This window comes from Mirounga angustirostris, unplaced genomic scaffold, assembly GCF_029215605.1.
Source record: "Mirounga angustirostris isolate CCGP_5_RB_7025 unplaced genomic scaffold, mMirAng1.0.hap1 SCAF_9, whole genome shotgun sequence".
Classification (NCBI taxonomy): domain Eukaryota; kingdom Metazoa; phylum Chordata; class Mammalia; order Carnivora; family Phocidae; genus Mirounga; species Mirounga angustirostris.
The window spans coordinates 133542094-134114132 of record NW_026991717.1 but is presented as its reverse complement, the minus strand read 5'-3'; the positions used below and the strand labels follow the sequence as shown (position 1 = coordinate 134114132).

The following is a 572039-nucleotide window of genomic DNA, read 5'->3' as shown; positions in this document are numbered from 1 at the left end:
AAGGAGAAAAAATTTTATTTTATGGCCTAATTTAAGGAACATAATTAACACACACACATATGTATATGTCTATACTGTATACTGTACATATACCCACGCAGTGTTTAGCCGTGTGCCCCATGCACAGAAAGTGCTCTAGAACAGGGCTCCCGGCGTGTGGCCCACAGATCAGCAGCCCACAATTATCGCTGGGTCAGTGAGGAGACAGAACCTGGTGCCAGAAGACACATCAGCTATTTTGCTAAGCACAGGCCTTAGGGCTGTCGCGGACTTTCCTTTCTCATAGTAAGACTTTCTCGGTGGCGCGATGGGTGTGTTGGTTTACAGTCTGGTGCAAGCTCCTTTTGTGGAAACAGACAGGTGCTCTGAGTAGCATCATTCTAGAACGGGGTCGCACGCATGGTATTTACACGGGAGCATTGCAACAATGGTCACCGGGGGCAGAGACCATGGCCTTGACCTCTGGGTGGTCAACTTGGCGCACAGGACTGGCTGGCGGAGGGGGATGTCATGTGTGGTTTCTCAGTGAAGAAAGAGAGGACCTGAAGGGAGGAATGGCCTGAGCACACAGTTCATCCACTCCTCGGACGGGCGGCGTTTACTGAGGGGCAGGCGAATAAATGACATACTGTAATGGGAGGCACGCTGAAATGTCAGCTGAACAGTGGCCCAAGAAAAGAGATCCAAGGGGGTGACAACCTGTTGAACTGGTGTTTTTCCCTGATGCCAAGAGATTTTGCCTTTTTCCGGGTGCACCCCGTGAATGAGCACTTCTCTCCAAGACCCTGCAGGCTGCTCCCCACTGCCACCTGTCTTGAATCCGGAGCCCTTTCTCCTGCTTAGAGAAAAGTCAGACGAGGGGCACCTGAGTGGCTCAGTCGTTAAGTGTCTGCCTTCGGCTCAGGCCATGATCCCAGGGTCCTGGGATCGAGCCCTGCATTGGGCTCCCTGCTCAGCCGAGAGTCTGCTTCTCCCTCTCCCACTCCCCCTGCTTGTGTTCCCTCTCTTGCGCTCTCTCTCTCTCTGTGTCAAATAAATAAAATCTTAAAAAAAGAAAAGAAAAGAAAAGTCAGACAAGAGCTTGGTCCATGGACAGGCAAAGAGATGAAGTGAGAGGAGAAACCTGAGGCCACGGTTGGGAAGCCAGCATGCTACCCTCAAGAAGCCAGGAGGCCTCGGGCAGGTGTCCCTGTCGAGGGGCCTCTGTTTCCCCAGCGGCGCAGTGGCTGGGCTGGGCTCTCAGCCTCTCTCACCCCCTACCCGACATCCTCAGGTTCACCGGGCCCGAAATCATCACTCACGGATTAGACCCTTTTCAACCTTCTTTCTTGCCCACGATCTGCAACTCTGAGAATGTAGGTCCTTTGCCAAAGGGCAGCAAGCTTTGGCCAGAGAGAAAAGCACACGTCCCTGCTGACAGGAAATGCAGAAGTTGGACGCCTGGCTCCAACCTCCGCCCCCTTCTCGAGTTCTCTTTCTCTCTCTCTTTCTCTCTCGTCTCCGGAACAGCCTGCCATTCCCCAGCAAGGCAATCCATCATCTCTGCCATCACAAGACCTTCTGGCAGCTTGCAGCAGAATGTATATTATTTCTGTGTATAATTTATACGGCCCATTTCCACAGCCAAGGACAACCCATAGAGCACACCTGATCTCACACAGGGACACCGGGAGCTCTGCCCTCTGAGATGTGCGTGCTCTCCGCCTATGGCCACACACCCCTTCTCTGAAGTCTTTCATTTTACTGGGGCACCTTGGTAGGCCAGGAACAACAGGCCCTCGGAATAATAGGACAGTCACCGCGATGTCGAGGCAGGGGCATGGGTGACTTCAAACACATAGGTGGAGCCCACGGCTTCACGCCCTTGCGTCCTCCTAGTTGAGCAGTATAAACCCGGCATCGAGCTGCTGATCAGAAACCCGGGTTCTGAGTCCTTGATGTTACCCAGGTGGCTCCCAACACGGTCCTGCCAGCTCTCTGATCTTTAGCCCCCTCACCTGCAAACAACTCCTTCTCGGTTGTGGCAAGGAACAAGGGAATCATATATGTAGTAGTCCTTTGTAAAACACGATACTCTGGCTACTCAGAGTGTGGTCCGTGGACCAGCAGCGTCGGCATCTCCTGGAAGCTTGAGAGAAACCCAGGCCCCTCTCTAGAGCTGGCTGAATCAGAATCTGATTCACGTGGACAGGAGGACCACACTGCTGTTGTAGGAGAATGTGGAGCGAAGAAGGGAGCACGAAGAGGGCGGGATGGCAGGGAGAACTTTCCAGGTGCGGTGACAGGAAAGTAAGGAGCCAGGGAGGGACTCGGACGAGAATCGGAGAAGAAAATAAAAGATGGAGAAGAGCAGGAAATAGCTCAGTGCTTCCTTCTGCCTGCCCTCTGTCACCTCCACCCCAGCCACCAAAGCCTCTTGACACGGACTCTCAAGTGAGCTGTTGACCAAAGGCAGCTGAAGAGTGGACAGCCCTCACTTGGCTTGCAGATGACCAAAGGTGACAACCTACGCCGATGGAAAGAGATGTCCCAAGCCTCGGGGCCATGAGGGTCTCCCGTTCCTCCAGGAGGTCTGGGGGCAGGGGCCGGTGTTCAGCCTGCTTCCAGACCAGAGAGCGTCCCATGCATGGTACCTAGAGACCCAAGACTGGTGTCAGCAAATGAATGGGGGAAGCACAAAGCAGCCCCATCCTCCAGGCTGCAAAGGGGGCAGATGAGGAGGTCTTGCAGGCTGTCTCTGAGGCATTTCCTGCTCACGTAATGGAGATATTCTTCTGACACCGGATTTTCCATTGAGCGAGCTTCCTGATATAACTTGAAGGTGAGGGTACTTGACCTGTGTTTCAAAGTTTTCCAGCAATGCTGGGAAATGGACTGCATCACACTCAACAAAATTCCATCCAAGTGATTACCCAGGGAGAGGCATTATAATTGCACAGATGTAAGTGCTCCATTTCGTGGGTTTAAAAATACCACTTTCCAGGGCCGCGGCCAGCATTAAGTGAGATAATGTGTGGCCCGCTCTTGGCACAGGCCTCCTATTAGTCCTTTCCCTGCAGTCTTACAGAGGAAACGAAAGCTTCGCTCTGGCCTGGAGACCTCGTCCTTGGCCTCAGCCCTGGCCACCGCATGCTAATGGCCCTGCTAATGGACGTTTCGGGTCCCCAGGGATGGAGCCCCAGACCTGGATCTTAAAAGCCCCGCATCATGTCTGGTGGAGGTTTCCCAGTTTTTGTTATTTTTCAGCAAGAGCTCTTCGATCTTTCCCAAGTACCACAGGCAGATCGGCCCCCTGTGCTTTCTGCAGCCCAACAGCAATCCCTTGAGGAAATCAAGTTCAAGTCCTCGCAGACGCTGGTTTCCAATGCTCCTGGGTACACATTCAAAACCTAGAGAATGTACAAGTCAATGCATGGGGTGAACAGTCCGTATTGAGGAGCACTGACCAGGTGTGAGATGGGATTATTGGCCCCGATTCTTCACCCGGCCCTGTATCCACAGCCTCGCCATGGCTTCATTTGGGGCAGAGTAATTCCATACTCCTTGAGTTGGGGCTTGACCACGTGCCTTGCTTCAGCCAATGGAAGAAGTGCCACAGCAAGCCGTTGCAAGCACAGGTCTTATGGGCCCTCACGTGTTTCTGCCATTCCCCTACAAAGAACTTCCTTTGGGTAGCTGCCGCCCCAGCAGACTGGACTCCAGAAAGGATGCACGTGCATCAGAGCTGTCTCTGCCAACCCGCAGGCCATCGGTGGAAAGCAAAGCTGCTCCCGCTTGAGGCAGTCACCCAGCCCAGCCAAGCCTAAATTAACAGAACTGCCCAGCCTGCCTGCAAGGGGAAAAAAAAAAAAAAAAAGATTGTTGTTTTAAGCCCCCGTAGTCAGGGACGGCTTATTCTGCAGCATTCTGGAGGCTGTAGCGAACCAATCCAGCATGTGATAGGATCGAAAAACTAGAACAGGAGGAAAAGATATAAGGAGGAAGAGAAGGAGAGAGAAGAGGTGAGAATTCCATCTACCGGGCGCACACTTTGCAGCTAAAGGCTGGCGTGGCCTGTGGGCGGCACTCAGCTACAGGTGCACGTAGTGAGAACGTACTTGGGTGTCACAAAGCCCGGTCGGAATAGCAGCATGGGATCCCGAGAACCAGGGTCAGACCAAGCCCAGAAGGAGTGGAGTCTCAGGGATGCAGGAAAGGAACCGCAGAGCTGGGAGCACGCAGGACTGCAGGGATCCGCAAGGACCCAAGCTGCGCTGGAGGTGAGAAAGGATCAGGGATCAGAAGTTACACCGTACTGAGACACCAGCCCAGTTTTGGAAGGCTGGACGGGGCCAAAGCAGCAAGGGAGAGTCAGAACCGAGCCCATTTCCTATGGCAGGAACAAGACAGGTGCCAGCTTTTAGGAGGCAGGAGCTTGAGAGAGCAGGAAGAAGTCAAATAACTAGACAGAGTGTATTAGTCAGGCTTTTCCAGAGAGACAGAACCAATAGGATACATCCATAAATATATAGATGAGAAGATGTATGATAGGAATTGGCTCACATGATGATGGAGGCCACGAAGTCCCAGGATCTACCGTCTACAAGCTGGAGATCCAGGAGGTGGTATGATTCAGTCTGATTCCAAAGGCCCGAGACCCAGGACCACCCAGGTCCAGGGGCATGAGTAGGTGGAGGTCTCAGCTTTGCTCTATTCAAGACCTCGGCAGATTGCATGATGCCCACCCACACGGGTGAGAGCCACCTTCTCTCCTCAGTCTCCTGATTTAAACGCCAATCTCTCCCAGAGACACCTTCACAGACACGCCCAGAAATAGTGCTTTACCAGCTACCTGGGCATCCCTTAGACCAGTCAAGTTGACACATAAGATTGAGCATCACACTGTAACCCCCAGTGGTTGCATTAGGGAACCTTAGGGCGTGGGGGTACTTGCCCACCGAATCTGTGGCTCTAACCTCATTTCGTAAAAACAAAAACACGAAACTACCTCCAAAGTAGTTGAGTTAAGGATCTCCAGATGAGATCATCCTGGATAATCCAGGTGGGTCCTAAATGCAATAATAAGTGTCCTTATAAAAGACAGAGCAGAGCAAACAGACACAGAGGAGACCATGGGAAGATGAAAGCAGACATCAGGGATGAAGCCACGAGCCAAGGAAATCTGGAGCCAACATAAGCTGGAAGAAGAAGGAAGGTCCTTCCCTGGAGCCTTTGGAAGGAGCATGGCCCTGCCGACACCACGATTTCAGGCTTTTAGCTCCTGGGACTGTAAGAAAATAGCTTTTTTTAAAAATTTAAATTCAATTAATTACCATATAGTGTATTATTAGTTTCAGAGGTAGAGTTCAGTGATTCATCAGTTGCATACAACACCCAGTGCTCATCACATCACGTGCCCTCCTTAATGTCCATCATCCAGTTACCCCATCCCCCCGACCCCATTCCCCTCCAGCAACCCTCGGTTTGTTTCCTATGGTTAAGAGTCTCTTATGGTTTGTCCCGTCTCTGATTTCGTCATATTTTACTTTGCCCTCCCTTCCCCTATGATCCTCTGTTTTGTTTCTTAAACTCCACCTATGGGTGAAACCATAAATAGAGTGACCCTACCACTCAGCAATTGCACTACTAGGTATTTACTCAAAGGATACAAACAGTGATTTGAGGGGCAGCTGCACCCCGATGTTTATAGCAGCCATGTCCACAATAGCCAAACTATGAGAAGAGCCCAGATGTCCATCGACAGACGAATGGATAAAGAAGATGTGGTATATATACACAATGGAATATTACTCAGCCATCAGAAAAATGAAATCTTGCCATTTGCAATGACGTGGATGGAACCGGAGGTTATTAGGCTGAGCGAAATAAGTCAATCAGAAAATAGATTTCTTTTTAAAGCTGGGCAGTTTGTAGCCACTTGTAAAGGCAGCCCTAGGAGGCGAATCCACTGTCCCCCCACCGCCCCCACCCCGGCTGGATAACAGCACAGGATCAGCACTGAGGGGACCCTTGGTGCTTGAGCGCATGAAAAGCGGCTCATCCCAATGGGTGGCCTTGTTTTTCGCGTACAACAGAGCACTGGGGGCCTCCCCCAGTCAAAGCTGGTTTAGGGTGCCTGGTTTCCTGTAAAGATGACCGAGCAGGATTGTTGAAAGGGGTCTCAAAATTCTTCCCGGAGGCGAGGTCTCACAATGCAAGTCCTAGGTATCAGGTAACAAGACTTTGAAAGACTTCTTTGAAGCCCTGAAGGTGAGGGGTTATATAGTGGGATTACAGATACTTCAAAAGGAACCGTTCCAACATTGTGCAAATGAGGACTTGTGGTCTTGGCATTCATCTTCCCGTGACAGCATCTTTCATAGAGTGGAGGCGGGGGGTGGGGGGGTGGGCGGGCAATGGGGCATGAGTGAAGATGGGAGGATTCAGGGCCCCCTGATATCCAGCATGTATGGTATTTTGCCCCGCTGCTCAGGGAAAGCCTCTTTTTTTTTTTTTTTTAAGATTTTATTTATTTATTTGAGAGAGAGAGAATGAGAGAGAGCACATGAGAAGGGGGAGGGTCAGAGGGAGAAGCAGACTCTGCCGAGCAGGGAGCCCGATGCGGGACTCGATCCAGGGACTCCAGGATCATGACCTGAGCCGAAGGCAGTCGCTTAACTGACTGAGCCACCCAGGTGCCCGGGAAAGGCTCTTGATAAAGTCTCCATTAATGTCACTTTGGGGACAGGGTTTGACATGTAGAATTCGTAAATAAAGAGTTGCTGAGTAAGTAAATGAACTCCACTTCGACACAGGCTCCCCTCCCTATAACCCCTCAGCCCCCCTAAGCCATCGAGGGAAGGCTGGGCAGGGGGAGGGGTCTCTCCTCCTAAGCAAGAGGAGATCAGAGCTGGCCCATCCTTCAGCTCTGTCTCATGGGAGAAGAAAGATGGAAGACCCTAAAAGAGAACAAATCAAATGGGCAAAAGCGTAGAGATATCACAAGGCCAAGACCCAAATCCAGCCCATTTTGGGGTGAGCCCTCATTCTTCCTACAAATACATCCCAATTTGCCGCCAAGGACCCAGACCTGCACCTATCAGGGGGTGTTACCCACCAGGCCTATGGGTGCTTTTGCAGTCTCAGAATCTTGAATGGATCTCCCCGGACTCCCAAAATAAACACCAATGTCTGATTATTAACTTAAAAAAAATGTAGTAGGATCATAACATGTACTGAAAACCCTCCAATTGTTCCCTATCTAACTGAGAGCAAGAGCCAAAGTCCTTCCAAATGCCTACAAGACCCCATGCTGCCACCCCGCAACACCCAAACAGCCTATCCCCTCAAGATTCCTCCACCCCTCTGACCTCATCTTCAACCCTCATTCACTCCATTAGTCAAAGTCACTGCCTTGGTGTTCTTCAAACACCTCCTGCCCCAGGACCTTTGCACTTACTGTTCTCTCTACCCAGTGCTTTTCCTTAAGGAGCTACATGGCTCCCTCTACTTCTTCGATTCCTTTAGGTCTTTGCTTAAGTCCCACCTAAGCAGAGAAGCCTTTATTGACTGCTCTGTCTACATTCACTGTTCCTCTTACGCTCCTTCACTTTTCTTCATAGCCTTAACACCATCTGATGTGTTGTGTACTTATGTGTTTGTTTTTTTATGTTCGTCTCTCCTACATGACAGTAAAAAAAGAATATTTTTTTGTTCACTGCTCTTTCCCCAGTTTCTATGGCAGTATTATTTGATATGTAGACATGGTCAATAATTACCTGCTGAATGAAGAAATGAATGAGTGATTGAATGAGTAGTACTAGAGACAGGCACCAAGACCAGATGTGGTAGGACTTCAGGTAGCTTAAGACATAAGGAAGCATACCCAATAAGTTCTAGAAACATCTTAGGGCCCAAAAGCTAGCTGCAGCCAGACCTCAGGGGCTTCTAGAAAGGAGAACACAGGGAGGGCTCTCTCTCTCTCTCTCTCTGGCTTCTTTCTGTACATTTGCTCCGTTTCTCCAGCTCTCTCTCTTACTCAACCCACATGGAGATATCAGAGTAGAACTAAACAGCTGCCCCACATTCCCCACGTTATTATAGACCCAGCTATCCAGTTAGTGTCTCTGTATTGCTCTCCTTCCAAGTTTCCAGGGAAACAACCCCGCTTGGTCCAGATCTGCCAGGCGCCTACCCAGGTCCTATGGCTGTGGTCCAGGATGTGACGCCATGTTCACAAACGTGGATTCCAGGAGCCCACCCTGTGAATGAGGAAGAAACAGCATTTCATGGCATGGCTGGGAGTTGAGACATCCTAAAAAGAAGGTATTGGAAAACTTGTCACTGGGAGATTTCTGCTCGCCCGGTACAAATGTTTGCTCCAAGAAAGGGAGCCACCTTTGCAGCCCGTTCAGCTTGAGATTCGTGACAGGTCTGCTCCAGCCCTCAAAACAAGTCTCCATCCCAGCCCAGGGGATGTCCTAGGTATGCTTCCCTGCCCACCGGCCGCTGGGCTTCAGTTCGACGCGCTGCCACGAGAGGGCGCTCCAAACCAACGCTTCAGAAATGACCGCTCTCCCCAAATCCCCTCCTCAGCAGTGACCGCAGGCCCGACTGGGGTGCCTGCAGGTAACTATTGGAGGCGAGGACCCAGGACCTCAGAAGTCCTCCAACCCATCTCAGCTCAGCACTGCCACATCTCTTGAAGGATGACACCTCCCAGGCAAATTCATTCACTTGATTATGGGTTGGATGGTTGACTCAAACCCAATCTAATTTCCAGAAGAGTGGAGGCAGGAGGCCTCAGGCAGAGGCCGGCCTAAGGACTACATTGCAGGCAGCAAAATGGGGAGAAAGCTCTGCATCAGAAACAGGAACAGGGGTTAGTGGTAGGAAACCAGAGAGCTTTGATTTTTTTTCCCCCACTTTGCATATCTAGAACGTCTAAATGTTCTAATGACCATGTATGGCTTGTATAATTCACTTGTTAATGTACATTTTGGGTTTTTTTTTGGGGGGTGCTATTCTGAATTAAGCTGTTTGGGACATTGTGTGCAAGTCTGTAAGTGGGGACAGATGTCTGCTTTTCTCTTGAGTAAACACCTGGGAGTGGAGTTGCTGGATGGCATGGAATCTATAGGTCAGTGTGCGAAAGTTTGGCAACTTAAAATTCAGTCTTCCAACCCACGGGTATGGTAATCTCTCCATTTTTGGGGAGTGGAGGTCCCCTTTAATTTCTCTCTTCAATATTTTCTGGTTTCGATGTACTTGTCTTGTGCATCTTTGCTAATACATTCCTGTGTTTTCCGGTTTCAGTGCTATCATGTCATTTGAAATCCCTTTGATGTTACAAAGTGTCATTTTGACTTATGTTGCTAACATTTATAAATACAATCGATTTGGCAATATTGTTGAGTTCACTTGTTAGTTTCGCAGGGGTTTTTTGTGGATTCCTTAGTACTTTCTACATAAACAACAATGTTGTACGTGAAGAAAACTTTACCGATTCCTTTCCAGTCTTCATGCCTTTCTCCCCACACACCCCCACTTTCTTCCTTGTGCAGGGTAGACCTCCAGCACAATACTGGAAGGAAGTGGTGGAAATCCACATCCCTGACTCCTCCCAATCTAAAGGGGGAATGCACTCAAAATATAAGCATGAAGAATTATATTTGTTGTTGATTTTCTTCATGGAAAACTTTTGTAAGATTGTGGAAGTTTCCTTTTATTCCTAAATTACTTAGAATTTTTTTTTTTTAAAGATTTTATTTATTTATTTGACAGAGAGAGACACAGCGAGCGAGGGAACACAAGCAAGGGGAGTGGGACTGGGAGAAGCAGGCTTCCCGCGGAGCAGGGAGCCCGATGTGGGGCTCGATCCCAGGATCCTGGGATCATGACCTGAGCCGAAGGCAGACGCTTAACCATCTGAGCCACCCAGGCGCCCCTACTTAGAATTTTTAATCGAAGTCTTTCTATTCTTTTGTAGGAATAATTTATATATTCTGGTTATCAACTGTTTGTTTCTTATATGTATGGCAAATATTTTCTCCCATTGTGTGGCTTGGCTTTTCTTTCTTTTCTTGGTGCTTTTTGTTGAATAGCGCTTCTTAATTTTAATGTATTCAAGTTAATAGGTGCCTGGGTGGCTCAGTCAGTTGAGCATCTGACTCTTGATTTCGGGTCAGGTCATGATCTCAGGGTCATGAGATCAAGTCCTGCCTCAGGCTCCACACTGAGCATGGAGCCTGCTCTGTTTCTCTCTCTCCCTCTCCCTCTGCCCCTCCCCACTCGCATGTGCGCACTCTCTCTCTCTTAAAAAAAAAAAAATGTATTCAAATTAGTCATCTTTTCCCTTAATGATTAAATGCTTGCTTGTGTTTGGTTTAAGCTTACAGTCTTTATCTGCAATTTGGAGGAAATCAGTAAAGGCTCAGGGAAGCCAGAGAAGGTAGCTGCTACACATGTGAGTTTTAGGTTTTCTTTGGAAGCAGGTTCAAGGAACAATAAAGGCTATTTGTGGCTTGAGTTTTTAAGTTAATATTCAATTTATTGAAAAACAAATTAAAAGCTAACATTCCTTAAGTACTTAGGTTTAATTAAAAACTTAATATTCTACTTATAAATCTAAGAGGACTTTGCAACTTAATCAAATTCCCCTAAATACTTTTAGGCTGCATATATTTTAACATAACCAATTTTCTTTCTAAGTTTGTGTGTGTGTGTATAAAGACAAACTGAGGCATATTAAAAATTGTAAGTGTTTATTTGAGCAAGAATTGATTCAAACTGTGCAGCACCCAATCTAGGGGATAGAAAGGAGCTCTAGGGAGCTGTACAAAAATGACAGACTTTTACAGAGAGAAGGGCACGGGAACAAGGAAGTTATACTAGGCAAAAAAGCAGGTTGGTTACCACAAAGTTACTTTGCTTTAGGAAATAGCATGGGTCTATCAAGCAGATGACTCAACTAGTGTTAACAGGCACTTCCTGACTGACTGATTTAAGATTCCATTTCTGGGAAAACAAAACTATAATTAAGTTAAATCTCAGTTGGGTGTTGTGGGGCTTAGCGTAAGTGACTCATTTGGGGCCTGTTGTCTTGTTTTTTAGCATATATGGTCAATTTCCTTTTAAAAGAAACTTTGTTTTAACAAGCAAAACCTTCCCGTGAACATCGGTGAATCGTATAAATCTATAAAATAAGCTTATACAATTTTTAATTTCCGGTATTCTTAAACGATACTTATTTTCAAAATTGGTTGCAAAATAGAATCTTTTTCAACTTTATAATCACAAGATTAAGTTCTTACTGAAGTATACCATTAAAATTGGAATCATAATTCTAATCTGTCACATATAGCAAGTTCTTGTGCACATGTTAAATACTTAACTTGCACAAATTATTCTTAAAATTAATGCCAAAAATAAGATTTTTGTTTGCTTTATTTTATTTTTTTCTTTAATTACAAGCAGCCCTAAATCCCTAGGTTTTTTAAGTTACCCGCCTAAGAGGACAGTTTTTAACGGGATGGTACTGCCCCCTAGGGGACATTTTGGAAATTTGATTTTTTTTTTTTTTTTTTTTTAAGTAGTCCCAATGACCGAGGTATGTTACCAATATTTAGTATCTAGGGGCCAGGGATGCCTGACATCCTGAAACATGCAGGATTGTCTCACACACTTGAAAGTTACCCTGTAGAATTTTCAAAAATCCCTTCATGTAAGCAAAAAACTCCTAAGTATCTGGGCCTAGAATGTCACCAAATTTTACATGTAAGTATTTTTTGCATAGTTTTAACATAGTTTGAACTTTCCAGTAATTGCAATTATCTGAGAGATTGTACTTTGATTTGTTCTGAACTTTACCTAAAGTTATTCACCATTTGTGACATTTGTGATTTATACTAAATATATATTTTGGTCTTTGAATAAGTTTCCTGACTCACATTTCCCCAAACTCCTGGAATTTCCTGAGCAATAAGCATGATGGGAACATCCTTTGTCATAATATTTGGTCTCTTGTCCTCACTTCCTGAAGTCACTTCAGAGCCATGAAGGTGAAGTGTGTGTCTTGTTATTCATAAAAAAAAACCCTTTCAAACACTACTAAGCTTTTGTTAACATGGTGACTTTTGGAAACCCCCTGAAGGTGGGGACATTGGGACCAAAGGAACCAACAGTAGAATACAAGATTGGAATTTTCAGCCCCACACCCTCATTTCCAGGGAATGGTGATGAGCTGGAAGTTCAATCAATTACCAGTGGTCAATGACTTAATCAATCGTGCCTAAGTAATGAAGCCTTTATAAAAACCCGAAAGGAGAAGGTTCAGAGAGCTTCCAGATTGATGGGCCAGAATGCTTTCACCCGCAGCCGAGTCAGCCCCAAACTCCATAAGGACAAAAACTCCTTGGGTGGGGAGCTTGCCCAATGTAATCTCTTGACCTGGCAGTTGATTCATATCTTTGAATCTCTTTTGTAATAAATTGGCAATTTAGTGAGTAAACTGGTTTCCAGAATCCTGTAAGCTACTCTAGAAAATTAATTGGAACCCAAGGAGGGGGGTCATGGGAACCTCTGATTTATAAGCCATTTGGCCAATTACACAAAGTAACAACCTGGACTTGTGAATGGCATCTGAAGTCGGGGTCTGTCTTGTGGGACTGAGCCCTTAACCTGTGGGATCTGACACTATCTCTGGGTAGATAGTGTCAGAATGGGGTTGAATTGTAGGACACCCAGCTGGTGTTAGAGAATTACTTGGTGCTGTGGGGGCAAATCTCCCATACATTATCAAAAATTGGTGCCAGAACGATACCATTTCAGAAAAGCATGTTGCTGGTAGCAATGTTACTTCAATCAGTCTGTATTTGCAGCGGTCACATGCGTGATTAGATATAGATCAATGGATAAAGATATGTAGATGTCTTTCTTAAGCATTTGTTTCAAATTATCAAATATACAAAAGTGTTCATAATGGTCAGCTGAATATTATGTCCAATCAAAACTTAAATAGATGCAAGCACCTTATTCATTGTATTTTCTGTTATAAGAGTGCTTGGGATAAGGAAAATCTGTGTCCTAAGATGGGCCACCGAGGCAGCTAGAGAGTCCCAGTCCCTGGCCCGGGGGCTCTTCCGGGTCCTTCTCCCTACCCCGCTTCGCGAAGGCGCCAAAAGTGCCCAGTATGCGGAAGTAGAAGTGTATAAATTGCCCCCATTGTTTGTGCTCAGGGCTCAGACCTTTGGAGACCACTCTCCTCTGAGCCTGCTGGCGGCGTGAAATAAATCTCCTGATCCTCCAAGATCTCCAGGTGCCGCTTGGTTCTTCCGTCAGGCGATCCAGTCCAGGTTCCGTAACACTTGAGCACATAGATATTGAAATATACACTATTTTGTTATAAGTAGCTTCCTTTTATTTCTCTTGCATATTGCAGTGTGGGCAATATATTGCATGCAACCAGGTGATATGATCTATGAGTTTCATCTCAGGATAGTAGCAAGCATTACAAAGTATTTTTAAATTTCATACAAAATACATAGTCCGGGATCAACAGCTCTGATACTGCTATTGTATAGTGGAACTGAGCAATTAAGTAAGTGGATGATGGAAGGAAGGAGCAATGTTTATCCCTACTGGAGTGGGAGTTAACAGATAAGAAAGGAGAGGAGGCAAGAATGATCCATGTGGTAATGCACTGGGGTTTGAGGTATCAGTATGAACTCACGTTTAGCTCAACATAGATACAGGTGGTTACAAACAGAAATATGAATAGGTATGTGTACACACGTGGATTAGTATACACACATACATTTCTTTGCTTCTTTGCTCTGTAACTAAGAGGGCCTAGAAGTAATGATACCCCAGTAGCAATGAGCACACCTAACTTACAGATGTTGCTAATACCATGCTCCAATAAAAAAAAAAAAAAAAAAAAAAACAGGGGCGCCTGGGTGGCTCAGTCGTTAAGCGTCTGCCTTCCACTCGGGTCATGATCCTGGAGTCCTGGGATCGAGCCCCGCATCAGGCTCCCTGCTCAGCGGGGAGTCTGCTTCTCCCTCCTCTACTCCCCCTGCTTGTGATCCCTCTCTCGCTGTCTCTCTGTCAAATAAATAAATTAAAAAAAAAAATCTTTAAAAAAAAATTTATTAAAAAAAAAAACAAAAAACCCAGGACTCCAATACTAGGATTGAGACAAGAAATATAAAAAATGAACCTGGAGCATCTTGTAATGCCAGAAAGTAATGAGGCGCTAAACACACACACACACACACATGTGCATGCACTCCACAATGATCGAGTGTGTCAAAGAGACACAGGAGCCAGTGGGAAGACTGCCAGTGGCCAAAGCTGGAAATCCTTGAGCAAGAAAATAATTAAACAGTGCATTATGCAGGAGTATTATGTATTATGCAACAAAGTATAAAATAAATGTCAGTGGGTCCATACTGATATAAACAAATGATTAAATTAATAAAATGGGAAGAAGAGACAAATCTTCTGTGCAGAAGAACTACAAATAGTTTTTGAAGATACTCCTGCCTCAAAGAGGTGGAGTGTAACTCCCCAGTCTTTAAGTGTGTGGTGCCCTGACTTTCTTCCCACGAGGACGGGGTGGAAAGGAATGGGTAGCAGTGATTTCACAGTGAAGAAACCTGACACACACTTCCTCAGCCAGGTGCTCAAGGTCAACCTTAACCGTGGTAAGTTGTGTTGCTAGCATGTACTTTTGACATGATGTGATGAGGATTGCGCTTCGCCTCTGTGGTCTTCCTCCCCCAAACCGCTAACTCTAATCTGATTACAAGGGGGAAAATTCGGACAAATCCTAGCGAAGGAACATTCTCCAAAACACCTGACCGGTACTCCTCAAAACTCCTCAAAACTTGGTTAAGCATCCACCTTCAGCTCAGGTCATGGTCCCAGGGTCCTGGGATTAAGCCCCTCCTCGGTCATCAAAAAAAAAAAAAAAAAAAGGAAAGTCTGAGAAACTGTCACAGCCAAGAAGAGCTGGATGGGATCCTGGAACATAAGGACATTAGGTTAAGACTAAGGAAATCTGAATAAAGTATGGACTTCAATTCACAATAATGTGCCAACATGGGCTCATTAATTCTAACAAAGTTACCCTACTAATATAAGTTATCAATGACGGGGACACTGAGTGTGGGGTATGTTTGAACTCTCTGTACTATCTCTGCAAATTTTCTGTAAATCTAAAACTTCCTTTAAAAGTAAAGCTTATTTTGGGGTGCCTGGGTGGCTCAGTTGGTTAAGCGGCTGCCTTCGCCCCAGGTCATGATCCCAGGGTTCTGGGATCGAGAGCCCCGAGCTGAGCTGGGCTCCCTGCTCAGCAGGGAATCTGCTGCTCCCCCTGCTGTGTTCTCTCTCTCTCTCTCTCTCTGTCAAATAAATAAATAAAATCTTTAAAAAAAATAAATAAAGCTTATTTAGAAATATCTAGTTCTTATATAAAAACAACTACAAAATTTTATTAAGGAATATTTTTTTTTAAACTTGAATAAGTGAAAAGATTTATCATGTTCCTGGGTGTAAAGAAGAGTTTCTGTAAAGCTTTTCTCCCTGGATATTTATTTAAAAACTTAGCTCAGTTTCAATCAATAGGAAAGATTTTTTTGGAAATTGAAAAAAGTATTTTTAAGGTTCATTTAAGTATTTTTAAGGTTCAGGAAGAATTATAGGAAGAGCCAGAATATTTTTTAAAACCTAAATCAAAATGAGCAGATATTAAATCGACATAAATACATAAACATTAAAACAGTGTGATCGTGTTGCCAAAAGAGATAGTTTATTAGAAGAGAAGAGAAGCTCCAAAACACTTATACTGGTATGTATGTCAGTATGTGCATTTTGAATATAAAGATAGAATTTCAAATCAAAGAGGAAAAGAAAGATGATTTAATAAATGATGTTGGGATAACTAAAACATATATAGGTATGCAAAGCACCCTATAAGTACCAAACTGAATTCTAGACTGACTAAGAAGTTAATTTTATTTTTTTAAAGATTTATTTATTTATTTGAAAGCAAGAGGGAGAGAGAAGCAGGGGGGAGGGGCAGAAAGAGAGGGAGAGAGAGTCCCTAGCGGACTCTGCTGTAAGCACAGTCTGACATGGGGCTCAATTTCATGACTCCGAGATCACGACCTGAGCTGAAACGAAAAGTCAGTCACTTAAACTGGGTGAACCAGCTAGGCGCCCCTAAAGAGTTAATCTTAAAAAGTGAAACCCCAGAAAAACTTAAAGAAAATGCAGGTGATGATGTATCTGATAGCTGATGGGAACAACCTTTATAGGAACACAAAGACAAAAAAATAAAGTAAAATATTGGCAAATTTATATGAGTATTAAAAAGTCCTTGTGTCGGGCTGCCTGGGTGGCTCAGTTGGTTAAGCGTCTGCCTTCGGCTCAGGTCATGATCCCAGGGTCCTGGGATCGAGCCCCACATCCGGCTCCCTGCTCAGTGGGGAGTCTGCTTCTCCCTTTCCCTCTACCTGCAGCTCCCCCTGCTTGTGCTCTCTTGCTCATGCTCTCTCTCTCAAATAAATAAATAGAATCTTTTTTTAAAAAAGTTTTTGTGTCAAAAAAAAGGGATGAACTGGACACAAAATTCTGCAACATCTGTGAGAATGGATTAAGAGAGTTAATATATTATTCCTATATATCTGTAAGGGGAAAAAAAAGACACCTCAATGAAAAAAAAAAAATCCAGAATGTGGGATGATAATTCACAACATAAGGATTGCATAAGACTAATAAACCCCCAAATAATTAGCCTCTGTTAACTTTAAAAATAAACTGCCAGATATTTTACCAGCAAAAATTGGTTTATTCAGGAATAGCAGAAAATTACAATCCACAACACAGAACTTTGGAGAAAGCATAAGCAAATCTGGAGAACAAAGGCGAAGTAAGCTCTCTTACAGAGGGAACCGGAACTTGGGAGGGCTGTTATAGAAATAAAAAGTCCACTGGAGTAAACTGGGAGTTCAAAGTACAGTGGCTCTTCGTTGGCTGAGTTGTGACAGTCTCTCATTGGCTGGGCTATTGCCGCGGAGGGTGGGGGTAGGAATCTTCCTTCTCCAGGAGTAGCAAAGTAGTAGCTAAAGCAGTGACCACTTGGAAAGTAGGTCTCTTGTTGGGGGTTTGCAACTGAGGAATGGTAGGGTGGGAGAGCTGCCCCTCCTGGCCTCCCCACTCCATTTTAGTGAGGTTTCCTTTTATTTTCACCCCTCATTAGTGGTAAAAGAAATATAAATTAAAATAAGTCACCATTTTTCCCCTTTCTTCAGCAAAGATTTTTTTTTCTTTTTTTATGACAAAGTTAACCATTGGTGAGGAGTAGAAAAAAAGAGATCTTCCCACATACTTTTGAGGGATGTATAGATGGATACAATATTTTTGGAAAGCACCTTAATAATAAATATCAATGCCGTAAGAAATGCATAGTTTCTGACCCAACAACTCCACCTCTAGGAACATATTATCAGAAAATACTTATGCATGGTGACCTAAGCACTTCAAGCCAGGATAATTTATGAGAACAAAAATTAGAAAGAATTTAAACCCTTAAAAGGGGAGCTGATACAAAGGACAGCCATTTGATGACAAATACAAAACACATTCAAGTTCTGGAAAAGACAAATGTGTAGGGATGGAAACCAGATGAGCGGATGCCAGGGGCTGAGGTCTGGGAAGACTACAAAGGAGCCTGCGACAATCTGGGGCTGGGCGGGGTGCGGGGGAGGGGGGCGGCTGGGATGGTGTTGAAAATGTCCCATGTCTGAGCTGGTGGTTCCACGACTGTAAAATTTGTCCAAACTGACAGATGTGTACACTGAAAGGTTGAGTTTTACCATGTGTAAATTATGTCTCAATAAACTTGACTTTAAAGAAAATGTTGAAGAATATTAAGGAGCCTAGGGAAATTTAAATGACCAGTTAAATGAGGAATTTGCAAGGTAGTGTGCACCATGTGAATGGAACTTGGTAGGGGGGTTACATCTTCAGAGAGTGACAGAAATGGGGTGGCCGTGGTGAGGTAGACTGGAAGGAACTACGCCAAAATGTATCAGTATCTCCCTCTGGAAATGAAATTAAATGTGGTTGACCCTTGAACGTGGGCGGGGGGAGGTTAGGGGTACCAACCCCTGCGCAGTGGAAAATCTGCCTACAACTTCTGACTCCCCCAAAACTAGCCTCCTGTTGACCAGAAGCCTTACCAATCACATAAACAGTCGATTCACACATATGTATTATATATACACTGTATTCTTACAATAGAGTAAGCTGGAGAAAAGAAAGTGCTGTTCAAAAAATCATAAGAAGAGAAAATATATTTACAGTGCTGTACTATTTTTAAAAACTTCCGCAGGTAAGTGGACCCACGGAGTTCAAACCCATGTTGTTCAGCGGTCATCTGTATTGGTTTGTTTCTTCACATTTTGTTTTTTGCTGGAAACAATTCTGTTCTTCAGATGCTCTGGGGCGCCTTTCTCTTTGTTCTTCGATGGAGCCCCCGAGCAAGAGGGAAATCACCACTGGGCCCGAGAGCCAGCAGAGGGGTGGGGTTGGGAGCTGGAGGGACAGACCAGCGGAGACAAGCAGAGGTGGGTGGAGGGGTGCGGGCGGGGTGGAGGGCGGGGCGGCAGGACGGTCCCCGGTTTTGCTTGGGCTGACAAGCAGGGGAGGGCCTGCCCCCCGAGGGGCGGGCGGTGTCCCCATTGGTTCGCCCAGGATATAACACCCGGTGGAGCTTGGACGTTTCCTGAGCTGAGCTGGGAGGACGAAGACGTTTCCGTGATGCGTGAGTCTAGCTTCGTTTGGGGGGGCGGGGAGGGCTGGCTGGTAGGCCTCCCGGTCCCCAACCCAGGGCGGGCCAGAGGGGTCGCTTCTTTCCCTCACTCCCTCCACCTACTAACTAGTTGACTCATTCTCTGTCTCTCTCCCCTTTTCGGCTCCCCAGAACGGGTGGCGGCGGGTGCTGTCTTGGGAGGAGGTGAGTTGCCCGGATCCTCTCCGTCGCCAGGGAGGGGACTTCGGAGGGGGGGCGCGGCTCCGGCTGGGAGGGCGGCCCGCCATCCTTCCGCTCCCGGGACTGCCCGGGTGGACCTCAGGGGCGGAGAGCCCCGCTCACAGTACTCGCCCTTAAGAGGACACCTGATCGGGGACCTGGCTGCTCCCCTAGTCCTTCTGTATTAGGAGCATGTAGAGATTTCTTTTGACCGGGGTGGAGGGGTGGGGTGAATACCGGGAACTGCAATGGTGTATCTCGCCCCCCACATTTACACACACACACACACACACACACACACAGAAGCCCAGTGAGGGGCAGTGACGTCCCCGCGGTCGCGCAGCAAGTTAGAGACCCAAAAAGGGCCTGCCTGGGCCTCCTGTGACACCTTCGCCCCCACCTGGCTCCACATCCCCCACTTTTCTCTTTGCCTTGGGACCCCCTCCGAGCGGTCTCCCGGATGCTCAGCGCAGACAGGCCCCCGAACCTGCCAAGGGGCTCCGGAGCGGTCCCTTGCCCTGGGCCCGCGCCGCAACCCAGCTCGTCTTCCCCGCAGTGGCGGTCGTGGCGGCCGTGCCCGTCGGGCTGGGCGCCGTGGGCTTCACCGGGGCCGGAATCGCCGCCTCCTCGCTGGCGGCCAAGATGATGTCCGCGGCTGCAGTCGCCAACGGGGGCGGGGTCGCCGCCGGCAGCCTGGTGGCCACGCTGCAGTCCGTGGGTTTGTTGGGGGACAGGTGGGGGGAGGGGCGGAGAGGAGGGGGGAGGGGGAGAAGAGCCAAGAGCGGATTCAGCGCAGAGGCTAAGCCTGAGGGACTGCCTGTCCTCTCCCTCCGCATTCCCGGTCCTTTGACTCTCCCTGACTGTCCTCTTTCTGGCTCCTTCTGAGTGAGGTCTGGTGGGAGTGGAGGGCTAAGGGAGCTCTGGGAGGGAGAAGAAGGGAAGGAGCCCAGGGCTCTGGGTACAGCCCTGCCCAGATCTGACACCTGGGTGGCCTAGGAGGGTCCCTTCCCCTCTGGGCCTCAGTGGCCTCCTGGGTAAGGTGAGGGGATCTGTCACTCTCAGGGTCTGTGGCTGACTGTCCTCTGTCTCTCATTCCTCCAGCGTCTTCTGCCCAAAGTGGAGCCCTGGGGGTTTCCAGAACCTAGAGGAGGGATCCAGGTCCCCAGGCCTCAGACCTCCCGGGGGGTGGGGGCCACTGGCCACTGCATGAGCCCGTGCGCACCCTCTGTCTCTTCCTCAGGGGCAGCTGGACTCTCCACGTCATCCAACATCCTCCTGGCCTCTGTTGGGTCAGTTTTTGGAGGCTGGCTTGGAAGTTCAAAAAAGGCAACTTCTTCCCCCCCCCCAGAAGAACCCGAGGCTGAAGAGAAAGAGGCAGAAGAAAATGAATCCCAAGTTGAACCTCCAAAACCCCCAGTGGGGTCAGAGAAGCATGAGAAATAAAGATCATGTGCAGACACACCTCCCTGTCTTTGTTCCTTGCAGCCCTGTTGGAGGGGGAGGGGTAAGAGGGGGGGACTGGGGTTTTCCAAATCCCCCACCCTCCCAACCTGCCTTGTGGAGGGGGCCAGGAGAGGGGGCAGGCTGACAGAGCACAGACTCAGTTGGCAGGAGGCTTTGGTTGGTCCTTACAAGGGATGGGCTGTATACACCCAGGGTCATTCCTGGGCCTTCTGTAGGCCTCAGTTTGCCCCCTCATTCAGTGATGGGGTTGACAAAGATTCCCATTGGGCAGCCGGGGAGAGGGGTAGCCAGGATACATATTGAGCCACTGACCCTGGAGCATGTCGCTCTTCCTCGTGCATGGACACTAGGCATCCCGAGACGAGTCACACACTGGCCTTTCCCTGCCTGATCTCAAGTCTGGTGGGAGGGTGGGGGCTGACAAGCAAACCACCAGGACAACATAGTATCCTGGATGTCACAGTGGAGCTCTGGGCACTTCCGGTCAGGGAGACTGAATCAGGGATGGTCACTCCACTGTGTCTGGAAAAATCCTCCACATCTTACTCTGGTAATAAGGGCTCTTGGTGTTCCCTATCTCTCCACTCATGTCCAAGGTGAGGGCTTATTTCCTGCCAGAGAGGTCTCATTCTCTGGAGTTCTTTGTTTGTTGTTTTGTCTTGTTTTTGCTTTTAGGATGAGATATCACAGAAATAGAAATCCTAAAACTTCTGCTTACACTAGATGTCCATCAACAGATGACTAGATAAAGAAGATGTGGTATATATATACAATGGAATATTATGCAGCCATCAAAAGGAATGAGATCTTGCCATTTGCAACGATATGGATAGAGCTAGAGGGTATTATGCCAAGCGAAATAAGTCAATCAGAGAAAGACATGTATCATATGATCTCACTGATATGAGGAATTTGAGAAACATGTCAGAGGATCATAGGGGAAGGGAGGGAAAAATGAAACAAGACGAAACCAGAGAGGGAGACAAACCATAAGAGACTCTTAATGTCAGGAAACAAACTGAGGGTTGCTGGAGTGGTGGGGGGTGGGAGGGATGGGGTGGCTGGGTGATGGACATTGGGGAGGGTATGTGCTATGGTGAGCACTGTGAATTGTGTAAGACTGATGAATCAGACCTGTACCCTGAACCAAATAATACATTATATGTTAATAAAAAAAAAAAACTTCTGCTTCTACCCCAGTAGACAGTCTTGAGGCCTCTAGGGGCACCATCTGCATCTTGTAGACCCCTGTGGTTGCAGAAAGCTGGAGAGAGCATCATCACTCCCAACCTGCAACAAGAAAAATCCAGACAACCTACAAAAAGTGATTTTAAAAATGAATATAAAATAAAAACAAATAACTTTTCTTGAACCCCTAAGAGCTGAAGTGGCAGGCCTGCTGGGTGCTCCACTGAGAAAGACTGAGGCAGGTGGAAACCCCGAGAAAACATCCCTTGCTGACAGGAGATAGGGAGGGGAACTACAGCCCCACCTTCCTTCTCCCCTAGCGAACAGAAGCTTCACGCTGCCAGGGGTAGGGCAGTAAGCGTCCCAGAGCACAGATGACAATCACTGTAGATGAGGGGGAAGAAAGAAAAAACCCAAAACCTTCCTGGGCCCAGAGAGAATCTGCCCACCACTGGGGGAGGGGCAGGGCTATTGAGAAAACCCCATCCCAGGCCTGGGCCCACAGTGCCTGCCCAGACCGAGGCTGGATGGGACCACGGAGAACTCCATTGCCACCCCCCCCCCCCCACCTGGCTAGTAAGTAACAACCAACAGACGTCTACACTGTTGGGCGGAGCAAGTGTGCGGAGACCTTCTCCAAGATGCACACACCAAACGGAAGCCTAAAGCTGAAGGTGGAGCAGATACAGAGAAACCAGCTTCCACCAGAAGCGCAAGGTAACGTTAGTCAGAAGCTGATGGAACATTGATGGCAGCCATAGCAACCCCTAAACCCAAACCCAGCTCGACTCCCGGGTAAGACTGAGCTCCCACGTGCAGACCCGTTTCTTGACATAAACACTGTTTGCTTCCTTGTCTCCACTGGGCTTGTGCAGCAGACCAACGGAGCCTCGCCTTGCCCATCGCCCCACCCCGTCCCCGGCACTCACTCTCCAACACTGCCTGCCCCTTACCGCCAGCACCGTGACCCCGTCCCGGCCGACAGGACAGGCCGGAGGCGTCAGGGTGTTGGTTCCCACTCCCCAGAAGAGACCTCAGCCAATGATGGATTATAGTCGGCCATAAACACCCATCAGGTGGAATGACTCAGACCTGCCCCAGACTCCCAGAAATCTCTCTGGAGGATCAAGCCTCAGTTGCCCACAGGGCAAACTCACTCCCGAATGGATCCTTTCTTGGCTGCGTCTTTCCCCACCTCATCTTTCATTCCCTGTTGGTGCCCCCTGGGGTCACCTCCCAAACAAACCCCTTGGACTCAAGTCCTCATCCTGGAGCCTCAGCCCAAGACAACTTCCTGCCCTTTCCTCAGGCCCACCCAGGAGCCCACAGGGCTGAGCCCACGACAACTGCAGCACCATATTAGATGGTTTCTGAAACTTGGCTGTGTTCAGGCCTTATCCTTCTCTCCTCTCAGAATGAGGCTCTAGGGTCTGTCTCACAGGGACGCCCCCCGGTCCGGACGCCAGCCAGGTCTAGACCTGTGGGCCTTCCAGTAGAGAGCACAGCTCAGCTTTGAGGCTGGTTAAGGACTCTAGGATAAATCACTCAAAACAGTCCCTAAGTCTTTGCAATCGTCAGGAAAAAGCCTGGCACAATTTCTGTTTGAAAAATGTTCCTTTTCGATGACCTTTTCCTCCAGAAAAATCACTTTTACCAAAGACACTCGAGAGAGAGTCTGGCTGGGGCTGGCCCAAAGGTGGCTAAAACTGTTGAACTCTTCTAGCTCCTCACCCCCTACCCTGAATCTCTTCATCAATTGGTTCATTATGAAAATAATTTTATCTCCCTGAATATAGGCCAGCTGTTCAAGGAGGCAGCTGGGAGGGAGCTGGTGGGCAAGGAGCCAGTTGAAGGCTCCGAATCTGGAAATAAACCACAAAGCCAGCTGTTCTCAGCCTGGGCAAACATGCCTATCTTCAATAGCATAAGAGTTATGAACTCCCCAAGAGTTAGGGACTTTGGGTCTTTTCTTAACAGGTTCTTTTTTTTTTTTTTTAAGATTTTATTTATTTATTTAAGAGACAGAGAGAGTGAGCAAGCACATGAGTGGGGTGGGGAGGGGCAGAGGGAGAGAGAAAAGCAGACTGCCCTCAGAGGACCCCGGAATCGTGACCTGGGCCAGCAGCAGATACTTAACTGACTGAGCCATGCTGGCGCCTCTTTTTTTTTTTTTTTTAAGATTTATTTATTTGTTTATTTGAGAGAGAGAGAATGAGAGAGCACATGAGAGGGAAGAGGGTCAGAGGGAGAAGTAGACTCCCCGCTGAGCAGGGAGCCCGATGCGGGACCCGATCCCGGGACTCCAGGATCATGACCCGAGCCGAAGGCAGTTGCCCAACCAACTGAGCCACCCAGGTCACCGGTGCCTCTTAATAGGTTCTTGCAATGAGATCTATAAAACCGGGGCAGCAGCATTGCCTTTCCTGGAATGGTGTGTAGATTTTATGGGATGCGGCATGGGCGATGTCTTGACCCTAGGAGATCTGCTGTTGATGTTACTTGCTTTGATCCCCCTGTTCCGGCACTTTTAGCTTTGCTCTGTGGGTATTCAGGGTGCTTTAGCGCCATCTCAGAAGTTTCTGTGGGGATTCAGGAGGACTGTGGCAGGGCTCCCTTTCTTCTCAGACCCAGACGGGGTGCTGATGGAAGCCGTAGAGTGGAGCATCCCTCCTGGGCCAGCCACCCTCCCCTCACCTCAGGACTCCTTTCTGTACCTACTGTTTTCCACACTCTCAGACCAGCCACTGTGGTCCCCCTTGGGGCCCTCTGCTCTCGGGTGGGGAAACCAGTGACGACGCTGCACTTGCATCAGAAGGCTGGGGGTGAAAGGAGAGAGAGGGCCAGAGACATCATTTCCCTTTTGTGTCTGAGCCTGATGATTCATTGATGTCTCATGTCAGGCCCTGCGGCAGGAGGGGCTCTTGTCAACTCGGGACTGTACTGGGATCTGGCTGAGCCTTTTTTTTTTTTTAAGTTTCTTAAGGGTGGGGTAGAGGCAAAGAGCAAATCTTAAGCCTTGGTCTCACAACCCTGAGATCATGACTTGAGCTGAAATCAAGAGTCAACTGCTTAACTGAGTGAACCACCCAAGCGCCTTGGGCAGGTAAGATTCCTGAGAAGAATCCTCCTCCCTTTGTTCTGGCTGTTGTAACCTCGCTGCCAGCGCTCTGGGCGCCTATTGATGAAGAACGGGGGTCTCTACACTTGGATGGGAACTCTTCATTTTTTAGTATGAAGCTTCTGCTCTCAGCTGCATCAGGTGCCCCTTGTCCCAGAGACCCAAACCTTCCAAAAATAAAGTGCCAGTTGTCTGCTGGAGGGGACCCCTGGGGATCTGCCTCGTTCCTAAACAGATATATCCAACAGACTTGTGCTGGTCCACCCCAATGCCTCCCTCCAGGAGTGGAGCCCTTGGGGGTCCTCCAGAGGAGAGCTGTCTCTTTCTCCCCTTCTCCACTGACAACTTAAGATTCAGCTTTCTTGGGACTGCTCAGTGGAACCATGTGTCCATGTGACTTCTGGCTCCCAAAGTTGTGTTCCTGTCATCTTCTCTCTCCTTCTCTTTGCCCACGTGGTGCTAAGCCTCTTTAGTCCATTACTATTATTATAGTGATGTATGGAAAAGGACAGGTAAATGCAACCCTCTGTTGGACTGATTCCTCTATTGCTTGACATCAAGATCCCCTACTGTGTTCATTAGAATATGTCAGCTTGCTGTGAAAGAGACCCTCTTGGCTTAAACAAGAGAAGTTTCTTTCTGTTAGTCAGTCAGATGAGTCTCAGCTGGGGGTGGGAGGGTGGGGTAGGGGTGGCTCGGCTCCTGGAGGCCCAGGGTGCCAAAGTCTTGTTCTGCCGTCCTTTTTTTTTTTTTTTTTTTTAAGATTTTATTTATTTATTTGACAGAGAGAGTGAGTGAGCACGAGCAGGGGGAACAGTAGAAGGAGAGGGAGAAGCAGGCTCCCCACTGAGCAGGGAGCCCAATGTGGGACTCGATCCCAGGACCTGAGCCGAAGGCAGACACTTAACCATCTGAACCACCCAGGCGCCCCCTTGTTCTGCCTTCCTTAATGTGCTGCTCTCATCTGCAGGTTCAAGATGGTCATTCCCCTGCCTGCAGAACTCATGGGAAGGAGCCCAGGGGGAAAGATGAGCCCACCCGCTCCCTTTAACTGCATGCCCAGAGAATGGCATCCTTCATTCTATTCATCTTCCACTGGCCAGAACCCAGTCCAGATATACTGGAAATGCAGTCCTTCCGTGGGGAGCATGCACCTAGCCAAAAATCAGGGCCCATTTATTACGTTATAGTGTAGGGCAGAAGTCCAGGCAGGCTTCACCGAGTTGTCTGCTTCGGGTTGTTGTTTTTTTTTTTAAAGATTTTATTTATTTATTTGACAGAGAGAGACACAGTAAGGGAACACAAGCAGGGGGAGCGAGAGAGGGAGAAGCAGGCTCCCCGCAGAGCAGGGAGACCGATGTGGGGCTCGATCCCAGGACCCTGGGATCATGACCTGAGCCGAAGGCAGACGCTTAACGACTGAGCCACCCAGGCGCCCCTGCTTAGGGTTTTACAAGACCAAAATCAAGTGTTCAGCCAAATGTGGCTTGCATTCGGAGCCCATGGTAAGAATCTTCAAATCCCCCTCCCACTTCTAATCTCTGATTCCTCCTCTGTGATGAACAGAGAACATTCTCTGCCTTTAAAAGGCTCATATGATGAGGTTTGACACACCTGCATTATCTCCCTCTGTCATATAACTGAACATAATTATGGAAGTGGTATCTTATCATGTTCACAGGACCCACCACACCCTGAGGGCGGGACAGTATATGACGTTGAGGGTCACTGGGCACCGTGCTTAGAAATCCACCTACTCCATGTTATGCTGAGCGAAATAAGTCAATCAGAGAAAGACATGTATCATATGACCTCACTGATATGAGGAATTCTTAATCTCAGGAAACAAACTGAGGGTTGCTGGAGTGGGGGGTGGGGTGGGAGGGATGGGGTCGCTGGGTGATAGACATTGGGGAGGGTATGTGCTCTGGTAAGCGCTGTGAATTGTGCAAGACTGTTGAATCTCAGATCTCTACCTCTGAAACAAATAATGCAATATATGTTAAGAAAAAAAAAAGAAGAAGAAGATAGCAGGAGGGGAAGAATGAAAGGGGGGGAAATCGGAGGGGGAGATGAACCATGAGAGACGATGGACTCTGAAAAACAAACTGAGGGTTCTAGAGGGGAGGGGGGTGGGAGGATGGGTTAGCCTGGTGATGGGTATTAAAGAGGGCACGTTCTGCATGGAGCACTGGGTGTTATGCACAAACAATGAATCATGGAATACTACATCAAAAACTAATGATGTAATGTATGGGGATTAACATCACAGTAAAAAAAGTAAAAAAAAAAAAAAAAAAAAAGAAATCCACCTACTCCAGAGGCCAAACCTGACAGCCAAAGGGGAAGAAGCAGGTCAGCATAAAACAGGCCCCCTGGGACCTGGGAGTGGAGCGAAGGAGGTCAGGGCAGAGTCCAGAACAATGGGTGGTCTTGCATAGTGGCCTGCTGGGCCTCGGCAGGGAGTGAGCCAACCTGTCCAACCTTCCGGATCCAGGGCAGACCCACATGCCCTGGTGGAGACCCGGACCTCCAGTTAAAGCAGGGGCATTTACCTTCAGCTCCAAGGAGGCCTTCAGAAGTTCTAATGAAGGCCTTGAAGTTGGCGGCATTATTTTGGGAATGTGTGTGTTTTGGTGGGGAGAGGATTCACAGCCTTTATCAGATTCTCCGAGGCATCGAAGAAAGAAAAGAAAGAAAAAGAACCAAATATTGAATTACTACCCTAAGGGGTGATTCCTATGGCTAGGTAGCAACCATGCTTCAGTGATCCAACTAGACACCACTGGTGGACACGGATGAGTCGCTTAACTTTTTTCAATGTCCATAGCTCTACACTCCTAAGTTTGGTTCTTGTTGGAAACCAAGATCTTGTCAGGCTGCTGACAGCACTGAGGACAGAGTGTGCAGGGGTGCAGGTCTGCGATTGGGTCAATATCATGTTGGAAACCCTTGTCTCTCCATAACCCTCAGGATAGAACCCAAACTTCTATGATATGCCAATATGCCTGCTATGGTATGAATGTTTGTGTACCCCAAAATTCAGGGTGCAGTCCTAACTCCCAAGATGATGGTATCAGGAGGTGGGACCTTTGGGAGATGCTGAGATCATGAGGGTGGAGCCTTCCTGGGTGGGATTAGTGCCCTTACAAAGGAGGCCAGAGGGAGCTCTTGCCCTTCCATGACGTGAGGGCACAGCAAAAAGGGGCCCTCGAAGAAACAACTTCTCACCAGCAACCTAGGGCTGCCAGTGCCTTGATCTCTGACTTCCCAGCTTCTGGAACTGTGAAAAATACATTTCTGTTACTTATAAACCACCCAGTTTATAGGCTTTTTGTTATAGGAGACTAAGACTTTCCATGCCTTCTGCTGGGCCCCGGAGCCCTGGGCTGGCCTCTGGCATGGCACTTAACCAGAGCACAGCATCGATGGCTGTCTACCTGTTGGTCCATCCCCCCAGCAGACTCTCCCAGCTGTCTAGAAAAAGTCCAAGTTCCCCAGCAAGTTCCCTAGCACCTGGCCAGGCTTGACCCACAGCATGTGCCCCAAGAGTTGTGGAAAGGAGGAGCAAATCAGCACATAAGCCAGTTTTCCCATGCTCCGAGTTGGAAGCCATCCTAGCGAAGAGAAGTTTCTCTAAGATCTTGTTCTGGGAGGACGACATTTAGGGACTAGGGCCATGAATTAGAAAGGTCAGAGCCCCCGGCAAACTAGATTTCCCTTCTAGCTGCTGAGGAGAACAGCAAGGGCTGGACGGTGGACTTTAACTTGAGGATGGAGCAGTGACTCATGGGGCCTGGGCCTTCTGAGCCAGGCCACTTAGGACAGAGCCATTAGACCTGCAGCTTGGAGGGATGCCCTCGCCCGCCGGCCCCCAGCCCCCACCCGGTTCCTGACTGCCCAGGAACTGAGCCAAACACCCACCCTGGCTGAGATCTTTGAGGTCATTTGAACCAACTCCCCATGCTGAGAGGGACAAATGAAGGCCACAGAGGAGGTGGCCTACCCCGAGTCACACACAGAGTCACAAGCTGGGCAGGGGCAGCCACCGGTCTGCACATTTTGGCCCATCCCAGCTGACTGCACCCCTACGCCATGTCACTCTGACCATAAGACTGGGAAAGAGGAGTGACCCGACCCCCTGACTTCAAGCCGGAAGGAAGGGATTCAGGAGGGGCTGCAATAACAATTTTTATTCCTATTTTCCTCAGGGTACAGTTGTCACCCAGGGTTGGTCCCTCCCTGCATCGGGCGGGCCGGTGGCGGCAGGGCTCTTCTCTGCAGGCGGAGAGGCGGGAAACTATTACAGGCCCACCATGCGGGACACGAGCACTGTCCCTGTGGAGCCCAGGATGATTTTGGATGACAGTGAGAGTCCAGCTGCTCCTAGGGGAGAAGCAGAGGGTGAGCAGAGTGGGAAGGAGCCAAGCTCTTCAGAGCTGCAGAACTGGGCCAGCTCCGTGGGACAAAACCGTGAGGTCAAAGACTTCAGGGCCCCTCGGGAGGGTCTGAGGCCCCGGAACCCCAGTCAGCACCCTCCTGTTTCCCAAAGCCCTCAGGATCTCTGCCTTGGGAGGGCAGGGGCCTGCAGCCCTGGGGCATGCACTCCAATGGAGAAAGCCAGAACCGGGAGCTGTCACTCTCCAGGGAAAAAGGCTGAGCCCAGGTGAGGCACACATCCCTGAGGCACCCAGCCAACCCACTGCGGATAGCCAGCCTGAAGCCTGCACACCCCAGGCCAGGGTTCCGTCCCTCCCTCCTGCACCTCCCAGAGAGAACCTGGAGGGTGACACTTAGGGACAGAGACTGAGGGTAGGTGAGGCTAAGATCTGGGCTGGGTCCTGAGGCTCTTGTCCTCCTCACGCTGCACAGCAAGCCCCGCCGGGGACACTTACCCACGGACTGCAGCGTGGCCACCAGGCTGCCGGCGGCGACCCCGCCCCCGTTGGCAACGGCAGCCACGGACATCATCTTGGCCGCCAGCGAGGAGGCGGCGATCCCGGCCCCGGTGAAGCCCACGGCGTTCAGCATGGCGGGCACGGCCGCCGTGGACAGGGCTGTGGGGGGAGGAGCTGGGTTAAGAGGAGGGCTCAGGGGAAGGGACCCCCCCACACACACTCAATCAGGCTCAGGGGGCTTCAGCGGGGGAGGGGGGCCAGGCAAGGGGGTGAACTCTGAGCTCAGGAGAGACTACGGGCATGGCCCATTTCTCAGAGAGGAAACAGGAGTTCGGAAGAGTTCAAAGACACACCCAGGGTCACACAGTGAATGTCCTGTGTGAGAGGAGATGGGGACCCTGCTGGGACTGTGTCCATTGTACAGTTTCCATGACACCCATGGGTCCAAGCTCCTTGCTGCTTGTTTCCTGTTCCTGGCTTCCTGCCCATCTCCATGGATTCACCTCCTCCCCAACATCTGTACAAGGCCTGGACAAGGATGGTTGCTCCCAGGCTTGGGGGGGCCAGATAAGGACTTGAACCCCTTCCCTGCAGAGACTCACCTCCTCCTATCACAGCTGCTGCAGCTTTGGCTAGAAACCAAAGAACATTCTGTGAGTGGATCCATACTGGCCTCCCCCTGGCTCCCTGAACCTACAGCCCACCTAGGGTGATGGCGCTGCCCATGTTGGAGACGGGAAGAAATGACCTCACCTGAGGCTTCCCTGCTTCATTCAGACATGGGGGATTTCTGGGGAAGGGGACCCTGCAGCCCTGAGCTTGGCAAGGATTGCTAGGGAGTCTGATTCCAGACTCGAATGACTTGTCCCAAATGGATTTGCATGCTTTTTTAACCTGGAGTTATCTGGAGACAGGGTTTGAGGTCCTCGTTCCAGAAAACCCAGTTATCACATAGAGTGTTTTTTTTCAATCTGTGTGTGGCTTGGTCGATGGGGGGCTGTTTGTGGGGAGAGCAGAAATGAATCTTTCTCTTTCTCTCTGCCATCCAAGCCTGATTTGTTTAAAATAAACAAAACAAAATGAAACAAAAACAAACACACCCCTACAGATGTGGCAAAGCAGGCATGCTGCCCTGCATCCCTTCTTGGGTGAACGAGGGATACTTGGCAGAGTGGTTTAGGGCTTGGTGTTGGTCAAGGCGAAGGAACAGGATGCCACGCTCTCTGAACAAGGATGTCAGTTCAGGGTCAATGTTTTCTTAGTGGGAGATTACATAACTTTCTCATATTGTTCAGCAAATCTTTTCAGACTGCAATAAGCCTTCATGGACTCCCTGACTTCCTTGTCAAACTTGCATGTATTGGGTTACCCAGGGCCAGTTACCTCCAACCTTGAAAACAGTCAAGTTCACCACAGGGGATCCCAGCAGGCAGGAGGCTTTCAGTGTCCCCAGCAGGGATCCCAGGGAAGTTGTGGCCTGGCTCAGAGCAGCTGTGGATGACAGGGTGAGTCCTGAGAAAGAACAGAGGGTGAGTGCACAGGGTCGGAGGCCCCGTCCTCCCCATTCCATACTATGCTGCTGTTTGTGCTGGGGAAGGAGGGAGGGCCCTGGGTGTCTGCACCAGGAGAGTGACAGCTAAGTGGCAGTGTTTGCAACAATTGGAAGCCAGCACTAAATACTCACTTGGTGACCCTGACAATTTCAAAAACATAGTTCTCAGGGTGGAAAAAGCAATACAATGAGGTCGGCAGCATACTATTCTATACATAAATTAAAACACCTGCAAACAGAAAGCTAACACCCATTTTGCAAAAATACATATGAAAAACAGATACACATTAAGCATATCAGAAAGGTTGACTTTGAGGGAGGGAGTTAATGAAGGCTGGGGGGGGGGGGCGGTTAAAAAAGAAAATCACAGGCCCAAAATGGCGTCACTTCCGTTAAGGCCCCAAGTGTAAACCAAGACTTAATACCTAACCTGACAGCAGTTTCAGTCCCCCAGGAATATAACCCTTAACCAGTCAACATGGGATTTCCCAGAGAGCACTAGGGAATTTACTGAGGGGCCCTGTCCATTCTCCTTAGGAGGGTGACCTTGCCTAAAACAATGGTTTCTCTCCTAATAATTTCTTTTTTACTGCTCTCTACCTTTTAAAAACTTGAATTTTCTGTAGCCCTTTGGGGCTCCCCTCTCCTTGCTAACTGGGAAGCTGGCCAAATTAATAAACTGACTACTGATAAAGCCAGTTAGATCTTTAAAATGTACTCGATTGAATTCTTGTTATATAACAGAGGCAAAAGGGAAGATAAACAGCGAGAATAAATAGCTAAGACTGGAGAGGGCGCTCACACAAACTAATGAAGAAAATGGGCCCAAACTGAAGAATTTTGTTAAAATCAGGACACGTCAGTGAAAACCAAGGAGGTGAAGCTAGAAGTGGACTCTGTCCCTCCCCATCCATCTCCTCGCCCCCCCACCAGCCCCTCTGGGAGCACTCACCTACGGACACCACCTCTGTGGCTTTGGCCAGGCTCACTGACATTACTTTGGACCCCATTACCTTAGAAGCCAGGGAAGACACTGAAGTGGCTACTGGGAAGAATTCCATGGTGCAGAAAGTGACAAGCATCAACCTGAGTCTAATCTGCAGAGACGGCTGTTGACAAAATTCAACCCAAGAAAATGTGAGGATCTGATTGGCTTTATTCAGCAAATCATGCACATATCGGGCTGAAAGGATTTCAACACCTCCATTTCGACCTCAGTTTTCCTTTCTAATTGACTAGGTTCCTCTTACAGCTTATTTTTTAACTCAGGCAGGAGCCTGGGCGGGCCAAGCCTCCCACGGTGGGAACCGAAACTACCCCTCCACTCCCCAGCAATAAAGACCCAAGGCAATGACCTTCACTGTCCATCTGCAGTACGCACTGATTTTGTCCCACATTTTCCTTATGTAAACCTGGCAATATTTTCAGCACTTTGGAGACAGCCTTTGGGACACTGGTCCACTGTCTTCCCTGCATTGGCCTCACTAAAATAAATCCCTTTCTTGTGTCACCCCTGCTCTCTCTCTCTCTGCCTTTGGATTTTGTCAGCGGCGAGTGGCTGAGCCTGATGCTCTTGCACCCTGCCCCCTGCCCCCTGGTCACAGGGCAGCAGTCCATGCAGCAAGCAGAGAGATGCTCTGAGAAGCTACGCAAAAATGAAGGCTTTCCTAAGAAGGAAAAGGTGAGGTAAGGCATCAACAGCAAAAGAAAAGAAAGGATTGCTTCAGGCCAGGACACCAGGGAGAAATGCAGGTGGCAGACGACCTCACTAGTGCTGAGCCGGACATGTCAGGTGGACTTTCTTTTTTTTTAATTTTTATTTATTTATTTATTTATTTATTTATTTATTTATTTATTATTTTTATTATTTTTATTTTTTATTTTTTTATTTTTTTTAATTTTTTTTTATATTTATTTTCAGGTGGACTTTCAAAAGGTCACCTTCCTGGGAGAGGTTGACATTGTGATGAAGTCTTGGTGTGCTGTGGTGGGGGGGCAAATGACTCCAATGTGGGCTTATTTCTTTTTGAACGGGGTGGAGCTTTGATGGGGGGAGGGGACACCCGAAGTGGGGGTCATGCCCACAACTTTGAAAAACTCGAGGGGCTCCAATGGGGACAGAGAGACCGCTCTGAGCTTGTCAGGGCAGCAGGTCAGGAAAGGGTCCTGGAAAGGATTAAGGGAGGGTAGGAAGTGGCCTTTCTTTCTCCAGGCGGGCTGCTTCCTTCCTCCCACCTCCCAAACTGCAGTGCCAACTTCTTAGCTCTTTCTGGGACTTTCTTAAGTTTCCACAGAGCAGTTTATTTTTTTTTTTTTAAGATTTTTATTTATTTGGCAGAGAGAGAGAGAGCACAAGCAGGGGGAGCAGCAGAGGGAGAGGGAGAAGCACGCTCCCCGCTGAGCAGGGAGCCCGATGCGGGGCTCGATCCCAGGACCCTGAGATCATGACCGGAGCCCAAGGCAGACGCTTAACCAACTGAGCCACCCAGGTGTCCCTCCAGAGAGCTGTTTAAAAGGCACCAGAATTAGGAAATAAGAACCAATTATGTTTTAAGGCACACACTGTCGTCAAGTTTCTCTGGGTTCCTGTTCTCATGCCATCCCCGACGAGGGAAACAAAGGCAAGAAAAACGTAGCTTAAATTCAATCTCCTTACAGCTTGTAGCTCACTGATAGATACCTGAAATGTGCAGCATGACATGACTCCAGGAATTCATAGCTGCCTCAATGCCTTCATGTTTGTTTTATTACAGACTAAAAGTAACCCTAGCTTAACAGCAGCTAGTCCCTCGAGGTCCTGAAAGCCTTGCTTCCAAACTCCTTAGAGACTTATACTATCCCTATCCCCACTTATTAAAAAGTATATAATAATCAGTCACTCCTCCCAATCCCGTGCAGCTCTTCCTGCCTATGGGTCCTGTCCCTGTGCTATAAAATAACACCTTTTTGCACCGTAAAACGTCTCAAGACTTCTTTCTCGACTGGTGGGCTCAGCGATCCCCCATCATCCTCACTTAAGACAATGAGAACAAAGAGATTACTATCCCCATTTTATAGATGAGCAAAGGCCTCTGGCACAGAGGGGGCAAGTGATTTGTCCCAAGTCCAGCTGCTTCCAAAGCCTGGGCTTGGAATGTCTCTGATTTGGTTCCTCCTGACACTTGTCTTTTTCCTCTGCTTAGCCCACTTCCACCCAGGCTTGAACAAGGCTTATCATCCCAGAGTCCCACAGCCAAAGGGCAGGTGTGGGCTAGAGTTCCCTTCCCTCCCTCCTGACTGACCTCATGAAAAACAAAAGAGCCTTCTGGGAGCAGATTCACATGGGCTTCCCTTGCATGCACTGAGCCCACCACCCACCAGAGGCTGGAGGCCACGGAAGAGAGAGCAGCCTCTGTCCACCCCTCCCTGTCTTACCTAGAAGCAGATTTTCTATGTAATAGACTCCAAAGTCTGAGCTTGGATGTGTTTTCCAGAAGATCTGACTCTGGATATTTATAACAACTCCCTCTTTGACTGGAGCACAGCCAATGAGATAGGTTTTGCTTACTGGAAACTGGAAACCGAAACTGAAAACCAGAACTGGAAACCGAAACTGGAAACCAAAACAATAATTGTTACTCGGGTTTTGGGGCTGGCCAAGTAATAGAAATTGACCGGGGGGGGGGGGTGGGGATTGGATGTAGAGAGCAAGATGAGCCACTCATGTCAAGCAGTAATGTCAGCAGCCAAGGGCGTTGCCTCTAAGACCAGACATCACCCAAAACCAGCACAGGCTGATGACACATCCAGAACTGAGAACTAGCAGAGCCAGAAGTCTGCCAGGGTCCAAGACTGATTAAATCCCTTGAAAAGGGGAGGATTTTTTTTTTTAAGATTTTATTTATTTATTTGACAGAGAGAGACACAGCGAAAGAGGGAACACAAGCAGTGGGAGTGGGAGAGGGAGAAGAAGACTTCCCGCCGAGCAGGGAGCCCGATGCGGGGCTCGATCCCAGGACCCTGGGATCATGACCTGAGCCGAAGGCAGACGCTTAACGACTGAGCCACTCAGGCGCCCTAAAAAGGGGAGGATTTTTGTAGCAAACTGGGTACACCCCCTTTTTTTTTTTTTTAAGATTATTTATTTGAGAGAAAGAGAGCACAAGAGCACGAGAGGGCAAATGCAGGGAAGGGCAGACGGAGACAGAGAAAGAATTCTCAAGCAGACACCCAGCTGAGCATGGAGCCCGACACAGGCCTCCATGTGGGGCTTGATGTGGGGTTTGATCCAACAGCCCTGAGACTGTGACCTAAGCCAAAACCAAGAGTTGGAGGCTCAACCCACTGAGCCACCCAGGTGCCTCTTGTTCATTAACTTTTTACCTCTTGTCCTATCTTGTTTGTTGTATCTTATACTTTGCTTTGTGTGCCGTGTTAAGAAGCCAAAGTAACCACATAGTTAAATGTCATTGAGTTTGGAATCCTGAACCTACTTCATAATTGCATTAACTTTGCTTTGTAATTGAATAAAGTTGGCATTGTGGAAAGACACACTCATGTGTGCTTTCATAGTGTACTTGTGACATGGAAGTTCTAGGCAAGGGTTTTATTTATTTTTAAAAAATGTCATTTATTTATTTGACAGAGAGAGAGAGACAGCAAGAGAGGGAACACAAGCAGGGGGAGCACCAGAGGGAGAGGGAGAAGCAGACTCCCCGCTGAGTAGGGAGCCCGATGCGGGACTCAATCCCCGGACCCTGAGATCATGACCGGAGCCGAAGGCAGACGCTTAACCCACTGAGCCACCCAGGTGCCCCAGGCAAGGGATTTATTGGGGCTTATGCTCGAGCAACAAGGAGACAGCACGAAAGAAAGGATCCTTCAGGCTGAACAAAGGCCAGGGAAAGTTTTTAAAGAGGCCAAGGTGGGAAAGGAGTGACATCTAAGCATATAGCGGGGAGAGATACAAGAAGTTGAGTATGCAGGTGCACTGGACAGAGCATGCTTTGTCATGCATCGTGTGTCTCATGAGCATGTTAAATCTCCACCCCTGGGTGTGATTTTTAGTATTATAATGAGGGATAACATTGGTGGAAAGTCAGTGTTGGGGTCAACCTCGGTGCAGACTGGTTTGGTTGGGTCTTTGCCAGGCTTCCTAGTCAAGTCCCCTCTTTGGTAGGCATCCTGCTTCCACATTCCTGCAAGATACGCTGCTCAAGGGGCATAGGGTTTCTGCTATCCAGGAATGCTGGGCGTCAGGATTGAGGGGACCCAAATCCAGTCCCTGCTCTGTCTCAAAACCATTGTCACTTTGAAGGCCTCCCTTCTCTTCTTGCCTTGAATTGTTTGAAAGTAAGGTAATCTCTACATAAGAAACCTTTACCTACAACACAGAGCAAACTACGTTAACATACCTGCCTGTAACTCTCAAACACAATCTAGAGCTTAAACTGTACCCAAGGTAATAATCGATATTGTTTAAAGCTCTATAAGGAACTTAAAAAATGCAACTGATACCAACCCAAAAGCAGGTGACAACCCAGTGACTGCAACCAAGGACTTGGTCAAGGCAGACAGATAACCCCGCAATTAGAGCCTAAAATCTTCTCTCAAGAATTATAATCAACCTTTGATTTTATGTGCTTAAACTTTGAGGCTGATTTCTCCTTCCTTTCACCTTTAAAATTCCTCCCCTGCATGGAGGTGGTAAGATGGTTGGTTGTCTGGGACATTAGCCTGCCATCTTCTTGGCTAGTGGGCTTTCTCAAATAAATTGTATGCCTTGCTTCAACAACTTGTCACTCAACTTATTGGACGGTCCTGAGGTGAGCAGCTCGATCGCGGGTTCAGTAACCCTGTCAGGGGTACAGAGGAGGGTCTTAGTGTCCCTGCAGAAGTTGTTTCTTAAGTAACTTTTATTTAAAATAGTCAATATACCCACATGGCACATTTTGTGGCAGCCTGCCTTTGGTCCCTACACCAGCCAAGGGAAACATCAAGTTATTATAGAGAGGATCTGGTCACTGTATCCACCACCATCAGCTAATATAAAGTGCTTTGTCATTTAATTCGGGGATAGGATGTACTGTCTGCATAATACAGTTCATAACAAATCTGATCGAAGTTCTAGAACAAAAGGATAAATACTGATTTCTAATAAAGACAAGAAGGTGGTTTTCAGAATAATATTAATCCTTGCAGTGGCCGACGTTCAGTTATTCAGAAAGCCTCTACTGAAGGCTGGCCCATCACGCCAGACACTGATCCAGGCACTGAGACAGCACAAGACCCAAACGAGATCAAAGTACCTGTCCTCACAGTTTACAAGTCAGCAGGAGGGAGGGAGGGGGGATGAAACCAGATAAACAACTGTAAAGTCACACAGTCTATTATTTGAAGAAGTACCAAGGCAAAAGGAGGTGAAGGTATGAGCCAAGCGGAATTATGGGGGGGAAGTCCTTCCTGGTAGAAGGAACAAAGATGGCAAAGAGCCAGGTATGAGAGGAACAGGGAGGAGGCCAGTGTGGCTACAGCAGGTGGTTGAGAGAGAGAGGTAGGAGCTAAAGTCAGAAGCTGACAGGGAGCCAGGCCATGTGGGGCCTCATAAGCCATTGCAAGGACTTGGTCTTAGTCTCTGAGCAAAATGGGAAGGTCTTGCAGAGGCGGACAGAGAAATGGCACCATCGGGTTCACGATAGCTGTTGCATTGAGAACAGACTGAAAAGGTGTGCTGGAAAGTGGAACATTTGACTCTTCAGAGTTTAAGGATCTTTTTGGTTAAGTCCTTGGGTTTCTCGGGGCCAAACTAATACCTAATTGGGATGTGCTGCTGGGTGGGGGTTGTGCAGTGTTTTATAGTGTACTTCGTTTCATGGAAATTTTCTTGAGGCTGGTGGGTGACGTAGTTCAATTTAACCTGTTTGATGACCAACTTATCCTAACACAGGAGTCTTTGGGTTTGGGGGCGATTGCTCTAATAGCTCTTAGGTTCGCGACCCGTGCCCACCAATTTTTGTGGCTTTTTGGCTTTGGAGATCCCCGTTAGCAATAGCCTTTATCTACATAAAATAAGACAAACATATGCATCTCGGCACACCAACAGTACCCAAGAAATGTTACTGTGACTGGCCAAGAGAAATTGCTGTGCACACCACCAGCAATTCTCAGCGTGGACTAACCCAGAAGACTAGTAAATGGGGACTGCACACTAGAGCTGGGGAAGGAATCCCCAACAACCAGGGAATTGTGAACTGAACCAAGGGACTGGGGACTCAGGTTCTGGGCAGAACTGTCTGCCAGCTGAAGCTGACCTGCTAAACCCAGGACTGGAGAGCGAATCTGATGGGGAGCTCAATGCAGAGAGCAGAGCTCAGAACTGAAAGGAATTTAGCCCTAGTCCTACACGGCAGCATGGGTTGGTGGTGAACAGCATGACGTTCTGGTTAATGACATGGAAACGTGTAGTAAAAGCTTCCATTCCATTTGGCTCAGAAATTTTGCTTTTTGGAATTCTTTTTAAGAAAAGAATCAGACACGCACACAAAAATGTCAGCACATGAATGGTTATCATGGTGTTACTGATGACAGCAAATGTTTGAAACAGGAAATCAAGTCAATAAAATGTTGTACCTCCACATAATACAATTCTATGCAGCCACTGATCATGGAGGCAAAGGCAGGTTTGCCACAATGTGAAAGAAGCCTGAGCTCAGGGACCCTTTCCTGCGCTGGCTCCTTCTAAGATCCCGAGAGCGATTCTTTTTTTTTTTTTTTTTAAAGATTTTATTTATTTATTTGACAGAGAAAGACACAGCGAGAGAGGGAACACAAATGGGGAGTGGGAGAGGGAGAAGCAGACTCCCTGCCGAGCAGGGAGCCCGATGCGGGACTCGATCCAGGGACTCCAGGATCATGACCTGAGCCGAAGGCAGTCTCTTAACCAACTGAGCCACCCAGGCGCCCCTGAGAGCGATTCTTGCCATGTGTTCACATCACTATCCTCATTATTTGCAAAGGTAGGATATTCTAAGAGTAATTGGTTAAAACTGCTGTCTCTTCTCAATCTGACTTCCCTCTGCCATACTTCCCCAGTTTTGGATATTATACTGCCACTGGGATGTTGTATTGTAATGATAATTTTTTAAAGAGTTCTCCCTCCCCAATTATGTAAGCGTCAGGCTTCTAAAACTTGGATCTGTCCCCATTTATAGATTTAGATTTATTGACATGGGGAATTGCTCATTAGGTACTGTTGAGAAAAAGAGGCACCTTATCAGATGGTGGTAAAGAAACACCAAATTACTGTGTTTATATGTATGTACTCTGTGGTTTTTATGTTTTAATGCATGGTGCTTGGAGCTTCTTCAGAGGTCTGGGCAAGGCATTAGGTGAATTATGATGACTCAGGTGTAAGTTATTTTTACTATCTGAGTGGGAAACAGAGGTTTTTTATTATTTTTTTAATTTAAATTCAACTAATTAACATACAGTGTATTAATTTCAGAGGTAGAGTTCAGTGATTCATCAGTTGCATAGAACACCCAGTGCTCATTATATCACCTGCCCTCCTTAATGCCCATCACCCGGTTACCCATCCCCCCAACCCCCTCCACTCCAGCAACCCTCAGTTTGTTTCCTCAGATTAAGAGTCTCTTATGGTTTGTCTCCCTCTCTGGTTTCGTCTTGTTTCATTTTTCCCTCCCTTCCCCTATGATCCTGTCTTGTTTCTCAAATTCCTCGTATCAGTGAGATCATATGATAATTGTCTTTCTCTGATTGATTTATTTCGCTTAGCATAATACCCTCTAGTTCCATCCACATCGCTGCAAATGGCAAGAGCTCATTTTTTTGATGGCTGAGTAATATTCCATTGCATATATATACACATTTTCTTTATCCATTCACCTGTTGATAGACATCTAGGCTCTTTCCACAGTTTGGCTATTGTGGACATTGCTGCTATAAACATTGGGGTGGGGCGCCCGGGTGGCTCAGTCGTTAAGCGTCTGCCTTCAGCTCAGGTCATGATCCCAGGGTCCTGGGATCGAGCCCCGCATTGGGCTCCCTGCTCGGCGGGAAGCCTGCTTCTCCCTCTCCCGCTCCCCCTGCTTGTGTTCCTGCTCTCGCTATCTCTCTCTCTGTCAAATAAATAAATAAAATCTTAAAAAAAAAAAAACATTGGGGTGCATGTACCCCTTCAGAGCACTACATTTGTATCTATGGGGTAAATACCTAGTAGTGCAATTGCTGGGTCGTAGGGTAGCTCTATTTTTGACTTTTTGAGTCCGTACTGTTTTCCAGAGTGGCTGCACCAGCGTGCATTCCCACCAACAGTGTAGGAGGGTTCCCCTTTCTCCGCATCCCCACCAACATCTGCCATTTCCTGACTTGTTAATTTTAGCCATTCTGACTGGCGTGAGGCGGTATCTCATTGAGGTTTTGATTTGGATTTCCCTGATGCCGAGGATGTTGGGCATTTGGGAACAGTTTCTGCACTGCTGCAACCATGTCTGACACCAGATGTGTGGGCTGTTCCGTAGCAAACAATGCTCCATTTCTCTGTGGACAGCAGTTCAGTGTCCTGCAATTCAACGCAATTCTGACACTAACTGCAGTTAACCCCACAGGTTAAGGGCTCAGGGTCATAAGACTGCCTCCCTTAGATGCTAATCCTAAGAAATGGGTCCCAGGTTACCCACAAGTTCTGTCCACCTTGGCTACACATTGGGAGTTCCCATGACCCCCTCCTTGGGTTGGACAATTTGCTAGAAAGGCTCACAGAACTTGGGAAAATGCTTGACTTACTATTACTGATTGATTACAAAGTTTATTAAAGGGTACAAATGAGCAGTCGGATGAAAAATTATATAGGGTGAGGTCCTGAACACAGGAACTTCTTTCTGTCCCATGGTTTGGGTGTGCCACCCTTCCAGCCCATGGATGGATGTGTTCTTTTTTTTTTTTTTTTAAAGATTTTATTTATTTATTTGAGAGAGAATGAGAGAGAGCACATGAGAGGGGGGGAGGGTCAGAGGGAGAAGCAGACTCCCTGCCGAGCAGGGAGCCCGATGCGGGGACTCGATCCAGGGACTCTAGGATCATGACCTGAGCCGAAGGCAGTCGCTTAACCAACTGAGCCACCCAGGCGCCCTGGATGTGTTCTTGTTTACTACCCCGGAAGTTCTGAGAACCCCACATTTTAGGGACTTTATGCTTCCTCACGTAAGCATGATCAACTCAGTTTTCTCTCCCGTTCCCCTCCTTGGAGGTTGGGGCTTAAAGTTCCAAGCTTCTAATCATGGCTTGGGGTTTCTGGTGACCAGCCCCCACCCAGGGGCCCACTAAGAATCATCCCATTAGAACAAAAGATGTTCCTGTCACCCAGGAAATTCCAAAGGATTTAGGAGCTCTGTGTAAGATACTCCACATACTCAACCTCTAATCACGCCCTCCTTCCTAATCTCCGGAAACCATTAATCTGTTCTCCATCCTGTAATTTTGTCCTTTGATGTACCATAGGTTTCCCCCCCAGCTTTATTGAGATATAATTGGCATACAAATTTCGTAGGTTTAAGGTGTACAACATAATGACTTAATATATGTATATATTACAAAATAATAACCACACACCATAGTTTAACCATCCATCTATATCATAGGACATTTTGGTTGTTTCCAGTTTGGGCTGTAACAAAAAAAGCTGCAATGAACTATGAACAGGAGCTATGTGACAAAGTCAGTACTCGTCACTTCTGGTGCTGAGTTTAACTATAAAAGTGGGCACAGGGAACCAGCCCTCAAGCTAAGGTCAACGGCTTTCTCATTCATTCTTTCAACAAACACCCATGACTCACTACGTCAGCCAGACACTGACTAGGCATGTTAGGGAATACCAAGATGAATCTGAAGGAAATTCTTTGAGGTACTTGTAATCTAGGAGAACTAAGACAAGAAAGTAAATCTCCCAATCTAACGCAGAGCTGAAAGTGCTACACTCCATAGAGAACAAGCTGGGAGTTCTGAAGAAGGAGATGCTTGTTGAAATAAATTATTTTAATACTTATTTAACTTCAGCCACAAGTTGTAAGCAATGTTCTGCAAGGAAATCCTTTCTCTCTCGGCCTCTTCAATTTCAATCCTTTCATACTTAGAACTAGATATTGAGCTAAGTGTCATGAAACTCGTTTGGAGACAATTTCGTTGTCAGGTCTAACACTCTCTAAGGAACCTGCTTTGGAGAGCAAGGAAACTGTGCACTTACTGTTTTCTTCTCCCTCTTTGTGCCTCCACTAAAACTGACTCAGAAAGAATGCCATTTTAAAGATTTTTTTTTTAAATATATTTATTTGACAGAGAGAGAGAGAGCGAGAGCAGGATCACAAGCAGGGAGAGCAGGAGAGGGAGAAGCAGGCTTCCCGCCGAGCAGGGAGCCCGATGCGGGGCTTGATCCCAGGACCCTGGGATCATGACCTGAGCCGAAGGCAGACTCTTAATGACTGAGCCACCCAGGCGCCCCGAAAGAATGCCATTTTGAAATATCATCCATAATAATCAGGGGGAAAACACCCCCTCATATCGTGAAAAAATAATGAATAAACAAAAACACCATCTAATCTGATGTCAAAATTTCCATCTCACATGCAAATTTCTAACTTCTCCCTTTTCCCCAGCTTAGGTCTGATCCAGACTCTGAGACATAGAGCTGGGAAAAGGGGAGGTAATCTGCTCCTCATCCCTCTTTCGTCTACTTCCTCTCCTTCTGGCTACTTCCTCTCCATACGGCTGCTTTCAACTGCCCAAAGCCATAAGAGATAAAGGGGCGAAAAGCTATTTTAACTTAGCTGGTGCTGTTTGCAAATCTTTCTTGCCTGTCCAATAGAGTTGTCTCCTCCAACATGGAGGATGTCCAAACAAAAGCTACTCTTTTCTCTCCTAGAATGCTGTGATGGTTAACTTTATGTGTCCACTGTGCCTGGAAATTTGGTCAAACGTTATTCTAGATGTTTCTGTGAAGGTGTTTTTGGGACGAGATTAACATTTAAATCTGTGGACTCTGAGTAAAGCAGATTACCTTCCACAGTGTGGGTGGGCCCCATCCAACCAGTTGAAGGCTTTAATAAAACAAAGACTGACATCCTCTGAGCAAGAAGGGATTCTGCCAGTTGACTGTCTTTGGACTCTTCCCCGAGTCTTCACCCTGCTGGCCTACCTCACCCAAGTTTGGTTATGTCAAGCCTCTGCAATCACTCTGGGCCAATTTCTTAAGACAAATTTCTCTCTCTGTATATACATATTCTGTTGTCTCTGTTTCTCTGGAGAACCCTGACTAATACAGATGCCTTTGCCAGTTTTTCAGAGACCTCCACTGAGAATCTCCACCATGCCCCATTTTGACCCCAAGTCCCACTTCAGGGGCCCTATTTCTAGCCCGTTTCTGCTGAGGACCCTTTTGCCACCAAACAGCCCTGTTAGGTAAGGTTCTGTCAGGACAACGCTGCAATCCTCCAAGGTGTGTAACTAGCCCAGAGGGGACAGGAACCCCTGTCCTGCCATGTAGGGACATGCAGCCCTTCCTCCTCACTCTGCCATGTGGACAGCTTCAGTCTCTAGTCATCAGACTTCTTCAGACACTACTCGGGCACAGGCTTTATGCACCCAGGCCCTTGGGGACACACTGGCAAGTTCCCTCAAGAAATTAGTTAAGTTCTGTCCCATGGTGGCTGCAAGGCAGGGTGAGGAGGCTCACTTGACCTAAACTTTATGAATTCCTTTAGGACTTCTCAAGGTCACCAGCCAGAGACAGCATATGGGAAAGGTTTCCCAGATGGCGTGGTGACGCCCACATCGAAAAGGTGACTGTCTACTGTGAAGCTGATTTCTCTGCATATAACAAAGGACCCCGTTGAGCTTGGCAATGAAAGCGTGAGCTTTGGAGTCAGGCGGACCTAGCCTAACCATCAATGAACAATAGGTGAGGCATGAAAAAAAAACAGAGAAAACAGCACCTCTGATACAGGCTGGTTGGATTGTAAATTAGATGCTAAAATGTTTGCAAGGCTCCAGGCACACAGTAGGTACTTCATTCGTGGACAGCCACTGCACTAAAACTAGACCAAGAATAGAAGAAAACGCGTACCGGTGCACGAGCTGGCACTGAGCCGGATGCTGAACCGCCGAATCACCTGCTCCTTCTGCTACCTAAGCCCGGGAGGAGAACCGCCAGCCCAACCTCACTCAGCCTTGCTACTTCTCACCACTCTCTCTGCGCCTGCGCTCCGGATATCTGCGATCCGCCGCGGCGGCAGCGAATCACGCGGCGGCGTCTAGATGGGGGCGGGACTTCCTGTCGCAGGGCGTGCGCGTGCGTGAGTGCAAGCCCCGCCCCGGAACTGCGGTCGACGCTGCAGGTGAGGAACCGCGGTGGAGGTGTGCGCGGCGGTTGGCCGGCGTGTGAGGGAGCCGCGACGGCGTCTCCACGCGGTGAGTACCGGAGCCCGAGCAGGGCTGGGGTCGGCCCCCGGGGCTCGCGTGGTGGGCCTGTCCAGGGCACTGGCCTGAATTCTCGGGTCCAGTGAGGGCGGCCGCTGGCCCCGCGTCGGGGACCCCTGGTGTGGGCGTCCAGGCCCGGTGGCGTCGGCCTCTCCGCGTCGAACGCCCGTTGTGCCTGAGGCGAGGAGCGGGGCCGGGGCCCTCTTGCCCCCGGTGCCTGACCACCCCCGCCGCGGTGGAAGCCGGGTGGTTTGCGGCCGTGGCGGAGCTGGGGCGGTGGGTGAAGCCTGCCTGCGCGCTGACGTGCTGAGCCGGCCGGGCGCCATGCCTGGCGGGTTCTGACGTGCGTCACCTTTTTGTGTCGGTGTAACGACCCCCTGAAGCAGATCCTTCATCATCCCCATTTTACAGGCGAGGAGACTGAGCTTCACAGAGATTGAGACGTCCGCCACAGATCCGGAGCCCGTCCGGATTTGAATTATGGTTTACCTTTGTGCTTCCCTCCAGGACCTGTGATTTTTCTTGGTCTTTCTGGAAAGGGAGACCGTGGATGGAGTGTCACTCAGGCGGCCTCTGTTGAAATGTGTTTTAAATCACTTAAAACGTAACGAGAAAGCTGGATGGGCAAAGGCCAGAATGGTGCAATAGGCATTTGCCTTCTTGGGGCAAGGCTTGAGCCCTTACAATAAAGCTGATGTCCTACACCCCCCCCCCCAAGAAAAGCCCTCCACGTTCTTAATTCAGCCTTCAAAATGACTCGGGTGTGGCCGTCTTCTTTAGAACCTCATGCTTTACATAATTTTGTTTGTTCGCATAAAACATTTTGTGACTTAGATATTATTGGGTCCCTCTCCCTTATTTTAAAAGATGAGAGCACTGAGGTTCGGGGAGGATTAAACACCGCTGTCCAGTGACACACAAGCAGTAAGTATTGGGTCTGGAATCCAAACCAGATCTAGCTCATGTGTCTGTGCTCCTCCATCTCCTGTGTACCCTCTGTTCCAGGCCAACCTGCCTACTCTGTTGGTATATTTCTTCTCCTCTTTGATCTTCTCTACCTCTGTGTCCTCGCTTCTTTGCAAGGCCTGATACTCTGTAGGCTGCTTAGAAGATATTTGTTGCCTCAGGACCCCACGCTCTTCAGTTGCCAACCTAATGGAGCACTTCTCTCCTTTTCTTTTCAGCAACCATGAAATTGAAGGAGACAAAATCAAGGCCAAAGCCACCAAGCTATGGCAAATTCCAGACAAAGGGAATCAGAGTTGTGGGAAAATGGAAGCAGGTGGAGATTGACCCAAATATGTTTGCAGATGGACAGATGGATGACTTGGTGTGCTTTGAGGAACTGACAGATTACCAGTTGGTCTCCCCTGCCAAGAATTCCTCCAGTCTCTTCTCAAAGGAGGAGCCCAAGAAGAGAAAGTCACAAGCTGTTTCAGGAAAGGAAGAAGGAGAGTCCAGCTCCTCAAAGAAAAAGATGAAGTTCAAGAAGAATAAAGACATGGAAACTGAAGGAATCAGTGTCCAGAAAGAGTTTGAAGTCAAAGATGCTGAGCCAGAGCCCCAGGGAGATGACACGGTTTGTCCTGATCCACAGGTAGAGGAGATGGTATCAGAAAGCTCAGCCCAGACTGTTCCAAAAAAGAAAAAAAAGAAAGGGAAAAAAAACTTGGAGCCTTCCCAGGGTACTACTCCAAAGGTGCCCAAAAAAGCAAAGACATGGATGCCTGAAATGCACGACCAGAAGGCAGATGTAACAGCTTGGAAAGATCTATTTGTACCCAAGCCAGTTCTCCGAGCACTCAGCTTTCTAGGCTTCTCTGCACCCACACCAATCCAAGCTCTGACCTTGGCACCTGCCATCCGTGACAAACTGGACATCCTTGGGGCTGCTGAGACAGGTAAGGGCATCCTTAGCTGGCCAGGGTAAGATTGCTTTTGGGTTGACCTTGTGGCTGCTAACAGGTTGGATGGCTTGGGGAGAGGGGAATTTGGGGATATAATCACAAAAGCAGTGTTGAGTGAAGGTGTTTAGAAGTCAGCCAGCTCTGGGTTGAAATCTGCCACTTTCTGATTGGTACCCTGGACAGGTCGCTTTATCTCTCTGACGCCCTGTAGGTCCTATTACAAAATGGAGGTAACACCAGTACCTACTACCCTTTTTTTTTTTTTTTTTATTGCTTTGTGGGTTAAATGTAAGTGCTACAGTAAAGTTTACGCAGTACACTGCAAGTGATTTGCAAATGGTAGTTTTTTCCTATTCTTGAGCTTTCCTAAATGGCTTAGAGGGGTAAAGTAGGACTAAGATGGGCCTTCTGGAGAGGTAGATCTTCATTAGTGTAAGGAATAAGTGTCTAATTCTCAAGAGTTGTCCAAAGATAAAAGGGCTGCTTTGGGAATTGGTGAGTTTATCATTATTGGAAGGATTTGAGTGTGTAACCATTAGGTGGATTTTGTATGTAGATTTGGCATGAGGTGACTGTTGGGACTAGGCATTATTTAAAGTTCCCTTATTCCCTGGGCCATCTTAAGACTTTGCGAAGCAATGACAGGTCAATGACTTGACCTCAGTAGTTTAAGTTACTGACTGGAGGGAGGTGCTTGTACTGCCTGGTACTAGAATCCAACTAGATCAGCAGTAACTGATAGAAATACATATATAATGTGAGCCACATAGGGATTTAAAATTTTCTAGGAGCCGTATTTTAAAAAGGTAAAAAGAACAGGTAAAAGTTAATTTTAACAATGTATTTAATCAGTTTATAAAAATTTCAGTATATAATTAAGGTAAAATCTTTGAGATACTTTACATTCTTATTTTTATACTAAGTTTTCGAAATCTGACGTGTATTTTGAATTTGCAGCACCTCAATTTAGAGTAACCACATTTTAAGTGCTCAATAGCCATCCATACATGGCGAGTGACTGTTAGGTTGTATGGTATAGAACTAGACCATCTAGACACTTTGTGCCTTGGGTTTCTGGAAAGGGTGGTCAGGAAAGTATGGGTGATGTGCTATAGAAGAGTCATGTAGATGGAAAAGTGAGGAAGGCTCAGGGGAATGGAAGTAATAATGGTAAGTTAGAACATTTTCTTAGCATTTAAAATGTATCATGCACTGTGTTAAGTACATCATACTGATGAACTCAGTTCTCAAAATCACCCTGAGATAGGTTGCATTATTCTCATCTTACTGATTAGGAAACACAGCCTCACAGAAGACAGTATCCATAAAACCACAGCTGAAAAGTAGTAGTGCCTAGATTCTAGACTAGGTCTGTGTGCTATTAAGCATTCTACTACATTGCTTTGGTTTGTGCAGAGGCCTGGAAATGGGTTTCTGGAAGCAGAGGCAAGGTTGTATGAGCCACTGTGGCTAGAGCCTGACATTTGGATTCATACCACAGCTCCTATCAGGCTATCCCTGTGTGGAGTGCTGTGAATCTGCAGGTCCAAGATTCACAAAGATTTTCGGGGCTAGGGACAAACTGCTGCCCATACAGATAATGAATATTTCCATCACCCCCCAAAGATGCTTTGGGCCCCTTTTGAAATCTCTCCTGGGCCCCCACTCTTTGTTCACCCCCAGGGTAACCTCTAATATGCTTTCTATCACTTTGGATTAATTTGCATTTTCCAGAATTTTATATAACGGAATCATACACTATGTACCTTTGAGAGGGGGTGGGTGTTCGGCTCTTTCACTCAGCATACTTTGAGATTCAGCCGTGTTATTGCAAGTACCAATAGTTCGTTCCTTTTTATTGATGAGTAGTATTCCAGTATATGGATATAGCACAATTTGTTTATCTATCTGTTGGTGGATATTTTTGTTCTCTATAGTTTTTGGCTATACAAATAAAACTAACTATAGGGGCACCTGGTGGCTCAGTCAGTTAAGCCTCTAACTCTTGGTTTTAGCTCAGATCATAATCTCAGGGTCCTGAGATTTATCCCCATGTCAGGTTCCACGCTCAGCATGGAGTCTGCTTAAGATTCTCTCTCCCTGGGGCGCCTGAGTGGCTCAGTCGTTAAGCGTCTGCCTTGGGCTCAGGTCATGATCTCAGGGTCCTGGGATCGAGCCCCGCATCGGGCTCTCTGCTCTGCGGGAAGCCTGCTTCTCCCTCTCCCACTCCCCCTGCTTGTGTTCCCTCTTTCGCTGTGTCTCTCTCTGTCAAATAAATAAATAAAATCTTAAAAAAAAAAAGATTCTCTCTCCCTTTCCCTCTCCCTCCCCCGTGTGTACGCATGTTCTCTCACACTGGAGCTCTTTCTCTCTCTCTCTCCCTCTCCCCCCCTCGCTTTCTCCCACCCTCTCCCCTCCCAAATAAATAAATAAAATCTTAAAAAAACCACAACTATCATAAATATTGGTGTGTTAGTCTTTGTATGGGTATGCGCTTTAATTTCTGTTGGGTAAATACGTGTGGAATAGCTAGGTCTTAAGGTAAAAGTAACCTTTCAGTTTTCCAAAGTGATTATACCATTTTACATACCCACCCAGTTAGAGTTTAAATTGGTCTCTGTCCCTGCCAATACTTGGTGTGTTCAGTCTTTAATTTCATTTTAGACTTTAATAATTTTAGCATGGTTTCCTTGTGGCTTTAATTGATATCCCCCTAGTGACAACGTTGAGCATCTTTTCAAGTGCCTATTTGTATATTCTTTGGTGGTGTCTTTTCAATTCTCTTGCCCATTTTTTAATTGGGTAGTTGTTTTCCTACTACTGAATTCATTATATATTCTGGATATACCCCCTTTATCAGATACTTGGTTTATGATTTTTTTCTCCCAGTCTGTGGCTTGTCTTTTCATTCTCTTTACAGTGTCTTTCGAAAGATCAGAAGTTCTTTATTTTGATGAAGATCAAATGATCACTTTCCTTTTTACAAATGTGCTTATCTACAAATCCTTTGCCTAACCCAAGATCACAAAGATTTTCTCCAGTGTTTTCTTCTAGAAGTGTTACTAGTTTTAGGTTGTATGTTTCAGTCTGTGATCTTTATTGGGTTAATTTTTGTTTACAGTGAGAAGTGTGGATCAGAGTTCCTTTTTTTCCCCTGCATGTGGATATCCAGCACCGTTTGTTGAAAAACTATCCTTCCTCCACTGAATTTTGCCTTTGCATCTTTTTTGAAAATCAGTGACTGTATAGGTGTGGGTCTATTTCTGGAGTCTCCCCCCACCCCCACCCCATTGATCTACTTGTCTATCTTTTTACATCAAAACTTCACTATCGGGGCGCCTGGGTGGCTCAGTCAGTTGGGCGGGTGGCTCAGTCAGTTGGGCGGCTGCCTTCGGTTCGGGTCGTGATCCCAGGGTCCTGGGATCGAGCCCCACATCGGGCTCCCTGCTTGGCGGGAAGCCTGCTTCTCCCTCTCCCACTCCCCCTGCTTGTGTTCCCTCTCTCACTGTGTCTCTCTCTGTTAAATAAATAAATAAAATAAAATAAAATAAATTAAAAAAAAACTTCACTGTCTTGGATACAGCAGCTTTAGAACAAGTTTTAAATCAGGTAGTGTTAAGTCCTCTTTGTTCTTATTAAAAGTTATTTTGGCTATTCTAGGCCCTTTGCATTTCCATTTGAATTTTAAACTCAACTTGTCAGTTTCTACAAAAAGCCAGCTGGTATTTGGATTGAGATTGCATTGATTATAAAGCAAACTGAGGACAAATGACATCTGGACAATATAGAATCTTCTCATGAATGTAGTATATCTCCATTTTTTTTAGGTCTTTAATTTTTTTAGCAGTGTTTTGTAGTTTTTAGTGTGTGCACATCTGTAATTAGATTTGTCCTTAAATATTTCAGGGGCACCTGGGTGGCTCAGTCGTTGAGTGTCTGCCTTCAGCTCAGGTCATGATCCCAGGGTCCTGGGATCGAGCCCTGCATCGGGCTCCCTGCTCTGCAGGAAGCCTGCTTCTCCCTCTCCCGCTCCCCCTGCTTGTGTTCCCTCTCTCGCTGTGTCTCTCTCTGTCAAGTAAATAAATAAAATCTTTTAAAAAGAGAAAGAAATGCTCTTTCTGCATTTATTAAGATAAGTGGTTTTTCATTTTGAGTCTGTTGATAATGGTGAATTACACTTGATTTTCAAATGCTAAACCAAACTTACATTCCTGGGGTAAGCCAAATTTGGTCACAGTGTTATTCCATTTATATATTGGATTTGATTTGCTAAAATTTTGTTGATAATTTTTGAATTTCTGTTCATGGGATATTGGGTTATAGTTTTCTAGTAATATCTTTGGTTTTGGAATCAGAGTAATGCAGGCCTTGGAATGACTTGAAGTATTCTCCTCAGTTTTCTGAAAGAGTTTATATAGAATTGGTATTTTTTTTCTTCCTTAAATATTTGGTAGACTTCATCTGTGCCTGCACTTTACTTTGTAGGATGGATTTTCACTACAGGTTTAATTGCTTTAATGTATTAGAAATATTTGTGTTACTTATTTTTTCTTAAGTGGTAGGTTTTTTTTGCAGTTCCATTAGTTTTTGTTCCCTGTGTTTTGAAGCTCTGTTATATTTAGGTGTGTAAATGTTTAGGAATGTTATATCCTCTAAATGAACTTATTCCTTTCATAATGAAATGGCCCTCTTTATCCTCAAAGTATTGTTTTTTCTAAAATCTTCTCAATCTGATATTAATGTGCCTTTCTAGCTTTATTTTGATTAATGTTAGCATGGTGTGTTTTGCATACTTGTATTTTTTTAAAGATTTTTTTTTTTAAGTAATCTCTACACCCAACGTGGGGCTTAAATTTACAACCCCAAGATCAAGAGTCACATGCTCTTATCAACTGAGCTAGCCAGGTGCCCCTCGTACTTTTAATCTATTGACGTCATTGTATTTAAAGTGGGTTTCTTGGAGCTTCTAAGTTGGTGAACCCTTCCTTGTTCTGGGAGGGTGGTGCACCCCCAGCTCCACAGGGATAGAAGCCCTTGGAACCCTTCCAGACTTTGCCTTATGTACTTCTTCATCTGGTTTTTCATCTGTATCCTTTATCATATGCTTTGTATTAAACTGAAACTTCTAAGAAAAAAAAATAAAATGGCATTCTTGTAGAGAGAGCATATGTTGGGTCTTGCTGTTTAATCATTGTGACAATCTGTCTTTTATTTGTTGAGATCTTTTACATTTAATGTGAATATTGATAATGGTTAAGTTGTAATCTGTTATTTTGCTATTTGCTATACTCTTTCCTTTTAACTTCTTTTGGACTGATTATTTCTTGTAATGGCATTTTATATCCTTTATTGATCTTATTAGCTGTAACTGTTGTTTTAGTGGTTGCTTTTGGGTTCATAGTATATATCTTTAGTATGTCATAGTCTGTCTTTAAGTAATAATATACTGTTTTTTATATAGTACAAGAATCTTACAAGACTATATTTCCTTTTCTCCTTTACATTGTGCTTTTTGTTTTACACTTTATATGTGTTAGAAATCCAAAATACATTTTTATGTTTAATAATTTTACGTTTAAACTTAAATAATATATTTAAATAAGAAAAATCTTTCATATATATCTATGTTACCATTACTGTTTCTGGTACTCTTCCTTTGTACAGATCCAGAATTTCAACCAGTAGCATCTTCTGCATGGAAGACTCCCTTTAGTACTTCTTGTAGTTCAAGTTTGCTGATGATAAATTATTCAGCTTTTGTGTGCCTAAATGTCTTTACTTTGCATTTTTTTGAAAGGAATTTTTGCTAAGAGAGTTCTAGGTTGTTGAATTTTTTTTCAGGTCTTCAAATAAAGATGTAATACTGTCTTCCAGCTTTGATGGTTTCTGATGAAAAGTGCTGTTTATCTAGTGTTAAGGGTCTGTTTGCTCTCTTTTTTTCTTACAATTCTTGCTTACAGTGCCTTGTTTTCTTATGGGTTATTTTTTTACTGAGAGCTGCTCATTTTCTTTTGAAAATGATTTGTGAGCATTTTTTAAATAGTTTTTTTTTTTTTTAAGATTTTATTTATTTGAGAGAGAGCGAGAGATCAAGGTGGAGAAGCAGAGGGAGAGGGAGAACCCCTTAAGCTGACCCTGTTCTGAGCGCAGAGCCTGACTTGGGGCTCAAACCCATGATCCAGGCTGAAACCAAGAGTCGGATGCTCAATCGACTGAGCTACCCAGGTGCCCCTTGTGAGAATTCTTTGAGGCCTGTGATAAAGGTTTCTTCCTCCAGAGATAATTTATTTGCTTTTGCTGGGGGCATTATAACTTTGGAACTACTTTAAATTCTCAACTTGAGATGTCTTGTTTGTTTGTATTAACCACCCAGAAGATATGAATTTGGGCTTCATATACATTCAAAGATCAGTTTGAAAATGTTCAAGCATAGATAAAAGTATGCTAATTTTAAGTTTTCAGAAAAACTAAGAAAATTGTCTTCTACTGCCATCTTCTCCAGGAAAGGTCTTAGGAAACTGTATATAGATTTCCATTCCCCATACCCTAATGTGATGGTGTTTCTTCACAACAACGACAAAACACACAAAACTTGTCTGTTTAGAGTTTCAGTGCTTGGACTTTGTGTGTAGTTCACATTGGTGACCTCAGGCCTCAGTGCTAGTCTGCTAGACTTTTTCTCAGGCTTTTAATTACAGATACCCTCTGGTTGCAGTGCTTGCTGTTGGGCAACCTGTGCTGAGTGGAGGAGCTGTGGGTTGTTCAGGGTAGCACGTGGCTATCAGGGTCCCTTATTCTGTGTAAAAGAAAGAAGCCCAGACAAAAAGTATGTGTATTTATTGATTCACACTGTTTGTTTTTTGTTTTACTTCTAAGGAAGTGGAAAAACTCTTGCCTTTGCCATTCCAATGATCCATGCAGTACTGCAGTGGCAGGTGAAGAAGAAGCCTACTCCAGCTCCAAGTGACACAGGAGCATTACCTGGTGAGACCAGAACCGAGGCTGGAACTGAGTCTGGAGTTTTGCCTGATGAGATTGGAATTGAGGGTAAAGTCCTGCCCAGTGAAGCTGAAGTGAAGGCTGGAGCACCACCCAGCAAGGTCAAGACTGGAGCTGCTGTCTCAGACCAGGTGCTGCCCTTCTGTGATGATGATGCTGGTGAAGGACCTTCTTCTCTGATCAGGGAGAAGGCCATCCCCAAACAGGATGAAGACAAAGAGGAAACGCTTGATGAAGAGGAGACTGGAAGGTTGAAGCAAGAGTTGGGTGGCAAAATCGCCATCTGTAAAGCACATCCAAAGTGCCCTCTGCTTGGGCTGGTTCTGACTCCCACTAGGGAGCTCGCTGTCCAGGTCAAGCAACACATTGATGCTGTGGCCAAGTTTACAGGTGAGGTTTAATTCTGTTTAATAAATACTTCCTGAGAGGATCCTAGATGGTGGGGTGGCAAAGGTGAACAAGCTATAGCTCCTACCCTTTAGGGGAAATCTCTCTCAACCTGCCAGAGAATTAAGCCTTACAGAAAATTGAGTGACACTGTCTCAATTCTCTCAAGGATAACGCATAGCTAATGCCACTCTAGATGCATAGGAAATTAGTCAATTTATTGGATATGGTGGATGTTTAAGGCAGGGGTTGTCAAAAGTACCTCTTTTTGTAAATAAAGTGCAGCCACACCCATTTGTTTACATAGTGTCTATGGCTGCTTTTGGACTACTAAGGTAGAATGAAGTAAAGTTAGTAGTTGTGACGGATTTAGCTCACGAGGCCAAAATGCTTACTATTGACCCTTTAAGAAAATGTTTGCCAACCTCTGCCTTAGGGCACAAGAACTTACTCTCTCAGGGAATTCCTTTTGGGAAGGGCTGCGCAGTGAGAATTTTAACTTTATAATAAAAGCAACAGTTACCAAGCTCCTACTCTGTGCCGGGCACTTTGCTAAGCACTTTGCCTACATGATCCTGTATTTCCTTTCCACATTGGATACCTTGAGAAGTCCTCCACCAGAGAACAGAACAGACAGTAGGCATTAGAGGCATTAATTCTAATTGAGGGGGATGGGCAGGGCTTTCTTGGGAAGTGTGTCACAGCTGCAGAGTGACCTCCTTCCCAGCATTGTGGTGCACTACTGCTCACTTTTCCTGGAACTTTGGATGTAAACATGCCTGGGTTCAAATCCAGCTCTTCTGTTGTTGATAAAGGGGAGGGAGTAGAAAGAAATGAGGTTGGGGCGGGAGCCTGGGTGGCTCAGTCGTTAAGCGTCTGCCTTCGGCTCGGGTCATGATCCCGGAGTCCAGGGATCGAGTCCCACATCGGGCTCCCTGCTCGGCGGGAAGCCTGCTTCTCCCTCTCCTCCTGCTTGTGTTCCTGCTCTCGCTGTCTCTCTCTGTCAAATAAATAAAATCTTTAAAAAAAAAAAAAAAAAAAGAAATGAGGTTGGGGAAGTAGACAAGGCCCAGATCATAGAAGACTTAATGTGCCTTCTAGGAGTGGCACTAAGAGTCAGGCCAGGCCCACTCTTTTAGTGCCCCCCCCCCCAAAAAAAGAGAGGGGAGCTGTCCTGGTGATTGATTTCCTCTGCTGATCTGGGGGCACCTGTGTCATTCTTGGCAGAAAATATGCAGCCAACTGAATAACAGGGTCTTTTATATTTTGTGTACTGTAGGAATTAAAACTGCTATTTTGGTTGGTGGAATGTCTGCGCAGAAACAGCAGAGGATGCTAAACCGCCAGCCACAGATTGTGGTCGCCACTCCGGGCCGGCTGTGGGAGCTAATTAAAGAAAAGCACCCTCATTTGAGCAACCTTAGGCAGCTCAGGTAAGTGACATACGTCCCCTTTCCCTTTCACGCCCTTTTCTGTCGTGGGCCTGAGAGAGCGTGGTAGCGTATGTATTATCTTCTCCCTATCACTAAGTGCCATGGTGTGGTACCAGTCAGACTTTGGCCTTTAGAAAACCATGCATGAGGGGATTGAGTCCCTGGTGGTGGTGGTGTGTATGTATGTCTGTGTTGAGGGTGGAGATGGTAGTTGAGTGTGCTGTATAAATGACTCCTCAGGTTATGTGGGTCTCTCTGTATCTGCAGGTGCCTGGTGGTCGATGAGGCTGATCGGATGGTTGAGAAAGGCCACTTTGCTGAGCTCTCACAGCTGCTAGAGATGCTCAGTGACTCCCAGTACAACCCAAAGAGACAGACGCTTATTTTTTCTGCGACACTGACCCTGGTACATCAAGCTCCTGCTCGAATCCTTCACAAGAAGCACACTAAGAAAATTGACAAAACTGCCAAAATTGACCTCCTCGTGCAGAAGATTGGCATGAGGGGCAAGCCCAAGGTCATTGACCTGACCAGAAATGAGGCCACAGTGGAGACACTGACAGAGACCAAGATTCATTGTGAGACTGATGAGAAAGACTTATATCTGTATTACTTCCTAATGCAGTATCCAGGCCGCACCTTAGTGTTTGCCAACAGTATCTCCTGCATCAAACGCCTCTCTGGGCTCCTCAAAGTCCTGGATATCATGCCACTGACCCTACATGCCTGCATGCACCAGAAGCAGAGGCTCAGAAACCTGGAGCAGTTTGCCCGTCTGGAAGAGTAAGTCAGGCCTGTACCCAGAGCCCAGGTTCTAGTCATTAGGTCAAGGTTGCCAGGATGGTGGGGAGATGGTGGGAAGCTACCTTCTGACATGGAAGCCTTATCGGTAGAAGGTAGCCCTTTTTTGCGTATCATGAAGCAGGCTTACTCTCATCTGATGCATTTGGTTGCTGATAATGCCCAACAGAAACTTTCTTAATAATGAGTAACGGTGATAATAATACCTATTGTTGTGGAACACTTAACAATAGAGTAAGTATCATGTTGGCATTTTAGATACGTTATTACATTCATTCAATTCTAACATCCTTGAGAAGCAGCAGAATGGATTCATGGTTAAGAACACAGACTGGAACCAGACTGCTTGAGATTAAGACCTTGGCTGTGCCACTTCTAGCTGGCCAAATTACTTCAGTGTGTTGCAGTTTTCTCGTAATTAGCATAATAGTAGAATAATAGAAGCTAATGGAGAGGGTTGTTAGGAAGATTAAGGGAATTTATACGTATAAAGCATTTAGAACAAATGCTTAGCCCATGGTATATACTTGCTAAATGTTAGTTTTAATACAGCTTTTCATTTATTGTCATTATTCTCATTTTATAGATTGATAAAAGTAAGATCTGGAGAAGCTAATCAGCTTGCCCAAGGTTTCTCATCTTGAAAGTGACAAAGCTGGGCCTCAGACAAACCGGTCAGACCCAGAAGTCATGCTTACCATGCTGTCACTGTGCATCTCTTTTTGGGCCAGACTGATGCTCAGGCAGCAGTGTGCATATTATCAGGTTATGGGCCTGAGAAGTTGAGGTCAAGTCTAGATTGACTTTTGCCCAGTGTTTTGTCAGGTTACAGAGTGATTAGTTTCTAGAACAAGTGTCTGGTTTACCTTCTTTAGAATATTGCTAGGTAGAAGTTAGCAGCTTATATGGTGTCTGAGTGGGGTGTCTGTCTGATTGGATGGGGTCCCCTAAATGTGGGGCAACAATCGGGTGGAAGCCAAGGCGCTGGCGTTGAAAGAATTCACCTGAGGCAGAACAAAGGAGCCACAAGGGAGTGGGCAAGCAGGACAGCAGAGGAGAGGCTGTCTGCAATGAGGCAGTGGATGGGGCTGTTTTTAAAGGGGGAAGATGAGGAGGTATGGCCATGTATGGAATTCTGCCTTTTTTGGTAACTGTGCCTAGTTGTAAGTAGCCTATTGGTCAGTTAGGGCCTATGGGTATTTTGAGGTGGGTGGCCTGATGGGCCTGTCTACATTCGGCCAGATGGTAGCTGTGCGTCCGTTCTTTCTACATTCCTCAAGTCTGTTTGCCTAAAAGTGGCCTCTACATCTTATTCGATCAGGGATTGGGAAACGGTGGCCCATGGGCTTAAATCAACTAGTTTTATTGGAAGGCAGCACGGCCCATTTATGTATTGTCTGTGGCTACTTTGGCAGTAGCAGAGTTGAGTAGTTTCAACAGACACTATCACCTGCAAAGCCCAAAGTAATTTATGGTCTGGCCTTTTATAGAAAAAGTTACTGCCTTTGACTTAAAGCAGTGGTTGAATTTGTATCATATTCCCCAGCCCTACCTCAGAACTACAGGGAGCAGGGTTCTGAAGAGCCCAGAATCTTAAGCTTTTAAGACATAGATCAGGTGCTTTTGACTTTCCTTGAACTACACATACATTAAGAAACATTACCCAATGAAATTACTGAGTGCTTACTGGGAGCCAGGCACTGTTCTAGGTAATAGAACACTGAGTAACACAAAGCCCTTGTTACAGGGTTTACATTCCAGTGGAGGGAGATCATAAATTGAAAAGCAATTATGTAGTTTGTCAAGTGGTGCTGAGTGCTGAGGAGTAAAGTTGTGCAGGGAGTTGTACTAAAGTGGGGTCAGGGAGGTTTCCCTGAGAGGGAGGGGTTACAGCAGAGTGTGGGCAAAGCAAGGAAACCTGAATGTCTGAGGAAGACTTTGTAAGGCCTATGGTGTAGCAAGTGCAGAGGCTTGGAGGCCAGACCATGTTTGGCAAATTGGAAAGAGGTCTAGGATGTCTGTGGGACCAGAGGGAAGTGAGTGGGAGGGTGATAGATGATGAGGTCACTGACCTAGAATATGGCCTCATTTATTTTACTGGAGGTGGTCTTTTATGATTGCAGAGTGTGGCTTGTTGACTGTGGTCAGTGAGACCCACCTTTGGATCCCAGCTCCACAAGTGAAGAGCCATGTCGGTGCCTTGGGAAGTTAATCTCTCCCAGCGCACTCAGCAGGCAGCAAGGAGCTGCTCATGGACAGCTGTAGGTTGGTCTTGACGGGCTTGTCTGTCTCTCTCCCGCAGCTGTGTTCTCCTGGCAACTGATGTGGCGGCGCGGGGCCTGGATGTTCCCAAAGTCCAACATGTCATCCATTACCAGGTAGGGGAATTAGGGAATTTGTTGCATCGAATGGGGACTTTTTTCAGCAAAGGTTTGGGGAGGGAGGAAAGAGAGGAAGAAGAATTATTAGTCCCAAGGCCTCATGCAGCAGAGTACCACTGGCATCTAGTGACTGACTAGCTGCTGCCATGTTTGGAACACTCATGAGATTTATTCGCAGAAAACCTATTGGCACTTCTGATACCGCTTAGCCCTTCCCTCTTTGATTTGGGCAAACTCATTGATGTTGGCAGGTTAGAGTCCTATTTTCTTCCACGGAATAGGCATAGTAGCATGTAAACTGGTTACCCTGGTGTAGAGAAGTAGAAGAGTGTGGTGGTTAGGACCTGCCTGGGCTTAAATCCCAGCTGTGTAACCTTGAGCAAGCTGTTGATTCTCTTTCTGCCTCAGTGTTTTTGTTAGATGGAAGTTAGCACAGTATCTACTTCTTGAAGTTTTTATTAAGGTAAAATAAGTTCTTATGTGTGAAGAATTTAGAAAGACACAGGGCATATCCTGAGCACTTACTAAATGTGAGCTGCTGTTGATACTGAAATTAATATTAGTGCACATACCTGGTAAATCCTAGCATAGAGTGGTGGTTAGGAGCTTAGGCTTCAGAGCCACCCTTGCAGGGTTCAGATGCTTGTGGTCTGCTTCATAGTTGGTTAGCTTTGGGCATGTTACTTAACATCTCTGGTTTCTGTGTCATTGTAAACTGGGAGTGATGATGCTGCCTAACCCTTAGGGTTACCATGAGAATTAAATGAGCTCCTGCTGATGAAACCCCTAACACAGCACAGCATTAAGTATAAAGTGGTAGCTATTCTGGTGTTATTATTTCTCCTTTCTAATCCCTTATGCTTTAAAAAACCTTTCAGGGTGTAGGGGCGCCTGGGTGGCTCAGTCGGTTGAGTGTCCAGCTCTTGGTTTCAGCTCAGGTCATGAGATCAAGCCCAGTGGGGGGCCTGAGCTCAGTGGGGAGTTTGCTTGAGGATTCTCTCCTTCTGCCCCAACCCCCACGTGCACTCTCTCTTTCTGTCTCTCAAATAAATCTTTAAAAAAATCTTTCAGGGTGCCAGTTCAGTTTAGCAAATCTTTCTTCTTCCTCTTTTTGGGGAAGAGGCTGGGCCAGTCTTTGTGGGAGAGATCCAGATGAACAAAATGTAGTCCTAGCCCCTGAGAAGTATCAGACCAACTAAAGGAGATGAGACCAACAGCCATAATTTAAGGCAGAAGATACTAGAAAGCTGCAAAATATAATGGAAGAGAGTGGTAACTTCTAGTTTGGGAGGTAGGAAAGGGCTTTCTTTTAAAAGATGCTTTGCATTTAAGGATGGGGGGGAGGATCTGGACATGTAGAGGTGGAAGGGAAGGAGGAGAGAATGTGTGGAAGTGGGAAGTTGGCTACGAGTGGGGGTTTATGTTGGGAGAAGAAAGTGAAAAATGGCCAATAGACCACATTTCTAGCACCATTATGAACAGTTAAGTACTTACAGCTTCATTGGAAGTGGTAGTGTTAACCTGGGCTCAGTGGAGAAGACTGTTCTGGATTAGTGGTGAGTGCCATGGGTGCAGGGGAGGGAGGGATTGTTAGCACCCATGCCACACCTATGGATAATATATCCAATATGTATTAGAGTAGAAGCAATGGAGCCTAGCGGGGGTTAGTGTGGTCTTTGCAGCTTGACTGCTTCAGTTCGAATCTTGGCTCCACTATTTAGTTCCTCCACCTAGAGGGAATTGCTTAACATTTCTGTGTGTCAGTTCCCTTGTCTATAATATGGGTAATCATGAAAGCACTTCATGTTATTGTTTGTGAGGAATAAGTGGGATACTACATGCAGAGTGCTTGGAATTGCCTGGCCCGTTGTAATCACTCAGTAAATGTTGGTTATAATTATCATGTTCAGTCATTTATATAGAGTTAATGAAGAATCAGTGGAGTTTCTTTAGTTAGAGTGGGAATTATGGTCAGAGCTTTGACTCAGGAAGATTGCAATGGCAGCTTTGGGCTGGGTCAAGGGGAGTGGGAGAGACTAGAGATGAAATAAGTGACTGTCGTTCTGTTGAGTGGTCATGAGGGCCTGAAACCAGGGCAGGGGGCATGGGAGGGCAGACGCTGCACAGTGAATGGGCTAAAGAATTAGGACTAAGGGAAAAGGGCTGGATCTGTCCACAGTGCTGGAGAGGTTTCTAACTGCCTGGCTCGGGGAAGCTGGCCCTGAGGGGAAGAACACTGTTGGGTGATAACCACGCGTTGACTTCTTGGTTCCTCTGGCAGGTCCCTCGCACCTCGGAGATCTATGTCCACCGAAGTGGTCGAACGGCTCGTGCCACTAATGACGGTCTCAGCCTGATGCTGATTGGGCCTGAGGATGTGATCAACTTTAAGAAGATTTACAAAACCCTCAAGAAAGATGAGGACATTCCACTGTTTCCTGTGCAGACAAAGTACATGGACGCAGTCAAGGTAAAAAGAAAAGTTAAAAATCTAGTACTAATGAGGGAAGGGATTGTGTTGTACCTTCACCTTGCTGTGAGGCTCTGGTTCTGCCAATAGCTATTTAAATAGGAAGATTCGTTTAAAAAAAAAAAAAAAAAGGAATGTGGGGGCACTGTACATGGTAGAAGGTAGACCGGTGAGTCGTCAAAAACAGGAATTTTCTTCTTGAGCCCTTTCTTCACTGCCTGCCCCTGGAGCCTTCACTACCACTTTCTTCCTCCACTGGACAAGGACAGTGAGTGTGGCTTCCAGGACATCCAGTGGTTGTAGGGAAGTGAGGTCAACTTGTCTTGCTGAGGCAGATACTAAACCTTTTTCACATTCCTGAAGCAAATGCCAGTAATTCTATCTTTGGGGTTTTATTTTATTTATTTATTTTTAAGATTTTATATATTTATTTGACAGAGACAGCCAGAGAGGGAACACAAGCAGGGGGAGTGGGAGAGGGAGAAGCAGGCTACCCGCTGAGCAGGGAGCCCAATGAGGGATTTGATCCCAGGACCCTGGGATCATGATCTGAGCTGAAGGCAGACATGCAATGACTGAGCCACCCAGACGCCCCTCAAGAGCTTTTTTTAAAGACACAACTTATATGAGCCTTTGCTTCCCAGAGGTCTGAATGCTGTCAAATGAACACGATTCCTTTCCCCCAGGAACGAATCCATTTAGCTCGACAGATTGAGAAAGCGGAGTATCGGAACTTCCAGGCTTGTCTGCACAACTCCTGGATTGAACAGGCAGCAGCTGCCCTTGAGATTGAGCTGGAAGAAGAGATGTATAAGGGTGAGTGGACTGGATGGGACTTGAAGAATACATTCAGCATTTTTCATTTGTTTTTTCCTTCAACTTTTGTCTTGTTGGAACTTCGCCACTACCATGGGTCCTGTTAAAATCAGCAAAGATTTCCTTCTTTGTGAAAGGCCTTAGTCCCACATGAGCCTACAGTCCTTGGCCTTTGTTCCCTCTGTCTTATTTGTCTCAGCTGCCTCCCTCATGTGACATCAGGGGTAGGCTTTGCAGCCAGGGGCCATGCTGGTCCATTCCCTAGCTGTATGACCAGGTCAAGGTCTTTAATTTCTCTTTTGTACTAGGCTGTCATCATTTATAAGATGCAGGTCATAATGTTCCTACCTCATGGGGTTATTGCAAAAGATGGGTTGAATTGATGAATATAAAGTGCCTTTATCAGTGCCTGGCAAATAGAAAGGATTTCATACATTTAAAGTTATTATTTATGATTATTGTTACTACTACACCAGTCATTATCTCATCTAACTTCCATGGTCACATGACAAACAGCAGGAATTTTTTTTTAAGATTTTATTTATTTATTTGACAGAGAGAGACACAGTGAGAGAGGGAACACAAGCAGGGGGAGTGGGAGAGGGAGAAGCAGGCTTCCTGCCGAGCAGGGAGCCTGATGCAGGGCTCGATCTCAGGACCCTGGGATCATGACCTGAGCCGAAGGCAGACGCTTAACCAACTGGGCCATCCAGGAGCCCCATAAACAGAGCAGGAATTATCATCCTTTTACATATGGAAATTAGAGGCTCATGGAAGAGAAGCTGTTTGTGCAGGGAAATAGGTCCATTACCACGCCTTTCCTGAGCCCCTACTCTGAACCTGGATCTGTATGGTCCCTGCTCTAGGAAGGCTCTTGAGTCTTAAGAAGTGGTAGAACCAAATCTAGAACCGATGACACTAGAGTTGATCCGGTGTTCTTTCCATCCCAAAGTGGGCAGCCTAGCTGAGGTGTTGGCATCTCAGTGCCAAAGCCAACAAATTCAGAGGCTGACAAGCTCTCTGCTCAACATGGAAGCTGGGAACCAAACCAGTGGGCTTGGTGACAATGAGCTGTTCCTGATAGCTCAGACTTGGGGCTGGTGTGGGGCCCTTTGGCTGTGCCCACCTCCACAGGTGTAGCCACAGTGCTGGTGGGGAGGTTTAGAAGAGCTGGGCTGCCAGATGGTGTTCACAGTCTCCTGGGTCTTTGTACCTGTTGACTCACCATACCCCAGCTAGCAAGTAGGAAGTGGGTGGGTCGTAAGAAGAAACTGATCTTCAAGTCAGGAACCTTGGGTTCAAATCTGTTTGACAACTAGCTAGCTAGCTCTGTGACCTTCAGCAAGTGCCCTCGAGTAAAATGGAGGTAATTCCTGTCTTAGAGGCTTTTTTTTTTTTTTTTTTTTTTTTTTGAGGAATGAAGGACATAATGCCTGAATATCCCTCCCCAACTATGTTAGAAGTTAGCCAATACTAGCTTCTATAGAGACTTTGGAGCCTTGATTCCTCAAGAGTACCAAAACATTTTTTGTCACAAGTATCCATCAAGGGAAACAGAAAGTGTCTACAAATCATGGTGAATATGGTCTGTTTTATATTGTCTCTTAAGGAAGAAAAACTGACCAGCAAGAAGAGCGTAGGAGACAAAAACAGATGAAGGTCCTGAAGAAGGAGCTGCGCCATTTACTCTCCCAGCCGTTGTTCAAAGAGGACCTGAAAACGAAGTATCCAACTCAGTCTGGCAAGCTGCCCACGCTCATGTCTACCCCAAGAAACGGTGAGTCTGCCTTGAGCTGCCTCACCAAACAGAAGAAGCAGCAGAAGAAGCCGCCAAAAGGGAAGCAGCAGGAACAACCGCAGCCAAGTACAAGTGCAAATTAACTGCGCTCCAGGTCAGTCTGTTAGTGACTGCACAGTGTTTCTGTGTTCTCTGGTTATGTGGAAAAGCTTCCCACTTTCCCTTTCACTCCACTATCAACCCCGGTTATAAAAATCTCCCTCTTCCATGCCAGCCCCCGTTGCAAGAGAGACCTCATGCACATTTGTGTTGTTTTGGAGTAAGAATTCTATGCAGCAGTTTATATATTTCTGTATTCCAGTGTGTATAGGCTTCTTATATGTTTAGCTTGTTTTCGTCAATTAAAAGTAGTCAGAACCAGCATGTTATCCTGAGTTTTTAGCCGGAATATAGCTGTCCTAATCCTCTGGTTGCAGGATGCATGTGGGGTGCGTCTCATCCCATTGGATAGTGTGGATGGAGCAGTAGGCTTAGCTTGTGTTCCTGCTTTTCTCCACAGCAGAACCCTAATAGCTCTTTAGCTCTCTACCATTCACATTCTCTTGTCTGAGCCACACTGCAAGACGGGCAGGGAAGAGGTTGCCGTCCTTGGGTTCCAAGAGAACACAGGCTTCCTTAACATGACAGCCATTTGTGGGGAAGCCAGAACAGGTACGCAGAGTCTGGCATTGTGAGGCACTCCAGCCTTGTCTCCCCTTCCCTCCTCTGTCTGGAAGTGGTTGTTGCCCACAGTCCCACATGCCCTTTCTCTTGTCTTGAGCCTTTATACAAGCTTTTCCCTCCACCTGCTTGCCTTTTTCCCTATCCTCGAGCACGGCTACGTGTTCTCTAGGTCCCTGAGCCCCCAGGAGGGCATAGTGTCCATAGCAGCCGTGCTTATCCTCTCAGTAGCACTTGGCACACTGTATTGTCTCTGTTAAGCTCCTTGACAGCGTAGGCTGCTTTATTACGTCTTGCAGCCCTTGGGCTTAGGTCAGGGCATGATGTTAATACATGCTGAGGGAACCAGTGACTTCTTAGTGTGTGTGTGGGCACCCCCCCAGCTTTCTCTAGGTTAGTCTAGGTGAGGAGCCACAATTGCCAGAGAAGCATAGATTTCTTCACAGCTAAGTCTGGACTTCTAAACACATGTCCCCTCGGCTTCATGGTTGACAGGTTGGCAGGATGGCAGCAGTGTTCCCTCAGCCCCTCTGGGTAACTACAGTAGGAGAGCTGGACTGAACTCAGAGTCAGGTATCCTTGAGTGCTGATCAAGTACCAAGCACTGTTAGGCACTTTCATCTACTTTATCATTTGGGTTTTTTTTTTTAAGATTTTATTTGTTAGAGAGTACAAGTAGAGGGAGGAGGGGCAGGCAGAGGGAGAAGCAGGCTCCCTGCAGAGCAGGGAGCCCGATGGGGGACTCAATCCCAGGACCCTGAGATCTCGACCTGAGCCAAAGGCAGATACTTAGCCAACTGAGCCACCCAGGCGTCCCTATCATTTGGTGTCTAACAAGCATCTGAGATACAAGTCCTAATACCTTTTTGTAGTTGAGAAGGCGACACTGAGTGGTTTAAACTTGCTCAGATCACAGAGCGGCCAAATGGCAGACCTGGGATTAAAACCGTGGATATTTCCTTGTGGGCATGTACAGAAAACTGCTTCAGTCTTAAAAGGACAGCAGTGTTGTTAAGGAATGTCTCCCCAGGGTCACCAGTGACTCAGAGAGGAGAATGCAGTAGAAAACAATCCTAGTCTGTGAGATCAGTTCTTGGGTGACAGTTGGTGGAGGATGGCAGGGGACTCACCATTATCCAGATGATACAGTGGTGGTTTGAGCAGCCCTAAGGAGACTTAGCGGCCCCTGAGCCATGAGAGGCCTGAGGCTACTGGTCACAGGTCAAACAGACCCACCGATGTCTGTTGACATGCTGCCCTTGTCCCTTAACAGCAAATGCTTTTTTTTTTTTTTTTTTTGGCGGGATAGTGTGTTAAGGGGGGTCGGTTTTAAAAGATAAGGTTAGCATCCCAGGCAGTTCTGTTCTTTGACTTGATGACGTAAAGCTTTGTGAATCCTGTAGTTTCTTTGGCACCTCCAGCCCAAGGGTAGAACTTGCTGAGTATATAGACCTTCCACTAAAGGAGAACCCGCTCTCTCCTGCTAATCCACTCACACACATAAGCCCTATGGGAGAGTGCTGATCTTCAGTGCATGTCAGATACCAAATACTAAGAAACCAGGATAAAAGTTGTCATGGAAACCATTTTAATGCTAGGAAAATGTTTCCACCAACTGCCGGGAGAAGCTGTGGGGCCGGCCGCCTCCCCCCAACCCTGGGCAGCTGCTCACTGAGCCACAGCTCCTGCCCCCATTTTGCACAGTGTGAGAATGGTTCTTAGACTTGTCTAATGGCTCCTGACACTTCCCCGTTTGGGAAGCCAGAGTCCCTGCCAAAGAGGTATTTGCCCACATTGCAGCAAGTGTTCTGCTGCTTCCCCGCTTGTAGAGCACTGGGTGTCAGATCTCCTACATAATCTTGTTCCACATTAACCAGTGACCCTGTGCTGCGTAGGTGTTGTCTTCATTTCACTGATACGGGAATTAGGGCTCAGAGGTGAAGTTCTTGGCCAAGAGCTAGTAAGTGAAAAGGGAGGATTCAAACCCAGGTGGGTCTGGCTCCAGAACCCCTTTGTGCTTAAAATAGGAGCCCAGTCAAAAGCAAGGACAGTTCTTTTTGTTGCTAAACATTCCCATTTATAAAGTTCCCTTTGGAAGGAAAATAATAAATGTGCAGTTATAAAGACAGACTCTCAAAGCAACTCTCCTGCCCCCTTTTGGTCTGGGCAGAGATGCCTTGGTGAGGTGGGTGGAGAATTATCCAGGAAGTGTGAATGCCAGCATTACTGGCTGCCGTAGACAAGCAAAGTTAACCTCCCCAGATGGCTGGATTTAAACAAGTTCCTGAATTCTGCCACTCCCTTTTCGGCATTGGTGCTTGCTCTCAGACCATCTGGGGGCAGATGAGAAGGCAGAGAGCATGGAATATGGACCGGTGGTTTTGTGGAGGAAAGGGGAAGCACATTGTAAGAACATGAGAAGAATTTGCCTGTCTGTGGCATTCTGATTCTAAACTGATAGGATCTGTCCTCGGAAGAGGGTCCCATACGAGCACTGGTGGGCTCTCAGACCTGGAAGCACAGCATAGGAAGTCTGAGAGGGAATTTCTCCAGCCAGGCTGCCAAAGCGAAACCTCTGCTTTTGTGGACATGCCAAGAAGTGGCAGCTGCCGCTTATGCCGTCCGTGAGAGCCCAGCTGGAGGCGCAGGCCGTCCCGCAGCCCCTCGGAGTGGCCACGGGCATTCAGCCCAGTGCTGTATTCATACCCTTTGGTTTGAGATAGTCACAAGTCACATAACATTTCCCCTGTTCTTCCAGTATATTTGTCACAGATCCTAGCACTCCTACCCAGAGCAGGGTGGGACATCACCAGTTCAGAGATCAAGGTCAGGTTTACAGTCCTGTGGAAAAGTGACATGATCACTTCGCATGAGCCCTTGGGTTTAAGCCCGAGCTGAGGCAGTAGGGGAACCTGGGTCCCTGCCTGGCATTAAAGCACCCTAACATCTGTCTTCACAAAGGCAGAAGAATGATATAAATCTGCTGTTTGTATACAAGGCCTCAGCAATCTGCTGCCCAGTCCCTGTGCACAGCCTGGCTGGCAGCTGACACGCATAAATCCCCGCAGAATGGAACCTGTGAGAAAACGCCTTGGGTTAGGGAAGTCACCCATGGGCAGTTCCACACTTCTGCGGTCTCCATTTCCTCCCACAGAGGAAGAGAGCTTGCTAGCGGTACCCGAGATCAGCCAAGGCTCTTCAAGGTCCTGGGGACAGCAAGGTGACAAGGTTATTAAGGGGCATGTCCAGGTGGATGAATGAGGAGGCTGCCAGCCAGGGCTCTTGGCTTCTAGGCAGTTTTCGCAACAGCGATCTCCCTCACTGCCAGTTTCCTGGGCTTGTCTCTGCTCTTTCCCACCTAACTTCCTGCCAGCCCACAAAACCAAGCAGAAGGGGAAAAAGGAAAAGCAGCCACACACCGCCTTGCAAAACTTGTCTGCCCTGCGCAGCTGGAGTCTGTGGCTGCACGTACTGCTGTCTCCACCTGGAGGATTACCTAGATTCTCATTCCAGGCTGTGTTGGGGGTGGTGAGACAGCTTCCTGGTCCCAGACCCCAGCCTTCCTTGAGCCTCTGTTCAGGTGGGGCTAGCAGCAGAATCCTGAAGCGCCTGCCCAAAGGCAAGCACGTCTGGCCCTGAGAGAGGGAGAGAGGGCGAGAGGGCCACAACACCCCGAGCTTCATCCTGAAGGCCCCTTTTTAGACTTCGGCATAAAAGTCTCTTTTTCCTCCTCAGGTTAGGGTAAGAAAACACTCCCATGGTGAATGTTTGGAACCACGCTGAAGCCCTCACATTGGCCAGTTGGCCAATGCTTCCGTCAGCCATCTACCAAAGTCCAGTCTAACAGCTGATTGGACTGGATTCTTTTTTTGTAGAACTGGGAAGTCACTGAAGACCTCTGACCTTGAGCTTTTCCTCCCCAGCAGAGAGGCACAGAAAGGAAACCAGAGGGCCCTATTTTTTATATGACAACAGAATGTCAGCACTGGCAGGAACCTTCTCTAGATGAAGAAACGGGCCCAGAGAGGGGAGGTGACCTGCTCAGGGTCTCAGGGAACTGGGAGCAGAGCCAGGGGTTCTGGCTTTGTAGCCCTGAGTTAGAAAGCATTTGATCCTCCATGAAAATAAACACTAACAATATCACTAAGTTACCACAGTCCATAATGGGTAGGCCTCCTTCCCAGTGACTTTGCCCAAAAGACTGTACATTTTCTAATTATAGTTTAAGTTGCTTAAAAAATTGAAAAGCCGGAATGTTCCATTTAAAATGCAGTCCCTTTAGGTGACAGGCTCCACTGCATGGCCTAAAATTAATCAACGTTTATCGGCTGCATAAAGGATGTTGTAGTGGGATGTTTTATAGAGCAGGTAAACGGAAGGGATGGCAGCCTCAGGGAACACGTGGTGGTTCAGGGCCGTGTCCATCTCATCCACATACTCCACCTGCAGGGCGATGTTCAGTGCCTGAGACAGGGCTGTGATCTGGATGTGGTCACACTCCATGGCCATGGGCTCCACTTCCTGCAAAGGCCAGAATGAAAAAACAAACCCAGTTTAGGAAGGAAGCCTGGCAGAAGACAAATGAAGTCCAGCCCTGGCTTTCATGGCCCTGGGTCAAAGCATCTATGCTGGGAAATAATCTTCACAATAGCTCATCAGGTAGGTACTGCCATCCCGGTTTCTAGAGGAGGAAACCGAAGCCCCGTGAGGAAGAGCAGCCAGAAACCCACTAGAACTGCAAGGCTTGAATCTAGATCTTTCTGATTCCAGACTCTAGTGGTATATGAGAACACTACTTTTAAGAATCAGGGCGGGGGTGGGCAGAATTTTTGAGCTTGGGCTTGTTAATGCACAGAACCAAAGAACCTCAGAGCAGATGAGGACCGTCATGAAGGGATTTCACATAGGGCTAGGCGAGTGAGTGAATCTGAATGCTGAAGAGGCAACCGAGAGAGGCAGAGATGGTGGTAGGCTGGCAAGTATGTCCCACATAACCAGGGTGGCCACCACTCTGCTCCTGCTGATTGTAGCCATGCAGGAATAAGGTCCTGGGAACTGGATCTTCCGAGAGAAATCCAGAGAGTCAAGAAAGCTGCCCAGGGTTTAAATGTTGGCAGCTCCGTTTCAGATAAATACCATACATCATAAAACAAAACACATCTAAGGACAAATGTGACTCTGGGGCTGCTACTCTGCAATTTTGTAAACAGTCTAGTCCAAGGCCCTCATTTCTCAGATGGGAAATCAGAGGCCTGGATGGGGGAAGTACTTGCCCAGAGCCACATGTTCAGGAGGCAGCTCAAGTAGGATCTGTTTCTGGCTTGCTAATCTTGTTCTTCAAATTACAAATGCAGGTGTGACATCAAGTCCCCTGGCTAGGGATGATGGCACTCAAGTCTCCTGAGGGGAGAGGGGCTTTCATGACACTTCACCATGGCCCACATGCTGAGTGCCCTGTCCTCCCCAGTGTGTACAATCCCAGGAGCTGGGTATTACACAGCAGGTCCCAGGGCTGGAGGCTAAGTCCCCAAAGCTTGAGACCCTGAGGACCTACATGAGTACAGAAGTCCTTGATGTCCATCTCCTCATCAATGAAGTGTCGGAAGAATTCCGCGCGGTTCTTGATGAAGGCTGAGGTGAGCAGGCGCAAAAACTGCACGATTTGGTCCGAGGCGCTCTGGTCGTTGAACACCTTCAGCAGGCTGGACACTGACCCGTCCTTCTCTACCAGCTCTACCACACTGTAAAACTGCACCCCGCCGGGCTGTCAGTTGGGAGGCACAGGCAAGACCTACCCTCCCCCATGGGACTCTTTCCACAGGACCCTCCCCCTCCATGTGTATTTCCATTTTGAAATCCTCAAATTGAGTTACCAAAATAAGTCAGTCTGGGACCAAGCTAAGTAGAGGGTTAGAAATGCTCTGCAATGTGTACCTTAGCCCAGAGTCCTGTCTAGGGAACGGCAGTTGGATCTCCTCCCATCACTGTGGTTATTGGGATTCTTATTTATAGATTCAGAACTGAATCCCCCAACCCCACGCCCCCTTCACTAAGGGGATCAGGGTTGTAGGGTGGAGAGGGGACATCTGAAGGAGGCTGGGGGATGTTTCCGGCCTGAGAGCTACTGCCCCAAAGGAGGTGCCTCTTCCCTGTGGGAGGGCAGGGCCCTGGGCTCCTTGTCCCCACACACAGGAAGCAACTGTCCTTCCCTAGCTGGGAGGAGCAAGGACCTAACTGCAGAGCCATGGGCTGTGCGGGGGCTCCAGCCAGTGCCCATTCCTGCCCACTCTGCCAGCATGGAAGGACCTGGACCCTCAGCTGTCCTGCCCAGGTTAACTTACAGCATTAAAGAAGTTTCGGAACTTGTACTCCTCAAAACCAGCAGCCAGAAGGTCATTTGGGGTCTGCAGGACACGTTCTTTGAACCTAAAGGGGGTAGACTGATGGCTCACGGGGAAATGCTGATGGAGCACTGCTGTACAGTCAGTGTCCTCCCGCTTTCACCCACACCCCTCGTGTGTCACTAACAGGTGACTGACTTCTGTCCTCCCCAGTGTATACAATCCCAGGAAGGGGGTGTTACACCCATTTCACAGATTAGGAGACTGAGGTAGTCACCACCTACTCCCAGACATGTTGATTCTACCTTTCAGAGGTTTCTGAACTCTGTCCCTCCTTCCTGTCCCCATGGTTCTTGCCATATGACCACCATCTCTGGCCAGGGCCATGCCCAACCTTCCCGTGCTCCTAGTCCCTTCTCCACAGGGACCTCCGGAGTGACCCAGCACAGCCTTTTCCCTCAGGACACAGCTCCTCAGCACGAACGTCTAATGGAGGACCCCAGCCAAGCTCCCCAACCTCCTCTCCCTTTGCAGCCTCCTCCTGCCCCAGGGCCACTCCCCATTTGCATTTCACTCCTTAACACCTGTCCCGTCAACCAGCGGCCTGTACCTACTCACAGGAGCTAATTGTTCAGTTTCCAAGATTTGACCAGCCAGGTGTTACACACAGCACCACTTGAACTATACTCCAACACAAAGATAAATATTCAGAACTCAGTTTCCTAATTGTCTCTGCCCTTGAGGCTATGTCTGTCTGTTGTGTGTGGTGGTGGAGATAGGACTGGGCTGTGGGATGTTTATCTCTTCCCTGCTCCCTGCTCAGTGACCCCATGACGGTAGCTTGAAAACCAGTGCTGAAAGTATTTATGCCCCAGAAAGGGTTACCACCACCCATCAGGTCCCCCGCCCCACAGCCGTGAAGCCTTCGTCAGCACAGGCCACCCTTTAAACCGGTGCGGCAGCGCTTGCTCTGTCAGTGCGGGCCCCTCACGGTACAGCCCCCTCCCGAGACCTGGGGCTAGGGGGCATGGCGAGGAGCCCTAGCAGCCCCTGGCCCCAGGACACGTTCAGCAGCAGCAGAGATGAGCTACAGAACCAGCGACTGGTCCATGGAGGGAGGGTAGCAGCCCGTGCAAGGAGGACCAAGGGGGTGGGGCACTGGCACTGGCTGAGCTGCAGTCCATCACCTAGGAAGGGAGGCTAGACTCCCAGTGGGACAGGAAGGGGGTTTTCACAAGTGTCTAGAGGCTCGAGGGGGAGGCTCAGGTGCCTTGTTGAGGGGGAGGGGGCGGGGTGTGTGTGTGTGTGTGTGTGTGTGTGTAGCACGAACATTTAAACCAGGAAGGGGAGGTTTGCGCTGGCCACAGCTGTGGGGAACATGCTGTGCTGTTTAGCTGCTCTTGGGCTTGGGCCCCCCTTTCCGAAACTCCCTGGCCCCCCTGAACCCCAGCTACATCTCACCAATGACTGCTGACCCCCTGTACCAAGCACTGATGAGCGCCCCGCAGGCCCAGCCAAGACCAGGCTGGGACTCCCACCCGACAAGGTGAGTGGGGGGACGGGGGGCGGCACTGGGACTTGGACGACGCTCTGTCTGCTGCACGCCAGCTTTAGTGTGACTTTGGGCAAGGCTTGTAACCTTCCCGAGGCTCAGTGCACTCGACTGTAAGATGGAGTACCACCACCCTTGTATATCCCACTGCCCAGTGGGTACCCCTGCTGGAAGGGTCACAGATATTTTGGACTCAGCATCACCAAAATGGAGCTCCCAATCTTCCCCAGCCCCCTGCTTGCAACAAGTGGCTTTTCCATCCGGAGAACATCCGGCAACACACTGGGCAGTCATCCCGGACTCCCCTCGGCTCGCGCACCACACCCAGCCGTGAGCGAGTCCTGTTGATGCCAACTCTACAGGAATCTGGAATCCAACCCATCCCCTCCACCTGCTCATGCTGCCGTTATCCTCTCCTCCCCCCCCCCCCCCCCCCGGAGCATGTCCCCTGCTGTGCCCTCCCACTCTGTCCTGTGGATAGCGGCCAGCAGGCCAGGCAGTGCTCTGCTCAGACCCTCAGGGGCTCCATCTCATTCAGGCTGAAATTCAGGGTCTTTATGGGGGCCCATGAGGCACCCCGCCCTCCCTTAGCTCCAACCCCTACTTAAAACTGCAGCACCACCCCCTACCCCCCCATCCCCCGCCTCCTGCCCCAATCCTGGACAACTTGGCCACCTTCCCCATCTGGTTTTTTCCTACACTTCTTGCCATCGGACACATCACATATGGTCTTCGCCCTCTAGCCTGCCTGCTCCACAGGCAGGAAGTTGTGTCTGTTGTTCTCTGCTGCATCCCCACGGCCTAAAACAGGGTCTGTGTGTTGGTGTCCTGCTAGGTGATGACTGCAGGGAGGGAGGGTGCCCTGGAAGGAGTGCAGGGGTGAAGGTAAACAGCATGCAGGGCTGGTACAGACACACATGGGCTGGGCTTTGCGAGCATCACCTTGCTGAGTCCTCACAACAGCACCCTGCATATGCAAAATTACCCACCTTCCACTGATTTGGAAACCAAGGCTCAGAGAGGTGGAGTTACTTGCCCAAAGTCACACAGCAAGTAAGCAAGAGTGAGGTCTGGCCTCAGAGCCCTGGACCTTGGCATGGCACAACTCTGGGGGACACGGGTAGTGGGTGCGGGAAGCCCTGCACTGGACTGCACGGTCTCGACTCTGCAGAGCTGCGGGGAGACGGGGAAGGAGATAGGGGACTCTCCATCAAAAGGGATTCCATCAGTTTGTCGTTCAGGAATGACTCGTTCCAAATAAGGAACAGCTAGGCTAATTTTGATCCCTTTTGAGGGAATCTATATTTTGAACAGGTGATGATGGTCTTAACCTAGCCATTCTCAGCCAGGGTTGACTTGTTCCCTGACCAAAGAGGTACCTGATGGAGTCTGGAGACATTTTTGATGGTCATGACTTGGGGAGGAAGGTCCTCCGGGCATCTAGCGGGTAGATGTGAGGCATGCTACTAACTACCCTGTAATGGGGGGGGGGGGGGGGCGGACGTGTCATCAGATACCCTCAGGGCAGTGAGAGCTCCAAGATCGAGAAGCAGGTCTCTTAGCTCCTTGCTGCTCGGAGTGTGTTCTGAGACCCAGCAGCTGGAGCGTCTCCCGGGAGCTGGGGAGAAACAGAAGCCTGACCCAGACCATTCTGAATTGGGACCACACTCAACAAGATCCAGGCAGTTTGAGCAAATGGTAATGCAAGCGAAGCCCTGACCTAAGCCTAAACACAAAGGCCTAAAGGGTCGCTCTAGGGAGCAGCTGCTGGACAGAGACCCTCCTCAGCATCAGGTCAAGACCCAGGCCTGACTAGGGAGATGCCTGGTTACACACATGTAAGAATAGGGGCGGCCGAAATTATTCAAAATGGCCAAAGCTTCGTTTTCTTGGAGTGAGTATTCAAAAAGGCAACCAATGCAACCCAGCTAGGCGAGCTCAAGCCAGAATGCCAGCACCCATGGGGTCACTGGTTCCATCCCAGACCGCCTGGCTGCCCTCACCCCCGCCATGGCAGCTCACTCTCCAGGTTTGGCAAGCCCGTGCCTAGGAAACCCCGTTAGGGAGACCCCGGGCCCGCCCAGCGGTCCCTGGCACCCACTCACTTGAGGACCTCCCTGCTCTTCCCCAGCAGGGACTCCAGGTAGGAATAGCCCAAGGCCCGGTAGAAGCAGTTCCCATCCCCCTTGGTCTTGCGGATCGCGGTGAACCTTTTGCTGAGTTCCTGTGGGGCAGAGAAGGAAATGTGGTCATCTGCACCACCATCACCCCTCGTGTCATGTCCTGTGGGAGCCAGGGCCCCCACCTCCCCCAGGTAGCACCTGCTGCCTCCTCTCAGAGCCTTCAGTCTCCCAGCTACCCTTCATCACACAAACATAAAACCGTGCTGAGCCTGTCCTTGTGGCAGGCACCGAGTGATGAACGGGTCATGGTCCACCCTCAGGCAGCCCACAGTCTGGGGAAATGGATCGTTACGGAACTAATAACAGGATAGGAGAAGCACAGGGGCCTTGGAGCAGTGGCATCAGAAGTCTAGGAAGGCTTCTGGAGGAATAGCACTGAGAGGAGCAGAAGTGGTGTGCATGGCATGGGTGAGCAGAGGCCTTGAGGGGTGAGGTGGGGTGTGGCTGAGCAGCGGGCCAGGAGTCTGCAGAGTCGGTAGGAAAGACCTCCTCAGACATAACTAAGCGGTCTGGCCAGTCCTTCAAACATTTCTCAAAAGGTGTGGCCCTCCCCAGGCCACTCACCTCCAGCTCTGCTCTGAGCTGCCAATTTCCCCCTGAAATGCGCTCTAGTCTCCTTGGCTGCCTCATGGGGCTACAGTCAGGGTTTTGATAGCAAAGCATGGTCTTCAAGGTGTCAGGGGGTCCCTGCTCCCATCACAGCAATGAGACAGCTTGGAACTAACAGGGCCCATCTCAGGCATGGCAGCAGTGAAGGTCATGCTCCTTGGGAACCCCATCTCATCTCCTGAGAGGGCTGCAGGGTACACGAGTCCCTGCGGCCCAGCCCGTGCTCCTGCCCCAGGAAGTGTTCCCTGGGGCTGCAGGAGACAGTCCTGCCAATGAGCAGAGAGAAGCAGAGGCATGCTGCCCCAGAGATAAGAGCCCAGGCTCCTCCTCCTGCCCTGGTTCTGTGAGCTGTCCCTGCAACCTTCTGGCAAACTCCCCTTTTACAAAGCCCAGTTGGGAGTGGCCATTCCCCGCTGAGAGATGTCCTAGCACTGTGGTTATGCATGCAGCTTATGAGATCAGGCTTCCTGGTCCAAATCCCAGCGTGTCCACTCACTAGCTGTAGGACTGTGGGCCTGCCATTTAATACCTATGCCTCGGTTTCCTCAGCTGTAAAATGTGGATAATAAAAGTACTGACTTTGCAACACTGTAATGAGGTCTCAGTGAGTAAATAAAGCACTTAGGATAGTACCTAGCTTTAAAAAAAATTTTTTTAATTGCTGTATATATATATATATATACTACAAGATTTCTCAGAGGCAGATGCCCAACATCAAAATATTCTGGGAGCCCTTTAATTTGCCCGGGAGCCTGGCCCCAATGCTAAGCCTTTCTGCTTTCAAAATGGCACCTTTGACTCCAATCCCAGCTCCAGCACATTAGCTGTAAGATCCTCTCTCCCCACAAACCTGTCTCACCTGGATTTTCCTCTGGTAAATCCTGTTTTCAGGATGATCCCGAAGAATTGATAGAATGTCACATTTTTCTGATATTAGGTTGAAAGATGTTTCACTCTGAAAGAAAAAGCAGAGCTGTGACAATTTCAGAGCAACTGACGGGTTCTACCAAGTAGATCCATGACATAGGGAATGGTACCTTCCCACAAAAGGCACATTCCCAGTTATCTTGGATGTCAGTTCCCTGGACAGGGAGCCAGGGTCGGCCCCATCATGTAGGGGTGTCATCCTGTACCTTCTGAATGGATTCATTTTAGAGTATAACCCCTTGAACCTAGTGAGCCTTCATGCTGGAGTATGAGGTGTCTCCTTGTCTCCTGTCCTTCCTGTCTCGCTCATTCATTTTATTCGCCACCAATTCCTAAACATCCAGCCTGCACCAAGCACTGTGTGACAAGCTGGAAATAGAGGTCGGAACATCCGGCAGACACACCACCTACCGGCGGAAGTCCATACTGCAGCCCAGCTGGAGTCCGGCTCAATTCCAACCTAGAGGTCAGCTTCCTGGCCCAGAGGCAGGGCTCTGGAGGGCTGAGGAGAAATCCACAGGGAGCAGGTAATGGCAGGAGGCGGCTTCGAGGTCAGGGAAAGTGCAGGAGACGTCTCTGTTCTAGTAGCCAACTCCCTGCCAGCCTCCTCTCTGCCTCAAGCTGTTCCCGCCCAGACTCTGCCCGGAGAAGTGGCAGATGCACCCCTGCCTCCAACCATCCCTAGAGCGGCTCTGATTCCAGCGTGAAAATAATGTACGAAGAATTGGTATTAAAGTCACATGTCTTTTAGTTTAACAGAAGTGGCCCCGGTGCCTGCACATAACCCAAGGGGACAGTTACGCAATACCGCACAGCTATACGGTTGATGTTATTTGGGATTTTTGTGACTGGAAATCCAGTTTTCCATCCATTTATTGCCATCATTTTGGACAGAGGTGTTGTCAGAGCTCACCACTTTTACTTTATGCCTCTGACCACACGGGCCTTTCCTGGGCAGCCTCTGCCTCCTCACGGACTTGACAATGACCTCAACCCTATAGGGCTGAAGGCTTACAGAAGAGCCTTGGTGTTACAAGCCCCTTTCCACCTGGAAAAAATGTCTAGATTTTTGATGATTAGATTTTGCCAGAGCTCAGCACTGGACGCAGAGAGCTGGGCCACAGGATCATACAACGAGCTGTGAGTGACTTCTGGGGCTACCCATCTCCACACTGGACAGACTCAAACTTGTGACAGTGAGCTGCTTTGACTGGGAAGGGGCATTTCTGGCAGCCTGGATGCTCCCTGCCATCAAGGTCTCCAAAGCTACACAGCCTCCTTTAGCACAGGACAGCTTGTCACACTACCCGAGACCTTTCATTTACCTGATATCACAGGGCCTGGAACAGAGCAGGGGATGAGAGGTTTGTTAAACGAATAAAAGCCACTGCCTCCATGAAGCCTTCTGGCTTGCCCCACCTCATCCAAGTCAGGCTTGGGATCTCCCTTGAACTCACACTTTATTCCTTTTCTCCCTTTCTGGTGGCCTCAAACATGCCCTCTCCTGGATTGGGGTGGTGGTGGTCAGACCAACTTCCCAGAGGAAAACCTGAGTGGAGAAGGATGAATGTGTTGTCCCAAGAAGGACAGGAGGAAAAGGCTTTCTAAAAGAGGGAACAGGGCATGCAAATGCTTGGTGGGTGGGGGAAGAGATTCTGGGTTTTATTTCTGGAAGCTTCCATTCCATACCCACATTCTTTGCAAAATTAAGTCCTCACTTCAGCTCAGACAGGGGCAGGGGAACCATCAGGAGTTGTGAAATAACCATGCTAGGGCAGATACTGTGGGCTGCTTTTCCATCAGCCACTACCCATTTCTTCCTTACTAACAGGGCCCCTGTTTTACTCCAGGCAATGTGGTAGAAAATGTCTGGGCTAAGTCATGACAACCCTAACCTCCTCTTCAATGATTTTTCTAGCCTTCCTTATATCTATGGGCATCCAGGTGATCAGGGCTGGTCAACTGGATCCATGACAAGTATTCTGCGGGGCTCGGGGAAGGCTTTTGGTTTTGGATAAAAGGAACAGAGATGGCATGTCCTATTCCTTCCTCTTCCTTCCTGCCTTCAGTGCAGATGCAATGTCTACATTACAATAGCCATTCTGTTACCATGCGGCTGAAAGCCAATATGTGGAAAATGGTTGGATGATCTGCTATCCTAAGTCCAAGATGTAGAGAATAACAGATGCCATGATTGTGCGCCTACTATGTGCCAAGCTCTGGGACAGAGGCTTACATATCCCCATTACCTCATTAATTCCCCACTAACAGTTATTATATCCACTCCACTGGCAAGGTCAGGTCCCTTGGGCCAGGAGGTGATTTAATGCAGATTTGTCTGACTCTGAAACCCATGGAAATTCTACCAAGCCAAACAGAGCTCAGAGTCTAGCTCTTGCGGGAGCAAGGCTGCTAGACCTTAAAGGAACACTGTGTGCAGGGCAGGCTAGGGCCTCTGCACCATCAGGCCAGGTCCCAACCTCCTGCCCCTGTGGCCCCAGCCGGGCAGACAGCCTACCTCTCTACCCAGCTTAGTGCCTCCAGCAGTGTCCCCCAGTCTGAGGACACTCATCACAGAGGAAACAAGAGATGATTTACAGGTGATGTCCGGACATGATGTTAAAAGACATCGGGACATCAGGAGGGAAAGTTATTCTCTTGTCAGTTTCCTTCAAAATTTCTAATCATGCCAACGAGAAAGTTGGTTTCCAACATACTTTTAACTCCTTCCCACTCTGCTGGTGTCTTTTGGCCAGTGAGCAGGGAGCCTAAAGTGTTCCATTTTCTTTAAGTAAGCTTTACACCCAACGTGGGACTTGAACTCACGACCCAGAGATCAAGAGTCACAGCTCTACCGACTGAGGCAGCCAGGTGCCCCAAAGGGTTCCATTTTCATTTGCAATTCTTTTTAAATGTAAAACAAGCCAGCTTTGGGGGGCACCCGGCTGGCTCAGTAGGTAGAGCTGCGACCTTGATCTCTGGGTCATGAGTTCAAGCCTCCAATGGGTACAGAGCTTACTTAAAAACAAAACCAAAAAAAAACAAAAAAAACCCAAAAACCAAGCCTGTTTTATTAACTTGGTTGGCATTTTTATGAGAAGTGAACGTGTTTGGATCTATTCTAAATCATGGAAGAGTTCCATTATTGGCATAACAACTGTTGCTGTACGGTTCATCTTGCACTCCTACTACTATGTGCTAATAAAGGACCCTGTAAGTTTCAGAATAAAAAATCCACTTCTGCGGTTTTGAGGGAAAAGCAAGGTGACCCTCAGGTACGTTTCAACACAGCCAGCATGCCCGCCCTATGGCACCCTCTCACTCACTCTCACTTCATTCCAAAGTCCCATTACCCACCTCACTAACAAAAGGCTTGTTTTTACAGGCCGCTGACTTAAAATGTTGGCTCGGGTCTTTTTTTTTTTAAAGATTTTATTTATTTGACAGAAAGACACAGCGAGAGAGGGAACACAAGCAGGGGGGGTGGGAGAGGGAGAAGCAGGCTTCCTGCGGAACAGGGAGCTCGATGCGGGTCTCGATCCCAGGAACCTGAGATCATGACCTGAGCCGAAGGCAGACGCTTAACGACTGAGCCACCCAGGTGCCCCTTGGGCCTTTCTAAACACGGATTAAAAAGCAGTACCATTGGTATCTAACGCTGCTTCTGCCTGGCCTGCCCCAAACAAAACCCAGGCAGACAACGGGGCGGGGGAGCCTGTAGTTAGTAGTATTCAGTCGTTTCTGAGAGGATAGTAATGGAGGCATGGAAAGGAGTTTATGGAATTAATCTGAACTATGTAAGGATAAGTACTGAAGATGGTAGCAAAGCGCCATCAAGGGTCAAAATGAGAATATTAGCAGTAGAGCAGGGAAAGGGACACGCACCCTGGACCAGGAAAGCCGATCTAGGTTTTCCACTTGCCATAATATAAACTTGGACTGGGGGGCAAATTTCCTTAGGCTATTGAATTTAAAGGAAAAATATTAAATAGCAGTTCGGGGCGCCTCTTGGCCACTGAGGGCAGAGCTCATCATACTCGGGGTTCGAGAGCCCCACTGTCAACACTGGCTTCTCCTTTGTCCCTGTTCCCATGCACCGCCCCCCCCCCCCCCCCAGCAGGTAGTCCCTGTGGCATGTGTTTCAGTAAGTACCGGTCTTTTTATTGAGGGAAAGTATATATAAAATATACCCCATAACCACTTTTAAGTTTACAGTTCCGTGGCATTTAGTACACACGATTGTGCAACTATCACCACCTTCCATCCCCAGAACTTTCTCATCATCCCCGCCTCCCCCCGTCCCAGCCCCTGCAGCCACCATCTGACTTTCTGTGAATCTGCCTATCCCAGGGACCTCATTTAAGTGGAATCTATCGGTCTTCTTAAAACTATAGAGTTGTTTTATGTATGCATGTGTTTTAAATGTGCATACAGATTATTCTACAGATATTGTGACCTTTTTATTTTGCTTCACTCAATACTATTTTAAGATTTACCCCTCCTGACAAATTGTTCCCTGGTGGGCTTCCTCCACCACAGGTGATGGAGCCTCGGGTTAGCTCCAGCGCCCCCTAGTGGTCACAGGTGCATTTATCGGGGCGCCAGGGGCACCGTGCTTTCCAGAATGGCCCAAGTCAGGTCCAGGAGGTCCCCATCCCCCTCCCTCTTCCCCTCCCCAGCAGCATGGCCCTGGTCACAGCTCTGGGGAAAAACTAGAGTCTCAAATGCCAGCGAGAACCTGGGCATAGCCTCAAATACTGGCCCATATAGCTGGTACAATGCTCTCTGGGTTTGACGTTGGCTGACTCTAATTGGTGTTATTTTATTATATTCTAATCGTGGCTGAAATTTTCCAGGATGTTATGTTGAAAGCCCAGGCCTGACAATGTCCCGTCAGACTAATCAGGACACCTGAAAGGATCTCAGCCTTTAATTACTGTTTTGCAGATACATATGCTAATTAGGTAGCTGGCAACTCTGCTTGGAAATAGCATTTAGCAGGTTAAGTCGAGGCCTATATTTCAGAGTGAGCAAAGGACACTTCTTCCATCACTGGCTCTTCCCCAGCAATCCTGGGACCCAGCCCCATGCACTCGCAGGTGGGCTCGGCATTCAGAGCAGGTGTGAGTCCTTGCTGGGAGCCTGGCCTCGGTCTCCCTGGCCTTTTCCTCCCGCAGCCTCCAGAGCCTGGGCAGAAATCCAAGCACCTACTGTGGCAAAGCTGATCCCAGCCCGAGGCCATACCCCCTCCAAATGCGGGGAGACTCAGGTTCCCCATTTTCCTCTGGTCTTCCCTCCAAAGCCTCTCTCTACAGACCGAAAACCTGGCCACTAGCCCCGAGCATTGCTCCACCAGCCTCAGACCAACAAAAAGCCGGGCTCACCCAGCTCTCCACCCACAGCCCGGTCCGTGCATCCAACCACTTTGGTTCAAAGCCCTGAAAGCTTCTGAAGATGCCTCCAAGAGGGGAAAGGGAGTGGCCCCCCACCAGGGTGATGGGGGAGTTCGATCCCACAGCTCTGCATCCCTGCCCGAGGGAACCCCATGTGCCTGGGTTTGTTCGAGGATCTCCAGGTACCCCTGGGAGATGATGGGGTGGGCTGACACAGGCTGCAGGACAGGGAGGGGCAGAGCCAAAAGGAGTGGGCTCTGGCAGCTCAGTCCAACCGGTCCTAAAGGTCTGTCTCATGAGATGACATGTGACATGTGACCCCAAGCAAGACCCCTGCCTTCCCATGAGTTCTCAGTAGGCTCCTCTTGGAATAGGTACAGCTCAAGGCCTGAATTCAGTCTCCCTGGGCTTTCATGAGAAGCAAGACAGTAGGCCAATAAAGCTCCAAAAGATAAGGGTCCTTGGTCCCTTCTGTTCACGGTGTACCCCAAGTCCTTGGGGCATTCCAGCAGGTGGTACCCAGCAGGTGCTCAGTGATCACTTGCTGAATGAATGAAACCACCATTGCTGGGCATTCACTATGGCAGGTGCTGTGGATTATCTCATTTAAGCCTTGAAGTATGTGTTTTACAAATGGACATGGAGGCACAGAGAGGTCAAGCCATCTGCCTGAGGTCACACAGTGAGGCAATCTTTGGTAGGGACGTGGACCCTGCTCACCCAGCACATCAAAAGTATTCAACAGGGGGCACCTGGGGGACTCAGCTGATTAAGCATCTGACTCTTGATCTCAGCTCAGGTCTTGATCTCAGGGTCATGAGTTCAAGCCCCACATTGGGCTCCATGCTGGGCTTGGAGCGTACTTAAAAAAAAAAAAAAAAGTATTCAACAGACCTGGGTGCCTTCCAGCACCTTTTCATCCTCCAGGAACAGAACCCATCTGGCCCTCGCATGTGTCCTCTTATTACTTCCTGCCAGCTCCTCAACAGTCAGGCCTCGGGCTCACACCTCTGCCTACAGAGCCCCCCTCAATGTACCCTTTACTGCGTCTGTGCACATCCCTGAACCCAGGCTCTGAGGGGCTGGTGGGCCTCTCACAGGCCCACCCTGGGCCCCAGCGGGCAAGGCCAGCCCGCGGCCAGCCCAACCTCCCTCTGAGGCCGCTCCACGGGCACGGCTGACCACAGGCTGAGTCAGCCTCGTTAACCAGGCCCCGTGCCCCAGAAGCCACGACTCACCGCGTGGCCTGACCTTAAGCTACCAGCTCCTTCACAGCAGAGGCTAGAGCTTCCAGGGGTCACCTGGACAGGGCTCCGAACCTGGCCAGCCTCCCCTCTCCTCTCAGAAGGTCCCTGTCACTTCCCAAGGCTCCCGGGGGCCCCAGCCCTGGTCTTGCCTGCCTGGGGCTGGGGTCTCCACAGAGGGCTGCCGCTGGAGCTGGAAGGAAACGCCCTTTGAATTGTCTACTTTAGGACGGGATGTATAATACGGGAATGCACAGAATGATCAATTTTTTAATTGATGAGTGATCATGATGTTTGGAGGCAAAAGATCTAGGGAAGACCTAGTGCCCTGAACCACTTTCCTGTTGCTGCTTATAACAAGTTAGCACAAACTCCGCAACTTAAAAACAACACTCGTTTGTTACCTTGCATTTCTGGGGGCTCCAGAGGAAAACCCATTTCCTTACCTTTTTCACTTTCTAGAAGCTACCTGTGTTCCTGGGTTCATGATCCCCCTCCTTCCACTGTCCCAACTCCTCACTTGAACACCCCCCCCCCCCGCCTCTGCCCCGCCCCTGTGATAAGGACCTTTGTGATTACATCATTGGGCCCGCCCGGGTGATCCAGGGCCCTCTCCCATCTCAATACCCCTAACTTCACCACACCTGTGAGGCCCTTGTTGCCATGTGAGGGACCTTATTCACAGGTTCTGGGGATTAGGTGTGGACATCCTCGGGGGGGCTGTTACTCAGCCTGCCCCCCACAGGCCCCTTCTGTGCTATTCAGCTAAGGAAATAGGGAAGACCCTGCATCTGGGCTCCCACCCCTCTTGGGTCACAATTATTGGCTAGCCTTGCAGGGACCGTGAACTCAGACCCCAGCCACTCTCTTATTTGATGCCTGGACTCACACATCTCCTAAAGGGCCCTCCGGTTCTCATTTCTGGCCCTGACCTCTCCCTGAAGCTCTGGCCTCAAATAGCCAGCAGCCAGCAGGATGTCTGACCAGCATCCCCCAGCTACCGTGCCCCAACTGCTCTCTCGCTCCACCCCTGCCTCCCCTCCAGGGGTCTCGGCTCCCCGAAAGCCCCCTCCATCCAGCCGGAGCTCAGGCCAAACCTAGGACCCCGCTTGCACACCTCTCTTCCCCACCGGCTCTGCTCCTGGGTCAGGCCAGAGTCGCCACCACAAGGAGGCTGCAACAACATCCGCCCAACTGACCTCCTGCTTCCGCTCCTGCCCCCCTTCCCCACAATCCTCCACAGCAGCCAGCAAAGGCTGCTGCCCCTGTGAGCCAGAGGAGGGCAGAACTTTCCTCAGTTCCCTCCCGGGGCTCCCCTCACCGTAGGAAAAGACTTTTGATGACAACCCTGCCAGGTCCTACAACATCCAGCCTTGCCTACCTTCTGCTCCCAGAGCTCCAGCCTCAATGACCCTCTTTGAGTTCCTCCAACAAGACATGCCCGTTTCCACCTCAGGGCCTTTGCACATGCTATTCCTGCTGCCTCGGATGCTCCTCTTCTTCAGACTCAGGTGGCATCACCTCCTCAGACAGGTCCTCCCTGAGCGCCCTGTGTAAAGTCGCCCCTCCCCTGCCCCCACTGCCTTGACTTGCTTTATTTCTTCAGCGCATTGGCTGCCACATAGGTTCACTCATTTCCTTGCAATCTGTCTGCCCCTCCACTGGAATGTCAACAACACGAGGGCAGGGATTTTGCGCACCTGTCAAGACCAGATCCCTCAGCGCTTGGCACGCAAGTCATGCTCCTAAAATGCGCACGGAGTGGCCAGCTGAACAAATGCATGAGCGGGTCTCACCCAGCCTGGCCACCTCCAACCCTGTGTCCACCGCACTGCCAGAGAGCTCATCCAAGTCAACCACCTCGTACTTGCCCGAAGTATGTTACGGTTCTTCCTCCCTCCCCATCAGCAGAATAAAACTCAAAGCCCACAGCACAGCATGTGAAGCCCTTCTCAGCGCATCCTGACCCTTCCTACTTTCCTGACTCCTCTCCCCTCCCTCCTCTGAGCCCCATGCACCCACACAGACCTTCCCAGAATATCCCAATCTTAACCATGTTTCCAGGCCTTTAAGCACACTGTCGCACCCTGCCTGGAATGTACTATTCCTCAAAGCCTTCCTGAATATTCCTATATATGCTTCAAAACCCCATTCAAAAGACTCCCTGGTGAAGGCTTCCCTGATATTTCCTGCACCCTCAGAGTGTTCCAGCTTTCTGCTCTGCTCCCAAAGCCCTCAGTCAGACCTCTGGGGCCATGATCAGTAGCTCAGGAATTGCTTGTGTCCAGCTCTGTCTTGACCAACAGGCAGTGAGCTCCTAAGAGAGGTCACGCCCCTGGTCTTTCTCATCACTGCCCATCATGGGGCATGACTAGGGTGCCTTTCTCCTGGGGGCTTGTTTGACAAATAAAAGAGTAAAGCACTGAAGGGCCCTGTGGTTTTACTGTCCACCTCGCACACTCATTGATTCACCAGATGTTAAATGCATTTTGAGTGAGCGCTTATTACTTAACAGCCCCAGCCAGTGGCCGCCCCAGGCCTGGACCTCATCCCGGCCCCTGCCTTCCTAAGGGGCCCTGTGTCTCCTACGTGGGACCCTTCCTCCAGCCTAGCCCAGTGACTTTGAAGTGGGAGAGGAAAGAAGATGCTGTATTTCCCAAGGACATTCCTCTCCCCTGCAGCCCCCGCACAGACAGCACCATTCACACCACGCAGAAACACAGCAATCACCCCAGAGCCCACATAGCACGGTGCGTGGCTAACAGTAGGTGCTCAATAAATGCCAGGTAAACAAAAAGGAACACAGACACTGCACAGCCCTCTCCCACCCTGTGATTCCCAGGCGGACATCCTATTCGGTGGATTAACCACTTCACCCCTCTCCAAGGCCCCCAAGCCTTCCCTGACAGGGTGAGGGCTTGGTGCTTCTGACCCCATCTGCCCTCTAACTTCCGGTCTTGAGAGTCCAGGGCAGCGGGGAAGGTGGAGTCAGAGTCCTCGCTGTGTAGCACAAAGACCAAAAGTTCGGGTCTTTGCCCCCCCACCGTCCCTGCCCTCCTCTCAGCTTCCCAGTGGTGGCCAGAAGGCATGCCAGGCTCCAGCTCCGGGTGGCTAAAGCCATTATTACCCCAGCCCCTGCCACTCCCTGGTGGGTGACAGATGCAGAAATGCCTGGGCCCCCTTCCAGGAGCAGCAGAGCCGGGGAAACGCTTGGGCACTGGGTAGAAGCAGGAAGCTGATGCTTCTAGATGCCCCAGCAGCAGGCCGCTTTGTCCAGGATGGTCCCCTGACTTGGATGACCTGCTGCCCACACCACACTCAGAATGTGCCAGGACATGACCATGCTTTGACCCATGCCCCAGCCCAGCAGCATCCTGGAGGGGTGACCATCTCCCCGAGCAGACATGGGAGGGAGGAGGCCAAGAAGAACCAGACACCTGTGTCCACCCACTTCCAGGACTCTGTTATCACAGGAACAACCACAGCTCGTTACCTGGGCCAAGCGCCCCACGGGCATCACCTCACCCGGTCCTCGCAGTGCCTGTTGTGCAGATGCACAAAATAGTGCTGGGGGCGGGGGGGAGTGGGGGGAAGACCAACCAAAGCCTCTTGGCTTTCCAAGGGGTGGAAGTGGCATCTGAACTCAGAGCTGTGTGACCCCAAGCCACCATAGGGGCCACCAGCCCTTACACTCTACAGGCTCCCTGGAGCTGGGGGCTGAGGATTAAAGGGTTTTAGGCAGTCGTCACACCCAGTCCCTCGCAGAGTGCCTGACCCCTCCCCCCACAACCTGGAAAATGGACTGATGAAACCCAAGGAGCACCGGACTGGGAGTCCAGAGGCTTGTGTTCAAGTCCCAGGTCCAACACAATCAGTCCCAGCCCCTTCCTTACCTGGGCCTCAGTTTCCCCACCTATCCAAGTTCCAGGTTTGGCCTGGCTCAGAGTGTCTCTGGGGCCATTTCTGCTCTGAATCAGGGGTTCCTCTAGTCTTCGCTTTGCCTGGACCCCTAATTCACGTGCCTCACAACTTGAGGCAGCCTCTGCATGTGTGTCCTAATGCACATGCCGTCTGTTCATCTGCGGGATGGAGAGGATGTCCCGCGACACCTCCTAGGTCACTTGTGGGGCTTGGAGGGGAAGGTCTCCGATGCCCGAGCCCCTGCGTGGGTGGCGCCGTGAGCTGCCCACTGGGGGGGGGGGGGGGCGGGGGGCTACTTAACAAAGAGGGCGACCCTTAGCCCTGGAGCCTCCCGGTACCCGTTCCCGTCGAGGGCGCCTACCTCGCGCCGTCGCGGCGGCACCCTCGGGGACACCGGGGACGAGAGCGCCAGGGGCCGGGGTCCTAGGGGCCGGGCTGGGTCCCCTTCGCTGGGCGTCCACGGGGGACGGCGGGGCCTTGCAGGGCCTTCCCAGGAAGGACGGGGCCCCCGGCATCCGTCCCGACTCACTATTCCCAGGGGTCCGAACGCCGCGGGACCCGCGCTGGGGACTGAGCCGGACGCTCGTCCCCCGTCCCGCGAGCGCACATGCGCCCCGGCGGCGAGCCCGCCTACCGCGCCCCCCTTCCAGCTCCTCCTCCCCCGCTTCCCCCCACGACCACTGACCATAGTGACCGGAGCCGTCGGGCCAGGTCTCGCCCCAGCGAGGAGCGATCCGGTGCGGGAGGGCGCCGCGGAAGCCACTGGCTGGGTCCGCCGTTGGGTCGGGCGGCGGGGGCCTCGAAGGCGTGGGGGCGAGCGGAGAATACACCCGACCGCTCCGCAAACCACAGGCTAGACCTCCACTGTGTCCCAGCAAGACACACGCCCCGCGATTGACGTCTGAGGCGGGCAATCAGGAACCGGGCCACAGGACGTCACAGAAAGTGGGTGGGACTTCACGCGCCTTCAGCCTATGCTTTAGGGTTCATTTGACAGGGTGCCGCCCCCTTTTAAAGACACAGAAAGCTTTTAACTAGCAAAGGAGTTAGCCCAACCCAGAAAGACAGGTCTTCATTTGTAAAGGCTGATGGGCTTTTGACCAAAACTGCAAATTGAGGTCTTCTGAAAGATTAGTTGGCTCTCATTAATTCCTAAACAAGGCCACGTAAGTATAGTTTGTTCAAGATCAGAGGACAGGTGCTTAGGGAACACGTGCCCAATAACATTAAGTTACCTGCCTGCCCTTGTGTAGCTTCCAAATAATGTTTTACCCACTTCCAACTCATGAATCAGTAGGTTACCAGGCACCCAATTAATGGTTGTTGAATGAATGAATTTCCAGGATCGGTGATGCTGTGCCTCTGGAATTGTATGGCTATATATGTTTGGCACAGACGTGAATCAGGTTTGGTGACTCAGCCTGCATACAAGCTCATTATTACTGAACATCAAACACAGGAATATGTATCATTCAAAGATTCGTTCACCAGCCCTCCACCCCTGGAGGAGATGCTTTGGGTGGGGGAGGGAGGGTTTCTGGGGAAGGGGGCTCCAGGGCATTGCATGTGCCCATTTTACAGGTGCTAATACTTCCAGGTACGTGTATTAAGCAATTGCCCATTCCCACGCTCACTGTCCTGCCCCAGGCACCAGGCTTGACTCTTGGACAGACAAACATCTGTGTCTTCCAAGTGCATATCATTTACTAGGTGGGGAATTTGGGGTTTAATCGTGGCTCAAGGAGCAAGAACAACAAAGACTAATTTTTATTGAGCATTCACTGTGTACTGAGCACTGTCCTCAACTCTCAACCTGTATTATCCTACTTAATGCGCTCACAACTAATTTATGGGGATAGGTCCTATTATTATCATCCCTATTATCCCTGTTTTACAGATGGGGAAACTGAGGCACGGGGACATTAAGGTACTTGCCCAAATTCGCCCAGCACGCAGTGGGATTCAATCCCAGGCAGCCTGACTCTGGAGCTGGTTTTGCATTCATTCTGCTGAGGAACCGTGCATGTGATCGTGGGGACATACTGCCACACCCCTGTTTGCTTTTGGAGAGTTCTGCTCTTTGTTTTTGATAACCAAGGGAGTGAGAGGGGTAAGAGATGCAGCCCAGTGCTGCTCAGCTACAGAGTGGCCCAGCCAGGCTCGATTCCCAGACTTTTGACTCCTCATCCAGTGCTCTCTCCAAGCTGCGCTAGGCTTCACTAGTGGAGGAATGCTTGAGCCAAGTGTGCGGCCATGGGGTGCAGGTGAGGAGTCTTTGCTGAGGAAGGGAGGGAAGGGCCTGTGGGGCAGGGTCTAGGTCCCTGTCTCAGGCTTAGCCCTGATCAAGCTCACATCTGAGGCATTTAGGGCCTCAAGGAGGAGGACTCTGAGTGAGCTGAGGCTTCTAGGAGCCCTTGTGCTGAGCCATAGTAAGCCCTGAGCCCTTGGCCCACTTTCTACCCCTCTCCCCAGGCCATGCAGCTCCAAACCAAGCTGGCATCCGCGTTTGAAAGGAGGACTGGGCTGGAGTTCACAAGGAATGCTGGGCCCCGGAGGGGCTCTAGACTCGGCCACTCGCTGCTGTGTGGCCTCAGGTGACTTCCAGGCCCTCTCTGCGCCTCTGATTTCTCACTTATGGAGAGAGTTGGACAATCTGAGCAATTAAAAAAAAAAAAGATACTTAAAAAATATGTTTAGTAAGTGAGCCTTTGAAACAAAAAAATCTTACCCAGAATCTCAGTATATGTGTAATGGACACTTTCCTTAACTGCAGTTGGAATGAGCGGGGAAAACTGTCAACTCTTTGGTCCTAACAAATCGGGCCTCTTCCTGAGCTCTCTCGGGGCTGCTTGGAAGAGAAAAAGAGTCCAGCTGGTTTTCAGGCTGGGTCTGAGTTGAAAATGTGAACACTCCTGTTAGGGCCTGCCCCATGGCTGGGTGTAAATAAACATAATCTGGGGCGCCTGGGTGGCTCAGTTGGTTAAGCGACTGCCTTCGGCTCAGGTCATGATCCTGGAATCCCTGGATCGAGTCCCGAGCAGGGAGCCTGCTTCTCCCTCTGACCCTCCCCTCTCTCACGTGCTCTCTCTCTCTCATTCTCTCTGTCTCAAATAAATAAATAAAATCTTTAAAATAAAATAAAATAAAATAAAATAAAATAAAAAATAAACATAATCTGTCCAGAATGGGCTCTCCTCTTCCTGCACTGCTTTGACCTGGTGGCTGGCTGGGCTGTCCTGGCGGAGGGCTCAGGAGATGGCTGCTACCAGGCCACAGGTTTGGAGAATAGGGTCTCGGCCTCCAGCAAAGGAGCTGGGCACATGGGTGCTGGACGCCTCCGACGTTTGGGGTTAGGCTGTGTGGCCCACATGACTCACAGTTTGACCTTTCACAGGCTGGCCAGGCCCCGAGAGTGCTCCCAGGCTGGCCCCACGTCGTTACATACGGTGTGGCCCCAGCACACCTTTCTCATCCCCTTGCTCCCTTACTTCCCCGCTTCCTCAACACAAGTTGAGGAAGGTTCAAGTGCCCCAGAACCTTCCCTGGGGTTTCCCCACCTCTCAGCCATTGCTCCTCCCGGATGCTGTTTCCCAGGCTCCGTGTGAAGCTCTTCCAGACTGCTGGGCTGGGCGTGAACTCCTCTGAATTTCCTCCACACTGTCCCTGTCCTTCGATGGTGTGGCTCCCTCGTGGCTGTGACGTGGCGGGGGCAGTAGGACATGATAATTACAGGTGTGGACAGTGACATCAAGAATATTCGTGCTGTGATTCCCGTGTGATAGCTCTTGGGCGAGCCACACCTCCCTGCACCTCAGTTTCCCTGTCTATAAAGTGGGGCTGTTTGTATCTATCTCGAAGGTCAGTTGCGAAGACTAAATGAGATGGCCCTGAAAAGCACTTGACCCTGTGCTTGGTATCCAGTAAGTGCCCAATATGTGCGGGCTTTGCCTGAGTCTTGTTTATCCTTGTGTGACTAAGCCTGAAGGGAGCAAGGTGAGAACACTCTGCAGGAGGACCAGGACCCTGGGCCATAAACTGCTTCACCTCTCTGCAGATGTGGATGCCATCCTCCCGGCTGCACCACCTGCCCCCCTCATGCAGAGCCTGCAACTTTGAGCTGGAAAGCTGGTTGAGATACAAACCTGTGTGTTGTTTCCCTGCTGGGGAAGATCAGGAAGATTCAGGGCTGGAGGTGCCCCCCTTCTCCCACGCTGGCCCCCTGGGTCTGGGTTCACTCTCCTCTGCTGGTTCCCACCCCACCCCCACCCCGCAACCCCTGGGGGGCAGGGTGGAGGAAGAGCCTTTTATTTTTCAGAAAAGATATTTCCAGGAAAAACAATGGAAGTTGGGAAATTTGAGAATGGGGAGGCAGGTCTGGCTGAACAGGGAGAACATGCTGGAATGGGGGAAAGGGCAGAAGCAGGCGTCCCAGAACAGGGGCGTGCCTCACTCTCGCATCCCCTGCTGGTACCGCCCGAGGGAACACGGGATCTGGACCTGGCTGGCGAAGATCGCTTCTGTCCCTCCCTTCAAGGCACTGTATCTATTAGGTCAGGGGGTGCAGCAACAGGACCAAAGGCCATCCATTCAACACTCAGCAAAGACTGACTGCTCGTCTGACAGGCAGATGCGTGAGCGGCTCAGACTACGCACATCTGCACACAAAACGGACGAAACCCGCTGCCCTCACTCAGCCTCCATTCTCATGGGGACATCTCTAAACCCGTTGCCCAGGACCACACTACCCCAAAAGGGTTGGCGGAGGATGGGGAAGGAGCCCCCCGAAACGTTTGAGATTTAATTATCCACCAGCTCAGGGCGAGGGGACACACAGTGTGAGTTAACTTTACTGCGGGGAAAAAAGAAAGGACTGTGGTCTGCCTCGAACCCTCGGAGAGGGCTCCAGGATGCCTGGCCCATGACAGGCTGCTCAGGCTTTCCAAGGGTGAGACAAGGCAATCTGGAAGACAAATAATTTTATAAGGCTAGGTTACCCCACGTCTCTGCTCACTGCTCAGGTTAAACAGGACCCACAGCCCCAGGCCAACGGCCAAGTGCGTGAGCTTGGAAGCTGACTCTCCTCTGGGGGGAGCCTTCAGACGAAACCACAGGCCTGGCCGACAGCTGCACTGAAGCCTCATGGACAGACCCAGAGCCAGATGCCTGCCCAGCCCTGTCCAGATGCCCGACCCCAGGAACAATAAGGAGGTAATAAGGGTCCATGATTTCCAGCGAAGTTTTGGGGTGATTTGTTACGCAGCCTCAGATGACTAAGATAGCCGGGCTTGCTCTCAGCCACAGTCTGCTCCTCTGTGAAATGCAGTTAATGATACTTGTATCTCTGGGTAACTGTGTGGGTGACCCCCCCCCCCGTCACTTCCTCAGGCTCCCCCTGGAGGCACAGTGGGGGTTCCACCCCACCCTCCTCAGTCCTGCTTTAGTCACACAAGAGAATGTCTAACTGTAAATTCTGGCAAGTGCTGGAAAGAAAGAGGACAGGGTGTGATGGGAGCAGGTAACCGCGGGCCCTGGCCTTGTCTGGAGGAAGAGGGAAGGCTTCTCGGAGGAAGTGAGTTTTGAGCTGAAGTCTAAAGATGGGTTGGAGGAGGTGGCATTTGTCCTTCTCTTCCCTGCCCCTAGCATTAGTCTCTTTCTCAGCACTTAGTGCTCACAGGGCATGACTACTGCTGTGTGCCTGCCTCGGGTAAGGTCCCAGAGGGCACAGGACACTGAGTAGGGGGCACATCGTAGGTGCTGCTGTGGTCATCCGGGCCAGGGACGGGCGTGCAGGGACAGGGATGGAGCACGCGGAGCAGGGGAGTGTGCAGTGCCAGGACAAGGCCATGTAGACAGGACCTGGCAGCGGGGGACCGGGTGTAGAGGGGCAGGAGAGAGGGTCTGGGGTGACGCCGAGGTCTGCCCGCCCAGGGGAGGGGTGGGAAAGCCCGCTTAGGACAGCACAGCCTCAGTTAGACCTAGCAGAGCTCAGCGCCTGAGCGAATCCCGTGAATCGCATCTCCCAGGACATGAAAAATGGAAAAGTTCAGGGCTCTGTGGTCCCTGGAAACTGTCTAGGCCCCTGGAGAGCATGTGTTTACAGATAAGGAAGGTTGTGTGGGTTAAGGGCTGGCTCCTCACCCTCCCCCCCAGCCCCCCAAGCTCCGCCAGGCAGAACTCGAAGTGCAGCAGAAACACAGAGCAGCTTTCCTGGATCATCTGTTGTCCTCAAAGATATTTTGCAGGGAGAAAACATGATTTATTTATTTTTTTTTTGGTATAAGAATAACATATTATGAAACATAATGCGAATTAGCTTGTATAAAATTTTCTGATGAGGGCGCCTGGGTGGCTCAGTCGGTTAAGCGACTGCCTTCAGCTCAGGTCATGATCCTGGAGTCCCGGGATCGAGTCCCGCATCGGGCTCCCTGCTCAGCGGGGAGTCTGCTTCTCCCTCTGACCCTCCTCCCTCTCATGCTGTCTCTCATTCTCTCTCTCTCAAATAAATGAATGAAATCTTTAAAAAAAAAATTTTTTTCTGATGAAACACAAATGTGCAAAGATATTCAGTTCCCCTCAGGCCTGAGCACCAGGCTCCCGAAAAGTCTGGGTTCACTCTCCTCTGCTGTCAGAGGCATTTTGGGGGGAAAGTTCTAGAAACATTAATCAGGAAAAGTGCCCTAGCTCTGAGGTCAGCCAGACTTGGGTTCTGTCACCTGTGTGACCTGGAGCGAATCACTGCGCCTCTCTGAGTTGAAGTATCCATTTCAGTTGTCTTAGAAAAACCCTGTCCCACCCAGAAGGACTTTGAGCACATGTTCCTCTCAGATTGGCTTTCCGACTCATGATTCTCGCCTTCTCACCACTTGCTGAAGGAGAATTAAAATTTGTTCATCTTCTAGGTGGCAGCATTTTGCCCAGAATAATTGCTTATATGAGATCACAGGAAAAAGGCGAAACCCAACCATGACAGGAATATGGGCACTCCCCTCCCCCTACCGTATCCTGCGCAGGACTTGATAGTAAGATTCAAATCGTAGAAAGGTCTTAGATCAACTTTGCGAAACCTTTTTTCTTTCTAAGATTTTATTTATTTATTTGACAGAGAGAGAGAGAGAGACAGAGAGAGCAGGAACACAAGCAGGGCGAGTGGGAGACGGAGAAGCAGGCTTCCCGCGGAGCAGGGAGCCCGATGCAGGGCTCGATCCCAGGACCCTGGGACCATGACCTGAGCCGAAGGCAAACGCTTAACGATTGAGCCACCCAGGCACCCCTGTGAAACCTTTTTAAATGATGTGCTATTCTATGTGAAGGTGAAAAAAGAGGATTTGAGAGCCCCTGACCTCCATCAGCCAATTTTCTAGAGAGTGTGAGATCTTATTTTTAGTCAGATCTTCCCAAACCCATCCTCTAGATAATCTCTCCAGCCATTTGTGAATACATTAATGGACAGAAATGTAAATATTAAATTTAAATACACACACACATACACACACACACGGGGCCCATCCCATTTTTCTATTCCCTTCCATCCCATCCATCCCAATTCCATGTGTTAAGAGCCATAAGGCCGGGGAAGCTCAAACAAGAGCAAGGCTCTGCTGGCTCCCTAGAGATGGGCGCCATCCCTGGCCTGGGTGGGGTGCTGGCTGCCCCAAGGTCCCCTTCCCCCTCATTCCTTGGTAACATCCCAGGGTGACTGGCCGCAGCATCCCTGTGACTTGTGATGCTGTGGAGAGTGGGGAGAGGGAGCTCTTCCCCGAAGAGTTCCCCTGGAGAACTCCTAAGCCCTTGCCTGGTTTACTAGGGCTCCCCCTGGGAGGTGGTGGGCCCTGAGCAGAAGTCATGGATGACCCCGAGGGCCAAGTCGTAGCCAAGATTGCTCTGCCCACTGTGAACCCCTCACTTTTGTCTCCTACCTGTTCCCTAAAAGTTTCACTTAGAGATTTACTCCTTTGCCTAAGACATGCATTCATTCATCGTTACCCTGAGTCTAGAAGGAGGCATTCATCCAGCACGTTTGCTGAGGGCTTGTGCTGTGCCAGGCTCCATACTGGTGCTGGGGTAGGTGGTTAAGATCAAGCCCTGCCTGGTAGACCTGAAACTACTAAAGTGTAAAAGACTAAGTGACACCTACAAGGAGACTGGTGCCCAAGAACCGTGTACGAGCATCTGGGAGCCCAGAGGTGGGCTCTGCTCTCTGCCTGGGGCAGGAACAGCTGGGGAGGCTTCTTGGAGGAGGTGAGGCTGGAAGTGGCAGGGGCGGGGTAAGGACAGTCAGGGCAGAAGGGACTTCCCTCAGAGCACACATCAGACTGCAGCTCATCACCCCTGGGGCCCCACAGCTTGAGCATGGGGCTGCTCGGGCCAGAGGCACGGCTCCTCCCAGGTCACAACCCCTGGATGCTGAGACCTAGAGCCACCTCGGAGTCACATCGCCACCTGAGGGCGATGCCAGGCTCCCCTCAGAGCAAATGAGACCATCACTGTGCATGGGGATCCCCCAGGATCTTGCTAAAATACAGATTCTGCCTTTCTCACAAGTCCCAGCGGATGCCTGATGCAGGTCCTCGGACCACACTTGGGGTGGCAGGGGTCCGCACACGCTCTCTCCATTCCACCTGGAACTGTTAGAGACTTGAACTCAAGCCATGGACTCCTGCTCTGGTTCCTGATTCCCGCTTATGCACCCTTCAGCCTGGAGCACCAGCTCTGAAGGGAGACAGTCACGGGCCTTGTCCCCTGGGCTGTGCAACCTTAGGCGAGCCTTTCACCTCTCTGAGCCTGTCTCCTCATCTGGAAAATGGGGACTGTCGCTCTCAGGGTTGGTAGGCAGACCGCGTGAGCTGAGCAGAGCTTAGCGAGGTGCCTGCCCACGGCAAGCATCCAGCGCATGTTAGCTCCTATTCTTCATGTTATTTTTGTTACCAAACCGTTTCCAGTTCCAAGGACAGTTGTTCCATTTGGAGCCAATAGACTGGGGCTCATGCCCCGCTCAAGCACTAAGCGGCCGCGTGACCCTGAGCCAGCCACATCATCTGTAATATGGAGCCAGGAAACTGAGGCTTTCCAGCCCCTGGCTTGTAGGGATGACCTGGGGAGATACAGGGGCCTGTAAGCAGAGTTCCAGTTCCACATCTGCAGGCGCTAACCTCAGGGAGACCACAGGAGCCTGACTCTCCTGATTCACTCCCGCACACCCTCCTGTCCAACACGGAACACCTGCTCTGCACCAAGCCCAGCTAGTCCCAGCTACTAGCTGCAGCTCCGGTCCTCATATGTCCCCTTCCACGGTGCTGGAGAACAGCAGGGGACCCAGGGCTCCCACCTGTCTGGACTCTGAATGCAGCACCTCACACAGCACTGCACCGTGCAGAGAACCCAAGCAGCTGGTGGCCAGGAACAAGGGGGCTTCGGTGCTAACGGACATGGAGACGCCTCCTAACAGCAATGGGGCACATGCTGGGGCCAGAAGCACGAGCCTCGAAGTAGCCCAGCTGTTTCTAGGCCAAGAGCAGGGTTGGGCAGGGCATCGCTCCTGGGGTGGGGGGCTGGGAGTGAAGGCTAGAAGCCCCTTTGCCTTTGCAGTGCGGCCCATGGCAAGATAGCTCCTTCCAGATGTTTCCGGTCATCCCCGTCTGGCCAACTTCCTTACCTGGGGAACGGAACTCAGCGTAAGACACCACGTTTTATGGCTAGAGACCAATGGGGACTAATTCAGAGTCGAGCCAGAGTCCCTGGACTTGGAGGAAAGACAATATTCAGGGAGCCAAGAACCGTGTCTTCAGTCTTGAAGATGGTCCTGCAGGTGAATGAATGGACAGCTAGGCTTTTTCTTAGGGACACCAAAGGGAGGATCAGTGAGATGCCAGGAAGAGTTAGTTTCCAATTAATTGTCCCAATTTTTCAGTAAAGCTTTCTTTTTCTGGTTATAAAAGTGAACCATGGGGGGGCGCCTGGGTGGCTCAGTCGGTTATGCGTCTGCCTTTGGCTCAGATCATGATCCCAGGGTCCTGGGATGGAGCCCCACATCGGGCTCCCTGCTCCGCGGGGAGCCTGCTTCTCCCTCTCCCTCTCTCTGCTCATGATCTCTCTCTCTCTCTGTCAAATAAATAAATATATTTTTTTAAAAGTTAATCATGCTCATTGCAGAAACTCCAGAAAATATACAAAAGCATAAAGAAGAAAACGGAACGATTAGAGTCCTGCGATCCCAAGCTAACCATGGTTATCATGGCAGAAGAGAGCTCAGCCACTTCTGAGCATCCCAGCACTCCTTAGGTACACAATTCATGCCCATCAGGTGGCCTGGCTCCCCACACACTGGTGATCCTTGGGTTGGAGAGACCGTGGAATTTGAAAGAGTGTGCAGGTGTACCCAGAAGCTATTGCTATAATATTGGGTAACGAATGACGTTTGCAATGATAAGCATTTATTTCTCGCTCAGGGTTGGTTGAGGATTGAATGATTTGTGTGGAGCCAAACTGCGTGTTGGATCCATATCTGCTCCATGTGGCTCTCATCCCTCTGGAATCAAGGGGTTCCCAGAGGCACATTCTCTCCATGGCAGAGTTCCCGGTGATAAGTCCCATGGGGTGTGGCGAATCATGTTTTAAGTCTCTGATTATGTCATAATCCACTAATATCCTATTGGCCAAAACAAGTCACATGGCCAACCCCGGATCAAGAGCTGGAGATGAGTACTCTGCCCAGCATGAGCCTGTGGCAAGCCGTGGAAGTAGACACCACCACGGGGGAATGGACCCTTCGGGTCCCTGATTCGATCTGTTGCACTAGATGGATATTAACACCCCCATCCTCCCGAGGATCAAGATCCTCCCACTTAGAAGCACTAGTTAGTACATATCCTTCCACTGTTTATATATAGAATTTTAACCAAATTTGGCTTAGATTCTATTTTTTAAATCACTATAGAATTCTTTTTTTTACCAAATGGGCTTAGATTCTATTTCTTCAATCCCTGCTTTTTTTCACATAACTTTACATCCTATATTTTTCCTCATACTATTTTTGAAAACTTGTAACTTAATGGCTGCAGAATTATAAAATCATTATGTTTGGGCACTATTTATTGAGCTCTTCCTCTAAGATACTTAGGTTGTTTCCAGTTTGGTTACTATAAATAACAATGTGGTGGACATCTTTGTCTAAACGCTCTGCTGGCATCTTTAATGGGCATTTCTGGGTTTTGCACACCCAGTGTCAGGTGCGCCCCCCCTCCCCCCCCCCCCCCGGTGATCACAGTAGCCTGGTGTCCCTTCGGGGGAACCACATGTCCCCTTCTTTCAGCCCAGGTAGTTTATGCCGAATTCGGCACCGGCTCCAGAGGAAGGACTCTAGCCATAAAAGATATTCCACCTCACTTAAACTCAAAACTTTGACCCAGGCCTGGCCAATCAGAGGATGGATTCCCCCTAGTTACAGAGATTAGTTGAGGATTGGATGCATCGCCCAAGTCTGGCCAATCAGGGATTTGTTTAAAGAGAGGCACCTGACCCAAGGTGAGCCAATCAGAGTGAACCCTGGGACTTGCCCTGGGACTTACTGCGAAGGGACTTTCTCTCTTCCTCTGAACTCAACTTTGGATGCAGAGCCGAGGTTTTTTACCTGGAACCCGAGAAGGAAGCCAAAAGGTAGAAGAGCATCGAGCCCAGAGACAGAGACAGGATTCTGTTGACATTGAGCTCCTGATCAAGCTGTGCCTGAAGCTAGAGTCCCTGGCCTTTAGTTTTATAAGCCAGTGCATTCCCTTTTTCGGCTTAAGCGAAGTTGAGTTGGGCTCTCTGTCATTTTTTAACTAAACAGCTCTGGCTTTTTTAGCTTAAATTTTTTGGCTTGGAATTGTCGAGCCAAAGGACACAAACATTTTTTTAAGCCCCTTGAGACCTCTAGTCAAATTGCTTTCTGGAGAGTTTATGCAAACAGTATCACGGTTTAGACAGCCTATTTTACAAGCATTAGCATATTAGCTTAAATTTTCTTACGGGCAGAAATTATGTGGTTTAATCTTATTTTTAGTGAGTGAAATATGTTTCATCTTTATAGGCCATTTTTATTTATTTTGTGATTTTCTGAATATGAACAATTGCCTTTTTTCACTTTGTGAGAGCTCTTTACATACCAAAACCATTGATCCTTTTCCAAACTTAGCACCATTTCCCCGCAGTTTATTGTCTTCAGATACGCTGATGTGTTCTGAGGTAAATGCAGTTTTAATTTTTATGTAGCCAGATTATTTTCAGGTAACACTTCTGGGGCTGTCATGCCTCCCAAGTGCTTTCTGACTGAAGAGCGGGTCAACACAGACCAGATTTTCTTCTTTTTTGGCATTTATACACCCAGTATTACTGTATACTGGGAAAGCCATCTCATTGGAACTGCTCCGGAGCTTGCTAAGAATGCAGATTCCTGGGCCCCACCTCAGAACCAGCATCTCTGAGAACAGGCTCTCGGTATCGCCTTAGTTAGCAAGTGTCACAGTGGTTTTAATGGACACGGAAGTTGGAAAGCAACCACTCAAAGGAACTAGAATGTTCTACCGTGTATGGTCTAAAAAGAGGACATAATTTTATTTTCCTGCCCAATAGACAGTTTCTTCAGCACCAGCCACTTGCCAATAACCCAACTTTCCCAGAACAGTCTGTAGGAAGAATTTTCTCACACGTGGAGTTACTTAAAGCTGGAATCTGTTGGCCAGTAATGAGCTCACAGTCTCACAAGTGTCCAAGCCCTGGACCACCTGAGATCTTGGGGTCTCAGGGTCTGAACAGGCAGTCAGATGAAGTGACATTTCATAAGGTACTCGAATCCCTGCTTTTTTTTCCAAATGCACCGAACGCCTCTTTGCAGCTAACACGAAACCCAAGAAAAAGAACTTTAAACGTACAGGGTCGGGGCTGAGACAGCTTTCTATTTGACAGAAAAGCCAAAGGATAAACCCCGGCATTCTGGGACATGCCTGCAGCAGCATGCCCAAGCCCAGCGCCCCGTCTGTCTTATTTTGTGGCCCAAGCCCCTTGTGGGGGAGGCTGGGAGCTCCTAAAAGACTAGGCTGCCCATTGCAAATGCAGATTGATGGCCAGGCCACTGCTACCCCAGGCATCTGTTCCGATGGGTCCTCCTCCCTGAGGAGTGTGACAGAACATACAAACGCATGACCGGTGCACAGCGTGCAGATGGCAGGGGACAGGAGGACCACAGTCTCCCCCCCTCACCCCCAGGCCCTTACAGGCAAAGCCAGGAAACCAGAGAACCAGGCCCTGGGCATATAAAGGGGTGTATGTCCAGTCCCTCCCGGGAGGTTAGACAGCGTGGGGACCGTCTTGCAGCCCCGTCATGCAGATGGGACACTGAAGTCCAGCCAGGGGGAGCTGGTGCTCAAGGAGGAGCAGAGCCAGCTTAGGCATTTAGGATTTGCCATTACTCTAAAGCAGCGGTTCCCAAAGTGTGGTCCTGGAACCTGCAGCATCCGTATCTCTTGGGAACATGTTAGAGATGCAAATTCTGAGGCCTCTAGGACCCCGAATTGTGCCATCAGAAGCTCCGGGAGTGGGGCCACACTCTGTGTTTTCACAAGTCTTCCCGATGATGGTTCGAATCTAAGAATCATTGGCCCGGCACATGCCCACATTACAGGGAGAGTGATGGGATACTTTAGATCTCTCTGGAAAGCAGATGTCATGGGGAGAGGGAGATCCAAGAAAGGTTAAGAAAATGGGAGTCTCCCTGCAAGGGACTGAATGAGTCCTCCCACTCCAAATTCACAGGGTAAAATCCTAACCCCCAGTGTGTTAGGAGGTGAGGCCTCTGGGAGGGTTAGGTCATGAGGGTGGAGCCCCCCATGAGTGGGATTAGTGCCCTGATAAGAAAGACCCCACAGAGCTGCCTCGTTCACCACTCAAAGGCACAAGAAGATGGTCGTCTATGAACAGGAAATGGACCTTCACCAGACCCTTCCAGTTTCCGTAAGTGTGAGAAATAAATGTCTGTTGTTTAAGCCTCCAGTCTGGGCTTCTGTGATAGCAACTCAAGTGGACTAAGACACCCCTATGTGTGGCCTCCGGGTCCAAGGATAAATCTCTTAGCCTGGCCCATGGACCCCACAACGGTCCTGCAGTCCACCTTCTCAACCACCCGTCAGGTTCTTCATGCACCAGCCAAACTGGAAGCCCCTCGCCTCGTGTTCCGTTCCCTTTCTGAGCCGTCCCACAACCCTGGCCTTCTCAAATCCGACTCAAGCCCCACCTGAGACGTCCTCTTTTCTCCAAAGTCCTGTGAGATCAGATCTTGAAACCATAGTCTGTTCCCTCCTCGGTTCCCCTTTGTTTAAGCTACTCGTAGAGACCTGACCACACTCAGCCTGATTCTATGTAGCTTCCTTCATTGATTCAGCAGCCAAATCCTTCTCATGCTCCTGCCTTCCCTCCCTCAGAGCCTCCTGTCCCCTCTCCCAACAGCGCCTGGAAAACAGCGACCCTCGTGTTTGTTGACTGCATAGCAGCATCTTTTCTGAAACTCTTCTTTGAGAGTTAATGTGCTGACCGCTGTTTGCAGCTTGTCAATTGTTCTTAGCTGGCAAATGTTACCCAAACGATAAACCAGTGCAGACCTCCAGAGGTGAATTCTTTCCAGGGCTGAAGGGTTGCTAGGAGGATTTTTACACCGCAACACAATAAAACCAAACCAGTGTCTTCCAGGTTAACCAAGCTCTCCCGACCCTGGCCTAAGAAGGTCAGACTCGGAGGGGACTCCCCTAGACAACCTCTTGCCCAATCTTGCAGATGGAAAACCGGCCTGGAGAGGGGCTTTGCCTGGCCGAGGTCTCTCTGAGAGCAGCATTCATTCCAGGCAGCTCTGGGACCCTTGGGAAGGCAGCAGGCACTGACTCGGTATTCAGCTTCTGAGAACCAGTGATGAGATGCCCCCGATAGACAAGTTCAGTACCCCCAGTCTGCCGTGCTCCCCAGTCTGCCGTGCTCCCCAGTCGGCTGTGGGTGAGGCGAGCTCCCATGCATCCTATAGCTCTGGGTGGCTCTGTATGAGAGTTCCCGTGGTTCGGATGTTCCTAAAAGCTAGGCATCTATCCAGAGCTCTTCTTAGACAAACCCGCCCCTGGCTGTGAGTCTGCGGCCTCCAACCTGGGACCTCCCACCTGACTGCTGCTTGCAACCCAGGAACCCCACTCTCTCTTCCCCAGTCCCAGCCTCCACGCCTGCCCATCCCCCAGGACAGAGAACAGCGCCCCCACCTCCAGGCTAGCTCCTGCCCACTTCGGGGGCACTGTGGTGAGAAAAGGAGGCTGGACAGGTAGGAAGATGGTCATGATGCTGGCAGGGTCTGCATGGCCGCTGGCTGGCTCAGTTCGAGCTGGGGCACTCTGAAGTCTGGGTGCCTGGAAGGGGAGTTCTGGGGACCGAATCTTGATCCCTTGGGTGTTTCCTGAAGTATCTGGGGTATCTTCTGGGGTTCTTGAGACTATCCCCTGACCAGCATACTCTAGGTTCCATGAGCAGTGAGATATATCTCACTGTCTCCATTTTGTCCAACATAAATTCCTGGGAGGAAAAAGAAATCTCTCTCACCTGCCCGGTGCTTTGACATCCCGTCCCAAGGACCAAAGCACCATCGGAGGTTACCTACACTTCCATTAACTCTCACAAGTGCCCTGCAAAGGAGGTGGTATCAATGACACTTGGCCAATGTGCAAACTGCAGCTCAGAGAGGTTAAGCGACTTACCTGGAACTGCACAGCCCAGGCGTGGCAAAGCTGGATGACAGAGTCCAAGTCCTGGTGTGGCTTCCTGAATGTGATTGCTTGCCTCTTTTCACTGCTTCCTCCAGGAAGCCCACCCTGACTGCCCCCAGCCTCCCTCTCTAAGAGGCATTCATTTCCCAAGGACCTTCTACCTCCAGCTCTTTACCTAGCACAATGCTGAGCACATGTGGGTGACTCAATAAGTCTTGGTTGAGTGATTGTTGCAGGAGACCCCTGGCACCCCTTGACATCACCGTGTAATTTCTTCCTTTTTCTCGGGAGGAAGATGAAATTAATGCGCTGTGACTATTTAGACAAATGTGCCCTTATTGAAAACGACATCATTCATATCACAATGTGAATATGAATAACATGAGTTGTGCCCCAGGGGATGCCAACAACGTGAATGGTGTCCCTGGAGCTGTGCCCTGATGCTGTATGAGAGCTTGTGAGAAGTCCTTCTCAATAGAGAGGCAGGCTTGCTGACTGTGGGCTGTTGCCACGGCAACCCTGGGGCAGGGACTCGCCCCTTTGGCGTTCCGAGGAACTGAGCATCCTGTGTTTGAACGTCGCCACTGAGCCTGCCTCAAGTAAGGAGAGCAAGTTGTGCCCTAGCACGAAGCCAGGACTGAGGATGGCTTATAGCAGAGCGTGGAAAGGACGAGTCCTGGCCAATCCAGGGAGCCTCGGGTCACATCATGCCTGAAATCCACCCGGCCACTGAGCTTCATTCAGGTCATGATGCAAACATGCCCCGTGAGAAGAGTCAAACCACCTCAAAAAAAGAACAGAGTTGGAGGACTCCCATCTCCCCATTTCAAAATTTACCCCAAAGCTCCAGTAACCGAGACAGTGTGGTATTGGCATAGGATAGACATCGAGACCAATGCAATAGAATTGAGGTCCAGAAATTTACCCTCACATTTGTAGGCAATTGATTTTTGACAAGGGAGAAGAGACGATTCAAGGGGGACAGGATAGGTTTTTTTCAAAAGATGAATATCTTTATGCAAAAGAATGAAATCGGACCCCTATCCCATACTATATACACAAGTTAACTAAAAATGGATCATAAACCTAAATATTAGAGCAAAACTATAGATTTCTTATTAGAAAGCTTAGGTGTAAATCTTCATGACTTGGGATTATAGTTTTTGCAATGTGATGTGATGCCTAAAGACAAGTAACCAAAGGAAAAAAATAGCTTAACTGGATTTCATCAAAACTAAAAGCTCTTGTTCTTTAAAGGACACAATCAAATGAAAAGACAACCCACAGAAGGGGAGAAAATATTTGCAAACACATATATCTGATAAGGGACTTCTATCTAGAATATATCTTAGAATGCAACAATTAAAAAAACTCCAAATAATCCAATTTAAAAGTGGACAAAGGATTTGAATAGACATTTCTTCAAAGAAGAGATACGAATAGCCAATAAGCACATGAAAGATGCTCAATGTCGTTAGTCACCAGGGAAACGCAGAGTGAAACCATAGTGAGATACGACTTCACACCCCCTGGGATGGCTGAATTATGAAAGACAGACAATACCAAGTGTGGACAGGATGTGGAGAAATTGGAACCCTCACACATTGATCATGGGATTGTGAAATCATGCAGCCACTCTGAAAAACAGTTTGGCAGTTCCTCAGAATGTTAAATATATAATTACCACATGATTCAGCAATTCCTCTCAGTGGTATCTAGCCAAGATAACTGAACATTTATGTCCGCACTAAAACCCGTATGTGCATGTTCATGGCAGCATTCTTCACAACAGCCAAAAAACCCGGAAACAACCCAGATGTTCATCAACTGATCCACTGGTCCACACAGTGGAACATTATTCAGCCCTAAAAAGGAATGAAGTAGTGATTGATACCATGACGCGGATCAACCTTGAAAACATTATGCTAAGTGAGAGAAACCAGATGCAAAATGTATCTTTTTGGAGTGAAGAAATGTTCTGGGTAGTAGTGATGGTTGCCCAGTTCTGACTGAACTGAAAACACGAAGTGTATGCTTTAAGAGGGGAAATGTTATGGCATGTGAATTATAGCCTAGTAAAGGTATTATTAAAAAGAAAAAAAAGATGTGCTCTGTGGTCAGTAGAAGCCAGAGGCAGGTCAGAAGTCAGGGACACATTCTCTGTACCTCGGCATCAGCATATGGCGGGTGGGGGGCTGGTCCTGGGGGGCAGTGAGAAGGGGAAGCTCAGGGGACTCAACCGAGAGTCTGAGGTTTCAACTGACGAGGCTCCCTTAGTCACTGAAATGTGTCCTCTCAGAGTGCACATGTGAGTGTAAATGCGTGGTCACACTGTGTGCATCTCCGTGTGTTTGCAGGTGCTTCTGTGTATGTTTCACGTGTATTGTTAGGTGTGTAGAAAGCACACGAATGTCCACGTGCGTGTGTACATTGTGCGCGCGTGTGAGTGAGTGTGTGTGTGTGTGTGTGATGTACCAGGGTGGGGCCACAAAGACCAGGTAGGGCGGGAGTTTCTTTATACCTGCTTCTGATCCTGCCCCAAATGGGAGCTCATTACAAGTTTGTCGAGTGACTAATAGAGGCCCCAGACCTACTGCCCCAGGAGTCTGTGTAGCCACGGAGGGGCAGGCTCATGGGGGCTAAATGTGAATGCACCATGAGCTGAGGCTCAGGAGAGGCTGAGGCTGGAGACCAGCCTGGGGTGGCAGGGAGGCCTCACCTGAATCAGGTCAAGTTTAGAGAAGAGGCCCATGCTCTTGGGCGTGCTGTGGGCAGAGGGGGAGCACTGCTGGACCATGTTGTTGATGGCCATTTGCAGGTAGTCGAGCAGCTGGTTCTGCAAGAGGAAGAGGAGGAGGAGGAGGAGGAAGAGGTTCTGGTTCTCTCCCAGCATCCCCCTGCCCCCTATCCCCAGCTCACTCAGGCCAGAGAAGCCACCTTCTCATCCTGCTCTGTGCTGCAATCCCAGAGGGCCTTGCTTGAGTCCCTCCCACCCCAGGGCCTGAGCATCCTCCCCTGCCATGAGGGACATTGAACTAACTTCCCAGAGGGTCCTCCTAGCTGGAGACACCTGTGGTCCACACCTGGGGCAGGGCCTGGGAAGGGTCTTGGAGGAACCTGGAGCTCCTCACTCTGGGCGGCACCGGAGTCCTAGACTTCAGGTCTTCAGGGCTGTGGCCAGCGGTGGCAGCCTTGCTTCCCATCTTGAAGAGAAAGATCCAGAAGGGGCTCTATAAATAGTGGCCAATCCACTCCCTCCCTAAGCCCCTTGGCTGGAGGTCAGCAACATGTAGATCCCTATCCTCATGTCTTCCAAATTAAGATTGCATGGGGACTGAGAAGCCCCTGCCTTTGCTGACCACACTCTGACCAGGTGGAGTGTGCCCCAGGCCTTGCTCCTGGTGTCTTCCCAGCAGCCCCTACGGCTGGGAGGGCACGGGCTCTGGTTTTAGTGAGGACCCAGGGACCAGAGGGTAACCAGTCCCCATTCCAAAGGCCAGGAAGGAACAGCTAGAGAGCTTAAGCCCAGAAATCCTGGCCCCTGGGCATGGGCTTTGGCCATGACTTATTCTTTCTAAATATTATTTTTCTCATCTGTGAAATAGATACAGAAATGAGTCCACCAACATTTAGAAGTGCCTGTCCTGGGTTAGGGGGCTAAGCACTGCCTGGGATGATCACAGAGACGTATGAATTCCTGCAGATAGTGCGTAATAACTCACTTAAATGCCACTGTTCTGTTGTTAACCACAAGCATCACAGAAGGACTGGGTAAGCACCCAGCTATGCCAAGCCCTGGGACGGGGCTGGGGATCCCAGCTCTGGTTCTTGGGAGAGCTTGTCTCTTGCCCCTCTGTGGCCTCAGTTTTCCCATCTGTAAAGTAGTTTCTGCCCCATCTTCGGGAAGCCCTTTGGAAGCAGACAGTCAGCAGGGCGAGGTAAGTGGGGGGGGTGTGTGAGTGTGGGGGGCGTGATGCTTACTGAGGAGACAGCAGCCCCCAGCCCTGCCCCCACCCCACCCCCATCCCACAGATCGGACTCACATTATAGCTGTCCATGTCCTTCTGGGAGGTGACACGGTGTCCCAACTGCCCCCACTGCTTCTGCTCGTGATGACATCGCTTTTGCAGCTGACACAGCCGAATCTTGAGGCTCTGCGATGGGAGAGGCTGTGTCACCTGGGTGCAGCGAAGTCTGCTGGGCTGGGCCTGAGGAGCTCACTGCCCCGGGGCGGGGGGCGGGGTCTGTGCCATGATGGGGGTGAGTGGAGGGGAAAGCTCTGGGTCTTCTAGCTGTTCAAGGCACCAGGAAAGGCCCGAAAGGGCATGTCCAGACTGACTGGGGTTTGAATGTTGGCTCACGGCCCCCAGAGCCCCTCTTCCTCCCGTAACCAGAGCCAAGAGTCTGTGCCCTTGTGGACGGCCTCCCGTGGCCCAGCCTGCTCCACACAGGGCTGTACGGGCCACACCTCACCGCGAGGCCCCATGGGGCGTGAGTTTGGACACGGGACATACACAGGTGTCCTCACTTCTCTGCCTCTTAGTCTCCTCCCCTGGAAAGTGGGAAGAAGAGCGCAGCTGGGTCTAAGGTGCGAAATTTAAGATGGGGTGGAAAAACTCAGCATATGCTTAAAATGAAGATAAATTAATTAAGATAAATAGTATCTTAATCCAATGTTTTTAAAAAATCAAAGTTAATACAAAGCATCCATGATGGACAAAATATTAAAATTTTAAATAAAGATGGGGTCCAACGAGCACTTGAATGCTCACCTCACTCACCTCCCCTTGTCTCAGGCCTAGGAATTAAAGCACTTAGCTCCAGGTGCTGGGGTGAGATTTAAATAAGATAAAGCAGGTAAACTGTGTCTCCCTCTGTCCTGCCCAATCATAGAGGGCCTGGCTCTCCAGAGGGAAAAAGGTGCAAAGTCATGTAGGTTTTCAGTGTGGCCACTAGGGGGCAGAGACTTGCTGCAAATATCACGCCCTGACCCTTTGCAAGAATCAAGCCATCCTCAGCCTTCCTCTCCTTGTCCCCTTCCCCTCCTTGGTCCCAGGCCCCAGCTGCAGCATGCAAATTCATCCTGCCATGCCTTTGCCTGGGCACTTTCTCCTGGCTGGAATGCCCGGCCCTCCTGGCAAAAGCTCTATGTATTATAAGATTAACCAAAAAGGACAGAGAGGTGACTTCTTGGGGCACGCACTTTGGCACTGTTCCGTGTCTCATGACACCCTATGAGCTAGGTTGCATTGCCATTTGACAGAGAAACTGAGGCTCAGAGAGGGGTCACCCTTGCCCAGGGTCATGCAGCTAGTCAGAGAGTGAAGTGCAATTGGAACCCGGTCTGTTTGAATCTAGAACTCGTGGCTTTTCTACCACCAAGAACACCTTTTGAGCATAAGCATTAAGTTTCAGGAGAAACCCCGAGTCAACCAGCAGACAGGGAGAGAAGGGGATACAGAACAAGGCTCTGGAGTGACAGGCCCACCCAGACCCTCTCTGCAGCCCACCGCTGCTCTGAGCCTTCCCCCCGAGGTGCAGAGGGAAGGGGGGCCCCTCTGCCCCCAGTCCTATGGGCTAAGGGCAAGGGACCAGGCTGCAGATAGCTGTTACCGGGATAAGAGCCCTGTGGCTCTCCTCTAGAGACTCCAGCCTCTGGTGGAAGACCTGGCTCATCTCGGAGAAGGCTTCCAGATGCTTCTGGATGTCCTGGCTGATTGTGAAGAGCTGCCCATAGTGCTCCACCATGGTCTCCACCAGGACCACCTCTGGCTCCTCTGTTTTCTCCCCTTCATTGTGGCCTAGGGAGACAGCCATGACGGAGTGGGTGGGCACAGAGAGCCCAGCCCTCACCTGCCCCTGCAGGGGTGATGCCAACGATGTGGATGGGACTTCTGCCACGGCTCTGCGATTCCAGCCGCAGGCCCACAGTTGAGAGGCGCCAGCCGACCCATGCGGGGCTTAGCCCAGGACAGCAGGTGCCCAGCTCCCTCACCCACCACCGGCCTCTTCAATTAACATTTGAAAGGTCCCCTAGCAGCCGAGAACCCAGATTCTGGAGCCAGGAGGCCCAGGGAGACAGGAGACGGTCCCCAAGGACCCGGAGCCTTCACCCCTCCTTGGCTTGGTGCTCAAAGCTTTTTGGTGCTGCTCAACCTTCCAGTCACCATCTCCCAGCAACCCCTGCCATGTCCTGGTGCTCCAGCCCACTGGAACTCAACATCCTCAAATTCACCATGCAGGCCTCTGGCTCCAGCCTACGTTGGTGCTGTTCCCTCTGCCTGAAATACCGTTCCCCTTTGCTGACCTCATTTGAGCCCCATGAGAGGCCACCTCTTCCGTGAAGCCTTCCCTGACATCCAGGACAGTTTGGGGGGCTCTCATCGCTCCACAGCATTTAGTGCAGCGGCTCTGAAGTCCAACCAGTCTGAGACCCAGCCCTACCACTTCCTGGCTGGGCATTTTGGGCAAGTTCCTTAACCTCTCTGAGCCTGGGTAACACAATTCTCAGAAGCTCATAGAGAGGGGTAAAAAAGATTTTCTAAAGAGGTTAGCACAAAGTTAGTTAATAGTCGTTAATAAATGGTAACTTAATAAATGGTAAGTTATTCTTATTATTGATGACGTTGAGCTAATGATGATAAAAATTCACGTTTGACCCCCCCTTCCCTTTCCTAACAAGCTTCTGGCACTGACAACAACGGGCTCCAGTTCTCATCAGGATAAAACAAACACAAAACCCATTTCTGGTGTCTGTGTAAGTTTAGCTGATCATCGCAAAACAAGAAACCAAAACCAGAGACACACAAAATAATGGCAATCATAGCTAACACGTACTGGGTGTTAGCTGAATGCCGGGCACCACACCACAGGCTCATGAAGGATGAGTTCATCCGATCTGCATAACCGGTCTTGTCCCCCTTGTACAGATCGTACACCAGCACCTCGAGAACTTGCCTCCAGCCACACTCGCGGCACTGGCAGGTCCCGGGCTCACCGGGCAGGCTCGCGTGGCCCCTGTGCCCTGTCTCTCCACTGTGGCATCGGCCTTTGTGGGTCCTCACTCTGCAGATGAGGTCAAGGCTCACACCGCGCCCTAGTCCCAAGGCTGAGAGGTGGCCGTGGAGACGAAGCGGCATACGTACCCTTAGGGATTATCTCAAGGACCTTAATCAGATAGTCTTCAAAAAGCTTGTGCTTCTCGACCTCTCTCTTCAGCTTCCTCTGCCTGCAGAGACATTTCAGTGACAGCAAGACACGGTTTGGAGGACCCCAGGTCGTGAGCTCTTGCAAGGCCACTCTCTGTGGATCTCCGGCTCAGACCTGCACTGGGCGGGCGCACCCCCCCCATCACCCCTGCTGACTTAAGCCTCTCCACCCCATTTCCTGCTGAGCAAACGGAGCCACAAACAGTTCAAAGAGCTGCCGTGGTCAGGCGTGAGGAAGGAGCACCAGGGAGAGGGGAGCCAGTCCTTCTGGTGTGGGGTGGGTGGGGGGTCTATGGAGCCTCCCTTAGAGGCTGGCCTGAGCCAACCCCCCCCCCGCCCCCGCCAACCAGCTGGTGACCTGGCTAGGTGCTTCACCTCTGTGCTTGGCTAGCCCATCTGTAGCGACAGTAACCAGAGCCCCTCCCTCACAGGCTGGCCGGGATCATGCGTGGGGCGCCCAGCACATAGCGAGCACTCAGTCTGGGGTTGGGGACCCCAGCACCCCCGGGAGGGGAGGCAACTGCATGCTGCTGCCTAGCCATTCTTGACTCTTAGGCGAGCCCCTGAGCAAGCAGAGTCTCCAGTCGGTCGCCTGCTCTGTGCCCAGTCAAGGTCAGCGGTCAAGGGCAGAGGCAGAGTGGGACCCGCCCCGGTCAGCGGGACTGTGGTGGGCTCTGGGAGTGACTGCTCAGGGACCCAGGGCAGGCCTCTCTGCCTCTCAGGCCCCGCTTCTCATCCATAAGGTCCTGAAAAATGCAGGGAAAAACCATTTTTCCCCACAAATACCATGTGGACCCTGCGCACCATGGCGTCCAACCTTAGTGGGGTCAGGAAGCCTGAATAGAATCTGATGGAAGGGTTGGACCTTTTCTCCACAAAGTTGCTCACAGACACATCCTTTTGCATCTGATTCAGGCTTTTATGGGCAGCCTGAAACTGACGGGCTGCCCGGAGGGTGAGGACCCAGGTCTCCACTCCGAGGCGGGGGGAGGGGGGACAGCCTCGTGGGTTGACTTTAGAGGGGCTGAGCTGACAGGTGCAGGGGATGGCCACCCACAGCCCTGCCTCCAGGACAGGAGACTAAGCCCACAGAGGGCCTGGGAGGACCCAAGGTCTGAGCTCGGGGAGCAGGAGCCACGCCCCCCCACCCCCTCCCCACGGCTGCCCCTCCTGTTTACTTCCAGGGATTGCTCCCCTCCTTGTCCCTTCCCTGCCTGGCCCTCAGGGATGTTTGCTCAGTCCCAGCCACCTAGTCCAGTGAGGACGCCACTGGGCCTGGGGCAGGGCCACAGCTGGGCCTGGGACTTCTCGTACTTCGCCTGGAGCTCGCAGAGTTCCTGTAACAGCACCTGCAGGTCCCTGTCCTTGTCGCTGCTAACGCTCCGGCCAGCCCCCTGGCTGGCGTCCACGGCCACCAGCATCGCCCCTCACCACCCCAGCGGGAGGACGAGGGCCACTTGGGCCAGGCGGGAAAACTGGTCAGCACTTTCTCTCCCGACTTTCCCAACAGCCCCCGGAAGCCAGGTCACGTTCCCAGTTCGTGGAAAAGGAAACAGAGGCTCAGAGGGGGACTGTGACCAGCTCAGGGACACACAGCAGGACTGAATCTGGACTTGAGGCTCACTGAAGCCAATGTCTGCGGTCTTCTAATAGGTGCTGGTTTCTCACAGCATTCAGGAGACAGCCCCAGGGTCAGGGCTAGGGGCTGGCTCAGAAAGCAGTGTGCATGGGGTGGGGACACCTTGGTGGCCTATCCTACCCACCAGCCCTCCACCCATTTCTGCATTCAGTGACATCACATACTCTGAGCGTGTAGAGAGCTCATCAAAGGAGCATGGAGGGGCGCCTGGGTGGCTCAGTTGTTAAGCAACTGCCTTCGGCTCAGGTCATGGTCCCAGGGTCCTGGGATCGAGTCCCATATCGGGCTCTCTCCTCTGCGGGAAGCCTGCTTCTCCCTCTCCCACTCCCCCTGCTTGTGTTCCCTCTCTCGCTGTGTCTCTCTCTGTCAAATAAATAAATAAAATCTTTAAAAAAAAAAAAAAAAGGAGCATGGAGGCTGAGGCAGACACTTTGAATGAGTTCATGGTCAGGCTGGGAAGGTGGCCTAGTTAACAGGTAGTTTCCACACGGCCTGGCAAAGAGCTCTGGACCATTTGCCTAAGTCTGGTTCCCGGTTATGGCCCAAAGGAGAAGAAAGTCTCCCTAAGCCTGCCATTCATTGGCCATCTGCTGGGCCAGCCACAGCATAGGGGTGGAGCAGGGAGAGAAGGGGAGAGGTTGCGTGGTCAGTCTCTCCAGCCCTGAGCATCAGACACTGGACATGAGCATAGGGAAGGAGGAGGGGGCCCAGGTGACTCATTCACAGCTCCAGGAGCTCAAAGCCATTGCCGCCGGGCCGTGACATCATAATGCTGGCCTCTGTCCTATGATGTGTCCATTGCAGGATCCACCTGTGAATGGAGGGCCACCTTCTCCGTGGCCTACCCCCGCCTCCCTGGTTCAGTTCCCAAGGACAAGGGGGAGAGGCATCGGTGACCCCGGGGGGGGGTGTCTCAATTTTTTGTCCCTTCTCTCAGGCTGGTCAACTATAGGCAAGGTAGAGGTCATTCTTCAGGCCCCACTTTGTGCGCTCCCGCGATCCCACTGGCGTGTCCCAGGACTCTCCCTTTTACCTCCTTCTACCTGATTGTGGGTGGCTGTAGCTCGAGCCCTTCCCTAGCGAGGGCGCTCAACAACCCAATAAGGCTCAGCTCTGCTTGTGGCTCAGAACCACACCTGACCCAGGGCAGGGGAGGGGGCAAGGTGAAGGAGGCTTCAGGCCCTCAACCTGGGACCTGCCCCTGCCTTCTGGCTTGGCCCTGGTGCCTGCGGTTGGGGCTGCTGGGCCTGTGGCATTTGGGGGGGCTGGGCCCGGTGCCCATCCCTGATACCCCAACTAGCCGTCCAGGCCTTCCCCAACAAAGGCCCCCATTCAGTCAGAGCCCCTGGGCAGGGGCAGGGATTGGGGCCTCTCCTGGGACACACACATCAGCAGGCCATGGAGTCAGTCCCTGCCTGCCCAGGAGTCCCTGAGCAGGTCTCAAGGGAGCTGCCTCTGTCTGCCCTCCGTGGTTCTAGAGCCTCTCAAACATCTGATGAGCACCAACTGAGACATGAAGGTTCTGGCCTTGGGTTCATGCATGGGGAATGCTGGTACACACAGATGTCTGGGGTTCAGCGTTGCCCAGAGAGTCAGAACCGGCCTGGGGGGTTGCTGGGAGGGTGGGAGGAGGGCTGGAAGAAGTCCCCTGCAGAGTTGACAATGTCTGAGGTGGTTCCTGAGGATAAGAAGGAGCCAGGAAGTAAGGTGGGAAGCGTATTCCCGGCAGAAGAAACAGGTGGGATCAAGGTTCAGAGGCACAAAATAGCATCCGTGGCCCGTGGGAGCTATAGGCAGATGCTTAGAGGTGAAGGTCGGGGAGGGGGTGGTGTGGCTGCCGCTGGAGAAGCCATCAGCAGGCACCAGGGTGTATGGACCGGGCTCTCCAGCTGCCTGCAACAGAAACTAACAGGCTGCTCTGGGCAACAACAGCATCTGTGGAAGATAGGAGGGAGGCCACAGAATCAGAAGAGCTAAAGACCCAGGCCTGGGGAACCTAAGGCTCAGGGCAGCCCTGGAGATCCAGGCAGCAGGAACTCAGGGGGATACCTCCCCAGATGAACCCTCCCCTACACCTTGCCATCAGCCCCTCCATCCCCAAGAATCAAGGTCCTTAGAGAAGGCACCCAGTTGGCTGAGCCTGGTCATGTGCCCGCCCCTTGGCTTAGACTGACAGTCACATCATAGGCGCTGCTTTGGGGGCTGGAAGTTTCCCAGAGCAAATCCCAGGCCCTTTGGCTGGAGGCTGGGCAATGGAGGCTGAGCAAGTGCTCAGCACACGGAGGCTCAGGGAAGCCCGGGGAACTTGGGCTTCATCCTGAAGACAACAAGCCGCTGGAGGGTCCCAGCTGAAGGAGTGGCCTGGTCAGACTGGCATTTTGGAGCGTGCCCTGGGGCTCAGAGTGGAGGTGAGCCAAACATTTGTCAGGACACTTCTAATGTCATGTGGCATGCCACGAGGTCAGAGCTGTTCTTTCACAGTGGGGAAACTGAGGCCCAGAGAGAAACTTGCCCAAGTCCTCGCTGTTGGGAAATTGTTGAGCTGAGCTGTTAATCTAGAAAGTCTGGGAGGTTGGGTTGCTGGGACTTGGATACTGATCCAGTGGGGATCCCACAAGCCAGGACATAGGACATATTTTAAATGTCACCCAGATATTCTTTACAGTTACAACTCTAAAAGGGTGAGGGGGACTGCTCCCAGAGAGACCCCATTAGTGCCTCTGGGCGTTGCATCTTCACCTGTCAAGGGCAGATGCCTGTCCCTCCCCCCGGCCCTAAGCAGATGCAGGAACAGCCTGGCCAGACCTCCTCTCTCCCCGGGGCTCAAAAACCCTAGGACCGCATCTCCCTCTCATTTAGGGCCCTAAACGACTGGACCCAGTATGGTCACAGGCAGCAGGGGGTTGTGGGGAAGATGGAACAATTTACTTCCCAGTAAGGATTTTATTTTGGGCCTCAAGTGTCCCACACCCACACAAGGCTGGGAGACAGACTGCGGCAGCTCTGGGAATATTTCTCCCTACCAGGCCCTAAAGAGCGATTCTGCCATGATTACCCGGGATTGACAGCTATTTTGGATTTACTGCTGCCTGGCGCTCTGCCTGGAGTCTCTCATTTACTTCTCAAAAAGCTCCTCCAAGGTCGTGGAAGCATGGCTCCATTTTGCAGAGGAGGACAATGAGGGTCTATGGGGCAAAGGAACTTGCCAAGGCACCTGGCTAATAACTGGTAGCAGGATGGGCTCCATAATTCGTGGAGCCTAGTGCGACCTGAAAGTGATGGGCTCCTGATTTAAAAAATTAAGAATTTCAAGACAGCAGTGGTGGGACACAAAACCAGTTATGGGCTCTTCTGAGCGCGGGCCGGGTGCATAGCTGCCCTGCAGGGATTTGACCTCATGCCTAGAGATTCCAGAACCTGTTAACTCTACCCTTGCTCCTTTCCAAACTCCACCCCCTAGTCCACCTCAGAGCCTCTGCTGGGCTCTGGCTCTTCCTCTTCTCCTCCCAACCCTACCCTCACCCAGCAGGCTGTAGACCCCACCCTTTCCTGATTAGGGGAAGCATTGGAGGCTGCCAGGAACTTTAGACCACAAAAGAAGATCCAGGTGGAGAAAGGCAGAGGGATGCACCTGGTGAGGGGCCAGGTCTCAGACCCCCCATCTCCTCTCTCCCCTGGGCTGTGGGGGAGGTAAATCCAAGACAAGGCTATCTGTTGCAGAGAGCTGGGAACCTTGGGACCTGGGGGTACGCTTCAAGGGCAGAGACACAGTTAAATGGCAATAGAACCCCATTTTTTTAAGCTTTAACAAGGACTCCCGGGGCTGGAATTTGACCCCAGGGCTTGCGTCTCCCAGTGCAGCAAAGGGATGGCCAGATAAGGCCTTTGGCCCAGAATTCCAACCCTGCCTGCCCTGCAGCCCCAAATGTCCCCAAGAGGGACAAGACCAGCCCTTGGCCAGCCATAGGTGATGCTCAGGATGCAGAGTGAGGCTGTGCAGCCAAGCAGGGCTACCACCTGTGTGACCTTAGGAAAAGTACATAACCTCTCTGAGCTTCAGAAACTAACAGGCTCCTGGGCAGCTCAGTCGGTTGAGCATCTGACTCTTGATTTCAGCTCAGGTCGTGATCTCAGTGTCCTGAGATTGAGCCTCATGTCAGCCTCTGCACTCAGCATGGAACCTGCTTGAGATTCTCTCTCTCCCTCTCCCTCTGTCCCTCCCCCACCCCCGTGTCATGCACTCACTCTCTCTCTCAAAATAAATAAATAAAATCTTTTTAAAAAAGTAGATAAATGTAAAGTGGAGATAATTACAGTACCTAGAATGAAATGACATAATCTACATAGAACGCTTAGCTTCATCTCATTTTTGTAAAAAAAAAAATCTGTGTGTGTGTGTCTCTGTGTGTCTCTGTGTGTCTGTGTGCGTGCATGCATAGAAGAAAGTCTAGAAGGCTATGAATGAAATTTGTAGGCCTTATTTTAGGGGCAGGAGATGAGGGCAAACTTTTCTACCACCGTAACTCTGAGAACAGCAAGCACCTGGCACATAGGTGTTCAATCAGCCTTAGTCTTGATTCCTGGCCCTCCGTCCTCACTCCCTTTGGGTTACAGTGGTGGTGACCCCTAGCACAGGACCCTTGTTAAGAGCCTCGCTGCTGGGGTTGGCTGGCAGAGTGACTTCAGGGAAGGGGCGCAGTGTGTGTGAAGCCTGGGTGTGGCTGTAAGCAGGGGTGGGGGGTGGGGGTGTGGCTCTGGGTGGGGGTGGGTGCAAGGAAGACAAGCATGGCCTAATAATTCTGCCTGAATTTTGCCAAGACCCGGCACTGCTTAGCGTCCCACCCCCTTACTGAGCTAGGATCTCAGAGCTCTGTTTCTATCCCCTGCCTCCCACCCGAGGGACTGAGAAGGCAGAGAACCAGAGTCGCCCAGGGCCCAGGAAGCAGTTCGATGATGGCTCTTCTTCTGAGGCCCCCAGCCCAGCTTCTGCCCTCCTCCCTACCCTGCACCCGGACAGGGTTCAGGTCCGAGAGCGGGGGATTTACCCCAGCAGGTCCTGAGACTCTCTGAGACCATCTTTGGGGCAGCTCTCTGAAGACTGGGTCCTCCTGGGGGGACCCAGTGGGGGCTGGACCGTCCGACGTCTATGATGGTAACAGCTTGGCTCCCCTCACTCCCACCTGCTGCATCTGGGAGGAACCGCCCTCCTGAGAAGAGGCGTGGGAAGGGGCTGCCCTGACCTGCCGCACCTAGGGCTGAATGAGGGCAGCCAGGGATGGCATTAACCTTTCCTCTCAGTCCCCAGCAAGAATTTTCATGGCAACATGGGGAAACACTGGGGTGCAGGGGACAGAATGGACTTAGGGGCCCACAGACCTAGACTCGTATCACACCTCTCCCACAAATCCATTCACTGGCCCACCCTGGTCCAAATCCTCCTCTCTCCAACGTGGGCCAACACAACGGCCTTCCTTGCTGGCCCTCCTGCTGCTCTGTCCCCAGCAGGCCATTCTCCACCCAGCAGAGGGCTCTCCTTCGAAAGCAAACCTAACCTCCCCATTTCTCTGCCCAAAACCAGTGCTATGCAGGTAAAAGTTTGACCGTCAGCTGCCCAGGGGGCAAAGCCAGGATTTCCATGGCATAACCACTCCACCATGGCTGATTTCAAGCTACTAATAGTTTACGGTCCTGCTTGCAAGAGTCCTGAAGATTTAACAAGTGATTCTCATGAGCTGCCATGAGTTGGCTGTAGTACCCCACTGTTTATAAAATCCGCCAGGGGTGCCTGGGTGGCGCAGGTGGTTAAGCATCTGGCTCTTGCTTGGGTTCGACTCGGGTCATGATCTCAGGGTTGTGGGGTCAAGCCCCGAGTTTGACCCCACGCTCAGCATGGAGTCTGCCTAAGGTTTCCCTCTCCCTCTGCCCCTCTCCCTCCACTCTCTCTAAAATAAATAAATACATCTTTAAAAAAAAATCCCCCAGTAACTACAAATGAAGTTCAAACCCTGGCTGACCAGATCCTAAATGGTCCACAGTGGCCATTACTCCCACATTAGTCTTAGTCTTCCCCTGACCCACCCCAGGGCCTTTGCACCTGTGATTCCCTCTGCCCAGAGCACTGTTCTCCTAGCCCTTCATGGTGCTCTCTCCTCCCTGCCTTTCAGGCTAGCTCAGATGCCACCATCTGAGAGTGAACTTCCCTGACCATGTCGAACAACCCTGGTCTCCCCTCACTCTCGTTGAGTTGGATTTTAGTTCTCATTACTCTGGATCGTCTTCCTGGAGTGTGATCTCCATGACGGCCAGGCCTGGTATGAAAGTGTCCCCCATTGGAGTCTCAGTGTCTAGGAGAATAGTACTGGACACCCAGCGGGCGCTCAGGAGACGTGTGGGTGCAGGCAGAGCTCTGGAGATACACGGCTCTGCGTGTGAGTCACCCCTCCCCACTAACCCTCTGCAGAGCCCTCAAGGAGTCACGTAATGTCCTCGAGCCTTGCTTTCCTCATCTGCAAACGGGGACAGCAATGCCTATGTGATGCAGCTATTAGGGTCTAAAGACGGCTGAGTGTAAGGTGCTCAGTATAGGGTCTGTTATTAGCAGAGGCTCAGAAAATGAGTGGCCTCTTCGCTTGCATATATCCAATGACAGGCGGCTCATCCCCTCCCAAAGTAGTCTTGTCCACCTCTGGGCCACTCCGACCGCTAGAACATCTGCCATTCCTTACGCAGAGTACGGATGTATCTCCCACAATGTCCTTCCTTTAGTCCTGGTTCAACCGCCCGCCACACAGTCTCTGGCTCTCACCACCACGTGATTAACATAGGAGCACAGACTGATTGAGCCTGTTTTGGTGTGGCAGGGACACTGAAGGCAGACGTGATGTCCCTTGGCAGCTCTGCTCTACACATGAGTTGTCTGGCCTTGGGCGAGTCCCTTAACTTCGTTGAGCCTCAGTTTCTTCCTCTGTAAAATGGGGTTAATGATAGTACCTCCCTCATAAGTACCTGTGGGAACTAAGTTAGCTGGTAAACACGTAGACTTAACACCTGGCACATAGTGCTCAAAAATCAGCCGATCCTATTCCTATTACTCTGCCCAGTGCCCGGCCCACAGCCTCCGGGTCCGAAGACATTTCTAGTGAAGGCCAGGCCCTCTCTTGAATGCTCTCAGCCAAGCTGGCAAAAGGGCCAGTCTGTTTGGGTCACCTACCCCATCTTCACCCCTAGCTGTGAGAGCTGACCCTCCCCGTGGACAAGACTCAGCACTTTCCATAGTCCCCCCGGGGGTGACCTGACCATATGCTGAGCTCAGAGGAGGTTGGGGCCCCAAGCCTCTGGGACATGAGCAGCCTTGGAGTGGGGGTGCTGAGTGTCCCTGGCTGGGGTGGCTTCTGCCAGCTCCCTGGGTGGCCTGGACCCAGCACTTTTTTTATTATCCTTTTTTAAGGGAGTCTTGATGGTGTTGGGTGAACACGGTGAAAGAGACCAAGCAGGGGCAGCAGCGAGAGGCGAGGAGGACCAGAACAGTGCTGCATCCTGAAAACAAGGAAGAAGGGGGACAGGGTGAGGGGGAGTGGGAGGGGAGACCAGATCCTGCTCTGACCCCCCAGCCCAGTGCCGGGGACTATGATGGGCAGGCCCACCCATGACTTTGCAGATGTAACTAAGGCTTTGATCAGTGGGCCTGAGACAGGGGAGGCCCCTCGGGGGGTCTGATCTAATGGCAGGAGCCCTGGAAATCTTCTTTCGCCGGTAGGGGAAGAGTGATCCTGAGAGATTTCCCATGGGAGAGAGATTCAAGGTGAGGGAGGTTCTCACTGGCTGAGATGGAGGGGTCATGGAGCAAAGACGGGGGAGCCCAAAACAGTCCCCAGCTGACTGGCGACAAGCAGACGGGGACCTCAGTCCTGCGTCTGCCAGGACCTGACTCCACCAGCAATCTGAACAAGCCTGGAAGCAGATTCTTCCCCAGCAGCTGCAGAGAAGAGCCTGGGCCTTGAGTTCAGCCTTAGGGGACCCCAAGAACCCCGACATCTGGACAGGGACAGGAAACACTGTAAGAGACTTTCGGGACTTCCCGAAACATTGTAGAGGCTTTCGGGACTTCCCAGGCGTGAGGAGCAAGGTCAATGTGGATTTCAAGGCCATCACTCGACCTTTAGATTCTAAGCATCCCAAAGCCAGGAGAGTGTTTCCAGATGCAATCCCACGGGCTTCCTAGGAGGGCCATCTATGAACCCCGCTGAGCATGCTGGGGGCACCAGTGGCTTCTGGATGTACGGTAGCACCACACTGTGAGCAGCATTTTCCCTGAGTGGGGCGTGGTGCGGGGCTGGGCAGCTGGTCCTCAGGCCCTGAGAGGCCTTCCCAGTAGGGCGTCCTTGGGCATCACCGAACGCAGCCTGCAATTCTCGGACAATCTGTGCCTCCCGGTCCTGAGGTTTGCCAACCCCTCTGACCTGGGAACAGGGTGGCTGGCCTTGGCCAAGGTCAGAGGACCAGCTGGTCCTTTTTGAGGACGGACAGTCTGACTCAGTGCCTCTGGCCAAAGGATCGGGCTTGGATTTAGGGTGGGTACCATTTGCCCCGTTCAGACTCCCTCTGTCCTCAGTTGATCACCGCCTCTCCCACAGGCTCTGTCCTTCACAGTTTACAAAATCTTTTTCGCAGCAAGATCTCACGGAGGTGCAGGCCCACAGCATCCCATACTCAGGAAAGCTGAGTCTCGTGCTCTGCCGTTGCCGCCTTGGAAGTCTTGATGATCTCTGAACAAGGGGCTTGCATTTTCATCTTGCAGCAGGCCCTGCAAAATACGGAGGCCTCCCGCTCTCTCCCCTCGCCAGAGTCCCAGCCGAGGAACAGTGAGCACACCCATTTTACAGGGGGAACCTGTGGGCGCCTCCGGCATAGGGAGCTCGCTGGAATGCACGCCCTTCCAGGAACAGGCAAGGGGCTGGGGAGAAGCTCTGTTGCCGAGGAACAGAACTTGCTCTCCAAGGAGGGACTGGGAGTACTCTCTGCTTTTCGGACTCCCTCCCCCTCACCTGTTTTCCTGAAAAGCACCTGCGGCACAGAGCTGTAAGTGCCCGTGAGCCCCGGAGGGCTGGAATGCCTGTGTCCTCCGCGGTGTCCTCAGGGCCCAGCACACTCAAGGTCACATACTCGGTGGGCTCCCAGTGTCATTCAGTGACCAGAGAATGGACTGGAATTAGAAGAGAAGACATCCTTGCCCAAGGTCTCGAGCCAGTAAGCAGCAGAGCTGGGTTCCAAAGTGGGTCAGTGGACTCCGAGTCCAGTGCTCACCCCTTGGCCACACAGCTGCCTCCAGGCTCTCTGGCCCCACTTCTGGGAGCCATGGGACCAGGGCGCAGGGGATGGACACCGCTGCAGGTTGGGAGCTGACCCCTGCCTGTCCCTTCAAGGGGCCATTTGAGAGGAAATTGAGCATCTCTTGCAAACTCGCGGCATATAACAGACACTGTGGGTGCCCCTCTTGGGTCCCCCACCCTGACTACTCAGTGCCCACCTTCAGCATTGCACCTGCGAGCACCTGCATGCCTCACTCAAGCATCCTTTGCCACGTTAGAGGCCAGAAGTGCCAGGGAATCACCAGCCCTCACCCGCCAACCGATGCGAGGACTATACACACCCCACTCAGCCTCCTGTTACAGGACGACTCTGAGGCTCTGGTCCCACACTGGCTCCCAGAGTCCCCTGCAGGCTTCAGCTTCCGCTGCCCACAGTGCTGATCGGCCCCAGAACATGCCCTTCGCTGAATTTCCCAGCCTGTCGGAAATTACAAGTGGCCAGGGGACCACGAGCTAGCCAATATAACGTGAGGAGTGTCTAGCACTTCCAGGCCGGGCTGAGAGAATGTTCTGTGTGTCATCTTTCTTGCTCTCTCTCTGCTTGTACCTCCGTGCCCACACACGATGGTGGAGCCACCCACAGACGTAGCCTGGGTCCCTGAGTCACCTCCGGGCGGAGAGCCCTGTGCTGATGAAGAATAGCAGCTGCGTGTAGATTTTCAGGAGCGAGAAACACACTATTGTGTTTGAGCCATGGTATGTTTTGGGATTTGTTACAGCAAAAACTATTTCCTAATTCAGAGGATGAGAGGTTGGGCGTCGGGAAGGGGGCAGACCTCGATTTAGTCCTGACCCTGTTTCTCACTGTGTGAGTGCCCTGAGCAGTCCTTAATTTAATCTCACTGCAGATTGCCCTCTAGGAATCACCGTCCCATGTTATGGATGAGGAAGCTGAGGCCCAGAATCACATGGCTAAGGAGTGAGAGAAAGGGCATTCAATCTGACTCCACACCCAGTTAAAGTTCACAGGAGGACTCCAGATCTTTCTAATGCCCTCTCTCTCTCCAAATGTCCTTGTCCTGGTTGCCAGCCGGGGAGGAGCTCTGCTGTGGTCTCAAAGCATCCAAGGACCTGGATGCTTCTGCCTGTCCTCCTGGGGACATTTTAGGCGGTGATGCCAGCAAGTGGGGAGATATCTGGGTCTGTCTCATCTTTAGGTAACCTTCTGGTCCCCAGGGCAGGGCAGGGCAGGCTTCCACTGTCCCAACTTGAGAAAGAAGCAGCCCCTAATCCTGTCTCTGCATGGCAGGGTGTTAGGGGTTCAAACCCACCTATTCCTCTACTTGGGTAGCTGGAAATGCTCCATGACCCGAGGGACACGTTAATGTATCAGTCAAGGGCCCTGCAGGTAGGATTGTCAGATTTGGAAAGAAAAAGACAGGCTGTACAGTTGGATATGAATTTCAGATAAACAGCAAGGAATTGTTTAACGTTAAGCATGTCCCATGCCATATTTAGAATATACTTATACTAAAAGTATGTGTTACTGGGGCGCCTGGGTGGCTCAGTTGGTTAAGCGACTGCCTTCGGCTCAGGTCATAATCCTGGAGTCCCGGGATCGGGTTCCGCATTGGACTCCCTGCTCGGCAGGGAGCCTGCTTCTGCCTCTGACCCTCCCCCCTCTCATGTGCTCTCTCTCTCTCATTCTCTCTGTCTCAAATAAATAAATAAATAAAATCTTAAAAAAAAAAAAAGTATGTGTTACTTATCTGAAATTCAAAGGGAACCAGGCATCCTACATTTTATCTGATGACCCCAGCTGCAAAACACCACAGGCACATGTGTAAGGTAAATAAAGAGAAGTAATGAACTGGTAGAGGTGGGGACGGGGTCAAGGGCGCCAAGACAGAGTGAGGCATCCGGAGTCTGGCCCGACAGGTGCCGCGGCCATGGCAGATGGAGTCCCTGTCGGAACCATGGTGCCAAGCAGAGGAGGGACTGGAGAAATAAATACCCTGCCCCCTTTCCCTGGGTCCTGCCCACCTGGCCTCCCGTTGGCTGGACTCAGTCAAAAGCCAGAGGGCGAGGACACTTGGGCAAAGCTCCGTCAGCCTGCCAGGCATGGAGCTGGGCACAGACGGGCAGGGCAGGACCTGACAGCAAAGGAGGGAGCCAGCTCAGTCTAGAAAAGGAAACCGGGGTTTCTTCATCTCCCTTGGGCTCTGTCCCCTTGATGATGTGTGCAGAGGACACTCCTTGCCAAGATGGGCGAGGACAGGGACAGAGTTGCAGATACTGCACACAGGCCCCAATCCTCCGTTAAGAGGCTCTGTTACGAGTCAGGCAAGAGGCGCAGAGTGAAGGCCAAGCACTGGTGGCCAGATGTCCGCGGGGGCCTCTCACCAGCATGGCGTCGCCGTGATTGGCTGCAAGCTCCTCAGGTTCTCGGGACCCTTGCATCCAAACTCTCCCCTAAGATGCCTGTGCTCTCCCGCTGTCCAAGCCCCCTGCTCTCCCCACCCCTATAGCAGCCACCATCCGGGAGCCCGGCTGGCCGCCCTGGGAAGTGCAGGCGGACGGGTGGTCACCTGCGCAGGGCTGGCCCTCCGCACCGCCTGCTCCCACTGCCCTCCTCCCTGGGCCCAAATTCTTCACTCTGTCTTGCAGAGGTCCTCCGCCTCCTCTGAAGGCCCCCAAATGAGATGGGAGTCACGTCTACCCCACGCTTTTATCCAAGGATTTCTCAACAAAGACAGCTGGCTCCCTCCCCCTTTCCCCCCTCTCCCCTCTCTCTCTCTCTCTCTCTCTCTCTCTCTCTCTCTCTCTCTCTCCCTCTCTCCCTCCCTCCTTGGGCCCCACCCCAGCCCCTGCACCTTGCACTAGGCTGTAGAAATGAAAGAAAAGACACTAATTCTGAACTGCTTAAAAACCTCCCCGTGCTGCTCTTGTCGAGGGAGGATAAACCGAGGCGGCAGCCGTCTACAAGCTAGGAGTGGGGTCCGCATAGACGTGGGGCGGCCGGCACCGGGATCTTGGTCTTCCCAGCCTGCAGAACTCTGCAGTCTGTGGCAACCCCACCTCAGACATGTGGACGGACGGATGGACGGACGGTGACAGGCGTTAAGGAATGGCTGGCAACCTGGGAACCCAGTCACTGACTGAGAGGCGCAGCTACCCGTCACCCTGGCATGCTGACCTTGGGCTGATATATGAGCCTGCGAGAAGGTCCGTCTTCTGTAGGCCAAAAAAACCCCCCAAACCAAATCCCAAACCACCACTTCCCCTTGTCTCTCCCCCGTCCCCCATGAAGTCCAAGCCCTTGGCATGACTCACAAGGCTCTCCTGATCCGGCCCCGCCAATTCCTCGAGCCCACGTCCGCCCTTCCCCACAGCCTGCACCCTGGCCATGCCCATCTCCCGTGCTTGCCAAGGGGGCCACCGGCTTCAGTGCCTCGGACCTTGACTCCTGCTGTGCCCTCTGCCTGAGCTGCCCCGCACCCACCTGTGTCACCCACACACGCTTCTTCTGCCAGGACTCGGGGCGAAGGGCATCCCCTTTGCTGGAAGGCCTTCCCCACCCCTCCCCCACCCCTCCTCCCTGATCCATCCCTCCTCCCACTCCTCCTCCCTGCCTCTACTCCCCCTTCCACCCCTCCTCCCTGACCCTATCCTTCCTTCCACCCCTCCTTGCTGCCCCCACCTCTCCTCTCACTCCTCTCTGCCCCCTGCCCCCCTCCTCTCTCTGTTTGGGGCTGTACCTCCCGACAGGTAGGGCTCGTACATCCCAGCAGCTGACACTGCTTCTGGCTCTTAGTAGGGCTCGTGGCCTTTAATTTGTGCCTTGAGGATGGAAATCGGAATCACAGTTACTGAGCACTTGCCTCAGGCAGCCACTGCCCTAGACTTTTCTTGGAGTTACTCATGTCAGCCTTAAACCAGCCCCACGAGGAAGGTGCTCGTTGTGACTCCGGACCAACAGCTGAGAAGGGCCTGCTCCGAGCCGGGGAAATCAGCTGCCTCGTGTACAAGACACACAGCGGGAGCACCACCCGCCCCGCCCCGCGCCCCTGCTCCGCGGAGCCTGGCCGAGGGCCAGAGGGAACGGGCATTCAAGTCCAAGAGGGTCCAAGGGCCCGAACGTGCAGACAGGTAGAGCGCCGGTGGGGGCATCAAGTGAGAAGAGGGGCTGAGGGAGGTGTGTGGGGCTGGTCGCGGGGCCTGGAGGCAACAGGCATGAAGCTGGGCCTGTTTAGATTCTCCCAGGACCCACCTTTCCCCCGGGGGAGGCGGCAGCCCTCAGCCAGACGGGCCCCGGACGGCCCGGGCCATGGGCACGGGAGAGGGTTCTCTCCTGGGTCACACTGCAGAGCAGACACCTGCTCCTGTCGGCCCGGTGCTGCTGGGAAATACAGGCCCAGGGGCCCCGAGGGAAGGCCGAGGACTGAGGGGCCACAGAACAGGCCCTGCATGGACAGAAGAGTCAGCTCCCCTCCCAGGAGCCCGGCGGCTGGCAGCGCCTTGTAGCTGCGGGCCGGCCGCCCCCACCCCCGAGCAGAGCCCTGGCCGCGGCGGGCAAGGGTGTGTGCCCGGGTCACACGCTCTTCAGCCACCAGGCCAGGAGCTATGACAGTGCAGTTTGGGGCCGATGCTGGCCGGCGTCAGTGGCACCAGGAAAACTGGGAAGTAAGGGACAAAGGGAAAGCACAGAGCGAGCGAGAAAGGAATTTTAAAAATCTGAACTCTGTACTAACTGAGCGAATTTGGGAAATGCATCTCAGTCTCTGAGCCTCCATCTCCTTAGCAGTAAAATGGGGACAGTCACATCCCCCCTCCCCGGGGTGTGAGACACATCACGCCCTCCTTCCCAGTGCCCGCTCACACCAGGGGTCCCCGGGAGTCTGGGGGGGTGTGTGGAACCAGCCTCCCTCGGTCACAAGCAACACGGTGAGTGTGCGTGGGTGTGAGAGGGTCTTCATCTACAAAAATCAACAGCAAGCACATTGACTGAATTCTGGCCAACAGCCATTATTTGGAAATTACATATGATTAGAGGTTGAATCCCAGGTTCAGAGACGCTTCCAAAATCATTCTTATCCCATTTTTTATTTCTGTTTTGAAAATACATAGGTAGGCTCGATTTGAATTCCAAATGACAAGTAGGATTCCTGATCTCGGAGAACAAACATGCATGTGTGCACCGACCTATAGCTGCTCATTCTGGTTTCACCAACACTCAAGAGTTTGGAAGGGTCTGTATTCTTAACAGCGCCTCTGCTCCATTTAGGGCTCCAGAGAGGGGAAAGATTTGCATAGGGTCGCACAGAACTTTCCAGAAGGGCCAAGACCAGCATGCTGGTGGCTAGGTCCAAGCTCACTTCAATGTGACAGGTGCCTTCGACCCACATGTGCTCACACACACACGCACTATGAAAGCACAGAGAGCCATATTTCTAGAAAACAGGAGACTTCAATAGCTATTTAATATTTTCATAAGACTAGTTATTCACCAACTATCATGCCAGCTGGTGGGTTAAATGCACCTCTTTTCTTCACTTAGAGAATGTGAGCTCTGTGTGGGTGTGGTATGCACCTGCATGCGCGTGTTTGCATGCACCAGCCACCAGCAGGAGTCTGGCCCAGCAGAGCTGAGACCCACCTGGGGCCCCCCTTTCCTGCTAAGTGGCGAAACCCCAACTGTCATAATGATCACCAAGGCTGTTCCTTCTGCTTTGCTTACACCGCGACTGCATTTCCCTCTGCCGGTGACCTTCAGGGCTGGTTTACGAGCCCGTTCAAGGAGCCATTCCTGTAACAGTCAAAGGCATTTGAAATCCAAACACCTGGCCTTCTTGATGGTGGCTATCCCTGAAATCCAAAGCCACCCCCAGGAGCTAAGGGGAGACCCCTGCCCTTTCCCTCATCTGCTCAGTGCAGACCTCATTTTCTTCCCACCGGCCTTTTTCCCATGGCAAGCCAGGCTTGCTCCACCACAGCTCCATGGACATTTGGACTGTTAATTCTATTTTGGGGAGGCTCTTCTGTGCTTTATAGGGTGTCTGTTTGCTTATACTTTGTAAGATGTTTGGAAGCATCCCCGGCCTCTACCCACTAGATGCCAGGAGCAACCCCCCTTCAGTGGTGGCTACTAAAAATGTCTCCAGGGATTGTCAAATGTCCCCTGGGAGGTAATTGTCCCCAGTGAAGAGGTACTGTTTCCCTGCCAGCCACCATCCCCTCTGTCTCTATAAGGAAGTTTAAGCTAATAACAACCACTAACATCTGTAAGTCTTTATTCTAAGGAAGATATAGATGCTTTCTTATGAGATATGTCATTCTTCCTTCATTTTATATATCAGGAAGCCAAGGCTCAGAGAGGTTAAGCAAGTGGTCCAAGGTCACACAGCGAACACATGGTAGAGCTGGCGGATGACTTCAGAGTCTGGACTCCTGGCCACTGGGCTCCACAGGGAGATCCAGGGTAGTCACCTCCCAAGTGATCCTGTGCTGGGAGTGGCCCCAGCCTGACCTCTTGGAGTGGGAGCAATGAGGCACAATGACATTGACCCCCAAACTGCCCATGCCGCTCACTGGAGCTTGTGGTCTGTTGTAAATCACATCCTCCCCACCGAGCATTTCTGGGATTCTCCAGGGGGTAGCAGGCATCTTAAATGTGGGCCTGAGGAGCTCCAGCCCCCCCTTCTGGGCTCATCTTCCTCTGGTGTGGTGGGCTTCCTGCCCATTTGCCCAACAACTGGGGAGGTAGGGTCCGCAGCTCGATGTGACGATCAACCGCTAAGGTCCCACCGTAAGCTTGGGAGGAAGCTTCGGGGAAGGCGGGAGTGGGTTTCCCTTGCTGGCCCCTCCTGCTCTCCAGCTCCAGTTCCCTTGCCTCAGAAGAGGATGCTGGGCAGATGTGCTCCTACGATCTTCCCCTTTCAACATTCCTTGCTCCTCTGCTCTTGCAGTTCTGTGTGGGACAGAGGCTAGTGGGCAGACGTGTCACCAAGTTCAGGCAAGTCCCGGGAGGGTCTCGGGGTCTCCACCTGTAGGAGTGGGATGCTGACTCTCCCCTTGGGACGGCGGGTCCACCCCCTGCCCTATCACACCCAGAACCCAGGCCCTCCTCAGCAGAGCAAACCCAGGGCCGTCCCCAGAGTGGCGGCGCTGGCTGACACCTCTGTGATGTCGCATCACCGGCCACTTTGGATTCCCCCAGGAGCGGGGCTGGGTGGAAAGCTAAAGCCTGGGAGCAGTCCACTGCCCTGCAGCTGCCAAATCCGAAACAGCTGCGTGTCTGGAGCGGCCCCTGTGCTCGCTGTGAGCTCTGCCTCCAGAGTGGCGGGTCCAGCAACTGCATTCGAGAGGCATCTGTCCCCCCGCTTCACCACAGTGACAGAGCGAATGGGTCCGCGACCGGCCCCAGCTCTGGCCGGATGGTGAGGGGCCAGCCAGCAGCTACTGAGTCCAGCCGGCCCTACGGCCTCCGACACAGCCGGGGGCTCATCCCTGGGAAGGAGGCTGGTGGTAGGGTCTGCATGCAAGGATCCTTTCTCTCCTACCAAAGGGCAATAGGAAGCTCCGGGCCCTGCTATGGATGGACACAGTGATGTTCATAGAAAACCTGTTCCCAGCAGTTAACTTGGGTTGAACTTTGTTTCTGAGTTCCCAAGGGTGACTCAGACATGGTGAGATCAGGCTCTGGAGGGGGCCAAGAGGCCTGACCAGCTGATAGGGCCAGCAGCCTCCAGGATGGATCAGCCCTAGGCTCACTGGCTGCCTGAGCTCACCTGACCGGTGGGAGATGCCCTTCCCTCCTACACAGGCCCCTGCAGGTGGCAGGTGTGGAGGAAGAAGTCCCAAGACTGAGTGTCTTCTGAATGCTGAGCCCCAGGTGGGCTCTTTGAGCCCTGGGATCTCATCAAACCCCCTAAGAGCCATCGGACAGAGGAGTTGTCACTCCCATTTTTCTCTGAAGATGAAACAGATTCAGTGAGGTGCGGGGCTGTGGCCAGCGTCCTGCAGCAAGGGAGGAAGAGGCGGGGATTATCCGACCCCGGTGCCCGTGCTGGAAACGGGACGGCGTGGCGCTCACTGGGATTGCACGTGCGTGGCAACTCCCGACAAGGAAGATACCATCTGCACAGGGTTGGCCAAGCATGTCCCTACCAGGCCCAGGACACCCTCCAGGGGCAAGGCATCCACTGGAGGAAGTCAGAACTCTCACCCAGATGGGCCTGGACTCCAGGGTTTCTGCTGCAGCTGGGCCTTTCCTCAGGGGCCGAGAGCCAGGAGAGGTGCCAGATGGCCTCACTCTGCACTCCTGGGCAAGGGTAGAGCAGGGAGCGGGGAGGCTGGCTGAGCCCATGGCTCTGCCATGTCTTTCTGTCTGTAGCTCTGTCCAGGCCCCTCTTGTCTGCAGTCAGTTATGGCTCAGGGAGGCCCCCAGCTGGTTTCAAGAACCCCATGGCCCAGGATTGGGCTTGTACCTCATATCGGCTCATTTTGATGGAAACCCTTATAAGATCCAACTACTCCTCCCCTTACATGCACGTGGGGCATTGGAGAGAACAAGGCTGGACAGGCAGCCCCTTGCCAGTCCCTAGGGGCCCTCCTCCTAGTGGGTGTCATCCCCACATGTAGGGTGTTGACAGGGCATGAGGCTGGCCTGCCCCTTTCTCCAGTCTGAGGGGTGAGGGCCATGCCCCCACTCTGCTCTCTAGAAATGGGAAGACTGACTTCTCTCCCTTGACCCCCTGAGCTGGGCGGTTGAGAGGGTCCAGATTGTTCCAGAGGAAAGCACGGTCAGCCACACATCAGAGGACACAGTGCTCACTTTAAAGAAAGGAAGAGAGGCTGGGATTTGTCTCTGCCTTCTCCTTGATCCCCTTCTTCCCTTTCCATAGATGCACCTTCGTCCCTCCCAGGACTCGGCCTTTGTGGGCCCCCCACTTCACCCCCCTGCCATCTGCCCTCTGTCCACTGCCCTCCCCCATCCAGGATGCTGTCCAGGGTGAGGACTGGACTCTTGTCTGTCCTTCATCTCTTGAAACCAAAATAAACTAATATCAAGAGGCAGCCAGGGCTGGGTGCCAGGATGCCAAGGCCACAGGGGTGCTTATTTTAGTGGTTGATATTTCATCGCTGGGTCAGAGCTGTCCCCGGACTTGGCACTGACCCACATCTCAGCTCCCTCCTCCCCGCTTAGCTGGCGCTTCCTCTCCGCCTCTCTCTCTCTCCTTCCTGGAAGAGGTATCACTGTCATAGGAAAATGTGCTTGTGTTGGCATCCTCTTTGGGCCCTGCTAGGTGTAGGGCTCTATTAACTGCCTCTCCATCACACGCATGCACGCACACCTCTATTTATGGGAATTCAGATGAAAATAAAAAAGGAGGGAAGACTGGAAGAGATAGGCCAGGTGTGTGTGTGTGTGGCCAAGAGTCGGGCTGAGGCTGGCAGGCCAGGCTATAGCCCTCCCCAGCTCAGACCTAGAAGCTGTGTGGCTTGAATGTTAGCACAGATATTCAACACTTAATGAGCATTGACTATGCTCCAGGCACCGTTGTAGGCACTGACAACAGCAAGACTATTCTAGATGGGAGAGATAGGCAATAAACAAATGGCATAAATCTACAATAAGTAAGGGGGGGTGGTAAGTGTTACAGAGAAAAATAAAACAGGATAGGGGACTAGAGAGGGAGGGAGGCTGGGTTCTATTTACGAGCAGAAAGTAGAAGCTTCCTGGTGCCATGTGTGAGCCCTGGGGGCTTGTTTTTGAGGATCACATTCTTCTTGCTTCCCTGCAGGTTGACCAGTTGTTTGCTTTCAGCTCCAGCATCTACCCATCCCTTTTTTACCCCTTTCTGTCCTCATAAAAACACTCCCTGGAGGGCTGTTCCACAGGCCAACCTCTGGGGTCTTAAACAAAGTTGGAGACCCTGGGAGGGCTCCAGAGATCACAGAGGCCAGGGATTCTCCAATGCTCAGTGTCGTTTGTCATCAGGGACATGCAAATTAAAGCTGCAACAAGATGTCACCAAAGCCCATCAGAATGGATAATACAAAAGAAGTCGGAGCGACTGGAACTCTTATACATGGCTGATGGGAATGCAAATTGGTACAACAACTATGGAAAGCTGACAGTTTTACCAAAGTTGAACACAAGCCCATCCCATGACCCAGGGACTCCCATCTGAGGTGCATACCCAACAGAAATGGGGACATGCATACACCAAAAGACGTGTATTGGAGTGTTCATAGCCCTGTATTCCTAACTGTCCCAAACTGCCCAGATGCCCACCAGCAGTAGAACAGATAAGCTGTGGTATAGTCAGCAGGGAATATCGCATGGCTGTGAGAAGGAACACCCCAGAACATGGACGAAACTCACAATACACCACTGAATGAAAGAAGGCACCGGTGTGATGCCATTCGTATGACATTCAGAACAACCTTTACTGTTAGAGATCAGGGGAGTGGTCACCCACCCTTGGCAGGAGGAGATGGGTGCTGGTGTCAAGGTGGGGCAGAGGAGGGGTGCAAAATGGGGGGTTTCCGGGATGCTGCTAATATCCTCTCTTTGATGCAAATGCTGGGTGTCTTCTGTTTGTGAAATTCCATTGAGCTGTACACATGTGTGCACTTTTCATGTGTATATAATGTGTTAATAAAAACTTCAGGCCTCAACTCAGATGAATTCATAAGGATGTCTGCGGTAGAGGGGCGCCTGGGTGGCCCAGTCGGTTAAGCGTCCGACTCTTGATTTCAGCTCAGGTCATGATCTCAGGGTCATGAGATTGAGCCCCACGTCGGGCTCCATGCTGGGCACAGAGTCTGCTTAAGATTCTCTCTCTCCCTCTGCCTCTGTTCCTCCCCCCTACTCTCTCTCTCTAATTTCAAAAAAAATAATAATAATAATAATAACAATAAAGAATCTATAGGGTAAGGGCTCCTGGGTGGCTCAGTCATTAAGCATCTGCCTTTGGCTCAGGTCATGATCCCAGGGTTCTGGGATCGAGAGCCCCACATTGGGCTCCCTGCTCCGCGGGGAGCCTGCTTCTCCCTCTCCCACTCCCCCTGCTTGTGTTCCCTCTCTCGCTGTGTCTCTGTCAAATAAATAAATAAAATCTTGGGCGCCTGGGTGGCTCAGTCGTTAAGTGTCTGCCTTCGGCTCAGGTCATGATCCCAGGATCCTGGGATCGAGTCCCACATCGGGCTCCCTGCTCGGCGGGAAGCCTGCTTCTCCCTCTCCCACTCCCCCTGCTTATGTTCCCTCTCTCGCTGTGTCTCTCTCTGTCAAATAAATAAATAAAATCTTTAAAAATAAATAAATAAAATCTTAAAAAAAAAAAAAAAAGAATCTCTGGGGTAGAGTCAGCCCAGCCTGTTTGTTCTGGAGGGAGCTGCCTATGATGTCAACAGACAGACCAACCTGTCTTTGGCTTGGGCTTTGTGGACTTACTGCAACGTCAAGCCTCCCAACTGGGATGAATAAGGACCAGGGAAAAAGCAAACGTTCACCAATTGACTTACATAACCTTGTGGGGTTCCTTGTTCTGACCCAATATTTGGATTCCCTGGTGCATGGGGGGAGGTGGCAGGGGGGCAGCTGGCAGAGCCGTGGCTGAAAGCACTGCTTTTTATGTCAGGCAACTGTGGTTCAGATCTAAACAATTACTTATACATCGTGGGATGATGGACAAGTTCCCCAAACCCCTGAGCCTCAGTTTCCTCATCTGTGAAGCAGGGGTGATGACAGCCTGCCAGGAAGGTTGTATGAATACAGCAGGGTGATGCCATTTATTTTTTTAATTGTATTTTATTTACATTCAATTCGCTAACATATAGTGTTTCCTTAGTGTCAGAGGTAGAGGTCAGGGATTCAGTGGTTGCACGCAACACCCAGGGCTCATTTCATCCGTGCCCTCCTTACCCGTCACCCAGTTACTCCAGCTCCCCCTCCCACCGATGATGCCATTTATTAGTGGAAATGTGTCCAGCCAGCCCCTCCCCCTGCTGGCCACCCCCAGCACACTTTCTGTTCCCTGTGACTCTTTACCCACAATTTAGGCTCTGGATTTTCAAAAGCTGAGTGAAGACACAAGGCAACAGGATTTGGAGAGTGAGTTTCTCCAGCTCGCTCCACTATGAGAGGTTCGTCTGGATTGGGAGGGAGAGGTAAGGCAGAAGTCCACTTGAGAAGGGACACTGTGCCTGCCCATGGCCCACCCCTCCCAGGCCACATCTGGGGAGGGGGTCTGGACAGTGAGAGAGCAGAAGGACCTGTGCCCCACCCCTGGCTGGGAGCCCACGGAAGCAGCAGGACCCCAGGGATGCACTCCCCGGGACCCACTAGAAATTCCTCCTGCCGAGGACAACCCCCAAACAGTAAAGAGAACTGGATGGCCCCTCGATGCCCTTCCCTCATCGCCCGCCCCCCACCATGGCACAGGGGTCTGGGAGGGGCCGGGCATGAGCTAACCTTGAGGGGTCACCAACTATAGTAGCCTGGGGGGTGGGGCAGCCCCAGATGGGGCAATACAGGTGCCAGGGCCGAGTAGCTGGGAGACAGCCTGGGACTGACGGTGTCCTTCAGTCCCCAGCACCAGATCAGACGCCCAGAACTTCAACCAGAACCCAGGGTACCCTGCGTTCACTGAGATTTAGAATGTTCACTGAGGGGGAATGTTCCAAGAGACTGTAAAGGCATCCTGCCTTTGACTCTGTAAGAAATCATGCTAGGGGGTCGTAAATCCAGTATCCTCCAAGGGGAATGGGCCTTTGAAATGGAATTTTTTTTCCATTTAGAAGAAGAGACCAAGTGACATTCCCAGCCCCCTCCCTCACTCCAGCAGGTGGGGATGTAAGTGTCTGGCAGCGTGCCAGGAGCATCCTGGATACTCAGTGCCTGTGGCTGAGCATGTTGTCTCTGCCACTGGATGCTGACATCTTGTGCAATTTGATCTAGTCCAGAAACAGGGGCTTTCTTCCCTGGCCGTGTGCTGGCAGAAGGGTTCCCTCGGCTTTGTGCTGCTAAGGCTGGTGCGCGCACTAGTTTGTTTGTTTGCTTGTTTGTTCCCCTGCCTTTTGCAGCCCAGCCCCACCCCATGCATGACAGCCCGAAGCTGGATCCCTGAACCTCCAAGGCAGGCTCTGCCCCTGGGGCCTGCTCAGCCGTGTTTGCCAAGCCCGCTTACCCCAAACCCAAACACCCTTCCCTTCCACTCTCTTCTCTCTGCTCCTGTTCATCTTCTGCCTCCCCGCCTTCCCTCCATCCACCCTTCTCCCTGCCCTCTTCCCAGCCTCCCTGCCTCCCCCACCTTCCCCTCTGCTCCCCCTTCTGTCCCCGAGTCCCCCGCTGCTCTCTCCCTCTTGCTCCTCTGTCTTCCACGCTCCCCTTTTCATCCCCGGATTATCTCAGTGTCCCTCTCCCCTTGCTTCTCTGTTTTCCCCAATTCTTCTTTCTCTTCTCATGTATGCCTTCTCCCCTCTCCTCCTGCACCTCTTCCTTTCCTTCTTCCTCTCCATCACCTTTTTGCACTTCCCTCCCTTCTCCTGTCCCCTAGTGTCCCCCCCCCCCCCCCCCGTCTTCTAATCTCCCAGCTCTGGCTCCCCACCCTTTTTCCCTCTCTCTCTGTCTCTCACCCTCCCTATCTCTCTTCTCTCTCGCTCCCTCCTGGGGAGTTCCAGAAACATACCCATATATGGCCTCCATGTCAAGGATCACAAATGACGACGTCACGTGAGGGCCAGCTCTCCGAGATGCTCTCTGCCGCGAGGTCCGTAATTGACGCACCGTGGAGGGACGGAAGGCGGCAGGGCGGCCTCCTCCGGGCGATCTTCAAATAGGACATCTGAGATGCACAACATCTTATAGTTTGGCTGGCCATCACTGGTCATGCGGTGGGCCTGAAATAAACTCCCTGCTTCAAAGGAAAGCGTTTCAGAACTGCCTGGCAGAGCGGCCAGGAGCTCAGGGCCAGGGCAGAAGGAAAACTCAGGGAGCATGTTCTGAATTAAGACACCCTCAAGAAAACACCTTTTAGTACCCCTGCATTGTGTGCCCCTGTTTCAGAGCCTAACAGGTAATGCATGCTTTCGACTTTCTTACACAGACTTCAAGAAAGATTGTTTGGCTGGGACTTAACCACTGCATTGCTTGTTGGTGACTCCTTATTATCAAGACTCCTTGCTTGCGTCTCTCTCTCCTGTCTCTTGTGTAGAAAGTATGCTGGGGACTTTCACTTTGGACCTGGGGGACAGAGAATCAGCCCTATGCATGCACTTATGCATTCTGCTGGAGGACGCTCACTCAGAATATCACTCTGCTGTGCACTTCTAAACATGGAAATGGAATGGGATTATCAGTGGTGCTATTGTGGGTGCCGTGGACCTAGGGCAGTATCTGTGGGGGACAGACGGCTTTCAGAAAGGCTTTTAGGTCAGGTGGCCAGATAGCTATGTTTATGCCCGTGGGCATCGATGTCCCGTGGCATTTAGGGAGTGCCTCTGTGTGCACAGTTTCGTGGGGTGATAGAAGTCAGCTGCCAGGGGCTGTACCTGCAACTGCTTGGGGCTCGGGGGGGTGGGGGGACGCCCAATCTGCAAACAGAGACTGTGACACAATGTAAAGAATGAGATGTTCCATGAGATTTAACAGAGCACCGTGGGATTGCCGAGATGCAAGAGTACCTCGTGTGAGCGTGTGTGCGTGTGCGTGTATGAGCATGAGGACATATCCAGGGACGAGATAGCTTTTAAAAAGCTGGGTGGATGTCACCAGGCAGAGGGACAGGGAGAGGGACCTCCAGGCAGAGGGGCCGCTCCGGCAAAGGGCGACAGACACGTCAGGGTGGGTCGGGGGTGTCGGTGGGAAATGCAGAGTGGCTACAGCAAAGGGCCACGAAGGGGACAAAACTGGCGGGGAGGAGAGGGAAGCCAGAGAGAGACGCAGCTCCCACCAGGGCAGGCAAGAGGATGGAATATTTTCCGATTGTTTTTGAGCAAAGGGGGTGCAGGTGGGATCTGATTTCAGGTAGCTCCTCAGTAGCCAGGGGAATGGCCTGGAATGAGGGGGAAGAGAGGCGGCGCAAGTAGGGAGGCCAGGTAAGTGACGGAGACACGGGGCAGGCCAGAGGCCAAGCCCCCCACACAGGAAGGACAGCAAGGCTTTCCTCAAGGAAGGAAAACTCAAGGGGCGTGAGGCAGGGGTGGGGACAGCTCTGGGGCCCAGGCAGAGGCAGCTGGGGCCAGCCTAGCAGCCACAGTCCCTGCCCTCTGCAGCGGAGGCCGGGGGCGAGGCGGGGGGGCACGTCCGGGAGGGGGGCAGAATACAGGGATGAGGCAGATGCTCCCGTCCCTTCCAAAACAGTTGGATGGGTCCCGACAGCTGGTGGCGGGCCTGTTTACAGCTCAGCCTCCTCCGGGAGCTGGCATCGGCCCCCACCTGGTGCTGTTCTCATTTGCATCATCCATTCTTGCACAAACAGACCGGCTGTGAGTGCCCGGGATCCTCCGCCCCCGGGGACCTTACAATGAATAACACAGCGATTGATATCCGTGGGCGTTCACGGAGCACTGACTGTGAGCCAGGCACTGGCCCAGGGCTTCAGGTGATTTCTCTTATTGACTCTTCTCAAGGGCATCCTGACTTAGAGGTGATGGTTACTCCCATTTGCCAGATGGGAAAACTGAGTTTCGGAGAGGTTCAGGGTTTTGCCTGGAGCCAGACAGCTAGGGTGTGTTGGAGTCGGGGATCCCATCCTGGCCTCTTGGCCTCTAGTGTCCACATTCAACGCCATGGCCTCCCTGGGGCCCAGCACAGCAGTAAACAGACCCGTCCCTGGCACAGTCGGGGTGTATGTAACAAGGTTCCCGTACATTGTGGACAGGCTAGATCCAAGAGTGTTTTCCCGAAGGAGGCACAAAAATATCTCTGGACCCGCCCAGTGTCCTCCCATTTCTGAGCCACAGAGGGTCAGACTGCCCAGAGGAGATGGTTGTTCCAGGACCGGTTTGTATCGTTTTTATCCTTAGCACCTTCTCTTGGACTAATGAATACCCAGGAATATCAAGGAAGCCTTAAGAGCTTTGCAGCTGAGGGAGAGGTTTCGGAGAGGGGGTGGTGACGTCAAAGTGAACTGACTCCTAGTTTGCTTGATTTTTTAAAGAAAGGGACACAAAGCAGAGGGGTAGACAAAGAGCGAGGAAACGCAGGGCAAGCCAAGAGGTGGAGAAGATTGAAATAAAGGCAGGAGAGGAGGGAAAAAACAGAAAGGAAAAAGATTTTGGTGGGATCCCAATTTAAAGATTTCCAGCCAGCCCTGCGGTTGGGCCCAGGTGAGAGGAGCAGGGCTCGGAGGGCCCTCTTGTCCCCACTGCACCTTCCCACCATGCGGCCTGGAGTTAGAGCTTCCAGAACCTCCTGCTCCCCAGGGGCCACACTCTCCCGGTGCCCAGGACAGGGCTGGGCAAGGCTGCGCTTGGGCTGCAGAGGCTCAGAGCCGCACCAGAAGCCCTGCCCCTCTCACCCCTAACCCAGGCTGCCCACGCCAGTGCAGAGCCCGGCATTCTCTGAGCCTTGGGCAGAAACTGGGTCGGGGCCTGGAATCCGGCACCTAGACCTATAGGTGGCTGAGCCCCGCTGAGGGGCCTGGCTGCCGCAGGAGAAGGACAGGGAGATGGGCCAGGAGGGGTGTGGAGGGCCGGGCTGTGCAGGAGGTGAGAGAAGAGCCCCCCGTTTGGGAGGCTGAGGCAAAGGCTTGCTGCGGGGGTCCCTGGACCGCTGGGAGCGATTCACACGGGTTCAGGTCAGCAAGGCGCACTCACCTCCCCTTCAGATGGAGCCTCAGTCTCCCCGACCCATCCATTGGGCAGAGTCCCACCTGGGTGACCGAGGCCAGTCCCGACCCCTCTCCCGGGGGGCCTCAGCTGCCCCTCCATACGATGGGGAGAGCGCCTGTGTTGGGGGTGGGTTGGTTTAAGTGTGCTACAGGGAGCAGTTCCCCTCAGTAACTTCCAGCAATCCTGGCCCGACCTGGGAAGCCGGACTCGGGCCTGAGGAAAGCCAGGAGCTTGAAACCGGCAGCAAGGGCTCTGGGATTAGCAGAGTTGGGGGGGCCTTCTTAGAATCTTTAGCGTCTGAACAAAAGGCCCGAACTCCCAGCAGCTGTGAGGCCTGTCAGCACCACCCCACAGCAAATACCCACCATGGGGCTTTGACCTGAGCCCCTCCGGGGGTTGGGGAGGCGGCAAGCAAGGTGGCCTGGATTCCACCCCGCATCTCCTCAAGGCTGCTCACCTCTTACCCAGGGCAGAAACTTCCAGAGTGAGTGACCCCTGGCCGCTGCCCTGAATACTCATTGTCAGAGGGTTCAAAGAAAAGAGGGGCAGGCAGGCCCGTTCTCAAGCCACTGTGCCAGTTACAACTCAGTCTTCCCATCCGCACAATGGGAAGAGTCCTACCCCACCCACACCAGGTACTGAGAGGGTCAAAGGGTGCAGGGCATGAAAAAAACCACAAGCACCAGCTGTTTTTATGATTGGGATTTTATTTATTTTTACTTATTTATTTATTTTTAAATTTTATTTATTTATTTGAGAGCGAGAGAGCACGAGCGGGGGAGAGGCAGAGGCAGAGGGAGCAGCAGGCTTCCCGCTGAGCAGGGAGCCCGATGCGGGGCTCAATCCCAGGACCCTAAGATCATGACCTGAGCCGAGGGCAGACGCTCAACTGAGCCACCCAGGCCCGCCCCATGATCGGGATTTTTAAAGCAGTAGGACCCAGGAAGGGGAGAGAACATTTTAATTGTTCACAGCCACAAGCCCTCAAGCTGGAAGAGTTTCCATAGATTTTCCGGGACCCTCTGCAGCCTGGGGGAACAGCAGATCAGAGAGAGAAGTTTTGACAGAAGGTATTGAGCACTGCAAGGAGTAGGGTTGAGGACCCTGGGGGCCGAGTCCCCACTTGCAGCTGGCTGTCAGGGTTGCCTGGGGCCGAGGAGAGAGGGGAACTGTTTGAAGGTGGCAGATGGGTGGAGCGCATATTACATATATAGATGTAAGGCAGATGCGCCCGTATCCCCAAATGCCCATATACACCAAGTCCTTCTGAACACACACCCTCTGTCTCCAGTGGGACTCCGGGCCTCTCCTCAAACCCACAGAACCACAGGCCCCTGCTGTTAGTTACACGGGGTGAAGACAAGGGTCAAGTCAGACGCGGCAGCCTCTAGTCTCTTCCTTGTCAGTTTTTCCCTGGTGTGCCTCGGTTTCCTCATCTGTAGAATGGGACCAATAGCTTACCACAGATTTATCTCGTGGCTCAAACTAACAACACATGTGAGACCATAAATGAACCACAAGGGAAGGCGGTATGGTGTTTGGCAAACACCCACTGTGATCTGTGGTGACAGACGGGTCTGACGACGGTGCATCGTGTAAGAGCTAAACTGAATGGTCCGTGCTCCCCTCTCACACCTGAGAGTCACATGTGACCCTAACTGGAATACTTACTTGGCACCTACCGCATGGCCGGCACTGGTAAATGAACTAAGTGCTCACTAAGTACCCACAACCGTCATTTGTAGGTGGCCCCCTCATTCATAAACTCAAGCCCGGGACTGAGAGGAGAGTGGAGGGGTTGTAACTCCTTCCAAAGCCCGGAGGACAGCAGGTGGTGTGAGCAGGAAGGGAGGAGGGGGCAGGAGGGGCCCTGGGGAGTGGAGGATGTGGAATTAGTGGGCAGAATCCATCCTGCACCCCAGCTGCTTTGGGGAGCGCCTGGAGACCTCCCTCCCTCCCCGGCGCTGACCCCATTACTGGCCCCTGCGCCCACTCAGCAGGGCTCTGCAGGGGTCCCAGGGGGCCCCCCAGGACAGCCTGGGGTGGGAGTAACCAGCTCCCCATCGCCCAGCCAGTAGGGGGCAGAGCCAGGGTCGAACCCAGGCAGTGGGACGCCAGCGGCTGCCCCACCTGCCAGGCACGGTAATCTTCTCGATAATAGCTGTGCTTCCAAGGTTGGACTCATTCATTCATTCATTCATTCATTCAGCCAGCATTTCATACATACCTACTGTGTATCTGGCCTTGGGCTATGTCCTGGGGTCATGACACGAATGTGACACAGTCCTGCAATTTAGAAGTTCCTATATTCAGTGGGAGGATAGGTCCAGAGCAGGCTGTTAGAGCAATGGACGGAGCTCAGGATGCCTCTGACATCAGATCGGGGGGCTTCCTGGTGGAGGAGATGCTTGAACTGCATCTGGAAGAATGACTAGCCAGGTGACAGGCAAGAGGGACGGGAAGGTGGGTGAGCAGGGCTCCATCTACAAACAGCCTGAGGACGGAAGGAGATTGTCCAGGCTCACACTCCTCTCCCAGGTCCCCAGCTGAAGGGGAGCCTGGTGTGCCGGAGGATGGCTGTCAGTCCTCCTCCTTGTCCCTTGCCTTCCTGGTCATGCCCCACCATCAGTTTTCCAGTAAGACATTCCAGGAGCCACTCCTCCCACTGTAACCCCCCAAACAGCCCCAGAGACCCCACCCCACGCACAGGAGCCCAGACCTCACTGCCATTTCCCAGGCAGACCCTGGCTGTCAGCCAGCTGGGACTTGTGGGGAGGGAAAGAACTTGGGGAGGGGGGGAGAAGCCACTTTTCCAATGCTAATCCTCAGCACAGCCCTGAAAGAGCCATGTTTCTATGCCCATTTCACAGATGTAGAAACTGAGGCCCAGCTTAGAGGAGCATTGACTACAGATGGACCGGGTACTGCTCTGAGTGCTTTGCATGTGCTAACTCAAAGAATGGTCACAGTCACTGTTGTCCCATTTTACAGATGCCTCCTGGGGGGAGGGTTCCCCTGGAGGCAATGTTTGGGGCACTGCAAAGGGGGTAAGGGAGGAGCCTCTGGAGGCCCCAGGGGTTCCAAGCTGGCCTTGGACTGGCCGCCCTTGAACTCTGCTCCCCCTGCAGGCCCCTCACTTGCCTGGGCAAAGCCTCCGGCTTTCTCTGGGAAAGGGCTATTTTTTTTCTATCCCAATCAGCCTCCCAAAGGGTCCCTTGGGACTGCTGGCTGCCCCCTGCTCTCTCTCTCCGGGACTCAGGCCTAGAAGGTGGCCCAGCCCCAGGCAGAGGCCTCAGAAATCAAGCTAGGCAGCGTGCAGAGGAGGGAGACTGAGGCTGAAAGAAGCAGTTTCTCTCCCAGGATCACCACTCCTCCCTCTCACATGATATAGGCAATCTTACTATGTCCATTTAATAGATGGACAATTTGAGATTCTAGGAGATCACACAGCGAGTAACTGGCAAAGCTGTGGCTTGAACCTGGTCAAGCTGACCCCACGAGCTGCTTTATAACTGCCCCTCAGGCTGAGACCGAACAGCCCCAGCCACCACCCCCAGGAGACGGTCCCCCAACCCCCATGTCCCTGGCAGGCGTGCCTGAGCCCTTGATTCTCACACCAACCCCTCGATAGTACTTACTGGTATCTCCATTTTGCACATGTGGGAACTAAAGATACATGACTTATCCAAGGACCCTCAAAGGCTGAGGATCTCAGTGGGAAAAGCAAGAGACGTCTGGGCTCACAGCAGCGTGGGGAAGTTCGCCCTCTCCAAGGCAGAGACCCTCTCCGTCAGGGTCCCTTCAAGGTCACCACCCCCCTCACCTGTCGGTGTGCACCTTCCTCTGGGACGGCCAACAGCCTGATGTGGGCTCCATGCACAGAAGCAGGTCAGGTGGCCAGGCTGGTTGAGGATGGTGATGTTACCCCTGCCTGCTCAGAGCCCAGGTGTGTGCCAGTTACTTGGATTGTGTTCCTGGAATTCCCAGGAGGAGCACTGGGGCTCCAGATCCCAGTGTTCCAGCCCTCTGTCCTTGTGCAAACCTTTCCCTTCCCCTCCTTGAACCTTAATTGCCTCATCTGTAAAATGGGGAGCAATCACATCGGGGCATCAGGTACTTTCAGAAGGAGTGGCGGTATAGAAGAATTAATGTCAGTTCAACAGGAAAACGTTCCTACTTTCTCAAGCTGTTGTCAGGGCCATGCCATGAAATGACCGTTAGGCAGGAAAGTCTCTGGATGCCGCCAGACCCGCGGAGGAGGGCCTGGTGAGTCTGGAACTGGCTGCAGGAAACTGGCAGGTCCAGGTGACTGCGACCTGGCTCCTCCCACAGGCATCTGGTCAGGGAAGGGGCAAGGTAGCCCGGTGCTGTCCATACGCCTCTGATCAGCCCATGCCAGCCTGCTGGGCCCATGGCTGCCTGGCGGTGAGGGGTGGGAGGGGTTCCTGTCAAATGCTTACTTTACCTCTTATGCAGCCACTGCCCCAGCCACGGATGGCCTCTACAACATGGTGAAGTGGTTTGTCTCACTCCCATTTTTACTGATAAAGGAACTAAGGCCCAACAAGGGGAAGTGATTTAATCAAGGTCACGTAGCTCGTAAGTTCCAAATTGAAACTAGACCGTAGGCTCCCAACATCTGGACCTGAGACCCTTCTACTCCCACCTGGTTCCTTATTTCCCTATGACTAACGCTAAGCCCTTTGCATATGGTAGACCTCTTAAGGTGGCCAGAGGGGACTCTCAGGGACAGAGAGTTTGGGTTTTATATAGCACAAAGATAAACCAAATGTCTCACAGAGTTATAGAGGCTAAAAAACCAGAAGAGCACTTGGAAACCCAAAACTCTCTTTTTGCAAGGGGACAACTGAGGCCCAGAGAGGGATAAGGACTTGGCCAAGGTCACACAGCACTCTAGTGTCAACATGGAGACCATAACCCAGGTCTCTGTCTCTCTCCAGTGTTCTTCCCCTTGCCTCTGGCCTGGAGCAGATGCCCTCAAATGGGGGCACCACAATGGGGGCCCTGGGAAAGCCGAGCGTGTCACCTCTCACTGGGCAGAGCCCACTCCCCACCCTCCTGAAGGCCGGCCTGGGCCCACCCAGACCTCAGGCACAGGGGAGCAGGGAAGGGGGCCTGGGCCAGCTGGGCCCCTACGGGGTGGGAGGGTCAGAGGCTGTGCTCTAGGCCATCCTGACATTTAACAGATGGAAAAATCGAAGCTCAAGAGAGGAAGAGAGGTGCTCATGGTGAGTTGGTACACGAACCGAAGTCTCCTGATTCCCAGTCTTCGGCTCTTTTTACAATAAACAAAACTAATGCTGAAGTTGCTGCAAAAACAAATAACACTCCAATCAGGCACCAAGTGATTCTGAGGTCACGGTGCCCCTTCCCCTCCCCTAGTGTGGAAAACGAGCATGACCGCCTGACGTGTTGCTCTAGAAAAGCGTTCTCAGCCCTGGCTACACACTAAAATTGACAGGGAAGCCTTGAACTCCAGGGAAACCTGGAGGCTTTGAGTCCATCGGTCTAGGGTGAGATCAGGGCCTTGGTATGTTCTCAAGATTCTTGACCAGACCTGAGAATGAGGCATTAAGATGATTCTGACTGCATATAACAGCAAACTCAACCAACACTGGCTTAAACCAGAAGGATCTTCAGTCTCTACCTAATAAGCAGGCCAGGGTGGGTGCACCAGCGTTAGTTCAGCAGATCAACAATATAATAAAAGATCCAGAAGACCTATCATTCACTCTGTCAAACTCATTGTACCAGCACTGTTCCCCTCATGGTTACAAGATGGCTGCCCCTGTGCCAAGCATCCACTCCTCCAAGCTCAAAGCAGGGATGTGGACAAGGAGTGATTCTCTTCACTGCTCTCTCTTTCATTAGGACAGTTGTTCTGCTGTCAGAGAAGATGGGGGAACCGGCTGTTGGGTGGGCGGTCAAGGGGTGCAGTAAACTTTAACCAGCCCTTCTCCTCTCATGGCCTTAGGAAGAGGACCCAGGGTCAAGTCCACACAGGAACTACTGACCACAGCCCAGATGGAGAAGTTGTAGCAGCAGAACACTTCTTGGAAGACGTTCTGGAAGAGGAGGCACTTGCTCTGGGCCTTGAGGAGTGAGGAGGGATTCTGAGAGTGTAGAAAGGGAGGAGACGGGTTGGCACAGGACGAGCAAGAGCACTGGGGTGGGAGCCGCAGGTGGGTTGGGGGAAAAGTGTGTCTTCGCCTTACCTGGAAGATCAGGTGTGCGGAGGTAGAGGCTGAAGGGAGAGTGAGAGCTAGATTTGAAGGGCTGGGAGGCCTGGGCCATGGGTGCAGGTAGAGGAGGGACTTGGTGAGGCCTGCGGTGTGGGGCACGGAGGGGATGATGGGTGGGTGGGGCTGGGACACCACATGAAGGCCACCGCTGGGGTGGGCGGGAGGAAGTCCGGACCTGAGCCCGCCAGAATGGGTGCAGAGAAGCAGACAGAGGGCAGTGATGGATAACCAGGCAGACCGTGGCAGGGCACAGAATCTTCGGTCCCAGACGCCCTTGTGCTGCTAATCCACTGTCTTCACACCCACTGTCTCCTCTAGCTTTGCTTGGAAAGCCCAGATCTGCTTAATAATAACCTTGCCGCTATTTTATAGAGCAAGACTTGCTGCTCTTAGGACTGTTACCAGAATTAGAAGAGTATCTATCAAGGGCTTAGCCTGGTGTCAGGTCGCGCCCCTTGCCCCACCCCCACACAACAGGAGTCCCATCTCTCTCTACTCCTGCTTTATGATTGATCCTTCTCCAAAGTGGTGGTTCCCGGGCACCTGTGGAGCTTTTCAAAGAGGGGTAATAGCTGGGCCACACTCCCAGAGATTCTGACTTAATTGGTCTGAGGCGGGGTCCAAGCATCAATACCCTTTAGAACCTATTTTATACACTTTTTAATTATTATTTTTCTTTTTAAAATTCTTCTTCTTCTTTTTATGTAGGCACCACACCCAACGTGGGGCTTGAACTCACAACCCGGAGATCAAGAGTCACTTGCTCTTCTGACAGAGCCAGCCAGGTGCCCCTACCTTTTAAGTAGATGTGTTATTGCAGGATAATGGGCTCACAGAGGAGTGTAGAAATCATACTTGAAGAGGTTCCTGACAAAGGGAGCCAACCAATCATGGAACCACTTAGATCAAGAAAAACAGCGTGACTGGCTTCCCAGAAGTCTCCCTCATGTCTCCTCCCAGTTAGTAACCACCAAAGGTCCACCATAGTTTAGTCTGCCTGGAACTTTACAGAAATGGAATCATGTACATATGTTCTTCATTATCTGACTTCTTTTGCTCACTATGGTTGTGTGAGCTTCATCCTGCGATGAGCAGTGGTACTTTATCTGTTTCACTGGTATACACTACCGTGGGAATATACCACAACGCAGTAATCCATTCAAATGCTGATAGACATTTGGGTAGTTTCCACTTGGTTTTATCATGAGTAGCGCTGCAATGAATATTTTTGAACTTGTCTTATGGTGAACACATGTACATGGTTCTCTTGGCCAGGGAGCTAGGAGTGGAATTTTGGGGTCACAGGATGTGTTGGTTCAGCTTTAGCAAACACCGTAAATTTTCCAAAGTGGTTTTACCACTCGACACTCCTACCAGTGGTGGTGAGCATTCCTGATGCCCTACATCCTCCCCAACACTTGCTAATGCTCATCTTTTCCACTTGAGCCATTCTTTTTTTTGAGAGAGAGAGAGTGTGTGCAAGTGGGGCGGGGGAGGGGCAGAGGGAGAGGGTGAAAGAGAATCTCAGGCAGGCGCCACGCCCAGGCAGGGGCCCAATGCGGGGCTCAGTTTCATGATCCCGAGATCATGACTTGAGCCAAAATCAAGAGTCAGACGCTTAACTGACTGAGCTACCCAGGCGCCCCTCCACTTGAGCTATGCTGTTGGGTAGACAGTAATACTGTATTAGGATCTCAATTTGAGTGTTCTCGCAAACGCTTAGAAAGTCAAGCATCCCTACATTTGGTTATTGGCCACTTGGATATCCTCTTTGTGAAGTGGCTGGCCTAGCCTTTTGGGGGTCAGTTAACTAGAGCCACAAGAATGCTGAGTAGCACAGCACCCCAAATAAGCACTGATTCTCATGATCTGAGTCTGCAGGTCGCTGCAGAGGGGCTGACGTAGGCTTCAGGGTGCTGGGTCTGCTGGGTGGGGCTGCCCCAGGTCGGTTCACTCTGGGGTCTAGCTAACGGGTGGTGCCTCCAGTGGGGAGCTCTTCTCCTGGTGATGCAGAAGGGCAAGCCCCACACCCAAGCCCCTGTTAAGGGGCTGCTTTATCGTGCCCCAACGTTCATTGGCCAGAGCAAGTCACATGGCCAAGCCCACTCTCAGTGGGATAGGGAGGGGGATACCCTGCTGCCAAGGAGAGGGGAGTGAATATTTGCCAAACAAACCAAATTATAGCACTGGTATTTTGGGTATTTTTTAAATGGCCTCATGTGGTTCTCATGTCCTGCTAGGGCTATGAACCATTGACCTACAGTTACACTGCACGTCAGCCAGTCAAAACAAAAAACAGGCTTAGTTGAGGTTACTTCATTTCCTAAAACCAGTTGATTCAACCAAAGTTCATTTCTCCCTGAGGCACTTTTTTCTAAGGAAGGGAGTCCTTGGAATTCACATGGCAAATTACTGTCATGATTGATTTTAACTAGATCATGCATACTGAAGTGGCAGGCCCATGTCTGATTTATCTCCAACATTCTCAGCCCTAGCACAGCACAGAGATAAGGCGAGATGCTGGCATAGGATCTTGTTGGATAACTGGAAGGAAGGAATGTAAGCACTGTTGTGTAAGCCCCCTGAAGTCAGGGATATTTGTCCCTTGGTATTGTTGTGTCACCAGAGCTTAGAGGAGTGCAGGACACAAAGTAGGCGCTCACTAAGTAATCTCTCGGTTAACGAAGCATGCATGCATGTGTAGACAAGCTGTCTGGAATGGAAAAATGAGTGGTGGATGAGTGGATGGTTGGTTGGGTAGATAGAGGTATGGATGGATGGATGGATGGATGGATGGATGGATGGGGGGGTGAATGGATAAATGGCCAGGTAGGTGGGCAGATAGATCAGGGGATGGATAATGGTTGGATGGATGGATGATCAGGTCACTGGGTAAATGGACAGATGTGGATGGGTAAATGGGTGGATAGTAGACAGGTGGACACATGGGAGAATGAATAAATGGAGAGGAGGGTGAATGATTGGCTGGATAGTGAGAGAGGTGGGTAGATTGGTGAGTAGATGAGTGGATGGATAGATGTGTAGATGAATGGTGGCTGGGTGGTCCAAATGACAACATGAATGGATAAAAACTGATTGTGAGCTTGCCAGAGGAAAGCACAGTATTCTCTGTTGCTAAACATAACTCTTGCAAAACTGTTAGTGACCAGGATGGTTTTGGTCTCCTCACAGGGCTTTCTGATTTGCCACTTCCTCCTCCTCTCAGAGTGTCTCTTCTGGGGGCCAAGGTGAGAGGTGAGAGAGGATGACCACAGAGATCAGCGCTCGGGGCAGACAGCGTGCCATTGGGCATGAGGAATACAGCCTGTATAGCAGCCTGAGTGAGGATGAGCTGGTCCAGATGGCCATCGAGCAGAGCCTGGCTGACAAGACTCGGGGCCCAACCACTGCTGAGGCCACTGCGTCCACGTGTGTCAACCGCCAACCTGCCCATTTCTACCCATGGACCAGGTGAGCGAGGAGAGGCCAACTAGAGCACCTGTAAGGTGCAGCTCCCAAACACTGTTAACCCAAGACCAAAGTCTCCTGGTCTGTGAGGTGCATTTTTACACCTTGATGACTTACATTTGTTATCTAAACCCTTCTGAGCTCTGGTGGTGCCGAGCACTGCGGTAGGTGCTCTACCCACTTCACCTTGTTTAACCCTCTTGAGGACCTTCCAGGAGGCTCTGTGCTATATTCCCATTTTATAGACGAGGAAACTGAAGCTCAGGGCTAGTAACTAGTCGGCGGTTGCACAGCTGGTAGACGGTGTTGCAGAGATTGGAACGATCTGGTTGCAAAGTGCATGGCTTGGCTTTGTACCACTGGCTTTATGTTTGAATGCCGGGGAGCTGATGTTCCGAGTCCAAGCAGAGCTCCCAGTCCCATCTAGGCAGCCTCCCTGGGATAACAGGTCTGAGAAGCAAGTGACATCTGCCCAGCAAAGCCACCCTACCTCCTCGCTCTGGCTCCCGCATCTCAGCGTGACCTCATCATGCCAGTGGCAGGACCACCTAGGGCAGCCCTGTGTTGTGCCCAGAGAAATAGGACGCAAGCCACACCTTCAGTAACATATGCAATTTTGGATATCCTAAGAGCCACGCTAACAAGTAAAGGCAAACAGGTGAAATTAATTTAGGTCTCAAATATTGTTATTTCCACATGTCATCAATATCAAGTCTTTGGAATCCAGTGTGTATTCTGCACTCACAGAACATCTCAGTTCAGACTAGACGCATCTCAACAGCTCACTAGCCACATGTGGCCGGTGGCTACCGTCCTGGACAGCGCAGATCCAGAGGGTACCTTCTGTGTAGGAGGCGGGAGCCCAGAGAGGTAATTAAGCATTGGATCTTAAAATGCTTTTAGAAAGGAAATATATACATCTAAAAATGCTTTTGTTCATCACTGAGTCCAAGTCAAGTATGTATTTGGGGGTGGGTGGCTGAGGGAAGGGAGTTGCTGGATGAGTGTGTTCTGTGGCCTTGGGACCTGGGCCTCAACTCTCATCGTCTCCAGCCACCAGCTGACTTGCTTTGTGGCCTTGGGCAAGTCCCTTAAGCTCTCTCGGCAACACACAGACCATCTCTAATGTCCAGTCCCAGCTGACAGTGATGAAGGTGGGTGGCTGTGCATCCCAGCCCTGTCCCCTGATGATACCCACCGGGCGTTCCCCAAGTGACTTTAACCCTTGCTGAGGCTGGGCCTCCTCTGCCAGGCAGACGGGGCAAAAGCCTGGGATGCCCCACACCGAGGAGCCTCTTCTAAAAGGGAAGGCAGGTAGCCTCCTTGGGCAGCTGGAGGAAGTAGGAAGGCTCCAGGTTACTGAGTTGTCCCTGAGGGGGTCCCATTCTGGAACCCAGCCTGAGAAACAGAAGCGAGGATGCAGAGCCAAGGACTCTTCATGGCCGGTGCTCTGGGAGGCCCTGGTTCCTCTTCTGGCTGCTTCAGCCTCAGTCAGACCACAAGTTCCTCTTTCTCAGGAGGAGATCAGATAGAGAGAAGAGCATCCCCCCCACCCTGGGGCATCTGCAGCCTTCTCCCCAGTGTGGGAGCCTCCCGGGGAGTCCTGGGGACACTTACATTAACACCGAGTTGGGCTCGTGAGATCCGGGTCCTGACCTCTTCCTTCCTTTGGTGGGTGAGGAAGTAGAGACCCAACATGGGATGCAAACACTTACCAGCCTCCTGAGAAAAAAGCTCTCACAGAGAAGGAAAATGACTTACCTAGAGTCGTGCAGCCCTCACCTAAATTCCAGGCACAAGTAATGTAGGGTACGGGGTTCAACGCGCATCTTCTCACTCTGGATGTGAGCTGAAACCTCCCCGATTCAGTTCTGCCCTTCCATCTCTGGAAGAAGATGGGCCCTGCTGGGGGAGCCGATCCCTCCTCCCCCAGATGCACACTGAGGGCTTCCCATATGCCCAGCACACAGCCACTCAATTAATCCTTAAGCCACGCAACGAGGCCATTTCTGTGCCCGTTTTATGCACGTGCACTCCACGGGGCCAGAAACAGAAGCCATGTCTGCCCCCGGCTCTGAAGTTCAGACACATAACCGGCTCTGCCCATAGTGCAAAGGTCTCTTTCTGTTCCTCTCCCCCCTCCACGTGGAAGTGGGTTTGGGTCTCATTTCAGCCACCTTGTAGCCACAGAGATTGAGGGTCCCCAGCGACAAGAGACACACCAGCTCGTGCTCACGTTCCCAGATGCGGCATTTCAGAAAGTACAGGACCCGATACAGTCCTTTGTCCCTTTTATCCCCACATATCACAGTTTCCATCCAAAGACCCAGAGCAGGTTTAGGAACAGGACATCATACACATCCCAGGGGCCGTCTTAGATTTCATGTCACCTCCTCAGCAAATCCTGCCTGACCACCATCCCAGGTCAGGCAGGTCGCCCCTTTCGCTCTCTTGGCGGGGCAGTTTCCTTCATCACCCCAGCTTACAGTTTCTATGTATTTGTTTTGAGGCCTCACCCATCTTCCTTCCTGTGAAGCTTCCCGTCTACCACACAGCGCTTGGCCCTCGGCAAACACGAAATAGCTCAGTGAGTGAATAATGAGTGAATAAAGGAATGTGAATGAAGAGGCAGCAGAGTAGAGAGGAAAGAGAAGAGGGCCTGGAGGTTTGAGTCCTTCCTCTGTCACTTACTGGCTGTGTGACCTCAGGCAAGTTACTTAACCTTTCTGAGCCCCAACAGGCTTATCCTTAAAGTGGCAACAACAGAACCTTGCCTAGCCCAGCTTGCAGTGTTCTTACGCAAAGCATGTAGAATGCTGGTGCTTCCCTCACGCCCCACAGCTTCAATCGACCTCCCCCTACCTCCTCCCTGAGCACCCTGAGTGCCCACACCATGACTGCCTCTGTTTCATGGACAAGCTTTCGTGTCACTCTAGGAAGGCATTATTTGGCCTCTTGAGAGGGTCCCCAACTATACTATATGAGCTCTTTGGGGACAGGAAGCAGATATTTCTCACTTTTATATCCCTAGTGCCTGGCAAAGAGCCTGGATCACTGTAGGTGCCCAAGAATTGCTTTTAGGCAAATAAATGCATTTTGAAACCAATAAAATGCTCTACAAATATAATTTATTGTTATCTTGTGACCAAAATGGCGGCTGTAGACATAAAGGTCCACTGAGCCTTGGGGATCCTGGACATGAAAGCCAGATCAGCATCCCAGAGGAAATATAATGTGCCCTTCTAAAGCCATTTTTTCCAACTTGCTTCTCTCCCACCACAATGTAAGAGATGAAGCCGGAAACATGCATAGGGATCATCTGCCAAGCCTTGGCCCACTAACAGAGAGCTCCCTGAAAGGCAGACCCAATTTCCCATCCCATGGAGAAGGAGGGTTCATGCAGTCAGGAAATAGGGAGCCCAAGATTGCACTGATGGCGGACCAGCCAGAGTGGGCCCAGAAAGCTGGGTCTTCCCAGTCTTTAAACTTCTGAATTTTTTTAAGGTTACATTTCTAAGAAGACAAAGGAGGAAAGCATGAAGGAGGGACTTGTTTGGGTTGATGTGTGCACAGCTGCAAATAATTCAAGTTGAGCCGCCCACACCTACCATGTTCTTATGATGAGCAAGTTGCCTTCCTGGCACCTGGATGTGAATCAGGCTTACCCTTACCCTCCCCAAGTTTGCTGTCTAACGAGGGTCCCAGATGTACATAATGACCCAACAGGAAGGGCTCAGCAAAGAGGCTTGCCTCAGTTTCAGAGGGACACAGAGCAGGTCGATTCACTTAGTTGAGCAGGTGGGCTGTGCAGGATGAACAGGAGTTCACTAAGCAGGTTAGAGGAAGCAAACCTCTGAGCCTCAGTTTCCTCTTCTGCAAAAGGGAGCCAATTATGTCTCCTTCACAGAGTAGACCAGAGGATGAAAGGAAATGCTTTGTGCCGCGTACCTCTGTCACAAGGCTGGGCACATGGCAAGCACCCAACAAATCCCAGGTATGGAAGGGGAGCAGAAGTTGCTGCAGTCTGGAATTCACGTTCTCCTCTACATGGGACTCCTCTCTGGCTGGCCCAGAAAGAATGGTTTGGCCAGCAGGTGGGAGGCTGATTCCAGAGACCCGCGGGAATGGGGGTGGAGGTGGCTGGACCACGTGAGCTCTTCCTCTTTTCACCTGGGAGGCCTGGGGGCTGCTTCTCCGGGAATTTGAGGTCCTGCCACGGCACCGCACAAAACTGAGTTTACCATTTGGACTCTTACCCCTTGGAAGGCTTTTGTTTGTTTTGTTTCATTTATTTAAGTGTATCGCGTGTCTGCTGTGTGCCCAGTGCTATACTTGAGTCCTGTATTGCTGTAGGCTTAGCGTGAGGACAGGAGGAGGGGACAAATAGAAGGTGGCAGACGTGGGGCAGACTCTTGTATTCCTTAGCTGTCTCCCCCTTTAAGAGGCCTGCTTGCTTCCGGTGTTCAGCCAGGTCCAGCCCAATTTTATGCCCTTCCTGGGGCTGGCGGCTCACTGAGAAGTTAGGGGGCTTTGTCCTCGTAGCCCCACTCCCCACTGGCACCGAGCTTGACCCGTGTCTGGAGTAGGGGCCAGCTGGACTCCAGGACAGGGCTGTTGGGAGCTGGGTGACAGTGATGCACTCTCAACACCCCCCACCCCAGACCTGCCCGCCCACATGAAGGACCGGAGCCCTACCTGGGCCTCTTCTAGGGCATGACCCGCGCCCACATCCTGCCAGGTTCCTCTCACCTCTGATGACTCAGCCCCGGTGGTTTTCTCTGCTGGGAATGCCCCTGCTCAGGGCCGAGGGGGAGTGGGGCCTGCGGCCTGGACAGGACTAGGATTCGCTCCCCCTCCAGCGTGAGGCCCCACACTCAGGGCTCTGGGCACCTGCCCTACCTGCCCCTAAAGCCAAGTTAACACCCACTGCAGGGCGCCCAGGGGAGACCTTGCTCTGTCCCCACCGCCTATCCTGCGGCCTATGGCTGTCTGTGTCCTTGTTTCCCACCCCATTGGCCTTTGGACATCTGAGATTTGCATCTCAGGCGCTAGCACAAGTCTTGGGACACCCCCACTCCCCCAGCAGGGACTCGGGAGCTCTTGTTGCACGGAACTCGGTCTGTCTGCTTCCTCCTCCGCGAAGCGGGAACAACACAGCCCCTGCCTGCCTCCAGCTGGTGGGGAGGCTGGAAGTGAGGCCATGCCCTGCACGGTGGGGAGGGACATCCCCGTCACCACTGCTGTCTGTCACCCCCCACCCTTGCTGGCACCCTGTTGTTGTTGTTATTTGGCCATTAGAGACAGTCCTGGTTTTAGGGTAGTGTGACGCGTTTTTATGGGTGCTTGTCACCTTGCTAGAAACATCCTAACAACAGTAAGTGACAGGAGGCCACACACATGGGCCATGGCGCGGGTGGCCGGGACCCCAGGATCCTGTGCGGCCTGAGACCCAGGGCTTCGTCAAGACCACGGGACGAGGGACTGTGAGCTGGGCCTGGCCCAGGCTGCCTTCCACCACCCCCAGCACGCTCCCCGTTCCGGGGGGTGGAGAGGGGCCTCGGCGGGGCCAGGCTTTGCGCCCCCCTCCCCAGGATGTGGTCTCTTAGATCTGCCTGACACGCAGCTCCCACATGAGCTCATTTCAGCTAAGGCTTCACAGCTACCACAACGGTGAGGAAAACCCCGCTCTGGTCCCCCCTGCGCACCTTGCAAATGGGGAAACCAAGGCACAGTGCGGGGCAGGGGCTTGTTCTAAGTCGCAGGGCCTGTCAGAATGGAGGCCTTCGAGCGGGAGGGAGGATGAAGAGGCAGGAAGACCCCAGGCCTGTGGGGCAGGGCTGGCGTCAGGAGCTCTGCAGACAGACATGTAGGCCTCTGCTCGGCTCACTTCCCAGCTGCAGCTGTGTGTGAGCCCGGGGCCGTGACCCACCTCTCGGGGCCTCAGTTTCCCCGTCTCTAAAGACGGGGACGTTGGCACCCACTCTAGAGGACTAACGAGTGAGCTCACGCAGGTGCTCAGGCTAGTGGTGCTCAGGAGGAGGTTGCTGGTCGCAAGGGGATGGAGAGGGGACAGAGGAAGGCAAGTGCAGGATGAGGATGGTGAAGGGGGCCGGCCTGGGGGGTCCCCCCGCCCCCAGATGGCTGAAGCAAAGGAGAGCATGTTCTTTCCTTCTCTGCTCACTCACCCCTTCCCCCATGCCCCGGCCCTTGCTGAGGGTATCCACAAAATCTGTAAGTTCTGCTCCGTCTTGGAAGAGCATGGGTCCTTGTCAGGGTCACAGTTCTGGCACCTCCAAACACCACTGGTAGCAATGTCCCCCTCAATCCCACGGGGCACCCCTGCAGGGTGCAGGACACCAGGCCAGGCCTGCTGGGGTGTCCGTGGCACCAGGGACTGAGCTGCTACGAGTGTGGTCGGCACGGGCCACAAGCCCCGTCCTCATAGTCACCCCCAACAGTCAGCTATGTGGAGTGGCCACCACAGCTCCTTTCACCCTCCCATCCTCACCAGAGCCCGAGGGGGTGGGAAACTGAGGTTCAGAGAAGCAAAATAATGAGACAATTAACGGTGGATGCGTGCCGAGCAGCCCTGTGCCCGGACGCCAGCTGAGCTCACCGGCTCCAGCCTCCTCGGTCTTCCCACACCGGGCTCTACAGGGAACTAAAGCCCAGAAAAGTTCAACCTGTCTGATGTCCCAATGGCCAGGATATGCCAGAGCCTAGATTTGAACCCGTGTCCGTCTGACTCCATGCCCTGGCCGTGACGGCCGTTTGCTCTAACTTCCCTACCGTTCGTTCCTGCCCCTGGGATGGCAGGACCCTCTAACGGGGACCTGGCCAGGTGGGGGTGTGAGTACAGACCTGGTCTGGCTTCCCAGTTATGCTCCCCTGTCCCCCGCACCTCCAAGAACCTCTTGCCCATCCCCGTTAGGACCCAGCCTGGCCGGCCCAGGACTGATCCCCTTTCATCCTGGGACCTGCTGCTGACCCCTTCTCGCATCCTCCCGGGAGAAGAATGTCACCTTGCTTCCTATCTGCCTCCCGCGTGGTTGGCTGGGGAGGGGGCCTGGGGGTGGGGATGAGGTTAACCTCATTGTTGTCTTATATGGTCATTTAAATCTCCCAGGGCTTCCTCCAAGGGCCAAAAATAATCCAGAAACACAGCAGCTGTGTCCAGCACACAGAGAGGACCGGCCATCTGCTTTGGTTCAGAGCCCTGTGTCTGTCCATCAGTCTGTCCCCTCGCTAGCCCTCCATCCCTGATCCTGCCTCCGGCCATGACCCGCTTCTCATATGCAGAGTATTTTTTCCTCTTCCACTCCTGCCCTGCACCCTCCAGGTCGACTGTGCCTCCCGAGAACCCGCCCGCCTCGGCCCCCAAGGGCCTGTTCCAAGGGGTCATGCAGAAATACAAGAACTCCCAGCTGGCGTAAGTGACCCCCGGCCCGGGCCCCGAGACTGCCCAAGTTCACCCTTCCAACTAGGGTTAGTGGGGGGTGGGGAGTGGGAAGCAGGCCCGCAGGCCCCAAGAAGCGGGGCATTCCAGAGGGACCTCCCAGGCACACCCCTCCCAGGTATGTCCCCCTGAGCCCCAGCCGCTCCTGCTGATCTGGGCTTTGCGCTCACAGACTCATCTCCTCAAGGAACTGTCAGCCAGGCCTGTGCCTGTGATTTACACCTTCATGCCCCCGGAGTGGGCCCCGGGGGATGGCACAGCCCCCTGGGAGACGGCCCCAGGACCCCAGAGGCTCAGAGGAGCTTAGAGCTGAAGCTGATGAGTCAGCCACGCATTCTATTTACCTCAGTTTCCCCCATGCATCACTGTGGGGATATTGGAGCATATCCACAACGCTCACACCCATGGGTTTTGTTTTGCCTCATTGCCTTTATTTGCTCTGTGCCAGGTGGTAAAATCCAGAATTAATCCGAGCTGCAGAAGGGGTTCTGTTCGCCTGGCCCCAGGTTGCTGGGCTAGCTGCGTCCCCCTTCTCTGCTCGCCTGTATTAACCCCAGAAGCAGCTAAAAGCAAAAGAGGGGCCCCATCGCAGGAACCCCTATTTCCTCACTCCAGTTATGTTGCAGAGAGGGGATGAGGCAATTGGCCAGTGTTCTGTGTCTCTTCCCAGCTCTTTTCAAACCCTGCCGCCCCCACTTCCTTGTTGCTGCGGGTGGAATCCTGACAGTCTGGAAAAGGGGGACCCAGGTTCTGCTCTCAGCGCTGCTGCCCCTTCCTGTGTGGCTGCCTGGGAGTCGCTGTCCCTCTCTGAATCTCCCTTCTCTGCGAGACAAGGTTGGAGAGGACAGAGTGGCCTCTTGGGTCCCGCCCAGCTCCTTAGTCTCGGACGGTGTGACACCCCCAGCAGCTTCCCCCACCCTCGGGGCGGGGCTTGGGCTGAACTCACAGAGCTTCAGGGTCTGTGCACCAGAGCTGGATGAGACCCAAGGTGGACAGCAGGTCCCAGGAGTGTTCTCACGCACTGCGCACCAACCCCCCAGGCCACAAAAACAGCCAGCCCTCCGCTCTTCCACTTCAGCCGGGGCCCCACAGGAGACCTTCCAGGGGAGACAGGATACATACCCACTGGGGCTTCTCCTGACACCAGCAGGGGCTGCTCTGGCCGCTTGTAAGAAGACCCCATCAAGGTGGTAGTGATGGCGTTGATGGGGGCTTCAGGGCTTATCTGGTCAGTTACCCATTGTGCTCGCGGGTCTGTAACTTAACCAGCATCTGTGCTCTGAAGCTATTAATAACCAGAGAGGCTGAGAGTCAGGAGGAAGTGCCGCTCACCACGGAGGAAGCAGCTGGGAGGGTAAAGGGGCTGGCTGTGTAGACCCTTGGGGCCTATCCTGGCCCCTGTCGTGGGTGAGGGCCCTGGGAACAAGACCTGCCTCTAGTCTCACCTCCATCTGGAAAATGGGACCACTTATGTAGAACATTCCCCAGGAGTAGATCTAGGAATCACAGCGGTCCTGGTCCTCACTGATTCCAGGATGGAGGGAAGGGAGCTCAGTGCATGCATGCATGAATGAATGAATGAACAAAGTAGCAAAGAAGTTTTCATTCGCATTAGCCCTGAAATCTTTTTTTGATATTCAGAAGTTTTAATTGCGAAGCCTTCAAATTTATTAATCCTTCAAGTATATAAGTCTTTCAGCAGCTAAATGTTCTGGGGGTGAGGATAAAGGGTGAGGACCAAAGGGGGGGTTGGGAAGACCCAAGAGAGATGCTCGCTGGAAAGAGCCCCCCTCTGAGGGACTCTGGTCTCAGAGCTGCTTGAAGGGCAAACTGGCCCCATAGGTCGAGGTTCTTGGTAAACACTGGAGCACTGTGCTGAAACCTGTTGCAGGGTTAGCTATCCATCCCTTTGGAGATTGGCACTGCATGCCCGCATCCTCGTGGTAGAAATGGTCTTGGTGTAACCTTAGATGCAGCCCTGCAAGCCGCAGGGACAGAGGGGTTCCCTAATTCTCTTTTGGCCACCAAGGAGCTCTGTCTAAAAGAGACCCCCGGTTTCCATCTGTGGAAGTGAATGAGCTTGCCATGTTTCAGCCCGTTTCTTATAGACATTCCCTGCAGGGTGCCCACTTGGAGCTAAGGGCATGGAAGTGCCCCAGATCTAGGAATGCTCACAGGGGGACCAAACACTGGCAAGGCTTGATCAGAGCCCCCACAGTGACTTTTATAGGCCAGTATGTCCTCCAAATTCTCAAAGGAGGCAATTGTGAAGAATGTTTTGAGCAAGATATTTTATTTCATTTTTTAAAAGATTTTATTTATTTATTTGAGAGAGAGAAAGAGATTATGAGCAGCGGGAGGGGTAGAGGGAGAAGCAGGCTCCCCGCCTGAGCAGGGAGCCCGATGCGGGGCTCGATCCCAGGACCCTGAGATCATGACCTGAGCCGAAGGCAGACACTTAAAGGACTGAGCCACCCAGGTGCCCCTGAGCAAGATATTTTAATAATTCCAAAGAAACAAGCAAAATGCTCATAGGGGGGAGGCCATCATTTTGGAAATAGAAGGAAATAAAAGAAATGAAGGAGTGAAGTAATTGTTGGGGTTCCTAGGTTCTGAATTTTTCCCTCCCTCCCATCCCCCCTTCTTTCCTTCCTTCTTTCCTCCCTCCCTCTCTCCCTTTTCCACTTTCTCTTTTTCTTTCTTTCTTTCCTTCTTTCCTTCCTTTTCTTTCTTTCTTTCTCTTTCTTCCTTCCTTCCTACAAATATTTATTGAGCACTTATTACGGACCAGACACTGAGCTGAGCCCTGAGAGTGAAATCATGAGAGAAGAAATAAAGAAATAAAGACACTGTTCCTGTCTTCTTGGAACTCAGTCTAGTGGGGGGACAGACAGTAGTCAAACAACCATTCAAAGACTTGTAAAGGCCAGCAGTTACATGAGGGCTTCTGACGAGAGGCAGAGAGAGGCTGACCGGGGCCCCCAGGCTGAGGGTGACAGGCCTGAGGAAGCTGTGATGGATAGCTGACGGACGGATAAGCTGGAGGGCCCAAGGTCAGGGCCAAGGTCGAGGCCGAGTTCCAGGGCACACCCATGTGGGTTAGGAAGGATTACTCTCCTTATTGAGGAGGCCGCTGGCTGCAGGGGGCCTGAGCACCTGTTCCAGACCAGCAGGGGCAAGCAGGACCGAGTGGTCCCACGGCCAGCACTGCCCCTGGCCACCAGTCGTCCTGCTTCTCTGGGAGGCAGGCTGCCCAGCCCCACCTCTGCCCTGCTCTGGTCTTGAGGAGTGACCCGCCCCTTGCTGTCACAGGCCTGTGGACCCCGTGCTGAAGGCCATCAAGGAAGGGGACGAAGAGGCCTTGAAGGCTATGATCAAGGCAGGGAAGAATCTCGCAGAGCCCAACAAGGAAGGCTGGCTGCCACTGCATGAGGCGGCCTATTACGGCCAGCTGAGCTGCCTGAAGGCCCTGCAGCAAGGTGAGGCGGCGGCTCTGGGAGCAGCCAGAGGCGGGAGCAGGACCCAGGGCAGAGGCTCCTTCCTTCTGGAGCTTCGTGTTCTTTGCCCCACAAATCTTGGTGGGGGTGGGGGAGCACGGCAAGGTTATCACCCCCACTGCAGAGTTAAAATCACCAAGCTGGGAGAAGAAAGTGACTTGTCCCCACCCAGCCGGCTGCCATCTCTCTAGGCCTCTCGGGACGGGAGAGCCTAATTCCTAGAAAAGGAATGAGGGAGGGCTCACTTTTTGGGAGAGCCACTGCCAGCTTGTTCCAGAATGTTCCAGGGACTAATGTGGTGTGGAAAATACCACAGCTGTGCCTATGCCCTGCCAAGACCGTCCCCCACAGCTGTGGGAACCTGGGCAAACCCTCTCCAAGCCTCCGCGTCCCCCCAAGCCAGATGTATATGGATAACACCTGCAGACAGGAGTTAACTCTGCCCTGAGGTAGCGTGAACCCCAGACAGCCCACCACCATATGCTAGGGCAGAAACAGCTGTATGAGACAGAGCTTCTGACCCTGGCTGGTGGAAGTTTAAGGGAAGGACCGGGTCATTCAGAGAGGGAGGGGGCTCAACCAGGGAAGGCTTCCCAGAGGAGGCAGCATCTGAGCTGAGTTAATAAGACTGGGAAGCTGAAACAGCCCTGTGAAAGCAACTGAGTCCAGGGCCGAGAGGATGGATGGTAAATTTAGGTGGATGCCACACATGTCTGTCGTTGGAAATTGGGGTTCCCTTTGTGTTGAGGAGGAGGGGGTATCTTCCCCCTTCATGAACTTCCCGTCTGTTTTCCCCAGCATACCCAGGAGTCATCGACCAGCGCACCTTGCAGGAGGAAACGGCCCTTTACCTGGCAACGTGCAGGGGACACCTGGACTGCCTCCGATCTCTGCTCCAGGCTGGGGCTGAGCCTGACATCTCCAACAAGTCCCGAGAGACACCGCTCTACAAAGGTGAGCCCCCCAGAGTGGGCTTCTCTGGGGAAGGCTCCAGAGAGTAGGTGGGCAATCGGGAGCCTTGCCCACCCCCCACACACCCCAGCCAGGGGTCTCCTTTGAAGGGGCAGCCTCGTTCAGGTGTATAACTTGTATAATTGAGTCGTTCATTCATGCACCTACTCGGGCCATACATCCCAAGTCCTCCATGGGCCAGGCACACTGAGGAGCGCTAAGGGCCTTAGAAACAAAAGGATATGATCTGTGCCCATGCACTCTCCCGGCCCAGTGGGTACTGACACATAGACAACATAACAGCCAGCTAATGGCAGCAGAGAGCTCAGCATGATGCACGTGGGAGCATGGGGGAGGACTCTAATGCTGGGCATGAGCCCCCACAAAAGGTGGTGCCTGAGCTGAGCTGGAACAGGAGGGAGTTAGCAGCTGAACAAGCAGAGGGAACAGCAGAGGCAGAGGCAAAGAGGTATGAAAGAAAATGTGTACCTCTGGGATGTTTTAAAAACCTGGAAACTCCTAGCTCACTCAATACATCATCCGAGGACATTGGCATCTCTAGCAAATGCCCAGAGTCAAAATCTGAATGATCATAATAGCTGGCATTTACTGAATGTTTACTATGTGCCAGGCGCTGTTCTTTAACTTAACCCTAATATCCACCTATGTATGAGATAGGCACTACATGGGAGGTATCCCCCATTTTACAGGTGAGGACCCAAGGCATAGAGACATGGAACGAGGCACCCAGGATCTCACATACTCCAGCAAGGGGCAGACCTGGGCTTTAAACTCAGGGAGCTCTTTGCCAGCAACACACGCTGAACTATGACATTATGAAGCATTCAGATCATGCATACATGCTTAAGCAATCAGCCCTGGGGCTTACAAATATGATAGGACCTTTACACCTTGAAACACTACAGAAATCCCTGATTTACCCATGTGCCTGGTATCCAGTACCTGGAACATTCCAGGGGAAGCAGGAACCGGGTAGCTGGTAACTGGGTCCACTGCACACCGGAGGTCGAAGTGTCTGTCAGAAGACACATCTACCTGGACACCAGAGCCATCACCTGGAGATGCAGTTGTCCCAGAGAGAGCTCCCGAACACTGGGCAATTCTCAGCCACAGCTTAGGCCCTGGTGCTGCGTGCAATCCTCTCATGTGCCAAGCACCGTGCTAGAGCGTTCCACACACCGCCTCACCCGGTGCTCCCACAGGGTCCTCTCAGGAAGGTTCTGTGATCTCTGGTTTACAAGGCTTTGAGGGTAGGGAGCTTTGCCTGGGGTCCCTTCTCGCACTCACCCCTGACCAACTCGAAAAAGTGGTGAATTTGGACGAGAGCCCAGCCTCCGGTGATAACCCTGGGCCAGGGCCAACGGTGCATTTAGGTTCTAGAAAGCAAGGAAGCTTAACAGGCAGGTTTGAGCAGCTCGAGAAGACTTGATGAGCTGTACTCAGAAGACATATGTTACTTCAATTTAAGTGAGTAGCCTTTGAGGAAGGGTTTCGAGCAGGAGTATGACAGCCCCCTCCCCCTCTCCCGACCCTGTCAATGTGCAGGACTCAAGTAGGTAGCATTGAAGAGGGAAACGAGTTAGGGACACCCTGGAACCCCCCAAGGGACAGAGACTCTGGACCTGACTGCCTGAGCTTGAATCCCTGTTCTGTCACTATCTGTGTGACCTTGGGCAAGTCGCTTAACTTTTCCGTGCCTCATCTTCCTCCTCTGTGAAAAGGAATAATAACACGATATCCTTCGAGGGTGATTGGGAGAATTCTATTAGCTGGTTGTGTAAGGTGCCTGGCCCATAATCAGTGCTAGATACATCAGCAAGTCTTACTGCTATTAGGATTGCTATTACTTTAGGTGTATTTCCTGGGTAAAACGCAGGGACTGGACCTCAGTACAGACCCAGTGGGTGTTTGTCCAATGAACGGCTGACGGGACTGAGTGGCTGAATGGACAAATGAGTGAGTGATGTCTCGGCGGCCAGGTCCTGCCAGGGCCCTGCTGACCCTCTGGCTTCTCCCTGGGCACAGCCTGCGAGCGCAAGAACGTGGAGGCCGTGCGGATCCTGGTGCAGCACAACGCGGACACCAACCACCGCTGTAACCGAGGCTGGACAGCGCTGCACGAGTCTGTTTCTCGCAACGACCTGGAGGTCATGGAGATCCTGGTGAGCAGAGGCGCCAAGGTGGAATCCAAGAATGCCTACGGCATCACCCCCTTGTTCGTGGCAGCCCAGAGTGGGCAGCTGGAGGCCCTGAGGTTCCTGGCCAAATACGGTGAGTGCTAAGGGCCCCTGGGTCACGTAGCACAGCTGGGAGGGGCACAGCTGGGTAGGACCTCCGAGGTCCAAGGGGAGGCAAGTTTAGGTGTCACCTTGGGGACACACCCCGATTGGGTGATAGTACCTTCTCGGAACGCTGTGTTGAGAGGGATTCAGAGGCTGTCTCTGGGCTCCGCGGGAGACGTGTAGTGATTGACCAGCGACGCCTGCAATTAGACCAAACCTGGGGCGGGGGTGGGGGGTGGGGGTGGGGAATGGCCCACGTGCCACCTGTTTGTCATCTCTAATCTAGCCCAACATCCTCATTTTACAAATGAGGAATCTGAGGCCCAGAAAGGGGAAGTGACTTCCTGACAGTCTGTAGCGAATTAGTGGTGGAACGAGCCAGACTCTTGGTCTCCTGACACCTCAACCACTTCCCTCTCCACGGTGTCACACTTCAAGGCCACAAGGAACCTCGGACAACATTTAGGTCACCTTCTCATGTTACAGATGACGAAACCAGGGACCGGGATGGGAAAGTGATTTGTCCAAGTTCACACCGCAAAGTAGTGGAAGAGGTGGGATTTAAACCCGGGTCTTGGCACTCTTTGCCTGGGGAAAAATCTTAGTCACTTAACAGGAGAAAACAAAATACCACTGCCTGCATTATGAACAGAATACACCCTGAGACATTTTTTTGACTAAAGAGCATCGTTATTCTGTTCTTCCCCGAGAACACCTTTGATTTCTTTTCTCTCTCTCCCTGGGGAGTGAGCCTCCCTCTCTAGCAACACAGGGACCAGGAGTAAAGCCCGACAGACCCCCGGGCTGAGCTGAAGTGATTTGTTGAGGACCTGCTGTGTGCTAGACACTGTTGAACAGGAACACGGATCCAATGGGGTTTTCCCACAGCCCCGTATGAGGTGGGCAGCGTCCTCATCCCATTCAGCAGATGAGGAGACTGAGGCTCAGAGAGGTTAGATGATTGGTCACAATCAGAGCCTGGATTCCGGCCACAGGCCTCTGACTCCAAACACCTCTTGTGCTCCGCCACGCCACCGCGGGCCTCGAGAATTACCAGCATGGGACTCTGCTTGGATAAACACCCGCTTCCCCAGCACGAGCCTAAGCAGTTGGGAAAACAAATCCAGGGCACGTCCTTGCAGCCGGAGACAACTCTGGACTGACCAGCTTGAGAACAAAGGGGCCCAGGCAGTGTCCTGGGAGCCCAGGCAAGGAGGCTGGGCAGAGGGCAGGGTGCTCAGCCGGCAAGGGGAACGAGCCAACTCCAAACATCTGTCCAGCTCTCCTGCCGATGGTCTGAGTCAGGGTCTGCTCCCTTTGTGGGCTGAGTCCACTTTCAAATCCAAATATTTTTCTGGTGAGAGCGGGCGGCTTTGCTGGCGGGGTCCAGGCTTCCAGGGAGCCTGACTTCAAGAGCCTGGACCTATTGGCCGACTTTCCCGCAGGGTGGAGAGTGAAGCCAGCCTCTGTGCCCGGGTCCCTCCATCCCGGAGGACTGGCCTTTGGGGAGCACCTTGTCTGTGCCGGGCACTGTGCCGGGAGATTGTCTTAGTCCGTCCGGGCTGCTGTAAGAGAACACTGTGGACAGGGGGGCTTCCAGAGCACAGGTAGTTATTTCTCACAGTTCCAGAGGCTGGGAAGTCCCAGATCAAGGTGCCGGCAGATCTGTTATCTGGTGAGAGCCTGTCTCTAGTTCATAGACAGCCTGGGTCTCCTACTGGGTCTTCATACGGTGGAAGGGGCCAGGCAGCTCCTGGGGGTCTCTTTGGGAAGGGCACTAATCCCATTCAGGAGCACAACTGCACCCTCATAACCCTCACACCTCCCAAAGACCCCGCCTCCTAACACCATCGCACGGGGGATTTGGTTTCAACATATGAATTTGGAGGGGACACAAACAACCAGCCCATAGCAGATATTTACGTATTTTATCTTATTTACACCTCAAAGTAACCCTGATTAGTAGGTACTATTATTCCCAGTCAACAGAGGAGAAAACTGAGGCCCCTGAAGGCTGCCCCAGGCCACAGGCCTTTGCAAGCCACGAAACAGAAACTTCCGCTGGTTCTTGCTGCTCACAAAAGCCTGTGCTCTTTCCACTAGACCAGAAGTCAGTTATCAAAACTGAAAATTACCAGAAAGCCTGAAATCAGCAGAACGCCCAGGCAGAGCACAGCTGTGGTTAACAGATGTTTGGGATTTCAGCCCCTACTGACACTTCACTGCTGTCCCCGCTCTATCTCCTTCCAAAATAAGGAGGGACTGGTGAAGAGACTGTACCTCTTTTTGCAGAGAAACCCATGGGTCTCTCCCTTACCAGCAAGAGATGGAGAAGATGTAGGAGATGAGGCTGATGGAGCCTGTCCCTGGCTCGATTCCTCACCTCCCAGCATGCTCTTGTGCCCTCTGCAGAGGGGACCAGAAGCAATCCCTCCCTTATTCCTTGCCACGGAAGGCAGAGAAGAACAAATCCCAATTAATAAAGTTCTTGGGGCCTTTCCTTATTAGGGGGCTCTGCACGCTCCTTGAGCCAGGGGGCTTCCTCAGGACAGGGCCTCGGTCACTTTCACATGCAGCAAGGGTGAAGAGCATGGCCTCTGCCATCAGATCATCTGTCGGGGCCTCCACTGTCAGACCATCTGGGTTCAAGTTTGGGTCTGCACTTATGAGCTGGGTGGTCTGGGGCACGTGGTGTAGGTGCTCTGTGCCTTGGTGTCCTTGTCAGCCACATGCCAGTGAGAGCTGTGACCGATGGCATGAGCTATGTTGTGGATTCCAAGAGAGAGCACCCGTCACGCAGGGTGCTAGGCACGTAGTAAGTGCTCAGTAAACGCCAGCATTGTCGAAGCAGGCTTTTGCTTCTAAGAGGCCCCCTGGGTCTCGCTGTTGCAAACGGGAGTTGCTGTTAAATGACCCCCTGGGTCACGGTGGCCGGCACAGCGCGTGACAGTGACCGCCCGCTCACTCCTTGATCTGTCTCTCCTTGGCCAGGCGCCGACATCAACACGCAGGCCAGTGACAATGCGTCCGCCCTCTACGAGGCTTGCAAGAATGAGCACGAGGATGTGGTGGAGTTCCTGCTCTCGCAAGGCGCCGACGCCAACAAGGCCAACAAGGATGGCATGCTCCCGCTGCACATCGCCTCCAAGAAGGGCAACTACAGGTCAGCCCGGGCCCTGCCACCGTGCTCCGTGGCTCCCCGCTGCTGGAGCGGGGGCTGCAAGTGTCCCGCCCACGGGACTCAGGAGGCCCAGGAGGGGTCGGGGTGGAGGGCACCTTCCAGGTAGAGAGGAGGACACTCTCCAGCAGCTGGCAAGCTAGAGTGCGTTACATTATCAACTTACTTCACCCTCCTGACTACTGTTAACAAGCCTTTTACCAGATCTCTGGAGGTAGATCCTATTATCTACATTTCTTCAAACAAGGAAGCTAAGGCACAGAGAGGTTGAGTGACTTGCCCAAGGTCACACATCTCGTAGATGGCAAGAGCTCAGCGGCTACAAATGTCCCATCTACAGGCATTGCACTCGGGGCGCCAGATATGAGTCTGGACTCATGCCTATTTCTGTTGGGAATGCAAAGATAACCTCGCAGGCAATTAGGAAGCAGGCAGAGGCTGCAGAGACTAATACGGATAGTACCAACGATACAATAACATAAAGAGTGCCAAGGATCATAGCTAGCCTTTCCTGAGCACTTACTATGTGCTGGGCACTTTGAGCAAAACAAGAGAAGCTTAAGTTCTCAGGGGGCGATCTGGTGGGCAGGACACACACACACACATGCACACACACATGCACACACACACATGATCGCATAACGTAATGAAAGAGCATGAAGGCTGAGCTCCATGGCAGTCCTGGAGGAGAGAGACTGGCAGGGGCTGGAGGCAGAGGTGTGCTAGAGTTGGCTTGTACCAGCTCACGGGAGCCAACTGTTCACAAGGGCAGCCTGAAATCGGCCACAGTGAGAGTATTTACACCACGGAAATTGGTGAATGCAACATTTCAGGGCCCCCTTTGCCCCCTGAGGAGCCAGCGGTTAAACATGCATCAGCACCATGGCCAGCTGATGGGCTCAGGGGAGGCTCCCCGAGGAGGGCAGAACCCCAGCTGCTCTTGAAGGGTGACAGGGCTCCGTGATACCCACTCGACCCGTGTTTTCCAAACTTTGACCATTCACAGACCTCCTTCCTGATGGTAGGCATCTATAACTCTCACTGTTGAGTATATTTTCTTTTGAAGACATGTTTATTTAAAATGAACTTGTTTTCAAAAGGAAACATTCATCACACTATTAAATCACTGAAATTGCCAATTCACAATTAATAAAGAAAACATGTCACATAAAATTCCATCAAGGGCACCCCAGATGACACACTTTGGGCAACACGGCCTGCCATCAGGCAAAGAGAAGAGAGAAGAACACAGATTGTGCACGTTGGGGGGTGTCGGCTGTGTTTGAGAAGGCAGAGGGAAATGGGGATGAGAGTGACATCCTGGGGAGTGGAATGGGGACAAAGAGACAGACCCCTGAAGCCCCAGGCTCCATATACATGGCCAACCAAAGATGCCCCCCACCCCCCGCGGATATATGCACAGAGGAGACCCCTCCTTCCCTGAACCCCAGAGCAGGCTGCAAGGCACACGGACGACCTGGGTTTGCATTCCTGCTGAAGCCATTGGTCACGTTGCTTAACCCTTCTCAGCCTCAGTTTCCTCTTCTGTAAAATGGGGGACAGTTACACCTGCTTTATGGGGTTGTTGTTAGGACTAGTGAGGTGGATACAGAATGGAATTAAAGCACCCCACAGAATTCCGGGCACAGGTACCCCGCAGGTCGGCGCTTACACTCTCCTAGGTAGGAAGAGCACATTCCATCATTTTTCAGTTCAGCCAGTAGAGGGAAGAAAGCACCAAGTCAGGCAGTGGTGACGGGCAAGATGGATGCTTTCTCTTCGGCCCCAGAAAGACCCAGCATCAGTCAACAAACACGGTTTATCTCAAGCATGACCCTGAGGGAGAGATCCAAAGAATGAAGGAGACGGCCCTTGGAAGTCTCCAGGCCCACTGGATCCCCACACTTGCCTGTGCACAGCACCATCTCTCTGGGCTATTTGCTAAATGACACATCCCAGAAGCACTAAACCAGAACCTCCAGGAGGGAGGGGGCCTAAGCCTCTACCTTTGAAAAGCTCCCCGAGCCAACCAACCAGATACAGCCCATCCACACCCTTAGGGGAATCACTGATCTAATACAAGCCCTGATTTTGCAGAGGAAGGAAATGGGAAGCGGCTTACCACAGAGTGGCATCCTTCCATCACACCCGGATGCCTCAAGTGGACCCCGATGTTGGCAGTCTGGCCCCAGCTGGAGGGGCAGCTGAAGGAGCACTAGGTGTGCCTAAGGATGACCAGGGAGCAAGGCTGGTCCCCTCTGGAACCACCTGTATGAACATCTTGTGTTCCCCCAAATCTGCTTTGGATTCATGACTCTCAGAGTGACTTCCCTGGTCATTCCCCCTCTGTTCCCAGGCCCCATTTCCCTCTGCTCCCCAAGACCGAGAGGGGCCAGGCCACTTTCGAGGGCTGCCCAACAAAGGATTGAAGCTGGGTTCCCAGCAACTTCTGCCACCTGGCAGGGTCCACGGCCAGGCAAGCCCTGGGCCCTTCACTCCTCAGACATGTGGCATTAATGGCCCTCTCCACGCCAACCTCCCGCAGGCTGCCTGGGGACTTGATGTGACATTCCATAGGCATTCCGCACTCAGCCACCTGCCAAAACACCCTGCCCGTCTATAGCGTGGAAAGCAGCACTCCGGGTTCACCAGATGGTGCCATCTCCACAGCGCCTTTAACCAGAGGTTGTGACATTCGGGTATGGCCGAGAAAGGAGCCCACAGGACACCGAAGTCACCTCCAAGGCACGCGTTACCTTGTACTTCACTTCCAGTTTAGCAAAGGCACCTTATGAGATTAAAACTCAACACCACACATAGATTTATTGAGAAACGGTTTGTGTTGGACAAGACCAGATGCCCCACACATCCTTTAACCTGAATTTAGAGAAACACCAAGAAAGCCAAGTCTCAGCCTTGGCTACATGCTGGAAGCCGCCCAGGGCTCTAAAACCCCTGATGTCTGGGCCTCACTCATCCTCAGAGGCTCTGATGTAAGCAGTCTGGGCTGGGGCTGGGGCTTCAGGGTTTCTAAAACCTGCCCAGATGATTTCACCCACAGCCCGATAGAGAACCAGGGTCTTAGAGTCTATTTTGTGGTTGGCATATAACGGAGGCTGGCCTTTTGGGCCCCGCTTCTGATGCCCCCGTTTTTAACCATCCTTTCTCTTTTACTTCTAATTTAAATTACCTTTGCAAGCCACTTAACACTTTTTTGGGGAGGCTTCCCTGGAACAGCCCTGAGCTGGGTCTGTTCTGGTCTCGGGGCTTGGGCTGGTAGGTGTGGCCCTTCACTGGGGAAGGGAGAGAGGGGAGCAGGGAACCCGGCCTCCCAGACACCAAAGGTTTGACTGGGCAGTGGGCACCTTTGTTCTTCTTCATGAGGTACATTTTGAGCCCTGTGGTCCCAGGACCTGCCAGTGGGAGAAGTAGGGAGTCTCCAGCCCTTCTCGTGAGGTACCCCCCCTCCTCCAGCCCTGAGTCCCACAACATGGGCTGGGGGAAAGAAGTGATGATTTGTGGCAGGACAGCCGACACGGCCACTCCCTGGGGCTAGTGGGGTGGGGCAGCACGGAAAGGCCTTGCCCTGGGCCCTCTGGACACCTACATCCCGCCCTGGCTTTGTCATCCACCTCCAATCTGACCTCACTCTCGTCCCCACCCCATGCTCGGGCCTCAGTTTCACCCCCTGTAAAATGGGAGGCCTGCAGGGGCTGTTCTCCAGACCCTGTCCTGCAGGGCACATTTACTTTCAGATTGGCAGAGTCCCACAGAGGGGCACAAATGAGATGATTTTCCTGCGTTAGCAAGAGGATGCTTCTGGGACCATAGGCAGCATCCAGTCATGTTCCCACATTCCTGTCACTTTCCCCTGGTTGGGCAGGGGATCACTGGAGGCCAGCTGTGACCTGCCAGGGCTACCAGCCCCACTTGGCCGGCGGCCCCAGGACAGTCGCTGTCACTGTTCTTTCCCGGGCTCGGGCCTGCCACGGCTGTTAGGGAGCATTTGTTGGCGATGGCTGTGGTCCAGGGTGAGGCCCCAGCCCTGCCTTTGACCAGCACCTCTACAGAGTGAGGTCAGGCCTCCTGTGCCGGCACAAATAGAAATTAGGAGGCAATTAGCCCCCCCGGGTGTGTGAATTTCCTTTTGAGGTTTTAGAGGCAGATTTTAGGCAAACAGAGCGTCACTAACAATAATAAGACCTTCCACTGAGATCCTAGCAGGAGGTCACTGGCATAAGATTTCCAGGAAGCCGCGAAGCCAGCATGCCAGAAAGGCGTGGGAACAGGCCTGGTGGCACCTGCTTGCCCCACCACAGCCACCTCCTTGGAGCAGACGTGGCGCCGCGAGTCCACCTGTCAGCAAGGACTGGAAGGATTAGGGTCTGGAATCATGTCCGTGGCAGGAGCTTGTTCTTTCTTGTGGGAGGGGGCTAGGGGAAGAGAGCAAAGACAAGGGGTCAAGAGCCCCTGGAATTGAGCCCCCAGAGTTGCTGAGTACCTTTGATGAGCTGCTGTCTCTCTCGGAGTCACATCTGTTAAAAGGAAGGCCACAAAGCTGCTTTGGCTACCCCACAGGGCTGCAGTGAAGGTAAAATGGGGCAGGCAAGTCAAAGCGTCGTGATGCAAAACGCTGACTGCTACAAAGACGTAGGGCAGTGATTGAGAGTGTGGCCTGGGGAATCAGACTGCCGAGGTTCAAATCCTGGCCCCATCACTTACTGGCTGTGTGTCCTCGTGCAAGTCACATACCGTCTCTGGGCTTCAGGTTTCCTTATCTGTAAACAAGGACAGTACAAGTCCTACCTCATAGGGTTACTGGGAGGATATAATAGATTGATGTAGATTAAGTGCCAAGAGCAGGGCCTGATGCAGCAGAAGCGAACAGAACCAGGGTTCCCAGGAATCTCCAGCCTCAGCAATGGCTGATCAACCCTCTCCAGGCCACAGGCAAGGCGGGGGAGCCTGGGGGAGGCTCGAGTCAGCCTTCAGGGAAAGAGGCGTTGAGACTCACAGGAGAGGGGAGGGGACTTCGTGGTCACCGAGGGCTGACTGGGGCCTAGAGCAGGAGTGGTTGGGGCCAGATACATTCGTCCCCTCCTATCCCCCGGGACTTGACAGCTCCACAGAGATGTAGGACGGCTCAGCCCTGGAGTAGGAGCAGGGTACATTCCTTGGTTTTCCTCTCCCGACATGTGGCCTGGACACGTGCCTCCACCTCTCTGAGCCTTGATCTTTCTCATCTGCAAAATGGGAATGATGAGACATACTTGATGGGCTGTTGAAAAGATTAAACCAAAATGTGTTTGTAAATCCTTTAGAGGTCTCCTGGCGCATGGTGAGCTCTCAGCTATGACTATCGCTGCCCCCCGCCCACCCCTACCCCACCTAGGAAGGGCGGGTGCCAAACCTCTAGCTCCAAACATCACCATGGGCATTAGGTGCCTCCTGCATCAGGCTTGTGGGCCTTCCGGCCAATTCCCTCGGATCACTGAGCTGGGAATGGGGAACACTCCTTACTTAGCCTGAAATGAGTCTTGAGACCACAGTCCAGTCGGGCTGAGGTTTGGAAGAACTAGGACTTTGGAGGCCACGGGTTCTGAGTCTGAAGGCCAGCTCCACCCCTTACTGGCTATGTGACTTTGGAAAGGTGGTTGAAGCTCCCTGAGCCTCAGTTTTCCTGATCTGTAAAGTGGGGGATAGCAGCGACCCATCGTCCCCAAGGCGGTCCTGGTGAGCACGGCTGGCTCCCCCGCGCCCCCTGCCGGTGGGCCCGTGCCTCCGCGCGCGGTAGTCCTGAGCGGCCTGGCCCGGGCCCTCAGCGCCCCCTGCCGGCGGGGCCGACCCGTGACCCGCGCTTGCCCGCCCCGCCCGCAGGATCGTGCAGATGCTGCTGCCGGTGACCAGCCGCACGCGCGTGCGCCGTAGCGGCATCAGCCCGCTGCACCTGGCCGCCGAGCGCAACCACGACGGGGTGCTCGAGGCGCTGCTGGGCGCGCGCTTCGACGTGAACGCGCCGCTGGCGCCCGAGCGCGCGCGCCTCTACGAGGACCGCCGCAGCTCGGCGCTCTACTTCGCCGTGGTCAACAACAACGTGTACGCCACCGAGCTGCTGCTGCTCGCCGGCGCCGACCCCAACCGCGACCTCATCAGCCCCCTGCTCGTGGCCATCCGCCACGGCTGCCTGCGCACCATGCAGCTGCTGCTGGACCACGGCGCCGACATCGACGCCTACATCGCGACGCACCCCACCGCCTTCCCCGCCACCATCATGTTCGCCATGAAGTACCTGTCGCTGCTCAAGTTCCTCATGGACCTGGGCTGCGACGGCGAGCCCTGCTTCTCGTGCCTGTACGGCAACGGCCCGCACCCGCCCGCGCCGCCGCGCTCCAACCGGTTCAGCGACACGCCCGCCACCGACAAGGAGCCCGCCGTGGTCCAGGTAGGCGGGGGCGCGCCTGGCGGGCGCTGGTGTGCACGGGTGGCTGGCGCCCTCCCGCGGCCGCGTGGCTCCGTAGGGGGCGCACCCTGGAGGCCGTGGAAGCCCGTGGCTTTAGAGGCCCCAGAACTGAGTGGTTCACGGGAACCGTTACATCTTTTTTTTTTTTTTTTGGCTCCTCGGTCTTGGGGATTGCTGGGGGATGTGTAAAACCGAGGCGTCCGTCACTCGCAGCAAACCTACACCTGGGATATGAGGTTGCATGACCAGGATGGGGATGGGCGTGAGGGCGGATTGGCCAAGGTCAGATGAGGGGCAGGGTGGCCCGGAGGCAGGACCTGTCCGTGGTGATGACCTAACAAGTCAGAAGTATAATGGCTAATGGGAATCATTTAAGGGCCACTTGCTGTGTGCCAAGAAGTTTACGTTCATATATTACCTTAATTCTCATTAAAAAACAAAACAAACCTCCAGTTGTCATATTCCCATTTTCTAGACCAGGAAGTGGAGGCTTAGAGAGGTGATGGCCAAGCAGCCCACCTCCAGTTTTCGGTTGGATGTTGTTGATGAGGGGAGTGGGTCTGTGGAGGTGGATCCTGCCAGGAGTGCGCCCCGTGTCCGTCCTCGGATCCTTCTGCTGCCCTCCCCAGCCTCGGGTTCCCGGACAGACGTGCTCGCTGAGGCGCTGCCTTTGGTCCTGGGAGCCCCAGCCCCAATGCGTGATCTCTTCCAGTTCTGCGAGATCCTGTCTGCCCCAGAGGTGAGCCGTTGGGCAGGGCCCATCATCGACGTCCTCCTGGACTATGTGGGCAACGTGCAGCTCTGCTCGCGGCTGAAGGAACACATCGACAGCTTCGAGGACTGGGCTGTCATCAAGGAGAAGGCAGGTAGGGGCTGTCACTGCGGCTACTGGCTGGTCACCCTGTCTGGTTCAGGCCCAGGACTCGGGGCATGTGACTGCTACTAACATTTGATGAGCACCTACTGAGTGCAGAGCTCTGTGCGCAGGTCACATACGGTGTCTCCATGACTCTGTTCTGTAAATGAGAAGACCCACCCTCCAAGAGATGATGTCACCTGAGCCAAGGTCTCACGGCTAGTTAGTGGCAGAGTGGGGATTCAGACCTAGGTCTAACCAACCCTGGAGTCTCACCGCCAGATCTTTCCAGGATGCTTTAAACGGTTCCAGCTCACTGAGGAGTATTGGGACTTTTGCAGTACATTGCCCATGTTCGTAGGTCACTGAGAGGTAGTGTGGAGGGGTAGAGGAGAGGTGGTGGTCTCAGGCATTTCAAACTGCAAAGTACATACAAAGCACCTGGGCATTTTGTTAAAAATGCAGATCCTGACTCGGCAGGCCAGGCGCAGGGCCTGAGAGTCTGCATTTCAGCACGCTTCCAGGTGGTGCCCATGCTGCTGGCCCCCAGACCACACACGGGGAGCAGTACTGGTCTGGGAGGCAGGGCTCTGGAGCCAGGGGCTTGCTGGGTGACCATCCACGGGCCCCAGCATCCCCAACTGAACCGAGAAGGTTGGGCAGGCTCCTTGTCTAGCCCCCTCCATCCTGCCAGCATGAGGTGTTTGCAGGTGGGTGTGCCTGGCGCTGTGGACAGGGCAGCCTGGCTAAGTCAGGCTGAGAACCCCTCTTGGGCATGATGGAGCCCACCTGGGCAGGTGGTGTCAGAAGTAGTCAAACTGGGTGCTGCCGCTGGTACTGAGAAATAGGCATCTGCCCAGAGGAATCCCATTTGCCCCAGGGCTTTCTCACACTCTCAGGGGCACAGACCCGTCTCTGGCCAAGTGCTTGTCAATCACAGAGCAGAGAGGCTGACCCGCAGCAAGTTTCTGTTGTGTCCCCAGATGAGACTGCGCTGCCTTGTTGCCTGTCCACTGACTGTCCAGGTGCCCCGGACCCCAGTGCCCCAGCTCTGACTTGCCACCTTCTTCCTTGATCCCCGAGCCCTGTGGGACCCAGATATACTGTAGGATTTTTCATTCGCACAAATGCCTGGGAAGCATTTGAATTGGACCCTTGATAAAGGTATCAGGGCAGTGATGGGGGAGGGTGGTGGTGACTTGCCCACTCCCTGGGGCTCAGCACGAGAGGCTCGATGAACATTCACTGTGTTCATGAATAACTGCTTGCTATCCCCATGACCCTTAGCCACTAGAGGACCCTGGAGCGGTTCATGCTTAGATGTGGGCCCTGCCCCTCGCTGTCCCCTTCTGCCCCCCTAGAGGACAATCCCTCCTGAGATCTAGTCCCAGGGAAAAACATGCAGACCCCTTTGGTGTGCTATAAACATTTACTAATGGAACAAAATAGTTCTTACCCAATATCTATGTTGCTGACTTTAAAGACCACACCGCATCTGCAGAACACAGTCCACAGGCTTTTTCATCCAATGCTGGGACGTGGACCTCATTACTCCGGGACAGTAGGCTCCAAGAGGTGGCAGGTCTCCCAGAACTCACCCAGGCCACCAGCCCAGCCCCCGTGGGCCTGTGTCCTCTGCTCACCAGTGGCGTTTGGCCTTCCTCCCCACAAGTTGTCTTCTCTCGGCCGAGAAAGGGGCTGAGGTTTCCAGATGGGAGGCTCTGTCCAAAGCGAGACCAAGGAGCCAGAAATGCAGCCACCTGCCATTACCTCCACATTCCCTCCGCACCCCAATACCCCTGCATCGCCACGGCCCCCTTGGCGTGGCACCGCTGCTTCGCGCCTGCCTCCCTTCTTCACCTGGCAAATCCCTACCTGCCCACCTGTCAGGACCCTGCTCAGATGGCACCATCTGGTGTGGAAGCCTTCCCCGAAGTCCTGGGCAGGCCCCTCTGCATCTCCGGCCCGAACACAGGGCCATGCCACGAAGGGGTCAGCATGTGTTTGTTGAATGAATGAATGGCATGCTCTGATTCAACGAACACCTTCCCCGTGCCAGACCCCGGGCCCAGGGCTGAAATAAATTGCCCTCTTACTAGACACATCAATCCCTGTTCCTACCACACCCCCTCGCCGTCAGCTGAGAACACTCTACTGTATGAGGTATCCCAGGAGGGCTCCTCGGGGGGAGGCAGCCAAGTGGGATCTTAGGACATGTGGGGAGGTGTCCCCCATCCCTGCCCGCACCCTGGCCTTTCTGCACCACCAGAGCTCAGGGCTGAATTCCATTCATGGGGGCACTTCACAGGTGGAACTCTCTGACCCCTCTGCTAAGGCTGTGCTGGGGGTCTGGGCTGTGTATATAGAGGAAGGAGCGCAAGACGAGGGGGATGGCAGCTCTGGTTCCGGGTGTGGTCCTCACTACATCCTCACCTGTGAAGTACCTGCCGCAGCTACTTCCTTGGGCTGCGCCTATCAATGAGGGGCGACAAGGGGGAAGCTACTTTGTCAAATCTTTTCAGTTGGCAGGGGCTGGGGTTACAGAGCTCCCCCTCTTTTTTAAAAAAAATAGGCTACATGCTTAGCGTGGAGCCCAATGCGGGTCTTGAACTCACGATCCTGAGATCAAGACCTGAGCCGAGATCAAGAGTCGGACACTTGGAGCACCTGGGGGACTCAGTCGGTTGGTTAAGCGTCTGCCTTCGGCTCAGGTCATGATCCCAGGGTCCTGGGATCGAGTCCCGCATGGGGCTCCCTGCTCAGCGGGAAGCCTGCTTCCCCCTCTCCCTGCTGCTCCCCCCTGCTTGTGCTCTCTCTCTCTCAAATAAATAAATAAATAATCTTAAAAAAAAAAAAAAAAAGAGTCAGGCACTTAACTCCCGGAGCCACCCAGGGCCCTTCAACACCCCGCGCCTCTCTGGCTACATCGACTAGGTGTCTCCCAGTGGCCCGCGGCCACAGATGCAAACTCTGTGCTGGTTGCGAGCAGCATGGCAGCAGTTCTCTTTCCTCTCCTTTCCCCAGAACTTCCCAGACCTCTGGCTCACCTGTGCCGGCTGCGCGTGAGAAAGGCCGTGGGGAAGCACCGCATCAAGCTCCTGGACGACCTGCCGCTCCCCGGCAGGCTGATCAGGTACCTGAAGTACGAGAGCACCCAGTAACCGAGGCTGCGAGGAGGAGCGGCTCCTCAGACTGTTTCACTAAAGCCTCAGGACGGAGGCGGCGGCCCCAAGCCCCAGGGGAGGGGACCTGGTGGTAGACAGAGGCTGTGGGCTGCCGGCCGCGCGGCTGGGGCAGCTGCCGCCTCCTTGCCAGGTCTCTGGGCCCGAGCTTTGCCCGGACCAGAGAACAGAATGTGTCAAGTAGAAGAAAAACCGTGTTTGTTTTCAAACTGCTGAGTAGACCCCGGACCTTCTCTGCCATTGGGAATGGCGGAGCCTCCATCCCTGGGCCTGGGAGGGGGGCGCAGGGCAGAACTTGGGGTGGCCTGGGGGAAGGTGGGAGCCAGCAGGGAAGCCCTGGCCCCAACGCTGGGCTGTGGCTGGAGCACTTTCAGGGATGAGTCTGCCTTTCCAAGACAACCTAGCTGCGGGGCTGTCCCCGTCCCCTCCCCCTTTGCTCCGCAAAACTCTCCACTTGACTTCTGAGCTTTCTTCTCGGAGGTGTGGTCTGGTGGGGGTGGCTGGGAGGCCCACCTTAAGTACAATAAATGTTGCAGAGATGACACCTTGCCCAGTGAAGTCCCTCTTCCCCCCCGCACCCCCAGGGCCCGGGGTCCTCAGCACTGCTCCTGGAGGGAGTGGGAGTGGGGCAGGTGCTGGGACAGGGCGCACAGAACCCTAGATGTATCCCCTTTGGGCTTCTGAGAGCCAGAGCGGAGCTGGCGGCCCAAGGAGAGGGGCAGCTTCCTGCCCTGTGAGCAGAGCGGTCCAGGTTGGTTTCTCTCTCCTACTTCAATCACCATGGAAACGGGAGCTCCATCACAAACAGGGCTTGGTGTCTACAAGTCTCCTGACACCTGGGATTGTCTTGCACACACATGTTTCCTGGCAGTCTGTCTTCACATCCTGCCCACCCCTATTTTGCTACAGAAGTTGAGATACTAGGGAGGAGAAGAAATGTAAATGCTGGCCACCTGAGCCACAGCGCTGAAGCGGTGGCTGCTGTCAACCCCTGCAAAGGCACCAAGCCGGGGGCACGAGGCCCTGTCCCCTCCACTGCCTCCGTGGGTCCTCGTGTGGCTCTGTGGGGCTTCAGGCGGGTGCGGTCATGGCACCTTCTTGGGTGCTGAGGCCAGCTTGCCCTGTTTCCACGATGCTGCAGTGGAAAGCGTGATAAAAGCCACGGGAGTCCAGGCCAGTCTGCGGTGACACCTGACGGAGCAGGTGACCTTGCCTGGAGCCGGCGCCCGCCCTGCCCCAGAACCTGGAAGCGTCTTAAGTGCGGTCAAATGTCATTTCTGGGTTTGGCAAAATGAGCAGCTGGGCGGTGGGGGAGCACAGCTTTGAGGTCCAGCTCTGCCCTTGGCTTGCTCCTCTGGGGCCTCAGATTCCCCATCGTTGTGGTCCCCAGCGTCCTTGCCGACTCCTCCATACTGGCTCTCCGTGGAACCAGTAAGACCCAGTGTCTTCCTGAAGAGGAAAATTCTGCCAAGCAGCACTTTCCAGCCACAGGTCAGAGGGGACTCAGCCACATCTTGCGCACTCCTTCATGGTCCTGATGGGAAAACAGGCCCAAAGAGGGGAGGGGACTTGCCCCGGCACACATAGCAAATCCCTGAGGTTTTAACCCAACAGTGCCTCGCCAGGGTCCCCTATGGCCTTGCTGCAAGAGATCCTAAAGAAATCCCCACGGAAACCTGCATCCTCTCACACTGGAGATGTTCTGCCGACGGCCCCTGGGGGAAATGGCCAGAGAGGGCTCAGTGCATAGTCAGGGGAAAACCCTGACCGAAAATTGCCTTTGCCCATCTGGCAGCCAGAGGGAGAGCCTTTAATCTCAGATGGGGGGTCGGCAGTCCTCCGTGATGAGCCAGAGCAGAAAGATGTTTGGGTGCATTTAGGATGGGGCTGGGTATCTGGCAAACTATAGCATTTCTCAGGTCCCCTATACATCCTAAGGAGTCCTAACAGGCAGTGGCCACGGACACTGGGCCGGGTGGGGACTGCGGTCTGAGGAGGGGAGGTTGAGGAGGCAGGTGGGAGGGGTGGGGCAGCCACAGGTGTTCAGCCTGTGCGGTTAGAATTGGTACCACAGGCTGTAGGATGTGGGGTACCTGGGGCTGGGAGGCATCAGCACCGCACTGCATTCTCGGGGTACTGATGCTCGACCATACTGGGCCACAGGCACTGGTCAGGGCCCCTCTCGTCCCCAAGCGTCTTTCCCAACCTTGACCTTCTCAGGTCCTGGCACCCCCCCACACACAACCCAGAAGCTGAAGGGTTAATGCTTGGCCAGCGAGGGGGGGTGGGGGCGGCGCTGTTCCCAAGGGTCTGTTCTGATTGGTCGGTGCTCAGGCTGGGCTGGTGGTTACATTTCTTGACCACCACTGCTCCCCAGAGGACTTTAGAGCCATGACCCTCTGCAGAAACCCCCTCCCCCACCCCCAAACTTTGGCTCCAGAGGTGTCTCAACAGCGTCACCAAACACTCAAAATCCTGAAAGTGGTTCCATTTCATTTCGCGGGCAAGAGCACGTGCGAGCTAGTGCTGGGGATCTGAGGTAGGGGGTGAGTTCCCGTGTTTCCCTTTGAGCCAGCCCCACTCACGACTCACTTGTCCGTCAGGAGAGTCATCTGCTGTTACCACAGCTGCTTTTTTTTTTTTTTTTTTTTTTTTAACCGCAGCTTTCCTAGATGTGTTTTTCCCCACTTTGTTTCTGCACGGGGAGTCGGTGCGGCGTGCTTCTGTCTAGCTGCTTCCTAGCAAAGGTTTCTGCTTGCAGAGGAAGCCTCCCTGCATTTGAATTCACGTATCACTGGGTGTCCCCTGGGAAAGGAGCCCAAGAGGAGCTGCGGGGGGGGGGGGGGGGGCGGGGGGCAGAGCATGGTGCGCTGGGGCAGCACTCTGAGAAAACACGCCCCCCTGGAGCTCGGCTCCTCCAAGGAGTACAGTTAGGTGGCCCGGATAACCAGGAGAGGCGACTTTTGGTTGGCACAGCTCTCCCTCGGGTGTGTCGTAGCACCTTATTATGCCAGGTGTGCTCTTCATCATCCCCACGACAACCTGTGCAGGTCTATTTTCAACCACGTTTTTCTGATGAGGACATTTTGGCACAGAGAAGTTAAGTGACTTGCCCAAGGTCACACAGCTGGTAGATGGCAAAGCCTGGATTGGAGCTTTTAACACCCTCCTGTACAGTGGGGGAGGGGCTGAGCCTCACTGGAATGGATCTGGAAGGGTCTTCCTGATGTGCAGGGGGAGAGAAGGGGACATGCAGGGCAGACCAGAGCAGCCTGGGGTGAGGGTCCTGAGGCCCTATCCTGGGTGCTAGATAATTACTCTGAACAACCCTGCTGGTGTCACATGGTTTCCGTGCCTCTCGAGTCCTCCAAGACCAGAAGCTTTAAACTACCAGAAATCCACCAGCTTCCCAGTGAGCAAGCTGCCCTCCCGTGGAGATGCTCCACTCCTCAGGAATCCTAGAGTAAAAACAGGCAGGAAGGAGAAGAACGCTTAATCACTAATCCTGGAGCCTTGGCTTAGGAAGGATTCTGAGGGCGTATCTGGCCCCCGAAGGAGACAGTCTGCGACTAGTTGAAGAACTGGTAGGTGCAACTGTTTGCTATTGCTGACCTAGTCCCCCACTTTACAGAGGGGGAACCAAGGCGCAGAGGGAGATTAACTTTCCAACATCATGCTAATTAGGGCACAGTAGCCCCCAGCCGGGGCTGGCCCTGCACCAGTCCCAGCTGCGAGAACGGGGCTTCGATGGAATGAGCAGCTCGATGCCCCCAGCAAGTCCGTGTGCCCTCAGCCTTGGAGCATGTCCGCACACGGCAGGGCGAATCCCGCGCCAGGATGGAGGTGCATGCCTCTCCAACGGCTGTGGCAACTGGACACCATGAGGGCAAACCCCAGGGCCAATCCCTGCCACCAGCAACCCCCCCCCGCCCCCCGTGCATTGTCACAGACAGAGGCCCTCATCGTTCCATTGTGTGCCAGGCACTGCACCAGGCCCAGGAAGAGGGCCATCGGCAGGTCACCCAGGAATCTGACTTCGCTAGAGATTTTTTTTTCTGGCTTGTCCACAAGGAGCCAAGTTCCAGTTTGTCCTGATTTTCCCTCTGACCAGGCTCGGGCAGGACTGCCTTGGCCCAGCCTCCGCTCTGAGGCCATAATCAGAGTGGAAGGCACAGCAGAGGGGGACCATTCTCGCCCTGCCCCTCGCCCTGCAGGTGGGGCAAGGAGGCCCCAGGAGGAAGGGTCCAGCACCACATCCCATCGTGGAGCCAGGACTGGTACTCCCCATTCTCTAGAGCACTTCGGACTGTCTGGAGATCCAGGCCTCCCCCATCCTCTGCTGTTGCACACAGGCAAGCAGAGCATCCTTCCCTGGTGACTCCTCTCACCCCCCCTTCCTTTGAATTGAGCTGCTGGCCCGCAATTCTTAGCTTGGGGACCATTCAACTCCATGACATCCAAGATGTGGAAACTGCAAAAGAAACGTCTTTATTCTTTTAACCTTCTTAATATTTACAAAAAACAAAAAGAACAGAACTGAGATTGGCTTACACGGTGGGTGGCCAATGAACAGATGTGTAACTCTGGCTTCTGGAGTGGCGGGCAGGCCAGGGCAAAGCCCCACCACCCAAGACCGGCCCAAGGACAGTGGGACAATCGGTCGGGCTCTGGTCTGGTTGGAGAGGGGCCAACGGAGCCCAGCCCCATAGCTCCCAAGGCTGCAGGGGCTGACTTGGCGACTGCCTGAGAAGCCCCTGCCCCAAACCCATCCTCCCCCTCCCAGACACACACAAAGGAAAGGCTCCCAAGAGGCCACACCACTGCCCAGCTCACTCTGCACAAGGAGCGCTCCTGGGGGCCCCTAACACCCCCGCAGGCCAGAGGTGGGAGCTGAGGCCCTCCCAGCCCAGCTAGAGGTAGCCAAAAACATTGAAGATGGGCGGGGGCACAGCCGGCTTGGTAGGGATGGGCTTCAGAACCACGGGTCTGTACACTTTCTGCCCCGGCCCATCCACATCCTTGCAGAAGTGGGCCAGCTCCCCAGGGGAAGCCGGGCTTTTCCTCCACAGGCCCAGGCTGGGGACCGGGCTCTGAGGCAAGGCCCCTGGATGACCAGCATAGATGGGCTGTCCATGGTACTGGAAGGGGCAGCAGCTCCAGGCATTGACGCGGCCCACCAGGGAGACCCCAGACATCTTGAGTGGCTCCTTTTCAGCCAGTGCCCTTGGAGACGCGGGCACGGGGGCCATCTCAGGATCCAAGGGCTCCAAGCCTTTGCAATGTTTCTTACCCTCATAGGGAGGTCCCTCCCTGGGGCCCAGTCCCCCCTCCAGCCCCAGGGGGTAGCTGTGTGTGGGCCGAGGCTCTTCCCAGAAGGAAGCGGGCAGCTGTCTTTTCCTCATGGGCACCTGGCCAGGCCTGGCAGCTTCTGGATTCTGCCTCTGTAGGGTCTGCTCCCTAGAGAGACATTCCTCCCTGTAGGGGTTCCCCAGAGCCTTCTCCTTGTAGCACCCACCCCCGCCGGGACTGCAATCCTGGCCAGAATCGAGGGGCAGCCTCCCGGGCCGGTCCTCGGGTCCCCTTTTCAGGTGAGACTCGGGCCCTCTGCCGGGGAGGCCCCGAGGAAGCCGGGAATACTTCTGGGAGAAGCGTTTGAGCTGCTTCTGCAGGTACTTGCGGTGGTCCACTGAACGGCGGCATGGCGCGGACTTGTCCAGGGCTGCCTTGATGTCGCTGGACGCCAGGTTCACAAAGTTCAGGAGCATCTTCACGTCACTGTCGGATGCCATCACCAGGGGACCACTGCATGGGGCTTTCCATGAAGAGCGTGGGCTCTGCTGGTGGCTGGCAGCTCCAGGGAAGGGCACAGAGCTGACCTGGGGTGGGGGGACATGCAGGTCGTTGGCGGTCTCTCCAAGCACCCGCGCCCAGCCCTCCCCAAAGGCCCTAGAACCCCTCCACAGGAAACAGAGTCCTGGGTCGCCGGCCGCCCGTCCAGGCCGCTGAGGGTTTCCTCCGCATCTGTGAGGGCACAGGCCAACAGGCAGTCTGCCTGAGTCTGTGGCCCTCTACTTGCAGCTGAAGCTCAGAGAGGTTGGGCGACCTGCTCAAGGTGACCCAGCTACAGGTGGCATTGCTGGGCCCGGAGCGCAAGTCTCCACGGGCCAGCCCACCGCGTCTCCCACACACCACGCTGCCAACGTGCACAACTTGCCCGCAAGGTTTTTATTTTCTGAGCTGAGGCGACTGCTCCACTTTCAAGCAAGGCCAAGCCCCCTCTCTCCCGGCGGTGCCCTCCTCCTCCCACCCCCGCCCCCAGCCCGGCTCGCACTGGCCCCCCTCGCCGGGTCCCCACGCTCCACCCACAGCGCTCACGCAGGACGGGCAGGACCCCTGTCTGGCACTCGAGCCTCGGCCTGCCTGGCGGGCTGATCTCAGACCGCGGGCAGCGGGACGCCCCCGTAGAAGCATCTGCAGCAATTTCATGCCTCCTGGGCCACCACCCGAGGCACCTCGCCCCTCCCCCAGGCCCCAGCCGGCCCCACGCCCCCACCCGGTCGGCTGGAGCCGCCCGAGCCGCCACACTGACCGAGGGTGCAGGCCGGCCCCCGGGCCCCCCGCCGCCGCCGCTGCCGCCGACGTGGCCTGGCAGGTTCCCCGCTGCAGACCTGGGCCAGGCCCGGCGTGGCCGGCGAGCTCCGTGCGTCCGGCTGGAAACAGTAGGGCAGCCCTCGAGTGGGCTGGATGGAGGACGAGTCCCCGGAGCTGGGGGGCCCCTCAGGCCAATCAGGAGCGCCTCTCCAGATACAAAGCATCCCAATCAGGCGGCAGCGCCCCGTTCCCACATTCTTTGCCGTCACAAATTGTCACCATGGGGACCATCACAAAAAAGACAGCTCCCAAATGCAATCATTTCCCGGTAAATTTCTACCCTTCAGCCCCTCCTCCCCTTGACCTCGGTTCCCTGGTTTCTCGAGGGGGCAGTGTGTGTGTGTGTGTGTTTAAAAAGTGCAGGGTTGAGGAGGGGCTGGGCCCAGAAGAGATGGGCTTGCATGCCTCCCCCAAAGACTCCAGGCCGACAGCCTACAGCTGCCATGCTCCAGTGCAGACAGACAATCGGACGGGGTAAGCCGGGGTGGGCTACTTCCCCTTCTGTCCTTGAGTGTTGAGTGTCTCTCCCTCTCTCTCCTCTCTCTGCCCCTCTCTGCCCCACTCTCTGTCTCTGTCCCTGTCCATCTGTCTCTCCCTCTTCCCAGCCCCCCGCCCCGAGGCGCGGGGCCGCGGGCAGCCTGGGAGGGCCAGCAGCACGCTGATGTCGGGAAAGGTAGTGGGGAAGGGCTCTCTAACGAGGTGCTGGGATATCCATGGGAAGGGAGCCGGAGTTCTCAGGAATCTTGTCTTTATGTTTGCTTCCTCAATTGAGCTGCACAAAGCCTGAATTGCCCATTCAGCGCGGCCGGACAAAAGGCTGGCGTCGCACGGTCCCCTCGCATTTGTAGTCAAACAGTTAGGGACTTAAATCGAGTCGTCATGATGGAGAAAGAGGTGGACAAAGCCCATAGAATTGCCATCAGCAAACATTTTCCTGTGTCATATTAGCCAGTCTCCATGGCTCCCCTGGCCTGGGGACAATGGCACAAGTTTGCACACTTGGCTACTGTCACCGTGCCAACGCCGGCGGGGCCGCAAGCGGGCCGCTCTGAGTGAGCAAGGGAGCCCCGAGCCGGCCGCTGGCCCTGCCCACTGACTGGCCGCGGGGAAGGTGAGGCCGCCGGTGGAGGGAGGGAGGGAGGGAGGCTGCCTGGGGAATGCTGATGGGCGCGGCCGCCGTGCCAGCCGCTGGTGGCCCGCACCTCCTGCCTTTGCCCCGAAGCTCGGCCTCCTCTCCCCCGCCCCCCCACCTTGTTCTCCTGTCCTGCGGTCAGCTGACCGGCCAGCCGCCTATACCCCAACCGCACCTCTGCACCACAATCTAAAAGGCCAAGGACTCCTCTCCGAGGTCCCCCGCCCGCATGGGCCATGGGCGCAGTAGCCGGGCAGGCCCGGGGACTCAGCCGGGAGGATGGTCCCACCCCCTCCTGCTGACCAATAGGCAGCTGCTGCGGGCACACAGCGGCCTGGCTTCAAGCCACCTCCTCCTCTGGCCTGAGGGTCCCTACAGGCACAACGAAGGGTTTGGAGGAGAGGGCCCTGCGCCCACCAGCTGTAACTCAACTTAGGCATTTAGGATCCAGAGCAGGATTCTCCACTGAGGGGGCTGGGGAAGTATGGGCTGACACGGAAGTGTCCTTGGGCCCGAGCATCCTGGACCATTAGTATCCCAGGCCCTGGAGACTGATCCTTATCTGCAGCGGGACAGCGAAATCACTGTGGCTTTCAGCCCCTGAGACCTGGGGGCTGTCTCTGCAGCAGAACCTAGCCTAGCCTGATTGTGAGGGGCAGGAAACATCTTTTTGCTCTAAGCCAGCCCTTACGCAAGGCTCCCTGCTGCCTAGTGCTTGGGGGCCAGGGCGCACAGCTTGGCCAGTGTGCGAATCCCTCCATAACCCAGCGCCGGCCCACTCAGCCACCTTCTGCATCATTCTCTGCTGGGGCACTGGCCTCCTGCCAGCCCGTTCCCACCTCGGCCTCCTGCACGCTCTGTGTTTGCTCACGTGCTGCAGCCCACCTGGCCTTGCTTGCTGGTAACATCATCCCCTCGCTGCTCAGACAACAGCAAACCCCCAAGGTCGGTGAGCTCTGTGGGGTCCAAGTCCACGTCGTAAAAAATCACTCCATAGCTCTTAATATGGGCTGTTCTTCCTGTGTGTTCTTCCCACTTATTGAGGAAAGAGGGAGAGAGGGAGGGAAGGAAACTGATACTTGGTGGGCACCTCATACGTGCCAAGAGCTGCAATCACTGATCACACGTGAAAGATCCCACCTGACCCCGTGACAGCTCAATGCAGGTGCTATGGCTGCCATTTACACGTGAGGAGTGTGAGGTTGAGCTACTTTCCCAAGGCTTCACGGCCAGCAAGCGACAAAACCGAACTCGAAGCCAGGCCAGTCTGCACGCAAAGCCCGCGTCAGTCCCCCATGCGTTGCTTCCCCGAGCGCCTACCCAGCACCAGGCACTGATTGAGTGCTGTCGGGTTTGAAAGCGTCGCAAACCAGATTTTATATGTAAGTCCTGGGTTCATCTCTTCTGTCCGTCTGTCGGAATATGACTCTTGACATCTGCTTTGGGAGTATGGAAGCAGCAGCTCTGGGACATCTTTCGAGGGGACAGGTGGCCGCCGTGAAGAACTGTGGCCTGAGATCCAGATCCGTGGCCCTACAGTGACCTGGTCGCACCCAGGCCCCTGGGGGACTGCCACAGGCTGGGGAAGGCTCCTTCGGGTTTTTCTGTCTGTAGCTCATATGAACAGGTGGAAGACATCCGTAATACCGACTCTGCCTTATTCTGAAAAGACTTCCTTTCACAGTGTTTCTCCCATATGGTCCTGCGTCTGGACAGGGAGGAACTGTTTTCCCCGTGTACATTTGGTGATACACCCAGAGACAAGCTGCCCGACTCAGGACTGACTGACTGAGAGGACCCTGTCCTCTTGGCATTCTTCAAGGCCCAGCTCAAGCATCCCCTCCTCCAGGAAGCCTTCCACCCACTCCCAGCATTACCAGTGACACCTTCTCCACCCCCCCACCCATGTGTATAGATTCAAAATCAAGTCTAACCTCCTTGGCCTAACACAGAAAGCCCTTAGTAATCTGACCTTCAAACGGGGCCTGGCACAGAGTAGTTTCTCACTAAATGTTTCATGAGGTAAATATTTTGCCCATTCCACTGAATAGAATTTATCTTGTGGACTGGAAACACTGCTTCCTGCAACTGTTTGTTTGATTACTGTTTGCCCTACCCACCCTTCCACCTTCACCCGGGTGAGTTCCATGAGAGCAGGGCACAACAGATCCTTCATCTCCGTATCTCCATGGACTAGAATGGCCTCAGCACAGAGCAGGACTCATTCAAGGACCCTTGTGATCACTGTGGTTGAACTTGATGACAAATCCTCTGTGTTTCTTGAACACAGGACGCCTCAGTTCACCATCACATCTCCCCCAAGTGTCTGCTGAAGGCAAGCGAGTGGTGCTGGCTGGACCCTGAGAGTCCTTCCTGATCCTCTGCTGTCACGGGTACCAGTCTCTGACCTTCCGGCTGTGCAAACCCCTCCTCAAGATTATTTACATGGCCCAGGGTCAGGGAGTCCCGGCTTCCAGCGACTCCATTCAGCACCTACCGCGTGCAGGGACCAGAGGTCGTGCTTGTTCCTGTGCCTGATGCAACTCGCTAGAGGGGAGATCAACTCTGTTGTGATGACTGAACAGCCATCTTCCGTCCCCCCATCACTGAGAGGCACACCCTAACTCCCCCTGGTTTCCCAAAGTGCCAGGAGCCACCATCCAGCACATCTGGATATCATTTGACACAATCCACTTCTAGAATTTAGCTAACACAGCTGCAGATTGTAACCGAAAGTGAGAGGGGACAGTTGACAATGACACGCACCTATCCAGAGGGGCCCCGGGACGTCATCTGGGGCAGTGGGCTTTCAAGCTGCATTTACGCAGAGAAGCCCAATACCTAGAACAGCGCCAGGGACGGGCTAGTTCAGATTTATTTCGTGCACGTGGATGCATACTTCCCGCTTATTTTGCAAAGAGTGGATTCAGATGAGGAGGATGTTTTGATGACCTACAACTCTGAAATAAGGGGTTGTGGATTACGGGTCTGCCATCTGCCATATTTTGCTTTGGTTGCAGAACCTATAGAAATCTTGACTTAGATAAGCAGCTAAAATGGTAACTTTTTCAATCTACCTAGCAATCTCAGGATCGTCATCCAATGAAAACCGTTCACCCAAGAAGCTTCATCAACTCGTCCCCTGAGGCGTCGTTAACCAGTTAACTGCCCAGGTTAACCAGTCGCCAGCCTCGTGTGTTAGTTAGCTTGTGAGCTATAACTCGTTTGAGTGCGTGTTTATTAGTATGGTTTTTAGAACGTAGTATTTTAAGTTGCCAAAAATAACTTTGAAAGGAAACTTTACCTTTCCACACCTCGGTAGAGAGTTCGGTTCCAAAAGATGGGTCATCTTCCCATTTTAGAGGCAGAGTCAATGAGACCCAGACAGGGGAGCAGGTTCACCCAAAGCAGGATGAAGATGGCAGCTCTGTCCTGCAGCCCGCCACCCGGTGAGAGCCCAGCCCTAACCAGCACTCACCACTCAATCAAGGTATGTAACACGTATTAAGCCACTTGTTCAATGGATAAGGAGACTGGCCCAAGGTCCTCTGGTCAGTAATCAGGCAGAGCAGGGACTGGGATGCGGGCAGCCAGGTCCGGACGCTTGGTGGTGACCATTGTACGATACTGTTCCCTAATGACCCTCGGGGCGTTGCTGACCCAGAGACCCAGACGTGCCCCTCCTGATCCTCATGAGTTAAGTCTGACCACCTCAACCCAGGAGACATACAAATGCCACCTGAGAGGCCCAGCGGCGGGGCCAGCACCCCCCGGACGTGTGACAGACATCACAGGATGATTTATGTAACCCCCTTACATAAGGGGGGCCTTCTGTCAAAGAGAGGCCAGAGGCAAGCTGTCAGCTGTAATCAGAACAGGCAGGCTCTCCACTGCCTCGGGACGGGGGGCATCGGGTTGAAAGAAGCCCCTTTGGCTGCCAGGCCAGGGGCTTCCTGCCCTGGTGACCTCCCCTCCCACCCCAGGCTGAGCACCAGCATGGCGGGGCCCTCAGAGCGCCCGGAGACCTCACGATGCCCCCGAAGAAGTCACAGCTCAGCTCGTCAGTCCCTGTGCCCCCAGTCGCAGCTCAACCGCAGTGACACTGAGAAGTGTCAGAGTGACCATCCTGAAGGCTGAGCTCACCCTAGCTCGCTGGCAGAGTGGACCATGAGGATTAAGGGAGAGCGTCTGTGACAAAGACTAGTACAGCGCCTGGCTCCGAGTCGATGCCCTTCCCCCAGCTCTTCCCCTCTGGGCAGGGGCCAGGGGCTGGTGTGACTGGAATGACAGAGCAGTCATGCCTTCGTGCCCCTGTCGGGCGACCCCCATGGACCACCGCCCCCCGCTGATCCCTGCTACCGTGCCATGCATCCGTCACCTGGACTGTATCTCCGGGAGCCTCTCTGGTGTGTCTCCTCACCCCACCCAGGGCACAGCCGGAATGAAAAGTCCGTTTAATCTCAACTGCCAACTCGGATTCGATTGGTGATGGCTGGCAGGTGCCCTGTGGAAAGATTCTGAGCCTCCCCACCCCCCCCCCCCCCGCCCCTGGCTCAGCAGTTAGAATGCCCTGATCAGCTAGTCATGTCTTCCATGGGCGTGGATGGGAATGGGCTGGGGGCCTGCCCCCAGCTCCCAACCACAGGCTGCAAAGCCAGGGTGCAAAGCTTGGTGTTCTGGTAACCCAACCCCTGGAATTTTAATCAAGGGAACAGAGTCCTAGAAAAGGACAATGACTCCTCCAAGTCCTCAAGTGCTCCCATTTCCCGGACCAGAGCTCCCAGATTCAGTTCAACAAACTGAGACCAGAGAACGGAGAATTTTGGAGAATGGAGGCAGTGAGAAGTTTAGGACAATGGAGAGGAGAGGTCGCCACAGGGAAGGGCCAGATAAAGTTAGGAAGAAAGGCTGAATTCCCCATGGATTTTTGCATGCAGGAGGCACATAATATGCTTGTTGAACAGATGAATGAACCAACCACAACATGGAGCAAAATGAGCTTCCCTGGGGGCTCCAGTTGCCAGTCACACAGCATCCTGGGGACAGCAGATGCTGCTTGGCCCTCCCGGGGCCAATCATCCCGTGACGTCCCTCGGCTATTCCGCATACACCATAGGCTCTATCATCAAGGAGGAGAGGAGCCCTTGCCTCCCAAGCTGGGACTTCATAAGAGAAAGGTGACAGGGCAGGGCCCCTCGAATATCATGATATGCCGAGAGCTTTATATCTGCTATCTCATTTACTTGTCAGTAAGAAATCAATGACTGAATAAGTAAGACTTTCTGGGGTGGGGGGGCATCATCCTTCCCCTTTGAAGGATTAGGAAACTGAGGCAAGGGGAGATAGAAAAGCTCTCCCCTGACTGCAAGGTGGCAGAGGACCTGGGGTTTGGACTCAGTCTGTGCCTACACCACAGCGCCCCTCAGAAAAGGCAGGGGACACATGGTCCCTTCTGGCGTGTCCCCTTTGGCCCCACGGCCCAGTCCTCTGCCCATTCCCTGGCACCTGTCCCGGTTTGGTAAGATACAGGGGACTCCCTTTTGTCATCTAATTTTTATTTCCTGACCTCTGATCACAACTCTGTCTGTAGCCCAAATCCAGTCCAAAACACATTTTAAAAATTCTCTGAATAAAGTCTTGCCGAGAGAGGGACATTTGTACAATTAGCAATTCCCAGGCTCCCCCATATGGTCCTGGTCAGGCAAGAAGAGTTACTACAGTGAATTCACCTCCGCCTGTGAGCAGAAGCTGAACTCCACAGGTCAACATCGTCAAATGTCACCCCCTTGGATGGCCTTCCAGTGCTTGGCACATGGTACCTACTCCCTGGAGCCCACATGTCCCCTGGAAGCAGAGGTAATGAATGTATCTTAAGAGTCAGGCAACTGCATTCCAGTCCTGCCTCTGCTAATCTGGGCAAATAATTTCACCTCTCTGGACCTCACTTTTCTCATCTGTAAGATGGGGGCAATTCTACTTACTCTGATGGCTTGCCGGGACCATGGAGAAAGACTTGGGTCTGACCGGGCTATAAGATGTACCAGGGGGTGCTGGAGGGGGAGAGAGAACCCCACATAGCGCCCAAGGGCCTGACCACATCTAGTTCCAAGTTCAAACACGACTGTGATGGGCTGGCAATGACAGTCCCCATCAGACTCTGAATGACGACCAGTGGTTCTGGATGATAAGGGTGATGGAAACGGCCCCAGCTCCACAGGCTAAAGGATGAGTGGGGGTAGGCTTTAGCTCTGCTGAGATGGAGTGGAGGAGATTCTAGCGGGGGAGAGCGTAGGTAGAGGAGGGAGGTAAGAAGCATCAGACGTGGGCTTTCGCGCAGGTCCCAGCTAATCCTGTCCGGAGCGGGAATCGAGACAGCAGATGTGGGCTCAGCGTGTGTCCAGTGAAGCCTGGAGTTGGGTCCTTGGCCACAGCTCTGGGATCAGGGGTCCCTTCTCTCCTCTTCTGCACCCACTGCCCAGAAAACCCAGTGGATCGCATGAGCTTCCAGTGCCAGTCATGATCCGATTAGTCCCTATCTCAATCTCCAGGCCGGACCTCTCCCCTCAACTCCAGGGTCCTATCCAGCAGCTCCCTTGCCCTCTCCCCAGAGACCTTCAAGATTCCCCACCTTTCCGTGTCCAAAACTGAGCTCTAGGATTTCTCCCCAGGTCTGTTCCTCCCACAGCTTTTCCATCTCAAATAATGACGGCTCTATCCTTCCAGGTGCTCAGGCCAGACTCAAGAGTCATCCCTGACCCCACTCTCATACTCCTCCATCAGCACACCCTATGGGCTCTGCCTGCAAACTACCTCCAGAATCCGACCACTTCTCATCAGGTCCTCTGCTCTATCTACCCTGGGCCCAACACCCACCATCTCTCACCTCGCCTGGATGGTTTCAGGGCCTCCTAACTGGGCTCTTTCTCCCCCTTCCCACACACAGAAAAATTTGCCAACCTTTGCCCTGGATATAATGTCAATTTAAATATTAATAAACAGGGGCACCTGGATGGTTCAGTCGGTTAAGCATCCGACTCTTGGTTTTGGCTCAGGTCATGATCTCAGGGTCATGAGATCGAGCCCCATGTCCGGCTCCACACTCAGTGCAGAGGCTGCTTGAGATTCTCTCGCCCTCTCCCTCTGCACCTCCCCCTGCTTGCACGCTCTCGCTCTCTAAAATAAATAAATAAAATCTTTAAGAATAAATAAATAAATCTTAATGAACAGCGCCCAGGAGGACCCAAGTAAAATTGGAGAGTCACTCTTCCCCACCCCCTCCCCCGCTTTCAATTCTGTCAAATTATCATCTTACTTGGAGGGAATGTCCAAAGTCTGGTCCGCAAAACAAAAACAAAAAAAAAGAGTACAAAACTTCAGTTGTGGGGCAGGCTTCTAACTCCCACGGAGAGCACCCTGGAGCAGGGCAGGAAAGCGTCTGCCACAGCCTCGTCCTCCCCTCCCCACTCCCCCCAGACCCTGCCCCGGCCAGCCCCTGGGAGCTCCTGCCCAACGGCCCACATCAGGAGCTGATGCTGTCTGAGACCAGTAAGCCCTGGCCAGGGCTTTATGTGCTGCAGAGACACGCAGGGGCTCCAGCCCACTCTCCAAATCCTCCAGACGTACTGTGGGGCTCCTCTGAGTGACCTTGTTTCACAGAGGAGGAAACTGTGGAGGAACACAACGATTTGCCCAGGATCACTCAGCTAGGAACTGGCAGACCTGAGGTCTGAACCCAGGCCCGTCTGAGCTGGGAGGCTCCTTACCTCTTCTCATTGGTTTCTTCCTGAGGACTAGTCCTACAGAGAAGCACCAGCCCAAGGAACAAGGGACAGGATCATATATGAGCTTCTCAGACATGTCCAAACCACCCCACAAGGGCCCCATCACCTCAGCCAAACCCCTGAGAGGTAGGTGTGCCAGGTAAACAGGCAGCATGAGGCCCTGGATAAGAGCTGAGCTCTGGGGTCAGCCTTCTACTCCTGCTTAGACAGTTCTCCCAGAGAACACTGTTTTGATGCCTAATTGAGTGGTGGTCTAATTGTTTCCCCTGCAAAGACTACATTTTGTATATGGGGTCACTCTCGGCCTGTATGCCGGTCAGCTGACTCCTTCCTTCCAGTCTTGGCTGTCTGCAAGGATCTTAATGGCTCCTGTGAATCTCTTCTCTCCATCAGGCCCCCTGAACCACAGCAGAGGTGGCAGGGGTCTTGGAGACCCTGAGAAACAACAGGAAGTTGGAGGAGGGGACACATTTTGGGGTCACAGACCTGGCTTGAGGTCCCAGTGCTGACACTTACCAGCTGAGTGACCAAGGACAGGTCACTTAACCTCTCTGAGCTTCTGTTTCCTCCCATATCAGGCAGGACCCACCTGCCAAATCCTTAGAGGAGGCCAAGGTAGCCCACGGGAGTTCTCACCCCCAACCCACCACTCACCTGTGGTCAGCATTTCCATTTGTGAGTGCCATTCATTTCATTGATTCCCTTATTATCAAATGAAGAAACTGAGGCTGAGGTTGCCCAAGCAACCTGGTGAATTAGTGGTACGGTCAGGAAAAAAAGTCCTGACTCCAAGACCAGGGCTCCCACCCTCTCTTCCCATATGCACCCTTGACTCAGGAAAAGGCAGAATTCTCTGAGCCCTCAGCCTTGGCCTCAAGTGGCCACCAGAGGGCGCCCTGGGAGTTGCTCAGGGTCTCCTCTGTTTCCCAGGGAAGGAGGCTTTCAGTCTTTCTCCACCTTCCTGGCCTCCTGGCTTGCAGCCCATGCTCTTGCCCCTTAAGGACTCTGACCAGAGCCCCCGTCCCCACCCCAGCACCTTGAAGGTATTCCAGAGTCCCTGCTCTTTTTCCTCCCTGTCTCCGCCCTCCAAGCCCCATCCCAGGATTATCTATCCTCCCTTTCTTGAGTAGATGTGGGATCCTTGGAAACCCCATGTTGTTTTTGTCAAGCAGGTGGTTCACACTGGGCTTCAGGATCTACCCACACTGGCATCCATCTATCCACAAACATCTGCTCAGCACCTGCCAGGTGGGGGGAAGGCAGAGGGGACCATCAGACAACCCCTGACTCATGGAGGGCATGGTCTAGTGGGGAGACGGAGTTAGTTATGTGAGTATGTTAGCTGGGAAGCAAGGAGAAGGGCTATGGGTAGGGTCCCCAGGGTTGGCTCCTGGAGGGTGTCTGCCCTGACTTGAGTCCTCAGGGAAGCAAAGGAGTTGACCAAAGAAAACCTACAGTTCCAAAGAAGGGACCCCCCCCCCCACAGCCAATGCTGGACACAGTCTCTGCATCTATAAAATGGTGCTCTTTCATTCCCTCGTAGAATGAAAGAACAGACAAGTGAATACAAATGGAAACAGGTGGGAAACTGGGACACCACATGGGCACAAGGCTTTCTTGTTCTATCCAGGCCTTGCTTGGCCTTGGACTCAATCCAGTGAGCTTGCACTTCTCCAGCACGGATGCTCCCTCACCTGACCCGCTTGCGGGCGCATCTGCAAGACCCCTCAGGCACCTGGGTCGCTAATGAGAGTCCCCAGAGGGCTCCCGCTGCTGACCCTGCCAGGGCCACCCTCCCCTCGTCCTTACCTTGGTTTGCCTTCATTTTAAGGTCCTGGTATAATGCTCGTAGAATCAAAGCCAGAGGGAAGGCAAGCCAGGCAGCCCTGGAGGCCATCTCGGACAGAGCTCCTAGAAGATGAAAGTCTACGGAAGTGACCCCAGGCAGCCACGGCTCCCAGAGGGTGCTGGCCAGGAAGATCTCTGAGTCCGGGGTGAAATGGATGTTGTCACTGCCAGGTCGCTCCTTCTCCATCTTTTTAGACAACACAAGTGACAAGCTCTTTCCAAGTTTCATTCTCCGAACAGGGTCCTCCCGGTCTGGGGTGAGGGTGGAATGCGAGGCAGGTCCCCCGCATGCTCCAGCAGCCCCCCTCCACAGCCCCGGTGGACGGCTCTAAACATCGCAGGCAGCACCCTGATGTTCCAAAACCTATGGTTCTTGTAGGACATACACTCTGTTGTATATTCCCTGCTTGCCGCGCTGTGCAGAGTCAGATTTGTCACTCTGGTTCTCCCAAACACACTCTTCCTCCAGAGAGCGTTCTCCCAGAGCAGGATGGAGCTGAAGCTGCTTCCTAACCACAAATCAGCTTCTGAAGCCTCTCTGGGGGGCTCTGGTTGGCCCAGGAGCCCCGCTGTCCCCATGCCTGGGCTCTGGGTCCAGGATCAAGGGCTCAGAGGGTTTGGCCCGGGGTAAGTGGAACTTTCCCTCCTCAGCCAAGGAGAAGGAGTGGTGCAGCCAGCTACAGCTATAAGGCTGGAGGCTCATGCGCCTACCGTGCTCCCTTTCCAGACCGCTTTCCTCTGCTAGGCTGCCCTAAAGACGCATTTTAGCCCAATTCCAGCTGGATTTGAAGGTTGAGACGATCAGGCATGTCAGAATTGTCTAATAACACCCAGGGCTGTCACAGATGTGGAGAGATACACTTAAGTGCTGTTGGTAGGAGTATACATTGGTATCAACTTTTTGGAGAGTATTTTGGCAGGATCTATTATAACATGAAACAGGTCTGCCCTTAGACTCAGCCCACCCGCTTCCAAGAGTCAATTCTACAGGAATTTGCCCACATGGGCGCAAAACGTTGTGCCTGAGGATGTTTGCAGAACTGTTGTTTGCAACTGCAACAAACAAACACAAAGACAAAAAGACAAAGACCTGAAATGCACACAGTGTGGTAGATAGTACAGAATGTTCTGTAGCCACTAGAAAGACTGTCATGAGCCTGTGGGTGCTGGTTTAGCAGGACCTCAAGATGGAAAAAATAAAGTTCAGATTTAGGTGTATAGTCAGGCCCCATTTATGTTAAAAAAAAAAAAGAAGAAGAAGAGGAAGGAAGAAAAGGTAAAAAAAAGTAAAAGGGAATGCTTGGGGAAAGCCTGGGAGGAAGGCACCCCAAGCAACTAACAGTTGTGATTTAGGAAAGGTTGTAGGTTTGGCCAGTGTTGAAAGGGATTTCATTTTTTAGTTTATAAAAATTACACTTTTTGGAATATTTTCTCAATGAGCATATATGTATGTATAATGTTTTTGTCTCAAATACATATACTTGGTTTTGCTCCAGGGTACCCACCTCAGAATAGACCCGCTCAGAACCTCTGAAGTAGGTTGACAGTAAAAGCATTCGATCCACCAACATTTCCCACATAAGTCTCTGCTCCACAAAGCTCTGAGCTGGGTCCCCGGGACAGGACAAGGACCTCCCAGCACGACAGAAGCTGGGACGGGGTTTTCACAGGGACAGCAGGGACAGGAAGCAGGCGTGATCAGTCTCCCTGGGTGAAATCAAGGGAGGCTTCTTGGAGGAAGCCGTGCCTCATAGTCTTAGAGGTGATTGGGGTGTATCAGATGCATCAGTGGGAGTGGGGGAGTCTTGTTGGGAGAAGCATTCCTGGAGGGGAGATGTGAGTGTCTAGTGCATTTGAGGGTCACGGTAGGGAGGTGATGGGAAGAGAAGGGGCAGGACAAGGGCAGAGGGGGGCTGACCTCTTGGCTGATTGTCACTCTGATGTGCAGGGGCTCAGCCAGCTGCCAGCAGGGGGCGCTCAAATCTCTTTAAACCATGGAATGTAGAGCCGCTTGGAGTTGGTCCCAGGGCTTCCTGTGCCTTGGGGTGAAGGACGCTGGGCTCTCAGGGCCCCAGGCTGGATGCTGAAAGCAGGCGGGTGGACAGGAGACCCCACCAGAGACAGTGAAGAGGAGGGGTGAGAGGGCGCCTGCTGGGTCCCCCGAGGGACCATGGGACCACTGGCCGTGTCCTACAGGGGCCACTCCAGAGCCCCTGGATTCCGCAGCCAACCACGGTGATTTCAGGGATGATGTTGCTTTCCTTTCCAAATACATGTGTTTGGGTTTAAAAAGAAAGTCCGGGGCGCCTGGGTAGCTCAGTCGTTAGGCGCCTGCCTTCGGCCCAGGTCATGGTCCCAGGATCCTGGGATCAAGCCCCACATCTAGCCCCACGTCGGGCTCCCTGCTCAGCAGGAAGCCTGCTTCTCCCTCTCCCACTCCCCCTGCTTTTGTTTCCTCTCTCTCTGTCTCTCTCTCTGTCAAATAAATAAATAAAATCTTAAAAAAAAAAAAGAAAGAAAGTCCGCTTCCAGAAGAGTGTGAGTACACGGTGGCCCAGGATGCTGTGGCCTCAGGCAATGAGTGACTGGAGTCAGGGACAGCAGAGACGGGCACCCGGAGGGCTGGGGTGTCTGTCGTGCAGGTGAGCGCCGTCCTGCGTGTCCTGTCCGCCACCCTGTCCCCGTTCTCTCTCTCTCTCTGCTCTTTGCTCTGCTCCTCCCAAGCCTGCCCTCCTGGAGCCTGGGCTCCCAGTCCTGAGCACCCCGAGGTCTTTCCCCTGACCTCCCGCAGACCCCCCAGAGCACTGCTCTGCGCCCGGTCTTCTTGGGGACACAGGGCCACTGCAGGAGCCCAGGACGGCTGTGTGGGAGAGACAGACACTGAGCACAGCAGAGTTTCAGGCAGCGATGGCCCACCTCAGGAAGCAAAACAGGGCCACGGGCAGGTCAGCAAAGGCCCTTCTGGGGAGGGGACCTAAACTGAGACCTGGATGTCCAGGGAAGCCAGACGTCAGAGTAGGAATGTCCCAGAGAGAGCCCCTGAAGTGGGAATGAGTGTGGGGCTTTCAAGACAAAGGGCAAAATCAGAGTCGACCCCCAGACTTGTGACCTGGGCAACTAGCTCAATGGCAGGTGGCGGAGGAGGTGAGTTTGTAGGACTCCCAGGGTTAGACGTGCCGGTGGAGTGTCCCACGGGCAGTTGGAAATAGGAGTTTTGTTCTCAGGGAGAGTTCACATGAGGGGGTCCGTGGTGGGCGGGTTCGCAAGGCCCGGAACTAGGTGAGGTTGCTGCCTGGTCTGGATTTGTAAAGGTGGCCGAGTGGAGACACAGAGAGGCCAGTGCCACTGAAGGAAAGTGCGAGCGTCACTCCCTAGAAGCGGGAGACCCCTCGTGCCATGCAGGACCACGGCGGGCACCAGGCTGGGGAGGAGGCGGCCAGCAGCCAGGGGCCGGCTGGGCTGCAGTCTTTACTGGTGTCTCCTCGGGAGAGGCAAAGCGAGCAGGGGAGCAGGTCAGGATGGGAGACTGACTACTTGGGGCGGGCTGGGGACACAGGGTGGTCGCCAGCTGTCGGGTACCCGGCGCTGGGTGCTGAAGGCAGGCGGATTATCAGCGTGCTGCCGGGGAGTGGTTGGGGTGTGGACCCCGGAGTGGTCGGGGGGTTTGTGCTGTGATGTCCTCGCAACCAGGAAGGCTGGACCGCAGGGAGTCATAAACAACCTTGCTGTTCGTCTGGCCCTGTGATTGACGGATGTCAGACAGATACAGAATCTAAGAGAATGGGGACAGTTGCCCAGGGGATAAGGGACGAGAGGGGCTGACAGTGTGAGGGAGAGGAGGAGGAAGGGAAGGAGAATGGAGAGCCCCCCATAGTGCCTTGGAGTCCAGGTGGGGAAGGTGTTCAGTTCAGAAGCGTGGGCCCTGAAGATGAGAAAGAACAAAGAGTAAGAAGTGACTCTCACCCCCCTCCCCCTCCCCCGTTCCAGCCTTTGGGGTCCCCTCCCTGGAGGCACCTGTCATTTCCAGTTCCTGGCGGTTCCTTCCAGAGATGGTCCAGGCAACTAACTTCAGGCTGTTGGGTGTAGACACAGTCTCCAGCTCCTTCCATCGTGTGTACATCTGTATGCACACTCCATCTGACCACAGGACCACGGGGATCAGTCCACACCAGTGTGTAAATGAGCTCCTCATTCTCTTTATCACTTGCATAAAGGCAGGCCCTTAACTGGTATCCCCGATTCTGGTCTCCCCCACCTGAAGCCAGACTGGTGTTTCCAGAGCAGTTGTTCGGTCATAGTCTTTAAATGCCCCTGCAAAACTCTACTCCTTGAGAGGTGTGTCATCAGTTGATTGTAGCTACCAGTACTTAAAGCACCAGAGTTTGTGAATGGTTTCATTCCTTTCCTGAAGGAATGACAGCAGTTGTAATGCTGTTGTTCTAATAATACCAAAGTAGGTTAGGAATCTTTTGGTTGCATGGAATAGAAACGGTGCCAATCTGTCTTAAATAAAAGGGGAAATTTATTGGCTCTGGGAAGCTGAGAAGTGGAGAGTAGATTCAGCTGCAGGTATGGCTGGCTCCAGAATTCAGACAATGTCATCAGGACCAGGTTGGTCTCTAATTCTTCACATCCTCCCCTCTCCAGGCTTAAGCCCCAGGATTCACTTGTAATGGGACAGCCACCAGTTCGGTCCCCAACCTTTCAGGTCTAGGAGGTAAGAATAAGAATCTCTTTCCCAGAAGTCTAAGTGGAAGTCTCACTTTATCTCTGTAGTAGTTAGGCAAGGCTAAGCTGCAATGACCAATAGACCCCCAAATTATGTTGTATTATGTTACGTTATTATATATATCATTATTATATCATGTTATATATGTTATGTAATATAATTTTGTTATATAAACTATAAAACTATATTTCACTCTCGTGTAATTTCCATGGTGGACATTCCTGGTCTTTTCTCCATCAGGTTTTCAAGGATTCTGACTCTTTCCCTCCTGGGGTTCCACCATCCTCTAGGGCAGGAGTCTGTAACTTTTTCTGTAAAGGGCCAGATAGTAAATATTTTAGGCTTTGAGGGTCTCTGTCACACAGACATTGTCTTCTCCTTCTCCTTCTTCTTCTCCTCCTCCTTCTTCTCCTTCTCCTCCTCCTCCTTCTTTACACCCCTTTAAAAATATAAAAATCAGGGGCATCTGGCTGGCTCAGTCAGAGGCATATGTGACTCTTGATCTCGGGGTCGTGAGTTCGAGCCCCACGTTGGGTGTAGATATTATGTAAATAAACAAATATTTTTTTAAAAAACCCTAAAACCCATTCTTAGCTTTTGGGTCAGGCAAAAACCATCCCACAGGCCACACATGGCCCACAGGCCTTCGCTGGCTGCCCTCCCCCCTGAGCCTTGTCCTCTGCACCTTGTCAGCAGAAGGGAAAAAGAAAAGCAATAGACAACACTCCCACTTCTAAGCCTCGGCTGGGCAGCCCCACGCATCTCCTCACCTGCTCCATTATGTAGCCCCAGGCACACGGCCATGCCGAGTTCAGAGTCTGCACGGGAAGAACAGGAGCCGGGGTCCTGGTCTCGTTAGTACAGCTTCACTGGCTCTCATAAGGCCAAATGCTTATCACTTAATGAATCTGTGAGTGTATCAGTTAGTTTTTGCTGCATAACAATCTGTCTTGGTCTCCCTAGGGCACTGTAACAAGGAACCACCTACTGGGTGGTTCGAAACCATAGAAATGTATCCTCTCACCATTCTGGAGGCCACAAGTCTGACACCAAGGCGCCAGCAGAAGCTTGCTCCCTCCAAAAGCTTGGGAGGACACTCCATCTTTGCCATCTCCTAGCTTCTGGGGGCCACCTACGGTGCTGGGTGTTCTTTAACTTGCGGCCACATCACTCTGCCTCTGTCTTCACGTGGCCTTGCTCCCTGTGCCTGCTCCTTGTGTCTGTATCCAGAGCTCCCTCTCCTTTCTCATGAGGACATCTGTCCCTGGACCTGAAGCCCACCCTCATCTGGTATGACCTCATCTGAACTTGATCACATCCGCAGAGACCCTGTTTCCAAATAGGGTCACATTCACAGGTGCCGAGGATGAGAACTTCAACATAGCTTCTTGAGAGACACAATTCAACCCACTCCACACACCACTGAGTCTTCTCACTCCAGAGTTGCACCCTGTCCACCGTCCCACAGGATGGGAGCCAGGCTGGCAGATCCCTGACCGCTGCAGGGAGCCCCGTGGGTCTCAGTGCCAGAGTCCACGGGTTGTACCTGATCCTAGGGAGTGAGCATTCTGTCCCGGAAGGTGTGAAAGCCAAACTGGGTTTGAAAGTGACTCAACTGAAGGAACTTAATTCACATCCAGTAACACACTGAGCGCTGCTGGGCTAGGTGCCAGGAACAGAGGTGATCGCAGCCCTCGGGGGAGATAAACGAAAAAACAGTTGCCTCAAAATGTGGTGAGTGCAATCCTAGAAGGGGCTAAGCACAAAAGGCTAATACAAAGCCAGAGGTGGGAGAGAGTAGGGGGGTTGGAGAAGGCTTTCTGGGTGGGTAGGCATCAGATGGGGGAGCTGAGAGGCGGGTCTGGGCAGTGCAGACACAGAGGGACACGTTCATCGCTCGGGAGCAGTAACAAAAGCCCAGGGAGTGGAAAGGTCCTGAGGGAAGTAGGGGGAGATTGAGAGAGAGAGAGAGAGAGAGAGGCAGGAAAGATGGAAGGGGAGGAGAGGAATAGGAGGGGGAAGGAAGACAAAGGGAGGGAGGGACAGAATGAGCTAAAGGAACAGAGTTCCAGACAGAAAAAAGCAAGCTGAGAAGGACAAGTACAGTATGATAGAAATAAAGCACAAATGATACCATGTGTTTTCAATGAATTCAGAATTATATGTAAATACATTTCAAATGTACTCAGAGAACCCAGGACAAGCTGCCAACAGAAAGCAGGGGTGGGGGGTGGGGGGAGGTCCCAGGAGTAAAGGGGGGGTGGACAAGGGGGATTCTAACTGGAACTGGAACGTGACAGGCCCCTGATTTTTTAAAGGAGAATATATGTGTGTACTGTTTCGCTTCTTTGACATAACACAGAGCAAAAGTACTGAGAGCCAAAATGCCAAAATGTCAGCAAGCGGCCAGTTCTGGGTAGTGGGAATAGATGGTGGTTGTTTAATCTTTATTCTTTAAATGAGCATGTATCATTTTTAATTAAAAAAAAAAAGAGGGGCGCCTGGGGGGCTCAGTCGTCACGAGTCTGCCTTCGGTTCAGGTCATGATCCCAGGGTCCTGGGATCAAGCCCCACATCGGGCTCCCTGCTCAGCGGGAAGCCTGCTTCTCCCTCTCCCACTCCCCCTGCTTGTGTTCCCTCTCTAGCTGTGTCTCTCTCTGTCAAAATAAATAAATAAATAATCTTAAAAAAAAAGAGAGAGTAGTTTTTCTTAAAAAAAAAAAACAAAAATCTGAAAGCAAAAATGCCAAAATGTCACATATTAACAGTGGTTCATTCAGAGTCGTGGGGCATGAGATGTTGTCATTTTCCTGAGTCCAATTTCCCCAAAATAAAATGAGGCACAGGACAGGGGCCAGAGCCCGAGGACCCCAGCATTTGGGAGAAGGCCAAGCCCCCAGCAGCCCTATCAACCTGGCTTGGGAGCCCCTCAGGCAGAGTCTTGCTGAAGACACACCAACCCTTCTTCCCAGGTCCCACAGCGGTGCAGCTTTTTCCCCTCTCGAGGCTTTTAGAAGAAAGAAGAAAAAGTCCATCTCCTTCCATATGTTTATCTTACTCCAGGGAATTCTCTGTAATGGAGAAAAGAACCCAAGTGGCATTTGTTTGCAGTGAAAAACAGAAGAAGAAAAGCCCCGTCAGCTGGAAAGTGTCCTCGACCCGGGGAAGGGCCCTCTCCCGCGCGGCCTGTTATTAATACGGATGTAATGACATTAGGCCTCCTGATTAAGTCAGCAGCCCTGGGCCCCGCCACCCCGTATCCTGCAGTTACAGCCTCATTTTTCAATTATGCTTTAATTTGAACATCTTCCAAAAATGCCTGGTGAACACAAGAGTCCAGGAGGAGAACCAAGCATGTTTCAGCCTGTCTTGTTTCTTTCCCCGTGAAGCCGACGAAGCATGTTGCCAGCTCAAGGAGTCTGGGATCGCTCCCCAAATCCTGATGCCCCGTCTCAAAAAAGAATTATGGGAGCCCCACCAACATGTCACCGGTTGTCTCTAGTAATAACACAGAAGACATTTAGAGCTGAGAGGCTTCTCCGGAGATCTAGTCCCAGCCTCTTCACTGATGACTGGGGAAACTGAGGCCCAAAGGAGCCCTAAGTTGCTTGGAGCCAAGCCAGACCCAACTCACAGATTCTGGATTTCTAAACCTGAATCAAAAGGAGCAAAGACCTTAAATGGATGTTGGTGCCTCTGTGGCGCCATCCCGTCACCATAATAAATGGAAGGGCCTTTGCCACTCAAGAGGCTGTACAGATGGGGGTGGGAGGGGGTCCCGGGAGCCTGCTTGCAGTTCCCAGAGCCGCCACCAGGTGGCCCCTGGCATCGCCAACCACAGCCTCCGCGTTCCAACAGCCTGGCCCCACAGGGGCAGTAAGAGTGCAGAAAGCTGTGTTCCCCACCCTCCCCCCTCACTGTAAATCCGACCAGCTAAACCCTGAAAAGTCAGGTCTTCAAGTTTGGGGAGGTGCGGGGGCACAGGGGCTGGACGGAGAGGCCCACCTGTATCCTGAGCATCCCATCTCCTATCTGTGAGCCTTGCCTTACTCACCTGTGAACAGGTGTGTTACTAGCCACCTTCTCCATAGAGTTAGGACGATGATAATGGGTGCGAAGCCCCGTGGGAGTGGCTGTCCGGAAGTTTCCAAAGGCCAGACTGCAAAGCAGATCCCCTGGGAGCTTGTTAATAATCATCACCCGGGGCCAACCCCTACAGAGTCAGATGGAGAAGGTTCAGAGCAGGCATAGTGAGGCCCCTCGCCCCTCGCAGGGAGGCGGCAATGAGACTGTGTCTGCCATCTCCACACAGGATACTGGCGAGGGGAGCAGGTGTCCTGACCCTCCGCCCTGGCCTGGAGCTCCCCCCACTGCACCACGGCTGTCCCTCCACCATGACACCTGCCACACCAGGGAGCGCTGTCTGGCAGGAGGCAGACGTGGAAACGGTTACAGCCCTGCCTGGAAAGGGGTGACCTCGCAGTGGGATGTGGTGCACGCTGGGATGCGGTCCCCTCGGTGGAGGACGCAGCAAGGTACCTATGACAAGCCATGGCCCAGAGAGCCTGGCACTTGTCAGTGACGGACTCTACAAATGAAAGAGGGTTTCAAGTTATTCCTGTACAAATATCAGTCTCATCTAGGATTTCTAGAATGTCTTGGGGTACAGTTCGCACAACCATGCAGAGATCTGGGTCCGACCCATGCACTTGTGTGCTGCTGAGGCTGCCCTGGGACAGTGGAAAAGACGGACTCTGTGTGCATAGGGAATGGCATTTGGAGAAGAGGGATTTGAGCTGGGTCTTTGAGGAGGCGAGAGGATGCTCCAGGAAGTGAGGGTGTGCAGGAAATAGGGCAGAGGCCTGCAAAAGGCTGATATTTGGACAGGTCTGGAGAGAAGACAGCGGGCAATGGGTAATGGGGTGGGAGTTCTGCAGGGGCTGTTCTGGAAGCCTTGTGCGTTGGGGACCAGAGCTCGAGGACAGCCCCTCGGGAAGGTGAGCCTGGAGCAGTGGGCCAGGGAGAGGCCTGGGAGAGGAGCCGGACAAATGGGAGGTGTCCGCTCTCTGGGACAGTTCCCTCCGTGGCAAGCAAGATGGACGGGAGAGGAGTGGGTGAGGGGGCAGCACAGGCCCGTGAGTGCAGGGAACACAGGTGGCTCTGAAGTGAAACCAAGGGCAGGTTCTCTGAAACTCCAGGACCAGAGGGCTCAGCAGAGCAGGCGGCGAAGCGTAATTGGGACCAACTCGCTGCGTGATTGTGGACAAGTCTCGTCTCTCTCAGCCTAGGTTTCCTTATTTATGTAGTTAAAAAAAAAAAAAAAAAAGTGGGTAAGGTGGCCCTTCCAATATGGACCTTCCAGAGTTGTCTAAAGGGCATATCCTCATTCCTTAAGGAAAATACCAGCTATCAAGAATGATGGAGACATCTACACGGCATATAGGTCACTTCTGGACATGCCCTTGACCCTGTCTGAAGAGTCTATTTCATGTGAGTTCCAGGAAGGGCTGCCGCATACGGTTGCACAGGCTACACACTGCACAACTCCAGGCACTGCTATCTCTTTAGACCAGAATATGATGGAGCCATGCTGTCTGCTGAGAGCATCCCAGCTGTTCCTGGAATGCCTATTCCCAGGGTCCTGGATTCTACGGCTGACCTGCTCTGTCACATGGCAAAACCATCCCCTCTCTAGGCCTCTGTCCCTTTCTCCATAAAGTAACTGGGATGAGCGGCCTCTGAGGCCTTGTCCAGCAGCTATGTTCACGCTGCCAGAACCACTCACCTCTGAAGAATGCGCAGCAGCTCCCCCATGGCTGAAACAGAGGTCATGACCACTGCCCGGGTTCTTGACAGACACCAACATTGAAAGGCCTCTCCGGGATGGCCCTTCTCTGCCAATCCTGGGAGCCGAGATTTGTCTGTGGGCCTACGTGCTGTAGAACAGCTTCCACTGGGCTCAGTCCAACCCACAGGCTCCTCGGAGCCCCAGGGGACTCATTCTATGCATCGGCTGCTTCCTCCTGGCCATGGCCATGACCCAGGGCTTCATGACTGCCTTTGCTGCCAGGCCAGCATTACATATCCAGGCTGAGCGGTTGCTCACAGCGGCACCTGACAGCTGGGTGGTTCTTACTCAAACGATCATTATCTCCTTTAAATAAAACATCTGGATTTGCTGCTGAGGAAAGCAAACAGGACATTCTTCTCAGGGACTCTAACCCACGGATGGGGTTGATAGGATTCATTGCCTTGCAGGAACCTGGCCCATTACAGAGCATAATTAACGTAATGAGTAGCATTTCCTCCACGCTTTAGTCTATGAAGTTCCTTTCAGTCATTAAGTCATTCAACAAACACTGAGGGCCTGCTCTGAGCTAGCTCACGGGGCCTGTGGACCGGAACCAGCTCCAAATCCAGGTATTGCTCAGAATTGCTCACAGCCTGCCTGGCTCCTAGTTCATTTGATTCTTACAGTCACTTTGTTAGACAGGAATTATGCTCACCCCCGTTTTGCAGGGTGGGAAACAGAATAGGAAGATGAGGGGGCTTATCCAAGATCCCACAGCTAAAGGCCAAGCTAAGCCCCGAAGGCAGACAAGAGACTCCAGCTCCCAGGTTCTTTGTTTCCCGCCACCCCCCCCCCCCATGCTGTGGCCTGGGGCCAACACCATCCCTTTCCTCCAGTGTCTCTTGTCTGTACAGAGAGAGGGAGCCCTGGATGGTGACCCAGCTCTGACGTGCGCAGATCCTTTGATCCCGTGTCTGGGGCAGATTTGGCAAACGAAGGAGTTTGCTTCAAAAATCAAGTTGGCAGATCTAGAACTCCAAATCAGAGTAGACCCTGCCTGACAAGCCAACTGGGCAAGCAGGTGTTCGGGCCAAGTTGGAAATACGCACAACTCACCCTTATAAGCTATAAACACACGGCGATCCGAGTTCGTGCTGTCCATCATCGGGCCTATGCGTTGACGTCCGCAGTTTCTGAGCCAAGTTTCAGCCCAGAAGCAGAAGTTCGTTTCTCCCACAGAGTCTCACGTTGTAAATCAGGAGCTGGGAGGGGAGAGGAGAGTGAAGGGACCGGCTGGGAACTGGCCACGCCGAGGATGGGGTTGGGGGTGGCCACAGCCCACAGATCCTGGAGGACTAGTGAGCCTCTGCAACAGAGAGGGAACTCAAGGTGCCCTGTCCACCTGGTCTGCTGTCCTTGACCAGGGAGCCTAAGTGCGGAGCACTGTGGTCAGGAGCAGGGGTGGTGGAGTAGAAGGCGGCTGGAATACTGGCCCCACTGTCAGTGGGATGCTTGCCCCTAGCCCCTAACCCCTCCCCCAGTGCCACCCCCACTCTCCACACTGTCCTGTGTCCTGGGAGGGCGATCACTGCTTCTCAGTGGTTCCCCACAATGGTGGGCATGTGCATAGGATCGGGGTACCGGAGAGTGAGGCTGGGGTGTTTATTCCCTGGCTCTTTCCCTACCAGCCGGACTGCCCTCTCCCACAGCCTCTACCCGGGTTTTGGGTAGAGGCTCGCACTCCTTGCCCTTCAGGCCAAGAGGTGGCAATAGCTCCCAGGTGTTGTCAGCCCTGAGACCCTGCGCTATCCCATGTTGATTTCTCTTAGCCGCCCCCCCCCCCACGACTTTGTGAACGTCCTTTCTCAAACTTGCCGGGATTTCTCCCAGGATGCTGGGAATGCAATCATTCCTGTGCATCAGAGAATCTAGGAACATCAACCTTGAGATGCACTATCATTTCTATTTCCCACTAAGAATAAACTTCTGCCATAACAGTGACACAAATGAGACCCTTAAACAGTGACACTTCTGGAGCACCTGGGCGGCTCAGTCGGTTAAGTGTTTGCCTTTGGCTCAAGTCATGATCCCAGGGTCCCCATCAAAACTGCAGCAATTTATCTTTCCGGTATCAACGAACCAGTTCTAAAGTTTATTTGGAAAGATAAGAAACCAAAATAACCAACACCACCCTGGAGAAGAACGAAGTCAGAGAACTGATACTACGCAACATCAAGAGTTACTGTAAATCTACAGCAGTCAAGACAGCGTGGAACTGCTGAAAAAACAGATAGATCAAAGGAACAAAATAAAGAGCCCAGAAAGAGACCCACACATAGAGTCAACTGCTCAGTCGAGGAGCAATAGCAATACAGTGGGGCAATTTAATAAACTGGCTCTTCAATAAATGGCCCCAGAACAACCGGACATCCACATGCAAAAAAAAAAGATCTAGACACTGACTTTACACTCTCTGTAAACACTAACACAAAATGGATCATGACTTAATATAAAACACAAAACTATAAAACCTCTAGAAGATCACATAGGTGACCTTGGGTTTGGCCATGAGTTTTTAGATCCAATATCAAAAGCACAATCCATGAAAGAAAAAACTCGTAAGTTGGACTTCATTAAAATTAAAAACTGCTCTGTGAAAAAACAGTTGAGAGAACAAAAACACAAGCTATAGACGGAGAGTAAATATTCCCAAAACATGTATCTGATAAAGGACTTGTATCCACAATCTATAAAGAATGCTAAAAATGCAACAGTTATGAAAACAAATAACCCAGTTTAAAAAATGGGAAAAAGGTCTGAGCAGACATCTCTCCAAAGAAGATAGCAAATGAGGATTTTTTCATAAAAAGATGCTTCACATCATGTGTCATCAGGGAAATACAAATTAAAACAACAATGAGATGCCATCACTCACCTATCAGAATAGCCCAAAGCTGGACCGTTAAAATCTGACAACATCAAATGCTGAAAAGGATGTGGAGCAACAGGAACTCTCTTTCATTGCTGGTGGGAAAGCCAGTCATTTTGGAAGACAGTTTGGTGGTTTCTTACAAAACTGAACAGGGGGGGGAGGTAGTTTAGGACAGTAAAACTATTCCATATGATATTGTAATGGTGGATCCGTGGTATTATATGCTTGTTAAAACCCATAGAATAAGGATGCCTGGGTGGCTCAGTCATTAAGCATCTGCCTTCAGCTCAGGTCATGATCTCAGGGTCCTGGGATCGAGTCCCACATTGGGTTCCCTGCTCAACAAGAAGCCTGCTTCTCCCTCTCCCACCCCCCCTGTTTGTGTTCCCTCTCTGGCCATCTTTCTCTGTAAAAAAATAAATAAAATCTTTTTAAAAAACCCCATAGAATATACAACAGAGTATATCCCCAATATCAACTAGAGATTCTAGTTCATAGTAATGTATCTAAACCGGCTCATCAATCTCAGCAAATGCACCACACAAATGCAAGATGTCAGTATTAGGAGACATGGTGTGTGTGTGTGGGGGGGCATATGGGAAATTTCTATACTAGCTCCTCCATTTTCTGTACACCCAAAACCATTCTAAAAAAATGAAGTCTATTTAAAAAACAAGGAGGTACATTTATTTATTTATTTATTTATTTATTTATTTATTTATTTGTCAAATAGGATTTTTTTTCTTTCTTTTTTTTTAAATTTACTTCAGAGAGGGAGAGAGAGAGAGCAAGCATGAGTGGGAGGAGGGGGAGAGGGAGAAGCAGACTCCTCGCTGAGCAGAGAGCCTGATGTGGGGCTCAATCCCAGGACCCTGGGATCATGACCAGAACCAAAGCAGATGCTTAATGACTGAGCCACCCAGATGCTCCAAGGAGGTGTATTTATATCTCCCTCCTTGGGCTGCTGTGAGGTTTGAACAAGATGATGAGGGACAAGCACCTGGTACAGGAGTTGACATGTAAAAGGTCACCAACACCTGCCAATGTCTGAGGGTGTTGTCGTGTTTTCAGATGGGCTGGGCTGGATTCTATCCCCCAGGAAGCCCACAGCCAAACACCTGGGGGCCTTCAGAGTCTACGTAGACAGGGTCTGAATGTCAAAGAGCTCTCGGTTTTATAAGATGGTAAGAGTTGGACACAATTCTCATTAGGTGAAAGAGGCAGACGTCATGAGGGAACGGGCTAGGCACGAAGAAGCAGGAAATGAGGGACTGAACCAGGTCAGAGAGCACTAGCTCTGGAAGCTCCAACACCACAGACCAGGTCCCTGCTTCCATGGAGGTGGCATTCTAGAACGTGGCTCACCATTGATAGCATTCTATAGAACTTGTGTGATTTTTTTATGGGAAAGAATCTTTTTTTTCTTTTTAAGATTTTATTTATTTGTGAGAGAGAGAATGAGAGACAGAGAGCATGAGAGGCAGGAGGGTCAGAGGGAGAAGCAGACTCCCTGCTGAGCAGGGAGCCCAATGTGGGACTCGATCCCGGGACTCCAGGATCATGACCTGAGCCGAAGGCAGTCGCTTAACCAACTGAACCACCCAGGCGTCTGGAAAGAATATTTTTAAAGATATTTCTTTATTTGAGAGCGAGAGAGTGTGAGCACGGTGGGGAGGGGAAGAAGGGGAATCTCAAGCAGACTCCCCGTGGAGCGTGGAGCATGGAGCCAGACTCGGGACTTGATCTCACGACCCTGAGATCACGAGCTGAGATCACGACCTGAGCCAAAATCAAGAGTCCGACGCTCAACCAACTGCACCATGTAGGCGCCCCAATGGGAAAGATTTAAAAAAAAATGAGGGAGGAACCAGCTATGCCAAGCGCCTGGGACGAGCTGCCTTCTCAGCTCAGAAGCTTCAGATCCACCAGAGAAAGGTGCTGGAGTTCTTGCGCTGGGTTCTCCCTCCCTCCCATCTTCCTCTCCGCATGCCGGTGGGAGCAGGAGTGGTGCTCACCCTCTGAGTTTCTCCTCTGCTCAAGAATGCCACGGCAGGCACCGGGTTCCTTCTGCTCTCTGCTCTGAGAGTTGCAGATCACAGCCCCTCCTGGGACACAAGCCACTACCTTTAGTTCCTGCCCTCCGAGAAGGATCTGAGGTCTTGCAGTAACTGGAAGGAGGCCGAGTAAGGGAAGTGAGGAGCAAGAAGAAGCAGGACAATTGGCAAGCAGGAGGAAAAAGGACATGAAGATTCACTGCCAATGGCCGTGTCAGTGGACAGGGACTTGCAAATGCCAATCCAGAAGCAGCAGGGCTCGGGCCTTCCGAGGTAGCCTCTGATTCAGCTGGGCATCAGAGAAGACTGGGGTCTTTCCCTCTCAAGTAGCATTTGGGTGCTGTGGTCAACTCTCTCCCAACCCCATCCCGTCCGCGCGCTAGGAGTGTGACTGTGCTGGCCATGTGACTTGCTTCCAAACAGGCTGTGGTGGGAGTGACAGTGTCAGCTCTGACCCTAGAGCTCGAGAGGTCTTGGGTGCTTTGGCTTTCTCCTCGGACCACTGTCCGCAGCCCCAGGCCTGCCTGTCACAGGCGGATAGGTGACCACGTACAGCAGAGGACACCCAGCTCCACCTGTCCAGAAATCAGCCAAGACTAGCTCACATCAACAGAAGGGCCCAGCCAACACATACATAGACCGGGAAGAAATAAAAATGGTTGTTTAAGCTCCAAGAATCGGGGATATTTTATGCTACCATAGCTAACTAACTCAGGTATATTTTCTTTCTCTAATATTCCTATGGGTTTCTTTGCATAGCTATGATGATACATATTTGCCCATATAATTGGGCAGCCAGGAATTTTTCATTTAGCTTTATAGCCTAAGTATGTTTCCATATAACTACATGTTTTGTATAACCATCATTTTAATAATTATTTAATAATACATGTTTACAACCGCAGGGGTGGTGTTGGCAAACCATTGGCCTGTGGGGCAAATCCAGCCTGTCGCCTGTTCTTATTAATAAAGTTTTATTGGAACACAGCCTTACTTGTTAATGTATCCATTGTCTATGGCTTCTTTCAAACTACAACAGGGGATTGAGTAGTTGCAACAGAGACCATATGGTTCAATAAGCTAAAAAATATTTACTATCCAGCTCTTTTCAGAAAACATTTGCCAGCCCTTGTTTTAAACATGCTTTTGCCAAATTCTTTTCAAAATGATCATCACAGAAGAACTATCTATATCCAGGACAGCACCCAATGTTTGTTTTTTTGTTTTAATCTTCACCCATTTTAAAGATAAAAAACATAGTATCTTGTTTTGATTTGGGTGTCTTAGATTACTAGTAAGCTTGAGTATTTTTTCCATGTTTTATTTACTTCTGGATCATTTCTTTTGTGAATTCCCTATTGCTCACTTACCTGCTGGAGGATTGTTCTTATTTTTTGACCAATTTGTGTAAGCTCTTTATGTAATTAAAATAATGATTTTAAAAAGCCCAAAGACCAGATATTAGCCAATAAATAAATAAATAAACTCTCAGTCCACCTCTGCTGTTACAGGTCATAAACCCACAAACCCAAAAACCTTTGCAGAGGCATTTCTAGTCAGGTACCTGTGTGATGCCCTCAAGCTCCCGAGCTCAGTTTCCTCCTCTACAAGATAAAAATAGAGTAATTTTTTTTCATGGTGTTCTCCTGGAAACTTAGTGAAAGCTGAAAACCACTCAAGAAGAGAGAGGTATTGCTGCTATCATTTCTACCCATGCAAACAAGCCAGCAGAAGTTAAAACATCAAATGCATTCTGCCTGACTTTTTAAGGATGACATGGAGCTGTGGCATTAAACCAAGTTCGTGGCCCCGAACGCCGCAGTCAGGATTCTGTCAGTTACGAGTGAGAGAAAGCCCAGCTCAAACAGGCTTAAGCCAAGTAGGACATCTGCTGGCTCTGGTAACTGTACAGTTCAGGGCTGCAGGTATAGCCAGATCCAGGAGCCCATACAATGTCATGAGCACTTGCTTTCTTTCTCTGCATCTCTTGAGTCTGCCATCCTCTGATTTGATTTGCTATCAGGAAGGCTCTCTCCTGTGGATGCCCAAGGATCCTGGCTTACACTCAAGCAGCCCAGCCACCCCAACACAAAGAGCAGACTTCCTATTCAGTGCTTCTAGGAAACGTTCCAAGGCCAGACTCCAGACCGGGGTCACGTGTCCTCCCCGAGCCAATCACTGTGACCAGGGTTTGGCCCCCGCTGAGGGTCTGGGTCTGGTGGATGGACTCCTTGCCTGAGAATGGGTGAGGGTGGGTTGCCAGAGGAAGAGGAGGGGCTGTTGCCAGACCACAGGCACAAACCAGATATCTCTGCAGGTACCAGAGGGCCCACATGGGGAGCCAGGGGGGCCAAGGGGTGAAGGGACATTGTTTCAATCAGACTATCTCCTTGGTTATCTGTTTCATAGACTGGGCCTGCTGTAAGATTGTGTTTGGGGAACTGCTGCCGCTGCTGAGTGAGTTTGGACCTTCTTGATGTAGACAGAGGGAAGCATATCCAGAGAAAAGGCTGAGGCTGTGCCCCATCCCACTTTGTGCCAGCGACCATCAAGGAACCAGCGGCATGGAGACTCTGAGGACGTGAGCATCACACTCCCAGAAGGAGCACTTACTGGGCATCTCCTTTGTGCTGGACCCGGGATTATAGCGGGAACCAGACACAGACCTATCCCTGGGGGGCTCACATTCAAATTGGGCAGACAGCAACAATAAAGGAAGTAAATACCATGCTGCCTTATATTGTAGTCAGATAGGAAACCCCTCGGGAAAATGAGAGTTAGGGGACACTCTAGCGAGGATGGCCAGGGAGGGCCTCTTTGAGGAAGTGACATTGAGCTGAGATCCTTGAGAAGGAAACTCACAAAAGGAGCATCCTGGCGGAGGGAATGGCAGGTGCAAAGGTCCCAACGTGGGACGGTGCTCTATGTATTGGGGGGACAGATGTCAACAGCTTTGGAGCAGAGTAAGTGAGGGGGAGAGCAGATGAGGGTGAGCAAGGGGCTGGGTGATGCAGGATGTCACAGGCCTTGGCAAGGAGGTTGGAGCACTGGTCAGGTACAGGGAGCAAGTAGCCAAGGGAGAGATGGCAAGCTGGTTCTCCAGGGCCAGAGCAAGGCATGGCTCAAGGGTGTGGCAATGAGAGCTATAAGAAGAGAGTTTCACTTCCAGCTCACTCAGAAAGAAGACTTTTCCATCAGTCAGTGGTGTCCTACCGTGGAATGGGTGGCCTGGAGGTAGTGAGCTATCTGTCCCCAGAGGTATGCAACCAGGATACAATGACAGAACAGGTAAGAATGCTGGGAGTGCACGGTGGCTCGGTGAGATCAGCCGAGGAAAACAGAACCAAACATGAAAATAATGCTTAACAAAGTTTACAGTGGCAATGGACCCACTTAAAACATTTTAGCAGCAGCCTGCTGCGATCAGAGCAATCTCTGGAAATGATTTATTTTCATATAAAAATGAGACATTTCCCAACAGCCGCGAGACAGCCCCTGGGGTGAGGCTCTCATTGGAAAGTGCCTCCCCCGGTCCGGGATGCTCCCCCGCACGTCGTCGCCTCCAGCCTCGGCAGGGGGCTGATTGCCTCTCCGAGGGGAGGCAGGGGCGCCGGCCCTGCCAGCATTCCGGAGAGTTACTTCTCCAAAATAAACCTCGCATGAGCATTTAAATATGCGGCTGAGCATGAAGTACAGTCAACAATTTTATCCCAAGAATGCAAATGAATCCCCAAGGGGCCAGGAAGAGGAGAAATGCCCTGGTCCAGAAGCACTTTTTTTTTTTTTTTTTTAAAGGCTTGAGTAGGGCATGGCAAATTCCACCCCCTTAAACCAGAATTGGGGAAACTGAAGCTCAGGGGGGTCGGCTCAAGCTCACAGAGCCAAGAAAGGGCAGAGTGGGCTGGAACGGGCTCTATTCCTGTGCACCGAGCACCCTCCCTGATGCAGGCAAGTAGCCCTGGAAGGCCAGGTAATGCGGTCATTCTGTGGAAAGGAATCGCTCAGTGAACTTGCACTGAGTCGGTGCTGGGCAAGAGTGACTGGGTGGGGGGGTTGGGGGAGAGGGCCAGGGCTCTCAGCTGCCCTGGCAGCAGCATCTGCTGGGACCTCCTCTGGATGCGGCAGTCTGGCCTGAGTCCCTCCCCTCCAGAGACTCCTCCTGGACCCCCAGGGGCCTGCCTAGTATTGATTAGCCCGGGGACCCAACCGGGGCACAAGAGGTAGGGGGCGCTCCGCTTCCCTTTCTCTGCTGGAGCAAACTGCCTGGTTCCTCGTTCCCTGGAGAATTATAACTCACTTGAAACAAGAAGGCGGCTGCCTTCGTGGCTGCCTCCCCCAGCCTAGCAGTTTAGCACCACCTGACTTCCAATTAGCATCTTCAAGTTTCCCCTGACACCCGCCTCCTTCCAGGCGCAAAAAAGTTTGCTCAAGGGTGAGGCACATTTTTGCACATTTGTGAGCCCATTGATTGAATATACATTTATCACCACCCACTCCGCACCGGTTCCTGTAATGAAAACAGTTTTGGGGCGGGGTTGGGCGGGGCATGACGTCCCTACCGCGGACGAGGAGGCCAGGCTCTGGGAGGCTCAGTGACTAGTGCAAGGCTGCTTGCCCTGGGAGCCCTGGAAATGAGGTTTAACCCAAGACTGATCTCAGAGCCCGGCTGCAGCAAAGGGCATTCAATACTCTGGGGGTTAGAAGAGATGATCTATGGAGACACAGCTGGTAAGTGTTACTGAACTCAACAAATGTCAGCTCCCTCTGTTACTGGAGGTGCCCGTGAAGAGATGCTGAGTCACCCAGGTGACGTCCCTCCAGATCTTAGAGAGTGACATGGAGATGATGCCGTGGCCCCATGGACTCCACCATAAGAGAGGCACAGGTGTCATGCCCTGGGGATTAGAGGAAGCGTGAGCCCTGCCAGCAGAGGGAATCCAGGAAGGCTGCGTGGAGAAGGGGGCTTAGGCTAGCCTGGAACGATGGCAGAATTTCAGTGGGGACAATTCCTTCCTAATCCTAATGTGCAGAGGAGGGATTCCTGGCTAGCATTCTGTCTTCCAGCCTTCGCCCTTTCAGTGGGCAGAGCCTGCCACCCAGATGGCCCTGGGATCAATCCCCCAGACAGTACCAGTGCCCTCCAGGGGCCCGAGGGCCTGGTCTCTGTCCTTTCCTCCAGTGCCCCTAGGTACTCCCCTCTTCTCAGCCTCTCTGCCATTGACTGTGGACCGGTCTTGACTAGTGATGCAAGGGCCGGGTGGCCTTTGCACGGCCACCCCTCCTCCTTCCTGCTGACCACCCCCCCCAGCCCCCCACCCCCCACCAACCAAAACCCCTTATGACCCTGAATCCAAGCCAAAGGGTTCTGGAGTTGCAGCAAACACCAAAGAGCTGTGAGCCTCAGCTGCCTCACCTGCAGACACGGATAAATCCCCGTCCCATCCTCCCTCCAGAGCTCCTGGACACATCAGGTGAGATGACCCCAGTGGGAACCCTTCTGGAAAGTATGGGCCCCTCTCAGACTCTCTATATGTGCACACACAGGAAATGGTGTTTGGGGTTTTTTTTTTTTTAAGAGGGGGGAGGGGCAAAGGGAGAGGGAGACAGAAAGAGAATCCTAAGCAGGCTCCACGCCCAGCAAGGAGCTGGACCTGGGGCTTGATCCCACAATCCTGAGATCATGACCTGAGCCCAAATCAAGAGTCGGATGCTTAAGCAACTGAGCCACCCAGGCGCCCCAGGAAATGTTTGGGTTTTTTTTTAAATGAACTTTAAAATATTGGAAATCTTTGCTTGTTTTTTGCCTGTGGAAAGTTTTGCTTTGGCAAATCCTCTAGAGCATGAACTCTTAAATTAAGTATCTGTTCACTAAAAAATTGATGATTAATTATCAACCAAATAGCCTTGATTAAGTATCATCTACGTGTGCCAGGGCCTCGGGGAATGCAGGCTTGCCCCCCTTGAGGAGCTCACACTCTCAAGGGGAGGGGTAGCTGGCCCCGGGGTCAGAGAAGAGACTGTCCCTCAGACTGAGGGTGAGGGAAGGCATCCCGGGGGCAAGGACATCCAGACCGAGACTTAAAGGAGGAGTAGGAGATGCTGGGGAGGAAGAGAAGACAGAGGGACAGCCTGAGCAAAGCCTGGAGGAGTGAGGAGAGGGGGTGGGGCTCGCCAAATAAATACATACAATCATATCGAATATTCTATTCATGATTTTGTTTCTTTCCTTAAAGGAATTCCCAGGCCGAGTACATTTCCAGTCCCGTCCCCCCCACCTCCCCCTTTCCTAGAAGCATGTGTGGACCCGCCCAACACAGAGTCAACCACCAGAACGTCTTGTCAGTTCTGCATTCCAGAACTGCCTGGTCCACCCACCCCGAGCATCCCCACAGCTCTGCACCACACCCCGTGCATCCATGTTGCTTCCTCCAGCATCTGAGCTGCCTGGATTTTTCCCCTAAGCTACAGCCGCAACCACTGAGCCCACTGCCCACTTCCCTTCCTGCCCCTGGCTGAGATGCTGCTATGAAGAAGCCATTCAGCAAAAAAGCCAAAGCACTGTCCATCCAGCCACGTGGCTTCTTCCCCACTCCCACCCGCCTGTCCCCCAGCAGGGGCCACTGCCTCCAGGGGCAGAGGACACCGGGCTGCCTCTCCCAGAGTCCTTCCTGCCTTCAGATAAGGGACTTTCTTTTTTTTTTTTTTTAGATGTTCTTTTTTTTTTTTTTAAGATTTTATTTATTTATTTGCGAGAGAGAGAATGAGAGACAGAAAGCATGAGAGGGAGGAAGGTCAGAGGGAGAAGCAGACTCCCTGCTGAGCAGGGAGCCTGATGCGGGACTCGATCCCAGGACTCCAGGATCATGACCTGAGCCGAAGGCAGTCGCTTAACCAACTGAGCCACCCAGGCGCCCCCAGATAAGGGACTTTCAAGCAGACTCATCACCCTCATCCACACCGGAGAGAGAAGCATCCCCCTCTCCCGCCCTGCCTGTTGTCCCGATGTGAAATAAGGTAACGGTTATAAACTTGTTTGCTCGAGTTGTACAGATATAAGAGATGGAGATCCGAAAACACTGAAGAAGCCTGCTGGACACAAACCCGTTCACATCAGCCCGCGGCTGGCAGCAGCTGGGTGGGTGGTGATGGTCTTAGAAACCCCTTTGCTGTTGTGTTCAACAAGTCTGAGCCCACAGGTGGCCAGGCCGGGTGCCGGGCCGGGTACTGGGGACCCAAGACGAGAGGAAGGCAAGGTCCCCTCTCTCGAGACTCCAGGTGGCAGGGCAGAGCCTGCACTCGGAGGCGGAAGTGGCCGGCTCTAAATATATCACAACGTGGAAGGAGCAGCACTTCGCATGATCGAAGCCCCCTAAGGAGCGTAAGTGACTCATCTTGGCCATCTGCACTTGCCTGCCACCTCCTGACGTCGCTTCCGCCCCAGCTGGGCCATATTTAACACGAGGAGATGGGGGAGCAGTCCAGGATTGCGGGTGGGCGTGCTCGCACGTCCCCGCTCCCCCCAGCCCTCTGCCTCCAGGAACCCGTCCTCCCAGCTCCTACTGGCTCCAGCCGGAAAGCCTTCTTCACTTAACTGCCCACCCCGGGCTCCACCTGATCTTTTGCAAGGCCCCCGTCCTTAGGGAGGCCATCGCTGGTCTCCGAGTGGGCTGGCCTTCCTCTGTGCTCCCATGAGCCTTCCCGTCCCAAGTTACAATTTCTTGGTGTACTTGTCAGCTTGTGCCCAGGACAAACACAAGGGAAAGACCTACCTCACCTTCATGTCTCCAACACCAAGCAGAGCCTGTCACGTCGTAGGTGCTCAGCGAACCTTTCGTGAATGGAGGAATGGATGGGGATCGTCCCTGGCAGCTCTGTGTGGGGCTGTCATCGTCTTGTTACCACCACACCCACCTCAGGCTGGTAACTACGTTTCCCAGAATCCTCTCTGTCATGGGTTAAATTGTGTCTCCCCAAAACCATATGTTGAAGTCCTAACCCCCAGTATCTCAGAAGGTGATCTTCTGTGGGAATAAGGTCCTTGAAGATGTAATTAGTTAAGATGATGTCATGCAGGACTAGGGTGGGCCCCTAATCCAATATGACCCATGTCCTTATGAGAAGGGGACATTTGGGCACAGACACGCGCACTCAGGGAGAACGTGCTGTGAAGATTGGGGTGATGCTTCTACAGCCAAGGATGCCAGAGATCGCCAGCAAACCCCCAGCAGCTCGGGGAGAGGCCTGGAGAGGCCTCCCAGCCTCAGAAGGAACCAGTCCCACCGCCAGCACCTCGATCTCGGACTTCCGGCCTCCATGACCGTGGGACAATCCATCTCTGCTGTTGAAGTCCCCCAGCCTGGTGCTGTTCCCACAGCGCAGGGAACCAGGCAGCTTCTGGCTGGGGCTCGCCAGTGTCACAAGCCCCACTTGAGACTGGAAGTTTCAGTTATTCTCGGGGGGAGGCCGTGGAGGTTGGAGCCAACCACTGCCTTAGATGTGGGGCTTCTGGGACCACCCCATGAGCGCTGTCTGTGGGGACCCCCGGCACCTCATCGCTCCCCTGCTCTGGGGCCTCGGGCTGAGGTTTGGCGGCTGTTTCTCTGGGCCTCCAGGCCCCAGCCCTCCCCACACTCGGCAAACCTCCCCTCCTCCACTGCAGCCCTATTCCCGGGTCACTTGCAGTGGCTGTCTCCCTGACCAAGTGCCGAGGGATCCAAACTTCAGGAGGCCGTGACGTGGGCACTGTTGCTGGGCCAGATACCAGCCAAATGCCGCCCTCGCTCTCCACGGTGACGCGGTCTGCACCCACAAGGCAAGTGAACGGGCCACCAGGAGTGTTCGCTGATGGTGACAGGCGCATTGATGGATGAGTTTTCATCTCCCAGCGGTTACAGTGACCCCGGCCATGCCCACCCGAGAGAGCCCCTGCTTTCCGGGGCGAGCCCGTCACTCTCCCAGCAGAAGCAGGTGCTGCGTCCTGAAACTTCCCATCATGCTGCTTGCAAAGCCGGAAGGCCTGAGGAGGATTTCCTAGGAATGTGTGGGGACCAGCCACAGGTGCCATGTGGGCTGGAGGGTGGCACGCACAAAGACCTCCCATCAGACACAAGCACACTCGGCCACTCACCCCAACTAGTTGTCCTGGAAGGAGGTCTCCCAGCGAGGAAGGGACAATGAGTAAGTTTCAGCAGACACCTGGAAGGCCTAGAAACCCAGAAGGAACCTAATGAATCCAACACAAAGCTCACAAGGGATCCTCAGACTCTGAAAGCTTCCGCACTTGCCCTTGACCTCCTCTCCACCACCCCAAGGGGCACTTCTCTCCACCTGCAGGGCTTCTCCAGCACCTGGTACCCAAGCACTGTATCCCTCCCATGCCCCCACACCTTTGCACTCAAGTTTCTGAGTGCGTTGTTGAGCCAAGGACCAAGAGGCAAACAGTATCATTCCTTACTTCCTAGTGGGGAAACGGAGTCCCAGAGGGCCTAAGCAATGTGTCTGACATCACACGGGGGAGAAGGTGGTGAAGTTGAGGGCAGGCCTCTACTTTCAACATTAGAGCGAGGGTTTTCAAGCTTTAAAGAGTGGGAGCTCATGTTTAAAATGCAGATTCCTGGGCCCCGCGCCTGGTGGTTTTGATTTAACAGCGCTGGCTGAGTCTCAGGAATAGATGAATCTGTTGCCGCTGGTCCTCGGCCCACATTTTGGCAGGACAGGGGTGGGGAAGGGGGAGGGTATTAAATGCTCCCATCCACAGAGAAGATCTTCCCTCATCTGCCCACCTTCCCCAAGCAGCTTGCCTATAGGAATCTCCCTCCGCACACTCCAAGGGCACATTCTGGCTGAGCCCCATTCGTTGTGATGGTTCAAATCCCAAGTCCTCCACTCACCAGCCCTAACACACTGGATGAGACACTTAACCTCTTTTTGTCCTGATTTTCTCATCTATAAAATGGGGATCATGCTGGGACCTGCCTCAGAGCTCTTATGAATTTGAAATGAGTTCATATACAGAAAACGCTTGGAACAATGCCCACATGGTAAGCTCTTGATAGATATTAGCTGTCTTTATTATTACAACCATTCATGTGGTTGTTATTACGGTGGAGCTATTACAAGTGTGTCTGCCTTGTCTACACAATAAGATTCTAAACTTGCGAAGTACGCAGAACTTAGCGCAGGCTGGGATATGCAGTAGATAATAAATATTCATTGAATGTGTAAATTAATCATTAAATGCACAAGTAATCACATCTTGTGATTAATATATGAGGGAATAGACCATAATGATCAGAGCAACAGCCCTAAATAATAGGATTATTGATCACTTGTTGATCACTTAATACTTACCAGGATTCCATTTCTCACTGCAATGAGAAAACTGAAGCACAAAGAACTCCAGCAATTTGCTCATGTTCTTGAGCTACTAAGTACTCGAGCTGGTATTTTACTCCAATTTTTCTAGCACAAGAACTCATGCTCTTCTTTTTTTTTTTCTAAGATTTATTTATTTCAGGGGGCCTGGGTGGCTCAGTTGTTAAGCGTCTGCCTTCGGCTCAGGTCATGATCTCAGGGATCGAGCCCCTGCTCCACAGGAAGCCTGCTTCTCCCTCTCCCACTCCCCCTGTTTGTCTGTTTTCTGTCTGGGACAACAGTGTCATTTACAGCTTTTAGGGACCACTCCTTGGTCTTAGGTTCTGGATGGAAATCCACAACGAGCTAAGCTGTGCAAGATCAGCAGAGCCTTGGAAGCCCCTACCAGCATCCCCAGTAAATACCAGTCCTGTCGGCTCACTGCTGACTGAGCTGCCTCCTTCACCTCACTGCTCTAATCCCTGAGAAAGGCAAGGAGGGTTTCTCTCAGGAGCTTGTCAAGGCCCTGGGAGCTCCAAGTGGCACTTTCCACTCATATCCCAGGCTATGGAGGGCCTGAGGTGACCTTGGCCACGTCAACATGGCGACCCCTGGGTACCACCAAAAGAAAGACCAGATCTCTCCTCTGCAGGACAGAAAGGGTGCAGAATCTTCCCAAGAGCTGGTTTCCTTGGCAAGATATTAAAACAATGGAAAACAGCCAAGTCTGAGAGCAAAGAAAATCCTATTTGGTGACTTCATAGCTGGGCCTGAGCCTGGCCGGGCCCCACCACAGACCTGCTGGAAGGGCAACTGTCCTCACGACCCATGGATATGATGAGGCCATCTCCTCCCCCGCCCCACCCCCAGGCCATCTCCCCCATGTCCTTAACCCCTCAGTCTGATGGCTGACCTGCGAAGGTCTTGTGTGCCTGGGGTTGATGGAGGCCTGGGGCTAAGAGAGGGAGAAATTCAGGTCCTCTTCTTTTATTGTTCTGGATAGGCGAATGGCTCAGACTCTAAAACTAAGACTGGAATCCAAGTTTATTTGTTTGGTGCTTCTTGGTTTGTGAAACACTTTTCCAGTCATTAGCCCACCTGGTCCTCATGATGATCCTGGAAACTTGGCAGGGCGGGGATCAGACCCCCGCCCCCCTTTCCCAGGCAAGAAACGGGATCAGAAAGATCATGTGGCCGAGAGGACAGAGCTGCTCTAGAATCTGGGTGTCTTCATGGTGGACACCGTCACCCAGCTGTGTGGGCTCCAGGAGGAAGGGAGCTGGGTGGGAAAATGAGTCAAAGCCCCTCAGAGTGGCTCTGGGCTCCCCTGCTGTGCAGCATTTGCTCACGCTGTCCCCTCTGCCAGGAACCTTCTCCCTAGCTACTGGTCAGGTTCTTACTCCTCCTGCAGAGCCCCAACTAAATGCTACCTCTTGACAAAAATTTCAGGATATTTGCGGGCCAGCCAGATGATGTGATTCCCTGGGCAGTTGCAGCTTCTGGAATGACTCTATCACCCTGGTTGTCATTCTGGTTTTGCCATACACCTTTCTTATTTGATCCTAAGCTCCTTGGGGACACAGGCTCCGCCTGTCACGCCTGCAGCTCCAGCCCCTAGCACAGGGCCTGTCCCAGAGGACACATGCTCTTTAATGTTTGTTGGCTGAATGAACAAATGAATCGATCCATCAGATAAAGCTGCTATCGTATGTATTTATTATCCACAAAGCCGCTTTGTCCTTTTCTTTTTATTTTCTTATGCATTTATCTTTGCTCAAGAAGCACATGATCATATTTTTGCTGTAAGCCATTCAAGCACTACAGAGAAATCCCAGCTCCCCCCAGTCCCCACCCCTACCCATCACCCTCTGCCCCCTTCACTCCAGTCCTTCCGCTGAAGGGAGCCCAGGCCCATCATCAGTTTGGGGCGTCTCCCTCCAGACCTCTTGACAGGCACTGACACACACTTAAAACTACACATGGAAACATAAGGCTTTGCATTTTGTGGATCTTTTAATATAAATGATTTCCCATTGCGCATCTCACTCTGCAACCTCTTGCTTTGACCACAGATTGCTGGATGTTGGACTTCTCCCCTGGTCAGTCTCCGAGAGCTCCCTAGGTCTTTTTAGTTGCTGATCCGTTCTTTCTTTATATAGACTCTTCTTGATGAGCACCGAGGCTTTCCCCAATCCTTCCTTCCCTCAAATGCTGTTGTGGTGGGTACCCATCAGATAATTTCCTTTCCCAAATGAGCACTTTCCAGATCCCTGCTGGAGCTGCAGGGAAATTCTGGAATCCCTCTAGACAATGTGCACAGCAGATGCCTGCGCTCTGACCACACCACGCTGGCCTGAGGATGCTCAGAGTTTTCCAGTGCCTGAGACCAAAGGCATTTCATCCCAACCAAGTCACTGCCTCAACAGTGCTCCTCACCCCCCAGGGGGAGACTCACTTCAGGGGACGGTGAACAGGGCTTGTGTTCTGACATTCCTGGTTTGGGGGCCTTGAGGCGTTGGGGTCTAAACCTCAGATTCCTTTTCTCTAGATCAGGAACGGCAGCCCTGGCTCCCCCGGCTTCTAGGAGGGTTAAATGAGATGGGACGGCCCCTGGGCCTGGCCCGGTGCCAGTTCTTCGCAGACGCTCGGGACCATTGCTGTGGGCATCTGCGGCCCCTTCTGAGGCTGGCCACCGTCAGGTCCACCTTGAGCCCCTTCCTTCTCGGCCCCTCTGGCTCCCCGCTTGTCCTCATTTTGCCCCTCCTGATGGCAGGTCACAGTTGAGGAACGGTTTTCTGGTATGTTTAGAAATTTGAACTTGGTGTTTCCTTATGTAAGACAGGACTGGAAATTCACCTGCTGCCAGAGTCGCTGACGGTCAGTGTTCCAGAATCCAAAATTATTTGTATCAGGGCCAGCTCGTTCTCTGCAGCTCCGCCTGGCACAACAGAGCCGAGGTTGGAAGAAAAGAAGACAGATCAGCATCAGGCCTGCCAGGGCTGAGGTGCCCAGCCTCCATCGCAGTGCAGGGGGTCAGCAGGCGTGGGCTGGGTGAGCCCGCGAAGCCCAAGGGGTTCTGGTGTCCACTGGGGTGCTGTCCTGCCCAGAGCCATGCAGCAAAGAGGGTCAGATCCAGGAGGAGGGGGAAGGAAACAGCGTGTCCCTGGGAAAGGCCCCTCTGGAGGAGTTTATGGGGGCCACGGGGTGGTCGCAAGGTGGACTTGCCTTGGTGGACTTGAGCTTCACTTATTTACTGTGTGATGTCGGGCAAGTCACTTACCCTGTCTGGTGTTCTCATCCCTCCCCGGGTTGCTGGCACAGCACAAGTAGAAATTCTCGGTGACATCTCCAGTCTGAGGCATCGGGCACACGCCAGGCCTTCCTCTTAGGATCCTCTCAGAGAGCAGAGACAGGTAACGGCTTGTTCAGAAGGCCAAGAGACAGGAAGCAGGCCTCAGGCCTGAGCTAAGGAGGGGAGTCACAGGGCAAGCAAATGAGACACAGGAGGAAAAGTGAGGACAGGAAGAAACAGTAGCGATGGGCTTTCAAAAGCCCATTCCCATGCCTGTCCCCCTTGTATTTACTTCTTATGAGTCCTCGGCCTGGGTGGCCCGGACTGATCTCCAGCAGTGCCGCGGAAGTCAGCGGGGCTCAGGCACGTCGTCCCCCCCGTCCTGTGGCAGGCTGGCCCCGCGCCCCTCAGCCTGCACCTGCCCCCCCAGCACTTGGAAACACACGCGGCGTCTGCGGCATGGTGATCCTCTGGCTCCCTTCCTCTGTCGGTGGAAAAGTGCCCTCACTCCGCCTCCATCTGACCCACATAGCTCACCATTGGCCCCCCTCTGTCTAGCACCCCGGCTCCTGGGAAAGGCCAAGGAGCCCCCACCCACCCTAGGCCTCAGGCCAAGGCTGTCCTGGGGCGTCACGGAAATGGGAGACACAGAGAGACACCGAGAGATAGAAACACATGGAAATACAGAGAGCTCGAGTCAGCGACAGCCAGAGCAAGAGAGGAGAAAACCTCCCTGAGACCTTCAGTGACGGGCCCCTCAAACCCAGAGAGAGAGCCACATGAGGGGAAGGGCAAGGACTCAGGAAAGGAGACAGAGACCCAGAGATGCAGAGAGAAAAGAGAGAGAGAACTGGGAAGACAAACAGGGAGCAGGGCCAAGGCACAGAGCAGAAATCTAACATTCCACAGGATGTCAGCAGGCGTGTGGGGGACAGAAATGGTCCTTGTTGTCAAACAAGTCAGGTGGAAAGCACAGGACGCAACAGGACCAAGAAAGGTGGTTTTCTGCAGGCGGGTCTGTGCCTTTGACACGCGGATGTAGGTGTGCATCCCAGAACTCACAGAAGGGTTTCCCAGCTAATGTTACCACCGTCGCAGGCACCAAAGACCCGCCGAGGAAAACCGGGCACTTGGAGATATGCTGACAGACAGATTGGGAGGCGAACGTTGACGCAGAGACAGAGGCCTGGAGAGGAAGAGAGAGGCAGACATACAGAGGGCTGGGGCGCACAGAAGGACAGAGACGCGGGGAGTGATGGAGAACTTAATGCCAAGCGAGGGGCAGGAAAGAGAAACCGGAAGGCAGGATGCAGGAAGAGGGGCAGAACCACAGACACCCAAAGACAGAGAACCGATTGGCAGTGCTGATGTGGGAAACAAAGGCAGAAGAAAAATTATTAAATTTCCTGACTAACTACAGCCCATTGACAAGTCCTTGAAACAGGCAGAGGGACATTCCTCTAGGAACTCAGCTGCCTCGATGTTAATACTTTGCTAAGGGCAACAGGCAATCTTAGCCCGACCCCCCCAGGACCCTGTAAGTCTACTTTAACATATAAAAATTCCTTTGGAAACTTCCTTTATCTCTAAACCCCACAAGATACGTGTTGGCAATCATCGTCCAAGCATATGGCCCGCCAATATACATCTGAAGGGTCTCATGACTGAGGGTTTACTAAATAGTAGTAAATGGCCTTTCCTAACAATAGCAAGCCCCCTCAGGGTCCTGGACATCTTGTTTCCAAAATATCTGGGAGGCTTACCCTCTCCCTAGACCCCTCCCAACTTGGGTATATAATGGGCCGCTCCTCATGACCCCGCTGCAGCTTTCTGCCCACGGGTCTTGTCCCCCGGCTTTAATCAAACCACCTTGTTGCACTGAAGATGCTCAAGAATTCCTTCTTGGCTGTCAGCTTCGAACCCTAACATCTTTCCTACTTCAGTGCCACCCTGAACCTAAAGCCAGAAAAGCTCTTGCTCGTGAGGAAGTGTAGAGCCCAGCGGGTCCGCTTCCTCCTGTGCTGGGCAGACGGACCTCCTCCCCCAGGGGCAGCGGACTGTGCCAAACCCCGAGGACAGGCATCCTGGGGAGAGACACTTAACCTGCAGGGACAGAAATCAGTGACCCCTCCGAGGAAGGCCTGGAAAGGACACTGAGCAGGAAGGAGCACTGTTACCTGCTGCCCTCCGCTTCTGGAAACCCAAGACCATGTGTCACACGTTGCCACCACAGCTCCGGCTTGGCTTCCGGAGGGCAAGGCTGACATTAATCTCTGAGACTTAACTGAACTGTTTTTAAATGATTTGCCATTAATTTTCTGGTTTTGCAAGAGCATTCAGGTTGGGGGATCAACGAGCGATGTCAGAGCCTGCCCGTCACAGGTGTTAATGCTGACTCAACCCAGCGGGCCACCGCCCCCTCTAATCCCTGGGATTCCTGCCTCTTCAGCCAAGAGCGGTCCTAGGGGACCGTCCCGCCACGGTGGCTCTATTTGTATCTTTGCCCCTAGCGCTCTTGTCTTGATTTGTGCTCCAGGCAAGATGTCCCAGAAGGCTCAGAGTCCTTCATTTGCTTCCCCGGTGGGGGAGGGGGCAGTGACAGTTTGCAGTGATCACACGGCTGCTTGCTTCTCCCCACGAGATCTTCCCAAAGCCCAGATGTGAGTGACTTCTCCCCTGCTCAAATGCCTTTCATGGCTCCCACTTGCCACACTGTCCATCTGGTCATGCTCAGCCCTGGGGATATGTTTACGCAGACTTCTTCGCTGCTCTGATGGTTCTCTTGCATACTCTGAGCACTTGTCTCCTATGCTCTCATGGGATCTCTGGATCTTTCTTCCACACTGGCTTCCCATTCTGTGTTATGGGGTGACTTATGTGCACCCCAGAATTCACATGTTAAAATCATAAATCCCAGTACCTCACAATGTGACCTTATTTGGAGAGAAGTCTTTATAGACATAATCAAGGTAAAATGAGGTCACTGGGGTGGGCCCTAATGCAATCTGTCCTTCTGGAAAGGAAAACTTTGGACCCAGAGACAGGTGCAGTGGGAAGAGAGGTGTGAAGGGACACGGGAAGGAGATGGCTTTCCACAAGCCAAGGAGAGTGGAACCAACCCTGCCAACATCTTGAGTTTGGACTTCTGGCCGCCAGAACAGTGCGTCCATAAATTTATGTTCTTAAGGCCACCAGTCTGTGGTACTTTGTCACATCAGCCATAGGAAACTCATACACTCTGTTTGGCCAGCTCTGCCCTGGAACACCTGCTCACACTCAATGTCTTTCCAACAGACTCTTGACATGACCATCGGCAGCCCCCAGGCAGGACTGAGAGGCACATCAGGGAAGGGTCCGTTGCAATTTGGTGCTTTTTCTTTTCTTCTCTGAGGAAAGATGACTCAAACACAGGCAGGATTTCCAGCCTTCCACCCCGTGGAGGCAGCTCCCTACCTGACAACACCACCATGGTGTGCCACAGGATCTTGTAACTTAGCAAACTCAAAATCAAACTCATGATCTCCTTCCCCTCCCCATTCTGTCCCTGTGTCCCCCAACCTGGATTAATGCATGTGTTGGCTCCCAAGTCCCAATTCAGAGAGCCCGGAGTCGTCCTCACTCCCCACCCCCCATTGGTCATCAATTCCAGTCTGTTCCACATAAGAAATTTCTCTCATGCATGTTCTCTTTCCATAGACCCTGCCAGTTCCTGATCTCAGGTCTCATCACCTCATGATGGGCTCATTCCAAAAACTTCTAACTGGCCTTCCCACCTCCAGTCTTTCTCCTCTCCAACCCATATCCCTGTCTCTGTAGAGCTGATCATGTCACTGTCTTGTCTGGAGAGGGGCAGCCCACCCTGGAAACCTCTTGAGATACCAACACAGAGCCCAGCTCTACAAACATTTGTTGAGTGAGTACCGGGAGGGATCCACACATGGATGCATGGATGGATGGATGGACAAGTAATTATGGGTCGCAGGCCACGTGTTGAGGCTTGCCAGATGATTGCAGCGGCCGATCATCCACCCGCAGAGGCCGAGGAGCAGGGCATAAAAGCAGGCTGTAAAATCCAACCCCTGGCTCTCAGGTGGCGCTCAGCTTTTTCCAGCTGTCAGCTCAGTAATAAGTAGTTCTTCATCTGGGGTCTATGGACCCCTAAGTGCTGTGTAGATAGAATTTGGGAGAGTCCATGAACTTAGATGGGAAAAGTTATGTCACAGGCAACAAACCCCAGTAATGTTAGTAGTACTTTGAAACCAAGAAGAATCGCAGACATTTTTGTACCGTGTTATGGTTGTCAACAGATATCTCGAAATATCATTTATGCTCATCACGACTTTGATATTATGATCGTTATGAGATACATATAGAAAAAGATCACCTTTGCTGAGTCTTAGTATTAAAGCATTGGAAAAGAAACACAGATAGTCCTATGTCACAAGATTGGCTTTTACAATATTTTGTTAAGTTTATTCTAATATCATTGGGTTTTTTTTTTTTTTAATTCTCTGTATTTTATCATATGCACTTACAAACATTACTCTGAGAAGGGGTCCATAGGCTCCACCACATTATATTCAGTGGTCCACGCACCGAGGTGGTTAATAATACCTTCATGGTAACAGAAGTCAAAGGCAGCCCCCAAGAGTGTGGGGAGCCCAGGGAGAGAGCAAAGCCTCTGGCTCAGATGGCCCTGGCCTGACCGCCTCTCACCCACGCTCCTCCGGGCCCCGAGCACAGATGTCCGCTCTCCCTCGGGGAGACGTGGAAGGAGAGGCAAGCCCATGGTTGAGAGCTGCCGAGCTGGGCCAGGCTCCCTCCTTAGGACCCCTGCCTGCGCCAGCAGCAGGCTTCAAACAAGAATCTTTGGGTGGAAATTTTGAGGGATCTGATGTTCTAAAGAGACAGTTTCCTCCTCGACCCAAAAGGCTAATTCCTAGGTATTTACACGTCTCTTGGAGATACCGGTACAAGGGAAGGAAGGGAAACAAAGACAGAAAGGTGCATGTCCACGAGGGCGGTCAGACTTGGAATTAGCCTGCGCTGCAGTGCTCCACCTCCCAGATGCCCCTGCAGACCCCAGACCCCCGATCTCCCAGATGCCAGGACTTCTGGCTGCTCAGGGCTCACAGCTGAGCCCCTTCCTGCAAGTGCCTTCAGCGGAAGAGAGCTGAGTACCTGAGGCCATTCCTCATCTCCAGGTAGCCTGTCTCCAATGAAGGTCACTGTGGGGGATACAAAGGCCCAATACTAGAGGGCTACCCTGCTCCGGAAACCCCGTGGGACTGACCGATGGGGGCCTCTATCGCCCCATTTTCTCTGCCCATCCTGCCAGGAGACACTGGAGGGGGTCTCCAAGCCAAGTGTGCCACCACATTAAAGATGGCATCAGTAATGCGCAATCTCGGGCCTGCCTGTGACTCGGGAAGGGCACCACACACCACAGACACCAGGCCTAATTTGGTGAAGACCACAGACCCCTTTCTCAGTATAATGTTTGCAAATGCACACACTAAAATGCAGAGAATGATGATTTTGGCTTTGGGTAAGTAGCCAGCAGATACATTCTAGAGCCCACACATCACAAGGGGCTGGAAACTGCTGGGCTGCGAAGGTGGGTGTACCGGATCCAACACAGGAGGGAGACGGTGGTGGAGACTTAACTGCCCGCAGTAGCTCCCCTAATAGAATCACCAGGCTCCCCGAAGTCGGGAACATGTTCGCCCAGGGGATGGGCTGTATCAGTCTACTTGGGCCGCCATAGCAAAGTACTGCAGAGTGGGTGGCTCAAGTAACAAAAATGTATTCTCTCACAGTTCCGGAAGCTGGAAGTCCAAGATCAAGGTGTTCACAGGGTTGATTTCCTCTGAGGCTTCTCTCCTCAGCTTGTAGATGACCGTCCCCTTGTGTCCTCACATGGTCTTCCCTCCTGCGTGTCTGCGTTCCTAACCTTGGCAGTCATATTGGATTAGGGCCCACCCATATGACCTCATTTTAACCTAATCTCTTCTTTAAAGACCCTAACTCCTGGGGCGCCTGGGTGGCTCAGTTGGTTAGGCGACTGCCTTCGGCTCAGGTCATGATCCTGGAGTCCCAGGATCGAGTCCCGCATCGGGCTCCCTGCTCAGCGGGGAGTCTGCTTCCCCCTCTGCCCTCTTCCCTCTCGTGCTCTCTGTCTCTCATTCTCTCTCAAATAAATAAATAAAATCTTAAAAAAAATAAAATAAAATAAAGACCCTAACTCCACACACAGTCACATTCTGAGGCACTGGAGGTTAGGACTTCAACGAATCAATTTAGGGGGACACAATTCAGCCCGTAGCAAGCCCATACTCCCCAGCCTCCTTGCAGGCCACGTGACTGGGCTCAGTCCTACGAGCTATTGCGCAACAGTGCTCTGGACAGCTTCCGGTCAGTTCCCTAACGTCAAGCCACACACCCTGCCCATCTTTGATTTCCTCCTCCCGGTGGCTGGAGCAGATGCTGTGGACACAGATGGGAGTCACACGTTAGAACAGCAGACTTGACCACTAACCCGGGTCCTTGAGTCACTTCATGAAACACAGCTGCGTGCCCGTTCAGGACCATCGCTGTAATAACATAGAGTCTGTGTGGCCCACAACCCCCAGCAGGCAATTCACTCACACGACCTCGGGCTGGCTGAGACACACCTGAGCTCAGCGGGGTGGCTGAGCGTCCCCCTGGGTCTGAGTGGGCTCCACTTTCTCTCATCTTCCTTGGTTAGCTGCAGATGGTTCTTCCCACGACGAAAAGCAGGAGAACCAGAGGGACAAGTGGAAACATGGAAGCCTTCTGATAGCCTAGTTTCGCTGGGACATTCCCACTTCTGCCCACATGCCCCTGGCTCTGGCAAGTCAAATCATTGAGCCTTACTTAGGGGATGGTACAGGGAAGTGCCTAGCACTTCTAATGGGGAAAGTATAAAGACACATGGCAAAGAATGAGAATCTAGAAAGGGGTGATGAGATGGGCCAATCATTTACAACCCCCACCCACATTTAGACATTGATGCGTGAAAGAAAGAAACCTCTATCTATGTGAGCCACCGTCTTTTGGGATTCTTTGTTACAGTGGCTCAGTCTGCATGCTACCATAAGACCTAGGGCGTACTCTGCCCAGTGCAGCCGGCATGGGGAGGAACTAAAGGATGAGCCTCAAGGCACAGTCAGCTGACTTCCTCACCGTGTCCACGAGGCAACTGGAGCCAGAAACAGAGGGCTAGAAACCAAGGAATGGGGGGTAGAGCCCAGTCAAGTGGGCTTGTTTGTACTCCGAGAGGGAGTGGGAGAGGTGGAGGGTAGTCAGCCTGGTTATGGGACCAGGAGAAACAAGACAGGTGGGAGAGGGCTCAGCATTAATCTCCGCAAATACTAATGGAGCACCTACTATGTGTCAGGCGCTGCACTAGGTGCTAGAGATAGGATAGAGTCCCCGCCACGAAGGAGGTGATATTGCCTCCAAAGGATAGCCACCCTCAAACACCTGCATGCCTTTCAGAGAAGCTGGGGGTGGGGCTACCTGGAGCACATGTGTCTGGTGCACACCTGAGACAAAGCACCCATGGGAGGCATTGATGTCTCCCTGCCTGTAGGTACACACAGGAAGCAAACATTCATCTTTTGTTGCGGGGCCGCTGAGAACATGTGTGTGGGCTTGGGAGCCAGACTCTCTGGGCCCCAGTGCTGGCACCACCTCGTGCTAGCGGGGTCACCCGATGAAAGTTAGTTAGCCTCCTTTGTTCTTTTGTGTCCCCCCATTTCCCCAGGGGGTGATGTGAGGATTCAGTGAGTAAATATATGTGATGTGCTTAGGAGAGCGTCTCGTGAATGGACGGTGTTACGGTCCTTACGCCACCCAACCTTCATGTCTTTGTCCAGGCTGTGCCCACAAAGACTAAGACGACCCAGAAGGAAGCACAGGGAGTGGCCCGTTGGGACCTGAACAGTTGCTGGAGGAGGGATGACCCAATAGCAAATCCAAGAAGGTGGAATCCTTAGTCAGCAGTAGAGACAGCCAATAAACAACCCAGTTTATACTAGTGATACCACGGATGCTTTAGGAAGTGGGGTGACACGGGGTTAAAAAAAGAGAAAGGGCAGCCCTGCCCACCTTTGCAGAAGGCTGGGGTGTTGTTCTCCCAAGAGGATACAACAGAAAGCCTCTGGACTGCGGACACCAGGGACAGTCCAGGGATGGCCTAAGTACACTCTGCTTAAGGCAGGCCCACCCGGCTCCCAGGGCCCCCGGGCAACTAGCATTCACTTTCCAGTAAGGGATGGAGAATTTGAGGAGCCCCAGAGAAAACACCTAAAGGTACCCCGATGAAACAACTTGACCAATCACAGTGAAGCCTGCAAGACAAGCCCCTCCCACAGGTCCTAAGCTCCAATCAGCTTAGTTTCTGCGCAGAGGTGGGAGCGTCCAGCCAGTGACCACCGGACATTTGACAGAAGACAAAATCAACAGAAAAAAGGAAATTTGGGGAAACGAGGACTACAGGGGGAGAAGAGAACTCTCAAAAACCCACACAAACTATTATTAACATCCTCAGAGGGATAAAAGAATGATAATAATAACAATTATACCCAACACAGTACTTCATTTAATCTTTACAAAAGCCCTATGAGGTAGATGGAGTGGAAATACTTGCGTCCCTCCAAAAGACACATTCAACCCCTAACTTCTTATTTGGGAATAGGTTCTTTGTAGATGGAAGGAAGTTGAGATCACACGAGAGGAGGGTGGGCCATCATCTGTTGATTGGTGTCTTTATAAGATGATGGAAAATCGAGCTGGAATACAGAAGAACAGGAAGAACTCCATGGGAGGGATGTGTCTTCAGGCGGAGGATTGCGGGGAGCCACCAGAGACCAGCAGACGGCTTGCAACGGTGTCTCCCTCCAGGCCTCTGGGGGGAACCAACCCTGGTCACACCTTGAGTTCAGAAGTCTTGCCTCCAGAAGCGAGAGAATAAATTCCTGTCCGTTTAAGCCACCCAGTTTGTGACACTTTGTTATGGCAGCCTGAGAAAAGGAGCATGGTAGGTATTATTGTTTTAATCCCCATTTGATGGATGGGAGAACTGAGGCCCCAAGGGGTTAAGTAAGTTCCCCAGGGTAGTACAGCTGCTAAGTGAGAGCCCCAGAGCCCCTACAAGAGCAGGATGCTGTTTTCTTTTCTTTCTTTTTCACCTTATTTTATTTATTTATTTATTTATTTATTTATTTATTTATTTATTTATTTATTTATTTGAGGGGGTGGGGAGGGACAGAAGGAAATATTTAGCAGGCTCCACACCCAGTGCAGAGCCCAACATGGGGCTCAATCTCATGACCCTGAGATCACGACCTGAGCCAAAACCAAGAGCCACCCACATGCCCCAAGATGCTGTTTTCTTACAAAAAAAAAGGAACATCCAGGAAAAAAGTCAGAGTGCTTGGAAATAAAAACACGATGGTCCTCATGAGAATTCAACAGAAAGGTGGGAAGATTAACTGAAGAAGATCTCCCAGATTTTTTTTTTTTTTAAGTAATCTCTATACCCAACGAGGGGCTTGAACCTACAACCCCAGGATCAAGAGTTGCATGCTCTACCGTCTGAGCCAGCCAGGCACCAAGAAGATCTCTCAGAAAGTGGAGAAAAAGGCAAGGAAATTAAAAATAAGAAGATTCAAGTTTCAATAACCAAATGATAGGAGAGGAAGGAGGGCCAGAGAAAACGGAAGGAAAGGACAGTGGAACAGGAAAAGGTGATAGGTATGGGGTCTGGATTGAAGGGGTCTGCTGGGTGCCCAGCAAAATGGGCAGGAGTAAACCCACACCATGATCCCACATGTGCTGGTAAAATTTCAGGATGCAGGGGGCAAAGAGAATATGTGAAAAGAGAATAAAGGATGGGGGTGCATGGGTCGCTCGGTCGGTTGGTTAAATGCCCAACTCATGATTTCTGCTCAGGTCATGATCTCACAGTCATGAGATTGAGCCCCCCCCATTGGGCTCCGTGCTCAGTGGGGAGTCTACTTGTCCCTCTCCCTCTCTTCCTCTTCCCACTCACTCTCTTTCTCTCTCTCAAATAATAAAAAATCTTTAAAAAAAAGAGAGAGAGAAAAGCATGGAAAATCCAAATGGTGGAATTCTCAACAGCAACAATGGAAGCCAGGACTAATGAAGGAATGCCTTCAGGATTCTGAAGAATTACTCCCAATGTAGAACAATGTAGCCAGTGGACTATCAAGTCAGTGTCTTGCCAGTTAGACTATCAGAAATGCAAGGCCTCAGAGTGTTTACCTCCTGGGCTGGCCAGTCGCCAAGATGGCCCCACGATTCCTGTTTCTTGGTATTCCATCTCCCCACTCCCACATGGCATCAGAGTCTGTCTGTGTAAAAGAGCAGCAAAATCGATGGTATGTCTCTTCCAAGACTGAGTCATAGAAGACATCGCAGCTTCTGCCTTGCTCTTTCTCTCTTGGTTCGCTAGCCCTGGGGGAAGCCAGTTGCTATGTTGTAAGAATACTCGAGCAGCCCTGAGGAGAGGCTCCTAGGACAAGGAACTGAGCCAGCAAAGAACGACGGTCTTTTGTCAACAGCCAAGTGAGCAATGGCTCCCCACCCCCATGGCAGTCCCTCAGGTGACCACAGCTCTGCCTGAGAGCTTTACTGCAACCTCCTGATGGACTCTGATCCAGAACCACCCAGCTTAGCCACTCCTAGATTCCTGAAATGCAGAAACAGTGTGAGATCATGCAGAGTTGTTTGGGGCTGCCAAACTGGGGGGTAATTTGCTATCTGTATCATCTTTGATTCAATGAAATATGACGTTGGACTCTTTATGTGCAAGGTATTTGATCAAAATTTGATCAAATTAAATTTGATCAGAATAAAAATGACAATGATGACAAAGAAGACGAAAAAGGAGGGAGAGGAGAAGGAGAAGAAGGAAGGAAGGAAGGAAGGAAGGAAGGAAGGAAGGAGGGAGGGAGGGAGGGAGGGAGGGAGGGAGGGAGGGAGGGAGGGAAGAAACGAAGGAGGGAGGGAAGGAAGGAAGGAGAAACGCCATGATGAAGTCTGTGTCTGTAGGATGGTGGCCTCACTGCGGCGGGCCCCAGGCCACCTGGACCAGGATGGAGTAAAAGCAACAACATAATACCAGGATGATGTAGAAGAATCACAACTTTCTTTTTTACCGCTGGACTCTGTTCATACTTCTGTCATCATTAGGGGAATCACATAATTAGCAACCAACCCAGGACATACTTGAGAGTGAGAGAGGGCCGCTATGAATGCTTAACTCCAGGACAGGCATAAGATGAGATTGTCCCAAGCAACTGGGGACGTGTGATCACCACTCACAGCGCGCATCACCCACTAGCAGGATTGCCTATTACAGATCTGTCTCCTCGCCCTATGAGCCGTTTGAAGGCAGGAACTGTGCCTTTGATCTTTGTACTTTCCAGTGTCTAGCACGATGTCTGGTACACAGTTGGTACTCAATAAATACTCATAGGATGGACAAATGACCAAGCTAATGAACTCCAGTTAAGGAGTTAGTGATGGACAAGAGACTCATACTCTTATTATGACCTTGTATCTGATTATTACTTTGTAACTTGCTACATAATCACGCTCAAGTAAACTCTCTCAAAGCATGTCTAAATCCAGATAGATTTGGTTCTTGTGGAAGTTCAGTTTTTCTCAACTGTCTGTGGGTTTCTTTTTCCTTTCCTTTTTTTTTTTTTTAAGTCTCCAATTAAGAAAATTATTCCAGACTGTGATAAAGCCAGGTACCACCCTTCCATGGAAACAATGCCACCCATAGATGTCAAAACCCCACTCCACTTGCTGAGCTGTGAACACATTTGTCCAGACTTGGGCAGTTAATTCAGTAGCCCAACATTATCAAGAACCCCGATTCTTCCCATCCCTCCCCTGGGCCATCCTTGGGGCCCAACTTTGGCCCTCAAGCTGCTCCCTTATAGACCTAGACCGGAAGGGCAGGCAGTAGCTCTGAGGACAAACAGGCAAATCACGGGCTCAGATCATGTTCTGCACTTGGCAGAAGCAAAAATTGAAACACAGAGAGGTTAAGTAACATGCTCAAGGTCACACAGCAGAACCACATCAGTCTTTCTTTGAAGTCTTCTTTCTACTGAGTTCTGCTGTGTCTCCATCTTGTACCTGTTCTCTCTCCAATAGTAGTCCCATCACCCTGCCCCTTGCTGGGGAAGGAACAATGGAAGCAGGACAAAAATCCCAGAGATTTGGGAAACACCACCCACTGGTGTCACACGCCCCCCTCTTTTCTGAGATGCAAATGGAAGTATTTATGAGCGACATGATATAAAGTTTGCCATTTCCTTTAAAATAAAAAATGGGGGTGGGGTGAGGATAAAACTAATGTGGCCGAATTTTGATGGAGGTTAAAGCTCAGTAGATCACTGTCCTCTCTACTCTTAAGCATTTGGGAATTTTGTAATAAAAATTTAAAATAACTGAAAAACAAATTTCTAAGTAAATAACAGAAGAGCCTCCTAAGGAAGCTGCCTCAGGTTCTGTCTGTAGAGTTAGTGATGGAAACAGAGGTTGCTAAAAATAGCCGAGAGATTTATTTGGTTTCTCCACATGACATCTCTGATAATTTATCATCGAAGCCCACATTCACTCCAGTTGCTCTCTGGATGTCCTGGATGGAGCTTGGTTTCAAAGGGAGGAACAAATGTCCCCCACCCCTCCATGAATATGTGCTCTTTCGACTCGAGACATGACCTCAGAAGGAAGTGCCTTTCCCTGCCCCCCTACCCCCACTGCAGGCCTCAGTTTCCCCATAGAACATTAAGCATGAGGCTCCCCACTTTGACTCCCTTATAAGGTTCTTGCTAGAGCCAGAGAAAATGCTGGAGCTGAAAACACTTCTTTTTAAAGCCTTCGTTTTCTTGTTCAACATTGAGACATGCTCATTGTAGGATATTTAGAAACCAAGATAATCAAGGAAAATAAAAGCCACTCACAATACTATCCCCCCAGCATATAACTGATGTTATTGCTTTAGTGTTTTACTTTATAGATTGTCATTGACCATACATGTTTTGTTGTTGCTGTTAATTTACAAAAACAGGTTCAAATTATGTAAAAGGTTATGTTTTACCTTAACACATTGGGAACATCTTATCCTGCCATTACCAATTCTTCCACAATATGATTTTATATTTTAATCATTGCACTGGTTTCTACACTGTGACGATTCTCTAACGTAAGTAACCAGGGTCATTGTAGGAATGTCTTAGGGCCGCCATAACAAAGTGCCTCCAACAGGGGGCTGAAAACAAAAGACCTGTATCTCACAGTTCTGGATGCCAGAAGTTGGGAATCAAGGGTTGATTCCTTCTTTGGCGGTTCAAAGGGAGAATCGGCTCCACACATGCCTCTCTCCTAGATTCTGGTGGTTGCAGGAAATCCTTGGCATCCTCGGCTGGTGGCGGCATCACTCCAAACTCTGCCTCTGTCCTCCCATGGTTGTCTTCCCTATGCGTCTCTGTGTCTCTCCTCCTTTTCTTGTAAGGACACCAGTCATATAGGATTAAGGATTTACCCTGCTCCACTATGACCTCATCTTAGCTAGTACATCTGCACTGACGCTCCCTCCAAGTAAGTTCATACTGTGCTGTTGGAAGAGTTACAACTTTCCCGTATCTTTTGGGGGGCCACAGATCAACCCATGGCACCCTACTGGGGGGCCCACAGCTCCTGTCTGAGGGATCACCAGGGGCGCGACGTGCAGACTGCCGGCTGGTGCCCCTCCAGAGGGGCAGACCTCAGCTAGACACCAGAAGACAGTCCTGTATCTTCTCGTGCCTTCCAGGTTCCCCCCACGCCTCCCATGGGCCAACTACAAGCCAACAAGCTGTCTGAAAAATGTAGTTTGCATTATAGAGCAGAGATGGGGTAAGGGAATGGAATTGATGAACTATACATAAATACCTGTCCTAAAGGCTTTTGCTTTTTATTCTTCCATCATCTTCCAGAAAGTTTCTATCAACTTACACTACAAGTTACTGCTAGCAGAGTGTGAGAACATCTAGTCCCCAAAGTTTCCCAACGCTGGATGTCATCATTTAAAGCTTTGACCTCAAAAAATTCTTCCTCGTCTTCTTTTGCATTTCTTTGATTTTCAGTGATGTTGAATATATTTCTTATGTTTTTGGCCATCGTGTTTATTACTTGTTTTATGAGTCGTTGAAACATAAAGCTAAAATAATAAAAATGTCAGATTTTATGTCCTTTGCCCATTTTTATTACAATATTTGCCTTTTTCTTATCAATTCATAACACTACTTTATTCATTAAGGATATTAATCCTTGCTCTACAATACATGCTGCAAATAATATTTTCTCATTGTGGTTTGACATTTAGTTTTATTTATAGCATTTTTGGTGTCTGGTTTTTCAATTTACATGTGGTCAAATCTATTAATCTTTTCTTTCATGCACTCACCTTTGGTTTCATGCTTAGAAAGCTCTTCCCCAGGCCAAAATTACATAGATGTTTCTATTTTCCCTAAGGTTTCTACATTTTTAACATTAAAATTTTGTTTTACATTTCAATTTTTATATGGAATTTATTTGGGGATATAGTATAAAATTAGAAATCATTGAATAATTATTTTTTCCTCTATAATTTGGAATGTCATCTTTATCTTTTATTAAATTCGTATACATACGCACATTTCCATATGGTTATAAATATATGGAGATAAATCTCCGTCTACTTCTGAACTATCTCTTTTACTCCACGAGTCTATCTGTTCATTATATCGTACCACATTCTCACAAAAATGTAAACCCCATGGCAGTTGCCTCCATACCCACCGGTGCCTAGAAGGGTGCCTCGCACACAGTAAGTCCTCAAGAAATACGTGCTGAATGGTAGCATGGGCTATTTCTTTTTTTTCTTAAAGATTTTATTTTTTCACTTGAGAGAGGGGCACCTGGGTGGCTCAGTCAGTGAAGCGTCTGCCTTTGGCTCAGTTCATGATCCCAGGGTCCTCGGATCGAGCCCCGCATCGGGCTCCCTGCTCGGCGGGGAGTCTGCTTGTCCCTCTCCCTCTGCTACTCCCCCTGCTTGTATGCTCGCCTCTCTCTCTCTCTCAAATAAATAAATAAAATCTTTAATTTATTCATTTGAGAGAGAGAAAAAGAAAAAGAGAGCATGAACGGGGGGTGGGCAGAGGGAGAGGGAGAAGCAAGCTCCCCACAGAGCAGGGAACCCGACGTGGGACTCGATCCCAGGACCCTGGGATCCCGACTGAGCCACCCAGGCATCCCTGGACGATTTCTGTGCCAGAACCGTGTTTTGTTTTTGTCTTTAAGTCAGATTTATTAAGGTATAACTCATATACAGTAAAAATTCTCCCTTTTTAAGTGTCTGGTTTAATGAGTTGAACACACATATGGTCAGGGACTCACCATCATAATCAAGATATACAACAGTCCCATCACAACAAAAGAACTCTACCATGCCTTTTATTAAATTCATTTTTCAGTTTAAATTGTGGTTTTTTTAAAAAAAACCCTTAATATAAAATGTACCATCTTAACCATTTTTTAAGTTAAGTTTTTAAAATTTTGATTCCAGTAGAGTTAACATACAGTGTTGTATTAGCTTCAGGAGTACAACATAGTGATTGGACAATTCTGTCTGTTACTCAGTGCTCATTACGGTAATTATACTCTTTACAGCTTAACCATTTTAAGTGTAACAGTAAGTATATTCACATTGTTGCCCATTGGATCACCAGGCCTTTTACACCTTGCAAAACTGGAACTTTGGACCCATTAAACAGCAGCTCTCCCGCCCCCTGTCAGCCCGAGCCATCATTATCCTACTTCCTATTTCTATGAATGTACTCCTTTCAACTTCATACAAATGAGATTACACAGTATTTCTCTTTTTGTGACTGGCTTATCTCCCTTGGTGTAATGTCCTCCAAGTGCATCCATGCTGTAGCATTTATCAGATTTCCTTCCTTTTCAAGGCTGAATAATATTCCATTGTAGCTATCACATGCCTTTGTGGGCAACTCCTACCCCTCTCCAAGGTCCTGATGTGTCTTGTCACTGCAGTTTTGCCTTTTCCAGAATGTCATATAAATGGAATCAGACGGTCTACAGCCCTTTGAGTCTGGCTTCTCTCACTCGGCATAATGTATTTGAGGCTCATCCATGTTTTATTTATTTATTTATTTATTTATTTTTAAGATTTTTTATTTATTTGACAGAGAGAGACACAGCGAGAGAGGGAACACAAGCAGGGGAAATGGGAGAGGGAGAAGCAGGCTTCCCGCTGAGCAGGGAACCCGATGCAGGGCTCGATCCCAGGACCCTGGGATCATGACCTGAGCTGAAGGCAGACGCTTAATGACTGAGCCACCCAGGTGCCCTCCCATGTTGTTTTAAGTATCACTAGGTGATTCATTCCTTCTTATGGTTGTATAATATTTCATTGTATAAGTCATATTTCGTTGTATGGCTATGTCACAGTTTACCCATTTCCCAGCTGTAAATAAATTTGGGTTGTTCCCAGTTTTAATTACTGCAGCTTCATAAAGCATTTTATAGAGAAACCATCCAGTAAGCTGCCATATATACACCAGTTGTAGCCAGAATAAGAGGAATACTAGATATCCCTGGAAACGGAGAGATAAGATTCCTCTCTGGGAGGGAGGGCAGGAGGGACCCACACAAAGCAGGTGTGAAGGTCCTGAGTGATATCAGAAGACTTGTGGGAAGCAACCAGGTCCTGCCAATCAAACTGGGCCAAGTGGGCTCACAGGCAGTGTGGGGGGTGAGGCAGTAAGGGCGTGGGCTCTGCAGACAAGGAACTAGGGGTGTGGGTCTTTCCTCTGAGGCTTCCTCCCTGGGTGACTGGGGCAACCTCGTGGCCAGCTGGAAGCCTTGGTTTCCCATCTGTAAAATGGGAACATGAGCACGCATTCCTCACCTGCAGTAGTCAACCCAGCTGCTAGCCCAAAGTAAGTGCTTCATAATTGCTACTTTTTATCAACTATCATCTGGAGAAAGTGAGGCCAGATCTTGAAAAAGAAAGCCACACGTGTATTCATTCAGCTGTGGCTTTCTGAAGAAAAAAAGATACAAACAATGTGGGTGGTTACCGGAGTTCTGAAACATGCCTGCAAATTCTCCAACATTCTTCTTTTCAAGAGATGGGCTGATACCCTCTCCCCTTGAATCTGGGTGGACTTGCGCCCACTTCCACCAATAGAGCAGAGCTGAACTGAGGCCATCTGACTTCTGAGTCAGGCTCTGCCTCACTTGCAGGAACTCCCGCCTCTCTAGTCCTAAACCACTATTAATTAGCAGTTTGACTCTCCTGATGCTTGAAGCTCTGGTGGTGCTACCATGTGGTGAATCCCTGAGACCACACAGAAAGGGAGAGGTCCAAACAGACATGTTAGCTAGGGCACCACAGGTGTGAGTATAGAAGATTCCAGATGATGCCGATCCGCAGGCATTTGAGTCATCTGCGGCTTCTGGGTGTTCCCAACTGAGGTTCCCTACTAAGACATCATGGAGACAAGGCATCCCCCCATCTAAATTCTTGACTCCCAGTATTTGTGCATGTAAAAAAAAATGGTGGGTATTTATGTCACCAAGTTGGGGATTGTTTTGTTACAAAGCAATAGATAACCAGGATGGTGGTCTAGAAGGAATTGAGAGTGAGAAAGAAAAGGAAGCCAAATAGGGAAGATGTATCTGTTTCTCTAGCAGCTGGTGGAAGCCACCACCCACGTCCCTCACTGAGGAGCCATGCACAGGGTTGAGAGAAGTTACTAGACTTTTCTGTAGCCTCAGTGAATGCATAAGTCTGCTTCCTCTGCTTTTGTGCCTACAGAAAAGCAGTGGATAACTAATTCAGCCATGATGGCCAGGAATATTCCAGACACCGGAGAAGTCATCCATGTTGCAAACCAATAACCCCACTTTCTGGTTTGTACATCAGTCTCTTATGACTTTGATAGCTGTGACTCAAGCCCCATTAGACCTCCTTTGCAGTACAGAGGAACGATCACGGGCTGAATCTCATCCTGGGGCTTAAATCCCAGCTCTGCCACCACGTAGTTCTCTGGCAAGGCATTTGGCTTCTGTGAGTCTCAGTTTTCTTATCTATAAATTGGGTCAAGGATGTCTCCTTCATACAACTATTGTGGGGATTAAGTGAGATAGAGTCCATAAAGGATCTAGCACAGCGTGTGACTCATAATAAACCCACCGCTGATACTGGTTTCATTCTCTCCCTCCTCCAGCACTGTGGGGAGTGGGTTCTGGACAGAGGGGTCCCTTAACCCTCCCTCCCCAACTCCAGCACCACCCTCAGAAAACCTGGCCATGGGAGGCCAGCAGAGGTGCTCTCTGCCCACTCTCCACCCCCTGCTACGGTGATGCCCGCGTAAGTGGAAGCTGTTGGCCGGGCTATCGGCACCGGCTGCCTTCTGCATGGACCTGTAGACATCTCTGGCCTCTGCTCCTGCCCCCACAGGCTCCAACTCGAGAGGCTGAAGAGCAAATCAAATGGAAGCCGACAGAGGACGCATCGCTGGGATGACAGAGTGCAGTCCCTGAAGGTAAACAGCCCTGCCCCATCAATTTGCAGGACAGGAGAGAAGACAGGGCTTGGGAAATTACAGCCCCATCAGGCCCCCATCATCTCCTGCAGCTCATGAAAGTGATCAACAGCCCTTCGGCTCTCGTTTTAAAGATTAAATGGGAGGAAGCATGACTCCATCGGATTTTAGCCCAAGCCACTGGCGGCCCTGAATGCCAGAAAGCGTGATGGATTGAGTGCCTGCAACATAGAAAGATAACATGAATCTCCATATTTCATGGGAAGAGGCCAGTCAGGTCCAAGAAGACGCATGGCCCCTTCATTTCCTAGCCTCAGGACAGACCCCTGTGCTCCTGTGGGGGTCAACGTCCAGGCTCTGGAGCCTTGTTTTCAGGACAGTAGGGGCCAAGTTTTAGTTCAGCACACACTAGGCACTCAGTAAATATTGGTTGAATGAGTGAATGTATGAATGAATCTTTGCTCTTTCTAGCTATGAAATCATGGGGACTTGTCCAAAGTCAAATGGCCCGTCTTGGCCTCAGTTTCCTCATCTGTAAAATGGGACCAGGAATATCTACCTCGCCGCGGTTGTTATGAACACGAAATGGCATTGTACAAGGAAAACACGGTAGCGGGCACCTGATACAAGGTGCCCAGGCAAGGGCCAGGTCAGGTGAAAGAGCCAGGTCCGAGCCCAAGCGCAGAGGGGTAGGATGAGAGCCAGGAGGGCAGGCAGGATAAAGGCTGGCTCTGAGGGACACGGTCCTGATGTGTTTGGGGCAAAGACAGCTCAGCTCAGGCTCACCCTTTTCACCCTCTGCCCTGCTCGTTGTCTGCGTCCCGTGGGCCTCAGACGAATCACGCAGAAGGTTGTGATGGGTTTTTAGCGAGTGGCATGTGAATGGTACTCACAAAGGATTCGGAGACGGGGAATCACTTTGTCAGGAATGGTTCTGAGGTGTCATGGAGGGAGGGGCATTTATACCAAAGCAGAGCAGGTATGGCTGGAGGGGCAGGAACCCAAGCATGTTTATGGACATGGTGTACCTTCCAGGGAGGCTCCAAAAGGCCAGCTGAGGACTTCACCCTTTATCATCAAGGCACTGGGGAGCTATGGAAAGTTCTGGAGGAAGAGAGTGACTACTTAAAAAAAAAAAAAAAAGCCTTAGCTTTGTTAAATTGGTGTCTTGACTTCTCCACAAGAAGGGGTCAGCAGTTTAGCGTTAGTCCCTAGAGTGGAAATGTGGGAGAAAATAGCAGGGATGTGGTGGGGCGAGTCAGATGCTCTGGGTTCAAGCCCCAGCTGTCCACTTCAAGGGCACCAGGCCCCAGGTGAGTCACCTCACTGCTCCAAGCTTCAGCCTCCTCTGCCAGGCACCGGGTGGCCGGCAGCAGGGCCAGGAAGAGCCCAGCGCAGGCCCCATTCGGCAGCAGAGGCAAGCAAGTTTGAGCAGGATTTCATTAGTATTTGGGTTAAAATAGAGAAGGAGTGGGAAACCGAGTCAAAGAAATGATTACGAAGGGTCGGGGGAAGGGAGGTGGCAGGACAGTGAAGTTCAGGCTGTTGGAGGTGGATGTCACGCGCATGCCCTTGGGGAGTGTTCTGTGGGTGATCCCTCCTCAGACTACCTGGCCCTCGGTGGGCCCCAGGGTTCTTCTCAGCCCCTCCAACTTCTCCAAAGCCCCTGAGGCCAAGGGGCTGAAAGAAGCCGGGTAAGGATTTCTTCTTCCACTAGGAGCAGCTTCTGGGCCAAGGCTGCCTGGTTGCAGATCCAGTCTGAGGGAGGGTTCCAGAGGCACCCCCCTCCCGTGGCCCAGATGGCATCAGGATCATAAAATCATCCTGTTTCCCTGAAGAGACAGCGGACAGAGAGATGAGAGTGAGGAGGACGCCCCCCCCCCCCCAGCCTGGGGACTGGGATCTGGGGTCAGGAGGCGGCAGGTTGGCATGGGGTCCTTGGGGCAGAAAGCACGCTCTGCAGCTTGGCAGCTGCTGGCTTTGGCCATGGTCCAACGTCCCCAGAGCCCTGGCACCGACCGCCTTTCTGCTTAAAGAGGCCAGGCTTCCCAGAACAGGCAGAGACCTCTGAGCCCGTGTGTGTGTGTGTGTGTGTGTGTGTGTGTGTGTGTGTGTGTAAGGGAAGCCCAGGGGATAGGGCTATCCCAGGTGGGCAAGTTTAAATCAAATTACAGAGCATTAGCCCTGAAAGAGACCTCAGACCATCCAGTCCAAGCTTCTAGACATAAGGAGGCTTGGAGAGGGGATGGATTTCCAGTTAGAAATCATGGGAATCATTATTTAATTCATCCAATCATTTGGTCATTTGTTCTTTCAATGATTCTGCAGCCTTATCAAGCCCCTATTAGATTCCAGACTTCACACCAGACTGTGGGGTGAAGAAGAGAGGGCCCAAGCTCCCATAAGTCTGAGACCACATGGGGAGTGAAAGGGCCAGGCTGGAGGTCAACCTGAGCAGAGGAGGGCACAGAGGCCCTGCCAGGGGTGGCAAGGTAGGTGGATAGGAGTGATCTTGGAAGGCTTCCCAGGGGAGGTGATGTCTGGTCTGGGTGTGTAGGAGTTTTCTGGAGGGTCAAAGCAGAGATAACATGTCCCCTATATGTGGACTCCCTGCCTAGTGCTCTTCCCGACCCACTGTGCACTGCACCATTTTACCATTCCAGCACCACCTGGAGGTAACTGGAAGAAATGGGCCCTCTGTCACCTTGGCTTGGCCCAGCCCCCCCGGAGCCACAGGCCCCAAAGCCACTGAGGCACTGTGAGACTGCATGACTGGAGAGGCTGAGTGTGACTCCAAGGGAGGGCATGCGGGGAGACAGAGACCCAAAGGGCAACTCTGGGGCAGAGATCATTTAACTCGTGTTAAATGATCAGCCTCACACTGCAGCGTGACTCTCGGAGTAGAGAAGACTTGAGGGTTCACTCGGCCATTTTACAAGATGAGAAAGCCGAGGCCTAGGCTGGGAGAGCCTCCTGCTCAAGGCCACCCAGCAATTCAGTGGCAGAGCTGGGACTAGGCCAGTGTGCCTAGGACCACTGGCAAGACTGGAGAAAACCCAGTGTGACATCTGATGGGGGACAGACCCACCTGCTGGAACCACCAGGAACCTTTCCAGTATTTAATCTCAGCCCTGGGGCTCCTGACCATCAGTGCGTTGTCCCCCACCCCTGAGGCTCTGACGCAAGCGCTATGACAAATCCAAGGGGTATGCGACAAAATCCAAGGAAGCCTTGGCACCAGCTTGCCTCTGGTCAGCCTGCCACATGGGCCATGGCCCCTGAGGACCCTGCTGCCCCCAGAGAACCTGACCAAGGGCCAGCAGTGACGTCAGGAGCTGCATATGCTATGCTCATGCCTTCACCTTCTTTTCTCCTTTGAGCCCTTGGAAGATCCTGATTGCGAAGTACCATTCTTCCCCTTTCCCAGATAAGAAAATGGAGGCTCAGGAGGGTGAGCTGAATTGACAAGGTGATAAAGTTTGCATCTGTCAGCAGGAAGGCAAGCTCGGTTCCCTGCCTGACTGATCTCCTAACAAGGCCTTTTAGGGACGTGACTCAGGATTAGGACATAATTAAAATCGTACATGGCATCTTCCAGTTTACAGCCCAAGTGAAAACAGCCCAGGGCTGGCCTGGGGAATTTGGAACGCTATCAGGACTTGGGATTAACTCCCCTACATGGTCTTCCAGTAAGTACCCAAGCCAAGGATGCAGGCGATGCCCACCCCCCCAAGCCAGGGAAGGTTTTTCGAGTCCCTTAGAGTTCTGCATCATTCAATTCAAAGCAAAAGGCATTCCTGAGGGCCACCAGCAGTCATTTCTGTAACAATGAAATTCGCTTTCAGAGCCCGAGGCCATGCTAATGACAAAGCAAAGCGAACCTGGGAGAAGCAGGCTCAGGCCAGGCGGGCAGGCTCAGGAGGGAAATGCCAGGAAACCTCACACGGGGGCGGAGCCCTGGAGCCGGACGTCTGCCCTGTGCACACATCACGCAGGGCGCTCACACATACACCACGGGAGGCTCTGGAAACCAGGACTGTCAAGGGACAGAAATCTGGAGGGCACCTGAGAACTGTAAATATTTTAAGGGATTGTTACGTGGGAAAGAAATTAGAATTAATGCGAGTAACAGCTACTGTTTACTGAGCGTCTACTATGTGCCCAGCCCTGCACCTGGGGCTCTTCCTCTTGTCATTCAATCCTCACAGCCAACTCAAGAGGAGTCCTACTTACTCTCATTTCATAGATGACAAAGCAGACGCTCACACGTGGCATCCCTTGCCCCAAGTCAGAGTTGTGGTAAGGAGAGGAGGCGGGATGTGAAGGCAGACCTGTCCTAACCTCTATACTACTCTCCCTCCCTGCAGTTAAAAAATAATAATAAAGGGGCGCCTGGGTGGCTCAGTCGGCTGAGGCCCTGACTCTTGGTCTCAGCTCAGGTCTCAGTCTCAGGGTCCTGAGTTCAAGCCCCATTTGGGCTCCATGCTGGGCATCATCAATCAATCAATCAATCAGTCAATCAATCAAAAGGGGGTGGCTCCCCGGGGCAGACCTGAATCTGATAGAAGTCACAGAGAGGAACCTTGTCTCAATTCAGGAAAGAACTGAATGCCAGGGTTGACGCCAAGTGGAGCTAGTAGTGAGACTCCTGTCCCAGGAGGTATGCAAGAAGCAGCAGCAACTGCTCACTGGGGATGACTGGATGGTCTCCTGTGTCTTAAGCCAAGAGAGCTATTTTTCAGACCCCACGAAGCACCCCCCCACACACACACATCCGAATGCTGACAAGCCCCCGTGGTGATGGCAGCTCTGTGAGCTCCCGGGGGGAACCTCGCGCACGCCTGGCTCGGCAGCGCTCAGGGAGCAGCCACGCGACAGCCCCACCCCCGCGGGCCCCGAACCGGTGGGTCGAGAGCCCCCCCCACGGGGGGTTCCCACGCAGGCTGCACGGTGGCTGAGTCAGGCGCTGCCTTGCTGTTGCCACCGCCCCCAGCCCCACCCGTGGCAGGTGCTGGGGGGAAGTGCCGCCCCGCCCACGGCCTCTGAGTGTCACAGTGCCACCGTACGTGCTCTGCCCCAGGCGCTGGCTTCCACTTTGCTGCCCTGGAACACCTTCTGAGTGCCTGCTGTATACCAAGGCGGTGGTCAGGAAGCCAGCCTTGGAGTCCAACCGCGCATTTCCAGTCTGGCTCCCCCCACCGCACCCCCGACCCACACACCCCGTGCCTCAGTTTCCCCGTCGGCAGGACTAAGTCATAAAGGGCACAGAAGGGTGCCTGGCACGCACCGGAGAGCGGTCACTACCGCAGCTCAGTGAGTCGACACAGGTCATCCTGCTTTAATAAATGCGGAGCCGAGGCTCGGAGAGGTAAAACCACTGGCTGGCGGTCACACGGCTGGCGGTGGCAGGGCCTGGGCTGGAAGCCACGAAATTGAGACACCAAGTCCCGGCTGCTGGGCCTCCCTCCGCCGCTCTTGGGGGCCGAGCCCCAGCCAGCAGCGCCCCTCCCCCATGCTGTACACTCACACCCCGGGTGTGTGTGGGGGGGTGTTCCTAAGGGCCCTCCCTTCCTACTTCCCCCAGCACTGGGCTTACCTGCCACCTGGGGGCAGGGCTCTCAAGGAAAAAGCAGCGTGCAAGGTTATGATACAACCGCGCAGGGGGTGGTTATGCGAGCTTCTTGGGGAACCGCGCGGGTGGGTGGAGCCGGAGAGCCTTGGGATTCTGACGGTCTGAGTAGGCATCTGCAGCTTGCCGGCTGGATGACCTTGAGCAACTGTACCTGCCCTGCTCTGTCGGATGGGGTACTGTCATGCTGCCGGCCTCACTGGGTTCCTGGAGGGATTAAATGAGATCATGGGTAAGAGGGCACCCCAAGTGTCAGCCAGGATTTGGAGAAATGGGAACTCCACTGCATTGCTGATGGGAATGTAACACGGTGTAGCTGCTGCTGGGAAACAGTTTTGAGGCCCCTCAGAAGGTTAACCCAGAATTCCATGTGACCCAGCAAGTCCACTCCTAGGTGGAAAAGAACGCAAAAGAGACTCTGGCCAAGTACAAATACACACATGTTCCCTGCACTTCAGTGGCGCAGTCGCGTAAGGCACAGACTCTTGATTTCCGCTCAGGTCATAATCTCAGGGTGGTGAGATTGAGCCCCAGTCTGTGCTCAGCAGGGACTCTGCTTGGGACTCCCTCTCCCTCTGCCCCTGCCCCCCTCAGATAAATAAATCTTTAAAAAAAACCCAAATACACACATGTTCATAGCAACACTATTCACAACAGCTAAAAGGTGGAGACAATCCAGATGCCCACCCATGGACGAACAGGTATAGAAACGGTGCTCTCACCTTGCACAGAACGTTATTCAGCCAGAAAAAGGGATGAAGTCCTGGTGCAAGTTACAACACCTGTGAACTTTGAAAACTAACTGGAAGAAGCCGGACACAAAAGGTCACATATCGTATGATTCCACTTATATGAAATGTTCGGAATGGGTAAGTCTGGGGAGACAGAAAGCAGATGAGTGGCTTCCTGGAGCTGGGGAGGGGGAGAATGGGGAGCGACTGCTTAATGAGTTTGGGGTTTTATTTGGGGTGAGGAAAATGCTTTGGAAGTAGGTAGAAGGGGTGGTGGCGCCACATTGTAAATCAGCTAAATACCACCAAGTTTTTCTCTTGAAAAAGTTGACTTTAAGTCGTGTGGATTTCACCTCATTAAAAACAAACAGCGGCTTGCACACTCTGGCTGGAGTCAGACAGTTGCCTTCAGGTCCTGGCTCGGCTGAGCTTTCCAGAACGTTCTGGAATGTCCTCCTGAAGAGGAGCAGAGAAATGGGTGCCCCCTGGAGGGGATGTAGAGTCAGAGGAGGATATTTTAAAGCTTGGCGATGCTTGCAAAGTTCTTGACAGGTGAGAGGGCAGGGGACCCAGCAGGAGACAAGGACCCTTGCTTTGTGGTCGCTGGAGGGCAGGTCAAGAGTTTGGGTACAGAGTGCACAGCTGGTTGCTCGGAGGGCAAGACAGGAAAGGCAGGTGCATCCCCTTGATTCCTGGATGAGGCAAGGCCACCGACTGAGTGAGAGAACCGGGAAAACACGTGGGACAGAGGGCAAGTGTGACATTGTTGACTCGGACAGCCTAGAGGAGTTTGGGAAGATTGGGGGGCATGGTGGAGGCGCCCAGGGCACCCAGAGGCTCGGGCAAGCGGCCAGACTACAGATCAAGGCCCTCCACTTGGTGACCATCCTTGCACTTGAAGCCGTTTTGATATTGCGTGCACTGGTTTCTCAGAACTGAGTCCTCGAAGTGGATGTGGATGGAGGCATATGAACATGTTCAGATGACACGGGAAGCATATTGTGAAGTTGCTCTCCCAAAACAGTTGTCCCAGCTCTCGCCATCCCCGCAACCTCAGAGAGAGGCTTCTTGTCCCCATGCACCATTGCCAGAAATTGGCATGTCATTAAAAAAAAAAAATCCTTCCTAATTTGATAGGAAAGAGGAGTATTTCATTATTGTGCTTAGAGCTTTTCCATTTCTTTGATTCATGGCGGAGTGAAACATGTTTTCATAAGCTTATTAGCTATTTGTCTTTTTCTCTTATTATAGATTGCCCTTTCGTGGCATATTTAAAGAGTCTCCGAGGTAAATCTCAGTGAAACAATGGCCACACAGTCCATCAGGAGCAAAGCCAGGAGCAAGCTTTCAGAGAGGGAGCAAGCATGTGGTTATTTCCTTTTCTGGCAGCTGTGACGGCGTGAAGAAACAAAAAGCCAGTAAACTGAGTCAGGGCCATAAGGCAGCATATTTTAAAGATAATTTAAGATCGAAGGCTTTGTCTGAACTGTCACCTCTTCCCTTCTGACATACCCACAGACAAACACCAACACATGCCAACAATAGTGAGGAATTATTTACAGGGTTCTCTCTCAGCTGAGCTTTTTGTGATGACTTTTATTAATTATTGAATAATTCAATAAATAATTCATGATTTTCCTGCCGGTGAAGGCATGATCAAAAACTCGTGAGTACAAGTCAAGTCAACCCACGGTCTTCCTGAAGCTGGGATAAACCCTGATTGTATTTCCACACGTGTGAATGAGGGCATGAGCACGTGTGTGTCTTTGTGTGTGCGTACATGCCCATGTGTGCACACACCTGCACTAATGCCGACCGGTGTGGAAGCCTGTGAGTAAACAAGTGTGTGAGTGTGCATATGAATGCATGCTGAGCATGCCGTGTGAGTGTGCAAGGGGAGGTATAGATCCTGGGAAGAGTGAGCGGAAAAGGTATTTCTCTGCTGATTTTATAATCTGCCGATTGTTTTAATTTCTTTGGTCTCTGGTGGTGGGACTGGTAGCTCTTTCTTCATTATCTATACAGATGATTCTTAATAAAAACATCCAGATTTCAGATTAAAATAAAAAGATATGCATGCATTGGAGACCAGTAAGGAGCAGGGCAGGGGACAGTGGGGAAAGATAAGGAATATCACTTCCTTTTTTCCCTTTATTCCCCAAGCTGGGCTTCTTAGTGCTGGGTGCATGATGTTACTGGGTCAGATCATTGAAGAATACAAAAGAGAAAGAGGAGAAGTAGCTCCTTTGAAAAGGAAGTCTAAGCAGGCCATTGACCTTGACCTTGGCAGCATCAGCAGGGTTTCCTTCGGACACCTTTGGGAGAGGGGCTTCGGGGCTCAGCCTGAGGATGTGATGGCTCTCCTGGTCAATTTGAATACTTTGTGTCCCGCAGTTGTTCATTACCTTATGTTTCTGGGCTTCTACTTATAAATATATCTTCATCGTAAGTCCCTGTCTGACAATCGCTGGGGGCCATGATTAGAGCTTTGAAGATAAGTGAGTGCTGTGGCCCCAGGGTCCCTGGGGCATCGCGGGAGTGGAAAGAACAGGAGATAAGGGATAGATCTCAATTCCTATCTGGTCTCTACTACTCACTGGCTCTACAACAAGGCCCAGTTGCCTTGTTTCTCCTAGGCTCAGTTTCCTCAAGTGGAAGTGGGACACTATTATCTATGAGGCAGGAACAAATGAACTAGCAGGATCTTGGGGAGAATTCAGTGGGCTGACCCTGACACAGTAGCGGGTACCCAGCTGGGTTATGATAATAGTTTACTCATCCCTTGCTCATCCTAAGGGGTAGCACCTAGAAATCCCCCAGGCCCCCCAGTGCCACAGACTGGTTTCGGGTTGTGTTATCAATTACCAAGAAACACATGTTAAAATCTCCAACTCTGATTGCGAATGCACCACTTATGCATTTAGTTCTCTTTTCTGGCTTCATGCATCTTGAAGCTACCATGTGCCAGCACATTTATGATTGCTCTATCTTTCTGTTATATAGCCCACTTTATCGTTATAAAATGCCGCTCTTTCTTTCTCCCAAATTATGCGCTTTGCTCTGTAGTTTACTTTGTCTACTATTAAGACAGTCACATATCAGCTTTCCTTGGGTTATCCTGTGTGTGGTACATCTTTTCCCTCCTTTAACTTTTAACCTATGTCTCTGTAGTTAAAGTGAATTTCTTATAGACAGTATGTAGTTGGGTCTTGCTGTTCTGTCCAGCCTGACAATCTCTGCTTTTTAATTCAAGTGTTCAGTCCATTTACATTTAGTATAATTATTGTTATGGTTGAGTCTAAGCCTATGATCTTGCTAATTTTTTCTACTTATCTCAGCTTTTTTGCTTTTCTGTTTCTCTTGTACTGCTTTCTTTTGCATTGATTTTATTTATTAACATTCTATTTTATTTCCTCTACTGCATTTTTAGCCATACTTCTTGTCTTTGTTGTTACTGGCTATTCTGTGGATTTTTTTTTTTAAGATTTTATTTATTTATATGACAGACAGAGACATAGCAAAAGAGGGAACACAAGCAGGGGGAGTGGGAAAAGGAGAAGCAGGCTTCCCACGGAGCAGGGAGCTCGATGTGAGGCTCAATCCCAGGAAGGCAGATCCTCAAAGACTGAGATACCCAGGCACCCCTATTCTGTGGATTCTAATACACAATCTTCACTTACCACAGTCCACTTAGAATCAATATTGCACCGCTTCATATTTCTCTCTTCACATTTCTCAAACTTAAAAACATCACAAGAGTCCAATTATATTTACTTTCTTACCCTTTATGATAGTATTGCCATATACTTTACTTTGACATAGATAAACCTGATATTACAATGATATTATTTTTGCCTTAAAATGTGAGGTCTCTTTTTTTAAAGATTTTATTTATTTATTTGAGAGACAGCATACATGAGCAGGGGGGAGGGCAGAGGGAGAACCAGGCTCCCCAAAGAGCAGGGAGTCTGACACAGGGCTCTATCCTAGGACCCTGAGATCATGACCTGAGCCAAAAGCAGACACTTAACCAACTGAGCCACCTAGGTGTCCCATTGTGATGTATCTTTTAAAAAATTAACAGAAGTAAAAGCTAGTATGTTATATTTGCCTACATCTTTATCATTTCTTTCTTTTTTTAAGATTTTATTTATTTTAAAGAGAGCGAGCAGGGCTGCAAGGGGGAGAAACAGTCTTAAGCAGACTCTGCACTGAGCATGGAGCCTGACTTGGGGCCCAATCCCATGACTCCGAGATCATGACAGAAGCAGAAACCAAGAGTTGGCCACTCAACAGTCTGCGCCTCCCAGGCGCCCCTATATCTCTATCATTTCTGATGCTCACATTCCCATCTTCGGATCTGAATTTCCCTGTAGATTCATTTCCATTCAGCCTAAAGAACTTCCTATAGTATTTCTTGTAGCACAGGTCTGGTGGTGACAAACTTTCTCAGCTTTCATTTATCTGAAAATATCTTTATTTTCCCCTTGCTCTTTACAGTTTTATTGAGACTTAATTCACATACCACATGATTCACCCATTTAAAGTGTACAGTTGTTTTTTGGTCTATTATGTTACTGATTTTTTAAACTGTGGTAGATAGTTATAACATAGAACTTTCCGTTTTAGCCATTTTTAATGTACAGTTCAGTGGCATTAATTACATCCACAATGTTGTGCAACCATCACTACTATTTCCAGAACTTTTTCATCACACCAAATAAAAAATGTAACCATTAAGCAGTAACTCCCCATGTCTTCCCCTGGATGCCAGCCCCTCTAGTTTACTTTCTGTCTCTATGAACTTGCCTAGTAGGTACCTCATATAAGTGGAATCATACAATATTTGTCCTTTTGCATATGCCTTATCTCACTTAGCATATATTTTCAAAGATCATCCTTGTCATAGCAGGTATCAGTACTTCATTCCTTTTTAAGGCTGAATAATATACTCCATAGTCTGGATATACCACATTGTGTGCATCCATTCGTTCACAATGGACACTTCAGTTGTTTCCACCTTTTGGCTAGTGTGAATAATGCTGCTGTGAACATGAGTGTACAAATATCTGTTTGAGTCCCTGCTTTCAATTACTTTGAGTTCATCCATATTTTTGAAAGATACAGAATTCTATGTTGATGCTTTATGTTTTTCTTTCTCTGCCTTAAGGATCCTATTCCATTTTCCTTTGGGTCTCCACTGTTTCTGATGAGAAGTCAGCCTTGATTTTTGTTGTTTTTCTGTGTGTGATGTGTTGTTTTTGTCTGGCTGCTTTTAAGATTTTGGTCTTTATCTTTGATTTTCAGAAGTTTGACTAAGTTGTTTCTAGGTGTGGTTTTCAAGGTCTTGCTGAGCTTCTTGCATCTGTCAATTAATGTTTTTCACCAAATTTGGGAATTTTCAACTATTATTTCTTCAAATATTTTTCTGCCTTAGTTTCTCTCTCCATGCCTTCTGGAACTCTAAGTACATATGTGTTACACTGCTTGATATTGGCTCAGAGGTCATTGAGGTACTGTTAATTTGTTTTAAATTTTTTTTCCTCTTTGTTCTTCAAATAGGATAATTTTTGTGGACTGAATTCAAGTTTACTGATTCTCGGATCTGATGTTAGAGAGTGAATGTGAATGTAATTTTATTTCAAACTGTATTTTTCAGTTTTGAAACATTCATATGGTTCTTTTGTTTCCATTTCTGCTGAGATTCATCTGTTTACTCAATCAGACCATCTTTTCCTTTAAGTCTTTGAAAATATTTATAATAGCTTCTCTAATGTACTTGTCTACTAATTCTAACATCTAGGTATCTCTGGGTCTGTTCCTACTGACTTCTTTTTTTTCTTAGTTATTGGACACACAGGAAATCAAATCACATCTCCTCCACTTTTTATCTGCATGACCAGGAATGAACCAAGCAGAGAAGGAGGCAGAAGAAAGATCTAAGCCTAGGGATAAGGAATAGCAGGCCCATTGGGGAACCACAAATTAATGAATCTCTCTGGTCTCAGTTCTTTCATCTGTGAAATGGGAATAATAGCCCACATGGTGGCTGTGAAGACTGAGGAGAGATAATGTAGGTCAATTGCTCAGTGTGTGCTCTTGCTCCAGCTGGTCCTCAACAAGTGACATCTTTCATTACAATTATCGTATGGATCAGCCCTCACCCCGTCCAAATATCCTGGGTTACCCCTCCTCCTTATTCATCCACTCTATCAAAGATAATCACATCCTTTGTAAAAACGTCACTGCTCAGAGCTTCATGAACCATGAGCACCTTGATGTGACTGGTGGGGTCAGGCACAAGCACCTGTCCATGGAGTCAGAGAGAGCTGAGCACCATGAATATTAAGCCAAAAAGCACTGGGCAAAGAGTCTGCAATACTGGACTTTCCTATGACCTTGGGCAAGTTCATCATCTCCCTGAGCCCCCAGAATCCTCTTGTGTTAAATGAGAATAGTCACGCCCACCTCTCGGGGTGATAAGGATTGCACGGAATAACATGTATAGTGTCTAGAGTGCATAATAATCTCTCAGTTCATTAGCTTTAGTCTTCATCATCCTGTTTATCATCATCTTCACCATCTCTGATATCTGCCTCCCAAGTTCTTTGGAAATAACAGTGGACCAGGAGTCATGTATTTGAGTTAGAGGGGAGGGAGAGGATTGGGAACGATTTCAGATGGGAGAGTGCAAAATGGGGAGAAAAGCCACATGCACGTACCAGGTATCTATGGTCTTGTGTGGCAGATGCAGTTCATCATAATGAGACACTGACACCATGAAAATGGAATGTCAGTGGCATACTATAGGCAGAGAGCAACTACACTTCCACGAGCCCTGATACAGTAATGCTCAATGCAGCACGAACTTCAATTATAGTTCTACAGGGCTGGAGGCACAGGGGATCCCAGGTTTGCTGCCTGTGGGGAGCCTTGCATCTTCCTCCCACATGCTACAAACTGTAAGAAGTTATACAGACTATATCACAGCACCTGGCTTCTCGGAGAAGGCTTGCTTCTGTTGAGTGCAAAGATGTGCACTGGGGATCTACCATGAGCCAGGGACACAGTAATGAACACAACCTGTCCCTACTTTGGAGGACTCACAAGCTAGCAGGGGAGTCTGGGATGAGCAGTAATACCATAGTGTGTGGTTGAGAAGTAAGCCCAAGATATTGAGGGTACAGAGAAGGGGCAACCAACTGGAGATGGAGTTATCAGAAAGAGCTTCTTGTGAGAGAGGTGTCTCATGAGCTTAATCGTGAAGGCCAATAATAGCCACCTTTCATTAAATACCTACTATGTGCCAGGCTCTTCACATGCTTATTTGATCCATATGACAATCCTGCAGAGTAGCTGTTATCATTCTTCTTATACAGAAGGTAAAACAACTCCAAAAGATGTTAACTTGCTTTACATGGGTAAATATCATTTCATAGGACTGATCCCTACACAAGTTTGGGGAGTAGGGCCTGATCCTAGAAACTGGTTCCTTTGGTGGAGGCCCTGAGGCCCCCCACTCTAGATGCTGTGAACAACATGAACAGAACACCTGGGATCTTACCCAACTGAAGCTGTCAATTTCCCAGGTCCCTCCACCAACCTGAATTCTCTTAGGCATGGACATTGGCCCACATTGGGTCCAGGTGCATTCTAATACCTGGAGACTGGGTGTGGCTTGTGGGATCTGCCATTGGGGCCATTCTAACAGGCCAAAGCAGCTTTACCATTAACACCCTCCCCAAATTTATGTCCAAGTCCCCAGCCTGCCTTGTGGGGAAGAGAGGGTTTGAACATGAATTCCCCATTTGACCACCCATAGAGATCAATTCTACCAATAAGTGATTAATTACCTACTTTAATTGGCCTGGTGACTGCCACCATCCTGGGCTGCCTCCCCAGTTTTTTCTTCCCACTATCCTTTTAGTTTTTAGAAAAGGTAGGACTACATGGAAACATCAGGGGTATGACTCTTACTGAGGTCGGGAAAGACCACGTAGAGACATGGTTAACCTGTTAAAGCCATAAGAGGAAAGCTATGCTCTTTAGAGAGGAGTTGAAGATCCTCTATGGAGAGGATGGTGTTCCTGTTTCTATGGCTACAGATCAAAGCATGGCAGCATAAGACAGCCCTTTGCTCACAGATTCTGTAGATCAGGGCTTTAGGAAGAGCTCAGTTGCAGTTCTTGCTTGGACTCCCTCATAAAGGTGCAGCCAGATGTCGATGGCCACTGCCATCTGAAGGCTTGATGGGGGCTGGAGGATCCTCTTCTAAAGTGCATCAGCCATGTGGCTGGCAAGTTGGCATTGGCTATTGATCAAGAGCCTTGGTTTTTCTCCATGTTGGCCTCCCCATGAAGCTGCTTGAGTGGTCTCATGGCATGGCAACTGGCTTCCTCCAGGGTAAGATATCCAAGAGGCCAAGTTGGAGGCTCGAGATAAAGGCTGCCTTTCATGGCCTAGTCTTAGAGGTCACACACAGTCACATCCACCAACTTCGAAGGGTGACACAGGCCAACCCATGATCCATGGTGGGAAGAGGCTACACAAGGGCATGAATACCAGGAGGCAATAATCACTGGGGCCATCTTGGACTCTGGCTTCTATTGATGACATTCCCAAGAAGAAAGTGGATCCCCCCAGTGGGAATAAAATCGGGGCCCAGAGATGTCGCATCCCTCCCTAGGGTCTAGATTTGGAGGTGTCAAGCTGTCCAGCCATGCTCTCCTAAACTATGGCTGCCACAGTATGCTCACCACATGAAATAAGACTGAGGTCTGATGCCGGCTGCAGCATGGTGAGCTGTTCCTGGGCATGCAGCATTTTGCTACCCTGCCTGCTGCTTGCTGGGCCCCCCCACAGGGCAGCTCAGGAGTGCAGAGGGGTTAACCCCTACCAACAAGGGATGGGAGTCAATGGATCCAATCCCCTGCCCCCCTTCTATTCCTAGAAACAATGCCGAGGCTCATTCTACTCAGTGTCTTGGGGGTTGCCCAGTGGATCTGAGCCCCAGTTGCCCACAGCAGCTCAATAATGCCCTCATGACTGCCTTTGTTCTCCTTGTCTGTCTCTCCCTCCCTGTTCTCTCTCTTTCAGAATCATCTCCATTCACCCAACCGCTTGCCCCAGATTCTACTTTCAGGGGAACCCAAACTAAGACAGTCGGCTTCACCTCCTGTTCCTTGTGGGTCCCATTTTCTAAATTCATAATATTCTCTGCTGCTTCTCCTCTTCAGCAGACACTTTTTAAGCCCTTGGTCTGCACCAGGCACTGGGACTCAAAGGAAAACCAGACATGATGTCAGCCCGAAAGGCCTCAGCCTCATGCACGGCAGCCCTAGACAGAGGAATGGAAGATTGGAGCACGGACCCAATGTCCCAGGCAAGGACCTGGTGTCCCAGGATGTGACAGGAGCCTGAAAGAGGGGTCTCTAAATCAGATGGGGGTCTGGGAAGTCTTCTCAAATAATTTATATTTGAGCTGAGAGGTACAGAGGATGAAAAGTCATTAATGAGACAAAGCAAGGCGTGGGGTTGGTTGGGGCCAAGGGAAGTGCTCGAGAGAAACACAAGGGAACAGCATCGTCAAGGGACTACTACCAAGGCTCTTGGCTGTTGTTTGAACCCTTCCGGAGAGCTCTTCCAAATGCCTAGCCCTCCATGGATTATTTTAGGTAATCCTCATAACTTTGTGCCGTATGCATAATTATTCCCATTTTATAGATGAGAGAAAATGTAGGTAAGGGTTAAGTAACTTGCCTGTGGTTACCCAGCAAGCAAAGGGCAGAACTATAATTCAAACACAGGTCAGCTGGACTCCAGATCCCAAGGTCTTAAGCCCAGAGTGCATCTGCCTCTTCAGTCAGTGGTGTGCGTGGAGAGTGGAGGTGAGGGGTGAGGGGAGAGAGGCAGCGGGGTGGTGGTGGGGAGCCACAGAGCTGGAGGAGTAGGGGCTAGATCACAGATAGCAGCAGACTCTGAGAGTTTAAATGAGGGAGTGACAAGATCACATTTGGGATGTTCCAAAGATAATTCTGGGCATTGCTAGAACATTCCCTTCCATGTTCCAGAGTATGAGGGAAAGGCCCTTATCTGTACTGGGCCTAGAGGGGTAAAGGGCAAGCAGCATGCCCAGAAGGCTCGAGTGGGTTGGCAGCAATTATTAACATGGTCCCCCTCCGGAGTCATGACGACTTCCTCCCAGCAAGACTGAGCAGCAGCCCCCTGGCCTCAAGTCCTGCCCCTCTCCCATACTAACCTTCCAGGGTGTAGGATTTTATTAAGGACAGTGACATTTTCCTTCAGGTTTATCCCTCTTGGAAAGCATAACAAGCATCCCCTAATGAGCAATGAGGGCCTCCCGGGTGCAATGATATACACTATGACTATTTTTGACTCACTCTGCTCTTTTCCAGAACAATCTTAATTAAGAGGAAGGTGCCAATTTTCCTAGAAGAATTTACCAACTGCCTCTCAAAGTAACTCTGATTAATAGCAAAGGCACAAAAAGTGTCGCCATAACCAGGTCACATGACATAATACAAATGACTGTTGCTATTTTTAAGTAATGTTTATTAGAATCCCTTGGCGCATAATAAATTTAATTTACGGCCGCGCGCAGCCCGACTTACACATGGCCTCCTGTGGCTTAGTTCATTAACACGCTCAGGGAAGAAATGAGTTTTTTCTTCAGTTCTCCCGTTCTACTTCTCCTTTGTAATAAGGCCAGATTGTGAAACACTTCAGGAGAGAATTTCTCCATCGTCCCCGGTAAGAAATCGTCTTAGATGCCCAATTTTTTAAATTATCACAGAGGCACACGACACAGATTCATGTTAGATGGCTCAGGGCGGTGCTGGAGAAAGAGACAGTGAATCATCCATGCCTACGTGAGCGAGTGTGAGCCCTCGGGACGGGCGGCCAGACTGGGAGGCCTGGAGACGCCTGTGGGTGCCAAGAACGTTCCAGCTGGAGAGGTGGAGACAAATGCAACCATTGTCATTGGCCTCTCTAGAGAGCAGTAGGAGAGCCCTGGGCTAGGAGACCAGAGACCCAGGGTCTGGTGCAGTTTCTGAGGTTGGATTAGAAGTCCTGGGAGCGCCTTTCTGATTCCTTCCATTTCTTGGCCTGAGGACCAAATTCAAAGATCAAACTATCATACAGAACAGGAGTCAAGAAACTTGTTCTGTAAAGAGCCAGAGAGCAAATATTTGGGGTTTTGCAGGCCAAGAGGGAACATCAGGGATAAAGTATACTTATATAGTAAGAGGAAACACCTTTTCACACATTATTATTATTACTATTATTATTATTTTAAAGATTTTTATTTATTTATTTGAGAGAGAGAGAATGAGAGAGCACATGAGAGGGGGGAGGGTCAGAGGGAGAAGCAGACTCCCTGCCGAGCAGGGAGCCCAATGTGGGACTCGATCCCGGGACTCCAGGATCATGACCTGAGCCGAAGGCAGTCGCTTAACCAACTGAGCCACCCAGGCGCCCCTTCACACATTGTTATTGATGAAATACAAAGTATAAGAATTAAACACATATTTTGTCATTTAGGTCTATGAACAAGAAGGATGGAATTCCTTTTATGGGATAGCATTGATTTAATTGGGGTTGGCTCAAAGGTAAGTTTACCTATCATCACACTGATTGAAAATATTCATCCGTAATAACCATTCTTAGCATGCAGACTGCACAAACAGGTGGAGGGCTGGATTTGGCCTGCAGGCCATAGTTTGCCAACCACTGGCATCGAAGAGTGTCTGAGTGTAAGATCTGTAGCTGAACTACCTGAGTTCAACTCCTGGCTGTTCCAGTGATTAGTTGGGAAGCTATGTCATCTCTTGTACCCACTACCATGACAATAAGGCTGCTAACCTTCAGTGATGGACACTGGGAAGTATTTGCTTAGCTCCTGAATCTGTGGGACCCCTTGATCTGGACCGGGCTCTGCGGATCTAGGTGGGCTGGCTCATGCACCTGCAGGCAGTTGCAGATCGACTAAGGAGCTTTGCTGATCTTGGCTGGGCTCGCCCACAGGCCTGAGGCTGTTGGCTGAACCAGGGTGGCCTCCGCTGGGATGGCCTGAGCAACTCGACTCTGTTCCATGGGTCTTTCACCTTCTGGCAGGCTAGCAGGGCATGTTCTTCATGTGGCCATAGGGAGAGAAGCTAAAGCAAGCAAACCCAGTTACACAGCGCCCTCCAAGCTTCCACTTGCCCCACACTCTCCGGCATCCCATGGGTCCAGAACAGGGCCCAGGGGCACAGACTCAGAGTGGGAGGGCAGAACCAAAGTCACAGGGCAGAGGGCGTGGGTGCAGCAAGGGGTGGAACCATGGATACCCACTCACCATTCTTTGTCTGTGTCCTTATTTATAAAATGGTGACAACAGCCGTAGCTACCTTCTAAGGCAGGGAGGAGGGATCTTCCCCCGACATGAGGCTATAATGAGAGGTCTGTAACCCTGAAGAGAGCTCTCAGAAGCTGACCACGCTGGTGCTGTGATCCTGGACTTCCCGCTTCCAGAACGTTTATCAGATGACAAATGCCTTCTGATCCGAGCCTTATGCCACACCAAGATTGCTCTGTGATGTCCCCAGGATGGTCCTTCATGCATCCAAAGCATGTTGAAATGTCAGAGCTCCAAGAAAGCAATGGATCTCTCACTTTTCAGCTTGCGGAAGGTTTCCTAGGAATGAACGATCTGGTTCCGGATATCCGGGGAAACCTGTCCGTGAAAGTGCTGAGCCTCCCTATGGAGAAAGCATACAAGCCGTAGAGAAAAGCAGAGCTGAGGAGTCAGGAGAGACGGAGTCCTCATTTTAACCCAGGAGCCAGCCACACCTGGAGGTTTTTTATTTTTATGAGTCAATAAATTCCCTTTTTTTGGCTGAAATCAATATGCTGGGGTTTCTGAAATAATTCTAATTTTAGAAAATGTCCAGAAGCAGAATTGTATTATCAAATTGCTTTCCCCAGAAGCTATATCAAGTACCCCCCACCATCAAAGGTGTTCAAGTGCTTCTTCCATTGCATTTCTAGCATTAAATGCCATTACTCTGAAAATAAAGACATATTGTTATGTCTTCAGAACAGAGCCTGCTACTTGGTAAACAACTAAGATGTCATTTTTATTGCCTGGTTTACCTATTCTTGGGACTAGCATCTTAATTCTAATAGCCTGGTAGCATCCGTGTATTCTAAGACCTAAAGATAAAAATGCCTGAAAGAATGATTTATTTACTCTGGGCTCTTCAAAGTATTCTCTATGCTCAGTTAAGTATGAACCATGGGTGCTAGAGGAGGTCCAGTGGTACCTGGTACAGAGTGCTCCCTTGCAGCTAGGTGTGAGCATGTGTCTCTGCTTCTCCCATGAAGGAAGTGCAAAGGGGCTGAGTGAAGATCTGGTCTTCCTGGGACACATCCCTGTGCAGCCTAGGTAGTCTGGCCCCACGCCATCTCCATGGGCTGGCTACCTCTTGCTTAGAGTCCTCTTTCCCGCTCTCAAAGCTCACTGTCTTCATCAGTTATCTGTAGGGAAGTTTTGCTTCCCTCCCAACGGTCCACCTGGCCAGCTGCTGCCATGGGGGCACTCAGCCCCCTGCCTCCCTGGCCTGAGGCTATTCTCTGTTCTGTTCATCATGACTCTATCAATGGGAGGGACTTCTCAAGCCTCCCCTAAGGAGGTGTCTCTCTGCTCGGAATATGACCCCAAAAGGGGCCCACATTATGGGAGGAAAGGGAAACCTTTGAGCTCTTATGTAACATAATACAGCATCCTTCCTGCAACTCTACCTCTCGGGTTGCTGTTTCTTGTCCAATGTCCTATGGGTGATGCACATTCCACTTTTAAGAAAACTAGCTTGTGAAATTCGGTCATGCAAATCATTAAAAAGATGTGAGAGAAATTGCTAGTTGTTTAGTTGTCCCCCAATATCAATATGTCTGTTAATCATTTATAAGGGAATTTCTGATTTTCAGCTGAGCACATGGCTGCTCTAAATAAGAAATGTCTTTTCCAGCCTCCCTTGCAGCCAGGTGTGAGCATGTGATTATGCCCAGGTCAGTAGGATATAAGCAGAAGTGTCATTTGATACTTCTAGAAAGTGCCCGTAAAGGGAGGAACATACCCTCCTTTTTCTCTGCCTTTTTCCTGCTGGCTGGAATGTGGATCTGATGGCTCGCATGTGAGCAGCCACACTGGACTATGAGGTGAAAAGAAACCTACATGCTGAAAATGGCAGATCAAGAAGCTAGAGAAAGCCTGGACCCTGCTCTGTGGAGCACCATACTAGCCCCAGACTTCCTTTTACCAGAATAAACTTCTATCATGATTAAGCCTCTTCTGATTATTGATCACTTCTAGGCTTTGCATGGCACTTTAGAGTTGACAAAACCCATTCCCGTGTATATTCTCTTGTCATCTTCCCAGACAAAGAAAGTAATATTATTCTTCCCATTTTACAGATGAGGAAACTGAGGCTCGGGGATTTTAGATGACTGTCCAAGATCATACAGCTAGGTAAAAGCTGCTATTCAAATGTAGACTGGGTGACTCTAGGGACCAGCCCTCAGCCCACACTTGGCTCGCCTGCCTTCCATCTGCCCACCCCGTACCCACGTCCCTCCTCCCAGGGGGTGCACGATGCCATTCTCTTGCTTGAAACAAATCAGTGCTTCCCCAGTGACCCCAGAGCAAATCCTAAAGTCTCAGCAGGGCTCACGAGTCCCACCAGGATGGAGCCTTTCCCTTCCACAGCCTTGGCTCTTGTTCTCTCCCCTCTCCCTGCCCCCAGCCAGGCCATAGGCAGGACACAACAGTCCTGAGATTCAAATCCAGCTCTGTTTGATACCAGAGTCAGTACGTTTTCCTCCTAAATCATGACTTCCCCATGACTCATGACTCACCCAAGAGGGTAAAAGGGCAGCTCTACAGACCTCTATAATGCAGACTACAGTCAGCACCGAGGATGGAGGAGCTCAGTGGGAGTTGACGCAAGGGAGGGGATGTTTCCAGGGAAAAGTGATGTTAGCTGGGATCCGAAGGGTGATGAGGACTTTGCCAGGAAGACAGAGGGAAAGCTTCCAGGCAGAGGAAACTGCCCGTGCAAAGGGAGGGAGGCATACACAGCAAATGGGTGCAGGAAACCAGTTTGGTGAATCTAAAGTGGAAAGTACAATTGCACCGAGACACTGACACACCAGATTCTTCCTGCGAGTCTGCAGCCTGTGAGCCCCTCCAGCACAGTCCTTCCCACACCACATCTATCATCGCCTTTTCCCTTCTCTGCCTCCCCACCGGCCTGGGAGCTCCTGGAGGGAGGGCAAGGACCTTGTCTTGGGCAATTCTGATCCCTGGTGCCCAAGCCTGGAAATAATCTGCATTCTATGCGTGTTCGATGAGTGCCCAAAGAAGGACAGAGTCTCTCAACCACATTTCAGGGACTATCAGACCGAATGAACCCTCCTACGTTGTACTCTGGGGTAGGGGTGCTCTTAGAGAAGTTACAGTGAGGAGCTGAGGGCTGGGCTGGTCAGCTCAAGGGTTGGCAGGAGCTCCTCAAGCTCCCGGATGGCTTCTGACATTTCTGACTAAAGTAAATGGCAAAATCCTCATTCCCTGAAAAATCTACAAAGCTCAAAGACAGGTTTCCAGTCAGAAGCCATTCTGTGAAAATCCTAATGTAAACACCAAGAAGCAGAGCTCAGCGAGCTCTCCCCATGATGTAAAGTCACCCAAACGTTTCAGCCTAAGACAAAATGCAAAAGGTAAAACTTGGTAAATTACTTCTCTTTTCACTCATTCATTCATTCATTCACTCAACAAATATGTACCAGACCAGAGGTCGATCACCATTCCATGGGGGTTTCTTAGTTGGGGTTCTCCCAAAAGCAGAGCATGGGACGAGGACTCAGGCAGGTGATCTGTTTGGGAGGTGAGCCCAGAAGGAAGAAGGAGGAGCTGGTTAAGCTCTTAAAGTTGTGGGCTACAGGGCCTCAGTCCACGGGGGACCCTCCCCAGACACCATATAAAATGAGCCTCAGAACTGTCCCCAAAGGGATGCCTGGGTGGCTCAGTCTGTTAAGCATCTGCCTTCGGCTCAGGTCATGATCCCGGGGTCCTAGAATCGAGTCCCGCATCAGGCTCCTTGCTCAATGGGGAGCCTGCTTCTCCCTCTGCCTGCCACTCCCCCTGCTTGTGCTCTCTCTCACACAAATAAATAAATAAAATCTTAAAAAAAAAAAAAAAAAAGAACTGTCCCCAAAGAAGGAGAAGTGGGGGCACGTGTCCACACTCTGCCCTACGGTTCAGATCATTCTGGAGGTATCTATCTCTTGCACTCTGGGTTTGGCCTGCTGGGTGGGCTGCCTCAGCTCTTGGGCAGGAAAGCAGAGAGGACCAACTCAGTAGGGAGAGGAGAGGGAAGGGGAGGACCCCAGCGTGCAGACCTGTCCCTCATGGCTGTTCTGAAACCAGGGAAGTGCTGGGGGATGTGGTGCAGGATGCAGGAAGTGTCTGCTCCAGGACCCACGCCCTGCCCTCAAGAAGCTTCTTGGGCGAGGAGACACGTACTAACCAAAGGAAACAGGTAGAACCCGTGTGTGTCAGAAGGCAGTGAATCCTAGGGAGAAAAAGTAAGTAAGGAGAATGGGTACAGCCAGCAGGCATGGGCAGTCATAGGGGGTCTAGTTAAAAAAGTGACATGTGAGCAAAGACTTGAAGGGGGTGGGCCTTGCTGATGGTGGGGAAGAGTCTTCTAGGCCTCGGGAACAGCCAGGCCATGGCCCTGGGGCACCTTGAACCTAGGGTTTGAGAAACAGCGAGGCCGGAGGAAGGGAGGGTAATACGAAAAATGAGAAGGTAATTTCTGGAGGTGAGGGAGACCCTTCCCCAGAGGCCAGTGGCACTTGGTTTGTGAGTCACCCTCAAATATTTATGGAGCTCCTACTACATGTGGGGCGCTGCCAAGTGCCTGAACTCAAAGATGACTAAAACAGAGCTCCTGTCCCCACGGTGCCCACAGGGAGGAGAGGAGATAGCCTCAGTTAGATACGGTAGCTGTGACGCTTGCCCCTCACTAGCATGGGGACCAAGGTTTTCCACACTTTTATCTCTAGGATTCCCTGCTATAACCCAGCAAGGTGAATAGCAGCATCCTTGTTTTAGAGTCAGGGAAGCTGAGGCTCAGAGAGGTTAAGGGAACTTTCCAGATTGGACCCAGATTCAAGTGACACCAAAATCAGAATTCTTTCCACGAAGTCCATGCCCTGCACATCCCTGACTGTGCATGTCCTAATAATTAGAGTCCAGTAGGATGGGTAGCATGATGGAGGGGTGCGTAAGACCAAGAGAAGGAAGACAGGGAGGATGGTGTGGAAATTAGCCAAGCAGACCAGAGGGAAGGGGTTCTGGGCAGACAAAACAGCGTGGTAAGCAGAGCAGAGAGGTATAAAGCAGCAGGACTGGCCCCGGGGAACTGCGAAGATAAAGTACAAAGGGGTGAATGAGTGGGGATGGCTTGCAGGAAGGGCCAAGGGCTGCAGGGTGGATGGTGCTATGTTAGGGAGTCTTCTGGGAAGCTTTAAGCAGGGAGGAGAGATGCCCGTATTTGCAGTTAGAAGACATGTATATTTCTCCTCCCTCTAACACGATGTGAGATCTTGGACAATAGGACCTAGCTTCTTTATTCTGTTGGCTCTTGCATGTCCCAGCAGAGGTATGCTCAGCTGAATTGAAGAAATGGCATCAGCTCTCCTGGCTGGGCTGGCATTTCGATTTGACTGGCCTGGCCAAAGGGGTGGTGCACCAGTCAAATGTCTTCTTGAGTCATCTCTGTTTAGAACTTTCGTTGACATAGGAAAATGGCACTGGGCCAGGCTGGGCTACCAAGCATACCCAGTGCTGACAATTTTTTCCGAAATTTTAGTCTTTTCTTAGTGTTTAAGAAAAGATGACAAGGGAGGGAAGATGCAGATGGTTTTAAAGTCAAGTTTAGAATCTGGACTTCTTTCTGATTCTCCTCCATGTCCAAACATCTAGCTCCAAGGGATTTAGACCAAAATATTCTTGGGGAAAGAGTTCATTCAGAGTTTGGGGGCAAGGCAAATCTGCCCACCTAGCCCTACATAATGAACCCTGCTGGCTGGGGTGCCGGACCAGCCTCAGAAGGCCCAGTGAGGTCTTGGACAAAGTCTAGGGGAGATTGGGTTCCCCTCCCCCACTGGTCAATCAGGAAGACGTCCTCTCTGGACAGAGTCACAGCTGACCCATAAAACCTGACATTGACAATTACATATTTAATTCAAGCTGAAGTAATGAACAACTCGGACAATCCCGATGTCTTTTTCAATAATTGTGTGTTTATATACAACATTTCAAAACATAATTAGCCTGCATGATTTCATGGTTCAATAATGAGTACTGGTAAAGCATTTCCTTTGTTTTCTTTGTGTTTCATTCAAAAAAAGATCCCTGATGCCAATGAGCATTCTTATGAAAGGGCAGCGTCTTTGCCCCTCTATCCTCTGGAATAATTAGAGATGGCCTTTTTTGAGCAGTTACTCTGTGCTAGGCTCAGTGTTTAGATGAATTATCTCAGTTAATCCTTCCAAGAACCCTGCAATCTAATTAGAGTTGACCTTGAACAACACGGGTTTTAGCTGCACAGATCCACTTATACACAGATCTTTTTTGATAAATACGGTACAGTATTATAAATGTATTTTCTCTCCCTCATGCTTTTCTTAATAACATTTTCTTTGCTCTAGCTTACTTCATTGTAAGATACAGTGCATATAACACACAAAGTATGTGCTAACTGACTATTTATGTTATCGGTAAGACGTCTGGTCAATGGTCAGTTATTACAAGTTAAGTTTGGGAGATTTTCGGCTGGCAGGGGTTGGCACCCTTAACCCTCCTGTTGCTCAAGGGTCAACTGTATATCTGAATGGTGTTATGATTCCTGAAAGACAAGGGAAAAGAGTTAGCTTTAAAAGTTAGGAAATCCTTCAGGGGTGCCTGGGTGGCTAAGTGGGTTAAGTGTCCAACTCTTGGTCTCAGCTCAGGTCTTGATCTCAGGGTTGTGAGTTCAAGCCCCACAATGGGCTCCACACTGGGTGTAGAGCCTACTTAAAATAATAAATAAATAAATAAATAAATAAATAAATAAATAAATAAATAAATAAATAAAAGTTAGGAAACCCTTCAAAGATTAGATGGCTAGAAAGGATTAGGTAGTCTCCCTCCAGAGCCTGTGCCCATGGCCAGCATCAGCCCTTCCCTCCTAGAACATTCCTGGATTCATAGGAGAGTGGCAGCCTGAGGAAACTCATCTGCTTGCTTAAGGAACCACTTCTTTTAGTTCCCCGCAGTTCTACAGATGTTCCAGATATAAAATATCCTGGTTGCCACGGTGTCCTGCTTCATTTGATCCATGTGGTCACCACCTCTAGAGACCAAGGCCTAGGTGCCCCAGAAAGAGGGCCCTGAAGCAAAGAGTAAATAATAACACATTTTTTGAGGGGGGCATCCCAGGTCAGAAAGAGTGAAGTAGGCAGGCAGGCAGACAGGGAAGGAAGGAAGGAAAGGAAATCCAATGCGGTGTGTCCACTCAGCTGGCCAAAGCTTTGCTAGGGAACAGAGCCAACTGCTCAGTCACACTAGATAGATTTGAGAAGGCTATATGGAACCATGAATGGGGAAAGGGAGATGGATTATCTACCAGGTGTTTCCACACCCTGGTCTCTCCTTGATCAAAGTTCATACCACAGGGAGTTACCTCCACCACACACATAGGTTGTGTGCCTGGGCCCCTCCCGACAGCAGCTAGGGCATCAGATCCCACTCCCTACAGTGTGGAGCTCCCTCTGAGTATGGGATTGGACCCTGGTCAGGCTGGGCTTGGCCTCCACGGCTGCTGGCGCCCCACCCAAGGTGGACATGAGACACACCACACTGAAGCTCAGCTCTACCTGGAGGGAGGCTGACATAGCCATTGGTGTTAGGACATGGGACAATGGTGGTGATGGCCACCCTCTCCACTGAACAGCATGGTGAGACAGGTGGAGCCAAGGAAATACAGGGAAGTATATAAACAGCATCCAAGACAGTCTGCCCCTTGCATTATTCGGAGTTACCACCTCCTATGACACTTGGATCTAACTTGAGAACAAAATGTCATCAACTTGAGAGTGAAGGTATGAATTCAAGTTTTGAAGTGGTTAATCGTAACGTCCTAAAAAGACACAAAGGATTAGCAAGCCAAGCTGTGGCCGCATGCTGGAGCTGGTCTTAGGGCCATAACTGACATTCATCATCTCTCCCCAACCCACACTTCCCATTCCAGATATCTATGGCCGGCTCTTCAGCTGGTCTGGGCTTCTTCCCTGGAAGCTCTGTGTGTGGCAAGTGTCCTTCCATGGTCGTCTCTGAGGAGATAAGCCTGGGTGAGTACCAGTTTGGGTGCCGAAACAAAATACCACAGTCTGGGTAGCTTCAGGAACAGAAATTAATTTTCTCACCATTCTGAAAGCTGGAAGTCCCAAGATACAGGCCCGGCAGAGTCGGCTTCTGGTGAGAGCTCTCTTCTTGACTTGTCGACGGCTGCCTTGTCTTCACGTGATCTTTCCCCTGAATAGGGGGACAGAGAGAGTGCGAGAGCTCTGATTTCTCTTCCTCTTCTTTTTTTTTTTTTTAAAGATTTTATTCATTTCTTTGACAGAGAGAGAGAGACAGCAAGAGAGGGAACACAAGCAGGGGGAGTGGGAGAGGGAGAAGCAGGCTTCCCGCGGAGCAGGGAGCCCGATGCGGGGCTCGATCCCAGGACCCTGGGATCACGACCTGAGCCGAAGGCCGATGCCTAACAGACTGAGACCCCGAGGTGCCCCTCTTCCTCTTCTTATAAGGACATGAATCCTATTGGATTAGGGCCCCATCCTTATGATCTCATTTAACCTCAATTTTCCCCCCAAAACCCTATCTCCAAATACAGTCAGACTCGGGGGTAGGGCTTCAACCTACGAATTGGGGGGAACACGTTCAGTCTGCAGCACTGGTCATACTCTGCCCTGTGCCCACTGTGTAACCACAAGCCTAGATCCTCATGGCAACCAAGGACGATCAGCCTACCGGTGTAGCAGCTCCTCTCTGACGGCTGCCTCGCTGGCATGAGGAGCCTGAGGCACCTGGTAGTAGTCCCAGCTCCTGGTCTAGGGGAACCCTTGCTGTGTTCAGAAGCACAGAGTGGCAGTTGGGCTCAGAGGAGCCGATTCTACTTCCGCTCCCAGATTTGTGTATTCTAGCTACTGGAGAAACGTCTATGGAGTCACACTTCATCTAGGAGAACAATGCCCCAACCCGGCAAGCCACTGTCTCCTTCAGCACTGAACATTCAGCAGACCATGTCGTCATTCCAGAAACACTAGGCTGGCCACAGAGAGAGGCTGGTGGACCTCCACAGCATGCATCATCCTGTCCAACTAATTGCCCAGAGCCTCCTTGGCGATGATGCTCTCTGGTGAGTATTAATATGGGGCAGAAACACCCACACCTCTTGTGACTACTCCCAGGCGTTCATGCCTTTACTGTTTACCTGACCTCTATGCCCCTGGATTTCTACTCTCATTCTTTGCATACTCCTAAACACTTACCCCAGCATAGGAGCCAGTATATGTCTGCAGTTCCCGCCCCTTCTCCTTCCACCCTTGGATGCAGATGTAATGCAACAGTGTTGTTTCCAACTAGCACCAACATATTGTGTTGACCTGGGTGTAAATGAGGTCCTGGTCCTTTCTTCCTCCAATAGACTGGCATACGAAAGCCCCCTTTTGAGACTCTGGGTACACATGAAGGAAGAAGAACTTCCACAGAGGTGGCTGAGAAAAGGATCTGGGGCACCTGTTGAGGTAATTTACCAGTTCCTTCTGGACCTGTTAGAGCCTGGTCCTAAGCGTACCACGCCTATCACATGTCAGATCACTGTAGGGTCATGCCTGATCTTCAGACTCTGGCATTTGCATGCCCTTCAGAGGAACCCAGCCTCCCTTTCAATCAATGGGCTCTGCGCTGTGAAAAAACTCAGATAATTTTCCATTGCTGATGTCATCTTTTTGCTCTAACGCTCTTGATTATTTTAAAGAAAATTCATACAAATTGAGCCATAACCTTGTCAACTCTCTATCGATCTCATCCCTAGCAACACCATAACCTACTAGCCATTGACATAGACACCTATGGCTCAAGGCACCCTAACTGCCGCTCCAGCTTTGCTTCCCACTTGGTAATTGGGTCCCCTTTGCCTCTTGTGACCTACTAGGCCAGCTGACCCTGGATAGCAGCAAGTCGATGTCGCCGCCATGTCCCATCATCGAAGCCAGGCTTCAGAGGATTGCCACCACTGAGCTTCTCAAAGATCCTGGTGCTTTCCCCACTCCCACTAGGCCTTTTCTTTCTGGCTCAATGGAGGGAATGCCCTTGGGGCCATCCCAGGAGACATAGCCAAGTGGTAGATTCTTGGGTCTGATGATTCTAATATTCCCAGCTCTCTCTGGGCCTTCTATTCCTTTTTCAACATTGTGCCAAAGAAGTTCTGGCATCTCACCTTATTTCCTATCGGCTACCGTCATGAGAACAAGCACCGTGTTGCAAGGCAACTGCAGCAATTAGGTCATCGTTTGCTCTCCAGGCCAGGAGGAGCTGTTTCATTCTGACAAAGGGGGAGAGAGGTGCTTCTACCAGCCAGCATATATAGGGAGGTTTGGGGGTCCAAGAGTTTCAGGGCTTGGCACCCAAATGTCTCTACTCCAGATCACAAGGTCCAACTCTTTCCTAATCAGAGCCCGGACGTGAACAGAGGACACCTGTGTGGCTGCAAGCTTAGTCTCCCTTTCCAGCTCGGCCACCATACAATCAGTACCTGAGCCTGATTTTCAGTGCAGTCTGTTTTGTGGCTGTCGAAAGATAAGAGTGACCTTAAAGCATTCACCAGCATGCCTTCAGTTGGCAAACGGCTTCCGTGAGCCTGTCATCATCTCTCTGAAGAGACGATGGAGGTTTCCAGTACCATCAGAAGCCATCCAATCCCACAAGTCTTATGAGGATCACTTCCCTCCCGTTGATCAAGTGCGACAGCCACGTGACCTCCCAAAGCCTCACCTCCTACCGGCATCTCATTCCAAGTAGCTGCGGGTGAAGCTTTAGAAATTGTGATGTCATATATGCCCCATAGGACCCTGTTTGCCATCAGTAATGGGGCCCCTATTGCCTTCAGACAGATGGGAAACCCAGCTCCCACATCCCATCCTGAAGATCTGCTTTCTGGGGCCACTTGTGGTACCAACTGTCTGCAGTTCCTGGGGACACAGAGCATGAAGTGGTGCTTGCCTGCCGATACTTTATTGAAGGGTACAACCCTCAGGTAACAAAAATAAGGAGGAAATGGGAGGGAAGCAACTAAAGAGGGAAGGAAACACAGGGTTGTATGCTTCTGAGTGGGCCGCATCTTCAGAAGGAAACACTACCAGTCATGTCTCTCAGCCATCTCCTGACAGGCCAAATGAGACCACTGCACTCCAGGGACCGGGTCTGTCCTCTTGTCTTTCATTGGTCAAAATTTGCCCCGAGGTTCAACTCCCCTGCATTTCTGAGTAGAGTTACCTGGCCCCCTGTAGGCAGATCCCAGGTACTGTGGTGTGGGTTGCCATCTGAGTCCAGAAAGGGTGAGAGGAGGCAGAGCACCAACCCCTTCCCCGCGGTCCTGCCAGGGCTTGAGGGGGCCCCGTGACAGAGCCTGGTCTTCACCATAGGCTGTGGTATTCCCCCGTGTTAGGAGGGCCAGGAGGCTGTGGGGCCAGGTGATACCCCAGAGGTACACAGATTGGGTCCAGTCCGGGAGTACTGAAGACCAGAATGTACAATACAGGCTTTTCTTTTCCTTTTTTTTTTTTTTTTTAAGATTTTATTTATTTATTTGACAGAGAGAGCAAGAGAGCACAACAAGGGGAGCAGCAAAAGGAGAGAGAGAAGCAGGCTCCCCACTGAGCAGGGAGCCCGACATAGGGCTCAATCCCAATACCCTGGGATCATGACCTGAGCCGAAGGCAGCCGCTTAACCGACTGAGCCACCCAGGCGCCCCCAGTATAGACTTTTCAACACGTAAAACCTGCCCAAGTCCTATCAAAGAACTGAACTGCTGTCTGGGGGTCAGGACTTCTGAAACTCAGGTGAGCAGCTGTGGGATTCTGGGCGAGCTCCTCACGTCTCCGAGCCTGTCAAATGAAGCAATTACCTTTACCTCACAGAGTTGTGAGAAGTGCATTAAAGGGGCGCCTGGGTGGCTCAGTTGGTTGAGCGCCTGCCTTCGGCTCAGGTCATGATCCTGGAGTCCCTGGATCGAGTCCCGCATCGGGCTCCCTGCTCGGCAGGGGGTCTGCTTCTCCCTCTCCCACTCCCCCTGCTTGTGTTCCCTCTCTCGCTGTGTCTCTCTCTGTCAAATAAATAAATAAAATCTTAACAACAACAAAAAAGAAGTGCATTAAAATGTGATATAAAGAACATTTTTTTAAAAAAGATTTATTATTATTTTTTTGAGGGGGGGCAGAAGGAGAGAATCTCAAGCAGACTCCCCACTGAGCAGGGAACCGGGTTCCCGTCTCACTCTCACGACCCTGAGACCATGACCTGAACCGAAATCAAGAGTTGGATGCTTAACTGACTGAGCCACCCAGGCGCCCCAAGGACATTTTTGAAGTGGTAAAGAGCTCCATATATAAACATGTCAGGTTGTTGTCACATCTAAAGATTGAAATCATGAACTGAACAAAATACCCTGACTGGCTTAAGTAGAAAGGCATTAAGATAATCAGTGTTCTTTTGACCTCAGCTGACAAATAGTGGCTCAATTTTGTGACTCATTCTTCTGCTTCAAACTCCCCGTGAGAGAAAGTCACCCGAGAAGTCCCCTCTCCAACATTTTCTTCCCATGCATCCTCCCTCCAGGATGGTCCCTCCAGAATGGTTTCCTGTTCCCATGTTCCCAGCCTCAAATGCTCTGTTGGGCCCTTAGTAGGTGCTCACGGACACTACGTATGGAATGAATGAATGAATGAGTGAGTGAACAGGTATCTCCACATCTTTGCCCCAGGGGTTCCCAACACTTGAACTACTCCCCCACTCCCTGAAGGTCATTTTACCCTGGAAGCCTTGACTGCCCCCTCCCTCATCTTCATTCCTGACCCCTGCTTACAGTGCAGGCCCCTTTCTCACACCACAGCCCCAGAGGGCAGAATGGCTGATTTCCTGATCTGTCTCCCTGACCGGGCCCCCAGCTTTTTCCCAAAGGCCCAGAGTCCCCCATTCACAGCTATCCCCCCGCATCCCTGGGGCTCAGAAGTGGCTTACAGAATTTACACGGAGAGCAGTCTTGCGTCGGCACTCTGCACGAAAGAGGTCCCCGGGAAACTGGTCCAAAAACTGTCTGTGGAGCAGTTGATACTTAGAGTGTGTGTTGATGTCACTTAGGGTGCCCACAGAGACTGAGAAAAGAACTCAATAAATGTTTCTTCAGGGAATAAACTATGGTGTCTGATTCCCCACTCTTAGTCCTCGGCCCCTGGTTCCCTCCCTCGCCCAACCTAAAAATAGGACTGTCCATGCCTTGGGGACCTTCTGGAAGGCCACTTCACACAGTCAAAGCGCTTCCCAAGCCCTGCCACCCGAGTTGCAGAGCGACTGCGCATACCTGCGGTGCGGTCGGGGAGGCGGGGGTGGGCAGCAGGTTTGAGAGTGGCGGGCTACTTCGCGACCGACTTGTTGATAACCTTGCCTCCGACAGAGGAGTTGGGCATGGCTGGGGTGGAGACGTCCTCCTCAGGGCCCTAGGCAACTCCCTCCGAGACGCAGCGTGTGGTCGGAGAGGTCCCCGGGCTGGGACCACAGAAGGGACAACAGGGCCCTTGGCCCCGGGTGGGGCGGCTTGCACCTTGGAGCCCCGACACCCGGGGGCGGGGGGGGGGAGCTGCCGTTCCGAATGGGGCGGGGGAGGGGAGACAGTCCGCAAGGATGGAGCGCAGAAAGGGGTCTCCGCGAGTCGGTCCATGCCCCCTTCCCGCCGCCGCGGAGAAACTTGGGGGGAGGGCAAGCGCGGAGTGACCCCCTGGAGCTGGGAGTCTTCTTCCTCGCGGGTGAATAAATAAATTATTAAGCGCCCAATACACAATAGCCTCGCTAGATGGAGACGAGGAATCACTGCGGCGGCGCTGGCGGCGGCGGCGGGGAGCGCGGGCGGGAGCGCAGCCCGGGGCGGGAGGCGGGCGAGGCTCTGGCGAGGCTCACGTCTGTTTTCCTTTTTCGTGCATTATTTATTTCGCCTCCGCCCGCGGCCCTGCTGCCCGAGCGGGCGCTCCCGGGCAGCGCCTCCCGCGGGCCGGCGTGACGGGCGGGGAGAGCTCGGGCACCCCCGCGCCCCGGGCAGCCGCGCGGCGCCACCGCCAAGGGCGGGGATCCGGGGAGGCTCGCGCCGCCGGCTCCAGGCGGCTCGAAGGAGACTTTCCCCGCCCTCCCCTCGGCCTCGGCCGCCCGCCCCGGCCCCGGGCGCGGGGAGCCGCCCCTCCCGGCCCGCGCGCGGCCAGGAGCAGCCGGGAGCCGCCGCGCCCTGCGCCCCGTGCGGGCGCCCCGCGCCCGGCCCCCGCCCGGCAGCCCGCTCGGCCTCAGCCGCGCGCAAACTTTTGCTCCAGTGCCGGGCGCTCCTCCCCGGCATGTGAAGCCCCCGGGCGCCCGCGCAGTCGCCAGGGTGAGGACCGAGGCCCCGCCTAGAGGGCGGGGGACCGGGGAGGCGGCTGGCTTTAAATGGGGGCCGTCCGGCGGCTCGCGAACAGTCTGCCGCGGGGGGAGCGCGGACCTCCCTTCCCCGCGCCGACGATCGGCTGGGGCCGCCGCCAGGCAAGGTGGCGTGAGGCGCTGGAGAGGTGCGGGCGGAGAGGGAGACCAGGGCGGGAGGCTCCCGCCCTGGAGCCGGGAGGCCGGGGCTCGGGAGAGCGCGCGAGGGCACATGGGGTGCGCCCGGAGGTCCCTGTGTTGCAGTGTGCGCAGTGAGGGCCGGCGGGGCAGAGAGGGTGCACGCAGCGTGTGATTTCCCGGCGCTGTGCTTGCAGGGTCAGCGAGTGTGCAGGCAGGAGTCGGTGGGTGTGCACGGCCGTTTCTGTGGGTGTGCAGGCGGGGTGAGAAGTGCCCGCCGGGTTTGAAGTGTGCTACAGTGGGAGTGAGTTGTGCATGGCTGGGGAGGTTTCTGGGGGAGATGCACTGGGCTCGGTTAAGTGTGCTTGGCTGTTTCTGGAGGTGTGCATGGAGCCAAAGTGTGCACGCAAGATTCTGGGGGTGTGCACGGAGCCAAGGGATACACGTAAGGTCCTGGGGGGGTGCGCCAGGGCTGGGGGTTCTGGGATGCCGGCTTCTGTGAGTGCACCAAGGGTCAGCGAATGTGCAAGCTGGAGTGAAGGGGCAGCCTTGGTTTATGAGGGTGCCCCAGGGTGCGGGGCGTGCCCGCCCAACCCGGACGGCTACGTGTGCGGGTGCGCGCGGGCGATGGTGCCCGCGCGGCGCCCGCCTGACCCGGGCTTTGCTCCCCTGACAGTTCGCCCCCGAGAGCGCTGGTGCCTCGGGCCGAGATGCTCCTCCGGGACTTGGTGCTGCGCCGGGGCTGCTGCTGGCCTTCACTGCTGCTGCACTGCGCGCTCCACCCTCTCTGGGGCTTCGTGCAGGTGAGCGGCGGCGGCCGGCGGTGTGGGCTTGGCGGGCTGGAGGACCTCCTCCCGGGCAGGACCGGGGGGGGGGGGTGGGGGGGGCGGTGGCACTTCACTCCCCCGACCCTGGCTTCCTGCAGCCGCCCCTCCGATTGCTCCTGGGGAGAGCTCAGGACAAGAAAAGGTGCATGCCCTCCCACTCTCCCTACCCCTCCATACTCCGGCCCTGAAAAGATCTGGAAAAACTCTGGGGCAGGCCTCAGTCCTGGCCTGGCAAGGCTTGCAGGACAGGGCCTTGGAACAGAAAGGGCTTGGGAGTGCCCTCTCCATGATAACATTCCGTTGCAGAAATGCAGGGAAAGAAACCTTAGAGCTTCTACAAACTTAAGAAGAAAATGATCCCAAGAATTATACCTTCTTTATTTCCCACCAGAGTCACTAGTAAACTTATACTCAGCCTTCTTAAACTGGACTTAACCACGGCTGGGGCTGTGTTTCCTGGAGGCAGCGGAGTTGGGGATGTGGACAGGTTGTGCCTGGGGGCCCCTAGTGGAGATGTAGGAAGAAACTGTCCATCTGTAAGGATTGCCTGGGGCTGGAGCCTTTACCCTGGGCCCCCCGAGACCCCAGGGCACAGGCCAGGGGGCCACCAGCTCGAGTGACTTCTGTTAGGCTCAGGGAGAGGGTCAGATGGCATGGCCCCTGGTACCTTCCAGAATGTCCACGGTCAGTAGTACAGCGGAGTGGTGATGTGGACTCTGGTGTCAGTTCTGCGTTTTGAGCCCCAGTTCTGCCCCTCACCTGCTCAGGACTTCAGGCCATGCCTCTCGGGGCCTTGGTTTCTTGTTCCTCACTGTGCCCTTGTAAGTACTTGATGAGATCAAGCAAGTAAAGATGGCTTCGCGCAGCGCCTGGACCATAATAAACCCTCAGTGGTGGCGGCGGCTGTCATTGTCGATACTAGTAACAGTCACGCTGCTCCTCTATCTGGATGGCCAGCCACTCTCTTGATCACGACAGAACCTGTGGGACGTTTTTGAATTTTCAGCGGTTCCACAGGCACTGGAGGACATTTTTACTGTTTTGAGCGTCGACATCCCCAACTCTGGAGGTTTCGCGGTTTCATGTTCTTCTGGTGGCATTTTGGGGGTTGGGGATCTTTCAGGTGGTTGCCCTGAGTAGGGGGCGGTCAACCAAAGGACAGGGGATAGGGTGAGACCCCTTGCCAGTCTGCTGCGGTCCTTGAGCTGCCCTGCGCGATGGGGCCCCGCTGGAAACCAGCTGTCCGTCCTGCCTGGATGGTGGCCTGGGTGACCACCGGGGAACACCAGGGGCTCTCAGGCTGGAAGGAGCATGCTAGTTGAGCAGGTGGGTCGGCCGGCCACCCCCCCACCCCCCCACCCAACCGCAGCCCCAGCCCCAGGCTCCTCTTCTGCTCTGGCTTCTTTGGCTTCCCTCTGTCTCCCTCACAACTGTTTTCCTTCCGGAATTGACAGCTTCGTTTAATGTGTGAAACGGCAGCTATTAAACTCCACTGTGCCTCCTCAGGATTCAGGATTGTGTCACTTCTCAACCCTTGGGCAGCTTGGGACCAGCTTCCCTCGTGCAACTTTTAGTTGAACCTCAGATGTGAAGTTCACTTCATTTTTCTATTCATCTGTTTACAGTTTTCCCTAACACTCCTAGAGAGCAACGTGCTGTTGTCAGCCTCCGAGGCTGGCATTCTGTGGCGTGAACCAGCAGGATTCACACAGCAGACCCACTGCCTCCCCACTGTCACCACCAAAAGAAATAATTTGTGAACGCAGCTCAGTTTTTTAGCAATGTCCTTCAGCCAGGCAGTGCTCATGCTTGCGTGCATGCATGCATGTGTGTGTGTGTGTGTTTCAGATGCTGTTACTCAATACAAGTCAATTTTCGTGAAAATCAATTAGAAAAGGAGTCCTCCAGACAAGTAAAGTGGGCAAAATGTTGGCAGGAGGCTCTGGAAAAATTAATCTACAAATGATAAGGGACTGAGAAGCCAAGGGAAGAGGGGCTTTGGAATGGATGGATCTGGTTTTTAAGGAAAAGAGCTGACTCCAGGAGAACAGAGGGAAGAAGAGAAAGATACAAGTGCATGAGGGCCATGTATTTCCCTCTAAGCGGAGAGATTGAAATCTGCCACATCATAGGAGTTTCTTGAATATAGAGAAAGAACTCAGAGCTATCTGTGCTTTCGTAAGCATTTTGCCGGAAGAATCCCCCAAAGTTGTAAACATCTGCAAGAGTGAGACCAACATATCAAAGAGCTGTAATTAATAGGATAATTGGTGAAGCAAGAGACCTGTGGTCCCCCACGAAGCACCAGGTTCCCACCTTGAAATCAGCCTGAAGCCTCTGGCTGTCGCCCAGAGGATAAGAAACATAATCCTTAAAGTTGAATGACATTTAAATTGCCACAAGGTTGGTGGGGGCATTCCCTAGGCTCCCCCCTTTCTTCTTTAATATGTCTAGAATTGAGATTCTGAGCTTTTGTGATTTAGGGTTCTTCTAAGTTCGCTTCCAGATGATTCCTTTTTTTTGCAAGCAAAGAGGATGACAGGCTGGCAAATTTATTAGGTGTGACAGGAGTGTGTCTCATCAAGTTACTGTGGTGCTGGCCTGTCTCCATACAAGATGCCAGGAGCCATCATCTTTGTGGGTGTCCTCCAGGGAGACAGGCTGTGACCCGGGCCAATGAGTCTCTGTGTGCTGAAGGCGGGGCACCAGCAATGCTGAGGTCCTCCTATGATCAGTCACTACAGCTTGGCTTATCTCGTCAGTAGCATCTATTGGGCACCTACTGTTTGCCAGGCCCTTTGTTAAGTGCAAGGGGGGAGCGGTCCCTGGCCTCGCGGCACTGACAGCCTGGCGCTGGAGAGAAAATGAAGCAATTATAGGCAAGAGAACTCAGCAGGAGCGGTCGGCTTGGGGATGAGACCTGGTGGGAGAGTCAGAGAAGGCTCGCAGAGGTAGTGCTGCGGCCGAAGCATGAACAAGGACAAGAGAGGAGCAGGCTGCAGGCATGAATGAAGTGTCCAGGCAGAGGGAGTAGCCCCGAGGCCAGAGGAGAGAACGGGGCGTGGGAAGAACCCCGGGGAGGGAAGTCCCAGGTGAGGCCACTGTTGTAAGCCCCTAACATAATGCCTTACAGTTTGGACACGATCCCGAGGGCTATGGGAGCCATTGAAGGTTTTAAGCAAGAAATGACATAGTTTCCGGCTGGCATTTTAGAAATCTCGGTCCAGGCCCAGCAGAAAGATGGATTTGGGGCAGCAGGGGTGAGGCAAGGGGGCAAAGACGCTGGGGAGGGGAGGGCTGCCAGATTTAGGCAGGTAGAGATATAGGACATCTAGTTAAATTTGAATTTCAAATAAACAATGCCTCAGGCTTTAGTGTAAGTATATCCCACTCAATATTTGGGATATGCTTATACTAAAAATGGATGTTTCTCTAAAATTTAACAAGATGCCCTCTATTTTATCTCATAATCCTAGGTGAGAGGCAGGTGCTGCCCAGTGGAGATATGACGGTGTCCTGGTTTAGGGTGGTAGCAGTGAGAATGGGGAGAAACTGATGGGCACAGGGACTATTCAGGAAGGTAACACCCACTGAACCAGAAAGCTGCACTGACTGGTCAGGAGCGAGTGGGAACATGGAGCACCATGGCCGCCGGACCACAGTGGCAGGTACCAAATCCAGGTGACTGCGGGACTCACCTGTGCCTTAGCCCACTCTCCACGACAGTAGCATCGACAAGATTCTGGCCCCAGGGATGCTGCAGAGCAGGGGCGGGAAGGCAGGGGACAGCAAAACTGGACGAAAGTGGCCGCAGGAAGTCATGATGTCAGCTTCTGTTCTGCGGGCTTTAGGCAAGTCGTTGACCTCTCTGAGCCTCTGCCCCTGCTTAGTCAGGTCCAGCCAAGAGCAGGTGGCTTTAGGGAAAGTTCCTTCTGCCTGTGGGACTCCCCAAGATACAAACCAAGCAAGCCAGGCATTGAGACGAGCTCTCAATGCTGAGGTCTCCTCTCGACTGGTCTAAATACAACACCGCCAATCCACGGAACCCCCAAGTGGACCCAGAGTTGGGGAGCAGAATAGATCCTGTGTTTCTCCACTGGTGGGCAGACCATCCCCCAACACATCTTTTCATTGTGTGCCTTGAATGCAGGGCCCTGTGAAATCTTAGTAGGTTACTTAGCTTCGCTGGGCCTGTCCTCCCCCCACCCCCCATAAGCGTCAGTGATAAACTTGCCTCTCTCACTTATCCAGCCATGGCTCACACACAGTAGGGCTCAGGAAGGCGCACTGGGTCAGGACTCAGGAAGCACAGACCCACCCGCCTGCCTGCCCCGAGACGCTCAAGGCTCAGTGCAGGGAGCAGACATTACAAAACAGGGGCAGAGTGCCCCAGAGATTACAGGGTGAGGCAGCAGCCCTGGGCAGGTGGATCCAATGTGATGGGTGGGGGGTGGGGAATGTGGGGTTCCGGAGGTTGGCAAGTGGATCAAGGTCTGAGTAACCAAGTGTCAGTTAAGAGCGGCTCAGTGGCCACAGGCTTGTGCTGGACCAAACGCCAGTGAAGGACCCCAAGTGGGCCCCCCCAATCAGGGAGAAGGATAGACACCCCAAATGGGATACTTCTGTGAGGGTAACTGGTTACACAGATGTGCACAATCCCATTCCAGCGGGGCCATTATCCGAGAGACGAAGGAACCATGGATTTTTTTTTAAATGCCATACACTCCGTTGTTCCCTCCCCCTTCAGCCTTGAAATTTGGCCCCGGCTTCCCTGCCGATAATTTTATCGCTTTAAACTCTCATATCCATCGGTGCCCTTATATCCTCTCACAAAAATGGGTCACCGTGTTGGGCCAGGTTAAGCAGACGTGCTCCTCTGGAACTCTCGCATAAGTTGCCCCTCGGAGAAGGTCCTTGGTTTGGCTGTAGCATTGCTTGACGTTTGCACACTGGTAGAGTCCAGCAGAGAAGCGACCTCGGAGGCCGGCACTGGCAGAATGGAGTCTTCGAGCAACCCCCCGTGGTCTTAGAAGGTCGGCCCCTGGAGGAGGGTGGAACGGGAGGAGGGCAGCTCGATGACCACAGGGGAGCTGACAGGTGCACTGGTGGAGAAGCTGGTGGGGGTACCACGTCTGCGCAGGGAGTTACGCATCCCCATCAACTAACTAGGAGAGGCTCCCCATCCGAGGATCTGCTCTTCCAGGTGGGAGATGAGCTTGCCTTCGGAGTTTGAAACGCAGTTAGTGGCCCTTTAAGAACCCTAAAAGGTGGTGAGCAGCGGCTTCGGCTTCTCGGCCTCGTAGATAGTAAGTTAGGGGCTGTAAATCAACCAACCTCTTAACTGCCATCACCCAGTGGTCATCACCCAGCCTGTTCACAGCTGCCAAGTGTGAAGGGAGCATTGGAGCCCCAGGGGCTCTCCCTGCCGGCCCAGGACAATATGCGTGTTGGAGGGGCAGCATTGGCCTCCAAAGGTGGTCTATAGCATGCCCTTCCCAACGGCAGACCGCAGGTGGCTAGCTGCAAAGAAACTGGGGTTCTGGGCTTCTACTCCCCCGAAAAGACAGCCAGAGACGTTACTCGGGGCTTCATTGAGGTGGGGATGCCCACCAACTCTTTTCTTCATGCCTTTATATCCCCTTGTTTCCTGAGGCAGGCACAGACCCTAGGCTCGCGGGTTAGGGCACTCTGCCGTGGGGAGGGAGGCTGACGATGTATCTAAACCAGCAGTGCACATGTGGATTGTACAGCAGAAGTCTAGCCTGGGAAAGTTACACAAAATTTTGATTTAATCGGTCTTAGGAAAGGATCAGGCATGAGTATTTTTTTAAAGCTGCCTGGGAGATTCTCATTTGCAGTCAGGATTGGGAACTGCTGGTTGAGCCCAGCCCCATCCTGGTTGACAGGTGAAGAACTAAAGACTGGTGTCGAAAAAACACCAGGTCAGAAGTCAAGAGGCATGGATTCTGGTCCAGTTTTTTTTTTTTTTTAAAGATTTTATTTATTTATTTTGACAGAGAGAGACACAGCGAGAGAGGGAACACAAGCAGGGGGAGTGGGAGGGGGAGAAGCAGGCTTCCCGCCGAGCAGGGAGCCCGATGCGGGGCTCGATCCCAGGACCCCGGGATCATGACCTGAGCCGAAGGCAGACGCTTAACGACTGAGCCACCCAGGCGCCCCTCTGGTCCAGTTTTTAATACTCATTCATTCACTCACCAAATATTTATTGGATGCCAGGGATTCCCTTAGTGGGTGAAAATAAAAAGCTGGGCCCCTACCCCTACAGAGCGTCTAGTCCAATGGTGCAGACAGGTAGGAATCAGATAATCACCCAAATGTAGATTTTTGACCCACAGAGCGCAGCCTGGTGCCAGGAGAGCCTATAAAAGGAGACCTGACCTGGTCAGAGGTGCTTCCCTGAGGAGCTGATAGCCAAGCTGAGTAATGGATCAAGTCAGAGAAAGGTGTGGGAGAACATTCTGGGACAGTGGAGCAGCATACGTAAAGGGGGATGGGGGGTGGCCAGGGTCCAGGGACTAGATAGAAGAAGGGTGTTGAGAGCAGAGCAGAAGCTGAGAGCGTGGAGTGAGGTGGGGCTGGAAACAACATCAGGGGCCTCTGGAGCAGGGCCATGTGGCCACGTGAGCTCCTGAGCTGTGGGCAGGGACCCAGGGATTGTTAGGAGGATGCAGAGGGTTTGGTCCGGTGTGTTTCCCACAAGACCACTCGGGCTGCCTTTGCTCACATGGCTGGACTGGGTAAGGTTCTTCCCTCCAGATGGGGGGCACCTTGGCCCTGCGTGGACATAGGAAGGCTGTCAGGACCTGTGGGCAGAGAGAAGGGGCGGGCTTGGCCTTGTGCTGTAACAAGGAAGACTGCAGGAATGGTTGGCTCAGGTTACTGAGGAGGTAAAATCGGTATCCAGTCACTGCCCGGGTGTGGGAACGTCGGGCAGCCTGGGCCTCAGTTCCCTCATTTGTGCGCTAGGGAAATTCTGAGAGTTAACCGTAAAATTTTTGTCTCCCTCTCAGTAGCCAGGTCATGGGCCACGGTCTCACAGCCGGTCCCTGGCAGAGCTGGGAATAAAACCTTGGTCTCTAAACCCACCAGGCCGGCCTCCCACAACACTGTTCCCTTCGAGCCACCCCGACTCCTGCCTTCCTCCCTCGGTGGCCTGGGGGGAGGATCCCGAGTTCCAGCCTGGCTGGGAGTGGGTGGGGCGGGCCCATTTCTGCTCCCTGCAGCCTCATGCTCTTCTCTTGGGCACCTGCCCGTTTCTGCAGGTGACGCATGGTGAGCCCCAGAAGTCCTGCTCCAAGGTGACCGACAGCTGTCAACACATCTGCCAGTGCCGCCCCCCTCCCTTGCTGCCCCCACCACCCCCGCCCCCACCACCTCCCCGACTCCTCTCCGCCCCAGGTAAGTAAAGGCTCACTCTGTTTCCGGGGTTCTCTTTGTGTTTTCCGGGCCCAGGAAGAACCCGTGACCAGAGCAGAGGACAGCCTTGCTTCCTTTGTAATTTTCCACTGCCCAAGCAGGAGGGAAGCCAAGGCCCAACTTTTCCCTGCAGTCTGCAAAACGCCTTTCCCACAGAATGTTCCTGCGAGATGGAGGAGGATGTTTCTCCCCCGGTTAATCAGATAAAAGTCAATCTCCATTTGATGAGTGACTCGGCCTGGATTGTTCTGAAGGCCAGAGCTTGGAAGGGGGGCAGCCACTGGGCTGGCCTCAAAGACCCCATGGGTCCACATGCTTTCACTTCTCTCTTTTAATTCGCGCGTGAGGAGGCAATTGGTAACGAACCAAAGTGGAGGCTCTTACTGCCATTTGCGGCGAGTTCTGCTAGAAACCTCCCTTTCTCTGGTTTGCCTGGATTTCATCTACGAACAATTTGATTGCCTGGTCATTCTAACAAAGGAGGGTTTCTTTAGCCAGGAATGGCCTCATCCTGACTCAGAGGGGTTAAGTTTCCTGCTCACAATCGATAGTCGAGAAGGTGTCTAACAAGAGATTCTGTATTTTGGATGGATCACTCCAGGGTCGGCCTATAACACTGCCTGTGATCGTGCGGGGATCTACCTCATTAAACACATCTCCGTTGAATTATTTGGGGGCGTATTGTAAATAACCTTGACAACGCTCATTCGCCGGTAGACTGTGTCTTCAGGCTCTCGGTGGCCAGGCAGTGATGCAATGTTCTGGAGGATCTTTGCAGTTCAGATGCATTTCTGCGTTTTGTCTGCTAGGCCCTTACCTGTTTCCATTCGTGCCAACACCTGTGGCCCAGTGTTTCTCCAAGTGTGGTCCTTGCCATCACTTGAGGGGTTTCTTTTTAATTTATTTAAGTGAGAGAGAGCGCACGCACACGTGAGAGAGTGTGGAGGGAGGGGCAGAGGGAGAGAGAGAATCCTCAAGCAGACTCCCCACTGAGTGCGGAGCCCAACACGGGGCCTGATCCCAGGACCCTGAGATCATGACCTGAGCCGAAACCAAGAGTCTGTCTGCTCAACCAACTGAGCCACCCAGACGCCCCGAGGCATTCCTTTTAAAGTGTAGTTTAGGACCCACTTCAAACCCACTGAGCCAGTGTTTGGGTGAGGCTTAGGAATTGGCATTACAAGTCCAAAGATGATCCAAACGCAAGTTAAAGTCGAGAAGCTTGGCCTGCTAGGCTGTCTGCTCCAGGCCTCTGCAGGACCCGGTAGCCCGGATGCTCACCTGCTCCTCTCTCCTGAGGGGATCCCTGAGCTGTGCTGTGGGGCCCAGCCTCGGGCACCTGCGTCTGGAGATCACTCCCCTCCCCCTTCCCTTCCCGCTGTTTGGGCTCTGGGCCTTTGTGGTCCCCAGATATACTTGCATCTGATGGGTCCACATCCCCCCCGTGCTAACCGAACTTCGGTGCCAGACGCAGAGGTGAAAGACCGTTCTGGTCTTCTGGGGTCTCTCAGCCTCAAAGGGAAGGCCTTAGTGTCAGCAACCCCTAAAAAGTGGCCCAAGAGAGCACAGGGGGGCCTCGAGATCTTTGAGCAGTTGGGCCACAGTAGACAGCAACATTCACCTGGGCCTTCAGGAATAAATAAGATTGTTCTAGGTTGAGAAGGAGGGTCTGAGGGAAGGACATTGGGCAGAAGGAACAGCATGGGCAGAGGCTTGGAGGTCTGACTTTGTGAGCCTCGTCATGGGAGCCAAAAGCCCTTTGGTGGGTTTGAAAGAGTGGTCAAGGGGCGCACCGTGAGGGTGTCGTGTGCCTGGCTGAGGAGATCCCGTTGCATCCTGTGAATCATTGTTTGCCAAACGTGATTCACCATCTCCGTATATGTCCTGTCATTTGCCTTAGTTTTTCTTTAAATAGACTCACTTCTGTGTTTATATACATTAATTTCCAAAGGAAACTTTATATAACTACCGTCAATGAAAAACCACTCTCATTTGCATACATAGAAGGTGACCGTAAAAACAAATACAACAAGCACAAAACAATAGTTCAAAGTTCTAGCTTGTTGTGGAAGGTGCCGAGCTCAAGGCTTTCCCTCTTTTTGTTAAAAAGGGAGAGAAGCAAGTGGTAGAGAGATGTCGGAGCCCTAGTAGGACCATGGAGAGATTTTTCTGTATAAAGAAATCAGAAGGCTTGTAAGAGGACCAGAGGGGGCCGAAGTTTCTTGTTCCGTCTTCATGTGTTGGCATGCTGGGTCCACGTGCCATCTGCAGGCAGCTCACTTACCTGCAGGGACACGCACCCCATGCTTTAGGAATCTGCAGTGGAGAGCAGCAAGCCCACAAAGGTGTGCATTGGGGAACTGGCATGATTCTCTATTGTCCTCTTCAGAAAGATCCATTTTCCTGACAATGTGGTGGCTTGGGGGTGAGCTGCTAGACTGGAGTCTAGTGGGGAACTCGTAAGAGACTTCAAGCCCCAGACCACCCACGAGGGCCTGGAGCCCGGCTGGAAGCCGCAGAGAAGGGGAGGCAGGCAGGGCGTGCCCTGTGTCGGGGGACAGAGGCCTCATGTTGGGTTTGGGGCCCGAGGGCTTCTGGGGCTGAGGAGAGCAGGTCGCTTGGTTCTATGGCGGGGCTCCTTCAGTTACACAGAGCAGAGACGCATCTTGGAGTGGCTGAAGCCATACTAAAGCTAGGGTGAGAGATGTTAGTTTCTTGGCTCACGTGTCAGGATATCCAGCAGCAGGCCTTGTATGATGATAGTATTGGATTTCTGTCTCTGTCTTTCTGTCTTCTGGTTTCCCCTGGGTTGTCCCTTCTCTGAGGCTGGCCCAGTCCCTGAGGACTCCAGGCTCCCAGATTCCATCAACCTTACTGTCAGTAATCTTCCTACAAAGGGAGCTTCTCTTCCTGAATCCTTCAGCTAAAGTCCTGGGGCTGACTTTCAGTGGACCAGCTTGGGTCACATGTCTGTCCTTGGGTCAATGGTGGTCAGTCTTATGGGATGGAATGAGCTGATTGATCGGGCCTGGGCCACGTGACCACCCTTGGCATTGGCACTCAGGGCTGGAGGTTAAAGGAGGGGATGGCTTTCCAAGGGAAGAGCCAGGTAGAGGGGTAGAGGGGCGATAGCCTAAGGATGAGGACATGGACACTGGGCAGGGATGGGACAGAGGATGCCCCCTGGGGCCATGGCCTACCTGGGGGCATGTGAGGCAGATGAGACTAAGGGCAGAGAAAATATTTTGTATGTTCTTTCCATCCTTGTTGAGCTCAGCCTACACCCTGCACACAGATGGGGCCCAATAAATGTCGGACAGAGAGAGAGCCACACCCACAACTTCAGCCTGCTCTGTAGTCCCCAAGGAATCGGCCTCTTCCAGCAGGCACAGGGCTTCGGTGCTGTGAAGCCTCTGTGGTCGTTTTGTTCCCTAGGTGTGCATGGAGCTCAGCAGGTGCCGGGCACGGTGCCAGGGCTAGGAAGTCAGCAGTGAGCAAGAGAGGGGCGGCTCCTGCCCTCACGAAGTTCAGTTTGCAGAAGGAGTGTCCTTTCCTGCCATCTTTCGGGAGATGCTGTTTCTGAGCGCGTGTCAGCCTTTTGCCCATTTGTCCCATGGATGTGCCTTGCATCCATTCCGCTCACGAGGGCCTCTCCTTCACTGGCCAGTGTTTGCCCAGCGTCTGCAGTGGGCATGCCAGTGGCACCCAGAGGCGCACAGGGACTTGGCCTCCCCAGCAGGGGCTGGAAGGGAGGATCTGGGATGGCATGAAAGAATTCTCCAGGAGATGTTGGCCGGGCTGGAACAGAGGGAGGCCGGCCAGGCCGTGGAAGAGAGGGAGCAGTGGACGCAAAGCCCAGAGTTAGGATCAGGCAGAAGACTCCCTGCTGAAGGAATGTTTGTCGGCTGGAGTGTGGGCTACAGTGTGTGGGTCTGGGATCAAGGGAGAAGGAGGGAAGAGAGAAAGCTCTATGCATCTTCCCACAGACCTATATGGTCTTGCATGGAAGTGACTGCCAGAAATTGTTGGGCGTTCTCCACGTGGCCGGGCGGGCAGGCCACCCTCTTCCTCCAAACAGCACCCTGCTGCTCAGGGCAACCAACGTGTCCTGTTTTGCCCAGGACTGTCCTGGTGTCCCAGAGAATGACAGTCAGGTCAGGGGACTTTAGAGGCAGATCCGGCCCTTCCACTGCTAGGTCTGTCGTGCTGGGCATGTCACAGTCCCTCTTAGGGCCTCAGTTCCCTCATCTGTAAAGTGGGGCTGGGGGTACCCTCTGGAGAAGGGATTGCTGGGAAGACTGGAGATGACATAGGCTGCACGTGGCAGAAACTACATGCTTGAAAAGCCCTGTGGCAGCCCAGCTCTCCTGCCCTCTAGACCTGGTGCCAAATCTTGCTCATTAGCTAAGTGATTTGGGCGAGGTATCCTTAACTGCATGGGACCTCAGTTTCTGCATCTGTAAAATGGGGCTAATGACAACACCAGCTGCATGTGCGTGGTTGGGGGGTTTAGTGCCATAAAGTTAACACAGTGCAGAACCCAGAGCCCAAGTCATACTCAATAAATAGCAGCTAATAAATATTAATGATCAGAGTAGTAATAATAAAAGGTCACTGGCCTCCAGGTTGGGAGTTACTTAAACACGGTCCTGGCACCTATCTGCTGACAAAGGAGCATCAGGTTAGAAACTTGAGGATGAAGTTGGCTCTTTAAGGATGTGCCGGCTCTCCTAGGTTTTCAGCAGAAAGGAAAAGGTTTTCAGAGCCCCGCCCGGGGCCCCTTTCGGGGCAGCCCTCGCCAGGCTCACGGTTAATCGGGGTCCCCCAGGTCCAGATATTTCTGGAAGGCGTGGGCAGGGGTGAATCCTGGCAAAGGCATGCTCAAGGGGCCTGAGCAGAAAGCCCACGGCAGCCGCCAGAGCTCAGGACCTGGGCTCGCTTGGTAAATGTCAGCGATGCCCACTCGTCCCCGCGTGTGACTCAGACACGGCTGAGGCCGTGGAAGGAGACATGTACCAGCCCTCAAGGAAAAGCACGTACACCCCTCTGTGAGACCTGCTTTTGAGGCTGATTGGGCCAAAAATAGCTATGGCAGAACAGAGGCGTGAGCCTGCATCTCCATAGTGCCTGTCTTTACGGAGTCAAGTCTGATAGAGGTTTTATTTTTGCATTTGTTTTATTCTTAGAAAAACCAGAAGAGAGGTTAAGTGACTCCCCAAAGGTCGCCCAGCAGTGGTGGAGCTAGAGTGGGGTGACCTGGCTCCCCATCTCTTGTGCCAAGGGCCAAGTGTTAACAAAGAGAAACAAATGGGACTGTGGAAGTTCTAGAATGTTTTTTTTCACTCACCCAGAACACTGGAAGGAAAATGATATTTAGATCCTGGTACTGCGGTGGAAGCTTTTCTTTCCTCAGCTCATTTAATCCTTAACCACTCTTCTCTGTAGTAAGTGGTATTAGCCCCAATTTCTGTGAGGAGCCTAGGGCTCAGAGAGGGTGAGTTACTTGTCCCAGGCTGCACAGCTGGTAAGAAGGGGAGGTCATTCCTGCTTCCTGCTGCATCCTTTGCCTGCCTCCTCCCCTCCGTTACGGACAGTTAGCATCAGGGGTCCCCCCTCCTGTCCTTGAATGGGCCTTGCTCCTTTCTGTCTCAGAGCCTTTGCATGTATGAGTCTTTCCTGGCACCAGACTGCCCCTCAAAGTAGTTGACCTTAACTCATGCAGATCTCAGCTCGAATATCCTCCAGGAAAACCCTCCCTGACTTCCACAGGGGTCCCACCATTCGGAGTTCTCTCTGTCTAAGAAACAAATCGCCCCCAAAATTAGTGGTGAAAACAACAGCAGGTGCATTATCCTTTCCTCTCGTGGGTAGGGGGTTGATGGGGCTCCACCAGGAGGCTCTCACTGGAGGCCTTTCCTGAGATTGCACTCAGTTGGCTGGGCCTGGACCCCCATGATGGCTTCCCTGCTCACGTCTGGTGGCTGGTGCTGGCTGTTGGTTGGGCCTCCAGCCAGCCGTGTCCACCAGACACACGTGCTGGCTCCCTGTGGTTCGGGCTTCCTCGCAGCATGGCGGCCGCGTGCCGAGCCTCAGAAGCAGGTGGAACCTGGCTGAGGAGGTCATGCAGCATTGCTCCTACTGCATTTGTTCCTTGGAATCAAGGGCCCAAAGCTGCTCACATTTGGGGAGTGGGACTCAGCTCCCGCCTCTTGATAGAGTGTCAGAGAATCGGCCTGCATTTTAAAAGCACGCTACCCTCCATCTTCACACACACACTCTTTGAACTTTCTTTTTCCTTTATAGCAATCATCCTGCCCTTTTAAGTGTCAAATTTGATCTTTAGCAATTAATTAATTAATTGGCTAATGCCTAGATCCTTTGCTAGATATAGCAAAGTTCCTTAGTGCGTGCCCGGCATATCGCAGGGCCTCAGTAGCCGCTCGTCCATGAGGTTTGCAAATAATTTTGACTACCTGCTATTGCCAGACCCTGAGCTAGGTTCTGGGAATGCAGTGGTGAACTTGACAGAAGGACCCCTTCAGTGACGGAGTTTACATTTTACTGTGTGTAGGCTCCAGCAGGGCAGCGGGCGCTGGGACAGAAAATAAACCAAAAACATCACAAATCGAGGGAAACGACCTACAAAGGTCGTTAAAATCCTGTGATCTGATAGGGCGTCACTGGGTGGTCACTTAGATCGTGTGGTCTGGGGACAGGAGGTGATGTTTCAGCTGATAGCTGGTGGAAGGGAAACAGGCGGGGAGGAAGACCCCAGGCGAGGAGCACTCTCAGTGGAGGGGACAGCAAGTGCAAGTCCCTCACGCGGGGCGGCGCTTGGGGCGGGTGTGAAGGGCCAGGGTGGCTCTGGCTACTGGGTGAAGGAGGACAGGAGGAGGCGAGGCCCAGAGGGAGGCAGCACGCAGGGCCCCGGAGGCTAGGGAAGGGGGTTGGGTTTTCTCTTAAGCGCACCTAGAATCCTCTGGACGGTTTGGAGCAGAGGTGGGGCATGGCTTCATTTACACACTACAGAGACCAGTCACTTGGGTCCAGGCCACAGATGGTGGGGGGGGGGGGCAGTGGTGTGGCCTGGAATGGGGGGGGGGAGGTGGGAGCAAGGGAGAGGAGGCGATGTCAAGCCCCAGTCCGATTTAAGATGGTTTTGGAGGCAGGGGTGATGGGACTCAGTGGTGGCTGTGGTTGTGGGGAAGGGACAGGAGGCAGCGATGCCGCTGGGTTTTGTGGGATCAAGGAGCAGAGAAGCCACGGGACGAACCCACGCTGCTCCTCTCCTTGGTCCTCAGGGTGTCGGTGATCTCACCAGTGGGGTTATCAGGCAGACTCGGATGGCGCCGTGAAGGGGTTAGCAGAGGCTCAGATGTCCCACCGTTTCAACAGCTGCCATTTTAAGGACACAACCTCTAGGGCTTTAGCACAAATCCAGGGTTTAACAACACTTCATCGCATTAAAGAAGCCACCCGGATTTTCTTCTGGGTTGTGAGGAGTTTGGGGTCAGCAGCGGTGGAGGCCCTCACAGGCCCCTAAAGCTGAAGATGGGTGCAGAGGGGGAGGCCGACCCCTGGGACCGGCCTTCTCTGCAGGGCGCCAGGCTCCTTATGAAAGTGCATGACCTGCTCCTTATGAAGGTGCTGTCCTGGCCAAGAGTGAGACCTGATGAGAGACCGTGTCGCTTGGCACGTGTCTTGCTTTGTGGGCTGCGTTGGTGAAGCTGGTCTTCACTGTCACCGTGGTTTGGGACCTTGGGGTACTGGACATTCATCATTTGTGGGACGGAGTTTCCGTCCTGTCATCTTTGAGCCACTCGCAGGCCTGCGAGCAGGAGGGCCTGGGGGCTGGGCTTAGCTCTGGCCCTTAGCGTCTGTGTGCTGGTCACTGCACATCTCTGAGCTTCCGTTTGCTCATCTGCCAAAGGGAGAGGATGAGGCTGTCCTCCGAAGGTGGGGGTGAGAGTAGAAGCAGAACGTGAGGGCCTTGACTAGCACCCGGTACACTCCCACTCTCAGTAAACAGGGTCTCTCATCCACATAATCCTGGCTTGAGCAAATCTCTTATCCAAGCTGGCCTCAGCTCTCCCATCCACAAAATGGGCTGGCTCTGCCTCGACTTCCACTCTAAACTGAGCATAGTGCGCGTGTGTGTGAGCATGATTTTTGTCTCTGGACTTGAGCATCTGATACCCAGAAGAGCTTTAACAACTGCTGGCTCGTTCTTTTAAGTGATTTTATTTATTTATTTTTAAGTACTGAATTTCCTTCTCCCAATTCAATAAATGGATGTTTGTCTTCCATTTATTTGCTGGTATCCAGCAAATAAAAAATGACACATTTATGTGGACTCTAATTTGCTCAACCAACCTTTATTTGTTGATTTACTGAGCAAACATGTGCCAAGAGGCTGTGCCTTGGCAGGTTCCGGGGGCTGCAGAGATGAATCGTACACAGCCCCGCGCCTCTGGTTGGATGCCTGAGCTTTGGCTATTGGGAGGTGTTGGCATCACCTGGGACTTTTAAAAATGACCAGTGCCCTGGCCTACCCTGGAGGGAGGTGATTCTTGCCCAAACCAAGGCGGAGACCCTCGGCTGTCACCAGAGGCGTGGGCAGGAAGGGGTCTGTGCCACCAGAAAACGAACAGGTATGTGCAAAGACACTTGGGGCCAAAAGGCCGGTAAGACTTGCACACCAGTGAGTGACATCTTGGTGCCACCATGGGCGCTGGGAGGTCCCCAGGATCAGGGTCACACTGGGGACTGGGGGGAGTCTGGACCCAGCACGGGGGTGGAGACGGGGAAACATGCATGTTGGCCACAGCGCACATCCCGCCCACTTCCTGGGTGCTCTAAGTCCGTGTAGTATAAAGCTCACCATTTGGAAGTGTACAGTTTGGTGCTGTGTTTAGTACATTCACCGTGTCGTGCAACTGTCACTCCTGAATCTAATGGCAGAGCATTTTCATCACCCCAAAAGGGAACCTCATACCTCCTAAGACAGCCCCTCTCACAGTCCCTATTCTGGACATTTCACATGAACCTGGGTGTTCGGAAGCAGTGTGAGCCGCAGTTTCCTCCTCATGGGGAGGAGGCCTCCTCCCGCAGTGTGGCTGTGGGGAGGAATCCAGAGGCCATGTGCAGGCTCAGCCCACTGAACAGGGCAGGTGACCCCGTGACGGAAAGGGATCCCGCAGGGTGGGGGGCGCGATCCTGGCTGAAAGGCCCCCACCTGTTGCCCTGGGATCAAGAGCTAGTTCTGACACCCTGCAACTCTGGCCTGGTGTGGACCTCATCTCCCCCATGGGGCTGTTGAGCGGGTCAGAGGGGTTGTGTATCAGTGCTTAGAACAATGCCAGCCCAGGGCGATCACCCTGTCGATGTTAGCGATTTCATATTATTGCAGAACTCATATAGGATGTCCTCCTTGTGCCCAGGACAAAGCAGCCGGTCCGACCTATTCAGTTTCTGATCCAATCCCTGAGGACTAGGACTATTGATTCATCTTTGTCCCCAGAGACAGCTCAGAGCCTGACACATGGAAGGTGCGCGTTGAGTGTTTGACTAAATGCATGACTGACGGTGAAGACAGAATTTAAGCTCTGCAGGGGCAAGGGGGCGTGGTAGGGGACTCACAGTTTTGAGCCTGCCATTTGCCGGGGAGCATCTGGGACCATGTCTCAGTTTGGGCTCCAGAAATAGATACTGAGACAAGAATTCAGGGACAGGTGGCTATTTGGGAGTTGATCCCAGAAAACACCAATAAGGAAGGGGAGTGGGAGACAGGGCAAGGTGTGACGTCAAGCCAGTCATCCCTATGGACAGCTGGAGGGAGCTCAGTCCTGCTGGGGAGCTCTGGGAAGTGGTGTGGGACAGCCCCGCAGAGTGACCGGATCTGCGGGCTGAGGGAGCCGGGGTCACAGTTAAGAGCTGATCCCAAGGGGAGTGGGGGATCCACTTTCCCAGACAGAGATACAGCTTTGACAGTTGGCAGCCGAGCCAGTGTGCCCCAGAAGGACACCAGCTACAGACTATGGGCTGTCACCTTATTCCACTGGGATCACCATGGGTGACCTCCCCCCTGGTCAGACCCAGTTGGGTCTACACCTTCCAAGAGTCCACACCCCTCTTTCCCACTCAGGAAAGCACATCAGCACTCGTGAGTGTTCTATCATTGAGATACCTGATTTGTATATTTAAAGAGCAGTAATCCATTCACAAACATTTACTCATTCAGCAGATATGTGTAGATCTCTCCATTGTGGTCAGAGACCGAGGACAGCCCAGTGGGTAAGACAGGGAGAACCCATAGGGAAGACTCATGGGGGAAGATCGGGGTTCTGCTTTTCTTCATGTGGAGTTTGGGATGCGTGTGGACTGCTCAGGGAGGCAGGATACAAGGATTGCAGACTAAACGGAGCACCAAGAATCCCCAGTCAGCTGAGTGGAAAGTGTCTGACCGGGAGCCGGTACCCTGCGGGGGTGGGGGTGGCGAGCTGAGGGGCAATGATTCTCCAAGTTGAAGGCTGGGAGTGGAAGTGGGGAAGAGGGGCATGCTCCTGGAAGAAAGTACGGCAGGGGCGAAGGATTGGAGGCCACAGAGAGTCTGTCCATCCCAGGACTGCAAGTGCGCGGGGCACGAGAGATGAGTTAGAGAAGCAGGGGCAAGGCACAGCATGCAGGAGTCCGGGACTCGAACTCCAGGCAGTGCAGAGTGTCCGGAGGGTCTGCGTGGAGAGCTACCAGCTAAGTTGCCTTCAGACAGCCCTGCTTAGGGGCTAAGTGGCAGGAGACCGAAGGCAAACAGCAGGGAGAAGGTGGTGAACTAGGGGAGAGAATGGTGGTCTGGGCCAGGCGGTGCTGTGAGCAAGGGGGCCATGCGCTAGAGAACCTTCTGGACTCAGTCACCAACTCCTGTCAGGAGAGAGTGAAAAGGAAGCCTCCCAGATGACAGTGTCTGATCAGATGCTCTCGTGGAGACAGGACACAGAGGGAGAGGGCTCCAGGGGTTCAGAAGACCCAGATTTTGTCACGTAGTGTTGGAAGTGACGTGTGGGTCTGGGGTTGAGGGCAGAGGCCTGAGCTGGCCCTCAGGGGGGTGGGGGGACAGTGACAGCAATGATGCCGAAGCCACCAGAGATCACCCAGGGAGAGAGTGCTCTGGGAGGACAGAGCCTGAGGTTCAGGAGGAAGAGGATCCTGAGAAAGGGCAGCCACAAAGAGGGAAAGAGGAAAACCAGAGAGGTGACCTGGGAAGAAGGAAGCAGCGAGGGCAGGGGAGAGTTCACAGAGTTAGTAACCAGACACTGCTCGCCACCTTCCTTATCCACTTAGCTGTGCCTGCCAGAGAGGAGAATGAAGGAGGGTAAGTACTTAGAGCTGAAACGGACAGGTGGCTCCCACCTAGGGACCGCGGGAAGGCAGGTGGGGATATAAATGAGTATCCTCGAGGGGGTCCGCAAGGAGGAGGCAGAGCTGGCCTCCCGGAGTAGGAGCCAGCTGCACGGGGCTGGGAGCAACCAAGGGCCCCCAGGGGAGGTGTGTGTTGTCACAGGCATGTGCGCTGATGGAGGGCCAGAGGCAGAGTTTCCAGGGCTCTGAGGGTGAAGCTGGGGAAGGCGATAGCAGGGCAGGTGGCCCTTTGTATATTCAAACATTTCTTGAGCATGCCTACATTCTAGGAGCTTGGGATACACCATGGAACAAAATAAAGCAGAGCGCACATCCCGGCCGGGGAGAGGGTTCAGGGAGAAGTAAGCAGGATCATCTGCTGAGCAAGGACACTGATAAGGAGCCGTATCGTAGGTGCTAGGGAGGTGGGGCTGAACCAGGGCAAGTCGGGGCGGGGCCGGGCGACAGCCTGAAGAGCGGATGGCATTGGATCAAAGGCTCGTGCTCCGAGAGGGAGCAGAGCTCGCTGGCACCTGGGAGCCTGTTCCAGGACTGTCCCAGGTGGAGAGCAGAGCCAGGCTGGGACCCGGGTCAGGGCCTTGCCCGGGTGGTTGAGGGGCAGCCAGGCCTGTGTGGCTGGAGCGGAGTAAAGGGAAGGCGGGTAGGAAATGAACATGGGGAGCAGCAGAATGGGTCCTACGGGCCCACTGTGAGCGGGGCGCAGGGAGGGTCGTGACGGGACTTGTTCCTGACAGGATCACTCTGGCTGCTGTGTAGACCAGACCGTGGGGGGTCGGGGCAGAAGCGGGAAGACCAGTCCAGGTGAGAGGTGATGGCCCCTGGGAGCAGATGGCACCAACTGGATGGTGAAAATGGTCAGATTCCGGGTGGGAGCCCATTGCACCTCGGAATGAGCCAGGTCCCGAAGGGCAGTGTCCTGGGGGGGCAGGACGAGGAGCAGAGAGGGGTGGCAGGACCCCACCACTGGTCCAAAGCAAGCGGCCGCAATGGAGTCTTCCATGGAGCGGCCCCAGGGATGGTGGGGCTGGGCTGGCCTGGAGCCAGGACACAGCCACTTGGTCTCATGTCCCAGACAGCCCCTGGCTGACAACTCCGATCCCCACAGGGTTCTGATGAAGTGGCCTCGCAAGTGGCCTGGTCTTGGTCTAATTAAAAGGAGACATGAGTTCTGCATCTGCTGGGCGGGGAAGGGAGACCCGCCACCCGGTGCCTCCAGGTGGGAAGCCCAAAGGCCACATGGCTGGCATTCCCAAAGCGGCCTCCATCCTGGCACCCAGGCCTGGCGCTTTGTGGAGGGACCGTCCTGGGAGGTTGTTCCTGTGGCTACCAGGAGAGAGTCGAGGTCTGTCAGAAACATGGGGATGTTTCTCTAAAGTAAGTCAATGCTGACAAATGAACAGAACAATAAAGAGGCTACATATGCTCAGAAGGAAGAAGCCATTCTTGGTTTCTGCTAAAAAAAAAAAATTCACAACACAAGGGCGCCTGGGTGGCTCAGTTGGTTAAACGTCTGACTCTTGATCTCAGCTCAGGTCTTGATCTCAAGGTCGTGCGTTCAAGCCTTGCATCAGACTCCGTGCTGGGCGTGGAGCCTACTTAAAAAAAAAAAAAGTTCACAACACAAAACTCTTCTAACTTTGTTAGTCAAGAAGCAGATGAAACTAGAATCAGGATGCCCAGGGGTCACCACTGCAGGTGTTCAAGGGGACCATACATTCACTCACTCACTCACTCATTCATTCAACAAACACCTACTGAACACTTACTCTGGGCCAGATGCTGTGGCAGGAGCTGGGGATGTGAGCTGTACCCGTGGTTCCAAGCAGAACAGGAAGCTACAGGGAGGGCTCTGCCTTGGACAGCGTGGCCAAGGAAGGCCTTTGAGGCTGCCTGATACTTGAAGGAGGAGCCTTGTGCAGACTGGGGAGAGCATACCATGCAGAAGGTACAGCACGTACAAAGACCCTGTGGTGGGACAGCTTGCTGGGCACAGTGATCAAGGGGGAGCATGGGGAGGGCAGTACCAAATCGCACAGGGCCTTATAAACCACACTTTCCATAGTACAGAGCTAGATTTTCCCCCCCAGAGTGCCGTGGAGAGCCATTGAAGAGGCTTGGGTCACAGAGGGGCACAAACAGATTTAGTTCTTAAGACAGTCACTGGTGGCTGAGAGGAGAATGGGTTGAAGGAGCAAGAGTCTTGTGGGGAAGACTGGTCAGGAAGCTACGGCAGTTGTCCAGATCATAGAAGACAGGGGCCAAGACTGGGACAGTGGAGAGCCAGCAGGACGGGATGGAGGAGGATAGGGAAGGAAAGCAAGGAGTCAAGGGAGGAGGTCCGAAGAAGAGTTGATGCCAACCAGTATCTGCCAAGAGTTTGGTGGCCCTGGGATCATCTGCTGAGTAAGGACGCTGATTTACCCAGCTAGTGTGAACTGAGCACTTCCTATGTCCTGGGCTCTGGCTTGTGCCACCCTGAGATGAGTAAGAACTGTTCTGGGCTCTGGCTGAGCTCACTGGTCAGGGGAGGGGGAATGAGAAGTTGTCATCCAGCACAGAGTGCAATGGGTACAAAGTGCTGCAGGAGCATAGAGACAGTGAGCCCTGAGCCATCAGGGATGACTGCTTGGAGGAGGTGGCATTGAACTGTCTCAGAGAGCAGTTGGGATTTTGAAGAGCAGATGCGAGGAAGGATATAAAGGTGGATGAAAGGGGAAGGAATGGCCTGAGCAAAGGCAAGGAGTCAGGAAGGTCTGAGGCCTTTGGGAACCTGCGGTTCTCCTTTTCAGGAGTGTAGGATACCAGGGAGGGTGACGGGAGTGGAAGTGTCTCAGCATGGATGGCCCAAAGAGTTTGGATGTGATTCGATTCTAGAATAGCTGAAGGTTTTTGAGCAGCTGGGTTAAGCAACCTAGGTGGTGTCTGCAGACCATTACTCTTACAGAGATGGGAAGGAGGCTGGGTCCACTGCACATTTGTGTGTCTGTTTGGTTGGCTGTGGCAACCATCTCTTTCCAAGATGGCACCAAGACGTTGGCCTTGCTTTGTTCCCCATCACACATCAGTTTATGGGGATTGACTTAGGCTGCCTCTCTGTCCCATTTCTCCCTCTGAATATGGTTAGGTTGCAAATGGGGATGGTGTCTGTTTGTCCTGCAGCGTGGCCCTTCCTGCAGCTCATCAAGACTGGTCATGACCTGCAGTTACCTCTCTGCTGCCCTTCGCCCTTTGGCCTCTGGAGAAGGAACTCAGTAGAAGTTCAAGGTGGCTTGGACCAGTCTCTCTGGGAAGCTTCCAGACTGTGTGTTCACACTGGGGCCTCTGGTGACCTCAGAGCAGGGTGGTGACACTTAGTCCTTCTTCTTGGTCACTCCTCCTCCAGGAAGGTTTCCCCTCCCCGACGTGTGGAAGTTGAGAGTATGAATGGCGCTGCAGTTGGCGTGTTAGGCTGCTGGGGGAAATAGCAACTGCTTCCCTTCTTACTCTGTCCCCTGCACCAGGGGAATGACTGGCTTGAAGAGATTCTAAACTCTGTGCTGGAAACGCAGAGTTACTTTGAATACCCAGGGAGTGTTTTAATTCCTTTCCTTCCTCCTCCTCCCCTTCAGGCCTTTTCCCTCATCCTCCAGGTTCATACTTTTCCAAGGTCAGATGAATCTCCTGCATCCAACACACACACACACACACACACACATACTGCAGGGAAACAGAAGGAAAGGATGAGGGGAGGGCTCCCTCAAGACTTCAGGTCTCAGAGCTGTTATGCACGTTTGTTGCATTGTTCGAGATGGCATCGGTCTGATTCACACACTCTTTCTCTCTCTCTCACCTTGAGCTGACTTTTATCCTACCAGTGGTTCTGAATCAGGGTAAAAACAGCCCCTAGAGTACATTTGGAAATGTGGGGGTATTTATATTTTGTTGCCAGAGTGACTTGGGGGGGTGGGTGCTTGCTGCATTGAGTGGACAAGGGTCGGGGGTGATGAATGTCATGCAAGGGACGGTTCTACACCATGAAGTCTCTCCCCTTTCTACTGATAGAGCCCCTGCTGAGAATCTGCTTAGCCATTAAGCCTTGTTTCAAACCAGCCAGGTTTCAAGTCCTAACCTGATGTCCTGAGGAGAGCAGATTCTTTCCATTTTTGGAAAACTCAGTGACCCGCCTTGCTACAGTGGAAAACACTTACTGTCTCTCTGGATGATTCTGTTTCACTCTTGTACGATGTCGTTGGGCTAGTCCACATTCATTTATAAGGCACTTAGAAAACACCTTGCCAACAACGGAAAAGCAAAATATCTAAGACCTGGTCCAATCCTCAGAGGGCTCGTGCTTCGCATCGCGGAATGACTAGTAGTCTTTGGGGACCCACTAACTTGCAGGCCCCTGGGAGGCAGAGAATGGGTCCACTCCATCCCTGCATCCACCCCAGGGAGCCTACCGCATGCTCTCTTGCTCACAGAACACTCAGTAAATTTGGGTGTGTTGAATTGACCCAAGGACTCTAGTCATGGCTGTTGACCCTGGTTGGCCGGAGGACAGGGCTCTTGTTCTACTCAATGCTTTCAAATGTTGATACGTGAAATTGAACTTTAACACATAGTCTTATGAGGTCAGGTACTTTATTGGGTTGTATCTTGACAGACTTTGCGTTTTTCTTGATTTTCCTTAGTCATCCTGTCTTAGCCCCGGTACCCTGGAAGCAGAGCCTGAGGCAAGGATTCAGGTGTGTGTTATTATGCCAGGAGTGCTTTCAGGAGGAAGTGGAAGGAAAGTGAGGGAAGCAGGACAGGAAAGGGGAAGGAGTCCAGGAAAGGTATGGCTTCACCTGGAAGCTAGCTTCAGGAGAGCCCATAGGGAGTGCTGGATTGTGAACAGCTCCAATGAGGAAGCCTGGAGGCAAGGGGCAGCCTTTGATGCCTCTGTATCAGTGAGTCATTGACCCCTGACTGCACCAGTGACCTGCAGGGGAGGGGGCGACAGCAGGCTACTGCACATCCCTCTTAGAAGCCAGGAGAGCCTCCGTCCAGCTAGATACAGCACAATGTGCTCTCAGTTTCTTGGCCCCACTATGGCACCATCCGTTGCTATAAAGACCTACCAGATTTCATCATCCTGCTTTCGAGATGTCAGCTTCTCTCCCTTTTCCTTCCCTCCTTGCCCCATTTCCGCTGAACTCCTGCTCCCACCAAGCCAGAGCCCGGCGCCCTGACGTGCCCTGGAGAGCTGGAAGGGCATCCTATGGAGGAGGAGGTTGGGTCACCAGGGCTAGTTTGCAGAGCCCCGCTGCTCCTCCCCACCCCTCCGCCCACCCTCCGCCTCCAGGCTGGAACCCTGCATTCCTGCACAGTCAGAAATACACAAAGGATTTAAGTCTCATCTCAGAGAACAGTGGGGGGGGGGGCCTTATAACCAGCAGAGCAGTTCATCTCCTTACTCAACTCTGAGATGCTTTCCGCCGGCCACTTAAAGCCCTGTGGGATTAGCCGGCTCTGACGTGTCCACTCGCGGCTCCTCTTCCCCGGACGCCCAGCAGGAGCTCGAGCCCAGGCTGACAGTTTCCAAAGCGGCCACTGCCTTGGAGGTGCAGACACTGAAGAAGGAGGACTAATTCCTATCTTGCTTGCTTTTTTTTCCTTCCTTCCTTTCTAACACACATCCCACAACGTATCCATCCTCCCCTTGGAAGGTGTCCCACTAAGTGCTGGCCCTGGCAGTTCTGTCACTGCCTGGAAAGCTTCTAGATTCTTCCCTACAAGGGTTTGAACCGGCCAAAACGGGGAGCGAAGTTTAGCAAAGACCGTGGTGAAAAAATGGGATTTTATTCTACATTTGGTAAGACACCGGTGAAGGGGGTCGACAGGAGTATAATATGATCTGATTTACGTTTTCCAAGGAACCTTCTGGTGGTGGCTGTGTGGAGAATGGATTAGGGGCAGGGAGGGGGCAGCCAGGAGGCTCCTGTCAAGGGTACAAGGGAAGGGAGAGGAAGGGATGGCGGGGGGGCGGGGGGCGGCGGGCAGAGACCAAATCTGAAGGCAGAACTGATGAGACCCATTTGCTTGGACAGAGGGGAGGTTGTCGGGAAGGACCCCCTCGTCTCTGCGTTGAGCCGCTGGGTACATGGGTGATGGGGAGGGGAGGAGGTTGAGGGGTGAAAAATGAGGCGTTCCATTTGAGGCACGTGAGTCTGAGCCAGCCTGTGGACGGTCCCGGTGGAGACACTGAGTCACGGTTGAATGTACGAATCAGCAGCTTGGGGGAGGTACTGGAACTAAAGCTCTAAATATGGGAGCTCTTGGCATCTGGCTGGTCTTTGAAGCCAGAGGACTGGAGAGATCTTCTGGGGAAAGAGTATGGATAGAGACGGGGGCCGGGGGCCCGCAGCTGCAGGACCTTTGCCCCCACTACCCTCAGGTAAGAAGCTAAGGTAGGCCGGGTCAAGGCCAACTGCAAACTTGGGACCTAAGAACACTGCATGTGCTTTTCTTCCCATTTTTCTAGATGACAGCTTCCTTTTCCTCCTTTATTCCCCAAGAGATAGATGAAAGCTGATCCCTCGCCCGGGTCGCTGCCCGCCCCCCGCTGGAGGTATGGGAATGGCAGCCACAGTGGATGCCACACCAGTGGGCCGTGGCCACAACCAGTGTTTGAAAAGAAAAAGAAAGAAACAGTATTTATCCATCAAAGATACTTCACATTTTGAAAATCCTGATTCCTGTATTCTCTTTTAAAAATCAGCATCTTGAAATGCTGTTGAAAGGGAAGGCTGAACCAGACTCAGAGTGGTATTCTTCAAGGTGACAGGGAGAGTCTGGGGCAGTGTCGGGTCCGGGAGGGGAGGAGCTGAGAGGGTGGCCTTTGGGGGCAGGGGAGGAGGACAGGGTGCCTGGAGGACTGGAGATGGTTTCTCTTCTCTGCTTTGCTTGGTAGTCCCTTCCTTGCATTGCCCCCAAGAAACCTGCAGCAAATGCCCACTTCTCATCCCTGCAAATGGGCATTTTTCAAATGCTTCTGATTTTGGAAAAGCAGTGTCGCGTATATACTGCCGATTAACAGGGCCAGCAGCCCAGCGCCCAGAGATGTTTCTGCAGTGAGATGTGTGGGCATCACACTAAATGAGACCATATCCCATGAAGACCATCGACAACCCCACTTGCTCGCCGCTCAGGTTTTGCCACCAAATTACTTTGGGCGGCAAACTACCTTTAGGGTTTAAAAATGACAAATCAAAAGTTGAGGTCCTTGCATTTGAAAAGCAGTGTCTCCTGAGCTGGTTCGATAAATCACGACACAGCCATATAGTGGCACTCCATTCCTCTCTTTAAAAAAAAAAAAAAGCAGCTCAGTTCATACCGATGCGAAAGCTTTGCCAAAATATATTAAGTGGAATGTATATTCTATGTCACCAAAGCCAGCAACCCCGATGTGTGTGGGGGGAGATGTTTGTCTTAGCCTAGGAGGGTTGCTATAACAAAATATCATAGACTGGGGGGCTTATAAACAACAGAAATTTAATTCTTCCAGATCTGGAGGCCAGGAAGTGCAAGATCAAGGTCCAGGCAGATTTGGTGTCTGGATGGCCCCTTTCCTGCTTCATAGATAGTCCCTTCTTGCTGTGTCCTCACACGGCAGAAGGGCAGAGACCTCTCTGAGGTCTCTTTTATGAGGTCACCAATCCCTTTCATGGGAGCCCCACCCTCATGACCTAAACATGTCTCAAAGACCCCACTTCCTCATCACCTTAGGGGTTAAGTTTAATGTATGAATTCTGGGGGTGGGGGGGTATTAAAGGGGCTCTCACTTGGAATATATGAAAATTCACATAGGCCCGCTCTCTCAAGGATACATCAGAAACTGGGGGCGCCTGGGTGGCTCAGTTGGTTAAGCGATTGCCTTCGGCTCAGGTCATGATCCTGGAGTCCCGGGATCGAGTCCCGCATCAGGCTCCCTGCTCAGCGGGGAGTCTGCTTCTCCCTCTGACCCTCCCCCCTCTCATGTGCTCTCTCTCTCTCTCTCATTCTATCTCAAATAAATAAATAAAATCTTAAAAAAAAAAAAAGGATACATCAGAAATTGGTTTCAGTAGTGGTGGCCTCTGGGGAGGGGAACTGGGTCCCTGGGCTAACCCCTGGGTCTCCTTGCCCCTCACCGATTTCTGGATGTCTCGAGAACGTTCAGGGTCATGGATCATATTTTACGTTTTGGAAGATTCCCCAGAATTGGGGAGTGTCTGCATCAGAAGAGCTTTTGAGACTTCGCCCTGTCTGGATGAGGCAGTCTTCACCTCCAAGGCCCCATTAATGTCCCTGTCAAAGGAAGATGATGGGACGGTTGATTATGGTGACCTGTCTGGCCAGCTGTCAGGAAAAATAAAGAGCAGGTGGCAGCGTCAGGGTTCTTGAGATGCTCCATGTCCATTGGATTTTAGAACAATATGCCCAGGGAGCTCATGACTATAAGGAATTAAAGGAGGGGAGAATTTATCCTGTATGTGATATAAAAAGTTACTCTCTCATTTCTCCCTTGTGGGGAATTTTTCTTCCCTTTCTCATCACCCCTGGGGTCCAAGGTGGGCATGAAGCAAACCTGGTGCTCCTAGGTCTCCCGCCAAATTCTTTCACTAAGTAAGTCCTGCCCTCTGGCCTCAAGAGGAGTAAGCAAGGGGCTGAAGAAGGCTGGGAGTATGACTAGGGACACCGTCATGGAAGCCACAGGGCAGAGGTCACAGCCTGTCCAGGCAATGTTAAAACCTGCTCTTTCATCTGGACCAAGGTGCTCTGGCAGAAAAATCTGGTCTTTGCCAGATTTGCAAGAGGATACGGTAGAAAGATGGACTTCGGCATCAGATTGTCCTGGAATGCTGGGTTCTCTGTTGACTTTCCCTAACAGTCTGTCCCTACTTCTGTAAATGGGGACAGAGACACCCACGTCTCCTAATGGATCAGGAGACTTAAATCAGGTAGTATGCATGCACGCAGGGTGGCTGAACGGTTGCTTAGCAAGGGGGAGGGCTCCTGTTATTACCATTATATTCTTATTAAGCTCTTGAAATAATTTGAAAATATAAAGATATCCCTCCAGTTTTCTGAAACCTTAGGCAATTGCTTGTCTCCCAGGAGATGACAAATAACAAACACTAGTCAAGGCTCAGAAGCAGCCTGGCAGGCCCAGGCCAGAGGTTTGGCGTTTGGCATGAACAGCGGTGATAGCGGCCTGACCATGTAGGTGTCGATTGTCGCGTCTTTTTTACAATGGCAAGGATGTTCCAGGTTCGCATTATGGGGTATAACGCATCATGACGTTTGGCATCCTCCATTCAGATGTGGAACAGGTCAGAGAAGCCATGCTCCAAAGTGCTTTCCATTTATCAAGGGAAAAGAGGAAAGAGGGTAGGGTCATCCCTCTAGTTTGGTGAGAGTGGGTTCCAGTGGCCTTTGAGAAGGAGCCCTGTGGGTGCGCCTTCCCCCTGGGAGAGATGATGAAGTTCAGCCAGGCGGGTCCGGGAGGAACATCCTCTGGTGTATGGTCCCTTCTTCCACCAGAGAAAACAAGGCAACTGAGCTGCTCCTATTCCCAGCTCCCAAGGTTCTGTGTCACCCTTGCCAGCCACCCAGGTCAAAGGCCACCATTTCCTGGAAGAGCTGGGGGCCTGCCCCCTGCCCCTCCGGAGAGTAAATGGGCTCCTTGTTCTCGGATGTAGAATGAACTGGCCTGTGGGTGGCAAAGGCACATTGTCTCCTGTCTTGGCGGAGAGGATTATGGATGCCTTGGAAAATAAGGCATGCCACTCTTTTTGGACCCTGTTCCAGGCAGTTCCGCTGTGGAGACTCTGAGTAGCGGGAGGTCATCGTGGAGGCAACTGGCTCGGAGTCGTAGGCTCCAGCTGGAAGGCCGTCCGGCTTAACTCCTCGCATCGCTGGCCCGGCATGGCGAGGTGCACTCTGGGAGGCTGAGTCAGGTCTGCGCTGCTGACCGGGCCCCTGCGGGAGGCATCCGTCTCTGCACCAAGCATAGGAGCCAGGGAAGAGGCCTGGAGACCTTCCAGGCCTCCGGGTTTCAACCGGGAGATTGTGTTCCCCCGGGGAACATTTGGGCATCACAGTTGGGAGAGGAGAGCTCCTGGCATCTAATGGGTAGAAGCCAAGGATGCGGCCAAACATCCCACAGCGCACAGGGCGGCTGCCCACCGTGGGCACGATCCAGTCCCGGGTGTCAGTAATGCCGAGGCTGAGGGACCCTGCTGCTCTAGGCTAAGGTCGGCACTTTCGTTTGGCACATGGCCACCTGAGGCACAGATTGATGAAGTGCTTGCAAAAGTTCAAAGGGTGTCCAAGACAATGCCAGAAGCCAGGTGGCGTGGCTCTTTAGAGTGAGCCGCGTGTCCAGAAAGAGAAGGAAATTCCCAGGCAGGAGCTTGTTGCCAAGTTGGGACCTTCTGCCCAGTCTCAGCACGCTCCGTCCCTTGGGCAGGCCAGTGTCCCAGAAGTTGTCCGTGGAGAGTGTGGCCGCGGGGTCTCTCGGCCGCAGACTTGGCCCCATGTCACGGCAATGCCACACCACTGATCACCGGGGGCACAGCCCGCCCCAGCCTTCTGCTTTGTTATCTGCCCAAGAAGGCCCCGTCTGCTCCCCAAGCCTTGTGGCGATTAAACGAGTGAGCGTGCGCGCCAAGTGTGGCCTTAGAATCTGCCCCCACACACTTGGGGACTGTCTCAGCAGTGGCTTTGGAAGCCCTGACTCTGTCACTTTTTAGCAGCTCTGCCACTTTGCCTCTTTGGCCCTTAGGAATCCTCAGTGTCCTCACCTATGAAACGGTACTAAGACTCCCCGCCTTGCCGGTGTCTGCGGGAGGGGACATGAGAATAAAAGAAGTGGGTCAAGCGTCTGACTCTTGGTTTCAGCTCAGGTCCTGATCTCAGGGTCAGGGGATCAAGCCCCGCGTCGTCTGCCTCAGCGCTCCGTGCTGAGTCTGCTTGAGATTCTCTCTCCCTCTCCCTCCGCCCCTCCCCCACTCAAGTAAATAAATAAATCTTAAAAAAATAAAAGAAGAAGAAGAAGGTGCTTTGGAAACAGCCATTCAGAGGGGCAGGGAACAGCTCTTGCTGCCTTTTTGGAAAGGGAAGAAGAGCAGCTCACCTCTCAGGGCCCTGGGCCAGCGCCATCCAAGAAAACTTCCTGCAGTGCTGGAAATGATCTGTCTGTGATATCTGATATGGTAGCCATTGGCCACATGTGGCTATTGGATTTTTAATTAATTTTGTTTTAATTAATTTAAATTTAAGTAGTCACATGTTCTATATATATTATATCAGAGTGCAGCCGTGGACCATTAGCATGGTTTGGTTTTTTTTTTCCTCTTTAATACTATGGTTTTTTTCCCAAAGCCACTGACATTTCAGACATTCCTTTTTTTTTTTTTTTTTTAACACAAAGAGCAACAAAGCAGTACTGATTTTTCTCAGCTGTGTCACCAGCCCTTTGTGTTCACAACCTGGACAAAAATCATTCATAGCTTAAGCCAACAGGGACCTTGAAACAGGACTTAGGCTCTGTCCAGACAACCAGCAAAGGATGATTCTGGGAAGGAATCTGGAACATAAGAAGCTCACATGAATCTTGTTGGGAGGTGATGTCATCTATCTGATGCTTGAGAAGGCAGGCCAGGAACTTTCCACACCTTGGCGACCTGATGTCTGGGGTTCCTGCCATGGAACCTGTCCTCAGAGTCAGAGACAAGGATTCTTAAAGGAAGTGTGCCCAGGGGAGACTGGAGGGTGGGACAGGGAAGGGAAGAAGAAAAGTGAGAGTCCAGGAGGCCTGAGCCCGATCCTGTGGGGGGACTCTGGAGGATTCCTTATGTCCTACTATTGCTCCCGGCTGGCAACAGGGGCTAGACTGTCCCACCTGGCCCCTGTCAGTCACTGCTCATGGACTCTCCGAGGTGTGGGGGAGTCAGTTTCCAGGCTCCCCGCCTCATGCGTATCCACTTGAGCAGCCGGAGGGCAATCTTGCAAAGAAGGGCTCTAGGTGCCCGAGAAAGTCGACATTGTAGCTGCATGTCCCCTGCACCCCAGCACAGGTGGGAAGCCCCCCACCTTATAGGGTGCAACTCCATAGCCAGGACTGAGTTGGATGGCTGCAGAAGCTGCTGTCTGAGTGCCAAACAAACAAAAAGACCCCAGGATGTACCAGGAGGGATCACGGGGAGAGAGGAGGGGTTGATGGCTCTCCGGTGTGCTTAAAACTGCCAGACAAGGGATGGGACAGAGCTGCCTATCCTCCCTCACAGCTAAGCTGACGGTAAACTTCTCATCAGATTGGGAGCCAGACAGAGCCTTGGAGACTGGCACCAAAGTGGCGGGCTGTACCTGCCTTAGAAACCAGCCTGTTCTGTTGTCGGGCAGTTAAAGAGTGTAGACAGTTCCTAGAGATGTCAGTCCTAGGTCTAGCCCAAATGGCATTGCCTCTGCCGTTGGGAGAACCACTGAACACATTCTTGTGGTGACCCCCAGGATGATATTTGACATGTTACCGTGGTTGATCCTCTCCACCAATGTTCCAGGGAATGGATGAGGAGTTTGTATCATTTCAGTGCTCTGTCTAGGGTCACTTAGCACGTGTGGTGTGCACAAGGCAAGGTCCAGACTCGGGTCTGTCTATCCTCTGTGCTTTTGCTGCGTCATCACACTGTCATTGTTAAAGTTCTCAGACTGGACAGAGCCTGAGCCCCATGCCTAGAGACCTCCCACCAAGGCATTGGTGTGACATTTGGAGTGAGGCGCCCATCTGAGAAATAATATAGAAGGAATGGAATGTTTACTTGCAAAATGGAAATTTAGGGTATAATTTCAGGATGCTCTCAGATCACTCTCCTAAGCTTGCCTAACATCTCAGGTTAAGACCACCCCAAGTGAGGTAGGGATAGACAAACTCTTTCTGTCCAAAGCCAGATAGTAAACAGTTCAGGCTTTGTGGGGCCCATTCTATCTCTGATGCAGTTACGCAGCCTGGCAGATGCAGCCAGAAAGCAGCCATGACCATATATGAACAAATGGGTATTCCAATAAAATTTTATTCACAAAAACAGGTGGCGGGCCAGATTTGGCCTAGGGATCAGAGTTTGTCGACCATTGGTCCCAGTTGATCGTGAATCCCTGTTCAACATGATTACAACTGTTCAGACAGAGCAGATTCTACCTGATAGGCATTCGTGAGGCCCCCTCATGTATTAAGTGCCCTCTGGAAGGGAAGAAAGCAATTCAACATCTATTCAGTATCAACTAGGTACCGGGGCTCTGCTGAGCATTTAATATATACTCTTGGGAGCATTTTCCCATCCCAAGGTCATGAGTCTCTCACAAACAAAGATAAGCTCATTATCCTCGGTCAAGCAACGTGGGCTCCCATGTTTGGGGCATTAGTGTGTTTTGCTTTTTGGTTTCCTGCTGTTGGTACCTAAGGCACATGCACAACTAAGTGTCTCGGGGAGACAGGAGTCAGTAGGCATTTGTCTGGTGCTTGCTGAATTGGTGTCCATTCTCCAGTGGACTGTAAGCATCATGAGGGCAGGGTCCCTGTCTGTTTCGCTGACCCTCATATCCCCGGGACCTAGCGCAGGGCACGCGCGGCACAGAGTAGGCTCTTAGCAGATATGGGTGAGTGAATGGCTTAGCACACGAACGAGGAGGACTCGGGGCCGTGAGGGTGGGCTCAAGTGGTCACTCAGGGCTTTCCCGATGTGGCACCATCCCGTCACTTGTGCCCTGTGCTGAAGCTGACAAGTGCAGACTTTCTGGGCAGCAGGGCATCTGGAGCCCTGGGTGGGCACAGAAGGCTCAGGGGATCTGGGGAGAGTCCCCGGTGCAGGGAACAGAGAAAGGATGGATTGCAGCTTCGGAGAGGGAGGAATGCTGTTGAGTAACAAGTCCTAGCCTTAAGGAGCCTCACAAAGAGGGCTGTTTGGGCGAGGAACAAGGGGAGGCGTGTTCTGCAGTCGCCACCAGAAGCATAAATAATTGCAGCAGGCAACGGCCTGCGGTTCCCTCCTGCCCGGGCCTCCGCCCAGATCTTTCCCTTGCATCAGGAAAAGCCGGGGCTGCCCCCACCATGGAGACTGAAACCCAATTCATAATTTTCCTTTCCTAATTAGGCACGGGAATGATGGAGACAATTATTAATAATGTATTGGGGTTTTTTTTAATGCCCCCCTCAGGAGCCGGGCCTGAGAACAGCGTCCTTGATGATAAGCAGCCCCACTGCCACCACGCTGGGCACCGTGCCCAGGACACCAGGCAGGAATAAATAAATCAGAGAAGTGAGTGTCCCGTGGAGCTCGGGCAACAGGCTGGGAGTCACAGATGGAAGGGCATGGAGCCCCTCACCAGGGCGTCAGCAGGGAGGTCCCAGACACCAACTGGGGTTGGGGGGAGTAGAGAGGCTTGGGTGCCAGCCACCCGTGCCCTCTGCTTCTTCCCCTGCTGACCTAGACCAACCCACATGGGACCTTTCCATAGGGCTGCCCCTCTCCCTCACCCTGTAGGGCTCAACCTAAATATCACCTCTTCAAAGAGGCTCCCCTGATGCTCAGGGTGACACCGATGTCCCCTTTCCACACACGGCCTCGATCCCTCCATGCGACTGTGTCTCATTTTGTCCAAAGTGTATCTTTCAGCACTTTGTAGTTGCGTCTGGATTTGCTTGCTTCTTTCTGTCTGGATGACGGCTGCAGCTTGGCCCTGGAGCCAGACGTCTGGGTTCAAATCCCAGCTCCACCACCTGCCCCAGTGAGATCGGGCACCTTCATGAACCGTTTCCCCCTCCTGGTCCAGCACTGCATTCACCCCTGGGTGCACCCTCAGCCCCCTGACCGCATGCTCCCTTCCGACACCGTGGGGAAAACCGGTCTGCCCCCCGCCGTCCTGGGCATGGGGTGAAGGTATGTGGGGTGAAACGGCCTGCCCTGGACCGGACCCACTTTGGGTTTCCTGCCCCACCGGACGCCCGACACCTCCCCCATCCTTGCTCAGCTGCTGACCTCGCTTCCCACTTCGCTGAGACAACTGAAACCATTGGAAGGAAGGAAGCAGCCACTGAACCCCCCTGTCACCTTTCCTACATATCGGGGTGGGAGTACCCACCTGCGCACGGGGGCCCATCCCCTCTCCTGGGTCACACCCAGCACGCGCCCATGTGCGTGCACACACACATACTCTATCTCCCATCTTACAATCGTTCCCCAGCCACCACAGACCCCCCCAGCTATGGCTTCCTGTTCCTGCTCCCCTTTGCAACAAAACTGCACCACCGAGCTGTGCATTCTTGCTATTTCCATCTCGTCTCCCCACATTCTCTCTTAAATGGCCCCAATCAGGCTTCCTCCACCATTCCCCCAAAACTGTCCCTGCGCTGGTCACGGTGACCGGCCTCCTCTTCTGTGTCCTTCCCTGACTTGGCCGCAGGACTCCACATGGCCTGGCCCCCCTCTGCCTTCACTGGCCTCCTCTCTCCTTGGTCTCTTCACATGGAGGCATCTCAGGGCTCAGGCCTGACCCTCTGCTCTGCTCTGTCTGCGCTCTCGCACTCGATGATCTCGGGCCCGGGTGCTGATAGCTACAGCTGAGCGCTTGCTTCTGAATTCAGAATCTAGATCCAGCTGCTTGCTCGCCGTCTCTCATGGGGTGTGATGGGATTGCCAGACTTGGCTCCCCACCTGCACACCCAGCAAGCTTGCCCAGCCCCGGCCTTCCCCATTGTTGATGGCAGCTCCCTCCTTCCACTTGCTCAGAGTCACCTGCAACTCTTCTCTGACTCTCAGGCACACACACCCACACTTCCATGAACTTGACCTTCCAGACGTATCCTGAATCCACCCTTTTTCCCCCACCTCCGCTGCTGAGCCCCACCAGAGCCACCATGCTGTCTGTCTCGGGCTATTGGCAATGACCCCCCCAGCTTCCTATACTCCCCGACCCTGACACACACACACACACACAGAGTCTACTCTAAACAGAGTGATTGAGCCAATGTGAAGTCAGACCTGACCGCTCCCCCTCCAGACCCACCACGGCACCTCATTTCTCAGTGTAAAAGCCCAAAGCTTTCTCATCTCCCCTGTCTTTCCCCTGCCTGCTTCATCCCGGTCACACGGGCCTCCTAGCTGCTCCCCAGACACGCCACATCCCCGCTGGCCTCAGGGCCTTTGCTTTAGCTCTTCCTCCAGGCACCTGCGTGATGAACCCCCTTATCAGATCCCAGTCTTTGCTCACAAGTTGCCCCTTGAAACTGCCATGGCTGCCCTCGTCCACACTGCAACCCACCCACCCTGCACCCCAGCACCCTCCGCCCCCAAAGCTTCTCTGTTGAGGGTGAAAAAAGGACATGGCACTGTCCGCGAGGAAAAGAGCCTTCCTATTTCCATGCTTCTCCCTTAATAGAAAGGAGACCGTTCTGGAAGCTCCCAGCCGTCTTTCCCTCATGTGTCATTGGCCAGGTCTTCATGATGTGCCCACCTCTGAACGAATTAGGGGCAGAAGGATTGGCCCAACCAGGCCTGGCTGAACACCACTGAAAACCCACCTCCTGGGCTGGACGCGCCTCCCCAAAGCCTGAGCCCTGCGGGGAGTGGGGGGACACAGAGGAACCTCTGGCCCCTGGTGGGGGGCGGAATTGGGAAGACTTATCACAGAGGGGGATTCTGTCCTGAACCCAAAGCCCGAGCCAGATTCCCATCGGCGGACAAGGGTTGGAAATGCACGTGCTCACTGTTTTCATCGGGCGCAGCACCAAAGGAGACTTTTTTCTCTAGAAATGGGGGCTTATTTCAGAGATTTGCATAGAGTGCCAGGGTCTGATCTCGTATTTGTGGTTGTAAAGTCGGGCCACACACCCTGGCCCCTTCGGGGTGGGAGATGAGTGAGCGGCCCCAGCCCCAAGCGGCCCCACAGGGGAAGGCGGACGCCCCTGGCACTGACCTCCCCGTGGACACCCTGTGCCCATGAATGGATGGCAGTGGGCTGAGTCGGCCCCTTGTGTTCCGGAAACAATGGGCTCTGTGTGGGGGCGGGGGAGGAGGCTGCCCCACACCCCTCCTTCCGCAGTGGGGCTGGGGACACCAAGGCAGAAACAGGGAAAGGGCCATCAACTGTGAAGGAACTTCTGAGAACCTGTGTCCTTCTGGGTCCCAGGGGCAGGGCATAAGGCAGGGCTGAGATGGGGGGGAACACAAGTCTGCTCCTCCACTCCCCCCCTCCTCTGAGCCCAGCCCCCCCTTCTTTGACCAAAGGGCCTATGAAACAGGTTCTGTCGCCGCACAAATGTTTTAGCAAAGCTCCTGGACCTCACCGTCCTCAGGAGCCCCGTGGACCCGCGGTGCTTGAGGTGAGCAGGCTGAGGCAGGGGCCAAGAGTGAATGGCTCGCAAACATTCTTCAGAGCTTCAGCAACCTGGGGCGCACTCTTCCCAGACAGCCGGACGGTGTCCTCGGGACCCTTCCTGTGGGGGGGAGGACATGGTACAGAAAGGGACGCCCCACACCTTAAGGGCCAGCTGTGCCAGGAGGCATCCCTGGGAGCAGGGCTGTGAGACCCCGGGGGCGGTGCTTCACACACAACAGTGGCGCGAACCTGGCAATGTCACCAGGCCCAGGCCAGCTTCTGACCGGTTTCCCACAGGCAAGGCTGAATGGCTCCTCTGGTCGGGAAGCACCTTCATGGGCATCAGCCCCTTGAAGGAAGCTGGGCGCCGCGCAGGGGGCCCTCCACACGCCTGCGCTCCGTGGCTGTGACCCTCTGATGGGCCAGGAGCGGGGCTGCCAGGAGCAGGGAGCAGAGGGTGGCCTGCCTGACGTCACACAGCTCCCTGGGGCACCGGACCACCAGCCCACAGGAATCCCGTGGGTCTGCTCAGGCTCCTTGATACGGTTCACGTGGGCACATTCACAGCTCCCCTGTCCACAGCTGCTCCTTTTCCAGACACTTCCACAAGATGTGGGAGCATCTTGACCTCTTTTTCATCTCTTTTCTAGCATTTGCCACTTGCGTAATTATACATTCCTTGGTGGATCTCCTGATACGCGTTGGTTTCCCCGCCTTGGGAGGGACCTCATCCGGCTTGCTCACTCCCTGGACTCTCGGCTCCATCTCCCCAACTTCACCCAGTTGGCTGGGCCCTACTGGCTTCTCCCTTCTGGGACCCCTCTTTGCAAACTCTCGGGCAGTAATCTGGGGCAGCCAGGGCTCCCCTCCTTTGTTTCTTGTTCTTCAGAGATCCCCGCCTTCTGTGGCCTTGAGGTCTGCTATTTTGAAAACCATCGTTGTATGTGTTTGGTATATTTTGTGGATGTTTCAGGTGTGGGGAGGACAGCAAATCTGGCCCTGTTACTGCATCTTAGCTGGAAGCAAAAGTCCTGAATCTAAGGGTTTTGTTTGTTTGTTTAAAGATTTATTTATTTATTTTAAAGAGAGAGGGTGAGCAGGAGGGGCAGAGGAAGAGAGAGTCTTAAGCAGACTCCACGCTGAGTGGGGAGCCTGATTGGGGCTCCACCCCACGACCCTGAGATCATGACCTGAGGCGAAACCAAGAGTTGGACGCCCCACTGACTGAGCCACCTGGGGCCCCCCAAATAGAAGTTTAAATGATGCATTTCTTGACTGGGAAGAAAGCAGCTCCTCTGATAAAGCGAAACCGAGCCCGGGTGGTTCCACATCACGTTCTCTGGTTGTCACTTTTATCATCTTTACAGACGTCAGGAGAGTTTAATGAATACAGCAGACAGAGCCTTACTGAGTCCCAGGACAGAGGGTGTTGCGACCCCTGAGAGGTCAGGACAGCTCCTGCCTATCTTCGGTGTTTGCAGAATCTTGGCCCAGAGCAAGGGGGGGGCGGGGGGGGGCGGGGGGGGGGAGTGCCAGAGGAGGCGGAGCTCCAGCAGCCTCCTGTCTGGGACTTCACACCCTGCTTGCCTCAGCCTTCCCCGTCTGACCACCTGCCTCTCACAGGCGTTGCCTTCGCCCTTGATCCGTAGCACCGAATGGCCTCCTCCCCCCAGCCACAAATGACCTTCCCCTTGCACATTAGCAAATCTGCACGTCTGGTCTCTTGGAGCCTGCTGGCTCCTTGAGCAAGTCGACCAGATTCTGGCCAGCCCGGTAATGATCCGTGGGCAGCTGGTACCAGACCTGGGCACAGTTTCTATCGAATCCATCTTTGCACTCCCAACTCCTAGCGTGATGCCAGGGATGCAGGTGCTCAGCAAATGGCTGGTGGATGCAGGAACGAACGAACGAACGAACAAATGAATGGGCATCTTCATGTGATGTTACCTTCTCAAATATGCACCATCAGTCTGCTCACGTGCTAAGCTTATCGTATCTGCAAAGGGGTACTGGCCACACCAATAGGAAGGAAGTTCAGGCAGGAGCAGACCTGGCCTGCAGCCCAAAGCTCAGTGTCCCAACCCTAGCCCCTGCAAAAGATGCTTCTTGATCCCGAGCGTCCCTGTTTGTCCTTTTTCTGAAATGATACTTCTTAGCCTTCCTCCAGCTCTGACAGCCCCTGATCCTTCCTCATGTAAAAAGAATGACTGGAGCTAGGATAAATAAGGATGGATTCTTTGAACACAAGAGCTGTTTTCTTGGCAAAATCCAAGATTTATGCCCTGGACTAGATTCACAAAATACCTCCCTCTTTTCCTATGCATTAACTTCTTGCCTTGAGTAGCTTCCTCACAGGTGTGTGCTGAGCACTACACCACTGAATAATATTGGGGGCCCGAAGCAGAAGGACCCTCTCAAGCCAGACTCCCTGCTCTCTGTGCCAGTTTTGTCTGAAAAAAGTGAGCAAGAAGGAAATCCCCACCTCATTACCGATGAATGTAAAGAACATCACAAGAGACGCTCTGAAATTGAGTGTCTAATTGCAGATGAGTTTTAGGAACAATCCTTCTGTTTCCAGTTGATGGGATTTCTCAACAAATGCCCTGGTGGCATTTTTGGAGGGACAATTCGACCTTGTAGGAATGTCCAGGTTGTCGTTGTTTTCGGGAGCTCCTGGGCTCACTTACTGTGGCAACCAGAGACAGCCCCTTTCCCCATATTTCCAAGTGCCCTCTAGAGGGGGGCTGCCCCCAGCTGAGGATACACACTGGTGATGTGAGCCCCAGCGACCTGTGGGCCATTGGTGGGCAGGTGTGAGGGTCCCCTTGGGCTGCAGACATGGCCCTTGGGACTTAGTCCAGAAATTTTACAGCCTGAGGTAGAATTGACAGAAACCAAAATTGCTTCCCTTTGCAGTGAAAACAAGGAGACAAGCCCTTTGGGGTTGGGACCCCATGTATCTGGTTGCATTTCACACTGTCCTACAGTGACCACTGTAGGGAAGATTGGGCCTGGATCTGTGCAGGGTCACTCCAGGAAGACTCGGCTAAGCCAGGGACGCCCCAAAATGAGGAACTGGGTCGGGGGAGGAAGTCAGGCTTCTCTGGGGGTGGGGGGAAGAGAGAGGTTTGTGTTTGATATTTCACCAAAAAAATACTGAAGACGTTCATCATGGGGAAAAAGAGAATTCTCTTCAATCTCCTTTCCCTTATTTTAGAGCTTATTTCTATTTTGAATTTCATATTCTAAATCTTCTCAGTGTTGGGGTTTCTAAAGGCCTGATCTCGCCCTGGCTGAGAGCAGCCCCGTGGCTCGGTGACACCCTTGTCCCTGGCATCGCTCAGGGAGCATTTCCGAATCTGCTTGGTTGTGTGGTTCTGAGCCCCACATCTGGGGACGTTGCATTTGTTAATGGGGCTTTAGCACCTGCTCCTTGCAAAGCCAATCATGACTTCCTGCGTCTCCCCGCCCAGCTGCAAAAATGCCACAGTCCGGTAACAAGTCAGTAACCTATAACCCCTCTGCCCAGCTTGTTTCTCTTTCCTTGTTCCCAGCAGGCATATACAAGAGAAAAAGCACTTGGGAAAACAAGCATGGCAGTCCTTATAAAGTTACTCACACACACACACCCTAGGACCCGACGAGCCCACTCCCAGACGTTTAGCCAAGAAAAACACAAAAACATATCTATACCACGCACGCAAATGCTTCTAGCAACTTTATCCACAAAAGTCAAACCCTGGAAACAGCCTAGGAGTCCACGACAGGTGAACGGATAAACGAATTATGGCTTCTTCATAGAATGGAATACCCCTCAGCAGTAAAAAAGAAGGAACTGCCGAAATTTGTAGCAACGTGGATGAATCTCAAGAACATTTTGCTAAACGAAAGGAGCAAAAAAACAAAAACAAAAAACCACACAATGCATGATTACATTTGCGAACTTTCAAGAACAAGCAAATCTCATCAATGATTTTAAAAAGCAGAATAGTGGTGGCCTGTGGGGCAGGGATTGAACAGCATTGTGGCTTAGGCAGGTGAACGTATTTGTCAAAGCCGATTGGACCACACACTTCCAGTGGGTAAGAGTCACCATATGGGATTTACACCTTGATGATTAGGACAACAACAACGTCCACAGTAAGAATGACGATGGAGATGAAGCCATCCACGGTGTCCTTGGGAAATCATTCCCTTATTCCCCATGTGCTGTGGAGTCCCTGAAGGTGTCTATTAGTCATTGGACTCAGAGCCCAGAGCCTAGTTTTGATTCCTTTACACAGAGTCACAGGTCTTGAAGACCTGCCCAAAGCTAGTAGTGTCTGTCTATCTGTCCATCCGTCTGTCTCTCACTCCCTCACCAGCCCCCTCTCTCTTTCCCTCCCTCCCTTTTCTCCCTTCTTCTTTCTCTCTTTCCTTCCCCCCCACCTCCCATTTCTTTTGCAATTCAGGGCACTTCTTTCCAGTTGTGTCTGAACATTTCAGAGCCTCTGGGATGAGGCTGTGTGACGTCTCTGCTTTTCTCAGGAGAGCGAACCAGCTTTGTTGTAAACCTGATCTACCCCTCTGCTTCGTTATCAGCCCCACATAAGTGGTGCCAAGGGGGAGGACAAGCTCCCTCAGAGACTCCATGGATTGAGTAATGACCAAGGGGCCCCACAGCACCCAGGGTCAGATGCTTTGTCGGTGACACTTTTCCAGATTTTGGCCACCCGTGCAAATTGAGGCGGCTGTTAGGTACTCACCGCATGGGCCAAATCCAAGAAGGGAGACAGCCTGCCTCTTAGAAGAAATCAACTTTCCACACTGACATTGATGGGCCTCCCTTTCTCTCCTTCCTCCCGCAGTGTGAGCCCTGTGAGCCCTGCTCCCCACCCCCACCCTCAGAGGAAGCGGATTTAATGCCTCAACTGAGAGAATGAGATGTTCTGTTATTTTTCATGGGAAATTAAACCTGACCCTGCTGTCAGTTAGCTCATGCCAAGGGAGGATGGATGGCCCCGGCCTCAGCGCTTAACCCCTGCTCAGAGCACGTGTCTGGCTGGGGGCCAGCCATGATGTCAACTGCCGCTGGGGTGGGGGTGGGGACGGCAGGAGAGGTCAGAGAGCCTCCATCCTGGAGGGCGGAGGACTGATGATGGTGAGGCCGCCACCCTTGGTGTCACCCACAACAGTCCACCTCTGACGCGGCCGGCACCTGCTCATGCAGGGGAGACTCAGCCTGTCACTATGTCTTTCAGCCCCCAACTCTACCTCGTGCCCCGCTGAGGAAAGCTGGTGGTCGGGGCTGGTGATCATCATTGCGGTATGTTGTGCCTCCCTGGTGTTTCTCACTGTGCTTGTCATCATTTGCTACAAAGCCATCAAAAGGTGAGTGCTCCCGGGGCTCTGAGCCCGGAGGGGGCTCCGCCTGGGCTGGGGGCTGCTCCGCCCACCCCCATCATCTTTCTTTAAGCCATAAAAATTGTTAAGCATTTAGTAAGCAGAAAGAATGTATAGTGAATGCCCATATATATGTATACATGTATATATAGTGACCCCCCCACCTGGAAGTAACAGGCCCTGCCTTGCGGAGCTCACTCAAGGCGCCTAGGACCTAAGAGTATGGAAATAATCCTTGCAGGGTGGGGGATGGAGCCACTGTTGGTTTGGTGTAGGAACTGGGTTTTGGAGTCAGATCTAAATTCAGATACCAGTTCAAACTGTGGAACCAGGAAGAAATCACTTTAACCTCTTTGACCCTCAGTTTCCCTACTTGTAAAATGGGGGGGGAAGAATGACAGCCGTATACTGTCACGAGGCATGGTGAGATGCTTCTGTCAACAGTATGCACAACATGTATACTCCTCAGTGCCTGGCATACCGTAGGTGCTTGCAGAGTACTGCGTAGCGGTCCATTGTTCCAGGAGCTGCAGATAGAGGAGCAAGGGTGACACAGGGAGCCAGGCTTCTCTGGGGGGAAGACAGAGGTTGAGATGCCTCAGAGAAGATTTTCAGTGAACAAGACTTCAGCTGGGTTCTGGAGGATGAACAGGGGTGCTCCAGGGGAGTCGTAAATGATCCAGACAGCAGACTCACTTTCACAAACACTCGCTGTCCTTTCTGTAACTACCAACTCACCCTGCCTTTCAAAAATGATCACCAGTCACCACCCGCCTCGTGGAGCTGGGGTCTGCAGCCGAGTGTGGCTGTCATTGGGGTCTGAGGTTTAAGCTGTGTCCGGGGCCCCTAAGTCTGGTAGAATAGGCCATGTGGTGGATGCCGCTCCCCCCACCCCGGAATTACAGCACAGCAGCTCCCCCCCTTGGTCCCCTGACCTCTAGGCTTCCCAGCCTCCAAAAAATGCTCCCCGTCTACCCCAGCTTCCCGGGACCTTGGGGGAAGAGAGAGTCAAAAGACAAACAAAAATGTTGCAAAACACCCAAGGGTGCTAGGCATTGTTCATATATTTCTTTCTTTTTTTTTTTTTTTAAGATTTTATTTATTTATTTGAGAGAGAGAGAATGAGAGAGAGAGAACACATGAGAGGGGATAGGGTCAGAGGACGAAGCAGACTCCCTGCCGAGCAGGGAGCCCGATGCGGGACTCGATCCAGGGACTCCAGGATCATGACCTGAGCCGAAGGCAGTCGCTTAACCAACTGAGCCACCCAGGTGCCCTGTTCATATATTTCTAATAAAGGTTTTGAAAATTCCCGAAGGCCCAAAGTTAGGGGGTCTCTATTAAGAACAATTGGAACACCTAAACTATTTCACTTTAGGCTTTCAATCCGTTGTTCTATGTGATTCCATTTGAATAATTCAAAAGCAGAAAGAGTAAAACATCAAGTCAAAGGTCTGACAACGAGTGCATGTTCAGGCACGGAGGGTGACAGGCCAGACTGAGCGGGAGCATCCTGGCAGGACACGAGGGGGACAGGGCCCAGGTACAGCAGCTCCCCGGGGATCGGCCAAACCCTGGGGATCTGCCTCTCGGCCAAGAGCCCCTTCTAGAAGCCCCCTGCCCTCATGCTATCAGATAATATCCACAAACAATGACAAGTCGCAAGGGAGTAGCTGTAGCCCAGCGCCTCTTCAACAAGTGTGGGGGGCGGCTCCTGGCCCCCCTAACATTCCCTCAGTTCATCTTCGTCACATCTTTTTCCAATCCACTGCATTTTACAGATAAGGAACCAGATGCAAAGGGGTAAAGGGAACTGCCCAGAATGGCACAACCAGGGAGCAGTGGACTCCGAATTTGAACGTGACTCCAAAGCCCAGCCCCGACTGCGGCCGGTATCACTAGGACTGAGCAAAGAGCGGACCTCATTATTCCTGTCTGCCCTTCCTCAAGGGTGCCCGGGCACCTGGGGTGTGGCGGTGCTGCTTTGAGGAAGGGGGGACAGATGGACAGAAAGGCTCCAAGGCTCCCAGACCCTGCAATTCAGGGGGAGGCCTGGCCTTGGAGACCAAAGTGGATACGTTGGGAGACCCCCCGGGGACACAGCCAATCTGATTCCAAGTGGCCTACTGTGTGCCTGGCTCTGTGGGGGCAGAGACAGGTAAGATCCGGGCCATGCCCATGGGCTGCTCACCCGACCCAAGGGCGGTGGGGGGCAGATACGCGCATGACCATGACCGCATTACAAGGCAGGTGGCGATGAGGCTGTGGGAGGCTTGCTGGCAGCCTGTGGCGCTGCCCGGAGGAGGCATGGCTAACTCTGATCGGGATGATAGAGCATCTGAGCTGAGAGCCTGCTGCAGTGGGAGGAGGATTTTGAGAAGCAGAGCAGGGAGGCTTTCCAGACAAAGGCACCTGTATGAGCGAAAGCACCAGGACACCAGGAAGCTCCAGGACCGCGGGAGATGAGGCTGGAGGGAGCCGCGTGCCTGACGGGGAGGTGCTTGGCCCACCGGGCTGAGCAGCTTGCTGGCGCTCGGGAGGCACAGGGAGCTACGGGAGGTTTGCCAGGAAGAGCACGCAAGATCCACCAGTAGCACTGCCAGAGAGGGCCACTGTCCCCTCAAGGACGCCCTCCCACTGTCCCCCAACCCCCCAAAGAGAGGCAGCGTTCTCAGGTCACCTCTGCCTTCCCTCTCTGCTGCAAACTTCGGGAGAGACGTGCTGTCTGCTCCAACATCAGGAGGGCACGAGGAGAACTAACTCACATTAATAGCTGACTGGCGGTGTGGCCCGCTGTGGCGTGCTGGGCTTTGTTCCAGCGGAGCTGGGGGTCGGCCAGGAAGGCGTGTGGGGGTGCCCCCTCCCCTCCCCTCAGAGCAGCCTGAGGGGCCTCCTGTCTGCCCTCTGTCCCCTTCCACAGGCTCTGAGCTCTTGGTTCCTGGATCTGCCAGTGGCCTGGAAAGACACCAAGCTCAGGCCACATGGCTCAGTTGATCACTTCCAGGGGTGTGGGCGGGGCTCCTTTCCAGGGTATGGGCGGGGCTTCCTCCAGGGTGTGGGCGGAGCTCCTTCCAGGAGTGTGGGCTGGGCTCCTTTCCAGGAGTGTGGGTGGGGCTCCTTTCCAGGAGTGTGGGCGGAGCTATCTTCCAGGGCTGTGGGCGGAGCTCCCTCCAGGAGTATATGCTGGGTTCCTTCCAGGGGTGTGGGCGTGTCTCCCATCCAGAGGTGTGGGCGGGGCTTCCTTCAGGAGTTTGGGCGGGTCCTGGGAGTAAATGGGGTTGATGAAGCACTCCAGGACCGTAGCCGTGGGGGGCGTAAGCGCCCCTAGGACCAGGACAAGGGGACGAAATGGTGCCACAGTAACTAGAGAACCTAGAGAGCCCGAGACTCAAGAGGGGCCGCTTAGCAGGAGCTGTGATTGGAACAGATGGAAATGAGCCCCAGAACAGGAAAGGTAGGGGAGATACACCCCAACCTCTCTCCACCCTCCCTCGTCTCCCGAGGGCGCCTCTCACTGGCCAAACCCAAGGAACAGGGATGCCTGGGACATGCAGTGGTAGGCGTCAGCCTCCCAAGGCACAGGGCAGGGAGAGGATGGAATGGATGCGTGGGGGCAGAAATAGAGACCAGCACAGTCCCTGCTCTGCAACAGCACCATGATCCGCATCCTCCTCTTCGAAAGGCCTGGGACATGGGAAGAAGACCCAGCCCTCTGCTCCTCCAGACCTCATCATCCAGAAAGGGCATCCCCGCCCACAAAGACAAATAGTCAGGGACTGGAGGGGGCTCTCTTCAGGGTCAAGTAGAGGCAGAAATAGAGGCCAGCACTCCCAGAACTGGCCTGGAAGGAGGCCTGTGTGGGAGAGGCTTAACCCCTTGGGGGAGGGAGAAGGGGGCAGCCCGAGTTATAGCTGTGAGGGAGAGCAGATGGCCCCTACTGCTGCCCGGGCTGACCTCTGCTGGGGGCTGTAAGAGATAGCATCGAGCCAGCCAGCTATCTGTGTGCATTTCTCTCCAGAGTCAATGGAGGATTCCTTGCTCACGGCCAATTCTTCTTGGTTAATAATTCATTTGAAACATGCCTCTTCTCTCAGGAAACAAAAGCATTTCATGTCAATGTAAAACCATTAAAAGGAAAATTCAGTGATCAACCCAGGTCTTTTTTTAACTCTCACAGCCTGATGTCCTAGGGGAGGATTTCCAAGAGATCTTTGTGAATGGCCCCAACACAGCCTTGGGGAGCCAGATTGCTGGGAGGATGGTTCTAGAATCAGTTGGGGTAGCAAGGTGGTTCTGGAGACGCCAGCTTGGTTTGGCCTCTGGGGTGCAGGCCGCAGGCTCCACAGGCCTCTGCAGGAATGGGAGGAGACAAGAGCAGGTGCAGAAGCAGCACCCCACGGTGCCCTCACTGGGCATGACCTTGGTGGGAGGTGGGGTCGAATCAGCACTTCCTACTCACAGACGTAGTGAATCAAACTGCATCCTGTGAGTCAACAAATGCGCCCAGAGTCCCAACTCTGAGCTGGGTGACATGGTGCTCGGGGATGGGGGTGCTCCAAGGTGGGGAGCCCAAGGGGGGGCACCTCCCCCAGACCCAGGGCCCTGAGAGGTTTCTTGGAAGGAGAATGGTGTTCATCAGACCAAGGGGCTCAGAAGCGGAGCTTCTCACAGCGGGACTAGCTCATGCAGTGGCCCTCAGGTCCCCTGCCAATGACCCCAAACTCTGCAGGGTCCCCAGCCATGGGAGCCCACACAGCTTACATTTCAGTGGCCTCCTCCTTGCTATGAGCTTGCTGTGAGCAGCTTCTTCTTCTTTTTTTTTTTTTTTTTTAAGATTTATTTATTTATTTGCAAGAGAGAGAGCGGGTGGGGGGGTGTGGAGCAGAGAGAGAGAGAGAGAGAGGGTCCTGAGCAGACTCCAAGCTGAGCTCCCGTCCTGGGTGCTTCGGGCACAGTCCCTGCCCTCGAGGAACACACCTCGTGGGGGGGTGGGGGGAGGAGACAGTGTTGATCAGACCACCCCCAGGAGAGGAGTATCTGGAGGGACTACCAAGCGGAAATAATGTAAAGCAGACACAAGGAAAGAAGCTATTGGTCCAGGACAGGATGGGGACCTCAAGCAAGCAATGATCGGTGTGAGTCACTGAGACAAAGTGCCAGGGCGCAGGTAGGAGGGCCAGGCCAGCGGGAGGAAGTTCACAGGCCCATGGACTCTCAGGAGTGAGGCCACCGTCCTAGGGGCGCATTTGCAACTTCTGTCAGCCCCCCCGTTCGTGCAGAGAACAGGTGACACCCATCCCCTCCAGGCCCCCCGCCTCGAGTCACCCCTGCACCCCAGGCGCCCAAAGAGCACCTTTCCTCCTCCTCCGGTCATCCGTGGCACGGGGCCTTCACCTTCTGCCATCGATTTGCCGTTAAGCCACTTGACGGTCGTCTCGTTCCGATTGACAAGGTATTGGTGGACAGACGATAAGAGGCTGCAGAGCGGTGTGGCCGATCCCGCAGACCGCTGATTGCGGGCGGTGAGCAAGCGTGTTGCTCCCTGGGAGTGAGCTCTGGTGTGCGTGCACCCGAGGGTGCCCGAGCACACACGTTGTCGCTGGGCTCTGGTGCTCCTCGGCCTGGTCCACAAATTGCACCTACTGTGTGCTGCAGACTAGACTAGGTGCCAGGGATGTAGAGATTCACAAGACGAGCCCTCAGCCCCTCACTAGTGGTGTAAGCGGATTAAATACACACACACACACACACACACACATGCCTGGGGGCCTCCATCTGGTAGGTGTCTGCCTTCAGCTCAGGTCCTGATCCTGGGTCTTGGGATCAAGCCCTGCATCCCACTCCCGGCTGAGCGGGGAGTCTGCTTCTCCCCGTCACTACCCCCTCCCCAACTCGTGCTCTCTCTCACTCTCTCTCTCTCTCAAATAAATAATCTTTTTTTTTTAAACTGTTATGCAAATAAATAAGGTGCTTTTAAAACCTGGGTGCTGTGAAGGAGGGGGAGAATCCGAGAGAGCTGGAGGAGAGAAAGAGAAGAGGTTGGGCGAGGGGGTGCTCCCCGCACCCCAAGAGTCGGGAACGCTGTGCCTGCTTCCTGACACGGCTTTATGGTTAGAAAGAAACGTTAGGGCTTCGTACATCCGCAACCACCTTTTTACATTTTTATCGAGGTAATACAGGCACATAGTTTAAAACGTCAACTTGCCACAAGCCTGGTAAGAAACACAGCAGCCCCCTAACTGCCCCCCCTCTCCCCACAGCCACATTCTTGAGAGACCACCGCTTCTGGGTGTCAGTGGTTCTGGTCTTTCTCTCCATGCTCTGAGCACTGTGTATATGGCTATGAGGATTTTCTTTCCATTTCATACATTATCTGTTGGCTTTCCAAGAAGCAAGGCTCAGCACCCTCCCAGGGCCCACAGACGTACGGAACACTGCCTGGTCCCCATCACAGGGGCCTCCCGGGTGGGAGTCGTGATTAGAGTCTACCTTGGCACGACAGCTTGCTGTCTGCGGCTCAGTCACCTCGTGTGCGGCGATGTGCTTGCTGCCCTGGAGTCAGCGACACCTCCTCTCCGTGTGCACTGCTACCTCAGATGATCCATCCCGAGGTGCCGGGTTTGCCTGGAGGCTCTGTCTGCTCCGGGGCAGCCGGGCAGCCGGCAGCTCCCTGGGAACCTGCCACACTCAGCCCACTCCCTCTCCCATCCTTGTCTCTCTCCAGCCTGACACCATGGTGTTGTTTCAAGATCTTCCCTAAATCACAGACCCCATAGCCAATCAGCCAGCGAAGTTCATTTTCTTTTTAGAATTGACATTCTCTTTGGAGCTTTGGGAGGGGGGTGGCCGAGAAAGGTGGGTTCTTGCTGACTGTGTGGCAAGTAGAGAAGACCTGGTGGCCTGGGGTGGAAGCGAGTTTCCTGTGGGGTCTGAGCCACAATGAGCCTCCTGGGTCATGGGAGGAAACTTGAGTCCAGGCTGGGGAAGAGAGCTGGCTCAGGTCACGGAGGTTTCCAGCCCTCCTCATTGCTCCTCGAGCTCGCAGGGAGCTCCCTCTAGCCACACACTGCTCCTCCTCTCACAGCTCAGTCCTTCCTGCTCCTCACTCAGGCCCCAGCTCAGACACCACCTCCTCTGACCTGTGTCGCGGGCTGCTCTAGATCCTTCTTCCCGGCCCCAGCCCTGGAGTTGGAGCTTTCCCTGATTTACGTTTCTGCTCTCTGCTCTAGGCAGGTTAATGTTGGTGTTTACACGTGCATGTGCCCCCACATGTGTGTGAGGGACTGTATGCACACGCACGTGCACACTTGCACTCACATCAGAGGGTGGGGGGAGCAGTCCTCTTATCTCCCTCATCTCCCTGGTGGCATCTGGCGCGTAGTCACTATTCCGTGATTTTCTGTGGCTTGAATGGAGGCTTGTTTACATAGACTTGCCAGATTCTACCTTTTATTTAATTAATTAATTAATTTATTTATTTATTTTAGAAAGAGCCAGAGAGAGTGCAAGCTGGGGGAGGGGCAGGAGGAGAGAGAATCTTAAGCAGACTCCCCGCTGAGCACGGAGGCCCACATGGGGGCTCGATCTCCCGACCCTGAGATCATGATCTGAGCAGAAATCAGGAGTTGGATGCTTAACTGCCTGAGCCACCCAGGTGCCCTCAGAGTCTACCTTTTAAATTAGCAAACTCTATTGAGAATTTCAGTGAACTCAGTTTTTTTCTCTCCCTTGGGTAAGTGAAGTAGAATCTGCTTTTCTTTTCTTTTTTTTTTTAAAGATTTTATTTATTTATTTGAGAGAGAGAATGAGATAGAGAGAGCATGAGAGGGGGGAGGGTCAGAGGGAGAAGCAGACTCCCTGCCGAGCCGGGAGCCCGATGCGGGACTCGATCCCGGGACTCCAGGATCACGACCTGAGCCGAAGGCAGTCGCTCAACCAACTGAGCCACCCAGGCGTCCCTGAAGTAGAATATGCTTTTCGAGGAGATAACATGCGCCCGGTTTTAAATGCCTGGCCCCTCCCCTTCACAAGTTTGGGCTTCCAGCTCGGCTCCCCTCCCTCCAGGCCCCAGTGTCTTCCGCCTTCGCGCTGTCCTCCAGCTGGTGTGTGCGTGCAGTGACTCAGTGTCTCCCTCCCCATGCCCCGGGTGACCCGGCCTCCCCCCAGCCTGGGCATGACACACTGAGGCAGGCCGCCTCCATCTGCTGCCTCCTCCCCAGCCCCGCCGCACACACCACCGGCCCAGCCCTCTCCCCCCGGCCCCTGCCGGCCTGCACAGTCAGGACCAGAGCTGGGCAGGAGGAAGACAAGACTGGGGCGGGGGGAGAGGGACTGGGGACAGGAGTGGAACCTTTTCATGCAGCCTCATCTCACATGAACTTCTGGGAGCGAGACATTCATCTTGAAGGCCCCTCGGATCCCTGGGGTTCTGAGATTGGAGCTGTCTCTGTGCCAAAACCTCTTGGGCCAGGCGGGGCCTGATGCGGTGATTGGACACTTGAGACCCAACCGTTCCCATCTGTCACTTCTCCCTGCTGCCCCTATAAGTTCCTGTAACAGCACCACCCCCCAGGCGCCAAATCCAGCCTCTCTGGCTGGCAGTCCAGACCACCACGTCTGACTGTGCCGTGAGTCGAGTCAAAGCTAGTGTGCTCTGAGGAGGGACCACCTCTGGCCGAGCGCGGAGCACGGATACATGGCTGTGGCCGCTCCGAGACCATCTGACTTCCTTGGGGACTTCGGCTGGATTCAGGGACTGGAGTCTTGTGCTTTGTTGCGGGACCAAGACTCAGTCTTCCAACTCCGGGGCTGGTGGTCTTTCTTCCGGGGCTCACAGCCGCCCTCCAGGCAGCCCAGGGCTTGCTTTTCCCCAGTGGTGGGGTCAACACGCAGGCTTCTCTTGAGTCCCACAGGCCACAGTATCTCTCATCTTTATCACCTGCACAGTCCTCCCTCCGAGGGCAAGAGATGTAGCCCAGAAGAGGCAAGGGCACTGTGTGTCCCCATCTGCCTTGGGCCGAGATGCTCGCTTGGGCTCATTTATGCCCCCTCGCCCTGCCCCCAACCGGGGACCCACCTGCTGTGGCTGGAGATGGAATCCTGTCCTGGTGGTGGGAGGCAGGCTGCAGGGGGAGCAGCTTCGTGCAGTGAGGCGCATGGTGCTGCAGGCCAGTCGTGGCCAGAAAGGCAGGCAGATGGTGGGCACGCTCGGCGCCAGTGGATGGGAGAACCAGACGGGTCCCTGCTTCTCGGGGCCCTTCTGTCACCAGGAAGCTCCATCCCTCCCTGAATTCATCTCTGTAGACATGCTGGGTGGAAGTCGTGGGGCGGGATGAGGGGTAAGACAGAAGTCCCTGATTTAAGGAGCCCTCGGAGTGAGGTCCAAATGCCCGGCCCTGCTGACTGGGTCCCAGGGGCGAGCGCCAGCCCGCGAGCCTCCCGACGCCCGCCTTCAGCTTGCTCAGCCGGAGGTGGCTGGGCAAGGAAGCCCTAGGGAGGTGGTCCAACCGGGGGCTCAGTGGGAGGGTGAGGATGCTCCTCAGCTGCATCCCTGACTCACCTTCACGCAGGTGAGGGGAGGAGGTGTGCTGGGTTAGAAATGAGGCTGTGCTTCTTCAGCAAATACCCGGGATATTTGGCTCGCAAAAAGGCTTTTCCTGGCTTCTTGACCCAGGTTTGGAGAAGCCTGCAGGCGACAAAGGCATCTCGTCGTGGAAGGGGGTGTGTATGTGTGAGGGGTGTGCATGGGTGTGAGTGTATGCACGCTCTGGTGTGTGTAGGTATGTGTGTAGTTATGGGTGGGTGTGTGTATAGAGGTGGGGTGGGGTGTGTTTCGGGGGTGGGTGCAGGGGAGGATGGATGCTTTCGGAAGAGGGAGTCTGAGACTCAAAACCTCACGGACCAGACCCTTCCGTGGGGGGCCTGAGACATGGAGCGAGCTGGCAGCCCTCCCTTGCCAGGCTCCTCAGAGCTGTCTTTGTCCCCAGCTCCCCTGGCAGAGCTGCAGGTTGAGGGTGGGACCTGCCATATCATTGTCAGCAGGACCCAAGAGGGGCGCCTGGGTCCTGGCCCTCCCTGCCCAGGCGGGCGGCGCGGGGAGGCGGCTCCCGTGGAGGCCGTGGCTGGTGGCCTGAGCCCCGCCAAGCCATCAGCACAGCGCTCCATGGAAAGACCGCGCAGTACCTGCTGCTGGCCGGGCAAGGCGGAAGGGGTCCAGGGTGGGGGACCCACCTCCGGCACGCAGGAATCCTGGACACGGCCGAGGAAAAGCTCACTCCCCTTTCTCTTGGTTTTAGGAGCCATGCCTTGTAGGGCGTCGTCTGTGGCCATCCCTTCCTGCACCAGGGTGCAGATGCCTTTCTTTGGTTTAGTGGGGCCAGCCCCGGCTGGCTCACGGCACTGCGGAGCCAGGCTGGGTCCCAGCAAGCCTCTCTGGCATTTCCGGAGCCCCACGGGGCATGCATTAGGTAGGAAGTCTGTGCAGACTGGAGAGCGCTGGCCACCGCCTGCCCACAGGACAGCTCCCCGCTGACTCCTTTCCAATGGCAGTACCGAGAGCTAACAAACACTTATGGAGCACTTACTGTATGCCAGATGCTCATCTAAGTGCTTAACCCACATTAATGTATTTCCCAAAAAGCCTATGAAATGGACTCCATTATTGTGCCCATTTTATAGACCAGGAAACTGAGGCAGAGAGGGGTTAAGTGGCTTGCCCAAGATCACACAGCTGGAAGTGGTGGGGCCTGGGTTTACTGAGCCGTGACATCCCAGCGCTTGGGCAGCATCACCGTGAAGTGCCCCGCTAGAGGAAGGACAGCGAGGAGGAGTGAGGCAGAGCCATCTCCCGCTGTAGCTAAAACCCCAGACTCCACTGGGCTTCTGTGAACCCCAGAAGGGCTTTGGGAGTGGGCTGGGGCTACAGCCCGGAGAGTAGAGTGATTGAGGGCTCAGCTCTGGTGAAGGAGGGGAGCAGACCAGGTCCATTTCTCAGGAGAACCCTTGGGACAGCGACCCCCAGCTCCCCCTGCCATGCCCAGACTCTTGGAGTGCTCCTGGTTGGGGGGGGGGGGCGCTGCGCCAGCCGCAAGTACCACTTTGCTGGGTGGAACCCCTGCCCAGACCTGCTTTGTCCTTTCCTGCCTGGGAAGCTGGCTGGGGCCATCAAGAAGGCCCTGGGGCTGTCTCCTTGCCTTGTCCTCAGCGTCCCTCCAGCCAGGCTTGCTTCCTGCTGGGTCCTCTGTGCCAACATTTCCCTCCAAGCCTCCAGGGAATGCAAAAGGGTCCCCTAGCACAGCCTGGCTTTAGAAATTTCACCTCTTCTCCTGGCAGAAGAAATCCTGCTGATTTCCTACTCTGTGCCCTCCATGCTTTGCCCATTTCCATGGGAGTTCCAGACCCCTTTCTTCATCTCTCCATTATCCACTCTGGAAGGCCCTTCAGCCTAATCTCCCCTGACCCGGACTTGGCTCCGGTTGACTTTTCAGACCTAGCCCAAGACTGAACATTTACTAGGGAGAAAAGCAGTGTGGGTTTGGGCTCAAAGATTTTTGTCTGTTCCTATTTTCCGGAATCCTGATTCTGATGTCCATCCTCCCCCTTGTAGATTGATGACAAATGTAGGAAATGCACCACCCCACCCAATTTCCTGGGCCATGCAAACTCAGAGTCAGGAATGAAGCCCACCCAGCAAAGTCAGAGCTGCTCGAAGCCCCTGTAAAGGGGTGGGTGGCCCAGGAGAGAAAGGAAGGAGACCAAGGAGGAAAGGCCCAGCGACGGAGGCTGGCTCAGAGGCTGTCATTTCCACAAGCCCATCACAAACAAGGCAACTGTCTGACCCCTACAAACCTGGGGGTTCTGGAAAGTGTCCCTGAGCGTCTCCATAAATGGGGTTCTTGGGATGTGCTGGGTTCAAGCAAAATGAGACGGGCCTCTTGGAGATGGGACTCTTGAGAACTTTTGGAACTCTCCAGGAGGAGGGTGGAGGAAGGCCTTCCCAAGCTGATGGGAACCCCTTGTGTTGGGGTACAATGCCTGCTGGGAATGCTGACTTAATGGAAAGATGTCTGGACGAGGATATGGTAGGAGCAGGTGGCCCCCAACCAGCCGGGGGTCCTTGGGCAAGTGACAGCTCTCCCTAAGCCTCAGTTTCCCCATGAAATGAATCTCTTAACCCCAGGCCTAGCTTCTTCAGGGTACCATTGTGAGAGGGGACAAGAAAATCTGTAACCAAGAGTGCTTTGCACAAAGTGTGATGGGCCCCAGGAGGAAGGGCTGGTTTGCATCTCATGTTTCTAGAAGCCACCGTGGCTGAGCCTGACACCCGGAGGGAGTGCACTTGGGTTTCTCTGTGTTTTGTGAGCTAATTCTGCTGCAAGGAAAAAGGGAACAGTTAATAGATGTGATCTCAGGGTGTTCCTCTGAGCAGGCCTGATAATCCCACCCATGAAACTACTGATAACCACCCTGCAGACCCTGCCTCCCCCAAACTAATTCACCTAAGACTTTGTCCTATAGGCACCCACTGGTCACCAGGTGCCAGTCCTCCTCAGCCTGGGTTTGGGAAGGCTCTGGGGACATTTGAGAAGGCAGAAGCAACCAATCACCAGGCTTTCAAAGATGGCCTTGGACATTCAGTTTAGACAACGCACAACAAAGGCCAGTTTAGGCTCAGCCCCAGCATTAGTGGGGACAGAGGAGGTGACTGAGTGACGACCCCATGGGCCTCAGCTTCACACAAGAGGCAGCAGTATTGCAATATGGGATTGGGCGCCACAGCCTGTAAGTGGCCGAGATCGGGAGGCTGTAGCCAGCAGGCCTAGCGCTGGGGGCCGGAGCCCTCCTGAACCAGTCAGGAGAGGAGGTGGGATTGGAGCCAGGCCAGAAAGCAGGACTGCAGATCCAGAACCCCTGCACGTGAGCAAGAGCCTTCTCAAAGCCTCCCTCCCAGCCTTCCTGAGCCGCGTATGGATAGCAGAAATGGCTCTTGGCGTTAAACAGCCTCTGGATGAACTTCAAGTGGCCCAACGTGAAGGGTTTGAGAACCACTAGTGGGCACTCATTTAGTTTGGACATTCACTCCTGCCCCTTCTGCCACCATCAGCCGCACCACCATGACCATATCCACCCCCATCAACACCACCATGACCACCAGCCCCCTCACCATCACCTCCACCACCCGCACCACCATGACCACCACCCCCCTCACCATCACCTCCACCACCCGCACCACCATGACCACCAGCCCCCTCACCATCACCTCCACCACCCGCACCACCATGACCACCAACTCCGCCCCATTACTATTCCCGCCACCTCAACCCCCATCACCACCACCAGCATCACCTTCACTGCCATCTTCTTCATCACATTTTCCACTTACCGCTGACCACACAGAGGCAAGGCTGCAAAATCCAAGCTCTGGCACCTCTCCTCTTCCACTCTGCACCCCCAAATAGTCGTCTTCACATCTGCTTGCTCATAATCAGTGAGATCGATCAAAGCCCGACCCTGTGTCCTACTAGGCTGACCGTACGTTCTCCTTTCTCATTTGTCCAGAACAGTCCCGATTCATGCCTGTGGTCCCTGCTTCATTATCAAAAGCTCCCCTGTTTCACTCTCAACTGTGCCCTGGTGTGCATGACATGTGATGCAGTCACCTTCGTTGAGACCGCCTCCAGCTTCTGAGGTGGTCTCACCCCAAGGATGCTAACCCAAAACAGAGCCTGGTGGGCTCCCTGAAAGGACATGATACCCCCCACCCCAGTCCCTGGTCATTAACGGCTGTCCCTGCCTCCCCACCCAGGAAACCACTGAGAAAAGAGGAGAATGGCACCAATGTTGCTGAGTATCCCATGACCTCCTCACAGAGCAACAAAGGGGTGGATGTGAACAGCGCCGTGGTGTGAGTCTGCAGAGCCTGGACCTGCTGGCCAGAGGGGTACATTGGTGGCATTAGTGGACCCGGGAAAGCAGGCGGACCCGAGCTGACACTGGGCTTGTCCAGGACTTCCGAAGGAGAAACCAACCTCCTCCCAGCCTCGTGCCCGGTCAGCTCGCAGGCAGGGTGGCGCAGACACCGGGCTGAGCCGGGCTCCCCTGCACGCAGCTCCAGGGCCAGCGCCGCCACCCCGGGCTCCGCATGTCTCCTCCCTGTCTTGTGTTTGATGTCCCGTCTTCCAGCCGCGCTCTGACAAAAGCAGGGAGTCTGTCTGTCCGCTGGGCTGGGGAGGCATCCCGCTTTAGCCAAGAGAAAGGTGATCCAGGGGCCACTCCCCTGCCAGAAAACCTCTCCTCCCCAGCAAGCCTGACGCTTCTCCATTCACCATGCGTCCCAACAGAAGCCATCAGCGCAGCCACGAGACGTCCCCTTCCAAAGGTGCTTCCCACACATCTGTCTGTCACCGCATCTGCGACTGTCCTCGGTCTTCAGGGCCTGCCTCCTCCCTCCCCTTCCCACCCACATCCGGGGCCCCTGGCTCTAGACCCCTGACCCCGTGCCACGGAGGGCTGTGAGCCCAGCCTGTGGAGTCCCCTCCTGATAGCAGACAGAGGGGCTCTTTTAGAGTGTGACCTTCCAGGGGCAAAACAACTCACTGAACACCAGGCCAAGGAGCCAGGAAGGACGGAGGCCCCTCGGCCTGTCCTCAGACTCATTCCCACAGCTGATCCTCATAGCGACTGACGCCAGCGTGTGAGCCAGGCCCTGCCTTCATCCGGCGGAGGTCACCACTTATGCCAAGCCCCCTGTGGGCGCTCCGGGCTAGGCTGCCCCAGCCTGGTGCTGGCTCTCCCTGACCACCTCCAGAGGCCCTAACCAGGTACTCAGACTCTCTCCTGAGAGCCTCCGGCCTCCCCTCACCCACAAAGAGGTGGGGTTCTCCCAGTGCTCCCCTTTGAATGTCTCTTCCCCAGGTCTTGTGTTCTAAACGTGCTGAAACCTCCGGAGGGGTTGGTAGATAAAGGGAAGGAATGAGAAGACCCTCCAGGCCTGGTTATCCCGTCCACCGGCCTGTTTCCCAGGGGGCCACCGGCCCTGTGGGCACATGACTAGCCCCGTGGCGACAGCGGCCTGTGGTTTGGTCTCCCCTGGCGGATTGGGAGAACACTCCTGACCTCGTGGTTCTACTCTCTCCGTGTAGGGACTTGGCTAGGTGGATCCTGTCCACCTCACAGACCACCAAGTGTAGTTCTCTGGAGGGGATTTGGGCCACGGTGAGACTTTCCCATCCAGGTAAGCCTGATAGAAAACAAGTCCCCTTTCAGGCTGAACCTTGGAAATCCATTGTCCCGGAGCCCTTGTGCCGTCAGCGGTCTGTGGTCCGTTGTGTTTCGGAGGGCAGAGGGGAGAAGGTGAGTTTGCTGAGACCCTGACCCGGATCCCACCCCCAGGTCAGCAGGAACAGGCTGAGGACAGGCCCAGGCCCAGACCCTCTGAGAAAGGCTTCTTTCTTCCTTTCAGTTTTCCTTCGCTGTGAGGACCTGTTTTGGGTTTGGATTTGGATTTTGCTTTCCCTGCCTACGTTAGCATGGGACACCACCACGAGTGGCCGTGGTCAGTCCCCCCAGCTGGCGGGCGCCCATGCCTTCCACGCCCCCCCAGGGATGCAGAGCCCGTGGCAAGAGGCCAGAGGGTGTGGGTCTGCAGCGAGACGCTTTCCCTCACGGCCTATAGCCTCCTGCCAAGTCCCCTGCCTATGCCCTGAGCAGATACCCTGGCAGGACCCCCACTCTCAGCACATGCCACTCTGGGAAGGCCCCTTCAGCCAGAAGGGAGAATCCTGGCTAAGGGGTACTGGAGGGGTGGGCAGCCAGCCCGGAGAGGCACCCAGGGAGGCAGGGCACAGGCCCGCTTTGCATAATCCCACCTTCCCTGACCCTGGCTCCAACCTGGGAGGTTTTACAACTAGCTAAATCCTTCAGCCCCTGGCGAGGCTCCCTGTGAGGAACTCTGATGACCACCCACCGTGCTCTGGGGCCAGTGTCCCCTTCCCTGGGGACACAGCCGGGGCTCTGGGAAAAGCTAACATTTGTGCTAAATTCCCCAAATCGTGTTTATAAAGTCTTATCGCTCAGTTAGTGAAAACCAAAAGAAGAACCCAGTTCTTAAAAAAGAATCTACGTGAGAAGTCAACCCACCAAACCTAGAACTGGCCATTTGGAAACTCCCACATGTGGCAACGAGGGGACCTCACCGGAGTTTTGGCTTAAGTGACAAGAAAAAAGAAAGAAAAAAAAAAAAAAACACTCGGCCTGGTATTTGAGCTCAGAACGTTTATTTCAGGAATGTATCTGCAGTCCCTCAACACAGATCAATCCTCAGACTAGCCCAAACGTTGAGGTCGAGAACGAAATGCACATTTCTTCTCCGCCTTTCCTCAAATAGATATTTTTTAACTGTCTCCTAGTTGAGCCCAACTTAGAATGGCCTATAGGATCTCCCAGAGTTTTTAGGTGTTCCTTAGAAGCTTCTAAAGCAAGTTTTGGAAGAAAGACTAATAGCTGTAAAAATATAGACATATATATTATATATAGTTATATGCATATATTTAAAGAGATATCTATATCTATATAAGATCACTGTACTCTCCAAATCTGTACAAAGTCTGATTTCAACAGCCCAGGTCGTGCGCGCTAATGCATGAATGTCAACACTGAGATCTGCCTTCCTGACGGTGTGCCGGGGGCACCCACGAAGAGGGCTCTTGTCCCTAGGAGTTCTGTCTCCGTGGACAAACGTGCGGTCTGGGCCATCTTGTCCACCAGTGAGACACTACTGTGGATTTTGTGCGGAGAACACCCAGGGGGCAGGACCGGCTGCGTTGGGGGGGTAGGGGAGGCAGGCTGGATGCTACTTACAAGGAAGAAAGTACCATGCCTTTTTAATTTTCAATAAAAATATCCTTATAAAGAGGACTGTCCATTGTCTTCCATGGGGGGGGCGGGGCGTGGGAAGGAGCTGGCTGAGTGTGGGGCTGTGTCCGTTCCTTGAGGCTCTGCTACAAACCCAGGGCTGGGCTCGGTAACGGTGACTTGCTTGCCTTATTTCCATATGGTTTTATCAGAATACCCCAAGGCCGGCATTGATGGGGACTCCACGGTACCCATCCTGTCCCTCCTCCCCCCACCCAGCCACCTTGACCCTTGACTCAGTTGAGAAGAGGGTGACCAACTGTCCCAGTTTGCCCGGGGTGCCAGGCAGATGGGACAGGCCAGTTCCGCTAACTTGCCAAGTGCTCATGGGAATCGGGGGGCCAGCAGTGGTGGGCCACGCTGGAGGGGAGATGGGTCAGGCCTGTGGCCTCCTACCGGGTCCTTCCCCATGTCCAGACTTCAGCCCCCGCCCCCAGAGTTGGTCGGCAGCACCCCCTCACCCGACCAGCGGCTCGGAGCACCGTGGTCAGCCTGCCCTGCACCTCCAAGCAGAGGGAGCCCAAGGGCCCAGAGCGCAGGCCGGCCCCAGGCTCCCCTGCTCCCCTGATGGAGTGGAGCGTGAGCTGCCTGTGGGGCCTCCAGGCCACTTTTCCAGCCGCGCCAAAAGCAACCCTTCTTCCCAGCGCCTCTAGAGAAGAGAGGTTCCTGTCCGATGGGCCCGAAGCCACGAGAGAGCATTGCCCCTGCAACGGTGCATTCCCCATGGAGGGGTGAGGAGACAGGCTGGAGGTGGAGTGTGACAGCCAAGGGCACACAGACCTCGGGGGGTGGGGCCTGGAGTTGGAGCCCAGACAGGCGTCTTGAGCCATCAGCCACTGAGGCGGACCCCAACCCAGACCATTCCCCTTGGTTGGGGTGGTGCTGGGCCCCGCCCCCCTCCCCTGGGTTCCCCAGGCTTCACTCAGTGGCAGCAACTTGGGGGGCCCGGTGTGCCCAGAGCTGGTGTCTCCCCCACCCCAGCCCACAGCCCGGGGTGGGGGCGGCAGTCAGCTCCGGGCAGGGCTCTGGGGGCAGGGCCAGCGGTGCCCAGCCCCCAGCCTGGGATTCCCTGAACTGCCCGTTTGCCAAAACTTGACACGGGTCTTGGCACACAGCGGGTGGCGGCCACCTCGGCTCCTGTCGTCACTGCTGTCATCAGAAAAGGCTGCCATCGGGCCCTAGAGAACTCTCTGCCCACCGGCCACCCACCTAGGTCCCCTCTGGGAGGCCGGTGAGGGTTCGGAGGGACCCCTCGGGCCCTGCACACACGGCTGTGCCCTCTAGGCACAGCAGCAAGCCCGAGGCTCCGGGGCACGAGGCGAGGAGCCACAGGCCAGCCCGCGAGGGGGCGGAGGGGAAGGGGGAGCGGGGGCAGGCCTTGGGGAGCTGGCGGGGCAGGGCTGCGGCACCGACCCCTGCTGGGGGCCGCCTCCCAGCCCAGCTCGGATCCCCGGGGCTTCTGGCCACTTGTTCTGGCTCTGGTATCTGGCCCGGCCACCTGCCACCCTCCCACCGCCTCCCCCTGTGTCCTGCCACGGCCACCGAGGTGGTGGGACCCGCCCGCCCATGTCCCGGGGCTGGAGTCACTGCCCCTGGCTGGTGGGTGGAGGAAAGGCTCCTCCTCCTTCCCTCCCTGCACCCTGCACGAGAGAAACACCTGGAACACAGTCCCGTGAGGAGGGCTAAGCAGCCGCGCTCGGTTCCAAGCGGTGGCCTCATCTTTGGGCACCCCCACTGGCCCACCTAGCTAGTGACACCCCACTGGACCACTCACTTCCCCCGCCGCCCCCATCCCCTGCCCAGGCACAAATGCCATCATCAGCCCTGAGGAAAGTACCGGACAAATTCCTTGACGCAGGTCTGCGGCAGGCTCCCCATCCCCGGCACCACAGGGCCACCCGGCCCAGGGTTCCAGACACTGTCGCTACTGTTCCTGTGGGGCCACATCTCACAGGCTCTCTCTCAGAGGCTGCCTCTTCCTTGAACACCTGGAACACAAGCCACACGTGGGCAGAGCTGGGTGACTTCACCTTCTCGGCTCGGTGCCCACAGCCCTGCATGCGTAGCTCCGACTTCCTACCCTCTTCTACAAAGACTTCCGGTTGCTTTCTCCTCTGTTGTTTGAACCCACGAGCCCCCGGAGAGCCTGTGTCCCCTCAGATCCTCGGGGTTGACGATAGTATGTCTTGGGGACTCAGAGAAACAAGAGAGGACCCTGCCCTATGGAAGCAATTCGGTGGTAGGGATGGACCCGAGATGTGCGTGCACACGGGGACACCAGTGTGGAGTTAGAGGGGCACCCCGGGCCACCGTCTCAGTGCTTTGCATACGTTACCTCTTTTAACCCACCCTGCAGGCCTAGGAGGCATGTAGGTTGTCCCCATTTTACAGGTAAGTAAACTGAGGTTCAGAGGGTTAAATGACTTACCAAGGGTCAAAAAAAGCAGTCTGGGGTAGAGCTGATATTCAGATCCAATTCTCTGTAGCTACAAGTTCTAGGCCTTTCCAACCCAGACAGGCCCTCAGATTTCAAATGGTCCTCTCCATCTCAGTATACACCCAATCATTTTCTCCGCCCATGGGAAGCAAACAGGACTCTCAGCCTCCCCCGCCCCTGGAAGCTGGAGTCAAGGATTCATGGATCTGACAGGAGTCAGTTCACCTGTGGCTTCTGGTGAGTGCCTTCCCCTCTGAGAGCCTTGGTCTTTACTCCTATAAAATGGGCATGATAAGCCCTGGCCAGCTTCCCCCCTATCATGGGCACACGGAAGGGACTGGAATGGCCCCAGCATCACCAGATCATCCTTCTGTCGTTGGTGGCCATCTGGCATCAAGAGGGTCTTCCTGGAATGGCTTCTCCAGGGTGGGGACAGGAAGCAGAATCCTGCACCCCTGAGATTGCACTGGGCTCTCATCATTCCAGCCCCGTTGGGCACTGTCACTGATGCGTTGGCTATAATGGTTGGTCATTCAGAGTCATTCCCTTGACACAAGTCCCTGACTTCCTGCCCCCATGCCACACCCCTATTTCTTCCAGCAAGTGTCCTCACAGGTCCTTTCCTATCAACTAACTTCAGCCAAGGATCATCTCTGGCCAACAGAGAGGTTCTTCCAATGATGAACCCCAAAAAGAATGAGGTCCAGGCTTCATCTCTCTTCTAGCAAGAACTTCTTGAGTGAAAGCATCCTCCTTTCTTTGCCAAAGCAAACACAAAAACCTCGTTCCATTCTTTCCCTAAGGCATTAAGTATCTACCTAACTCATAGCTAAGAAGGACACTCGGGAATTCTTCTTGGAGCCAAGATCTGCTCTGAGGTGACTTGCTGCCTCTACCATCAAAACCAGAATCACCTGGGAACTTTTCTACGTTGTTCCTTGCATCCCCACCCTACACCTCTTAATTTAAAAACAAATGTCCTCCTTTCCCGACTCTCTGACACACAGGGATCACGACATTCCGAACAGGGATTCCTAGAGGGGCAAGGCCCTGCCCCAGAGAGAGGGGCGCTCCGCTGGAGGCCTTGCAGGCAGGCAGATATTCTGCTCACGTGAGGCTGCAGCCCAGAAGTGAGCCCAGCCCAAGGAAGGGCACTCCCTGCCCAGGGACAGGGAGGGGTCCTAAGGGTGGTGACAACACAGCCCACCGCACAGCCAGCCATCAGTGAGGCTGCTCAGAAGTTGTCCTCCAAGAGCAGGTGCATGGGCACGTGTTCTGTGAAATTCCAGGTTAGGCCAGCTTAAATGCCGCTGACTTATGCCTGGAGGTTTGCCCTTAACCTTTCAAGCAGGACATACTCTTAGGGGCTCGCATGTTCTTTAGAAGAACTTAATTTTCTGTTTCACTTTTTATGTCACACTTCGAAAAAAGAGCATGTCTGGATCCTGGGTATACATACTGAGAGTTTCAGAGCCCACATTTGGGGTCGCAGCCCTTTGATGACAAATGGCACTATGGCCATCATCGCGGGTGATGAGAAAAGAAGGCGCCAGGCGGCATGGCTGGCTTGCCTCCCCTCTGCCAGGCCTCGGCACCCATCGTTCCTGGACTCTGCCTCGAGCAATCTCCCTTCTCTGTCTCCCCACACCCCCCCACCCCCGGCAAGCTCATCCAGGCCCGGGGCTGCAAATCCCCTCATAGGCGCCTGATCCAAGCGTGCACATCCAGCCTCAACTTCCCTACTCATCTCCAGCAGCTCACTTCCTGTGCCCAGCAACTCACTTCCTGTGCCCAGCAGCTCACTTCCTGTGCCCAGCAACTCACTTCCTGTGCCCAGCAGCTCACTTCCTGTGCCCAGCAGCTCACTTCCTGTGAACAGGTCTCTCGTCTCAGCCTAACACGACTCCTAGCTCCCCCTGCACCACCCTGCAACATCCCATCTTCCTCGTCTCCACCCGTGGCCTCATCCACCAGCGCCGCTTCTCAGCGCAAACTCTGGACGGTCACGCTTTCCGCCTCTGGGCCTTGGACCAGTGGCCGATAAACCAGCGAGTCCTACCATGTCCATCTCCGAAGCTCTGAAGTCCACCTGCTTAACTCAGCTCCCCCAACCCCAGGCCAAGCCCCCACCACCCCGTGCCTGGACTCCAGGGAGAGTCCCGGCCTCAGCTCCCTGCTTCCACCTCTGTGGTCCCCACCATCAGCTCCCACAAAAGCTGGGGGATCTTTCCAAAATGAAAGTCAGATCATACAGGAGTTAAAAACCTGCTGAGACTTCTTCCACAATTGTAATAAAAGCCGCACTCCTTCCCCTGGCTTCCTCCCTGGCTCCCCTTCCTGACCTGGCCCCGGCTTTTCCGGCACCCCCAACCCCCCCCCCAGGCCCTTTCTGCTGGTCCCCCTGCCCCTCCCCTCAGCCACTCTGGCCTTCCCGCTGTTCCTCAAGTGTCAGCTGATGTCCTTACAGTCACTCTTTCCCCAGTGGTCACCCTGTGGCTTTCTTGGGCCCCCTGCTCATTGTCTCTTCTACTGCCTCAGTTCATTTCCCTAAAGAACTTTTCAGCCCAGGGGCCCGTGTTGACCCCTGTGTGCATTTACTGCCTTTCTCCTCCCATTAGAATAGAAGGGGCCTGAACAGGGGCCCACTCTGATGTTGGGTCTTATTCATGGCCAAATCTCCAGCCCCTCAAACATTGCCCAGCACAAGAAATACTTGTAGAATTAATTAACTGAGTAATTGTGGGTTATGAATTTAACACCATACACACAGCATAAAGAGAAAATATAGCACTTTATTGCACATAACTCTTCTGAGTCCCCACCTCATTGGGGGTGGGGGTGGGAGAGGTAGAAAAACCCAGATTTGCAAATTGATGGCATTCGGGCCTCTTCTCATTTAGTCCCTTCGAGATGACTCTGTCTCTTGGGTGGATGCTCAGTCTTCGAGCCATCTTCCCAGGCCTGCTCCCCTCTAGAAGGCACCCAGGCGGACCCCCGAGCAGGTGTCTGGGGTCTCTGGTGCAGAGGGAGCCAACTCAGAGGTCCTGGCAGGTCTGGGGGCCAGCCTGGGCTGCTTCCTCGACAGGTGACCACAGGGCTGTGCCTGGGCCCTTCTAGTCTCTGGGGATGAGCAGTCTGTCCCCATGTCTCCAGAGGCAAATGTCTGGACTGCAGCAATCTCTTCTCCTGACCACGGGCTCAGCCCGGCTTCTTGCTCTCAGCCCCCACCATGCGGACTCCAGAGTCTGCACCCGCATGCAGGGGGTGAAGGGGCTGGGGGGCTGGGGTGCGGGCTCCTGTCCACAGCTATTTCTCTTGCCGCCGCCACTGCCTGCAGTTACAGGCACTTCTCCAGGCACTTCTCCTGAGGTTTGTGTGTCCCCATGTTGCCGGGGTCCCCTCGCACTTCCAACCTGGGTATTTTTTACAACACCCTCACCCCCACGAGAGAAGGTACAGACGTGCCCCCCTGACCTCTGAGCCCTGCCCTACATTTGTCTCCCTTTTTCTTTTGGCAGTGATCCAATAGGGTCCAGAAGAGGTGGGCTTCCCACTTCCTCATCCCGTCTGACCAGAACTTTCTCTACAGCTGAATCTCCTCCTGGCCCACGCCGTCCACGGAGCCAGGCTGCGGAATGTGGTTTCCTGGAGAAGAACACAGAACATATCCATTTATTATTTTCAAAATATGATCCCCCTTACAAACACAGGGATGTGTTCCTACCACGAGAAGTCCAAAGGATGACAGAACCTGCCGTGGGGAGGATTTCCCAGTTGCTCATTCAAACAAAGAAGCGAGGAGGGAGCTTTGAGTCACCACGCGAAGCCCAGCAGCGCAGGAACACCCGCACTCAGGACGGGAGCCAAAGTCCCATTGCAAGCTGTGATTTCGTTTCAGCAAAACAGCAGCTGTTCACATGGCATTACAGTTGGAAGCCTACGTGGCTGTGTGAACATCGGGTGCTGAGCACAGAGCCTGGCATACCTAGGAGGAGCGAGCGTTCCTTAAAGGTTAGCTGTCTTCCTTGTTTACGGCTCGCTCCTGCACTAGGGACCCGACACACAGCATCTTGCTTGCTCTCTACAAACAGGCTGGAAGAGAGGAATTACCATCTCCCTTTGGCTATTGATGCAACCCAGGCTTAGCAAGATCAAGTGACGTGCCCGCGGGCAGAGGACGGGTCTGTGGCCAAGTCTCCAGCCAACCCGGCTGCCCAGCCTGTCCTGCATCCCCGTCCTCCGCCTCCCCCCCCAGCCCTCAGCCCCGCGGTGAGCACTCTGAGCTGCAGGCTCTGGGTACGCCCTGCAATCTGGAACTGGCCCGATCCCCCTCTGCAGAGCAACCCCCCCCGCGCACCCCCAGCTCAGCGGCGTGATTGTCCTCACCTGGAGAGTTTCTGTCCTTCACGCTTGATTACGTGCTGGTTCCTTTCTTTTCCAAGTGGCCACTTGAAGGAGCGGAAATCAGGGCGTCTGCCAGGCAGCCCCGGGAGGCTCTCCTCTCCACCGGCCTGCTGGTGGGGGCCTGTCTGGGCTGCATAATTAAAAAGCCAGCTCTTTGTTCAACCAAATCCGCGGCTTCTGCCAATGTCCTGCACATCCTGCAGCAAAGAGCTGGTGCCAAGGGCTCACTTGGCACCACCCGCTGACCTCCGATTCTCGGGGGCGGGAGAAACCAGGAAGGTGGCAGATGGGGGAGCCCAGCCCCAACCCGAGATGAGGTCAAACAGATGTGTGGGCACGTGGAGGGGCAGGGGCCCCAGCCAGCGGCCATGCAGGTAGGGGCAGAGGGATGACGCCAGGGGGGGGGGGCAGCAAGGCCACTAGGGGCTGAGAACAGCCCCAAGTCCTACTTCGCCCCTGGCTGGCAGAAGGAGCCCATAAAACGTAAGGCCAGTCTTAACCGGTTGGCAAACTCACACCCCTGCTGGGCAGGCGAATGTGGGAAGCAAGCCACACCTTGCAGATCAACGTAGAGGCAACAGGATTTTGCTGAGAGGCTTTTGGGGTCTTCCTGCTTGGGAGGCGGAGGCCAGTAGTGGGACCTGTATAAAACTGGGGCCTGTGTGAGCCATCAAAGAGATTTCAAACCAAAGGGAGAAATGAAAAATTGAAGCTCATCCAACAAAACATGCTGTGGGCCAAGGTCAACCAGTAGTCTGCCGGGTGGTGACTTTGGGTGCACAGTATTCTACCTCGTCGGTCAGGTGAGTAGCGAAGGACTCTACCCATCATTAACTCTCAGATTATGTATTAGAAGGGGCCAGGGTTTTTGGAGGCAGACAGATCTGGATTGAAATTTTGTTCTACCTTTTACTGAGTGATTTCTGCAAGTATTGTCTCTCTCTGCTTGTTTTCTCATCTGCAATATGGGGCTGATAATGGAAGTGCCTTCCTCACATCACTTTGTGAAGATTAGATGAGATGCCTTATCTGCAGCTCCTGACACGTAGTAAGCCCTCCCACATGGCAGCGAGGGTTATAATTAACTGAGGGCAAGTGTCTGCAGGGCTGAGCCCACTCTCAGAAGGCCCCCAATCTAAGGGTTCATCATCATACTCTTCAATTCATAAATTTTTATTCTTTTCCATAAAACTATTATATTAAGTGGAAAACTAAATGCAATTTAATGTGTGAGCTATGATTTTCCTTTTCCAAATAAATGAATTCCCCAAAGCAAAGGGGAAAATGCCCTTGTCAGATGAAGTTGACACTGGCTTGATGGGAATTTATGATAAATAATCAAGAAACAGAAACACCAAGGTGGAGCTGCTCCCCAAGAAAGCCCTCAGACTTCTCCACCCCATGCTCTTGGCACGTTAGCCCAAAGAGCCCAGAAAAACGGAAGAGACATTAACCTTTACTGAGTGGAGCTCCAACATGAAGTCAGACACTGTCTGGTCCTAATGCTATTACAGCCGGCTGCATGACCTTGGAGAAGGCATATAACCTCTGGGCCTCGGGGACCCCACCTGCAAAATGGGAATCATAGTGTGGGGGGCGCTAAGAGGAGAAAAGGTAACATATGTAAAGTGCTCAAGACTTAGTAGACACTCAGTCCATGATGGCTCTTGGGGTTTCTCTCAAATCCTGTTCAAGAGGCTTCCTGCGTGTTGCTCCTGTCAGTGGAAAGAACTGGCCAACCTTTTCTGAGTAAGACTTCAGCCCATCTCCCAAAGCGATCAGCTCTCACGAAAACATGGTCTGGTACCATTCCACTGCATTCCAACCACTTCCATTACTGGTCAAAACACTCCCATCTGCCCGATATACATATTTGCAAATTAATTCTACTAAAGAAGTAATATGAAATGATCTGCATTATCCCGTTATCACCAGAGGCCCTTCCACCCCAGCTCAGGAAAGAGTCTTCTTGGTGGATAACCCATCTTCTCCAATCCGATCCAGTCCTTATTTGTCCTGCTGTAGCTTGGAAATGGAGCAGTTGCTGCAAGCACTTGACCTCAGATGAGACCCTCTGGGAAGAGATTTGCTGAAAACATCCTAACGGCAGGCAGAACGACACGCTTGCAAAGAAAGGATTCCTGCACAGTGGAGACTGGACACCCTTGGCTATTGATCACATTTGGCTCTCATGGCCTTATAGGTCTTGCTTCTGAGGGACTAGCTGGAGGAAAAACCAAGTGAGTCTGCAGCTGTGAGCCGTCCCTTCGCGTGGTCTTCCTAAGGTGGCACTGGTCTTCCTGGCAGTCTATAGATTCTGGCATTCTCCCAAGTGCCATCACCGTCCTCCACCCACGTGAGCTTTCCATCACCCCTGGGAGATGGGGAGATGGCTCCATTTACAGGTAAGGAAAAACAGAGGTCCACAGAGGTTTAATAACTTGTCCAAGGTCACCCAACTAGTAAGAGGCATGTCCATTGCCCACAATCATGGAATCTACGCATTTGCAGATTTGGGCTCGGTCTCCCCTTGGGCATCTCAGAATGTTCTGTTCACACTCTGAAGCCAGTAGGATTCCACAGTGGAGGGAACACTGAGTCTACACCTTGGCCCTTCTCCAAGCCAATGATCAGTACTGGCCAGCTCTGGCTCAGGTAAAGTTTGTTGGAAGCTCTGTGCCCTCTGTTGCTGCCAGGCTGCCACACGGGGCTGGAATGTGGTGGGCAGTGGTTGAGAGCACGGTCATTGGTGTTAGACAGCCTGTGGTCAAGTTCCAACTCTGCCTCTTACTAGCCGTGTGACCTTGGGCAAGTAGCTTTCCTTCCCTATGCTTTAACATGCAAAAAAAAGAATAGGAAGTCGTAACTTTTATTGAGTGCTTACCATGCGCCAGGCATTGCTCTCTTTCCTTGCATTCTTTTCTCATCTCAACAACCCTATGAAGTAGAATGTGTCATTGTCTCCATTGTACCGATGAGGAAATATTAGTAACGAAATTTCAAATTTCTGACTTGCTGGGGGGTGGGGGAGGGTGGCTGACCCAAGGCTAGAAGAAGATGACAACGCTGGGGGATGGGCCTGAGGACGGTGTAGCCAGAAAAGAAGTTTACTGGTCTTGATAAACCAGGGAAGTGGCAGGGTCCCAGCAGGGACAGTATTTAGGTCAGCTTGCCAGGACAGCGGGTCACAGTTCTCAGGGGCAAGGAGGGAGACCTGCCTGGGTGGGGCCAAGACCCCAGATTGTAACTGGGGTAAAGAAAACATCCTGGACAGTAGGAAGATTTAGATGGGGGTGCAGTCAAGAGGGCTGAGTTGAGGGTCCCTCCCCAGCCCTTGTGGGGGGGTGCAAATATAAAGAGAAACTGAGGCAGCAGTCCATTGAAAGAACCGGGGTTGGAGAAGAGCCTGTGGAGGACTCTGGACCTTGTCTACTGGTAGGAACAGGGTTGCCTGCAGTGGGGTGGACTCAGGACAAGCCAAGAGCCGGGCTGTAGCTAAGCCTTCATGGGGGCGTCAGTCAAACCCCCCACATGGGAAGGAGCCAAGGCCAACTCCGCGGGCCTATTTCCATTACCCCCTCCAGGAATCGCTGCTCAAAAAGAAAATGTCACAGTTCAGCCCTTGCTGAGCCCACTGGGGAGCTCAAGAAAGACCTGTTGTTTAATCAAATCCATTCCGTTCAAGAGACATTAATTATACTGGCAGTACGGGCCAGACCCTGGGGATACAGAGACAGGACACACCCTCTAAGCTGTCACAGTCTACAAGTGAGATAAATACATGCACAACTTTCTACAGAAGTCAGAACGGTGACGGAGGCATAACCAAGCACAACGGGGAGCATTCTCGCCGAGCGGGGAGGTCTCTTGGAAGAGCAACTTTGTAAAATGGGAAGAATGATCATTTCTACATTCTTAATCTAGGGACCACCTGGTTCCCTGCAAGTCCTCATACGGATGAAGCTCTGCCATATTGTCTTTCCAGAACTCACATGAAACACTTCAACATTTGAGGACTTGTTTCCCCCTAAGAAGCATGAAGGCCTCAGACTTCCCAGCAGAAAAGAGAGACCTCTTAATAATAACCAACACTTAAAAAAAATAAATACATAAATAACATTGCCTCATGTCCTCAAGGTCCTTCCTGGAGACCTCAAATAAATTGTGTCTCTCTCTTACCAGATGACCTGAAAGAAAGCCTTTTCCTCTCAATAGCTGTACTCTAGTTTTAAGGGAACTTAGAAGTTTTAAAAGTTTACAAGCAATGTATAAACTGATTTTTAAAAAACCCCAGGCTCACAAAGATAATAAAAAAAAATGCATTTAATAGCATGTCAATATACAGCTTAAATGTATAGTAAGTCTTCTTGTAGTCAGTGCATTACAGGGATAGAGAAGAGAAATATCATTTGTGAATGCACAGTCAAATGCTAAGTAGAAGTGCTGATAAATCTTGGTGCTCTTACACTAGTAAAATCCCGTTTTATGAAACATAACTCCAGGTGCAGTGCTCTGTGCCAGTGTGGGGGGTCATCGGGTCCAGTATGCAATCTACAGTTTTAAATTGAATTGTATACAAGGATTAACAAAAGAATAAAATTTATTATTCACAAAACTAAAGTGGTTCTCATAAAGCTTACAAGAAAGTACAGCCTAGAACGAATAAGTTGAAAAATTAGTTTTAAAAATAATAAAACTTACTGGACAGTTTTGGAAAATGATACTATAAAACAAAGAAAAACAACTGGCACAGTTTAACCACCTCATTTCTAAGTGCACTTTGTAATGGTCCTTGCAAGCTGCCACTTTTCCCAGGATAATGACAAAAAGCTTCAGTCAAGTGTCACTGGCTTATGGTGACGGGTGTTTTTTTTTTTATTGCATTGCCAAGAGTGGATTTTAAGAAAAAACACTACAAAGGTTTCAAAAACCCTATTTATTCTCTATCATCAAAAATAGCAACAGGGGGACTTATACAACTTTTCTGTGAGTACCCACCAGTCTATTGTTTTGTTTTTTTTTTTCTTAAAAAAAATAGAAGTTAGTTAAAGAAAAATGATTTGGTTTTTTAAAAAATAATGTAAGGAAACACTTAATCAGATAGCCCAAGGAGTCATCGGAAAGATGTGTAGCAAGAAAGCTTCATTTTTTGGCCCTCTCCGGCCTTTGCACGTCTTTTTTTTACTAAACTAGAAAGAGAATGTACAGTACCAATATGGTCCCCAACCTGCTTGGATCAAATTGTTTTGTTTTGAAACCCATTATTGCTAAACCGGAGTGTTGACGCTGAGAGCCGAGGGGGCCGCTCATAGAGGGTAAAATTGCGAGGCCGCATCGGAGGACTGGATCTCCACCTGGGCCATTTTGAACTGCGTGCATTGCAGCCACTTGCGGAGGGCCACGAGGCCGGCGCTGCTCGGGGCTGAGCCGGGCAGCGTCCTGAGGCTGTGGTGGTTCACGTGGTTCTGAATGGCCTGGAGGCGAAGCTGGAGTCCGGCCGATAAGTGCTGTTGAGGAAGGGAGAGACAGCGAGTTTAGTTTCTTTCCTTCCAGTGTCTGCCGTCCACCCAAGGGAGCGCCAGCCCGGGCCTCTCCTGCAGGGAGGACCCTCCTACGCGGCTCAAGGGCCATTGGGCCTGAACAGGGAGGCCAGCTCTCACGTTTGGTGGTGGCCAGGGTGGGGGACGCGGGCCAGTGACCGGGATTCTAAAGTCACTCTGGCCCAGATCCATGCAAGTAACGCCGTTCCCATCCCGACTCATTCGCTGCAAGGGGACCGTAAAGATGACACGCTGGGGAGGGGCGGACACACAAACGTGTTCCCCAGGAGCCGGTCACCGCACAGGCCTGGGGCCTGCACTCCGCTGCCAGCTCCCTGGGTCCAGATCCTAGCTCCTCTGGGGACAACTCCGGGAACAAGGTTTTTCTGTCTGTGTTTGGATTTTCTCGTGGGCGAACTGGGCATAGTAACACCTCATGGGGTTTTCTTTTAAGGGTGAGTTAATGGAGGGTTTGGACCAGAAGTTGGCACATAATAGTTGCTCGTTACATTTTAATCGTGATTAGAGTCTCTCTGTTCTCATGGTAATGCACGTGAAGAGGCTAGGTTGTAAGCCTTCTGTTGGCCTCAGATTTCCAGATTTCTGGAAAGCAGGGGGAGGGGCAATCTGGAACAAGCAGCTGTTTTCACAGGAGAAATATGAGAGAAGGTTTTCAGCAGCGGCGCCCCCACACGTGGCCACAAATGTCACCGACACCATGGCCCCGGACTCAAAGCCTGAAAGTCACCGTTGACAGCTCCATTTCTCTCTTGGTGTCTGGGGACCTTGAAGTCAGTTCCCTTCTATCCACTAACATCCCTCCCGACTCTGAGAAGAAAATCAGCAAGAAGGTGTCCACCTTCTCCCCCCACTGCCCTGTGCTCCCAGGGCCGTAGACAGAGCCCAGTTCTGGGTAGAGCAGGTGGCTAGCTCTGCCGTCCTGACGTCAAGCCCCAGGAATCTTGACTAGTCATGGAGTATGTCTGGCTCAACAATGACGAAGTGTCCCTCAGGGTGGGGCCTGGCGATGGGAAAGACACACGGATAGGGTCTTTCTCTTCCCGGCTGCGGGGCCCCGGCCAAGTGACTCTTCTTCCTGGTCCCGTGTTTCCTCATAGGTAGAACAGGGGGCAGGCCCCTTCCTTTCTGGCTGTTCTGTCATAAATTCAATGTTAGTCTTTCTTAATAGAATTCTTCCTGTCACAAAAAGTCCATTTTGTTGTTCTTTAAAGTTTATTTATTTTATTTATTTGAAGTCATCTCTACCCCCAGGATGGGGCTTGAACTCACAACCTTGAGATCGAGTCACATAATCTATTGACCGAGCCAGGCAGGAGCCCCACAGAAAGTCTCTTTTAGTGGCCAGGAAAGAGCACTGAACGTGCCTGGGCTCGGATGCCATGGGTGTCCTGAGAAGGTGGGGCAGGCCTGTGTTCTAGTCGGGACCGAGCCTCGCTCCGACTCGGATCCCCCCTCCACTCACATCCTCATCCATCGCGAACAGTACGACCGTGGCTCTTGCCGTCGCCCCAGACTGCAGGCCCCATCCCTGGCCCACAGCGTCTCCCCCTGTGTCAGCCCCATGAAGCCAGGAGCAGGGTGAAGTCACCTTTGTCCACAGCAAGTGGCGCGCCAGGGGGCCCTGTTAATGTTAGGACCTTCTCTGGAGGGGACTGAGCTTCCGGTCCACCCAGCGATGACTTACCTTGATGTTTGACTGAATCATTGGCAACCACATGGGTATCAGCTGTATGGAGAAATACAGAAGTCGTGTTACTCACGTTCTCCATCCCCGCCCCCATGAGCTTCGGCTACCGCTCGGGACGGCTGGGCACACAGAACCCCTGTAACATCACTAAAGGGATGGAACCCGGCTGCGGAGTTATCCATTATCGGAAAAACATCTTCCTGAGGCCAACCCCTGCTGAGCTGGTGGCACTGGGAGGTTAATGAGTGCCCAGAACACACACTCCAGACTAAACGACTGATTGTCTCTTGAAAGCTACCACACGCGGGAAATGAAATGTGCATTTATTTAATTAAATCCTCACTTTCTTGAAATAGAATTCCCTCCACGGGGATCTCTAAAATTGAGTCCCCCGAGTAGGATGGCGACTCTCTTTGCCCGTAGTTGTTAAGAAAATCTCGCCGGGAAGTGGCTGAAATGCTTCAGTGATAGAAAAAGGCACGCCCCTAGGTAGCCTGGCTGTGATCTGGAAGGTGGGGCACAGCAAGAGGGGCTTGGGCCAGAGGTCTGAGCAGCGCGCAGGCGAGCAGAGGGTCCCCGGCAGAGAGCAAGGCACTCAAACTGCAGGCATGTGGGGGCCTCGCCCTTCTGCTGCCCCTCTGGCCCACCTGAGCCCCTCTGCTGTGCCCTTCCTCAAGGTCACGGGGTGTCCGGCCCAAGGGACAGACAGCTCGCCTCTCCTGCTCTGGTCTCTCAGCCATGGTTCAGCCTTCTGGACCATAAGGCCTCATAAACCCAAAAGTCCAGGACAGAATAGTGTTTCCCAGAGTGTGTCCCACAGCTCTCTAGTTTGGTGGTTTAAATAGGGGAAGGGGGCGCTGGTCCAGTAAGTTCGGAAACACTAGGTTCCTTATTATAGCACTGCTCAGATCTTTAACACACGAATGTGCATCATATCTCTTTGCTCTGCGTTCCTTCCAACCCTCTACTCCTATTCAACAGAGGAGTACAGTTGTCATGGGCTCAACTGTGCCCCCTCAAAATAGACACTGTAGTCCCTACCCACACTGCTTCAGAATGTGACCTTATTTGGAAGAGGGATCGATGCAGATGTAATGAGCTAAGATGAGGTCATTCTACAGTAGGGTAGGCCCCTCATCCAAGATGACTGATGCTCTTAGAAAAAGCAGATAATGTGGACACAGGCCTACCCGCAGGGAGAGCCCCATGCAAAGACGAAGGCAGAGGTCTACAAGCTAGAGAATGCCAAAGATTGCCAACCAACCCCCCGAAGTGAGGAGGGGAGGATAGAACAGATTCTCCCTCACAGCCCTCAGAAGCAACAACTCTGCTGACCCCTTAACCTTGGACTTCTGGCTTCTAGAACTGTGGGATGAGAAGTTTCTGTGTTTCAGCCACCTGGGCCGTGGTACTGTCCCAGCAGCCCCAGCCAAGAATACAAGGGCACACTCCAGGAAGCAAAGCCCACAGGTGGTGGTGTGTGGAGGGGGGTGGAGGTGGGAGGGATTCAGGTGATGCTGAAGTGTGAGGTTCTCAGGAGAGGGTCACAAGAAACAAGTTTAGAAAAGCAGAGGGGAGGCCCCTCACCATCCACCCATAATGACCTGGGATTGTTTCCAAATCCAAGGTAACTTCTGAAGAGGGGAGCCCCGTTCACTGCGAGCAGAACTGGGCTCCAGAAAGATCATCCCAGCAGCAATCTGCAGACCAGGGTGAGGAAGGGCGTGGAGAATGGAGGTCAGGGGTCTTGGGGACGCTGCCCTGATGGCCCAGGTAGGACCAGGGGGTCTTCGGAGAAGGCAAAGGGTAGTGCCTGCGGACACAAGCTGAGAGGGTCCGAGGACCGGTCTGCTCTTTGGAGCGAGGAAAAGGTCAGAGCAGAGGCTGAGGTTTCCATGCTGGGCAAACCGGAGGAGGTGGGCCATGAAGAAAATGAAAGAACTAGTGGGAGGCCTGCTGGGAAGGGGGACGGTGTACTGATGATCTCTCTGTTCACTAGTCATGGCCACAGGCTGCTGGGCTCATTTAACTCATCAACACACATACACACACACACACACACACATGCACGCATGCACGCACATGCACACACAACTTGGTGAAGTGAGAAATTACATTCCTCTCTCTGCTTTTGTTCCCAAGACTCAGTCTGGCTGCTGTTTTGCTTTGAGCATTCTGTTGAGATACACAACTTGCTAATTTGACTTCCACTGATGCTCATTCCTAAACACAGTGCTCATCTTGGAGCCAAGCAATACTTTATCTCTAGCATGAATACCGTGTTTGGAATAGCGCATGGTGTAATTGGACTAAAACTCAAAATAGCAGAAAATAAAAAAAAAAATTTTTTTTTAATCAGAAAATGACATTTTTCTCCCTGCCTCCTCCAACCACCAACCCTTACAACAAACTGTGGGATTACAAAGGTCAGTGAAAGATAAGGCTACACTCTCTGGCCATTAGCAGGACTGGCTCATGTAAACATTCTGATTGGGAAAAAATAAACTAGTCTAACCACTTCCTCTCCAATGTCTATACAGCAAAAAAAAAAACAAAAACAAAAAACAACTCTAAGGGTCCTAATGTCTACAAACTTCTGCTGACTTTTGACCTATTGAATAAGGAGCAGGCCCCTATGCCTCTTGGTATTTAGGAAAGACCCAAACTAACCTCCTGTTAAGATCCTGAGGGACCAAGCAGGTTAAGAGCCAGGAAGCACTGAGTACTCTGACCCTGGGTGGACACATTTCCCAGAACTATTCTTGGGGCTAAAGGCCTGTTTGAGGCAATCAAAGCGGAATAGTGACATTCGTTTTAGAAGAGTTTTTGCTATTAGCCCATTTATGAAACATGTGACCATATCATTCTAATATATATCTGTAAAGGACCTTCAGGTTTGTGACTTATGAATCCATGACTGAAGTCTTCAAGTTAAATCTCATAATTATTGATAGCATTATATAATCCAACAGTCATCCTATTTCAGGAATGCTAATTTGACTTATTGAATGACATTCATTTCAGTTCCCTTTTGCTAGTGGCTCCTACAAAAGCTGTCAGTAAGAATTAGCTGTAATTTATTCTGGGTTCTGTAATGTTATAATAAAGTTGGTTGGGTTTTTTTTTTTTCCCTCTCCAGAAATGATATCCAGAAAACTGAAGGACATTAAAAAAAATTTTTGTTTTTCACCAAAATAAAAGTGATACCTTTCCTCTTATCTTGATTTATGCTCAGGATAAAGACTTTCTGCTCAGTAAGATTATATTCATCTCACTCCATGCTTGTTCCAGTCCTCAAAACTAAAATTAAGTGTGAAATTTTCTCTTTCAGCAAAGATGGAGTAACAAAGACCAGATTTACCCTCCTACCTGGAACAACTAAAATTTCAAATAGAGTATATGAAATAATGGCTTTCAGACCCTGGGCATCAGCAGGGCAGCACAGCAATCCCCAAGGGAGAGGAAACAAGGTAAGCCCTGCAATTATCCTAGCTCACTGCCCAGAAAGCTTGCAGGACCTGGACAGAGCCTGACTGTCTTCCTGAGTTGAGGAAATGGATCTGGGAGCCCAGGGAGGCTGAAGTGTGTAGTTTGTCAGGCAGAGTACTGGAGAGGAGAGAGCTGCACAGAAAGAGAAAAAGAGAGACCACGAGAGAGAACTCTGAAGATCCATAAAGGGTCCCCCTTGAGTCGTCAGCTACATCCTGACCAGTGCACACATGTGAGAAAACTACCCGAGGCTGAAGAAAAAACAACCCAAAAAGATTAGAGTGGTGATCACACAGTGCCTGCAATAGTTTGTGTTCCCACAAACTAGTTAGAGTGGACAATTCTTTTTTTTTTTAATTTAAATTCTTTAACTAACAGAATATTAAGTAGAATACTCAGAAGGCTATTACCTTAGTAGTGAAGAAACATTAGCTCTAGACAAAATGCAGCTCTGATCACCTGACAAGGCTTAAAAGCAAATCTCAAAAGGAAAAAACTACTCTAAATAATTTAACTATATCACAGAATACAGCTCAAAAAATATTTCTAGGGATACGAAAATATCCAGCACCCAAGAAAGTCAAATTCAAAATGTCAAGAATGTAATAAAAAATTACCAGGCATGAAAAGAAGCAAGAAATGGTGACCTATAATGAGAATAAAAATCAATCTATTGGAGGGGTACCTGGGTGGCTCAGTTGGTTAAGCATCCAACTCTCAATTTCGGCTCAGGTCATGATCTCAGGGTTATCAGATCAAGCCCCACATTGGGCTCCGCACTGGACATGGAGCCTACTTAAGATCTCTCTCTTCCTCTCCCTCTGCCAATCCTCCCCCCACAAAAAAAAAAGAAAAAGAAAAAAAATCAATCAATTGGAAAAGACCCCAAAATGATACAGATAACAGAATTAGTACAGAAGGACATTAGTACAGTTATTATAACTATATTCAATATGGTCAATAAGGTAAAGGAAATACTTAGTATGTCAAGTAGAGGCATAGAAAGAAATACTTGAAGAAACAATAGTTGATACTTTTCCAAATATAAAGAAAACTATGAGTCTACAGATCCAAGAAGCTCAACAAACCCAAGCCATAAGAAACATGATGAAGGGGCACCTGGGTGGCTCAGTCATTAAGCGTCTGCCTTCGGCTCAGGTCATGATCCCAGGGTCCTGGGATCGAGCCCCGCATCGGGCTCCCTGCTCCGCGGGAAGCCTACTTCTCCCTCTCCCATTCCCCCTGCTTGTATTCCCTCTCTCGCTGTGTCTCTCTCTGTCAAATAAATAAATAAAACCTTAAAAAAAAAAAGAAGAAGAAGAAACATGATGAAAACTACACCAAGGTGTTTCATCATCAAATTGCTTAATAATGGTAAAGAGAAAAATCTTAGAAGAAGCCAAAAAAAAAAAAGAAAAAAAGGACATACTACATACAAAAGAAAAAAATTAGAATAATAGAGATTTCTTGCTGGAAACAATGAAAGCAAGAAGACTGTAGAGGAGCAACATCTCTAAAGCACTGAAGTAAAAATCAAACCTTTGAATCTAGAATTCAATGCCCAGGGAAAATATCTTCCAAAAACCAAGGCAAAGTGCATACTTTCTCATGTACAAAAGCAAAGGAATCAATCACCAGCAGACCTGTGTAAGAAATAATAAAGGAAGTCCTTTGGGCAGAAGAAAGAAGTTTAGATCTATAAAAGGAGTGAAAAACACTGAAAATGGCAACTATAAATATGGCAATAATAGGAAATATAAATAAATACTGAAAAAGTGTTAAGTCTCTTTAAGAGATAATTGACTGCTTAAAGCAAAAATAATAAGAACGTGTGGCTTGGTTTATAACATATGTGGAAGTAAAATGGATGAGAGTAAGAGCACAAAGCCAAGGCTGAAAATGCACATATATACACAAAGTGGTATATTACTTGAAGGCAGACAGTGATAAGTTAAAAATGTATACCATAAACTCCAAATCAGCCACACACACACACACAAAAAAACACAACTAAAACATACAGCTAATAAAATAACTATAGAACACACTTCTACTTCTAAATAACTCATGGGAAAAGAAGAAACTAAAAGGGAAGTTAGTAAATATTTTGAATTGAATGGAAATGAGAATATCTGGAAGAATGCAGCTAAAGGAAGAAATTTAGAGCACTAAACACTGATAATAGTACAGAAGTTTCTCAAAATAACACACTTAGCTTCCTCTTCCTTAGAAGAGGAAATTATAGCCAAAATTTAATCCTTAAAAACTCAGTCCAACAGAAGGCAAATGAAAAAAAAAAAAAAAAGAACAAGAGACAAAGAACAGATGGGAAATATACACAACAAATTGCCAGATGATAGATTTAGACCCAACAATGGCACAAAACACATTAAATGAAGATGGTTTAAAGACTCCCAATTAAAAGGAAGGGACTGTCAGACTGGATTTAAAAGAAATGCAACACCTACCTACATGCTGCCTATAAGAAATATACTGTAAACATAAAGACACAAATAAGTTAAAAACAAAAGGACAGAAAAAGATATACCATCCTAACACTAGTCAAAGGAAAACCGGACTGCCTTTATTAATATCAAAGTTTTGTTCACAGCAGAGAAAATTACCGAGGATGAAGACAGCCCCTGAAGAATTCATTTCATCAAGAAGACCTAATAATCTTAAACACTTACGCACCTAATAACGGAGATTCACAATACATGACGCAAAAACTGGTAAACCTGAAAAGATGAATAAATAAATCCACAAGAGATTTTCAGATACCCCTTTCAATAGAGATATTTCAATACCCCTTTCTCAATAACTGCTAGAATAAGTAGACAGAAGGAAGGACATGGAAGACTTGGACAACACTATCAATAAGCTCGAGCAAAGCAGAGTAGGAAACTACACCTAACAAAGCAGAAGACACATTCTTTCCAGTGCACGCAGGGCATTTACCAATATAGACTATGTTCTGGGCCAAAAAATAAGTCTCAATAAATTTAAAATGATTGAAATTATATACGGTGTGGTCTCTGACCACAAATAGGAACTAAAAACCCATAACTAGAAAATCCCCAAATATTTGGAAACTAAGTAATATATTTCTAAATGACCAAAAAATGAGTCCAAAAAGAAAGCAAAAAAGTTAGAAAGTATTCTGAACTGGATGTAAATGAGAACACAACATATCGCACTGTGGGATACCACTAAACCAGTACTTAGAGGGAAATTTATAATAGATGAGAGTGAGTTAAAGCTAAAGTAATCAGAAGAAAGAATATAATAAACAGAAATCAATGAGACAAAACACAGAAAATCAATGAAAACAACTCAAAAGCTGGTTATTGTTGTTTTTAAATAAAAAACTCACTAAAATTGATATGCCTCTATACAGAGTGACCAGAAAAAAAAAGTCACAAATCACCAATGTCAGGAACTAAAGAGGTGGCATAACTACTGATCCTACAGCTATTAAAAGTATATTATGAACATCTTCATGCCAATAAAATTGACTACTTTAAAAAAAAATTTTTTTTTTTATTAGACAGAGAGAGAGTACAAGCAGGGGGAGCAGCAGAGGGAGAAGGAGAAGCAGGCTCCCCACTGAGCAGGGAGCCCAATGCGGGGTTCGATCCCAGGACTCCAGGATCATGACCTGAGCCGAAGGCAGACGCTTAACTGTGTGAGCCACCCAGGCACCCTAAAATTGACTACTTTGATGAAATGGACGAATTCTTTGAAAGATATACACTACCTCAAAGATCACTCAAGAATAAGCAGAAAACCTGAACAGCCCTATATCTATTAAAGAAATTGAATCTGTAAATTTAAAACCCTTCTGCAAAGAAAATTTTAAGCCCAGGCACTTCTACTGGTGAATTCTATCAAATATTTAAGGGAAAAATAACACCAAATCTATACAAACTTTTTCAAGAAACAGAAAAGGAAGGTATACTTCCCAAATCATTCTATGAGGTCATCATTACCCCGATACCAAAACCAAAAATATTTATCACAAGAAAAGAAAATTACAGTCCAACATCCCTCATGAACATCAAAACAAAAAATTATTTAAAATGTTAGCAAATAGAATTCAGCAAGATATAAAAAGGATAGATAATACACATCACAACCAAGTATGGTTTGTCCCAGGAATACAAGCTTGGCTTAACATGCAAAAATCAATCCATAAAATTTACCTTGTTAACAGCCAAGATAGAATAGTCAAATAACCATCTCAATAAATGTAAGAAAAGTATCTGAAAAGTCCTACATTTACTCCTGACAAAAATTCATAGCCAACCATGAATAAAAGGGAACCTTGCTCAGTTTGACAAAGAGTACCTATGAAAAACTGTCAGCTAACATTTAATGAGGAAAGACAGATGCTTTCTTCCTAAGATCAGGAACAAGGCAAGGTTTCGCACTCTAACAACTTTTATTCAACTTGTACTAGAGGATCTAGCCCGAGCAATGTGACAAGACAAAGAAATAAAAGGTTTAAAGACTGGAAAGGAAGAAACCGAACTGCCTTTATTTGCACATGACACAACTGTTTATACAGAAAAGCTGATGAAATAAAAAAAAAAAGCTACTAGCACTAATAAATGAGTTTAACAGCTAGCAGGGTAAAAGATTAATATAAAATCAGTTGTATTTCTAAATACTAGCAACGAACAATTAGAAATTTAGATATAAAAAAACCATACCACTTATAATACCCTAAAACTATGATATGCATAGGGATGAATTTGACAAAAATATGCTAGTCCTATATATGGAAAACTACAAAATACTGCTGGAAAAAAGTTAACAAAAGCATTTAAAACATAGATATACTGCGTTCATGGATTGGAAGACTCAATATTGTTAAGATCTCAATTCTCCTTGGATTAGGCAAAGATTTTTCAAAATACAACATTAAAGCATGATCCATAAAAGAAAAATTTGATAAATGGTACTTCATCAAAAATTAAGACCTTCTGCTCTTCACAAGACACTGTTAAGATAATGAAAAGACAACTGAAGAGAAAATCTTTGCAAATCCCATCTCTGATAAGGGACTTATGCCTTAAAATTCAATTATTAGAAAAAATCCATCCCAATTAAAAAAATGGGCAAATAATTTTAACAGACACTTCACCAAGCAGATACATAGATGGCAAATAAGCACATGAAAAGATGTTTAATGTCACCTGTCAACAGGGACATGCAATTTAAAACCATGATGAGATACCAAGGCACAATTTGTAGGGTGACTAAAATGAAAGACTGACTATACGAAGTGTTGACAAAGATGTGTAGCAACCGAAATGCTCACACACTGCTGCTGTGCCGTAACAGGGCACAATCACTTTGGAAAACAGTTTGTCAATTTCTTGAACAGTTATACACACATCATATGGCCTGGCCAGTCTGCTCCTCGTTGTACATCCAAGATACATGAAAGCATGTATCTACATAAACACTTGTACACGATTATTCATAGCAGCTTTATCTGTAATAGCCCCAAAATGAAAACAGCCCAGATGTCCATTAACCAATGAATGGATAAACAAAACGTGATATAGCTACACAATGGAATACTAGCCAGAAAGAAAAAGAAATGATCTACTGATACATGCAACCAAATGGATTAATCTCAATAGAATTTTGAATGAGAGAAGGCAGGAAAAAAGCTTAAGTATTATATAAATCCATTTTTATAAAATTCTAGAAAATGCAAACTAGCAAGTAGCGACAGAAAACAGACCAGCAGTTGCCTGGGGATGGGGAGGTAGGACACAGGAGTGGTGGCAAAAAGAGACTACAAAGGATATGGGAAAACTTTAGGGGTGTGAGGGATGTGTTCATTATCTTGATTATGGTGATGTTTTCACGGGTATAATATATGTGAAGACTTATCAAATTGTACATTTTAAATATGTATAGTTTACTGTATCTAAATTATACTTTAATAAAGCTATAAAAAATAAAATCATGTATGGTCATCCAAGTGTCAGTCATACAGTTTCTCTCATAGTGTTGACTTTTGCTGTCGACTATCAAGCTCTATCTATCCCATTTGAACCAGCTACCTTGCAGTGTGCTGATGACAGTCAAGTTTTCCCTGAAAATGGGTTGCTTTTCTTCAGCATCATGTGAATTAAACTGACAAGTGAATTTTATCGAAGAATAGGGTCAACCAAGGAGTGAAACAGCAAGTTATTAAGGTCCCAGACTGATGCGCTCTGTGTGGTGGGGGTTGGTGATGGTGGCGGAGACAACAGAATATACATGTGACAGGTAAATAGCAGGTGGAACAGATAGAGGAAGGGCAAAGAATAGTGAGATGAAGAGGTGGAAGGATAGGAAGGAAAGGAAGAAGAGGGGAATTGGATAGTGAGTGAGAAACCAAGTTCTTTTTTAATTTTTTATCATGTTAGTATGTCTCTGATGTCCTTGGGCAGATGACAAATACTTAAATTACTTTCATACACTAAACAGTGATTTAGAATAGTAATATTAGAAACGAAATTAATTTACCTTAGAGAAAAATACTAGCTACCAAGTTCAACAATGAAAGACTATTTTCCTTGGTTTTCTGGGTATCTTGCAAGATGAGACACCACCAACCAATTTATATAAGGTCTTTTCAGACCTTAATATTTTCATTACTTGTCTTAACATGCAATAATCATGGTCCAACATCTCTAACCCAGCTAGAGTTGATCCCAGTGGTCGAGCAAGAACAAAAATAACATGATAACCATTTGGGGAAGGGTGGTTACATGAGCTGAACCCTCCAACCCCCAACTCTGAAAGTCATAATCAAATCAGTTTTATTTTCCTCTTCAAAGACACATTCAAAGTAAATCCACATTTGTTTTTAGCAGCAAGAAACGGTCTATAAAAATCATAAGATTTTCCTACCTTGACAAAAATTGTTGAATTGCATTCTTGCAATGCCTCCATTAAACTAATCACATGGAGACACACCATTTCTACCATCTGAAACAACAAATATGAAAATCAATTCCACTCCCAGTGATCCAGAAACCTTGAAAGCTAGTCTACAACCACAGAGGACTCCCATCCTGCGCCCATGAAGCTTTCGGCACAATGACTGAAGGGGACCACAAGGAGTGGTGTTTATTCACCTCCAGAACTTCAACTAGAAACTGACTTTAAAAAGCTCTAGAGGTTTTATAATTGTCATGGCCTCCTTATCTGACTCAGGGCTGCCAATGGAATTTGGGGATTGATCTCACTGATCTGCACTGCATGTGATTCATACCAGAGGATACATGCCTTCTCCTCCCCTCCTTCCAACTACAGAACTTGGCCTTGGGTCCTTTTCTCCATCTTGACCCTTTCTCCCCAGTTTCTTCACCTGAAGTGGCTATTTAACTTATTACACACCGGTCTTTGTGGTTTTGTTCCTATAGAACAAGGTAGCCATATTGATGACAGTTCAAAAATACAATGCAGTGGACACCCTTCCTCAGAAATTCCTAAGGCTGGATTTTGAACACTCCAAGGGGATTTTACCGGACTGGCATATAGAGTTTAACAAATTTTTCAGGATAAAATTAATTCAAACTCATTCGTAGCATTTTTTGTACAAAATTCATTTGTAACATTCATTTCTAACATCTGTATATTAAAGAGATTTGGAGGAGAGGTATAATGACATTAGAAGGACACCAGATCTCTATTTAAGGTCCCAGTTTTATTGTCTGTAAAGTAACAGAACAGAATGCTTGATCTCTAAGTTCTTCTTCAGTCTCAGACTCTATGATCCGAGAAATGTTTATCTCAGAACTGTTTGTGCACCCTAAAATTGTCACATAAATTTCCTATAAATTGAACTAAAATACCTCTCTCCATACAGAATTGCTTTATAACATCTGTTTCGCTAAAGACAAGGAAGTGCTTCACTGAAGGAAATGTATAATCCCCTTTCCAATTACAGCTGAGAGAAAATGTTTCTTAGACTAGTATCAATCAATCAAAAGTCATTTCTGGAATGCCTTTTGTGGACAGTGCATTGTTGGGTTTCTGGACACACTGGAACCATCATTAGGATGTTCTTCCAGATCCCCTGCCCCTCACAGATGAGAATTCGGCTGATAAAGCCCCCATAACTGAGATACTAATTACTGCTTGCCCAGCTGAGAATCCTCCTCCAAAATAGCAAACTGAACCAAAGGACTTCCTTGTCCATTCCTTCCATCTACCCTCCGATCTTAACTTCATAGAACTAATCCAAGCTTGTTCAATGAAGTGGGCTCATGCTAACAATACCCCAGATATTTTCCAATGAGGTTCCGAGCAACCCCTCTCTTGGTGGGCCATCAGAGTTAAAACTGAACTGGATTTGAAGACTGGGGGGCTTAGGTCCTCCTAGGACAACTCAAAAAGGGGAGGCTCTTTTAGGTTTTGAGCCCTGAGTGGAATGAACATGTGTGGTTGGTCTGCTCTTAAATACCACAAAAGGATGACCCAATGGGCTAGGGTTTTTCCAAATTGCCTTGGAATCCAAAAATAATACGAATCTCCTTCTGACTTTATAGCACGAAAACAGCCCCTTCGAGGTCGACGTTTCACAGAAATTTTCTTTGGCACTCAGCAGAGTGAACAAAAGTTGTTTTTACTAGATTTACTCGTTTGCTTTGTCTCTCCAGCAAAATTATTATGCAAGCAGAATATCAGGTTTATAACAAAGAAATCCACCCATCCATTGATCTAATATTACAACTGAGATCCTTAAAGAACAGGGAATGCAAGGACTGGGTACAGATCACGCCTTTTCATCCGAGAGGGAAACTTATTCGTGGACTCACCACTTTGTTATGGGCCATCAGCTGAAGGATGCTGGGTGTGACCCTGCTCCAAAACTCTAGTGCGGTCAGTATCGCCGTGAAGCTGAATTCATTCTGACTTTGGACGTTTGTTGCTACGGCACTTTGTTCGCAATACACGGTCCAGAGCTGAGCAAAGATAAACGCGTGGAAGAGAGAGCACATGTGCAGCACGGAGGTCTGAAAAGGAGGAGACAGGAGCCGTTACCTCTCCATGGGATGCAGTGCTCCCCGGGGCCTGCCCTGCACAGCCTCGGCCTCCTGCGGAGCATGGCCCAAGCACAGTGACCGCCAGTGATCTGAGCCTGTTACAAACTTGTGATCCACCACCTTAAGACAATCTGCTTTGGGGCGCTTGGGGGGCTCAGTCGGTGAAGCGTCTGCCTTCGGCTCAGGTCATGATCCCAGGGTCCTGGGATCGAGCCCCGCATCGGGCTCCCTGCTCAGCGGGGAGCCTGCTTCTCCCTCTCCCTCTGCCCCTGCTGCTTCCCCTGCTTGTGCTCTATCAAATAAATAAAATCTTTAAAAAAAAAAAAAGATTTTTTTCTCTTTTTGCTTGGTCAGTGGGAGTGCACAGAGAGAACTGAGCATCTTTTCAAAGAGAAGGCACCTCGGTTTGCAGAACACATCTACCCACCCCCTTGCCCATTAATGACATTGACATTCTCCTGTCTAAACTAGATTGGGAAGAATAACCACTCTACCATCTTCAGGGGTTTCCTCGTCTGTAACATGGGGATAACAGGACTCTCGTTCCTCAAAGAGCCGTAGTTAGGAGGAGTAAGGTGGTGCACCTGATCCCAGGGCCCAGCACTTACATGACGTGACCTCTAGTAGGAAAAAGGGCAGCATCAAAGACAGTAGTCCTCCCAGGGGTAAGCACGGACCGACTGAGCACCTACAACTTCCCAGACGCCGGGCTAAAGACTTTTCAAAGATCACTTCCATAATTCTCAAACCATCCCTTCATCTATTTTACCCACGAAAAACTGGAGCTCAGAGAGGCTAAGTAACTTTCTCGAGGTCACAAATTACAAAGTACCGCCGTTAGGAATCAAACACAGATCTGGCTCGAAATACTAGGAACTGACTGCCCGATTCTTTCTGTAAACATCACTCGGGCCATTTGGATGGTGCTCTATTTTATCACAGCATCGGCTTGCCCTGGCCGAGATCCCAGAGGCTCCCAAACCCACCGTGACTTTCCAGAACTCGCCTAAGCTTGCGAAGGGCCCCTGGCTTCTCTTAGCTGATTAGTACCAGTGTGTCTGGTTTGCCTACACTTGCTCATGACTGATACCTGCCTTGGGCTCACTTTATTCCCTTAAGCACATCATCTCTCTCTACAGTTTACAAAGTTCCCCTGTGTAGGTGATTCCGGCATGCACTCTAGTGAGTTCCCCATTGGCCTTCTTGTTTTCATTTTGTATCTTTATATATCTATCTCTAGAGATGTGAGTTGAAAAGATAGTGCATGAGAAATCAGAGCATGAATTTGCCTGCAATTCATATTTGGTTCCAACAACTGATCATAGGATTTTTATTATGTTGCTAGCCTCTTATTTCTCTTCATTACTTTGAGACAGAAATGCCTAGGAAGCTAACTCTTGCTTGCCTCCATAATTTATCTTCATAAAAGGAAACCAAAAGACAATTTAAGGAGGAAGCAAAGATAGTGCGGGAATTTAAACCACTTTAAATAAAGCATTAGCACAAAGTTGCTCTCCTAACATCCACAGGAGGGCCACTGATAAGATGCATTCTCTTCTCAGAAGAAACATAATTGGCTGATAAGAGTTTCCATTAGCAATTTCGATGCCTATGGTCTCAAGCTTGCAGAAATCACTTACCTTTGATTGCTCTGGAAATCCAATCAGGATAACAATAAGATGGTCTGCGATATGAGAGCCTGCATCCAGAGGTATGGGCAGGCACGGAGAGGAGGCATTTGGACACACTGCATTATGAGTGAGGGAGCCCAGGAGTAGCCAGGACAACAGACGGATGCGGGAGACACACTCAATGAATTCTTTCGGTCTAGCAGGTAGAAGGAAGTGTTAAAGGCGATTTTATGATTGCTGTTTTGTTGGGCGCTCACCAAATGCTTATTGATGGAGGGCATTAAAAGTGTGGTTTTATAGGCAATTACATACAATAAAACACCAAGGTGACAGAGTGCCAACAAAATGATGTATCTGTTTTTCTGGTTTCCTGCTCTGATCCCAGACCTTAGCTGCTTGAGAAAAGAGCAGCTTCTGGGGACATGGAATTAAAAATCATTCTTCCGGGGCGCCTGGGTGGCTCAGTCGTTAAGCGTCTGCCTTTAGCTCAGGTCATGATCCCAAGATCCTGGGATCGAGCCCCGCATCGGGCTCCCTGCTCTGCGGGAAGCCTGCTTCTCCCTCTCCCACTCCCCCTGCTGTGTTCCTGCTCTCGCAATCTCTCTCTGTCAAATAAATAAATAAAATCTTAAAAAAAAAAAAAATCATTCTTCCACCAACCTGGCTGCCTTTCCGACTAGCTTCTTTTTCTAAACTCTTTCTTCCCATTGGAAGGTTTGACATCCCTACTAGAGGGGAAGGAATCGAGGCAGACACCTAACACACAGCCACCCATTTTCCTGCCTTCCTGGTCATTTCCTTCCGCTGCCCTCCTGCCCTCCTTACCCCGACTGCCCATCTTCCCTCCAGCCAGGAAGCTGACTGTGCAAAATGGCAGCCACAAACCAGCCCACGCGCCCCTCTCCCTCCTGTGTCTCCTTGCGCTCCATCTCCTCTCCGCTATGGATTTTGTTCTAGCTGTAATCCAACATGCTCTTGGAAGGCAGATGCTATGTAAAGTGCTCAATAAATACCTATCGATTTATTTAACCAGTTCGAATTAAGAGTTAAAACTGCACTCCTAAGCTCCAAGTTTTCATCATCCATCAGGATATGGCTGAGGTTCTTGTTTGAGGGCAAGTTCCTTTTACTGGCAGCGTATCAGGAAGTGCTCGTGTTCAAAAATGCTGCCAGGTCAGCAAGTATGGAGATGAGGCTCGGTTCCCATCTTCCCAACCAATCACATCCTACTCCCGTAAAGCTTCGATGCATCCGTTAGCCCAGGCCACAGTACTAATAAGGGCCTTACCCTTGTTGCATTGCAGAAGGGGGATGATAGAGCCAAGGCAGATAGCGAATCACAGCTTTGTTATCTCTGTGGTTGCCCCGTGAGATTTCCATGGCTGCAATCTGAGCCAGCCCAACTTTGAGATGTCCACCAAAGGTATCTTCATGCAGAGGCTGGGAACATGTCTTCATGTGGCTCTGCAAAAGCAAATGGTGTTTCATGACTTTGGCAGAGTACCTGGAAATCTTCCAGGCCACTTGTTAAAAAGATCAGGTTGTCATTCCCTTACCTTCTAAACCACCACTCCCCAAGCATACAACCCATTTAAACTTCTTCAATGGCTTCCCATTTTTCTTAGGATAAAGGGGGGGAAAATTCCTTAGCATGGACTAAAAAGCCTAGGATGATCTAGCTACTGCAGACCTCTGCATCTTATCCCTTCATCCCAGCTACACTGGCTCCCTCCCATTCCTGGCCTTTGCTCATGCTGGTCTCTCTGCCCAAAATACTGTCCCTGCCTCTCTTCACCCAATTAACTGCTATTCATTGTTCAGATTTTAGCTCAAATGTCCGTTCCTCCAGGAAGCCTTCCTTGACTTCCCTGGCTAGGTCATATCATCCTATGGGAAGTTCCTATACCACTGTTTTACCCTCTTTCATAGCAGTTGTGAAAGTCACACTTTTACTTTATCTTGTATGAAATTTTCATTAAAATTGGCCCCCACTACCAGACTATAAATTAAACGAACACGGCTACTGTGTCTTTTTGCTCATTGTCGCATCCCTGCTTGCCCAGAACAATGCCAGGCATCTGACAGGTGCTCAATACATATTTGTTGAATTAATGTAGAAAAACTCCTTTTCACAGTGTGACTTAGTGGAAAGACCACTGAACTAGAAATTGAGACCTAGGTCCCAGCCCCAGTTTTGCCCTAATTAGTCACATGGCCTTAGTCAAGCTTTTTGCCCTTTCTGATCTGCCTCCTGATTAATCTATGTCAAATCGGAGGGTTGAATTATATCTCTAGTCCCCAACCTTTTGATCATCATGGATCCTTCTTATTGTTTTTCTCTGTATTTTGAAAATGGCTATAAAACTAACTAAAATGTTTAGGGAACAATGTTTCCTCTTATTTACACTTGATATCAAAGTCATTTGGGTGTGGACAGCCCAGACTCAGTGGTCAGTGACCAGTGCGTGGTCAAGCACCAGGGGAGTCTGCTTAGGAATGCCTGGGTTCAGATACCATGAGAAGTCAGCAGTTTAAATTCTGGTTCTACTTTCCACCTAGCATTTGCAAATCCATCCCTATCCCAAGAAACACTTGGATCATCTGAGCAGAGTCTGGAAACGGTTGGGCGATGGAGGAACCACATGTAGCTGATGACCTTCTGGTATGACTAGATCCTGTTGATCAAGAAGGAATCATTTACTGCGAGCTTGCAATCTGGCTGCTCCTTGGACTGTGTTTGGATCCCCTTCTGCCCTCTGTCCAGGGCCTTCCCCAAATCTCTGAGACTATCAATCTTTTAGCTCCCTAGTTGACTCATGGTGGGGAAGTTGACTTGTATCAGCCATTCACCCGACCCTGCAAAGCAATCAGTCAGGAACCTTGACAACTTCACTGGGATTCTGTCCATATGCAAATCAGATTTTGTTCTATCCCTTGTCTTTATTTCCTTGAAGAAGAGAGCTTTGATGCAGATAACCATGAAAGGCTTATGTTTGCATAATGTGTTACGGTTCACAAAAGTCTCTTCACACGCACAACACCACGCCAAACCTCGTAACCATTGGCAAAGGTAGATGTTAGGCTTGTCTTGCAAAGGAGGGAACGGAGGCTCAAGGTAGTTAAGTGACACTACACGGCGTAGTGAAAAGAGAATGACCGGGAGCCACTGGAGTCTTGGGTCAACCCTGACTCCACCGCTTAGCAGCAGGACCACCTTGAGCAAATTACTGTATCACCCCGGGCCTCAGTCTCTACATCTGTAAAATGGGGACCACGCTTTACCAGGGGCATCGTGAGAACTGAATCAATGGCAAAATGAAAGCTGTGCACATCACTCCTCCCATGGAAACAGCCTTTCCGTTCTCTTTTGCCTCTTTGCACAGCCTGAAAACCCAGTGCTTCAGACCCCCAAGAGTCTGGGTTTGGTAGGACCGCGGCTGCCGGAGGAAGCCTCTTACCTTGAGTTTGGTGAGCGTGTGCATGTCGGCCATGAAGTCCAGCACCTCACTGATATACTGCCGCACACACTCCATCGCGGCAGTCCCACACTGAAACACAAGGACAACGCTGGGGGCGCCTTCACCGTGGCCCTGACTGCAGTCACTGTCTTGTTCTGGCTTCACGTTGTTTACTAACGAGCTGTTTCAGTTTCTGGAGCTCTGACTCACTCCGTTACTCTCCAGAGTCTGTGACTGTCTGCCCACAGTTTAGACAAAAACTGATAAAAGGCTGGTGGCGAGGCGCTAAGACAGCCCAGGCGAGACAGGAGTTAACCTGCTTTTTCTCCACTGGGGGATCGAACTGGGTTTTGTGTGCTTGTTTTTACACTGGCCTGGATACACAGATTTAGCCTTTGTAAAAGCCATTAGGATCAGAGTCCTTATGACATGAATCAACCCTGAAACTACACTAACCCTTATCACTCTGAGGAGTCTTAGATACGCACCAAATACATGCCACCTAATTCTGACACCAGAAGCTCGAACCTTTTCCCATCAAAAAACGAAAAGGATAGAAACCGACTTCATGTGTGCTGAAAGAGTCCAAGATTCTTATATTCAAGTCACTTGCGATTTAATGCCTTATGCACAGTAGGCGTGCAATGAAAGAGATAAACGTATGCTTTATGCTTGCTGTGTTCTTGCTAGGGATAAAAGAGAGAGAGAGGTGAAATGATCCTCTTCCCCCCGCACCAGCAGCCTGTTTGGGAAGTTTTCAAGGGAAAAAAAGCACACTTGTGTCCCCCATTATTAAATGGCATAAACCTGCCCAGGGCGATGCAGTGAATTTAGGATTATAAGCAAAGAAAAGGCAAATGAACAGACAAGCTGCTCCACGAAAGCTCTGTGAGTGAGCCCACACATCGGGCCGGGTACAATGTGGATCCAAAGCAGGCCGTCTTTGAAGCCGTCTGAATACTACGCGAAGGCCTTTCTTGGCTTTCTTTTGGAAAATCTGGAACATCAGAGACTTAACTAGCTCCCCCAGTGGCGCTCATTTTCCCATATGCATGTAAATTTGCACAGCCCTGAACTAGCTCACCTTCTATCTCTTCTAGAATGTTACGCCTGTCAGTTCCTCTGACACAATAACAAACAGTAAAATAAGGTCATTGGCAAGCGCTGTCAGAGTGTTTTCCCAGCATCTCATATGTTCTACGGTTTTCTTCTTTTAATTTAAATCAAGGGAAGGAATTATAAAAGGTTATTGTGTTCCTGCTTTTGGAATATTAATCCTTCAGTGCAAGAAAGGATTTCCCCCCGATTTATTCCATTTTCTCTGACCTTTCACATGTCATGCAAATAGGAGTATATACTCTGTTCTTTAATTTCTTGAAAAGGATTTGTTTCTTTCATAGGCAATATTTTATACCATTTCAACAAGGTAAATGTCAAAGAAAATAATTACAAGGAGCGTTATGCAATATTTGTCTTCTCAACTTTGAATTTCAAAAAATGAGAGCGAAGAATTTACTAATATCCAGTTACTTTTGCTCCAGAGACAGCACCTACATCTAATAAAAGCTTTAAAATACAGGATCATCTTAGCCATCTACACTTATAAAACAAAGCATATCATTTCCAATCCCCCCCACCCACCTTTTTTTTTTTTAATTACTTTGCAAAATGTAAGCATAACCTTAGGTGTGTTGTTTTTTTTAAAAAGTGAAAAACATAACGAGTCAGGTTCTACTTGTTTCAGAAGGCCCATATTTATTTCAATAGGGAAACTGATAATAAGGTACTGAAAAAGCAGCCGAAACTCAAAAACATGAATGAAAGTGAATCATACCCAACTCTTCCTTGAAACTCGTATCTCATTGCAAAGTTATGTTTCTTAGATTACAAAAGTAACACATGTTCAATGTGGAAAACTTGGGAAATAGAAATTAACAAAAAGGAGAAGAATCACACAGTCCTAATTCCTGTCCTCCACTTGTGAGATGGTCACTATGAATATTTCCTTCCGTTATTTTGAACACATACAACATACACATATACATATAATTTTCATAAGGCTGGGATCATTTTTTCTAGCCTGCTTTTAAGTTAAATCCATCATAAGCATTTTCCAATTAATTATTCTTTGAAAACGTGATTTGGTAGCCACATAATAGCCTATTTTATAGAGGCACCTTACTTTATTTAAACATACACTAATATTAGTCAACACCAAAAAAAACCCAAAACCACTCTGATTAAAAAATGGGCAGAAGACATGAATAGACATTTTTCCAAAGAAGACATCCAGTTGGCCAAGAGACACATGACAAGATGCCCCAACATCGCTCATCATCAGGGAAATGCAAATCAAAACTACAATGAGATGTCACCTTACACCTGTCAGAATGGCTAAAAAAAAAACAACAACAAGAAATAATAAGTGTTGGCAAGGATGTGGAGGAAAAAAAGGAACCCTTGTACAGTGCTGGTGAGAATGTAAACTGGTATAGCTACTGTGAAACAGTATGGAGGGTCCTCAAAAAATTAAAAATAGAAACACTGCATGATCCCAAAATTCTACTACTGGCTATTTATCCAAAGAAAACAAAAACACTAATTCTAAAAGACACATTCACCCCTATGTTTATAGCAGCATTATTTATAGCCAAGATGCGAAAGCAATTTAAATGTCTGCCAATGGATGAATGGATAAGGAAGATGTGGTGTGTGTATACACACACACACACACACACACACACAGAGGAATATTACTGAGCCATGAAAAGGACGAGATTGTGTCATTTGAGACAACACGGATAGACCTAGAGGTATCATGCTAAGTGAAATAAGGCAGACTGAGAAAGACAAATACCATATGATTCCATTCATATGTGGAATCTAAAAAAAAAAAAAAACAGTAAGTAAACAAACAAACAAAAAGCAGAAGCAGACCTATAAACACAGAGAGCAAACTGATGGTAGCCAGAGGAGAGGGGAGTGGGGGTGGGCAAAATGAGTGAAGAGGAGTGCAAGACACAGGCTTCCAGTTATGAAATGAGTAAGTCACAGAAATAAAAGGCAGAGCATAAGGAATACAGTCAATGATACTGTACTAGCCTTGTGTGGTGATGGACAGTTGAGGAATGCCAACACTGAGCAGAGCATAACATAGAAACTTGTGGGATCATCATGCTGTCCACCAGAAATTAATGTAACATTGTATGTCAATGATACTCAAAATAAAAGTTTTTAAAAAAACAATACACTCATGTTAGGTCTTAATTTTGTTTCCATATTTTTACTATTTTAAATGCTACTCTAATAAATATATTCCTTATGTGTATATTAAATTATTTTTTCCAATATCGTACTAGAAGTAAACTATCAAACTGTTCTTTGGCAAGGTTATACCATTTTTCACTACCACCAGCAGCTTATAAAAATGCTTGTTTCATATCATCAGCAAGTTTAATCATTAAGAAAGACCTGCCGATTTGCTAGCTGATTTTAATTTTTATGTTTTTAAATATTTTAATACTTTGTATTAATTTAGAGTACACATGGTTGCTAGTGAGGGTAAAAGGCATATTCTGAATGGCTTACTGGGCACTGGAAAAGGTTCTACATATGGATCCTGTAACTGTTTTTGCTTTTCTGTTGTTATTGGAATGTTTGTCTTTTACTTGTTGATTTCAACAAAATTTTTATTTATTAGGGATATTATTTTTTAAGCTATCATGTAGGTAGTAAATACGGAGTTTTAAAGAATTAAACAATAAGGAAACTAGTGGGTATGCAGCAGTAACTGGCTAAGTCCTCACAGAACTGCTTCTCTTCTTCCCTCGCATGCAACTAGACCAAATTTCCCACCATCCCTTGCAGTCAGGAATGGCCATATGACAGTTCTAGCCAACGGAGTGTGAGTAGAAGAAATATGCGTCATTCAGACCTGGCCCATGAAAACTTCCACATACCATATTCTCTTCTCTTTCCCACCCACCAATTGATTGCAGAGGACTGCCCATCAGAGAAGGAACCTGACCCCCACCTTTCATGTGGAAGTCCTCCTCCTTCTAATCTGGACACCCATTTAAACTTTATATGAGCAAACAATCAACTTTTTGTGTGTTAAGTGGCTGGAAATTCATCTCATGGCATCCTCCATCACCCTAACTGCTATTAAGAACTCTTTAAAAAGACAATAGTCTAGGAATTCTTCCCAAAAATATATTACAAAGAAATAGTCTCAAATATGGACAAAGATTTAAGCACAAAGATGTTTCTCACATATTAGTTACAATTGCAGAATATTGAAAATAATGAAAATACCCCAAAATAATTAATGTTTGCTAATATACACACTAGGTAATGTTTACTTAGCATGACTCGAGGTCTGGCATCATGCTAATAGGCTTTCCATGCATTGTCTCACTCCATCCCCAAACTAGACATTGGGCCCTATTATATCCCATTCTATAGATAACACAAATCAAAGAATCATAGATTAAATAACTTTCCTGATCACACAGCTAGTAAATGGCAGACCTCAGACTCTGGTGTGAGTCTAACCCACATGCACTTAATCACTATTCTATGGTGCGTTCACATGAGGTAATAACGCTGCATCCATCAAACTTTGGGGATAATGCTTAGGACATATGAAGCCAAAGCCACATCTATATCATAAATTCACTAGGTTTAAAAAACATGCATAGAAAAAGTGAAAGAAAATATGTTAATATGTTGGCAATAAAACTATCTCTGGGCTGAGTGATTGTTACTTTTCCTCTGTCATAAAATTTTTCCACATCAAAAAAAAAATTAAATAACCAGTATTTTAAAAAAAATAATGTTTAGCATTGGGGGTAAAACTGGTATACTTGTAAATTAATAAAACCCTTTTAGAAAACAATATGAGAATACATACTATTAAGACATTCCTACTCGCTGACTAAAGAATTTATGCCAAGGATATAATTCAAAATAAACATGAGAATGGTCTTTATAGGAACATATATATACTAGCAATGAAAGTGGAAAGTAAATAAATTTCCAACAATATGGAAATAAGCAAATAAGCATACTGAATAGATCAAAGTATGAAAAAATTTTGTAAAACAACAGAGTTCTAATTGTAAGGCAGAGGGATTATAGGTGATCTTTTTTCTTTAAAATTTACTCTACTGAAAATCTAATTTTTTTCTCAATTAACAATGAATATCTCTAAAGTTTCTGAGTTTCATTGCTACTTGCTCTCAGTGTTATTGTGGTTTCTCATCTTCAGCCCTGTTAGTGACAATCTTAACCTATTTTACCAAATAATTCACTAGTTGATAATAATGGGAATTTTTTTTTTAAATTTTCAGAGGAAATAGTACAAAGGAAACCAACGTATCACAATGTTTATTTCTTTCCAGCAGTAGTTAAATTGAATTGTTTAACAGGAGCCAGTCTAAGAAAACTGATTCTAGAAAAACTGAACTGTAATCAAATGTATTTTGTATGTCTGGTAATTTCTTTCCTCCCCTTAACTAGCTGCTTCAGTTTTACTCATGTCTCCTGGAATTAAAAGTTTCCAGGGGCTGGGATTAATTGAAATTTTCACTAGTGTTCTTTTTAAAAAAAAAAAAATGCTAATATGTTCTCAATTTTATAGTTTTTTTTTTCTATCAAGAGTGAACCAGGACACAGACCCAAAAATACCTATTCACTAAATGGGGAAATGAGAAGAAATATAAAATGTAGACAATTAATTCAGTCAGGACTTACTCCAGGTACGGAGGCAATCATCTGCTTGCTCAGGATTGTTGACTCAGCTAGTTTGGTTCCAGCATCTGCACAAATAAACTAATAAGAAATTGAAAGCATAATTACTTTTAAGAGCACTTAGACAGTAATAAGTTATTTATAGTTTTATTAACTCAGTTTAAATTCGTTAGTGTTTACTCTCATGACAATCTGCCCTGGATATATGGGGTTTGCTAATCATGACAGTTTGTGCCTATCAGAAATTCAGTCGAGTGGTACTGAGATTAACACACACAGATTCTTTTACTTTACCCAGACAGCTAAGAGGCACTGGAATGGTGCATTCAATCAAGGGAGAAAGGAAAGACGTCAACACTATCAGATTTATTCTGAAGTTACTCTATTTATTCTTTAGTACTTCTTGACAGTTCCTGAATTCACATAGATTTTTTCCAGACTTCATCATTATATCACACATTTAAAATGAAGACAGAAAAACAATCAACCTCATTGTGAGTATTCTACCTGTTTCTTCCCATCCGAGGCCCCTCAGTTGCTGGTCTTGCCTCTCTCACGTCACCCACACCCATCCTCTGTGCTGATAATGACCCTTACCCCTGTCCTTGCCTCACGGTACTTTTCACACACTTCCCCTGTAACAGTCACGACACTAGACTGCAGTGACCTAGGAGTCTGTGTTGCAACTCCCTACGAGCTCTCCGAGGGCACAGACTCCATTCACCTGCCCCGCAGAACTAGCTTCCTGCTTGACATCATGGAGGGGCTCAGCAAAACCATGTGAAATGAATCAATGAATCAATTATGACAAGATCATGATGGGGATGGATGTGCCAGGTTACGATTTAATTTGCTTCATTACAGATGTTTATAGGTGTTTCCCACTTAATACAATACCCAATTGTGTATTAATGGTCTCAGGAAAAAAAGTTAAACATGAAGTCTGCAGAGTTTGCTATGAACGATTAAGTCCCGCTTAATTTCTCTTGCCTGGCCTCTGGCCAGTGGCCCCAACAACTCTGGGATCCAAAGCTGCTGTTACGCATAGTTCAGTGGCTCTGGAAGAAGCTTTGACACTGACAGTTCTTCCTACCCATTCCACTCTCACACTGGAAGAAAAGTTAGGTAGGTCAAGATGATGGGTCCTGCGAGGCAGGTTAGGTCCCTGGCAAACTGGAGAGAAGTAATACGGGTTCGGGTCATAGAGAAAAGCTCAAGGGGGTCTGATAAAAAACAGAAACCAGCATACTGTCAGGCTAATCAGGGCTCAGAATCAGAGCATTAATAGGTAGCGGGTTTTGGCTAACAATGCAGAGATTTTGGCCAAAGACCTTCTGAGGCACCCTGAGCCTTCTTGTTCAAGGCCTTGTTCAAGAGCTGGTCTTCAAGCACAGTCCTCCAGGAGGAGTATTTCGTCACAGAACTGAGCTGGGGGCCAGAGGAGAGCGAGCACAGCTGTCCCTGACAGCCACATGGCAGGAGTAGATGCGTATCTCCACTCCTCATTCACACACAATCATCTCCATTTGCCTCAAATATAGTTACAGAAAGCTGAAGAATCTCTTTGGCCATGAACTCTGACTCTGGCAAAGAAAGTACCAGCTAGTAACATCCAGGGAACACTTAAAATTTTCCATTATTTTATTCAGGAATGCTTACCACTTGGACTTATTCCTAATATAAGTAAAAGGAAATAAATCAGGGTTTTGTTTTTTTTTTAAAAGGAAAGCCTAAAACTTTGGCCAGAACCTGTCAGTAAAAAAGTAAAATATTGGATGGAAGTACATGGTCAAAAGAAGAAACAGTTCCAACCTCCTGGCAGATACTGCATGTTCTCCCATAAAATGTATTTTCAAAAGCTATCTGAGTCTGCAATCTAAGACAAACTACTTAGAACTGAGTTTCAAAACCTCTGTCAGGATACCAACATTTTAATTAATTTCTTTACAGCAGAAATGAGAGCCAAAAGCCCAGGGGAGGACAGAAGTACATACAAGTGTGAGGGAAGGGAAGCTCAGACAGAGAGGATGCTCTGCGGTGGTTTCAGGCCTATGGCCCCCTAATGTGTGCTTCCATGGCCTGGCTGTGCCCTTGAGAGCAAGAGAAGATCAGTGGAGAAGCAAAACTTCAATGTCTCTATCTCCCTTCAGAAGAAGCCCTTCTTGCCTCCCACATTCAGCAAAGCTGAACGAGTAGCATCATGGAAGTAGATTGTCAGTCATATCACGTCCTCGATGGGAGGTCAAGTTAAAATGTCTGCTTTGCAGTAACTCTTAGAAGTCAAAATTAATCAAAAATCACCCATCTACCATTTGTTTTTTATCAATGCATTTAAACCCAGTGTAATTTTGGGGGCGCCCAGCTGGCTCAGTCAGTAGAGCATGCAATTCTTGATCTCAGGATTGTGAGTTCAAGCCCCATGTGTGGTGTGGAGTTTACATAAAATTTAAAAAACTTTTTTAAAAAATAAAAATAAATAAATCCAGTGTAATTTTCACATAATATGTACAACTAAAACCTTAATAAACGCTTCTGTTTTTTTACAGAGCTGCCAACCATGAGCTGCAATACCCCATTCGGATTGTACAGAATTGTTCACAATATAAAGATATAACTAAAACCAGAGAGGGAAAGGATGTTTTTCACAGAGGGAAGAATTCCATACTTTGAGACAGAAATATGCCTAATGAAACATGCACTCCCGCACGAACACAAAAGAACACAAAAGAAACACGACATCTATTATGTGTCATTGTTAAATTCATTATCAAAATGAGACTCAAAATAATATCTCCACCTCTCACCCAGAGAGTGATCAGATTATTAGTAACTCAACTAATAATAATAACCCCACGTCAATAGTAATCTGTGACTTAAAGACAACAGCCATCCCTCCGCATGTCTTTGTCCTCCAGCCCACCACGAACCTATCTTTAAAAGCGAATGTTTCACCCACACAGTTTCTCACGCTAGACTGTGCAGGTATATCCCACACAGTGGGAGAGCCACATGCAAATGAGCAGAATGTCTACTCCTGACACATAATAGGAGTTGAGGAAATGCTTTTTGATTTGGGCTTATATAGCCTTTACAGAGGCTTTTAATGAGTTACCACTCTATTATGAAGACTCTGCTTTAATCCCAGCGAGAGAACACCTATAATAACCTATTACACATAAGCTATCTACAGCCGACCAGCGGAAAAGAAGAGGTTGCTGGTGAAAGCAAAAATGTCCACGGGTCTGAACGAAAACAAGATAGGGCATCTGTCCAAAGTTCTGAAGAACTATGCCCTGCTGGTCGACGATCTAGATTCTGAAGAACACACATATCTTTTTCAATTTGGCAAATTCTTTCCTATCTCCGAGCCTCTTTTCTTGAAAAAGTAAAGAATTCACTTGCAGGGCGCCTGGGTGGCTCAGTCGTTAAGCATCTGCCTTCGGCTCAGGTCATGATCCCAGGGTCCTGGGACTGAGGCCCACATCGGGCTCCCTGCTCCGCAGGAGGCCTGTTTCTCCCTCTCCCACTCCCCCTGCTTGTGTTTCCTCTCTCGCTGTATCTCTCTGCCAAATAATAAATAAAATCTTTAAAAAAAAAAAAAAATCCACTTGCACATCTAAGGACTCCTGACCTGATACACAAGTCAAAATAAGTACTAGGAGCCATGGCTAGACGACACAGTGAACAGGTGGGAGATTTCCCATGATACCGGGCCTCCAGAAGGAATTTCTAAGAATTAAAAAACCAATTGGTACATACCCTACCTTGAACCATTTAAAACTTGGGTGGCCCCACATCCCTTGGGTATATGTTCCATTGTTCTTTAAGGGCAGAGTACGTGGTAAACAACAAAGATATCATCTATCTATGAGAAGAATGTTAAAGGCTCCACGTCTGTGAACTCATCTACCCAGTCCATGATTAGAGAAACAATAATGGAAATACCCTAGTGGTCCCTGTGGGAGGAAAGAATGAAGGGAAAACCCAAGGCCTGAGCAACTGACTCTGTCACTAATGCAGTCAGGGGTCATTCAGGATGGATCCCTGGGGGAGTTTTTCATTCCAATGCATGCTTTCCTTTCTGTTTCCAAGTTGCATTTTCAGTTAAACAAAACCACTCTCACTGCCATCAGATGATGGTTGCTGATATCTGCAGAGGAAGTCACTGTTGGCCCCAGACAGATTATCTGTCCGTACCGTGAGCCTGGTCTTCCAGGTGCCAGGAACTGATATTCCTTCAGTAAGGATGAAAGCTTCTCTCAGACTCCAGACTAGATTCTCTGGTCTAAGAGAAGCTACCAGACAACAGGCTATCACCTCCACCATCGTCCAGAGAACACCTGCAGGAACCCTGCAGTCAAGGGCAAGAAATAAAGGAACTGGGAGAACCTACAGAAAGATGTCCTATTCATAGAGACAAAAGATGCTTCTCCCTCAGCCCATGAGGGGCCCCATGGAGGACCTCTCTCCTTGGCTAAGGAGGAACCACTGGGCAGATAAGGAAACTACCTCTGTTTTTTCAAGTGTGCTTAACTTTTATTTCTCTCAGTAATGAAAATGGTTTATTCTAAGAGTATATAGAACAAAAATGTATTACTTCAAAATGGTGTACTGTTTAACATTTTTTCATCGGGAAGATTGAAACATTATTCATAAAGTCGTTTCTCATGGGCATGACCCCAAAGTGTCTCTGAAATACCTCTCCAAGTTAAATAATTTTACAACTTGATTCTTAACATTTAATGATTCCATGACAAATACATACTTGTTCTAAAAAGATGAAGATGGTATTTATTTGAAATAGTATATGAGAATCCGAAAAACACATTCAGAGCAATCTACTCTTTGGGGCTTCTTTATTCCTAAAGCTAATTTGTTTTTGTTATTTATTCACCTAGTTGTGATGCACTAATCACTGTTTTCATGGTTTCCTTAAGCAATGGGCAATTTGAACTGTCAGTGTTCTTTTGCTGTCTTGTGACAAGTGCTTATTAGGGTTGACTAACGTACTTCACAGAAAACCAGCCCCCAGCAGCAGTCACGGCATGGGGTGCTAGACCCCAAGAAGATCAGCCAGATGGATCAGCCCTGCTCAAGACTGAGGGCAATGAAGGGAACGTTCTCCGAGGGAAGCAGGAAAGCACTATTAGGGCTGGAAACCTAGGCTGTTTGCAGGTGCCCATCTGGAACACTATCCACCACCTGAGCCGGCCACCCCCTCTGCTCCAGCACTTTCCATACTGTGCACACTTCCAGTAGAGCGGTTAGCACGTTATTGGGATAGGGTTTATGTCTTTTATACCGCCACATCCCCAGAAACCTAGCCCGACACAGGTGGTTGGTAAGAAGCCAGTGACTCCCATTCACTGTCAGCCTGCTAGCTTAAATCCCTCATGGGCCTTTCCCCCTAAGCCCAGTCCACCTGCCCTCTTCTCCAAACTAGCGTGGATCCCTTTCACCCTTATGGTTGGTTTGTGTCCAAGGTGCTTGTACTCAAAAGCAGTGAAGTTGCTGCAGCGGAAGCAGGAGGGGCTGGCCAGGGGCAATCCCCCGGAAGAGCTTCAAAGTCAGCCCCTCCTTAGGAACATGGGTACTTCCTGGCTATGATTTGTCTTCCGTCTTCCTCTTAGGTTGTCTAGCGTCCTGGTACAATGCGAGCCGTTTTGTTTTGCTATATCATGCCCGACATTCATTGCTGGCATTGGCCAGCGGTCAGTGCTCTCAGAGGGCTTCAGGGTGCCCTGGAAAGCCAGACCAGGGCTCACTGAGAGCACACCAACTTCTCACTAAATCTCATGCCTTTGAGAAACGTTCGATTCTGGTTCTAGGGATTAGGAGTCTGTGGTGGGGGAGGAGGGAGACCAGTAGTAGATATTAAATGCTAAGGGACAGCTGTTGTTCCTCCTCGTCTCCCAGGGAAACTGAACTTCTGCACATACCTCAATGCCCACACAGTCCCTCTTCCACATCACTTCCTTACTCAGTGCACACCTCTGCAACTGTACCCATCACCCTGTGTTGGAAATGTCTGCTTACATGTCAACTTCGCCCACTGGATTGTAAACTCCCGGGAGGAAGGGGCCATGGCTTAATCATTTCCCCAGCACCTGGGCCAGGTTCAGGGCTCCGACTGACTTACTGAGCCATCCTCCATCTCCCAGGCTGAGCCGGCCACCCCCTCTGCTCTAGCACTTTCCATACCATGCACACTTCCGGTAGAGTGGTTAGCACGTTATTGGGATAGGGTTTATGTCTTTTATACCGCCATATCCCCAGAACCTAGCCCGACACAGGTGGTTGGTGAATATTTGCAGTGGGAGATACTACTGAATAGTCTATGCGGCTATTTGTCAATAGTCAATGGCACCAGCTGATGGAAGACCTCATAGCTCAGGTCAGTGCAGGTTTTCAGTGTAGGGAGTAATCTGATAAAAAGCAGAGTTTGAGCAAAATTCCTTTAGTCAGCCAGAGGCCAGAAGCCTGCATTTGTGTGGAGAGAGGGGAAGGCAGTACAAACAGCAAGGAGCCGTCAAGGTGAGAGGGGCCAGGAGCCTGACGAGGCTGTGCTCCACACTGAACAGACCCTGGTGGATGTGGACACCACTTATGTCAGCTGTGTGGTCTTGGGCAAGTCACTGAACCCCCCTGAGCCCCAGTCTCTCACCTGCAACACAGAACTAATACCTCCCATGGTTGTAAGGAGTAAGTGAGGGGAGGATTAAAGTACCCAGCATGCTGCTTGGCACACCATGCTTATGACCTTTCCTTCTCCCTCATCTCTCCCAATGGCACCCCAGGTACCTAAGATTCAAGGACACTTGTCTAGTTCTTTGATATCAAGCTCCCATTGTCCCCTGGTCATTTAATCTCAACCTTGTAGGCCCAGACTCTGAGACTGGTCTTCATGCTCATCAGGAAGAAATAAAACAGCTGTGACTCGTTTCCTGAGCACTTTGCACAAAGGCAGTCTGAATGATACCCTGGTCCCAGGCGTAGTGCATGGCCACGTCTTTAAGTCTAGCCTTGGAGTATGAGGTGGGGTCCCAGTCTACCTGATCCCCTGCTAACTTCTCTAGCGTACCAGCCTGCTTTTCTCAACTTCATCCTCAGGTCATTATCCCTAAATTTATTCCACCTTCCTGTTAAAGCCTCCCCCCATTGCTTGAAGCCAGTCAGCCCCTGGTGCTGAACCCCAACCTCATAAAAGACACCCACCAGTTCTTGGTGGCCTGGCTCAAATACCACCTCTTTCATGAAGTCTTCCCTGGTTTCACATCATATGAGATGGGATGCCTCCTGCTCTTAACTCCCCACCAGGACTTTGTTTATATAGCTCTCTCTCACAGCACTAATCAGAGCCTATCATGTGTGATAAAAACTTGCACACTTGTCTAAGATGCTGAGCTAAGGATGCCAGGGATGGAGGGCTTCAGCCCCTCATCAGCAACCCTACAGCCAAAAGCATTAACTTGATAAGTTCTCCAGAACCTTCTTTGTATGCATTCAAGCCCTTCTGCCTCGGGGCTCCTATGGGTGCTGGTGCTTTTCACCTCCACCTGCCACCCTGGCTGGACTCCGTACGTCCTGCCACTTGATTGTCTGTGGTCGGGCCCACCCTCACCTTCAATTCTGCTTCATGGAGATGTGGCGACCCATCCATATGGACATGACTCTGCAACCAGACCTCAGCCTAGTCCCCCATCTGTGGCTTTATCAGTTCCCTACCAGCTCTGGTAGCCATTCATGAGTTGCCCTCTGACCTAACCAGGTGTAAATTTCTTGAGGGCAGAAATTAGTGTCCCCTTCTTCTTTGGCCCCTCACAGCACTAGTTGCACTGTAGGAACAAAATAAATGCTCCCTTTCTGTCTTTCTTAGCCAGTGGAAGTGCCAAGGGCGTAATATTACTTCGGTCATGGCTCATATAAGATAGATTAGTTCTCATTTCCGGGAGGAGTTACTCGATTTGTGCATATGCTCCACACCTTTCTTAATTTTTCCAAACATGGTGGATCTTGTGGTAAGTATTACAAACAACACAGAAGCCCACCTGGACAAGCAGGAGGAGGTTTGTATCTGGTAAAGGGGATTTGAGCTTCAGGGCCTGCAGGAGCTCCAGAACAACACTACGAGACAAGTAGAATTTATCCCGCTCCTAAACAGAACAAAAGAGAAGAAGGTAAGCTATGTCTAAAAACTCGGTTAGAACAGATCTATGTCAAAAGAGCTTCCAAAAGATTCACAGGTTGGAAATGAAAACCAGTATTTGAAAATGCATAATGACCTGTCCTTAAGAAATAAAACTCAAACGAAAAAGAAAAAACTTTAAAGGGCATTTTTGTGTGAGTAATGAGTTTATAGAAGCACCGAGAACACATCATTCAACGGATAAGAAAAAGATAGGATAGCTCTTAAATACTGAAACCACTGGATTGGGTTCTTGTTCACAGGAAATGATAAGTTCCAAGAAATGCAGAAATTAAATCGAAAAGCATTATTTCCAAAAGAAAATGATTTATTTAGAGAAAAATATATACAGCTATTTTCAGGGTCTCGTATCCTCTCTAAAGAACCCACTTTTCAAATGTGCTGCTTAAGCACGCAGAAAAATAGACAGACGGAGTATATTATGTACTACCCCCCATCTTTGTCAAATCGCAACATGTTGATTTAACATTTTTCACAATAAATAAAACATCCCAGAGGGGTGCCTGGGTGGCTCAGTTGGCTAAGCGTCTTGACTCTTGGTTTCCACTCAGGTCATGATCTCAGGGTTGTGAGATCAAGCCCCACATCAGGCTCCACACTTTGCAGCCTGCTTAAGATTCTCTCCCTCTCTCTCCTTCTGCCCCTCCCCCCACAACTCATGTGCTTGCTATCTCAAAAAAAAAAAAAAAAATCACAGAAACAGTTGCAACCACCTATATGGTGCTCTCTTTTCTTTCTCCCTTCCTTGAAGTAGCCACTATTTTGAACCTGGTGCTTATGTTTTTACTACATATGCATGCCTTTGTTACAAGGTATAATATTATTTTTGCATGTCTTTGTAACTTTCTATTACAGTATCATACTGTGCATCTCTTTCTGCAACTTTTAATTTCTCACTACATTTTATTTTTGAAATTAGTCCCTATTGATACGTGTAGCTCTAGTTCTTTTAACTAAATGGCTTAATTATATTTTATTATATGAACACACCGGAATTCATTGATCTATTCTCCTGTTAATAGAACATGGGATCATTTTCAATTTTGTAAGTTTTTTTTTTATTGCCAACTACAACACACATGCAGAAAAGTACGTAAGACACAAATGTGCAGATAAAATGGACTCGTATCGTCTGAACGCCAAGGTCAAAGAGCAAGCACATAGCAAGCACCTCAGAAGCCTGCTCTGTGCCCTCATAACCAAGTAACCGGATCTACTTTCTTTTCTTTCTCCTCATTTTTACTCATGGTATACTGCCCTCTTGTGTGTTCAATGATCTTTGCGTGCTTAAAGTTTTATTAAAAAATTATTTCTAGGGACGCCTGGGTGGCTTAGTCGTTAACCGTCTGCCTTCGGCTCAGGTCATGATCCCGGGGTCCTGGGATCAAGCCCCGCATCGGGCTCCTAGCTCTGCGGGAAGCCTGCTTCTCCCTCTCCCACTCCCCCTGCTTGTGTTCCCTCTCTCACTGTATCTATCTCTGTCAAATGAATAAATAAAATCTTTAAAAGAACAATAAATAAATAAATAAATAAATAAATAAATAAATAAATAAATAAATAAATAAATAAATAAATATTTCTAGAAATCATTCGAGGCTTGAAATGTTCTCTTCATCCAAAGAGCTCTCTGCTTTTTGCCAGGTTCCTGGAAGCACTAGCCTGGTCCAGGGTTACCTTAATAAACACACAAGCCTTGTAATATCTTATCTTGGGCCACCAGAGGGTGTGACACTGAGCTCAATTGGTGTGAGGACGATTTCATCTCTGGGTTATCTTTACTTTGTGGTCCTGTGCAGAATCAGACCGAGTCCCTGCTACTGAAAGTCCTGGATTCTGACTCTTGTTCCCTTCCTGGATCTTCCAGAATTGCAACTCAGCCTCTCAGTCACATCTCTGCCCTTCTGTGCTCTCCCAGATCTTAGCCTGGTGATTCACCTATATCTGGTTAGCATTTTGATGCACTGAAGTTTTCAGAAAATATTCTGTTCGCTTCTTTAACTTTTTAAGTGGGAAGATAGGTTCAAATGATCTAGCCCATTATTATCAGGAGAGAAGTCTAAAATTTTTATTAAAATTATACTAAATTTATAGGTTATTTTGTGAGAATTAACTGTCTTTATTATGCTGGATCCTCATCCATGAACATGAGATCTATCTCCATTTATTTAATGTCGAATAAAACTTTCTGGTTATCTCCATAAGTTCTTGCACATTCTGTTAGATTTATTCTTTGTTGACACAATAAATGACATTTTTAAATACATTTAAAGTATATTTTGTAATCATTTTAGCTGAATATTAAAGGTGGAAGATTCTTGGGTATTCATTTGTAACCAGCATCCTTGCTGAGCTCTCTCACAACAGTTATAAAAAGATGTCTACATTTCTTCAGTTCATTTGTAATTACACCATCTATGGAAAGTGAGAGTTTTATTTTTCCTTTCCAATCCTTATACATTTGATTTCTTCTTCCTATCTTACTGAATTGAGGAGGACCTACACCTGGACCATAATGAACAGAAGCAGTGATAATGGGCATTCTTGTCTTACTTAGTATTTTGAAGGGACCACATTGGCATTTCACCAGTAAGTATAACGTTTCCCAGAGGTTTCCGGTAGGCACCCTATAACAAGCTAAGTAAGTTCCCTGCTATCCCTAGTTTTACAAGAGTTATCACAAATGGATGTTGAGTTATATAGAATACTTCTTTTGTATCTGAGATAATGATACACATTTTTCACCTTTATCCTGGTAAAATGGTGACATAAATCCATGTTCTAATATTTAAACCATTCTTATATTTCAAGCAAATCCTCACTGGGCCATGAGGCTTTATTTTTTTAACACATTAATTTGCTATTATTCATCCTGAATATTTATACCTTTGGAGTAGAATTGGCCTGTAATTTTCCTTTCTCCCACTGCCCTTGTCTGGTTGGGATCAAGATTCTACTGGCCTCATAAAAGATGTTGGAAGCTCTCCCTTCTTTCGAGTCTCTTAGTTTGCACAAAGTAGAGCTCACTCTGTTCCTTCAGTGTTTAATGGAAGTCGTCTTTAAAACTGGAACAGTTACTCATTAGTGATTCCATTTTTTTAATCATTTAGGCCTAGCCACCTTTTTTTCCTGGTTGTCGTATGTTACATTTTTCTAGAAAACTGTCCCTATTGTCCAAGATTTCAGATTTACTAGCATAGAGTTGTTCCTTTCAAAATCTCTAATATGTCTAGAGTTACATTCTCTTTTTCATTGCTGATATTCTTTATCTGGGTCTTTTCTCTGCTTCCCTTGATCAGTCTTGCCAAAGTTTTATCTATTTTATTAGTCTAACCCAAGAGCCCCCTTCTGGTTGTACTGATCCTCCACTGTAGCTATGTTTTCCATTTCATTAATTGTTGCTCTTATCTTTATTATTTCCTTCTTTTAAATCATCTTATAGTTACTCTGTTATGCTTATTTCAACTTGACTTGTTAGCTCATTTCATTTCTCTTTTTTTCCAACAGAAGTATTTAAGACTATACATTTTCTTCTAAATATCTCTGTGGCTATAGACCTCAAATTTTAGAATGTAGTATTTTCATATTTGTGTAGTTATAAATATTTTTCCAAATTCTCTTATCTCCTTTGATGTATGAATCATTTAAAAGTATATTTCAAATTTCCAAATATAGCAGGTCCCAGACACCATTAATCCATTAGTACCTTTGTATGAATTTGAAAAAGGATACATCCATACATATTAACACATACCTGCAAACCTGAGAAATGGCGTGCATTTCCAGGGCCCTGCACTTAGTAGGTCTGGCTGCATATGTGTGTACGCCCTGTCACTCACTCACACACACCCTCGGCACCATACAGGTACACATTCTACACACAGCCCACCCCTGTAAAGGGACCGGGTCAGAGTCAGAATCTGGCAGGGAGCCAGGACTTAGACATCTGACAAGAGGGGACAGTCCCCGGGGTGGTAGCTGGGACAGGGCCTAGCTGCCTACACGTGTGTGTGCCAGGAATGTGTGCACGTATGCTGTTCCCCGTGTGTTTAAGGCCCTTTGAGCTGGTGTGGCTTTATGTACAGGGTACCTATCCCAGCTGTTCTAGGACTTAACCAGGAGGCCCCAAATCTCTACACCTGCCTCAATAGTCACATAAAATGTAGTATGTCTAAGATGTAAGTGGCGTCGCGTCCCCCTAGATGTGGAGCCTTCTTTAGGTCACCCTTGAACACCTATATGTGGTTATGATTTTGTTATTGATTTATAATTTAACTGCATTGTGATTAAAGAACTTGGTCTCTTTGAAACAGATTCCCCAGTGTGTGTTAAGAATTTATTTGTGGACTGGGGCGCCTGGGTGGCTCAGTTGGTTGAGAGTCCGACTCTTGATTTCAGCTCAGGTCTTGATCTCAGGATCATGAGTTTAAGTCCCATGCTGGGCTCCACACTTGGTGTGGAGCCTACTTAAAAAAATAAAATAAAGTAAAATAAATTAAAATTAAAATAAAATAAAAGTCTTTATTTGTGGTCTATTACCTGTTCTATGTTTACAAATGTTATGTATATGCTTTTTCTTTTTTCTCTCTTTTTTAAAGATTTTATTTATTTATTTGACAGAGAGAGACATAGTGAGAGAGGGACCTGAGCCGAAGGCAGATGCTTAACGACTAAGCCACCCAGGTGCCCCTGCTTTTTCTAAAATACATTCTCAAATTGGTGGATTCAAGATTCTTTATATGTCTATTGAATTCAATTTGCTCATTATATTGTTCAAATCTAGTAAGTCTTATTCATTTTTTATCTGCTTAATCTATTAATTACTGAAAAAGATGTGTCAAAATCTCCCATTATGAGTATGAATTTGGCAACTTCTCTTTGTAATTCTATTCATTTTTGGTTTACATGTATTAAGGCTGTATTATTAACTGCACAAGTTTTAGAACTGTCACATTTTCCTAGTGAATTGTTCCTTTTATCAATACAGGGCAACCTTTTTTATAATAATACGTTTTAACTTAAATTCCATTTACTAGTTTCAGCTTTATTTTAATTAGTATTTCCTGGTATATTTTTAAACTATTTTTCTTTCACACTTTCAACAGTGTCTTTAGATGTGTTTTAGATATATCTCTTATAAATATCACATAGCTGGATTTTAAAAATCAAATCCAAAAATTCCTGGGCCGTCTGGATGGCTCAGTCGGTTAAGCCTCTGACTCTTGGTTTCAGTCAGGCTGTGATCTCAGTGTCTTGAGATTGAGCCCTGAGACGGGCTCTGTGCTGAGCTTGGGATCTGCTTAAGACTCTCTTTCTCCCTCTGCCCCTCTCCCCCTGCCTCTCTCTCTCTCTCTAAAATAAATAAATCTTTTTTAAAAATCCAAAAATTCCTTATATTCATTATGATTATTAGAATATTGGATTCATTTTTTTTCAAGATTTATATAATATGTTGAATGTTTAGAGTTAAAACTCTAAACCCCACTACACATACTCCTCTCATCTTGTAGTTATTCAGTATTTTAGCATCATCTTGTTTGTGTATCCACCCAGTCATTATTTTAATTATTACTGCTTTATACTGTCAATGATCACTTAGAGTTCTCTACTTGACCAATTTCTTAGAGCATCAGTCCTTCATATATTTCACTCCTTCTTGGTTTAGTTTTGTTCTTATTGTAATATATCTTTTAGTACTTGTTTCAGTTGAGAATATATTAGAAAATTTCTTATTTTCCTAATAGTTGATTTATTTAGCCATCACTCATTTTTTTTAAGATTTTTTATTTATTTGAGAGAGAGAAGTAGAGAGACAGAGAACAGGAACAGGGAGAGGGGCAGACTCTCCACCGAGCAGGGAGCCCGATGCGGGGCTCGATCCCAGGACCCCAGGATCATGACCTGAGCTGAAGGCAAATGCTTTTACCGACTGAGTCACCCAGGCGCCCCTAGCCATCGCTCTTAAATCAGAGCTTAGCTGGTAGAGAATTCCAGGTAAACAGTTATTTTTTTCTTATAATTTTAAAGACATTTTTTTCCATTATCTTCTAGCTTCCACTGTGCTGTTGAAAAGTTTGTTGTCAGTCTATCTGTAGAATGTCTTTTCTCTTGGTTGCTCTTAAAATGTTTCATTTGTCTTGGCTATTCTGTCAAGTTGTACCTAGTCACGGAGACTGTGACGTGAGCAGGTAAAACATTAGTTTATTTGTAATACTCTTAGGGATCATTGTGCTTCCCGAATCAGAGCAATTACGGCTTTCAGCAATTCTACAATTTTTAAAAAGTCTATTTTCCCTCTCCGAAACACTTACTAGGTAGATGTTCGATCTTCTCTTTCTATTCTTCATCTCCATCTCTTTGCTGTATACCGTGCAAGTTCTTCTGATCCTCTTCCCATTTCACCAACTCCCTCTTTGGCTATGTCTTATTTGCTGTTTAACCCGTCCACTCAGTTCCTTATGCCTATTTCATCTGTAAAATTTCTGCTTTGTTCTCACCTACCTGTTCTTTTTTCCTTTCTTTTTAAAGTGACTAGATCTCTTCTCAGGTTTTCCTTCATCCTTTATATGCTTGTCATTTAAAGGTTGTTTTTATAGCCTTTATCACATAGTTCTAATATTGGAAATTCTTTTTTTTTTTAAGATTTTATTTATTTATTTCACAGAGAGAGACACAGTGAGAGAGGGAACAAAAGCAGGGAGAAGGGAGCCTGATGTGGGGCTCGATCCCAGGACCCTGGGATCATGACCTGAGCTGAAGGCAGATGCTTAATGACTGAGCCACCCAGGCACCCCTAATACTGGAAATTCTTATGGGGAATAATCTTGCTGCTTTTGGACTCTGCTGCTCTACCTCATGGTGGATTCTTTCTTTCCATGCTTTGTAATTTTAGTTTGTAAACCCGTGTTCATCAGGATTGTAATTCTGGAAATCTATTGGGCCTAGATTGAAGTCCTACCCATCCAGAGAGGTTTGAGGATTGATCTTGAGCTTACTTCTACCAAACACTCCAATGCTATTACCTGCTCTGTATCAATGTTACTTGACTTTTCATTCTGGGGACTCACAGAGCATGTAGGTATTTTAAATTCACACTCCAAATATGTTCAAAGATAGGCTCATGTTTACTAATTCTCAAGGGAAACTATAACTCTTTCTCAGTTCCTAGGCTCAAATCCCATTCTTTTTCACCTCTACATAAGAATATATTCTTTCCAAATCACCTTTTTACTAAATGTATAGGCTTTCAATGGTTCTGACTTTCTGCTGGGGATGACTCAGAGCCAACTCCAAGCCTGAAACAGTCCCAAGACCTTCTCTGTGTGGGATTTAAAACACAAGTCACTAATGATAATTGGTACAGCCACTGTGGAAAAGAGTATGGAGCTTCCTCTAAAAATTAAAAACATAAATACCATATGATCCAGCAATTCCACTATTGGGTATTTACCCAAAGAAAATGAAAACATTAATTCAAAAAAAGATATATATACCCTTATATTTACTGCAGTATTATCTACACTAGGCAAGTGTCCACTGATAGATGAGCGGATAAAGAAGATGTGTGTATACACACACACAGGAATATTACTTAGCCATGAAAAAGAATGAACTCTTGCCATTTGAGACAACACAGATAGACCTATAGAGTATTAGGCTAAGTGAAATATGTCAGACAGAGAAAGAAAGTGCACATAATTTCACTTATATGTGGAATCTGGAAAACAAAACAATCAAAAAACAGACTCTTAAACATAGAGAACAAACTGGTGGTTGCCAGAGGGGAAAAGGGTGAAGGGATACATGAAACAGATAAAGGGGATTAAAAGATACAAACTTCGGGGCGCCTGGGTGGCTCAGTTGGTTAAGCGACTGCCTTCGGCTCAGGTCATGATCCTGGAGTCCTGGGATCGAGTCCCGCATCGGGCTCCCTGCTCAGTAGGGAGTCTGCTTCTCCCTCTGACCTTCCTCCCTCTCATGCTCTCTGTCTCTCATTCTCTCTCTCTCAAATAAATAAAGAAAATCTTAAAAAAAATAAATAAATAAAATAAAATAAAATAAAAGATACAAACTTCCAGTTATAAAAATAAATAATTCATGGAGATGAAAAGTACAGCATTGGGAATATAGTCAATAATACTGTAATAATGTTGTATGATGACAGATATATTTATTGTGGTGAGCATTAAGTAATCTATAGAATTGTTGAATCAATGCAGTGTACACCTGAAATTAACATAACATTGTATGTTGACCATACATCAACTAAAAATAAATAAATAAAATAAAATAAAATTAGATATATACAAATCTAAAAAACAAAACTCAAGCCACAAAGCTCCTAAGACAAGTAACTCCCCTACCTCAGGACTGCTACAACAATATCAGCTTATATGTTTACCACTCTGGTTCTCAATTTCTTCTCCAATTTTGCCCCTTTCATTTTTACAAAATTACCTAAACATTTAAAATTATGTTCATTACATTTTGTCCAGCACTTCTGTTGTTTTAAGTGGGACAATTTTCAATTATCTAGACTGCCAGATTGCCAGGAAGAGAAGTCTCCAAAGCCCTTACCTTTCCATGCCTTTTCTCTTGATTAAATAAGGGAGAAGGTTTAATAAGACAGCGCTCTTTCTTAAACTATTTCCAAAAGCTTCCCATTACCCATGAAGAAAGTGGGAACACCCTAAGACTGAAGCTTTCTACAAGAAATAGTCATTTTGAGTTGGACACCTGGGAATGGGTACATGACAACAGAAGTGGGAGGACACTAAAGTGACGATTGGTTAGGAGGGCATTTAAAGTATAATGAATGTTCAAAACTAGGAATATCCTGATTTCAAAATAATGGAAGGTCCTCTGTAATCAATCTCTATAGTGTACAGCACTGAAAGCACAAACTCATTATGGTTCTTCCTCTTAAAAAATGTATAATTTAAACAAACCAAGCATAAAGAAAATTAAAAAATAAAATGACTTCTTTTCATTGTATTCATATATCTTTTCATTGTCTCTGGTACTGTGCCGTACCAGAGGATCTATTGTTTTAAGTGACAAAAAAAAAAAAAAAAAAAAAAAGGAGTAAGTTATTTTTCAGGAAGCATTTGAAAAAAGAAAAAAATGCTGATTATTTGGATAGTTAGAAAACATACTGTTCCAGGCAGAGTAGTAGTTTATAATCAGAAAGACTAAAGAGAAGATTATCATGGAACATTTAACATGGTAGAATGGACACAAGATGGTAAGAAAAAAGACAAGAGTATTTTAAATAGAATGAAAGCCTTGATATAAAATTAATTTTTTTTAATGGGGAAAATAAAAGGCTTATAGAAATGGACAACATGAATAAAGGAATATTCTGAATGTTCAAGAAGGAACAACAGAAACAGACCCCATCGAAAATAAACTTGGAACATTTGGAAACTGGAAGAGTTAACATTGCACATTGTTCTTAAGGACAGAGACGCTCCCAGTTGGCCCTGCCTTTCCGTTAGAATAGCGTCCCCCAGCTCCAACGAGGCTGCTGTGTGCCCTGGGCAAGCAGTATTTTTCCACTTCCTCGGTAGTGGGCCAGGGGAGACTAAACATAATGCAATACAGAAACCATTTTGAAGGCAAGATGACAAAAGATGAGATTACAATCTCAGAGGCCAAGAACCCAGAACTGGGGAGACAAACAAGTGATGAGAATTAAGGAGCACTCTACGGGATTTTACAAATGACAAGCTGATATTTTTCTACTTTGGGTATAAAAATGACATGCTGTGATGGCTTGCCCACTAATCAAGGGATGGTGAACTTGAAAAGGACCTTAAGAGGTCATTTAGACCACTGGCTCATTTCATTTACAGTATCTCTTCTCTTCTAAACCATATGACCCTCATTTCTCCAAATGTGTATATTTAAGATACAGTTTATATATATATATTCTTGCATAAAGTGTTTCCTTCCAATGATACTTATTTGACCTCAGTAGAACTGCTCATGTTTAACTATACTGAAGCAACTAACCTAACAAGCATCGACACTGGTTAGAAAGAATGTTCCTGCCAGTTTTCAGTTTCCTGGGAACAAACACGGAGGCAAACCTACCTTCGTGAAAGCTCGGTAACACAGACCACACACCTCCACCAGGTAGGCCAGAGTAAAGACGGCGTTCTGAATCACAAAGCTGAGCAGTTTTGAAAATGGCTCCAACAGACTCTGCAATGAGATTGGGACGAAATAAAATCAATTGCTGATTCTTTCATTAAAAAAGAAAAAGTCTTAAAGTCTTCAGATACTTTAACTAACGGGATCCTTCCTTTATTTAAAATCCGGTGGCTACTAGAGCAACTCTGTTGGTCTAACGAGAACAGAACTGGACCTTCAATCAATGCCTTAAAGAGCATGATTTAATCATCTTATTGCTCCAAAAATAATCCATTTTTCCAAGTGGCATCATTTATAAACCTTATCAACTCCGATCCTATCCTCATGTCCACTCCCAGCAATCAAGGCTCTATGAGGTTTGGATGAGGATTTTCCATTCTCTTTCTCAGAATCTGTAGGCATCTATGGGCTCATCCATCCAGCTCCTTTGAAACCTGACATCTCAGTTCAATAGCACAAACCACCCTGCATGTAAGTACAAAGCACTATTAGCTTAGATAAAAACTCATCACCACCCAGCTTCCTGCCAGTGTTTATCAGGAAGGCACAGTTCTGGTTTCTCCATCTGAATCCCACCCATAAAGGGTCAGTTTTAGATCCATCTGCTCTCTGAAGTCATTTAGAACATTTATTGAGGACCTACTAAGTATCAGGCAGAGTTGGGTGCTTTTATATAGTTTATCTTGTTGAAACTTCTTATAACAATCCTGGAGAGACAGTATGTTATAATAGTTAATGACACAAGCTATAGAATCTCACACAATTATTTATAAAACTCCAGCACTCTGTGACCTGGAATAAATGATTTAACCTCTCTGGAGGTAAAATAGGGATAATCAGGGCCTCCACCTCATTCGTGTTGCTGTGAGAAACTGGGGAGGTAATGCAGGTAAAGGGCTTGGCAGCAGTGAGCCCTAGGTCACTGTTTGCTGTGACCTGCTTCAGAACTCTGGAGCTCTTGGTGTCCCTATTCTGCAGCTGAGGCTTAAGTAGGCAAGGAGCTTGCCTAAGGCCATACAGCTATTGAATGGAATTCAAATCCAAATTCCAGGGCAGTTTTCCAGAGGCAGAACTGCTCTTCAGGGAAGACAGAATTCTAACTGGGCTTCAAAAGATTTCCACACCGTGATTTCCCCTACTTCTCATCCTCCATAGTCCTGATGGTCTGGATTATAAAAGCAAACATGCTCAATGTGCAAAGGCAGGATCTGCAGGAAAGTACAGATGAGGAAATAAAAGTCCATCATCCCACCACCTCGGGGTAACATTTTACATATCTCCCTGCCTGCTGCACTCCAGTTTACTTGGTTGAAATCTTACACATACACAATCCTACATTTTGTTAATTTCATTTTGTTAACACAATAACGTAAGAAATTTCCAATGCTATTTAATTCTTCATAATCATCCATTTTAATGGCCAAAATGTCACATTTTATTATAAATAACATCCCAATAAATGTTTTGTGTGAAATTTACATTTTCATTTTCTTCTTTAGAAGAGATCCCAGAAAAGGAATGATTCAAAGGATATGAAAATTTTTGAGATCCTTTTTCCTTATTGATACAAAAATAAATCTGTTACATGTTAGTTGCGCCTGAGGATAAGAATTCTGTCCTTTGTTTCTATTTCCCACAGAAACCATATAGAAAATCTTAAAGGAACCCTTTGAAATAGTACTGCTGATTCAGTATTCTTTGCTCTAAATAAACGTTGTTGACTTGAAATACTGATGATGGATGAATGGTGACAGGACTATAGCTCCAGTTGATACATAATGCATCTTTATTCATCAAAAAAAGGAACCTGAATTTAAACCTATATAGAAACTTGTTCTTTTACCCAGCAAAGCAACACACAGATGGGGCAATAAGGCACAACAGAAAAATCAAGGAACTTGGAATCAAAGGATCTAGGTTCAAGTCTTAAACCTTCCACTAACCAGCTATGTAACCTTGGCCAAGACACTTCATCTCTCTGAGCCTATTTCCTTAGCTTTAAATGATCAGATTCGACCAAATGATCTCTTTGCAACTTTCCTGCATAAACTATTAGTTTATGAAAGCACAGTCAAGGTATAAAGTTACCGGGTATGTGGCTTCTTGGTATTTAACTAGTAGTTATAAGCCACTGCTATACAAACTATTGCATCATTGTATATAATGCAGCCCAGGAATACAAAGGTGAATGAGACACAGTGCTGGACTTCAGGAAGCTCACAGTCTCACTGGGGAGACTTTCATACAATTTAAATGCTACTACAGAGAGCTCTATCAAGTATTGTGGGATCTGATATAGAAGAAAGTTGCTACAGAGAATTCCAATTCACTTTTTTAATTTAAATGGGATTCAGATTCTCATCTTGAAGAATGAGAAGGAGTTCACCTCACCAACAAGAGCATAAAGCATTTCAGGCAGAGGAAATGGCCGAAGCCAAGGCAAGGAAGTATGAAATTAAATAAGATTATAAACATAAAGCAGTTAGCATAATGCCTGCCATATGGTAAGTGCTCAACAAACAGCGGTTGTTGTTTCGATGATAATGATGATGATTCTGGAAGTAGGCAGGAGGCATGGGGGATGGGACAAGTAGCCAAAGCTGAAATTAGAAAGGTAGGCTGGCAAATTAATGAAGTACCTTCTTGTATGCCACATTAAGGAATTTGGACACTCTCCTAAAAGAAATGAGAGGTGATCAAAGATGTTTAAGTAAGGAACCAGGGCAGTAAGGTCTGTGTTAGGAAGGATCACCTAGATCATAGTGTAGAGGACGGACTGGTGGTAGCCATGCCCAGGACAAAGAGGGCCAATTGTAAAAAACGATTTTGTGACGTATTAGAACTCTTCATACTAGAAACTTTCACCATGTTTGAAAGTGAAACATTCAGTACACAATTAACTATTTCTTCAGTATTACTACATGCCTGTCTTTTTAGATTACAAAATAACCAAATAACCAATGGGTTGTTTTTCTGGAACATACAATACATACCCTTGTGGCATTGGTAGAGGGTATCTTCAAGAGGCAAATCATAATTCTCAAACTGGAATCTAAAGAACACTGTGAACAAATATGAAAAAAATAAAAGTCAGTACCCTTCTTAATATATCTTTTGCTTCATGTATTTTTTATAAGCATTTATTTTGGGGGGCAAAAATCTCAAATATAGCTGCCTCCTTAGTATTCTATGCCATATATTCATGTTGAAAAAAATCATTCTCAGGTTTAAAAAACTTAAACTATTAATTAAATAATATTAAACAACTAAATAGTTAAACATACCTCCTAAACTATTTCTCAGATATATTCTTAAAATTAAATCAGACAGAGACTTGGATAAAGAATTGAATGGATGGATGCATGGATGATGGATGGATGGATGGATGGATGATGGAAAGATGGATGAATGGACAGACTGACAGACAGATGGGGAGGTAGATATCAAATGTGTTCAACTCTAAAGAGGTACACTAATTTGTCAAAGGCCATGTTGGGAAAAAAACAAAACAAAACTACTCAGATCTATTTAAAACCATTAGGCTTATTAGTCCAAATAAGAACCAGTTTCATATGCCCTGCCTTTGCTACTGAAAGACATGACAAACACCTGCAAAAAAGCAGTAAAATTTCTACAAGAAAAAATGTATGCCTCCCAAATCTGTTAGAGTTGTATTTTGGCAAGATTCTACATCAAATGTACTTTTTAAATTGAGTTTACTGGTTGGGGGGGGGGGGGATGTTACAACAAAAATAAGCAACATTATTTAACATTGTAAACATATCACAATAGTAGGTTATAGTTCAATCCCTGCAGCTGTGTACCATACTAACTTTTGAAGATAACAAATTAAGCCAGTGGTCCTCCAAGCAGAACCCCTGAACCGGCACCTTGAATTACTTAGGAATCTGTCAGAATGCAAATCCTCAGGCTGTACCTCCAATGAATCAGAAACTCTCAGTATCAGGTCCAAAAATCTGCTTTTAGCAAGTCCCGCAGGAACACTGATCCACCCTGAAGTCTGAGAGCCACTTCTCTAAACTGATGAGAACAAACTACAGAAGGTTTTTCAACGGTTTAATGTTTTCCCCAGATAGTAAAAACAAAGCAGAAGATGATCAGAGGCAGTGCCCAGACCTGATCTAGCAGGGCAAGTTCTTACATAAATTCTGAAAACGTTTTACAGGTACCTTCTAAGCGAACTACTGGTCTATTTAATCTGCTCAATACCCACCGGAGTTCATGTGACATTTACATTACTTTAAACCAGGGGCTGAGACTGGTTGTTCGTCAGGTCCCCATGGCGTTTTAAAAATCAGGAAGTATCATCTTCCAAACCACGGGAAGACCAACACTAGTAGGCCTGCATTCCCACACAATTGGCCAGTGTGCTGTAACAGCTGGAGTCGTTAGAAGGGAGTGGTGCTGTCCATTTCTCAAGGGTCTCTGTCCTCTCTATTATCTTAAATCACTCATTAACCTTACAGTCAGGGTCCCTATGGGCAGGGCTGATCATCACAAATTAGGCTTACCAGTTGTTTGCAGGTAGCAAGAGTTCCAACTGGTTAAATATTTTGCTTCTAGCATCCATTTACAAGCATTTGAATTTGCCATGCCTGAGCCACCCCTTCTCTTCAAGTGTATGGCATTAAGCAATGAATAGCCCTGAATGGGGAGGTTTTATGGGGCCATGTTAAAATGTATCACTTGATTTCCTACATGTGCATGTACAGTATCTATATACATACATGGTTTCCAAGTACAATGCTAAACCTCTTTGTTTGGATTTATTCAGCGACTCCAGATTTGTGAGCAGACAGGATCATGGGATGTGAGAGATGGTAAAGATCTCAGTATTCCCGCTTCTTGTGGGAACTTTAAACTCCAAGAAAACAGAATACACCAGGCTAAGGGTCCCTGAATTATCCTTACAGACCTCATTTTGGGGTCATATATTCCAAATCTGCTAATTTGAAAAAGGGCATTATCAGGGTGGTTCGTCTTTATAAAACATTTTTCATACATGTAATACTCATTTCAGAAACAGTGCTGCCAACATGTAACTTCACTCGTCAGATCAACAAGTGATTGGTTTTCTTGTGAGTTGAATATTTCTGCAATTTGCATAAAGCACAAAAAACTTGTGAAGCAAATGACATTCAGAGACATAGAAATGGCCACTACCAGCCACCTCCTTTTTGCCTACTACTAGACTGAATGCCTTCAGTTCACCCCTGCTTTAGAAGGACTGTAGGAGTCTGTTAGTGGAAAAGATACTGGACCGGGAGTCAAGAGACTGGAGTTCTAATCCTCACACTGCCATCACCTCTCTGAATTTGCAGTCTACCATCTGGAAAATGGGGGCATTGGAAAGGGATGGTTTTTATAGGTCTCTTCCAGCTTTTACAGCATAGAGTTCTGCTTCTGCATTTAATGGGCTCGTACTGAAAATGTTCCTTAGGTTACCAGATTCACAGCTAGGTAATTTGTGTGCATTCTTGGAGGATGGTATGGTGGATACAGGGAGGGGGCGGTGGTGGTGATGGTGATGGTAAAGCAGCCAAACAGAAATATAATATCGTCTTGGTTTTGCAAATACTTTATTCACAAACACATAAACAATCATTTTCCTTTAGACAGTTCTCTGGAACTTAGCTTTACATTGTATGTCTAGTTTCCTTTTAGACAAAACTATGTATTTATTTACTTACACATTTATTGAGAACAAATTCTATATAAACAATCTCTTTCTAATTTTTAAAAATCAAATGGAAACAGGAAATCACTATCAAAATACCTACTGCATACTGCCCTAAGTTTGTAACATTTGGAGAGGACAACCTACATTATACTCTGCACTTGGTGCCTAACAGAGATTCTGTACAGCCTTTTATTAAACATTAAATCTAAGCAGATGGTTGGCAAACCGTAAGATCGTAATTGAAAAGGAAATCCTGGACTTACCTTCAGAGGCAAAACACAAGGCAGCTTGGCAAAAAATGTCTGAAACTGGTTGCTGATTGTGGTCCAAAGGCTGCTAGGAGAATCCATGGGCAAAGCTTCCATGAAGGTAGCAATGTTTTCCAAACAGCGTATCATAGCACCCCCTGCTGGTAAATTCTTTTTGTTATTTAGACCCTAAAAACACAAAAGCATAGGCAATCAACTGCTGAAACAACGTGGGGATTCAGATAGCTATTTGTCGAAGATCAGTTTTAAAAATCACATATTTACGGTTTAAACTTGTGTTGTGTGCCTACTATATAGGCCATTCATTGTAATTGGCAGGAGGAGCACAGAGAAGAATCAACAAATTCAGACAAACTTGGGAAAAACTGTGACCTTTAATTCAGTGAGAGAAGGTGAAATGTGAGCAAGAAATAAGAAACATCTTTTAAGGATCTGCAGTGAGCGTGATTAGGTGCTAAGAAAACACAACGAACGATGCTGGCTGTAAACTCCGCTGGCAAAGCCTGAGCATAACGGCTACAGAAGCAGGAAAGTCTCTAGGGCCACCTGCCAACCCTCCAAGCTAACAGAGAGCTAATAAAGCGGGTACGGAACACAGAAACCCAAGCGTTGTGATACAACAACGAACAAGCAATGGAGCCGAGAACTGAATTCAAGTCTCGCGACGGAGCAAAGACGCAGGACTTGAATCCAAACCTCGCGATACAACAAATAAGGGAGGCTGAGACTTGAATCCAAGTCTCGCGATACAGGGCGCGCTGCTCTACCCACCGCGCCTTCTGAAAGCCTGAATGCTCAATGGAGGTGAGTGTGCTTAACAGTTGCCTAATCACCCCTGAGCTGAGGGTGTTCAGAAGCTTTAAATAAATAGTAAATCCATACAAAACAGCAATGTCCAACTGACATGCTTCCGTGCATTGGCAATTTTTATTTTCAATTAATTTTAAACATTTAAATTACTTAAGATGAATCTGACATTTTTGTATTTAACATAAATTTAATTTTTAAATTAAATGACTGAATTAAGTCCTCAGCCGCGATTTCAGGAGGGGCGGGGCTTAGAGGTGTCATCAAAGCGAACCTACCTCCAGGAGCTGACTGAGAGCAGCAATAGAGCTCAGTTCATTGAAGTCCATCAGAGACGTGGCTAAGGTCCGTAAAAAAGTCCCATCTGGAAAGTCAACAATCAGATTTAGTAGTGTTTGGGTTTCGGCGATGAGGCACGTTTGTGGTGGCTGGATTCCCCGTGGAGGAATTACCTTTGATAGTGCTCTGGAACAGCTGCGGGAAGATGCCGTTGGGGGCCAGCTGATGGAAGATGCAGCGCAGGAACTGCTTGGCCACCCCCGCGGCGTTGCCAGGAACCATCATGCTGGGGTTGCACAGGGAGAGAAAAGACAGGGACTCATGGAGCACCCAGCATGAGTTTAGGTATTTCTGAACCTCCTTATTTAGAGGTCAGGCATTGAGACATCAATCCTCTTATGGAAGATCTCCCTGTCATTTTCATCAGTGAGATGAAATACTGTAGTTACGTGCAGTCCCTGTTAACAATAAGTTTCTAGAAAGAGAGAACCAGGACATGTCAGAGTGGTCCCAGACTAATGAATTCCAGCCACCCCCAGAGTACAGAAGAGGCTTCTGAGGCCCAGAAAGAAAAGGTGACCTGCAAAGGCTCTAAGTCCGGAACATGGCAGAGTCAGGACAAAACCCAGGAAGAGATTATCAGCAAGACCCTCCCAGAAAGGGTCATTAGCTAAGAGAGAGCTGATCTGAGGGGAAATGCAGGGAGGGAGATGTTCATGGCTATTGGGAGATAGGAGAACTTTCCTTGGGGCACCTTGAGCCAGTACTTGTAGAAAGGAGAGGGCTTTGATCTGTGTGGTTCTGCAGGACCTCTGCCCATCAAAAGAGGGAGCCAAGAGATGATTATGCCCCTGAGACCCAGGTATCAGGAAGGACGTTCCCAGAGGTGATCAGGGGGTGAATTAACAGGCAGAAAGTAGAAATCAAAGAGCCCAAATAGGTAAGTGGTAAAAAGTCCCTCTTACCTAAGCCGTTTGATTATGCTATGTCTACCCTGAAATGCTGATTCAAACTTGTTGGTCAAAAACACTCTTCATGCAGCAATGACACCAAACTCATACAAATTCTTTCAAAAATTAGGGAAGGAGGGAACCCTGCCCACCTTATTTTATGAGGCTAACATAGCCCTAAAACTAACATCAGATAAAGTCATTACAAAAAAGCAAACAAAACCAAAGCAAGAGGGAACAAAAAAGAAATGAAAACAAAAGAAAGACAAACCAGCAGTCCTCATGGACACTGAATCCAGCTATAGATAAAAAGGATGATGGTCTGTGACCAAATAGAGTTTATCCCAGTAACATAAGAAGGACTTAATATTCAAAATCTCATCAATGGAATTCAATATATTAAATAATAAAGGGAAAAACCATACAGTTATTTCAATAGATACAGAAAACGCATCTGACAAATTTAACATCTGTTCATAATAAAAACTCTCAGCAAACTAGAAACAAAAGAAAACGTCCTCAATCCAGTAAAGAGCATCTATGAATATCTACAGCAAACATAATTAATGATGAAATACTAAAGACTTTTCTGTAAAAGCAAGAACAAGGCAAGGAGTCTCACTAACATCTTTATTATTGTACTGGAGGTCCTACTCATTGAAATATGACAATAAAAAAATAAAAGGCATAAAAATCAGAGAGAAGGGAAACTGTCACTATTTACAGAAATGACTTCTTTTTTATATACAAATGCTTTTAGACCTTAAGAAATCTTTAAAAGCAACTCTACTACAACTAGTAAGTGAACCCAGTTTATTACATTACAATGTTAATATAGAAATTCAATTGCATGTTTATATACCAGCAGCAAAAGTTGGAAAATGAAATTTTTTTTAATTCCATTTACATTGGCATTAAAACACCCAAAAATTCTTGGGAATAAATTTAACAAAAGATGTGCAAGACCTCTACACTAAAAGCCACAAAACACTGCTGGGAGAAACCAAAAAGACTGAATGAAATTAGAATATATACCATATTCATGAATTGAAAGATTCAGTATTTTTATGCTGTCAGTTATCCCCAAATTGATTTATTGTCTCAGTACAATCCCAACAGGCTTTCCCCCCCACCCCAACTGAGAAGCTTATTCTAAAATGTATATGGAAATTTGGTAAATCCTGAATATCCAAATCAATCTTCTTGGAAAAAATGAGCAAAGTTGGAAGATTCATAATCTCAGACCTCAAGACTTATTATACAGCTACAGTAATCAAGACAGTGCGAGTAGGAAGGGAAAAATGAAGGGGGCGAAATCGGAGGGGGAGATGAACCAAGAGAGACTATGGACTCTGAGAAACAAACTGAGGGTTTTAGAGGGGAGGGAGGTGGGGGGATGGGTTAGCCCAGTGATGGGTATTAAGGAGGGCACGGATTGAATGGAGCACTGGGTGTTGTACGCAAACAATGAATCGTGGAACACTACATCAAAAACTAAAGATGTAATGTGTGGTGACTAACATAACATAAAAAAAAAAAAGTGTGGTGCCGGCTTAAGGATCAACATACAGATCAACGGAACAGGATAGAGAGCTAGAAGTATATCGACCCTTATACCGTTATTGGATTTTAACAGACAACGGAGTGATCCAGTGGGGAAAGGGAAAGTCACTTTTTTCTTAATGGTGCTGAAATAAATAGGTTTCTACATGGGTAAAAAGGAACTTCAACCACTACCCTCATACCATACATAAAAATGAATTTGAAATGGATCATATACATGCTAAATATAACTAAACTTTTAGAGGAAAACACTGGAGAATATATTCTTGATTTGAGGACGGGCGACAACAACAGGAAGAAATAGTCATAAACTACGTAAAAATTTTAAAACATTATGGGGTGCCTGGGTGGCTCAGTCGGTTAAACGTCTGCCTTTGGCTCAGGTCATGATCTCAGCGTCCTGGGATGGAGCCCCGAGTCAGGCTCCCTGCTCAGCAGGAAGCCTGCTTCTCCCTCTCCCTCTGCCCCACCCCCACTCGTGTTTTCTCTCTCTCTCTCTCTCTTGCTCCCTCTCTCAAATAAATAAAACCTTTAAAAAATTTTTTAAACATTAGATTTCATCTAAATTAAAAACATCTTATCAAAATATATATTAATAAAAGGAACAGGTAAGCCCCAGAGTGGGTGAAAATATTCTCAAGATATATTTAATAAAGGACTGGTATTCAGGCTATATAAAGTCCTGCAACTCAACCCAGTTAAAAATGTGCAAAAGATTTGAACAGACACTTCACAAGAGAAGATTTACAGAGGGCCTTAAAGAGCACGTGACAAAATACTCGACAGCATTAGTCACCAGGGAAATGCAAATTTAAACTATCATGAGATACCCACCAGAATGGTTAAAATTAAAGAGACCAACACCACCAGATTTTGGCAAGAATGTGGAACAACCAAAGTCTCATGTGTTATTGGTGGGAATGCCACATGGCACAAGACTTTAAAGAGAAGTTCTGATAGTGTCTTACAAAATCAAACATACATCTACCCTGTAACGCCACAATCCCGTCCCTAGCTATTTATCTAAGAGAAATGGTTTACAAATAATCTTGTATAAGAATGGCCCTAACAGCTTTATAATAGTCCCAAACAGGAAACAATGCAAATGTCCATCAACAGGGTGAATAAAATAAACTATGGGATAGTACTGAGCTCTAAAAAGGAAACAAACTATTGATAATATGCAACAACATGGACAAATTTCAAAAACATCATGCTGAGTAAAAGAGGTCAGACACCAAGGAGCACATACAGTGTTATTCCATTTATATAAAGCTCTACGGTAGAAAGAAAAAATCAGGCTAGTATTTGCCTATGTGGGTGGAGCTTGGCAAGATGCACCAGGGAACTTTCTGGGGGCGATGGTAATGTTCTAAATCTTGACAGGGGTTTAGGTCATGCAGGGGTACACATTTGTCAATAATCAGTGAACATACACATAAGGTATGTATACTCTAGTATGGAAATTGTGCCTCAAAAGAAAAAAAGCCTTAAACAAAATCAAACGTTAGTGAATGATAACTTTGCCGAAGAATATATGAAGTACGCTAATATCTGAAATTTACTTTGAAATGCATCCAAAACTAAAATGGACTGACGGGGAGGCAGAAGGATGGAGAGACGGTTGGATATGTGATAAAGCAAGTAAAATGTTCATTGTAGAATCTAGGTGATAGGTATACAAGTGTTCACTATAAAGTCCTTCCAACTTTGCAGTGTATTTAATCTTTTATAATAAAAGGGGGGAAAAGTCTAAAAAAATTTCTATAACTAAATGAGCATTAAAAAAAGGAGCAAATACCCATCCCTAAAACCAAAAGTTACAGAAGCGCAGTAACAGCAGCACCATCTTATGTTTGTAGGAGCTACTGCAGTTTCGCAGCCACAGATACCCGATCCCTTGGACCCCCCAGCAAGTAGCCCTGTGGCACAAGAAGGCTATACACAGTATCCCTCTTTTATAAATGAGGAAACTAAAGCAGAGAGACAAATGTGCCCAACGTCTCACCCACTACCCATTCCTGCTCTCATCTGGTCCCTTTTCCCCACTGCAGCCAGAGTCACCTTTCTACGTGCTACACACACACCCCTTGCCGCTTAAATATCCTTTAGCAGTTTCCCACGGCTGCTAGGAAGCCCACGAGGTTTTATATGGCTTCTAGGCCCTGCATCATCTGGCAGGCCAACCTCACATCTCTGTGCTCTAGCCACACTGGCCTTTTGGTCGTTCCTCCTACACAGTCTGTTCTTTACCACCTGGAGACCTGGGCAGACGCTTTTTCCAGAGCTATTTGCACCATTAAACCCAAGGCATTTCTTTCAGATCTTAGTGTAAACATCGCTTCTTAAGGGAAGCCCTTCTGTCCTTCCCCCTTGCTCCCACTACCCAGATGACACAAGATCTGCCAGCCCTCTTCTGGGCTCGCCCATCTCAGTAAATGGCACAGCCACCCACCCAGCTGCTCAGACCAAAACCTGGGAGTCATTCTTGCCTCTGTCTTTCTCTCACACCCAACACCCAATCGATCCGCAAATTCTGTAGGCTCGGCTGTAACAACACTTCCTGAATATATCCCTAATGGGACCACTTCTTACTCCCTTGAACCAAGTCTTTATTAATTTGTGCCTGCCACTGAAACGGTCTCCACGCTGGCTTCCCTGCTTCCGCCCCTGACCTGTTTTCCTGCATGACCTATTTCCAACACAGAAGCCGAGGGATCTTTTCAAAACACAAGGGAAGTCATGGCGCTCCTCACTCCCCGCTTCCCTCGGTAAAAGCCCAACTCCTTACAATGACCTCCCGGGCCCTACCTGGCCTGCCTCACCCTCACCTTGCCCACTCCTCTCCTACCCTTTCCCCTGCTCCTTCTGCCCCAGCCTGCCTTAGTCTTACTCCCCAAATATCCTGGGCACTTCCTTGACTTACGCCTTTGCATCTGCTGTTTCCTCTGGCTGGAACGTTCTTTCTATAAATTGCCACATGGATCACTCTCCCCGCTTTTCAGGTTTTGTTCAAATACCACTTCCTCAGAGAGGCTGTCTTTGACCATTATTATATCCAAAATACCACCTCCGACTGTTCTGTATCTGGACTTACCTGATTATTTTGCATAGCATTTAGCACTGAATGATATTAAATGACATTGTCGGTTTTCTTGTTTGTTAATTTGCTTATTGTCTGCCTCCTCAACTGAAATATATGCTCCAGGAGAGCCCGGACTTGCTGTTTTGTTAACAAGTATCCTCAGTCAGTCCCTAGTGGTCATTCCAAAAATACTTGTTGAATAAATGAATGTTATTCAGTCTCCCTACACATTGTGTTCATCGCATTAAGCACTGTTTACAATTATAAATTTGTGCAAATATTTTCTTCGTGTTGGCCTCCCAGATAGACTGCAGGCCCCACAAGGGCAGGAACCATGTTACTTTTGCCCCCAGTTGAAACCTAAGTACCTAGCACAGTGCCTGCTACAGAGTGGGCCTAAAATAAGTATTTTTTGACTAAAACGAGTGAATGCATGAAAGAATAAAAAAAAAATGAGTGAATGTAGGCATGAATGAATGAATGAACAGAAAATGATCGGATGCTCTCTGGAGCTGCAACTGAACCTAACATTCCTTCCACAGTACACACTCTGGTGTTTTAGAAACAGGATGAACATGCACAGGGGACAAAAAGAAAGTGAGATTTGGGCCCACTTTAGGACCTTACCTTTCTGCTTGATTAGAAAAAGTCGTGCTGGATGCCAATCTAGGAAAAGTAAACAGAGTTATATGAATTTCTTAAGTTTTCACGAAGAAATGCTCGAGTACTACGGTAGGACCACTTGTGGCCCCAGTTCAGATGGGGAGACAAGGAAAACCATTGACAACTCCCCTGATTAGGGACAGTGGGGGAACTCGGCGGTCAGTCTCCAGGGTTCAACTTAGCCCAGTTCCTGAGATCTGCTTTCTGCATCAAATCAGATGCTTCCACAGAGACACACACAGTTAGTTGGTTTAATGTATCACCTGGCCAAGCTACGAACTGGCCACGGCAGCCAGTTTAGACAGAGAGCTGAACAGCATTTGACCCAGTCTGTCTCTTTACATGTGAACTCAACTCATTCATTTCTTTGTATTCCACCTCTGAAACGTAACCACAAACTGTAAAAGCCTCTGTAAGACAGTAAAATCGGTAATAAGGGTATTTGTCAACTAATCTGCCAACAAATTGGGATGACATATTGCGAAGAGAAATGTATTAAGTAATCATTATATAACATGTAATTTTTAATAATTATATGGTTCATACACATGGAAATTGTATGTATAGTAAGAAAGAGAATGTCTAAACCCGCTAAATTGGTGGGTTTAGAAAAACATGTCCTGATCAATAAGATATCGACGAAACAAATAAGGGGAATGCTCAGGTTCATTTACTTAAGACCACAAGAGTGCGCCCAGCCAAGAACGCATTTGGAGAGGAATGGAGGGTCCAGCAACCGCTAACACAAGACACCATTCCCAGTTGCTTTGGTTAATGACACTACAATGAATCAATAAGCATTGGCAAATGAAATAAACAGTCATTAAGGGTGCAGCAAATGCAATCTTGATGGCGATATCTACAAAAAGGGGTGGGTAAATTTTAAGAGGGATCTAAGTAGAAAACAAGTCTCAAAATCACAGAAAGGCCTGGGTGATAAATGCTGAGCTTACATACGCTTAGAACACCCTGGAAATAGTTCCTGTGGGACTAACACAAATAAACTAAGTGTTCATAAATCCACATTACCTCATCTGGAACTGAGGCATGCAAGGGAGCCCCGAATCAGGTGACTGCTGAATCCATTTCCTGGTGGGTTTGGTGATTAGGCTTAGGTTGCTAAGGGCTGCGGCAGCTACTTTAAATGTACCTCTCCACCCCCCTTCTCTCACCAGTCTAGCCAAAGGCAGTAGAGATTTCAATATATGTATATGTAAGCAGGTAAAAACATATCTGCTACTGTTCTGCCTTTACTCATCTTCAAAGCTCACATCTTTTCGTCCTAACAGCCAGCAGTGTGCTTGAACACGGTTTCTTCTCGCTTATGTGAAACAAAAACAAAATAAAACCCCTCTCTATATCGACTACAACTTAGATCAGCTTTTTCAAGGAGATGGTAACAGATCAGAACAATAATTCTATCTGTCCTGAATCTGAAAAGTATTGATGGTAAGAACTGTGGCCTTGCATTAATAAAAACTCTCAATTCCACAAGCTGGTACATTTATTCCAGGATTGCTTTGATTAGGTTAAAATCAAGGACTTAAATAAAATATTTCATCTTTTCTTATCTCTCCATCACCCACTGTTCATCACTGCACACTGGCTATTTCTAGGTATTAGAGGTGGAATAGTTATACCATCTCCTAAGGATATACACTCTTAAGGACACTACAGAAAAATGTGGGGCAAGGGCGTTAAGGGTCGAGGGGTTTTTAATGCTTTCCTGTTTGACTTTAACTGGAAATCAGTATTTCTTCTTAAAAAAAAAAAAAAAAGATCAACTTTTAGCTCCATTACAATTCATTCTCTTTCCCTCCCTCAAATACCAGGAATTTGCAGAATTCTGTTTTTTTCCCTACCTCCTCCATAGAGATCTTCCCTAAGAAATTGTTTCCATCCTGAACTTCTACAGCACTGATCACTCACACTACTGTTACAGCTCTCAATCACATCCTATCTTGTATGGCTCCTCAGTTATTCCATACTGAGCCACTGAGCTCTTCGATAACTAAGCCACAAATCACTAAAGAGCAAGAGCTCAGTCTAAAGCCCAGAGCCAAAAGCCCCTGGTTCTGTGCGAGAACAGACTGGGAACATAGTACATTCATGTGGAATTTCATCCAGTCTACTATAAATTATGCACACCAGGACTACAATTTGTTACTGAATTTGAACTTTACGTATACCCATGAAATATCACTTTCTAGCTAATGTCCTATCCACTAAATGGAATTTTCTCAACATGAAAATTCTCAAAGTAGCTAAGTTTAATCTCCCCTTATTCCAGCTGAAAGCCCTGTTCCCAAAAAATGTCTATCCTTCCCTTTTCTGAGTCAGAAGGGTAAAACTATACTCCATCTTCCCCTCTCAGGACAATGTCTCAAGACTGCAAGGTGCCTAGAGAACCCATCTTAAAACAGGTAAGGAGAGATAATAATATCTAAATCTTATAGATAATAGTATCTAATAATAATATCTAAAACTTGTAAACTGTTGAACTATAAACTGTGCACAGTTCTGGGTACTGCCCCATACATTAGCCCAAGTAGTAATTAAGAGCACAAATAGGAGATTTTTCTTAGTGCAATTTCCTCTAGCATCATTCTGACACCATGACATGGTGACCCATGACCCAACAGAGCTTGGGAATTCAATCCAAAGTTTGGTACATTCCATTATTAAAATTAGTCTGAGTTGATCCCATAAATATCAAACATCTAAAAGGTTACTGAATGTTTTACTTTTGAACTGATAGTTTTTATGTCAAAGTATAGAGTGAATAAGGCTCCTCCTCCTTCCAAACAGAACCGAAGCAATATTCACCTTCCCACGGACTGCATTATATCCAGCAACAGTGGGGCTGCCAGGTCTGGGCTTAAGTGAATGAATGTGGAGAGGACCACAATGGCCAGCCCAAGGGTTTCCTCATCATATTCTTCAAGAATGGCCCCACAGTCATGGCATCTGCAAAGAAAACAGAGGAATGCTGTCCACGAAAGCCAGCAATGGTTTCAAGATATATAACAAAGTATATAAAGCCATTTCTCAGGAGTCTTGGAAAAGTCCCCAAAAGGAGGTCAGTGGCCCCACTCTCATGATACATAGTGGCCTGCACTGCCAGCCTCCTCCTAGACACAGAAACAGCACACATGACAGAGATGAGGAAGGTTCTTTAAGTCACTGAAAACATTCAACTCACAACTGTCTGGCCTCTATGGACATAAATTATTGGTCCCTTTTACAGCAAGCGCCAGTCAGACTAACAGTTTAAAGCTTCTGGTTGAGGGATTTTAGGCATGTAAAATCATTGCTAGGGATGGTCAGTAACTAGATATTTTTCTCATTTGTTGAAATTAAACATGAAAAATGCCTAGATGCAAATGGAAGCTTTCCTATGCTCTCAGACTGAAAAGTGTCCTATTTGTGGGTGAGACATGGGGTATTTAAGCCAAGAGAACACTCCAGAAAGCCTGGGGAGTCTGGATCACGGTCTCTTCTCTACCACTCACTCAGATCAGTCTTAAGAACTCACCGCGCCTACTGAGTGTAATAGGTAAGGACACAGTGGCACTTGTTCCTAAGTCACTTGCAACTTACTGATCTTGATAGTATCTAATACGGGTTCAACTTAATTCATCCCAGCCAAAGCCACAGCCCTTCTATTCAGCCACAACCGGACAGCTTTAGAAAGTGAAGGGAAAGTCTACTGGGAATAGCGAGGGAACTAGAGCTAAGATCACCACTGAGAACTTTCCATCTGGAAACTTCCTAAATACAAACTCTATCTATGAAATCCCTGACAAATTGACCTTTTTGAAAAATACAAGATTCATATCTGTAACTAAAAAAGAGAAATGGAGTGCACACAAAGACTGGGACTTGGAGGAGGACACAGAATGGGGACATTGTACCAAAGGAGGAGCCAAGAAAAGGCCTCCAAACACAGCTAGGTGCTCCCCACATGGACATTCCAAGGCAGCTCTCCAAGGCGGGCACCTTCGCTTCTTCAGGAATGACTGTTGGCGGGGGCCAGCTGCATAGATCCTCACACCAGCCCCTCGTGCCTCATATTCTTCTCCCTGTATCACAAGCCTACCCACTGCATCACCAGGAAGTCTCCCTAGCCCAAAGGGATCTCTCCAAACTTGAAATCCTACAAGTCTTATTCTTTATGATATTCAGGACACAACCATTTGTGTGCCAGACGATGTATAGGGAGCTTAGAGCATAAAAGACAGAAGAAAGGGTCACAGTCCCTAAGGAACTCACAGCCTGTATGTATAAACAATGACACAATTAAAATACAATGTGGTGAGTGGTAGAACAGAAAGATGTCATAGATACTATGGAAACTTGGAGAATGGTATGACTAATTCTGCCTTGTGTGTAATGGGAAATTCTGCCTTCAGCTGGGTCCTGAAGCATGACTAGGAGTTTGCCAGGCAGAGAAAGTACAAAGAGAAGGACACGTATGAAATCACAGAAGAGAGAACACATCAGGCATGCTCTGGAGCAGGTGAGGGGGCTGGGGCAAGAGCTCCAGGTGAGGAGCAGTGAGGCCATACCTTCACAGTCTAAAGGGCCTTTTGTCATAAGCAAAGGTATTTGGACTTTATCCTCTAAGAAATCTGGGGATGCTGAAGGCTGACAAACTGTGAGGTGACGTACCAGTTTGAGACTCAGAGAAAGGATTCTGCTGTCAGGATGGGAATAAGAATCAAGTCTCCATACTTAGTCCCATCCTCACAATTTGAAGCTTATAATAATCAGTAAGTGCCTCTGATTTGCATTTGTCCAAACTGAGAAAAGAACATGCCTTGGCATAAACAGATGCTGGCCATACAATGATAGGACGTTTCTAAAATAACAATGCCCACCCACGCTTAGGGCCACGGCCCCTTGACGAACAAGTTATGACTTAAAGCATAACACGCCTCCTCTGATCCTTTCTCACAACCATGGTGAGCAAATGCTCAGATTCTGTAAATCTGGTGAAGAAAAGAACAGCGTGACCTTACTTGTCTGTCATCACCGTCGGCTGCTCGTCTGTGAATTCTTCCGGGGCCGGCACAAACATACTGACGATGCTGGGGGCCGACAGCAGGCTGGATTTCGTGGCACCTGGGGAAGCAGCAAGGAGACACCTGGTGAATAAAGGTCTGTTTCTAGGGGCCAGGAAAGCCCCATCCTCCTCTCATAAATCCTCCCAAGATCACACTCACGGAATGTGATGGGATCAGCTCAACAGCATTGTGAAAACCCCTCAAGGGTCAAATGAGTTCAAGAAAGACTGATTTGTTTCAAGGGTAAAATGAATTCAAGAAGGTCTGTGATCTGTTTCTGTTTGTGTGACTTTTAAGAGCAAAACTCCCTTCGCTTCTTGACTTCGAAAAAATCAGAAAGAGTTCAGTGTGCCAACAGGGGATGAAGACAAAAATAGAAAAAGGGGGAAATCTATTCAAGAGCACCCTTAAGTGAGTTTACAGTCCTTATTTGCTAGGCATACATGGAAGCTGCCCTTACAATCCTACGTTTCTAAAATCACCAATGCCTACCGACCCTAAAATGCTGCTAATTTGAAAAGGGAATAAGATCCCAGAACTCTACACACATAAGCAAGGGGAGGGGTTTGAGCTAAGAAATATCAGAACAGGGGCGCCTGGGTGGCTCAGTCGTTAAGCGTCTGCCTTCAGCTCAGGTCATGATCCCAGGGTCCTGGGATTGAGCCCCGCATCGGGCTCCCTGCTCGGCGGGAAGCCTGCTTCTCCCTCTCCTGCTCCCCCTGCTTGTGTTCCCTCTCTCGCTGTGTCTCTCTCTGTCAAATAAATAAATAAAATCTTAAAAAAAAAAAAAAAGAAATATCAGAACAGCTTTTTAGCTTGGAAATTAATATCATAAGCCCCAAAGCAAAAGACTTCATTTTTCAAACTGTAATATTTATGAATGAAAGATCAAGTGTTTTGAAGGAATTATCTAGTGACTTCGGCCAATCAACATCACAGAGTTTAAAACTTTGGGTTTTGATGCCTTCAGAGAAATCTAAGGCAGGAATCTTGGCGACATGCTCTAGCAATGAGTAAATTGTTCTCTACTAAGAAAACAACAGGTGCCAGACAGTCAGGAAAGAAGGCAGGAAAAGTCAGTGGTCATTAAAGAGTCTATTTCTCATCAAGGAACTGGAAATTTAGTGCTGGAAAACAAAACAAAATTGTATGATCTGCCCTTAAATAGGAGAAAAATAATGATTCAGAGAACCAGTTTTTAAAAGAAGTAACATAACAATTTTAGAAACCTAGCAAAGTGGGCAATGTGTTTCAATCTGAGGGAGAAAAAAATGGTACTGAAGCCTTTAAAGAATGAAGATGCTGCCAGACTGTATATTCCCTTGACTGATCAAAGGCTACAAAGTGTGTTTATGAGAAGCAGGAGACCTGCCGACTCAAACAGCAAAGGAAAGTATCTAAAAATATCTTTATGTCACTTCCAAAGATCCCAAATGGGTATCTAAATTTTACTACAATATTTACCAGCTATCTCTGAGTAACACTCTTTTCTACCTGTACCTCAGTGTCTCGCTAACAAGGATCTCCAATTATTTCATCAGGATAGTGCTTTGAGGGGGAGCAACAGTATTTATTACAAGCGTAACTATATTTTGATTAGTGATAGAAAAGGCAAGAACTGGGCCCAAGATAAAAGGAGACATGATTAATTATTAAACACTAAGGTAGACAGCATGAAGTTGCTTCAAGCAACCAAAACACAGAAAGTTTGAATCTAATATTCCGCGTTTCTTGAACATTGATAGACCGTGTCTATCAGATGCCAGAATGTCTATGCTAAAAGTGGACGAAGTCACCCCATAAGATGGTGATACATATACAGTCTTACTGGAAACAAGACACTGAAAGGCAAAAAAATTATTGAGTCAAGCCTTTCAGAAGACTCAATTACTATTAAATAGAATTTAATACCAGTTACTGTTAAATAGAATTCACAGTTCAGGTCAGGAAAAGAGAAGGAATCAAAGTCATTTGGGTGGTTTTAAGCCAATAATTACCCAATACAAATGCCAAGAAACAGGTATTTCCGACAATAATAGCTCCGTGAGGTTGTTTATTCACGCGACAACACAAAAGGTGTCATGCATGATTTATGGCAATCATCTATAAAAGTTACTGGGCGCTGGCTCCCCTATGGCAATATTAGCTAAAACTGGATTTCTGAATATGGCTAATCATTTGGGAGCAGAGTAACGTAGACGAAGAAGGTGGGAAATACAAAAGGAACCTACGGACCTCAGCTACCTTCTGCTCTAGTTGAGTTACAACAGAGTCTGCAACGTTAAAGGCAGTCCCATTACCCCCCGGTTGTGGGCAATGCTTCTGATGGCACTGCTACCCAGAGTGTACTCTGCATGGAACTAGGAACAGAAATAGAAGGTTCTTAGAAGCTTGGATAAAGAGGGGACCTCCCCCAAAGTCCAACTCCAAAGCTGGAAATTTTGACCAAAGCCGCTTTGCGAATCTTAGAGATAGGAGGCATTGTAAAGGTTTTGGTTTGTTCAAGGGATGCAAGCACCCATCAGTCCCTTAGCTGCATCAGTGGACTTCTTCAGTTTACTGTGAAAGAGACTTTATCTTTCTTCTGTCTTTGTTCCCTTTACCTTATTCCATTTTTGTGGCTACTAACTTAGTCACTAGATCGTGGATGAGCAAGCACCAGAGTTGTCTGACCACTGACTTCTGCTCATAAAAGCTTTTCCCAGGCCCATAAGTGAGAAGAGTCTCATCATCTACAGGAGTTAAAACGGCTACTCATTGCCCAATAAATGTTAGCAAAAGCTGAAGATAAATATCTCTTCATTCCTAAGGAAAATCAGAAGAGTGATATGATCCTAAATAATAAGTCTGCTTGATTGAGGGAAGTAGCTAAGAGATGCAGTCATAGTTCATTTTTTGTTTTGTTTTATTTTTTTACAAATGATTATTAAGCTGCTTTCTGAATTAAAAAAGAACAAAAGTAATGATTAACTAGCCATGAGATGAATTTTGAAAATACATATTCTGATGATCTTGGCACAGATTTATTCTCAGCTGACTCCAATGGGCAGCATAATGCCACGAGTATATTTTGTGCAATTTCAGATTTCAGATTTCAAAGAAGCTATTCGTCTATGATCTCAACATTCTAGAATGAACACAGATAAGCTGGGCCATGTTCAGAGAAGATACACAATAACATGGACAGCTGATATGTATTAAGAGGAATATCAAAGGACCCAGGAACATGTGGTCTAGAGAAGATTGAGGAGATAAGCGATGTGTAGCTATTTTCAAACGTCTAAAAAATTATGTGAGCAACCAGACTCATTTTAGGTGGCCCCAAACAGAAAGTCACGATAAGGAAGAACTTTCTGTTGATAAGGTTCAAAGAGGAGATGTCATGCATTCCCAGTCCCTGGAGGCGTTTGAACAGAGGCTGGATCCACTCCATGGAGCTGCTGAAGGAGAGATTTCAGCACCCGCTGGGTGACCAGATGATTGACATATGCAGTGTCTTTCAGCTCGCACAGTCTGAGATTCCACGACCCCACTAACCTCTCATTCTCAACGGCTGTCCCTCCAGGTCAGGGTTTAGGCACATTGGCACATTGCACTGGCGTTTCCCAGGCTGTATCTGTTCTGTGGACAAATAGAACATTTCAGTCTTCAATGCAGTCCATTTAGCACAAGTCAGAATACAAGGAATTTAACCAATAACCTCATGGGCCATTTTTGGGGGTCATTATTATTGTTGATTATTAATATGTACAGGAAACATCCTAGATTTTGGGGTAGGGTTGTCTGGGGTTTTACTGTAAAACTGCCATTCAGGTATATGCAATGTAATTAAAAGCAGGAGAGCATCTGAAACCGTCCAAAAAAAAAAAGTCTGGGTTCTCTTCCTCCCCACCGAGAAAGCTCAAATACCATTATCTCTTGATATGAAATGAAAAACTGAAAGCTAATGTAACTGAAGGCTAATGTCACAGCCATGAAATAAATGTTTTATACAAATCAGTAAATACATAAGTGATCGTTTGGGGCAATGGCCAGAAAGGTCATACAGAAAACATGTGGAACTGGTAGCAAGGAAATGGCAGGTGTCTCCCTGAGGGCTGAGGACCAGGGGTGAGGTCAGCCACTGAGGGCTGAGGAACAGGGATGAGGAACAGGGGAAGACACGGAGGAGTGGGGCTTCTGGAACATTCGTTTCCTATGAAAGATGAGACGAAGAAGCAGCCATCAGATGAGCACAGATGGAGAGAAGAGGCAGGTATTCGCCGAGCAAGCAGGTGCATGCTGAGGTGAATCGATCATAACCCATGTTTTAGACTGCCTCTCTCAGTGTCATCATGATTAGATTTGTCCCTTTGGAGACCACTGAGTCACTGAATGGACATATGTGCCCTAAAGTGGCATGTCACCTAACAGTGACCTAGGTATTCATTGACTCTCCTGTGGTATTAGATGTGGGGAGAACTTTTCATGGCACTAATCAAAACAAGAGTATTGAGATGAAGCTCTAGTAGGACTTGGTGACTAGAGAACCAGCTTGGAGAATGGAAAACAAGTCCAGGAAAATGGGTGAAAGAAATTCAGACAGCATGTAAATGGTAAGTATTAAGTGAGAAACCAGAGTGACATGAACGAGACTGAAGTCTGGTTGAATGTGAAAAATTCAGTTAAATGGGTTATTTGGCATCATGTAGATTCTCTTTTTAGATTAAAATTTGGATTGGAAATTGAATCAATCAAACTAGGTTGGAATCGTAATCTAAATCTGAAAGGGTTAGCTTAGGCTGAGCTACTTGCTACAGAAAATAGAAGTATGTCAACCTAACAAAAGGTGGGCATTTAATTATCAGAGAACTAACCAAACCAAGGCTCCCATTCTCAGTTCCTCACATAGCTTCCTCAGTAAAGAGAGAAACAGAGTCAGTCCTCTTTGGTGTGGATGGAACGACTCCACCCAGACCCAGTCGGCTGTTGAGGCTGGTTATCCTGTCTTTCTCCTTGACTCTCTTGCCTGTTGGCTTTCGGCCATGACATTATTCACTACCACTTATCACCAAAAGGAAGACAAAACACGAAACCTTTAAAACGTTAAGAACCCTTATAAAGGCTGGAGAGTTGAAACTATCTGTCAAAAGTAGGATTGGGTATTTTTTTGTGGGACTTAATTATCTAGCTCTCCTTTTTTGGAAAAACAACAGATGGGGGTGGGGGAGATAAGATAAAATGTATGTCAGTATTATGGTTTTGAAAAAATAAGTCTGTTGATGTCTTGGTTTTGTGGACGTCATAATTCCTGGTCATAAGGAAGGATATTAAAATAACAATCTCACGTAACTATGGCCAGAAAGTACTAACCAAGATATTGAAATAGTCTACGTGTTGGCCCCCAGAGCCTATCACAGTAACAAACCATGATATTTTCGTAGTGCATGCATGTTGCAAAGTGCTTCCACATGTGTAATCTTGTAACTCAAATGACCCATTTAATTAAAAAAAGGAAAAAAAAAAAAAAAACACGAAAAGCAGGCACTCCAAAGAGCAGGATTGTGGCAATACTACCGGCTTGGAAAGGAGTACGTGTGCAGAACGTGGGAACAAAGTTCAGAAAATGCAGAGTGATCATGTTTAAAATAGACATGTCATGGCGATCGATTCTTACTTTAAAATTGAGGCTAGATGCGGTTCCACCATATGAGCATGAGGGTGTGCAGCTGCAAGCTGGTGACCTTGCTGACTAAAACACAGAGCTCATATTCCCAAGCCTACTGGCAGATCATGACGTCACTAAGCTACATTCGTTATTATCAGTATTACTATTAATATGCCCTTATTTGGGGGGAAACTTTACAAAATAGAGACTATTGATAAGCTGGTGTTTCTGTTTATTTTTTTAATTTGCATCATGAAATCACAGGTCCATTCCCTCCTTTACACATTGACATCACTTAACCCCCAGATAGATAACCTAGTATCTGGAGTCTGGGCCTTAGAGGAAAAAGAGTTGGACCAGCCTAAATGGACAAACAGGTGGCTCTAGAACACTTGGAAAGTTTAAATAGACTTATTCATTACCTTCAGGTTTAAAAAAAAAAAAAAATTACTTGAACCACAGAACACAAGAGAAAATCTAATCCTTCACACGAGAGCAGAGGGGACACAAAGAAAGTGGCATTTAGCTAATCTGAGAGGTAAAACAAGAAGAAAAAGCTTGACCCACCAGTGTCCCAGTTGCTGATGTTATGGGGGGCGCTAGACTGATGTTCCAGCTGTCGCTTCATTAACTGGCTCATTGTCAGAGCTCCCAGGGATCCCCTTTTCATCTGCCTATACTGAGCTATATGGAGGAAATTAGGACATGATTACTAGGGGGAATAAATTTCCACTGCACACAAAGGCTCTACAAATCCATATAGAATCTTAATTGAACCTTCATTTGGCTATTTGTGATTGCTCGGTAAATTGTATGCTCCTGTCCAAAGGAAAAACTAAGGCACATTGCTGTTCTGGGTACCTTTCTTGCCTCAGTAAAGAATGAAAGAGTGCCTATGAGCATTTATCTGTGCCCTGTAAATATTTACTCCAGTTACCACAATATGATTACTTTCATTTACTTTTTTATTTATATACTCTACCTTGTTCCAAAAAGGATTTAAGGCAGATAATACTACTTCGAATTTATAGCTTAACTTTTTTTAACGGAGTTTGTGCATACATAGTTTCAGGCTCCATTATATCCCCATGAGTCCGTGTGTCTGTGTGTGTGTGTGTGTGTGTATTTTGGAGTAAAATGACACATATCAACCCCAATTTTTTGAGAGAGAAACTGAAGCAAATGATGCCACGTTACTTGGGAACCAACTAGCAAATGAGGTAGTCATAGAAACCGAAATATGTTGACTCCAAAGTCAATACTATTTTTAATCTCTCTATGAGCCTCTGCCTACTGTTTGGGAAATGTGAATTGAATCACCTTCCACAAGTGTATTCTAGTACAAATCTGTTTTAGAGAGTAGTGGTAACATTTTTATCCTTCAATTAGGCATTGACAAATATCCCACCAATGAAATGTCAAGTTACGAGCATTTCCAAACCAGAAAGATAATTAAAAAAAAAAAAACACTCCTGCCAGTAGACTGTTGAGTAAAAAAGCAACCTGCCTCCTATCCTCCTATTCCTCTGCCAGGGGTCTCATCAGTCCCTGCCCCAAGCCCAGTGAGAAAGGCAGAGAATCACTGATGTGCCTTTTCTACATGATCCGAAACTCCTGGACACTGGAGAGCATGTGGTATTCACTCTCTTAGGAGGACAATTTCAGAAACTGAAGTTCTTTAAGTACAAGTTCTAAGAGGGGATGGTAGAAACCGAGATGATTGTATGGCCCCTGGAAAGCCTTAAATGTTATACATAGGTTTCACAATCACTGTACCAAGATGGCAACTTCGTGAGATGTGAAATCAATTATAACATTTTTAATGTAATTAGCATGCTGTTTGATTCATGGTAGTCATGGCATGGTTAGCTACAAAATGGTCAGCTAGCAAACTGATCCAAAGAAGGGAGTGTGATGGGAATTCTTGTGTCTTGGAGTCCATGTTGACTAAATTCACGATAATGACTACTCCAACCAACATGGAAAATCTCCCGATTCTTGTTGATTGGTGAAATTCAGTGTTACGACTCACTTGAAACATGCAACTCCAAGTCAAATGCAAAAGCAGAAATCTTGTAGAAGACTTAACCAATTTAAAAATGAGCATGCTCAAAGGAGGACTTAAAAAACCTCTAGTGATTTCATAAGTTCTCCGATTCTCAGTTGTGTGTAGACGGCAGAATTCCCTGAGAGTAAAAACCCTTAATGTTCAGCTCAGTGTGTGAGGTGCCTGGCATGATGCCTCCAAGAACACACCACCGACAGCCATCCAATACATGCTTTTAATGCAGAGGAGGAGGAAGGTGGAAATCTACTGATGCACTCTGCTGACTCCAGAAAAGCTAGAGTCAGTTATGACTCTAGGATCATGAGACACTGGATATGCTTATTTTATGACACATTTAACTAGCACTGAAGTCAAGCTGACTTAGTCACCCTATCTCAAATTATACCCAACTTGGAATTCTGATTAAAATTCACTATCTTCCTTTTTTTTTTTTTGGATGATTCACATAAATTAGGAGGAGGAAATATACTTTCACGATTCTAGTATGTGGGCTTACCAATGGGCGTTCTATCACGTTATCTTATTTTATGATAAAAGAACAATTAAATCCAGAACTAGCTGTTCTTCTTTGCTACCAAAAGAGCAAGTAACTGTCACTTGAAAACACTTTCTTAGAATTTCTATAATCTCTATTATAAGTGAATTTGAGTTATTCTAAGGCAGTGTGTGACACCAAAAAAGAGCACAGATTTGCCAATCAAACAGACCTGGCATCAATCCCATCTCTATCACACAGTAGCTACCTGACTTTAGGCAAGTCATTTAGCCGCTCTGACCTCTGCTTCCTAGTCTATAAAATGGGGTCAGTAATATTTGCCATGCAGGGCTGATGTCAGGATTGAGTAAAACAACCATGTGTGTAACCATTTGGCACAGTGCCCAGCACGTGGTTAAGTGTCAAATAAATGGGAGCTATTATTAACTATTATGACTATGAACTCCTCAAACAAGGGGTGTCTCTTATTTATTCACCTGGGATCCCCAGTGGCAAGCACAGTGCCCGGCACCCAGCAGACACTTAATAAATAGTTGCTGAATGAATGAATGCATGAATGAAATGAATCATGAAGATGACGATGTCGTTCCATACTACCAGTCCAGCATTTGAGTTACGATCTTTATTTGGTTTTCGGGATCATCCTCATTTCAAAAGATGGTCAAATGAAAATTAACTAGCTCCTCATGCAGCGTCTACATGGAGCACAAAAGAGACCAGCAGCTGGGACGAGGGCTTGCAGGAGCTGCGCCTCCATATCACTGACTCCTGCTGGGAACCTCCCAAGCTAAAGTCTCTCAACTGGCTCCACCAAGGCAGGTAGGCCCCCCTACCTTCACCTCAACAGAACTCACGCTCCTCAAGGACAAAATCTAGGACCCAACCACAGAAGTCAGTTTCAAAATAGTTGCCCCCTACAGATCTTATAGAATTTCATGCCATTTTTATTTTCAGATCCAAAAGGGCTGGATTCAATCATGACTCTGGGATCACGATCTATCTGTTACATTTATTTTGTGATAACCTAGATAAAATTTTGTCACTGATGGAAGTGATTCAAATGAAACAAAGGGGTTCAATGTAAAATTCTGTCATGAACCATGCTTTTCACTTGCCCCAGAACTAGTTCCAGGCCTTACGTTTAGGCTACTCGTCAACAATTCCTATTTTTTTGAATTATGAAATTCAGTGATTATTCCTTCACAGATTGGGATTCTTGGCCAATCAATAATGGCACTGACTTATCAAACACCTGAGATGTTGACAAAACTGAGTCTATGCCTCAGGATCTCTGAAATCTTACCGCCGAGTGTCCCCCAGGAAGCTAACACGACATGTATATAGAAAAAACCCCAACACTGGGAGTGTGAACATTGAAAACAATGCAGCAGATATTATTCCAAAATCAATGTACAGGTGAAACGATCACCAAAGGAATCTTACTTGATATTGAGGAATGGCTGCTTGTTTCTGGCACACCTGCTTCTAATGTGGGGGCAGATGAGGATTCTCGTGGCATTTCCAAAGTTGAAAGTCCTTTAGTAGAAGGATCTACAAACAGAAATATTATTTAAAGCTCAGGACGTTGATTAAAAAAAATAAATAAAAGCAAGTTCAAGAACTTTCTCCGTATCTTTTCCTTCCTGACTAATACACCCATTCAAAGCATTCTATATGTTCTGGCCCTACCAATTACCTTAACGGAATTATATACACGCCGGTTTCCAAATTCCACGCAGAGATGCTTCCACATTACATTCTCTATCTGTGGCTATGCCTCTCAGAGATTAACAAAAGCACAGTTACAAAGCTAAAGCTCAGCATGTCCCCACTGCATAGCCTTGAGCAGATCACTTCACCTTTCCAGAACTGAATTCTTTTCATCTACTACCTAAAGATGCTTACAGTTCATTCCACCTACATCATTCTACCACTCTACCTCTTCCTGGCAATTTGTTACTCATTAATTACATCTCAAGTATATAGACAGTTCCTCCTCCAGAAGGTCTTCAAGGAACTCCCTCCCCCCAAAAATACAAACGAAAAAATGGGTCATGTGATCCTCTTATGTAATCCCAGGACACCCTGTCCTTAACCTTTCCCAAATTTAACACACTATAATGTAATTGTCTATTGACTTGTCTAGAACCTTGGCTAAACCATAAGTAATTTAGGAGCAGGGACTGTATCTAACTTGGAATAAATACTATGAATGCGGATTTTCTATTTTATTAGGTGAGCAAAAAACAGACTGTATCATTTGCTCCTTCTATTTGGCAAATGTATCTAAGAGGAAATATTTTCTGCATACACTATTGTCTTATGAATCCATCAGTAATGGGAAACAAGATGTCCCACACTATTCTAGGTAGGTTATCCTTTAAAACTTTTGAAAAGTTTAATGGTTTATCATAGCAATCCCCGCCCCCCAAATTCTTTACAAATCTCCTTGCCATCTTAAGCAATACTATAAATGAACAGAGTGAGCAGCCTGGAGTTACCCTATAGGTGTCCACGAATGTCCCATGCTGTAATTTGGGGATGCCTCCCTAAATGACTTCAAGTTCGCAAGCTTCATGATGATTCTGTCTCATTCTTTTCATATTGTCAATTTTTTTTCTTGTCATAGAGCAATTCACCATACATTCATGCATACATACAATTGAAGTATGCAGATGCTATTCTATCCTTGGATGATCACTAAATTTTTCAGAAATAAAAATAAAATCGATCTTGGGTGAGAGGCTGGGAGGAAAGTTATCGAGCACTGACACTGTTTTGATTCTCAGAGGTCTTTCTGAATAGATATGGTTGCCAGATTAATCATTTCTTGATGAAAAAAAAAAGTATAACTGTTTCCTAAACCCTCTTGAGTAAGCACAAAATAGCAACCTGTTTTAAATTACCTTAATCATTAAGATATTAGAGGTTAGGCTGTTCTTTTTCTCTTAGGTATTCTCCCCAAACCACTAGTTCAAAACATGCACAGTCAAAAAAAAAAAATTAAGATTAAATAAATAAATAAAAAACAGGCACAAATCTCGTCTCTTCACCCTCATCTGCCTCTGTTTCACGTGTGCTGCTCTTAGAGCCTAATACTCCCACCAATAATTAGAATGAGAAAGCTTAAAGCTCACCTTCGAGAATTCTTTGAAAGGTCATTGAGACTTTTAGAGTTTTGCTGGGCTTACTAAAATCTTTGCTGTATCTTTAATTTTAAAGAAATGTCACTACTATAAGGTACTTGGTAATAATCACTAGTGTACAAAGATTCCACAAGCCAGGAAATTTTTGCTCAGTCCTAAATCATTTTATGAAACCTTCCATTTGTATAGTTTAAGACAACAAACATTGGAACAGACCTATACGCTTAGCTTAAAGTATTTTTATTGAGTTTTTATAGTGATGTGCAGAAAATGTCCTAACTATTAATTCATTCATTCATTCATTCATTCATTCACCAAATATTTGCCAAAACTCTACTAGGCACTTGGGATACAATCAGTGAACAAACTAGGCAAGAATACTTGCCTTTGGGAACTTTCTTTTTAGTGGGGAGAGACAGACAATAACATACATAAAAGTAAAATTGTATGTTAGAAGAGTAATTCTCTGTAGAAGAGAGACAGAGTAGAAGGGATTCCAAGATGCCAGACAGGGGTGGAAAGGTGGGGTGTGGGTCCAGGCCTCATTGGGAACCTGGTGTTTGATCAAAGGATCAACGAAAGGGAGAGAGGGAGCCAGGCAGACATGTGAGGAAGACAGGCTGAGGGAGCAGCCAGCACAAAGGCCCTCAGCTGGAACTATGCCGGGAGCATTCAAGAAATGGCAGGGTCCACTGCAGCCGTGTAGAAGCAATGAGGTGAGAGCAGCACAAAATGAAGTCCGAGAAATCATGAGAATCAAGACCACAGAGCACTCCAGAAATATCAAGGACCTGAGCTTTTACTATGAAAGAAATGGGGAGCCACTTGGGGGATTTGATCAGAGGAATGATATCATCTCATGTCTTAAAGGATCACTCTAGCTGCTGTGTTGAGAAGATATGAAAGCAATAAGGGTCGAAGGCAGGGGACCAGTTAGGAGGTTACAGTCACTGACCCAGGTGAGAGGTGTGGGGCTCAGAGCAGAGTAGAAGCAGGGGACATAGTGGGAGGGGACCAGATTCTGGATATATTTTGAAGGTAGATTAAGGTGACCAGACAAAATGGAGGATGCCCAGTTAAAACTTAATTTCAGATAAACAATGGATAACTTTTTACTATGAGTACATCCCATGTACTACCTGATAGATACGGCTCCAATTCTTCACTCCTCCCTGAATCCACGCCCTTTGCCATGTGACTTAGAAGTTCCCCCCTCATAAGAGGCAGGGTATATTTCCTTCTTGACTTTGGTGATTTGTTTTGGCTAATGAAATGTTGGCAGGCATAACATGACCAAAGGCTTGAAAAGTGCCTGTGCAATTAGACTTGCTCTCTTGTGCCTCTGCCATCACCATGAGAAAACATTCCCAGGCTTCAAGGGTCCCAGGAGGAGGATGGCCACCCAGCCCAGCTCAGCCTAGATTAGGCGATCCACAGTGACCTACCGACTTACCATTATATGTTGCTGAGATTTTGTGCTTATTTGTTACATGGCATTATTCCAGCAAGAGGCAACTGAGTGAACTGTCTCAGCATACAGACAATATGTAAAACCATAAAACTAGATGAGATCACACAGACAGTGAGTGTAGACAGAAGACTGAGACCCTAGGGCACTCCCTCCTTAGGGAGATAAGGAGGAACCAACAAGAGATTGAGAAGGAGTGACCACTGACTAAGCAGAAAACCAAGAGAGTATGGTATCCAAGAAGCCAAGCAAAGTGGGGAGGTAAGAGTTAAGAACTGACCACTGGAGGTCATTGGTCACCTTGACAAGTGACGTTTGGGTGAACCACTGGGGATCAAGCTTCATGGGAATGATGAATTCTTTTTAGAAAGAACAGAATGGGAGAAAATTGGAGATAATGATTGTATAGACAACTCTTTAATATGTTTTGCCAAGAGGGGAGAAGCAAAATGAGATAATAATTGGGAGAACTGGGATCAAGAACTTTTTTTAAAGAGAGAAATAAAATTATGTTCGTATGCTCAAGTCAAGAATACCTGAGGAAGAAAAAAAGCTAACGGCAGTGGGGGAAGAAAGAAGGGAGAATTTCCAGGCCTGTATCTCCGAATAGGTAAGAGAAATGGAATCTTGTCCACGTGTGGAAAAGCTGACTTTAAACAGTAAAACCAGACAGTTCACCTGTAGCCCCAGCCATGAAGGCCAGATGTACAAGTGCAGGTTCTGGAAGGCAAGCAGATGAGGTGGTAGGAAGCTGAGGAAACTTCTTCTGATTATGTCAAACAGGAAGAGTTATCGAAAGTTTGGAAAGACAAGTCGCCATGAAATAAACAGTCACTCAGGAGAATGGAAACGTGAATGGACCAGGGAAATATGGTATGATGGCCAGGTAGTTCAAGGACCCAGTTGAGATTTATGGTCATGAATTTAAAATGAGACCAGTCAATATTGTTATTTCTCCAGTCACACTCATTGGATAGGTATGGGCGCAGGTAGATGGAAAGGTGGATCTGACAAGGGTTGTGTTTAGCCAAGCAAGTCTGAAAAAGCGAAGGCCAAGAGGGTGCAGGGCGGGAGGGCTACACTCATTGACTTGAGTAAGGAAGAGGAGAGAAGACGTGAAGTAGGGGAGGGACGTGAAAGGACCAATCCAGGGTTGTCCAGAGAGAGAGGAAATGGAAATCAGAGGACAGGAGGCATGAGAATGACATTGTGGAGAGGCTGCAGTTGTTGCTATAAACAAGATCTGCGTCATGACCATGGGAATGAATCACTGAGCTAGGGTGCAGGATAAAAACAAAGTTACTAGAGAAGATGAATTCAAGGAACTGAGAAGCCAGAGCATCAGGAGGATCATCTACTTTAATATTGGAATCAGTAAGAATTCAGGCAGAAACAGTTTAGACAAGAATGAAAAAAGAGCCAGGAGTCAAACTGTCACCAGATAATTGTCATCAGGGGTCAGTAGTATGAGGTTCAGAGCTGGGTGTTTTTAGAGACAAGGTGGGAATGGTCTGAAAGGCACAGCGGAGAGCAGGGAAGGGGCCTACCCCTCACCCAATCCCAAGGGCACAAGGCAGTGAGGAAAGCAGAGCCAGGGGCAGAGCCAGGTTTCCACTAGACTAGGGCATGAAGGGAGTCGTCAGATGAGAGAGCATATATGGGATTCTGCTCATGAAGGATGGAGGAAGGTTTTCAGTAGTTAGCATAAGGGAGGACAAAAGTTCAGAACAGAAGATGTGCAGAGCCTCATGGATATTAGAGGAGTGACCTGGGCCTTCCTGCAGGGACTGACATGAACACAGGGAAAGTGCATGATGCAGTTGGACCTGGTGGCTCAAGGTGATCAGCAGTGGCGAGGCTCTGAGTTTGGAAGGACCAGAAGCCGTAGCTGTCTGGGCCTCCCTTTACTCCGGCTGATAGAAGCAAGAAGGTCTAGGGAAGGTTGTGTCTCACTCTGAGCCCAGGCCTCCTTCCAACACCAGTAAGGGAGGGAAGGTAGATCAGTGTGTCCGTGGGAGGTGGGACACTATACAGATATAAAACTATTATGACAGTATCACATATATTATAAACATTTTAAAGACATATTATCATAATTGTCAGATGCTTTCCTCTCGTTCTGATAGCAAGTGTATTAATATGAAATCCATCTCCTCCCTGGTAGCCTGGGGAACAATATGATATAGGATGGATAAAGGAAGCAACACACACACACACACACTACAACCTATATATCACGTACACCCATTCTGTAGACTTACATAGCGTTTCTTATATACCCACTCTATAGACCTTGGATGGTTTCTTATATATCCACCCTACAGACCTCTAGAGTCTCTAGGTCAATGCTCTCCTCCATTTCTATGTAGCCACTTTCCTGGCTCCAAACAATAAAAAGGTATTCCAGTTTCCCCAGAAACCTTACACTTTGTTATCACCAGGATCTTATTCTTCCACCTGCCTGGCTGGAGCACGACCCTTTCCAAATATACTAGCATTCATTCAACAGATTTTCACAGAGCACCTTCAAGGTACACAGCTCTGTGCTGGGAGGGAGAGCAGCTAGAACTCTCAGGGAATGCCCGGGGCAAATAAAAGATCTGAATCTCTTATCTTGGGAGTTGCTTTTGTATGAAGCAGTGGGAGAGGAAGGACTAGAATCAGGACAATCGTCCTGGCCCTGCGACTGCCTATCTGTGGGACCCGGGCACATCACTTCCTTAGAGTGTCCATCTCTTCTTACAGAAAAAGACAGATTTTCCGCTACAAGTCTCCAAGTCTCCAAGATCTTTGCCAGGCCTCAGTGGTCCACAGACTACGAATCTACTACAATGATCATTCCTGGACAATTTCATTTTTCCTAAACAGTCACATTCTTTTTTTTCTTTAGATCTGAGCTGAGACACAAAGCGTTGAGTTATGGAAATACTGCAATAGACTGTATTTTAGGATGAGGTGGACTATCGGCTTGCTGCTTTTTCAAATGATCTTTCTTAAAAACCGTGCCTCCAAGGAAAGTGAGAAATGACACCTGAGGCAGGAAATCCATGAGCTGTGACAACTTCACCATCAAGCGGTGCCGACGGATGAGGGTCTAGGTGGCAACTAGGGTTTTTCGGACACACAGTGTCCACCAGACTGCTGACATTTGGTTTGAGTATATAATCTGCTGTGGACCCTACAGGATTATAGTCGATTCTTAACCATTCCAAGCACTCTTTGCTTTATTTTAGCCCTTCATGTTTGTTCCTTCTTTGGACTATCTATCAAAGCTGGCTAAGGCATGGAAAAACAAAGGCACAAAGAGTTCAAATTAATGACTTTCGCTGTTTGAGGAAGGCTGAGATGATGTCCGGGATACCTTGATATGCATTAACCACGGCCTCTTCTTGCCAAGGATGGTCAAGAATGGACTGTTAGAAGTTGAGAAACAACAAATACAGAAATATTTATGGAGCAAGTAAAACCACATCTGAATCCAACACGCTGTGGTAAGCAGGAAGGATTCGGAGTGGACTCTGAAACAATTATAATGTCACTCTCTGACATTATAAGATTGAGAGTTGGATGCATACTCAGTGCCGAGACCCGAACGAGAAAGATGAACAAACCTGCGTGTCAGGCTGGGAGGAAGAAGAGAGACGAGCTTACCTGGGTCTTTCTGTTCTCCCAGCTTGTCTAGAATGTTGAAGGAGATATCCAGGTACTCTCTCTGGATGGCACTGACAGCGATCTTGCGCTGTTTCCTCTGCCTGGGAACAATCTGGATCTTGAACTCGGATTCCTCCACTCCCTCCTCTTCTGCCTTCCTCTCGGGATTCTGTTCTGTGTCGGACTCGGCGCTGGTGTCGGGCTTCTCACTTTCCGTTGGGTTCTCGGCATCCTCGGGGACTTTGAGGAGGACAGTTTTTGCCCCTGAACTTGGCACCGGCCCACCAGGCTTCTCCTCCTCGATGCTGGGCTCAGGGCTGTCGTCCAGTGACACCTCAGGGAGGGCATAGGACTTCTGGAGGAGGTCTCGCTTTTGCTTAAGCGTGAGCGGGCTGCCACAGGAAAAGTCCTGCGACTCCTCGGGCTTCGAACGTTCTTCAGAGTCTGCAACGCGGGCAGAGTCCATGGCACCTGTTGACTGGTTATTTCCTGAGTCCTTGGAAGAGAAGTCTTTGGAACAATCCTCCACACTTACTTGCACAAGGGGAGTTGTGCTGAGGCTGAGGACGGAAGGGGGGCTGGGGAGGGCCGGGGGGGAGGCAGCGTTTTTACCAGAGGCACCATCATTTCCCTGGTCCATGGTCTCCTCTTCCTCATCACTCTCTACGATGCGGAGAGGGGGAAGAGGCTCGAATACAAGGGAGTCACTGTCAGATGTGGAGAGCACCGAGCGCTTTTCAGGCCCGGATGTGGAGTCGGAGGACAAATCTATCAGATCTAAATCCTCCTTAGGAGCAGGCTTGAGAGGAGAATCCACTTTGACCTCAAACGTCTCCATGCAGTTTAACCTGACTTCGGGTATCACAGGCCTGCGGGTTTCTTGGAAACTTTCCGTTGCTGGGTTCTCGGGGCCCTCGGGGTCGTCAGGCCTTGTAGCTGAATTCTGTCTGGGCCGTCCGTGGTCATGTCTCTGCATGACATAAGCAGCATGGGCGGGAGGCTTATCTAAGTCACACCGGTCTATGCAGGACTTCCTCCGGTGCTCGTCTAATGTAAACAAGAGGGAGTCTGCATTCCCTATATCAAGAGATTTTTGTTTTAAAGAGCGCAGCTTTTTTTTCTGAATGCTTTCTTCTCTCACACAGTGTAGAATGCTGTCTTGTAATGCACCCGTTTCTCTATATTCGGCCAGTTCTATTTCACCTGATTGAAACAGAAAGAGCTAGTACTATTTTACTTGGAGATGCTACCACTTTTTTCCCCCTCATACTTGGGCATACAATTGGCATAAATCATAATCACAATCCCAGCTCCAACAGGAGGGAACACTGACTCTCTGGCCAAGTTTTTGGAAAGTTCTTTCTAATTTCAAAACCCAGAAAACTCTGGAATGAGAGAACCCGAAATGGCAGTTTAAGATCTGATTTCCAAAATCAGGCTTCGGGATAATTCCTCAGCTCTATTCATTTGTGCACAGGAAAGGGGACCGCTTTTGGGCTGAGGCAGATCTAGGAAACTGTATTTAAATCGTGTGGAAGAGAAGCAAACATTTTGCAACAAATCAAATCAAGCAATGGCCCTCTCAGACGATCATGACATCAATGATGTATCTGTCAAGTCACGTATATATATAAGTGTGGATATATATATACTGTTTGTGCATACATATATATAAAATCAACGGTATTAAAATGTGTAGTAACATAATAAAATTAAGATTTCACCCCAAACAAACGGTAGAGTACAACATTTCTGCATAAAATTACTAAGAGGAAAAAATTCATACTTCTCTGAACATTCATCTCAACCGGCTGATATTTCACCATTTTGCTGCCGCCTATCCTTTTCAATCTTGCAAAAAAAGTTTGAGACTCTTTATTGCAGGGTCCAGTAGGTGTATCATGAATATCAGATTCATCAAAAACACTATCTTCTTCTAATTGGGGAGAGAAAGTTCAAAATTACACTTGGGAGGTTACTCTCTCTTAGGCTGTGTCTACACAAGCATTTCAATGAAAGCACGAGGGAACACAGTGTGGGCTGGTTTCTACACCAGCTCAAGATCTGGCCACAGCTCTGGTATTTCATCCAGATGTCAAATTATCCAAATGTTGACAGAGCAACCTGTTACAAGGCTGCCTCTCGTTTTCCATGTGACAACTGCAGCATTTTCAAGAGAGGCATCTCAATATTCCAAGAGGGCCTTCGTGGAGAAATTTTTTCCAGTGCTCTTAAAATCGGATAACACACCCCCTTTGGGGTCTGTGACACTCCTTGAACATGCCTGCTTTGGGTGAATTTTCAGGCTAATTTGGCAAGAGAAAATTAAACAAAATGAGTAGCTCTCATCCTTTCCAAAAATATACATACGCCTTCCTGGGATGTGAGAACTGGCATAGACACAGCCTAAGAGTACATGCACCTTATACTTTGTGAATGCAAAATACTGTACTCTACATTTGGTAATGAAACACACAACACACAGAAAAAGCTTAGAAAAGCCACTGGTCATTTCAAAAGCTCCACAAATGATTATGGACTGAAAGAGTAAACGAAGGAAAAAGAAAACAGAAAATAACATCCCCCCCCCCCCATTAAAGTTAAGACCCTCCTCTGTGGAGTTTGCCATGTGCAACTATTATGCATCCCAGAAAGACTCTCTGACTCTGAGGATCCTGAGGCTCCATAAACAAACCTGTCCCTTGGAGTGCCTAGCAAGATTATTTCTGTGTACTCTTTTATCCCTATTTGGGCCACTTTTAAATCAAAGATAAACCCAAAAACACAGTCATGAGGAAAGGGTTGCTATGTTGCAACCCACAGAGGTCACTTAATAAATGCTTTTCTTTCATCCTTTGGAAAGGCCAAAGCCCTGTACAAAGCAGGAAAAAAAAAAAAAAAAAGGCTACAAAAATGCACTTCATACCACAGTAAATGGAATTAACCTATTATTCAAGGTGAATATCACTGAAATCATAGTATTTGGCCCCTTTTATATCTACCTATTTGACAAAATGAGGCTCAGGTGTGATGACGACTACTTAAGATTTCTTGAGTATTCAGGGAGTACAAGGAGGGAGCCAAACTTTGAGGAATGATCCTGTCCCACAACACAAGACTCTACAACTAAGTGAAATTTGAGGCAGCAGATGATAGATAAGGTGACCCTATTAATCTTTCCTTAGTCAAATAAAAAAAAATGAGTGTTAATGATCAAAATGATACAAAACCCCCGGTGAACTTCTGCAAAGATGACAAAGCCTATCAAGTTCCCATGTTCCCAGGGAGATGCAACACAACGATCTGTTTTTTTCTTTATGTCCTCTAAAAAATATAGTCCCTTTTGAAAAATAGTTTTTCAAAGAAAGAGTTAAGTGACTTCCATTACATGATTTTGAAATGATTCTCAAAATGTCCTGAATGAGAGATGGAAGGACTTCAAGATGGCTCCTCCCATTCAGGAAGGCTCATTTGAGACTGGCCCAAACACTGAGCCTGGATTGAGGACATATATAGTTTAACAGGATCTATCCCATTTTCCGGAAACTGGGACCTAAGCTGGGAGACAAGATACTCTTCAGGAAGGATCTAAATGGTACTAGAACTTACAGTTCCATCTATGGCCAAACCAGATTCTTGGACCTTTTAGAACTAAATGAACATTAGTTCCCATCCACCCTAGTGAGATATTTCCAGAGCAGTCCTACCAAGTGAGAATCTACTAACACCACAAAGGGTCACTCGGGGCACTTGGCTTTCTCCCAGGATTGGATTAGATGATGTCACCTTTTACAAGTCTATACTTGTGACTTACACTAAAGACATACACCTTGGCTCTTCAGCTCTCATCTGAAAACATCCAGGCTGGGATTTTACTCTATCTAAAATTTCATTCGCCTGCTCCCTTGCAGAAAAGCTATCAATATAAAAAGTGTTGCTACTGTAAATAATTTAAACCTACACAGAGGAAAAAAGTCATCTTGGTTGCCTTAAATCATTTTCTCATTGAACAAGGAAGCTAGGAAGAAGCACTTCAGCAAATTTAGACTCCATTCAAATCTGTGAGCACAAAGTTCAGGAGCAAACTAGAGACGAAAAAATCATGGCTCCAACAAGTGCCAACCAAGATTTACTTCATCACCCAAAGCAAGATGCTTCCAACACATAGGGAAAGGCCTAAAAGGCTCCTTAACCAAACAGCAGACAATTTTTTTTACAAAACATTTCTTATGAAATGGGCTTCAGGAGCATATCAATTATTTCTCTCGAATGTTCATTTGAAGAATTAAAGCAGCAACATTCATGGGAAAGTTGGAACATTAATGCAGAAGTAGGTGATTTTTAGATTCCAGAATGATAATCTGGGGGCACTCCACTATCTTCTAAGAGAAACGTTGTCCAGAAATGTATTACATGCTCAAGCTAAGTTCGGGATAGAATTGAGATATGTAAAGTACCTTTTTCTTTTTCGCTGTATCTGCTTATGTTACTGTTGTCACTGTACAAAGGTCCTGCCGTGGCATGGGGCTTGCAGCTATGATACTGTGCATTGAGTGTATTGACTGTTATGTGAATCAGATGCAGCAGGACCTTGCTGATATCACAGTCTCGATATGGATACTGCTCAATAAAATGGAGGAAGAAAAATATAAATGGTTATTTTGAAGGGTAAGTTTTTCCACATGATCTTGCTAGATGCTTTTCTCAGTATTTCTTGGGGATGAAGAGAAATATACAGAGAAGCAAAACCAGAAATTTTTATCATGGCCTTATTGGGACAAGGGACTGTAGTCCCTTCCTCTTGCACCAAACCACGGATGGCAAGGCATGCCAGATCACGGTTACAACTCCTTTCAAGGAAATTATCTGGCATAAACATCTGGGGGATGAATACAATTTTAAATATCTTCCTTGCTTTCTGAGATAATAATTCATACACAGATAAAATAGGAGATGTGAGCATAAACACAGATTGTTGATCTCAATCTCCTACAACTCATCGTTTTTTATTTTAAACATTTGTAGCACATATGCTGGTATGGTCTCCCTTGCTGTTGATACTCCAATGGCTCTTTCTTTCTCAACATGAATTGTACATATCGTGATTTGTCCCCTGAAGGTCAAATTACTATCCTATGAAATTCTCAATTTAGATCCCTTAAGTGTTCTCCTCTCTAAGAGAATCACTCTAGCCTAAAAAGGAGTGACCATCGCAACTCACCTTGTAAAGGATGACAAGCAAGGCCTTCAACCACATCTGCCGGATGTGAGGTTTTAGGGACCAGAGGGAGCAACGAGGTGGCTGTTGGAAATAATGCCGTAGTTGAGGACAAGAGCAGTATTTGAGCACCTGAACCACCAGGGGGAGAAGGTGTTTTCCCAAGTTAATGTTATAGTCCATAACCTGAAAGAGGAAAAATATTAATAACTGAAGGAAAACTATAGAGAACACCCAAAAGCCTAAAGGAATATGTGACCCATCAAAACAACAGGCAAAATATTTAAAAGGCATCTCACAAAATGTTAACAGTAATGGCCAGTGACCCTAAAGGGGGAAAGTTAAACCTTACAAGAAATAGAAGAAACTTGCAAATTAAAATCATTTTATCCACTTAATTATCTAATCATTTGATGTATCTGCTCAATTATCTATGGAGAATAACGCCTTATTTATTAAAATGTTCTACGAAACTATTAACTAGAATTAAACTAGAATCAATGAAAACACCTACTATTGGTAATCACTGAGGGCAATGGGCATTCTCAGACGCTACTGGCAAGAATATTACTCAACACAGCCTTTTGGGAGGGCAATTTAGCAGTATCTCTTCAGAAGTGAGGGAGAGTACCTAGCCTACTGTACAGCAATTAAATGTGTCCTAAGGAAAAAATCAGACAACTGTTCCAAGATGTATACATAAAAATATCCAGCCTTTTAGTCACCCCAGATTGAAAATAGCCTCCATGTTCAACAATATGAGATAAGTTAAATGAAAGATTATTTGTATGACAACAGGATACTATGTAGCCATTAAATGGGATAGGATACAAATTTATTTACAAGATATTGACTTCATAATCAATTTTAGGTTTAAAAAAGGTTACACGTATTTATCAATACGTATAATATGATCCCATTACTACAGAAAATGTGTGCACACGCATATGCCTATACTTATGTGATATGGATGTAATAAATTTGGAGCCAGCAATAACATTCGAACACCGAAATGTTAGTCACTTATTTTGTGGGTTCGTGGAGATTTGTATTTAATTTTTGGCTTTATGGCTTTATTACATAAATATGCATAATGTAAATACAGAAAGAGCGAAGTGAGGAAAGAAAGGAGGAAAGGAGGGAAGTTCGGTATCTGAAACGGTGCGTCCTCTCTTCATCACAAGCAACTGAGTATTAGTGGTGATCCATCTAGTTACCAGCATCAGCAAAAGACTACTATGTAGGGGCCCCTGGGTGGCTCAGTCATTAGCGTCTGCCTTCGGCTCGGGTCATGGTCCCAGGGTCCTGGGATCGAGCCCCACATCGGGCTCCCTGCTCCGCGGGAAGCCTGCTTCTCCCTCTCCCACTCCCCCTGCTTGTGTTCCCTCTCTCGCTGTGTCTCTCTCTCTGTGTCAAATAAATAAATAAATAAAATCTTAAAAAAAAAAAAAAGACTATGATGTACATATTGCTGCTACTTTGCTTATTCTGTGTTCATTATATTACAATCTATTTCAGCAAATTGGTAACAGTGACCATCACTGAGCTCCTCCCATGAGACAGGCACTGATTAAGTGCTCAGCAATATGTTGTCTCTAATCTTTCAAAACAAAAATCTGTTACCAGTGAGCAAGAAGCAGAGGACACTTAAGGCCACAACAGATAATAACAGTGGCAGAGTTGAAATTCATATCAATTTCTCTGTAGCCCCAAGTTCTACATCCTTTACAGACTGGCGTAGCGCTGGTCAAGTTAGGCATACAGAAACCCAATCATCCATTAATTCTGCTCTTGCATACATATCTCAAAGGAATTCTCATAGTGGTGGATAAAGTGCATATGCAGGATGTTCATTGCTGAGCTGTCTGGAGTGGTAAGAAGCTGGGAGCAAGCAATATGAGTGTTCATCACTGGGGCAATGGATAGTTAAAGCATGGTAAATGTACACCATGGTATAAACTACAGTAGTTGGGAGTAGCAGACAAACATGGAAAAAGCCAATGATGATAATGTGACAGGAAGAAAGTTGTACAATTAACTCAACTCTCCACTTGAAGTCAAAAAGGATAAGAGATTTTTTTAAAAACCCATAAGCAAAAATGCTACACTCCCTTATTGTTTAATGGATAGAGTTTCAGTTTAGGATAATGAAAAAGTTCTAGAGATGGAAAATGGTTCCGATTACATAATAATGTGGATATATTTAATGCCACTGAATTACATACTTAAAAATGGTTAAAATGGTAAACTTTATGTTAGGTATATTTTACTCCCATCTCCTACCCCAAAAATCCTATACTCCCTATTAGTCTTACTCATCTTATACTCCCTTCCACATACCCTTGCCTAATAAAGCCACTTGCACAAACCTCTACACAGATCCGATGTTGGCTAAATGGAATTTAATGACTTGCTTCTACTAAAACCTTAACGGTATGACTCCTGAAAGCTTACACTTACTTGGGCAATTCCTGCAATAAATGCATTAAAGCAAGTTGACAGGCGCATTTTTTGAGGTGCAATCATGAAACAGCCTTCCTGCTGGTCATAGCCGAGTAAGACGTAAAGGTGCCGCTTGACCGTGTTGAAGGCCTTCGCGCTGCTGATGTCCGACTCAGCGCTGCTCTCGTCCTTGGCCATGAACTTCATGAGCACTGTAATCAGCTGGTGAACAGTCTGGTGGTCGATCCCAGCATCTTCTGGGAGCAGGTCCTTGATGGTGTTGTCATTCTCAGGAGATTGTTGTCCTGTCAGTACAAGAAAGGCCATCACTGGGTGGTTCCCTCACAAGGAAATCTCACTTATTGATAAAGCACCATGGCTTCTGCTTCCACTAAATATTTAAAGGGTCTGTTCTGGACCAACGTAAAGGCAAAATATGGCCTATTCAACAAAGCATTAGTCCAGGGGTGAAAGTTATTGTGTTCATCAACAACCAGGTAATTTTGGAGGAATAAGGGAATAGAAATAAAAATAAGGCACTACAAAGCAAGGTTCTCTTTGAACGGCAAGAAAAATACCTACATAAACTGTATTTCACCATTTTTTAAATATCTTGGCAAAGTTTTATCCTCGATGATAAAGAGAAGTTTCTCTTCCAGCTTTGTCAAATAAGCACATAAAAATAACCACAAAAAATAATATTCTACCATCCACTGAGCACAAAAGCATCTACTGAGTTCTTTTGCTTAAATTATTATCTCAATTTGGGGGCGCCTGGGTGGCTCAGTCGGTGAAGCGTCTGCCTTCGGCTCAGGTCATGATCCCGGGGTCCTGGGATCGAGCCCCACACCAGGCTCCCCGCTCAGTGGGAAGCCTGCTTCTCCCTCTCCCTCTGCCTTCCACTCCCCGTGCTTGTGCTCTCGCTCGCTCTCTCTTCTCTCAAATAAATAAATAAAATCTTAAAAAAAATTATCTCAATTCAGTTATGTTCATAAATCAGCTGGTGGAAAAAAAAATGTGAAGTTTTCTTTTCCAAATCCTGAGATATTAGCAGTGGGTACTCTATGAAGGATATAGTCAAAATTATAAATAGCAAATCATTAAGTCCTGCTGTATGTAATGAGAAACATGTAAGGGAGGGGACAGACAGAAAGAAAGAAGCATGAGCTTTTAAAAAACAGAAAAATACCACATGAAGGTGAGCTGAAAGTTTACATGGAGAGAAAAAAAATACCTTAGCCCTTGACTTACTCGTAACCTAACAAATAATTGTATTGGAGCAGCTCCCTGACTTTGACTTTCCATTATTTGTCAAAGTCAGAAACTATACCTTGTCTCTGCTTGTTTTTCTGCTTCTTCTGATCTGGTTTAGTTTAGGACTTTTGGTGAAGGAAGGGTGAGATTTGCTCTTCTATGTTTATGTTTGGGGGCTTATTCAAAATACCCTTTGCATCCTTGTCCCTTCTTGGACAAGCAATGTCAGCATTTCTAAATGGAAAGCGAGGTTTTTGCCTGGTGGCTTAGATGACCCAGGGTTCTCATCTCTCACCCTGCAAGGAAAATTTCTGCTAAAAAATGGCAGGCTTTGCTTACCAATCATTATAAACCAAACCATGATCATGTCATAGCCTATACCATAGACTGTCATATAATTATGGCATGAAGGATACGAGAAGGAGATACGTAGTAATTTATATCCATTAACTCAACTAATTTGGCAAAATCCCAATCTTTCAGGACATAGCCAAGAGAAGCGGGATAGAAGAAATGCTTCTAGGGGACTGTGGAAATTAGCTGTCTCAAGGGCAACTCTGGAGCAGTGGCATGAAAGTAATGTCAAATTCAGAACTTACTAGTTTCAAACGGCATGTGAGGTAACCAGCTCGGCTGTCTAGTTCACCCCAGATGCTCAGAATAATGTTCATCTGTTCAAAAGTGATATACTCAGAAGGGATCACTGACCGTGGGTGAAGAGCAACAGAGTCAACTAAGTCTAACAGTCTCTCATTTAGGGGAAGCCGTCCAATAAATTTCAATATGATGCTAGGACATTAACATTTTCTGTCTCCTGGAGTCTGTGTGTGAAGAGTAAATGTGTCCAATGTACTCTAGAGAAGCTTTCACCCAAAATCATTCAAATAAAACCTAAGGACTTGTTTATTACAGTGTCTTACATGCATCGATGACAGTGATCACTAAATTGTTAATATCGTCACTTATGAGGCATGCATCAGCCACCAGGAGAAAAGTCAATTTATGTGGAACACCCTATTTCACCAAGAGGCCAGAAATGTGAAGCACTGCTGTATGTTATAATTAAATTAAATGTTTGGAATAGAAGATCAGGCTAAAAGCAATAGCTACATAAATTCTCATAAAATAAAATTAGAAAACAGTTTAGAGAACGATCTTTCCAGCACTGAGAAATATTTATTCTTGATTTCTTTCTTCTCCAGAATATTACAGCTAGAAGGAGTTATTGCTTTGGGCAAGCCTGGGCCGAGAATGCGACACGTGTGAGAATGCAGGCTCCTTGCAGGATTCAAAGTTACTGCAGCAGCAAGGGACGGCTGTTACAATATAGCTTCGTTCCTCAATTTGTTTCCGCTCTGGGGGCAAGGTTTAACACACCTGCAGCAGCATCCTGCTCAACCACCTCCAAGTTCAGACTGGCTCGACTCCAAAGTCCCCATGTTAAAAATGGGGAGCATTTGGGAAAGAGCTGCACCTTTATTTTATAGCCCGGAGAATCTGGGGGCCTCAATACAGGACAAACGGAGCTCCAAACAAGGCCCAACTAAGACACTGGCTGCCCATTTCATTCTATCCTAGTTCAGGTCTAGAAAATAAATCATCAGACTTCATCTTTAAATATTTCAAAATTCCTCTTCCCAATGTAAGTAGATGTTCATTTTAAAAGTGTATAACCTGGGGCGTCTAGGTGGCTCAGTCAGCCAAGCATCCAACTCTTGATTTCGGCTCAGGTCATAACCTCAGTGTCCTGAGATTGAGTCCTGCATCAGGCTCTGCACTGAGCGTGGAGCCTACTTGAGATTCTCTCTCTCTCCCTCTGTTTGCCCTCCACTCTCAAAAAAAATAATAAAATAAAGTGTGTAACCTAACTTTTCCCATCAAATCATAGTTTCCTAATGATTAAGTACCATTTCACGAATGCCCAATTTTCATTTGAAATACATCTTCACTGATCTTCAGTGTTTTAGCTTTAAGTTTGCTGTTCCTTTCTTTGTTTTCCCTGAATGGGCAATAATGAGTGATCTTTAACAAAACATTAAATGTACTGAAAAAAAAGAACTAGCTGATGAGACCTTTTGCATAAAGTGAAAAACAACTTCATTCCAAAAATTTACTCCTCTAGTTGTGGGCTTTGCAAGTCTATGCCTTGTCTATTTTCTTTCTTTCAAATCCCTAAGAAAAAATAGCTTAGAAAAATGAGAATTTTCTTTATTAATAAAGACAATATTACTGCTTTAGTTATCTACAAAGGGTATGAAATTTCCATTTTAAAACTGAATGCCTATGATATTTTCTCTAAGATGTGACAATTAAAACACTTTTGAATTCTAGTTTTGAATTCTAGCCTATGAAATTCCTCTATATTTTAACCACAGATATTTAACTTATTAAAATTTTTTATTTTATCATTTCTCTAAAGAAGACTGTAAGCATCTTTAGAATCATGAGGCAGAGTGATTCCTACCCTAACTTAATCATGGAATGAGTCCATCACAATCTGTCCACAGGGTGGTACAACTGATTGAAACTCCAAAGTGTCATACAATTTTATTTATTTGATGATTGGAAACCAGGCAGGATCAGGATCTGCTTTTCCAGACTTTTCTCTTATTATTCTACCCCAGATGCTCAATATTCTTACAAGCTGGGCTACTCTTAGCTCTCAGAACATAGCTAACACTTTCCCACCTTTGTGTCTTGCTCAGGGTGATACATCTTCCCAGCACCCCCACCCCAACCAATCTCATCCTGTGGATCTGGTTCTCAGAAGCCATTCTTCCTACCTATGCCCACCCTCCTCTCAACAACTGGGTGTGATCTCTAACTACTGCAAGTCCCCAAAGACATGAAGAGAGGAAGGACGGGAGGGAAGAAGAGAGGAAAATTTCCTTTACCATTTCCTAAAATGGGGCAAATTGCAAGGCAGAATTTATTTACTCACTTGCCGATTTCCCCTAGGAGAACAAAGGCTCCTTGAAGGTGAGTGCTATGTTTTACCCATTTTTATATCCCTCACAGAATATGGGGCAGTGTCTGACATATACTTGATGCTTATTATTCATAAGTGTCTAAGTACACTGAATTCAAATAAATATCTCAGGTAAATATTTCTTCTATACAGGAGGAAAAAGTGATGAGGTCCCCAAACAGCAAGGAAATAGGGACTATTCCTCTGCATAAGCTGACTCCCTGAGCCCTCTGTCAAACCAACAAGTGACAATCAGGTAGAGGGAGGAAGCACCCTTTCCATGGGCTTCCTCTGCATTTGTTCCAGAGAAGCCAATGATCAAGCACTATAAATGAGTGTGCCTTACACGTTGCTAGTTCTAATTACACCACCTCACTGATCTCTCTAGCCCATTAACCCAACTTCACACATTGTGTGTGCACACAGCAGAAGGGCTGCAAAGTTGGGGCCAGTGACTAACTCCATACTGTCCTATGCTCCCCAGCCCTGCCTTTGCCTCTTCCTATCTCACACCCAGGCCTTTCCATCCTATCCACCAGTCAAGGCCTGGCTGGAAAGCCACCTCTCCACCAGACTGTCTCTGTTGCCCCCACTCTCCTCCCGCTGCACCTGATGGGAACCATCCCGTGGCACTGGCGCATTCACTCAAGATGAGAGTTTACCTCTGTTCACACTTTATTTTCCTTCCTTGACTATATATAAGCAAGTGGAGAATATAAAAATCTCCGATGTATCTTTGCATTCTTTATATTTCCTAGTATTGAAGGTGCCCAGTAAATGTTAGTTCAATAGAAACTGCCATTTCCCGAAACTATTCTTTCCAACAAGGGCACTCCTATTAAAATAACTGTTCTCTTTGAGTTATGGTACAGAGTCTTAATGATCAATGGGCATTCTGCAAATTAGTGAAGGGTGTGAGTTGTTAACCACCTCTAGAAAGAAAGAGAGACCCAAAGAGAAGTAATTTGGGGTTTTATGCTGGGGCACTAACGGGGGGTGAAGGGTGGTAGAAGAGGGCCATACAAGAAAGTTTTACCAGTGCTCCCCAGCACTGGACACCTTCTCTTGATATAAATTCAGACCAAGAGATCTCAAGATTTCTCTGCAGGCTGGAGTAGAATTGAGGGTATCCATGTTGCTTTAGGGATTAGGACACTTCTAGATCAACCTGTGGGTCTTAAATGGGAAGTCTCTTGGTGTGGATGCTCATGACCTTAAGGCACACTATAGCAGACATGAATGCCCAGGTTAGCTCTATAACCAGACTGGTGTCTTCATGTGCCACAGGGCAGGAACCCCCTAATACCAATGCATCAAGAGGTAGTTATAGTGGAAATCAAGTCTGCTGGACTCAAGCATTAGTCCCCAACTAGTTAGTTATAAGTGATCTTGAGCAAATTATCTAAGCAGAATTAATTAATCCCTCAGGACCTCAGTTTTCCTGTCCATATGTAAAGCAAAAAAAAATCATAATAATACTTTACATATATCCAGAGTCATTGTGAAATCAAAATTAGATTATTTGTATTAAAAATATTCTTAATCGATAGAGAGGTACTATACATACATGAAGTGTTGTTATTCTTATTATTATACACCTACCATTGTTTAATTATTCATTCCAGGGGATGAGGAACAAGATACAATTAAGTTCCCTGTGACCACATGGGGTGGATACCAGTTTTTCAGTGTTGTGCTATGGAAACCTATCAAAACTGCTATTTTATACTCAATTAATATTCAACAGGTATTCTGAATCACCAAACATAATTCCTAGTTTTCAGAAAATTGGTGAAAAGATACCTTATAAGTAATTATAATTATACCAGTTTCAAATTAGCAGGTGAAACTGTCTATTTCATCAATTAGGATTTAAATAAAGACGCTGAGCGCTTATTGGCATTCACCACGCATGTCTTGCACAAGAGATCAAGATGCCTGGGCTTGAGACCCAGATCTGTCACCAACAAGCTTGTGAAACATGTTCCTTTCTGGGAACTTCAGTTTCCTCTTCTGTAAAATGAGAATGTTAACATATCTCCAATATTCCAGCTATAATTTCCTATGAATTTCATTCACATGAGCAAAGGTCTTTGATCTGACTCATGAAAGTCATAAAGGAATGCAGCTCTTCCCTAGCCTTGTGGAATATACCTTCTCTACAAGTGTATTTCTGATGCAAAATTTGCTGTAGTAATATGCAAAAGCTAAGATCAGAAAGCCAGCCGTTGTAAGTCCAATGCCAAAAAAAGCTCAGCCTAACCAGCAATTAAAATGAACTCTTGTGGCATAATTACAGGGCATAGGCTTTATTTTGGGCCCAATCAATAAGAGGTCTTGCACAGAGAAGCTCAGTACTTGCACCAAAAAAAAAGTATGTTCGGTAAATAGCAAGTCCTTCAGCTTCCATGCCATCCTGTACAATCTTAGGATTATCCTGGCATGTCTTTGTTCACAAGTTAAAAAATATACTGTCTAGTAAATAACAATGCAAAAATGAGAAACTAGTTTGAAAGGGCCTTATAAGCTTAGCCAGCTGTTTCCAAATCTAAGCAAGTTTTTATTATAGTGGTGTTGTGTAAATTATCTTTCCAGAAGCTTTAGCGTTATATTTAATATAAACAATGCTATTATCTGCCCCGTTTACATCTGGTCACTTTTGGTGGGACAAGTAGAGCCTAAAAGCTTTTTTTTTTTTTTTAACATCAGGAAACATATGTATCCATTTTCCCAAAGAGATGTGAGAGGACTCTTTTGGATTGTGAAAATGGGTAATAAGAATAATTGAAGACTTTAATTGAATAATTAATTCAACTAAGCCTTAAGACAAAAAGAAAAGACGGGGTAAAATAAAAATAATTTATGAAATTGCTTAAGATTCATCTCAAAAAGACTTCACTGAAGGGGACCTGGATGATTTTCACATTGTAATGGAGCTCAGGATCAGAAGTTCTTACTTTTACTCTTTTTTTAAATCCCAGTACAGTTGAGGCCTGAGTGATGCAGAAAACAAGTCAGGGAGCCTTGGCCAAGGGTTTGCTATTCCTCCCTTCTCGACAATTTTAAAACAGAAAATACATTCTGACCAACACCTGCCATTGGCATTCATAACCTTTGGGGCTCTCCCTTCCCCCCCACTCCCACCCCAAACTGCCTCTTTCTGGTGTCATGTTTGTAACACTTAGCATACATGGCCTTGCAAGCCTCCTTATTTGAAATTCTCCTTCTGAGGCCATTCTTAAAACTCTTCTTAGATGAAAAACCAAATGTTCTATAGCATGATACACAGGTGGCAGTTACCAAGTTTGTTTTTGACAAATAAACAGCTATTCAGACCCTTCACACAGCACCATTTGTGCAGATAACATTTGGGCTGTAATAACCTTGCCAGTGTCCCTTCAACCCTTAGAATCCTTCCTGATAAACTACATTCTCTCATGGGACATCGAACGGTAGTTACACTGTACCAAGTCGAATATGATCCTATGGTCCTCCAAGCAATCGAAATCCTCCTTTCTCTGAGAGACAGAAATGCATATAGAGTTGCAAAGAATCAAGAATGGCTACGGGGATGAGTGAATGACGGTGGCTCAAATGTATAACCTTTGAAAATGTCAATGAAATGTATGTTTTTCCTATAGCGGATATATATGAACATAATATTTCTATGTGTAAATACACATACAGATATAAGTACTATGTATAGATCTAGTCATATTTGCTCTCTGGGGAAAAGTGCATATTCAGGTAACATGATACCTCTTACTGGACCAAAAGTTAATGGGATCAAAAGTCATCTGCCCATATTAAGATGGAAAGAATTGCTAGGTCAGGGGCTCAAACGCTTGAGCATCTGGGGTAAGACCCTTCAAGTTTGCAAATCCTAAATATAGCACTCTGGTCCAGTTAGAGACACTGCATTCTTTACCTTGTCCACCTGGGATAGACACTTGCACACAGCCCTTCCACGTCAGAAGTACCCACCTGGTGTCTGTTCGGGTGTCCCACCGAGAGCTGGAGCAGACTGCTCATGCCTGGTCAACCTCATAGCTTAAAAATCAACAACAACTCTATTTAAATAAGCATTAAAAACAACTTGAGCCTAGAAAACACACTCAGCGCTAACTCACTGGATAGTAGGGGCAGGTTTAAGTTTAGTTTTCCTCCTTGTAATTAACATGGCACAAAAGATGTTTGCATCACAAAAGCTTTGTGGTTTTTATGTGAATCTCAAGAACATCCTTCAGTGTTACTTCAATTCTTAATCTTCAAAATTGTCATGTGAATCAATTAACAAGAAGGAACAATAAGTAAACTTGATATCCCAAAGTGGCTGGTTAAGTTATAAAAGAGCTGGGAAATTCATAGAAATGGTAAATTTATTTAATCTAGATATTGGTTTCTAGGATCTGATTCAGTCTTCCCTGGGGCCTAGGCTCCTACAGGTTATTCTTAAATGGCCACCTGCTATAATCTTTGCTCCCTGAAAAACTGAGCTATTGATTGCTTGAAGGGCTTTCATTGACTTCTTCTAAAGTTCACAATACCACATTTTCACTGCTTATCATAAAATAGGGAAAAATGTGATTTAAAAAAATCAAATCATATTTGTGATTAAAAATGATTACGTTATATAAGGCTGTCTTTTAATACACGTCAATGAAAAAAGCAAAACTTTCCACTTCCAACAGGATAAGAAGTATGTTTTAGGGTGTTATGTTATGAATTTCACAGCAGTTATTTAAAAATTAAATCACTAGATAAATTTTACAAAAGTTAGTATCATATTTAAATATACTCATTCACTAGTATGGTGATTTAGTTATGAATTTTTAATTATTTGTCATTCATGAGCCATTGCTAATCATTAGAGTTCATTTAGTCATCTGGTAATTTAGGGAAAATTGTGTTCTCTTTCAAAGTGCAATACAAAGAAAGACCTTTATAAAACAAGTATATATGGTCTTTTTTAAAATTGGCGATGAAGTTTATTTTTATTTATAAATTATCCGGTGAAGCTGCACAGAAATTCAACTTCTCCTCAGCTTGGTTTTTCCTTTTCAAAAGCAACCATTATTTTTGGTTTGTCTGGGAGCTTGTTTGGCTGTCTCCATCATACATGAAAAGCAAATGCACTCCAAACTTCCACTCTACCACCTCAGCTGCCATGGGTCTGACCTGTCCCAGTCTTCTTCAGGAAGCTCTTAGGTTACAAGGTTGGTGGTGCACACCTTCCTATCCTAGGACTCGGGAGCAGATGCTGCTTCTACGTTTCTGGCCAAGCATCAGTGGATTTGCTGCCTTCTGCATTACAAAACAATCTATTGCTGGACCAGGGCTTTGCTTCACCCACAAACTGGAAAAAGCCCCCCCAGAGCACTGACATTCTTGGGGTGACCCTCTAGGGAATGTGAAGCCCAAACCTATTGAAGGAGCTCAGTTGGCTAAATATGCTACTCTCTATGAACATTCAACAAGACAAGGCAGCCTCAGAAAGACATTAAACAGATTTAAAGGAAGGAGGGAAGAAGATACTCAACGAATTTTGGAGGTCAAGGTCTCAGGGAGGGAGAGTGCCCTCTTGGATTCCACGGGCCCCTTCACGCTGTCTCTCAGAGAACGCACACTCTTCTGGCGGTTCCTTGCAAAACGAGCCCTCTTGATCTTCCACAATGCTGCGTCACTGAGGTTAGCGACATTGGTCCTTACAGCAGTGATAGCTTTGCAAAAGGAATCAGACATTATTTTCTTTAATGGACTATGTAGCACAGCGAGTTTGAAATAATCCATCTGTGCATATTTTCAGGATTAAAATACATCTTTCGTGGACACATGAATCATTCACCTCTCATTCATGGTAGTCTTATATAAAAATTTGTGACTACTGCCTATCATGACTATTGCCTATGATTTTTCTGCTTAGACCGTAAGATTACATGTCTAATTTTTTTTATTATCACTGAATACATAGTTGAGTGACCCTCTTTTCCCATCTATTTAGAGCTGTAGGTCATAAGCATGCAAGAATGAATTTGCAAGGTGCAGATATATCTCACAAAATTGCTCACAAACACTGTAAACATGAGAACTGAATCATTTAAGGAACACACAGTCACAAATGGTTATCATAGGTCCTCAAGGAAATGTGAAGAGTTTTGTTTTTGGAATGCCAGAAACTAGTTGATCTATGGATTACTACAGAGTTACTCAATAAATATTTAATAAACTGAGTTCATGAAGTCAGAGCATCCTCCATAATGGGAAATTAAGCTACATGTAGAGTATGGTCTGCCTAGCAGATAGTTTAAAGCAAGTTCTTTGTTTTGCTTACTTGTAGGAAAAGGAAATTCTTTGTTACAATCCAAATGTAGCTGAGCTTCCAAAGAAAGTGTCTCAAATCTGTTGACAAAGAACTCCCAGCTCAAGGCAGGAATATCTTGCTTAAGAAAATGCAGGAGTAAAAGTTTGCTCAGTATTGTGGGTCTGTCTTTAACCACAGTATCGAACTGGAAATCGAGACAGAGACACAGACCCTGGGGCAAAGGGGGGAAGAAAGTTTAGTCAGAAGTAAACATCTAAGTTACTTAAAAGCAAATACACTAAGCAAAGTCAGTGAAACAAGACAAAACCTCCTCAATCCATACATATAATGTAGAAGAATCCAATTGAAATCTTCTTTGATTGCAAGTTTGGTAGAAATAAAATGCAGGAGAGGAACTTCTCCCAATTGTACAATACATCTTGAATTTTAGTTCAGAAATCTAAACTAAATGTATGTTATTGGTTTTCAGATGTATTCATTAATAACCACTTAATCCAAATGCTCTCAAACCAATGTTTCTTTTTTCAACGTCTGTAGTTTCTATTAAAAGAAGCATACTTCCAAAGCTACATTTTAGAATACACAATATGGTTTTCTAATTCCCTTTCAATGCTAAATGCCATGGTTCTAAAAGAAAATAAACTCATTTTGTCTTCTTGGAATGTGAGTGGCACACAGAATCTTAAAAAATCAAGTTGGACTAGATTGAGCACCCATTTCTCCATTATATGACTCTGCTTACCATTCCCCCTTTCCTAAACTGAATGAAACTTAAAAACCATAATTCATCCAAGCATTCTATCAACTCATTCAATTCTCCTCTACTGAGGTCCTCCTACATCCCAGGCTCTGGGCTGGAAGACTACCTAGTCTTCTTAAGACCAACAGAGAAGGAGCATCCAGAAGACAACTGGGAATTTTTATAAGGGAGGGTGTGGGTCCACAGTCAGGATAACCACTGAATTTCTCAGATCCTGCACTTTCTTCTTGGTCTCTTTTACAGGAGGCAGTGAATAGACACAGATATAATTAAGAACATGGACTTCATTATGACTCAGAACCTGAGTCTGCTCTGCCATGTACTGCCATGTGACCCTGGGAAAGTCACCTACCCTTTCCAACCCTCGGCTTCTCTATCTGTAAAATGGGAACCCACAAGGTTATCATGGTGATTAAATGAGACAATGGATGATGAGACACTTAATACACTGTCCTGGACAGGCAGTATCTGTTTGACAAATTTTAGCTCTTGCCATTATTATTAGTTTTAATTATAATGATATAGTAATAAACAGGGTGCCAATGTGGAAAATCAGGAGATCAGTACTTTGGAGGTTCTAGCCTCTCGGTTCTTCCACTAACTCACCCTGTGTCCTTTGGAGAGTCACATTGTCTCTCTGAGACTTGGTTTCTTCAATTATAAAATAAAGGTGCCAAATAAAATAAATAAGCAACTCTCTCTAGGTCTCATATTTCATGTTCCTTTGACTTTCATTTTGGAAGGCATATTTGCCTTCTCAGGTCTTGCTTTGATTTATACTATAATTCATCACAGAGATGATTTCTCTTAGTATCTAGCCTCTAATGACAAAAGCTCCCAGCCTAGGAGCCAGCTAAATAGTATAAGATCAACCAGCCTAGTTCAAAAATCTGCCACACAGAAAGAGTTACACAATTACTGTCTCTGTCAAAAGTGGTATCACCATATGGACAAAGACTGCAAAGAAAGTACTAAGAAATAAAAACAAGAGGTCTTTAATAAGGTGTGTTTCTGGATGTTTTTCCCCATTTAAAAGTTCCCACTGTTCTTGCTGTCCTCATCATCAGTACTGTATGTGTTTAGCAGAGCAGAACACCATCCGTGGAGCAGACAACACACATCGGAGGGACGTCACCTGCAATGCTGGCCTCTTTATGGTGTCAAGCAGGAGACCGGCCCTGGTAGCCACTGCTGGGTTGACGTCCTCCACAGCTGTCAGAAAGCAGCAAAAGGCATGTGCCAGGGAGTACTTCAGCAGGTGGTTTTTGGTCACTGAGTGAATATCCAAAAATCTACAAATTACAGCCACTTTTTCCACTGCAGTGTAAAAGGCAGAGGACAAAAAAATGGGACACTTACTTAGACAAGAACTGAACCCACAAAGAAAAAGTCAACTCTGGGGCTCCCACACCCTGTTTTGAGAAACCAAAAGGAAATTCTAATGCCACCTTCTTGAATGTTCCATTTCATCTGTGTGAAAGAGACCGTTTCTACCTAGTGCAGTACTTTTCTGCTGGGCAGCCTTGATTTAACAGTGGGTTGCCCTTTTTTTTATGTTCTTCCTCATTGTTTAATGCAAACCACACTTCAAACTATGCCTCCATGCTCATTTCCTTGTCCATTCCATAGGCCCTTCTGTGGACCACACAGGGAGACAGGAGGTGCCCACCAGACCTGGCTTTAGATTCTGGATCCCCCTACTGCACTCTTAGTATGTCATGATGTGAAGTGACAACAAACAGACTTCCTAGGGCTAGGGCAGCCATATATTTTTTATATGCAATAGGTGCATGCTTACTTGATAGGATTTCTTTTTTTATTAAATTTTTTTAAAGATTTTATTTATCTGAGAGAGAGAGCAAGCGAGAGAAAGAGCACAAGCATGGGAACGGGTGGAGGGAGAGAGAGAAGCAGACTCCCCACCAAGCAGGGAGCCCAATGTGGGGCTCGATCCCAGGACCTTGAGATCATGACCTGAGCCAAAAGCAGATTCTTAACTGACTGAACCACCCAGGCCGCCCCATAATTAAATTTTTTAAAAAGATTTTACTTATTTATTTGACAGAGAGTGAATGAGAGAGAGAAAGAGCACGAGCAGGGAGAAGGGCAGAGGGAAGAGCAGACTCCCTGCTGAGCAGGGAGCCCAACTCAGGGCTGGATCCCAGGACCCTGGGATTATGACCTGAGCCGAAAGCAGATGCTTAACTGACTGAACCACCTAGGTGTCGCTAATTAAGTTTTTTATTTTAATTCCAGTATAGTTAACATGCAGTGTTATATTAGATTCATGTGTATAATATAGTGATTCAACAATTCCATACATTACTCAGTGTTCATCATGGCAGGTGTGCACATTAATCCCCATCACCTATTTCACCCATCCCCCAACAACTCTGTAAGTCAGTCAGAGACGGATTTGTAATTATTCTGCAAATCTACGTTAAATGATTCCAGGTACTCTTAAAACATGGCTTCATAAAAAGTTAAAGTAGCTAGTGAAGTAATACAGTGCCATGAAAATAAAACATCTCAGTACTTCGCTTAAGCTATTCCAGCAACCTAGAATATTCTTTCCGTTCCTCTCTGCTTATTGATGTTCTATCATCCTTAAAGAATCTGCTGCTGAAATTCTACCTGTTCTGTAAAAGTCTACTCTGACCTAGAGTGGCCCTTCAGTCCCATGAACTCCTGCAAAAATACTACTCATTTACATCCTGTTCATTTACATAAGACATTTGTATGCTCATATATAGCTATATGACATATCTTCTTTTGTGGTCTTGAATTATATTTATAGTGTTAATTTCTTAACCTCCTACATGTTCATATGGTTTCATCAATTAAATGAGTATCTTCTTGAGAGGAGGCATCTGCTCTTATACGTCCCATAGTGCCTAGTACATATACTATTTCACTTATTTTCACTTATTCACCAATTCACTTATTTTAAAAATATATACTTAAAAATATATTTATAGATATTTAAAATATATACTTAAGATATATATGTATATATACACAAATATATATGTATATGTACATATACATATAGGTATACATACACATGTATATACATATACATATATATACGTGTGTGTGTGTGTATGTGTGTGTGTGTATGTATATATATATATATATATATAAAACTAAGAAACTACCCTAGATACTTGAAGGAGGATGGAAGTAAGTGGAAAAATGAATCGTTATGGACTCCATGTTTGTGTTCCTCTCCCCCACATAAAATCCGTATGTTGAAGCCCTAACCCCCATTGTGATGGCATTCAGAGGTGGGGCCTTTGGGAGATAATTAGGTTTAAATGAAGTCATGAGGTAGGACCCCCCATGATGGGATTTGTATCCTTATAAGAAGAGGAAGGGAACCAGAGCTCTCTAACTTTCTCTCTGCCATGTGGGGACACAGAGAGGAGGCAGTCATCTACAAGACAGAAAGAACGCCCTCACTAAGGAACCATATGTTCCTTGATCTCAGACTTCCCAGCATCCAGAACTGTGAAAAAAATAAATGTCTGTTGTTTAAGCCCCCCAGCCTGTGGTATTCTGTTACAACCTGAGCAACCTACGCACGCTAATATATGAATCATCCCCAAGTCTTGGCTTAAAAGTCAAGTCGACTAAAGAAATAAGACAGGTACGGCTATAACCGAGACATAATCTAAAGAGCTACAGATACCACTGATGAGGTGCAAATAAAATGCCAAGGAGACCAAGGGACAAAGAAATAATTTTCCACTGAGGGAACCAAAAAGGTGGAACTCACTGGTGGCATTGGAAGGTGGATCGGGTGGAGGTGGTCTGTGAATGGACCTTGAAGCGAAGAGGATTTCAGATGGAGAGCAGAGTGGCCAAGACAAGGGTGAGGGAAGCAGGAAGCAATGGGAAAGTTGCGAAGGAATGTCAGAAAGAAGAGCGGGAAATGAGGCTGCAAACACTCGCCGTTAGACCTGAAGAGGCTTTAACTATCTGTGTAAGGACTTTGAACTTTATTCTCCATGCTTTTTTGAATGGAAAAGTGACATCATCAGAGCTGGGATTCAGGAAAATCTAATCCTTAAACTGGAATGAAAGAGCATAAATATTCATCTGCTTTATTTGTGTTTAAATAGTTGTAAAATGTTGCTAATACCAGGTGGCCCAGGGCCAGGAAGTGTTACTCTAATTGTCTGCAATATCAGTTGTTATCCTATAAACCAGCCCCAGGGGTTCCTGGGGCATTAAAACGTAAGAACTCTTTGAGGTGGCCACATATTAGTGAATGTGTAGTAGTTAACTGACCTAATGGAACTTCCATTTCTTTGCCAAATTTTGGAGACTTTGAAACACACAGACCCATTCTGATAAGGCACACCATGGCACTGAGGGCCCTGCTTGCTGCTCCCAAGAATGGGAGTCCTAGCAGATGGGGGTGACAGTGAAGGCAGCCGATGTGAGGCTAAGAGAACGTGTCCAGGTTCCTTCCTTACCATATTCCTCTGAGAACTTGCCATCCTAAGCACCAGGAAATCACACCAATCACGGCCCCAGACTTCATCCCTGATACTTCAGTGGAAAGGGGCTAACAGCAGAGATTCTCAAACTTCACTGAATTACCTGGATACCTTGTTAAAAACATCCATTCCCGGCCTTACCCCCTAAGATTCTAATTCAGTAGGTCTAGGAATGGGGCCCAACTGCGTGTTTAAGGAACATTCCCAGTTACTTTGATACAAGTAACCTATTGTATCATGTCGTATTATATATTATATTGACTACATAATATCTGTATCATGTTGACTGTATAATTTATCATTCAAGCCAGGATCCATTTGGGAGTAAACAAGCAGACAATTAATAAATACACCTGGACAACAGGCATAAACTAGGACTATCCTAGGCAAACCTGAACAGGGTCATCCTACCTGAGGACCACTCAGCAAAATACTATTATAAAGGAAGCTCAGTTAAGTCGAACCACTAAAGAACACCATCAAGGAAGGCAGTACTCTTTAAAAAGAAAGGAGGATTTTGGCTCAGGTCATGATCTCAGGGTCATGAGATCAAGCCTTGCATCAGGCTCTGTGCTCAGGGAAGAGTCTGCTTGAGATTCTCTCTCTCCCTCCCCGTGTCTCCCCACTTGTGTGCATCCTCTCCCTCTCTCCCTCTAAATGAATAAATAAATACATAAATAAAATCTTTAAAAGAAAATTTAAAAAGAAAGGAGGGTCAACAAGAGACGTCATGACTGGACATCTGGTTTACCTTGTGGCCCCCCCGCCCCCAGAGAATTTTTAAGCTAATACAGAGGTACCTGCTTCAAACCTCATCTTCCAGTCTTTGCTGTTGAAATTGCCATTTATGATTGTCCAGAAGATGTCAGCACCATGAGGAAGTGACAAAGCATGGAGAAGCAGAGGAACCGCCAATGAAGATAGTTGGGAGAACTCGGATTTGACGACTCTCCACAGGCTGAGGGAGCAATAAGCAAAGTGGTTACAGTTACGATAACTTTTCTAGAAAACAAACACAATTACCTCAGTTTATGGGAAATGTAGTTAACAGGCAGCCGGTAAGGATGCTTTTGGTGAAATTACAGTCATCCACCTCTGATAAACCTTTCCTAATCTGTTGTGTTCATTTTTTTTAAAGAAATTACTTCTATGTAACAGCATAGAAAAATAACACTTAATACTACACTTAAACATAAAAAATAAAAATTATATATTAGAAATTCCCATATATAAATGAGCAATGACTTAAAAATATACAAAATTGATTATTAGTTCTGTTAAGATGGTGGGGTGAAGAGTGATTTTTTTTTAAATTTTCTTTCAGTGAATATCTGGAGAGCTTTGCCTGCCCAGCAGCCTTTCCTCTTTATTCTAGCAAAGAACAACTCTATTTCTATTAAGAACAGCCTCTCCACCAACTAGCAGGGCTGTCAGTCAAGGTCTTCCCCTTCCTTATCGTAAGAGTGAACACAAAACCCAGGCTGATCAAGGTAGTTGAAGGAAGCAAACCGCACGCAGCACTGCTAGAAAACCGCCCTGGTGACAAAAAAGCCTGGATTTCACCAGTCCCCTATGGCTTTCCCATTTCTCTACAGCAGCCTTGTTTGAAATCAGGAAGATAGTGTCCTTTTCCCCAGATCCCTACATTGTTCATCATGGCTTTTGTGTCAGAGTGGTACTTTGAGGAAAAACCTAGGCTATGTAGCCCAAAGGCTGAGCCAGAGATCCCACAGCACCAGTAATCTCTTTGGCCTGGGTAAATGTCCTGTAGAGACTGCGTTTGTTTGTTTAGAGAGTGGGGGGAAGGGCAGAGGGACAGAGAGAGACAATGTCAAGCAGGCTCTATGCTCAGTGAGGAGCCAGACTCGGGGCTCGATCTCAAGACCCTGAGATCATGACCTGAGCCGAAATCAAGAGTTGGACACTCAACCAACTCAGCCACCCTGGCACCCCCTTTAGAGGCTGCTTTAACAACAAAAGTTGGCCTACTTAGTAGTCCCACTCCCACGGAATGAACAGAGCTTCTGCCTAACTCCCAGCCCTACTCCTTCATGGTTTTTGCCTGGACTTGGTCATCCATCTCTTCAGATCAGTCCTACTGTGCCCCACATCCAGGTCAGCCAGGTCTACCCTTCCACCAGCTCCTCCTGTTCCACCTGTAGAATTCCCATTTTATCATGAGGAAACTTCTGGAGACTCTCCACTTTTCCCATTCTATGCTTCTGTACTGGGTTGAACAGTGTCCCCATCCAAAATATTCCCAATCGTGACTAAAACTTCTTTTCCCTCCTTTCCATACTCTTCTCCCAAACATCAATCCTCTTCTGATTTCATTTGCCTCCCACGTTAGACTGGATCTCAGAGTCAACCATTTCCTCACTCCAAAATTTCTCGTCCCCCTGACTTCCACCATAATCAAATCACAAATCCCTACTCCTGAATAAACCCACATTGCCCCTCCACTCTCAGACCCCAGAACAACTTGGTCCTACTAATTCCTACTAACTTGGTCCACCACAAACTGGTACTAGCTAAGTTCAGCTTGATGCTGAAGCTGGCCATTCTTCGATTACTTCTTGTCGACACCCTACTGCTTTCCTCTGTGAGCTTATTCCATACTTTTTTCCATGTTCCTTGAGCTCCCAACCTAATCTCTATCCTCCTACCTCTCAGGAAAAGACATCAGGACACACTACTCTTAAGGTTTAGTAATGAGCTCCCCTTGACACTTCATTTCTCTTTTCCCCAAAATATATCTCCTTTCAAAGAAAAGAGCATCCTTCCTCTCTTCCACCCACCCTTCATTCTTGATCACATAGTCTTGCCTTCCAGGACCTAGTTCTACCAGCTACTCCCCTTTCTCTGATCCCTTGCACTGACCATAAATATTTTCAGATCTTTATCCTAAAAATCCTTGACATCCACTCCTTTTCCCCTCTAAATATCTGATCTCTCCCTTACTTTTCTAATAAACTTCTCAGAAGAAAGTTCTGTGTTATACCTTGACATTCCCAAAGCCCTTGCAACATGCTCTTTACGCTCCCTTAAATGTGGGTGGTCCCTAAGGGTCTCTCCTTCTCCATACTTACGCTATTAAAGTACAACTCTGACCCTGTTTATTGTTTTAAGATCTTCCATAGGTCTCCAAACATCATTAAGTGAAGTCCCTATCTTTGAGGCCCTTTACACTTGGGCCCCACCCTACTTCTCTAGCTTCATTTTCCATTACTCCCCTAAGATCATCCCATGCAGCAAAAAATAAAACCTTGGTATCACCTAAGTATGCCCTACTTACTTCTTGTCCCTCCCTTCTAACTCTGCCATCTTTACTCTTGACATTCTCACTTTCAACAAAATGTTCTGCCCATCTCAAATGTCCACCTGTTAAAATTTTATCATCCTCTCAATGCTCATCCCAATGGTATCTGCTCCTGAGACCTTCTCTAGTAATCCAGAAATGACCTCTCCCACCTCCGAACTATACGAAACAGTCATCCATCACACATCCCTCGGATTGACAATGACTCACGTATACACAGGGTGACCAAGTATCTTAGTTTATCCAAGATCTTGGTCTACATTATACTAATTATTTGAGGTTATTATGAAGATCACCCCTTCTTTACTCTCAAAAGTTAACAATGTGAAGAATAAATTATGTGGTCACCTTCTGTATAAATAGCATTCACCCCCTTCCAAACTAGATTGCAAATTCCCAAAGTGCCTAGAATAATAACATACATAGCAAACCCCCAATAATATCTGTTGAATGAATGAATGAACAAAGGAACAAAATGAGTGAAAAGACAGATAGAGCCTCAAGTCTGTTTTGTCACCAAGTTAACCTAAGCCAACCTCTTCTTTCTTCTCATCACCTCATCCACTTACATTTAAACGAAGATAATATTTTTCTGACTTACTTCTAGGAAGACTCTAACAGTTATTTTAAGTCATTGTCTTCTCAGGAAGAAAAACTCTATATAAATCCAGGGCAATATTTTATTATTTTTCTCAAAATACTTCAGCAGTCTCTAAAAATACTTTATCAGACAAAAATGTGGAGAGATTTTTGATGTCTATTAGCAGTTTTATTTCAAGTAAGAAATTGAGTAAGTCTTTCGTACTAATATTGTACTAGATGATACTATGTAAATAGTGACTTAGTACCTGTTGACATTTTCCTAGGGGACACTATACTCTTAAGCCACCCAACAACTGATGACCAAATAACCATTATTTTGCTTTTTCTATTTCTACAGTGTCTAGCAAAGAAAATTACTATTCCTCATGTTGACATACTTAAACATTAGACTCAGTAAAAGAAATAAAAGTTATTCCCATAGGCGATTCGGCTGTCCTGGCTAAGAGAAATGGCCCAAATGAGTTGGTGAATCTTGTCCTAACTTTGATTTTCACAGCTAAAGCCTAAAATATAAACAACAACAACAGCAACAAAAATCTGCTAGGAAGACATACCTTGCAATCAACATATGATCCTGAATGTAGGCTAAAAATTGAGGATGGTCTTTTCTAGCAATGTATAAACACTCTCCATGTAGACAGAGAATCTTCAGGCAATTGAGCATATTAAAAAGAATGTCTGGCTCTTCAAACTTCGCCATTTCCTACGCAAAGAACCACATGGTTACTACTGAGTTAATCTAAAATAGCAATGCTACCACATCAAACATTTAAATATCTCAAAAAATATACCTGGAAAATGGTGTATATTAGTCTCAAAGTTACTGGAAGCTGTTGGTAGCAAAACTTTCTCTCAGTGTCATTCTTTATTGCTGGGAAGAAATAATTACATGAAGGTTAGCATAGCTCCTCCTTTTTCCCACCACTCATGACCTGATCAAGACCATAAAACCAAGAGGACTGAAAATAAATATATGATATATTAAAAGGCATTTTGTGTAATGTTTTTATTTGCTCTCCAAGGTGGCATATAGCCCTTCTATGATGCCCATGCAGGAAACCTTCTAGATTCAGGGCTCTCAAATTCCATGTAGCCCACCATATATATTCAGATGTCCTTGGCTCCCTGAAGCAAACCCTATGCTCCCAAGGGCAGCGAGTTCTGCTGCCACCTGGAAGGGCCTGGTGCCCGGCTAGGTAACGCCTTCCTTACTGAAAGGGAGAGAAGAAGGTTTTAAGGAGATGTATTCAAGTTGTATTAGCACCTAAGGAGAAATTTACCCCATGGACTCATGCCAAAGGGAGTACCTGAAAGAAGTTAGGCATATTCAAATCAGAACAATTACTCGGCTTTAATCTTCTTGTGAGTCTCTCTAATACCTTTGCCCCTACAGGTGGGATGGCAGTATATAGTACCTGAGGCACGCTAGAGAAAAGAATTCACAAGTTAGCCAGATGTAGACACTAGTGTAAAACGTTTTCAAATCACCATTCTAAGTTTTGGCAATCCCTGGAACCAGAGACAACGGGAGTCAAACTCTCTTGGTGTATATATTAAACAGTTCATTGGTGATCTTCCGCTTTCATGTATTTTAAACACTTGTTACCAGCCCTCGAATCTATTTTTTCTACTGTGAGGGTTTTAAAAGTATTTTTAGTGGAGGATATATCTGACAGCTATCAAGAAATAGGTGCCAGGCCACAAAATGCAGAAACAGGAAATAGTCTGAAAGGAAGGAGGAATCACAGAACACGTGTCGATTGAACACGTTTGCTCTGACAGAGGAGTTCAAGACCACAGCCTGAAGGCCCACAGAGCAGAAGCAGGACTGGGCTCAGAGCAGTAGGGAAGCTGGTCTTGGAGGAAAATTAAGGGAGGCTTCCCTGAGGAGACAATTTATAACTGTGACCTGCAAGACAGCGGGGAATAAAAGCAGGAAAGTGGACCAGAGGCTGTGACAGGAGCCCGAAGAAGTGTTTGAGGGAGATGAACAGAGCAAACGTTTAAGCAAGAAAAAGAGTCATTCATAAAAAGAAATTGCTTAATTTTAACCACTGTTCATATAAAATGTTACGAATAAATAAAAGAAGAAGAAGATAGCAAGAAGGGAAAAATGAAGGGGGGGAAATCAGAGGGGGAGACGAACCATGAGAGACTATGGACTCTGAGAAACAAACAGAGGGTTCTAGAGGGGAGAGGGGTGGGGGGATGGGTTATCCTGGTGATGGGTGTTAAAGAGGGCACATTCTGCATGGAGCACTGGGGGTTATACGCAAACAATGAATCATGGAACACTACATCAAAAACTAATGATGTAATGTATGGTGATTAGCATAACACAATAAAAAAAAAGAATTAAATAAATAAATAAATAAAAGTGCCAGTTAAGTGATTTGTGTGCCATGTTGGGTTTAAAAGATATATTTGTATACAAAGAGTACAGGTTATTGGATCCTAAGTGACATCCTTGCATCCTTTAGGCATTAATGCCTGACAGAAAGAAGCCCTAGGCCCAGGTTTCAGGACACCTGGGTTCTAGTCTCAATCCTGGATTGATATCTGGATTTCTAATTCCCAGATCTCTGCCCCAGATATACCCAGAATTGGGGGTGGTGGGTGGAGCTCATTCATTCTGTGTTTCAACTCCTCAGACGATCCTGATGCTCCATCAGGGCCGCACGTAAGCCTAAAGCATAAATTAGGAATGAGGACTACAAGCTATATGACCACGGGCACGTTTCACCCACCTGGGATGTATTTTCCTCATCTGCAAAGTGAGAAGGCTGAATTAGATCAGCAGGTTTCCAAGTTTTTTCCTATGGACGATTTTGTTTAAAGAAACTCACTTAGAACTCCAACGTATGAAATAGAGCAGGTCAGCACACTCAGGGTAAAGCAGGGTGGGCAGCCTGGGCTGCTCATTAGGACTTGCCCCTGTCTCCCCACCATTTGCCACTCCAAATAAGGAAGGTCCAAAGGAAACAACATAGAGTGTGTACAACTCCAAGGACATGCTGAGAACCAATGAAACAGGTCATCTCAGGTGTTCTTTCAATTTCTAGGTTTCCGTGGTTCTAAACAGAGTGATCCGAGATATTCATACTCAGCTGATCATGTGTACAATTCATGCAGAAGCAGTTAGTTCTGACCAAGCATTTCATATGAATGAGACTAATGTCTCATTCAGACCAAGGTCTGAATGAGACACCCCCAGGGCTATAACGGACCTCACACAAAAGTCACTTAACAATGTTTGCTATTCCCTGAAGGAATGACAGAAAGCCCATGACTCCCAAACTTTGGTTCTGGGGGTGGGCCACCTGGTTCAGGGTAGTGGAAGCAGGAAGATGAAAAATGAGTCCTATTTACTCCAGGTCCTGTACAAATTCCCAAAGTGCCACAGTGCAGATCTGGAAATCAAGCTTTCCCCAAGGCACATGGGGTCACATGTCAAATCCCCCAAACTCCTTCAGACCGTGAAGAGCTAGAGTATGATTCCAAGCCTGCCTGCCATTCTGCAGTCCCCAGGTAGCCCACACACAGCCTGCAAGCAAACTAGAGAGAGGCCGTCCTTCCTCCGGCTCTGTGCGAAGCCGACCAGCCTGGGAGCACAAAGTGTGCAGCTATACACAGTGAGCCCGTCCAGAGTCCTGGCCAAGCACCGGGGTCACAGAAGCTGCATGAGCTCCAGTTCCATCGGCTCTATCCCAAAACACTCCGCCATGGCCAAATGCCCTAAGTGGCTGTTGAGAGTGAAAGCACCCTCCGCTCAGTCATCCAGCCTTGGTACATACATAGCTGCTTCTCCACGAGAACCTGCTACACCGTAAGTAGGAAGGTACTGCTCACACGGTGGGTTCTGTTGATAAGAAGTTTGAATTTTAACACCTGCTGCCAAGAAAGCAGCTCAGTGACTTTGCTCTACTTGAAACACATCCTGGATCTGTTCACTTCATGACCTGAGAGGAAATGGTTCATTTGCACCAGTCTCCACTGGAGAAGCCAAGCCTAGACTTGCCTAAGTCGACAGTAATCTTAAAAAACCAGGGTTCTGAACATCAGAACTGTGCTAACTGGGGTATGCCAGAGTTCACCCACCAGCATGTTCCGTGGGCTCGGTGCAATCGCCTGGGTTCTCCCCATGCTTGGATGCTGGATTCTCCTCCTCCTCACCTTCAGGGCCTATGATAAACTCTGGTCTGGAAGAAAGGAGGCTATCCTCAAGGCTGTCTGTGGGCTCCTGAAACAAAGAGAACAAGCAGCCAGGTGAGCAGCCCGCTGGGGATGTACAGAATGGTTTTGCTCAGTTCCATGAAGATCCACTGAGTGCCTGCTGTGTCCCAGCCCTGTGCTGAGCCCTGAAGGACAAAGACACCTGCCTCAGAACAAATGTGAGCTCACTTCCATAATAATTAAAGGGACTTTGGATCAGCTGTTACTAAAACAATTTCATTCCCTTGAAATAAATATGGAAAAATCTCAAAAACATTAAATCGTCCTAGGCCCACTTTCCCTGTGATCATGTCCCACTCACCAAGTGATTCCAATCCGTGCACATTTTGTTCAGTAACAGTACTTAACTGGCAGGGAATAATACGGGGTTCACAGCAATAACTTAAGACACACACACTGGTAGTCCTGGAGACGTCAAATTTTTAGGAGCAAGAAATCGCTATAACATGCGTTAAAGAAAGCTAGGTATGGCAAGCCAAGTGTCCCTCGACACATGAACAGAGAGACAAGATGTGTTACATACATGCAGTAAAACATGAGTCAGCCTTACAAAGGAAGGAAGTCTGACACCTGCTATGTGAGTGAACCTTTAGGACACGGTGCTAAGTGAAACAAGCCAGTCATAAAAAGGACAATTATTGCATGATTCCAGATATATGAGGTCACTACCGTAGACAAATTCAAAGATGCCGAAAGTAGAATGGAGCTGTCCAGCAGCTCAGGGGAGGGGGGAACCAGGAGGTTCTTGTTTAGTGGGTACAGAATTTCAGTTTTGCAAGATGACAAAGTTCTGGAGATGGGCTGCACCACGTGACTATACTAAACACGATACATTTATGGACAATACATGTCAGATATAATACATATGTATAAAACCAGCAGCAGAAATAGGTGAAATTGGGAAGCACTGGTTATGGCTGCCATTTAAAATATCCATCTCCAGTTAAGCTCCAATTCCAGCCTTTTTCTTTCCTTCAAGTACCACTTCAAATATCCTCTTCTAAAAATCATACTCTTTTAGCTAACACTTTAGCCAGTACACGTTTTTTTCAAGAATTATTTGACAGCCAGCTCAACACTGATGGAGTGCCAGAGGGACACCCACAAGAAAACCAGTGCTTAGCATGGAGGATACGAGGGCCCTGAAGAATATCTCTGCCAACTTCACAGTTTTGCGAAGCCTGACTCTGTCCCTAGGTCACTCATGAGCAAGGCACTAAATCAAATTCTAAAGTGAGTTTCATGAAATTCGCTACGGTAAAAAGTTCCCTGCTGTGTACTGACTCTTCGATAACCCACGGGGCTAGAATCATCCTCCCAGGTGGCAGGGACTGGTGTCGCCCATCCTGTCCCCAGCCTGTCCCAGGAAGAGAACTGAAGAGCGAAGGGGGCTGACCCACACAGTGGAGACCACCCAGAAGTTTGGAATGTTCTACGGCATAGCCCTCTTTTATTGATGAGCATCTATCTCTCCCATAAACCTTTGGGAGAGGAAAACAGAATCCTTCAGCTTCACTTCCAAATGTGTTATTTTCAGCCCACGACAAGTGTCCAAAGCATCATGCACACGGGAGATTGTTTTGATGATTCAGTTTCTCTATACTTATGCTTCCTTCTCTCCCTGTTTCCCAGGATGGTGCTGGGAAAACGGACACAATACAGAAAGCCTGCTGGGGACAGGGCAGGGGTCGGGGCATCTGCCTCCATCCTCTTCACCCTCTCACTCCCTCCCTGAAACAGAAGTCTGTACTTGGCACAGCCACATCCTCAGCTGATTCTGTTCTTAAGCCACATGCTACTGGAATCCACGATTACTCTCATCCCCAGTGGCACAGAGGACCCTCCATCTCAGGATCCCCAGGCACATTTCAGTCTTATATTTTTCCTCTCTTCTCCTGACATGATCAGCTACTCCTTCCTTTTCTAAACTGCCTCCTCCCTTGGTTTTGGAGTTCTTGCTCTCCCTTGGTTTTTCCCGTGTGTCTCTGGCCTCTTCTCAATTCATTTCTAAGTCTTCAGTTCCCCTGTTTTCCCTCTTAAGAGCTGGTCCTTCCCAGAATACTAGCCATGGCTAGCTAGCATTTCTCTTCTCATTCCACACATCCCAGCACAATATGCTGGCAGCTCCAAACTTTTATTTGACCTTCCTCCAAAAAATCAGATCCACATAGCTGACGGGGCATGACAACCCCCACCTGGATATCTAAAAGGCATCTCAACCCGCTATGTCTGACTGTGCCTGCATCATACCCACTCCTACCAAAAAAATCACTTCTACTACTGTAATGCTCTTCTATAAATGGCAATGTTATCAGCTCCCAAGCCAGAAAACATGGGTTTGCCCTCCACTTTTCCATACCTCAATGCCAGCTAAACACCAACCGCAGCTGACTGTCTTGCCTAAAAATCCGCCAGGCCTGCCCCTTCTCTGATTCCCACCACCATTGCCTTAATTCAGACTTCCCCATTTCCTGAGTGACCACATTAGCCTTCTTGACTAGATGCCTGTCCCCAGGGTCCAAATCCTCCAAATCCTCTTTTCTCCAATTCATCAAATTGCATCACCACCCTGATTAAATTCTTCAGGATCCCCCATTCACCAAGACAAAACCCAAACTTCTGAGTCTGGCAGACAGAGCCCTTAATGAATGGGAAAATAAGACGAAGTCTGTCTTGCTTGACCCAGGTTTCACTGTCTTCCCATCCTGCTCACTGCGCTAGCAACATTCAACTGCTTCCAGTTTCCTGAGCGTATCATTCCCTGCTTTCCCCTGGATCATTTACACAGAGTTTTCTGGGTCTCCAAAGTTCTTTTCCCCTCCGCCTTCATTTCACTAACTCCATTCCTTCAAATATGAGCCCAGGAGCTCTCTCCTTCCCATCACACCTCCAAGCTGGATCTGCAGTCCCTCTTCTGCCCCCATTGCTCCCTTGCCCAGATCTCTCCCATCACACTCATCACGTTAACAGTTTTTCATTTACTTAGACATCTCCCTGATTAGACGCTAAGCATCTTGATTTTAATTTGTTTTTACATCATCCAGGACTATGACTGTTTTGTAGTGAAGTTACCCAATGCTGAAAGACCACAGTCCAGGGAGGTTACTTTGCAACATGTAGGACAAGTGAGTTTAGTAGGCAGAAAGGTATTTAAAAACTGAAGAAACACTTTACTGCATGTATGTTATACCTCAAGAAAATTTTTTTAAGAAGTCACTTTCTACTTATGGGGCACCTGGGTGGTTCAGTCGGGTAAGCAGCTAACTTTGGCTCAGGTCATGATCTCCAGGTCCTGGGATTGAGCCCTGCGTCGGGCTCTGCACTCAACAGGATTCTGTTTCTCCCTCTCCCTCTGCCCTTCTCCCCCTGCTCGTACTTCCTCTCTCAAATAAATAAAATCTTGAGAAAAAAAAAGTCACTTTCTACTTAGATAAACATTAGGGGAAAGGAAAAAATAGAGAAGATAGCAAACACTGGCCCAAATAATTCAGATTCACCTCCCTTTGATGGCGTGAGGGTTTTTGGTGATATGTGTTATGTGTCTTAAATGAAAACTGGCTAAAAAGGGAATGAATAATGTATGGAGTAGCTAATGTGTGCCACATAGTAGTTGTTCCCTACTGAAACCATTTTCTTGAAAAGCAGAAAATACAATGAAGCCTTTACTTGTTGTTGATGAAGTCAATGGGTTTTACAAACTGGAATTACCTAGGAATTCTTGATATCTGTCTCCAATCTACTTACTTGATATTTGATATGTACATTTTGTAGTATTCACTGCTATCTGAACTTTGTAATAAAAGTTATTTCAAGAATACCATCAATGGCACATGCACCCCAATGTTTATAGCAGCAATGTCCACGATAGTCAAACTATGGAAAGAGCCTAGATGTCCATCAACAGTTGAATGGATAAAGAAGATGTGGTATATATATCCAATGGAGCCATCAAAAAAATGAAATCTTGCCATTTGCAACGACGTGGATGGAACTAGAGGGTATTATGCTAGGTGAAATAAGTCAATCAGAGAAAGACAAGTATCATATGATCTCACTGATATGAGGAGTTTGAGAAATAAGACAGAGGATCATAGGAGAAGGGAAGGAAAAATGAAACAAGATGAAACCAGACAGGGAGACAAACCATAAGAGACTCTTAATCTCAGGAAACAAACTGAGGGTTGCTGGAGTGGAGGGGGATGGGAGGGATGGGGTGGCTGGGTGATGGACATTGGGGAGGGTAGGTATTATGGTGAGTGCTGTGAATTGCATAAGCCTGATGAATCACAGACCTGTACCCATGAAACAAATAATACATTATATGTTAATTTAAAAAAATAAAAAGGCATTTAAAAAAATGAATACCATCAATGCTTTGTATTTATGAAAATTATATGAATGGATGTGCCACAACCCTAACTCAAGACTCATGAATTCTGTATAATGTAGCTCCAGCTCATATCCCTTTCTAGGAGCATTAGTTGGTAGAAGGAACAGGAAAACTTTCTTTTTAACAGTCTCACATATAACCCAGCATGGAGCATACAATGATATTGGAGGAAGACCCCATTATACCAGGTACTACAGTCATTATCACTATCAGATATGGGTCATCTCATTTCTTTGACTTCTTACCACCAGCCGGCTTTCTTCTTTAGGAGCCAGTCTCTCCAGGAGTTCACAAGCAAGCTGATAGCAGAGAATACTAGATTGGCATAAGTTACACTCAATTGCTTTTTCGTCCTTCTGGCAGGTGTGGGAACCCCCCCAGGGGGCTTGGAAGACATTGTTTATAATGGAAATAATGTCCTTTGATAAGCTGTGCTCTAAACCCATCGTGATCCCATCATCTTGTAACTCCATCTGAAAGACATCAAAATGAAGGCCAAAAAAAAAGAGAGAGAGAAAAGAAAAGAAGAAGGAATTTGGTCCTTTTTCCAATATTCCATTGGTATTCTAATTGGGAATAATTTTACTCTCTGACAACAACATTAAGTTATTTAAAGATAATAAGGATTATATACCATGAATATATATTATTTTCCACAGATTTTTTTAAAAGAATATAAACACAACACAAACAATGGGAATTATTTTTAAAATCACATAGGACATTTAAAAGAGAGTTGTTTGTTAAACTTATCACTTTGTGAGATTTTACACATTTAAAAAATGGTACTCCTCACCCAGTGTCCAGATCTTCGTTTCTAAATACCATTATCCATTACCCTCAAAGAGGAACAAGGGCTCCTTGGAGAAATGGCTGATTTCAAGGTTGGGGCTAGGAAAATATAAAATGAGCCTGGAACATCTTGTCATGCCAGAAATTAAGGAAGTGTTCAAAGAATGATAAGGATTATGTCAAAAGAACACAGAAGCCAGCCTGAAGGGACTCCTACTGGCCAAATATGGGACAATACGAGCATCAGAATAAAAATAATCATAGTAATAGATTTTAACTCACTGAATAAAATAAGAATTCATGAATACCTGCAGGTATAAGAAGATAAATAAATAAATATAGAGACAGGAGAGAAGGGAAACTGTTCCTTCAGTAGAATACCAACTAATAAATTAAAAGATAATGGAATTAGGAAATTATCACTTGATAACCATCATCACAATAATTGATCCAGGCATGAATCAGCCCTGGATGCTAAAACTAGTACATAAAAGTCTAATGAGAACAGGAAATCTCAGCCTGCCAGTTACTTATTAATTACAAAGGGGGAAATAGTGATTTTAGAGTAGAGAAATCTAGTAGAAATCACCTTAACCAAGTTATCACCAGTAAGGCAACATTATCATGTCATGTGCCTCCCAATATGATGCACTGAAAAGGATATAACATCACATCAGGGGCGTTACTGACAAAAAATGCTTAACCCAAATAGATCCGTAACATAGGACAAACTCAAATTGAGAGAAATTCTACAAAATATTTGGACTGCACTCTTCAAAAATGTCAAGAACATGAAAGATGAACAAAGCCTGAAGAACTGCTCTGGATTAAAGAAGACTAATGAGACAGGACAAATATTTGCAACAAGTGATGCTAGACTGTGTCCTAGATCTATACTATACATACTATACGATACGATACGATACTATATAGATATATATTATATACTATACTATAAAAATATAATTATTATGTCAATTTAAAAAGTGATTAATTTCTGTGGGTCAGACAATAGATAATAGTATTACAACAATATTAATTTCCTGATTTTGATTGATTTCCTGATTTTGTGCTTGGTCATATAAGAGAATGTCCTTATTTTTCAGGAAATACATTCTGAAGTGTTGAAGGACAAAAGGGCATCATATTGGCAACTTACCCTCACATGTTTATTTTTAAAATTCTATAATTCATACATACATATACAGATTGAGAGAGAGAGAAAGAAATATGATAACTGTTATTATCTGGACAATCTAGGGGAGGAGTATTTGGGAATTCTTTGTACATATCTTGCAACTTGTCTACAAGTCTGAAATTATTTCAGAATAAAAAGTTAAGAAATGTTCTCCTGATCAAAGACTTTTATACTTCTCTTCTGAAATTACCTTCAAAAATTGATTCATGGAATATATTTAAATCAGCCCATCACTATAGAGCTGTACTTTGCTCCTCCCAACAATAGCATTACTCAGTTAGCTCACCAAATCTGTTCAACAGAATCAATTCTAATGATGCTAGAGTGTTTCTAAAATTCACATCCATTCTCATATGTCAACATCATGGCAGATATTCATATAGTATTTTTCAGACTCTTTAGGGAATCCTGAAAGGAGTTTGCAAAATGTCTTGAGTGATGTTGCATCATTTCATAAGTATGAAGATGTCCAACACATAGCAAGAATCACTATACAACGCTTTCCCTTATTCTTCACCTCGAAACTAAAGAAAGCTCATGCTTCAGCTACCTGCTTCAGGAGAAGATCAAACATGAGGATGAAACAATTTAGATTCATTTCATCATCTTCACAATCAAAGTCAATAGTCCTTCCTCCTGGGTGTCCAAAATTCTTGAAAGGGCTACGAAATGGACTACGCATAGGACTCCGAAATGGACTCTGGAAAGGACTATGAAATGGACTCAGCATATTGTGCTGAACTCGCCGGCCAGGATCAGAGGCAACACTCACCTAGAAGAAAGAACATCAACACACATAAGTGAACTCACAGAAGCCAAAATGGCTAGATAAAATATCTGGGTCTTATGGAAGGTATTTCCAGCTGTCACACTGATTTCCTTCCTTAGTGAGTAGCATTAGTACTTCCAAATAGTATCGATCTTCTCAAAATATAAAAATAAGAAATAAAATCACTGACATTAAGGCTCATGTCTAAAAAATAAATAAATAAATAAAATAAAATCATCCGAACTTTGTGACTAATTGTCAGGTGAATAAAACATCAGCACACTGAAGAATGAAGGTAGCTGTCTTTGACATTATATTGTTCATCCCATCCACATTTCCAATTAAACTAAATTAAACTACCTAAAAACCATAACCTGAAAAATGAGACCTTACAAAAATAAAATATTATGAGATGAGTTTTTGAATCATAAGCACAAAATCTGTTTAATGTGACTGGTTAAAGAAGAACGGCATCTGGATATTATAATTATTAAACTACCATGGGTAAACAATATATGTCAAACCTATTGAACTGGTTATTGTCCAATTGCCCAATTCAAGTCCCTCACTGCCCTTCTCTGCCCTGCTCTATGCCCAAGGATGCCAAGGATAGAGTCTCTCCTGGCTTTCTTGCTAGCTGGCTTCCAGTTGGGTTGAGTTCCTGGGAGGCACCAGCAGAAGCCCTGCAGTTGAAGAAGAGAAAGGTGGAAGTATATGTCCCACCCCTGCCTGCTTTGATGCTACATCCTTGGCAGTCTCTCTATCACTCTTCCAGCCTGCCCTTCCTTAATATTTCAGCTCTCAATGGGCTCCAGGAACTCTTTCCCTGGTTCCTTCAGCCCTGGGGGCATAATGGCTTCCTACTGAGCTGTTACTGGCGTCTAGGTGCCTCACCAACACTTACTGCTCCCTTATCCTTCCCCGTAACTCTATAGGCAGAATCTCCAGGAACGTCTCTCCATTTGAACCATCTGGGATAAATTCTGTAGCAGGACAATGACTGACATATCTGTACTGTATATCACTCTGAAATCATATTTTCTCTCTTAAAAGTATCTCTAACAACCAGCAAGTTCCTTGAACACCATATTTAAGTTAAAAAAAAAAAAAGAGTACCCCATCAAGAACCAGAATACCTGGATATCGACAGTGTTCTCTATGGCAAATCACTTCAGCCCACTGAACCTCAGGTTAAGTATTGATAAAAATGAGGATAATGAGTTCTTCTCCAGCTGCCTCACACCATTCTGTGATACTGTTCATTGTGAACACACTGCACAGTAGAAGGCACCAACTAAGTCACATAATATTAAAGGTTAGAGAAGAAAGAAACAAAATATAAATGCTTGCCAGCTGGTTCCTATGAGGCAGATGAGAAAAGAAGTAATGATTAAAATCAAAAGAAAGCACTGGATGCAAACTATGATCCCATGATTTTGACATACTTCCTAATCCACAGATATCAGGTAGGAATGACAGTAGGAAAAATGGTACGGAGAGGCTGACAGGGCAAGTTGAGAATAGTCCCTGCCTACCATCACAGGACAGTGAGCCTGTCCAGAACTGATCCTTATTTGGGAAAGTCAGCACATCAACAGAAGCTCTACCAGGTGCTCCACAGAAAAATGATCAAACAGTCTCAATAATTTTCCTACACTTTGGGCCAGACTATGTTGACTTTTCTCATTCACAAAGGTACAAAGGGGTCCCAAAAACTGAGCTCAGTTGGTCCATAGTGACAGCATCACTCACAGTCACCATCAGACAATTGATCACATCTCCTCGAAACACTATAGAACAAAACATCTCAACTTCTCATCCCCAAAGTGAAGCACTCATCTACCAAATGGCTGGTAAAGAATTCTGATTCACCAGGTGACCAAAAAAGAGAAAGGAATAATATCTCAAAGCTAACTCTTTTTGTTTTCATCAAGGGTGAGAGACAGCTAATAGGTATGTGCAGGGAAAAACTCAACAATTTATTGACCACAGATTATATGAAACATAGATCAATGTTTTCTATGATTTAATGTATTTAAAAGATTAACAGAGTGAGATGGGATGAAATAGCATTTTCAGAGAAGTTTATTATGATGCTACTTTTGGAGCCCGCAGAATTGACAAAAGCTTAATAAGTAAGACAAAAACAGTTGTGGCAATAATTACCCTTCGAGCTGCAAGGTTCCCTGCCAGTTCACTGACTCTTGATTTTCTTTGATTTGCCAGTTCTTTAACAGAATTAACTCCATCAGAAAACATACTTATCAATAGTTGAAGTGGAACCATGATGTCTAACTCCGATAACACCTGGGGAAAAAAAGGCATATATCCCCCTCAAAAAAATATAAACTTTAAAACTGAAAAAAAAAAACTGCATTTCACATTTTTCCCCAAAATAAACTATTGAGCATAAGGATACTTAGCCTTATGTATATTCTATCAGCACAGCCACGCTCGATTTTTCATGCTAAAAAATCAAAGTTATTATTGAACCTTCCATCTTCCCCACTCCCCACATCCCATAAATCGCCATGTTATTTCTACTAAAACTTCTAAGTAGCTCTTGACACTGTCTCCTTTCCACAGAATAGTGCCTTAGTTCACCACCTTCATTCTGGAGTGGTGTAACCTGCATGCAATCCTCCTCCCATCCATCCCCCCCCTCTGATCTGACTGCCCCGTCTGATCTTGCTTTCTGGTGCAGGCTCAGATATCCTGCCAAAATCAAGTTACTCTCCATCTGTAATGAATTTTTGGAAATAGATGCCTCCTTCCTTCAGACAGAACTAATCCATTCCTCTTCTCTGCTTCCTTAGTTAGAACTCTGTATATACATTTATTAGAGCAATTGTCGCTTTTCGTTATATGTGACTGTTTGATACTCTCTCTCCCACTGTGAGCTCCCTGAAGAAAGGAAGTATGAAGAGAAGAGAGAAGACCATTTCTTATCCCATTTTCATCCCAGTGCCAGTGACACCACCTGGCACAGAGGAACTCTATAAATGTTTCCACAATAAATGAGTCAACTCCAATCACTATGCTGTTCACACTGTTCCCCAAATGGTTAGACCAGTGGTTTAGAACCTCCAGCTGCAGCCCCCTGTCTTCAAACCAGCACTCTGGGAAATCCCTGTCCATAAACACGCAGCTGTAATTGCTCTCGCCATGGTGAGGCCCGAGGTTGACGGCCCTGTGTGCTCACCCCAACCTAACTCAGCCTCAAGGTGTGTAACTGAGTGACAACACCTAGCCATCTGTGGAAGGCCTGGTTTTCCTAAAATGAGAAATTTTCTTACTGATATCTACCAGGGTATGAAAAGAGCCCGAAAGGGGACTTTTTAAAAAAAATGGTCCCTTTACTCTTTGTCAGTTGTGAAAAATATTGTTCCTCAGTGTAGAACCCAAAAGGCAGCCGCACAACTTGAAAAGCTTTTGGTATCACCTCCGTCTGTGATTCAGCAATGTAACAGCACCCATGGCTAATCTAAACATGGACCCTGTCCTCCTGTTTTGAAACTGCCCGAACTTTCTGCCGAGCATTCAACTCAATTTAATAAATATTTAGGAACATCCGCTAAATAAATACAAGGCATGTGCCAGATGCTGAGAGGAAAGGGGATGAAGGGAGGCATGAATTCAAACATGAAAAAGGCCTGCCTGGTCCCTGCCCTCCAGGCATTTACAATCAGGAGAAGACACAAAAATGAACTAAATATTAGACAGAATAACATTTACACAAAGAGCCCTTATGGATACTGGGGGGAAGGAATAATGAATTCGGAAGGGAAAATGGGGGTGTGAAACAGCGGCAAACTTGAGATGGGATCATTTTTGAGTTGGGCTTTAAGGATAAGCTGGATTACAAATGCAGACCGGAGAGAGAAGTATTCCAAGCAGTTGCGGGGGGAGGGCAGCAGGAGCTCCTCCCTCAGTCAGGAGCTCTCAACCTTTCCAAGTAAAGGACCTATTTAATATGACAAGATTGATCAGAATGTCCACAGACAGCTATTACACCTTTAGAATCTATTGATGGAAAAATACATAAGGACCAGAGCTATTATGAATTCAGTAACAGTATTGCATAAATTTGTATTTTATTAACCATAACTATAGCCACATATATTTGAAATATAGGTATCCATCCGTGTGGTGGGTTATTAGTCTGTAGACGGTCCTCAGCAAATATGCAAATTTATGGGCTCTTTCCAATAGCTTCCCGCTCCTCAACCCAGGGATCTCAAGTTTCCAGGCTAAGAACTATTGCCCCCAAATGATTGAAAGTATCATTTACTTACATGAAGCCACAGTAAAGCTTGTTCCTGAACAGAGGAAGGGTATCCTGTGAACCGACAACTAATAAAGCCAAACATTTCTTCCAATGAAAAAGGTAGAGGACAGAGCTCAATGTCAAACATTTTGCTGGAAAGCAGAGCCAACAGAAGTAAATGACCAATGGGCATAGATTAGGGTCTCCTGTTGCATTTTTAACTATACCTTATTTGGGGGAGCCAAACACTTTTGACTGGTCTGTGTTCTCAATGTTATTGTTATATTTCACTTTACTGTAATAGTTTATGTCATTAGAACAGATATGAAGAATTCATACAGTTGTTAATAACATTAGTGTTTATACTCCTACCAGGCTCAACAGAAGGAACTGTATTTCTAAGGAATTAGAGTTGCTTCCCAGCATCTAAGAACATTTTCCCTTTGCACTTTCCCCACTTTATCCAAATCATACTATATTTGAAAATAAGCAAACAATATGGTGTATCTATTACTCCACAGAACAAAATCTTTTCTGAACAATTCCAAGTCATCTCAGCACAATTTATAACAACTACGTTTTGCACCTTCAGATTTCTCTATAGGATTGTTAAAAAGTAAACAAGATTACACAAAATGCTTAACACAGCGCCTGGCACACATTACATGCTCAATAAATGTTAGACATCATCATAATTACGGTGACTTCATTAAACTACTTACCCACCTTAATACTTCCCTGAATTCTTTTAACTGGTTATCTGGGACTTCTGTTCTGATGGCTTCCAGCCACTCTGGCATAATACACTCCCACACAGACTGACTGATCACATTGTAGGGGATCAGGCAGAGGATTCGGTTGAGACCTTCCTTCAACTGAGTCACGGTGCTGCAGGATTTATCCCAGTAACCACCAACCTGATGGCATTTCCACAGCCACAGGAGGAAAGAGCAAAATGCACCTGTTAAGATTATACTCTAAGGACTTCCTAAAGGAAATGGGTACAGAGAAAGACCACAATCCATTACATCTAAGTCCTGGGCCAAGTATCTTCAGAGTGAGATTTGTAAGAATCTGTAAACCACCGGGATCCATTAGTTACCAAAAAAGAAATCATAGTTATAAGTAGGTCCAAATATCAACACAGACTGAATTTGAACTATTCTACTGCAGTCTTTGCAGAAAACACATGAATTAAAATTCCCAAGATTTATTCCTAACAGGAGAAGCATACTATTGAAGCATTATTATTTCTAAAGTTTGACAAACCCATTACAAAAACATGTAGTTACACCTGTGCTTCAGAGGAATATAGATTTCTACTACTGTACACTTAGCATTGAATATTTTTCATTATGGAAAATAAAGCAGAGAGCACTCTTTTTCCCTCTGCTGCATATTGTGCCACAATTTTTTTCCTAAAAATGCTCTAAGGCGGGTTGAATTCATGAACAAAAAAGACATACTTTCTACTAATTAAGATAGTATATTAACTTTCTAGTGCAGAAAAAAATTCAAATCACAAATTTGGGTTCTGTTTATAATTCCAATTTTAGATGAAGATCTTATATTCTTATTAAGCATATCAAAGTAACAAAGGCTCGACTGGTCCTGAATCTTTACCATGTAACACAAGTTTTGTGGGAACCACCTTATTTTAAATGAATCCAATTTAAATGTTTAATCATTATACCTAGAAGTCTAGGTTATTCAAAACCATTAAATCAATTCCATTTAAAGCTTAAATATCTATTTGGTATCATATTGTCCAAAATCCTAGATGACTGACTGGATATTTTCAGGAAGGGACTACATTTCTGGGATTGTCACTGTTGTTGCTAGTTACATAGACTCAGAAGAGCTAACACTGATAATGTTGACAAGGTGGCATGTATCCTTGCTGAGGTTCCTTTGGCCATGTAATTTATGGTTGAGCCACATAAAGGCCTACTGGTTTTGAGTCACATTTTGGAACAAGTATCTCCGTGGTATTCCTCAATTGTCAACAGCCAGACAATGGATCCTTTGATTTGGAAAATTATTATATTTAAAAGGATTTCTAGAGTGTTCTCACCCTAAACAAATGTCCTATTACCAATATGGGTGGATCAAATTGATAAGATAAACACACACAAAAGATCACAGCTAGCCCTAAAGACTCCCCTAGCAAAATTTAGAACGGAAATCAGATTTAGAACAAAAATTAAAATTTGCCCCCACCATGAACTCCCCTCCACCACCTCCTCTTGTGAATGACCCAGCTGGAAGCCCATATTCAGAGCCTGATAGGAGCTATTATAGAGGCCTTCCCTCTGAAATTTAATTGGGCTAAAGTGGAATGATGTACTCAGAGGGAAGGAAAACATCCTAAAGCCGTTGCCAAACAATTTATAAAAATATTACAAAGGTATACAGCTCCAAATCTATGCGTCTTAGAACATAGGAATCTTCTGTTTTCCCCCTTAGCTGGAAATCTCTCATTGATACAAAGAATTAAAATGAATGCAGTTGAGCAGGCAGGCCAGCTCCTTAATGTTATTATCAAGACTGCCATCTCATTCTTTGAAGAATTAAAAATAACTGTCCTCACCTTACTAACTGGATTTTTGCGAAAACATAATTGTAGTTCTAGAAGTATCCCAAAGCCCACCCATGCTTCTTAGCAATCCCAAAGCCTCCCCTATTCATCTCGAGATGCCTGAAGATACTATAAACAGTTAGGACATTGGAAAAGAGGCTTCCTGCACTGAAGAAACACTTCAGTAGTAACCGTCTCAGGCCTCCACCTCCTCAGGCCCACTCCTCTGAGCCCCCCTCTCCACTCAGACCTCCACCAGGACCGTCTCAAGACTTCAGACTCAGCATAAATAATGTTGTCCACCTCCCACGCCCCTCCTGCCTTGAAATGCCTGCTCATAAAAGCTCCATGCTACCAGGAGAATGTATTATTTGTCCCAGTCAAAACCTAATAGACAAATAACACCCCTGAAAACCCTCTGGGACCAGTGACTTTAAAAGCTTGCATCCTCTCCCTCCCTCTTTTGAGATGTAAATCTCCTACCACCCAGAACTATCTTCTCAAGGACCTGAGAACCACTTCTCTGAGAGGCAAACATCCATGGAAATAACTCTGGCTCTCAGCCCCACGAGTGCCTTGCTTTTACTTGTACTATTGCCTCCTATTCTAAAACAGGGAACACTTATTCCTCCTTCTGAGAAGCTCCAATTAACAATCCCCTTAGCAAACCTCCATTGCCATTGTCCTTAGCATATCCCAGCCTTCAAGAAGTTAACTTCTTGGGGCGCCTGGGTGGCTCAGTCAGTTAAGCGTCTGCCTTTGGCTCAGGTCATGATCTCAGGGTCCCGGGATCGAGCCCCAAAGTGGGCTCCCTGCTCAGCAGGGAGTCTGCTTCTCCCTCTCCCTCTGTGCTCTCTCTCCCTCTCTCACTCTCCCTCTCTCAAATAATTAAATAAAATCTTTAAAAAAAAAAAAAAGCTAACTTCTTAGCTGACTGAAATAAGTAACTGCCCAAGGTTGAAACACAGCCTTCATGAGATTACATATCAAGGCCAATAAAAAGATCTTGAAGGGCTCCCCCACGCATACTGATAAAAAGCGTTAGCCTTTACACTGAACAGGTTAACCACTTGTTCTATCTGTTAGAGACACAATTTGAATAAAAGTGAGGATGAAGAGTGCATATGAACATCAACTCTTATATAAACTAGCAAGTTTTGTTTTTAACATGACAGGCTCTGCTGTTAAGATCAACAGTTCTTCCTCAACTCATAATTGCATTACAGCCCAATAAGCCCATCGTAAGTTGGGCAAAATCATCTAACACAAAGTCTGTTTTATAATAAAGTGCTAAGTATCTCATGTAATCTGTTGAATAGTGGACTGCAAGTGAAAAACAGAATGGTTGTATGGGTGTGCAATGGTTGTCTGTGTAGCAGTTGTTTACCCCGTGATCACGTGGCTGGCTGGGAGCTCAGGCTCACTGCCCTTACCCAGCATCAAAAGAGAGAGGATCATACTGCATATCCCTAGCCCAGGAAAAGATCAAAATTCAAATTCTGAAGTAAGGTTTCTACTGAATGTGTATCACTTTTGCACCACCATTAAGTCAAAAAATCTTAAGTCAAATCATCATAAGTTGGGGACCATTTGTATTTGTGTCTGCCTATATTTTTTGCCTAGGTATATTACATATATGTGGTATTTTCTTACCTCTGAATGGTACTCACAAATCAATTTATAAAATCCATTAAAAGATCTCTATTCCAAATGAGTTTTAAAAACATAAGAGCTTATATAAATTAAATATGCCCAAAACTCTGAATATAGAGAGTAACCCAAATGTTTATCAAGTTCATGCAATTTGGGTCAATCTTTGATAAATAAGACTAAGTTAATATTGTTGGTCTAATAAAAACAGCTCTGTCTTCTGAGTTATCAGATTGTTACTGTTTTATTCTGATGCTTTCCTGAAAGCTCTTGCCATCAGCCACTAGACAGAACGCTTTGACTTCAGCAAAAAGACTGTCTCTGAGACCCACAGAAAGGACTATGACAGGCAATATGGGGTACAGGCTTCTGAGGGCATTGCATGCCACTGGCTTGAGAAAGGATTGCAGAACTCTGGTAGAGAAGCTAATAGGTTCATACAACTGCTAACCCAAGATCCAATGGAACGAAAATTAATTGCATGGGGCTGAATGAACTGATGAAGAACGATGATCATTTTTATGTTTTTGTTTTTGTTTTTTAGTTTGGAGCATTGCTGGCTCTTTACTGTTCTATTTTCTGGATATAAGGTTTTTCTTAAGCTATCTATAATTCACAACAATTTGGTAGATTACATCTTTGTAAACAACAATGAAACACTTATCTTTTTTCTCCCCCCATCAAGTCCCTCCAGGGTTCAGAAACTCTTAGTATTTTTATTTTCATGCAGAAGTTTAAGAAGGATCTGTTCTCGGGCGCCTGGGTGGCTCAGTCGTTAAGAGTCTGCCTTCGGCTCAGGTCATGATCCCAGGGTCCTGGGATCGAGTCCCACATCGGGCTCCCTGCTCAGCAGGAAGCCTGCTTCTCGCTCTCCCACTCCCCCTGCTTGTGTTCCTGCTCTCGTTATCTCGCTCTCTGTCAAATAAATAAATAAAATCTTAAAAAAAAAAAAAAAGAAGGATCTGTTCTCCTTGTATTAATTAGAACATAATTGGAAAAACTGGTTATATCACCAAGGCTTTGACTGGAGTGTCATATTTTAGAAGTATGTGCATAGAATCAGATATGGCTAGACAGTTTTAAGGAACCAAGGTTGACATGAAGGAGCCAATGCTTACAAAGCCCTCTTGAAATAACCAGCCTGGTACCTGGCTCATGGAAATACCAGCCTAAAAGCAAATAAGAAATATCACTTCCTGGTCAGCCCAGGAAGCTTAGAATATTTTGGTGACCTCAAAAAGAGAGAAATTCACCCAAATCTATAGGTACTGCAGATGAAGTATGATGACAAGTTACTGGCTTGGCCCCATTCTAGCCTCTAGAGGTTTATAAAACCCCAAGCTGAGATTCTCCATAAAAACTCCAGCAAAGCAAACATTAAAAAGGTCTATTTGGTCAACTACCATTCTCGCTGAAATTTACAGAAATAAGTAGGCTAAATTTAATGAGACTAGACTTATTTTGTGAATAAGAGTAATCTTATTTTGATTATCTTTGATCAAAATGGGGGTGATTGGAGAGAGAGATTTTGTGTTTCAGTGGAAAACTATAACCCGCCCTTGTGAGTTATCAGATTCTAGTCCTGTTCATTGCCTTTGAGCTAATTTTTGCCTCTTCATAAACTGAATCCTGCTCTCTTGTACATTTAAAAAGTATTTTATTTAAATTTAAATAATTAACATATAGTGTATTAATTAGTTGCAGAGGTAGAATTTAGTGATTCATCAGTTGCATACAACACCCAGTGCTCATTGCATCACGTGCCCTCCTTAATGCCTGTCACCCAGTTACCCCAACCCCCCACCCATCTCCCCTCCAACAACCCTCGGTTTGTTCCATATGATTAAGAGCCTCTTATGGTTTGTCTCCCTCTCTGATTTCATCTTATTTTATTTTGCCCTCCCTTCCCCTATGCTCCTCTGTTTTGTTTCTTAAATTCCCCATAGGAGTGAAATCATATGGTATTTGTCTTGCACATTTTTTCAGTAACTAATGTTTCCAATTTTTCTCCCAGCCTGCTGACTTGGTGTCACTGAAAACTAAAACCTGACTGCCCAAATCCTTCCTGAGACTCTAGGTTGTCTTGTCCCAAAGCCCCACAAGCTAGGGAAAGATGACTTGCTAAGAACTTCAAAGGACTTACTGGGGCAACAGCCTCAGCCAGTCAGGAAGCTCACTGAACACTCACATCCACCATGCTCTGCTCCAGGGAATAACCACGACCAGGCACTGATTTCCTCACTCCATCATCTAAAGACGCGTTGAGCCCAACATCTACAAATCTTGACTTGCTGCCCTGTGGCCTCAGAAACCAGGTTTATAGTCTACTCTCACCATTAACCTTAGTTTGTTTGTCTGTTTCCTTGTCCTAATCTCTGCCCTCTTCTTCCTTTGCAGACCTCTCACCTGGAAGCACCTAACCCAAATCCACAGCAATCAACCGTGCTTCATTTTTGTGTGAAACTTCTCCAGAAGTTTCAGTTGGGAGAAATGGGGGGAATCACTCAGACCCCCAGACTTGGTATAAAGATTATTTTAATGAAAACATCTGAGCTAAAGAAGATGCAGAGAGAAACCTTACCCCAACTTCCCTTGTCTGACTAAAGCAGAGCTTCCGGAAAATATCACTTCCATTAAAGGGAGTTGCCTGTGAATTCAACTCCTGTGGAGACAGACTGCCCAGTGCCACTCGCATCAAAAGGCCCGAGAGAATCTTCCATATCTTCCCATTCCAGTGCTAACCTCCCCACACACACCTTTTATCTCTGGCTACTGAGGGAGTTACCCATCACCGAGTATTCAGTGATGGACTGAGTACTGAGCATACAGCCCTTTGTCTTTTCTCTCCCGACTAGGTCTATTGCTGATTAATATTCAGGCCCTCAGCCATTGGACCCATGTTGGAAGGGGAAAAATTTTCCTCCCAATTCTTCTTATCTTCCAAAATCAGAGCAGACCAATCCTTTACTTTTCCAAACGAAACAAGAGAAAACATACCAACACAGTCAAAGAATGCCATGAAATAAGGAATTTCCAGGATGCAAAAATCCAATTTGATATGTGAGTCAGCAGGTGGCAGCAAAGAAGAAAGAAGTGTATCTTGATAAACACATAGAACTGCTCTGTGTCCCCGAAATCTAATATAAGCTACTCATTTAGATGGTCCGTGTTCTATTGTATCCTGAAATGTCTTATTCAGACTGAAAAATGCCTCAATATCTCATTGAAAGCAACCCCAAAAATCACAAATAAAATAAAATTCAGAAAATACCTTGAAAAAGTTTCATATATTCCTGCCAAAAACTGATTCTGGACATCCACCTTGCTAGGTTAGACACAAATTATATTGGATTCAAAAAATATGGGGTCTTACTAGCTATAAATCTGGAACCTATAATCCACTGAGGCAGAAGCAAAAGGATGAGCTCAGAGAAACCTGTCCTCTAAGCCAGAGGAAAAGGAGCATTTTGGCACTTCCTAATAAGCCTTTTTTGGCATTCCAAATGAGAGGGCAGGGATTTCTACCATTCATCTCTAGAAATATATGTGAAACCACAGAAATTACTCCTAGTCCACTGTTAGCCTTTCGTAAGACAGTAGACCAGAGAAGGACTGAGCTCTAGCAATCTTAGGGAGAAAAAAAATTTTTTCTATTACTTAATTAAAAAACATCTTCAGCAATGTCAGGGAAGAATCCTCCCTTAAATTCTTAAAGATAATTCACACGTTCATCTTGCCATTCTTCCCCATCCCAAATCAACGTCAGAGCAGCACATCCCCTAAAATGTAGTTACTCAACTAACCTCGTTCAGCTGTATTAACTAAAATAAGGAAAGATACTCTCTCTTCTACAGACACTGATAACACGCTAATGGCTAGGGCAGAGCTTCTCCCAAGGCCTCTCCAACAAGGTTCGAGCCGTTGGCCTCCACTTACCCTGGCGAATTCCATTGGTTTGGGAAGAAGGCACATGACCATGACATCAAAGCGAACATCACATACTGTCTTCAACCACTTGGTGACAAACTGAGGCTTCAGTTTTTCCACCAAACTCCCAACTTCATCATCCATCATATAGGCTGTGGAGTGAAACCACTGAAACACCATGGCCACCAGCCTGGCCAAGCTTTCCGTAGGTGTGTTCTCACTGGGTGTGCAGAGGCTCACCTGCAAATGGGCAGATTAGACTCTGCTTCAGCCTCCATCTATCTCTACATAATTATTACATATTTGTTTAAAAGCCAAAAAAAAAGGTTCCCAGTAATCCATTTGAAATAGGCAGTTTTATAAATGATGGAGGATCGGTTAACCTAGAAACTGCGTTCCTCGCAGGAGAGATGGATTGCAACAATAACTTCCCCTCAAGACTGCACCTTTCCATAAGCCTTTTTCCCTAAGAAATCTATTTTGTAAAAAAAAAACTATTTTGTAATCTACACTAGATAAATGCTTTTTAAAAAGGTAAGTCTTGGGGTGCCTGGGTGGCTCAGTCGTTAAGTGTCTGCCTAGGGCTCAGGTCATGATCCCAGGGTTCTGGGATCAAGCCCCGCATCGGGTTCCCCTGCTCAGCGGGAAGCCTGCTTCTCCCTCTCCCACTCCCCCTGCTTGTGTTCCCTCTCTTGCTGTGTCTCTCTCTCTCTGTCAAATAAATAAATAAAGTCTTTTAAAAAAATAAAAAGTTAAGTCTGCAAAGTGAAATTTCACAAATATCTTAAGTGAAAAAATAATCTACCTACATTTCCATTCTAAAAGTATTAGATTTGCTAAGGATTTTCTACCAGGATTCTGAAAGCTTAAGGTTCCCTAATTCACCACATTATAAATAGACTTTTAAAAACAGCTCATCATTTATTCATTATTCATTCTGTAATAATCTTTTATTAAGCACTATAGTAGGGGTCAGGAATGTACAAAATAAAGAAAATGCTACCCTTGCCTCAAAGAGTTCACAATAGCAGTCATTATGTCACTAGATAGTAATTTCTAGGAGCAAAACGTGAAATTAACAATTAAATACCAATTTGGTAAGACAAAACAAAACACGACTTTTTCAGATAACCATGTAAAAGCATAAAAGAGATGTATTCCTATGGAGACTTCATCTGTCTCCGATGGGCAAAAACAAGAGTCTGCTTCTCTAAACAACTGGCAAGTTCAGCTTGTGAAGAATTTAGGACCAGAATGTTTGATCTTTGCTGAATGAATGTTGCCAGTGAATCAGTTAAAAACAGTCAACTTTCTCGTGTTAATATGGCTCTAATTTTTCTGGCTGTATGCAGACGTGCCATAAATATAAATATCCAAAAAGTGCCACAGAGACTGAACTTTCAAGAAAAATGTCGTGTATAGAGATGGGATGTGAATGATCTGCAAATTATACAATTATATTGACTCCAAGATTTCAAAACATACCTTAGCAACCTCCCCCACTCATTTTCTGTCAAATGTGCATTTCAAACAGTCCAGGGTCTGGCCAGTAGGTTTCAACACCTGGCTATTCATTAGAATCAACTGGGGAGCTTTTTTAAAAGTTCCCAAGATTCTGGGGTGGGATCTGGGCATTGCCATTCTTTAAAAGCCTTCCCAGGGAAATCTACCGTACAACCCAGTTGAGAGTCACTGTCCTAGAATATAGAGGTTCCACTGCTAAGGTTAACTTTTCACTAGTTACTATTTGCTTCTTTAAAAAGAACAGGAAATATTCCTCATTGGTGCAATGTTGTCATGAGAAATAAGAAAGCGGAGAATCATTTTCTTACTAAAAACCATATTCCGAATTGACTGAGTAGCCTCTGGTCGTGTTTATCATCGTCCTTGTTGTCAAAGTCAGTGTTATCCAGGGAATGGTGGGAAGAGGAAAGGCCCAGCTGCCGCCGGCGGTTCAGTTCATATTCCCGCTGCTCAGCATGGAACTCGGCTTCTTTCAACAAGCTGCCAAAGATGAGCAACGTCAAGTCAGACTACCGAAAAACACATTCTAGGTGATGACCCATTCAGAGTAACTACATCATGAGTACTCACTCAAGCCTTCCTGACTGCTCTCCTTTCAATCGGTAGGAGTTACTCCAACAGGCCTAATTTTGTTTCCTTCCTGTACTCCATCCCCATTTCAAAAATGAACAAACTCAGGAACAAAGAGGCTGCTTCCTCCAATCAATTAAAATCAAGCAGAACTGGGGCACCTGGGTGGCTCAGTTGGTTAAGCGACTGCCTTCGGCTCAGGTCATGATCCTGGAGTCCCAGGATCGGGCCCCGCATCGGGCTCCCTGCTCGGCAGGGAGTCTGCTTCTCCCTCTGACCCTCCCCCCTCTCATGTGCTCTCTCTCTCTCATTCTCTCTGTCTCAAATAAATAAATAAAATCTTTAAAAAAAAAAAATCAAGCAGAACTGATGCATTCTGGCTTCTGGTTCACCAACCATCCCACTAGACGTTAATACTTCCCCTGTATCTAATCTGAAGGTATGTGGACATCAAATGCATGGTACAAGGAGAGACTGGGGAATGTATACCCAAATGGAAAAATATTCAATACCTAATATTCAAAGACCTGAAAATGAGCAACAAAGACTCCTTTTTCAATCTGCTAAAGAAGTCATAATTTTTAAAAATAAAACCCAATGGGGGGTACCCGGGTGGCTCAGTAGGTGAAGCATCTGACTTCTGCTCAGGTCATGATCTCAGAGGTCCTGGGATAGAACCCTGCATCAGGCTCCCCACTCAGCAGGGAGTCTGCTTGTCTCTCTGCCCCTCCCCCTGCTTGTGCGCACTCTCTCAAATAAATAAATAAAATCTTTTTTAAAAAATAAAAATTTAAAAAATTAAAAAATAAAACCCAACGTTGGCAAGGGTGTATCAAAAAGTAGCCATTTCAGACTGCTGTTGGCATTATAAATTCATACACGCACTCTGAAAATCAGTTTGGTAATGTATCAATAGCCATGAAAATATTCATACCCTTTGACCCAGCCAACCATATCTGTCATCTACCCTAAGAAATAAAAAATACAAAACAGCACTATTCACAAAAGTATTTACCAGAGTAATTTGTAATAGTAAAGAATGGAAGAAATCTAGAAATCTAAAGGTGGAGGGAAATAATCTAGATGAAAATTATGTTTCCACTAAAAATGGTAAATACAGAAACCATATGACGACATGCAAAAGAGCTAATGGTATAATGTTACATCAAAAAGACTTGTGGATACACTCTGATTACAGTTACATAAATAAGAAGTGCCTTTGAATACAACTAGAAGAACCTGTGCAAAACTGACCATGACGTAGCAGTATGGACGATGGTTTTTTTTCAATTTCCAAACTTTCTGTAATGCTTCATTTGACAAACATTTATTGCATTTCTACACCTGTTCAGCCACTGGAGTAAGAGACACAGAAGAGTCCCTATCCTTAAAACTTACATTCTAATATTATTTCTTTAATGTTTAAAAATCTTGCCTCAATGAATACTGTACAAAAAGAGAACGAGTCTGGAAGTTATCATTCCCAAAGCTTCTTTTACTGTCATGTGATAGGACAGAAACCCAGGAGCCTGCAGGACTGGACCGACACCCCCGCCCCCCGGCTTCCTGCAGAGCCTGCTGGTTTACCCCAGTACCAACTTACCTAGAGTTCTCCTGCACTTCACTGTGGGCAGTTGGGCTGGGGCACCTCTCTTCCCACCCCTCACTCTGATGGGTGCCTGCGCTTCATTCCCCCGAGACCCTCAGCTCTGTGCTCCCACAGGGCTTCCCACAGGGGATGGAATTGTGTGCTTCTGTTGTTATGGTCCCTCCAGGGGTAACCTGAAGGCGGAGACTCCATTTTATTCTCTCCTTTCTCTCAAGTGCCTAACACATGCCTGGTACAATCGATAAAAAATATTGGGTGAATGAATGCATGAAAGCATCGCCACTGCATGGTGGAAGGTGAGAGGCAGGCTGCGGGCCCCTGAAGCTGAATTAACTTTACACATCTCGCGGCGCCCAGGGTGGCTCAAAGCCAAGGCGGTGTTTGGGGCGGGCCCAGAAACAAGCTGCCTGTTACCTGATCACGGCCTCCACCGCGCAGACCAGCTCCTCGGCACCACATTCCCGAGTGTTGATGGGTGGAGGGGAGGTCTGATAGAGGTGGGTCTCCGAGGCAGCCCCCACTTCGTTGCTATGATGATTCGAGTGGCATCTTTTGCAATACCGAACGGGCCGGTTTCCGTGACGGCCACAGCACCCCGCTGAAAAGCAGGTGACCACCGCTCTTCTTACATGAGAACTGCAGTTCTAGAGAAAGAAAAAAAAAAAAAATAGCGAAATCAGCTAACACTGATCAATGAGGTAAAGGTGGCTAAGAACTGAAACAAATGGAAAGCTAAGGGGCCACTGGAAGTGGCCGCACATTTCTAAAGGCTACAAGACAGGTGGTCTCTAACCAGTTAGATCTCAGGCATAGTTAAAAATAAAGGTAAGAAGTAGGTTCTATTAGTGTGAGTGGCAGAAACGTCCTAAATGTGAGTGGAATTGTGATGGAAAGCCCTCTGTAAAACTGCATTAGTCATGGGGTTGGGGTGGAGTGCTTTCTGGATTATTTCAAGTTAGTGTTTCAAGAGTTTTCAGCAGAAACATGGAGGAAAAAAACCCTGAAACCATGGTCCAGAAAGAGTACATCACAGCACATCAGAACAGGAAAGGATTAAACCCCCAGATTAAACTTTCAAAATTATTTGATCCACCCCTGAAAGAGCAGATTTCCACTACAGCCCCTCTGTCCTTGCTGTGTGACAGGTGGGGGACCAGGCTGCACTGAGCTCATGGCCCCAAGCAAGGCACTCACTCCCTCCCGCACTCTGTCCCTCAAGACCTAAAGAATACGTCAAACATGTTAACTGACACCACGGGAACATAGCAAAACACAGCAAGAACCAATCACAGAATCAGCTGCTGACATCAACTACAGGAAAGGAATCCACAGAGGAAGGGATGCCAAAGAGAAAAGTAGGGGTACATATAAAAATATTTTGAGTAATAAGCTTCGACTTAGCTCCTATATGTTTAATTTCTTCCTCTTGGTTATACTTAGTCTTGGTTCCTCTGGGATTCCCACTATGCTATAAACAATATGATGAGGATATGGGTTTAGTGGGTAGTTATTCACTATAATAAAGTCCTGAAGTTTAAGGCCTGCAATTTACCATCCTATTTTCTGGTCGCAAATTATTTACATTCTTCCCACATGCAAATTCTTGGTTGGAGGTTCAAGGTCTTGTCATCTAAATCAAGTCTAGCTGTGGATGAGGCTCTTTGGGCTGGCTTCCTCAGGTATGCATCCATTTGTCTTGAATCTAGATGGGCTGCGTCAACCAATACAATATGGCAGAAGTGATACCTATATGACTCCTGAGGCAAGATTTCAAAAGACATGCAACTTTCACTGGCCATCTTGAAATGTTCTCTCCTCAGACAGTTCTTCATTGGGATACTCAAAACTCTGCCATGGCCAAGCCATGGAGAGAGGCAATGTGTACGTAAGTCTCTTGTCAACAGTGCTGGCTAAGCGGGGCCTTCAAGTCACCCCACCCCAGAGCCCAAACATATGATCTGGAAGCCTCTAGATAATTCCAGCACCTAGTTATTCAAGTCTTCCCAGATGGGGCCTCAAACATCATCAAGCAGAGACAAGCTATGGACTGTGCCCTGTCCAAATCCCTGACCAACAGACTCGATGAGCGTCATTAAGTTGTTGTTGTTTAATGCTGCCACATTTTGAGTGATTTCTGATGTAGTTATCTAGATATACTGCATATACTAGCATCTGGAACACCAACTAAGAGTCAACCTGCTTTATCACCATGTACCATCAATTCTAAGTAGTATCAGCAATAAAATACTTTGCCCCAAAATAACCTTTGGTTGATTCAAGCTCTAAACCATTGTTGTGGTTCCCACTAAGTTTTAATAACGTATTCCCAAGCCACAGTCAGTCCTCAATCCATGCAGACTCAGCTATATGCATTCCTTTCAAAAGCAAACTAGAGAGACTTTCCTTAGATTCAGATTTCACTGAGCATGGTTTTCCCCAGCCATTCTGTTTTACTGCTTTGAATTTTAAACATAAAAAAATAACTCCAACCTGGCTCATAGAATGACAGAACTGAAATAAATCAAAGTCTGTCTCTTTGCCTTTACAAGTTTGATGCTTATTTCAAACGCACTGTTCGAATGTAGGAATATGTCCTTCAAAAGAGGCCGACACAAACTGTACCCAAAGCAAGCTCAAACAATTCTGAACCATTGTGAACTTAATGAATGTTCTCCAAATATAAAATACAACATCTATTAAAGGATAATAAAAACGTGCTAAGTCGAAGCTTATTACTAAAAATATTTTTGCCATAAAAAGGGCAGTGTTTAAAAAAGGATCCACTATGGTGTCAAATATATTAGGTTATACCACTACAGCAAAGACATGCTCATTCAGAATATAAAACTGTTTCTCACCCTTGTCTCTCTGGCTTATAAACGATTTTCAAAGTAGGAAATAGCCTCAGGATAAAAATCAAAAGTATGCTGACTGGCTGCACGATCCTTTGCTAAAACTTCAGAAGGATAGAAGGTGATGCCTCGTTGAGCCTTTCAGCTAGAACAGAGCTTCTAGTAATTTTAAGGGTAGACCGAAACGCCCAAAGTATAGAAAGGACTGTCCCCAAAAGAATTACAGATGTGGCTTTGGGGGCACTGAACTCCAATGAGATTTACTGAAAACCCAGAGTTTTACAGTAAGTCTTACTAACAAAAGGGCCACCAACTTAGACTAAAGGGGACAGACACGGTTCAACATGAAAGGAAGTCTATGGGACTACATGCAAGGGACAAGCTAAGATAGTCCCTCAGCTGGAACATTGGACTATTTCTTCTTGGAAAAGAAAGATGTCTCAGAGAGTAGAGCAAAGAATTCAGGAGAACAACAATGGATTAGGGAACTACTCCCAGGAAGTAGAGCCAGATCCCAGTCAAGGTACATTCGCCGTCCCTGGACACGAAGAACCATTGACGTGTTCATGGCTGGAACTGCTATCATCTGCTGACAGCAATGTGCTTCCCTTTCTTCTGAACGGAGGTCCACGGTTCTTATCCTGTCCCTATCTGACCATCATGTGTAGGGTGTGGCGGGGAAGGGGGCAGATAACTTGTCTTTTTAGTTCACAGTCTCTGGATCAAGAGAATTTGCACCCAAGGAGTTTCATCAGGGACCAGACCATATGCAGGACACAGGATGATGAACTGAAGCCATAAATAGATTTACGACTATAGGAGGCCTTGTAAGGTGGTGGAAGTATTTTACATGTGGAAGAAATGTAAGTAATTATGGCCAGAGGGTGGATGATGATAGATTAAATGTGACCACAGAATTCTTGTCACTCCTTCTATAAAGGGGAGAAGTCTATTTCCCCTCTCCTTGAATCTGGGCTGGCCTGGGGACTTGCTTTGACCTGTGGAATGCAGCAGAAGTCATGTGACTTAGGAGCTTCAGTCTCAAAAGGCCTTGCAATTCAGTAAATCTCATTCACTCCAAACACTGCTGCCTTGTGAACAAATCCAGCCTCGCCCCCTGGAGGATGAGACCCCAAATGGCAAGAGGGAGAGCCAGACACCCCTGTTATCCAGGTGTCATTCCAGCTGTCCCAGCTATGGCCCCAGACATGGGAGTGAGGTCATCTGGGACCAGCCAACCCCTAGACTACCCACCAGTTGACTGTATGCACTCACGACCAAGTCCTAAAACGTTTAAATGACTTGTATATGGTCTCATAGGTAGACGGGGACAGAGCGGGCCAGAAACCAAATGTTTCAACCAACTAACCCAAAGTTCTTTGTATGGCACCACACTACCTTGTCTAGTACTTTTCAACAACTAGAACAAGAAAAGAGGATGGAAATGGCTTAGGTAAACTGTCATGAAAAGTGGCTAAAGGAAATCTGAAGGTGGAATCTTTAACTAGAGATACATTTCAGCTTACATATACATGAATATTTGCCATACATAGTCAGTCTGAGTATGTTTGACACACATGTATCGAACTATTTACCCTCTACTTCAAACAAGAAAGATTTTTGAGCATACAAGATACATCCTTTACCAAAGTTATGTTGCATGCCCTGCATGGTCATTCAAAGCTTTTTGTAATTAAGAGTCACACATATGCTTTCATTTCAGATTACTTATCAAAAACACTGTGCATAAGATGGGTGAGCAAAAGCAGAAATGAAAACAGAGACCATTCGGACACAGCAATCTTGCATGCTAAATTACCTCTTTTCCCCCTTCGCGAATACAGTGACATGTACATACTGGGAAACCAGGGGGCAGAAATGAGGCAGATGTCAATGAATAAATTTACATACACACAGCAAATCATGCCCCACCACACAGATGGTTTGCTCTTACCTTCTTCTGACATATAGCAGATATTTCAGCTGTAAGGGGAAGGTACACAACATATCAACAAAGAAAGACAGCCCATTTTAAATAAGGGCAGCCACAAAGGGGGTAAAAACAAGCTTAGTAACACAACCTCTAGACTTAGCCCAAATAGCTTCTCTCCTGTCTTATTAATGGTCATCTACCTATGTTTGATGAGGTCAGGAACACCTGCATGCTACAAATACTTCACCTGTTCTTACAAGTAATTCAACCTCCTGGGACATGACTTAGAATTCAGATCATGTCAAAACCAAAGCAAAATAACATTAATCTCATCTCCTTGTTTGACAGAACAAAATTGAGATTTGTATGACTTTTTTTTAAAAGATTTTATTTATTTATTTGCCAGAGAGAGAGAGAGAGAGCACAAGCAGGGAGAGCTGCAGGCAGAGGGAGAAGCAGGCTCCCTGCTGAGCAAGGAGTCTGATGCAGGACTCTTTGATCCCAGGACCCTGGGATCATGACCTGAGCCTAAGGCAGACACTTAACCGACTAAGCCACCCAGGTGCCCCTTTGCATGACTTCTCGAGCATCACACAGGCTATCAAAGGCAGATTTCAAGATAATGCCTCTGGATTCCCTGTTTATTGCTCTTCTGTTACACCATGACACTGAGTTGATGTGATATATTTAGAGCTTCACCATGGAGATGATTTGCTATTTCAAAACTGTAGAAAAAAACTTACTAATTTGGATTACTCAGACTTGAACTATTGATTTATATCAGTCCTTAACTAGTGTAAAACCAGCTGCATGCTCATTTCAGAGAAAGCAATTTTCAAACCCAACTGGCCAGTTGGAGTAAGGCTGTCAAACTATGGTCTACTTCAGGATTGACCTTAACAAATGGATACATACGCTTTTTAGTGGGCATACCAAGTATTTCCATGAAAACTGACGCTGGAGAGTACCTGAAAATAATTTTTCCAAGAATATGTTAACATTCCCCCTGAAATAGTAAGTGTTCAAAAAACGAACTAACGCATACTTACAGTATAGTCTATGTTACAATTTATTAAAAAGGTCAAAGGTAAAGGTCTCCCAAAGTATCTGGAAATTATGAATTAGTGGATGCCAAATCAAAGAATTTTAAAACTCTGGTTTTGTATAATTAATGGTCATTTAACAGTTTGATATCTTAGAGTTTGTCTTAACCTGAGGTTAGTGTCACATCTCTAGAGAAATAATTAAAAGTTACTGTAAGTTTTCTTCCAGAGATGAACATCATCTGGAGAAGGTGACCAGAATTCAGCAACATATCTGATATTTTAAAATGTAGCTTAGGGGTGCCTGGGTGGCTCAGTTGGTTAAGTGACTGACTTCGGCTCAGGTCATGATCCTGGGGTCCCAGGATCGAGTCCCGCATCGGAATCCCTGCTCAGCAGGGAGTCTGCTTCTCCCTCTGACCCTCCCCCCTCTCACGCTCTCTCTCTCTCTCTCTCATTCTCTCTTTCTCACATAAATAAATAAAATCTTTTAAAAAATAAAATAAAATGTAGTTTAGAACCTGACTATGGGCTTCACCTCAAAACACTGGAAGTTCATTAACAGGGTAGCCTAATTTAAGGGGGAAAAATTTACCTTTACCCATATAAGCCTAGATCTTTTTACAGATATTCTTATGAAATTTTTCAGAATGACTCTTTGAAGGATCTAGAGGCTGACATTACTGATCCATTTTACAGATGGAAAGCACTCACTAAACTAATTTATTTCTTAAGGTTGAGATGACCTAATACTAAAAGTTAGACCACTGGGGAGGCCTGGGTGGCTCAGTTGGTTAAGTGTCTGCCTTCAGCTCAAGTCACGATCTCAGGGTCCTGGGATCCAGCCCCAAGTCATCGGGCTCCCTGCTCAGTGGGGAGTCTGCTTCTCCCTCTCCCTCTGCCCCTCCTCCCTGCTCATGTGTTCTCTCTCTCTCTTTCTCAAATAAATAAATAAAATATTTTTTTAAAAAGTTAGGACTACAAAGAAATAGTGTAATTATCATCAAGAAAATTGCCTTACATTTTTTTAATGTTCACAGAATTTAGTTAACATAAGGTTTTTACATTTCTTTTTAAATATGGCCTTTCGTAGAAAGTCTTCTTTTATTATCTATCTCTGAAGTTATATATCAGGTTCCTCCTGTGTGCCTGAACTTTGCCCAGTACGTCCCCAGCTTCTCTCACCTTCATCTTTCCTCTGCTTTCCTGAATACTTCCCCTGGTCACTTCAGCCTCCAATTAAGCGGCCAGAATATCTGCTTCCAGATGGGTAAAGGAATGCTCTGTCTGGGACCCGCCAACTTATCCGACATAGCTTTCAGAACTCTAACAAACTACGAGCATCACACCATCCCATCTTTTCATTGAGATGAGTCCCATATACTTTATACCCATTTTACTGGAGAGACTGAGCCTCCAAAAAATTAAATGATTTTCCCTAAAACACAGAGCTATTAGTAGTGGTAGGAGAAAGACCTATTATTCAGTGTTCTTCCCGCTCATGTTCTCTATTCTCTTTCTGACCTGGCACAGCAAACACCATTCATTGGCAATGCCTGTTATATATACAGAAAATCTCTTAAGACATAATTCAGCAAGGCTTCCATCATACAGAATCCTAATTCCAACATCTACTCTTAATTTTGGATGAGATGATACCTCTTCCTTCCAAATGTGTGGGTATAAGCAAGACACTGATATAATGCTTCATATCAATGACTATTCATAGAATGTAATACTTTGGTTACTATCTTTGTAAAATAATACAGTACAAAAGGAGACAAACCAACCACACGGTTAGTCATGATCACTTATTATTCATCCTTTCTGAAGTAAACCATACCTTGTGGCAGAAGAACATCAATCAACCATTCACTGTGGTCCCTATAAAGAAAAACAAAATTCATTTTTGAGCTTCTTTGCAATGTTACCCTTCCACATGAATGTTTATAAGCTGCATGCTATTGCTAGAAGGCTTTCAATAGAAAGGAAATGTAATTAAGAGCACTATCATAATAAACTTTTAAAATGTCTAATGCATTTCAGCTAAATTATAAATTATAGGCATTTCATCATATTCAGTTATCTTTAAATGATACTTTCCAGATGCTAATTAAGCGAACCAAAGTACAGCATGATTTGTACAACACTGAGTGTGATTCTATGAAACTAACAAGCAGAGAGAACCCATTTGAATTACACGTCATGTTTGAAAGCCATGGTTTTCTTTCATTTTTCTCTGTGGCCTTTTTTAGCAGGGTCATTTGAAAATTGGAGCTGTTTTATTACATGGAATTGCTTTCTCTTATCGCATGGAGAGAAATACTGCAAATTCTCAAAGCTGAAATCTCCCAAATGAAAGTTTGCTATATGTCAAATATCTGACAAAGTAACCTTTCAAAACCAAAAGGGCTAGTGGGAAATGTGAGTAATGTAACCAATTTAAGTACAACTAATTTTTCTTATCTTCTGTTGTGGCCCTATTTCCCTTTCTTGGAGGACTCATATACCTACCCTGCGATCCTCTGGCTGCATTCTTCACAGAGATACAATGGGGGTGGTTTATCCCCCAGAGCTACTGACAGGGAAGGATCTATACACATCTGAAACACATGAAAAGGCAGAATGAACTCTCCTGTCCTGTTTATCACATCCCCTGTATTGAGAACGCAAAGGTTTTGATTGTGACAAATTTTCAAAAGCAAAGTGGAATAAGTATTTTTTAGTAAAACCTACTTAACCTATAGCTGCTTTTCTTGCACTGGCTGATGAGTCCACACTGGACTTAAGTGTGCCTATTGTGGTTTTTCATTTCTCCTGTTATCTGCAATTAAGTAACAAATAGGGTCAACAAATCCACCCTCATTCCACAAAGAGAAAAAATCTTGTTCAACAGTGGCTGGAATTGCCTCACACATTCATTCCTGTTTGAAAGTGGTAAACACAGCAATCTCTCTTTAGGAAGAGGAAAATATATTAAAATTGAAAAATCATAATTGTTACCAAAATTCTGGCAGTAGAGCATTTTCCTTCTTAAAAGAAACCTCAATTCAAAAAATTTCACGTGAAATCTAACACTAAGTGATTTGCTTTTCTTACTCTGGAATCTAAGTTCTATATCAATCATCCAATGTCACATTTTCAGGCATTTTTTCCTTCCACATATGACTTGTGGTTCATTTAACCCTGCCGTGCCCTATTCAATTTTGGATTAGTTATGGCTGAGTTTTCATTAGCCAAGGCACAGAGATGAAAAGTGTTCGCTTTGCTGTTGATCATCAGGATATTTCAAATATCTGGATGTTTAAAATCAAGTGAACACAACTAGCTGAATCTTGTACATTGCATCAGGTTAAATTTCAATGAGTTAGCAAAGTCATTCTGAATTCTGTTCCCGTCCTTCAAGAAATAATCAATCTATGCTACAGCTGATTGTGCAGTTAATATGCCTAGGACACAGATTCTTCTAGAACTCCACTCTGCCTTTTCCTTAGGTGTTTTTACTGATTAGGGAAAAAAAATGAACCAAACTTGTAACCCAAACAGACTGTCATTTAAAGTTAAAACCCTGAAGAGTTTCACGTGTCAACCTTGTGCAGGGGCCCTACGGATCTTCTCTGTATCATTCCAATTTTAGTATATGTGCTGCTGAGCAAGGACAACCCTGAAGAGTTTCAATGATGGGGGAACAAGAGTTGGAATTCCTTAATTTCAATCGTTATACCATCAAAATCTATAAATTATATATTCCCTCATGCTAAAGGCCCAGTGTGAAAATTTTCCTTAGATAAGTTTCAAGCTTCCTTTGATGCAATGAATAACTACTTTTTGGTGTGTTACATGAGGGGCTAGCAAACTTTCTGTAAATGACCAGAAAGTAAATAGTTCAGGCTTTGTGGAACATATGTTCTCTGTCACAACTACTCAACTCTGCTGTTGTACCATGAAAGCAGCCATAGACAATACGTAAACAAGTGAGCACAGCTGTGTTCCAATAAAACTTTATTTACAAAACAGTCAGCAGGCCAGATTTGGCTGTGGGCCATAGTTTGCTGACTCCTGTGTTAGATAATTATCTGAGCTCTAAAGTATTTCATAAATTGATCTGCAAACAGAACCAAATAAAACCAAAAGCAGAGTGTAATATAATGAACTCTAATTCTAACACCTTTTCATTTTGAATCCTGTCGCAGCTTTTGGCTCTTGCCTAAAAAAGTACGTTTTTGCAGTGTATTGCAACAAACATAGATAATACTTTTCTATTTGGCAAATCATGACTGCCTAGTGGTAAAAGTTCACAAATATGGAGACAGTACGCTTTTTGTGAGGATAAATCCATTTTCCCTGAGTCTTTCCCATGTGTCCAACATAGACCTGTTCTTCAATATAGTTACTTCACTTTCATTTCTAATGAGTTATTGATACTCCCATCAGGTAAAGATATTTTTCATTCCACTCAAAGGGAAAAATTCCTATGCTGTCCGAACTATAATCATTATAGATTAACTAGGTGACCTCTGACATGTTAAATGAATTAGTTCACATGACCCATAACATTTGTGGACATTAAGGTCAACTGTCTTTACTCTGAACAAGTCAGTTTACATCTATATTAACATGTTCATATCTGACTGCTGCATTAAAAAAATAGTTATTTTCCATTTATAAATATAATTATGCCCAATGTAGAGGCTTAGGAAAATGGAGAAATTCATTAACCCGCCATCTCAATGCAACCACTAATAACATTCTGATGAGCATGAATACGAATATAAATATACATATATGTGATTTTTAAATTAAACTGGCATCATACTATAAAGGATGACTTCCTTTTCATTTAACATTATTCTGTAAGTATCTGGATGTTGGGTGCCCTCAACCTATATGTCACATAGTCATACCTACCTGGGTTTGGGGAGTGCTCATATTGCAATGAAAAAACAATACTGAGCCAGATCTGTTGTTCTGCAAAAACAGGCCCAGCACAGGAAGCACTAACAAGAATGTTACCTTTCCAGGGAAGCAGAGTAAAAATACAAAAGAAAACTCTTTAGGAACGCTGGAGTTCAGAAAATAAAATTTGTGGGGGTGCTAATAAAAATGTTTAGGAACTAGATAGAGGTGGTGGTCGCACAGCATTGTGAATATGCTAAATGCCATTGAATCATTCACTTTAAAATGATTAAACTTACGTTATTGTGAATTTCACCTCACCTAAAAATGAGACAGAAAGTAGGATGGTTTGGCCTGTCCTGCAGGACTGGCTACAGGGAACGGCCTATAAGCAGAGCAAAGCCCAGTCAGAGGGGTGGACTAAGCTGTTTGCCTAGAAGAGAGGGAGAAAATCTAATTTGTGATGACTTTTGGGAGTGGAAAACCAAAAATCATTACTAATCATGAAGTCAGAGGACTCCTGAGAATGCAGCCTGACATAAGATCAAAGAAAAAAGGGGCGCCTGGGTGGCTCAGTCGGTTAAGCGGCTGCTTTCGGCTCGGGTCATGATCCCAGGGTCCTGGGATCGAGCCCCACGTCCGGCTCCTGCTCGGTGGAGAGCCTGCTTCTCCCTCTCTCTCTGCCTGCCTCTCTGCTTACTTGTGCTTTCTCTCTCTGTGTCAAATAAATAAATAAAATCTTTAAAAAAAAAATAAAATAAAATAAGTGGAAAAATCAAACAAAAAGTACCTCCCTTTTCTGCTGATGTCTGAGTGAACCAAAAGAGGGCATTGTAACATAAGCAGAAAGAGGAAAGGACAGATAAAGAAACTAAAGTAAGAGAGCTGCACAATTCTCACCACCTGAAGAATTAAGCTAAAAACCATGGATAATATATGAACGCAACATGTGTATAGCTCAAAATGTCCTCGCACCAAAGAAAAGTACCTTTGAATCCCAAATGTCTGTGGAAGTTCAGAGGAGGGGTGCTCATAGCTGAATGGGTGAGACTCTGCCTCCACTGGTGGGTTACCCTCACTTGCTCTTTCTCAACATAAATTCATTCAATTTGCCTTTATCAAAAGCAGAGATGAAACATAATAATACAAAAAGGTCCTCTGCTAGTAAGATACATCTGGATGACAATGTTATTATTGGCACTCCTCTGACATTTCTGGTATATGAAACACATTTTGGGATTTATATTTATATTTCTTATATCTCATTTTACCTCTTCTACTCTGTTTCTATAAAATGATACTATTATGTATCTGTTATTTGGTAATCTTTGGTATTTGGTAGTCTTCCTGTCTATAGAAGAAGGGAGGCAAACTCCCAGGACACTAGGTTCTAAAAAGTATCTGTGAACTCTAATGACTTGGCATAACTCTCACTCTTCACAGTATAAAAAATTAATCTTTGCAAATCCAGGCACAGGTCTCTCCAGCCAAGTATTGTATCCAACAAATATACCATAAGTAATTTTGTTAAAAGGTGTGATCATTTTTCTTAACATTCAAATTTAAAAATTCAGGGTTGTAACAAGACAGGGAAATTTGTGATGGTAGAAAAAGAATAAGGCTGAGAGTCAAGGTACCTGGTTCTGACTTAGGAAAGTGTCTTGGCCTCTCTAAACCACTGTTCCCTTACCTCTAACATACCTTTCCATGTGTTCGCTGCCCAACTACCTCTCAGTCATCTTGGTTAAGTGATTATCTGTGATCTCAGCCAAGACTTAACAATTTTATCTATTTGGGTCATATGACTCTTGATTTCGCAGTCATATACTAAACACTCATAATCTGAAATGAGTGAAACAGAGGCAAAGTACATTTCCCTGAGTTTATTAACTCAGATAGAAGCCAAGTAAGGACTACGTGTTTTACCAGGATTATTCTGATAATTCTCATTGCTACACAGCACTTGACCATGAACTCACAGCCAAACCTTCAGTCACCACTATTCATTTCTCTGTCCTGAACCAATCCACCAAAGTACAATCAGATTGAACATGGAGGTCCTTGAGTTTACTACAGAGCACAGGCCTCTGCTTTACAGAGAACGATGCAATCTTCTCCATTACATTCAGCAATTTGTTCCTGACCACTGACAATACAATATGGCACCAGGTCTAATAAAACAGTACCTTCACAGCTGGCTTGTTAATTGCGTTGTGGCATTCAATGTGCTGGCAGTGGATTGGATTCCAAGCTGTAAAGCAAGAATAGCTGATGAATACTCCTCATTGAAGTTATTAGTGCCCTACTAAAAGTGTAGCAGATATTACACTAGGTTTCTTCTTCCTAAGTAGAACCATCATCAGGCTTCCTAAGATAATCATTTTTTAAATCTATGACAAATTTAAAAATTGAACAAAGATATCACAGCTCCATCTATTTTCCCACGGGCAGAGACAAGCTAGTATAAGGTGGCATACACAGTACCATAATATTACCTTGCAATGATATACTATTAGAAAGTTGTGCAACGTTTTTACATATCTATGGTTTCACTTCATCCTGCCAACAACTCTGCAGAATAGGTACAGCAGATTATTAATCTCATTTCATATATGAGTAAGTGAAAGTTACAAAGGTTAAGTAGCTCATTATGGTCACAGAGTTAGTAAATGACAAGCTGAGACAAGAACCTCTATCTCTTGGTTCTCAACAGTGCTCTTTTCATTGTAGTACATACTAAGCTGAACATCCTAGATTTCTGGATCCAAGAAGTATTTCAAACTCATAATAACTGAAATGAATGGTAAGGTAACTGCCACTATTCTATGTCCCGTCCCATTCTCATCAAATGTGGAGACTGGAAAGATGAATTTCTTGCCCAAATGAAATATATCTCTCACACCACAGACTGTGACCCACAGACTAACCTCTGCTAATTTGCTAATACCCTCTCCTTAACATAGTATGCACACAGAATGAGGATAAGACCAAGGGATCTGGGATAGATCAGAATAAAAGTCACACAAGTAATTATCCTCATTTAGATGATTCAGTAGTCCAAAGCACTTAGCTAACAATACTCCATCATTTAAAAATGCAATAAAATTACATGTTTGAAAGTAGGAAAATTTTCTAAATTGCCAAATTCTAATCTTATAGGACTATGACTGGCCTAATATACTAGAATTTGCAAATGAGAGGATATTCTTACTTAGTTATATGTCCAATTATAATTCAAAAACATTTATTATTAATATCCTAGGCCATATAAAGTTTTCTGTCCAGGGGTGTTCGAACTTCAAATCTTTTAGCCTATGGTTAGACCACATATAAGATTATGTGTCTGATTTGAAATTTAGGAAAATAAGGCCAATAGAGCCATTGACTTTAAAAAATACACAATGGGTCAATTTATTTTAAAAGAAGACGAGAAGTACAGACCAAAAACCACTACTCTAAAAACACACTATCATATTGATTATATTTTTAGAGATTATGTATTTTAGAGAGAATTTTTAGAGATTATATTTTTAGAGAAATCAGTAAGGAATGGATAAATGAAGAAATAATTTGAATACAGGCATTCCATAACTATAAAATGTTTCCTATATGTGGAAAAGTCAAGATGAATATAGAGAGTAGCAACAAGTTTTCTTGTGTAATTAGAGAAACCTAGAAAAAAAGACTGCCTTTAACCAGTATAGGAATTGCAAATACATGGGACATGAGTCTCTTTCCTCCAATTCCAAACTCATGACAGATATCACTAATCCATAAGAGCATTCCTTCCTGCTGAGTCCAGAACTGACCTTAGAATCCTTCTCAACACAGAGCTCCAGAAAGTTACCACTAATAAAACAGAGTTGGCACACAAGACAAAATCTGCTAACCATTACTGAATCCCTGTATTATGAGAATATTTGCAGATCACTTTATAAATATTAAGAAGTCTTGACACTTATAGATAGAAGTAATATTCAAGATATATAACAACTGCTATGGCAAAGGCACAAGGAAATAAGAATGTACAACAGCCATAGCTCTTGATCAGGGCTCTAAAGTCTCCTGCTTTGCCAGAAATTAATGCTTTATATGTAGATGATGGGGATATCCAGGAGGTCCTAGTCCTCTAATATTTTATTTCATTTTTACAGAATGTCACTGAGTTAAGAATAGATTGTAGGATACCTCATAAGTTCACTAAAGCCACACTAGATTTAAACTTACCAGAAGAAGGGTTCTTAGCTTTTCTTATGTATCAAAAAATCACTTGTCAAGATTTCAAAAATATGATACCTGAAACTCATGTTAAATCTGCCAAATCAAAATCTTTAAGGGTAGAGAACAGGTATTTGTAATTGGGAAAATCACTACAATTGATTCAGATATAGGATCAATCTACATATCTTACCATATGGCAAATATAGTCACAATAGAGCTCCCTTCATTTAAAAATAAAAACAAAAAATATATATAATGTAAAAATATGGCAGACAATAAATCTGCTTCCAACTACAACAAGGTAACTGGTATTAGACTTGCCCTCCCATCATAAACAACTAGAAAACTGGAAAATATATACAAAACAACTGTTTTCAGAAATTGGACTATGTACTGTAGGACAATGATCCTTGAGAGAAGAGAAACAATACAGTCAATCCTATAATCACCCTGGCTTTCTTCCTGGAAGCAATTTCCAGATCTTGGATGTGGAAGGAGAAAGATAAGCACAGTAGGGTGGTTTCACTGAATTGAGGGGACAAAAACTGGAGTTTAAAGAGGCAAGGTGGCTTATATTTGCTGGGTAGTATACCAAAGAAGAGGGAGTTATGCAAAGAAAGAGCTCCAGAAATCTAAGAATCCTTTTAGGTCTTTGGCTTTATAATAAGCAGAACATGTATAAGACAAAATTCCATAGGCTGCATAGAGAACAACTATGGAGGATCTGTAAGCAGAATAATTCCTACATTTCATACAGGCCTGAGAGATATTCAAGATCCAACCAACCAGAGTGAAGGGAACTCAGTGAAAACCTGGGACATTCAGTAGAGACTCTAGGAAGTCATACCTTAGCAGTAGGGCTAAACTAACATTAGGGAAAAGGCTATTCCAGGCTCACCCTAACAAAGGATAAGATCAAGCCCTAAAAGGGTCAAGGTGATCTACCAGTAACTTGACGGCCAAAACAAACCCTGAAACACTATAATGGAAGACAACAAAATCCAGATACTCAATAATGTAATACTCATGAAGTCCAGCATCCAGTAAAAAATTATTCGATATTTGAAAAAGGAGGAAAATGTTACCCATAATCAGGAAAAAAAAAAAACTGACCAATAGAAATAAACCCAGAAATTATAGAGATGAGGTGATTAGCAAACAAGGACTTAAAAACAGCTATTATATTCAAAGAAAACATTACACAATGAGAATAGAGATGAAAGATAAAAGAACCAAATGGGATTTCTAAAATTAAAAATATGATATAGAACATGGAAAATTCACTGAATGGGCTTAACAGCAGATTAGACAATGCATAGGGAAAGATCAGTGAATTAGAAGACGTAACAGCAGAAACTACTAAAACTGAAGTACTGGAAGAAAAACAAACAGAGCTTCAGTGAGCTGTGGGAAAATATTAGGCAGTATAAAGCACATCTGGTTAAAAGTCCAAAAGGAGCGAAAGGGGGAGGAGGGAGATATTTGAAAAAACAATGACAAAATTTATCAAATTTGATTAAAAACTATAAGCCCACAGATCCAAGAAGCTCAATGAATCTTAGGCAAAATAAAAGCAAAGAAAATCACACTAAAACTCATCATAATCAAATTGATGAAAAACCATGATAAAGAGAAAATCTTAAAAGCAACCAGGAAAAAAAGACACATTACTTACAGGGGAACAAAGATAAGAATGATCGCTGATTTCTCGTCACAAACAATGCAAGCCAGAAGACAATGGAACGACATCTTTAATAGGCTGAAAGAAAAAAACTGTCAACCTATAATTCTATACCCAGTGAAAATATCCTTCAAAAATGAATATGAAATAAAAGACTATTTGAAGACAAACACAAGATAAGAGAATTCATTGCCAGCTGAGCTCCACAACAAGAAATGTTGAAGGAAGGCTGAAGGAAAATGATATCAGATGGAAGCTAGAACCTACACAAAGGCATAAAGTTCTGCACATGGTAGTTATGCACATGTGAATAACCACAAAAGACTTTCTACCTATATTTACGTATTGTTAAAAATGATTTTCTGTTTAAAACAAGAACAGCCATGTATTGTGAGACTAATAATATATATAGAAGTCAATATTTGATAACAAGAACAAAAAAGGATGGGAGGGAGGAAATGAAAATGCACGGGGTTCTTATATTACATGTAAACTAGTATAATATTATTTGAAGGTAGACTGTGAAGTTAAAGGTACATATTGTAAACCCTAGAGCAATTCTTCTTTTTTTTTTTTTTTTTTAAGATTTTATTTATTTATTTGAGACAGAGAGAATGAGATACAGAGAGCATGAGAGGGAGGAGGGTCAGAGGGAGAAGCAGACTCCCTGCCGAGCAGGGAGCCCGATGCGGGACTCGATCCCGGGACTCCAGGATCATGACCTGAGCCGAAGGCAGTTGCTTAACCAACTGAGCCACCCAGGCGCCCCTAGAGCAATTCTTCTTAAAATGGTATAGCTAATAATTCAATACAGAGATAAAATGGAATACTAAAAACAATTAACCAAAAAGAAGACAAGGTAATAAAAAGAAATGAACAAGGAATAATTGGGACAAATAGAAAACAAGTGTAAGATGAGAGACGTAAGCCCAACCATATCTGTAATTACATTAAATGTAAATGGCCTAAACAATAATTACATGGCATGTAAATGGTCTAAAAGGCAGAGATTGTTAAAAAGGATTTAACTTTTTCAAAAACCATTACCAAAATATAGGCTGCTTTGAGAAACACACTTGAAATATAAAGATAGATAAGTTAAAAGTAAACAGAGGGGCGCCTGGCTGGCTCAGTCAGAAAAGCATACAACTCTTGATCTTGTGGTTGTGAGCCCCACACTGGGTGTAGAGATTACTCAAATAAATAAATATTTTTTAAAAGAGTAAACAGAAAAAGTTACACCACACTAATATAATGCTAATTACAAGAAAGCTGGAGTGTCTACATAAATATGAGACAAGTAGACTCCAGAACAAAGAATATTACCAATAATAAAGAAGAATATTTCATGATGAGTCAATTCATCAAAATGACATATCAATCATAAATATGTGCGCATCTAATGATAGAGTTTCAAATTAAATGAAGCAAAACTGACAGAACTGAAAGAGAAATAAATCCATAATTAGTGTTGTAAATTTCATCAATCCTCTCAGTCTTGAGACAATATTCTGGTCCATAAAATAAGGTTCAAAAATTTAGATGGAATGAAATCATAGAGTACATTGCCTGACCACAGTGAAATTAAACTAGAAATGAATAAAAAGTATCTTGAAAATAAAAAATATTTGTGCACTTAAACAAACACACTCCTAAACAACCCACAAATCAAAGGAAAAATCATAAGGAATATTAGAAAATATTCTGTATTGAAATACAATGAAAGCACAGCATATCAAATTTGTGGGATGAAACTAAACAATGCTTAAAGATAAATTTATGGCTTTAAATTATTAAATTAGATAATATAAAAAGTCCAAAATAAACAATTTATGCTTCTATCTTAGTAAGACAGAAAAAGAACATGTTAAACTCAATGTTAATAGAAGGAATAATAAAGACAGAAGCAGAAATCAATGAAACTGAAAACAAGAAACCAATAGAGAAAAATCATAAAACCAAGTGCTGGATCTTTGGAAAGTCCAATAAAATTGATAAGCCACCTAGCTAGCCTGATGAATTAAAAAAAAAAAAAAAACAGAGAAAAAAACAAATTACCAGTATCAAGAGTGAAAGGTAGGGCATCACCACAGATCCTATAGATATGCCAATAAATTTGGCAAGTTAGACAAAATGCATAAATCGTTTATTCCTCAAAAAACAGATTACAAAATTATAAATATGACTGAATAAAAAGTTGAAAACTTAAACGCCCCATAACATTAAATTGAATTGATAATGTGAAACCTTCCTAAAGAGAAAACCCCAAGTCCATATGGATTCACCAGTGAATTCTATTAATTATTTAAGGAATAAATAATACAAATTCTACAAAAACTCTTTCAGAAAATAGAACAGGAGGAAATTCTTCCCAACTCATTTTATGAGGTCAGCATCATTCTGTAAACAAAACCAGATGACAATTATAATAAAAGAAAACTAGGTCAATGTCCCTCATAAGTGTAGGAGCAAGAAAACTTAACAAAAACTAGCAAACTGAATCTGGCAACATAATAAAGCTGACAATATGGAACTTAGCCCAGGTAATATAAGGTTGAATTCACAATGCAAAGCAAAGCAATGTAATTTACCATATTAACAAAATAAAGGAAAGAAGTCATATGATCATCTTAATAGAAGAAAATGTATTTGACTAAAATTGACATTCACTCATGATAAAAACTCTCAGTAAACTAAGAATAGAGAGGAACTTCCCCACTCTGATAAAAAGCATCTGTGGAAAGCCTAAAACCAACATCAGATTTAATGCTGAAAGTCTGAATACATGCCCCCTAGAGACTAGGGGAGAAAACAAAGATATCCACTTGTAGCACTCCTATTCAACACTGAACTGGAAATATGAACCACTGCAATGAGAAAAGGAAAGAGAGAAAAGAAGGAGGATAGGTAGGAAAGAAGAAAAGAAGGGAGAGAGGGAGGGAGGAAAGAAGGCAGGCAGGCAAATTAGGAAGACATACAAATTAGTAAGGAAAAAGAAAAAATTTTAATTATATTTATTTGCAAGAGAGTATAATCATGTACACAGAATATCTTAAGAAACTTACAAATAAGCTACAAAAACTAATAAGTGAGTTTAGCAAGGTCACTGGATATAAAGTCAAAATACAAAAATCAATTACATTTTCAGCACTCACCATAGCACATGGTGAGCGCTGTGAATTGTGTAAGACTGTTGAATCACAAACCTGTACCTCTGAAACAAATAATACATTATATGTTAAAAAAAAAAAAAAAGAAGAAGAAGATACTAGGAAGGGAGAAATGAAGTGGGGGGAATTGGAGGGGGAGATGAACCATGAAAGACTATGGACTCTGAGAAACAAACTGTGGGTTCTAGAGGGGAGGGGGGATGAGGGGATGGGTTAGCCTGGTGATGGGTATTAAAGAGGGCATGTACTGAATGGAGCACTGGGTGTTATATGCAAACAATGAATCATGGAACGCTACATCAAAAACTAATGATGTAATGTATGGTGATTAACATAACATAATAAAATAATTTTTTAAATATCAATTATATTTTTATGTAATGGCAATAAACAAGTAGAATATTAAATTTTTAAATACTCTTTACAATAGCATCCAAACCCGTAAAGTATCTACAAATATCTTTAACAAAATATCTATAAGACCTATACACTGAAAACTAGCAAGCATTGCTGAGAGAAATTAAACAAGGCCTAAATAAATGGTTAGATACTCCATGTTCATGGATCAGAAGACTCAATATTGAGTCTTTTCACAAGTTGTCAAATTATCTCTTTTTCTTCCTTTTAAGTAGCTATACTGGACTTTCCCGTGATATGTACCAATAAACTTCCTTTTGTTAAATCAGTTTTAAATATTGTGTCATTTCCAACACAAAGGAATCCTAACTGACACAAGTTCAGAAGAGAAAAAGATTTCAGAATTCTTCTTGCCAAAGTAATTTATGATTTGAAGTTTATATGCAGTAATGATGTCTTAGTCTGTCAGGGCTGCTGTAACAACCCACCACAGACAGGACAGCTTCCCACATTCATTATATTTATAGGGTTTATTACCAGTACGCACTTTTCTCATGCTGATTAAGATAAAAACTACTACTGAAGGCATTTTCACTTTCATAGAGTTTCTCTCTAGTTTGAATTCTCTGGTGTATAATGAGGCACATTTTTCTACTAAAGGCTTTCTGGCAGAATTTGCATTCATAGTGTCTCTCACCTGAATGAGATCTCATGTGTCTAGTAGAGGATTATTATCAGTAAGGACTTTCCCACACTCATTACATTCCGACTCCTGGATGGACATTCTGGTGTCCAATCAGATAGGACTTCTGACTAAACACATTCCCACATTCATAGGTTTTCTTACCTGTATGAATTTTGTCATGCTTTATTTGAAATTAATTATAACTGAATGATTTTTCATCTCCACTAAGTTCATAAAGGTTCTTTCTTCTAAATTAAGTAAATCTAAGTTTTTTAAACTCCTTCCACCTAAGACATGCTTATGGAGTTTTTTGTCTTGATGGGATAAAATATGTTTGCAAATGAGATGAGATGAAATATGTTTGCAAAACCTTCGTATCCATAGCCTTTCTGCTCAGTAGGTGTTTTATCATAGATGCAGTTCACTTGATTCTGAAGTCTCTCCTTATATACTTGGTGTATTCCTATTTGATTAGCAATTCCCCAGTCATCTCCTAGACTAGCCTGGAGGTGGTGTTCCTTCTGCCATCATCCACAGCTCTTCTCCTGGCTCCAATTTGAAGATCACATCTGACATGGAAACAGGGCATCCCACTGATGTGTGGTTCCTATCTTTTTCTAGCATCATGTCCCTGAAGACAGTCCTCTAAGCAGAATCAAGCTGCTGCCACTCTTCCAGAGTTAAGTCCATGGCCATATCCTCAAAGGTCACAGATCCAGCATAGAACGCTTAAGTAACTTGACAAGGTCATGCTGGAGCCAGGATGGAACCCATGCAGCCTGGCTCAAGTCTTTGCACATATAAGGAATGAACATAGCAATCAGGCCACACAACAATCTAGTTGATACTGCAGGGGTGGCCAGTGGCCCAGTCGCCTGGCCACAGCCTCATTCACACAGATGAGGTTCCCTTAGGTGAACACACATGTGCATCTGGTCAAAGAGGCCCAACACTCCTGGCCTGGCTCAGACCTCTGCACCCTCAGGATGAAGAGATGGAAGCCGGGTACAAGATGGTCCCCACTGATGGGACTTCAATTCTGGTTCAGACTCACCTGACTGCTACATGGTCCAGGACAGCATCACTATGGGGTATGGTTCAGACTCATTTGGCCACTAAGAGGACCAGCAAAATTGATTTTAAAAAGAAAAAAACAAAGGGCCAACCAAATAGATACTTCAAAGGAAAGAATATCATACTGATGCCTGTGAGAAAACATGTCTGAAAACTATCTAGTCTATGAATCAAAATAGGTGTTATAGCATCTGCAACTTGATGCGAGAACACATAGCCTCTATAAAAACAGGAGTAGAAAGTCATAGAAATTCATGGTGAGATGGGAAGCTAACAGAATGAGATAAAAATGGGGTGCCTGGATGGCTCAGTTGGTTAAGTGACTGCCTTCGGCTCAGGTCATGATCCTGGAGTCCCTGGATCGAGTCCCGCATCGGGCTCCCTGCTCGGCAGGGAGTCTGCTTCTCCCTCTGGCCCTCCCCCCTCTCATGTGCTCTCTCTCATCCTCTCTCTCTCTCAAATAAATAAATAAAATCTTTAAAAAAAAAATAATGAGATAAAAATGAATTTGGACAGAGATATGTTAAGTATAATTAAACTAAAAATAAAAGAGAAAAATTAGAAACCTAATTCAAAGCAATAAATAGAGCTGATTTGGGGTAAAAGTCAAGTAAGTTATACAGTAAACCAAACTGAGAAGCTAAGAACATACAAGATAAAAATATGGAAAATAGTGGTTAGAATAGCTACATAGCACAGAAAATGAAAATCTAACCTATGAATTGTAGATATTCCTGAGGAACATACCAAAACAATTTGAAAAAAGCAATAATTTAAAATTTCATTAATGAGAAATTTCCTTTAAAAGATTGAAAAAGGACCTGAATTTCCGGATTGAAAACACTCTTAATATTATAGGCAAAAGTCAATAAAAAGATACTCATATATAAAAAATATATAAGAAAGGGGCACTTGGGTGGTGCAGTCGATTGAGCCTCCAATGCTTGGCTTCAGCTCAGGTCATGACCTCAGGGTCGTGAGATCGGGCCCTGAGTTGGGCCCCTTCCTTAGCGTGAAGTCTGCTTGAGATTCTCTCTCCCACTCCCTCTGCCCCTTCTCTCTCTCTCTCTCAAATAAATAAGTAAATCCTTAAAATATATATATATATATATATATAAGAAAAGTTTTTTTAATAAGTAAATCTCCAAGAATTAAGAGCAACCAAAAGGATTTCTATAATAGACAAATAACACTGGTCTAAGATTTGTCTTCTATAATTCTAAATGCCAGAAAACAATGAAGCAATATTTACATATTTTTCACAGTGAAGCAGTTTTCTCTCATGTGTGAAGAAATAGAAAGATATTCTTATATAGCTGACCTCAAAAAATATATATGACTGACATTCCACTCTTGAAAATATTACAGAATGAGTTTAGGTTCCATTTCCAAAAAAATGACAGAAAAATTAATTCAAGCTGATTGTCTTAGTGAGAACAATTAGAAAACTGGACAAAATTAAAAGCAAAACCAAACAAACAAACAAAAACCGAGAACAGAATGGGAGAATCATCAAAAGGTGAAATTGGCATTTAAGGCCATGCTTCTTCCTTTGTCTATTTCTCTATCGGTCAATTCCACAAGATGAGCAGACTTCAACAAACTCTTTGAAGTAGGAGAACAAAAATTGAAATTTGGGGACAATCAAGGAATGGGATACCTAAAAATCTCCCTAGATTGTGGGCAGAGGTCCCAAAAGGCCATACCATAGAGTAAAGGGAACCAGAATCAGACCAACCCTCAAAGGGCCCGAGACCAGCCTCAAATCATCTCAAGAATGGACCATACATTTTTTTGAGGTGCATTAAGGTGACCTGGATTACTAATGTCCATAGCCTCAAAATTTCCAGAGGCAAAAGCAAACCCTATCTAAAGAAATATAACATTCTAACCCTCAAATAAGCTCTACAGTTTTTTATGTATTGTCTTGCACATAATTAAAAATATATATACATACAAGACAAGTAAACAAAAGAAATGACAATAAAATCAGAATTTCCAGAGATTCAGAAAATTGAATTATCAGAAACAAACTTTAAAATAACTATGCCTAATATGTTCTATAAAGTAAAAGACAAGTTAGAAGATATCATAAAGGAACTGGGATTTCTTTTTTAAAGCACTAAATGGAATTTCTAGAGCTTAAAAATACAATTAACAAAACTAAGAATACAATTGGGAGGTTACAGAATTAGTGAAAAGGAAGATAATTTGGAAACAAAAGATTCAGCATGAAGCACAGAAAGATGAAATGGGGGAGGAGAATACAAAAATTATTCATAGGATACACGGAAGAAAGGTCTACCATATATGTCACTGGAGTTCCAGAAAGAGGGATACAAAAAACAAAAATAAACAAACAAACAGAAATATACATATATATAATTAAATAGACTTTTAAAAAAATATTGGACACAGCAGAAGAAAGGATTAGTAAACCTAAAGACAGGTTAATATAAACCCAACTAAAGCACAGATAAACTTTTTTTTTCCCAAAAATACATAGGTGGGAGATGAGTACCTGAGACCTCTGAAACAATAACAAATATTTTGTTTTAAATCCCAAGAGGAGAGGAGAAGAAAGGGGCAGAATAAATACCTGGAAAGGATAACACCCAACATTTTTCCAACACTGATGACGAACATAAAACCACAAATTCAAGAAGCTTGACAAACCTCAAGCAGAATAAATACAAAGACCACTACATTTAAGCAGATCATAATGAAACTACATTAATACTACTAAATGCCAAAAATAAGGAGAAAATCTTTAAAAGAGGCAGAGAAAAAAATATCATATTACATTTAGGGATAAAATCACAAGAATAGTGTCAAATTTCTGTCTGATAATTTGTTGCATTATCAGAAAAAAATGGTATGACATCCTTATAGTATTAAAAAATTCACTGATTACAATGAATTACAGTAGAAATCAAAACAAAAAATTACTAGAACCCAAATATTTGGAAATTAAACAACATTCTCCTAAATAACACAGGCAAAGATCTAGCACTAAAAATTTTTTAATATTTTTAAATGAATGAGAGTGAAAACACAACAAATCAAAATTCATGGGATACAGCTAATGTAGAGCTTAGAGGGAAACTGGTAACCTTAAATGGATTAATTACCACTAGCGTTTTTCACAGAGCTAGAACAAACAATCCTAAGATTTGTATGGAACCAGAAAAGACCCTGAATAGCCAAAGTAATTTTAAAAAAGAATAGCAAAGCTGGAGACATCACAATTCCAGACGTCAAGCTATGTTACAAAGCTGTAGTCATCAAGACAGTATAGTACTGGCACAAAAACAGACACATAGATCAATGGAACAGAATAGAAAACCCATAAATGGACCCACAGCTATATGGTCAACTAATCTTCAACAGAGCAGGAAAGAATATCCAATGGAAAAAAGACGGTCTCTTCAACAAATGGTGTTGGGAAAACTGGACGGCAACATGTAGAAGAATGAAACTGGACCACTTTCTTACACCAACACAAAAATAAAATCCAAATGGATGGAAGACCTAAATGTGAAACAGGAAACGGTCAAAATCCTGGAGAACACAGGCAGCAACCTCTCTGACCTTGCCCTAGCAACTTCTTGCTAGACATGTCTCCAGAGGCAAGGGAAACCAAAGCAAAAACAAACTATTGGGACTCATCAAGATAAAAAGCTTCTGCACAGGGAAGGAAACAATCAACAAAACTAAAAGGCAACTGATGGAAAGGGAGAAGATATTTGCAAATGACTTAGCTGATAAATGGTTAGTATCCAAAATCTATAAAGAATTTATCAAACTCAACACCCCAAAGCCAAATAATCCAGTTAAGAAATGGGAAGAAGACATGAATAGACGTTTTTCCAAAGAGGACATCCAGAAGGCTAACAGACATGAAAAGATGCTCAACATCACTCATCATCAGGGAAACACAAATCAAAACCACAATGAGATACCACCTCACACTGGTCAGAATGGTTAAAATTATCAACACAGGAAATGACAGATGTTAGCAAGGATGTGGAGAAAGGGGAACCCTCTTACACTGTTGGTGGGAATGCAAACTGGTGCAGCCACTCTAGGAAACAGTATGGAGGTTCCACAAAAAGTTAAAAATAATACTACCCTATGACTCAGCAATTACACTACTAGATAGTTACCCAAAGGATATAAAAATACAGATTCAAAGGGGTACATGCACCCCAATGTTGACAGTAGCATTATCAACAATAGCCAATTTATGGAAAGAGTCCAAATGCCCATCAACAGATGAATGGATAAAGAAGGTGTGGTGTGGTGTGTGTGTGTGTGTGTGTGTGTGTGTAATATTACTCAGCCATCAAAATGAATGAAATCTTGCCATTTGCAACAACATGGATGGAGCTAGAGTGTATTATGCTAAGTGAAATAAGTCAGAGAAAGACAAATACCATACAATTTCACTCATATGTGGAATTTAAGAAACAAAACAGATGAACATATGGGGAGGAAAAAAAGAGAGAGGGAAGCAAACCATGAGACTCTTAATGATAGAGAACAAGCTGAGGGTTGACGGAGGGAGGTGGGTGGGGGATGGGCTAAATGGGTAATAGGGATTAAGGAGGGCACTTGTTATGATGAGCACTAGGTGTTATATGTAAGTGATGTATCACTAAATTCTACTCCTGAAATCAATATTACACTATATGTTAACTAACTAGAATTAAAATAAAAATCTGAAGGAAAAAAATGGATAATTAGAAAAAATTTTAGTTCTGAAAGTCAACAATCTAAGCCTTCACTTCAAGAACCTAGGGGGGAAAGGAGAGAAAATTAAACTCAAGAAAAGAAAAGGAGGAAAACAGTAAAGGGCAGAAAACAATGAAATACATAACTTTTATTGTTTTCTCATCTGTTGTTGTTTTATTTTATCCAAGTATCTGAAAAAGTTTAACATCTATTCAGGATAAAAGCTCTCAGTCAATTGGAAATGAAACCAAAACGTTCCCAAACTGACCATAAAGGATATCCTCAAAACCCTAAAGCTAAAGACCACTTAATGGTGAAATATTCCCTAAAGTCAGGAACAACACAATGGTGGTCATTTTTACACCACTTCTATTCAGCATTGTTCTGAAAGTCCTAGGCAATGAAACAAACAAGTAAACAAACAACGATAAAGGTATAAAAATTGGAAAGAAAGTAGCAATTTGTCTTTATCTACAGATGACACCATTGTTTATATAGAAAATCCAAGGAATCAACAAACTACTAGTCTAACTGAATTTAGCAAAATCATGGGCTAAACATGGATATGCGAAAAACAAATAAATATCTGCATACTGTCAATAAACAATTGGAAATTAAATTTTTAAATAATGCCATTTACAACAGCATCAAAAAAAATCAAATATCTACGAACCAATTTAACAAAAGAAATACAAAAATGTTATACTGAAAACAACAGAACACTGCTGAGAGAAATTTTAAAAGACCTATATAATGAAGAGATATATCATGTTCATGGATTAGAAAACAATATTTTTATAATATCAATCATTTCCAAATGGAACCATAGATTTAACACAATCCAGATCAAATCCCAGCAGAATTATTTTTGTAGAAATGAAGCCTGATACTGAAGTTTATATGGAAATGCATTAGACCTAAACTAGGCAAAGAAAACCCATCAGAGACTTGTACTATCTGGCTTTAAGACTATAAAGCCAAAGTATTTAAGATATTTGTACTGGTATTCAGATCAATGAAACAACATACAGTCCAGAAATATGCTCACATATATTTGACCAAGAGGCCAATGCAAGTCAGAGGATAAACTTTTCAACAAAGGGTGCTGGAACAAACCATAAATAAATAAATGAGCCATACCTACCACACACAAAAATTAAACTAAACACTTAAATGTGGGAGCTAAACTATAAAGCTTCCAAAAGAAAACAAGGAAGACTATCTTGGAGAAGGCAAATATTTCTTAGGACATAAAAGGCACTAACCATAAATGAAAAAATAATAAATTTTAGTTTATCAAAATTAAAAACTCATGCTCATCAAAAGACTGTTAGGAAAGTAAAACAGCAATCCTATATTGAAAGAAAATATTTGTAATATATAAATCTAACAAATGACTCCTACCAGACTACATAAAAACAACTGTAAAACAATAATCAAGAAGTTTAAAATGCAGCTATCTGTGACCCAGCAATTGCACTACTCGGTATTTACCCCAGAGATACAGATGTAGTGAAAAGAAGGGGCACATGCACCCCAATGTTCATAGCAGCAATGTCCATAATAGCCAAAGTGTGGAAGAAGCCAAGATGTCCTTCAACAGACGAATGGATAAAGAAGATGTGGTTCATATATACAATGGAATATTACTCAGCCATCAGAAAGGATGAATACCTACCATTTACATTGACATGGATGGAACTGAGGGGTATTATACTAAGTGAAATAAGTCAATCAGAGAAAGACAATTCTCATTTGGTTTCACTCATATGTGGAATATAAGGAATAGTGCAGAGGACCATAAGGGAAGGGAGGGAAAACTGAGGGAAGAAATCAGAGAGGGAAACAAACCATGAGAGACTTTGACTCTAGGAAACAAACTAAGGGTTGCAGAAGGGAGGGAGGTGGGGGGATGGGGTAATTGGGTGATGGGCATGAAGGAGGGCACGATCTGATGAGCACTGGGTGTTATATGCAATTAATGAATCATTGAACACTACACCAAAAACTAATGATGTACTATATGTTGGCTAATTGAATTTAAATTTTTTAAAAAAGGCAAACAATCTAATTAATGCCTATGTAAAAGATTTCATCAGGTACTTCATAAAATAAGATATCTGAATGACCAAGAAGAATTTGAAGAGCTACTCAACATCAATCATCCAGGAAATGCAAATTAAAACTACAATGAGATACACACCCACCAGAATAGCTAAAATTCAAAACACTGAGAGTTGCAAGTGTTAGCAAGGGTGTATAGCAACTGAAACTTTCATACATTATTGCATGAAATGTAAAATGGCATAAACACTTTACAGAGCTATTTAGAATTTTCTTATAAACCCTATGACCCAGCAATTACACTTCTAGGTATATACCCAAGAGAAATGAATGCATATGCCCACACAAGGTTTGTATAAAATGTTCATAGCAGCTTCATATATATTGGCCATAAACTTGAAACAAACCCAATGTACATGAATATCAGAGTTGAAAAAAAAAAAAAAGCTGGTATATTCATGGAGTGGAATACTTACTTAGCAATTAAAAGAACTACTAATATCCTCAATGACATAGATTAATCTGAGTAACATTCTGTGAGTGAAAAAGTCAGATGCAAAATCTTTGATCAGACACAAACATACTTTGATCTCTACTTATATGAATCCCTGAATTATACGAATATAGGAAATATATATAAACAGGAGCAGTGACTACATCAAGGTGGAAGAGAGAGCACTGATTAGAAAGAGTCATGCTATTACTTTCTGGGGGTGATGGAAACATGCTATTATCTTTATCTGGGTGATGATTGATTAAATGAGCATTATACATTTGTCAAAATTGATCCAGGCATATACTTGATACCTGTGCATCTTGCTATATGTAAAATATGCCTTAATAAAGTACTATTATCACTAACAAAAGAGAGATAATGCCTGGCAATTTCCCAAAACTCGAGACATCAAGCCATGAAGTCCTATGAATCCCCCAAAAAGACAAACATAAATATCACAACTAGATATATCATAGTAAAGCTGCTGAAAAATCAAAAAATAAAGAAAACCTACTCTCAGCAATGGACAGATCACCCAGACAGAATCAATAAACAAACAGCAGATTTGAACACTACAGACCAAATGAACATGATAAACATAAACAGAACATTCTATCCAACAACAGCATAATACACATTCTTCTCAAGCACACGTGGAACATTTTCTAAGATAGACCATATATGTAGGGCACACATATACAGATAGACCACAAAACAAGTCTTAGCAAATTCAAGAAGACTGAAATCATACCACATATCTCCTCTAACCACAATGGCATGAAACTAGAAGTCAATAAAAAGAAGAAAACTGGAAAATTCACAAACACATAGAAATTAAACAACAATCTCTTGAACAACCAATGGATCACAGAAGAAATTAAAGATGAAATAAAAAAGTTTCCCGAGATAAACAAAAATGGAAACATACCTATGGGATGTGGTAAAAGCAGTTCAAAGAGGGAAATTCATAGCAATAAATGACTATATTAAGAAGCAAGAAAAATCCCAAATAAACAACCTAACTCCACACCATAAGGAACTAAAAAGAACAAAATGAGCCCGGGCACCTGGGTGGCTCAGATGGTTAAGTGTCTGCCTTTGGCTCAGGTCATGATCCCAGGGTCCTGGGATCGAGTTCCGCATCGGGCTCTCTGCTCCTTGGGAGCCTGCTTCTCCCTCTGCCTCTCTCTCTCTCTGTCTCTCATGAATAAATAAATAAAATCTTTAAAAAAAAAAAAAAAAGAACAAAATGAGCCCAAAGTCAGCAGAAGAAAGGAAATAATTAAGAGTAGAGCAGAATAAGTGAAATAAAGAACAGAAAACCAATAAAAAAGATTAACCCAACTAAGAATTGCTTCTTTGAAAAGATAAACAAAATCGGCAAATCCTTAGCTATACTAACCAAAGGAAAAAAGAGGGAAGGCCCAAATCAACAAAATTATAAGTGAAAAAGGAGACATTACAACTGATACCACAGAAATAAAAAGGAGCATAAGAGGCTACTGTGAACAACCATATGCAAACAAACTGGACAACCTAGAAGAAATGGAATAATTTTTAGAAACATACAACTTACCAAGACTCAATCAGAAAGAAATAGAAAATCTGAATAGACTGATTACTAGTAAGGAGATTGAATCAGTAATCAAAAACCTCCCAATGAACAAAAGCCCAGAACCAAATAGCTTCATTGATGACTTTTACCAAACACTTAAAAAAGAAAACAACAATCCTTCTCAAACACTTCCAAAAAATCAAAGAGGTTGGAACACTCCCAAACTCATTTTATGATGCCAGCATGATCCTGATGCCAAAACCAGAAAAAGACACTATTAGAAAAGAAAACTACAGGCCAATATCCTTGATTAATATAGATGCAAAAATTCTCAGTAAAATACTAGCAAACCAAATTCAGCACCACATAAAAGTATTATTTACCATGATTGATTGGGATTTGTCCCTGGGATACAAGAATCACTCAACATATGCAAATCAATTAGTGTAATATGTCACATTAATAGAATGAAAGAAAAGAATCATATATTCATTTCAATAGGCACAGAAAAAGTTCTTGACAAAATTCAGCATCTATTCATGATAAAAATTCAAACAAGGCATACAAGGAACATATCTCAACATACTAAAGGCCATATATGACAAGCCTATAGTTAACCACATATTCAACAATCAAAGGTTAAAATCCTTTCCTCTAAGATCAGGAACAAGACAAGAGTGCCCATTCTCACCACTCCTATTAAACTCAGTACTAGAAGTCCTAGCTAGAGCAGTCAGGCAAGAAAAAGAAATAAAAGGTATGAGAATTGGAAAGGAAGAGGTAAAATTATCTCTATTTGCAGATAACATGATTTTATACAGAAAATCCTAAAGACGTAACCAAAAATCTGTTAGATCTAATCAATGATTCAATAAAGTTGCAGGATACAAAATTAACACACAAAAATCAGTAGCATTTCTATACACTAACAATGAATTTTCTGAAAAAGAAATAAAAACATTGATCCCATCTACAGTAGCATCAAAAACAATAAAATAAATTTAATCAGAGAAGCAAAAAATCTCTATCCTGAAAACTGCAAGACATTAATGAAAGAAATCAAAGACACAAATAAATAGAAAGGTATTGCATGTTCATAGAGTAGAAGAATTAATATTATTAAAATGTCAATACTACCAAAAGCCATCTATAGATTCAATGCAACCCCTATTAAGATTCCAATGGCATTTTCTACAGAAGTAGAAAAAACAGTCCTAAAATGTATATGGAACCATAAAAGACCCCAAATAACCAAAGAAATCCTAAGAAAGGAGAACAAAACAAAAGGCATCACACTCCCTGATTTCAAACTATACTATAATGCTATAATACACAAAACAGTATGGTATTGTATAGAAACAGACAAATAGACCAATGAAACAGAATCAAAAGCCAAGAAATAAACTGAAGCATATATAGCCAAGTAAATATTTGACAAGGGGTCAAGAATACTTCAATGGATAAAAGACAGTTTCTTCGATAAATGGTGCTAGTATAATTTGATATTCACATATAAAAGAATGAAACTGAACCATTATCTTATACCACTCACAAAAAATTAACTCAAAATTTATCAAGGACTTAAATGTAAGATCTGAAACCATGAAACTCTTATTAGAAGACACAGGAATAAAGCTCCTTGACATGGGTCTTGGTAATGACGTTTTGGATACAACACCTAAAGCATAAACAACAAAATAAAAAATAAAAAAAGTGGGACTACATCAAACTAAAAAGCTTCTGTACAGCAAAAGAAACAACAAAGCAAAAAAACAACCTACAGAATGGAAAAAATATTTACTTACAAACCATATATCTGATAAGGGATTAATATCCAAAATACATAAAAAGTTCACAGAACTCAATAGCAAAAACACAAATAACCCAATTTTTAAAATGGGCAAAGGACTTGAATAGCTGAATAGACATTTTTTAAAAGCAGATATACAAAAGGCCAACAGGCACATGAAAATTTGTTCAACATCACTAGTCATTGGGGAAATGCAAATTATCTCATCTCACACCTGTTAGAATGGCCATGATCAAACAGACAAGAGAAAACAAATGCTAGTATGGATGTGGAAAAAAGGTATTCCTTGTACACTGTTGGGGGGACTGTAAATTGGTACAGCCATTAAGGAAAACAATATGGAGTAACCTTGAAAAACTAAAATAAAACTACCACCATATGATCCAGCAATTCCACCTCTGGGAATATATCCAAAGGAAATGAAAGCACTAACGCAAAAAGATAGCTGCATCCCCCATGTTTATTGCAGCATTATTTACAATAGCCAAGACATGGAAACAACTTTAATTTCATTATTTACAATAGCCAAGACATGGAAACAACTTAAGTGTATATCATGGATGAATGAATAAAGAAGTTGTGATATGCATACATGATGGAATATTATTTAGCCATGAAAAATGAGGAAATCCTATCATTTACAACAACATGGATGGACCTTGAACGCATTATGCTAAATGAAATAGGTCAGACAGAGAAAGACAAATACTGTATGATTTTACTTTAAAAAAAAAAACCTCATAGAAAAAGAGATCAGATGTGGTTACCAGAGGTGAAAGGTGGGGGAAGGGGGAATTAGAGGAGGGTGGTCAAAAGGTATAAATTTTCAGTTATAAGACAAATAAGTACTAGGGATGTGATGTACAACATGATGACTACAGTTAACACAGCCATATGATATATAGGAAAGTTGTTAAGAGAGTAAATCCTAAGCATTCTCATCACAAGGATAAATTTTTTTCTTTTCCTCTTTCTTTTCTTTATATTGTATCTATATGACATGCTGGATGTTAGCTGAAGCTGTCATGATAATCGCAATATATGTAAATCAAATCATCATGCTGTATGCCCTTAAACTTATACAGTGATACATCAATTATTTCTCAATAAAACTGGAAAAAGATTTTTTCTTCAAAATTTCAACCAATTAGAAAAAAAGAAAATTTTTCAAAATAAAGAAAGGCAGTTTGGGGCACCTGGGTGGCTCAGTCAGTTAAGCGTCTGCCTTCGGCTCAGGTCATGATCCCAGGGTCCTGGGATCGAGCCCCACATCGGGCTCCCTGCTCAGTGGAAAGCCTGCTTCTCTCTCTCCCTCTGGTGCTCCCCCTGCTTGTGCGCTCACTCTCTCTCTCTCTCTTTCTGTCAAATAAATAAATAAAATCTTTAAAAAAAAAAAAAGGCAGTTTACTTTCAAAAGAGCAACAATAATAGCTGACTTCTCAAAAGAATCAATGAAAATGAAAAGATCATGAAATACCTCCAAAGTGTGAAAATAAAATCACTCTCATAGAATTCTATATACTGAGAAAATAGCTTTAAAAAATCAAGTCAAAACAAAGATATTTCAAAAACACTGAGAAAATTTATCCCGTAGAAGGGCACTAAAGGAAATATAGAAAGGTTATTATTAAGGAAAAAATAAATAAAGCCCAGATGGGAGCTTAGAAATATAAAAAGAAAAAAAGCACCAGAAAAAAGAAAATTGAGTGAATAATGACTTCAAAGAACAATAATTACATGTTTTAAAATTATAAAAAATAGAAAGAGCATAAAAGCATAGCATGGAAGTTTGGAGGGGGCAAAAAAATGTTAAAGTCTTCTATCATTTTACAGGAAAGGGTAAAAGTACTATTTTATACTAGACATTGATAAGTCAAGAATGCCTGATATAATCTCTAGGGTAAGATTAAGAGAATACAGAAGACTGAGTAACTCAGTAAGACAGAATACTTAAATATGCTCATTCAGTGCAAAAGAGGCAAAAAAGAGAGAAAAAATGGAACACAAAAGAGGCAGGAGAAATAAAAAGCAAATAGAAAAATGGTGGATTTAAAATCAAATATGCCAGTAATTAGATAGATAGACAGATATGAACTAAGTGCTCCAAATAAAAGGCAAAAATCATAAAAATTGAGTTTAAAATATAGAACTGCATGCTGCTTACAACACACATGAAAATATAAGAATATAAAATAGTTGAAAATAAAAGGGTGGACAGTTAAACTATGCAAACACTCATGAAAGCTGGCATATCTATATTAGTCTAAGACAAAGTAGATTTTAACACAAATAAACATTACTAGAGATAAAAACATGCATTTCATAATGGTAAAAGTTTCAATTCACCAGAAAGATGTTGCATTGTAAATTTGTATGCAGTCTTCAAATTTATACAGCAAATACTGATAGAACTACAGGGAGGAATACACAAATCCACAATCATAGTAGGAGATGTTTAAATTCTATTCTTGGTAACCAATAGAAGAAAAAGACAAAAATACATAAAGATATAGAAGATCTGAATTACACAATTAAGAAATTTTATTTTACATATATAGAACACAGTATCAAACAACTGCCAAATACAAAGGTTTTTTTTAAGTACACAGAACATTAAAAAATGACCACAGGCTCAACCCTAAAGAAAGTGTAAAAAGTGTTAAAGGAATGAAATAATTCAAAGTATGTTGTCTGGTCACAGAGACATCAAGCTATGAATCAAAACAAAACTTCACAAGGAAAATCACCATATGTTTAGAAATTAATCATCATCCTTCTAAATGGGTCAAAGAAGAAACCATGAAGGAACTTAAAACTCAGCATAGCACAGCAGGTTTTAGCCAGTACAGTAAGTCAATAGACATAAAAGACTTAAGGACTGAAGAGGAGACATTAAACCGCTATTATTCAGCAATAATATAATTGCACACATGAAATTTTTTTTAAACTTCAAATAAATTATTAGAATTAAAAAGTGATTTAGCAAGGTTGCTGGATACAAGATCAATATACAAGAATTAATTGCATGTCTACATACTAGCAATGAAGAGTTAGAATAAGTAATTTTTCAAAGATACATCATTGACAATTACATCAAAAAATAAATACCTAGGAACACACTACATGAGATATAGGCAAGTCATCTATACAGAAAACTATAAAGCAGCACTGAAGGAAACTAAAGAAAGCCTAAATAAATGAGATATACTTCTAGCACATGGACTGGAAGATTCAATATTATAACGATGTCAGTTCCCCAAACTGATCTATAGATTCAAGGCAATCTCCGTAAAAATTCTAATAGTTTAGGTGTGTGTTTGTGTGTGTTTAATTTAGCAAATAGCTAGGAATAATTGTGAAAGAGGAAGAAGAAAATAAGGAGGAGGAGAAAGAACAGGAAGAGGAAGCAGGGAGAGACAATGAAGAGAACAGCAATTACAACAAGGTAGAAAGACTCTCAATGAAGGATATAAAGTTTTATTATTAAACTACATTAATTCAGACAGTGTGGTTTTGGGAAAAGGAAAAAGATACCAATTAAACTAAGTAAAGAATCCAGAAAGAGAACCATCCTTAAATAGACACTTGATTTATGACAAAAATGGTACTATAGAGCAGTAAGAAAAGGGCAATCTTTTCAATAAATGATGTTGAGTCTACTGATTATCCACAAGAAAAAAAATTGACCCTTACCTCACACCAGACAGAAAAATTAATTTTAGATACATCTAAATGTACAAGGTAAAAAACAAATATTCTAGAAGATAACAAAGAATAATATCATAACTTTGGTATTGGGAAAGATTTTCTTAGATAGGATATAAAGAAAAAGATTGCTAATTTGATTACATTAAAATAAGAACTTCAGCTAATCAAAAGTCATCATTTACAGAGTAAAAAAAATAAGAAAATATATTTTGCAACATATGTTATTGACAAAGACTATATAAAGATACCCAAATAGTCAATAAATATATGAAAAATTGCCCAACTTCATTAGTAATCAGGGAAATGCAAATTATAAACACAGTAAAATACTTCTACATCCCTTGAAAATGGCTAAAATTCTGAAAAAATAAAGTATTGCCCAAAATGTGGAATATAGACAAAAAGAACTCTCATATACTGGTAATGGGAGTATAAATTAGTACAACCCTTTTTGGAAAACTGTTTGCAAACAAAATCAGATATATGCAGGCGAGGGGGAGATGAAAAAAATTAGATACATGCATACCCTCTGATCCAACAATCCCACCCTCAGCATATATCTAACAGAAATGTGTGCATGCATGCACCAAAAGATATACAGAAGGATGTTCACAGCAGAATTACTTGTAATAGCCAAAAAGCAGGAACCCAAATATCCATTAATAGTAAAATCAATACATACACTGAGGTACATTCATTTTGTAGAATACGTATATAGCAATAAAAATGAATGAAACACGGTTATGCTCAACCCATAGACAAATCACACACACACACACACACATGCACACACGCACATGCACAAACACACAAATAAATAATATATGATTCCATTTATATACAATTCAACAACAGGCAAAACTAATCTTTGATGTTGCAAGTCAATTTAGTGGTTACTTTTGGGATAGAAGGAGAAGGTAATCACGGTGGTAAATATGGTGGAGGATGTTCCCCGTAATTTGTGTGTTTTTCCACATGTGTATAAAGTACAAATATAAAAGGTTTAAAACACTTTTTAAAGCTTGTGGAGATAAAATAACAAAAAGACAAGAACTCAGTAATGGAGAAGTTACAACATAAAAGGTAGAACTTCTGGTGCGTGTATACAACTCAAGAATCCAATGGTACTAATATAAAGTTAGATATCTGGTAGCCTAGACCAAAGTCTAACCTTGTAGTGCTTATCTTTAGTTATTCTTTACGTTTGCAACAAACTGTCTTTGAAATGTATCTTGTGCCACATCTTTTGGTCCATAGTTCAGATAGAAACTACACAACAACTGGTGCTGATCTAAATTATTTACTAGTTGAGACACAGTCACCAAAAAAAGGCTAAATAATTTCTTTCTCCCCCAACAGAAGCAGAGCTTTATAGAACAACATAATGGCTATTTCCATTGCCAAGAAACTTCCTGTAATTTTTGCATCTTTAAGGCTCATACTTAATGACCAAAATAACTTAAGTAGTTTTTGTTCTTGATAAATAGCAATAAGCCCAAAAGAGGCAAATACTGTAGATTACCAAATCCTCAGTGTTTGATCTTCATATAAGCTCTAATTATTCCTATGTTACTATGCTTAAAAAGCAACAAATAACTTATATACACATACATGTACAGGTAAACTAATGGTCAATTACTAACAATTATTAAATCTACATGGCTATAAGTGTGTTCATAGTATTATTCTTTAAACTTTTCTGTATTTTAAAAATGACACAATAGAAGCTTGGGATGGAAACCTTGTATAATTATATATAATATGAACTCATTTTGTTTTAAAATATGCATCAAAAAAACTAGAGAGAAATATACCAAAATGTTAACACTGGTCATTTCTGGGTAGCAGTACTTTTTTCCTTATTATATATTTCTATAATTTTTCTAAAAGCAAAGTTTCCTTTTAAAAAATTAACTTTACTTTTTAAAAAAGAAATAAATCACTCAGAAAGTATATAAAAGTTGCTGGTCCCTAAGAAAGTATTTTATCTTTGAGTTTCCAAGCCCATAAAATTCTGTATCCATATAATTTTTATCATTAAGAATAATGTATATTTAGAGTTGGAGTGACATCTAAATACTGATGATACCCTTCAGTGCATATTTCATTGTGGCAGACATTGTAGAAAATTTCTAATGCTCCAGCTAAAGTTTAACTAAAGAACTGAATTGACAGAAGTGATGTCATACTGTTAGAACAGGAAAATGTGGGTTTTCAATGAAGATAATCTAAGTTCAAATTCAAGCTGTGTTCCTTTATTATCTGTGTGAATTTAGGGATGTCACTCAAATTCTGTGTCCCACTCATCACCTGTAACATTAAAACAAGAAAACCTACCTCTCAAGATTTTTTTGAGGACTGAGAAAATGTCTATAAAACCCAATAGGATGCTTGGTCCATAACTGTGCTCAATTGGGAAAAGGCTAAAATATTAAGTGAGATAGAAGCAACTAGAACAATGTCTGACAAACAGCCAGTGCTAGATAAATAGTAATATATGGACCAGAACGATTGATTTTTTCCAATGATCTCTTGTTTCCTGTACAGAATGCCATGGTCCACTAAAATGGGGGTTCCAAGAGAGTTGCTTCCCCAGGACCTTGGACAGTACCTGGCAGGTAGCAGGCACATAATGCCACACGGTTGAAAGAATGGAAGTGGGTGGAGGTATGATCACAGGAATGGACAGAAGGATGGATGCCAGTAGACAGAGACATCTTGTTCAAGTAGGCCAAGAGAAGAAGAAAGAGTCGCTCTGATCTTAGTAGGCATAGACTGAGCTATTCTGGGGAGAGAGGTTCAGCTGGCTCTTCCCAGAGGGTACTGTCACGGGAGTAAACGGAAGCCACTGTCAGTTTGTGAGGCTTCTGGGATATTCTGAACAGACAAATCTCATTGTGTTGGTTTCTCCCTTTAAAACCTGTCTGTGGTTTCCCTTTGCTGTTAGGATAAAATCCCAACTCCTTCACAGGCCCTGCCAGGCTTTCTGCTTATCTCTAGCTGCTCTCCTCCTGTCACTCCATTGTCTGGCTACACATAACATTTTCCAGTTCTTAAATAGGATCATGCTATCTCTGGCCTCCAAGTCTGAACCCATGCTATTCCTTCTGCCTCAAATCTACATTTTATCCACTCATGATTCACTCTCCCTTTGACATCTAGAGTGTGCATTATCTTTCAGGTATCGGCTTACCTTTCACTCACTTGAGAACCTTCCTTGACAACTTAATCCTCCCCAAACCTGCCCACCATCAGGGGAGTTCAGAGGACCCTGCTGCATATTTCCACAGCTCTCTGTATTTGTTCTACCTTAGTACTTACTACACTATAAAATGGTTTCCTGGTCTTTTCCAGAAAACTGGAATGTATGTGCCAAGATATTAGTGATTTGGGTCTGCTTTTTTTCATTGCTTTACCACTCAGTGGCTAGAATAACACCTGGCTAATAGTAGACACTTCATAAATATTTGTTGAATAAGTGACTCAATTTCCATCTCCAAATTGCATTAAGCTCCATGGGGTCTGGTTCTGAATCGGTTCTTATATCATCAAGAAATAGTGCCTGGCTCATAAAAGAAACTCTTCAAATATTTATCAAGTAAGTAAATTTCATTTGATACCAGTTCCCAATTCATATATCATGTAAACGCTTATTTTAGGGATCTACTGAGAAGTTGAATATTTTATTCATTTCATCTATTTTATTAATCTTCCAACTTTTTGCCTGTTTTTACAAATTTCCACTTAGCAACACTTAAGCATTCCCTACTATCCATGATTTAAAATGCCAATGATACCAATTTCCATTTTTTAAAAAGGTACTATTTACCTTCATTGTTTTAATTAACATTATTGCTACCACTAAAGCCAATATTATTTGTTCTGAATTTAGAATAAGCCCATCAAAGACCAGTAAAGCCCAAAAAACAGGTGTTAATATCTCTAACATTTGGCTTTAGTCAGAAACATAAATCAGACACCTGAATTAAATTAAATCCCCTTTGAACCACCTCAAATCACCTTTGGAAAGACAAGTAATACCAAGAAAGGAGATTCTCAGAGCATCAGTGCAGAATCTCACAATAACTCAAATAAAAGCTAACCTTGCCAAAATTTCCCCTTCGCCTATTTTCATAAAAATATATAGACAACAAAGTGGGGGAAGAGGGTAGTCAGGGGCATCAGAAACTCCGTTAGCCATAGGTTCCTTCTTTGATTTTACAATATGTAAACATAAACAACACATAGGACCTGACGCTTGTTTGTTTTTTGGTAAGTATAAGCCTTTACATTCGAATTCAATGTCTATTTCTTAGTTATTAGTTATACAAATATTCACTGATTGTTGACTCTTCCTGTCCAACTAGACAGGAAGGGTCACTTAATTTTTATTTAGCATACGAACTGGTAATGTCAAATATGCAAGTCTTCTTATCCAAGCAGAATTAGCCAGTTGGGGTTTTGCCCAATGGTGGGCAAATCTGCAGCAACACCCGCTGTTCACACATCTGATTGAGGTTAGCCATTGTTAGAACCCCAGTCCAGGCGTAACGCGAGTGAGACTGAGACTTGGGCAATTTGCTATGGTGCCATAGAGGCTCTTGAAATCAATTTCATTCATGTAATTTATACCACCCAGTTTCAGAAAGGGTTAATGACAGTATCTAAAGGCATATAAATATAATCCAGCCAGATTCTAAAAAATAATAATAAATTGGTGAGGTAAATGTGGCACAAGAGAAATAAAAATGGGGCATGACAGGGTTATTCCCTCCTTACCTGTGTACTGCAAGCCCCTGTATTCACTTATTGCCCCAGGAGGCTTTAAATTGGGCCAGTAATGGAACAACATTTGCACAGCTGGAGGTTTCACCTGTGAAGGCCCGTAGGCTATCACATACAAAAGATCCTAGAGGAAGCAGGAAGCATACTTTGACTTAGCATCATCAAATAAAGATGAAAATAGTTCATTCAACATTACCAAAGCAGTGCAAAATCCAATAGAAGGGTTGGGTGGTTCCTTCCCCACCCCCACCCCCGCCCCGGCATCTCATCATCCAGGTGTGCTTCACAGATGAGATCATATTAAAATACCATTTTTTATTATTTATTTATGGGTCCTGTAAATAAGCACCTCCCTTCCCTTCCAGGTAAAGATCAAAACTACACTGTCTTTTAGCAAATTCTTCCCTACTCCAGGATAATGTTAAAGGAAGACTTTAGAATAGCATGAACCAGTTTGCGAAACACTACATTTTTCAAATATTTTCCTAAAACCCATTTCTTAACAATCCACATCTCCTATTTGAAAGAAGATAGGTTCTCGATCAACATTTCAAATGAAATAAAATTGCCATGTAATACAGTATTTGCTAAACTCTAAGAATAAGAGCTATCCAATTACTTTTTCTGTCAGGCCACTGTGTTCTTCAAGTATCATTTCTGCTTTAAATGATAAATTAACCAGGAAGGAAACAATTCCAGGTCCTGCCACACCAAAATAAAAAGACATCAATAAATTTGACCTGTTTTAATATTGAAAATATTTTCACTCCATTATATAAATTGGGTTTGTGCCTATGAGTTAAATTTGGCCCAAAACTTACTTTCCAGACTTCTTGCTTATATTTCATGAGGCATTCCAATAATTGACAATGATACACTATAAGGAAGAAAATATAATTTGAACACAAATTATAAACGTCAAATAAAATATCCTTTGAGATATAATAATATATTAGTAAGACTTTTTATCTAATCATTAAATTAGAAGTGACTGATTTCCGAAAGAATGAAACTGGACCACTATCTTTACCCATACATAAGAATAAACTCAAAATGGATTAAATGTGAGACCCAAAACCATAAAACTTTTAAAAGAAAACATAAGCAGTCATCTCTTGGACATGGGCCTGTGCCACACATTTATGGAAAGGTCTCCTCAGGGGAAGAAAACAAAAGCAAAAATAAACAATTGAGACCACACCAAAATAAAAAGCTTTTGCACAGTGAAGGAAACCATCAACAAAACAAAAAGACAACCTACCAAATAGGAGAAGATATTTGCAAGTAATATATCTGATAAGGAGTTAATATCCAGAATATATAAAGAATTTACACAATTCAACGCCAAAAAAACAAATAATCTGATTAAAATATGGACAGAGGACCTGAACAGACATACAAACGGCCAACAGACACATGAAAAGATGCTCAACAGCACTAATCATCAGGGAAATGCAAATCAAAACCACAATGAGATACGACGTCTTATCAGTCAGAATGGTTAGTGTCAAAAAGACAGGAAATGACAAGTGTTGTTAAGAATGTAGAGAAAGGGACACCTGGGTGGCTCAGTTGGTTAAGCGTCTGCCTTTGGCTCAGGTTGTGATCCAGGGTCCTGGGATTGAGTCCCACTTCAGGCTCCTTGCTTAGCAGGGAGCCTGCTTCTCCCTCTGCCTGCCACTCCCCCTGCTTGTGCTCTCTCTCTCTTTCTCTCTCTGACAAATAAATGAATAAAATCTTTAAAAAAAAAAAGAATGTAGAGAAAAAGGAACACTTCTGTACTGTCGGCAAGAATGTAAATTGGTACAACCCCTGTGGAAAATAATATGGAGTTTCCTCAAAAAATTAAAAATAGAAAAATACCATATAATCCAGTAATTCCACTATGGGTATTTACCCAAAGAAAACAAAAACACTAATTCAAAAAGATATGTGTAACCCTATGTTTATTGCAACAGTATTTACAATAGCCAAAGTATGGAAGCAATCTATGTGTCCATCAATAGCTGAATGGATAAAGAAAAGGTGGTATATAATATATACAGTGGAACATTACTCAGCCATAAAAAAGAATGTAATCTTGCCATTTGTGACAACATGGATAGACCCAGAGGATATTATACTAAGTGAAATAAGTCAGACAGGGAAAGACAAATACCTTATGATTTCATTTACATGTGGAATCAAAAAATCAAAACAAACAAACAGAAACAGACTCATAAATACAGAGAACAAACTAGTGGTTGGCAGAGGGGAGGTGGATGGGAGGATGGGCAAAACAGGTGAAGTGGATTAAGAGGCAGAAACTTCCAGTTATAAAATAAGTAAGTCACGGAGATGAAAAGTACAGCATAGAGAATACAGTCAATAATATGGTAATAATACTGTATGGTAACAGATGGCGACCACACTTATTACGGTGAGCACTGAATAATGTACAGAATTGTCAAATCACTAACTCATACACCTGAAACTAATATAATTTATGTCAACTATACTTCAATAATAAAATTTTTTAATAATAAAAATTGTCAATAAAATTAAAAATTACTTATTTCCTTATAGTATTCAACATCTCAAAAATCATGTAAGCCCTGGACTTTATCAAGCTTTTTACTAAGATCCTTCATCTTTTTAACAAAAGAAATATTAAGGACAATCCCTAGTAATAATAATTATATAATATAAACTTACATCAACATAATCAAGAACTACACAGGAAAAAAAAATGCCTAATAGCAATATTTATTGAGTGTTCATTATGTGTCAGGTATTGTGCTAAGAGCCTTATACATATTATCTCATAACCACCATGTTGCAGTGAAGAAACTTACTTAGCTTAGTTTCCTATCTTGCTCAAGTTTGGACAGATAGCAAATGAAAGACTGATGGATTAGCACGGGAGTCTTTCATCACTCAGGCACCAAGTCCACCTCATTGAGGAATTCTTAGAAGCTACGAAACAGCAAGCTTCTTTCATTTGCCCATGTTTACTTGGGGAAAAAAGATATCTCCACCTAGTTAGACACCTGGTTTTTGTGTTTTTTTTAAGATTTTATTTATTTGACAGAGAGAGCACAAACAGAGGGAGAGAGAAGGAGAAGCAGGCTCCCTGCTGAGCAAGGAACCCGATGTGGGACTCGATCCCAGGATACTGGGGTCATGACCTGAGCCAAAGGCAGCCGCTTAACCGACTGAGCCACCCAGGCGTCCCTAGACACCTGTTTTAGATCTTCCTGAATCTGTCATCCAACCCTGTCATAGCCCTGAAGCAGGTTTCACTTTAGTCACTGATGACCTCTATGTCATTCAGCTCAATGGACATACTTCAGTCTGCCTTCTACTTGACCTTCAGCAGCATTCAGTGCTGCAGACTCCTGTCTCCTTTTCAAAACACTCTCTTCCTTCAACTTCATGACTAACACTCTCCCATTACTTGTGGCAGACACTGTTGTTGCTATTCAACTGCTATCAACAACCCTTTCTTCCTTGTCCATCCCCCAATGCACAGACTACAAAGCAAGATACTTCCTCAGACCCCTATGGAACTAGGAATGGCCATGTGACTCAGTTCTGGCCAGTAAGACCTAAGAGAGAATCTGCTGAGAAGGGGGGCTTCTGAAATATTTCTTCTCTGTGATAAAAGAGCCACAACAGGAGACCTTCCTCTAATTACCCTGATTGATCCTGTTACCTGTTTGTGGATGTGACTGGGTAAGAATAAAATAACCCCCACTGTGGCAGCCATCTTGCAAACCTGAGGGGAAGTCCAAGAGAAACACAATGGCGCCATCTCAGGCCCCTGATACTGTATCTGTAAGACTTCCTACTAAGTAAACAAAGTAAACAACAAACGTTCGTATAGTTCAAAACTTCTGTTAGTCAGCCAAACACATCCTAACAGATACAACCTCTCTGCCACCTTGGCAAGCTCATCCTCTTCCACTGGACCATGATCCATTGGAGTTCCTGAAAGCCTGATCATAAGTTCACTCCACTTTTCATTCTATGCTCTCTCCTAAGCAATCTCACACTCATATACAACTTCAGGTACCATCTATATGCAATTTAATAAGGCCATTGGACACTTATGTGTAGGTTCAGAGTTCAAAGTTCATCACCTCTAGCCCAGAGCTCTATACTGAGTTCCGGGCTCATAATACAACTTCCTAATCATCACTGCCTTTTTTTTTTTTTTAAGGAAGCTGATTTATTTGCATTTTTGTGTTTTGGACACATAGAATTATTATTGAGATTATGCGTGAGGTTTTTTCCCAATTCGATTGAGATAAAATTGACATGGAACTCTGTATTAGTCCAAGGTATGTTATCTCCTCTTAAATGTCTCAGAGGCACCTCGAATACGACACCCAAAACAGATTCATAAGCATCCCTCAGAAGCCTGGTTTTCTTCTTCCAGTGTCTCCTTTCTCAATGAATAGAACCACCACGCATTCAGTTTTGCAAGCCAAAAATTCCCCATATCTGATAAGTCATCAAATCCCATCAATTTTACTTTCTACATACTTTGCACAGTCTCAATTGCCCCTGCCTTTTTTACATGCCCAGACAAATGGCACGGCTCCTCCTGGGTCAATCTTCATCCACTATTTGTAATCCATTCTCAAGTGCAGTCGGGGTGACATACACATAACCACCCAAAGTCCTCCAGTGCCTTCCCATTAGACTCAGATAAACACCGGACTCCCAAACAGAGCCCATACATCCTGCATGTTCTGGCCCACAGATGCCCCCAGTCTCACCTCCCATGAGGCAGCCCTCACTCTGAGCTCCAGCTATACCAATCTCTCAGTCCCACCTGCTTGCCAGGCTTCCCTCTGACACATGAGATTCTTCTACCTGAATCCCCCACGCCCTGTAGCCTTGTTAATGCTACTCATCCTTCAGTCCTCAGAGCAAAGGTTACTTCCCCAGAGAAGCCCTCTCTGACCTCTTCAATAAAAGGAAATCCCCTTTTATAGGGGCTCATTATACAAAAGTACATCTTTCCAAGAGCTCGTCACAGCTGAAACTTTACATTTGCTATTCTTTTTTTTTTTTTTTCCCAGAGAGGGAGAAAGAGGTGGGGGGAAGGGGAAGAGGGAAAGAGAGAATCTTAAACAGGCTCCATGCTCAGCAAGGAGCCGGATGCGGGGCTTGATCTCATGACCCTGAGATCATGACCTGAGCTGAAATCAAGAGTCAGACGCTTAACTGACTGAGCCACATCTGCTTTTATAATTCTTTAATTCATGTCTTCTCCCACCACTACCATATAAGTTTCATGAGGCAAGGGCAGAGGTCAGTTCTGTTTTGCTAACCAGGATGTCTCCAGTGTCTGGCACAGACTAGTTATTCAGTGACTATTTATTGAATATATAAATAGTCCTCTAGAATTGGAATTTTCTTCTTAAGCCATCAGTGAGTTCTCAAGTACAGATGTTCCAGGCCACTTTCTCTTTCTCCATATGTCTGTCACACAAACCCAGATCAGAGCAGTCCCCTGACTGCCCCATGAACAGACCTGGAGAGTCCCTTTGTGTAAACTGCTTGCCCTCCCAGATTGCCCCCCCCATTTACCCTATCAATCAAAACGTTATCCATATTTTAAGACCTATACTTTGCTCAAGGGGCACAAAGATTTCCCTGATCATTTCAATCCATAGAGTTCTCTCCCTCTGATGAATTAATACTACCTATAGTTATTTATTTTGTACTTTTCACATACTACCTTACATTGTAAATTAAAGATTTATGTGAATATGCCTAATACTTCCAAATAGACATAAGCTCCATAGCAAGCACTATGCCTTACGCTTATGGGTGGTTTTCACAATGTCTAGCTCAGAGCCGTGAACAGTTGAACAAGGTCTGTGCACCACCCTTGATATGCCATGGACTACAAACAAGGACCAAGATGCTACTTGCTGCCTCCCCATAAAAATTCAAACAAAATGGAGCTCTACCACTGGGTCCCTGAGAGCCCCCTGGTGGGTATCACCTCACTCTTGACACTTTCCCACAACACAACACTAGTTGTGGGTCCCAAATGTCATTTATAGCATCGAAGAGCTGGCTACAAACATTCTCCATGAACAGATGAAGATACAGATTTGGAAATAACAGAAGTAACGCAGTCTGATCATAGTGGTTCCCAGCGAAACACTCAATTCCAAGAAGAAAATGGCAGATTATAGCAATTTGCATTGTTCTTTATTGAGCATTTACAATGTGCCCGTCCCTATGCGAGGCAAGCACTTGACATACACCGAACTCATCAAATGCTCATGACATTTTAAGGCACTATAGGAATAGTTATTCCCACTTCAGAAATGAGGAAACTTGATCTTAGGGAAGTTGAAAAACTTCCTAAAAACAACATTAACACTAACTGGCAATTTTCTGGGTGAGCTCAGACATGAACCCACAGACCTCTAACCTCAAAGCACATGATTTTAGGCCCCCTGCTTTACTGCCTCCCAATGTAGAAACTATAGGACCAAAGCCTCAGGAGGAGACTTCAACTTACTAGACTCCAAATGAAGGGTGTTTTGGAAATATAATATATAAGAAATATAAATGACGTTTTGAGGGTCCTCTAAGTCAGAGTGAGATAGGAGATAGAACTTCCAAAAATTATATCTTTGAATTACTCATACAATGACTCAATTACTCAAGGCATTTCATATTTAAAGAGTAACACTCCAAACGAAAAAGCATTAAGATTTAAACATGAAACATTCTTTCTGGGGTGCCTGAGTGGCTCAGACTCTTGGTTTCGGCTCAGGTCATGATCTCGGGGTCGTGGGATCAAGCCCTGCCTTGGGCTCTGCGTTCAGCACAGAGTCTGCTTGAGATTCTCTCTCCCTCTCCGTCTGTCCCTCCTACCCTCTTACTCTCACTACTCTCACTCTCTCTCTCAAATAATCTTTTTTAAAAAATGAAACATTTTTCCCTCACCCTATGTCAAACACTTAATTATTATTTATAATGTAATTAAGTAGAAGGCTGAAAACAGTGCCACCAAATTTGTTCACTTTCCAAATCAACAATAAATGAAAATTAAAACTGAGTTCACATCTTAGCATGTGATGCTAAGGTCAGTTTCCTACAGTTCATATGTAATTATACTGATGAACGGAAACGAAACCTGTCCAAATCACTACTTACTGAAGAAATACAAGTCAAAACAGTAAGATATTATTTTTTGTCTGTCTAACAGAATACAAATTTTACAGTACTGGATGACAGGTTGCAATGTACTCTCATATATAATTAGTGACACTACTAAAATTTTTTCAAGTCCCTTAATTCATTAATCCCTCTTTTATGAATTTATTCTAAGGAAATAATCAGAAACATAGTAAAAAAATTATGCTCAAGGATCCCTGTGTGACATTAGAGTAGCAAATTCACAAAATATTAACAGTGGTTATCTTTAGTCATTAGAATCACAGTGATTTTTGCTTCTTCCTCTCCTACTCCCCCTGCTTGTGTTCCCTCTCTTGCTATGTCTCTGTCAAATAAATAAATAAAATATTTTAAAAAAAAAGGGGGGGCGCCTGGGTGGCTCAGTCGTTAAGCGTCTGCCTTCGGCTCAGGTCCTGATCCCAGGACCCTGGGATCGAGCCCCACATCCGGCTCCCTGCTCTGCGGGGAAGCCTGCTTCTTCCTCTCCTACTCCCCCTGCTTGTGTTCCCTCTCTCGCTATGTCTCTGTCAAATAAATAAATAAAATATTTTAAAAAAGAATCACAGTGATTTTTATAGTTCTAATTTAACTTATTCCTATACACTTGTACTCAAATTTCTAATCAATGTCCTAAAATTGTGTCCCCAAACATTCTAAAAATATCACTAGCCAGCAAGATTACTGCTAATAACAAAGACAAGGGGAAGTTATTTCAACTCAAAAGTCTGTCTCGTAACACATCTCCTTTGGTCTATCCACCAAGAGAGTTCTTCTCACATGAGAATTTCTAGCCTACTCACTTCCTATCTTCTTTAACAATTGTTTTTGAAATTAATCAAGCCACTGGAATTTCCACTGACCTGGGTTGGATGTGTATTGCATTGCAATCATTAGCATGGATGATGCAGACAGATTAACGTGGGCAGGAACGCCTTCTCTCCTTGAAGAACCCACTGAAACAAAACATTATTTCATTAGATACAATTAATCTATATATATAATTCTTATTTTGCATATAGTGTGAGAGCTGGGAAGATACTTTTCTTAAAAAGTCTCAACCAATTCAATGGATGTTTTGCACAAATAAAACCACAAAAATCTGGCCTAGCACTGAAATGCCACAACTATCATCATCAACGGCAAGCATTTCGTGAGAATCTACAAGAAGCAGAAACAGTGCCAGAGGTGAAGTAATGGCTTTATCAGAGATGTACTTAGATGTGATCTCTGCTCCCAAGATGTTTATACCTAGGTGGAAAAGAAACGAAAAACAAAATCTTCCATGTGCCCTAAAGGCATGTCGAAGGTTATCCCAATAAAAGTAAAAATAGGAAAACAATGAATCATGGAACACTACATCAAAAACTAATGATGACTGTACGGTGACTAACCTAAATAACATAATAAAATTAAATTAAATTTTTAAAAAAGTAAAAATAAAAGGTTTATTTATTTTGAACCTAACTCGAATGTGTTAACTTTTAGAGATGCAGATGAAATAATAGTCTGCTTATAATGGGGACACACAAATTTCAAATCACATTATTATAAAAAAAATTATATATTAACTTAAAAATTATTTTCAACTCTCACAGATCACGGAAGTTTTATTCAAACCTTCACATGTAAGTCATCAGCAGCATCTCCATCACCATGAGAATAACTTTTTTAGCTTTCCAGAGCTTACCATCTCCATATCCAACCGAGTTGTTTGAAAGAAAGCACTTTTTGAATCTGTGAATAACACTGTCACTGAACATTTTATCCTGTGCCACAAGTATTCAGTTACAAAGCAAGCTGGTTTCTTCCAAACTCATCTTACAGCTGTGTATCCATGGTCTCCACATGATAACCACTTACATCCTGCTTTTAAGACATCCTTAAGTGGCTTGTTTACAATGATATCCAACACTATATTATATTTCTTTCTCTCTCCTTTTTAGTGGCATATCAGGTAACTCCAAGTAGCATTCAAAACAAGCACCGATGGAGGTCATTCAAGATCATACTCCCAAAAAGTTGTTGTCTCCAAAGAGTACTTTATTATTCTAACCAGTAATTGAGACAGGGTTCACATGGGAGAAGCTTTAAAATTACTCAAATATAAAATGAATTCCTTTTCTCAGGGATAATTGCAGAAGTAGGAGAAACCTCTCCTTATAGTTAGGCTTGTATGACAAATTGTCAAGAAAGCATGAACAGAACGGTGTCCCGTGAGTATGACACCCTCCATTAGCCAACTCTCAATGTCCTACACACAATGGAGAAAACCACTAATGTGGGCAACAACAAAAAAGCAGATGACCCACAAATCTGCTTTATTTTATTTTATTTTACATTAAAGTGCAGTACATGGAAATAATATCTCACCTCCATCCATAAAGAATAAGGCAACTTAAAATAAAACACATGTATGAAAGAACCATTAAAACATGAATATAAGATTTGTCATATAATAACATAGGGAAAACAGAAACTTTAACATGATTCTATTCTTTTCTTTGCATGAAAGACTTTGAGCACTACAACAGAAATAAGCAAGCAAAAAACTAAAACAGAGGTATCATTAGTTTTATTCAGGTTCCATTTACCTGAATTTGCATTTATTAATCACTTGCAGCTGGGCTGCTTCTACCCCACCAAGCAGGCGAGAGTCAGGTAGATAAACTAGTTTGGCTGTGCAATATAAATGAGTATTAACAATTATACAAAGATATGCAGATCAGGTCAATGCTCTTAGATGGTAAAGATGGTCAGTCAAGTGTGATTAATCAAGGAAAGAGAACTTTGAGCCAAATCCTAAAGAACAAGATGCAGTTGCTCTCAGACTTCAGCCAGGGAGCTTGTTCAAATTCAGCTTTGGGGCTCATATCTAGAATCTAACTCTGTCAGTTTGGAAGCAGAAAAGCTTTAACAAGCACATCAAGTGGTTGGGGTTTTTTTTTTATTTTGTTTTGTTTTTTAATTTATTTGACACAGAGAGAGAGAGAGAGAGAGAGCAGAAGCAGGGGGGAGCGGCAGAGGAAGAAGCAGGCTGCCTCCCTGCTGAGCTGAGAGCCCCACGCAGGGCTCGATCCCAGGACCCTGGAATCATGACCTGAGCCGAAGGCAGCCGCTTAACCGACTGAGCCACCCAGGCGCCCCACATCAAGTGGTGTTGACGCAGGTGGGCCCTGAGCCTGGTGGCAGGAGCATTACCAGAGGGGAAATAAGAAAGATATCCAGGTGTGGGAGGGCAAACTGCATGGCCCTTTGCCCTTTGTTTAAGGGGGAGTGGGGGGTGGGGAAGGAAAGTCTTGTCTCTGATATACTGGAGGAAAAATAATTACATATATTTAAATAATTATATATATATACATATATACGGTCCTCTTGGGACAAGGGTTTTCACCTTTGTTGAAATTCATCTGAAACTTTTTAATAATAAACATTTCTAAAAATAAAAATAAAAACTATAAAGGGAGCCTGAGAATCCCTGTGCCTGGAGGCCTTTAAAAATGGGAGAGATGCCCAAAATGTCTCAATGATTTAGGTGAGGTCTATTTGGAGAAGAGCCCAAATGGCTCAGTGACCTTTGGCTGTCCCTTTTACCCCTACAAATCCATGCTCTCCCTCAAGTGTGGTCAACCACACAGCCAAAAGCATTCCCCTGGCTCAAGCCCTAGGAAACTGGCTCCAGCACCTCTATAAACAGACAGTGCCTGCAGTGCTTAGCCTTCTAACAGACTGAATAAAATCACTGCAATCCTAATTAATAAACGTGCATAGGCACACATCATTTATTGAATCTTGGTAAAAAGGCATGCATGATGTAAACAGATGTGCAGCTTGTCCCCATGAGGGCATATAAAGCCAAAGCTACATACAATGGAAGGAAGAAGAGAATTAATCAAAATAAGAAAATCTCACACTTAATATTGTGCTCAGGAAATACAATTACAAGTTTTAAGACCTATTTCCTGATTCTCCCGACACCACCAGAATAAGTATTACCAGCATCCCTTTCCTCTATCTGTTTCTGCATTTTATAGTTCCTAATGCACTATCATGTATAGCTCTTATATGATTCTCACCAAAAGAAATAAATAAGTAGGGGCGCCTGGGTGACTCAGTCAATTACATGTCCAACTCCTGATTTCACTCAGGTCATGATCTCAGGGTTGTGAGATCCAGCCCGTGTCAGGCTCCATGCTGGGTGTGGAGCTGCTTAAGATTCTCTCTCTCCCTCCCTCTCCCTTCCCCCCACCCCACCACCGCTTGGACTGTCTCTCTCTCAAATAAATAAATAAATAAAAAATAAATAAATATATGGGGAAAGCCATTTTATAAAGAGGAATCAGACTATCTGCATGAGAGCACCAACTTAATTATTAGGACTACAGCCCAAGTCACTTGACTTCATAGGCAATGCTCTAGTGACTTATTCATTCAAAATTCATTTAAAAATTCAAAGAGTATTTTTTCCATACCTCCTACGTACCAGGCATTGTGTCTAGAGACAGCCATAAACAAGACAGGCAAGCGTTTGTCCTTATGGAGCTTAAATGCTCAAGCTATGCCATCCAATATGGTAGCCACTAGCCACATGTGGCTATTTAAATTTAAGTGAATTAAAGTTCAATTAAATTACAAAGTCAGGGGCGCCTGGGTGGCTCAGTTGGTTAAGCAACTGCCTTCGGCTCAGGTCATGATCCTGGAGTCCCGGGATCGAGTCCCACATCGGGCTCTCTGCTCGGCAGGGAGTCTGCTTCTCCCTCTGACCCTCCTCCCTCTCATGCTCTCTGTCTCTCATTCTCTCTCTCTCAAATAAATAAATAAAATCTTTTAAAAAAAAAAAAATTACAAAGTCAGTTCTTCAGTCTCATTAGATACATTTCAAGTGCTCAGGTGCCCTGTGTGGCTAGTGTATTAGACAGCAAAGAAATTTATAAAACATTTCCATCATTGCAGAAAGTTCTATGGACAATGCCGTTCTAGAGGAACAGGCAAGGGGCGCCTGGGTGGCTCAGTCATTAAGCGTCTGCCTTCAGCTCAGGTCATGATCCCAGGGTCCTGGGATCGAGCCCCGCATCGGGCTCCCTGCTCTGTGGGAAGCCTGCTTCTCCCTCTCCCACTCCCCCTGCTTGTGTTCCCTCTCTCGCTGTGTCTCTCTCTGTCAAATAAATAAATAAAATCTTTAAAATAAATAAAATTTAAAAAAAATAGAGGAACAGGCAAACAACCGTGAAGAAATACAAAGCAGGGCAAAGGGATAGGTAGAAAGCGATGGAAGGTCCTGTTTTAGCTTGAGGGTAAGGAAGGGCATCTCGAAAGATAAGACATTTGAGCTGAGACCTAAAGAGAGTGAGGAAGAATGATAGGACCATTTGGGAGAAGGCCTACTGAGACAGAGGAAAATCCTCATGTCTTTACGGAATTGCAGAATGGCCAATGCGGACTGCACGGAGTGAACACTGAAGAGGTGGTAATGAAGTAATAAGGTCACAGCAGTGGCCAGAGCACAGAGGGCCTTGGGGGCTAGGGAAGGATGTTGAATTTGATTGGTCAGAGTGACGGAATGTGATGAAGGAAGTGACGTGGTCTGGTTTACATGTTCGGAGCTTAGCTCTGGCTGCTGGGTGGAGAACAACTGTAGGGTTGCTAAGAGTAGAAGCAGGGAGACCAGTTCAGAACTACTGGACAGGTCTGGGTGAGAGGTGGCGGTAAGGAGTAGTCTGAATTGGAATATATTTAAGTAAACCCTACTACCCTTATACTTTTGTAAGGGGTAAAGGTAAGAGAGTCATCTGGGAAGAAGAAACACATTCTGGTGCCATACAACAAAACCATTTCCTGTGCTTTGCCAGATTGCACTGCCCACATTAGCAAGTGTTTTGTTGGTGTAAGCAGAGGTATTTGTGTTCCATGAGAAAGGGTTTGAGCACAAGATACCTGTGCCTTCAGAAGGGCATATCAGTTCAACATAATGGGAAGACTGAGACACCATGACCCGAAAGTCAGTGCAGCATTAAAAGATGTGCAGACTGCTAGATAAATGAAAATCACAGAGATAAGATGGCCCATCAACAACGCAGAGGTGGGGGCAACCTGGCTGGCTCAGTTGGCAGAGCATGCAACTCTTGATCTCGGGGTTATAAGTTCGAGACCCACGATGGGTGAAAAGATTAGTTTAAAAGAAAATGCAGAGGTGTTCTGTCAGATTCTATGAGATCAAAGCCTATTATAGCCATTATTGTTTATTATACAACAAACTCTAGGGGAAAAAAATCCCAAGCCCCAGAGGCTGGCCCCTTTTCTCCAGCAATATTTAAGACAATAAAACTTCAGGACAACATGTGAATATGAGCAGAATATTGGAATTAGTTGCAGTGGGATTTGACACGTCTATCATATGTCTACAGGTTTGGTCTGTTATACATTTGTCTAACGTGATACAATATCCAAAAGCCATTCCTGTATGTTATCTCATGGTCTTCACAACAAACATGGGGTGTAGGCAGGGGAGATCATGATTATTCACAATTCTACAGCTAAGGAAACTGAAGTTTGATGAGGTTAAGAGAGCTGCCAGGAATCGAAGGACTAAACAATTCAGCTCTTCTATTTCTATTCCCAAACATTTCCACTGATAAAATAAAGTTCTTACAGTATAATACGACCTACTTTATAAAAAGGATCATTATCTAATAAAACAGGTTTCATATATAGAAGACTATTAAAATGTCATCAATACGTTGTGTTGGGTTCTGTCTTTTTTCCTATATATTTATTAGTTTTTGGAGGATCATAGAGACATCACACGCATCCTCTATTGTAGTAGTAGTAGAACAAAAATGATACAGGGCTAGTGGTCTAGAACCAGATATTCAATTAAACCACAGGATTGCTTTGAAGTCCAGGGCAAAGATCTGAATGAACCTTTATTTTTCCTAAGGGCGAGTGACTTTTTGAGGAAATTTAAGTTGCATGAGACTGCACAGTCTAGGCTACCAAGATACACTAGAAGGGTCTTTTACTGATATCATTGCTCACTGATATCACTGAAATAATACAGCCTACATCAATTACTGTTAATTTGGGATCAGCTTTTCTCTTCTCTGCCAAAATCTCTATCATCTGCCCAACATCCATATTTTAATTTGGTCCACAAATCACAAATCCCTTATGGGAAAAAAAGAGGTTTCCATGGTGAAATGCTAATGATTTTTTCAATTCTTAGTAATCCTTTCATATATGTATTTTTTTTTATATAAACAAAGCCTATTGCACACACTTGGAATACAAAGAAGTATATCTTTACAGAAGGAGTTAAAAAGCAAAGGTTATGTCAAAGGAAATTTTGATAATAAATTCCAGTTTTCTCTGCAGCACCTCAAAAGGAGTTATTTAAAATAAAGGTATGGTACTTGGTTTATTGACAACAATGATGGGACAGGTGTAAGTGATAAACATGCAGAGCCCTTACACTGACAGAGCTGGGATGCTTCATTTGATCCACTTCAGAGCTCAGAGCTTCATATTCTAGGTTCTTAATGATACAAACATTTAACACCTGAAAAACTGTCCACATTTTACATTTGACCTTGTGAACACCACACCAAGGAGAGAAAAGCCTTCTTGTCTTGACGACTTTTGTCAAGTACTCGGAAAAAGCAACCTCCTTCATCCTAACCTCTCGGTCCTGAAATAAAAACATCCTGGAAGAAGTTAAATGCTCCCCTCTCTCTCGTTTGGGTCAGAATTTCTAGACACTGAAGCAACTTCCAAAGACAGAAACAACATGGATGCAGGCAACAGACACATTCTCACATCTGTTCGTTTTCACGTGATTAATCTGGAACCCACTCCCCTCTCTTTTGGGTCTGTGTCTTTGCAAAAAAGCAAATACAAAAGAAACACCTGAATCATTTAATAGAATGTGCCTTTAAAGGGTATTACTACCATTTACTTTCAGAGATTTAAAGGTGACAAAAACTGGCTACTCCCCAACCCACGGGCATGATGACAAGAAGCGGAAGTCGGGAGTAAGAAACTGAAACCAGGGCGCCTGGGTGGTTCAGTTGGTTAAGTGACTGCCTTCGGCTCAGACCAGGATCCTGGAGTCCCGGGATCAAGTCCTGCATCGGGCTCCCTGCTCAGCGGGGAGTCTGCTTCTCCCTCTGACCCTCCCCCCCCTCTGTGCTCTCTCTCTCTCAAATAAATAAAACCTTAAAAAAACAAAAAAGAAACTGAAACCAGAGCGACAAGATAAATGAACTAGATCAACAACTGGGTTAGAGGAAGATATGTGCCTCTTACATAAAATAAGATTGATGTTTTTTCACCTAGAGTTAGTAAGCCAGAAATAATCTTCGAGATGGAACATGCTTTCCAAACCCCCCTTTACAGCTGACAAAACAACGGAGTCCCAGAGACATAAACAGCTTGTTCATAATTTAAATGAGCACCAAGTCACTCTACTAATTAAGTATTAAAATTCACACAAATGTTGTAATAAGGATTCTAATGTGACTATAAGGCATGTTTTGGGGGTCCGTGCTTCTAATTAAGTAGCAATTAATGAGGATTAAGGATGAAGAAACAGGGGTGCCTAGGTGGCTCAGTCGTTAAGCGTCTGCCTTTGGCTCGGGTCGTGATCTCAGGGTCCTGGGATCAAGCCCCGCATTGGGCTCCCTGCTCCACGGGAAGCCTGCTTCTCCCTCTCCCACTCCCCCTGCCTGTGTTCCCTCTCCCGCTTTGTCTCTTTCTGTCAAAAAATAAATTAAAAATACTAAAAAAAAAAAGAATGAAGAAACAACTAACCAGCTATCACAATGCTTGATCAGTGTGAGGCATACTGCAGGGGCCTGATATATTCAACGCCTCTCCCTAAACTATTAACTTATTCCTAAGAAGGAGGGTACAGTGAATTAGATTTATGATGACAAAGATGCACCTCACCTGTAATTCTTTAATGAATCATGGAACTCTACATCAAAAACTAATGATGTACTGTATGGTGACTAACAATTAAATAAATGAATGAATGAATAAATAAATAAATAAATAAATAAAAACAAGGATTCCTATGCCTAGATTTAACAGTGAACACAACTATACAATTCTGAGATCCATATCCATAAACAAAGTGCTTGTCAGGTTACACAGAACAAAAAAAGAATAATCAAATATTCTATTACTTGAACCATATAATCAGTCTGCTAATTCTTTTGAATCGCTATATAATTTAGGTAGCAGTCAGACTCTGCTGAAAAGACATGAAAATTACAATTCCAGAGCTAAAATTAAGCTTAACTGTAAAGCAAGTAATGGAGCTTAAAGGTACATATGTTTACCAATTATTATTCCATAGCAATAAGCGACAACTTAAATAAGATCAGAAGGACATAAAATTAAAATGGTGAGAAATGATCACTAGGAATGGAATGTGACCAATAAAGGTGTTTAAAAGGAACAAGAGTTGAGGGAAAGAGAGACGTAAACTAACACTTGGTCAACACCTGGTGCTGTGCTTCCGGTGAATCAGCTCAGGTCTCCAACCACCCAGGCAGCTAGGATTATTATTCTCATTTTACAGGGAAGAAACAGAACTGTTGGGTAACTTGCCTAGGGCCACACAGCTGGTTTGGTAGCAGAGCTGTTGATGTGAATCTAGATCTGTTTGACTCCTAAATCCACCATCTTTTCGGGTTACCCACTGAAACATAGAGGGATTCATAATCGATTTCTTTAAAAAATACTTTAGAAGGATTTTGGTCACAAAGACCACGACCCAACCTGTTTTTTCTCTTTGCTCATGTCCAGAAAGCCTGTAAGACTTAAGTCTATAAAAGTGAAACAGAATTCAAATCAGCTTGACATTTGTAACAAAACCCTAGTACATGGGTTGCAAGCCTTCGCTTCTTTCAAAGTGTTTTCATAAATTTTGACTCACTTCATCATCACAACATCCCTGTGAGGGGAAGCTAATGCCGGCATCATTCCACAGATGAGGTGTCACCCATGTGAGATGCCTGACACCACACAGCTCATTTATGGATGGAGCAGAACTGAAACTGGGATCTGTATATCCTCACTCAGTTTGTTCCTCTTCCTATCACACTTTTCTGCCTTCAGATGCAAAAGATGAGAATTTCTATACTTGAGGCAACACTCTCTCTACCTTTTTTTCTTAAGTGACAAAAAATCCCATAATTTCGATGTAAGTAATAGAGACTGTGACTTGATATGTTTTCTTCCTCTTCTGTAAGACCAAATTATGCAAATAAAACAATTCCAAGGTATAATCATCATTCATTTCTTTGATTCTCACCATAATAATCATGCTGAAATGACAATTTAAATCATAGCACCTGGATACCAGCAAGTGATTCCATTATAATCTTGAAAATCTACAGCCTAAAACAGCAAAAGCAATTTCCATTCATACAATGCATTAAAAGAATCTAGTATTAGGTAAGATTGAACTTACATATAGCCATTGGTAGAAAAGATGTGCTAAGATATTCAATAATATCCTTGTGCAGAAATGGAGGAAAGGTAGCCAATGTTGATATCATCGTGTAGGGCAAAGTACTCAGAATATCATCATTGAGAAAGGGTAGCAAACATGTAGTTGTATAAAATATCGACTGTCCAAGATCTACAAAACAAAAATGAGTAATCAGTCACTGAATATTTTGCCACTTAACAAAATATGCTAATTCTACATTTTAAGATCTTACAAACTGGCTTAAATTATAACCAACTATTGCTCCCTTCCTATCAAGACCTCTGAAACACAATGCTCTGTAAAGTACATACACAGGGTTTGTTCAATAACTGGCTGATGAATGACTGCATTAAGAAAGATAAATACCTATTTCATGAGCTTTTCCTCACCCCTTTATCAATCTTCAGTAATACTTGGTATTCATATTATTCCTGGCTTTCAAAAACTAAAGGCACTTTCCATGTGATCATGAATCCTGAAATATCCTCTAGCATTCTTACCTCCATTACATTTTACACAAGATAACTGTGGCACAAAGCCATTAAATTTTTTCCCACTGGAAGTTTTAGAAAAGTCGAGGGCAAGACTGGAAATGAAACCAGGCTATCTCTGCTCCATCAACCAAAACACAATCTTCCTATATCTGGAGTCTTGGGCAATGGGGTAACGTGTGTCTTCCAGCATAGCAGCCGAAAGGAAGCTGTAAATGATGCTCTGTGACCCTGTGCATTTTGTTACGAATTATCACGGAAGGATGTGCCACCTAATGATAATCTTCCCACCAACACTTTTAAATGGGGATAAGAACAGTACCTACCTCACTTCTAGAAGGACTGTTAGGAGGCTTAAATGAGATTAATATAGAGTGCTTTAACACAGCACATAATGTGTGCTTCACAAATATTAGCCATTATTATTAATATGAATAATGTTACTATTATTACCTGCACAAGGAGTAAAAATAGAGGACATTCACAAAAAAAAAAAAAAGCATAACTAGTTAGCTTTAGAATGCATGTATACCAAATCCCATTGTACTGAATATATCGTTTGATATTTCTGGACCTCCCAGGAGATGGGTTATCGGTCAAGACTTGGCAATGAAGACTTTGATCACCTTCCTATCCATTCTAAAAGAAAATTACTAGATTTGTTGGTTTTGCAGCAGCTTTACCTTCTTCGTGCAATTCTGATGCCTGATGTTATTTCTGATTAGAATTAATATGCCATCTCAACAAGCACATCGACTGACAACAGACAGGATGAGGCCACAGGGCACCCTGGGGAGTGAGGGTCAGTCAACCTTGGGCTCAAGTTGATGAGACGTAAAATTCACAGGTGTTTTACCAAGAATGAACTGAGGCTGTGCATCAAAGACACCTCAGCTGCACCGCAGTCTCGTTACAGAACATTAGTGCTGAAAGGGGCCTGAGAGCCAACCTGGAATGTTTTTCAAATGAAGAAACCAAGGCCCGGAGAAGGAAAGTGATTGCCCAAGATCACCTGACAGGTGGTACCTGAACTGTGACAAGAATGCAGCTCTCGCCAGTGCTCCGCACTGCCCCCCCCCCCCCCAGGACAGAGCCTCTAGCCCTAGGGCAGTGGTTCTCAAACTCAGGATACAAAAGAATCACCCAGAGAGTTCACTGAAAATCTCAATCCTTGGGACACACCCCTCAGTGATTCTTGTTCCTAAATCCCAGGTTGGGACCCAGAATTAATTCCATGTTCAAGCTCCCTCAGGGATTCTGATGTGGTTGAGAAACACTGCTGTACTGCTTTTTAACCCCTAAGGGATAGTCTAGTGAGGTTTTTCCTCTCTTCTAAGCTCTGTTATGCAGAACAAGAACACAGAGTATAGAGAACAGTGAAGAGTAAAGTCGCAACATAGTTGTGGGTATAAAAGCAAATATACAAATCCTTTATGTTAAAAAAAAAAAAGAAGATAGTAGGAAGGGAAAAATGAAGAGGGGGGAAATCGGAGGGGGAGATGAACCATGAGAGACTATGGACTCTGAGAAACAAACAGGGTTCTAGAAGGGAGGGGGGTGGGGGATGGGTTAGCCTGGTGATGGGTATTAAAGAGGGCACATATTGAATGGAGCACTGGGTGTTATACGCAAACAATGAATCGTGGAACACTACATCAAAAACTAATGATATAACGTATGGTAATTAACATAACGCAATAAAATAAAATTTTTTTTAAAAAGCAAATATATAAATCATGCCCTCTGAAATCGTCATAATTTAACATATTAATCGAAGTTAAATGGGTTGGGAGTTACCAAACTGAATACTTTTATCTTAACCCAGGGGCTCTCACACAGTGGCCCATCCCAGGACCAGGCAGGTCTACAGTAACCTCAGGACTGGTTGTCATAAAGGAAAAGTACTGACGAGCCCACCACCACCACCACCACGGTAGGCTCTGCCAGTCTTATGTTCAAAGAGTCGTCTCCTTTAAGTTCTGAGTGGGGATGGAATCCCAGTAAAAGTGACCAGGCTTAAACAGCTACAAAATGATACAACAGGCAAATTTACAAATCTGTACATTTTTTAATATTTACTACAATACAGAACTGTAAATATAAGAAGAAACAAATTCAATAATCATTATTTCATTATTTTTATGAAAGTAGATTTCTTTTTAATTTTTTCATTAGGAACACATCTTACTAAATAAAGCATTAAGTATTCTCTTACAAGAGTTAGCCCCAACTCAAAGGTAAAATAACCGCCATGACCCACCCACTTCCCAAATTCCAATTTTTCTACACAGTGAATCTTTGGTTATTGTATTTCCAGACACCAAATTATCAGTGCTTTAAAGTTAAAACAACTGATGTTTTAAACATTCATTCTCTGCAAAAATCCCTTCTCTTATTGCATGGGTTTTCCATGTGATTCTCAAAAATATAATAATGATAGTTAAGCAAGAGACATTATGATATTATTGTACTCCTTTTTATGGGTTAGAAGAATCTGGTAAGCAAGTAAGATAATGAAATTGACTAAAACACACTGTAAAAAGGGAAAGCATTAAGAAAAGAAGCATGCTCTTAATAGAAGCACTACTAATACTGTATAGTAGATACCATATACAGCTTAGAGCATCACTACACACTCTACCAATGGCCAACATTTTGTAATAACTATCGATGGTTAGTGAAATTTGGAAGAATTCTTAGAGATTTCTCCTTATCGAATATCCTGTGTTTAAAAGACAGGAAAAATAAGTCCCACTGAGATTCTGTGATTTGCACCCCCCCCCCCCCATCACAGAATTAGTCAGTGGATTTGACCTGCTCTTTGGACTCCACTTCTTATATTTCATGGTGGGGGGGGGGGGGGCAAGTTTCTAAATCTTAGCCCACAGGTCATAATTTCAAGACTCTCCATGACAAGCAGATCAGGAGAAAAGAGGTCAATTTCCGTCAGAGCCTGACTCCTCTCTCCAGCCCATTCCCCCCAAATGTAGGTCCACCTGGATAACATCCCTCTGGCCATAAAAGAACAAAAACAACAACAAAAAAATGACAGGATGGGAAACATCATATTTAAGTTTCTGTGTAAGAAAGGCTTTAACCACACAAAGATCTTTCAAGCAATTTACTCCAATAGCAAGTCTCCAGCATCCATAAACATACATGGACATTCTCAAAGGTTCTGATTAAGTGCTCACCGTGTTGGCCATGCTGTAGTAAAGGAACTAGATCCAGGAGAGTCACCAAAGTCACGTAGAGGCCTTGATAGTCCAAAGAAGGGTAGTCTGACAAGTGAGCATCACGACTTTGCAGGCCGCGTTCAGAGGGAGCATCTCGCAGGACGCTGTAAAGGAGGGAGCGAGTAACAGTAGGGTTGATGGAACTGACCTGCGGTCTTAGAGATGGGGTGAGTGGGAATGGCACAGGAAAAAGACACATGGTCATGGGCACTGTCAAATTGGAGACATCTTGGTTTTCCTTCTTCCCTGTGCGGGACAAAATGCTGTTGGGGGGACAAGGAAAAAAAAGAGACAACAAAGACACAAAGAACAGCACATTACATTGAAATGACACTCTAAAACAAATAATAAAACTCCAGATATATCCCACATAAGATGCAATTGCTACACCAGCAGTGTCTACAAATTGAGTATGGGTCGCATAGCTTCATGCTCAGAGATAACCAATAACGCAAGGTTTCTTTTGTGGAAGTTGCATTGCATCTCATGTGTTATCTGGTTAGTAAGGAGCAAAAATATAAAAATGCATGTTTCAGTGCCAAACCCATGTTTTACAGTTTATCAATTTGGTGAAGGAGAGGTTTCCTCGAAGGAAAACCAGTGGCTTCATTTAATGAGTTAGGGCTTCTATTACTAATTAAAACGAGATTTCAAAGCAAAGGAAGTTTTCAGCAAGACTGTCTTAACCGGGTAAGTAAAAACCTGCAAAATATAGGTATGGCACTTGCAGAAACATGTTTTAGCAAAGAATAAACATGTGTGTTTATTAAGAAAGTCTTAAAAATCACATGTTTATTGCATCAAAATAATGTCTATATGTATATTATGATACTGTTTCATGACATTCTGTCAGTATCATTTGAGATAATGAAGTTTAAACAGGCATATGAATTTAGAAATAATACATATTTCTAAAATGTTAACTAAACTACATTGGAAAAGCTATAAAATAATATATAGTAGATGGTCCGTAGCATTATGTTTGTGAACTAATGATAATGGTTATTTATGTGTGTTTTTTTTTTTTAATTTTGCATGTTGGGGAGGAAACATTTTATTCTACGAATACAAACAGTGGTTTATTAAATAGTTACTTTCAAAATTCTAAAGACTAGGCAAGCAGTATCTGTCATATAGCTGCACATCATACAATAAGATCTCATATATTACTGCTGCTACTTACGTTATTATTCAACAAAACTCACTAAACACTAAAGGAAAGATAATTTAGAAAGTTAAAAAAAAGTTTAATGGGAATAAAAATAAACTCTAGAAATAAACTGGCTTTCGTTTAGCCTTCCTTTTTAAATGAAAACCTTTTAGTAAAAGCGATAAAGCAGAAGAGTTGTTAATTTAAAAATAGAAGAAATGACTGCTTTGGCCAGATATTTAGGTTTTTTAAGTTAGGTTATACTATTTATCATTAAAGACAACAGCTATACATTATAATGATAGTATCTGCTGCACTTACAAAGTGCTTTTATATAGTACACTTACATGTTAATCAAAATAGATAACAATTTATAAATGTTTCATTACATAAAAATAACCTCGTTTTACACTTAACTCTGTGCATCAAACATTACTAAGTTCTTAGTTAATGGTATTACATTTACCATTGCACAGTGGTGTGAAGAATTGGTTAGTGTCAAGCATGCTTGCTATTTCAAATTTACATTTATTTCTATTTACTCTTAGTGCAAAATATGTTACAAATGTAAGAAAAATGACTACATGCTTTTTATTTTCCATGTGCCTAATTTACCTCGATTTCCTTTGTCTTCTGTTACCCAATGTCCAGGGAAAAACAATTAATAATAATAAAGATAATTTCAGAATAGTCATGTAATACTTCTTAGCAAGAAATAACTTAAGATTTAGTGTAATTTTTTTTTTACTTTTAAAGGGATTAAATTTACCTTGTTTTGTGTGTGATGTATTTAACTTAAAGTAAGCTTATGATTTACAATGGGATAATATCAACATTCCAGTACCATCAGATTTTCCATCAGACTTTATACTTTCCTCATATAACTTGATTACTCCTAAAAGTACCACCTTTAAATGTTATATTCTTGATAAGCCCAGTCACCGAAAATCTGTTTTAATCCTGTAGGATTCTATCCCACTGAAAATTCCTTTAGAATCACAACAGATGTAAGTCAGAAATATTATTTCCCAAACTTCAGCCCTAAGTTAGCCTACTACCAGCATCATTTCAAAATTACAAGATGCGGATCTTATAGAAGTGATATAGAAAAACAACATTTGCCTTAAAGAATAAAATCAGCTATATATCATATATTAATGCTGTCCTTTAAATTAAGTACAGTTCTGTCATCAGATTTTTCCTTGGTGGGGGAAATATAGCACATTATTATTTTTTCAAGTATACTTAAGTATTGTTCCAAAGTTTGATATAATTTAACAGACACTAGTCAAATAAACTTTGGAGACTCTGTTTTGGTATTTTTCCCTTCCTGTATACATGGGGTTCCCAAATGATAGCAGCAACAAGTTCATACATGCAGGGAGGGAGAATGTCAGCATTGAAACAGTAAAACTTCTCTCTCACTGCCTCTAGATTTAATAAGTAGGTGAAGTTGAGAAAAAAATGGCTGAAGATGAGTTATCCATGAAACCAGTTTTAAATTACCATTCATGTTTCAATGTAAGGAAATGTTTTCATTTGTGGAAAAACTAAAGAAGGGCTCATGAATCAATGTACAATGCATTGTGATTTTATGATGTTTTGTGAAGTTTATTCAGAAAAAAAAACCTTATTTCCCCAACCAAACTGTCTAACTTGGGAATGATAAAACCATCTACCCCAACTAAAGTTCTTCCCCAGAGATCTGTACAGCCAACCAAAAAGAATACGAAGAATGCCCTGCTCAGAAGAGTTTGACCCAGCAACCAACTTTTCACCTTTCCTTTTCCCTCCTGAGATCCTCTTTATATCAAACATTTACTTCCAACATCAAGAGGAACCAAGAGAAGAAGACCCCTGTGGGTATGGAGAAAGATGAGAAGTTGCCCTGAGGTATTTATAGCACAGAAAATTAATACATCAATAAACTTTTTATAAGATTATGAATTTTGACATTTGAGTTGAATCTCTCTACTGTCAGCAAAATTTACTTGACCATGCTATGCTCTAAAGCTACTCTGTGGACCTCAAATCAGTAATTGGAAGGTCTATGTTTTCTTCCTAAGCATTTAAAAATTACACTTCAATTAAGATTTTTGAACTGAGACTAGAATCCCTTTTCAAAACATATCAAACATTTTCTAAAGAGTTAGCGACAAGTAGCTTTCCCCAAACTTAATGATTTTTAAAAAGATTTTATGTGCTAGCAGCTTGAATGGCACCAGCAGAGAGATCTGGGGGAAGGAATTCCAAAAGACCATATGACATAGAAAGATTGGAAACTTTAAATATTCTGCCAGGTAAGAGACAAGATCCTTAAAAAAAAGACCTTAGAGGGGCACCTGGGTGGCTCAGTTGGTTAAGCGACTGCCTTCGGCTCGGGTCATGATCCTGGAGTCCCTGGATCGAGTCCCGCATCGGGCTCCCTGCTCGGCAGGGAGTCTGCTTCGTCCTCTGACCCTATCCCCTCTCATGTGTTCTCTCTCTCTCATTCTCTCTCTCTCTCAAATAAATAAAATCTTTAAAAAAAAAAAAAAAAAGACCTTAGATTTTAAATATGGCCCCAGAATGTTTCCAATGTAAAATGGACAGACTCCTCTGTAGTGAGGGGGGATTAAATTAGACGATCTTCATAGGTCCTTCTAATAATAAAAGCAAACAAAAAACTAAACTCTGAAGTTGTGTGTAAACTGTGTGTCTGTTCCCATACTTAGGTCCCTGCTAAATGAAAATGAGTACAACTCAGCACTCAGAATTTTACCCGGTATGCCAGGTCACTGGTAGATGAAGTAAATGCTCTAGAGGGATTGCTGCAATGGATGAAATTTGGACGAAAGTCAACTCAGTTCAGCAAACATTTGTTGATCCTCTTCTGAGGACCAAACTCTGCTCTAGGCTCAAGGGTTAGTAAGATGAATAACGCACAGGACTCACCTTCTCCTAACTAAACCCCATGAACTTTAATGTGAGTCTAATTAAGAGCTAAGTAGACATATATGGACTATTCAATGCTGATACAATCAATTATGGTAACATAATCTCTCCTCTCCTGTGCATTAAATTAATTGAAGTTAAACACCTAGGCTAATCTCTGCCTTTGGGAATATGTACAAAACTCTATTGAAATCAGTAAGAGTTATGTGCCATGCATGAAAACCACAGGACTATTACTCTAAAAATGCAATCCTGACTCAAATGAAGCAGCTGGTACTTCGGGTTACAGATTTTAATCAAAATAATAATAATTCTGACTTCCTTGAGAATATCCACAGAAAGACAGAGAGTTACTCTGTGAGAATTCATCTCTAATTCTTTCTTCCTGTTTCTTTTCAAGAATCTGGATTCTGAAGGCTAGAAGTGTTTCCGAATGTAAAATCGTCAAAAATGCAAAGGGAACCTATCTTGTTAGTGAGTAGAAAATCTTACCACACCAAATACCCAGACCATCTCATTTGTCTTGAACTAATAGTGTAAATAAAATGAAGAAATATAAATATGACTGGCATGGATATATATACCACCAGTGAAAGTAGTCTATCATAACTTGGTCCAATATGCGGGACAAGAGTTTTAAGTTCTATATTTCCAGTAAGCAAAAGAAATGAAAGAGTTTTGAGTTTTTTTTTTTTCGTTGTTGTTGTTAATGCTGAGGTAGGCAAAGAGAAGAAAGAAACTGCATTGGGTTCAGCCCAAGAGTTGAACCTATAAGTACTAAAGTCCAACCCATGACATGTTACCCTGCTTAGGGTTTTCACTCTTCCTCCCACTACATGTGAGTGTGTCCTATAGGCTGTCAACTCTGCTCTGACCTGCTGCTATCCACAACAAATTGCTAAGTGAGAAAAAGAGCTAAAACATCTGGGAATTGAAATACTGTCCACATCACTTTAAGTATAGCTCAATTTAACTTCCAAAAAGTTGGCAAGTCTTTGCAGGAAGCACTTCCTTTCCTCCCTTAATCTCAAGGACAGCCGAAACTAGGCTATGGACTCAGAATGGATGCTGATATTCCCAAAGGCCAAACCCAAGTTTTTATGAAGAGAAGTGTCTCTATCCCATGATAACTAGTAGTACTAGGGAGAGGCAGTGTCGTGTAATTATTGAGTGTGTGTTCTGTGGATGAGGACCACCAGGGTCCAATGCTGGTTCCAACACTTACTAGATATGTACCTTTGAGCAGTTTATTAAACCACTCTATGCTTTAGTTTCATTATTTGTAAAATGGGCGTAAGACTACACTCATTTCATAGAATTATTATAAGGGATTATATGAGATGACATGTAAAGCACTTAGGACAATGCTTAACACCTATAATTACTGGTATTATCACACACTATGGCTATGATAATGATGATAATGGCAGCTATTTTGTTACTATTACATTAGGAGTAGTTGCTGATGCGGTCTCCCTTTGAAAATGGACTCGGCTCAATTGCATAGAATCTTCTCCAACAGCTACTTGAACAAACTACCTTAACATCAGTGTTACCATTAAAATGTTATCACCCATGATCATATCCAAAGATCCATCACTCAAGAAAATGGAAACTTCATGTCTTGCAAACATGACTTCAGTATCCCAAATTTCCCAACCTTCTGACACAATGACAAAGACTTAAGCAGCAGGCTTCAAAGTGCCAATGGGAACCTCAATTTCTTTGCAAAGCGAATTCAGACTTTGCTTCCTACTAAAAAATGGCTCTCACTTTGCAAACTCCCAGAATTTGTGATAAAAGAAAGCACCTGCCATTGAAAACCCTGACCTCAATGACAAAAAGGAGAATTCAAAAGAGCAGAGTCAGATGCTTGGTGTATACACTTAAGCAGATTATCACTATGAAAACTGAACAAATGCTTTCCCCTGCAATTTGAAAAGAGAAATCGCCCCTAACAAGGTCCTCGACTTAGTGGGCAAGTATGAAATCCATGAATCTGATAAACAGAATCCCTTTAAAAGAGAACAGGGACACCAAGGGTTTTAAAGAAGACAAAGTATTCCAAAGAATAAGAAGAACAAAGAGCAGGGCTGCAGAAGATCGGTAGCTGACTTGATGGCATGAAGCTTCTTTCTGCAAAGCTGAGCCTCAGTCCACTGGGACCTCCAGGACCACCAGGGCCACGCCCCTCATTCCCCACTGGTGTTCTGTCCTGAATCCTTATCTCACAAAAATGCTACTAAGAAACAGTAGCAAGTCAATTTTTGTGTTTCCAAAAATCAGATCTGGAGCGTGAAGATCATGGTCGCTAACGGAGAGACCGAGCCTTAGAATTTAATGGAAAGGGAAGTGCTCCCCTCCCTTCTTAGCAGTGATTTCCCAAACACCTGAGTGGCTCCCCTCCATCCACTTGTTTTTCCTAATGAGAACTGTGAAGGAGATAGTTGCCTCCCATCTCTGTGTCACAGTCAAAGCGGCCAGGATGTGTTTCCCTATCCTTGTCCCGCACAGAGTGTCCACATCAATTGTCAAGCATGTTGAACGCTTGAAGTGGCGCAGATGGTTATTTCCATAGATCGTACTTCAAGAAATAGGAAATACTACAGATGAACCTAAAACGCTACTTAATTCTGATTTTCTTGAAGACTGTCTCCTATTCTTAATTTTAGCAACGTAAATTCTCCTTCCCACTCCACTCTATGTTAGTGCCACACACAGAACCTTTTATCATTGTACAAATCTCTTGAGAAGATGTAAAATGAGGGAAAGCAGACTGTAGCCATGCAACCCATTTTTTTTTCCAGTTAGGTCTGTGATCTGATCTGCTGTATACACCCAGAGAACCTGAGTCCAGACTCTTCTGGCAGAGCACAAGAAAACAGAAGGCCCTTCAAAACTTTTGAGTTCGGTAAAAGTTTAGGTCCCAATCAATTCAGCAGTACTACCTAATAATTCTTCCGAAGTACAGGATATTTTAAAGCTTACCTTAACAAGGTCTGAGAAAAGTATTTCAGGGTGTTTGCAATATCTGTCCCTGAAGGTACAGGATAAATGTTGTGAAGAACCCGGTTATGATATTCCTGTAAGTACCGGATCTTGGAAGCAACTAGATAAAAGCAAAACAAAACAAAAAAAAAAAAAAGAAAAATCATCTTGTAATATGTATTAGGTACACAGTTTGTTGAATTTTTTTAATGATTAGATACAGGAATTTAATTAATATTTTATGGAAAATATGTTAAATTTTTACTGGAATTCCATGATAGAAACCATTTAAAAGACCTTTAATTTCTTATCATTGTATTAAGCACACAAAACTTTTTTAGTTATCTGGCTTAATATCCTATTCACAAATTATCTATTACTTTTTTTTATCACTAAGAAAGGCAGTACTCCAAATCATTTTATAATCACCCCCCAGTTAGCTTATTATTAGCAATATAATAATAGATCTAAATCTCTGCCACCAGAGAATTATATTTAAGATTGCTGAACTAAAACTGAAGAAGAAAACTCAAAGGTCTTTCAACAACACTCCAAAAATCCTAAAATACAGAGAATCTCTTGCACAATGGCATCAGTCAAAACCAGATTTTTAACTCAATCAGTGATCATAAAAGCATGTAGCATATTTAATGAATGTTTGAACTGTGAGAATATGTTAAGAGGAGAGTAACTTGGTGAGTATTAAGTAAGAATATAATGATTGGGTGGTAATAAAAATATAAAAAATGCATGTCACATTTTTCTTCCAAGGAGTTTCAGAAATTAGGAGACTTCCTAATAGCTTTTCTGAGCATGGCTGCTCAGATCTTCAAGATTCAGGAGGGACTAAATGGGCTTGTTTAACCTCCTAGACCTACCTGGAGTCACCAGCATTGTCCACATTCCTGACCTGACCTTTGACCTGGCTGCAGTGAATGGCCCAGTTCTAGTCACTCCTCTTTGCAAATCCCAAGGGGCCATGATGATCACCGTCTCTCAGGTCTCCTCTTCCACAGAGCTCTCAATACTGTCCATTTTGTCCTTTCAATCTTTACGGCTACAAGGGAGCCTTTTAGGTGGTATGGCTCACTGTCAGCAGTTAACAGAAGACATATCAAGTCCTGGAGAAGCAAGATCTTGCTGTTCCCAACAGCCCATGGAAACAAGCTCCTGGATGCATTCTAACTGAAATCCTGGCATAAGCAACTTAAGAAAAGTCAAATGCTTTTGACAGGTGTGGGACGTAGAATCACAGAATGATGAAATATCAAAACTGGAGGGACCTTAGGGGCCTTTTCCCAAAACCATTTCATTTTAAAGATGGGGAAAATGAGGCACATAGGTTGTAAATGGCAGAGCTAGATCAGAACTTACACCCTCGTCCCCATCCTGCTCCTTCCACTGTGACATACTCTAGAATACGACTCTCAGATGAAGTCAATATGAAGATAGCGGGTGTTCGCTGCTTGATATCAAAGCAATTCAATTCCCAGCTGTTACTAGGTTAATCATTGATTCTATATCCCACATATACCATTGATCAAATCTACCTTTTCTCCCTCCTACTCCCTGCACTATTTCCATAATATGGTTAGCACTTCCCCACAAAAATAAGGCTAGATTCCAGATAATAATACCTTAAGTTTGTATAGCACATCACCTCTGAAGAAAGCAACAAGTTTATATCCATTGTCTCAACGAACCCCAAAAGTATTTGGTTGTAAATAACTTTTTTCCTGAGATAAGGTAAAAAGAAGTGATACTTGAAACTGTTTCAATGACATAATTTATAAAAACCCATTTTCTTCTCAGTGTTTTTGATCTCCGCGCTGTTCACCACCTTTTTAAAAATCATATGACGGGGGTCCCCATATTAAGTCCCAGATATTTGAGATCTGTGCTAAACAGCACATGCTTTCTGCTCACCCACCATCACAGTAATGCTTTGTTACTATGACTTTCCTCCAGCTTTAATATTCAGCAGATTTCTGTCAAGTATTTCAGGAATACCATTAATCATTCCACCACCTAAAAAAGGTGTTGATGGTACAGGCTGTGGACAATAAACTCATGTGAAGAAAAAAGCCATAGATCCCAAACTCAATGCTTGCTCATAATTCAAGAGCTACAAAACTGTCACTACACAACAATGACAAGCATTCAAAACTGTGTGTGAAATGAATGAATATTCTTTTTAAAGTTCCTTTTGTTAAAATGCAGCAGTGGCTCCTTTCAACAGGTATCCAAACATGCAAGGGAGAGCAGAGATAAGAATCACTCCCTACTTTGAGACCTCTTAATATTTTACAAATGTCACATTGCATTGTCTTTATTTACTTACCTGTTTGTTTGCTATAGCAGGTTGTCAGTTTCTTGAAGGCAGAAACTATATCTGACTCCTGTCTCTATCCCAAGCCTAACACACTGCCTGGCACTTGGTAGGTACTTGATATATTTGCAGGATAAATGAACAAATGAATTATCACTTTGATAATACCCCTTATCACTGGGGGGAGGGGGGTCCTGCATATATACATCTCTGTCTCCCACACTAGATTGCTGACTTTTTTTATTCCTATGCCAGACATCTAGGAGATGGTCAATAAATAACTGACTAGTGAAGATGGAAACAGGGAAGAGAGAAAGAAGAAAAAAGATAGTGACGAGTAATCATGAAAGACAACTTCCAGAACCAGTTGGAAAAATGCTCAAGCTAATTTTTACACTGGCGAATGCAACAAAATCTTAGCAGTGGTAGATTTATTTAACTTTCATGTTTTCAACTACTGGAGAACATCCAGAAAGGTCCCTGACATACAGTAATTTGTAATTGTGCTGAGGATGTGAATAGAACTCATTTACCTTTCAACTTTGTACACACACACACAAAATGGTCATTTGGCTGGTTGCTAAGCTCATGTGAGCAACCAGCAGCCTCACTGCAGCACAGAGGTCTTATTCTTTACTCAACAATATACCTGAATATTGCTGCAGAAGCTCAGATAATTGAGATATAAGCAAACGATCTCCAAGCTCAACTGACCCCCAGACTACCTTTCTCTAGTAAGCTCCTTCTTTTACCCTCTCCAATCACTGTTTCATCCCTCTCCATATTTTCCAAAACTCCCCCATACCCACTATTTTCCTTACACTTTGTTATGGACTGTTATGGACTGCGTTGTGGCCCCCACCCCCAAAATCATATGTTGAAGGCTTAATGTCAAAACCTAAGGCCTTTAAAGTGGTGACTAAGTCAAAATTAAGACCCTTAGAATAGACTCTAATCCAGTGTGACTGGTGCCCTTATAAGAAGACATTAGGATACAGGAGAGACACCAGGGATCCGTGTACACAAAGAAAAGGCCATGTGAGGACAGGGAGAAGGTGGCCATCGGCAGGCCAAGGAGGCAGGCCTCAGGAGCAACCAAACATGCTGACACCTTGGTCTTGGACTTCTGGCCTCCAGGACAGCGAGAAAATTAATTCCTGTTGTTTTTGCCACCTAGTTTGTGGGGCTCTGTGATGGCAGCCCTAGCAAACTGACTAATACATCACCACAAAGGAAATCCTCCAAGAGTGTAAGTCAGAGCTGAGTCCAAGCTCTGAAATCAAACAGTTCTGGATCAAGACTTTGGCTCTACCTCTACTTAACCCCCGTTTCCTCAACTGTAAAATAGGGATAATCATACCAACCAATTCGCAGTACTGAATATTGTGAATATTAAGTCCCTGTGCCAACCACTTAGCATAGTACCTAGTACATACTCAACACAGAGCAGACAGCAAAGCCTACGCGCATCTCCTTCTTTCCTTTTCCAATTAAACTTCATCAATGGGACCACTAGTGCTCTCCCTCCTACTAAGTCATGTCCATAAGCATTCAAATAAACTCTAGAGTGTCCCTTGTTAAAAGGAAACAAAAACCTCTCCCTTGACATTCCCCTCCAGCACTGGCCTCTCTCTTCAGAGCCAAGATTATAATGAGTTGTGTACACTCTCATTCTCCGTCACTTCTAATTCTTCTACTCACTCCAGTCAGTCATGCACCTCCACCACTGCACTGAATCCCCTTCTCCCGCCATCATATGGAGCCTCCATGTTGCCAAATCCAATGGGCACTTTCCAGTCATCATTTTACTAGGCCTTTCAACACATTCCATACAGCCAATCCCTTCCTCCTTGACACTCACCCCCACTGGCTTCCCAGCAACCCCACATTCTCCTAGTCTTCCCCCTCACTGCTCCACTGCATCCTTTCAGGGAGCATTGCTTGATGTTTAATGTCAGAATCCCTCAAGGCTCAGTCCTAGACTCTCTGTTCCTCTCTCTCTCCAGATTCTCTCCACAGCCAATCTCATCCATCCATAGTGCCTGCAGCACAATCCATGCCAACGACTCTTAAGTGTGTATCTCCATCCCAGACGGGTAGCTCTTCTGAGTAACAGACCTCATCTATTCAATGTCTCCCCTTAGTAAGGTAAACATGCTCCACACTGAACTCTTATCTCATCCCTTACCCCTCAAAAAACCAACCCCACCATCTATGCAATCTACCAAGTCACTCCAATAAAGTATTCTGAAAATCATCCTTGACAGCTCCTCTTCCCTCTCCTCACACCCTCAACCCAACCTGTCACTAAGTCCTGTCAATGCTACCACCAGAACATACCTCCAATCTGTTTTCTGTTCTCTATCTTCACTATCATTACTGGGCACCATCATCTCCCGATCAATTGTGAAAGCCTCCTTACTCATCTCCCTAGTTCTCTCTTGCCTCTCTCCAGTTCCTTCCCCTCAGAACAGTCAAAGAGACCTTTCCAAAATATAAGCTACTGCATGCAAATCCTTCAATGGCTGCCCATTGCCCTCAGAACAAAATCCAAAATCCTTAACATATTATACCAGGTCCCTGCCTACTTTCCAACTTCATGTCATACCTTAAGAGCCAGACATATCGGTTCTTGCCCCAGTTTTCTGAACTGGTCAAAGCTACTTTTTTGCCTAAAAACCTTTATATGTGCTTGTCCTCTTCCTAGAATGCTTTTCCCTCTACGTTTATCTGGCTAACTCCTACTTCTACTTCAAGGCTGACTTAAACTATCGCTTCCTCATGGAGGTCTTTGCTGACTTCCCTGTCTAAATGGATTCCCTTTCCTCCACCCTCATTTTGCTCCGTCATAACACCCTATTCTTTTTTCTTCCACAGTAGTTAGCACAACTTTTAATACTCATTTGGGTGATGTTTTACTGTCTCTCCCAAGTGGATAGTAGGCTCCAAGAACTATGTCTCTTGTTCTGCATTATATACCCCCAAGTGCCCAGTGGATGTTGAAGTTGCTAGGTCCTAGAAAGGATGAAAGGAAAGAAGGGAGGGAGGGGGACAGTGGCTTTTCCCACTGATCAAACTTTATTTCTTTATAAAAATAGCCAAAAGGCCAACTGTTAAAGCTGTGATGAAAATAAAGAAAACATGAAAAGGAGTCTGAGAAAGTGATGAAATTTATCCAGGCATACATGCGTCTAATCTCTGCTCTGATGTTTCACTACATCCCATCCCCACCATTTCCTAGAAGCTTTGCTACATGTTGAGAGAAAGAGCCACAAAAGCAAAATTTGGTCATTCATTTTAGGCAGGGATATAAAAATACTTTAACAAAACTGGGATCATATATTAGTTTTAAATCATTTTTTCTTTAAATCTTAAGCATTTTCCTATGTCACTAAGTATTTTTAATAGCGACCCATTCCTATTTTTAAATTTGTATCAGTCTATGCTTATTATCATAAAAGTAAAAAATTCAGGTAAGTCCAATGGAAAAAAATAAAAATTATCTAAAGACCCACTACTCAGAACTATGGTTAACATTTTGGTGTTTATCCTTATAGGAAATTTTCTCTGCACAAATACACATTTACAAAATGGGATTAGACTGTATATAGTTATAGAATCTGCTTTCCTCGCTTTCCATATCAGAAATACATTTCTACATGATCGTTTTAATGTATGTACATTTTATTTATGTAAGTAAATTGTAATTTTTTTCACCGATCATCTATCTGTGAGATTTGGGGTTATTTTCACTCTTCTAGTCAATGTTGTACAGAATATCCTTTCAAACACGTGTACAAATCTTTAGCTATTTCCTCAGAATACATTTTTAGTCACAGAGTTGCTGAGTCAAACAAGAAATACTCATTGTGAAGTGTTTGATAGGGGGGTTGCCTGGGTGGCGCAGTCAGTTAAGCACCCGACTCTTGGTTTCAGCTCAAGTCCTGATCTCCGGGTGGTGAGATCAAGCTCTGAATCAGGCTCCATGCTCAGCAGCACAGATTCTGCTTGAGATTCTCTCTCCCTCCCAGTCATGCTCGCTCACACTCTCTCTCTCTCAAATAAATAATTTTTTTAAAGCTGTTCGGGGCGCCTGGGTGGCTCAGTCAGTTGAGTGTTTGCCTTCGGCTTAAGTCATAATCCCAGGGTCCTGGGATCAGGCCCCACATCAGGCTCTCCACTCAGAGGCGAGCCTGCTTCTCCCTCTCCTTCTGTGATCTCTCTCACTTTCGCTCTCTCCTCAAATAAATAAATAAAATCTTTTAAAAATAAATAAATAAATAATTTTAAAAAGCTGTTGGTAGGAACAGAGGCACTTCCCTTCAGAAAGACTGTTTCTCTTTATACACCAGTCATGTACATATGAATAATAATGAACAACGTTTACTGAATGTCCACTATTCATCAGGTGCTCCATACATATTATTTTTGATCTTCACCATAACCTTTTGGAGTGGTTTTTATCACTGAATAAACCAAAGCTCAAGAGTAATTGACTCGACCAAAAGCACAAGCTAGTAAGTGGTAGACCAGTTAGTTTCACTGGCTATAAGCCAGGCTTCTCCACTGGGCCCCAGTCTTCTTTAATTACTTTTACTAGCTTAATAATATTTAATTTTATGGTGTAGCATGAAATATTAATACTGCCCCTATTTCACTGTTTGATGACTGTGCTATGCCTAGTATTTCATTAAGGAACACTACAGTGAACAGATGAAATATTAACCTAAATGTGTTTTAAAAAAAAAACACACAAAACAGAACTTGTTTACCTCACTGGTCCCAGAGTTTTCTCCTTGAAAAATCAAATCTCTATAATCCTTCAAGGCCCATCTTCAGAGTCACACCATTCATGAAGCCTTCTGCTTGACTCCAGCCATTATCACCACTCCCTTTTCTGACTGGTCAGAGCACTATCTGCCTCAAAAATTCTGTCACTTCATTATATAAATTTGTCACTGATAATAAACTGTTCCAGATGGTTCTAAATTAGTTTCATGTCTGCAAACTTAGTAACCCTAACAATACCTTAAGAACTTTGAGGATACAAAAGAAAAAAGAACTTTGAGGATACAACTGTGTTAAATATCATTTCAAATTCCCTTAGAATTTGTCACAATGCTAGGTGCATAGCAGATGGTCATCCTTAACACAGTGGTTAAAATGGATTAAAAGTTTAAATGTCAACTATGTTTAAATGTCAACTACCAATAAGTCATTTCTAGATAGAATGTGTTTGTGTAAAATGTAAATAATGCAGAAATTTTTTCATGATTTCTTTTTTTGAAAAGATTTATTTATTTATTTGAGAGAGAGAGGATGAGAGAGAGTGCACATGAGAGGGGGAGGGGCAGAGGGAGAAGCAGACTCCCCGCTGAGCAGGGAGCCCGAAGCGAGACTCGATCCTGGGACTCCAGGATCATGACCTGAGCTGAAGGCAGTCGCCCAACCAACTGAGCCACCCAGGAGCCCCTCATGATTTCTTTTTCCTCCCGTCTCTCATTCAATAGAACTCCAAATAATCATTTCCCTTAATATATTCCAAAAATTTTTAAAGGTTCTTCATTATCATTTGCAGAATTGACTCATTTTTTTCTTCAAACAGGCCGCTCATTTTCCTTTTCACTTGGACCCTAAACACTGTGGGCACCCGTCACGGAGCTATCACAATGTCCTGCGGAGAGCCCTGGAACACAGCGTCAGTTCCCACCTACACCTAGGTGTGACCTCAAGCAAATCATTTAATATCTCTGAGCATCAGGGGCTCTTGTTTGTTTTGATTTGTTCTGTTCTGGTTTTGCCAAACAAGAAATTAAAATAATACTTGCCCCACATTCATTACAAAAGCTGGTGATTACTATCCTAGATCTGAAAGCACACCCCCTAATCCCATCTTATTTTTTATTGGTTTCTTCTTCCACTACATAAAGTGCAACACTTTATGGGTTTGCTGTCATTGCTCCCTTTGAAACAATTCATCTTCTTTTCAGCTAAGCCTTCACTGAGAAATGACAGACATACATAAAGAGGCCTGGACATACTTTACAAATTTGGAATACTGTAAATATTTACCACAATGGTTAAAGTTAAAAATTATGTCTGTGCCTTTTTCATTTCTTCTCTTGATTAGAGTATCAGTAAGGAATCAGATATCCTTCTTATTCATCTTGCATGTCTTAATTCACCATTTTTGTGTCTCCCAGGTCCAGAAGATTCTACTTGTTGGTCCATATGGTTCTATCTATAAATCATCTCTAAATAAAATCTACTCTCTGCTCCAACTACACTGACATCACCTTAATTTAAGCCTGCAAAATCTCCTAGATTATTGCTCTGACATCCAGACTGAAATCCTTACGGTCCCTTTTTCACATGATCTTCCAGAGTCATCTTTCTAAAATGCAAACCTTCCTCATTTCCTGCTGGTTGAAATCCAAACAATTAGCTAGAAGAGTCCAACATGAACAGATCCCTGCTCATCTGTCAAGCTTCATCTGTCTTTTCCATATGTATCACACTTCAGCCATAATGACTTGCAAAAACCCCAATTCATAATGCCCTTACCCTTCCATGGTTTTGCACACTAGTCTCTCTACAAGAATGCAATCCATACTTGACTGTTTGGCCAACTCCTAATAATTCTTCAAAGTTCAGCTATAACCACTTCCACTGTAGATAACTAACCCACCCTACCACAAGATGCATCTCCTTTGTGCTTTCCTAAAACACAGGGCTTCCCTCTATCATAGCAGTCACCACTATATGCTATAGTCATTAACTCACTCACAGTCTCCTTCACTAGGCTGTCAGGTCCTGGGGATCAGAAGCTGTCTCTTTTATTTTTACATATCCAGAATTTAGTAAGTGTCTGGTTCTAAATAAATGTCTGATGAATGAGAATGAATGAATGAATTCATGTATCACATGATTCTTGGTACAGCAAAGCTGTTTAGAATTTATACTCCTTTCATAGACTAGTTTTGGATCTTGGTTATGATACTAATTCCCTCCCCCTCTTCTTCCTATTTCTTATAAAAAGGACAATTTGTATCACAAGAACTACTGTATCACTTTCTTCCAAAGTCCCAGTTCCACCACTAGCCATTTGGGGGTCTGGCTGAAAGGTGACTGAAGGGGGCACCTGGGTGGCTCAGTCATTAAGTGTCTGCCTTTGGCTCAGGTCACGATCCCAGGGTCCTGGGATCGAGCCCCACATCGGGATCCCTGCTCGGTGGGAGGCCTGCTTCTTCCTCTCCCACTCCCCCTGCTTGTGTTCCCTCTCTCACTGTGTCTCTCCCTGTCAAATAAATAAATAAAATAAAATAAAAATAAAATAAGTTTTAAGAAAAAGAAAGCTGACTGAAGGACTGAGGATGGGCTTGTGTCTACAAAGACAGAGAGAGCATAAAAGAATACTTATTCCAAGAGTGAGAAGGATAGACAGAGAGCCCCACTCTAAAGAATTAACTGCATGAAAAACCAGGCATGATCTTACAATCATGGGACAATACATGCCCTGCTCTCACCTGGCCAGCTCAAGGAACAGAGTCAGGACCGAGAAATATAAATAGTCCTCAGCCTCTGAGTCAGTTTCAACTGGAGATTAGTACTATGTAACTCTAGGTGCAAGAGAGTGAAACACCCTTCATACAGGCACACCCTTAGGAAGGATAATTGGGAAAAATTACTTTAGGAGGAGAACTGGAAAATATACAGGGCCCATTCTATTCAGAATGAGTTAGATTCCCTTCCTCTGCTGCATAAGGACCACGGAGAACTCCCAAGGGCAGCGGTGCCCAGGCTACCCCATTTGAAGACATAATTTGAACCTGTGATACTGGTAAAGATTCAAACTGAGAGAACTTTGGTTGTAAGATAAGGCTATACCAACATACTAGAATTTGGAGTCTTGTCTACTGCCCACTGAGCCTAAATTTAGCCCATCACATTTAAAAGTCCTCATTAGTATCTAACTTCTGTCTATCCTTTATTTTTACATGGAGCTGTTGGAGGTTGGGTTTTGGTCTTTTTGTTTACTTTTTACTATCAAAATTTTAAACACATACAAGTAGAGAGAAAAATAAAATGAAGCCATGTACCCAACACTAAACTTCACTATCATATCTGTTTATTCATCAGATCATTCCACTTATAAATACTTAAGTATAATTGCCAACTAAAAAGACACTTATAATCACAATACTACTATCACATCCAATAAAATTAACAAATAAATCCCTTAATATCAGAAGCCAAACAAGATTTGCGAAAGACATTTCATAAATTGCATCTGCACCCCTTCCTCATTCCCTTCTGGTATCACAACTTCACTGTGCAGTCACCAGGCTCCTAAGGAAGGCTTGAGAACACAGAGAATATGGGCCTGTGGTCTCTGTATTCCATTTCTGCCCCACATCCCAGCTCCTCCAAGCCTTTCATTAATTAATTCATTATACATCTGTAATTTTCTACAGCTACAAAAGTCAACTCAACCCTCTTCCTCACTTCACCCCCAACAACTGGAGTTTTTCCACACAGAAAAAAAGTTCTACGTTACATATAGAAAGATAGAGGAACCAAGAGTTTAAAACATATAGAAAATTAGGGTCAACTAAAACTAAAACCCAGCTGTCATTTTAATTTGGGCTCTTCTACTTACTATCTATGAAAACTCAGGTAAAGTAATGAACTTCTCTGAGCCTCAATTTCCTAACCTATAAAATGGGGATAATGGTATCTATCTCACAGGGTTGCTATAAGGATTTTTAAATATTACATAAATAAACTACTTATCACAATGACTGGCACATAACAGAAAATAAATCACTACAGTAATTAGCAGTTACATGTGTGATCCTTCTCCTTTCCCTTTCCCAGTCCAACCACTACTGTGAACCTTAAAATGGAATAACCGGTGGAATAAAGAAAACACAGCAGTGATCTTTCATCAAAAAATCAAGCATAACCACACACAAACACACACACATAACCTATTACTACATTTGGTATTAAAATCCAGTTTTATATTCAGAGACTTATATTTTCTAAAGAATAAAAATTAAATCTAGCTAATAATAAAGACATTCCCCAAAATGGAGATGTGGGCAGAACAACTGTTTGGGAGGTCTAGTGAGAAACCAGAGTTCTTCACAAATCCTTGATAAAAGAAAGATCTTTCTTCTTTGAGGAAGGTCATACTCTTCAACTGAAAGCAAAACGTCATAAAGATACAAACGAAGGGTGATGGAAAGGATATACCTATTTAGAGAGCTAAAACAGTCAAATATCCCCTCAAAAGCAAAAAGATGTCAAATGTCACAAATTTCATTGTCTATTTGTCCAAGTATTCACATACTTACATATATGTACTTCAGTCGGTTTTGGTTCCAGGTGGCAAACTTTACCTGGATCTTTCAGCAGACAGGGGAGATCAGTGAAAAACACTCCCATTCTTTGGCAAGTGATGCCAACACCATCAACATCATTACATTGTAGATCATCACATTATCATCATCAATTACCTTTAGCATAGCCATTTACACTTTTCAGAGCATTTCCACAGACATTATTCAGTTACATTTTTGAGCAGCTAACTTGTAAGAAACAGTACGCCAGGAGTTGTAGGGAATTTTAGACATCAAGTAAAAGTTAAGCAGCAAAGGGGAAGGAAAAGGTATCAGTATTCTCACTTGTTTATCAGATATTGATTTAACACCCACTGTGTGCCAGGCACTTTGAGGTGTGGATAAATAAAAAATAAAAAAGATATAATCCTCATCCCATGGGTCACAATAATCTCAATAATAATTCTAAATTCTGAGTGTTTACTTTGTGACATAAACACAAAAATAATAGTTATATTATTATTATTATTATTCCCATATTACTGATGAGAAAACCAAGGCTCTGGAGAGGTTAAGTAACTTGCCCAAGGTCACATAGTAGATAAATGATAAAGCCACTTTCTGGCATGTCACCTATAAAGAGAAACAACTGAACTAGTTGTGGCCCACCATATATTTTTTAGCACATTTAAAAAAATAGATACATAAAATCATCTAATGCTTTCATGCACGAGTTAGTGAGACCTAACCACTTGCCAACTGGAGAAAGTCTTTTTTTTTTTCCCCATTTGGAAAAAGTCTTACATGAAAATATTTCATTTGCCAGAAATAGGACATTTGTAGTAAAAAAAGGGGGGGAAACAATTTATTTGAGTCAAAAGAGAATACTGCTGTTCCAGTTTCTACCGGTCAGGAGCTTGTTCTAGAAACCATGAAAGTCCAACTTCATGGTGTGATGGGGAAAATGGTAAGGGCAGTGAAGTTTCTTCACACTGAGTGTTCCGTGGATGTTAGCAATGGTTTGACATGGAATATGGAGCCCTATTTTAATGCCAATCAAGTTAGATTACAAAAGTTTGTTCTTAAAAGTTTATTGGACAACCTCCTCTCAGATCAAGATTTCAAAACTGAAGAACTTAAGAGGCCAAATTTTAAGTACCTCCCACCCGATCCAAAGAGTGACTCACAAACTTGTACCTTCCTTCTGGTGTGACAAGACATCCGAAGACTGTACTTGAAACTGCCAGAATGAGGGCGGGGAGGATCAGGAGTATTACCGATTTGTTCAAGGAAGTATAAATCCAAACATAGATTTGGCAGATGAAAACTAGAGAATGTTTTAATCTCTCACTGCTAAACTGTACTGAGCTCTCTATAATCATAGATTTTTCAGGAACTGAGGAGCTATTTGGTAGAAATTAAATAATTTCAGAGATATACAGAGGCTGATGACTATGAATCATTCTTTAAGTTTCTACATGTAAGTGCAATACTCAAGACATATCTGAATTATCAACCATCTCTCCAATCAACATGGCTCCATTTCAAAAGAAAATGATTACACTGAAAATAAATTATACTGCCTAAGAAGATACAGATATCTCAGAATTGCCTAAATAAGATGATGAATTATACACAGCACTGTCTTGAAATGTAAATGTCTGGTTATGTGGGGTAAACTCGGAAATATCTGGGATCCTGCTTTCCTCTTAAAGTACCTTGTCTTCTGTGACAGCACCAAAGTCCAAGCTGAGATTCATGACCAATCGGGAGTTAAAATTCATACAGGCTATGACTCAGAATATATGACACAATACTCAAGAATAATCCAGTCCATCACACAACATTTTCTCTAACTTGACTAAAACTGAGCAACAATTAAATATAAAATCATAACTCTTCAGAGACTCTTTTTAAAACTCTTAAAATTATAACACTTCTTTAGTATTTACTACGTGCCAGGCACTGTTCAAGCATCTTAGCCTTTTAACTCTTGTAAACCTCACAAGTCTATAAGGTAGGTGCTACTTTATTCCCCCTGCCCTTCTTTCTTCTACATATGAAAAAAATGAAGAATTTATTATCAATTTTTTTAAATCATGCAGTCTATATATAATTTGTTCCTTCACTCATTCAGCAAATATTCCTTGGGGGGTCAATGATGTGCCAAATACTGGGGATCTCACAGTACATGAGACAGCTACAGCCCCTGATCTCATAAATCTTATGGTAAAGTATGAAAGATAAATCAGGAGGGCAGGGGCGCCTGGGTGGCTCAGTCGGTTAAGCGACTGCCTTCGGCTCAGGTCATGATCCTGGAGTCCCGGGATCGAGTCCCGCATCGGGCTCCCTGCTCAGCAGGGAGTCTGCTTCTCCCTCTGACCCTCCTCCCTCTCATGCTTTCTGTCTCTCATTCTCTCTCTCTCAAATAAATAAATAAAATCTTTAAAAAAAAAATCAGGAGAGCAAAAAATTGTTCCAAACATCTATAAAGAAACACACAAGAAGAGAAAAAAAAAAGAAAGAAACATACAAGGAGCCACAATAGAAAACAAGGCGACAGGAAAGCTTTCTTTACATAGGGTGGTTTGGGAAGTACTCTTCTCAGAAGAGATTATAGGCAAGTTAAGACATAAGAATGAGAAGATGCTGGACATGAAAAAGTGGGAGAAAGTTTCTGGGTTAAGACCACAAAGTGAACACAACATCCAACTCATAACACCTGGAATGCCACCAAACTACAGTAAAAGGATTTTTTTTAAGATTTATTTATTTATAAGAGAGAGAGAGCAAGCAGGGGGTGGGGGGCAGAGGCAGAGGGAGAGAGGGAGAATCCTGAGGCAGACTTGGCACTGAGCACAGAGCCTGACACGGGGCTTAATCTCACCACCCTGAGATCATGCATAACCTGAGCTGAAACCAAGAGTCAGACGCTTAACCAACTGCACCATCCAAGTGCCCCTAAAAGGATTTTTTAAAGACAAGAAGAAAGGGACAATAGGCAACAAGACACACAGCAACATAATTCTGGAAGCTTGAAAGCCAGTAGACAAATAACAATTGACTTAGCAGAATCCCAGGCCAGCAGCAGGCAAAGCTGAGAACCAATGATGTGCATCTCAGAATTCCCAAAAGGCACAAAACTGGCAGTACCAGATGGCTCAGGTGCTAGAGGTGTGGGGCAGGAGTGGGAGCTATAACAAGAGGGATTGGCTGAAGGCTATTTAAGAAGCACTTGGGTCCCTACATTTTCTCCCCTACCTCATCTCTGAGTACCTCTCCCCAGCTCAGCAGATCTGAAGTGTATTATCTAAAGAGAATTTACACCAGAGGGCCTCTGGAATGGAAGAAACTAAACCTGGCTGAAGACCGAGTAACTGACCTATACTAAGGAAGTATGGTGGCTATATGAAGTGTGAATACAGAACACGGAACCAAACCAACCCCTGCCCCCCAATACCTAGCAGTCAGACCCTCACCTCTTTTTTTTCTCCTCCCTTCTGTGAATCTGACCAATCAAAGAGGAAAGACCTAAAGATAGACTGTGATATGAGGGGCTCCCCAATAAATGGCTCACTGACATGCACAGGTTAGCTTCGTAGCCCCAACTCTTAACCACGAGCAAATAGCAAAGAATGCCCAAGCATCTAACATGGAAGACAGGCCAGAAGGAACAGAAAAATCAACTTGGAGAAAAAGAGTCTATGTAGAAAAAGAAAAGCTTTAAGACTATTTTTTAAAGATTTATTTATGTATTTATTTATTTATTTGAGAAAGAAAGAGAGCACAAGCAGGGATGGGGAACAGAGGGAGAGGGACAAGCAGACTCCCTGCTGAGCGTGGAGGCAGATGCGGGGCTCGATCCCAGGACCCTGGAATCATGACCTGAGCCAAAGGAAGATGCTTAACCCACTGAAGCCACCCAGGTGGCTCAAAGAAGAAAAACTTAAATAAAAAAAAAAACTGTTATTACTATCGAAAGATGAGAGACTATACCCATGAATGAATGTTGAGGTGTTATAAAAAAAAAATACACAGAACAGAACAAAACAGAGCTCTTATAAATTAAAAAACACAATCTAGGAAATTAATAATAATTAACAGAGGGCTAAAAGATAGAGTTGAGAAAATTTTCCCAAAGTGCAGCAGAAACTGACAAATTAAGAGAAAAATGATCAATCCAGGAGATCCAACATCAGAATAAAGGAGTTCCAGAAAAAGGCAATAGCAAAGCCGGATGGGTTTAAAATCATTAACAAGGGGCGCCTGGGTGGCTCAGTTGGTTAAGCGACTGCCTTCGGCTCAGATCATGATCCTGGAGTACCAGGATCGAGTTCCGCATCGGGCTCCCTGCTCAGCGGGGAGTCTGCTTCTCCCTCTGACCCTCCCTCCTCTGATGTGCTCTATCTCATTCTCTCTCTCAAATAAATAAATAAAATCTTTAAAAAAAATCATTAACAAAATTAGTTAAGAAAATTTTAGAAAATGGCAGATTAAAAAGACCCATCACAATAAATAAAAATAGACTCATAACAAGGCATATCATAGTGAAATGTCAGAAACTGGTGACAGAGGAAATATCCTACAGACTTTTAAAGATATTTTTTTTAATTTACATCAGAAATCAGAAGGGCTTTGGATTTCTCAAAAACAATACTGGAAGCAAGACAAATAATGAAGCAGTGCCTTTAAAACTCTGAAAAAAATATTTGCAAAGTAGAATTCTATACTCAGGAAAACTATAAATCAACAATAAAGCATGTTTAGACATTCATGGTTTCAAAAAATGTATTTCCCATGCATCTTTTCTCCTGGGAAAGACCCGGTTGTGCATGAGCACAGAGGGCCGTCAGTCAGTATGAAAGCACTATATGTCGTTCAAGAGACCGACTGCTGAAAGATGTAATCACCAAGAGCCCCACAGCCAATATACTGGTTTTTTGACCCAAAGAAGAATGCCTGAGAGACTGTAGCCCAGATTCTCTTTGTTCTTGAGTCAATAAAGTTCCTATTCTCTTCCACAGTCTCCTGAAACAGCTAAGGACACTCATTTTGCTCCCAAAGACATGTTCTTCCTCAACCTACTTCTAAGAGCTAGAGAGAGATCATGTTGATCTTATAAAAAATACAGAGTAACCCACTCCCTCATCGTATTTTTGCCAAAAGTCCAGTACTTGGCACACACTGCCATATCCACCAAAAGCTCCAACTGTGGTGAGCCCTGCTTTCCTTGGACTCTCTCCTGACCTTGCTCAGTGATGTCCCCAGGAGGGGCTTTCAAGGATACCAAATTTATACTGTGTCCCAGACACTCTGTTTGGTTTATCTTCATGATATGAGAGAGGGCGCAGAGTTCTGCATATGATTTCAAATGAATAATACCTACCCATGTACCTACCATCCAGATTAAAAGGCAGTACATTCCCTGTATCTTACCTGATCCAGCTCTAATTTCATCCCCCTCACTCATCATAGAGGTCAATACTTTTCTAACTCTTCTGTTAGTCAGTCTCTTGGCTTTCGTTATAATTTTATCCCCTGAACATGTGTATAGTGTATATAAACATTATATTATTTAATTTCAAAAAATTGAAGAGCAAACACAAACCCAGTGGTAAAAGGAAAGCACAATATTGCCACTGATTTGGACATTCCCATATTTACAGGTTTTGGTCATCTCTTAATGGCAACAAGAAAAAAGAAAGAGTAAAGGGGCTCTTGAAACTTCATTTTGACACAGGCATAGAGAGTGGATGAACAGTCACAGCCTGGTTCTTAAAAGCAGCAATCATTTATTCAAGGAATGGATTTTAAATACCAGAAAATAGGATTAAAAAAAAAAAAGTCAGTTGGGGCACCTGGGTGGCTCAGTTGGTTAAGTGTCCAGCTCTTGATTTCGGCTCCCAGTTGTGGGATCGAGCCCCACATCAGGCTCCGTGCTGGGTGTGTCATCTGCTTGAGATTCTCTCTTTCCCTTGGCCTCTGCCCCTCCTCCCACTTGTGTGCATGCTCGCTCTCTCTCTCTCTCTCAAAATAAATAAATAAAATCTTTTTAAAAAATCAGGTTAAGTATGCTAAAAGAGGAAGATTCTGGGAAAAGTGCAATGACAGTCCACTGTTTTTGAATCAACCTAAGTCTCTCCATTAAAAACAGGCAGATCAATGAGGATGACAAACCCACAGACTGGCTGACAATATCTACAACAAAATTAGGTAGCAAGGTGGCCGCATGAACCAATTCTGACAGCTACATGCCCAGATGGTATCAGCATCCATGCTGGAAGACCCCAAAGGAACCTCTGATGGTCCTCTGGACAAGAGAATTCCCAAATTGTCCACAGATACTCACTAGAAACTGTGGTGGCCCAATCTGAAAACCGAAGTCAAGGCAAGGAGGGTGTTCTTCAGGTAATAAGATCTGATGGTGATGATGGAGCAGAGTCTCAGCTCTAAAAACTAACAAGCTAAGGCTACCCTCAAGATAAAGCCCTGTGCTCAGAAGAAACTGCTGGGAATAGAATTCCAACTGAACAGTGTAAGGATATAAGATGCAGAAATACAAAAGAAAAAGAAAGTCCAAATAAAAGTGGGGATGGGAACCAAGCAAAACAGTTTTCAGAAAGTACATGAGGATATTTTGTTATCACTTTGCAAAAGCAAAACAAAAGAAGAGGAGCCCTAAATTTATCCTGACCCCTCCTCTCCCTCCTGAAATTATAGGAAAACTCACTTTGCTTAAAAAATGAGCAACAAAAAATCCCATATGAATTTATCATAGGAAAAGAGAATAAGGACCAGAGACATATGCACGAAGAGATGAAAACCGTAACCTAATATTTCAAAATAAGCTAAAGGAAATTGAACTGTGTTATTGAACACACTGAAATTAGGTGATTAGAGAAAAGAAAGATTTTGAAAAAGGTGAAAGATCTCTGGAGAGAACTAAAAATAAAAGATTTTTTTATGTGTGTTTTTTTTAAGATTTAGTTATTTATATTTAAGAGAGAGAGCGCGTGCACTATCTGGGGTAGGGGCAAAGGGAAAGAGAGGGAGAGAAGCAGACTCCCCGCTGAGCATGGAGTCTCACGAGGGGCTCAATCTCTGAACCCTGAGAGATCATGACCTGAGCCAAAATCAAGAGTTGGATGCTTAACCAACTGAGCCACCCAGGCACCCCCAAAAAGAGTTTTAAAATGAAGACTAAACCAGTAGAAACATAGGAATAAATAAGTACAATGGATAATGCATAAAAAATAAAACACGGAAAGGAGAGATTCTTAAAAATTAAAAAGAAATGAAGCAGCTTTGGGTTATGAGAAAATAAACCTCCATCAACAATCCCTCTTCCTCTCACAGAAAACAACTACAAAGCTTAGACATAATGAAAAAAAAAAAAAAAGAAAACTGCCTGAAAGTACAGGAGAATGGACAGACTCAGACAGTCTGCTAGGGATTACCAGCTGCCAAGAAGAGAAGACAGGCAGCTAAACCAGTAAGTTCCCATCGCCATGGCTTTTAGCCTGGGGCTAAGTGCAGTCCATGCAGCATGCACAGTGGTGAAAGCAGACACAGAAAACCCACGATCTTTCTGACCTGGGGAACCAGAGAAGAAAAGAAATGCTAGTAAACCATGCATCGTGGTAAAGCAAGAAGGGGAGCCGCACCAGACAAAGAGCTGGACGGGGGACCTGCAAACTCTGAATATTCACCTCCCTGACGGACACCTGAAACACACAAATACAAAGCAGACTCAAAGCAGCCTACTCAAAGGCAAAAGACCCGAACAGAGTAAGAAGTTAAGCATATGCAACAGTCTGCAGTCCAAGCCCAGCCAAGAAAACGACCCACTAAAATAAAGAAAACACCATTCATCAGTGGGAAATGACAGAATCCAAAGTACCCACAACTGAACATTTATAATGTCCAGGATACAATCCAAAATTATCCAGTGTACGAAGAACCAAGAAAATGAAACACATTCTGAGAAGAAAATCAGTCTAGCTTCATCATGAAATGAAACAGATGTTGGAACTAACAGGCAAGGTATATGCAACTGCTTTATAACTATCCTAGAAACAGTAAAACAAAACGTGCTTTCAGTGCATGAAACTCTCATCAGAGAAATAAGAAGTCTCAGCAGAAAAATAAAAATAATAAAAAAAAGAACAAGATAAATCCTAGAAATGAAAAATACAATTTCTGAAATAAAAAAATTCACTGGCTAGACTTCACAGCCAAATGGACATGACAAAGGAGAGTACGTGAACTTGAAAATAGACCATCAGACAGTCCTCAAGGTTAAAGAACAGAGAAAATAAAAGAAAAATAAAAGACTATAGGGAAAAATGAACAGAGCCTCAGAGACCTACTAGATAATATTACACAATAAAATTATGGATGTGTAATTGGAAGGAGAGGACAGAAAGAATGCAACAGAAAAAATATATGAAGAAATAACAGCCAAAGATTTCCCTTGCCAATAAGAAACCCATATGATATTCAAACTGTTGAAAGCCAAAGATAAACAATGTATCTTGAAAGCAGCAAGAGAAAAACAATATATTACATATATAATATAGACCTGTTGGGATTGATGGCTAAATTCCCCTCTGAAACATGAAGGCCAGATGAAATATTATCCTTAAAGTACTTAAAGAAAAAAACCTGTCAAATCAGAATTTTATATTCAGTAAAAATAATATTCAAGAATGAAGGCAAAATAAAGACATTTTCAGATGAAAGAAATCTAAGAAATTTGGTCACAAGCAAACTTGTACTACAGAAAAGGCTACAGGAAGTTTTGGGGCTGAAGAGAAATGATACCAAATAGAAGCCTGAATCTTCAGAAAACAATGAAGAGCATCGGACATAGCAAATCTGTGGCAAATACAAAAAAGTGTATTTTCTTTTTCTTCTTAATTTCTTTATTAACCAAAGAACTTTAAAAGTAAAATCATAACATTGCCTTATGGGGTATATAACATATGTAGATGTATTACATATAATAACTATAAAATAATGATATGAGGCCCCTAAGGTTGCAAGATTTCTATATATTAAGTAATGTACGTAACCGTATGTTAACTGTGAAAAATTAAGGATGTACATTTAAACTTTTTTTTTAAGATTTTATCTTTAAGTAATCTCTACACACAACATGGGGCTTAAACTTACAACCTGGAGATCAAGAGTCATACGCTCCACCCACTGAGCTGGCCAGACACCCCCAGGATGTGCATTCTAATCGCTAGGACAACTTTTACTTAAAAATGTGAAAGACACAGGGCGCCTGGGTGGCTCAGTCGTTAAGCGTCTGCCTTCGGCTCAGGTCATGACCCCAGGGTCCTGGGATCGAGTCCCACATCAGGCTCCCTGCTTGGTGGGAAGCTTGCTTTTCCCTCTCCCACTCCCCCTGCTTGTGTTCCCTCTCTCGCTGTGTCTCTCTCTGTCAAATAAATAAATAAAATCTTTAAAAAAAATTTTTTTAAATCTTTATAAAAAAAATGTGAAAGACAATACCTAAGAAGCGAATGGAAAATTTTTAAAGACTGGGAAAGGAATGGGAAATATATGCCACACAAACAGTAAACAAAAGTAGGCTGGAGTAGCATTATTAAGATCAGATAAATAGATTTCAAAACAAAATAATTAACAAGAATAAAGAAAACACTTCATAATGATAAAATAGAAGATTCAACAAGAACACATAACAATCATAAATAAGTACAAACCCAATTAACAGAGCTTCAAAATACATGAAGCAAAAATTGACAGATTTAAAGGGAAAAAATAGACGATTTCATAATCATAGTTAAAAACTGCAATATGCTTTTATCAGCAACTGACAAAAAAGAGACAAACAGCAAGGGCAAAGATTTGAACACATCACTCAACAATTGCAGAATATTCATTCTTCTCAAGTACATATGGACTATTTACAGTATAGACCACATTTTGGACCATAAAACAAGTCTCGATTAATGCCAAAAGATGGAAATCATATAGATTATGTTCTCTGACAAAAATGGAATTAAGTTAGAACTCAAAAACAATAAATAAGATAACCAGGAAAAAGCCCAAATATTTGGAAATTAACACAATACTAAAGAAACTTGGGGGGGTCAAAGAAAAATTACAATATAAATTAGAGAATATTTTGAACCAGCAATTATGAAAATACAACCTCTCATAATTTGTGGAATGCAGCTAAAGTAAGGTATACAAGGAAATCTGTGGCTTTACATGCCTATGTAGGAACAGCAGAAAGGTCTCAAGTCAATAAGCTTTCACTCTAAGAAACTAGAAAAAGAGCAAATTAAATCCAAAGCGAACCAAAGGAAAGAAACTGTATAGATAAGTGCAGAAATCAATAAAATAGAAAATAGAAAAACATTAGAGAAAATAAAGCTGAATGATGGTTCTTTGAAAAGATCAATAAAACTGATAAACCTCTAATCACACAAGTCAAGAAAAAAAAACAGAGATATAAATTGCCAATATTAGAAATGAAAGACAGATATAAAAAAGGATAAAGGCATAAAAGGGATTGTTACAAATAACTTTATGCCAATAAACCGACCACTGGACAAATCTGACAAATGGACAAAATAGACATATTCCTTGAGAGACACAAAGAACAAAACTATAAAGAAGAAATTAAAACAACAATTACAAAAAACTTGAACACCTGCAAATCAATTAAATTGAATTTAAAATTGAAACTTTCCCACAAAAAGAGGAAAGAAAAACACCTTTCAGGCCCAGTGGCTTCAGTCGTGGGTTTTGTGAAAAATTTAAGGAAAAATGAATATCAATTCTATACAAACTCTTTCAGAAAATACGGAAAAGGGGAACACTTCCCAACTCATTTTATGAGGACAATTTTAATCTGATTTCAAAACCAGATGAAAATACTACAAGAAAACTATAGACCAGTATCTATAATGAACATAGATAGAAAAACCCTTAACAAAATATTAGCAAGTGGAATACAACAACATTTTTTAAAGATATACATAATGACCAGATGTGATTTATTTCAGGAATGCAAGGTTGGTTTAATATTGTGAAAGGCTCAAAGCTTTCTACCTAAGACCAATAACAAAGCAAAGATGTCTACTCACATAACTTTCATTTACATTGTTCTGGAGGTCCTAACCAGTGCAATAAGGCAATAAGAAGAAATAAAAAGCATAATGGTGTGTGTTGAAAATCTTAAGTAACCCTCCCAAAAAAGTTACTAGCCTTATAAGTAATGAGCATTGCAGCGGTGCAGAATATAAGATCAACATGGAAAAATTAGCTGTGTTTCTCTGTACTAACACCAAATAATTAGAAACTCCACAAAAATACTGAGGAATAAATTTAATGAATAATGTGACAATTGCCAAGACATTACAAAGGGAAATTAAACAACACCTAAATAAGTGCACATACATATCATTCCAAGGATCAGAAAACCCAGTGTTGCTAAAATACTAATCCTCCTCAAACTGATCTACAGGCCAAAATCCAAATAAGTTTCTTAAGAAAAAAATGACATGCTGGTTTTTAGAGTTATATAGAAAGAAAAGGACCTAAAATAACTAAAATACTTTGCAAAAATAAGAATAAACTTAGAAGACTTATACTACTTGACTTCAAGCCTTGCTATAAACTTACAGTAATAAAGAGAGTATGCCACTGGCATAAGGATAGACATATAAATGAATAAACAGAATGAAGTCTAGAAATAGAGCCAATCATATATGATTGGTTGATTTTCAACAAAGGTACCAACATAAGTCAATGGAGACAAGATAGTTTTTTACAACAAAGGTGCTAGAACTGGATATTATATATGGAAATAATGAACCTCAAACCTTACCACTTTCCAAACATAAGGATTGACTCAAAATGTTCACAGACCTAAATGTTAGAAATTAAACTATTATATTTCTAGGAGAAAACCTTTGTGTCATTAGATGAGGCCAACATTTCTTAAACATGATACCAAAAGCACAAATGGTAAAAGAAAAAAAAACCTGATAAAATGGACTTCATGATTTGAAGGTTTCTCTTCTCAAAAGCCATAGTTAAGAACACACAAAGGTAAGGCATAAACTGGAAGCAAAATTTTTCAAGACAAAGAGCTTGTATATAGAATATATAAACAACTCCTACAACTCAATAAAAAGACCAAAAATCTAATAAAAGGTGACAAAAGGCTGAAAGAGAAGATATACAAATGGCCAAAAGCCCATAAAAAGATATTCAATATCACTAGTCCTCAGATAAATGCTAATTAAGACCACAGTAAGATACCACTACATTCACCGACTAAAACAACTGAAGTTAATACCAAATCAATACCAAGTGTTGGTGAGGATGTGGGACAACTGGAACTCCCGCCTACGTTACTGGTGGGAAAGCAAAATGTTACAGCCACTTTGAAAAACAATATGGC

At 47.1% G+C, this 572039-nt stretch overlaps 9 protein-coding genes and 1 non-coding gene across 25 annotated transcripts; 4 read left to right on the top strand and 6 right to left on the bottom strand.

Moving 5' to 3' along the window:
• The first annotated feature begins 18682 nt into the window (after window positions 1-18682).
• LOC123862491 (interferon alpha-inducible protein 27-like protein 2) lies at window positions 18683-20476 on the top strand. The gene is made up of 4 exons (XM_045902022.3): window positions 18683-18808; window positions 18968-19000; window positions 19572-19733; window positions 20256-20476. Exons 1-4 carry the CDS (start codon window positions 18805-18807, stop codon window positions 20456-20458), a joined length of 402 nt encoding a protein of 133 aa, XP_045757978.1. The 5' UTR covers window positions 18683-18804; the 3' UTR covers window positions 20459-20476.
• Window positions 20477-28963: 8487 nt separating this feature from the next.
• LOC123861893 (interferon alpha-inducible protein 27-like protein 2) lies at window positions 28964-44487 on the bottom strand. Of its 5 annotated transcripts, none has more exons than XM_045901453.3 (6): window positions 44350-44487; window positions 32188-32344; window positions 31067-31195; window positions 30286-30315; window positions 29681-29842; window positions 28964-29171 (listed from the first exon to the last, which is right to left on the bottom strand). In XM_045901453.3, the coding sequence occupies exons 2-6, from the start codon at window positions 32315-32317 to the stop codon at window positions 29089-29091; spliced, it is 534 nt and encodes a 177-aa protein (XP_045757409.2). In that variant the 5' UTR covers window positions 32318-32344; window positions 44350-44487; the 3' UTR covers window positions 28964-29088. The 5 variants fall into 5 exon arrangements, with proteins under 5 accessions (XP_045757409.2, XP_045757408.2, XP_045757410.2 ...); XM_045901452.3 differs by lacking the exon at window positions 44350-44487 and adding an exon at window positions 34650-34809; XM_045901454.3 differs by lacking the exon at window positions 44350-44487 and adding an exon at window positions 34650-34809 and having other exon boundaries at window positions 31067-31174.
• Window positions 44488-44542: 55 nt separating this feature from the next.
• DDX24 (DEAD-box helicase 24) lies at window positions 44543-64054 on the top strand. 2 transcript variants are annotated; one of them, XM_045901450.3, is made up of 10 exons: window positions 44591-44693; window positions 45570-45626; window positions 45887-46603; window positions 53486-53998; window positions 55275-55428; window positions 55696-56211; window positions 58532-58607; window positions 60892-61080; window positions 61767-61896; window positions 63506-64054. In XM_045901450.3, the coding sequence occupies exons 3-10, from the start codon at window positions 45892-45894 to the stop codon at window positions 63775-63777; spliced, it is 2562 nt and encodes an 853-aa protein (XP_045757406.2). In that variant the 5' UTR covers window positions 44591-44693; window positions 45570-45626; window positions 45887-45891; the 3' UTR covers window positions 63778-64054. The 2 variants fall into 2 exon arrangements, with proteins under 2 accessions (XP_045757405.2, XP_045757406.2); XM_045901449.3 differs by lacking the exon at window positions 45570-45626 and having other exon boundaries at window positions 44543-44693.
• Window positions 64055-68562: 4508 nt separating this feature from the next.
• On the bottom strand, window positions 68563-87477 carry OTUB2 (OTU deubiquitinase, ubiquitin aldehyde binding 2). Its single transcript, XM_045901448.3, has 6 exons — window positions 87210-87477; window positions 75899-75994; window positions 74353-74471; window positions 70696-70780; window positions 69909-70103; window positions 68563-68875 (listed from the first exon to the last, which is right to left on the bottom strand). Exons 1-6 carry the CDS (start codon window positions 87210-87212, stop codon window positions 68669-68671), a joined length of 705 nt encoding a protein of 234 aa, XP_045757404.1. The 5' UTR covers window positions 87213-87477; the 3' UTR covers window positions 68563-68668.
• Window positions 87478-103511: 16034 nt separating this feature from the next.
• On the bottom strand, window positions 103512-134211 carry CCDC197 (coiled-coil domain containing 197). The gene is made up of 7 exons (XM_064571529.1): window positions 134138-134211; window positions 109434-109516; window positions 107902-108089; window positions 106332-106442; window positions 105372-105491; window positions 105008-105124; window positions 103512-104153 (listed from the first exon to the last, which is right to left on the bottom strand). The coding sequence occupies exons 1-7, from the start codon at window positions 134152-134154 to the stop codon at window positions 104148-104150; spliced, it is 642 nt and encodes a 213-aa protein (XP_064427599.1). The 5' UTR covers window positions 134155-134211; the 3' UTR covers window positions 103512-104147.
• ASB2 (ankyrin repeat and SOCS box containing 2) lies at window positions 132545-175438 on the top strand. 10 transcript variants are annotated; one of them, XM_064571528.1, is made up of 12 exons: window positions 132597-132617; window positions 143278-143380; window positions 144254-144330; window positions 146738-147016; window positions 154353-154442; window positions 157782-157948; window positions 158765-158920; window positions 160964-161209; window positions 164212-164383; window positions 170276-170840; window positions 171571-171724; window positions 174739-175438. In XM_064571528.1, the coding sequence occupies exons 4-12, from the start codon at window positions 146811-146813 to the stop codon at window positions 174873-174875; spliced, it is 1893 nt and encodes a 630-aa protein (XP_064427598.1). In that variant the 5' UTR covers window positions 132597-132617; window positions 143278-143380; window positions 144254-144330; window positions 146738-146810; the 3' UTR covers window positions 174876-175438. The 10 variants fall into 10 exon arrangements, with proteins under 10 accessions (XP_054369828.1, XP_064427598.1, XP_064427595.1 ...); XM_064571525.1 differs by having other exon boundaries at window positions 143278-143403; XM_064571527.1 differs by lacking the exon at window positions 132597-132617 and adding an exon at window positions 134225-134524.
• Window positions 175439-179806: 4368 nt separating this feature from the next.
• Window positions 179807-180700, bottom strand: FAM181A (family with sequence similarity 181 member A). The gene has a single exon (XM_045902020.1). It carries the CDS (start codon window positions 180683-180685, stop codon window positions 179807-179809), a length of 879 nt encoding a protein of 292 aa, XP_045757976.1. The 5' UTR covers window positions 180686-180700.
• Window positions 180701-273234: 92534 nt separating this feature from the next.
• Window positions 273235-332715, top strand: PRIMA1 (proline rich membrane anchor 1). Its single transcript, XM_045902019.3, has 5 exons — window positions 273235-273452; window positions 274118-274244; window positions 281552-281687; window positions 315734-315863; window positions 329680-332715. The coding sequence occupies exons 1-5, from the start codon at window positions 273334-273336 to the stop codon at window positions 329780-329782; spliced, it is 615 nt and encodes a 204-aa protein (XP_045757975.2). The 5' UTR covers window positions 273235-273333; the 3' UTR covers window positions 329783-332715.
• An 11709-nt stretch (window positions 332716-344424) lies between these two features.
• Window positions 344425-537272, bottom strand: UNC79 (unc-79 homolog, NALCN channel complex subunit). 2 transcript variants are annotated; one of them, XM_045901444.3, is made up of 49 exons: window positions 537102-537272; window positions 527491-527583; window positions 520261-520316; window positions 519434-519563; window positions 491286-491350; window positions 486718-486806; window positions 486047-486087; window positions 483182-483210; window positions 478790-479019; window positions 476505-476676; window positions 474682-474912; window positions 467244-467434; window positions 466546-466669; window positions 464417-464557; window positions 462032-462253; window positions 459737-459964; window positions 454967-455108; window positions 451660-451739; window positions 451423-451571; window positions 447747-447904; window positions 443577-443758; window positions 441691-441892; window positions 440900-441079; window positions 439344-439409; window positions 431156-431442; window positions 428699-428881; window positions 427935-428097; window positions 425264-425413; window positions 423478-424680; window positions 416656-416763; window positions 413216-413332; window positions 410539-410622; window positions 406957-407059; window positions 404762-404902; window positions 401900-401938; window positions 395848-395960; window positions 395674-395759; window positions 394583-394756; window positions 391612-391680; window positions 388559-388669; window positions 378309-378413; window positions 370264-370341; window positions 364510-364599; window positions 362340-362515; window positions 361061-361247; window positions 359193-359390; window positions 357280-357357; window positions 346873-346914; window positions 344425-345134 (listed from the first exon to the last, which is right to left on the bottom strand). In XM_045901444.3, the coding sequence occupies exons 1-49, from the start codon at window positions 537187-537189 to the stop codon at window positions 344934-344936; spliced, it is 7575 nt and encodes a 2524-aa protein (XP_045757400.2). In that variant the 5' UTR covers window positions 537190-537272; the 3' UTR covers window positions 344425-344933. The 2 variants fall into 2 exon arrangements, with proteins under 2 accessions (XP_045757400.2, XP_045757401.2); XM_045901445.3 differs by lacking the exon at window positions 439344-439409.
• Window positions 487757-487863, bottom strand: LOC123862585 (U6 spliceosomal RNA). Its single transcript, XR_006795286.1, has one exon. It is a non-coding gene; the product is annotated as a U6 spliceosomal RNA (small nuclear RNA).
• Window positions 537273-572039: the final 34767 nt, after the last annotated feature.

What these genes read in the sequence shown, in the direction of transcription:
- LOC123862491 (XM_045902022.3), top strand. An exon ending in GGGTGCTGTCTTGGGAGGAG is followed by an intron (nt 19,001 to 19,571) that starts GTGAGTTGCCCG and finishes TCTTCCCCGCAG; the next exon opens with TGGCGGTCGTGGCGGCCGTG. An exon ending in GGCCACGCTGCAGTCCGTGG is followed by an intron (nt 19,734 to 20,255) that starts GTTTGTTGGGGG and finishes TCTCTTCCTCAG; the next exon opens with GGGCAGCTGGACTCTCCACG.
- LOC123861893 (XM_045901453.3), bottom strand. Translation starts at nt 32,317, where the DNA reads ATGCTTGTCACTTTCTGCACCATGGAATTCTTCCCAGTAGCCACTTCA. An exon ending in CACAGAGGTGGTGTCCGTAG is followed by an intron (nt 31,196 to 32,187) that starts GTGAGTGCTCCC and finishes GTTCTTTCTCAG; the next exon opens with GACTCACCCTGTCATCCACA. An exon ending in AGCAGCTGTGATAGGAGGAG is followed by an intron (nt 29,843 to 30,285) that starts GTGAGTCTCTGC and finishes CTCCCCCCACAG; the next exon opens with CCCTGTCCACGGCGGCCGTG.
- DDX24 (XM_045901449.3), top strand. Translation starts at nt 45,892, where the DNA reads ATGAAATTGAAGGAGACAAAATCAAGGCCAAAGCCACCAAGCTATGGC. An exon ending in AACATGTCATCCATTACCAG is followed by an intron (nt 58,608 to 60,891) that starts GTAGGGGAATTA and finishes TTCCTCTGGCAG; the next exon opens with GTCCCTCGCACCTCGGAGAT. An exon ending in AGTACATGGACGCAGTCAAG is followed by an intron (nt 61,081 to 61,766) that starts GTAAAAAGAAAA and finishes CCTTTCCCCCAG; the next exon opens with GAACGAATCCATTTAGCTCG.
- OTUB2 (XM_045901448.3), bottom strand. An exon ending in TTTACCAGAGGAAAATCCAG is followed by an intron (nt 74,472 to 75,898) that starts GTGAGACAGGTT and finishes TCTGCCCCACAG; the next exon opens with GAACTCAGCAAAAGGTTCAC. An exon ending in AAGAGCAGGGAGGTCCTCAA is followed by an intron (nt 70,781 to 74,352) that starts GTGAGTGGGTGC and finishes TACCCCCTTTAG; the next exon opens with GTTCAAAGAACGTGTCCTGC.
- CCDC197 (XM_064571529.1), bottom strand. An exon ending in CCTTGAGATAATCCCTAAGG is followed by an intron (nt 108,090 to 109,433) that starts GTACGTATGCCG and finishes CTGTCTCCCTAG; the next exon opens with GCCACAATGAAGGGGAGAAA. An exon ending in CTTCCCAGGCCCTGCCCCAG is followed by an intron (nt 105,125 to 105,371) that starts GTGTGGACCACA and finishes TTCCTCTTGCAG; the next exon opens with AACCAGCTGCTCGACTACCT.
- ASB2 (XM_054513853.2), top strand. Translation starts at nt 146,811, where the DNA reads ATGACCACAGAGATCAGCGCTCGGGGCAGACAGCGTGCCATTGGGCAT. An exon ending in CCTGAAGGCCCTGCAGCAAG is followed by an intron (nt 157,949 to 158,764) that starts GTGAGGCGGCGG and finishes TGTTTTCCCCAG; the next exon opens with CATACCCAGGAGTCATCGAC. An exon ending in AGGAGCCCGCCGTGGTCCAG is followed by an intron (nt 170,841 to 171,570) that starts GTAGGCGGGGGC and finishes GATCTCTTCCAG; the next exon opens with TTCTGCGAGATCCTGTCTGC.
- FAM181A (XM_045902020.1), bottom strand. Translation starts at nt 180,685, where the DNA reads ATGGCATCCGACAGTGACGTGAAGATGCTCCTGAACTTTGTGAACCTG.
- PRIMA1 (XM_045902019.3), top strand. Translation starts at nt 273,334, where the DNA reads ATGGGGGCCGTCCGGCGGCTCGCGAACAGTCTGCCGCGGGGGGAGCGC. An exon ending in CTCTCTGGGGCTTCGTGCAG is followed by an intron (nt 274,245 to 281,551) that starts GTGAGCGGCGGC and finishes CCGTTTCTGCAG; the next exon opens with GTGACGCATGGTGAGCCCCA. An exon ending in TGCTACAAAGCCATCAAAAG is followed by an intron (nt 315,864 to 329,679) that starts GTGAGTGCTCCC and finishes CTCCCCACCCAG; the next exon opens with GAAACCACTGAGAAAAGAGG.
- UNC79 (XM_045901444.3), bottom strand. Translation starts at nt 537,189, where the DNA reads ATGATATCAACATTGGCTACCTTTCCTCCATTTCTGCACAAGGATATT. An exon ending in GCAATACACATCCAACCCAG is followed by an intron (nt 520,317 to 527,490) that starts GTCAGTGGAAAT and finishes TCTTCCTTATAG; the next exon opens with TGTATCATTGTCAATTATTG. An exon ending in CTCTCAGTCAGCTCCTGGAG is followed by an intron (nt 394,757 to 395,673) that starts GTAGGTTCGCTT and finishes TTGTGTTTTTAG; the next exon opens with GGTCTAAATAACAAAAAGAA.